Source organism: Capra hircus, chromosome 1, assembly GCF_001704415.2.
Source record: "Capra hircus breed San Clemente chromosome 1, ASM170441v1, whole genome shotgun sequence".
NCBI lineage: Eukaryota > Metazoa > Chordata > Mammalia > Artiodactyla > Bovidae > Capra > Capra hircus.
Genome location: NC_030808.1, coordinates 4,445,696 through 5,022,411, shown reverse-complemented (window position 1 = coordinate 5,022,411; position 576,716 = coordinate 4,445,696). Strand labels below are relative to the sequence as shown.

General features: G+C 40.1%; 1 protein-coding gene across 7 annotated transcripts; it reads right to left on the bottom strand.

Annotated features, from left to right (window-relative positions):
* Positions 95,218 to 560,001, bottom strand: GRIK1 (glutamate ionotropic receptor kainate type subunit 1). 7 transcript variants are annotated; one of them, XM_018049047.1, is made up of 17 exons: positions 559,326 to 560,001; positions 265,229 to 265,396; positions 260,809 to 261,066; positions 247,455 to 247,636; positions 225,818 to 225,871; positions 222,442 to 222,615; positions 207,864 to 208,007; positions 162,268 to 162,375; positions 159,488 to 159,532; positions 154,345 to 154,458; positions 150,611 to 150,814; positions 149,450 to 149,673; positions 143,279 to 143,397; positions 138,780 to 138,997; positions 122,446 to 122,671; positions 114,907 to 115,157; positions 95,218 to 95,677 (listed from the first exon to the last, which is right to left on the bottom strand). In XM_018049047.1, exons 1-17 carry the CDS (start codon positions 559,441 to 559,443, stop codon positions 95,522 to 95,524), a joined length of 2,763 nt encoding a protein of 920 aa, XP_017904536.1. In that variant the 5' UTR covers positions 559,444 to 560,001; the 3' UTR covers positions 95,218 to 95,521. The 7 variants fall into 7 exon arrangements, with proteins under 7 accessions (XP_017904536.1, XP_017904596.1, XP_017904583.1 ...); XM_018049107.1 differs by lacking the exon at positions 159,488 to 159,532 and adding an exon at positions 96,085 to 96,171 and having other exon boundaries at positions 559,326 to 559,467; XM_018049065.1 differs by lacking the exon at positions 95,218 to 95,677 and adding an exon at positions 112,940 to 113,597 and having other exon boundaries at positions 559,326 to 559,467.

Sequence of the window (576,716 nt, the reverse complement as noted above, 5' to 3'; positions counted from 1 at the left end):
CTCATCCTCTGTCATCCCCTTCTCCTCCTACCTTCAATCTTTCCCAGCATCAGGGTCTTTTCTAATGAGTCTACTCTTCACATCAAGAGGTCAAGGTATTGGAGCTTCAGCTTCAGCATCAGTCCTTCCAATGAATATTCAGGGTTGATTTCCTTTAGGATTGACTGTTTGAATCTCCTTGCAGTCCAAGACTCTCTCAAGAGTCTTCTCCAACACCACAGTTCAGAAGCATCAATTTTTTATCACTCAGCCTTCTTTATGGTCCAGCTCTCACATCCATACATGTCTACTGGAAAAACTATAGCTTTGACTATATGGACTTTTGTCAGCAAAGTAATGTCTCTGCTTTTTAATATGCTATCTAGGTTGGTCATAGCTTTTCTTCCAAGAAGCAAGAATCGTTTAATTTCATGGCTGCAGTCACTATCTGCAGTGATTTTGAAGCCCAAGAAAATAAAGTCTGTCACTGTTTCCATTGCCATGAAGTGATGAGACTGAATGCCATGACCTTTCGTTTTTAATTGTTGAGTTTTTTTTTTTTTAATTGTTGAGTTTTAAGGTAGCTTTTTCACTCTCCTCTTTCACTTTCATCAAGAGGCTCTTTAGTTCTTCTTCGCTTTCTGCCATAAGGGTGGTGTCATCTACATATCTGAAGTTATTGATATTTCTCCTGGCAATCTTGATCCCAGCTGGTGCTTCATCCAGCCTGGCATTTTGCATGATGTACTCTGCATATAAGCTAAATAAGCAGGGTGACTATACAGCCTTGATGTACTCCTTTTCCTACTTGGAACCAGTCCATTGTTCCATGTCTGGTTCTAACTATTGCTTCTTGACCTGTATACAGGTTTTGTAGGAGGCAGGTAAGGTAGACACGTATTCCCATCTCTTTAAGAATCTTCCGCAGTTTGTTGTGATCCACACTGTCAAAGGCTTTATTGTAGTCAATAAAACAGAAGTAGATGTTTTTCTGGAATTATCTTGTTTTTTCTAGGATGCAACGGATATTGGCAATTTGATCTCTTGTTCCTCTGCCTTTTCTAAATCCAGATCGATCATCTGGAAGTTCATGGTTCATGTACTGCTGGAGCCTGGCTTGGAGAATTTTGAGCATTACTTCGCTAGTATGGGAGATGAGCACAATTGTGCGGTAGTTTGAGCATTCTTTGGCACTGCCTTTCTTTGGGATTGGAATGAAAACTGACCTTTTGCAGTCCTGTGGCCACTGCTGAGTTTTCCAAATTTGGTGGCATACTGATTGCAGCACTTTCACAGCATCATCTTTCAGGATTTGAAGTAGATCAGCTGGAATTCTATCACCTCCATTAGCTTTGTTCATAGTGATGCTTCCTAAGGCCCACTTAACTTCACATTCCAGGATGTCTGGCTCTAAGTGAGTGACCACACCATTGTGATTATCCGGGTCATGAAGATCTTTTTTGTATAGTTCTTCTGTATATTCTTGCCACCTCTTCTTAATATTTTCTGTTTCTGTTAGGTCCATATTGTCCTTTTATTGTGCCCATTTTTGCATGAAATATTCACTTGGTATCTCTGTCATCACTTACGGGTTAGAAATGCCAAGCTAGAAAAGAGACAACACACCCTCTTCTTCCCCAGCATCAGCTTTCTGCTGGATTCTGGATATGCTGGAATGTACTAATGCTTAGTGCAAGATTGAAATTCTGACCAGTACACACATGCCATGTCTCTTCAATTGTTCCGACTCTTTGTGGCCCCATGGACTGTAACCCATCAGTCTCCTCTGTTCCAGGCATTCTCCAGACAAGAACACTGGAGTGGGTTACCATTTCCTTTTCCAGGAGATCTGCCCAACCTAGGGATCAAACCAGCATTTCTTAGCCTCCTGCATTGGCAGGCAAGTTCTATACCACCAGTACTACCTGGGAAGTTTCCATATATTCACAATGGAATATTGTATAAAGTGAAAGTTGCTCAATCCTGTCTGACTCTTTGTGACCTCATACAGTCCATTGAGTTCTCCAGGCCAGAATACTGGAGTGAGTAGCCTTTCCTCCTCCAGGGGATCTTCCCAACTCAGGGATCGAGCCTAGTTCTCCTGCACTGCAGGTGGATTCTTTACCAACTAAGCCACAGGGAAGCTCAAGAATACTGGAGTAGATAGCTATCCCTTCTCCAGCAGATTTTCCAACCCAGGAATCAAACTGGAGTCTCCCGTATTGCAGGCGGATTCTTTACCAACTGAGCTATCAGGGAATATAGTGTTCAGTTCAGTTCAGTCCCTCAATCGTGTCCGACTCTTTGTGACCCCATGAATCGCAGCATGCCAGGCCTCCCTGTCCATCACCAACTCCTGGAGTTCACTCAAACTCACATGCATTGAGTCAGTGATGCCCTCCAGCCATCTCATCCTCTGTCGTCCCCTTTCCCTCCTGCCCCCAATCCCTCTCAGCATTGGAGTCTTTTGCAATGGGTCAACTGTTCGCATGAGGTGGCCAAAGTACTGGAGTTTCAGCTTTAGCATCATTCCCTCCAAAGAAATCCCAGGGTTGATCTCCTTCAGAATGGACTGGTTGGATCTCCTTGCAGTCCAAGGGACTCTCAAGAGTCTTCTCCAACACAGCAGTTCAAAAGCATCAATTCTTCAGTGCTCAGCTTTCTTCACAGTCCAACTCTCATATCCATACATGACCACTGGAAAAATCATAGCCTTGACTAGACGGACCTTTGTTAGCAGAGTAATGTCTCTGCTTTTGAATATACTATCTAGGTTGGTCATAAATTTTCTTCCAAGCAGTAAGCGTCTTTTAATTTCACTGCTGCAGTCACCACCTGCAGTGATTTTGGAGCCCCCCAAAATAAAGTTTGACACTGTTTCCACTGTTTCCCCATCTATTTCCCATGAAGTGATGGGACCGGATGCCATGATCTTCGTTTTCTGAATGTTGAGCTTTAAGCCAACTTTTTCACTCTCCTCTTTCACTTTCATCAAGAGGCTTTTTAGTTCCTCTTCACATTCTGCCATAAGGGTGGTATCATCTGCATATCTGAGGTTATTGATATTTCTCCCAGAAATCTTGATTCCAGCTTGTGTTTCTTCCAGTCCAACGTTTCTCATGATGTACTCTGCATAGAAGTTAAATAAGCAGGGTGACAATATACAGCCTTGACGTACTGCTTTTCCTATTTGGAACCAGTCTGTTGTTCCATGTCCAGTTCTAACTGTTGCTTCCTGACCTGCATATACGTTTCTCAAGAGGCAGGTCAGGTGGTCTGGTATCTTCATCTCTTTCAGAATTTTCCACAGTTTATTGTGATCCATACAGTCAAAGGCTTTGGCATAGTCAATAAAGCAGAAATAGATGTTTTTCTGGTATTCTCTTGCCTTTTCCCTGATCCAGTGGATGTTGGCAATTTGATCTCTGGTTTCTCTGCCTATTTTAAAACCAGCTTGAACATCTGGAAGTTCATGGTTCATGTATTGCTGAAGTACTCAACCATAAAAAAGAACGAAGTAATACCATTTGTAGCAACATAGATGGACCTAGAAATTGTCATACTAAGTGAAGTGTGTCAGGCAGAGAAAGATAATTATCATATGATATCACACATGGAATCTAAAACACAATATGAATGAACTTATATGTAAGAGATGTGGGTTTGATCCCTGGGTCAGGAAATGGCAGCTTGCTCTAGTATTCTTGCCTGGGGAATCCTGTGGACAGAGAAGCTGGAGGGCTACAGTTCATAGGGTCACAGAGAGCTGGACATGACTGAAACCACTTAGCAGCAGCAGTATGCCGCATCTCCTTCCTCCGTCCATCTATTGCTTGGCTATTGTAAATAGTGCTGTTATGAACACTGGGGCATGTTTGTTTCTGAATTAAAGTTTTCATCTTTTCCAAATATATGTCCAGAAGTGGGATTGCTGAATCATATAGTAACTCTATTTTTAGTTTTCTAAGGAATCTTTGTTCTGTTTTCCATAATGACTGCACCACAATTTACATTCCCACCACCAGTGTAGGAGGCCGCCTGAATTTCCATCCTGAAACAGGGATATAAAAACCAGCCTCATTGAATAAATTCTAAGAGACAGCGGGGGGGACAAAAATAGAGTTACATTTTATGAGGCAAGCTTGTTCATCTTAGCTGTAATAGAGCTCTATTTTGCTCCCCAATCCATTTTTAAGGGGAAAAAATATAATTTGTCAGAATAATGGTTTGACAGAGCGGTCATACCAGGACATGATCTCTAGATTTGAGAATTTTAACAGATAGTTTTCTCTGGGGGAAATCTGGAATTAAAGCATTTCAAGTAGCTGTAATACCCACGGTGACCGCCTGGTGGCAGCCATCTACGAAAGCTGCACCAGCTTGCTGTCTGTCCCTGCAAACCCTGGGCTTCTGTGTGAATAGCATTTTTCGTCTTAATACCTCTAGTGCAGTGCCTATTGCTTTTGGTGGAAGTTCTATTTTCCCTGATAATGTTTGCTTTGTAGTGGCGTCTTCTTTGGCTCTGTGAGGCCAACTTCTGTGATGCTTTCTGAATATCATATACTCTGGTTCTGTTTATCTTCATGCAGTTTGGAGGAAATTTAGCAATTGGAAATCTCTAATGGCTTGGAGGACTTTCTTTTGTCTTCTCATTTAATTCAAATGCAGATTGACGCACTGAGAATGAAAAGCCGCTCTTCCTTTTCCCTGGAAAACTTTCCTCAAAGAAGGCAGACTTCCTAAAACTCCTTACTCACAGAGAGAGATTTTCTGCTTCCCTAGAGGTTTCATTATTCATGTTTGCACATGTCATTAGCAGGGTGAGTTTTCTTTATATTTGTACCAGATGGTGTTTTTTTTTTTTTTTTTGAAGAGGTGTAGAAATTTCCTTCATTATAATGTATCAAAAACGAATCTTTCCTAATTAACTCACTTCTTTAACAACAAAATTGCATTTACAGGGATCCAGTAGCCAAGTGAGTCTTTGGTACCCAGAAAAAATCTGATTTTGCAAAACAATTGCCTTTCTATGAGTCTGTAGAAATGAGGGTCAGCATTTGTCTGGATGGAGGTGGTGGCATGGGGGGGTATAGAAAATCATGCCCGTCAGGTTTGAGTAAGCTGGTTTCTAAAACTGGGGCCAGAGCTTGTGACTACACTAACTGTGTGTCCTCATGGCCCAACAATTAGGTTTGCTGTGATTCTGAGCTGAAACCATTCATTCAGGCCACGAACTCTGCATGTGTGGCAGGTACAGATGTTGAAGCTGAAACTCTAATATTTTGGCCACCTGATGTGAAGCACTGACTCATTGGAAAAGACCCTGATGCTGGGAAAGATTGAGGACAGGAGGAGAAGGGGACGACAGAGGATGAGATGATTGGATGGCATCACTGACTTGATGCACATGAGTTTGGGTAAGCTCCAGGAGTTGGTGATGGACAGGGAGGCCTGGCGTCCTGCGGTTCATGGTGTCGCAGAGTCGGACACGACTGAGCGACTGAACTGAACTGACAGAGTCGACTGACATAATGAGAATGGCGGACAATCAGTGGATGGAACGAGCAGGACTTCCAACAAAACACTCAAAGAAGTGAATGTATAATCATAGACTGAGGTTAGTGCTCAGAAGGAAAAGAAAGTCTTGTAGAAATGAAAGAAACAAGTATCAGAGCAGGCTCCAGCCTGGAAGTTCAAGGACTCCTTAAGAAGGTACCTGTGCTTGTGTGCTCGGCCACGTCAGTCCTGCCTGATTCTTGCGGCCCTATAGACTGCAGCCCGCCAGGCTCCTCTTTCCATGGGGGTTCTCCAGGCAAGAACACTGGAGTGGGTTGCCATGCCCTCCTCCAGGGGCTCTTCCTGACCCAGGGATCGAAACACCAGTCTCCTGCATCTCCTGCATTGCAGGTGGACTCTTTACCGCTGAGCCACTGGGGAGGCCTTCAGTGAGATCTCGAAGGTAGTTGGCAAAGGCCAGGGAAAGGGCAGTGGAGCCGAGAGAAGACCGTGAGGGGAAATAGCATGGACATCTGCAGATGCTTGAGGCAGGGGTGAGTATGATGAGTCTGAGCAGTTGGAAGGGAGGTTCTGGAGGTTGGAGCACAGAGTGAGAGGGAGAGGGTTGTGAAATAAGCCTGGAGGGGAAAGTATGGGCTAACCCTGAGACCCACAGCAGGAGTGGAGGAGCTGTTGGTGATGGTGATGGACTTGGTGTGTGTTCAGTCAGTTCAGTTGCTCAGTCGTGTCCAGCTCTTTGTGACCCCATGGACTGTAGCACACCAGGCCTCCCTGTCCATTACCAACTCCCAGAGTTTACCCAAACTCATAGCCATTGAGTTGGTGATGCCATCTAATCATCTCATCCTCTGCCATCCCCTTCTCCGCCCACCTTCAGTCTTTCAAATGAGGGGTCTCTTCAAATGAGTCAGCTCTTCGCATCAGGTGGCCAAAGTATTGGAGTTTCAGCTTCAGCATCAGTCCTTCCAATGAACACCCAGGACTGATCTCCTTTAGGATGGACTGGTTGGATCTCCTTGCAGTCCAAGGGACTCTCAAGGGTATCCTCCAACACCACAGTTCCAAAGCATCAATTCTTCGGCGCTCAGCTTTCTTTATAGTTCAACTCTCACATCCATACATGACTACTGAAAAAACCATAGACTTGACTAAGTGGATTTTTGTTGGCAAAGTAATATCTCTGCTTTTTAATATGCTGTCTAGGTTGGTCATAACTTTTTGGTGTGTGTAGACACAAAAATAGCCCTCTGGCTGCAGCAGCGGAGCGTGGAAGTGAAGGGTGCTCTGGACTCCAAAAGAGCAGTTTAGCTGTGTTAATCCTGACACAAGAAAAGGGAGTGTGGGCCAGAGCAGAGAGGGCCCACAGGTGAGAACTGGATTCAGATGGGTGGGATCTAAGAGGCTGAACGTTGAGGTGAACTCAGTGGGGAGGGGATATTCAGGAAGAGGAAAGTCATAGGTCCTTCTGAGCTGAGTCCTGAATGTTTGGTAGTGTCTTCAGTGAATGAAGGAACAGAGATTGAAGACAGACTGCAGGGTGAAACATGTCTCAGATGTCCATAGAACAGGAACAGAGAAAGACTGGAATCTCCCCAGAGGGTGCAGTGGAAACAGAGACAAAAGAATGTAGCACATGAATAAATCATACAGTTCAGCTCTTCAGAAAAGATATCTTGCACACAATGGTTATTTTTCTTCCCTGCCCTGCTTTCTCTCTTTTCTCATCCCTTCCTTCCTTCCTTTTTTTTCCCCCATTTTTCTCTTTGCAGAATTTTGTCTAAACTTGCTCGTTTAATTGCAGAAAGCCTCAAAATTTTCTACCTTATGGTTCATTATGATCTTTTGCAGAATTTTGGGAAAGGGTTTGTACATATTTTAGTATAATTCAGTAATTTTTCTTAAAGACAAGCTCCCTGGCCCTCCTGGGTATTTGCCACTGTTTTAAAGCATTTTTATTTTAATGCCTTTTTCATTTGGCATTTTTGCATTTTACTTCATCTTTTAACCCTAAATATAATTTGGGGCAAATTAACCTCTCTTTGCTTCAGTTTCTTAATTTGAAAAATAGGTTAATAATCTGATGATATAACAATTGTGCCTTTCTAAGTGTGATTTTGAGGACTAAATAAGTTAAAAATTTGTAAAATGCATTGTAAGCATGCCATAAATATTACCTATAATTATGAGCTATTATTATAGGATGGGGAAAGATAACAGACTGGGGGACCCAGAGAACCGAAGCAGGGAAATTTTAAGTATGTTTAAGGTACCCAGGAGGTGAAAGCCTCTGGAGATTCTCTTTGCATCAACACAAAGGAAGCTTTTCTGTAGTGAGTGGAGAGGAGGGTATGAGTGTTCATGCTTGTATGGCAAGGTGGAGGAATAAACATGTTTTGGGAGTTCCCTGGTAGCCCAGTGGTTAGGATTCTGGGCTTTCATTGCCATGGCACAGGTTCAATCCCTGGTCAAGGAACTGAGACCCCACAATGTTTGGGATCCATATGTACACACTGCTGTATTTAAAATGGGTGACCAACAAGGTCCTACTGGGTAGCAAAGGGAACTTTGCTCAGTGTTATGTGGCAGGCTGGATGGGAGGGGAATTTGAAAGAGAATGGATACATGTACATGTATGGCTGAGTCCATTGGCTGTTCACTGAAACTGTCTCAGCCTTGTTCATTAATTGGCTACATTGTCGTTGTTGTTCAGTTGCTAAGTTGTGTTTGACTCTTTGCAACCCTGTGATCTGCAGTATGCCAGGCTTCCCTGTCCTTCACTATCTCCAGAGTTTGCTCAAACTCATGTCCATTGAGTCAGTGATTCCATCCAACCATCTCATCCTCTGCTGTCCCCTTCTCCACCTGCCCTTAATCTTTCCAAGCATCAGGGTCTTTTCCAGTGGGTCTTGGCTTTACCTCAATACAAAATAAAAAGTTAAAAAAGTAGTGCTGCAATGAAAAAAATGAGTAAACGTGTTAACACCTCTTTGTGTTTCTTTTGATGGGCCTGTTCTTAGTGATATGAGGAACGTGGCTACAGCTTAATAATAACAGTACTGAGAACCAAGGCTGAGTGCTTCCACTGTGCCTACAAGGTGAAAGGGGCCCTCATTAGTACATGCTTTATCTTCATGAACCCCATAAGAGCTCTAAGAGGCCGAGTTTATTTTTATGTTTATCTTAGCAATGAGAAAATGGAGATTGTGTACCATACTCAAGGTTACATTGATCATTAAGTGTCAAAGCTGGGTTTGAGTCCAGACGTTCTAGCTTTAGAGCCAAACATATATGAACAACCTCCATTTTCCCAGTTACACTCTAACTCCTAAGATTTTCTCAAATGTCCAAAAGTTTGTGCCTTCTTTAAGAAGAAAGCAATCAGGCAAGTTTTTCTTTCTTTAGTTTAAAAGAGGAGAGTTTACAAAATGGATTAAAGATCTAAATGTAAGACCAGAAACTGTAAAACTCCTAGAGGAGGACATAGGCAAAACACTCTCTGACATAAATCACAGCAGGATCCTCTATGATCCACCTCCCAGAATATTGGACATAAAAGCAAAAATAAACAAATGGAATCTAATTAAAATTAAAAGCTTCTGCACAACAAAGGAAACTATAAGCAAGGTGAAAAGACAGCCTTCGGAATGGGAGAAAATAATAGCAAATGAAGCAACTGACAAACAACTAATCTCAAAAATATACAAGCAACTTATGCAGCTCAATTCCAGAATAATAAATGACCCAATCAGAAAATGGGCCAAAGAACTAAATAGACATTTCTCCAAAGAAGACATACGGATGGCTAACAAACACAAGAAAAGATGCTCAACATTACTCATTATCAGAGAAATGCAAATCAAGACCACAATGAGGTACCATTTCACACCAGTCAGAATGGCTGTGATCCAAAAGTTTGCAAGCAATAAATGCTGGAGAGGGTGTGAAGAAAAGGGAACCCTCTTACACTGTTGATGGGAATGCAAACTAGTACAGCCACTATGGAGAACAGTGTGGAGATTCCTTAAAAAAATTGCAAATAGAACTGCCATATGACCTAGCAATCCCACTGCTGGGCATACACACCGAGGAAACCAGAATTGAAAGAGACACATGTACCCCAATGTTCATCGCAGCACTGTTTATAATAGCCAGGACATGGAAACAACCTAGATGTCCATCAGCAGATGAATGGATAAGAAAGCTGTGGTACATATACACAATGGAGTATTACTCAGCCATTAAAAAGAACACATTTGAATCAGTTCTAATGAGATGGATGAAACTGGAGCCGATGATACAGAGTGAAGTAAGCCAGAAAGAAAAACACCAATATAGTATACTAACACATATATATGGAATTTAGAAAGATGGTAATGATGACCCTGTATGTGAGACAGCAAAAGAGACACAGATGTTTAGAATGGACTTTTGGACTCTGAGGGAGAGGAAGAGGGTGGGATGATTTGGGAGAATGGCATTGAAACATGTATACTATCATGTAAGAAATGAATTGCCAGTCTATGTTCGATACAGGATATAGGATGCTTGGGGCTGGTGCATGGGGATGATCCAGAGAGATGATATGGGGTGGGAGGTGGGAGGGGGGTTCAGGATTGGAAACTCATGTACACCCGTGGCTGATTCATGTCAATGTATGGCAAAAGCAATACAGTATTGTAAAGTAAAATAAAGTAAAAATTAAAAAAAAATAAAAGAGGAGAGTTTAATAAGAGAAGGTACATATTGCTTGGAAAAGATCTTTAAGAGCACATCTAATCCTGAGTTTCCATAATTCTATAAATAAAGAAATGAGTTCAAAGAAGTCGATAACAATGGTCATGAGAAATGTATGTTTGTACAATCAAATCACTGTCTGGTGGTTGATCACAAAGAGTGAGAAAGACACTTAAATGAAAGGACAGAACAGATTCCACCTCCCATATGCTGACATTTAGTTTTTCACTCAACAGAAGTGTATCGAATACCTCCTATGATTCAGGCACTGTACTGTATTATCATATCAGAATCCCTGTCTTCAAGATGTTTGTGGCTCCGTGGAAAAGGAATGGAGGGGAAAGACTTTTTAAGTACACAGGGAACAGAGGTTTTTAACAAGGATGTATAAATACATTATGGGAATGGAGAGAATCTATTTGTAGTGAGACTGGTTAGGATAAAAATATGAGTCAACAGTGGTGAGCAGTATGAGAAACTATAGATGGATTTGGGGAGGCAAACACATTATAAGTAGTGAAAATAGAGGAACCAGCCTCTGGTTGAGAAGAATGGAGAGAGAGAGAATTTTAAGAGAAAAGGAAGAGAGGAGATGAGTGAGAGGCCTTACTACGTTGGATCAGAGTTCCATGTTGGCACTCTTTCCTGGATGTCTTAAGACACAACAGATGTGGAACCGAACCTAACCTAACACATAAAACCTAACATAAAACCAAGCCTAATGCATAAAAACTATAACCAAAACTAACGCATAAAACCAAAGCAGAACTACAGACAAGAATAGTCAAGAGATAGAGACACAGGGACAGAAGTTGCACGTTGCTCACTACTATAGGTAGTGTGCACTCGACAGCTTCTACTTCCGTTTGGATTCTGCAGAGACAGTAACTTCTGTCCCTTTTATTTGTCCTTTTGTAACTGCAGCGCTCAATGGGGAAGTGTTAGCAGGAGGTCCATAAATGGGCAATTGTGGTGGAGGTAGTTAGGAATGGAGCAGCCTCAGAGTAGTTAACAAGAAAGAATGTACTGGGTTGGCCAAAATGTTACTGGGGCTTCCCAGGTGGCTCAGTGGTAAAGAATCAATCTACCAAGGCAGGAGATGGAAGAGACAGGCTTCAATCCCTGTCTCCAACCCATCCATGCTGTTCCACCCCTGTCTCCAGGGGGTCAGAAAGATCCCCTGGAACAGGAAATGGCAAGCCACTCCAGTATTCTTGCCTGGAGAATTCCAGTGACAGAGGAGCCTGGCGGGCTACAGTCCATGGGGTCACAAAGAGTCAGACACCACTGAACACCCAAGCATCACATCACAAAATGTTTACGTTTTCCATAAAACCTGAGCTTTTGGACCAACTCAATAAATATATCTTAGGCTCAGAAAGGAGAACAGAAGCGTTGCCAAACACTAACACTTTTTTTCTCTGAGTTTTTCTTTATTTACTCTCTTCCTTTGGGCTCTGTGAGTATGTTGTGTCTCCAGTAAAAGTCAAGACTTTTTCATTCATCAATACTTCTAAAAATGGGACCATTGATGAATAATAATTGGGTTTTCTGGCCCTGGCCTCATTTCTGAGATGAATCTTCTGAGTCAGTTCATTTGAGCTGTATGAAAGACACTTAGTTGATAATGAGACAACTTTCCTAATTAACTAAGCCTTAAAAGCAAATTATCTCAGCCCACAGAGTGGGCCACCTTTGCTCTCATTCAAAGGACTGGCAGATGGTGGGGTTCTGGGAGGTTTGAAACTGATTTTCTTTGGAGTTTCAAACAGAATGTTGATTGAGAGTAGAGGGTTAACTTCAATATGTCCATCTCTGCATGGTTAAGCAGCTAGCTATCTTCATGGGTCATTCAGAGAACTGTGAGCCCAGGGCAGCAGAAAGTGCTGTGTTGGAGGCTTGTCCCTCCGTTATCTGGTTTATGGAGACTCTTTTGACCATTTGACGCAATCAGTGTTCACAGTTCCTCCCCTTCGCCCTCAGAGGAAATGAATATTTTCCTGTCTCTTCCCAGGGCCCCCTGTCCATGTCCTCCTCTCCCCACGGGCCTTTGATGTCTTTCATTGTTGTCTGCTGTTGCTTTGTGAGACTCAGAAAGATCCTATGCAGAAAGTAAGGTCTGGGACTCTAGGTAGGATGATGTTTCCCCAATAATTTTTTTTATAAAAGGCAAACACATCTACTGACAATCCTTCTCTCGTGTCTAATCTCTCTTTGTTGCTGTTGTTTAGTTACTAAGACATGTCTGACTCTTTTGCAGCCCTATGGACTGTAGCCCACCAGGGTCCTCTGTTCATGGCATTTCCCAGGCAAGGATACTGGGGTGGGTTGCAATTTTCTTCTCCAGGGGATCTTCCCAACCCAGGGATCGAACCCAGGTCTCTCACATTGTGGGCGGATACTTTACCAGCTGAGCCACGTCTCTTTAACATCCTGTAAATAAGTTCCTAAACAGACCAAATAAGCCAACCAGCTTTTCAAGCAGGCATTTGTAGATTTCAAAATAAATAAAATCAAGTGGCTTTAATAGTCTTCTGGAGGATATTTATTTTCTTTCCCCTAGCACATGACTACGTGTACGGTAGACTTCATATGGAATAGCCGCTTAAATCATCGGCTGCAGGGGCCAGTGTTATTGTTCCTTTTTTGCATTGACATATAAGAAGGAAAGTGTAATAGAAGCTTCAAAGCTAGTCTAATGAGGGTGACCTAGTTGGGAGAAATGTTAAAACATCTCCAGTGTAAAACCTTTTTAATTCTCACCAACGATAAGACGAATTATTTGGAGTCCCGAGTACTTCCAATTAGCGAGTGAGAGGCTCTGATTAAAAAATCAGGCCCGGTGCATGGCAGAGGGTGTTTTGGTTCTTTATTTTGATAAGTGGTTTTAAGTATTTATTATAATAATCCACAGCCTGCGGACTAATGGGCTGTAGTATGTCTTTTAACTGCGATAAAGCCTTGAGAAAATGGGGCCTCCTTGTAAGCACTTGCAGTTAAATCTTGGCTTGGAAATAAAATGAGGCCACTTTTTTGGATCACAATGATCATGTTTTCTGATTAATGAAGTGAAAAAATAGATTATTTTACCATATAGAAATTACAATACCCTTACAGAAGACTACGAAGAAAAGGCATTAATTGCTATTAATGGCCTTGATGTCTATCCTGAAGCACTGCATTTAATTGCTTTCTTCAGTTGCCTTATTCAATTATTTGGATTTCTCTTTCATTATGGAGGAACAACTCCCCCAGTTTTATGGCCTGGTCTTCTAACATCAGAACTGGAGTGAGATTTCCAAGGCTGCTGCCTCTGCTGTCTTCTTTCGGCACATCAGAATCTTGTCCGCACGACTTCCCTGGTGGTCCAGTGGCTAAGACTTCAACTTCTGTTGCAGGGGGTGTGGATCCAATTTCCGGTCGAGGAGCTAAGCACCCACATGCCTCACGGCCAAAGAACCCAAGAACATAAAAACAATATTGTAACAAGTTCAATAAAGACTTTAAAAATGGTCCACATCAATAATAATTTTTTTTTTAAAGAGTCTTATCCAGGATATACTCCTCTTTCATTCCTTTCTTTGCAGCTCACAACTGGCCAGCTGTTGAGGCTGCTGGAGCAACATGCTGCTGTGCTCATGCATTTGCACTGGTCGTGCTGTTTGCTATTGCCTCAGCCAGCTTTATTTACCCTGTTGCTCTGTCTCTGACTCAAGACAGCTTGTGGATGCAAGCACTCCCATGACAGGTGGTGGAGAACTCTCAGCGGATGCTAGCAATCCACTAAGACCCTTCTCAATGTGTAAATCCAAGCAGGATGGACATGCATGCAAATCTCTTGGCCCTGATGTGTTTGCCCAGGCCATACGAGAGCCATTGTCATCAGTGCGATCAGTTCTTTGTTCAGGACAACAGGGAAGTTAAAATATCTCTGCCTCTCAGAAGTTTGCCAACTACTTGAGGCCATTCTGGATGCAAGTTCCTGAATGGTGCTCTGCCCTTCTTTTTAGTTATGAAGGTCCTTACCAGAATGTTTTGAGTTCCCATAAATGACCCTGGTTCTACAAGCACTGAAGGGATGGTTTTATCACTGGGCTTTTGTGTAGTGTTACTGGGAATAGTGATAGCCTCTTTCACCACAACTCTTTATTTTTCTTGTTGTTGTTTATGCTTTTAACAAGTTACCTATGCTTTGCCAACAAAATTCTTTTTCTAATGAATTTTTATTGAAGTATAGCTGTTTTATCATGTTGTGTGAGTTTCTGCTGTACTGCAAAGTGAATCAGCTGCACACATACATGTTGTTGTGGTTCCCTAAGTCCTTAAGTCACGTCCAACTCTTTGCAATCCCCATGGACTGCAGCACATGAGGCCTCCCTATCCCTCACAGGGACATATACATATATCCCCTCTCTTTTTGAATTTCTTTCCCATTTAGGTCATCACAGAGCACTGAGTTCCCTGTGCGATACAGTAGGTTCTTGTTAGTTATCTGTTTTATACATAGTAGCATATATGTATGGGCTTCCCAGGAGGTGATAGTGGTAACGAATCCACTTGCTAATGCAGGAGATGCAACAGATGCAGGTTTGATCCCTGGGTCAGCAAGATCTCCTGGAGAAGGGAATGGCAACCCACTCCAGTATTCTTGCCTGGGAAATCCCATGGATGGAAGAGCCTAGTGGGCTGCAGTCCATGGGGTTGCAAAGAGTTGGACATGACTTAGTGATTGAGCATGCACACATGTCAATCCCCGTCTTCCAATTCACCCTACCCTCCTTTGGTACCTACCTACCCTCCTTTCCTTGCTCTGGTATGCATATGTTTGTTCTCTGCATCGTACAACTGGATCTTTGAATACAGGCTGCCCCCTTGGCTTCCAGTCCCTGCTATCCCCCAAGCTCTTTTTGACTTGTGCACCTTTGGGAACCACTCCTCTGCTTTTAGCTCCTTTGACCGGCCAAGGTCAGCTCTAAGGTATTCCTAACGCTTCATCCCTGAAGACTCACCAAAGGGAATTTCAGTCACCTGTGATCTCCAGAGGCTTCCTGGTGAGCCGTATCTATCTACACCTTCACTAAGATATTATTAGTTGTGCATCTCAGATATGGATGGCTTTCCCTTGCTTCCTTGGCTGGATGTTCACCTGGTCCTGTAGCTACTCTAGGGTTCTAGAGAAATCTGATGTCAGGGACACTCTTAGTTCCTGGATAAGATTTCTTTCCCCAGGTTCCTCTGGCTCTCTCTCCTAGTAGCTAAAATCACACCATGCACTGGCACAAACCATCTCTTTATGGTCTCGACCCTTGAAGCCCAGACAAAGCCCAGCCTAACCAGTTGTCTTTTCCATCTGGGGCTCTTTGACCCTTCTGAGCTAAAGACTTTCTAATCTGAAAATCTATCTAACTTACCTTCTAAAAACCCAGAGGAGATGATATAAGAAAGCCTTCAGAATTTATCCTTCTTCAAGACCCACACCCAGGATGTATTTTCTTCTGGTTTTTCTTTAGTTACTGAATTGCTATTCAGTCAAGTCACATGGTGGGCCTCGGATAGACAGACTTGCGAATAAAAATGTTACATGTCCAAACAGATCTTTTAATGTCCCTTCAGCAAGGCTAGTATTGGGATCTTTTTCACTCAGTTGTGAGGATGGTTTGTACTGTTTTACTGGTAGTCCCTTACATTCTTCATCTTGGGACTCACTATCTACATTTAGAACTTGGCTAACTGGAGATAAGAGTGTAGAAAGGTGTTCTGAGAACAGTTTCAGTGTGTATGTGTGTGAATGTGGCTGGGGCACTGCCCACATCAACAAGAAGAAATTCTCAGAACATTGGCTCTTGTCCTACAATTCAAGTCAACTCTGATACTGTCTACCTGAACATTCCACGTTGGATGGCATCATCAACTCAATGGACATGAGTTTGAGCAAACTCCTGGAGACATGGAAGGCCAGGGAAGCTTGGCATGCTGCAGACCATGGGGTCACAAAGAGTTGGGTTCGACTGAGCAACTGAACAACAACCTGCCTTTAGACACCATTTGTCACCTGTGCTTCTGACCACTATCTATAGATTGGAGATTCCCATGAACCTCTCCTCGGGTTCAATTATTTGCTAGAGTGGCTCACACAATTCAGGGAAGCATTTCACATGGCAGATGATTGGTTTATTATGAAAGGCCATAACTCAGAAACAGCCAGATGAAACGGATGCATAGAGCAAGGAAAGGGCACAGGACATCCATGTCTTTTCAGAGCACCATCCTCCCAACACCTCCATGAGGTCTTTAATCCAGAAGCTCTGTCCTTTGGCATTTTTATAGGGGCTTTATTACATAGGCACAACTGAACCTTGGTGATTGAACTCCATCTCTAGCTCCTCTCCCATTTTCTGAGGTGGTGTTGGTGAGAGGTGATGCTGAAAGATCTCAGATCACAGGGATATGTCCCCTGTCCTTAGGTTACCTTGGGACTTTCCCAAAGTCACCTCATTAACATCACAAAAGACACCTTGATCACTGTCAATTCAGTTCAGTTCAGTCACTCAGTTGTGTTCGACTCTTTGGGACCCCATGGACTGCAGCATGCCAGGCCTCCCTGTCCACTCTCTGATCACTCTCAGCACTTGGGAAATTCCAGGGGTTTTAGGAGCTATGTGTCAGCAAAGGGATGAAGCCTAAGTACATATTTCTTATCAGAAATCCCAGTATCACAGGATACGATTTCTGCCACAGAGCAAAGTCAAAGTGTGGACCTTGGAAGCTTTAGAATAGGGCTCTAATTAGTTGATCCCACCAGACACAGGATTAATACACATGTCCAAAGTAATTACCTATATCTGTTACTATATCAGGCTTCCCAGGTTGCACTAGTGGTTAAGAACTGGACTGCCAACACAGAAGACATAAGAGACGTGGGTTCGATCCCTGGGTTGGGAAGATCTCCTGGAGGAGGGCATGGCAACCCATTTCAGTACTCTTGCCTGGAGAATCCCCTGGACAGAGAGGTCTAGTGGGCTGCAGTCCAGTTCAGTTCAGTTCAATCGCTCAGTCATGTCTGACTCTTTGCGACCTCGTGGACTGCAGTACATCAGTCTGAAGTGACTCAGTGCATGTTAATATATCATCTACTTATTTATCTATGTTTTTAATGTATGTACATACACTGGAGCTTGCAAAAAACTGGAAAACAAAAGCAAATGCATGTGATGATCAGTGAAACCAGAATTTTAAGTGGCTCTTCATTATATTTTTGCTGATGATATAACATTTTCCTTTCTGAAGTAGAGAATGTAAATCTCTGGGCAGGAAGGAACCTTGGATTGTTATTTTCCTTCCAATCTACATAAATAAGATTCTAAAACTGTGCCTTCCTAAGCTTACCATGCAAATGGTCATGGAAATGGAGCTGTTATAGATTCAGGATATGTATTTAATAGCAGCAGCTTCAGGACACATACTTTCTGAGTTCAATGGACCAGAATCACCTCCTCCACTCCAACCATCCCCCTCAAGTGTTATTTCTTGAGAATAGCTCACCATCTGCCTTAAAAGTACACAAAAGGATTTATTTCAATTATCAAAAATTTCAAATCTCTTTCTTGCTTATTTTAGGGGCTTTTTATAAAGGTTTAAAATATTCCATCTGGACTGGTGATAATAGATATAAATTTATGCATTATAATCTGAATGTCTTTTCATTTTTTTCTATAGTAATGGCTATGTAGATCTTTCTTTTCCTTTTTGTTCTTGCCTTTTTTTTTTTAATAAAAATGTATGCAGCAGGCTCTTGCTTTTCTTTTGATGGAAAGTTTTAAGTCATTTTAGAATTCTATTTCCCAAATAAGGCACAAAGAAAGAAAGCTTTAGTAATTTTCCTTATCACTAGACTCTATCTTCCCTCTCTCCTTTAACACCTAGCTGGAACTCTGTATCATGCAATGACCTTTCCTATGTTAGTCATCTGTTACAGGAAAATGTGTAAACAACTTAATAGAAAATTTACTTTTTGTTAACAAAAACAATTCAGTTGCCCAACACCGCACAGTCTTGTGTGGAGATGATTAGCAGGCAGGATGGATAACGCTTAGGACATCATTCAACGCCTAGATGAAGGTCACATTCCCAAGCTGGTTTTAGCATGCATGCTAATGATGGCAATTGCCTGGCTCTTTTACTCTAACAAAAAAAGGCTTTGTTAAGTATGATAATTAGTGAGTTGGAAAGGTAAAAGATTCCTGAAAATAATATTGAAACATTTTAAATAAGCATTATTATAAAAAAAGAGTCCATTATGATTTAGTCTAGTCCTATTTAACTGGAGACTGCATAACAATGATTGCAAAACCTGGTGCAAAGGGAAACCATTCAAAACTCTTGATATTAATAATAATAATGAAATACTCACTAATTGAGCTCCTTGATACACCCAAAGAAGAACTTCAAGGTTTCAACAGCAAACTAAAATGAGTTTAAAAAAGAAATAAGATTTATGGCCATGTATTCATTTCTGTGAAATAATTTTTTTAAGTGTATTTGTTGTTTATTTGTTTTGCTAATTACAGTTGCCTAAAAACTTGGGATGTCACATGGAAATCTGAGTTTTCTATAATGTAACAACCCGTCAGTACAATATTACCTTAGAAGAAAGATATTTGCACCAAAGTGTCAACTAGTGTTAGCTTTTCCTGCCTCTTTAAATAAACTCAGCCTCACATTAAGTGTGGTGGTGCTGGGTTAGTTGCTAAATCGTGTCCAACTCTTGCAATCTCATGGACTGCAGCCTGCCTGGCTCCTCTGTCCATGGGATTCTCTAGGCAAGAATACTGGAGTGGGTTGACATTTCCTTCTCCACACAATTTCTGTGAAAGAATGTTTTAATGGCAGTGAGCCGTGAGGTGAGGGAGAAATGGTTGGAATTTTAACGAGAGTGGTTGCTTTGTTTAATCACAATAATGAATCTTGCTTTTTGTCAACATATGGCTAGTCATTCTCAAGTTATCTTAATGATATCAGGCAGAGTGTGCAGTTGTTCCATGCTTGAAAATTAAAAACAGTAGAACAATCTAACTGATTTAATCCTGAATGCCAATAGTGAGAAAGGGAGCACTTTCATGACAGGAGACTGGGTGATTTTTATATCTTGTGAAAGACTGAAATAATGCTTTATGTTTGTACTATGACATATAGGAGTTACATCTAAAAAGTTTGACAAGGACTTGTATTGAGGTTAATTCTTTACAGAAAGTTCTTATTAACTCTATATTAAACAGTGTAGAAACTTTTGTTAGGTGTGTGCTCAGGCAGTCAGTCATGTCCAGTTCTTCTCAACCCTTTGGACTGTAGCATGTCAGGCTCCTCTGTGCATGGGATTTTTCAGGCAAGAATACTAGAGTGGGTTGCCACTTCCTATTCCAGGGGGTCTTCCTGACCCAAGGATTGAACTTGTGTCTCCTGCACTGCAGGCAGATTCTTTACTGCTGAGCCAACTGGGAAGCCCAGAAACTTCTGGAAGAGAACAATTTATGCTCTATTTATGCACTGGCAATAGTGACGTGAATTCTTGCATAATCTGTCACACCTTTCCAGGTAAATAAATACATGAACACCTAAAGACCACCAACCAAATGCCAGCAAACCAAAAGCAAGTTCCCAAAAAGCTCTCACAGGTAATAGAGCTTTTTCTAAGGATCCACGTTGTTGAATCCACAGGAGGTGTGTTTTAAATACTCTTCATGAGCTTAGTTAGCATCAGACTCTTAGCAGCTTGTGAACAGAGATGCTTCTTTTCTCTTCTCATAATTACAGAACCTAGTAGAGAAGCTGTCTTTAGATAGGTGTGTTGAAGGAATACATGAATGATGGCATGACTGCCTGAGTGAAGCCATTCTGGGAGAATTCTTGAGGACACATCTCAAAAGAAGCCTTAGCATTTTCCTGTGAGTGCAATATGATTCAAAGGAACATCAAATGCTCACTTTAAAATGAGGCTAATAATAGCATCTCCTTCACAGGGTTTTGTGAAAATGTATATAAAGCTCTTTAAACCATGCTTGGCACATGGTAGAAACTATGTAAATGCTGGTTATTATTATTTTATGATATTGAAGGGAAAAAATAATCTAAGTGTAGCTTTCATTCTGAAGGGGCTCAAAAGGGAGAACATAACATTCTATTTTTCCTTTCTTTCTTTTTTTTTTTTGGTGCATATGTCTTTCTTTCTTTTTTAAAAATTTATTTATTTTTAATTGGAGGATAATTGTTTTACAATATTGTGTTGGTTTCTGCCATATATCAACAAGAATCAGCCATAGGTATATATATATATCCCCTCTATCTTGAACCTCCCTCCCACCCCATACCATCCCTCTAGGTTGTCATAGAGCAGTTTGAGCTTCCTGCATCAAACAGCAAATTCCCACTGGCTATCTGATTTACAGGCCACAGCTGATCCACACCTCTGCCAGAGACTCCTGGATACTCACGGGCAAGTCTGGGTCAGTCACTTGTGAGTCCATGGAATTCTCCAGGCCAGAAAACTGAAGTGGATAGCCTTCCCTGTCTCCAGGGGATATTCCCAACCCAGGGATCAAACCCAGGTCTCCCGCACTGCAGGCAGATTCTTTACCAACTGAGCTATCAGGGAAGCCTGGCTGCGATGGACACTGCAGAAAAGTGGCCGAGAGGAGCTACTGCTCACCCAAGATCAGGGTAGTGGCCGAGAGGAGCAATCCCACATCCAAGGAGTGGTGGCTGCGCAGGTGCAGGAGGGCCGAGAGGAGCTACTCCACAGTCAAGGTCAGAAGGGGCAGCCTTGAGGACATACAAGGTAAGGAGCAGTGGCTGCACTTTGCAGGAGCAGCCGTGAAGAGATACCCCACGTCCAAGGCAAGAGAAACCCAAGTAGACAGTAGGTGTTGCAAGAGGGCATCAGAGGGCAGATACACTGAAACCATAATCACAGAAAACTAGTCAATCTGATCATGGACCATAGCCTTGTCTAACTCAATGAAACTAAGCCATGCCCTGTGAGGCCACCCAAGATGGGAGGGTAATGGTGGAGAGGTCTGACAGAATTTGGTCCACTGGAGAAGGGAATGGAAAACCACTTCAGTATTCTTGCCTTGAGAATCCCATGAACAGTATGAAAAGGCAAAATGATAGGATACTGAAAGAGGAACTCCCCAGATCAGAAGGTGCCCAATATGCTACTGGAGATCAGTGAAGAAATAACTCCAGAAATAGTGAAGGGATGGAGCCAAAGGAAAAACAATACCCAGTTGTGGATGTGACTGGTCATAGAAGCAAGGTCCGATGCTGTGAAGAGCAATATTGCATAGGAACCTGGAATGTTAGGTCCATGAATCAAGGCAAATTGGAAGTGGTCAAACAGAAGATGGCAAGACTGAATATCAACATTCTAGGAGTCAGCGAGCTGAAATGGACTGGAATGGGTGAATTTAACTCAGATGACCATTATATCTCCTACTGTGGGCAGGAATCCCTTAGAAGAAATGGAGTAGCCCTCATGGTCAATAAGAGTCTGAAATGCAGTACTTGGATGCAATCTCAAAAATGACAGAATGATCTCTGTTCATCTCCAAGGCAAACCATTCAATATCACAGTTATCCAAGCCTATGTCCCAACCAGTAATGCTGAAGAAGCTGAGGTTGAATGGTTCTATGAAGACCTACAAGATCTTTTAGAACTGACACCCAAAAAAGATGTCCTTTTTATTATAGGGGACTGGAATGCAAAAGTAGGAAGTCAAGAAACACCTGGAGTAACAGGCAAATTTGGCCTTGAAATACAGAATGAAGCAGAGCAAAGGTGAATAGAGTTTTGCCAAGAGAACGCACTGGTCATAGCAAACACCCTCTTCCAACAACACAAGAGAAGACTCTACACATGGACATCACCAGATGGTCAACACCGAAATCAGATTGATTATATTCTTTGCAGCCAAAGATGGAGAAGCTATATACAGTCAGCAAAAACAAGACCAGGAGCTGACTGTGGCTCAGATCATGAGCTCCTTATTGCCAAATTCAGACTTAAATTGAAGAAAGTAGGGAAAACCACTACACCATTCAGGTATGACCTAAATCAAATCCCTTATTCAGTGGAAGTGAGAAATAAATTTAAGGGACTAGATCAGATAGATAGAGAGTGCCTGAGGAACTATGGATGGAGGTTCATGACATTGTACAGGAGACAGGGATCAAGACCATCCCCATGGAAAAGAAATGCAAAAAAGCAAAATGGCTGTTTGGGGAGGCCTTACAAAGAGCTGTGAAAAGAAGAGAAGCAAAAAGCAAAGAAGAAAAGGAAAGATGTAAGCATCTGAATGCAGAGTCCCAAAGATTAGCAAGGAGAGATAAGAAAGCCTTCCTCAGTGGTCAATGCAAAGAAATAGAGGGAAACAACAGAATGGGAAAGACTAGAGATCTCTTTAAGAAAATTAGAGATACCAAGGGAACATTTCATGCAAAGATGGGCTTGATAAAGGACAGAAATGGTCTGGACCTAATAGAAGCAAAAGATATTAAGAAGAGGTGGCAAGAATACACAGAAAAACTGTACAAAAAATATCTTCATGGTGAAGATAATCACGATGGTGTGATCACTCACCTTAAGCCAGACATCCTGGAATGTGAAGTCAAGTAGGCCTTAGAAAGCATCACTATGAACAAATGGCACCCCACTCCAGTACTCTTGCCTGGAAAATCCCATGGACGGAGGAGGCTGCAGACCATGGGGTTGCGAAGAGTCGGAAACAACTGAGCGACTTCACTTTCACTTTTCATTTTCATGCATTGGAGAAGGAAATGGCAACCCACTCTAGTGTTTTTGCCTGGAGAATCCCAGGGATAGGGGAGCCTGGTGGGCTGCCATCCATGGGGTTGCACAGAGTCGCACACGACTGAAGTGACTTAGCAGCAGCAGCAACAGCAGCAGTGGAGGTAATGGAATTCCAGTTGAGGTATTTCAAATCCTGAAAGATGATGATGTGAAAAAGTGCTGCATTCAATATGTCAGCAAATTTGGAAAACTCAGCAGTGGCCAGAGGACTGGAAAAGATCAGTTTTCACTATAATTGCAAAGAAAGGCAATGCCAAAGAATCCTCAAACTACCACACAATTGCACTCATCTCACACGCTAGTAAAGTACTGCTCAAAATTCTCCAAGCCAGGCTTCAGCTATCTGTGAAAGAAGAACTTCCAGATGTTCAAGCTGGTTTTAGAAAAGGCAGAGGAATCAGAGATCAAATTGCCAACATCTGCTGGATCACGGAAAAAGCAAGAGAGTTCCAGAAAGACATCTATTTCTGCTTTATTGACTATGCCAAAGCCTTTGACTGTGTCGATCACAATAAACTGTGGAAAATTCTGAGAGAGATGGGAATACCAGACCACCTGACCTGCCTCTTGAGAAACCTATATGCAGGTCAGGAAGCAACAGTTGGAACTGGACATGGAACAACAGACTGGTTCCAAATAGGAAAAGGAGTATGTCAAGGCTGCATATTGTCACCCTGCTTATTTAACTTTTATGCAGAGTACCTCATGAGAAACGCTGGACTGGAAGAAGCACAAGCTGGAATCAAGATTGCCAGGAGAAATATCAATAATCTCAGATATGCAGATGACACCACCCTTATGGCAGAAAGTGAAGAGGAACTAAAAAATCTATTGATGAAAGTGAAAGAGGAGAGTGAAAAAGTTGGCTTAAAGCTCAACATTCAGAAAACGAAGATCATGGCATCTGGTCCCATTGCTTCATGGTAAATAGAGGGGGAAACAGTGGAAACAGTGTCAGACTTTATTTTGGGGGGCTCCAAAATCACTGTAGATGGTGATTGCAGCCATGAAATTAAAAGACGCTTACTCCTTGGAAGGAAAGTTATGACCCACCTAGCATATTGAAAAGCAGAGACATTACTTTGCCAACAAACATCTGTCTAGTCAAGGCTATGTTTTTTCCAGTGGTCATGTATGGATGTGAGAGTTGGACTATGAAGAAAGCTGAGTGCTTAAGAATTGATACTTTTGAACTGTGGTATTGGAGAAGACTCTTGAGAGTCCCTTGGACTGCTAGGAGATCCAAACAGTCCATTCTAAAGGAGATCAGTCCTGGGTGTTCATTGGAAAGACTGATGCTAAAGCTGAAACTCCAATACTTTGACCACCTCATGCGAAGAGTTGACTCATTAGAAAAGACTGATGCTGTGAGGGATTGGTGGCAGGAGGAGAAGGGGACGACAGAGGATGAGATGGCTGGATGGCATCACCAACTTGATGGACATGAGTCTGAGTGAGCTCCGGGAGTTGGTGATGGACAGGGAGGCCATCAACTGAATATATATATATATATATTCAGTTCAGTTCAGTTAAGTAGCTCGGTCATGTCTGACTCTTTGCAACCCCATGGACTGCAGCATGCCAGGCCTCCCTGTCCATCACCAACTCCCAGAGTTCACCCAAACTCATATCCATTGAGTCAGTGATGCCATCCAACCATCTCATCCTCTGTCATTCCCTTTTCCTCCTGCCCTCAATCTTTCCCAGCATCAGCGTCTTTTCAAATGCGTCAGCTCTTTACATCATGTGGCCAAAGTACTCGAGTTTCAACTTGAGTTCTTCCAATGAATATTCAGGACTGATCTCCCCTAGGATGGACTGGTTGGATCTCCTTGCAGTCCAAGGGACTCTCAAGAGTCTTCTCCAACACCACAGTTCAAAAGCATCAATATATAATGACAATGTTGGTATAAAGAAGAATGCAATCCAAACTGGATAATTATTATTATTGTTATTATTTATTATCATTACATTCATATTTTCTTCAGATTAAAAAAGTAAAATAAAACAATTTTGTGAGTCCCTAAAAATTTCATTGGCCATAGGCACTATATACCTAGCTGATGAAAGTGCCCTGAGGTTTAGGGTCAGTCTGGAAGTAAGACTGTCAGAGAGAGATGTAGACAGTTGTTCTATGTAGTGGCTCAGAACCTAGGTTCCTGATTAAATGGCTCTGCCGTTTATCAGCAGAGTGATTCTGCATAATTTATCAGATGTTTCTAAAGTTTAGTTTACTCATTTATAAAATGGGGTATCAGTTCAGTTCAGTTCAGTCGCTCAGTTGTGTCTGACTCTTTGTGACCCCATGAATTGCAGCACGCCAGGCCTCCCTGTCCAACACCATCTCCCGGAGTTCATTCAAACTCACGTCCATCGAGTTGGTGATGCCATCCAGCCATCATCCTCTGTCGTCCCCTTTTCCTCCTGCTCCCAAACCCTCCCAGCATCAGAGTCTTTTGCAATGAGTCAACTCTTCACATGAGGTGGCCAGAGTACTAGAGTTTCAGCTTCAGCATCATTCCTTCCAGAGAACACCCAGGGCTGATCTCCTTTAGAATGGACTGGTTGGATCTCCTTGCAGTCCAAGGGATTCTCAAAGTCTTCTCCAACACCACAGTTCAAAAGCATCAAATCTTTGGTGCTCAGCTTTCTTCACAGTCCAACTCTCACATCCATACATGACTATTGGAAAAAACATAGCCTTGACTAGACGGACCTTTGTTGGCAAAGTAATGTCTCTGCTTTTCAATATGCTATCTAGGTTGGTCATAAATTTTCTTCCAAGGAGTAAGCATCTTTTATGTCATGGCTGCAATCACCATCTGCAGTAATTTTGGAGCTCCCAAAAATAAAGTCTGCCACTGTTTCCACTATTTCCCCATCTATTTCCCATGTAGTGATGGGACTGGATGCTATGATCTTCCTTTTCTGAATGTTGAGCTTTAAGCCAACTTTTTCACTCTCCTCTTTCACTTTCATCAAGAGGCTTTTTAGTTCCTCTTCACTTTCTGCCATAAGGGTGGTGTCATCTGCATATCTGAGGTTATTGATATTTCTCCTGGCAGTGTTGATTCCAGCTTGTGTTTCTTCCAGCCCAGCATTTCTCATGATGTACTCTGCATAGAAGTTAAATAAGCAGGGTGACAATATACAACCTTGACGTACTCTTTTTCCTATTTGGAACCAGTCTGTTGTTCCATGTCCAGTTCTAACTGTTGCTTCCTGACCTGCATATAGGTTTCTCAAGAGGCAGGTCAGGTGGTCTGGTATTCCCATCTCTTGAAGACTTTTCCACAGTTTATTGTGATCCACACAGTCAAAGGCTTTGGCATAGTCAATAAAGCAGAAATAGACGTTTTTCTGGAACTGTCTTGCTTTTTCCATGATCCAGCGGATGTTGGCAATTTGATCTCTGGTTCCTCTGCCTTTTCTAAAACCAGTTTGAACATCTGGAGTTTCTTGGTTCACAGATTGCTGAAGCCTGGCTTGGAGAATTTTGAGCATTATAAATCCTATAAAATACTCATAAGATTGCTTGTAAGGAAAGTAAGATTATTTATATGAAGCACTCAGAGTGGTTACTGGTTCACACTGAATATGGACTAATGTGAGTTATTTTATGTTTAGCTTATGCCCAAGTGTATTTTAAGCATCAGTGTCTCCTCTCCACTTTACTGCCACCCCTTCCCCCCACCTTTTGGAGTAACTTCCTGGTTTTTGTGGCTTCAGAGTCATGGCCAAGGTTTTCCATAACTTAGCAATGATTTTTATTCTGAAGTTTTGAAAGATTCAAAGATATTGATGGTTTGGTTCCAGAGCTCATAGTGTTTATACATCTTTCTGCAGCCTTATCCTACCATTTAATCTTTTCTGTTTAGTTGCTCAGTCAGTCATGTTGAACTTTTTGCCACCCCGTGGACTATAGCCTGCCAGACTCCTCTGCCTATGGAATTCTCCAGTCAGGAATGCTGAAGTGTGTTGCCATTTTCTTCTCCATGGGATCTTCCTGACCCAGGGATCGAACTCGTGTCTCATGCATTCGCAGGTGAATTTTTTACCCCTGAGCCACCAGGGAAGCCCTTTAATCTTTATAGAAATTTACATCATCTACCACACTCAGCCCTGTGCTTTGTACCCATAGGGTCCTTGTTAAATGCTTGCTAAAATGAAGTGACCCAGAATGAGAGAACATTGGGAACAAGGTTCTCAGGAAACAGGACTTTCTCACAAGATCTATGGCTGTGTGGGTTAGGGCACTGGAGCGCAGTAGGGGACCTCTCTACAGAAATAGTAGCATTTTTAGATTTTGAATTCAAACTCATGATTGCATGATTGAGACAGAACGGAAAGAGGAGACTATTTTTATTGATATCTTATCATTGGGCAGAGTCTCCTCTGTTAACGGCTACAAATGTACAAGTTATGTGGCGGTTTAGTTCTTCATTCCTTCCTTTTGGAAAATCTGTCCTCTTTTCTGGAGAGGTTGTATATGTAAGCCTGCTATTTCTGTTAAAACACACGTGGAAAGGAAACAAAAAAGGGTCAGTGAAACTCACCAGGCAAGTCAACCTCGGTGGCAAATGGTTCTCTCCTTGAACTACAGATCATCTTACTGGACAAAAGATGCATCTCTACATGGGGTTCATATAAAAAAACAAAACCCAGAGATAACTTTAAAAGCCTTAATTTACGTAGTTCCACTTTTCTGCTTTGCTGAAATTTTATCCAGAACTACTTCCGCGGAGGAAAATAATCTCATTGGAATCATATAGTGACATACTTTATTTTCTTGAATGAAATTGCCAAAAATCGTTAAGTGAAGAAACAAAAGATATCAATGATCAAATTCAATAATCAACTTCAGAGGAGTGTACGGTTATTTACAATCCTCTATTTAAAAAAAAATGAGTTAAATTTTATTTCAATGTCTTACAAAGAACCTTGTATATTTTGCCGGTAATTTTAATGTAAGATGGGCTTCCCTGGAACTTCCCTCGTGGCTCAGAGGGGAAAGAATCTGCCTGCAATACAAGAGATCTGTGTTCAGTCTCTGGATCAGGAAGATCCCTGGAGAAGGGAATGTCAACCCACTCAAATATTCTTGCATAGAGCATTCCTTGGACAGAAGAGCCTGATGGGCTCCAGTCCCTGAAGTCACAAAGAGTCAGACACAACTAAGTGACTAAGCACACACACACACACACACACACACACACACACACACACACACACACATACACACGCATGCACTGTGAGATGGGATTCCATAACCAACACCAGTGAGTGAGTACTTCCTATCAGGCCATATTAGGTTCTGTCTTATCAGCAAGGGTATTGATATCTTAATGCTGATTTTAAAGGACTGTCATTAGTGTGACCATGTTGCTGTAGCATCCGTGACATCACATTGGCTTTGATTTTCCTCTCCTCTTCTCATCGCTTCTCTTCATCCTTTGCCACCACTCATCTCTACATAACCCTTAGCTTCTGGATTGCCTGAGCATTCTTTCCATGCACGCTTGTCCTCTCGCTCCATACGTTTTCCTCTGAGGTCTCCTTTACTCTTATGCATATGGCTCCTGAAACTTCAACTCTAGTCCTGACCACTCTCTGGAGTCCCAACTAGTACATACAATTGTCTTAACATTTCCTTAGGAGGTTTCCAGGCAAACAAAAGTTAACGCAGTTCAGACTAGGTTAGTTATCGTCCCTCCTCCTTTTCCTCTTCAAAACTACTCTTTTTCCAGTTATTTCTGCTGAGAGAATGGTGGACACCATCCTTCCATCTGTCAGACAACCGGAAGTCAACTTTGGCTATTCTTTGCCCCTCGTCTTAGGTCCAAACACCTCTGGGATGTTGGCTTTGCCTTCTAGACATCTCCACTGCTCATCCACTTGTCTTTCTCCACACTGCCACAATCCTAGTCCATGGTAGCACTGATTTTTCCCTTGATCACTGCATTGGTCTCATTATTTAACTCTTGGTGACCACTTTTTACTCTGCTTCTCTGTAACAGAGACCATGCTGAAGTACAATTTTTTTTCAAAATCTATTTCTGATCACAGCATTTTCTGACTAAAGACTTTCAATGGCTTCTTATAGCTTAGGAAAAAGAGCAAGTTCTTGCCAGAGCTTATGAGAACCTTGTAGCTTACGAGACTTACTCCCACGGAGTCTCGAGTGGACACCCTCTGTGACACTCAGCAGTGTGGGATGTCTAGAAGGCCTGCCTCGGCCAGATGGCCCTCCTTCACCAAACTCGTTGTCCTTCTTTGTTCACTTGTTGCAGCCATTTAAAGTCTTTTTCTGTTTCCTGAAGATGCTTTGTTGTTTTGCTCAAACATGGAAGTTCTCACCTAAACTACTGGTCACCTTTCGTATCTTAACTCTCAAGTTTCGTATCTTGACTTGCCTGGTGGAACTTCTCTGCATTCCCGTTGTTTACTCCCCACGGTAACCTGCTTTTCCCCACTTGGCATATTTGTAATCAGAATCGTAGTTACATGTTTAACGTCATCGGCATGCACTGGGGAGACAATTTCTATCCTCCAAACTTGGAATCTGGTCAGGCTTGCAGCAGCTGCTCTGTGCATTTGTGAAACAAAGGAAGGACTGAATGAATACATAACAGAAAGAAAAAAATGTATAAGGCGAGTTTTGGGAAAGGCAGCTGAACATTCTGATTAGATGTAAAGTCACCTATGTATCTATATGGGCTTTCTTGGTAACTCAGATGGTAAAGAATCCACCTGCAATGTGGGAGATCTGAGTTCGGTCCTTGGGTTGGGAAAATCCCCTGCTGGAGGGCATGGCAACCCACTCCAGTATTTTTGCCTGGAGAATCCCCATGGACTGAGGAGCCTAGAGGGCTATAGTCCATGGGGTTGCAAAGAGTTGGACACGACTGAGTGACTAAGCACAGCACATTGCAGACAGCACATATATCTATATATTTCTTCAGTTTAATGAATGCCAAAATAACAATGTCCGTCTGGGGCAAGGAAATTATTGCAAGTCAGTTATGTCTAATGGAATGAGTGTCTAGTTATTATGAGACTTCAGTTATGTTACCACTAGCTAGCTCTGGTCCTGGTTAGGTCAACAAACATTTTTGCCCCTTGGTATCCAACATTTGAAATGGAAATAAAATAGTTACCACCTTTCTCCCTGCAGTAAAACTATGCTTATGACAGTAGTTTACAAATGGAAAAGCACTGTACTACAGAATTATCTTGGGGCAAGCCTGTCTCATCTCACAATGTCTCTTTACATCCCTGTTGTAAAACAAGTGGGAGTTGTCAGTCTACCTGACAGTCTAGGGCTTTATAGAACGTGGCTTGTGGCCACTTCTTCATTTGGGTGCATGGGAGATATGTCAGAAACCCATATTTCTGGAACTCCTGTGAAGATTTTCTGAATAACAGTCCTTGGTGATGGAGCCCAGAGAAATTTGTCCCCTTCCGTCCTTCTTTCCTCTCTCTCTCTCCCCACCTCCATTTATCATCTATTTATGTACCTATGTATTTTCTCTCATTCTTTTTTATCTATCTGTTTATCATTTGTCTATCCATCCAACTGTCATCTATCTATATTTATTTCTTTTCTTTGTTGTTGTTGTTCAGTTGCTGTCCATCTTGAGTGGCTCTGCACAGCATAGCTCATGGCTTCATTGAGTTTTGCAAGCCCCTTTGACAGGAGAAGGCAATGGCACCCCACTCCAGCACTCTTGCCTGGAAAATCCCATGGATGGAGGAGCCTGATAGACTGCAGTCCATGGGGTCGCTGAGAGTTGGACACGATTCAGTGACTTCCCTTTCACTTTCACTTTCATGCATTGGAGAAGGAAACGGCAACCCACTCCAGTGTTCTTGCTTGCTTGGAGAATCCCAGGGATGTCAGAGCCTGGTGGGCTGCCGTCTATGGGGTCGCACAGAGTCGGACACGACTGAAGTGACTTAGCAGTTGCCATGACAAGGATGTGATCCCCGAAGGGGATCTGTCTTTCTACCTACATAATTACTTATCTATTACCTACCATCTCTATAAAAACTGCCAAAGTCACACGTGGGCATATACTGCATATGCTGAAATCTGAGGATCACTGTTTGCCGTTCTTCGTGTGGTTCCCCTCAGTTGGCAAGTCCTACATTTGTCTCCTACCTACAGGCTTCACATGTTTCAAGACTCATCTTAAGTCACTCACTTTAAAGTGAAGCTTTCCCAGATTATTCCAGGAGTTCTCACTGAACTACTTTTTGATGATATTTTAAGGCATTTAAAATTCAACAAATTTACACTGCAATGTTTTCCAAAATAATTGTTCCTGTGCTAGTCTTGTTCCTTCAAATAGCTTTTAAGTTCCCTCAAGTACGGAAATCTGGCTTATTCCATATGCCCTCCAGTATGTGGCAAATGTCAGGCTCGGAGTAGGTGCACACAGTTTGGAGGGAGGAGCCTGGGAGAGACAGACCTTCAGTAGATGGAGAATCTGTAAAATCCTCTCGCGCTTCCTTCTGCCTGCTGCTGACCTTGTTTATGCTGGCGTTTCGTTATACAGCCACACTGTACCTAAAACCCACTGCTTAGCTTTTTACAACTCTAACAACAAACAGGAGAGACAACACAATGTTTGCTCCTGATGGAGGGTCTACAGATGCTGATTTCCAGCATGTAGGAAGATTTCCAGGAGTTTTGGCAGAAGGTGCCATGTGCTGGGTATTAGTTTTAGAGGTTGATCACAAAAGTTATTTTCTGACTGTGATTCTGTAATCTCACTTTCAGGAGAACAGTGGTCATTTCTGACATGCTGGTCCGTGTTCTTAGACCACAGCCACATCAGGTGTTTTTCTTCATCAATCGTGATTACTTTCTTTCTTTGTGTTGAGTTCTTAAAAAAAAAATTGAAAGAAAAACTAAAATGGGATTTATACTGACTTGAGACACAGATAAAAGAATTCTTACAAAAATCTATTCAGAATGGATTATAGGAAAAAGACAAAAGTCTTATCTTTTCTTGTTTTAAAGATGCTAAAATTTACCAAGGTGTTCTCTTTAGGGCTGCTCTAGTAAAACAGATGAACATCCAGGGGCTCCTTTAGAGAGTATGTGTGTGTGTGTGTGTGTGTGTGTGTGTGTGTGTGTGTGTGTGTGTGTGTGTATCATCTCTCTGTGTGTGTTTTGAAACCAACAAGAACCTACTGTATTGGACAGGGAACTCTGCTCACCATTATATAATAATCTAAATGGGTAAAGAATTTGAAAAAGAATAGATACATATATCTGTAGAACTGAATCGCTATGCTGTACACCTGAAACTAACACAACATTGTTAGTCAACTATACCTCAATATAAAATAAAAAGCTTTAAAAAAAAAGTGCTTTGAGGGAGAAATCAGAAGAATCTAACAGTCATAGGCATTTGTTATTTTGCTATTGAAAAACCTCCTATAAGCAACAAGCTAGTTATTAAAATTTTAATCAAAAATCTGTGTACCTGAGGGCCAGGTCACAGAATTGGCAAACCACCCATGTAGTTCTTATGTAAGTGACCTTGAATTAAAAATAATAATGATTGCGTTACTTTCAATTTGTGAATCTTGGTTGCAGTTTCCCTTTTATGATCTCCTTTCCATTTAAATCCACATAACACTTCTCTGAAGCAAGTAAACAAGAATAACTGCAAGAAGAACCATCATCCTTGCTGTCATTCAAAATTTCTTCCGGGTGGTTCATTTTGTAACCATTTCCCCCTTTCTGTGCCTGCCTAGAAATATCAAGAACAGGTTGAAAAAACACAAGTCTTTTATCAATTTGGTATTATATTTATGTTTAATTAATACAAAAAAGTATATATTACATGCATTAAGTACAATTAGAAGTCTCTCCTGCCACCCTGGGGGGCAAAAGATATGCTCCAGTGTTGTCTGATATTCATCTATGAAACTTAAGATCTGGCCCAAGGTGACCTTCTATCCCAGTCCACGTAAAGAGATGCTGAAACCGCTAGAGATGCTGAAACCGCTTTTGCTAAAGAAGAGTACTCTTATACAGGGCAAACAATTACACAAATATAAATGTGGGCCATATTATGACTACTGAGAATTCCCAGGGAGGCTTTGTTTACAAACCTATTCATTCCCTCCCAGGAAACCTCAGCGTATACCTGTTTTATGGAGTGATCTTCCTGTTACTGTCAAGTACCTGCTGCCTTGGCTTCTAGTCCAAACACGCTCTGAGCCTGTATTCACGCATCTGTCTTTCTTGACCTTGAACACTGTATGCTCTGCTTTCTGGGTACAGGAAGAGACACATCTCTGGGGATCTGCTTGTCACTGGCACTGCCAACCAGGGTTCCGGCGCCTTGTGCTGTGACCTGCGACACGTAGGGCCAGCATCAGCAGCTACTCAGTCAACTCCTGTCACTCCTAATGCCCAGGAAATCCCTTGCTGGCCCCAATAGAGGGCCAGGAGTCCTTCAGGTGTTTTCTTGGGCACCAAATCCTCCACTCCCCTTTTCCAGGCTTTACGAAGCCTCCTTTCTAGGCCCCATATGTCTTTTAAAGTCTCTTCTGCCCACTCAGTTCTTCAAGCTGTCTTATCTCACTGCATTCTTGGGTTATAAACTGTGCGACTCTCATCTCACAGCTAAGGAAGATTCAAGATGAGGAGAGAGTAGCCTGGTAAATCATGGAGCTGGGACTCAGGTCTGTCTGATGCCAAAGTGTATGCTTTTAATCACAGCCCAGAAGATGATTTCTCTTCTGATGTTTAAGGGAGAGTATAGTGGAGAAAGAGACTTCTTACTTTTGGTGGTGTTATTTTTCAGGCTGGAAAGAATTCAGATATGTTTTTGCTCCTGAGGACGACCTGAAGAACTGAGGCTTGCTCTCAGGATGCTGAGAGAGTTTGGAATTCTAAAATGCTGAAAACACCTAATCATCCGGGCTTTGAGAAGTCAGACGTGAGTTAGAATGATGGGCCCAGCGCTTTTCAATTTAGGATGGTCTGTTTTGCGTGTTGATAAGAGAGAGTAAATTGAGTGCAAACTGAGTGGTGGAGTAAAAGAGCATCTATTAATTTTAAGCATAATCCTAGGTTGTCTAACAAGTGTCTATAATATTAACAAGCAGGATTGTGAGAACTACAGCATTTAATTTTAAGGAGTGTAAACAAAATGCTCTATCAAGGGAACCCAGGTGAATCCTGGGCTTGTGCTCAGCTGTTTGTGGTTACAGGTGACCCCTTTCGCCCAAGTTTTTATTCGCCTAAGTTTTTTTTTTTGGCTCAAGCAAGTGGAAGAATAAGTTGAGAATTCAGGGCTGAGAACTGTACTCGTTTTTTTAGAGTTACTACAAATGACCACAGACTCGGTAGCTTAAAACAACAGAAACGTATTCTCTCACAATTCCAGACAGAGTCCTAACTCAGGCTGCCTGGAGGACTGTACCCCTTCACAGGCTCTAGGGGAGGGCCCCTCCTCTCCTCTCCCAGCTTCTGATGGCTGCTGCTATGGAAGCATCACTCCAGTCTCTGCTGCTCCATCTGTGCATGGTCTCCTCTCCCGGGTCTGCAAAGATCCACAAATGTTCTGTGTTCAAATGAGATCATATTCACGGGCTTCCCTGGTGGCTCAGATGGTAAAGAATCTACCTGCAAGGCAGTAGACCTGGGTTTGATCCCTGGGTTGGGAATATCCCCTGGTGAAGGGAATGGGATACCTATTCTGGTATTCTTGCCTAGAGAAGTCCATGGACAGAGGAGCCTGGTGGGCTACACAGAGTCAGACATGACTGAGTGACTGACACTTTCACTTTTTTCACTTTTCATAGGTAGCAGAAGTTGAGACTTGGACATATCTTTGGCGAGGGGTGGGGGCAGGGTCACCATTTATCCTACTGTGGGCAAAAGCATTTGGGAAGGACAGAAGAAAGATCATAGGTGAATGTAAAGGAGGGGGTAGCATATGTGTGCCACTCCTTTTCTAGAGTTTGGTAGAGTTGATTCTGAAGTCTAATAAGGGAGGAGTTTCAGCTGGAAGCTTCAGAACTTTCTGTGAAGTGAAGCATGAGCAACTTCGGGAAACAGGTAGAAATGTGACCGAGAGCCTCTGCCTAGCATTCTAGGCAGACTGGGGCCTCAGGATGGCCGCTGGGCAAACAGTGTGGTGCCTAGACTTGAAGTGGGAATGCCCCCAACCCCTGTTCTCTGAGAGTCTGCAAGCCGCGGAGGGACACCTCCTCAGGGCGCCTCTTCTGGTCCAGGCAACGGGCAACACATGCACTGAAGTCGAAGTCCACATGAGGCAGTCCTGGAATTTCTGAAACTATTGAGGAAGCTTTGAGGAATTCCCTTTGGTCCTTTCATTAACTAGGAGTTATTGTGATTTTGAGATGAATTTTAAGAAAGCTATTTTCTCTTCCATGCTACAGAAGCCTGAGAAGGTCAGCTTCGAAAGGTACAACAAAGGTTAAAAATCACGTGCAAATCATGTGTGGGGAAGCATGCATTGGGTTGGGGCTCATTGTGAGCTTCATTTTGCCTCATTTGGAAAAATCAGGAGGCAACAGCTTGTGAAACCTGTGCAAGAAGTGGTCCACGCAGAACTGATAGGAGCCCTGGAAGAATCTGGATGGTAGGGGAAGTTGAGGGGTTGACTATGGGAAGAGAAAAAAATGGAATGAAAAAGTAAAAAGTAGAAATAGTTTTGGAAATAGGACTATTACATTATTTAGAGGAAACACACATTCCTATAAATGAATATGCTAATAAATTGACAAGGAATGGGGCGGGGGAGGATTTGGAAGGAAACACTATGGAGTCTGACTTCCTTGGACTGGTACCAGCACCAAGAAAAAGAAGAAGGAGCCACAGTCAATGGCTGACCAGCAAGCGTGGCTTTTGCACAGCTCATCTCAAGGCTGTGCGGAAGGCTGATGACTGAGGATAAGCTTTCCTGAACTGGGCACTAATGTCCCCCACCAGGGCCTCAGTGCCTGCCCACAGGCTGTCCTCCTTCAATGCTGCCCCAGTGTCTGCCCTCTCGGTTGTATTCCTTATTCTTTCAAGCAGGAAAGAGATGAAGACATAATTGACTTTTTCAGTACAAAAAATAAGAAACATTAGCACACAGTTTCTTCCTTTTAACTTCTGCTGTCACTTTTCAGAAGAGATGAACAAAAGACCTGGGGATTCTAACACAGGATGCTAGCCGGCACAGAAAAATGTTTTCCTGTGGAAACAAGTGAAACGGTCACTGCTAATCATTGCCTGCTCCTGCCTAAGCCGAGGTCACCGGGCACCTGGTGGGCTACAGTCCATGGTTCAGCTAGCCACTTAGGGCTCCTACAGATCCTGACTTGGTGGTACAGTCTCTGCTTCTTTCTTGTGTCAGTTGGCTGAAATCAGAAGTTGTGTTTTAAAAGATGTGGATTTGTTCCGGGTCAAGACCAAGAAGCTGTCCCTGGGAATAAAAGGGTCTATTCATGATGGCTTGCATTTTCACTTTCACCACGGGCCCTGTAGAGGGCAGTGGAGAGCAGGTGCCAGACGGGGCTGCCTAGGCCTCTGGACCATTGCATTCCCATCCCAGCTCCAGATAAAGGGAGCCTGGATGCCCTCCCCAAAGGACGAGAGAGCAGAGCAGTGGAGTTTTGCTAAACAGAGAAGTCGTAGCTGCTCCTGCTGCCTTCTGAAGGCTCTGAGAAGTTCCCATGTCCAAAAACCAATAATTAATATACAGAGTGTCTCCTCCACTTACGGGAACTGCTCAAAGGCAGGAAAAAACGTAGACCCCATCTTGATATTTCCAACCTCAAACATAATTCCTGATGCATAAGAAGTGCTCAGTAAACACTTATGAAATGAAAAAAAAAAAAAGGATGAATGAATTGGTAATCATTTTTAGATTCCACAGTATTTCTCCATCATTTGTGATCAGAAATTCTTGTAAATATGCAGAATATATCTTGATCAAGTTGGATCAGTTCAGTTCAGTTCAGTTACTTAAGTCGTGTCTGACTCTTTGTGACCACATGGACTGCAGCATGCCAGGTCTCCCTGTCCATCGCCAACTCCCCGAGCTTGCTCAAACTCATGTCCATTAAGTTGGTGATTCCATCCAACCATCTTATCCTCTGTTGTCCCTGCCTTCAGTCTTTCCCAGCATCAGTCTTTTCAATGGAGTCAGTTTTTCACATCAGGTGGCTGAAGTATTGGAGCTTCACCTTCAGCTCAAGTTGGATAGAAAGACTAAAACTGACCAATTATGGATATTACAAAAAGAGATGAATTAGACCCAAACATTTCAGCGCCTCCTTACATCTAGACATGGTATCATATTTTGATAAACTGATGAATAGGGAAGACTTCAGTGTGGTAAATGGGAAGAAGATATAATAAAAATAACTCAAACTGTGCTAGCCCATTGATGATAATTGGTCAAATTCTGTCCATTTTAAAGTATGTGGCACGTAGTATAACCTTGTCAGAAAGGATCATTTGTGAGGTTGCCAATCCCATTTTTCCTTCTAGATAGAAATGAAAGATGCTCTCAGGGTGAATGGAATGATTTTGACCCATCACAGATTTTCACTTATGAGGAGAGGTCACAGGCAAAGATAGAGAAAGATTCTTTTGTAAAGAAGGCTTGAAAACGGATAAAGTGAAGACTAGTTTGGGGAAGAACAATAAGAAACTGTCAAAGCATCACAGAGTGAACCTCACATTCCTTCCAGCATCTGTGAGGCTTCTATTGGGTTTTCTCTCTGCATCACCTTGTGGGGAACAAACACTGTGTATGTTGGGGAGAGAATGGGAACAGGTAACCTGAAATATTCTGTGTGTCCTGGATAACACTGACTTGGCATCTTGTCTTTTCTACTCTATTCATTTTTTATTTTTGTTTCACCCTCATTATTTCTCCTATGAAAATAAGTTCTTTGGTCCCATCTTGTGCATGAAAAGATGTGGCTGTTAGTTTTAAACTTTTCCCACTTCCTATCATTTTCTTTCCTTGAGAAAAATCTGTTGGCACAGAAATATTTTCTGTCACACTTGTCATTTGCAGTCACCCACCCTCTTGTACGTATCTGCCTCATTAACTCTGCATTTCTTTTGAGAGCTCAGCTTGAGATTATCTTTTCCTTTCTTGCCTAACATCAGTTCATTTTTTTTCTATCAGCATTATTATTTATTTAACCCAGAGTCATATTTTTAAGTGCATTTTGTAGGAAAGATGCTATGATAGATACACTACCATATTTAAAAATCACAGACAAATAACTCCGTAGGTGATGGGTGAAACTGGAGTTACTCTTGACTTAATGCACTCAGAGTAGAAAAATAATAGATGCTATACAATGCAGCCATTTTTATTATGCAAATGTAAAAGCAAAATTAGACATAATGTTTTTTACAGTCTTCCAACAATGCTGAAAAAGAAGAGACTTGGGCATTTCCCAAGCTGTTGACATATCTTGCCTTTTGGCTTTCTTCGTTAGTTATTTATAATGTCTGCTTGTATAGATCTTTTCTTGTTTTGCTTTGTAATTCAACAACAGGAACCACCAAAGATTCTGTCTGTTCTTCCGAACACCAGCTGAGTTTCTTTTCTACTAAATGGGCGTAGTATTCTGGGAAATAAGTCATCCGGCATGGAAATGTGCCCTCTTGCTTTGTAGAAGATGTCTAAATTTGAAAATAACATTTTTCAAGTAGTAATTTGTGATGGGATAAATGTTTATGATCACTTATTGAAGACTGGAAAACTAACATCATGGCATCTGGTCCCATCACTTCATGGGAAATAGATGGGGAAACGGTGGAAACAGTGTCAGACTTTATTTTTTGGGCTCCAAAATCACTGCAGATGGTGATTGCAGCCATGAAATTAAAAGACACTTACTCCTTGGAAGGAAAGTGATGACTAACCTAGATAGCATATTGAAAAGCAGAGACATTACTTTGCCAACAAAGGTCCGTCTAGTCAAGGCTATGGTTTTTCCAGTGGTCATGTATGGATGTGAGAGTTGGACTGTGAAGAAAGCTGAGCGCCAGAGAATTGATGCATTTGAACTGTAGTGTTGGAGAAGACTCTTGAGAGTCCCTTGGACTGCAAGGACATCCAACCAGTCCATTCTGAAGGAGATCAGCTCTGGGTGTTCTTTGGAAGGAATGATGCTGAAGCTGAAACTCCAGTACTTTGGCCACCTCATGCGAAGAGTTGACTCATTGGAAAAGACTCTGATGCTGGGAGGGATTGGGGGCAGGAAGAGAAGGGGACGGCAGAGGATGAGATGGCTGGATGGCATCACGGACTCGATGGGTGTGAGTTTGAATGAACTCTGGGAGATGGTGATGGACAGGGAAGCCTGGCGTGCTGCGATTTATGGGGTTGCAGAGTCGGACACGACTGAGCAACTGAACTGAACTGCACTGAGTGAGGACTGGGGAGAGGGACAGGTATGGGAGTGCTGTGCTCTCAAGAGATCAGAAGCTGGGAAGCCTTCCTAACGATTTACCTTGTTTGTTTTTTCATTTTCAAAGGAAGAAGGCTACTTTGTTTAGTGAATAAAATACCACAGCGGTCTGGGTCTGTCCCACACTGCCCCCAGGGGACTTTTTGGCAAGCACTTCTGACTTTCTGCTTCTCCGTGAAGAAATCTGATGGTTTCCCAGATGGCTTAATGGTATAGAATCTGCTTGCAGATTCTGCAGGAGACGTAAGAGATGTGGGTTCAATGCTTAGGTCAGGAAGATCCCCTGGAGTAAGAAATGGTAACCCACTCCAGTATTCTTACCTGGAAAAGTCTATGGGCAGAGGAGCCTGGCGGGCTACAGTCCACGAGGCTGCAGAGAGTCTGACACGATTGAGTGACTGAGCACATGAAGAAATTCAGAGGTGAGGAGACTAGACCTACTTTTATCTTTACAGGGTAGGATTTTAGTGCCTGTCTTTTTCAGTAGAAAATCTATGCTGACAATATTCTACATGTGGCCGGAATTATGAGACCAGAGCATAATGTAATGAATACACACAGCTCAAAGGCAGAGCAGCACAGCAACCATCTCAGACATAAGCAACGGCATTGAGAAGGAGCAAATGTCATAGTGAAATTCCCAAAGAAAAGGAATGCGTTAAAAAGGTTTCAGGCAGAAACCTTTTAGGGTTAAGTTTTGTTATGTGTTTGTTGCTCAGTCGTGATCATCTCTTTGCAGTCCCATGGACTATAGTTCCCCAGGCTTCTCTGCCATGGAATTCTCCAGGCAAGAATACTGGAGTGGGTTGGCATTTCCTACTTCAGGAGATCTTCCCACCCCAGGGGTCGAACCCGGGTCTCGTACTACAGGCATTCTTTACCTGCCTACAATGTGAGCCGGTAGGAAAGCCCCAGTAACATTAGTTTTGGGAGATAAAAACTGCAATTGCTTGAAGTTAAATGACTTTTGAGGGGAACATCCTTGGTTCTGTAAACAGAAGGCTAGTAGCCATCTGTGATTCTTGGAGAAAACTTTTGAGATTTCCACTTGTGTACATCCAGATACTGCTGTTTGCTCATGTAATTTGAGTATTTTTCTCTGGTTCATGTTAAAAAGACTGAGTAGTTTCTTCCTAATGAAATATGAACTTATTCAGTTATCATTTCCTATATGGGAATATGTATGAAAGAACAAACCAAGCAGTTATTTATTATTTGTTTATGAATTATTATTTTTATTGAAGTATAGTTGATTTACAATATTATAGTAGTTTCAGGTGTATAAAATAGTGATTCAAACTTTTTTGTAGATTGTATTTCATTTAAACTTATTGCAAAACAATGGCTATATTTCTCTGTGCTGTACAATATATCCTTGTTTCTTACATATATTATACATAGTAGTTTGCTTCCTGACCCCTGTTTTGCCCTCCCCCTTCCCTCTCTCCACTGGTGATATTAGTTAGGTCTCTTTAGCTGTTAATCTGCACATTTTTTTGAAAGGCTCCCGAAGCTAACTTGTGGTATAGGAGATAAACTATATCTCATGAATGGTTGAATGTAGGGACTGGGATTGAACCATTCCCTTTAAGAGAGGTAACACGCTTGGGATTCCCAATGCTGCCTGTCTAAGCCTTTTCCTGTTCTTCTGGACAGTTGAGAGCACTATGCCTAAATTTGGAGAAAATGAGCAGGGAAGATTTGATTCTGGGCTTAACGTGTGGTGATGCAAATAAGTCTGGTTTGACCTAATACCACTGACTCTGAAATGCAGAGTCTGGGTGATAGCTTGTGTGTGTGTGTGTGTGTGTGTGTGTGTGTGTGTGTTGAAGTCAGCAGAGGATGCTGGGCATTTGGGAAACTGATCATACTTCTCGGTAATATTAACCCAAATGGACATATTGGATTAGATCAGCCAATGTGAGTGCCCCTTGAAAATATCTGGAGAGCAGCAACTTCCCAAAATTCACTAAGTGTTGACTCAGGATCATAATTCATGATATTTGTAACAGTATAACATGATTGTACACACAGAAGAGTAGAAATTTTAAAAAATCATAGCTGATTTTGGCTATAGAAGTCAACTTCGATGAGACTGAGATGGGCAGTCTCTCAAAACCAGTGGCCCTAAATCCCTGGCAGATATTATATAAATATTGTACTTGGCAAAATATTTAGGAAATAATCGCAGGTTTTCTTTGTTGGCTTGTTTTTCTCGAGGTATTTCATCTGTTACCTCCTACCTCCTGTAATCTAATCAGATGATTGACTCCAGCTTTATTTCCTGAGGGGAGAGAGAGGAGGGAAATGTTTCAAGTCTAATACCTAAGGGAAATTCAGAGGATTTGTAGCAAAATGCTGTGAAAAACACTACCAGTTTGCCTTTGCTAACAGGCTGCTCCAAAATTCAGTGACTAGCACAGAAACCATTTATAGTCACCCTAGTTCTGTGAGGAGAAGGCAATGGCACCCCACTCCAGTACTCTTGCCTGAAAAACCCCGTGGACGGAGGAGCCTGGTAGGCTGCAGTCCATGGGGTTTCAAAGAGTCGGACACGACTGAGCAACTTCACTTACACTTCTCACTTTCATGCATTGGAGAAGGAAATGGTAACCCACTCCAGTGTTCTTGCCTGCAGAATCCCAGGGACAGAGGGGCCTGGTGGGCTGCCGTCTATGTGGTTGCACAGAGTCGGACACGACTGAAGCGACTCAGCAGCAGCAGCAGCAGCAGCAGTTCTGTGATCTGAGCCAGGATTGGCTGATGGGTTGGGCTGGCTTATGTGTTTGTAGTCAGCTGTCAGTGGATGATTGTCATCAGCCGGGGGGATGGGAAACTTGTCTCTGCCCCTCCCATCCTCCAGCCGACCAGCCTTAGCCTCTTCACTCAGTGTCAATAGAGTACCAGAAGGGAGAGCAGATGTACGAAATGCCTCATTAGACCTGTGTCAGAACCACCACAGCATCGCTTCTGCCACATTCTATTGGACAAAGCAAGTCAGAAGGTGACCCCAAATTCAAGGAGAGAGAAAGAGCCTCCAGTCTTTTTTTTTTTTTCAATCCAAAAGCAAATCATATTTATTTGCCTATTTCCCCCCTTTCCGGAAAAGAACTTGTGGCTGGGCAAGATTGAAGTCAGGAGGAGAAGAGTGACAGAAGATGAGATGGTTGGATGGCATCACTGACTCAATGGACATGAGCTTGAGCAAACTCTGGGAGGTAGTGAAGGACAGGAAAGCCTGGTGTGCTGCAGTCCATGGGGTCACAAAGAGTTGGACATGACTGACCAACTGAACATTTTCCCCCTTAAGGACAGTACCACAATCTTATTATTTATTTATTCACTCATTCATTTTAAAGTGTTGAAATTAGTCTAGGTTCGATGCAGGATATAGGATGCTTGGGGCTGGTGCACTGGGATGACCCAGAGAGATGGTATGGGGAGGGAGGTGGGAGGGGGGTTCAGGATTGGGAATTCATGTACACCTGTGGTGGATTCATGTTGATGTATGGCAAAACCAATATAGTATTGTAAAGTAAAATAAAGTAAAACTAAAAAAAAATACAATTCCAGGAAGGAAAAAGTACTCACAGCAGAGAGGTGGTAGGACCACTTTGAAAGCACTGATAATAAACTCCCTCCAAAAGCACCATTTTCAATCTTTAAGCAGAGCTCGATTTCATAGCTGTTTTGTTGAAAGGAATGCATCATTCAAAGGCTGCATTCTCGCTAAGGAACTCAGGACATAGAGTCTCTATTTTTGATGGGAGGAGCCATGAGGACACATTGCTAAGGGGCTTCCTACACAGAGAGGTGTCAGTTCCCAGCCAGCAAACAGTGGAGTGAATCATGTACCTGTGGGTATGGCAGGGAACCAGCACTGTATTACCAAGCCTGAACGAGGCATGTGGACAGGAGTGGAAGTCATCCACTACCCACTACCTAGAATGGAGAGAGAAACCACCTCTTCCCTCTGGTCCACCCCAATATTTTATCATTAAGCTATTCCCCTCAACATGAACATCCACAGATAAGAGATGTCCTGAGATTACATTTCTGCCATTTCCAACAGAATAGGGGCTCCAAAAATTTAAGAACTGTGTAAAAAAGTTTTTAGTAGTATATTTATTTTTTCAGTGGTTGAATTTGGAGGCTGAAATTCAGCACATATCTATATAGGAGACAGAACATAACATCTAATTATCTAAGATTATTTTTTTCTCATGAGTCTTATTCCTAATAAGATATCAAGAAAGGACAGTATGTGTAAAGGGCTTCATCTGCAGCTCTGGAGCAGTAAGAGTGGACATTCTGATATGCCCAGGTTCCTTGGCTGTAAGAAAAGCTTCATGGTCCCAAGTCTGATCATTCATCCATAGGTTAATATGTTGTGACCCGTTGTGCAAAAGGCTGTTCATCTTATAGAAGAAATGATGGGGTATCTGTGATGGTTAATTTTATGTGACTTGACTGGGCTAAGGGATGTCCAGAGAGCCGGTAAAGCATTGTTTCTGGGTGTGAGTATGAAGGTGTGTCTGGATTAGATTAGCATTTGAATTGGTAATTATGTAAAGAAGATCCACTCTCACCAATGTGGGTGGGCATTGTCCAATCCACTGGGGGCCTGAATAGAACAAAATGGTGGAGAAAGGGTAAACTCTTCTCTCTTCTTAAGCTGGGACATCCATCTTCTTCTGCTCTTGAACATCAGAGTGTTACCAAAGCTCAGGTCTGGTTGCTCGCTGCTCAAAAGCCAATACTCAAGAGGCAAGGTTGTTGGAAAGGAAAGTTTGCTTCATTCCAGAGGTTGACTCATCCAAAGGACAGCTCTCTATTGAAAATCAGGGAGCAAGAGCTTTAAAATGGAATTTCAGGAGTATGTAGGTAGAGGGCAGGGGCTACATGCAGAAACAGGAGTCAGCTCTGACACTCGTCTTGAAATTGATCATACAGTGGTCTGATTGGCATCATCTTGATTGTTTGGGTACAGGTAATGTGTAGTTTCTGGAGAAGGCAATGGCACCCCACTCCAGTGCTCTTGCCTGGAATATCCCATGGACGGAGGAGCCTGATGGGCTGCAGTCCATGAGATCGCTAACAGTCAGACACGACTGAGTGACTTCACTTTCACTTTTCACTTTGCTGCATTGGAGAAGGAAATGGCAACCCACTGCAGTGTTCTTGCCTGGAGGATCCCAGGGATGGGGGAGCCTGGTGGGCTGCCATCTCTGGGGTCGCACAGAGTCGGACACGACTGAAGCGACTTAGCAGCAGCAGCAGCAATGTGTAGTTCCAGGGTCGGTATGTTCCTGTTTCTCTGAGGTCAGTTCTTGGAATTACGCAGTTTATGTTATGGCCACATTCCAGTCATTAGATAGTTAACGTCTTCCATCTGGTGGGGGTTTCAGTATCTAAAAAGCGTCTCAAAAGATACAGTTCAGAATGTTATCTATAGCCCTTGAGGAGGAACTAAAGATCCTTGGCTTTGTTTAATGACTGAACTCTTGCTGTTTGGACTTGTTTGCTTTCCTTTGCTTCTGCATTTTGCCACTTTTCTGATTGAACTTAATCTTCGACTAAAGTTTTTCTACAGACAGATGGCAGGTGGAGGACATGGAGAAGAAGGACCATAGGGTCTGCTCTCCTGCAAGAGTTCTTAGTTCTTTAGATACCAGGACTTATACCAGTAGTCTCCCTGGTTTTCAGGCCTCTGGACTCAGACTGAATTATACCACTGGCATTTCTGGTTCTCCAGATTACAGACAGCATGCCATGCCCTATTTCAACCTCCATAATCACATGAGCCAATTCCTATAATTACTCCCTCTTGCATGTCTATGTAAACCTTGTGCTCAGCTGCTCAGTTGTGTCCAACTCATTGTAGCCCCATAGACTGTAGCCTACCAGATTCCTCTGTCCATGGAATTTCCTAGGCAAGAAACTAGAGTGGTTTACCACTTCCTACTCTAGGGGATCTTCCCAACTCAGGGATCGAACCCAGTTCTCCTTGACTGGTAGGTGGATTCTTTACCGCTAGTGCCCCCTGGAAAGCCCCATACCTTGTAAATCTATGTATGTGTTGGTTCTGTTTCTCTGGAGAACCCTGAGACTACATGCAACACTGAAGTCGTATACAGTTGAAGTTCTAAGAAGTGTTATTCCAGCCTTAGAAAGAGGTCTCTGACCCATGGCTGAGGCCGGTTGTCACAGTGGGACAGGAATGGCAAAGACCAGATGAAAGTGGAGAAGGTCGTGATGAAGAGTCTCAGGGGACCATGTTGGAAGTGACTTGCGTTCTCAAGGTGAACAATTGTTTTGCTCTTGAACACAAGGATTTAGTGGAATGTAGAACTACCACTGGGGATGTTGAGAATTTCTTGCTATTTTTCATGGAGTGGGAACAAAAGTGTCTGTGTTTATGTTAAGGATAGAGATACTACTGCTGACTATGGGAGAAGGCAGGGCAGTAAGTGGAGGAAACACTGATCACCCTTTCAACAGATGAAAGCTGGGGACATGCTAAGAGGAATGCTTCTGGTGGAGCCCAAGTTCCATAGATTCTTCTAGTTATTAAGTCTGATAAAGGGAAGTGGTGGCTTGAATTAATGACAAAGGATTACTGAGTTGAAAGCAAGGTCTTTGGGCCTTAATGTAAATTAAGAGTTTGATGAAAACCTGAACATCTTAACAGGGCAGCAGCTGACAAAAGAGCCAAACTAAAGAGCCACTTTCCTCCTGGGCAAAGGGAATGAATGAGAAAAAGCCAAAATAAGCATCAGAAAGAATGGGCACATAGAAAGAGAGTGTAGACACCGAGAAAAAAAAATGAATTTTAGTGTTTCATTCTCTGGCTGTGAATTATTTAACTTTTTTAGGTCTCACTTTTATTATCTATATAACGGGGATAGTAATGGTTGTTTTTGTTTAGTTGCTAAGTCATGTGTGACTCTTTGTGACCCCATGGGCTGTAGCCTGCCAGTCTCCTCGGTCCATGGGATTTCCCAGGCAAGAATACTGGAGTGTGTTGCCATTTCCTTCCCCAGAGGATCTTCTTGATCCAGGGATCGAACCTGCATCTCCTGTATTGGAAGGTGGATTCTTCCCTACTGAACCATCATGGAAGCCCAATAATGAAAGTATCAATCTTCTAGAATTTTGGATTAATATAAAGCAGTGGTCCCCAACTTTTTTGGCACCAGGGGCCAGTTTTGTGGAAACCAGCTTTTCCACAAAGTGGGGCAATGGGATGGTTTTAAGATGATTCTTACAAGAGTGCACAACCTAGATCTCTTGCATTTGCAGTTCACAGTAGGATGTATACACAATGAAGCTAACACAGCAGTGCAAAACAGTTATACTCCAATAATAAAAAGGTAAGTAAATTTCTACAAGTTGTTAACAGTAACATTTTGACCTGAATAATGTAAATGTAAGCCAATGTGTATTTTTTATAATTGTATTTGCACGTCCGACTTTTTGTGACCCCATGGACTGTAGCCCGTGGGGCTCCTCTGTCCATGGGACTTTCCAGGCAAGGATACTGGAGTGGGTTGCCATTTCCTTCTCAAAGGGTTCTTCCTGACCCAGAGACTGAGGCCCCATCTCTTGCACCTCCTGCTTTGACTGGCAGATTCTTTACCACTAGTGCCCCCTGGGAGGCCCTCAGTTCAGTTCGGTTCAGTCACTCAGTCGTGTCCAACTCTTTGTGACCCCTTGAATCGCAGCATGCCAGGCTGTTCATCACCAACTCCTGGAGTTCCCTCAGACTCACGTCCATCGAGTCAGTGATGCCATCCAGCCATCTCATCCTCTGTTGTCCCCTTCGCCTCCTGTCCCCAGTCCCTCCCAGCATCAGTTTTTTTCCGATGAGTCAACTCTTCGCATGAGGTGGACAAAGTACTGGAGTTTCAGCTTTAGCATCATTCCTTCCAAAGAAATCCCAGGGCTGATCTCCTTCAGAATGGACTGGTTGGATCTCCTTGCTGTCCAAGGGACTCTCAAGAGTCTTCTCCAACATCACAGTTCAAAAGCATCAATTCTTCGGCACTCAGCTTTCTTCACAGTCCAACTCTCACATCCATACATGACTACTGGAAAAAACATAGCCTTGACTAGATGGACCTTTGTTGGCAAAGTAATGTCTCTGCTTTTCAATATGCTATCTAGGTTGGTCATCACTTTCCTTCCAAGGAGTAAGTGTCTTTTAATTTCACGGCTGCAGTCACCATCTGCAGTGATTTTGGAGCCCCCCCCAAATAAAGTCTGACACTGTTTCCCCATCTATTTCCCATGAAGTGATGGGACCAGAAGCCATGATCTTCGTTTTCTGAATGTTGAGCTTTAAGCCAACTTTTTCACTCTCCTCTTTCACTTTCATCAATAGACTTTTTAGTTCCTCTTCACTTTCTGCCATAAGGGTGGTGTCATCTGCATATCTGAGGTTGTTGATATTTCTCCCGGCAATCTTGATTCCAGCTTGTGCTTCTTCCAGCCCAGCATTTTTCATGATGTACTCTGGATAGAAGTTAAATAAGCAGGGTGACAATAAACAGCCTTGACATACTCCTTTTCCTATTTGGAACCAGTCTTTTGTTCCATGTGCAGTTCTAACTGTTGCTTCCTGACCTGCATATAGGTTTCTCAAGAGGCAGGTCAGGTGGTCTGGTATTTCCATCTCTTTCAGAATTTTCCACAGTTTATTGTGATCCACACAGGAAGCACTCATAAATGTTACCTGTAGTTTTGCCACATTGAATAATATCACAAAATAATGAAGGAGATGGGAGTTCAAGTTGTCTTCTTCTTTCCTTTTGGCCTCCATTTAGAACCTTCTAATTGCTTTAAGGATCCAGTGCTTAGGACTGATGTCAAGGTGCAGAGAAAGGGCATAGAAGGGATTTGGTGCTCAGTGGTGCTAGACAGAGAATTAAACTCCCCATTATACAAATAGGGTAGATAGACTGGAGTTGGCTCATTTGGTTAGAGAAGTCTCTTCTGATTTCTGTTAGGTGACTGTAAGCTAGATTTCCTGAATAACCTGGTGGAGTGCTTGGAAGAAGTAAGCAGTAATAACAGCTAAAATCTGTTGAAGTACTTGGTAGAAGCCGGGCACTATTCTAAGTACTCTCTACTTAGCGTGGGCCAGGGTGAATGAACACTAAAATTAATACTGAAAAATCCACGATGAACAAAATACCAGTATTTTAAATAATGACAGCATCACTAGAAGTGCCATGCTGAGCCATAGTGGAGCCTGAGGCAAAAGGAAAAATTAGCAATACAGATGCTGTATTTATTTAAAATTTTGATATTTTGCTAGTTAAGGATTTTTTCATTAATGGTGATTTGTTAAAATATAATGCACTCAAATGCTATTTTTCTCGATTACTGAATTTTTGGCATTCCTGTTAATTTTGCGTCTCAGGAGAGCACCTTATTCCACCCCCTCTTCCTGCTGCTTCTATGTATAAGAATTAATTTTACCTCTCTTAAACCCATTGTGGCAGGTCCTTTGTTATCCACGTTTTTACAGGTAAAAAAACTGAAGCGTGGGGAAGATACACGCTAGTTTCCAATGGCCACTGAAACAAATTACCACAGACTTGTTGGCCCGAGGCAACACACATTTATTCTCTTTCAGTTCAGAGGTCAGAAGTCCAATACCAGTTTTTCTGGACTAAAATCAAGGTGCTGGCAGGGTTGAGATACCTCGGGAGTCTCTCACAGAAAAAACTTTTCTTTGCTTTTCTAGCTTCTACAGCTGCATTCTTTGCATTCTTTGGCTCTGTGTCCCTTCTTTTAGCTTCAAAGCCAAGGGCATAGCATCTTGCCTCAGTTGATACATGACCTTCTCTTTCTGTTGTGATCAAACCCTTCTCAGCCTCCCTCTTTTGAGGACAATTGCGGTTATATTTAGGACTCACCCAGATAATCCAGGATAACTTCCGGGATCTCAGGGTCTGTCCCTTTAATCACATCTGCAAAGTTCTTTTTTCTTTTTTTTGTGTGTGTTTTTTTTTGGACGTGGAACATTCTAAAAGTCTTTATTGAATCTGTTACAATCTTGTTTCTTGTATTTTTGGCCGCAAGGCGTGCAGAATCTCAATTCCCCAACCAAGGATCAAACCTCCACCCCCTGCATTGGAAGGTGAAGTCTTAACCACTGGACCATCAGGGAAGGTCCTGCAAAGCCCCCTTTGACATCCAATGTCACATTCCAGAGTTTCCTGATGATTAGCATGTGGATCTCTTTGAGGGACAGACATCAATCAGTCTTCCCTAAGCTGGATGGTAAGTGACAATGTTCACATCCAACTGAGGCTGGTTGTCTTCTGTGCCCTGTTGCTGGAGTCAGTTGGAGGTGTCCTTAGGCCCAAGGGTTTGGCAAGGAGGCTGCAGGAATAAGCATCAGTTTCAGTCTCTTTAAGAGATCTCTTTATATAATCTCTTTATAATGTAGTCAGCATTGGGACAAAATAGTGGGAGTTCTCTACATCCTTGTCCTACATACAGAATCCTACTTGGAAGACAGAGACAGTGTCTTTATTTTATTGTTTTTTAAATATTTTATTTGTCTGTTCTGGTCTTAGTTGCAGCATACAGGGTCTTTAGCTGTGGCATGTGGAATGTTTTCATTGTGTCATGTGGGGTCTCGTTCCCTGACCACAGGTTGAACCCAAACCCCCTGCAGCTGGAAGCATGGAGTCTCAGCCACTGGATCACCAGGGAAGTTCCAAGAGACGGTATTTAGAGCCATATTTGTCTGACTCTTCCAGGTGACATGATCTTATTTTATTCCCTGAGCTGGAAAGGCAGGAAGTTCTTATAGTAACAGAGAGAAAATGGATGCCCAACCTTCTTTCATACTCTTGTTTAACCTTCTTCCTGTTGTTAAGAAATGCTTCTTTTGACATATCTGAAATCTTTACTGCCTTAAGTCCATTTTCTTTAGCTCTTTTGTTGGAAAGATGGAAAATAATCACCTTCTGCTATCTAAATGATAGCATTTATGATTTCAGTGACTAGAGAAATTTTGGCCAATTTTGTCTTATTGTACACAAAGCAAAAATAGTGGATGTGTGGGAAAAACACTTTGATTTATTGGCTGTTGGATCTCAACATATATAGTAAGGATCATCTTTACTTTCTGTCAGCAACTCTTTGCATGGACATCTAAGGACTCTACCAATTAGGGCTGGGTTAGGCAAACTTCCTCCAAGGGTAAGGTTGTATCGATGAACCTCTTTGCAGGGCAGCAGTGGAGATACAGACATAAACAGACTTGTGGACACAGTGAAGGAAGGAGCCGGTGGGGCGAACTGAGAGAGTAACATTGAAACATATCCATTACCATGTGTACAATAGACAGCCAGTGAGAATTTGCTGTATGATGCAGGGAGCTCAGACTTGGTGCTCTGTGATAACCTAGAGTGGATGGGATGGCATGGGAGGTGGGAAGAAGGTTCAAGAGGGAGGGGACATATGTATACCTGTGGCTGATTCATGATGATGTATGGCAGAAACCAACACAATATTGTAAAGCAATAATTATCCATTTAAAAATAAATACATTAAAAAAAAGGGTAAGATGGTAAATATTTTAGGCTTTGCAGTCCTTGCTCTCTCTGCTACAACTACTCAGCTCTGCTATCATTTCACATAAGCAGCTGCAAACAATATGTAAAGACATTGATGCATAGCTGTGTTCTTTGCTCATGAACTTGGCTTTATAAGTTGTGTTATGAAATATTCTTTATTTTCTACCATTTATAAACAAGTTTTAACACACAAGCCATACAGAAGCAGATGGTGGGCTATCATTTGCTGATCCCAGACCTGGCAACCTCATATTCTGTGACTTATTCTTGGATTATATCTTGATGATAAAGGGAAATAGGCTGGAATGACATTATCCTAATTGAAGGGTCAGGTATGGGTAGTGTCTCACCCTTGATCTTGTCTAATCTCCTATCCTCACATCCATCAATGACTCTAACATAAACTATTTTTAAAGCAGCCCTTCTTCCATTTACTTTATGCTTCTGCCTCCAGATCATGGTTCAGTTCTGACATCCACCCAACTCCCAGGCTTCTCTCTACTTCTCCTAGTCTCATGGACCTATATTTTTTTGTGCTTTTTGTCTCTTTAGTCTTTCTCACTAGAATGTAAGCTCCTTGAAAGGTGAGAACAAGGATTTATTAATCTTGCCCTCTTGAATGCACTTATCACAGTGATATTGAGTTCCATGAATGTTACATATAAATTGTCCTCCAAAATGACACACGGAGGTTGACAGCCAATGAAACAAAACAGAGATGGTGTGTCCTCTGTTATGTTTTCATATGTCACACACTTTTGACCCAATTAATAATAAAAAGCAAGAATAGCTATGTCTGTGTTTGAAGATACTGCTTTTGGGTAACAAGGTTTTATTTCTCAGGCCTGAATCATCCATCATATTGGCTCTATACTCTGCTAATCTGAAAATAAAACAAAATATTTGGTCTAGAGACAAACCAGAGTAGGAAAGGGTGCACAGTCAGATGGCAAAGAAAAGGTGAGACACACTCAGGCAGATGCACACACTGGTCAGTTTTTGGTGCCATTGCGTTCTGATAACAAAGATCTACTTCCAAAGAAACCACTCTTGATGATAAAAGAGCTCCAGTCTGTGGAAAAGAAAAAGACTCTTCAAACACTTACAATGGCTTCCTTATTATTTGGAAAATATATTTCTGCAGTGACCGAGTCCTAGCATCAGCAAAGAAAGAATTTATTCAGAAGTACAAAAGGATTTAGAATTCCTTCAAGGCTCCTTTCATTCTGTTTAAGATGTGGGTCATGTCTTTGAAGCATTGTTGTCTGTGGGTTGTCGTGGGGTGGTTGACAGAAATATAAGAGCAATTGCTACCCTATCGAGGGACCCATACATATATCATAAAGATTTGGTTTGGATGGATGTAGCAATAGGATATGTATACAAAATATTTTGCTGATGCTAGACCAAAGATATCAATGAACAATTTAAAAATTCAGCTGCAGTACAAAGGGCAGTCACCTTGCCATGTGAGCAGCAGTGCGTGAGGGCCAGGAAATTAAAAGGCTTAACCATGCACTTGAAACTGTCCAAGCTACTTTATTGCTTAAGTGAAATGAAATACAAACACAAATAGCCAAGAGGGCAAAATTTAAATTAAACTTCAAAATCATTTTGTGTTTTAACCATCTACAATGTTCTCAGTACTACAACAAAGTCTACTTTCTTTGGAAGCCTAGAAAAATAATCCAAGACAGAAAGCTCCCCTGACTTCATCTTCTTCCTTTACATGCTCTGCGCATGTTCACTTTGAAACAAAAGTTTACCAAGATCCAAAGGAATGTGATGGAACTACCTAGGAAGGGTTTAGTTTCTAAACCATGATGGCCATTGCCAATGATGGCCTTCTCTAAAATGAGACCTTGTCTGTAGCAAGATTTCAGGCCAAGATTGCCTGAAATACTTTCCCTTGTTAGGTGACTGCATTGAGAATTGCCCTGTAAGACAGACATCTGCAAGAGAATCATTAGGAATCTTCCTCACTGTACTCTGGCTTTCATTTCAGTTCAGTTCAGTTCAGTCACTCAGTCATGTCCAATTCTTTGAGATCACATGGACTGCAGCACGCCAGGCCTCCCTGTCCATCACCAACTCCCAGAGTTCACCCAAACTCATGTCCATGGAGTCAGTGATGCCATCCAACCATCTCATCCTCTGTCATTCCTTTCTCCTCCTGCCCTTAGTCTTTCCCAGAATCAGGGCCTTTTCCAATGAGTCAGTTCTTTGCATCAGGTGACCAAAGTATTGGAGTTTCAGCTTCAACATAAGTCCTTCCAATGAACACCCAGGACTGATCTCCTTTAGAATGGACTGGTTAGATCTCCTTGCAGTCCAAGGGACTCTCAAGAGTCTTCTCCAACACCACAGTTCAAAAGCATCAATTCTTTGGCACTCAGCTTTCTTTATAGTCCAACTCTCACATCCATACATGACCACTGGAAAAACCATAGCCTTGATTATACGGACCTATCTCTACCTGTTGAATAAACATTTCTGTAGACTGTTTTCCCCTCTGCACAGTTGTGTGACTGGTGGCCAGTCAGGAGATGGATATGAATGGGCAGGATGGTTCTCTGAAGAGTTGGGCTCTTATCCTTTGAGTCAGAGACCACATAGATTCCCCACTATAGAGGGTGGTTGGGTCTACACTGGAGCCAGGCCAGAGGCTCACTGGTTTGGAAATTCCATGGCTTTTTTTCTGAGGTCAATAATCCTTCTGTCTTCTGAAAGGTTTGGAGTCATTCCCCAAAGGAAAATTCAGTTTCTAAGAGTCTGAAATTAAGGTAGTGAGCTAAATATTAAATGCAAAATGGACTAAGTAAAAAGTCTTTGTTTTCATGGGGGATATAGCCGGGTCATAAACATCATGGACTGAGAAGTAACGATCTCAAGTCTCTCTTCCCTCATAATCCACACAAAGACAAGTATTTTCCTGCAAAGACATCTATCAAGTTTGCTATGTAGATGTTGTTTCTTTAAGAAGACGGATAGCATTTAAGAAAGCTATTCACATTGAATTCTATACACAGAATTAGAAGTAGGAGGGAAAAGAAAAAAAAAAAAAACAGGAAAAGGAGAAAAAAGGAAGTCTAGTCGGCAGGTTTTATGAACAGATGTAATTCCTTCAGGCAAATCTGGTGAAAGGGACCAGGGCTTCTTCAGGGCCTCCCTAGGAGCCCCGGGGTCTCTGGGTGCCTCATCCACATCAGGCAGTGATGCCAAGTCATTCAGATAAAGCGTCTCCCCAGGCCAGCAGAAGTTTCTGTGTTTCAGCCTAGACTTTGCATTTTTGCCTTGAAAGAATTCTCCCTGTTTATTTCTTTTGACTTGGCAGGGCTTTCTCCTTAGGCTGAGGCAAAAAGAAAAAAAATTACTTTTTAGTAGTCAGGAGAGAGAGGAAGAGGTTTCCCTGTGCATTTTTGACTGAGTGGTTTTAAAAAAATCTGTCTCAAATTGCTTTGATATTCCTCCTGTTGTGAGATGGAGTCTCTGTCTGACCCCCTTGACATCAGGAGGTCTTCATGACTGACTTGGTAAATAGAACAGAATTATGCTGTGTGACTTCCAAGCCTAGGTTAGACAATGCCATGTGACTTCTCTGGTTTCTCTTTGGGACAGTTTCTTGGGGAGTCTTCAGTTATTTTGAGACAACATGGAGAGACATTGTGTGTTAAAGGATTAACTCTGTAGGTCCAGATTTCCAAACACTGGACACTGGAAAGAAAGGTTGTATATATGTATACTCAGCCATGTCTGCTCTTTGTGGCCCCATGGACTGTAGCCCAGCAGGCTTCTCTGTCTATAGGAGTTCCCAGGCAAGAATACTGAAGTGAGTTGCCATTTCCTTCTCCAGGGGAATCTTCCCTACCCAGGGGCTGAACCCATGGCTCTCGAATCTTCTGCTTTGGTAGGAGGAGTCTTTAGCACCAAGCCACCTGGAAAACTCAGAAAGAAAGGCTGACCTTTGTTAACCTCCTGGGAGGTAATCTTTAAGCCTTTGGGCTTTCCTGGCTGTTAAGAATATCTTTGCTCACTGGAGCCTTGGACTATGCCAGATAGTTAACACTGGTGATGTGATATATGCTGTGGACCTTGGGCTGGAGTATCAACTTGAACTCTGGAGAGGTAAGGTTAGCCATGCAGATGGTCACCCATGCTGACATGACTGACCCTTAAGAAAAATACCTGACATCAAGGCTTAGGTGAGCTCCCCAGATGGACAACATTGCATATGTATTGCCAAACATCATTGCTGGAATTAAGTGTTGTTCACATGACTCTGCTGGGAAAGGACAACTGGAAGCTTATCCCTAGTACCTTCTTGAGTCTTTCCTATACACCCTTTTCCATTGCTAATTTTAATCTGTATCCTTCTGCTGTAATAGACCATAATTATGGGTATAACAATTCTGCTAAGTTCTGTGAGTCTTTCTAATGGATCCTTGAATATTATAAAATATAGAAGTTGGCCAGAACCTCTGAAATTATTTGGTCCAAACATCTCCCAGACTTCTCTTGTGGCTCAGTGGTGAAGAATCTGCCTGCAGAGCACGAGACACAGGGCACATGGGTTTGATCCCTGGGTTGGGAAGATCCCCTGGAGTAGGAAGTGCCAACCCACTTCAGTATTCTTGCTTGGGAAATCCCATGGGCAAAAGAGCCTGGTGGGCTACAGTCCATGGGATCGGGAAGAGTCAGACATGACTTAGTGACTAAAACAACAACACATCTCCCGGGGAATTAAGCTCAGTAATACATTTGATAAATGAGGAAAACGAAACTTGAAGACATTAGGTGACATTTTCAAATTCATACCAATCATTGCCTCCTTGTAAGAGTGTATTCAAGCCTCTTTAGAAAGTCTTGCACAACACTGTTTCAATGGGGCTTTTATAGATTTGTCATTTCCTTTGACACTTTGTTCAAGTGATTTGGCCAATGGTGAAGCCAAATATACTTGCAGATTATCAGTGTAGCTTTGAGGCTAACACTTCCCCTCATTTTGTGACTCATGATGTCAGTAGATGCAACAGTGACGTGCTTTTCTTTTTTTTTTTAATTTAGTTTTCAAATCGGAGTATAATTGCTTTACCATGTTATGCTAGTTTCTGCTATACTACCGGAAGCAGTTACACGTATCCATATATCCCTTCTTTCTCGGGCCCCCCTCCCACTGGCCATCCACCCCTCTAGGTCATCACAGAGCACCAAACTGAGCTTCATGTGTTATACAGCAGCTTCCCAGCCACTATCTGTTTTAAGTGATGGGCTTTAACTTTTCATCCTGCCCCCACAGTCTGGTGTGCCATTCACTTATTCATGCATTTATTTATTAACTTGTATTTGTGACAAAGCGTGCTGCAAAATATTTTTTGAAAAAGTACAAAAGACTTTGTGTGTCCCAGTCTGGACACTGTGCCCACTCTTCTCCTTCGTGTTCCTCTCTTAGCCGCTGACCCATCACGGGGTCTGCCCCACAGGGGATCATTATGATGCTTCTGACAGTTCTTGAAGGGCAGCTGTGACTCCACAAGGCACATTTCATATTTTATTTAGGAGGTTTACAACTACTTCGGCGAGTAAGTGCCTCTGTTTGTCAGGGAAGGGGGAAGGTTTGCTGTCGGAAAGAAAAATGCACAGGGAGAAATTTTAGCGGCTGACAATTTCCTTCAACTCCCCTTTTCCCTTTATATATAAAGTATATAGCCTCCCATATAAATTAGGAATCTAATCAGAATGGTATGCTCCACTTAACTGCGACAGGTTTAATTGGGAAATCTGCTTAATCAGGACATCTCCCAGGGAACTGATTTCTGTTCGATGATACATAATGGCTATGATTGCAGTTTAAAGGAGGCTATAATTCTGTTTAATTGAGATACTTTCAGGTAATTTATGCTGTTTGAGACTAGGTGTGTGTGAGTGTATACCTGTATGTTCTGGCCTGCCTGATTACGTTTAGATTTTTTTTTTTCTATAGTAAATTGTGGATTGACAGATAACATAATACATCAGCTCAGCACCACCCCAGGTGAAAAAAGTGAAAGTGAAAGTTACTCAGTCACATCAGACTCTTTGCGATCCCATGGACTGTTCCTTGCCAGGATCCTCTGTCCATTAAATTCTCCAGGCAAGAATACTGGAGTGGGTTGCCATTCCCTTCTCCAGGGGATCTTTCAGACCCATGGATCTAACCCAGATCTCCCAAACTTCAGGCAATTCTTTACCATCTGAGAATGCCACAGGTACTTAGCCCTATTGAAATGACAAAGAGGGAAAGAACTGCCAGGCTCCTTTCAACTACTTGTAACTGGTACTTTGGCCCATTTCTGGGTGCTATTGTAGACTAATTAACATTTCCTTTGTAACTGCTTTTGGTGGGAGGTTTGCTCAAGCAACAGAAGAGATTTCATTTCCATTCTGAGTCTCTTTCCTCTTTTGCTTCTGAGTGTCCTTCCTGCTGGGATCTTATACAAAATCCTGTAGGTTGATCTAACTTTTGTGGGGTTGAGCAGAATTTGAAAATAATTTTTATAGGATGCTATGGACTGGATTGTGTGCCCGCTTGCTATGTTGTTTTAGCCATGTCTGACTCTTTGTGACCCCATGGACTGCAGCCTGCCAGGCTCCTCTGTCCATGGGATTCTCCAGGTAAGAATTGTAGAGTGGGTTGCCATGACCTCCTCCAGTGAACCTTCCCCAGCCAGGAATTGAAACTACATGTCTTCCATTTCCTGCACTAGCAGGCAGGTTCTTTACCACTAGCACCACCTTGAAAATCCATGTCTTGATCGTGTCCCCCCAGATTTGTATGTTGAAGCCTTAACCCTTCATGTGATAGTATTTGGTGATGGATCCTTTAGGAGGTTATTAGGTTTAGATAAGGTCATGAGAGTAGAGTCCTCATGATGGAAGTATTACACTTTATAAGAAGAGACACCAGGAGTGACCTCAGCATCATCACTTGTTTCTGACCTCACTCATTTTTGTCTCCCCCACAGCAACAATAATTCAACACCCATGGATAGACAAATGTGTCTCTGTGGGAGCTGTGGAATCAGAACCATGCACAAGATATCCAGGAGGAATCTCCCCCGTCTATGTACCTGGTAATAGGTATAGACTTTGATCCCTGATGAGGATCCCATAGTGGCCCTCAAACTTGCTTCCATCCCTCTTGGCTGTCATCCAGAAGACCCTGAAAAACACTTTTTAGACAATAGCATATGGTGAGAGAGTCTTTATGGAAATCCAGGTTTCCAGAGAAGAAATTTTGTTAGGGGAAACACTGACTGAAACCACCCACCCTGGCCAGGCAAGATAGTAGCCACTTGCATGAGCCATCTTACAGCAGGAGGTCCTGGTAACAAATGTGGAACTAACAGGATATCACCAGCCAGAAGAATTCAGGAAAGGTCAAAAGGAGAGAGGAGATGCCAGTCCATATGTCCTACCAACCTCTCAGAACACTCCTTGCTGGAAATCACCTTGACTGAGCAATGCATGCACTGCGAGGAAGGACCCTGAATCAGCATGAGTGGCCAGAGACAACCCAGAAACTAGTCCCATCGCTGTAAGACCTGAGAGTGAGTCATGTGGCAGAGTGATTCTCCTGGGTTCCCTTACCCTGCTGCTCTCTGCCCGGACACCTGTTCCCAATGAAGTCTCTTGCTTTATCAGCATGTGTGTCTCCTCGGACAATTCATTTCCAAGTGTTAGACAAGAGCCCACTCTCAGGCCCTGGAAAGGGCCTCCCTTCCTGCAAGTTTCAACACTCTGTTGGAGCAAAAATTTCACAAGTTTGGACACATCTGAGAGGACAGCTGTAAAGGCTGGAAGAGGTAACTGCTACTTCAAAAGTGAAGACAGCAATATAAAACTTCAAGAACGTGAAAAATCAAGGATACATGAAACCATCAAAGATCACAAAAGTCCCTTTGTAACTGATGGCAAAGGCATGGAGAGCTTTGATTTAACTGATAAAGAATTCAGAATAACTGTTTTAAGAAAACTTATTAGGTTACAATACAGAGTTCAAAAAAAGCAAGGAAACAACACACAAACAAAAGGTCAACAAAGATATAAATAATTAAAAAGAACCAAGTGGAAATTCTGAAGCTGAAGAATACAATAAATGAAATAAAAAAGTCATAATATCTGCAGAACAGATCAAGCAGATGAAAAAATGTATGAACTAGAAAGTAGGAAGGACTTTTGAAGTTATCCATCAAGAAAAACAGAGGAACAAAGAATAATAAAGAGTGAAGAATGAGGTACCACTTCACACCAGTCAGAATGGCTGCGATCCAAAAATCTGCAAGCAATAAATGCTGGAAAGGGTGTGGAGAAAAGGGAACCCTCCTACACTGTTGGTGGGAATGCAAACTAGTACAGCCACTATGGAGAACAGTGTGGAGATTCCTTAAAAAATTGCAAATAGAACTACCTTATGACCCAGCAATCCCACTGCTGGGCATACACACCGAGGAAACCAGAATTGAAAGAGACACATGTACCCCAATGTTCATTGCAGCACTGTTTATAATAGCTAGGACATGGAAACAACCTAGATGTCCATCAGCAGATGAATGGATAAGAAAGCTGTGGTATATATACACAATGGAGTATTACTCAGCCGTTAAAAAGAATTCATTTGAATCAGTTCTGATGAGATGGATGAAACTGGAGCCGATTATACAGAGTGAAGTAAGCCAGAAAGAAAAACACCAATACAGTATACTAACACATATATATGGAATTTAGGAAGATGGCAATGACGACCCTGTATGCAAGACAGGGAAAGAGACACAGATGTGTATAATGGGCTTTTGGACTCAGAGGGAGAGGGAGAGGGTGGGATGATTTGGGAGAATGACATTCTAACATGTATACTATCATGTAAGAATTGAATCGCCAGTCTATGTCTGACGCAGGATACAGCATGCTTGGAGCTGGTGCATGGGGATGACCCAGAGAGATGTTATGGGGAGGGAGGTGGGAGGGGGGTTCATGTTTGGGAACGCATGTAAGAATTAAAGATTTTAAAATTTAAAAAAATAAAAAATAAAAAATAAAACATTTTAAATCTTAAAAAATAAAAAATAAATAAATAAAAAAAATAAAGAGTGAAGAAAACCTTCATGATGATAGGTTACCATAAAAGAACCAATTTGCACATTATTTGAGTTCTAGAATACGAAAAGAGAAAGGAGGGGATGAAAAGCTTATTTAAAGAAATAATGACTGAGAAATTCCCAAATCTGGAGAGAAATTTGGATATCTAAGTTCACAAAGCTCATAAGTCACTAAACAAAATTAGAGAGATTTTCTCCAAGACACATTATAATAAAATTGTCAAAAATCAAAGACAAAGAGAAAATCTTAAAACCAGCAAGAGAAAAGAAGTTTATAGCTTACAAGGGAAAGTCCCACAAGGTTATCATTGGACGTCTCAGCAGAAAACTTACAGGCCAGGAAAAAATGAGATGATATATTTAAAGAGGTGAAAGAAAAAAGGAAAGAAATGCCAACCAAGAATCTTTTACCTGATAAAATTATCCTTCAGAAATGAAGGCAAGATAAAGACTTGGACTGTAAAACAAAATTTGAGGGCGTTCATCACTGCTGTAAATGCCTTACCAGGAATACTAAAGGAGTTTTTCAAGATGAAATAAAAGGAAGCTAATTTATAACATGAAAATATGTAAAAATATACAACACCACTGTTAAAGGTAAGTACTTAGTCAGATTCAGAATATTTTATACTGTGGTATGGTGATGTGTTAAACACTTAACTCTAGGTTAAAGGACAAGAGGCTTAAAAACATATAGCTAAAATATGTGTTATTGAATACACAACCTAAAAGGAGGTAAATTGTGATGCCAAAAGTGGGGGGAGCAAAGGGGCAGAATTTTTAATGTGATTGAAGTTAAGTTGTTGTCAGTATAAAATAGACTGTTATATCTATGTTTTATATAAGCTTCATGGTACCCACAAAAGAAAAGCATACAGCAGATTCACAAAAGATAAAGAGAAGAGAATCAAAGCATACCACTAATGAAAATCTTCAGTTCACAAAGGAAGATAATAAAAGAGGAAAGAAGGAACAAGGGAACTGTAAAATAGCCAGAAAATAATAGACATTAGTGAGTGCCTGTGCTGTGCTGTGGTTAGTCAGTCAGTTGTGTCAAACTGTTTGTGATACCATGGACTGTAGCCCACCAGGCTCCTCTGTCCATGAGGATTCTCCAGGCAAGAATACTGGAGTGGGTTGCCATGCCCTCCTCCAGGGCATCTTCCCAACCCAGGGATTGAACCCAGGTCTCCCACATTACAGGCAGATTCTTTATCAGCTGGACTATAAGGGAAGCCCTACTAAGTCCTTACCAATCAATAAGTACTCAAAATAGGAATAAAAAATAAAATCTAACTATATGCTACTAATAAGAGATTCACCTTATCTTTAAGGACACACATAGGCCCAAAATGAAGTAATAGAAAAAGATATTCCCTGAAAGTGGAAACCTAAAGAAAGTAGAAATAGCTATACTTATAACAGGCAAAATAAAGTTTAACACCAAAATGGTAACAAGACAAAGAGAGTTGTTATATAATGATAAAAAGCTATAAAAATCATAAATATACATATATATCCAATGTTGGAGCACTTAAATATCCCTGATGAATATGAATGTAAAATTTCTTAACAAAATGCTGGCAAACCAAATTTCCATGGCACATTAAAAGAATCATACAACATGACAGAGCTGGATATATTTTTGAGATGTAGAGACAGTTCACTACATGCAAATCAACGAATGTGATATGTAACAATTAAGTGAGAGACAAAATCAAACTAATATCTCATTAGATTAAAAAATATTTGATAAAAGATAAACATTTTCTTGACCTGTGTGTATGTCAAGAAGTAACAGAACAGGAGATGGAACAATGGGCTGGTTCAAACTCGAAAAAAGAGTATGTTAAGGCTATATATTGTCACCCTGCTTATTTAACTTATATGCAGAGTATGTGATGTGAAGTGCTGGGCTTGATGAATCACAAGTTGGAATCAAGATTGCTGGGAGAAATATCAACAACCTCAGATATGCAGATGATATCGTTCTAATACCAGAAAATGAAGAGAAACTAAAGAGCCACTTAAGGAGGGTGAAAGAGGAGAGCGGAAAAGCTGGCTTGAAGTTCAACACTCAGAAAGCTAAGATCATGGCATGCAGTCCCATCATTTCAAGGCAAATGGAAAAAGAGGACCCAGCGGCAGATTTTATTTTCTTGGCCTCCAAAATCACTGCAGGTCATAACTATAGCCACGGAGTTAAAAGATCCTTGCTCCTTGGAAGGAAAGCTATGACAAAACTAGACAGTATATTAAAAAGCAGAGATATGACTTAGCCGATAAAGGTCTGCATAGTCAAAGTTATGATTTTTCCAGCTGTCATGTGCAGATGTGAGAGCTGGCCTGTAAAGAAGGCTGAGCACTGAAAAATGATGCTTTTGAGTGTGGTACTGGAGAAGACTCTTGAGAGTCCATTGGGCAGCAAGGAGATCAAACTAGTCATTCCTAAAGGAAATCAACCCTGACTATTCATTGGAAGGACTGATGCTGAAATTGAAGCTCCAATAATTTGGCCATCTGAAACAAGGAGACGAATCATTGGAAAAGACCCTGTTACAGGAGAAGGGGGTGACAGAGGATGAGAGGGTTGGATGACATCACTGACTCAATGGACTTGAGCTTGAACAAATTCCTGGGGATAGTTAAGGGCAGGGAAGCCTTGCATGCTGCAGTCCATGGGGTCACAGTCAGACATGATTGAATGACTGCACAGCAACAATATTTTCCATGATAAAAACTCAACAAATTGGGTGTGGGTGGGACACATGCCAGTAAAATATAGACCATATGTGACAAGCACACAGCTAACATCATACTCAATGGTGAAAAGTTGTAGGTTCCTAGCCTATAAGGCAAGGAACAGGGTCCTAGTTTCATGATTCCTACTTAACATAGCACAGAAATCCTAGCCAGAAAAATCAGGCAAGAAAGATAAGTAAAACAAAGATGTACAGGCAGTCCCAAGAAGGTAGAGGAATAAGACAGGAGACTACTTTCTCCCCCTCAAATTCATCAAAAGATCATTTGAACGCTGAGCAACTTCCACAAGACAACTTCTGAACACTGGTGGAGGGCACCATGTAACTCTGTAAACCTATCTGGGTGACCCCTCACCGTGGAGAATTGTTTGACCATTAGTTCAGTTCAGTTCAGTTGCTCAGTCTTGTCTGACTCTTTGCGACCCCATGAATTGCAGCACACCAGGCCTCCCTGTCCATCACCAACTCCTGGAGTTTACACAAACTCATGTACATCGAGTTGGTGATGCCATCCAGCCATCTCATCCTCTGTTGTCCCCTTCTCCTCCTGCCCTCAGTCTTTCCCAGCATCAGGGTCTTTTCCAATGAGTCAGCTCTTCACATCAGGTGGCCAAAGTATTGGAGTTTCAGCTTCAACATTAGTCCTTCCAGTGAACACCCAGGACTGATCTCCTTTAGAATGGACTGGTGGGATCTTCTTGCAGTCCAAGGGACTTTCAAGAGTCTTCTCCAACACCGCAGTTCAAAAGCATCAGTTCTTCAGTGCTCAGTTTCTTTATAGTCCAACTGTTTCACCATTAACCTAGATGTTTATCATCTGTGCTGTATGGATGGAGAGTCTTGAGGATACTGTAAGAATAAAGACTGAAAGCCAGAGGCAAGAGAGTTAACTCCAAAACTTGAGAACATCAGAGAACTCCTGATTCCAGGGAACATTAATAGACAAGAGCTCAACAAAAAGCCTCCATACCTAACTAAAACTAAGTTCCACCCAAGAGCCAACAAGTTCCAGAGCAAGACATACCACACTAATTCTCCAGCAGAGCAAGAACACAACCCTGAGCATTAAAATGCAGGCTTCCCAAAGCCAGGCCAAACCCATCAGTTCAGTTCAGTCACTCAGTTGTGTCCGACTCTTTGCAACCCCATGAATCACAGCACGCCAGGCCTTCCTGTCCATCACCAACTCCCGGAGTTCACTCAGACTCACGTCCATCAGTAAGTGATGCCATCCAGCCATCTCATCCTGGGTCGTCCCCTTCTCCTCCTGCCCCCAATCCCTCCCAGCCTCAGAGTCTTTTCCAATGAGTCAACTCTTCGCATGAGGTGGCCAAAGTACTGGAGTTTCAGCTTTAGCATCAATCCTTCCAAAGAAATCCCAGGGCTGATCTCCTTCAGAATGGACTGGTTGGATTTCCTTGCAGTCCAAGGGACTCTCAAGAGTCTTCTCCAACATCACAGTTCAAAAGCATCAATTCTTCGGCGCTCAGCCTTCTTCCCAGTCCAACTCTCACATCCATACATGACCACTGGAAAAACCATAGCCTTGACTAGACGGACCTTAGTTAGCAAAGTAACGTCTCTGCTTTTGATTATACTATCTAGGTTCGTCATAACTTTTCTTCCAAGGAGTAAGCGTCTTTGAATTTCATGGCTGCAATCATCATCTGCAGTGATTTTGGAACTCCTAAAAAATAAAGTCTGACACTGTTTCCACTGTTTCCCCATTTATTTCCCATGAAGTGATGGGACCAGAAGCCATGATCTTCGTTTTCTGAATGTTGAGCTTTAGGCCAACTTTTTCACTCTCCTCTTTCACTTTCATCAAGAGGCGTTTTCGTTCCTCTTCACTTTCTGCCATAAGGGTGGTGTCATCTGCATATCTGAGGTTATTGATATTTCTCCCAGCAATCTTGATTCCAGCTTGTGTTTCTTCCAGCCCAGCATTTTTCATGATGTACTCTGCATAGAAGTTAAATAAGCAGGGTGACAATATACAGCCTTGATGTACTCCTTTTCCTATTTGGAACCAGTCTGTTGTTCCATGTCCAGTTCTAACTGTTGCTTCCTGACCTGCATACAGATGCTGTAAAGAGCAATAATGCATAGGAACCTGGAATGTCAGGTCCATGAATCAAGGCAAATTGGAAGTGGTCAAACAAGAGATGGCAAGAGTGAACATCAACGTTCTAGGAATTAGCAAACTAAAATGGACTGGAATGGGTAAATTTAACTCAGATGACCATTATATCTACTACTGCAGGCAGGAATCTCTCAGAAGAAATGGAGTAGCCATCATGGTCAACAAAAGAGTCCGAAATGCAGTACTTGGATGAAATCTCAAAAATGACAGAATGATCTCTATCCGTCTCCAAGGCAAACCATTCAATATCACAGTTATCCAAGTCTATGCCACAACCAGTAATGCTGAAGAAGCTGAAGTTGAATGGTTTTATGAAGACCTACAAAACCTTTTAGAACTAACACCCAAAAAAGATGTCCTTTTCATTATAGGGGACTGGAATGCAAAAGTAGGAAGTCAAGAAACACCTGGAGTAACAGGCAAATTTGGCCTTGGAATGTGGAATGAAGCAGGGCAAAGACTAATAGAGTTTTGCCAAGAAAATGCACTGGTCATAGCAAATACCCTCTTCCAAGAACACAAGAGAAGACTCTACACATGGACATCATCAGATGGTCAACACCGAAATCAGATTGATTATATTCTTTGCAGCCAAAGATGGAGAAGCTCTATACAGTCAACAAAAACAAGACCAGGAGCTGACTGTGGCTCAGATCATGAACTCCTTATTGCCAAATTCAGACTTAAATTGAAGAAAGTAGGGAAAACGGCTATACCATTCAGGTATGACCTAAATCAAATCCCTTATGATTATACAGTGGAAGTGAGAAATAGATTTAAGGGTCTAGATCTGATATATAGAGTGCCTGATGAACTATGGCCAAACCCATAGACACCTCAAAACTCACTACTGGACACTTCATTGAACTCCAGAGAGAAGAGATCCAACTTCACCCACCAGAACACAGATGCAATCTCCCCTTACCAGAAAACCTTGACAAGACACTTGTCCAACCCACCCACAGGGAGCAGGCTCCGCAATAAAAAGGAACTATGAGCTATGAGGAACTATGAGGAGGAGATAGGGAGTCTACCTGAAAAAGAATTCAGAATAATGACAGTACAGATGATCCAAAATTTTGTAAACAAAATGGAGTTACCACAAAGGTGCATCTAGTCAAGGCTATGGTTTTCCCAGTAGTCATGTAGGGATGTGAGAGTTGGACTGTGAAAAAAGCTGAGCACCAAAGAATTGATGCCTTTGAACTGTGGTGTTGGAGAAGACTCTTGAGAGTCCCTTGGACTGCAAGGAAATCCAACCAGTCCATTCTGAAGGAGATAAGCCCTGGGATTTCTTTGGAGGGAATGATGCTGAAGCCGAAACTCCAATACTTTGGCCACCTCATGCGAACAGTTGACTCATTGGAAAAGACTCTGAGGCTGGGAGGGATTGGGGGCAGGAGGAGAAGGGGACGACCCAGGATGAGATGGCTGGATGGCATCACTGACTCAATGGACGTGAGTCTGAGTGAACTCCGGGAGTTGGTGATGGACAGGAAGGCCTGGCGTGCTGTGATTCATGGGGTTGCAAAGAGTCAGACACGACTGAGTGACTGAACTGAACTGAACTGAACACCTATCCACTGAAACTCTTCCAGGAAATTGCACAGGAAGGTAAACTCCCAAACTCATTCTATAAGGCCACCATTCTAAAATGCCACCAAAGAAGAAACTACAGGCCAATATCACTGATGAATATAGATGCAAAAATCCTCAACAAAATTCTAGCAAACAGAATCCAGCAACATATTAAAAAGATCATACATCATGACCAAGTGGGCTTTATCCCAGGGATGCAAGGATTCTTCAATATCCACAAATCAATCAACGTAATACACCACATTAACAAAGTGAAAAATAAAAACCATATGATTATCTCAGTAGATGCACAGAAAGCCTTTGACAAAATTCAATGCTCATTTATGATAAAAACTCTCCAGAAAGCAGGCATAGAAGGAACATACGTCAACATAATAAAAGCCATATATGAAAAACCCAAAGCAAACACTATCCTCAAAGGAGAAGAATCGAAATCATTTCCCCTAAAGTCAAGAACAAGACAAGGGTGCCACTGTTACCACTACTATTCAGCATACTTTTGGAAGTTTTAGCCACAGCAATCAGAGAGGAAAAAAAATAAATAAAAGGAATCCAGATTGCAAAAGAAGAAGTAAAGTCTCACTGCTTGCAGATGACATGATCCTTTACATAGAAAACCCTAAAGACACCATCAGAAAATTACTCTAGCTAATGAATGAATATAGTAAAGTTGCAGGATATAAAATTAATATATGGAAATCCCTTGCATTCCTATATGCTAACAATGAGAAATCAGAAAGAGAAATTAAGGAAACAATCCCATTTTCCATTGTGATAAATAAAATACTTAGGAATAAATCTACCTAAAGAAACCAAAGACCTATATATAGAAAACTATACAACACTGATGAAATAGATTAAAGAGAACACAAATAGGTGGAGAAATATACCATGTTCATGGACCAGAAGAATCAATATAGTGAAAATGAGTATACTACCCAAAGCAATCTATAGATTCAATGCAATACCAACAGTATTTTTCACAAAACTAGAACAAATAATTTCACAATTTGTATGGAAATACAAAAAACCTCAAATAGAAAAGCAATCTTGAGAAAGAAGAATGGAACTGGTGGAATCAACCTGCCTGACTTCAGGCTATACTACAAACCTACAGTCATCAAGACAGTATGGTAGCAGCACAAAGGCAGAAATATAGATCAGTGGAACAAAATAGAAAGCCCAGAGTTAAATCCATGCACCTATGGACACCTTATCTTTAACAAAGAAGGCAAAAATATACAATAAAACAAAGACAATCTCTTTAACAAGTGATGCTGGGAAAACTGGTCAACCACCTATAAAAGAATGCAACTAGAACACTTTCTAACACCATACACAAAAATAAACTCAAAATGAATTAAATATCTAAATGTAAAACCAGAATCTATAAAACCCCTAAAGGAAAACATAGGCAAAACACTCTCTGACATAAATCACAGCAAATCCTCAATGACCCGCTTCCCAGAGTAATGGAAATAAAAGCAAAAATAAATAAATAGGGCCTAATTTAAACTTAAAAGCTTTGCATAACAAAGGAAACTATAAGCAAGGTGAAAAGACAGCCTTCAGAATGGGAGAAAATAATAGCAAAAGAAGCAACTGACAAAGAATTAATCTCAAAATATGCAAGCAGCTCATGCAGCTCAATACCAGAAAAATAAATGACCCAATCAAACAATGGGCCAAAGAACTAAATAGACATTAATGCAAAGAAGACATGCAGATGGCTAACATTAAAAGATACTCAACATTACTCATTTTCAGAGAAATGCAAATCAAAACCACAGTGAAGTACCATATCATGCCAGTCAGAATGGCTACTATCAAAAAGTCTACAAAAAATAAATGTTGGAGATGTGGAGAAAAGGGAATCCTCTTAAACTGTTGGTGGGAATGCAAACTAGCACAGCCACTATGGACAACAGTGTGGAGATTCCTTAAAAATCTGGAAATAGAACTGCTATATGAACCAGCAATCCCACTGCTGGGCATACACACTGAGGAAGCCAGAATTGAAAGGGACATGTGTACCACAGTGTTCATCACAGCACTGTTTACAATAGCCTGGACATGGAAGCATCCTAGATGTCCATCAGCAGATGAATGGATAAGAAAGCTGTGGTACATATACACAATAGAATATTACTCAGCTGTTAAAAAGAACACACTTGAATCGGTTCTAATGAGGTGGATGAAACTAGAGCCTGTTATATAGAGTGGAGTAAGTCAGGAAGAAAAACACCAATACAGTATAATATGCATATATATGGAATTTAGAAAGATGGTAATGGCAACCCTATAGGACAGACAGCAAAAGAGACACAGATGTATAGAACAGTCTTTTGGACTCTGTGGGAGAAGGCGAGGGTGGGATGATTTGAGAGAATAGCGTTGAAACATGTATATTACCATATGTGAAATAGATGACCAGCCCAATTTCGATGCATGAAACAGGGCGCTCAAAGCTGGTGCACTGGGACAACCCAGAGAGATGGGATGGGGAGGGAGGTAGAAGGGAGGATTCAGGATGGGGGAGACGTATGCACCCATGGCTGATTCATGTCAATGTATGGCAAAAACCACCACAATATTGTAATTAGCCTCCAATTAAAATAAATTAATTAATTAAAAAAGAAAGAAGTACATCAGAAAGAAAAAAATGAAATTGTCTTTGTTTGCAGGTGATATAATTTTATATATAGAGCATCTTAAAGACTCCCCCTAAAACTGTTAAAACTATTTAACAAGTTCAGTAACGTTGCAGGATACAAAATCAATAGAGAAATCTACAGGATTTCTATACATTAACTATGAACTATATGAAAAAGAAGTAAACAACCCCATTCACAATAGCATCAAAACAACAAAATACATAGGAACTAATTTAACCAAAGTTATGAAAGATCTGTGCCCTGAAAACTATGACTTTGATGAAAGATATTGCTGCATGCACAAATAGATGGATAATTATCCTATTTTCATGGCCCAGAAGAATTAATATTGTTAGAATGTACATACTACCCAGAACTATCTAAACTCAACACAATTCCTATTAAAATTCCAATTGGATTTTTCTCAGAAACAACAAAGAACAATCTTAAAATTTGTATGGGGCAAGACTCCAATATTCAAAGCAGTTCTGAGAACAAGAACAAAGCTGGAGCCATCACATTTCCTGATTTCAAACTAAACTACAAATAGTAAACAAAAGAATATTTTGTGTAAAATAAAGCTCACAGACTAATGAAAAGAGAAATGGAAAGAACAGAACCTAGAATCCAGGAATAAACCATGAGTATATGGCCAACTAATATTTTACAAAAGATTCAAGGATATGTAACAAGAAAAGGGTAATACCTCAGTAAATGGTGATGGAAAAACTGAATGACAACATTCAGAAGAATAAAGTTGGAATCTTATCTTATACCACTCACACAAATTAACTCAAAATGAATCACCTTAAACAGAAAACCTGAAATCATAAAAGTCCTAGAAGAAAACAGGAGGAAAAACTCCTTGATGATGGTCTTGACAATGATTTCTTGTATATGCCCTGAAAAGCAAAAATAAAAAGCAATAAGTGGGATCAATCAAAGTAAAAAGCTTCTGCACAGCAAAAGAAACAATGAACAAAATGAAAAGGAAACCAATGGAATTAGTAAATGGAGTTAATATTCAAAATATGTAAAGAACATATACAACACAATAGCAAAACCCCCATGTAATCTGACTAAGAAATGGGCAGAAGTACTGAACAAACATTTTCACAAAGAACACATAGAATGGCCAAGAAGTATACGAAAAGGTGCTTGACACTCCTAATCATCAGAGAAATGCAAACAAAAATGCCAATGGGATAATATCTCATCTCATACCTGTTGGAAAGACTGTTATCATCAAGACAAGTGAGATAAGTATTGGTGAGGACGTAGAGAAAAAGGAAATTTGTGTACTTTTGTGGAATCATAAATTGGTACAGCCACTGTGGTGAATAATATAGACAGTCTTCAAAAAATTGAAAATAAAACTATCATATGACCTAGCAATTTTACTTCCAGGTATTTTTCTAAAGGAAATGAAATCAAGATCTCAAGTAGATAGCTACACTTCCCTGTTAATCACAACATTGTTCTCAATAGCCAATATATGGAAAAAACCTTAAGTATATGTCTACAGATGAGTAGATAAAAAGATATGGTGTATATACAGTAGAATATCATTCAGCCATGAGAAAGAAGGAAATCGTGCCATTTGCAACAATGTGGATGAACCTTGAGAGCATTAAGTGAATTAAGTCAGACAGAAAAGACAAATAATGTATGATATCACTTACATGTGAAATCTAGAAAGAACAAACTCTAGAGACAGAGAATAGAATGGGGGTTTACTGGGGTCTGGTGGGGGGGATGAAGACATGTTGGTCAGACTTTCAGTTATGAGATGAATACTTTTGGGGAGACCTAAAGTACAGCAAGGTAATTAAAGTTAACAATATTGTATTACATATTTGAAAATTGCTAAGAGAATAGATCTTAAATGTTCTCAATACAAAAAAGAAATGGTAGTTATGTGAGTGATGGAGGTGTTAGCTAATGCTACCATGGTAACCATTTCCCAATGTTTAAGTGAGAAGAAAGCTTCTCTCCCTCTCTCTGGCAATCTGAGGTCACAGTGAGAAAGCAGATATCTACAAGTCAGGAACAGAGCCCTCATTGGAATCCAATGATGCTGAGCACTGATATTGACTTTCAGCCCCTAGAACTGTAAGAAATAAATATCTGTTCTTACATTTATCACTATTTGTCTATGCAGGAAACTATCTAAATTTATTAATTTACTTATTTGGGTGCACATTTATCTCTTTTCTTTTATTGCATACAGTTCGGTTCAGTTTAGTCGCTAAATTGTGTCTGACTCTGTGACCCCATGGATTGCAGCATGCCAGGCCTCCCTGTCCATCACCAACTCCCAGAGCTTACTCAAACTCATGTCCATTGAGTCGGTGATGCCATCCAACCATCTCATCCTCTGTCATCCCCTTCTCCTACTGCCTTCAATCTTTCTCAGCATCAGGATATTTTCTAATGAGTCAGTTCTTCACATCAGGTGGCCAAAGTATTGGAGTTTCAGCTTCAGCATTGGTCCTTTCAATGAATATTCAGGACTGATTTCCTTTAGTATGGACTGGTTGGATCTCCTTGTGGTTTAAGGGACTCTCAAGACATACCCAGTCTCATTATTCTGCTTGTTCTTCCTCTACAGCCCCACATTATAACAGGTTTAATGTATAAGGCTCTTGGTTCATAGAAAGCCTTTTTGCTGTGTCCTCATATGGCAGACGGGGTAAAGGAGCTCTCTGGGATCTCTTTTCTTAGGTCACAAATCCCATTCAAGAAAGAAAGTTTTTGTTACTCAGTCGTGTCTGGCTTTTTGAAGACCCATGGACTGTAGCCCAAGCTCTTCTGTCCATGGGACTCCCCAGGCAAGAAAAGTGGAATGGGTAGCCATTTCATTCTCCAGTGGATCTTCCCAGCCTAGAGGTCGAACCCAGTTCTCCTGCAGGCAGATTCCTTACTATTTAAGCCACCAAGGAAGCTCATAGCTCTCCTGAAATAATTGCTTTCTCAAAGCCCCATCTTTAAATACATCACATCGGGGGTTAGGTTTCAACACATGAATTTTGGGGAGACACATGTATTCAGTCTATTGCATACTCAATGGTGTGTATCTATCACAGGCTATCTATTATATTAAAGTAATCCTACTCATGTAACCAGTAAACTTCAAACTTCAGGGGCTTAAAATTTCAGATTAGTTAATGGAGTTGAAACTGAATTAACTGTCCAAAGTAGGTGCTCTTAGTTATGTGCTTTTTCTCCAAGGGGTGATTTAGGGACCCAGGCTCCTTTCATCCTGTAGCTCCACAGTCTTGAAAACATGGCCCCTGTCCTTCTCTGGGGATTTTCTTTGTTCAAGCCAGCTCGCTGGGGGAGGCAGCAGGAAGAGTTGCAATGGGGAGATGTTTATGGCTAGGTCTTCAAGTCGCTGCTGTTGTTCAGTCGCTAAGTTGTGTCTGACTGTTTACGACCCATGAACTGCAGCATTCCAGGCTTCTTTGTCCATCACTATCTCCCTGAGTTTGCTCAAACTCTTATCCATTGAGTCAGTGATGCCATCCAACAATCTCATCCTCTGTCACCCCTTTCTCCTCTTGCCCTCAATCTTTCCCAGCATCAGGGTCTTGTCCAATCAGTCAGCTCCTTGAATCAGGTGGCCAAAGTATTGGAGCTTCAGCTTCAGCATCAGTCCTTCCAATGAATATTCGGGGTAGATTTCTTTTAGGATTGACTGATTTGATCTCCTTGCAGTCCAAGGGTCTCTCAAGAGTCTTCTCCAGCTCTACAGTTTGAAACCATCAATTCTTTGGCACTCAGCCTTCTTTACGGTCCAACTCTCACATCCATACATGACTAAGGTCTGCAAATGGTCTATTAAATTCTAGACAAATATTCCTTTTTCTGAAATTCAGCCATGTGTTTACACCTAATCTCAAAGGGATACTAAGAAATGTGCTTTTATCCCGGAAGAGGAAGTAAAAGACTTGATAATAAGCCAGAAGTTTCTTACACATATCTAAATTCTGAAGGACTGACAGTCAATTCTTGACAACCTCTAGTTTCCCGCCACCAAAAATAATGCTGCAGTTAACATGTCTTTTTTTTTTAATCAATATTTCTTTTGTAAAAACTTAAAAACAAATTTTAGCTGTGCTGTGCAGCCCGTGGAATCAGTTCACTAACCAGGAATTGAATTCTCCTGCATTGGAAGTATGGAGTCTTAACCACTGGGCAACCAGAAGTCCCCTCATCTCCTTTCTTATATATTCTGTGGACCTGTGTGAAAATATTTTAAATCCATAAACCCAGAGATGGAATTTCTTGGTCATTGGACATGTACATATTCCTTTTGACCAAGAAGTGTCATTTTGCACTCTAGACCATCAACACCAGCCTGCTTTCACCAACAGTGCATAAGGATATCTTAGTCCCCATGTCTCCTTTTCTTTTTCAGTAGACTAATATGTATACAAAAATATATCATTGTAGTTTTAACTTTTATTTCTTCAACGGCTAATGATTTTGGGCTTCCCAGGTGGTATTAGTGGTAAAGAATTTGTCTGCCAATGCAGGAGATGGAAGAGAGGTGTGTTGGATCCCTGAGTTGGAAAGATCTCCTGGAGTAGGAAATGATAACCCAATCTAGCATTCTTGCCTACAAAATTCCATGAACAGAGGAGGCTGGCAGGCTACAGTCCACATGGTCACAAAGAGTCAGACACGACTGAGCACATACACATAACAATTTAATGAGTTTGGACATCTTTTCATATTCTTGTCAACCCTCAAGTTTCCGCTTCTGTAAATTGCCTAGTCATGTTCTTTGCTCATGGTTTTTTTTTTTTTTCCCCATTGAGATTCTTGTCTTGAAGAATATTTTTGAAATTAAACTTGTCTATTTGTTTTCCATTAAAAAAATGCTTGTTAAGAAGTCAGGTCACACCTTTCACATTTAGAGTGCACCCTTCAAGCATCCATCTAGTCACGGCTATGGTTTTTCCAGTAGTCATGTATGGATGTGAGAGTTGGAGTATAAAGAAAGCTGAGCACCGAAGAATGGGTGCTTTTGAACTGTGGTGTTGGAGAAGACTCTTGAGAGTCCCTTGGACTGCTAGGAGATCCAACCAGTCCATCCTAAAGGAAATCAGTCCTGGGTGTTCTTTGGAAGGACTGATGCTGAAGCTGAAACTCTGATACTTTGGCTATCTGATGAGAAGAGCTGACTCATTTGAAAATACCCTGATGCTGGGAGGGATTGAAGACAGGAGGAGAAGGGGATAACGGAAGATGAGATGGTTGAATGGAATCAACAACTCAATGGACGTGAGTTTGGGTGAACTCTGGGAGTTGGTGATGGACAGGGAGGCCTGTGTGCTGCAGTCCATGGGGACGCAAAGGGTCAGACACAACCGAGCGGCTGAACTGAATGAACAACAAGCATTGGTGCACACTTTAATTTTTTTCACATACTGAATCATTTTTTACTTCATCATCCATTGAACAAACTGTCCATTGTTACCCATTAATTTATGATTCTAGCCTTATTATATATTGATTTCTGACATAAATGTGTATGTTTCTCTGAATGCTATTTGCTCTATTAGTTATTTGCCAGCTTTATTTTTAAATTTTTTGTTGTTTTACTTTTTTGCCAAAACCATTCTGGTTTTTCAAAGTGTGATTTTCAGTTCAGTTCAGTTCAGTTGCTCAGTCATGTCTGACTCTTTGCATCATCTGCATATCTGAGGTTATTGATATTTCTCCTGGAAATCTTGATTCCAGCTTGTGCGTCATCCAGCCCGGCATTTCACATGATGTACACTGCATATAAGTTAAATAAGCAGGGTGACAATATACAGCCTTTACGTATTCCTTTCCGGATTGGGAACCCATCTGTTGTTCCATGTCCAGTTCTAACTGTTGCTTCTTACCTGCATAAAGATTTCTTAGGGAGCAGGTCAGGTGGTCTGGCATTCCCATCTCTTGAAGAATTTTCCACAGTTTTTGGTAATCCACACAGTCAAAGGCTTTGACATAGTCAATAAAGCAGAAGTAGATGTTTTTTGGAACTCTCTTGCTTTTTCGATGATCCAACAGATGTTGACAATTTGATCTCTGGTTCCTCTGCCTTTTCTAAATCCAGATTGAGCATCTGGAAGTTTATGGTCCATGTACTCTTGTAGCCTGGCTTGAAGAATTTTGAGCATTACTTTGCTAATGTGTGAGATGAGTGCAACTGTGTGGTGGTTTTAGCATTCTTTGGCATTGCCTTTCTTTGGGATTAGAATGAAAACTGACCTTTTCCAGTCTTGAGGCCGCTGCTGCGTTTTCAAATTTTATTGGTATATTGACTGCAGCACTTTCACAGCATCATCTTTTAGGATTTGGAATAGCTCAACTGGGATTCCATCACCTCCACTAGCTTTGTTCGTAGTGATACTTTCTAAGGCCTACTTGACTTGCATTCTAGAATGTCTGGCTCTAGATTAGTGATCACACCATCGTGATTATCTGAGTCATGAAGATCTTTTTGTGTGGTTCTTCTGTGTATTCTTGCCACCTCTTCTTAATATCTTCTGCTTCTGTTAGGTCCATACCATTTCTGTCCTTAATTTTGCCCATCTTTGCATGAAATGTTCCTTGGTATCTCTAATTTTCTTGAAGAGATCTCTAGTCTTTCCCATTCTGCTGTTTTCCTCTATTTCATTGGACTGATCACTGAGGAAGGCTTTCTTTTCTCTCCTTGCTATTCTTTGGAACTCTGCATTCAAATGGGTATATGTTTTTTTCTCCTTTGTTTTTCGCTTCTCTTCTTTTCACAGCTATTTATAAGGCCTCCTCAGACAATCATTTGGCCTTTTTGCATTTCTTTTCCTTTGGGATGGTCTTCATCCCTGTCTCCTGTACAATGTCATGAACCTCTGTCCATATTTCTTGAGGCACTCTGTCTATCAGATCTAATCCCTTGAATCTATTTGTCACTTCCACTGTATAATCGTAAGGGGTTTGATTTAGTTCATAACTGAAAAGTCTAGTGGTTTTCCCTACTTTTTTCAATTTAAGTCTGAATTTGGCAATAAGGAGTTCTTGATATGAGCCACAGTCAGCTCCCAGTCTTGTTTTTGCTGTCTATATAGAACTTCTCCATCTTCGGCTGCAAAGAATATAATCAATCTGATTTCAGTGTTGACCATCTGGTCATGTCCATGTGTAGAGTCTTCTTTTATGTTGTTGAAGAGGGTGTTTGTTATGACCAGTGCATTCTCTTGGCAAAACTCTTTTAGCCTTTGTCCTGCTTCATTCTGTATTCCAAGGCCAAATTTGCCTGTAAGCCCAGGTGTTTCTTAACTTTCTACTTTTGCATTCCAGCCCCCTATAATGAAAAGGACAGGTTTATTTGGGTGTTATTTCTAGAAGTTCTCATAGGTTTTCATCAAACCATTCAACTTCAGCTTCTTTAGCATTACTGTTCGGGGCATAGACCTGGATTACCATGATACTGAATGGTTTGCCTTGCAAACAGAGATCATTCTGTCATTTTTGAGACTGCATCCAAGTACTACATTTTGGACTCTTTGTTGACTATGATGGCTACTCCATTTCTTCTAAGGGATTCTTGCCCACAGTTAAATTCACAGTTAAATTCACCCACTCCAGTCCATTTTAGTTCACTGATTCCTAAAATGTTGATGTTCACTCTTCCCATCTCCTATCTGACCGCTTCCAATTTTTCTCGGTTCTTGGACCTAACATTCCAGGTTCCTATGCAATGTTGCTGTTTATAGCATCGAACTTTACTTCCATCTCCAGTCACATTGACACCTGGATGTTGTTTTTACTTTGGCTCCATCTCTTCATTCTTTCTGGAGTTATTTCTCCACTGATATCCAGGAGCATATTGGGTACCTACCAATCTGCGGAGTTCATCTTTCAGTGTCATATCTTTTTGCCTTTCCAAACTGTTCATATGCGGTTCTCAAGGAAAGAATACTGAAGTGGTTTGCCATTCCTTTCTCCAGTGGACCACGTTTTGGCAGAACTCTCCACCATGACCCATCCATCTTGGGTGGCCCTACACAGCATGGTTCATAGTTTCACTGAGTTAGACAAGGCTGTGGTTCATGTGACCAGATTGATTAGTTTCCTGTGATTGTGGTTTTCATTCTGTCTTCCCTCTGATGGAGAATGATAAGAGGTTTACAGAGGCTTCCTGATGGGAGAGACTGACTGAGGGGGAAACTGGATCTTGTTCTGATGGGCAGGGCCATGCCCAGTAAATCTTTAATCCAACATTATGTTGATGGGCGGAGCTGTGTTCCCTCCCTGTTATTTGACTTGAGGCCAAACTATGTAGGAAGTAATGAAGATAATGGGGATCTCCTTGTAAAGGTCCCATGCATGCATCACTGCACGCAGTGTGCCCAACCCTGCAGCAGGCCACCACTGAGTCACGCCTTCTCTGGAGACTTCTGGACACTAACAGGCAAGTCTGTGTCAGTCTCTTGTGGGGTCACTGCTCTTTTCTCCTGGATCCTGGTGCACACAAGATTTTGCTTGTGCCCTCCAAGAGTCTGTTTCCCCAGTCCTGTATAAATTCTGGTGGCTCTATTATGGGGTTAGCCTAGTCTAACCACCCTTATGGCAGAAAGTAAAGAAGAGCTAAAGAGCTCTGGATGAAAGTGAAAGAGGAGAGTGAAAAAGTTGGGTTAAAACTCAACATCCAGAAAACTAAAATCATGGCATCTGGTCCCATCACTTCATGACAAATAGTTGGGTAAACAGTGGAAACAGTGACAGACTATTTTTTTTGGGGGGGGGCTTCAAAATCACTGCAGATGGTGACTGCAGCCATGAAATTAAAAGATGCTTGCTTCTTGAAAGAAAAATTATAACCAACCTAGACAGATTACTAAAAGGCACAGTCATTACTTTGCCCACAAAGGTCCATCTAATCAAAGCTATGGTTTTCCCAGAAGTCATGTATGGATGTAAGAGTTGGACTATAAAGAAAGCTGAACACCAAAGAACTGATGCCTTTGAACTGTGGTGTTGGAGAAGACTTTAGAGAGTCCCTTGGACTGCAAGGAGATCAAATTAGCCCATCCTAAAGGAAACCAGTCCTGAATATTCATTGGAAGGACTGATGCTGAAGCTGAAACTCCATTACTTTGGTCACCTGATGTGAAGAACTGACTCATATTCATATATAAAGACCCTGATACTGGGAAAGATTAAAGGTGGGAGGAGAAGGGGACGACAGAGGATGAGATGGTTGGATGGCATCACCAACTCAATGGACATGAGTTTGATTAAGCTCTGGGAGTTGGTGATGGACAGGGAGGCCTGGCATGCTGCAATTAATGGGGTCACAGAGTCAGACACAATTTAGTGACTTAACTGAACTGAACTGAAATGATGATGTGGTTAATGGCAACCTCCTCTAAGAGGTCTTGTCCCATACCCAGGTCTACTGCACTCAGAGCGCCTGCCCCTGCAGCAATCCACTGCTGACCTGTATCTCTGTAGGAGATACTCAAACACAGTTCTGTCTCAGTCACTTTGGGGTCTCTGTGTACTGGTGTGCACAAGATTTGTTTGAGCCCTCTGAGCATCTCTGGTGGGTATGTGGTTTGATTCTATACATGATTTCGCCCCTCTCAGCATCTTGCTGGGATTTCCCCTTTGTCCTTTGCCCAAGTCGCTCCAGTGTTTCACAGCTGCCACTCTGTTATCCTTAGTGACTATAAAAAAATCTTAAAATTTGTATGGAGCCACAAAAAACCCCAAATAGTCAAAGCGATTTCGAGAAAGAAAAACAGAGCTGGGTCCCTGACCTCATATTATATTACAAAGCTATAGTTGTCAAAGCAGTATAGTGCTGGCATAAAAATAGAAACACAGATCAATGAACAGGATAGAAAGCCCAGAAATAAACCCATGTACCAATGATCAACTAATTTACAACAAAGGATGTATGATGGTACAATGCAGGAAAGACAGTATCTTCACTAAATGGTGCTGGGGAAGCTAGAGAGCTATGAATAAAAAATGAAATTAAAGCATTCTTTAACACCATAGACAAAAGTAAGCTCAACATGGATTAAAGACCTTATAGTGAGACTGGATACTATAAAATTCTTAGAAGAAAACATAGGCAGGATGCTGTCTGGATTTAGAAAAAAAACAAAAACAAAAACTGAACTATCAGAGATTTTTGGAAAATATAGAGAAGTAGGAAGAGAAGCAATCACTTGAACCATTGTCATCCTGGGATAACCTCTTCTGTTTTCTGAGCTCAGCTTGTTATAGCATGAAATGGTTTTCTAGAAGAGCTACATCTGGACAGAAGGACAATGAATAGAAAAAAACTGTCATGCCCCAGTACATACTGCATCTGTGAGCACTGTCAGGAAGGGGCTGTTTGCTGATATCCTGCAGAGGCTGTGAGTATCAACTCTGTCATGACTGTGTGATGTAAGCAGAGAACGGTCCTTCTAGTTATGGTGCCAAGTGGCCAGAAAGTGTTTGGGCTAAACTTCAAGTCATATATCTCTCAAGTATTTTTAGTTCACTTCAATTGCTCAGTCATGTCTGACTCTTGGTGACCCCATGGACTGAAGCACACCAGGCTTCCCTGTCCATCACCAATTCCCCGAGCCTGCTCAAGCTCATGTCCATTGAGTTGGTGATGCCATCCAACCATCTCATCCTCTGTCGTCCCCTTCTCGTCCTGCCTATAATCTTTCCCAGCATGAGGACCTTTTCCAATGAGTCAGTTCTTCTCAAGTATTTCAGTAGGGAATGAAAGAGACATGTCTGGTGAGGCCTGGAGATAGCGAGGGCTCTGGAATGGTCATTGAAGCTAGTCCCAGAATATTTTGAAATATCTGCTAAAGAGGCAAAATAAGTAAGACGTTTCTGTTTCTTGGCTGTGTGTGTCAAACAGCTCTATTAAAACATGCTGGGTAGCTTTCATTTCCTTGAGTTCTCTCAAGACTAGGCAATATTTCTCTGGTCTACATACGGACTCCATCTTTTGTTAATAATTTTACATCTGGTCTTAACTTTAGTTTGAATTCACAAAGCCTGTGCTGGGTGTTGTCCACCATCCCTGCACAGCCATTCTGTACACTCTTCTGTCCCACTTTGTGTACTGGAAGGAGGCTGACCTCTCAGAGTGTAGCACTCACTCAGGCTCCCTGGCCACGTGGTTTCTAGTTGTAGTTGTTCAGTCCTTAAGTCATGTCTGACTCTTTGTAACACTATGAACACCAGTCTTTCCTGTCCTTCATCATTTCCTGGAGTTTGTTCAAACTCATGTCCATTAAGTCAGTGATGCCATCTAACCATTTCATCCTCGGCCACCTCCTTCTCCTTTTACCTTCAGTCTTTCCCACAATCAGGGTCTTTGCCAGTGAGTTGGCTCTTCGTATCAGGTGGTCAAAGTATTGGAGCTTCAGCATTAGTCTTTCCAATATGCGGGGCTGATTTCCTTTAGGATTGACTGGCTTGATCTCCCTGCAGTCCAAGGGACTCTCAAGAGTCTTCTCTAGTGCTATTCAGTTCAGATCAGTTCTCTCAGTCGTGTCCGACTCTTTGTGACCCATTGAATTGCAGCACGCCAGGCCTCCCTGTCCATCATCAACTCCTAGAGTTCACTCAAACTCAAGTCCATCGAATTGGTGATGCCATCCAGCCATCTCATCCTCTGTCGTCCCCTTTTCCTCCTGCCCCCAATCCCTCCCAGCATCAGAGTCTTTTCCAATGAGTCAACTCTTCGCATGAGGTGGCCAAAGTACTGGAGTTTCAGCTTCAGTATCAGTCCTTCCAAAGAACACCCAGGACTGATCTCCTTTAGAACGGACTGGTTGGATCTCCTTGCAGTCCAAGGGACTCTCAAGAGTCTTTTCCAACACCACAGTTCAGAAGCATCAATTATTCGGCGGTCAGCTTTCTTCACAGTCCAACTCTCACATCCATACATGACTACTGGAAAAACCATAGCCTTGACTAGATGGACCTTTGTTGGCAAAGTAATGTCTCTGCTTTCGAATATGCTATCTAGATTGGTCATAACTTTCCTTCCAAGGAGTAAGCATCTTTTAATTTCATGGCTGCAGTCACCATCTGCAGTGATTTTGGAGCCCCCCAAAAATAAAGTCTGATACTTGCTGCTGCTGCTGCTAAGTCGCTTCAGTCATGTCTGACTCTGACACTGTTAGAAAGCAGCAATTCTTCAGCTCTCAACCTTCTTTGAGGTCTAGCTTTCATATCCATACCTGACTAGTGGAAAACAACATAGCTTTGACTATACAGACCTTTGTTGGCAAAGTGATGTCTCTGCTTTTTAATGTCTATCTAGGTTTGTCATAGCTTTCCTTCCAAGAAGGAAATGTCTTTTAATTCTGTGGCTGCAGTCACCATCTGCAGTGATTTTGGAGCCCAAGAAAACAAAATCTGTTTCTAGTTGGATTGTCCCTGCAGAAGGTATAGGAGGCCACGTTGCACAGTATTTCATAATACCCTACTCGCTAATCACAGTGGCTTATGCTGTCAACAGAGGCTGTGTTCTGTTACCTACAGCCATATTACATGATTTCTCTCCTGAGGTTAAAGCAGACTTCTGATTGCCTATTCATTCCCAGTGCCCCTTCTGGCTTAAGGTTGCTATTGCCGACCCTTATTGGTTTTTCTCCTTCTTGCCCCCACCTCTGTAAGCAGTCTCTTCAATAACAATTCTTTTAATTCCTTGAATGTGCCATTTGTTTCATACTCAGTTCCTGACTGAAACACTTGTTGAAAGGCTTAGCTATGCCTTGTAGACTGACTGATACTTGGGGGATGCTATAAGCTTAGGACAAAATCTTTCTATTCTTTGGAATCAGATTACAACTTATTTGCTTTGATGTGCCCCAGAAATGAATGTTGCAATTTAATAATGACAATGAACACGTGGAATACGTGCCTGAGCTTGCAGAAGCACCCCTTTATGATTCTGGAGGGGTGCAGATTCTTTGGCTACTGAATACTAGAGTTTAATTTTTGTTTTTGATGTGGACCAGTTTTTTTTTTTCTTTATGGGTTTTGTTACAATATTGTTTGTGCTTCAGGTTTTTGGCCAAGAGGCATATGGGATCTTAGTTCCCCAACCAGTTATTGAGCCTGTACTGCCTGTATTGGAAGGAGAAATCTTAACCACTGGATCACCAGGGAAGTCCCTGGAGTTTAATTTTGAGCTGCATATTGAACCTCATGATTGCTCATTGTGTTTTTCCATAATTTTGTTTTGGAGCCAGATAGTGATTCCTTAGTAGAGTTTCATTCTATCCCTGTTAATTCTAATATGTAATTATTATTATATAAATAATTATAATAAAATATATAATAATAATAATGTAATAGATATCTATGTTGATGGCTCAATGGGTAAAGAATTCTCCTGCAACGTAAGAGAAACAGGAGATGCAGAGTTGATCCCTTGGAGAAGGAAATAGCAACCCATTCCAGTATTCTTGCCTGGAAAATCCCATGGACAGAGGAGCCTGGCAGCTTGCAGTCCAAAGAGTTGTAAAGCGTTGGACACAACTGAGTGACTAGGCACACAATAACGCAATGATAATACTTTTTCTCAGGTATGATGTGCGTAGTCTTAACAGTCACACTGTTGATATGAGGAAACTGAGGTCCAGGGAGAAGTGAAATAATTTGCACAAGCTCACACGTATAGTAAGTGTCCCAGGAGAGGCTCAGCCCAGAGACTAACTCCAGTTCTGCACCTTGAATATGGTTGTCTCCTTCCCCTTCTAGAATTCCCTATATTGATTTTATTCCACTCCTTTTTTATCTCTAAGAAGCAACTTAAAATATTAGGTGTCTGTATGAGTTAAACAATATTTCAGGAGACATTGGATTTCACTTTGAAATCCCTAATAATCCTCCAGCTTTGAATGGTACTTATTACTTATTGATCCACATGAATCCCAATATAGAAGAAAAATATTGTGCTGGGAAGTCTCTCTTTGCATCTCCACATCCATTTTTCAGCTTGTTTTCTAGTTTGGGAATTGACCTTTAGAGTCAGAACTACTGGATTCTCTTGACTAGTGGATCAGATATGGGTACTGGCTGGATGGCGTCAATATGAAGCAATCAAAAAATCGGAGTCTTCAAAAAGTGACACCATGACTCCACTGGCTCCATCCCATGCGGACCTCAGGTTTACAATGAATGCATTTCTCCCCTGAAGGCCACAGCCCTTGCTGGATGACCTTTCAAGGCACTCTTAGGTTCTGGTAACTGGTCCTTTAGACTCGGGGATGGATAACAGCTCCCCATTGTTGCTGCCCTTAGTACTATCCACAACTCAGGAAATAAACCCTCAGGAAACTGCCTTAATCGCCCCAATGAACAGTGTCAGGGAGTTCCTACTTAAGATGAGAAAAGTTTATTATTTATCCAAGCTAAATAATGAGCCAGTGAAAGCATAAAACCAAGATTCAACAATCCTCTTGGGCCCTCGAAAAGAAACTGAAATGATCTAGCCAACTTTAAAGAAAGACATCTATTGGGAAGAATATAGGCAAAAATTCCACCTAAGGACCAAGAGTCCTTCTATGGTGCATCCACCAACTTCTGAAGCATCTCCTGTCCAGTTCCCCTAAAGGTGCTCAGCAGACCACCAACCAAAGCAGAGCTGATGACCTTGGACCTCTTTTAGATAGTCACCTATAAAGTTGACACTACATATTTGTACAAAAGCAGAGTTTTAATATTCTGAACATATATTGATTCTATCTTTCCTCCTATTATCACTAAAACTCTCTGATGTCCTAATTGTACTGGCAGTAAAAGGTAATTTTGACTTTACAAAATTGCCATCTTTTCATGATTCATAGCTAAATAAAAAATTTTAAAGTACAAAAGCAATGTAATTTGGAATGAAAACTTTACAGCACAACACAAGGAAGGCCAACCCATTGTCTTGGGGCCACATTGTAGACCCTGGAATAAGTGTGAGGTGGAAAATATCACTGAGCATTCTATTGATGCTGGAATTAAAATAATAAACTATCTAAAGATAATAAAGATAAAGTATCTAAAAATAATAAAGATAAAGAAAGATCTGAAGTGAAGAATAATATTGCCTTAAAAATGATAGTTTGAGACAAAATACTCATTGATGAGCACCAGCTTTTTCTCTGATTCAGCTGTTCCTTTTGTGTAAATCACAAAACTTCCCTAATGTGTCCCCATACTAAAGTTCAAAAGCCATCTCCTCTGTAATCTTCTACTTCATCTGTTCAGATGGTCACAGGGTCATCTGAGAAAGTCACCTGCAGAATTATTTGGTGGGGAGTGAAATGCATGTCTTTTCCCATTGAAGGCTCCCCATCTTCTCAGATGGGTTTGCTTGGAGCCCCCTTCATGTGACTGGTGATAGCAATAAGGGAGCATACTTCTCCTTCACAGGGAAAAGATAACACTTTCCCAGGTGGATAATCTGAAAAGTCTCTCTCATTTCATCTTTTGCAGACTCTGCTTTCATAGGCTGAAGAGTAGGAAAGGACAGTGGGAGTATGATTGGAGTGATTGTTAATAAGACCTGAAAGATGTACCTGGCTGTATGTTCTGTGGCATTGGTTAGAAGTTTTCAGCCCTCCTTGCTAATTCAAGGGTAAAAAGAACAATCACATTTGATAAAACTAAAATGGCTTTTAAAGCCCCACAGAGCATTCAATTGATGCTTTCAAATTGTGGTGCTGGAGAAGACTCTTAAGAGTCCCTTGGCCTGCAAGGAGATCAAGCCAGTCAATCTTCAAGGAAATCAACCCTGAATATTCATTGGAAGGACTGAGGCTAAAATTGAAACTCCAATACTTTGGCCACCTGATGCAAAGAACTGACTCATTGGAAAAGACCCTGATGCTGGGAAAGATCGAGGGCAAGAGGAGAAGGGGACGACAGAGGATGAGATGGTTGGATGGCATCACCGACTTAATAGACATGAACTTGAGCACACTCCAGAAAATGGAGGACAGGGAGGCCTGGCATGCTGCAGTCCGTGGGGTCACAAATATTTGGACACAACTTCTTTGTGGATACAACAACAAAGAGCATTAACAGTAGCTGGGTGTTTGGTTGATCTTATAGCCCAGCGTTCTACTTTAAGGAAGCACTACATCAACCATCTCAGACAAATTAGAGCCCCTGTAATTCTTTGATCATTGATGCTAGCATTTTATCACTACTGTCAAGAGTGTCCAACTCACAACCTGCCTGCTTTGTTGTTGCTGTTCAGTCGTTAAGTCATGTCAGACTCTTTTATGACCCATGGACTGCGACCTGCCAGTCTCCTCTGTCCATGAATTTTTTCAGAGGAATACTCTAGTGGGTTCCCATTTCATTCTCCAGGAGACAGTCCTGATCCAGGGATTGAACCCACATCTCCTGTGTCTCCTGCATTGGAAGGCAGATTCTTTACCACTGAGCCACCAGAGAAGCCCCTTTCAGTTACAGCTACAGTATAAGCCCCTCTTTTCTCCTTCCTCTGTGGAGAAATGGAACCACCCCTCTCCACAGCCCCAGTCTAGCATTCTGAAAAATGTGGGGGTGGTTTCTTTTTAGCTGAACCCAGGAAAACTTCCTCCTCCTCTCCTTCCTTGCTTCTCCCTTCCTTCCTTTCAGTCTATTAGTTCTAAACCTTTGTGTCAATACATTTTATTGGTGTATAGTCACGTTTGTTAACATGTTACGATTTTTTAGGGTCTGGGTTGTGCCTGCTACATGCTAAGTTGCTTCAGTCATGTCAGACTCTTTGTGACTCTAGTGACTGTTAGCCCACCAGGCTCCTCTGTCCATGGGATTCTCCTGGCAAGGACACTGAAATCACCCTTTCCCTTCTCCAGGGAATCTTCCTGACCCAGGGATCAAAGCCCCGTCTCTTACATCTCCCACATTAGGAGGCAGATTCTTTACCACTACTGCCACCAAGGTCTGGGTTACTCTGTGTCTTTTAAATTACAGACTACTTTTTTATATTTGCTTATTTTTAATTGGAAGATAATTGCTCTACAATATTGTGTTGGTTTCTGCCGTATATCAACATGAATCAGCCATAGGTATACATGTGTCCTCTCCCTCTTGAACTTCCCTCCTGCCTCCCACCCCATCCCACCCCTCCAGCTTGTCACAGAACATGGATTTGAGCTCCCTATAGCAGCTGACTTCTGAAATTACCAAGGCAAATGCAGACATTTCTACCCAGGAAGACTCCCTTCAACATGGACACTTGCTTGAAACATTTGATGTGCTTTGTGAGTTTCTGGGAACTTGCAGTATTTTGTTATATCTTTGGGGAGAAAAATAGGATCTGGGAATCATAAAGGAAGAAACAAGGAGGGAGAATATGTATCCAAGTTCTTTCTAAGAAAGTTTAAGAGTGGAGGAGATGAGTCAAGTTTTATATTCTGACGGTAATTTCATGACCTTGGGTGGATTCATTTACACATTTAACAGGGCTGATGTCGTGAATTGTGTGAGCTGGTCCTTGGAAGTGGAGGTAGATAAGCAGATAATAAGAGTGAAACAAAATGCTACACACATTTTACCACCATGGACTGAAAGATTGTTGTTGAATCACAACACCAGGATTCTTGGCACCGGGAGGAGAAGAATTCAATCCGGGGCCAGAGACAAGGCTTGATCGCTCAGAGCTTTTGTGTAATAAAGTTTTATTAAAGTATAAAGGAGATAGAGAAAGCTCTGACTTAGGCATCAGAAGGGGGTAGAAAGAGTACCCGCTTGCTAGTGTTAGCATTGGGGTTATATACTCTCCAGTAAATCAAAAGAATGTCTGGAGGTTGTAAAGACTTCATCAGACCTACTCCCATAATTTACATTTTAAGATAACAGAATTAGCCAGAAGGTTTAATCCAGAGACTGTCCTCAGGCAGAATACATAATACATTGTTGTTATATAATCCTTGTAAAGAGCAGGTCTACTCCCATAATTTACAGAATTAGACAGAAGGTTTAATCCAGAGACTGTCCTCAGGCAGAATACATTGTTGTTATATAATCCTAAGTAGAGAAGGAAAAAAAAGTTTGTCCTTTCTTCCTCCTTGAGAATTCCAGACCCCTCTCTCCTTGGGGACCCCTAGAGTTCTTATCAACCTGCCTAGGAAATGACTCTCTCAGGACCAAATGAGTTTAAGGTCAGAGTGCTCTAGTGCAGGTAAAGGTCACTGGAGAGAGGCAGGAGGAAACCAGGGAAAGTTTCAAGTACAGAGTCAGCCATCTGTACCTGTGGGTTTTACATGAAAATTTCACCCTGGGGTTGGCTGAATCTGCAGAGGCGGAACTGACGTACACGGAAGGTCAGCTGTGTCCATGGTACTTAATCATTTTACAGAAAGGACTTAGGCATCTGCAGATTTTCGTTATCTGCTGTAGCTCCTGGAAACAATCTCCTGAAGATACCAAAGAACTGTTGTCATCAGTGGCATTTGACCAGAGTCTTTGAGTCAAATTTGGATATGGAGAGACAGAAGTTGTGAGAGAGAGATGGAAAGAAAAAATTTCCACTGAAGCAGGAAGACAGGCTTCCCAGGTGGTGCTAGTGGTAAAGACTCTACCTGCCAATGCAAGACACAGAAGAGATGCGGGTTTGCCCCTGGATTGGGAAGATCAACTGGAGAAGGATATGGCCAGCCACACCAGTATTCTTGCCTGGAGGATCCCATGGACAGAGGAGCCTGGTGGGCTGCAGTCCATGGGGTCATAAAGAGTCAGACACGACTGAGAGACTGACCACACACACACGCACACAAGTAGGAAGACATGAGCTAGACACAAGTTGCAAATGTTGGTTGTTTCCAGTTCAATGAAATTCACCTGGCGTGTGGCTTCTAATAGCATTATTTTCTGAAGGAAATCCAAAGGAAATCATCCAGGAAATCTATGATGAGATCATTAAACATCTTAGTGAAAGATACCCTGGTAATTAATTTCATTTGCGACATGCATGCTTATGAATCACTATTTGTTGGAATGTTGTGAAAAGGTCAAAACTAATTATATATTTGTTATGATGAGCTTAAAATTCTAGCTGTCATTTGTTATCTTGCTTCCCTTGAGACAATGTAGACTCAGTCCCATTCCTGCATTGGAGTTCTGAGTGTCAATTTTTAAAGCTTTAATGAAAATGTTTCTTTCATCACTATAATTTGGCTTATTATGCTTAATGCCACTAAATTACTTTTAAATCTTGGCATAGCTTTATTAAAAATGGTCTCATTTAAATTTGCTGCTCTGGGTAAAGAATTCATCATGAAGACAAGAAAAAGGAGCCTGTCTCTTCAGAGATAGTTTGGCAGTAGCTTAACAACAGATATAAAAATACTGAAGACATTATCGATACATTTAAAATTCCCTCTGATGTTGGTTACTTGAAAACCTTTATCTTGTGTGTTTTCTGAGATTGTTACATTTTTTGGTCTCTTACTGAAGAATTTGCCAGCATGTATTCCTTGTGGGTACATTGGAATGCAAATCCTAGAAAACACAATGGCATTAACAATGACAGTCTTTCAAAATCAAGTATCCCAACAAAATTTCTCCTTTGAAACTTGATCTATTCAATTCTCAGAGACTAGAGACAAGATATAAAGGGTCACAGAGAGTCGGACATGACTGAACAACTTAGCATGGACTTTCTTAGACTTCAAAAGTTAGGAAGGGGGCCCTGTGTTGCGATGATGGGGCAGGATTATGCTGAACCACTTGCCGCTTCATGGTTAAATGACTTTGTGAGAGCCATTTAACCTCTCTGAATTTCTGTAAACAATACTTCCTCAGGGTTGCTATGGCTATTACATGAGCAGATGTTGTGAAGTACACCATGCACCTGGATTCGGCAAACGCCTGTTAACTGATAGCTGCTATTATAGTTATTAACATTTGATAATATGACCTTTGTATTTACTGAGAGCATGGCCCAAGGCAGACTACAGCAATAGGATCTAACTATCTCTACCGATATTTCCATATATCTACATGTGTACAGTTTTTCTCAAAATGTCCAAATTGAACTGTCAGTCCAACTCCTTCCAGTTCATCCTGGATTACTTTGATGGAGGGTAGGAGTCCCTTGCCTTTATTTGGCACCTTTGGATAAGGCTACTTTTTAACCTCAATAGAGGTTTCAGCTTTATTAGTGAAACTGTGTGGTTGCCAAGAAGAGAAAGTTTGAGACCAATAAGCAAAATATCCTATAACTTATTGTCCAAATTGAGATACTCATGTGAAGGGCAGGCGGAACCCAATTTATAGGAGTTCACAATTTCAGGCTTAATGAAAAAATTTTCAGAACAAACTATGATGTCTAGGGATTTTGCTAATGAAGAAAATGAGGTAAGAAATGGGTGAAAGGAAGGAAGAAAGATATGAATGCAAATAAACAAACAAACAAAAAATATATATGCCCATGAATCCATTTGGAGTCCCAGTTAACCTACTAGGTGTGTAAAAATGGAGTAGTGGTAGTAGTTCAGTTGCTCAGTCACACCTGACTCTTTGGGACCCCATGGATGGCAGCACACCAGGCCTCCCTGTCCATCACCAACTCCTGGAGCTTACTCAAACTCATGTCCATTGAGTTGGTGATGCCATCCAACCATCTCATCCTCTGTTGTCCCCTTCTCCTCCCACCTTCAATCTTTCCCAGCATCAGGGTCTTTTTCAATGAGTCAGTTCTTCGCATCAGGTGGCCAAAGTATTGGAGCTTCAGCTTCAGCATCTGTCCTTCTAATGAATATCCAGGACTGATTTCACTGAGGGTAGACTGGTTGGATCTCCTTGCAGTACAAGGGACTCTCAAAGGTATTCTCCAACACCACAGTTCAGAAGCATCAATTCTTCAGCACTCAGCTTTCTTTATAGTCCAACTCTCACATCCATACACGACTACTGGAAAAACATAGCTTTGACTAGACGGACCTTTGTGGACAAAGTAATGTCTCTGCTTTTTAATATGCTGTCTATGTTGGTCTTCCAAGGAGCAAGTGTCTTTTATTTTCGTGGCTGCCATCACCATCTGCAGTGATTTTGGAGTAATTTCTCTAATTGGCTATCTTGTGGGCAAAGCTTAAAAGCAAGTCCCTCTGGTGCCCCTGTGACATCCCGTGAGTACACTCACCTACAACGCCAGCCTGTTTCTGGATTTATAAACATCAGCAAGTCAAGATGGTTTAACGTTGGTCACTTTGGTCCCAAGGCTTATGGGACTTTGAGTTACTGCTTGCAAACGTAGTATATATGTCTCCACTCTGGAGATTTACTATTTCTATTTTGTCCTGCTCTTTCCTCTCTATGGTAATTTTTTAAAGAAATGTGACTGGAAAAAAGTTTCCCTTTATATGCAGGACTAGACATGGGCAAACCAGAGAACTGGTTATGCCTTTGATCAACTCTTCTGCACCCCAACAGGCAACTTCCCTAAGCACTCCACTACTTCACATTTAACGGCTCACTTGCCTAGCCCTGTGCACGTCTGACACTCCTGTGACCATCCTTGATCAGGGAACATCTGTCCTCTCCTTGCTTTCAGCTGGAGGACCCAACTCATAAATGGCTTGAGAGAGTGGACTGTAACTCGAGGCAGTTTGTTGTTGATGCTCTGGGTCTCTGATGACGGAGAGACTAGTGGGTTATACATTTTGGAACTGATAGACTTTGTGTTTCTTTAAAAATCGCGCTGCTGAGATATTTCTTAGGGATACCTTTCCCAGAATAGACACTCAACTTTATTTCCCTTTAAAACAAATCACAGAAGTTTCCTAATTAAGACATTATTTAGCCTTATGGACAGGGAGACCTGGCATGCTGCAGTCCATGGGGTCGCCAAGAGTCGGACACGACTGAGCGATTGAACTGAACTGAACTGAGGTCAGGTAAGGAGCTCAATTAGGGACTTCCCTGGTGGCACAGTGGATGGGAATCCACCTGCCATTGCAGGGTACAGGGGATTGATCCCTGGTCCAGGAAGAGTCCATGTTCTGTGCTGTACCTAGAGCCACCACAATGAAAGGCCCAAACACTGCAACAAAGAGTAGTTTCTGCTCATCACAACTAGAGAAGGCCACACTAAAAAGCAATAGAGACCCAGCATAGCCAAAAAAAAAAAAGAGTTGAATTAAAGTAGTAACTGTGGAGAGAGAGTAAAAGTGTTAGTCACGTGCATTTTATCTCCATCTACTTTTCTTGAACCCACTTTCTTATTTCTGTCTCTCTCTAGCATCTTTCAGGCTAAGAATGGAAAGCTCATGTATCAGCAACCCCATGGGGTCAGTCGAGCAGTGGATGGCCTCTCTTCCCTTTTCTCCATGCTAAAGGCAAGAAGGGCCTAGATTAGAAACTTGAAAGGAAAATAAATCTTGACTGTTAACATCATCTTTCAATCACCACTGACTTCCCTCTTTATTCCTGAATATTTCACCTGAGCCATCTTTTCCTATTAATGTCAAGAAATTGCTGAAGGAAAAATGTTGGATCTAGTCTTTAATTAACTTTGCCATTGATTTCTACATAACTGTGTATGAGTCACTGCTTTATACAGAAAGGGATGAAAATCTCGAAGATTAATGGTTGATCTCAGGGATTTTTTTTCTGGACCAGCTTCCAGATATTCTGCAATTTCTTTTTTCTCTCCTCTGAACTCATTAGCTTACTTTTTTCTTTGCCCCAACACACAGAGACACATATGGAAACATATGTCTATGTGTGCACAGCAAATACGCTTTCAGAATGAAAATGTTGGGGGAAAAGGAAGGTGATTATGTATTATATTTCCTAGTTGACCAAATAAAGCTCTCTTCTGCAATTCTGCCTGGTTCAATATATTGTGTGCCTTGAATAAACATTCAGTGATCAATAAGTGTTTTTGAGCCTTAAAATATTTGTAAACCATATTGACACACAATATATTTTTCATATTAGAAGTCAATATATTTCTTTTTGCATAAATTACTATAACTGTATGTAAAAAGATACAGCACTATAATATTTCCTGAAATGAGATAAAAATATTGTTCTGTTACATTAGAAAACTAAAGTAGAATTCCTTTAGTGTGAGATTTAGTCAATTGAATAACTATGTATTTCCCCTGTAATATTTTCACATCATGCTAATTCACTGCCAGTCAGTTGGATTCATCATTTGTAATTCTTAAATATAAGAATCTAAAATTCTGATTGATCCCAAATCTGAGTGTTGAGTACAAGCACAGAAAAATATATGTCCAGTATCTGTTATTGCTATTTTAAAAGGTCATTTTGTTTCCTCTTCATGTCTGGAACTATTTCTGTACTCAAATTCTACAGGGACTAGATTAAGTTTCTTTTAGTTGTAGAATAATCCTACAGAAACCAATGGGATTTAATTATGTGAAATATTGATCCAGTGCTTGCTCCTTTCCTGATGCTGTTTCCCAATATCTCAACTCTCCATTGGAGAAGGAAATGGCAACCCACTCCAGTGTTCTTGCCTGGAGAATCCCAGGGACAGGGGAGCCTGGTGGGCTGCCGTCTATGGGGTCGCACAGAGTCAGACACGACTGAAGTGACTTAGCAGCAACTCTCCTTCCTTCCTCCACCCCCACTCCTGTGCTCCTGAATTCTGATGTTTTCTTGAACTTCCTTTTCATTCCCTCAAGGCCACTTTCTGAACCTCTGGCCGTGTGAATTGTGCCTCCAAGTTACCCGTCATGCAGTGGTCTCTCTGGCCTTCTTATGTTGCTGTTCTGTCACTAAGTCATGTCCGACACTTCATGACTCCATGGACTGCAGCATGCCAGGCCTCCCTGTCCTTCACTATATCCCCGAATTTGCTCAGATCTCAAATTCACATCCATTGAGTCAGTGATGCCATCTAACCATCTCATCCTCTGTCATCCCATTCTCCCTCTGCCCTCAATCTTTCCCAGCATCAGGGTCTTTTCCAATGAATCATCTCAATTCTTTGCATCAGGTAGCCAAAGTATTGGAGCTTCAGCATCAGCATCAGTCCTTCCAGTGAGTAGTCAGGGTTGATTTCCTATTGGCATTCCTCTAGCCCAAGCTAAAGTATCCTTCCTCTGGGCTGCTGATCAATGGACCCTCTCTCTCTCTTTTCCTCTTCTTAGTCTTCTTTCCTTCAATTCTTTCTCTAACCTTAGCCAGAGTGGCTATTACCTCTGGGCTCCATTGCACTCTTTGCATTTTAGCCAATGGACTCCCTTTTTTTTTTTTTTTTTCCGTCATTCTGGCCCTATATTTTCTTACTGCAGTGCCTTAGAATACACTTTTTTCAACTGAAACTTCTCTATCTGATGTTTCTCATCTATCTGATGTGTCTCATCTATCTGATGTTTCTCCCTGGACCAGATTAATTTGCCCTCTTTCAGATCTTAGCTATACAATAAATGCCCCACATAAGGACCTTCCAGTTGTGAACTTTCAAAGATGCAAAATGTGTATTCCATCAACATCAGGTGTGATTGAAACTGCACACTGGAGAAGGCAATGACAACCCACTCCAGTACTCTTGCCTGGAAAATCCCATGGACGGAGGAGCCTGGTGGGCTGCAGTCCATGGGGTCGCTAAGAGTCAGACAGGACTGAGCGACTTCACTTTCACTTTTCACTTTCATGCATTGGAGAAGGAAATGGCAACCCACTCCGGTGTTCTTGCCTGGAGAATCCCAGGGACGGGGGAGCCTGGTGGGCTGCTGTCTATGGGGTCGCACAGAGTTGGACATGACTGAAGTGACTTAGCAGCAGAAGAATGACCTTTCACTCTACCATCTCCCAGCTCCTCTCCCTCCAGTCGGTAACTCTTCTTGTCTGTTCACTCGGTGCCAGCCCTTGTGTGCCAGCTATTGTACTGTGCTGTTGCTGCTGCTGCTGAGTCGCTTCAGTCGTGTCCAACTCTGTGCAACCCCATAGGTGGCAGCCCACCAGGCTCCCCCGTCCCTGGGATTCTCCAGGCAAGAACACTGTACTACTACTGTACTTTACTGCACTGTAAGATTGAAATGTTTTATTTTTTGTGTTTGTCTTTGTATGTATTATTTGTGTGAAAGGTGTTCTAAACCTACTACAGTACAGTACTTTGTACCTGATTGTGTTAGTTGGGTTCCTAGTCTTCCTTTGTTGACCTTATGAACAAAATTGGACTAAATAGACTGTCAGAAGGGAACATATTCATATGTAGACTTACTGTGCCTTCCTCAAGGAAGACCTCCTTGTCCCATCCCAGGTTAAATACTCCTGTGTGTTCCTGCAGCTTCTGACCTCCACTGAGGAAGCGCAATCCAGCTTTGGGTAACAGAATGCTGTTCTTTTTAATTTTACTATAAACTGTGTGAGGGCAGGGACCATATCTGTTTTCCTTACCTTGGCATCCCTAGAATCTAGAAGGGTGCCTTGAATGTGGTGGACTCTTTTATTTTTTAAATGAATTTTTCCTTTTTAGTGTCCTTTTATGTTATAGTCACTGATCCAAGTACCATTCAAACTACTTATAAACTTAGATTTTAAAACACAAAGATGAATGGTTTTATTCTACTAGAAAAACAAGGTACTTGGTACAAACTAAAAAGATTTTTTTTTGTTTTTAACACAGCCAGAAATGGCTTTGTCAGGCTGAACAGATAAGAAGAGTCATCAAAATAGCAAACTTGACAGCTGATAACACTTGGAAACCAAACATTGTGAATCAGAGCAAGTGATGGGAAACAAACCAATACTCAAACTCATTCTGGAAAAAACCCTGTTGTTTTATTATTACTTAGAAAGCACACACAGCAATTTATTGGGATGAAAGAGGAAAGGTAAAATAAGTGAGCATACAAATTCATTTCAAAAGAATCCATGTCACTTCCCAAGTAATCTCAGTCTATCTGAGCTTTCTAAACTGTATTTCTTGTATCTGTATCCATAATCTGAGTTATGCATATAGATGTATGTAAAACATTGCACCATTGTTAGAAATCCTTTATCCAAAAACCTGCAGTAAGCATGTTTTTCTTCCTGAAAGCTTACTCCAGGTGTGTTCTCAGCTCACGCCATCGTCTCTTTTCTCTGAGTTCGTCTTTGATGACAAGTAAGGATACTTGTGAAGGATGATTTCCCCTTAGTTCTTGACTTTTTCTTTAACTTTTTCTGATTTTTGAGTGAGATTCCCAGTTCTTCCATGATGGCATTGAAAGAGAGACACTAGAGGACATGAAATAATTGAGCATCAGTTTGATCCACTTGTCTCCAGCCTGCATTGATCTGTTTCCTGTCTAGGCTTTTAGGATTATGAGATATTGGTTGAAGGTAACTCTGCTACAGGGTGCATCCCCAGCCAGTTCCCACACCTCCTCCTCCACCCACTGGCCACCCACCTTTACTACTGGGGGAAACAGATTTGGCAAGTCAGCTGGGCAAACTTTGGGATTTCATTCACAAAAGAAGTAGCAGAAAACTACCCAGGTAGGCTCTCAAAATAGAAAACTTACCTTTGCGGAGACACCAAAATAGAGTAAATTAAGTCATTTCCCCCAGTGAGATGATCCAAACATTGATAGGATTATCAAGGCATACGGACACTTCAGTAATGCTATAGAAAATGAACAAACCTTCTCTACACCAAGGCTTTGTTTTTTTCTCCCATGAAACCTTACTTTGTTCCTAAAATAAAATCTAATTCTTGATGACTTTCCTTTCTGATAAAAAAAAAAAGAAAAAAAAAACAATTTAAAATTTTATATTTTCTCCAAAAAAAAAATTAAATAAATAAATAAAATAAACAGAGATCTGGCAGCAGCAATGATGCAGCTGTGGTTGAAATGAAAATAATATGGTACTGAACTGCACAGCAAAGACGATGGCATAATATGAAAAGAAAATGGAATTATGAGCATTAAAATTTATGCATATGCAGATGGCATATATGTGCATAAATGTATCTGTTACAATTATGCTATATCTGTTCACATGCACAATATATAAATAGCATAATAAGACATAATTTGCCATCATTTCTTCCAGCCAAGAGAAGATCTTTGAGTGACAAATTTCTACTTGTATAGGGATTTCTACAAAGTAGTGTTGTTTTTGAAGAGATTGCTCCTAAAATGCTCTCTAAAAACCCAAAGCCTTTGGTAAAGTTTATGGCAGTGCAAGCACTATTCCTTGACCATTAACTTACAAAACGGACAGAGTTGAAAGCCAAATGATCATATAGCACCAGCTGATTTCTAGAGGATGTGCGTGCCTGACAGGAATAAAGTGGTGTCTCATGTGTGCAGAGTACAGAATGTCTTCTGTGTTCCTTCTGTATCAAAGGGCAACACGCTTTTCTGAAAGTTGACACCCTACTTTGTTCCATTAAAAAGCTGATGCATTTGAAACAAGCAGCATTTTTAACTCTTCTACTTGATTTGAGAATCAGACTTAACAAATTTAGATCCTAGGTATAAATTATTGGCTTACCAGGCTCACACCTTTCTAAAACACTAGCTGTTTGCATATCCGTTCTTATTTCTTTTATACCTAAGTGTTTATAGGATTTGAATTTCATTTCCACTTTTCTATGACACTAAAAAAAAAAAAAAAAGAAAATAAAATTCAGGTCACGCAGGTTAATTTTCTTCCAAATGGTAAGTTGTGGCTTCAGTGAATTGAGAGGGTGTCACACCACACAAAGAAAAATTCAAAAATGTTTTCCACGAATTATACTTCAAAAACTGCAACGGCAAGTGTCTCACAAATGAGATGTAATTTTTGTACCATTATGTGATGTGGAATTTATGTGTTGCTACTAAGATGGAAAGAATATTTTATAGTATTGCTGTGTTAGACAGTGTTGTATTGGGGTTTTGCAAGCTTTGTTCAGAAATTTATTTGAATGGAAGAAAGTGTTTTTGCACAGGACTTTTCTGGTTTCAGAAAGTTCACTAAGATGGAAGGGGGGGGGGCGGGGCGGGGCGAGAGAGAGAAGGAAGGAGTGCCGAGGAGTTTGCATACCCTGTGACGCACAAACCGCACAGCAGCTTTAGAAAGGAGTTAGTCTGCCCATCGTACAGATGGGGAAACCTACTATTACAAGTATTGGATAACTTGCCCAAGAAATATGATTCATAAGTTAAAGAGCTTGTATTTGAACTCAGTGCTCATTTGACTCCTCAAATTTAACAGCTTTCACTTGAAATCTCCCACACCATGATGCTAAATTCTTTTAATTAAATCATTATAAAGAGCTCTCTGTGGATTCTTTCCTCATGAAAGATGTTAAGAACTATAATCTTTTGTTTCATGTGAATTCACTAATGCTTGATATTTTTCTCTACTGTTTTTTTTGGCCATGTCGTGTGGCACGTGGTATCTTCATTCCCAAACCAGGCATTGAACCTGTGCCCCTTGCAGTGGAAGCCTGGTGTCTTAACCACTGGGCCACCAGGGAAGTTCCTCAGATGTTTGATTTTAGACAATCACTTTGTTCTACACAGAAAACCACCAAATTGGGCTTCTGTTAACAGACATGGCTCATGCAGGAGATACAACCAGAAAGGCACTCTTAAGTCTCTCCTATTTTGGGTAAAGGGGCAATCACAAATCTTATCTTGATAATACATATCAATCAAATTTTTCTTTAAAAACAAAACCAAATCCCCCTCCAAATTTTTAATTGCCTGAAAATACAGCAAACATCTTTTTCATTTTTTCATTAACCTTGGGTATTTATTTCTTGCTGCCTGTGTGAGAAGGCATATAAATATCATTTTATCAGTGGTCTGGTTTCTCTGTCATAAACTATGATTTCTTTTTGATTCTTACTCTGTCTCCAACTGTCAAAAGGAAAATGGCAAGATATTGGGGCTGACCTTTCTGCTTCCAAATTTTTGCTATAGTCACAAAACAAGATGACCTTTAAGGCCCCTCCCAGCCATGAACTTGAGTAAACCACAGGCTCTCATAGCCACAGGAAATGAAAGTGTGAAGGTCATCTTTCAGCTCAGAGTAGCTTGAGAGAGGCTTGTCTTCATGAGTCAATTTGCCTATTGTAATCTAAGAACTGAAAATACATGTAACATATAAAGACTGCGCTTCTGAAGCAGGATCCAAATTATGGTAGCTTTCCAAAGCTTTTACTTCCAGACTTGGTTTTATGAGCCCCTTTATGTTCATACAATCACACACACACACACACACACACACACACACACACACACACACACAGGTAAGGCGTGAAGGTGTAAATTTCTAAGCTCTTCTGTTAGAAAATATCAAGCATAAAAATGCCCAGTAGCTGCCTTGCTCTAGAGGCAGGAAACTAGAAGTAGGGTGCTGTAGCAGCATCCTTCAGTGCTTTGCAGACTGGAACCCCCCCGCACCCCACCCCGGTTAGATTGGATCCTGGGCTGTCCCATTTTTCTCTGGTAGATGGAATTCATGTTTTTAATGGATCTACGTAGATGACCATGAATTATAATTGTGAGTTGGCTCCTGGCGTCAGAATGCTGGAATTGAAGTTTAAGCTTACTGGACAGGTGATTATTTTCTCTGACTCAGTTTTCTTATCTATAAACTGAAAATAATAGTAGAATCCTCTCTTTTTTTCTGCAAATGTGGTGAATTTATTTCTTAGCTTTTAGCAAATAAAAATATTCCCCTGAGGAATCCTTGTCATAGAGCTATTATGAGAATCATTAACCTGACATATGTTAAACACTCAGGGACAATACCTGGCACATAGTAATTACTCTGCCTTTAAAATAAAAAGTTATACATCACTGAAAATATTTTAAGTCTATGGCACTTACTGATCTATGTATCTGTCTATCTATGAATGTATGTTGAGTCTTTTGGACAATAAAGTGATCAAACCAGTCAAAAGGAAATCAACCCTGAATATTCATTGGAAGGACTGAGGCTGAAGCTGAAGCTCCAGTACTTTGGCCACCTGATGCCAAGAGCTGAATCACTGGAAAAGACTCTGACACTGAGTAAGACTGAAGGCAGGAGGAGAAAGGGATGACAGAGGATGAGATGGTTGGATGGCATCACCAGTTCAATGGACATGAACTTGGGCAAACTCTGAGAGATGGTGAGGAACAGGGAAGCCTGGTGTGCTGCAGTCCATGGTGTTGTAAAGGACACTACTGAGCGACTGAACAATAGCAACAATCTATCATCTATCTATCTATCATCTATTTGTGTGTGTGTGTGTGTGTGTGTGTGTGTGTATTTGAAGCAGAGAAACAGTGAAAAAAGGTGATATTTCTTCAGTTTTAGCTTTCACACGTCCTTCTTTGCACTAATTCCTTTGAATATTTTATAAACAGTGTTTTAGTTTAGTAGGTTCTGTACATGTTTAAAGCATAGAATTTTCAATGCCTATTATTACTTGTTTTACCCAGCCCATAACATGCTTTGGTATTTATGTAGTAGCAGGTTTTTATGACAGCTTGTATCTTGTTCATAGATAGGTGCTCATCTATAAGAAGGGAATGGAAACTAACTGCACTTCTCATCATTTAAACGTATAATCATCTTTGTGCTTATGGGCCTCCATTTACAATGAATCACTATGATGGTATGTTTGATGGGGAAATTCACTGATAAATGAATTTGTATAGTAATCAATGATAGTACTGCTATCATGCTGCTCCTCACTCAATCCAAAGATAAAGTGGTGTGTGTGTGTGTGTCTGTGTGTGTGTATGTGTGTGTGTGTGTGAGGTTTCTCTTTTAGAAGAAATGAAACTGAGAAATAGAAGTTAGTCTATTAGAGACTTCAGCTGAAACTTCAACTAGCACTATACCAAGGGAACATTTCATGCAAAGAAGGGCTCGATAAAGGACAGAAATGGTATGGACCTAACAGAAGCAGAAGATATTAAGAAAAGGTGGCAAGAATACACAGAAGACCTGTACAAAAAAGAGCTTCATGACCCAGATAATCACGATGGTGTGATCACTTACCTAGAGCCAGACATCCTGGAATGTGAAGTCAAGTGGGCCTTAGAAGCATCACTATGAACAAAGCTAGTGGAGCTGATGGAATTCCAGCTGAGCTATTTCAAATCCTGAAAGATGATGCTGTGAAAGTGCTGCACTCACTATGCCAGCAAATTTGGAAAACTCAGCAGTGGCCACAGGACTGGAAAAGGTCACTTTTCATTCCAATCCCAAAGAAAGGCAATGACAAAGAATGCTCAAACTACTGCACAATTGAACTCATCTCACACACTAGTAAAGTAAAGCTCAAAATTCTCCAAGCCAGGCTTCAGGAGGACGTGAACCGTGAACTTCCAGATGTTCAAGTTGGTTTTAGAAAAGGCAGAGAAACCAGAGATCAAATTGCCAACATCTTCTGGATCATGGAAAAAGCAAGAGAGTTCCGAAAAACGTCTATTTCTGCTTTATTGACTATGCCAAAGCCTTTGACTGTGTGCATCACAATAAACTGTGGAAAATTCTGAAAGAGATGGGAATACCAGACCACCTGACCTGCCTCTTGAGAAATCTGTATGCAGATCAGGAAGCAACAGTTAGAACTGGACATGGAACAACAGACTGGTTCCAAATAGGAAAAAGAGTATGTCAAGGCTGTATATTGTCACCCTGCTTATTTAACTTATACGCAGGGTATATCATGAGAAACACTGTGCTGGAAGAAGCACAAGCTGGAATTAAGATTGCAGGGAGAACTATCAATAACCTCAGATGTGCAGATGACACCACCCTTATGGAGAAAGTGAAGAGGAACTAAAAAGCCTCTTGATGAAAGTGAAAGAAGAGAGTGAAAAAGTTGGCTTCAAGCTCAACACTCAGAAAATGAAGATCATGGCATCTGGTCTCATCACTTCATGGGAAATAGATGGGGAAAGGGTCGAAACAGTGTCAGACTTTATTTTTTGGGGCTCGAAAATCACTGTAGATGGTGATTGCAGCCATGAAATTAAAAGATGCTTACTCCTTGGAAGGAAAGTGATGACCAACCTAGATAGCATATTGAAAAGCAGAGACATTACTTTGCCAACAAAGGTCCATCTAGTCAAGGCTATGGTTTTTCCAGTGGTCATGTATGGATGTGAGAGTTGGACTGTGAAGAAAGCTGAGCGCTGAAGAATTGATGCTTTTGAACTGTAGTGTTGGAGAAGACTCTTGAGAGTTCCTTGGACTGCAAGGTGATCCAACCAGACCATCCTAAAGGAGATCAGTCCTAGGTTTTCATTGGAAGAACTGATGCTAAACCTGAAACTCCAATCCTTTGGCCACCTCATGTGAAGAGTTGACTCATTGGAAAAGACCGTGATGCTGGGAGGGATTGAGGGCTGGAGGAGAAGGGGACAACAGAGGATGAGACGGCTGGGTGGCATCACTGACTCGATGAACGTGAGTCTGAGTGAACTCCGGGAGTTGGTGATAGACAGGGAGGCCTGGCATGCTGCAATTCATGGGGTCACAAATAGTTGGACACGACTGAATGACTGAACTGAACTGAACATTAGCTTTCATAGCTTTAAAAGAATAGGGACCCAAAGGTACAGATGAACATATTTGCAGAGCAGGAATAGAGATGCAGGAACAGACTTGTGATGGGGATGGTGGGGTGTATTGGAAGAGTAGAATTGGCATACATACACTGCTATGGGTAAAATAGATACTAGTGAGACTGCTGTATCGCATACTGCTACTACTACTACTACTGCTACTACTAAGTCGCTTCAGTCGTGTTCGACTCTGTGCGACCCCATAGACGGCAGCCCACCAGGCTCCCCCGTCACTGGGATTCTCCTGGCAAGAACACTGGAGTGGGTTGCCATTTCCTTCTCCAATGCATGAAAGTGAAAATTGAAAGTGAAGTCGCTCAGTCGTGTCCGACTCAGCGACCCCATGGAGTGCAGCCCCCCAGGCTCCTCCGTCCACGGGATTTCCTGGGAAGAGTGCTGGAGTGGGGGGCCATCGCCTTCTCCATGCTGTAGAGCATAGGGAGTTCAATTCAGTGCTCTGTGATGACCTAGAGGGGTGGAGTGGGGCAGGGTAGGATAGGAGGGAGGCTCAAGAGGGAGAGGATATATGTATACATATAGTCGATTTACATTGTTGTACAGCAGAAATCAATAAGACATTGTAAAGCAACTACATCCCAAGTTTTTTAAAAAGGAGCTACTGCTCTATTTTGCAGAAAGTCATTCCCCATACACTTCTTCAGTATGTATGGTATGTTCCCATCAACTCCCCTTTCCTTCCCTTCTCCTGCCTTGTTTTACCTTCTTTTCTGGCTTGTTTCTCTTTATAATTGCTGACTACCTGGCAACTTCTTTGGATTAACCCAGATAATTGATTTCTTGGTACAGCTTCCCTGATAGCTCAGTTGGTAAAGAATCCGCTTGCAGTGCAGGGGACCATGGTTTGATTCCTGAGTCTGGAAGATCTGCTGGAGGAGGGGAAGGCTACTCACTCCAGTATTCTGGCCTGGAGAATTCCATGGACTGTGTAGTCCATGGGGTTGCAAAGAGTTGTAGATGACTGAACGACTTTCACTTCACCTCAGTGTGAATCTGAACATAAATTATCCTCTCCTGACACCTTTATCCTATTATTGCAAATACCTCCTGCAAGGATTGGGAGGAGCTAATTAAGCTCTCCTTTTGTAACTAAAATAAAATGCCTCAGGAAAACATAAAAACAAAAACCTGAGGTGGGGAATGTTTTTTACATCATAGGAGAAGTTGTGGGCCTGGATTTGATTTTTGTTTACAATATTGAAAGAACCCAGCCTAAGCCATCTGGGACAGGCTTTCATATTGGTTGCAAACTTGGCATCAGGATGTGAATATCAGGTTGATTTCTCATTATATATTCCATTTTTATGCATTCAGTGCTTTCATTCTTTAGTACTGTTTAGGGGAACTACTTTGAGTACATAACTTCAAGGGTTTTTCTGACACATTATTTTTTAGAAGGTCGGGCCTACCCAAGAATATAATATAGGTTTCACATTTTGTATAGTTTTCTCCCTTTAATTTATTAGGCTCCTTATTCAATGACACTTGAAGTAATCTGTAACACTGGGTAGTAAATTTTCACCTTATGCTTAGAAGAAGAGAATGATATTGGTAATATTAAAGTCATTTTACTGCCACAGGAATCTTTACCTTTATACATAGGCTTTAACTTAAAGGCAAGCTGCGATTTGAAGTCTTGCTGTAAAACCATTCTTAGAAAAATATAGAATATCAGGAGATACAGTAGGGAATACTTTGCTGAGAAATAATGTGATTATTACTACTATTGTGATTATTTTCTCGGTCAGCAGAGGCAGTGTCTCAGTAATATTTTTCTTAACAAGAAGGACTAAGAATTCACATCCTTTAATATTATTAAACTCTCAAGGTCTTGTGTGGATGTAAACCTACTATGTTCAATATGTTCTGGACCTAGAGTCCAGAAGTTTTTCAAGGAACATAACAGAAGACTCCTGCTCATGAGCTTGCTCTCTTAAAAGTTTTGGAAAGTCTGGTTGCCTATCTGCACAAGTGTTTTACTTCTCAAGATAATTGATGATTTGAGAACAGAGATCAGGCTTCAATTATTCCACACTAAGTACAGGAAGGAGAGTCTTAGAGGAAAAATACATGCACTGTCTTTGTGTGCAGTTCCTGTGTCCTAGAACTCAAAATTTGAGCATCACCATTCTGGTTTTATCAGTTTTCCGAGTTTGTTCGGAAACCCTGGGTCCTCTTTTATGTGACCATCCTTGGAGTTAAAAGCAAAAACAAAAACAGATCTGTGAGGTTGAGAGTCACCACGGTAGCTTCCATAATAGTGGTTATGATGAATTGTGCCCTGAAGCTCATGAGGAAGTTGGTTCTCCTTTGAGTCTGCACCAAAACTCTCAAGTGGAGGACATTTCAACACTGAATGAAAATGTGAAAGTGTGGCCCCCACCCTTCTCCTCACCTGTGACTCAGCGGCTACTGCTTTCACAGACTGCTTCATTGCATTTTTTATGCTTTCAACTGGCTCTTCATAGGCGCCAGCCCCTAGAGGCCTGTCTTCTCTTGCTTTGTCTGTAGCACATAGATACCAATAGCTCATGTTTCCTAGCTCCTTTAATGCCATATTTTCACCATCTTTATGTCCTTTTACCATTTTTCTTCTGTATTTCATTTTTGTTCCCAGACCTGAGGCTTTCTGCTGACATTTTAGCTCTCTCAGATTCTAGATTTAAGCTTCGAATTTCTTGCATGAAGGCATGCTCTGGAATTCCTTGTTTCTTATCCGAGGCCTTTAAACTAATATTTATATATATATCCATGGGGGACACAGGGTTACTTGATGGCACCAAACACACACAAATCATCTTTCTTGGGTTCATTTTTATTTAAGGACTTTATTTAGAATTTTTTTTTCCTTCCATTACATTAAATGTAAGTATAGTGTGGGATGTCATTTCTTCTCTCTCCTTTTACTTGGTGTGACTGTCCACAATCCCCAAGCTCTTAGGGCAGCCATTCCCAGCCATTTTTGCACCAGAGACTGGTTTCATGGAAGACATTTTTTTCCAAGAAAAATTGGGTGAGGGTTGATTCTAGGGCACACAACCTAGAGTCCTCACAAGCAGAGTTCACAGCAGGGTTCATGCTAATCTAATACCGCTGCTGATCTGACAGGAGGTGAAACTCAGGCGGCAATGCAAAAGGTAGGGAGTGGCTGTAAATACAGATGGGCTCCCCTTGTGGCTCAGCTGGTAAAGAATTCGCCTGCAATACGAGAGACAGAGGCAGTTTCGCTTGCTTGCCCCCAACTTAATCCTGCTGTGTGGCCCAGGGACTGGGGACCCCTGTCTCAGGATATAGGGAAGTTTATTTCCCTCTAACATTAGTGATGATTTCATAGAAAGTTTTGAAATACGAAGTTAGCACCAAGGCAGAACATTTTGATACTAATCTATGTGCTTTTACCAGTTCTTCTATATCTCAGCCTCTTTTTTCCTACTTCTAAAGCAAGAGCTTTCATATACATTGCCCTCAGGGTAGGGTTGACACAGGGGGAAAAAATAGTCAAAGTTGCAGCTTTGAGTTCTTAAATGAACTTGTATGGATCTATAGAAGCCATTGCTGTCTTTGAAGCTATTAATTACAATAGTCAGGTGTTTCAAAGGAGAAAAAAGGAGGTACTTGGAGTTGTAAATGTTTAGAGCCTTCTGGATCCATCATATATGACTGGGCCTGCCAGAGCATGGTTTAAAACAGAGCATGGTTGCTGCTCTCTATCTCTGCCACGTTCTCTGAGATCCCCTGTGTTCCCACTGTGGTCTCCATATCAGGACTACGTATAGAATTGTTTCCACTCCAACCTCAAGTCTCCTGATCCACTGGTTCTCTCAGGCCTTCCACACGGCTCCTGGTTGGGAAGGGCCATGGATTTTTGGATGCTTGCCCTGGCATGCTCTGAGGTTAAGCAGGACTCTGAATGCACTTTTAGGCTCACTGCCTAGACATTGATATTTTGCCATGCTGTTGGATGTATGATTTCTCTACAAGTCTGCCCACCTCCTGCGTTACATACCATGAACCCAACAATGACACTTTCTGTTCGGGATTCCCCTGAGATTTTCCAATGTTTCTACTTATCTGTTGCTCCAAGCTGGGGCTTGACTCAGGGATGATCATGCGAGCCCTTCTCAGGGATTTGAATAGCATTTAAAGATAATGATTTCCCTCCAGTTTTGTCTTTCCTAGTGGTCAAGAACTGGTCAGGGATTGGGAAAAGAGGTAGAAAAGTATGTATTATGCATATTTCCTCAACCTTGACATTGTTCAGTTGCTCAGTTGTGTCCCACTTTTTGCGACCCCATGGATCTCAACCTTGACCCTCTGGGTTTTAGTTTTTGCTAATTAAGAGCTAGACTTTTTGAATTCAAACAACTAATTCAATCAACAAAACACCTAGATCTTGAGATCAAAAGCCATAGTTTTTAAGATTTTTGTCTGTTCTCCAAGTTTGTAAAATCCATGTAAAATTGAAAACATAAGATCTTGAGTCATCTCTAGTTTGGGAGAAACGCATATAAAAACCTTGATGTTGATGGTGAAGGAAGGTAGGGATAAAATCAGTGTAAAAAGAAGCACATCAGCCTTTCTTTTGCTTCCCTTTGTGTCTCTTTAGCAGAATTACTTAAGTTTCACTTAAAGATCAGAGACTTTCCTGGGCATTGCAGCCCCCTGAACTTCTTCTTTCTAGAATTGGGATTGAGGCTGTAATCAGTTCCATAACTTTGAGTAACTCCCTAGGTACAATTCCTTTATTTTCCTTTTTTCCCCCTTTTTTATGCCTAGTCTATAGTCTCACCAAAGTAAAAAAATGATTCTACTTCTATAATCCTTACTGCATTTTTAATGACTAATTTATGATTTATTTGATGAGAACCCTCTCACTCGATAATGCCATGATAGCTATTTTTTCTATATCCAGAACCAAGCACTCTACCCCAAGTATTGAAAAGGCAAAGTAATTCTGTTTATGACAAGAATTTAACATGTTCAACATAACTACACAATTTAATAAATATATATACATATATATGTAATATTTATTATATCAAGTCAGTCAATCCTAAAAAATCAATCCTGAATATTCATTGGAAGGATTGATGCCAAGGCTGAAGCTCCAATACTTTGGCCACCTGATGCGAAGAACTGACTCTTTAGAAAAGACCCCAATGCTGGGAAATGTTGAAGGCAGGAAGAGAAGGAGATGATAGAGGATGAGATGGTTGAATGGTATCACTGACTCAATGGACATGAGTTTGAGCTCTGGGAATTGGTGATGGACAGGGAGGCCTGGTGTGCTGCAGTCCACGGGGATGCAAAGAGTCAGACACAACTGAGTGACGGAACTGATATAACATATATTTATATATAAATATGTTAATGTGTATACATATGTGCGCATGCATATACAGGCTTCCCAGGTGGTGCAAATCATAAAGAATCCAGTGTAGGAACTGGAGGAGAGGTGGGTTCAATCCCTGAGTTGGGAAGACCCCCTAGAGTAGGAAATGGCAACTCACTCCAGTATTCTTGACTGGGAAGTCCCATGGGCAGTGGAACTTGGCCGTTTACAGTCCATGGGGTCGCAAAGAGTTGAACACAACTGAACACACATGCACGCATGCACATATGTATACACACATATGTGTATATGTGTATATATGTACACACATATGTATATATGCGTATATATGTACACACACATATATGTATATATGCGTATATATGTATACACACATATATGTGTATATGCGTATATATGTACACACACATATATTATATTCTCCAAGCTTTTTTCTCCTCTGCTTCTACACTTTAATTTTCTTCCCACTTTCTAAGAGAATTTAAAAAATGCCATGGTTGGAAGAGAGTTTTAACTGCAACCCCCTCATTCGACAGATGACCAAGTTGAGGAGGAGGGAAGTATTATACAATGCCTAGAGACATAGTGATTCAGCAGAGGTCCAGGGACCTGAATTCTTGGCTCATGGTTCCCAAGTCACATGGTTCCCTTTGGGCCACAGATGTCTTTCAGGGGTTGATTTACATGGTAGTGTCAACCTGTACACTGGAAAAGTTATTTCTAAATGGATGCTAATTGCTTCTTGGCCTCTCTGTTAATTAATGAATGTTTGGGTTTCCAGGCAAAGAAAAGCTTCTTTGCACAATTAACAGAAATAACCTGATTAGAGAGACTTCTCCAAATCGCTTGCTAAGTAAATTAATCAGACTATAGAAGAAATAAAGTCAAGGATGGCTTGGAAGCATCTGATAATGTGCCAAATTTCAGTGAGAAAACAAAATTACCAAATTGTGTTAGGTTATCTATAGACAGTAGTGTTTTTCAGCTCTTATGTTTGGTAAAGACTAAGTGATCAGGAAAACCTTATTTGAAGTTGAAAAACCTGAGTATTTGAAGTCTGACCACTCCAGTTGAAAAAAAGAAAGAAAATTCTGGCTAAGCTAAATTTAAAATTATAATAACTAAGGAGAACTACAGTGGCTTCATTACATCACTCAGGTTTTACTCATTGTTTTTGTGTGTATATCTGGACATATACATTGTGATGCGGAAATGCATTGCAGAGCAGTGTGGCCAATTAGCCATATTTGGGCTGACAACGATGAAGCTTAGATTCTGCAGGGTATGGAAACCACATAACACGTTTGTATCGTTGGTTTTCTATCACAAGAATGCCCTTCTCTTTACAAATAGAATTTCTTTGAAAACTTAAGGGAGAATCCCACTTTCCGTGATACCAGTCTCTGTGGAGAAGATTTAGAAAGCAAAAATGATTTTAATATGCCTGTGCATCTGGACATAAAATTCTATAACTGTGAGAAGCATAATGAGATGGCTCCTAAAGGCAAACTAAAACTGCAGCGTCAAGCAGAAATTTTTCATTATCTATAAGAGTTAATTAATAATGCCATTTGGCACAGTTAGATGTGTAGAAAATAGTACAAGAAGTAAGAATGCTTTGTTTCCCTTTTGCTTTTCAAGGCTGTTCAGGCTGCTTTTAAATTGCTTACTAGGAAATAGACCTTAGAGCGTAAGGGTCATGGGTTTGGAAACTAATTGGGATTCATTATTTTGCTGCTTTGCCCAGATGGCTCATATAGAACATAAGATAATGTGTGGCAAATGCACTGAGGTATTTGGAAATAATTTTCCTTGGATAGGTTTACAGTCATATAATCTAGCTGATTTTCCTAAAGTCACAGTCTCTATCCACCATGTATTCCTTGGCTAGTTCCAATTTTGCTGGAAAAGCTTTAAAATAATTCAATTTATAATTTTAGTCTGAAACAAAACGAGCTTTATTTTTTTGCCTTATTGCAAAAGGTAAAATCTTGTATTGAGGCTACACAAGCTTGTTAAGAAATAAATTAGACAATATTACATGCTCCATAGTTCCTGCTCGCTTCCTAACTTTAAACAATGTTTCTCAGGGTATCTTGTTTGTGTTCAGTTGTTCAGTTGTGTCTGACTCTTTTGTGATCCATGGACTGTAGTCCACCAAGCTCCTCTGTCCATGGGATGTTCCAGACAAGAATACTGGAGAGGGTTGCCATTTCCTGCTCCAGGGGATCTTCCTGTCTGTGTCTCCTGCATTGACAGGTGGATTCTTTACCACTAGTGCCACCTGAGAAGCCCTTCTCAGAGTATAATCCACAGATAATCTGCCAGTGTTGGTAAAAACTCACATTTCCTGTCTAATTTGAAGTCACACTGCTATATTCAAATAAATTTTAATAAAAACTCATGTTTACCAACTACTTTTAAGTAAAACAACTGTTTTTTGGATTGTTGAGAAAAAATTCACATAAGAAAAAATACTTTAAAAAACGATCCTTGTTTTGAAGATGATTTGAAAGAAAAGTTGTGTACATGGTCTAATTTTAGAAAAAACTGCTGTATTTGAGCTATTTTTATGTAAACTAACGTGCACAACTACTTTTAAGCATTCATGATCAGATATAGTTAAAAATTCCAATTCCTGGGCTATTTTCACTGTGGAGGAATCTCTGGAGGTGCAAACTATATACTCTGTATTTTAAATAATTTCCCCAGGTGATTCTGATGTACACTGAAGTCTGAAAACCAGTGACATGAAAAATAGAGATTGAAAATTTTCTTGTATGTTCAAGTTCTCTCTCTCTCTCTCTCTCTCTTTTTTTTTTTCTTTCTAAATTCACTTAAAATGCAATGACTTCTCCTGGAGTCATTGTGGGCTTATTGGTTATTTACTCAATGGCAGAATTGGTTGTCTGAGAGCATGTATGAAAGGAGACAGAGGAGAAGGTAAGAAACCAGGGTCTGAAATGAAGGGCAGTTTCTCAAGGGAGGTACAAGTCACAAGACAGAGCAGGAAACTTACCTACCTGAGTGTCTTGAGTAGCCTACCACTTACAGCTAAACAGGAAGATCACCATTTGAATATAATGGCATTTCTACCCCCAAGATGTGCACAGTTTCTTCTTCTCTAGAGAGGGTTTATTAAATATTTAATGCTAAATATATCTTGCTTGGAATTAACGATCCTACCTCTAGAATCGAGAAATGGCAACAACCTGAGTGCCTATTATAGACATAAGAGTATGCTTTAGGTCACTACAGGTTTGGGAAGTGCTGGATACTTTTCCAATTTGTTGCAAATTCTCAATGCATCCTAACATATTAAACATACTGAAATGTTATGTAGTAAAGGGACAGTTTTCCTGGTGTTCAACTGGTTATTCAACCATGAAAATCTAATTTGAGATTTGGCTAATGAAAGTCATTTCCACAAACATGCCTTTAATACAACCATATGACCTAGAAACTATAGAACCCTATTACATATAAGAAACCAAGGCTGTGAGAAATTCAGTTACTTGTCTATAGACATTCAGTATGTGGCTCCACTAGAACCTGAACCTAAGTTTGGCTGCTTTAGAAAATTCTCTTCTAAGAGACTGTTTTAAGAGTCTCTTCTAGGACTCTGGGTCACTGTCTCATATCTATTTCAGAGTCAACTGTTAGTAAAGCTGAAATAAAATTGTGGAAAGGATTAAACTAACACTGCTGCTGCTGCTACTGCTAAGTCACTTCAGTCGTGTCCGACTCTGTGTGACCCCATAGACGGCAGCCCACCAGGCTCCCCCGTCCCTGGGATTCTCCAGGCAAGAACACTGGAGTGGGTTGCCATGTCTTCTTCCAGGGGATCTTTCCGACCCAGAGATCGAACCTGTGTCTCTCAGGTCTCCTACATTGGCAGATGGGTTCTTTGCCACTAGGGCCACCTGGGAAGCTATTTACGGTGTGAAGTAGTACATAAATATTAATTTTATCCAAACCTCTGAATCATACTTTTAAATGATACTCTGTATAGAAAGGTAAGTTTTGTTACATTAATCCTGATCATCTATACCTCATATATAACCCTTAAACTTTTTGAGTAGCATTTTTGGTTTATTATATATAGTCCTTGGGAAAATAAATTTATGTAATTTGTGGTTTCTATATATAGAATCAATGAATTATGAATTACATAATGTTTATCCCAACATTTGATTTTTTTATTTTTATTATGAGGATGTGAACTCTGACTTAGGGCAAACAGTATGTTGCTTTTACCTAAATAAATACTAATAAATCTTAGTGTAATTTATGGATATTTTCTTAAAAGTATATTTATTTAAAGAAGAAACCAAGACTGAGAAACAATCAGGGCAAGAGTCAACTTTCCTGAACATACTTTACTAGAGAAATACAGAGTTGATTGAAGAGACTTGCGATTCAAAAATTGGAACCCATTTAAAGCTAAGCAAAGAGAAGGCAAAAAGGTACATGATTGCACAGATGGCCTATGTCTACTTCTGAGAAATATATTTTGGGGGATCACTTCACATGTCAAAAGGTAACCCCATTAAGGAGAAGAAAGACAGATGGATCCTGTATTAAGGGAAGATGAAAAGCATCTTCAAATCCCCTAGTCATTGTGAAGAGGAAACAAGCTCAGAGGGACAGCAAGCAGCTTTTGTCACAACAAATTAAGTATGTTGTTGGCTTTCTATGTCACCATGCTCAGTTAGAGTGAAAATTACTTACAGCATTTGAATGCAGATGGAAAATAAATTTATAGAGATCTGTAACTAATGTATAGTGGAATTTTTTTTCCTCTATTTTCTTCTCCTTGTCCTTCTCCCTAGTATACTTGGAAGGAATTGAAAATGGCAAAGGATCCAGAGAAATGAGTGTGAAAGCAGCAAGGCTCAGAAAGATTGCTACAAAAACAACCATTCTATCCTGGATGAGTAGGGTGGGAATAAAATAACATCTTGTGAAAAGATGTTCATCAGTGCAAAGAAAGAGGCCGAGTGAGTGGAAAATACAAGAGGCTAGGCATTAGTTTCTAGCTTAGGAATTTGCTCGGAGGTTGCAAAAAATAATCTATAGCTTGAAAAATCACAGTTCCTTAAAGACTGAACATACTATCTATCTGAACCTACAGAAGACTGTCAATTTCTACAAATAAATGTTACTTGAAAGATCCCTACTCAGGGATCATCTTTGACTATGTTATGTCTTCCTGAAAGTGAAAGTGAAGCTGCCCAGTCGTGTCTGACTCTTTGCAAGTCCATGGGCTGTAGCCCACCATGCCTCTCCACCCATCGGGTTTTCCAGGCAAGAATACTGGAGCTGGTTGCCATTTCCTTCCCCAGGGGAATCTTCCCCACCCAAGGATTGAACCCAGGTCTCCCACATTGCAGGCAGATGCTTTACCCTCTGAGCCACCAGGGAAGCCAATGCTCTTCCTCTGTGGTACCTGAGGTTTCAAGTTTAGTTTTCATTTTCTAAGTCTCTTTTTTGTATCTTTAAAATCTAACACATCTTTGAATCTCTGTGTTAATGATACATTTCAAATAGTAGACTCAATTTGAATTAAAAATTAACATTGTTAAGAAGTTATGAAAAGATGGGGCTTTAGATAGTTGGAAAGTGTGGCTTTACAGAGCATATGGTACAGGGAGAAAGAAAGAGGAGAAAAGTTTCACAAAGATGAAAAGACTGCCACAAAATAACAATTTGTTTTCATGCTTTGCACTGCTGAATGGCTGAACCTACTTTTGTATGAGGAAAAAGTTGCTTAACCTTAATATGTGAAAATACAACTAAGATAACCATTCTCTCAATGGTATAGCAAACTGCTGCAAATGCACATATTTTGGAGTCTGTATACATCTAACATACCTCTGTTTCAACATCAAATGCACATGTGTTTCTAGTGCATTGAATTCAATGTTCAGAGTACGTGAGTTTTGCTATCTTAAAACAAGGGTAGGGGTTATGGCTATTTATGTTTAGTAGACACAGATATCATCAACAACACTAATTAGCAGAAACAGTTTCTACTGAGGTACACCTTCTTTTTTTAAAAAATAAATGATTACACAGTGTGAATTGAGGACTGTGTCCGAATCCCTTTCTCCTCTCGAATTAATTTGCCACATTCTAAATCCGTAGATAAAGTGGTTCCAGAAGTGGAGTTGGTTGGATGGGTTTGCTTACACTGCAGTCCATAAAAGAAACAAAAAGCCTTGCATGCAAAAGAAATGAGAAAAATATAGAAAAAATGAATAAATCAGAAGCAAAAAAATGAGTGTTTAAATGAAAATTTAAATCAAATGACAATTATGAGAAGCACATTAAAGCATAACATATACAAGCTTTTAATTTTCAAATTAGTTGCATAAAACAAGACACCTCAAGAGCAAATTGAAAGTTAAAACAAAGCAGATCAGTCCATTCTCCCTTTTAGTTAAGGACAGTTTTCTCTAACAGGGTCTAGGAAAGTGGTGCTTAATGTTCTCACAATTGCCTTGTAATTTCGGGAAAATTTTCATGATGAAACTAGGTTATAATCAATCATCCTCATCTTTGGAGATGTTTCCACTTAAAGAAAGTGGGACTCAGATTATTAATCAGAACTGGGTACATTATTTGGAAGGCCCAGAGCAAAATGGAAATGTAGAGCCCTGTGTTCTAAAGTTGTTAAGGATTTTAAGACATTGATAGTTGAGCCTTAAATTAGCACTGTCATTAATAGTGCATAGTTTCAAAATTCTAACTATTTTTAAATTCACTGGGTACCAGATGCTGTACAATGGGCATGAGCTATGTGTTTAGTTTATTCTCATAGGTTTATGAAGGAATTATCTTTAATCACCATTCTCTAACTCAGAATAGGGTAAATTCTTGGTGTGATTTTTCATCAAAGCTAAAATTAACAGGCAAAAAGGGTTGACTGTTGAAAAACCAACCACAATCCTAATTTGGAAAATTAAAAATTTTCATATTTTATTGTCATCCTGTATTTATCATTTTTTGTGAACTATTCTTTTGCAAAACATGCTTTGATAGAGGTAATGTTCAGTTTCAAAATATTGCATTTATATCTTTATATAGACTGCTTTGCATTAGTGCATGTGCTCAGTCCTGAAACTAAGGAGATGCTAACATTTCTCTCAAAGGTTTTTTTTTTTTTTTTATAACTTTTCTAATTTGGGATTTATTTTTTCCTTGCTCTATCTAGGGTTTCTATCTTAAGAGCAAACAACTGTTGAGGAAATTAACCGAGGTTGAAATTTCTGCACTGTCATTTCAAAAAGTGCTAATTGGATTTAGTGTATAAGGTGTTTCCTTCTTCTCATTAATAAATGATGGGCATGCAGTGCCAGCAGCAGCTGGCAGGGATTCAAGAGCTCTTTGCTCTAATTCAAAAATGGCTCTTCTTGGCATCTGATTCAATAGACTATTACAAAAAGGGGAAGCATCCTTAATACCCCTAAGCTTAAGACAGATAGCACAAACCCCAAACTAACCCATCTTAGAAAGAGATGACTCACCTGTTCAATATCGTTGTTCTTTCGGGATTTGTAAATAAATTCTCCAATGGCTACAAATACAGAAAGGACCAATCCAGCAGCCAGAACAATGAAGATGCCCCCAATATTTTCTACTCCCAGAGCACTGGCTTCTTTGTTGTCTTCTTCTGGACAGCCATTTCCCCGCCACCATTTTTCTTTCATCATATGGAGTTTCCCCTCTTCTTGTAATTGAAGAATAGCAATAGTAATTTTATCCCGGTAAGGAGAGCCTGTAAGTGAGGATATTTGGATATTGGTTACCAAAAGGTTGAAGAAGATGCAAAGAAGGGTTATCAACTTAGAAGTTACTTACAGGTAACTTACAGCTGTCTTAGAGGTAACTACTCACAGCTATTGGAAAAACCTCAGTCTACAAATTGGCCAACAAAGGGCAAGGACAATACTATATTTTGAAGGATCTAAATAATTGGAAAGGACAAAGCTGACATGCTGAGATGAGCTATTACCCAGATAGTTCCTTTTAAATTAGGAAGAGCTGAGCTGGGAATTCCATGACATCCTGTTGTTTCTGGTGAGTTTCCTATGAATCTTTACCAACATTAGAGAATTTCATCATTTCAATTCCATTTTTTCTAGGCTTTTGGATGTCTAATATTATGACAGCTCGGCTAGATGATCACCTGTGCCATTTCTTCTTCCTATGGGAGTAGCTAGACATTTCCTAGTCTCCTTTACAATGCCTTGTGGTGACTGACCAATTTCTAGCCACTGGGAGCTAAAGTGCTGTATGACTATTCCCAGTCCTGTCTCATGAATCCTCCCAACATGATCCTCTACTGTCTCCCTCTCTTTCCTCAAATACTCAGCAAGGAGGAAACAATTTTAAGACACTAGGGATAGTGGAACCACTGGTTAGAAAGGGCTTGGGTCTCAGGATGACTGAATGAATCAGAATCCCTCTCTCAGTCTGCTATTGGATGATAACAAAGTTAAGAAATAAGTATTTACTGCCTTGGCCATTACAGACTTGCAGAGTAATTAGTTCATACTGACTAATACACTTATTAAGATACTATTAAAAGTAGGTTTTGAATAATTCAAAGGTCTCACAAAACACAGCTAGACTTAGAAAGTTTGCAAGTACTTTATTGATATTATTTATACTCTATCTTCTAGCAATGCCATTGGATTTTTAATTCTATTATGGGTAGAGGGCATCAATATCATCTTGCTGCAGCCACAGCTTGTCCAATACTGGATCCCTATGTTAATCAGAGCAAAGGAAGAGATTTTTAAAAAGAGTGTAAAATTTCTTTATTAAATTTCTCCTTGGGTGCTAAGAGTTTTTGTAAGCTTTTTATTCTACTCAGTAAGAAAGTAGTACACTCTAGGTCTTTCTGTAAACTTTAACATTCTTCTTGGTGGAAAAAGAAAAATGGAAAAAAAAAAAAAAAAAAAGAAGAAGAAAATATGGCCTCTTAGAACCAGAAGAGAGCTTCAGTCAATTCAGCTCAGTCGCTCAGTCATGTCTGACTCTTTGCGGCTCCATGGACTGCAGCACACCAGGCCTCCTTATCACTGACACCCGGAAGAACTTGCTCAAACTCATGTCCATCGATTTAGTGATGCCATTCAACCATCTCATCCTCTGTCATCCCCTTCTCCTACACTTCTCCTCCTGCCTTCAGTCTTTCCCAGCATCAGCGTCTTTTCCAATGGGTCAGTTCTTCTCATCAGGTGACCAAAGTATTGGAGCTTCAGCTTCAGCATCAGTCCTTCCAGTGAATATTCAGGACTGATTTCCTTTAAAATTGACTGGTTAGATTTCCTTGCAGTCCAAGGGTCTCTCAAGAGTCATCTGCAACACCATAGTTCAAAAGCATCAATTTTTCTGCATTCAGCTTTCTTCATGGTCCAATTCTCACATTCATACATAACTACTAGAAAAACCATAGCTTTGACTAGATGAACTTTTGTTAGCAAAATAATGTCTCTGCTTTTTAATATGCTGTCTAGGTTGGTCATAGGTTTTCTTCCAAGGAGCAAGCAACCAAATTTCATGGCTGCAGTCACTATCTGCACTGATTTTGGAGCTCAAGAAAATAGTCTCTCACTGTTTCCATTGTTTCCCCATCTATTCACCATGAAATGATGAGACTGGTTGCCATGATTGTAGTTTTCTGAATGTTTTTAAGTCAGCTTTTTCACTCTCCTGCTTCACCTTCATCAAGAGGCTCTTCAGTTCCTCTTTGCTTTCTGCCATAAGGGTGGTGTCATCTGCATATCTGAGGTTATTGATATTTCTCCTGGCAATCTTGAGTCCAGCTTGTGCTTCATCCAGCCTGGCATTTCGCATGATATACTCTGCATGTAAGTTCAATGAGCAGGGTGACAATATACAGCCTTGACATATTCCTTTCCTAATTTTGAACCAGTCTGTTGTTCCATGCCCGGTTCTAACTATTGCTTCTTGACCTGCATACAGGTTTCTCAGGAGGCAGGTAAGTTGGTCTGGTATTCCCATCTCAGAATTTTCCACAGTTTATTGTGATCCACACAGTCAAAGGCTTTGGCATAGTCAATAATACAGAAGTAGATGTTTTTCTGGAACTCTCTTGTTTTATCTATGATTCAGCAGATGTTGGCAATTTGATCTCTGGTTCTTCTACCTTTTCTAAATCCAGCTTGAACAACTGGAAGTTCTTAGTTCACATACTGTTGAAGCCTGGCTTGGAGAATTTTGAGCATTACTTGGCTAGTGTGTGAGATGAGTGCAATTGTGGAGTAGTTTGAATATTCTTTGGCATTGCCTTTCTTTGGGATTGAAAGAAGAGATCTTAGAATCCATATTATCCAATCCACTTATTTTTAGAACTGAAGAAAATTAGGATGTGAAAATATGGGTGAAAATAATAGCTACTGGCAGAGTCAAGAACTTAATTCTCCTGACTCTTTCTTGGTGTTGTATTCATTCACGCTTCTCCCTCCACCACCCCCACCCCATATTACCTACCCCTCTCTCACATGTATCTTATGTTCTAAGGCATGGTTAAAAAAGCAGAAGATTAATATTGTGGCATTTATCATTTTTTCCATCCCTTCCAAGACTTCATAAAGTCATTGTCAGCACCTCAAAATCAAGTTTAAAAGAACGTCAAAATGTAGAGAAGGAGAAATACTATATGACATCCTTTATATGTGTAATCTAAAAAGAAATGATATAATTGAACTGACTTACAAACAGAAAGAGACTCACAGGCTTAGAGAATGAACTTACAATTGCCAAGGGGGGAAGGATGGTGGGAAGCAGTAGTTAGGGAATTTAGGATGGTCGTGTACACACTGCTATATTTAAAATGGACAACCAAAAGGACCTACTGTATAGCACAGGGAACTCTGCGCAATGTTATGTAGCGGTCTGGATGGGAGAGAAGTTTGGGGGAGAATGGACGCATATATATGTATGGCTGAGTCCCTTCACTGTTCACCTGAAAATGTCACAAATTGTTAATCAGCTATACCCCAACACGAAAGTAAACGTTTTAAGCAAATGTTTAAAAAAAGATCAAAGTGTTTTGGAGTTAGATTGTGGCTTGTCAGTTGCTGTTGCTGCTGCTGCTGCTGCTGCTAAGTTGCTTCAGTCATGTCTGACTATGTGCGACCCCATACATGGCAGCCCACCAGGCTCCCCTGTCCATGGGATTCTCCAGGCAAGAACACTGGAGTGGGTTGCCATTGCCTTCTCCAATGCATGAAAGTGAAAAGTGAAAGTGAGGTCACTCAGTTGCGTCTGACTCTTGGCGACCCCACGGACTGCAGCCTACCAGGCTCCTCTGTCCATGGGATTTTCCAGGCAAGAGTACTGGAGTGGGTTGCGATTGCCTTCTCTGGGCTTGTCAGTTAAAAGTGGATTTCTGGTGAGAAAATGACTCACAAAATCCAAATTAAGATATTGGCTGCTTGTTTAAACATCTCCAGAATAATGGTTAGTGTCAAAATTAGCACGTTTAACATACTCATAGTATGTGAGCTTTACTTGAATCATGAGAGCTTTACTTGAATGTACAGAAAGGTGGTTTGAAGAATGTGAGAATGATCATAGGGTTACAATTGCAGCAGTAATCATGGCAGCATACACAGCGGGCACTCAGTAAATATTGACTGATGCTCTCCTTCTGCCTTCAGGCTGCATGGCACCTAAAACAATTCAGACAGATGAGATCGGCTCTCTGTTTAAAGTTGGTCTCCAAGGAAGGTCATTTCCAGCTTCCTAGTAACCTGTTTAAGCCTTAACTGCTCTCATTCTCTTCAAGTTTTATTTTAAATCCCTCAGGAGGAACATTTCCAGAGCCCTGTCCTGAGAGCCCGTAAGAAACGAAGTTTTCAATTTTGTATCGTGACTGAGCTGATTTTGCCCATTGTTGACTGTGAGAAGGAACTTGGAGCCTTGAGTGAGCCAGCCAGGGCAAGACCAGAAGTATGTGGGAATTTTTTTTTATATTTGAATGTATTTTAGCTTCAGTTGTTGTTGCTTACATGGACTGAGTGACATTGGAAGTGATTTATGACAAGTCACTTGAAAAAAATATATATGTACACGCATGAATCTTCCTGAATAGCAAACTGATCTTTCTTAAAGAGTCAATTCATCATAGAAGAAACATCTCACAAATTTATCCAACAGCTGTATTCCCAATGGATGCATTCTCTCTGAGGTCTGCCATCTGTTCCAATTATTCCCTCACTGTTTTTGTTTTAAAAGCATGACAGGTTTATAACCACTATGAAAAATTCCTGGTGTGTATTTTTTTTTTTTTTCCATGAGGGAAAGGGAAAAACTCAATTTGGGAATTTGTATGTCAGACGCTGCATGATGTTGGCAAAAGTTAGACTAAGTCGAAACATTTAAATCTCTTTATATCATATTATATAAAATACAGTGATAATTATCACAGGGTCAGCCTCCTTCACATGGTGGCATAGTCATTTTCAAAATGCTACATTGGATTCCCTGGTGGTCAGTGGGTAAGAATCCACCTGCCAGTGCAAGGGACTGGGTTTGATCCCTGTGTGTTCAGCCCTGTCTGAGTCTTTGTGACCCCATGGAATGTAGCCTGCCAGGCTCCTCTGTCCATGGAATTCTCCAGGCAAGAATACTGAAGTGGGTAAGCCGTTCCCTCCTTTGGGATCTTCCTGACCCAGGGATCGAACACAGGTCTCCTGCAGTGATGGAATATAATATATATATTATATATATAATAACATCTAGCTTCTTCCACCCCGTTATCTAAAATGAGGTGACAAGGCTTAGTTAGAGAGATGAGGCATTGCTTTTCAAATAAAAAAGAAGCATAGTATCCTTTTAGTTAATGTCTGAATATCCCACTGAGTCCCCTGAAGAGCACAGTTTAAGGAGAGGTAACCAGTTGGGAAAAAGTGTTCACTTCACTTGAAAATTGGCATTTTCATCAGGAAAAGTTATTATAAATAAAGGGGCAATAAGGTAGTCACATGTTCCCTATCCCAATCATTCTGCTGATTTATTTAAAGGACATGCATAACAACAATAATAATATAGTTAATGTCTTTACTGCATATATTTCTAGCACCAAATATATTGCATGGAATCAAATTGGTTATGTATTGACAGTAAAAGGTGAGGAGAGTTGACCTTTATCTGGTTAATCAAGTTAGTATAGATCAGAAATTGAATACAGGCTACTTAATCTTTTAGAAAAAATAAATTTGCTGCCAATTTAAAGCATCAGGAAAGTTCACCTAAAGTCTGTTTGCTTGTTTTCTCTTCATGAGAAATAGAAGATTTAACAACTTTGTGTATGAATTCCCACAACCAACTGACCTGAAAGGCAGCTGACCCCTTTATGAGTCATGCAGTCGCTAATTCTTCATGGTTGCTACTGTTCCCTATGGCTTCTTCACACAAAGCTTTATTCAATTATGCCTGCTTGATCTCTGTAAGCATCTGAGTTTGTGATCCCTGTATAGTGTTGAGGGAACCAGATAATCCTTTTCAAAAGAGATAAATAATAATCAACCTTGGGTCCTTAATTATCTGAAGTAACTTATGATTTCTTATTGGACTAACCAAGTGGTCTAAGATGGCCTCCAATTCTTCCTCGTTGGAATGCTTATCAGAAAATTGCTGCTGACTCACTTGAGAAGAACAGATTGCCACCATACCAGAACCTTACACAATACAGTTTCTGTAGTGAGGGAAATAGGTGAGTTCTCTATAGGGAAGCCATTGGCCCTTGAATACAGAATATAGTTCCAAATCTCAGACATGCAGGAAGACTCAGCTGTGTGGGTCTGTATGCCTACAAGGTAACAATAACCTTAGACTGTGAAGTGGTACAAAATCAAGGGCAGGACTATTTGGCAAATAGATTGGGAAAAAGTGGAAACAGTGACAGATTTTATTTTCCTGGGCTCCAAAATCACTGTGGATGGTGACTGCAGCCAGAAAATTTAAAAGACATTTGCTTCTTGGAATGAAAGCTATGACAAACCTAGAGAGCATCTTAAAAACAGAGATATCACTTTGCCAACAAAAGTCCACACAGAGCTATGGTTTTTCTAGTAGTAATCTACGAATGTGAGAGTTGGACCATGAAGAAGGCTGAGCACTGAAGAAATGATACTTTTGAGCTGTGGTGCTGGAGAAAACTCTTGAGAGTGCCTTGGACAGCAAGGAGATCCAACCAGTCAGTCCTAAAGGAAATCAACCCTGAATATTCATTGGAAGGACTGATGCTGAAGCTTCAGTACTTTGGCTATCTGATATGAAGAACTGATTCACTGGAAAAGATCTGAATGCTGGGAAAGATTGAGGCAGAAGGAGAAGGGGGCAACAGAGGGTGAAATGGTTGGATGGTCTCGCCAACTCAATGGACATGAGTTTGAGCAAACTCTGGGAGACAGTGAAAGACAGGGAAGCCTGGTATGCTGCAGTCCATGGGGTGGCAAAGAGTTGGACACAACTTAGTGACTGAGCAACAAAGACTATTTGGAAATTTTAGATAATTATTAATGATTGAATCTGCATATTGTCTGAGCAAATTATAATTTAATCTTTGACCTCTTCCTTTTGATAGATACAGTTTTGTTTTCTACTTATGTGGAACGCTAGCCCTTTAACTTTGTCATCTATATGCTTAGTTAATTTTGCTGTATTCTAGTAAAATTTAATATGGAAAAAACTATATAGGCATGTATTGGAGAACATAATGTAATGAGTGCTAATTTGGAAGATATTGTTAAACAATATTTGGGGTAAAATAATAAAATCTATGACCTCAAACATATATGCAGTGGCAGAACTTGAAAGAAATAATGAGTTGAAAGTTTATTAGATTGAAGATCTTGGACTCTTTAATTCGAACGTGTCTATGATCTGTACGGGCATTTCCGTTTTAATTAGTCCATGGAGGGAACTGTAAACTTTCTCAGAATGTGGAGTAGATATATTTGAGTCCATTCCCTTCTATACTTTGTAATTAACATTCGCCACTTTGGATACTGCCTTGTCTTTCTTACCAATTGGTGTTCCCACTCCATAACCTTTGGAGTCAATGAGGCCCCCGATCTGGGTGAGGTTGCAGTTTCTTTGCGTCACATACTCGATGCTAGTGGACTCCATCAGCAGGGCATAGTCAGTGGTGAGCACTCGATGGATCCCCTCATCACTGTTTTTGACCAGGGCAGTCTGCTGCCTGCTACTCATGAAAGCCCACATCTTCTCATAGGTGGATATCTTCGATTTCTGCAGGGAAACAAACACACCTGCCAGCAGAGAGTGCTGAGAAAATAGGCCCTGAAGCTATTCGAAACCCCATGTATTCAAACTGTGTAGGAAGGATTCTTTCTCTTTAGGTAGGAAACTAATATTGATGATCCTGGGACTTCAGTTTGGTAGTTGTCAAGGAAAAACCCTTGGGGGCACTGAGGCAGCTATGGAGAAAAAAAGAGATCCTGCCCCATTGATGTAAGACATTACCTCAAGATCCTTTTGCTGATTTCAGAATGGAAGAGACAATGTTGGTATCAATGACAGCATTTGCCCAGTGAACTCTGGCCACTTAAGAAGAAGACATCAAGGCCCCAATGGGCTAAGGGGTGACTAGATCACCCCAGGACTCTATTCATTAATTCCATCGCCTTCAACTACTTAACTTCAGTAGGCATTGTTTTACTGTTCTGGTATGTAAATTTTAACATTCCTTTGCAGGGAGAGCCTTGGGATACAACCCAGAGTTTCTCTGCTTTATTTATGAAAGAACTGCTGATTACTCTTATCTTCTCTAGAAAACTTGAAGCAAACGCTCTTTCAGACTGAAATTCAGGTCAGAAAACTCTTCTTACTGTCTTCTTATATGCCTTTTTTGTATATAATTAGCTTTAAATTCCAATTATGTTTTAGATAATGAGGACTAAATTTTTATTTGAAAGTGTTGCATGATTTTGTTTGCATTTTGTTTTGTAATTTCCATATTGTTTCCATTTTTTTTTCCTGTATTTGTCTTCATTTGCATCAGCACTTCCCTGTATTAATTTGAAAGATGAAAGACACTAGGGAAATTACTGATAATTTTGAGCAATCTCTAGCTCACACGTTGTATATGGTACACACACACACACACACACTCACACACTCACACACACACACACGCACACACACACACGAGAACTTCCTTGGCAGGCACAGGGCTTATCATCTTACCATCTCAGGAGTGTAAAGATGCTTAAAACATGATTTGTGGTCATAAGCAATGAATGAAATATCTGTGAATTCAACGCTAGCGTGGTTACTCATGTTCAAGTGTTCCTGGGGGCTCACTCAATTCCTAAATCTATTTAAGACCTGGGCTAATGCTGTTGGCTTTATGAGTTGAGGGAGGCCAGATGGCTTTATTCTGGGTTGTTAAGCATTTGAAGAGCCCCTTGAGAAAAGTCTCATGAGACAAATAGCAATTCAATAAAGAGTACCTTCTAGATACTGGTGTGTTATGGAAACCATTTTGTCATGATCAGGCTTGTGTGAATTACTCCTCACTCTCAGAGATATCTGAAAGTTGGGGTTCATGTCGCCATGAAAAAGTGTGTTTTTGAGGTTGGGGTCAATGCCTAATTTGTTGGGTAATTTTAGCCTAGAAGAGTCTGATAATGCTAAATTTATAATAAAGAGCTACTTGTGCAAGTGCAAAGAGGTTAGTCTGTCTTTTGGCAGTGAATATACTGCTGGGAAAATTATTCCTCCGTCAAGAAACTTCCTTAAGGGAAAATTTTTTTTTAGAATTATGAAATTTTAAAGTTGTCAAGAGACTTCAGATACTGGCTCATTCAAACTCCTGTTTTCATAGAGGAGGAAATTTTGGTACAGAAGATTTGGAGACTTCGTGAAAGTCACAAAACTGGTTAATATGTACCATAGGTAATACTGGACCTCAGTGTGAGGTTAGTCACTCAGTTATGTCCAATTCCTTGGTCTTGTGGACTATAGACCACCAGGCTCCTCTGTCCATGGGATTCTCCAGGCAAGAATACTGGAATGTGTTGCCATTCCTTTCACCAGGGGATCTTTCGAACCCAGGGACCAAACCTGAGTCTCCTGCATTGCAAGCAGATTCTTTACCGTCTGAGCCACCAGAGAAGCCCCAGACTTCAATCCCCTGCAATCTAATTCAATGGTCTTTCCATGCTTATTTTGGGTAGGTGAATATCAATCTTGCTAAATTCTTCTGAGAATGATTTTCACCTTATGATCTACCTGTGACACTACAGCATATATTCAAGAACTCAAATTATGCCCTGAGGTTATTTGTGATTTGGTGTCATGTTAATGCAAACTAGGAGCTAGCCCCATGTAAAAAATCCATGAAACATCTATTTTTCCATTATATTTAGATTTTATTAAAGATAAATATTGTAAATAGGTAGAAAATTGGATTTTTGTGTGTGCGTGGTCTATGGAAGCTAGAGGGCTTTCCAGGTGAAGCTAAGTGGTAAAGAACCTTCCTGACAATGCAGGAGACATAAGAGACTTAGATTTGATCCCTAGGTCAAGAATATTCCCTGAGAGGGGCATGGCAACCCACTCCAATATTCTTGCCTGCAGAATCCCATGGAAAGAGGAGCCTGGAAGGCTACAGTCCGTAGAGTTGCAGAGTCAGACATGACTGAAGTGACTTAGCTTGCATGCATGGAAGCTGAGGACAAAACAAAGTAAAAGATCAGTTCATTCATAAGAAATAGACCACCTGGGGAGGAGTCCTTCTTGGAATTTATGTATTGAAGGACATGGAAAAACATGAGAAGATTCAACTGAAAACCTATATACTTGTTATTGATCCCAATCAATTGTGGTTCTCGAATTGTCTGCAGTGAAGGACTGTCTATGTTTTCACTCCAGGGCAGACCTATCTGGAGTCCTACTGTGTTACGGTAGGTAGGGATTCATATACTCATACCAGGTATGGCTCACCAGATTAAATTTTGACAGACTTCAAAGTGGTCTATATTCAAGAAGTATCCATTAATCATATTCTTGATGCCACCACAATATCTGAGAGCTACAGCACTTCTAAACTCTTATTCTTGTTTTATTTTTTAATCTTATTGCAGGTTGGTAACACAATGTTTCCTGAATCAACACATATCATATCACACTTTGATTAGCACCACTCACGCCTGAGCGACTGAACTGAACTGTAGAGCTGATGGGACTTCGCTGGTGGCTCAGTGGTAAAGTATCCACCTGCCAGTTCAGGAGATGAGTTGGATCCCTAGGTTGGTAAGATGCCCTGGAGAAGGAAATGGCAATCCACTCCAGTATTCTTGCCTAGGAAATCCCATGGGCAGAGGAGTCTAAAGGGCTACAGTCCATGGGGTCACAAAGAGTTGAACACAACCTACTGATGGAACAATAACAACAAATATAGCTGAAGGTCATTAATTAATTCAGGGTCATGACCATGACCTTAAGGTTGGAGTAGGTTTGGAGTAGAAGGTTGATCTTGGCTTGAGTTCCCTGAGGTGCTAGAAGGGAAATCTAGCTGGCATGGAGTGTGACTCATTGAGGGCAGAAATTTTCCTCAGTAAGAAAATGGTCACTTGGTGGAAGACTTGGTCAAGTAGAGGGCATAGGGAATATTCTAAATTTCTCTGGGCCCCTCCTGCTATGTTTGCTCCAGCCTAATAGTGGGAAACATAATAGCACCCTTCTGGTTTCATTTCAAGTTTTCTTTCCTCGTTTAGAAAGTTGTGGGACTGCCTTCTAGTCTACATTTGAAAAACTGGGGAGCTTAGATAGAAAGACCCAGAATGTGGCTAAGAAATAACCTTTTTAGCAGTTAAAACTATCTGTAGATGGCTTGAGCACTAGGATATAGTGCATTTTCTACCACTGGGAACTTACAAGGGGAATCTCACTGTTGGACAAGATTCACTTAAGGGTCCTTCACCTCCTAGGTTCTACTCTTCGGACCAGCCCTTTCACATCACTTATGCAGGTCCTGACTTCAGCAATAGTGAAGTGACTTCACTGCAGCGCTGTTCACAACAGCCAAGACACGGACGCAACCTAAATGTCCATCAGCAGAGGAACGGATAAAGAAGACGTGGTGCATATACCCAGTGAGAGAGTACTCAGCCATAATAAAGAAGGAAACAAGGCCATTTGCAGCAACACTGGATGGACCTAGAGGTTATCACACTAAGCGGAGTAAGCCAGAAAGAGAAATACAGTTACCACATGCTCTCACTTATATGTGGAGTCTAAAACACGACACGAGGGAGAGGGGATATATGTATACATACGACTGCAGGACTAACACTGTAAAGCAATTACACTTTAATTAAAAAACCCATGACATAATTGAGCCTATGAAATGGAAACAGAACCAGGGACATAGAGAACACCGGTGGTCGCCAAGCAGGGGGTAGTTAGGGGATGCGTGGAGAAGGAGGTTGTGGTTAACAGACGTATTTGAATTCCATCCTCTGTTATACTATGTTTTGCAATATTTATTTTCTGTTTGGTCAGAAAGTACTATTTTAAGAGTAATTAAATTGTTTATTTTTTAATACATAAATTTTAAGACACAAATCTTAGTAATTCTTAAAAATTAAAGCATGCTTTATGGAACATTGTCATAAATATTAAAAGACCAAGCAAATCATTTGAATGACAGTTTGGATGTTTCTGCACTTCTAAATCTTCCATAGCCTCGGCCTGCTAAATTGCTCTAAATGATACATGTTTAAAAAGAAGAAACAGTGATTGCATTTTATTTCACTGAATATGTCAAAGGTTAATTAGAAGATTTGTAAAGTACTCTGAGCTTCTTATCAAAAATCACTAAAACTGAAAAGTCCTCCTTTATTAAATCTGAAATTCTTTAGTTTTTTTTTAATCTTACAGGGGCATCAAGGTTTAAATACATTTACTTTGTCTAATTAAACCTGATTATATGGCTATTCTGATGCTGATGAAAGGTTGTTGGCAAAGAATAAGCATTTTTTTAATCTAAACTTTGTTATAAGGGAGTATAACTATATCACCATTTGATGACTTGTTTATTTCTCTTTTTTCTCTCATAATTCTTGCAGGTTAAACACTCAATGGGAAATGATTTACAATTGGTCTCTGTGCACTTAAAAACTGCTTATTGAAAATAGCAATAATAACCAGCACATGCAGTGTTTACTGTGTGCCCAAAATGACTCTAAGCACTATGCATTATTAATCCATTTAATCTTCACAGTGTTCATATGAGAAAGATACCATTATTATTTCTCCTTTACAGATGAGGAAACAGAATGCCACATAAAGAAATGATGAAACTGGGACCCGATCCTAGCAATCTGGCTCTAGGGTATGTGTTCTTAACTAACAGGGAATCAACTATTTGTTTTAACACAGAGAACATCAAAATTTTGACTTGGCTGACATTTTAACATCATTAACACATTTTCTAAAAAAATAATTTCAGCAAAAAGCTGTAGCACCTTTCTATTATAACTAGTGCTGCTGCAATTCTTGTAGTCATCACACAATGCATGGAAACAATTTACATGAATTTAGACAGCTTATATTTGTTTAGTCAAAAAATAATGAGTGTTTTGGGAACTGCAACAGTTGTAACCTGAAAAGAAATGTAGGTATTGTTTATATTTTTTCTTTTAACAGCATTTTCTATTTCATATAGTTTCATTGGTTTCAACTGCAGGGTTTTTAACTATTTTTTTCTATTATGTTTATTTTACTATTTTTACTATTTTACAGGTAAAATATGTGTGAATTGTGGAGTGTAATACAATCCTAAGACTGAGAGTATGTGCATTTTATAGACCTAGCCCTCTAATATTTTATTTTTACTGAAATACATCACATTATTTCTTCAACCAGGTTATAGGGCTTCTACAGTAAAGATGTGTAATCCCATTATTCAGTAGAATGAATAACTGCAATTCTACTTCAGGCCAACATATATAAAGATTTTATATATATATATATATAGATATAGATATATATACACCTATTTATACACTTATTTTTACATATATCCATAACCTCACACAAATACCCTAAGGATAGATTATTGATATTTGATTTTTGTTATCTTATAAACAAATGGTCTTATAAATATGGTAAATACATACTTACAGAACAAATAAAATACCAAAGACAATTACATTTCAAAATGTCATCTCTGACTTACTTTTATTTTAGATAGACATTGATTTAAAAAAAAAAAAGGGACTTCCCTGACATTGATTTTTAAAAAACATGGGACTTCCCTGGTGGTAAAATGGATAAGAATCCACTCGCCAATGCGGGGGACACAGGTTTGGTCTCTGGTCCAGGAGAATTCCTTACGCTGCAGAGCAACTGAGCCTAGGCTTGTGAGCCTGTGCTCTAAAGCCAGTGCTCTGCCACAAGAGGAGCTGTTGCAGTGAGAAGGCCATGCACCACAGGTGGGGAGTAGTCTCCACTCACTGCAAACTAGAGAAAACCCACGCAGCAACAAAGACCCAGTGCAACCGCAAATAAATAATAAAATTTAAAAAATTAAAAAACCTTAAAAATCAATCAAAGACGCAGAAATCAGCCATGCAGTCATCCAAACTTGTAAAGCAGATATATCAGAGGTGAACCGTTGCCTTAAAAGCAATCATTTCCCTTAACACACGATTGAAGCGAAGTGAAAGTTTCTCAGTCATCTCCACCTCTTTGCGACCCCACGGACTGTAGTCCACTAGGCTCCTTTTTCCATAGAATTCTCCAGGCAAGAATACTGGAGTGGGCAACCTTTCCCTTCTGCAGGGGACCTTCCAGACCCAGGGACTGAACTTTGGTCTCTCGCATTGCAGGCAGATTCTTTACCATCTGAGCCACTAGGGAAGTTTAACACATGATTACATATATTATTTCATTAAATAATAAGTTATCCTGAATTTTTAAAAATATGATTTAATTTACAAAAGTCACTTTGAAGAAAGCATTCTCAGATGAAAGCATTTGTACTATAGTGAGGGGCCTCTATCTTTCAAATGTATTGATATAGAATATGATCATTCCAGTTGATTACGCTCTTACCTTGAATTGACAGAAAGTTACGACATTTGCAGAATCTCCTAGGTTTTTAAAATTTCATGTGTTCCCTTTAACAATTTCCCTCAGTGGGATTTAAACACCTTTGCTAAAACATTTTTCATGTTTTTCTCCTGTCCAGAATTAAAGATTGGTCCCTTACAGGCAATGTATCAGGCACTGAAACAGGTTAACTTTAATTGACCTCATGGATTTCTCCCTAAGCAATATTATACTATAGGTACTTGGCAGTTTGAACACTCATGGCAGGATTGGCTGGATCTTTCAAACAAGAGCTAATAGCTCCTATGTGAAGAATTCCTTCCTCTGCAGAGAAGTTTGTGAAATGTCTTTCATTTTGTGCTTCGTTACATGACTATTTCTGTCTGAAACCTGTCTGCCTATAACGGCTCATTGCTTCGGATGCACTGGTGCAGCACGGGGCAGTAACTTTCTTGAAATATCTTTTGAATTAATGAAAGTACCTAGCCACTCTCTGGAAGGAGATTATAAAGGTTAGAGACTCCCTTATTCCCACAGCAGGTCCAAAGTCCCCAGACCATGAAAGCCAGCAATGACAACCCTGTTACGATTTTTTAAAAAATCTATTTCATTCAAGTCATTTTAGACCGAACCATGATCTAATCTGTGTAATCCTCTGACTTGGGTCTGAGACGATTTTTACAAGGCTAGCTTTTACTGAGAGGAAAAGTCTATGGGGTCGCACAGAGTCGGACACGACTGAAGTGACTTAGCTTAGCAGCAGTTTTTACTGAGAGTCATTTTTTACATGAGTATTTTCTATTCTGGGTTCACAAGGACTTTTCCTATGTTCACACCACTTCCTGTCTGCATAAGGCATGCTACTTAATCACATGCTGAATTGTATTTAACAGGTCTGTGCACATCTTGTCTCTCTATTGCTATTCAGGTTTTTCAGCCTTGAGCAAAACTTTATATCCACCCTTTCCTATCTCTTACAGTGCCAACTTCAAGTACTGGTCAAAGTGGAGATCTCGGAAAAATGTCTAAATTGAACTGAATTGAGTTGAACTGCCTCATTCTTCTTCTCAGCTGAATTCTAAGGGCAGCCTCACCATCTGCTGCTTATCTACCATCTGGAAGTGGTTCTCCTGCAAATGCCTGTATGTGCTCAGCAAGCTTCCAAGGACTAAGTTTTTCGTCTGACTTGGCCTCTGAAAGTCTTTGAGATTTGGGCACTGGCACTCTCTGGAATTTTTCTGTCCAGTACCAGAAGCCACACCACCTAGGGATCACTGATGGTGAGGAATCTGAACAAAGACCAAACTAGAGAGGTTTTTTTTTTCCTTTCTTTAATTCAGAAAGTTGAAAAAGTAGGACTAATAGGTAGGAATAAGAATTGGATGCTAATGGTGATGATGTTGTAGGTGATAATTATAATAATCTTTAGCATTTTTTCTCTTTTTTTTTTATTTAACAGTTTTCTTGCTTATAATTTGCCAAGTAAAGCAAATAGTATTACAAGCACACTATCTCTATTAAGTTATGTATTTCTTAAAACAATATTTCAAGGATTAAATACAGAGGATTTAATAACTTACCAAGGTCTACATAGCTAATGGGGCTTCTCCAGTGATTCAGCAGTAAAGAATCTGCCTGCAATGCAGGAGATGCAGGTTCTATCCCTGGGTCAGGAAGATTCTCTAGAGGAGGGCATGGCAACCCATTCTAGCACTCTTGTCTGGAGAATCCCATGGACAAAGGAGCCTGGCGGGCTACAATCCATAGGGTCGCAAAGAGTTGGACATGACTGAAGCAACTGGGCACATATGCACATATACAGCTAATAAGCAGTAATATCAGAATTTGAACCCAGGCTATCTGGCTTCAGAACAAAGCCCTCCTCTAAGTTTTAATTTTATACTAGTTATATCTCCTGAGAAGACTGGCTGGGATCCCTAATCTCTGAACAATGAACCCAAATCAGTATTCTTGGATGATAGTTTGCAAGAGGCATTGAGAAAAACCCTTGTTTTAGGCCTTAAATGATTCTTCAAATTTTAACATGAGAATCATTTCTTCACCTAGGAAAAAGATATGAGTTGCTAAACTGTCACTGTGAGACCAAAGTTTGGGCTATTCCATTTGTCCAAAGGTAATTAATGGAATTAATAATTACAAGGAGAAAAACCAATTTTTCACATGTCCTACTTTTTACGAGATGTGGAGGATTAGTACCTTAGTGTATTTGGGTGCCACTGCTCTCAACATTGTTGTGTGTAAGAAAGAAAATGGCCTTAGGAAATCTGCTCTCAAGTTATGTCCATAGATCTTGAACTGACCACTCTTTGTACCTCCTAAGATGCTGGGTTGGTCTCAGAGAGTGGAGAGGGCAGGAAAGTCTATCATTCAGGATTTTGAAACAATTGAAAGGACCAAGCAATTCAACAGCAGAGAGCTGAGAAACCAATATAATTAATATCATATTATCGATTAGTATTCTCCTGAGTAGAAAATAACAAGAGAATTTGTTTAAAAAGTGTTCTTATATGAAGTCTCTTGAAGTTCTGAATTATTAACATACTGATTTATAAAAAGATTCCATTTAAAAATTGATAGATAGATTTGTCCAACAAGGGCAAATAAAAGGTCTCCTTATACTTGGAGAATCTCCTAAAACATCTTCGACAGCACCTGGACAGTTGATAAAACACTCTGCCTTTCTTTAACTTTGACCTGGTAATTGGTCTCCTGGTGACTGACACGCTGTTATCAAATAGGCATTATATCATCCACAGTGCTAAGGTCTTTAAGACTCAGGTGCAGATGACCCTGTGGAAGTATAATGTTTAATAAGCATCATTAACTAAATGCCCTTGGTCACAAAACTTAAAATTGTTCTTTATTTTAATGGGCATTAGCATATAGGTATCTTTAGGTGCCCATCTACAAAACTTTGTGAATATACATGTATTTGAATTTATAATTTAACCCCAGTTCTTTGTGTAAATACAGTCCCTGGTGATCACTGTGATTGTTCTATGAAGGAAAACTATTTTGGCCTCCCTGGTCTTAGACAAGTCATACTGTGACCCAGCACTTGATTAATAAATGTCAGTTTATTCTCTCAGCTTTGTCTGAATTCAGATGATGAATAGTGAAACCTCATCTGAGCTATTTTTAAAAAATAGCTTTTTTTTCCACATTGAAAATCAAGTATCCCAAATCTGAAATATAAGGGCAGATTGTCTGCAAGAATAGCAGTCTAGATTAAAAAAAAAAAAAGTCAGCGACTTTGGATGGAAATTTTAGTGAGCAACTTCTGGTCACTTTTCAAGCAGTGTGTGTGTGTGTGTGGGGGGGGTGTGGGTGTGGGTGTGTGGGTGTGTGGTATGTGTGTGTGTGTGTGTTTTGTGGTATGTGTGTGTGCTCAGTCGTGTCCTACTCATTGCAACCCCATGAACTGTAGTCTCTCAGGCTCCTCTGTCCATGGAATTTCCCAGGCTAGAATACTGAAGTGGTTGCCATTTCCTTCTCCAGGGGATCTTCCTGACCCAGGGATCACACCTGCATCTCCTGAACTGGCAGGCAGATTCTTCACTACTGGTGCCGCCTGGGAAGCCCTTTTCCAGCAGAACCTCTACTAAAAGCATCTCCTGTTTGTGTCCCAGAGACAAAATGTGAAGAGTTAGTGCACTTTGCTTATGGATTTTAGTAATTTCCATCATCCTTTTCAGCTTTCAACTGCCTATTCTTCAGCTGTGAAACAACTTAGAATCATCTCGAAAGCAAAGAGTCGGCTTCGCCATTTGGATGTGCCAAAGGGATATTTTGGGGATATTGAGTGTGATGAAAAAGTGCTTCTTAGAAATTTCCTTGTGACTGAGTACGAAATGAATCCATATGGGCAAGAGTCATTACATCCCCAACAGTAGATCAGAATGTGCTAAGCTAGACCAGGTAAAGGAAGCTTTCCTTATTGATTCTACAACCTAAGAGAGGATACTGTCTTTGATTAAGAGAGAAAGGGAAGGAGGGACACTGTAATGGCACAGCAGAGGTGATGCATTAATGTAGAGCCAGGTCAGAACTGAGTCCTCGTGACTTTAACTGCTGTCACTCAGTGACAGGGTGGAACTACCCTGAGAGCTAAAAAGCTGGCTTGTTTCTTTCCCTTGCAGAATAATCCAGCTTAAAATCCCCGAGTGTGGATCCCTCTGAAGCTTTCTGACAGCTTGCCTCCCTCAAGGGGAAAACTAAATCGGATTTAGTCCTTGTTCTCTTTTTGCAAATAAATTCCTTCTTGATAAATAGGGTTGCTGGGCTACGAGATAACTTGTAAATCGAGGAACATAGAACGGCTTCTCTTCCTCTGTGGATCTCTCTGTATCCTTCCTGCTATGGTCTGAATGGTTCCCCCCAAAATCCATACGTTGAAATTCTGACCCCCCAAGGTGATGGCATAAGGAGGTGAGGTGTTGGGGAGGTGTTTAAGTCATGAGGATGGAGCCATGAATGTGATTAGTGCCCTTATAAAAGAGGATCCTAAAAGACCTTTGCCCCTTTTACCACAGGAGGACACAGCATGAAATCTGCAACCTGGAAGAGAGCCCTCATTCAACCATTCTGGACCCCAATCTTGAATTTCAGCCTCCAGAATTGTGAGAAATAAATGTCTGTTGTTTATAAACTTCCCAGTCTGATGTTCTGTTAGAGCAGCCTGCACAAATACACTGCTTCACGTCCCTCCCTTCTTTTTCTTTTTTCTTTCTCTGATAGAATTCATCTCTCTTAGATTTCATCAGTGCATTTGCTCATTTATTAAAAACATATTTTCTGAGTGTCTACTATCCTTCACTAGGTATCTATTATGTTCCAGGTACTGTTTCAGTTTCTGAGGATATAAATGACAAACAAAATAGACCAATTGTCTATCCTCAAGATGCTTATCTTCTAGAACTCTCTGAAGTTTGACTGAACTCTGGCTCTCCCATCAATAGCTTTATAAATTTGTGGCAAGTTATTTAATGGCGCTATGCCTCATTTCATCCCAATCCCAAAGAAAGGCAATGCCAAAGAATGTTCGAACTACCATACAATTGCATTCATCTCACACACTAGCAAAGTAATGCTCAAAATTCTCCAAGCTAGGCTTCAACAGTATGTGAACAGTGAACTTCCAGATGTTCAAGCTGTATTTAGAAAAGGCAGAGGAACCAGCGATCAAATTGCCAACATCCGTTGTATCAAAAAAGCAGGAGAGTTCCAGAGAAACATCTACTTCTACATTATTGATTACGCCAAAGCCTTTGAGTTTGTGGATCACAACAAACTTTGGAAAATTCTTAAAGAGATGGGAATACCAAACCACTTGACCTGCCTCTTAAGAAATCTTTATGCAGGTCAAGAAGCAATAGTTAGAAATGGATATGGAACAACAGACTGGTTCTAAATCAGGAAAGGTGTACATCAAGGCTGTACATTGTCACCCTTCTTATTTAACTTATATGTAGAAAATATCATGCAAAATGCTGGGCTGGATGAAGCACAAGGTGGAATCAAGATTGCCAGGAGAAATATCAATAACCTCAGGTGAGAAGATGACATCACTCTTATGGCAGAAAGTGAAGAGAAACTAAAGAACCTCTTGATGAAAGTGAAAAAGGAGAGTGAAAAAATTGGCTTAAAACTCAACATGCAGAAAACTAAGATCATGGCATCTGGTTCCATCATTACTTCATGGCAAATGAATGGGGAAACAATGGAAACAGTGAGATACTTTATTTTGGGGGACTACAAAATCACTGCAGATGGTGACTGCAGCCATGAAATTAAGACTCTTGCTCCTTGGAAGAAAAGCTGTATTAAAAAGACAGCATATTAAAAAGAAGAGACATTACTTTGCCAACAAAGGCCCATATAGTCAAACTATGGTTTTTCCAGTAGTCATGTATGGATGTGAGAGTTGGAATGTAAAGAAAGCTGAGTGCTCAAGAAGACTCTTGAGAGTCCCTAGGACTGCAAGGAGATCCAACCAGTCCATTCTAAAGGAGATCAGTCCTGGGTGTTCACTGGAAGCACTGATGCTGAAGCTGAAACTCCAATACTTTGGCCACCTGATGTGAAGAACTGACTCACTGGAAAAGACCCTGGTGCTAGGAAAGATTGAAGGTGGGAGAAGGGGATGACAGAGGATGAGATGGTTGGCTGACATCACCTACTTGATGGACTTGAGTTTGAGCAAGCTCCTGGAGTTGGTGATAGACAGGGAGGCCTGGTGCACTGCAGTCCATGAAAAGAGTTGGACATAACTGAATGACTGAACTGAACTGAGCGACCGAAGTGAACTGAACTGATGCCTCACTTACTTTCCTACTAGTGGCTCAGAAGGTAAGGAATCTGCCTGCAAAGCAGGAGACCTAGCTTCGATTCCTGGGTTGGGAAGATCCCTTGGAGAAGAGCATAGCAACCCACCGCCATATTCTTGCCTGGAGAATCCCATGGTAGAGGAGACTGTCAGGCTATCGTCCATAGCACTGCATAGAGTGGATATGACTTAAGTGTCTTAGCACGCATGTATATGTGCCTTTATTTTCCTCATCATACAATGGGGATAATGTTAGCTTTTTCCTCGGTTGCCCTTTATAAGGACAAAATGAGATAATATATTTAAAGTGTTTAGGAGCAGAGCGTGTGGCTATGAGCTACTGTGTAATGCATGCTTCTTGTCTCCCTGTCCTTGTTTGTACTCTCATCACGGTGTTTCTCCCTGAGATGCTTATTGTCTCATTTGCCCAGTCACCCCAGAAACTTACCCTGGCCTCATTTTCAGGACCAGGGAGCAAGCAGGAGCCTGCTCTGAAAATGTCCAGGGAGCAGCAGTTGTGAGACTAGTGCCACATTATTTCAGTGAAAAGCACTATCCAAGAATACCTTACTGTGTTGACCCTAGGGTCCTGCCAGGTGACGTGGGACCAACACTTTTTTATGAGCAGAAACAAATCAAAATACGGTTAAAGGATACTGTGTGAATTCAGTGATTAATTGGACGGTGGCAGAGTCAGGTCTATGGCTTTTTCAAAGCATAGCCTCTCCCTCTTTTTATATTTATGATGTGCATCTTAATAAGCAGTATTCTTGCCAGGAAAATCCCATGGACAGAGGAGGCTGGCGGGCTACAGTCCATGGGGTTGCAAAGAGTCGGACACAACCGAGCACACGCTCTATGCATACTATACTATACTATAGTAGTCGTAGAATCTTCTCTGCTTCTACTTGCCCCTTTCCCAATACTCTAAAACTTTTTGATATTGGTGAAAGAGATAAGTCATTTCAGACAGTTTTTCAGACATACTCAATTCTGCTTTAGCAGTGTCCCTTGGTCCTATATGCCTTGCAGGTCACTTTCCTGCTTTCTGACAAGTATTGTGATGAATTACTAGCTGGGGGTAGCTTATGTTTCTTCACACTATTGATTTTAGGAAAATTTAAGCTTTCAGAAAGTTGGAAAGCCAATATTTAAAGTCATTTGTCCTGAAAACAACACTTGTCCAAAAAAGAAACAATCACACTTTATACCTTCATTAAATCAATGACATATTTCTTAAAAAAAAAAGTGTTTAAAAATCATCATTTTTTTTAAATAGAGGAAAAGAAAATCCTAACATTTAAAGATTACTCTGTTTTTTATAAACCTTTGAGTATAGTGTACTCTTTTTATTAAGATTATTTTTATGTGGACCATGTTTTAAAAACTTTATTGGATTTATTAAAATATCACTTGTGTGTTATATATATATATCTTGGTTCTGAGGCATATGGTATCTTAGCTCCTTGACCAGAAATCAAACCCACATTCCCTGCATTGGAAGGGATTGCACTGGATTGCCAGGAATGCCCCCTAGTTTACTCTTAAAACAAGTTTTTATTTGTTTATCTATTACTGTTGGTAATTGCTAAACCACATTTACTGCATAAGTAATAGATGGGAGCCTGGTGAGCTACAGTCCTTGGGGTCGTGGAGAGTCGGACACAACTGAGTGATTAACACAAACATGTACACAATACCAATTTTTGTGAACTGTTATACCAAGACGTGTTCACTTTTTTTTACCCTTAATATTTTGTCTCTACTTTAATATTCTCCACAAGTCAGAGTAGTCCACTTGCTCCTAGGGTGGCAACTTCATTTTGGTAATCCAGGTGTGAAATGTCAACAAAAGCATTTTTAAAGTTTATTTTGGTTACAGTTGTTTTCCTTCCCTGCTCCCACGCCCCACCCCACCTCACTCCCACAGGCACAATTATCTCTTACAAGAAGGTCCTTGTCTATCTCTGTTTCAAACCAAGTATATGGTTTTGAGCAGATAATTTAGCTTCTGAGGGTTTTGTTCTTTTCATGAGTAAGGTGAAGGTCTGAATCTTTTTGATCTCTAAGGTTTTTTTGTCATCTCTAAAGGTTTCTGGATCTATTAAAATCCATATTTTTCCCCATGGGAGACACAGTATCTGAGATTTGATAATACAACTACTACAGCTTATTCTATATGCAAGGCTGACATCAGCTTCATTACTCTGGGTAAGTCATTAAAAGACATGAACAACAAAATGTACTTGACACTAAAACTATATTGATTCTAGCTTAAATCTCCTTTGGTGCCTCAGGAAGCTCTCTAGGTATGGGGAAAGCTTCAGGCTGTACTGGGAGCACTATCCCTGTTGGTGCAGATGCAATATTAGACTGGAGTCTCCTGGGATATTTTTGGATTTAATTTTCCAAATAAATTCCACTAACAACAGATTTACTTGTCATCTGTTCCTATCTCATCCAGTATAGAACATGAATGAAACAATGATATTTACATATTTTGATTGGAATTTCAGATTAAGTGAACTTTATTTTGTGAGTTCCATACATGAGGCATTAATTAATGGATGTAAAGGTAAGAAAAGATGTTGAAGGTACTGATATTTGGAACTGAGTGTATTAAATTGAGGATAGAAGAATTGATATCTAAATGGTGTAAAGGCAAGAGAAAAATGTTGAAGGTACAGAGAGATATGTGGATTTGAGTGTACTATATTGGGTATAGAAGGACTGATATCTAGATAAACTGAAGAAATTGCTTTACACTGACTGCTGTGGGCACCTGGGTTCTTTGTAATCAGATTACATCATTAGACATTTTATTTTATAAAAAAACTGCCTAACAATTTTTTTTTTTTGACAGACTCTTATTCCACACCCTTTTTCCATCAGTATGAGATGACCATTGAGAATATTTTGTTAGTTCCTTACCTTGAAGAAGGTCATTGTTGATCCATCTCTGACAGCCCCATATTCTATCTTGGTTTGTTTTGCCAAATCATCCGCTGAATCAATGGGGGATTCCATTCGCTCTACTGTCAAGAAGGCGGCCAGATTGGCAGTGTAGGATGAAATGATGATTAGGGTGAAAAACCACCATATCCCTCCAACTATTCTGGTCGAGAGAGCTTTGGGCATCAACTCTGATCCTGTGATGGTATCACCAGAGTAAGAGTGTTAAACAGGTATGAGAAGGGAGAAGACTCATGATTCAACAGTAGTCTAGAGAGATAATGCATTTTTGTGACTCAAAATCATAAATCTATCAAGCATTTATTTTCTTGTGTGTAGGTGAACAGATGTATCTTTTTAGAAAATGAAGTAAAATTTAAATGATCTTTTATCATTTATCACTGCTGCTGCTTAAATGTGATTTATTTCCATTTGATGGTTTTAATGGTTTTAACCCTGAGATATTCTATGACTAAAATTTATAAACAGCTTAGTTGCTTGTTTTTGCTGAAAAATCCTCAGACTTCTGGGCTTTTTGCACTGTCTAATATACATCTTATTGTGTGAAATAAAATGTTCTAGGTTGTACAACAGTGAAAGCTTTAAAATGTTAACATTAACATTTTATCTAATATTAAAGAATGGGAGAAACTTTCAAAAGATTTACATATCATGTTATTTATCACATGCATTTAATAAAACATTGTTTTATTAAATCAAAATGATATTGGGCACAACTGTACTTGACAGCGGATGAATCATTCTTTTATTTTATGTTATTTTTGAAGTCAAAATTATTTTTTTAATGTTGATTCTTGTTTAACTGAAAATAATATATTCACTGAAAAGGCACAATTTTGTCCTCAAATAAAGTACAATTTAATTATACTTCAAAGACTGGCTGTTTTGGAGGTGGAAAGGGGCCCTTCTTGTTAAAAACACTCATTTTAGGTGTTATCAGATGGTTCCTGATTATTTGTAAAAAGGTAATATAGAGGCATTTAATGTATTTACCAAGAAAAAGAAAAAACATCTTTCTCTCTTGAAGAAAGGGTATACAGGCAAAGTTTACCTACGCAAAGGACAAGCATTTGTGAAAGCTCTCTAGCTCAAAACCTTTGATCAAGCTGAGCCATGGAAGTTTATAAAACCAGCAGCAGAACCGAAAGGAGCAGAAAGGCATATGCAGCCCTTACCCTAATGGTATTGATCCATGGATGGGTTTTGGTTAATCTGCTTGCCTGAAATTCACCATTGCTTCTCTCTTGGCATTTTCTCCATAAATTCGGAGAAATGATAGAGTTTATGGGACCACTTAAGAAGTGAAAGGAAAACACCCTGAGTTAAATCTAAAGTGTGAAGTTCAGCAGGTGAATTATCTGGTTTAAAGGAGTCTTTCACTGTTCTGATTGTCTTGAAGTTTTGTCATTAATGGCTTAAGATAGAAAGGGAAATTGGAGTTTACCAATCTACAAATACATGAAGATATGCTCAAGGTTAATCTGTAAACAAATGCAAATATTGCTCATGAAATCAGATTCAGCTCCAGGCTCATGATATGCAGATAAATGTTGGCAGAATTTCTTAGCTTTGAATTAGCTATGTTCTTCTAAAGCTATTCTTTGTACTTGATTCTCTTTTAATGAGGTTAATGGCTTCACTGTGTCTTTTCTTTCTTTTTTTGGCTTGGTTGTTTGAATTTGAGTGTGTAACGTTACACAGATTTATAACAGTTTTCATCAAACTGCTTCTAAGGATTTAGTAAGATAGTGCATTGCTGTTGCTGTAATCTTGCAGTTTAATGGGATTTATATGCTATAGGTGTGTATGTTTAATGCCCAAGTTTGTTTCATATCTTCATCCTGAATTGATCTAGCAGCCTCGTGGTAATGTGATATTATTTTAGATCTTTAGTTGGCTATCATTAAAATACCATTTATTTCATAAAATACCCATAGGAAATAGGTAATACAGTTAGTAGATATATTTTCTTAGCTTATAAGTATAGATTTTCTGCTGTGAATTTATCCTTATTTTATTTGCGTTTGTGAAAAGATCAGGTTTTAATTTATTATTCATATAATTGTGTATTATATGGCAGGAAAACTAGGCAGACAGATGGATAACCAACTGTCTACATGCAATAATAAATTTACATCTATCACACTTTAAAATAAATCATATTTATACATTTGAATGAAGTTGTCATGGAAATTAAAAATAATTAATAGGAACCTACTCATACTACATTTTAAACCCTTGGTAGATGGTATGAATTTCTCAACACTTCATCTTTTGAAAAAAAATCACACAGTTTTCTGACTTTCATGACTCTCATTGTTAACTGATATACCTAGAAATGACTTCACTCAAGTCGAGATGATTTGTTAAAGGTCAGAACTCTAGAGGTTGAAATCATGACAGTAATAAAAGCAGAATGAAACGTCATCAGAAAATATCTGGGATGAGAGACAATACTTGCTGAAGTCTCTTTAGTGCCTTTTACGGCAGACATGACAGCCAATCCTGATCCAGACTTTGCTCACCCTCTGTAGAAAAGAGAAAGCCTGATCATCACATTAAAAAAGAAATTAAACAAAATGGTTTCCAATTGAGTACAGCGACAAACTTCTGCTAGCAAGAGCGCAACAGTCAATATAGAAGTTAGCTACCCAGTCCAATGCTAAGGACAAATGCATGAACAGTCACCAGTACCGCAAATTTGTACATCATAATATTTTTTTTTTTCACCTGACAGATACTTTAAACTTCTTGAAAAACAAGCAGAGTCTGGTTGGGGCTGACTGTCATGTACCCAAGGTCGTGGTAACTAGCAGACACTGCATCCCACGGTTTGCTGTGGATGATGGGAAACTCCAAACAGGTAGAGTATAAAAGAGAAATTTAGGGGGAGGGTATATGCATATGATGGGCTTCCCTTGTGGCTCAGCAGTAAAGAATCTGTTTTCCAGTGCAGGAGACATAGGTTCGATCACTGGATCAGGAAGATACCCTGGAGAGGGAAATGACATTTCCCCCCAGTTTTGTTGCCTGGGAAATCCCATGACAGAGGAGCTGGCAGGCTACAGTCCTAGGGGTCACAGAGTTGGATACGACATAGCTACTAAAGAACAACAATAACACTATATGACAAAAGGCAGTCACGGTCACACGTACCTGCACAGGCGTGCTGCATACTCTAGGAAACCCGAGTCATACTTTTCTATTCCAATGGCATAGGAAGGCAAGCTACTGGTAAGGAAGGAAGTCCCTCTCATTCTTTGAAAGTGATTGCTCACAAGATAAATGCCTTAAAAACTAAATGCACTGGTAAAGCAGTGTATGTCATCCAATGAGTTTTCCTGTGGGATTTATAGTTCTGTCTTACGCTCTAAATTTACACAAGTGATTTCCAGTGAATCAGGTGCTGGGTCTACACCTACTTTGCACTGCCTGAATAAGCTATACTTAACTGTGTGTTGAGATGATTTACTCACTTTCTTCAATTATTTGATGTTTCCACTGTAGAAACCCTGTTCTCTCTCCTTGGAATTTTTAAACACAACATAAACACTTCGAGTAGCATGATAACAAGTCCCTCCTGAGAAGCCTTAGGGCTTACCCCTAAGTAACAAACATCTTTAATATATATCCTAGTTGAAATTTCCTTTGCCAATTTATTTTGCAGCTTGTTGTCAAATAAGGAGATATTCCAAACACAACAGCATCTGTGACTGATGATTTTCTTAAATTAATGCATTTAATCTTGAGAAGTATTTTCTAGACCATACGCCTGGAATCAAAGCTGAGGAAAATCCACAGAAGTGTTGGATTTCTTCCAAAGGTTAAAACAACTCACTCCTCCCTTCCCCACAAAGTCAAAATCCTTCAAATCATAGAAAATGTACAAAATAGATTACATTTCTGTGGTTTGAATTTTATTTCCTCCAACATCTCCAGTTTACTGTTGCTATGGTTACAAACTGAGGGAGATTGTAAAAAGTTACTGGGAAGCTAAGATGAATCCCAGTAGGGTTTGTCAGAGTGGTAATTAGGTGATAGTTTTAGGGACTGTCATCTATTGGAAGGATGTAAGTCAACCTAATTTTCAAAGGATTCAAATTTTAGCCCTTTTCAAATTGTAACTTGTGAGGTTATGACTGAAAAGGAAAAGATAGATATCTCCATCTATGTCAGTTTGTAAACAATTTCTAAGGTAATTTATCCTTTCCTTCCCTCTATGAAAAGTCATATTTGTTGCTTGATAGAAGTTTATTTTATATCTGTAGCAAAGGAGTTCTGTTGCTGTCATATTTTTGTCTTTTTTATTTTTAGAACTGTCTAGGAAGCCAGGTTCTATCTTTTTAACTACTGAGTTGGTTTTTAGCCTACCCCCTATCTTCTTGGTGGAGTTTACCAGCATAAAAGCCTGTCAGCAGACCGTGGGATGCGTGTGACAAAGATGGGCAACCTTGTACCTTGTTGCATGAGAGCTCCAACTCCAAACCAGAAACTATTTAGTAAAGTAAAATTGTTTTCCACCACGTCTGAGTCAGGGTTGCATGGGTGGGGGTTATACCATTCGTAGGGTGTAAACCTGCGGTAGTTAACAGAAACAGTCTGTAAATATGAGGTAGATTCATGCGGCACCAGCAAAAATCCACTGAACCAGGCACAGCACCCAACAGGGAATGAAGGACACGTCAAACCAAACAGTAGGCCGTGCTCAGAAACTTACAGCTTTGGTAGGCAAAGGGTAAAGGAGACTCTAGGTATTATATTTACCAGTCTTCTGATTTCTAGGCAAAGCCCGCTGGTTGGCTGGAACCATATTCCTCAGATCATGTCCACTGATTTTTTCTGAGTCTTCACTCATTTCCATTTTATTGAACAACTAGACGGACTGCAAAGGGAGGTTCACTCATCCCAAGCATTTACCCCGCAGAGTAGCGATGACAATGATACACACAGTTGCATGCCAACTGCAGTATCAAGACTCTGTGTCGCTAGGTGCTGAGGAAGGCACGAGACAGAGGGGCGACGGACTTCAAGGGTTACTGACTGATAGACCAAAGGAGTCTATGTAGTCTAGTGATTTCATAACGCATCAAAGGAGTCGCAAGTTTCAAACGATTAGTGAACAAAAAGAAGGTCTGGATTGAGGTGTATTTGATACTTTTATGATAGTGTGTGGAAATAAAAATCCCAATCTTTAAATGAAGAGATACAGTTCGAATTTAGAAGTACCCTGGCCCAGGCATCAGAGTTCATTAATGTTAAGGCCACAGCATGTCTGGATGGACAGTTTTAGGTTCAGACCTTCCTCTAAGATTCATTCTGAATTGTTTCTACAACTGTGAACTGTGGCCACTTGATCGCCAGCCCTAGCCAGTTAGGAAGTCAACTTTGAATAAGTAATTTAAACTCTCTGGCTTCAGTTTCCTTATTTTTAAAGAAGAAAGAATCCAGATATCTCTAAGTTGTGTTCAAATAAAAATTTGAGGGGCTGAAAGGATTTTTGATTCTTCTTCTATTTTCTAAAAATCTGCCTGACCTCTACAAGCGCAAGGAGCTCCGTGGTCTATGGTTCTTTTTAAAGACTATCTTTCCTAGGGGCACTTATTTTTCCCAAAAAGACATTAGCAGATGCGCTGCGAAGCGATCTGGAAATGATTTAAAATGCAGTAGTCCTTAGCACCGAAAGCTAGGCCATTTGCCACTGGGTCCTTTTAATGCAAGCAGGAGTGTTGTAAAGTCCGTGCGAACATATGGAATGCTCTCCAGCCATAGGCTTCAGCAGTAAACAATAGCAGGTTGCTGACACATGGTGGAGAGTTGGTGTTAAGGTGAATACATTATCTACAGCGAGAAGCGGGGCGCACTTTGAATCAGGCACAAGGAAGTGGGCAGACAGTTCTTAATGAAACACCATTCCCTAAACCTGCAGACACCTTCTGAAAAGTACACAGTGTCTCCTCATCAAGTCTCAAGGAGGCTAGGATAACAGCCTCATAGTTTATCCCATAATAATGGCATCCCACTCATTACTACGCCTTCTCCACAGCTGCAGGGCACACAGTGCAGGTTCCTGTGAAGCTTATGAATAAAGCTTTAATTGACAATGCCATGCCAATACATTTTAATTACTGTTTCAACAGTATAATTAAGTTTTGAATTTATACTCTCTTATAACCACAGAAGTTTGCTGAGCCGAAGAACCCAATACCAATATTAACGAGCCTACTAATTGAAGCAATACACAGGGTAAAAATGCCACTACTTAAACAGCATCATTGGTGCTTGTACAATAATTTAAGAAAATTAATTGCAATACATTAGGAGGGCTATGCCTTCAAAAGCAGAAGTTTCTCTAAACAGCTCATAAAACCTGGCCACCACCAGCTCTGTAATATTCTGGCCTGTCTCCCCTGTATGTGCTCTGATGAATGAACCCACCACTTCTTTCTTTGGAATGCTGCATCTCACTCGGTCCTGTTTCCGTATTTCAGACTTTGCAGCTCTAAGTGAACAATTAATCTAGTTTTCTACGGCAAAAAAGAAAGCTGTCCAAACAGCAATGCAATTCTGCCTGCTCGGCAGAGATATTTTAGATTCTTTCTCTCTGGGATTCTGAGTGACTTGGAGAGTGTGTGGACTGAGGAATATTAAATAGTGATTTGATGCTGTACTGTGGCACACTGACTTTTCATAATGCAATAGATCTACCTGTTGCCTGGATGCAGATATTTCAGCTTGAAATTCCTAATGTCTGCTTAAAGATAGCCAGTGTGACAGCAATGTCATCACCAGGAAGCCTGGTAGAAAGATTAATTCATGGCCTGTACCAATGGTATTCTGAAGCTGCTCTCCTCACCTGATTCCAATTTTAGTAAAATGACAGAGAAAGGGACAAATGTGCTTAGAATTTACATCAAAACTTGCATCTCGAAGAGTTATACAGAAATGCAGAGGCTCATTTTGGTTTCATGTTCGTATATGCCAGGGTTTTACTTGAATGGAAGATATAAAACACTGAAGACTTCTAATTAAGGAATTCTTTTTATGACTGAAAATGGATATCAGGCTACATCAACAAGAGGGAGATCTTTTAATGGATAAAGCTCTCAATCTTGTAATGTAACTGGTTGGGTTTATAGTAGAGCTACAGTCAAAGGTTTTCTTGATTTTTCTTTGCCAGAAGCCAAATTAAAAAAAATGTCCATTTTAAGAAGATAAACATAAATTGTAAGATGTAAGCAGACATTATTTCTGGATATTCAGTCTATCTAAATTGTATGCTCATGATGGACATAATTCCTTGGGATTAAATACTTTACAAAAGTAATTTAGCAAATGTCAACCACAAAGCAAAAACACTGACATGCACATTTGTGACATACACATAAAAATTTTTGTATGGTTTTCCTTAGTTTGTCTAACTTTATAAATCAATTCAGTTCAGCAAATGGTTTGTAAGCTTCTGTCTAGTGAGAACATAAGCCCAAAAGCAGTGATGAGCTTTGTTTTTCCCTCTAAACGGACAAGAAAGTGTATACTTCAAAACACAAATTCAAAAGCCTCTCTAGAGCGAGTGATTAGGAGATTAACTATTTTTCATTTCTATTTCACTAACTATGAATGCAAACCACTAAGGTGGTATCAGAAAGTCATTTCCCATCTTAGCTTACTGATGCAGACTGACCAAGTTCATGGTCTCAGACCAAGTTCATGGTCTCTGGAAGTCAAAGCGAATCGGCACACTTATTTAACCAGGATTTGTCTTGGGGAATCACATCCAAGATATATTTAGTGGCCTTATGAACTGGAAGCAGAAATGGATTCAAAGGCATGGGGAACATGAATATAGTTGAGAATGCAGTCCCTGTGACAGTGCACCTGTGCACTGCAGGGAGTTATTTTTTAATTTCTTTTTTTTTTATGTTTTACCACCGTGCTGTGTGAAAGATTGCATTTGATGTCTGATAATTCCACTTCCCCAAGACCCAGAGTGAGAAGAAAGACAGTGAGAAGGGAGTGATAAGGATAATAAGCTAAATAAAGAAAAAAAACTGGTCTATAAAGTGTACTGTTGGTGAGTAGGAATCCTGAGTAAATAGTATTGATTGGGGGAGAAACAAGGCTGCTTCTTTTAATTTTTTGGCCACGCTTCACAGCATATGGGACCTTAGTTTCCTGGCCAGGGACTGAACCTGTGACCCTGCATTGGAAGCATGGAATCGTAACTACTGTATCATCAGGGAAGTCCTGGAGGCTGTTTTCTTCATTGAAAGAGAGTCAAGTTAGAAAATGTAGGGCTCTGGATTACCAGGAGCTTACAGAGGAACAGATAACATAAGGAAGGGAAAGCTACTTAATGCTACATTCGTTTGGTGGTAAAAATAAGGGAACTTAAAGACACAGTTGGGGTCAAATGTAAACAAATACTTTGAAATTGTCTGTTTGTGAGAACTGCTGGATGCTGTTGACATGGTTTTCTCTTTTGCCGATTCGGGTCAAGTCAGTGTGATAAATGAGGTAATTGCTTGCTCATCAACATTGTCTTGACTATTCTATTCATCAGCATCTCTGCCTAGATAGAGCAATGAACTGGGGAATATGGAAACTCACTTCTCTCTTACCCTCTGCTGCTTGGATTGCCCCACTAGTCCTAAAATCACCCAGCAGGTGTGGGCCCCGAATAGAGGAATGGAACATCAAGCCAGCAAAGATTTCCTAACTATCGTCAGACGGCACATCACCTTACGGCAATCATTTATCAAATGACCATTCTAAGGCTGTATGTATTTCACTTAGGAGGAAGTAATGAGACATGCACCTCCAAAGGTGAGTGATTGGTCTTTGAAAATTAGACATTCAAAGCAATATCATCTTTAATTATTTAGAGCACAGTTTTTCCAACTTGATGCTATTGACACTTTGGGGATATGTTTTTGTCATAGGAGGCAGGACGGCTCTGCACACTGCAGGATGTTTGGCTACATCCCTGGACTCTTATCTACCAGATAGCAGTAGCATCCCCTACCCTCAGCTGTAACAATCAAAAGCTATTTCCAGACCTTGTCAAATGTTCCCTGGGGGATAAAATTTCTCCTAGTTGAGAACCACTGATTAAGTATTATCAAAGGATAATATCACTCTACATACTGCCACTATATTATTTTCTGAGGTAAGGCACATGGAAAGAAAGCTTTGGTAATTATTTAAAATTAATATCTGGACAAAATTTGGAAAACAATCTAGGGTTTGGTAATGGTATAGTTTATGAGGTATAGAGAACTTCCAAACATTCATTTCATACTGAATGTGTCTCACTCATATGCGAAAGCACACATTAATTTGCTTTGACTGTGTCTGCAAAGGATCTGTAAGACCTTTCTAAGCTAGGTTATTTTTCTAAGTTTTCTTTATAATTATGCCAGAGAGTTACCCGGCATTAATCAAAATCATACAGTGAACAATGACAAAGGATTAGGATGAAGAAATATTTCTCTTAGAAATTCCTGGAGGGAAAACAAAAATTGATTAGGAAAAATTCACTGAGTTTTGTTGAAAGATGAAAAAGATTGAAAATGAGTAGAGGACATAAAAAAGCAATTATTTTTTTTAATATGGTTTGTCCAGGCTTATCAACTGTTTAAGGCAACAGAAAGATAAAACAGCTGTGTTTCAAATTCAGTATCAAAGGTATTTAGACAAATACAATCGATTGAATGGTATAAAATCCTTTAAAAAATTGTGTGGAGCAGAATGGTTAAATGTAGAGTTATTTCAGAAAATAAAATCTAAACAGAATCACCAGGGTAGCACAAATATTTCATACCTCCAGATTGCATGTGTAGCTAATCTTTCCTTTTCATAGTTATTTCTAGAATTCTCTTGTTAACTAATTTTTTAAAAATAAATTTTATACAATTTTCAAAGTATTTGTCTTATTCTGGAAGACTCCATGATCTTATTTAATCCAGTGTTTTTTTATTTGCTAAAACAGTTTCTAGCTGACTCTTTTTCTATTTTGCTTATTATTTGCAAATATTTCAGGGGTCAAGTATCCATATACCATTTTCCTCTTCCTGTTAAATTGTTTTAGCTATGGCTTTTGTGGCAATATAATTCATGGAAAATGGGTAAATAACCATTGTATGTTGCTTTAAATACTGATAAAATTAAATTAGTATAAAACTTAGTGCTCTTACTATTTTTTAAAAGTACCTTTATAAATATCTTCCCTGGTGGCTCAGAGGTTAAAGCGTCTGCCTCCAATGCGAGAGACCCAGGTTCGATCCCTGAGTCGGGAAGATCCCCTGGAGAAGGAAATGGTAACCCATTCCAGTATTCTTGCCTGGAGAATCCCATGGACGGAGAAGCCTGGTAGGCTACAGTCCACGGGGTCGCAAAGAGTCAGACATGACTGAGCGACTTCACTTACTTACTTACTTACTTACTTTTATAAATAATTAGAAGATATTCATTTACAGAGTGGCTTTTATGAGGGAGAACATGACAGAACAGAACATCAGGCAAAACTAAATGATACTTTGACATTCACGATCTCTGTCTACCTCTACAGCACACAGGTCAGCCTGAGACTGAGCTGCATCTGTTGGAAGCTCAGTGATTCTCTAACTTACCTTGCGATCACAAAAAGTACACAACTGACTCCTAAGCAGGCTAAGAGGACATACATCCAAATGTCAGGAGACAGGGGGTTGAGGAAGGAGAAGACCCCTGGATTAGTGCCATTGGGCTTCCGGTAGAGAATGCTGATGCCCAGGGTCATGAAGGGTTTGGAGAAGTCGATGACTTTTTCCCGCACGTAGGTGATGGTAAGAGGAGCCACCGCCAGGTCAGCCTTCTGTAAAAGCAAGTTTGAAATTGTCCCTTTAGCTGTCTAGCTTCCGAGAGAATGTCTGGACTTTTCCTGGTTCTCCTGATTCCTATTCTCAACTCCAAAAACTTCTCACACAAGAAGCTTCTATGATGATTAACTCTGATGTAAAAACAGTTGATTTACACACTTATGTTTATGAAATAGTATTTGTTACCAAAGAGAAACCAGAAGGTGTGAAACATACACACACACACACACACACGTATATATGTATGGCAGGTGATATTTAGTTACTAAGTCATGTCCGATTCTTTCAACCCCATGGACTGTAGCCCACCAAGCTCCTCTGTCTGTGGGATTCCCCAGGCAAGAGTACTGGAGTGGGTTGTCATTTCCTTCTCCAATATATATGTGTTGTTGTTCAGTTGCTAAGTCATGTCCAACTCTTTGTGGCTTGCCAGGCTTCCTTGTCCTTCACCATCTCTCAGCCTTTGCTCAAACTCAAAATTATATGTGTTAAACTCAAATATATATGTGTTCCACACACACACATTCTGGAACTAAATGGAGGGGAAAAATTGCAGAAAAATCTCTTTAAAAAAGGACACGTGAGAAAAATAAGAAATGAGCAACTTGGTCATAAAATTAGTTGATGAGATTTTGCTTCAAGCTGTAAACTTCAGAACTCCTTATCTAATCTAAGAATCACTCACATTTATTCTTCAGTGTGAAGGATGAGCCCATAAATTTTTATCCTCAATTTTTATCCCTGTTGCCCTCCTAAGTAAGGAAACTACATTTATAGGTTGTTTTCTCCCACTTTTTAGGTCATTTTTATGATTCAAAAAAATAAAATATGCCTTCTGACTCTGACTCAAACATCTTTCTCTTTTCATTTCCTTCTCATTATGCATTTTTTAGACATTTAAGACCACAGTGTAGGAGATATATTTTTGCTTACATGATCTATAAGTTCCTTGACCATTCCATTCCACTCTCCTTTGTCATTCTGAGCACCATATTTCCCATCAGCGACGAGTTTAACATCATAAATGAAACCCAGGATGTTTGACAATTCCTTCAATAGATCCAGGCAATATCCTTCAAATCTGTCATTTCCATACAAGGGCTTATCAGATTTCCTGTACATCACATAGGGTTCTTCCTATATGAAAGAAATCACACGCAGAACCCTGCTATAATGAAAGGCAGAATTTACTTACATGAGCTCCAACAACAGCCAGAAGATATAAAATATTTGAAAACGGTTTTTAAGATTTGAGAATTCTAAAGAAAGTCACTTCCCTTTCTGCCTTTACTCAGCTCATCTTTTGTGCATCTTCTATAAATATAGAACACTTCATATGTTACTTTCTCTCCCTCTTCTCTCTTTGAGAGTTTTTTCCCCTCCACTGCTGAGGGCAGAACTGTGAGTAAACGGTATGATTGAGACAGGATCACGTTTAAACTTTAGGTCTAGCCAAGAAGACAGTGGAGGATCTGATGTCTGGCTGTCTGGTTTCCAGCTGTGCCTACACCTAAGCTTCCAGGGCTAGACCCACCCACTCTCCTGGCTTTGATCTATGAGTTTCACTTACTTACAAAAAGAAATCTAAATCAGCAAATATATTTTCTTGTTTTTCAAATGTCTTGTCTACTAAGTACTCTAAATATTTCAATTTTCTCATTTTTCAACTAAATTGCATCTCAACTTCACTCTCCCCTTATTATTTACGTATTTTTCCTGGCTTCCTTCAGGATATCTTATTCGAAGACCGCTTTGATGTCCCCTTTCATCATCAGTTACGTTTTCTTATTTGAACTCACCTCAGAGATCTCATTTGGTAAATTCTTTGCTTATATGATAAATCCCCTATCCTATGAGGACATTTCCTTACAACTACATATCTCTAGCCTTATTAATTCTCATTTGACTAAGTAAAATTTTACTTTATTTTATAAAATTAAAATAGTTACTACATTACTGATCCGTCCTGTATGTTTAGGCTTATCCTCAAACAAACTGATAGAAGTAGAAAACTCTATATTTCCATGAGAAAGTTGCAGAGAAACTAGTCACCAGAAGAAACGTTTTCGTTTTGGATGAATGATGCTCAGAAACTGTTTCAGAAATAAATTTCACATGATGGAGTGAATCAAAACAGGAATGTCTAAAAGGGATGATTTTAGAGGCGGCCACTCTTATTTATTTCTTGGATTGCGTGTGTGCTAAGTTGCTCAGTTGCTTTAGTTTTTTCTGACCGTTTGAGACCCCATAGACTGTCCTCCACCAGGCTCCTCTGTCCATGTGATGCTCCAGACAAGAATATTGGAGTGGGTTGCTGTGTCCTCCTCCAGGGGATCTTCCTGACCCCGGGGACTGAACCTACAACTCTTATGTTCTTGCATTGGCAGTGGGTTCCTTACCAGTAGTGCCACCTGGGAAGCACAATTGATGGCTTAGGGAGGAGCAAAGAGGGAGGAAGAACAGTCTGTGAGTGAACAGTGGCTGGATGGGGCATGATAGGATTGCAACAGAGAGCAGGCTTTTAAAGAGCAGTTAAGAAAGGACTTCCCTGGTGGCTCAGATGGAAAAGCGTCTCCCTACAATGCAGGAGACTGGGGTTCGATCCCTGGGTTTGGAAGATCCTCTGAAGAAGGAAATGGCAACCCATTCCAGTACTCTTGCCTGGAAAATCCCATGGATGGACAAACGTGGTAGGCTACAGTCTATGGGATCGCAAAAGTCAGACATGACTGAACGACTTCACTTTCACTTTTCTTTCAAGAAAGGAGTACAGTTAATAAAGGAGCAGTACAGAAGAATGAACAGGCCAAGGTGATTTTGGACCCACACAGCAGCGAGCATCAGCTGGGAGAGAGCTCAGTTCCCTGACCAGGAGTCCTAATTGCTAGACCACAGAGTCCAGCAACTAAGGACAAAAACCCCAGTCCTCGCTCATGTTGACAAGAAAGAATTCTGATGAGGAGGTGGCAGGCAAAGAGAAAAATAAAATGTTTATTGGAAAAGCAGTGTGCAAGCGGAAAGACACACGGGTGAGCTCTGCAAGAGAGGTGTGTCTTTGGGAACCTCTTTGCAAGAGAGGTGTGCCTTTTATCCTTTATAAAGGGATAGTTTTTCTGAGTCTTTGTCTTCCCACAGGCCAGTTGTGTTCTCCACCACCACCCCTCACCAGCTAATCTGTCTCAGGACCTTCCCCTAGGTGTGCCTGGAAAAGATGGATTTCCATGCAAAGGCATCTGGGAGGAGAGAAGCAAGACTTATTATGGCCTGGCATGCCCTGAATTTTGATCCCCAAGGAGTCTGTATGCACAGGTATACTGTCTCCCTTGCCCCAAGGAGAGGGCCTATGTGATCTCTTGATCCTTTACTCAGGCAAGGTTTAGTCCCTCTCTATTCCTACATGATTACTCTCTTAATGTGTCCACAAGAGACAAAGCCTGGGTATTTATCCCTGCTTCTGTTGTTACTTCCATTTCAGAGAGCAAACAGGAGGCTGAATGTAAATTCCTAACCTGGAGCCCACTGATCTCCTGTCTCAGACAATGCAAACAGGAGGCCAGTTTTAAGGGTCAGGCCTGAAGCCCATTTTTCCTGCCACATGAAATGTAAGCAGGGGTGCACGCATGGATGCTAATTTGCTTCAGTTGTGTCCGACTCTGTGGGACGCTGTGGACTGTAGCCCTCCCGGTTCCTCTGTCCATGGGATTCTCCAGGCAAGAATACTAGAGTGGGTTGACATGCTCTCCTCCAGGGGCTCTTCCTGAAACTAAGTCTCTTACATCTCCTGCACTGGAAGGCAGGTTCTTTACCACGAATGCCACCTGGGAAGTCCCATAAACAGAAGGCTGGTTATAAATGTCTAACCTGGAGCCCGTCTGTTTCCTGCCTCAAAAGCAACCAACAGGGATGGTGGTAAGAGTAATAGTGGGATGTTGACCCTCTGTGCTAAATTGCTTCAGTTGAATCTGACTCTTTTCGATCCTATGGACTGTAGCCTGCCAGGCTCCTCTGTCCGTGGGCTTCTCTAGGCAAGAATACTGCAGTGGGTTGCCATTTCCTCCTCTAGGGGATCTTCCTGACTCAGGGCTCGAACTCAAATCTCTTATGTCTCCTGCATTGGCAGGCGGATTCTTTACCACTAGTGCCAACCGGGAAGACCCGTGACCAACATAATTAGAGGCTAGGGCTAAGGCAGGAAGGAGGAAAGAGTGGTCCATGTGTGCAACTCAGGAAGAGTACGGAAGCAGGATCAGTGGCAGGAGGCAGGCTGCGGCTGTGAGGCACAGAGGTTCTGACAATACCACTGGGAAGCAGGGGAAGACATTTCCCTGCATCTCTTACTCCATCCACCTCCCTGGCCTTTTACCAGAGTCTCCCCCCGGTTGAAACCAACCAGCAGCCAGAGAGCAAGGGTAACCAGCTGGGTAGGTCTAGAGAGTGGAGCATTTCATCACTGAGCATGGACTGGAGATTGGAGAGCTTCAGAACAACACTGAAAGTGGATAATTCCGTCCACTACAGATAGATGTAAATATATGCTTTTAGTGCCCCAATTAAAAATAGACATTTACAGACAGAGGTGTTGGCATGAACAATATAGCTGAGGAATCCTTCAAGGTCTAGAGTAGGCGTTCCGATCAGATGCCCTGGATTCCACAGACTCAACTTACCAGAATGGTGGTGACGATGAGTGTTCGGTTGGCAAGAGAATCGGTGATATTATTGGACCTGTCTTTGTTGCCGTCCGTCATGTTAAGCCCACTGTTGGAGTTCCAAATCCCAATCTACACAGAACACATCACATCAGAGGCTGCCGACTGTCAGCGATGGCGTTTATGCTAAAGAGAGGCCCCTTCTACGCCAGGAATGGGCACAAAAGCTCATAGTCTGGGAAGAGGACACCAGGGCACCATTACAGGGGAAGCTACTACATGTGGGAAAACAAGACAATGGAACAACTGCGTACGTGGAACAGAAAATCTGTGCTATATGGGGTGGAGGTAGGAGAGGTCTTTTTAATTTATTAAGTCCAATGTTCTTTTCTAAGTTAAGAATTAGTAAATGAGTATCAGATTTCCTTCCAATATGTGTTTGTTGAACACCGACTTATAAACCAGGGATTCTTCTGGGCATTGGAGGACGTAGCAAGGAACAAAAGAGACAAAGACATCTGCTCTGGTGGAGCTTACGTTAGGCTGATACAGATCTTGTGTTGCCAAAGTATTACCACCAGTGCCTTTAAAACTTATGACAAATGGGATGGAGGAGGTAGGATGGACACTGAAGGAGCTGGGCATCTAAAAGGGAAAGATAAATGGAACAATACGTGTGAATGGGCAGGAGACCAAGTTCTATAGGTCTGTCATTGCGGAACTAGTGCTGGGTGAGGGTGTCTTGTAGGCTCTGGTAGAACTCTGTCTGTACCTCCAATTGTGCCTCTGTTATGGACCTTCTTCTGTTATCATCTGTTTATCTGTCTTGTTTTTCCACTTGACCATGAATGCCTTTAGTGAAGGTATTACTTCTATTGCTTATTGATCTTTCTGTCACAGAACCAACCATTGTGATTGGCAGTCAGTGAAGCCTCCTGTTCTTTTAAGAAATGGTAACCCCAATTTCCTCCCATGGCCAGCTCATTCTTGGGTTATTAGAGTCTGTAGAAGTAGATTGGCTTGTTCTGCCTCTAGGGGCAATCTAGGAGCAGGGCCTTAGGGAACTGGCTCTTTGTCTGAAGTCTTCTGGAAGCATTTACTGACAGCCTAGTGAGGTGGAACGCAAACCTGGCTGCTGGGTGGCCTTGGACAAGATGCTAACCTTTCTGAGCTCTGGATCGCTACCTATAAAACAATTTATAGGGCTGTGGAGACCATCAAATGAGTAAATGCATGTGAAAGTATTAGTATATGTTAAGAGCTGCATGAATGTTAACAATAAAGGAATGTTCACAATAAAGGACATAAAAATGGTTGCTCCAGTAATTTCTTTAAGCTTGTCCTGTTATGAAAGAACTCGGAATCATTAGTGAAATCCCTTTTCTTTGACATTTATAAGCTGATAAAGGAGCTATGAAAAACAGGGGCAGTTTAGGAACACCAATACCTGGATGCGGTCTGCGATAGACAGGGTAGACCCAAGCTTGACCTCTAAATATACCCTTCCACTGGGAGGACATCTGGCTGGTTGGACAGTGTATGAGCTCTTCAGATGGACTCTTGTCCAGATTCTAACTTTGCAATTTACCAGCAGTGTGATCCTGGGGAAGTTAATTTCCCTACCAGTAAAATGGAGACAATAGAACTCTTCTGATGATTAAATTAAATTTCACCTGTAGGAATGTTAGGCTTCTTTCCTTTTCTGTTTGTTCAGTTATATTTACTGACCAAATGCAGCAGCTGAAAATTCATTTAGCTCAACAAATTTTCCTTTTAGAAATATAAATTCTTTGAGGTAGTTTCAAGGATTATTACAGATTTGTTCATTGATGTGAACTATTTCAATTTCACTGTCTTCTTTTTATACTTAATAAGGGCTAGTTGGATAGTGAAAAGGAGACAGGTCTAGGTAAATGGGGTTTGGGGGTAGTTTTTGCATTTGAAAGTATTTTGATCCTGTGTGCAGAGAGAGTACTAGAGGTAGGATCAAGCTGTAGGATAACACCTTTAATGACCATTCAGTCTTTCCAGGATCAAGTGTAATATCCATCACTTAGAATGCATGAAACATGTGCCTGCTGGTCAAAGAACCTTTACTTTTCTTTGTCTGGTTTTGAACTCAAGATAAAGGGAAAAATTTTTTTCTTCCCTCTCTTCTAAACTCCACCCCTCTTCTCACTTTTTGGGGGCAGGGACCCTTGCTTCCAGGAAATATATCTCAGACTAACTACAAAAGGGAGTCTATGAATTTTTAGCCAAAACTATGTTTTAGGTTGTAAACAGTTGAATTCTAACTCTACGAAGACTGTGTTTCATTTTGGCCCTTGCTGTGTTTTTCATTAAACCTTGACTTAGGCACTGGGGAGAGGGGAACCTAATTTTTAAATAAATATTGAAAGCTGGAGAAAATAACTGCATTTTAGCCAATTTGTTAAGTAGTGAAGTGTGTTCTCAGTAACTCTTATTTCTATTAAAGCCAAGTGTTTCAAAGATTTACACTAATATTTGAAATGGCAGGGCTGATTGGCCTTGCAACATTGTAGACAAATACATCCCACAGCTTAATATCTGGCTTTGTTTCTTTTACCAGCCTCATGAAAAAGTGTGGAAGATATGATATCATTGCTGCTGCATTTGTAACCTAATGAGTCCCAAAGTACCAATCAGTGTAGACTTTCCTCCATGAAATAAGAAAAAGAAGAATTTTTCCTACTGTTGGTGTATCAGAAGTGTCCTCAAATCTAGACTAAAAGAATATCAAGAAACAGTAAAGATCAAGCGATTCATGGGAAGTGGAGAGTTTACATATGAGGTTTGAATGACCTCAGCCTTATATTTTCAAACATTTTAATCAGCAAAGCAAGTAGAGTGTCTATGTTTGCATACAGGGGTATGTGTGTCTTTTAAACCAAAGTTGTCAACTGGCTTTACCTTTTATTTAACTGAAGTAAAATAACACATTAACAAATGTCTCTTTCTGAAAAAGCAAGCTCCCATGATTCATCCATGCTGGGAGGTTGTTGTTCAGTCACTAAGTACTGGTGGGAGGGCTACAGTTAACCAGGTGCCAAGATATTTAGCATTTCAGTCCTGTCCTCTGACCCTGGAAGATTGCCTCTAGGAAGCAGAACCTTAGTTTTCAAACTGTACAGCAAAAGTGGTCAGCAGTAATTTCCCAGTGAGAAGCAGTGGAAGGTGGATCAATTCCTTGTGGGGAGGAATACTCAAAAACTAAATAGTCTGGTCCTGTCTTCTCTCACTTTGTAAACTGGCATGAGGGAGCAGTCATTTATCATCTAGGACAACAAAGGAAAGTATTTGAAAATGAGGACTTAAATGCAATTAGGCAAGTCCTTTTTAAAAAAGGTAGTGTGACAAAGGGATGCTCAGAAAGTGACTAAGACCCATCTCTCAAACCTGGTGTGTGATTCACGTAAACTCAAAATTCAAAACTGCTGAGTGGCATAATCAAGTATCTAGGGGAAAGAGGTGACTCTGTTTCCTATATGATGAGTTTTATAAACATATATTTTAGTGATGAGCTTTGTAAAGACCGCCAGATCCTTTCCTTGGAAAGAACTTCAGGCAGACTGTTCTCGACTGAAAAGCATCAGTATGTAGAGAAGAGCTTTTGGAATTAGAATGCAATGAGGGTGAATCCTTCTGCTGTAAGGTGGAATCTTGTAGGGAGAAGACAGTGTGTTGGTTGGGTCTCAGCAGGTCTCTGTGCTAGCGCTCAGATTACTACAAATTGTTGATGAGCAGTCATAACACAAAACAGCACACCACAGTATATACAGCTTGCAACGTGGCAACAATGGGTCAGCAGAAGGAAGAGGCACAGAGGCATGGAGGAAAGCCAAGAAGTGCATCCTTGGGAAGTGGGGGAGATTATTGCAGTTTAGTGACAAATAAAGGACATTCCCCTCCCCTGAGAATAATTTCAGGACTTGAATTTCATTCCCGAGGATATTTGGTTTGAATTAATTCAACATTGCAGGAAATGCCTGGAGTCTCAAGCTGGATTAGTGCAATAAGCTTTTTTTCTGGGTACTGGTTAGGTTCATGTATGTATTAGCATAGAGGAGATGGGATTGTCTTTCTTGTGCCTTTGGTAGCCTGCTTCATCAAAATTTAAAACAAGGTTATTAAATCTGTGCTTATTTAAACTTAAAAGCAGGACATTTTGGAGCTCATCTGAGTATGCTCCAAAAGGGAGACAAGGCTTCTGACTACAGGGAGAAACTGTTTACACTTTCTGTGACTTAACTCATAATTCAAAAGATGAAAGTGAACCTGACAAAACCATTCAAGTTGAACAACCTGGAGTAATTTAAGGTCCATATGTCAATCAGCAGGTAGTTTAGCAAGTGGTTTGAGGGAGATAGATTGAAAGACAATGTTTGCATATTGCTGGGACGTTTTCCTGATCAGAATGTTTGTAATGTCTCACTTTTGCATCTATAATAAATCTGTGCACATTCATTGACAACATAATACTGTACAATAAGCTGTGAAATAGTAGGTGTTATGATTTATAAGACAATCTCATTTCCTTTTCAAAATCTCTAATGTTTTTGTCCTCTGATAACTGTGGTTCTAAAGCAAATTATGAAACAATATGTTCTAACAAGGTTTTGTTTTTCTGCATAAAATGAAGATGGTATGTAATACAAGGGAATTTCTGAAAACGGTTCATATATTTTGTGGTGGTGACATTGAAGGAGATATCCCGGCCCCTTTGGAGCCTTAGCCTGTCTGACTAGTCTGATGGATCAAATCTATTGTATTTTTTCCCCCTTAGGGAAAAAAATATTTAGAGTCAAGAAAGAATATAAATGGACCAATGTCTGCTTCTGTTGCAGCTTACCTGCTTTTAGTCCTAACAGGCACTGGTCCTACCCAGGAGAAACAAAAATAATCTAGAGGGAAATATTTAATCCATCATTATTCAATCCATCTCAAGTCTGTTTCAATTCCCAGGCAATGTTGTTGAGAGGCAACATATTCAATAAGCCATGTTCTCCCTTCACGTGGAATTTCGCCTCTAAACTGCAATTAGAGAGCTACTGGTCTGACAAAACTGGAAGGATGCAGGCTTTTCCTTTGGTATTTCCCACCCCACTCCCAGATTTCCTGCAGGTTTTCTCCATGTACAAACCTTCTTCCACACTTTATATAAGTGTTTAGACACTTCGCCAGCAGCCTTGGTTTTCAGAGGGGAAAAATAAAAATAGCGCTTAATTAAAATGGAGCATGGAAGCCAAAAGGCATCATGGTACGTGAGTGCTAACAGATACAACCCCCTCCCATTGTTTGGAATCTTGAATGTTCATTCAACAGAAAGCCTGAGAATAGGTACAGTAAAGACATGGACCAAGTACTTGAATCCTACAGACGTTACTTCTCCTTGGTGGTGGAACCTGATTTTCCCTTTTGCTTTTGCATGACAAAAAAAAAAGCAAAATTCTTTCGAATATGCACATCTATGCTGCAGAGCTTAAGGTCTTCATCATTCCTGTTAAAGTCATTTATAACCAGATTAGTCAATCAAGCAACACACACACACACACACACATAAACACACACACACACACACACCACACACACACACAATTATTCCTTAGTGAGAACAAAGTGTGCTTATTATTCTTTGCCTAGGTGCTTCTTGGCATTAGAAACTTGAGTGAAAGTGAGAAAATAGGCTTTTTTTAAAAAACAGTTTTCCTTATGGATCCCACAAGAGGCTGACATGAAATGATTGGGCATTTCCTTCCTTGCCAACTGAGAGCGATAGGATGGCTTCCCTCACTGCCTTAAGGCTCAGTCAGCCTTCTCAGGGACTGAGCCCAAGTCACCTGAAGAAAGAAAAGTTATTGCAAACAATGAAGAGTTGAGAAACAAATTGAGAAAACACTTTCATCTAATTCGATTTTGCCTTTGTTAGAAAAATGCCACTATAATGTGCACAATATTGCCGCATATACATAGCTGGGAGAGCATAACAATAGCTCCATCTATTTCATCACAAGCCTGAGCCAAAAAGATGTTTCCTTAACAGACTTTCTTCCTCCCGCAGTTCAGTCTGTCAGTGCAGTGGAGAGGGAGGCAGAAAAGCATGTACAGAGAAGCAGACATTTTCTTTTAAAAAGAACCCTTATCGCCTTTAAGTCTGCAACAAGTATGATTTTCTTTCCTTTTGTTCCCTGCAGCCCAACGTCCACATTCCATTACAGAAGTTAGGTGGGTGCCTTGTGCTCTGTCAGAGTGCGTTAAACTAACAGAGGAGGGAATCAGAGTGAAGAAATGAGAGAGAGAGAGGCAGAGAGGAACAGTGAGAGGGGCAAAGAGAGGCAGAGAGAGGAAGAGGCAGAGACACATACGGAGAGAAAGAGACAGAGGAAGAGAAGAGATGAAAAACAGGGCATTTTTGCAAGGGGAAATTTGCATGACTAATATGGATTCTCAAAGTTGTGGACTCATTATCTTCACGCTCTTCAACACTAGAGACTACCTTTCACATTCAGCCTAATTCATCTTTCTTTGTTTTAAGTAAGCTATTTGGCAGTGGGGCAAATGTGTCTCAGCGGCTTCCCTGGTGACTCAGACGGTAAAGAGTCTCCCTACAATGCAGGAGACCTGGGTTCAATCCCTGGATTGGGAAGATCCCCTGGAGGAGGAAACGGCAACTCACTCCAGTATTCTTGCCTGGAGAATTCCATGCAAGGAGGAGCCTGATGGGCTACAGTCCATGGGATCACAAAGAGTCAGACATGACTGAGGGACTTCCTTTTTTATTTTTTTTCAAATGTGTCTTGGTTAACAAAAGCAACAAAATAGAAATGGAAACCTTATCTCATTTTAAAAAATCACCCCCAAAGTAAAATATTGTTCCCAGAGATGTTTTTTTACATTAAGCATAAATTTTTGTCCACTAAAAGTGAAAAAAAAAAAAAAAGAAAAGAAAAACAACACTGGATTATAGAGTTTAGGTGTTCAGACAATTGTTTGGGGGGTGGAGGGTGGGGAGGTTCAAGATCTTTTATCCTTAAGGTTCTAAAAGTTAACATCTTCACTATAAGTGTTAATTATCCCAATATATAGTGAGTTCACAATATATATTGTGAATACTAAATTGGTGTAATAAAGAGAAGGCAAATTATTTTATTATTATTATTTTTTAAATATTTGTATTATTATTATTTCATCTTTTAGCTATGCTGTGTGGCATGTGGGATCTTAGTTCCTTGACCAGGGATTGAACCCTTGTCCCTGCTTGTGAGTGCAGAGTCAACCACTGGACCACCAGTGAAGTCCTTATTATTATTATTATTAATCAATTAAATAGCTTCCATTTGCATTGCCCTAAATAGTAACTTGAAACATTGAGAGGTTGAGAGTTACAACTATAATAATCCTAAAATCAAAATCAACATTAAAATACATTGTTAAAGCAAATTTCCCCATAAAATTAAGGATGTAAAGTTAGTTTGCTTCAGTAAGCCTTTTACATTCTGCTTCATTCTGTCCTCTGTCACCCATCTCAAAATGGAGTACAAATAAAATTCAGTTTTGACCCTTGGGTGTCATTCCAAAGATAAATCATTGACAGCTTCTGATTCTCCAAGTCTGAACTCAATTTCTTAGAACCTGTGAAATAAGGGGCTAATGATCCCCACCCCTAGCGTTGTATGTAATAACAGCATCATGTTTGTAAATATGCCAAGCACTATGTAGCCATTAGCATTGCATTGATAACACATACAATTTAAGAATCTAGTACATCAACATCAATTTGCAAATCAGAGAGAGTGAGCTAGAAAACTGGACATAAATGAATAGCCTGGGAAAATAGCTTCATCATTCCCATACTTGTTGGTCAAGTAAAATGCATGAGAGGTGTTCCTTTGTAATTTCCAAATTTATCATCAAGGAGGTTACCTTTTCAGTTCCTTCCTCTTTGAGACTAATAATGTCCAGGTCAAAATCCTTCCTCAAGCCATCGGTTTTATTGAAGGTGATACGCCCAGTCAAGCCATCCCACTGAGCCTATGGACAAAAGGAACATGGCGTTACTGTTTAACACTTATAATCCTTAACACTGTCAAAGTTGTAATACCTCAAATTAATCACAGTATCCAATTGCTCAGTTTCATCATGGTGTTATAAACCATTGTGTTAGTTCAGTAACTTGATAGCGGAACACTTCACTATTATATTAGCACACACTTCTTTCTTCAGTTCTAACATCTTCACATCAGTCAAATCTGTAACAGTGGCCCTTCAGATGGGAGAGTATAGGAAGACTGACTGTATGGTCTTCCCATGGACTAAACAAAGTCTGGGAAGCCACAACATTTGGTTTTCCAAGGTCAATCCAAATCCATTTCAAGGGACTGCCCAGGTGAAGTAAAGCCCCTTTCTGTTTTTCAAGAAAAGGATATAATTCATTGACCAAGGGTTTTTTTTGTTTTTTGTTTTTTTTTTTGAGCAAATAAAAGCTGAGGAATTTGGTCACCACTAGTCCTGCCTTACAAGATATACTAAAGGGAGTAATTTAAGTGGAGAAAAAAGAATACTAAATAACACAAAAACACAAAAAAGATGGATGCTAGCTGAATCTATGTGGTAATCAGTTCATTATATATGTGAATCAAACCATTATGCTCTTCATCTTAGACTTTTACAGTGATTGTTTAGTCGCTAAGTCGTGTCTGAGTCTTTTGTGATCTCTTGGACTGCAGCCCACCAGGCTTCTCTGTCCATGAGATTTCCAAGGCAAGAATACTGGAGTAGGTTGCCATTTTCTTCTCCAGGGGATCTTTCTGACCTGGGATAGAACCTGAGTCTCCTGTGTTGGCAGGTGGAATTTTTACCACTAATCCACCTGGAAAGCCCAGATCTGTACAGTGAAGTATGTTACTTATTTCTCAGAAAACTGGGGCGGGGGTGGGGAAAGGTACATGAGAGAGGTACACAAGAAGAAGGCAGCCATCTGCAAGCCAGAAAGAGAGCTTTCATCTAGAACCCAACCCTTCTGCCTCCCTGATCTTAGACTTCCAGCCTCCGGAACTGTGAGAAATAAATGCCATTTAAAGAAAAATACTTCATTTAATTACATATGCAATTTTTTGTTTGTTTGTTTGTTTATATAAGGTAACAATGGCAGATTCCAGAGACTGGGGCATGGGCATCTTTTGGGAGAGCCACTTTTCAGCCTACTACATATATCAACATCATTTGAGGAATTAAAAATCACAGTAGTTTAGGACTTGCCTGGTAGTCCGGTGGTTAGGAATCTGCCTTCCAATGCAGGAGATACAGGTTTGGTCCCTGGTCAGGGACCTAAGATCCCACATGCCATGGTGCAGCTAAGCCTGCATGCTACAGTTACTGGATACCCTTGCCCTAGGGCCTGAGTTCCGCAACTAGAGAAGCCCACGCACTGCAATGAAGACCCAGTGCAGCCAAACAGAATAAAATAAAACAGATAAAACACAGTAGTCTGCTCTTCAGAGAACTCACAATGGAGATCTTAGGTCGTTTCATGTAATAAGGCCGCAGAGGTTGTGAGGTTCAATCATTAGGTTATTCGTGATAACCTTGCCTAATTTGAGTTTACTTACAAATGAGGATAAAGAACTCAGTCCTTTGTATGCATTTAGCTATTTTCCCTCTCCCGACTTTACCAAATTCATTAGATATATGTAAGATGTGAAAAAGATCCTGAGAGCTATACTATATCCATAGAGTTCATGCCATGTGTGTCTCTTGAATATATTTACCCATTTGACCAAGAGGCAGAAGCAATGCAGTGGAAAGAGTATGGGTTTATCGCAGAGCTGGTTTTAAATCTCTGAAGTATGACTTCAAGCAAGTTACTTAATCTAAACCTGGGTTATCTCAGGGTTAAGTGTTAATCCATACAGGATTTTTGAGAGATTTACATGGACCTGCCTCTTGAGAAACCTATATGCAGTTCAGGAAGCAACAGTTAGAACTGGACATGGAACAAAAAACTGGTTCCAAATAGGAAAAGAAGTACGTCAAGGCTGTATATTGTCACTCTGCTTATTTAACTTGTATGCAGAGAACATCATGAGAAACGCTGGACTAGAAGAAGCACAAGCTGGAATCAAGATTGCTGGGAGAAATATCAATAATCTCAGATATGCAGATGACACCACCCTTATGGCAGAGAGTGAAGAGGAACTAAAAAGCCTCTTGATGAAAATGAAAGAGGAGAGTGAAAAAGTTGGCTTAAAGCTCAACATTCAGAAAATGAAGATCATGGCAACCGGTCCCATCACTTCATGGCAAATGGATGGGGAAACAGTGGAAACAGTGTCAGACTTTATTTTTGGGGGCTCCAAAATCACTGCAGATGGTGATTGCAGCCATGAAATTAAAAGGCGCTTACTCCTTGGAAGGAAAGTTATGACCAACCTAGATAGGATATTCAAAAGCAGACATTACTTTGCCAACAAAGGTCTGCCTAGTCAAGGCTATGGTTTTTCCAGTGGTCATGTATGGATGTGAGAGTTGGACTGTGAAGAAAGCTGAGCACCAAAGAATTGATGCTTTTGAGCTGTGTTGTTGGAGAAGACTCTTGAGAGTCCCTTGGACTGCAAGGAGATCAGTCCTGGGTGTTCACTGGAAGGACTGATGTTGAAGCTGAAATTCCAATACTTTGGCCACCTGGTGAGAAGAGCTGACTCACTGGAAAAGACCCTGATGCTGGGAGGGATTGAGGGCAGGAGAAGAAGGGGACGACAGAGGATGAGATGGCTGGATGGCATCACCGACTCGATGAACATGAGCTTGAGTGAACTCCGAGAGTTGGTGATGGTCAGGGAGGCCTGGCGTCCTGCAGTCCATGGGGTCGCAAAGAGTCGGACATGACTGAGCAACTGAACTGAACTGAACTGAATATAATTCTTACCACATTGAAAGCATTCAGCGTTTTAATGGAGATTATTTTTACAGCCATCTCTTATTTTTCTTCCCCACATTCAAAGCTCTAGACTTTGGCGTTCGTCACTGTTAATGTCAGTACTCACAGGTGTAGTCTTTTCTGGTTTCGTCTGTATTTTGTTTTACAAATTAACATCAAATTCATTGTTCTGAAATATTTTTTCCTATTTATGCAATTTCTCTCAACACATAAAGTGTATAATAAATTAATGTCACCTATAAATGACTCTAACCTTGACTTTAAACTTGTAGTTACGATGCTTAATTTTATGGGTCAACTTGATTGGGTCATAGTATGCTGTATCTGGTTAAACATCATCTCCAGGTGTGTCTGTGAGGCTCTTTCCATTTGAATCAATAGAGCATTAGGTCATTATCTAACCCATTGAGGGCCTGAATAGAACAAGGAACAAACAATCTTTCTGACTATTGGGACTGGGGCTTCCATCATTGGTGTTTCTGGTTTTCATCTTCTTGGTGACAAGAAGCATCAGGAAAGAGACCACCTAGTAGTTTATAGTTTAGTAGGAATAAGCACATTAATGTATTTCAATGAAACACCGTGTGAGGATAAAAAATTTGCACATAGTAACTGAAGAAAGAAGTATGGATCCTACTTAATCCAACTGGAAGGAAAAAAAAAAGGGGGCAGGGAAACGTACTTTGAGGAAAGAAGGCCTGAACTCTGAAAAGATGAGAAGTGTGCTATGCTGTGCTGTGTTAAGTCGTTCAGTTGTGTCTGACTCTTTGCGACCCCATGGACTGTAGCCCGCCAGGCTCCTCTGTCCATGGAATTCTCCAGGTAAGAATACTGGAGTGGGTTGCCATTTCTTACTCCAGGAGATCTTTCCAATCCAGGGATCAAACCCAGTTCTCCTGCATTGCAGGCAGATTCTTTACCAACTGATCCACCTGGGAAGAGCTTGATGAGAAGTTACTTGACCAAAGATTCACAGCCTGAGTAAAATCTGAAACACAAAACAAGTTGTATCTGCGATGGATCCATCGTGGGAGATAAGGAATGATGAGAAATGAGCCTGGGAAGGAAAGTAGGGTCCTGTTTGTAAAGGTGTTGCGAGTCACACTCATTGGCACCACAGACATTTGGGAATCACTGGAGTGTTTCAAGCCTACGAGTGTCATGCGCAGGTGTCCATTACAGCAAGACATTTTGGCAGAACTGAAGGAGAATGGCTCAAGACTGTGAGCAGAAGGCTGGTTAGTGGGTCATTCTCACAGAACAAAATTTACGGAAATGTATTCTCATTTCTATGTATGAACACAGGGACAGCACAGTTCCTTCATTTCCCTGTCTCAACAACTTGAACACCATGAATACCATCAAGTATTAATAGAAGGAGTTCTATAGCAGATAGATAGAGTTTCTTAAGATAATGTTGCTACTCAAGTTTTACCTAAAGAATATGCTATGGAATCAATTTGTCCAGAACCAACACAGCACAAAACGTATTTTCTGGCTATCATTCAGATGGAATGGATATCATGAAGAAGTATACTTTATCACCTGATAATGCTGGAAGATAAATTAATGTCAGGAAATGATGTGTGGACAGGAAAAGCCTACACCTCTCATCTAAGCTGCTTATATGGACAAACTAGATGTGAGTTAAAGTGCTATGACACATACAGAAAAATCCTTTTTCTTTTTTTTTTCCGATAATAGAACTTGGCCTTCAGAGTTCATCGCCAAGAGAGACCATAATGCCAAACATTAGCTCCTACTTTAAAAAAGTGATGGTGTATTTTTATGGTCAATACTAGCACCTGTTGTCAAACTCTCTGAGATATAGGTAATCTCATTCTCTGCATTAGGACAAACACATCAATATGGAAGACAAGTAGGGAGCCTCCTCTTGTATGTACTTAGACACACCTCCTGATTTTGTAATTTCTCTTTTCTCTTCATCATATCCCAATCCTACTTTTTGTACTCAGGTCACTCCCCTATATTTTGCAAGTCAAAGGCTGGCTTCATAGATTAATAGGTTAACTGAGAGTTGCTAAATAAGCTATTGCATTAGGGTTATAGCAGCTGTGTGAGAGTAGAGAGCAATTTGTCTATGACTTTGGTTCAGTGCAAATCTCTACTGTGTTAAGGGTTTGGACTAAGTCAGTTTTCAAACCCCTTCTTCATGCTTCTAAAAACATGTATTTCCAACCTTCCTCCTGATATGTTTGGAAGGATGTAGTTATCACCATTAAGTTCTGTAGGATTTTCAGAAAGCTTTTTCCTAGAGGCAGCTTTTCCTTCATGGGGGTCATGCTGTGAGTCAATTTGATACATTGTCCAGAGTTTATGGAGCTTTCTGAAAATGTACAGAAATTGGTAGCACTTATATCTTGACGTAGCATATAGTTCATAGCAAGGTCTTAAAACCCAGTTCAGAAATCCAATTTTATTTCCACTAAGTGTGTCTATTGTGTCCTTTTGTTTGGATTCTGTGGTGCTGGTTATATTCTTGAATTTTGTGTTCCAATCAGTGGTGCAGAGTAATTCCCACTTCTCATTTCTCTTCCCTGCTCATCCAAGTGGTAAAAAGTCCTCTTTTCATGCTCTAACAATGCTTCCTTTCCAGCCTCAATATCTATAAAGACACCCTGCCTAGTCCTTTATTGAAGTGAAATATCTTTTGACCTTCAAAGTCCAGTTTCCCTAACTGCCACAATTACCTGTGTGCTTCTGCTTCCCGTCCCTAGATGAATATTTCTTATATATTCTTTTTTTGTTGTTTTTCAAACTAATTGTGGATAAGCATTTACTGAAACACCAATGCATTATTGATCAGGGTGAATAGACGATGACTTTGATGAATAAGATCCATGAGGAATCCATTTTCTGAGACAAGCCTGAAGCATATGCAATTTAGATAATGATATATAATTATATTAGTCATAATTACAATTTGCTTGCCTTATGTAGAAGCATTTGTACAGAAGACAATTATAGTATACTTAGCTGAAAACAATACTTAAACTATTGTCCCTATTTTAGGAAATCACTTTAATTTCTACTCTGCTTTAGACCTCTTGATAACAACTGCTGATAGCAAGTGAGTCAAATGTTGTGACTTTCTTTCCTCTTATAAGGTATGTTATTTGATGGTCAAGAGACAAAAATCAAGACATGAAAGAAGAAAAATGAAAGTTTTTCATTATTTTCAAACATTTCCATTAATGCTTTTTCATTTGTATGCTCTTTCTCAAGATGATATACATTGTCCAAGTAAAGTAAAATTTTAGTATTGAGGAAGAAAGTGGCCAGCATTTAACTCTTATAAGAGTCAATTTTTAACTTCACTTAGTTAAAATGATTTCTTTCATTTTTTTTTTTCCTAAAGGGGACTTAAACATGCAAAAGAACATAAAGCCCCCATTCCTAGAACTAGAATATTCCCTGACACATCCTGACACAATTTTCTCATTTTGTATATGGAGTAAATAGTTTCCTATTGAAAGACATGTAATTTTTTTTTTTGAGAACTGGATAGAATGTGCTTTTCTCTGTTATGATTTTTTTTTCCCTTTCTGTTTCTTTTCTTCTGATTCTGTTTTGATTCTGATTTTTGCTCAAGTATATCAGACTGAAAATATCATGCCTAACACATAGCTTGAGCTATGTATCTTCCAAAGCTGGCTGTAAAGACCAGCAGATCCACGTCTGGTTGCAGACCATGAGCTGTCTCTGCAACGCTATTTCTGGTGCATAGTTAGGGGAGCTCTTTGTGGCCCAGAAGCACCTGGTTTGGGCCATGACCAGGTCTAGGGATCAGTGGGTATTTTAAGAATATAGGCAAGCACTTTGCGTGTTTTTCCAGTAGTCACATACAGATGTGAGAGTTGGACCATGAAGAAGGCTAAGCACCAAATAATTGATGCTTTTGAATTATGGTACTGGAGAAGACTTTTGAGACTCCCTTGGACAGCAATGAAATCAAACCAGTCAATCCTAAAGGAAATCAACCCTGAATATTCATTGGAAGGACTGATGCTGAAGCTCTAATACTTTGGCCACCTGATGCAAAGAGTGATGCTGGGACAGACTGAGGGCAGGAGGGGAAGGGGTGATAGAGGATGAGCTGCTTCAATAATATCAGCAACTCAATGGACATGAGTTTGAGCAAACTCTGGGAGATAGTGAAGGGAGGTAAGCCTGGCATGCTTTGTGATATAATACTTTAAGCAAAATTTCCAAGTTCCTCTCTTAAATTTAAGACCTTGAACTAATGTTAAATCAAATTAATTAATGGATAATTTCTAGAAATCTAGATAATTTCTAATAAGATAATATAGACACATAGTCACCATTTTGTGTGTATGCACATATATGCATATATACCATTATTGTTATTTTTCTATGTTATAAAAATGTTGTACCTTTGGGTCATGCTAATGAATATGTTTATATTTACTATGTTGAAAAAGTGTTTAAAAGATGTATGTGGTCCTAGGGCATTGCTTATATATATAAAGTAATGGAGTATCCTTTTGTTTATAAGGTAAAGAGAAAATATGTATCAAATTATGAGAAAGTATAATGAACAGAAAAATATCAGTGTAGCTAGTAGAGAAGGTTTGAAGGAACTCTTATTTGCACTGAAGCGTAATACTTGCACATAATGAGTCTGGGGAAGAAAGCCAAGAAATGTGTCAAAAATTTGGCAGTTTGCTCAGTTTTTACTAAGTTTCTTAATAAGATACTTATTTTATTATTTTTTTGGCTATGTGCACAGCATGAGGGATCTTAGTTCCCCTCTGCAGGGATTGAACCTGGGCCCTGGCAGTCAACGTGCCAAACCTTAGCCATTGGACCACCCGGGAATTCCCAGGGGACATATTTTAATTTTCTGAGTACTTTTATGCCAAATGCTATATGAATGTTAAGAGTTTTATTTTAAAATGACAGTTGGTCTCAGAGTACTTAATCTGCTCTTAAAAGAAGAGATAAAAGTTCATAATTTACCCCCTGTGTAATCTGCTCATCTGTTCTCATCATCAACAAGTGGTTTCTGCCTTATTCTCATGTTTGTCTGAAGACTTTGCTGGATGCTATAGGCTGATACCTGGATCTTTTTCAAAGAATAGCATTGTCAGAACGTCATGGAAAAATGGCACCTGATACTCTTACCTGTTGGTATTTTAGGAAGCAGGGCCATTGGTACAGGCTTTAGAGTTTAAAGTGATATCATTTAGCCAACTGTGAATGTAGCAGGGACTTCCAGGACTCCTTTTAGTAAGTCTGGAATAGAAGACCTTATGAATGCAGAATGCTGACCCAACATCTGGATATATAAGACATAAAGAGGATTAAATGAATAGTGGGTGTAAATCTAACTGAGATTATTTGATTTTGAGTGTTGCCAATATGTTTTTAAATGCTCTATTAAGGGAGGAAGGTATATCCTTTATCTTTAACCTTCAATGTAATCACCTATAAATGACACATTCTTTATATGGTAATTTATTTCCCCTTACTCCTCAGAATTCAGTGTCAACTCACTAGTTTTTATGGTAATGCGATTATTTGCATAAGATCAATAAACATCTGTCCTCTGTTTTTACCAGGACAGAGGTTGACAAACTGGTTCTATAAGTAAGTTCCTGCCAAGGTTGCCACACCTGAGAACAAATCTCAATTAATTAGGTATAGCAAACCCACTAATAAGAAACAAGTGTTGGTCTTCATATTTAAAATCAAGATCTAGCCCTCTTAAGAAACCCACCTATTATTTGTTCCATGGTTTGTAGAATCCCTTGAAGAAGGTCATTTACTGGCAGGACAGGAAATGTACCAGAGTTAGGGCCACTCGAACAAATTCACCAAAATATGTAGGTACTGTGGAGATGACTTTCTTGTGTTTAGTTTTTTATCTGTGCTTGGTAGGGTGAATAATGTTTCCCAAATACCAAGAGTCCATGTTTTAATCCCTAGAGCTAGAATGTAGCAAAAGGGATGTTATTAAGTAAGGGATCTTAAAATGAGGAGGTCATATTGCTTTGTCTGGTGGGCCCTGTGTATTCACAAAGCTCTTATAAAAGAGATCCAGGAGACGTCAGATAGAGAGACGAAGAAGGGAAGAGAGAAAGAGATTGAAAGATGCTACATTGCCAGCTTTAAAGATGGGGGAAATGGTCCACAAAACAAAGATTACAGGAGCCCCATCACCCTTGAAGCTGGAAAAGTCAAGGATACTGAGTGTCCACAAGAAACCCATCCTGACAACACTTTGACAGTAGCCCAGTGAGATTTGTGTCAGACTTCTGACCTCAGAGCTGTAAGAGAATAAACGTGTGTTGTTTTAAACCACCAAGTTTATGGTGATTTGTTTAAGAAGCAAGAGGAAATTAATATTCCAATAAGAGCCACTGAAACACCTCTGAAAAAAGAGAGGCTTATGAAAATACAATCAGAGACACCTTTTGAAATTTCCATGTAGAAGTTAATTTTATGACCTTAGCAGCTGCTAAACAGAAGCACTGAATTTGCTGGTCATACACAAAGAAGCTTAAGTAGTTAATCAAAGCTCTTACTGCATCCACGTACATTAATTAGGTCCAAACACAATGACTCCAGACTTTTCGTAACATGAATAATCTTCAGAGATTATTGATGATACAAGAGGGATTGTTGAGAAAATTGTCTAAAACTTGGAAATGAAACAGAAGGATGACTGCATGTGGCTTTGAAGGTCATTCAGGGTCATTGTCTAACAGGCTCACCCAGTGATGATTTAATTCCCCAGGGGTTCGTTCTTTTGTTTGTTTTACTATTTCCTATTATTCAGGGTCAAGACTGAAATTATGTTAACATGTCGACTTTTTGTCCAATAGAGATACAAATAATTTATGTCTGGTACAACAGATAACCTCAAAGGTTATGGTTTTATTGTCCTGTAGGACAATAATCAGTTTTGACTCTAACCCAGAGTTCTTTTTTCAGTTTAGCCTCTCTTGATGGACTATATAATCGCTCTTTCTTTAACTTCTCTTCGAACCAGCTTCACTGTCCTTTTGGTTCCATCATTAAGGAATCTATTCCCATCATTATTATTCAATCAGTGTTTTCACAGCACATGTTTACATTTGTATGAAAGTCATGTTGATAACTTTACAAAATTATATATTGACTATTGCTAAGTGATATATTACCTCCTTTGATTCTCACAGGAGGCAGTCAAGGTAAATAGGATTGTTCCAATTTTAACGAAGAGGAAAGAGATCCTACAGTTGGTAAGATGCATCTGAGGGATTCAAAACCATGTCTGAATCATATTCTTTCTCCAGCATCATTCTTCATTCCTATAGATAAGGTCATGGGAAAGAAAATGAAGATGGGTGGGCTAACCTCTCTCATTGTAAATCCTCACATATGGGTCAAAAGGAGAGGATATTTTCAAGCCAAGAAAATTAAAAAGATTTAAAAAAAGAAATTATAAATGCAAGGATTAAATCAGCATGAAAATTCTGACTTCTCTGAAACTCAGTGGCATGTTAGAAGCCTGGGTCACCCAAACTGACCCAACTGTAATCTGCTAGGTTTAATCAGAAAGACAAAAGCCTAGCTTTTGCCCTAGCTTCTAGGGTCCTACTTCTCAGAGAGCTCTTCCTCTCTGCAGAGCAGCCTCTCCTGAAAGTTGGTATCATATAGCTGGAGACTGATGACAGCCTGACTCAAAATAAACCAGCCATCGGCCTCTTCGGGGTAATTCCTTCTTTGTGCTCTGCTGTGCTTAGTCGCTCAGTTGTGTCTCACTCTCTGACGCCATGGACTGTAGCCTTCCAGGTTCCTCTGTCCATGGGGATTCTCAGGCAAGAATACTGGAGTGGGTTGCCATGCCCTCCTCCAGGGGATCTTCCCAGCCCAGGAATTTGCACGTAGAATTCTTTTGCTTTTCATTTTGCTTTTTTTCAAAGTTTTGAAATTTTTACAATGTTATGCTGGTTTCTGCCATATGGTGGTTAATATCAGGGCAAGTGTAATGTCTAGAAAGTGTCTGAACTCTTGGTTTTCTGCTAGTTTGGCTAAAATGCCCCTAACTTTCTCTCTATGACTGCCCTTTATTGCTCTTCAGAACCTCATTCTACTTGCTTGCAGTGGATTAAATGGGTCCCAGGATGGTCCTACTCCCTATGATTTCCATTTTGAATTTACCTGTGTGTGGCTGTTCATTGACTCTTTACTGAAAATGCTGGTGACTTTTGCTGACTTAAAACTGAAAAGACGGTGGAACATGTTTTAAAGCCCTTTATCTCCAGCCACAATGAGTCTCCTTCCTTGGAACTTTCTTCCTGGACCACCCTCTCTGATTCCTCCCTCTTCAGTATCTTTGTCTTCCTTATTTTTCATCAAGCGTATCTCTTTTTCTTATTCTGAGGTAGCAATAATGTCTTGACTTTTAGAAAGCACATGGCAACATGTGACAGAATCAATTTATGGTCCAGAAAGCTAATTGAAAAAGGAGAAGTTTTCAAGTAAAATGGGAAGATTTAATACAATCATAAATTAATATGCTTTTAGCAGCCTAACAAACAAAAAAATCCCTTATTGCATTTAAAAAATTTAAAAATACTGCTAAAAGTCACTTCACTGGTCTTCATATATTGTTCGTATACAAATTTTAGTCATAGACCCAGCATTATAAATAAGATGCGCTTCAACAGAGTGATAGTTCATTTCAATTGTTTGCATGTTTTGATGTCTGAGAGTGGTACATCAGGAATAGTTTGACTTTGGGATCAAATGATTTGGGATTAGCTGGGTGACTCTGTACGTCGCAAAGAGTAGGGCAAGACTGAGGAAGTAACAATTTCACTTTCACTATGAGCAGATTACTTAACTTCTTCAACATCCATTTGCAAAAATTAACGCTGTCTTTGACTAGTTGTTGTAAAAATTAAAGGAGATAATTCTTCAAAGCTTCTAACAGGACCATCAGATGGAAGCTCAATAAAATTCTAGTTCCTTTCTTATCTTGACCTAGTTAAAAACTCCTCAACTCTCCCAACAGATATAAGATCACTCACAGACTGTTTTGCAGTGATCCTTGCTCTGTGTCAGAGCCTTCCTTTATGCCGCTTGTCGGTGAAAAACTAACTGCCTTACTACATCATCAATTACATTAATGCAGTGCCTGTCAAATTCTAATGAGCACAAAATCACTGGGATACTTGTTTGATGTGAGAGCCAGGGATTTGCATTTTTTAAATAAGCATTCCACTGGCTTTTGCAACCATGAAGAAGGTCCTCATACTATACTGTGAGAATTAGTGAAACAGGGCTCAAAGTTTGTCAGTTCTGTGGACCCTATCCTACCTGTATTTGTTGAATAATCTCACCAAAAATTACCAGTCACCAAACAGTTATTGAGCTCGATTTCAGTGACAGACTTCACAGTCTGATGATTAAGGTACCCATCTGTTTATCTGTCTATCTGTCTGTCTGTCTAGCAGTCAATCCATTAATCAAGTTGGTCAAAAAGTTTGTTTGTAAAATGTTACAGAAAAACCCAAACGAACTTTTTGGTGATCACAGTATCTATCTATCGTGTATTTATCTATCATTTACATATGTATAGGGAGTATATATTATATAAAATTGAAAAGTAAATGAGTGGAACTGATAAAATTTTATGGAATTGGGAAAAATTATTAATAGGTGTGGATGGTATAGCCAGTGAAGTTTTTAGAAGATGGAGATGGAACTAGTCATTGAAGATAAACAACATTTGAAAAAAAGCATACACTTAAGTCTCTCAGCAAAATATTGATCTAGCAAAATCTGCTATCATGCACTTTGGCATATATTGATTCGATCCTGTACTCTTATATCCAAAGAAATTTTGAGAAATAATACAGATGCCTCTGGGAGAAGACACTTGGTGTATTATAGGCAAAAGAGATCCACAGAGTCTTTTCAAAGTCTGTGCTCTCCTCGAGAAAATGGATTTATTCCCAAAGATCCTGATTGCTATGATTGTTCTTGGGGTCACACTGACCTCACAGGTCCTCTTCTGAAATCTCGAATCAATCCCTAGCATGACCCCAAACCAATTTGATTATTGCCAGTGTTCCCTCAGTGGAGCACTATCCTGATGAGAGATTAGATTCCTGGTATGGCCACACATTCCAAAGGTCATACATTAATGCGGAGCTGAATGAAGCCTGGAGGCTTCAGCACTTTGCCCATGGTTCAGGAACTCCTGTTTGCTGCCAGACCTAGAAGCATTTACACTGAATTCCAGACATTTCCCAGTGCTATTGCAAAACAGTCATGATAGTGTTGGAAGGAAAGCTATGACAAACCTAGACAGTGTATTAAAAAGGAGAGACATCACTTTGTCAACAGAGATCCTTATAGACAAAGCTATGGGTTTTCCAGCAGTCATGTATGGATTGGAGAGTTGGACTATAGAGAAGGCTGAGTGCCAAAGTATTGATGCTTTTGAATAGTGGTGCTGGAGAAGACTCTTCAGAGTCCCTTGGACTGCAAGGAGATCAAGCCAGTCAATCCTAAAGGAAATCAACCCTGAATATTCATTAGAAGAAAGAAAGAAAAGAAAGAAAGTGAAGTCGCTCAGTCGTGTCCGACTCTTTGTGACCCCATGGACTGTAGCCCACTAGGCTTCTCCCTCCATGGGATTCTCCAAGCAAGAATACTGGAGTGGGGTGCCATTTCCTTCTCTAATTCATTAGAAGAACTGATGCTAAATCTGAAGCTCCAATACTCTGGCCACCTGATGAGAACAGCTGACTCATTGCAAAAGACACTGATGCTAGGAAAAATTGAAGACAAAAGGAGAAAGGGTCAGCAGAGAATGAGATGGTTAGCATCACCGACTCAATAGACATGAATCTGAGCAAACTCCAAGAGATACTGAAGGACAGGGGAGCCGGATGTGCTACAGTCCAGGGGGTTACAAAGAGTCAGACAGGACTCAGAGACTGAAAAACAACAAGAACGTATGTACACAGATGTTTCAGAATCTTCTTTAGAGCCCTTCCTTGAAACAATATTTTCAATTGTCTAGATAATAAACCCCCACCTCTCTAACACAGTATTTACTTCTCTTCCCTGCTGTTTCCTTATTTTCCCCATCTCTAGCTGTGTTTTACCCCAAAGGCTACATGTGAAACTTACGTTTCAACCCTGGGGATACCTTCACAGAGTCTGTACATATTCATAATTTACAAATTTGTTTAGAGTGTAAGCCTCCCAAGGCCAGGGATGGACATTTATTTTGCTCCATCCCCATCACCGAAGATCGGAGAAGGTAATGGCACCCCACTCCAGTACTCTTGCCTGGAAAATCCCATGGACGGAGGAGCCTGGTGGGCTGCCGTCTCTGGGGTCGCACAGAGTCGGACACAACTGAAGCGACTTAGTAGCTTAGCATCACCAAAGATAGGGCTTGACACCTAGTAAGCAGTACTCATTATATATTTATTGAAAGACCAAAAGAATCTGTCAAGGTCAGTTCAAATGTCTTCTCTTCTCTGACGCCATCCCCAATCCCTTCAGTCAGAATACATACCTTTTTCTCTTGGATTAAATAGTATTATATTTATATACAATTTTAGCCTGTATTGCAACAGTCTTGTATTACAATTAGGTGTGCATATTTCCCTGCAGCTTATGACTTCCTTAGAGGCAGGGGCAGTGTAGTATTCATCATGTGCTTTCACTGTTCACCTCACTTCTTGTAGCTTGCAGTGCTGCACACATACTCTATCCATAGTACATACTTGGTACTGGGAAAGACTGAAGGCAGGAGGAGAAGGGGACAGCAGGGGATGAGATGGCTGGATGGCATCACCGACTCAGTGGACATGAGTTTGAGCATGCTTTGGGAGATGGTGAAGGACAGGGAGGCCTGGCCTGCTGCATTCCATAGGGTCACCGTGTCAGACACCACTGAGTGACTAAACAACAGCAACTTATGAGTTAAACTGAATTTCTGAGTAAAATCTTCCATAAAAAAGTATCTCTAATACTATAACTTTGGAAGATGTAAAAATTACATACTTTAATTAGAAATTCTTTGGAACAGCTCGAGCTCTTCTCTGTTGAATCTTCCAGGGTCAGAGACTTCTGCGGTTCTGGCGTGCATGTGTGCACTGCCCTGTCTGACTCTGCAACCCCACAGATTGCAGCCAGTCAGGTTCCTCCGCCCATGGGATGTCCCAGGCAAGAATACTGGGGTGGGTTGCCATTTCCTTCTCCAGGGGATCTTCCTGACCCAGGGATGGAACCCCCACCTCCTGCATTGCATTGGCAGGCTGATTCTTTGCCATTGAGCCACGAGGGAAGCCCTCTGTCATACTATGAAAGCCCTATTTTGCTCAAGTTCGGTGCCCTGTAGCTTTGGTTTCCTGGCACATAGCAGGATTTCTGTTCTCTAGGATAATCATTTTACCTCACAGGTCTTCTGTGTCTTATATAAATGAAGATATTGAATGGGATAATATCTGAGATTCAACCATTCTAGTCCTTCCTCTGTCTGGTTTGGAAATTTTCCCAAATTCTCAGGCCATGCTTACTTACACAAGCCTGCAGTCTTAGGAATCCATCCTGGACCTATTTGAAAATGAACACTGTGCTTCTGAAAGTCAAAGCAGAAAGATGGCCAGTCTAGGGAGGAATATCCAGGTCTCTAATGAATCAATTTGCTTAGAAATCCTTTAAATATGGAACTAAGTCCCCTCTTTTGTCTCTCTACTCAACCTACTGCTTTCAGCTCCAGGAGACTTGCTGAATTTACTCTTTTCTTGATAAACATACCACTTTCTTACCCACCGAGCAAGTAAACGTAGCTTTTTAAAAGATTATTTTTAATTTGAGCTCTAGGGGTCTTTTTCTTATTCTTTGACAGCATCTTATACTTTCAATCCCAAGTGCTCATCTACCTACAACTTCTTAACTAACCCTTTTGCAACTGTGCCCACTGGAGCACAAAGAAGTAAATGGGATTTGCCTAAAGCAATATCATGATATTTTGGCAGAACTGCTGAGTAAGTCCTTCAGTTTTGTTTTTCTAACATCACATTAAGCAATACTATTTCAACCCAAATGCTTTGCAGCATTTATTCCCTCAGGATGAGGATTCTGGGGTTTAGATTCATTCAGCATCTCAAGAATTTCCAGTCAAGTGAAGAAATGAGTCAAATAAATCCCATGGCATTTCATGAAACTGCCTCAAAAATACAAGAGACTTAATTAGACTGTGGTTATTTGACTTAATGATGTTTTAAAACAATATTCACAAATTGTGGGTGAGAAAAAAAAAGTTGCTTCATGCCATCCTTCAAAGCTGTCGTTTGCAGAATTGCTTTAAGCAGGAAGCAACATGCATTACCCTGCCTATTGTAGAATAATTAAGTTCGAATGGTAAAAAGTCAATTGTTTTAATACTATTACAGTTCAGTTGAATCATGTTGATTAGAATAGGTTGGGCATGTTCTCATTTAGATCCTTCTCCCTCTTGGTCTGGAGCAAAATTTCTTATCGGCCATCACCTAATAAAGTCTTCTAAAAGAAGAAAAAACCAATTATGAAAGATGGGCTTTTCAGATCTCTAATTAGCCAACTACTTGGAAAGTATATTAGTGAAAGTACACCTGCGGTTTAATTTTTAATAATGTTATTACTGCCCCATTAAAAATACATAAAACACCTTTCAGGGAAGGGGCGCACAGCAACACAGGAGCAATGGATGGGGTCCATGCTGCTTCGCACGGACGATGCAGCGTGAACTTGGTCCTTTTCCAGTGTGAAGCCTCATCTTCAATGATACAGTTGCCAAAAGTTAGTTTCTTTGTTTTGTCAGGAATTTGTGACATTGTTATTAGTCCCCTTAAAGCTTTTGGCAGATTTATCCCCAGACAAGTTTGAGCAATTGATACTGAATTTGATTGATTCCAGAAGAGATGTGAAAAAAAATTTATAAAAAGATGTTCTTAAAAGATGTGCACCAGATACTGATGGTTTCATGTCTCCGTGGCTTCCACCCAACCATCACCCAGGGTGCAGTTACCCTGGGGCAATGCCTTAGAAACCCTCCTGGACAGGCCTGTTGAGAAAAGCTGCTTGCAAAGAGGTCACGCTCCAATTACTAAGACAGGCTGCTAATTTCCATTTAATGTAAATTCGGTGAGCGTTGGGAATACACGATCATGTCACATCTGCCATCAGTATTTTGCTTAGCATTAAAAGAAAATGCATATTGGCAAAGACTTGAAGTGTGGCATCAGATCCACATATCCACGGGTTCTACATCTGCAGATTCAACCAACTGTGGATCAAATGTATCGGGAAAAATTCCAAAAGTTCCAAAAAGCAAAACTTGAATTTGCCGCTTAATGACAACTTTTTACATAGCGTCTACGTTGTATTTACAATAAATTACATAGCATTTACTTAGTATTAGGTACTTTAAATAACCGAGAGACGATTTAAATTATACACCAGGATGTGCACAGGTTATATGCAAATGCTGCACCATTCACTACACAGTGACAGACTTTATTTTCTTGGGCTCCAAAGTCACTGCAGATGGTGACTGCAGCCATGAAATTAAAAGACGTTTGTTCCTTGGAAGAAAAACTATGACAAACCTAGACAGCATATTAAAAAACAGAGACATTATTTTGCCAACAACAGTCTGTCTAGTCAAAGCTATGCTTTTTCCAGTAGTCACATATAGATGTGCGAGTTGTACCCTAAAGAAGGCTGAGCACCAGAGGACTGATGCCTTTGAACTATGGGTTAGAGAAGATTCTTGAGAGTCCCTTGGAAAGCAAGGAGATCAAACCAGTTAATCCTACGGGAAATTCAGGAAATCGGTCCTGAATATTCATTGGAAGGACTGATGCTAAAGCTGAAGCTCCAATACCTTGGCCACCTGATATGAGAGATGACTCATTGGAAAAGACCCTGATGCAGGGAAAGATTGAGGGCAGGAGGAGAAGGGGATGACAGAGGATGAGATGGTTGGATGGCATCACTGACTCAATGAATGTGAGTTTGAGCAAGCTCCAGGAGATGGTGAAAGACAGGGAAGCCTGGAAGCTGCAGTCCATGGGGTTGCAAAGAGTGGGACATGACTGAGCAACTGAACAGCAACACCATTGAAAGGAGATCAAACCTGTCCATCCTAAAGGAAATCAACCCTGAATATTATTGGAAGAACTGATGCTGAAGCTGAAGCTCCAATACTTTGACCACCAGATGCAAAGAGCTGATTCATTGGAAAAGACCCTGATGCTGGGAAAGGTTGAAAGCAAAAAGGAGAAGAGGTCAGCAGAGGATGAGATAATTAGATCTCATCCTCTCAGAGATGATAGCATCACTGACCCATTGGACTCGAATTTGAGCAAGCTTTGGGAGATAGTGAAGAACAGAGGAGTCTGGTATGCTGTAGTCCATGGGATAGCAAAGAGTTGAACATGGTTTAGGGACTGAACAACAACACAACACCATTTACTATAAAGGACTGGATGATACACATATTTTGGTGTCCACAAAGGTCCTGGAACTCATGCCTCGTGGATACAGAAGACGGCTGTATTTTTTCCTGTATCCTTGTAATTCAAGCCAACGTGCCTTTAAAGGACCCTTTGAGGTTGGTTTTGCATAGCCTAATGTTTGAGAATTTACAGTGGCTTATTTGTTTTTGTATGTTTATTCAAAATCTGTTCCTTCTTTATTGTTTCATGATCATTTGCATTTTCATTCCTTTTCATTGTACTATGAATTCTGCCTATATTTATTAACCTCTCCATTTCAGTGGATTGTTTATCCTGTTTGGGATGCTTGGGGTAACCTAGTACCCCAGTGTCATCTTGATAATCTCTAATTGCCCTTTAGATTTTAGGTTTTAAGTTCCTTCCTTCAAGAAGCCCTAAACCTCAAAGACTGGGTCAGGAATTCTTCCAAAGCTTCCCCATTTGTTGTTGTCATTTAGTCACCAAGTCAGGTCCAACTCTTTATGAACCGATGGACTGTAACCCTCCAGTCTCCTCCATCCATGGGATTTCCCAGGCAAGGATACTGGACTGGGTTGCCATTTCCTTCTCCAGGGGATCTTCCTGAGCAGGGATCAAATCTGCCTCTCCTGCTTGGCAAGTGGATTCTTTACCACTGAGCCACCAGGAAGCCCACAGTTTCCATATAGTGCTTTGTGATTTTCACTCTGAAAGTGTGCATTGGATTGGGTTGATCGCTTACTTGTCTTCCTCTCTTCTTTTACTATTGATTTGTTGAAGGCAGTGTATCAGTGCTCCATAAGACTTACATGTTCTTATTGTTTGCAAGTCTGTCAGTTAAACATACTGAATGGAAATTTCTTTAATGGAGGCAGTTTTGATGTAAAACAAGCAGCCTAGATTTTGGCCTCACAGAACCCCAGAGTCAACTCTTTCCTACATTTTGTCAGTTGATCAAGTGGAAAAGGAAAATGGCAACCCACTCCAGTATCCTTGCCTGGAAAATCCCATGGATGGACGAGCCTGGAGGGCTACAGTCCGTGGGGTCACAAAGAGTCAGATATGACTGAGCAAGTAACACTTTCACTTTTCAAGTTGATCAAACCAGCTGAATTTCACTTTTATCATTTGTCAAATGGGAATACAAAAATCTGCCTTGCAGAAATGATGTCAGGAAAAGCATTTTCATATCTAAGCATCAAAGGGTGACCAGAGGTGATCTGACTCCTTTCATCCCTCAGAGATTTCCATTAAGTGCAAGGATTGAATTCAATCCCTGTCTCTAGAGATGCTATGCTGTCTGTAAAGTAAATCTTAGAGAGACAAATGTTGAATTATGAATGAATTATGTAGAATGCATGTATGTTATGAAGTTATTTGCCAATTCATTTAGGATGTGTTCACCTGCAAACATGCTAGCTTGGATGTGGATAGGAGCCCCAGTAATACTGGATAGTTCAGCAGGTAAAAGCAAGCATCAGCTCTGTAGTTTTCAAGTGCTGGACGTTTGAAATGTAGCAGGTACTTCAGTTCTGAGTTGGAATTTCTCTTGTAGCAAATCATTAGGTGATCTCGTGCAAGGGTTACAGCAGTTTTAATGGGACGAGGGCATTGAAGTAAAAGTGTTATAAGGGAAGAATAAAATTGGAATTGGAACCCAATCAAGCAGTTTGTTGAAAGAGATGACTTGCTTCTATCATGGCCCTTCTTTAAACTCTCTTGAAATAGAGGACACGCTCTAGCCTTTGAGGGCAAGCACTCTATCAGACTTGGCTCCAGAGACAGCATCACCTGTTTTCATTCTTTTGGGGATTGTCTAGCCTTTTCTGAACGTAAATCTTACTTTTGCTTTACACTGAGGCTAGAAGGTTGCCAGCAGTTTTCCTTGGATCAGAAAATGCTGTAACACAGGAACCTTACAGCATGATCCAGATCCTCAGCTGTGATCAGAAATGGGCAATGTTCTTGGGAAAGACATAGAAGTTAGGACAAAGCCAAGTGTTTACCTCCTTGTTTGATCACCTTTCCTCACTCCATTGCTGACATGTCCCCATCTTAGATTGTGCTTCTAGGGCAGTGAAAGTTTCCTGTAACTTGTGTTAATCTGTAATTTGCTAACATTATATTTAAAATCAGAAAGATCACTGCCATTTAGTTGGCCATTCATGTTAAAGATGATAGTACCTTCAAGATAATATGGAAACTTTCCATTAGGTCAGAGAGTGCGTAGGAGGGTTGGAATTAGCATAATGATTGCCTATGAGTTTATATCATCTCCTTTAATCAAGTTTTATCTCCTTTGTTATCCACAGGAAACTGAGTCTCAGCTAGGTCAAGGTTAGCTGTTAGTGGGGAATCCAAGCTTAATCAAGTTGTCTCATTTCAAAGACTGTTCTTACTTTTTTTTTTTTTCTGTCTTCCTTTGCTTCTCCTTCCTTTTTCTTCCTCAATTTATAAGGTCAGCTTAAAAAATGATTAAGATACATTTATTTCACTGATAATCAGTAATCTCATCAACAGTCAAAAGTCAAAATTGCTGGACTTGAGTTTTTCATAAGCTAGTTTAAAAATTAGTTTAAAAATTCATCTCAGAGATAGCAAAAATAGAATGAACAAAAAAAGTTGCACAAATTAGTTGGTAAGTTCGACCCTATGTAATCATCAACATATTATTCACAAAAGGCTGAGGTATGAATTGTAACAAGCTAGACATATGTTGGAATAATTGTCTAATGCTCAGGTAACCTTTCACAGGGAGACTTTCATTTATTGTCTTTATTTTCAAAATGTTTTGTTGTCAAATCTTACTGATAAAATGTGAGAGCTGCAAGGGTAATTACAGTTCTTGGCTGGATGTGCGGCTTTGTGCAAAGACATTCTATTTCTATTTCTAATAGTAGCAAGATGAAAAGAAAATGTGTAATTTTTCAACAGGCAAACTTCCTTGAAGTTCAAATTTAGGTCAACAATTTGCCACATTTACAAATCTTGTTATTTCTTTAAAAGTAATACCTTGCAATTGTTGGAATTGTCTTTTAAAATATTTGACAGTGACCACACTCATCACATATATTGACTCAGGAAAAAAAAAAAAGTTTATTTTTCAGTTCCTTGCCTCAGAATTTTAATCACAAATACTGTCACTCCATGAGTTGATTCTTTTATTTTTTGGTCATAAATCATGACCAGATTATTTGAGTAAGTCTAGATTCTTTGGGTAATGAGATGATGTGTTACCAGCCTGTCAGACTTTGGTTGAGAATATTTACTTTAAAAGGGTATAAGATATTTAGAATTAATGTTTTTTTTAAGAGTTTCTCTGAAAAGGCATTGCCTTTACTGTTATTTATCATGCCACATAAACTTTTAAGCTGTATTTACCATGGAATCAGTGAAAGGAAGGAATGAGTTAAAAACAAAAGCAAAAACAAAAAAAAAAAACCTCTAACATTTATACCCAAAAGGTCAGCTTCAGTTATTAGTGTCAAAACCTGACTTTCCAAGGCAGACCTTAGGCTCATCAGTGTACATAAAAGCCAACAATGAACTCTGGCACCCTTTTCGCCGAGTGTTCTTTCGTAGGCTGCACACCAAGGGAGTCAGTATTCACACATTATTTTCCAGTGACAATTAGCTTGACATTGAAATCACTGGTTTGTAATTTCAGTAATGCTGAAATTAAACAACTAAAGCCTGGCCGTGGGCTGAACTTGCTGTTTGGCCCAGATGGGACCCGGGAGGAAAGGTGAAAAGATGTTGAACAGGACTTGCCCTCCTCCTCTGCAGCACCCATGGCTTTGCTTTCCTCATATCCCCATCTCTCCTGCTGTTCCGAAAATTAGGGGGAAAAGAAAGGTTGGATCTAGGCCTTGCTTCTTTCCTTTCTCCTACTTCCTCTTCCTCCGCAGGAGTTCATGGCTGTTTTGTGTTGCTTTGTTAGATCTTCACTTAGATCTGACAACTGGAGGGTAAGAGGCCACGCTTATTTTGACTTTGGTCTACTAATGTGTCTTTTAGTCTCTTCCCTACTGTGAACACTGATGAAAATTTACTTCTGAATAAAGGTCCCATATAAAAAGCGTGAATATACCTCGTGTCATTGGTTAGGGGTGACTTATGCAAGATCCGAGGGACAGAGGGAGGGCCGTGCAGTTCAATGCCATCTTAATAGCTCAAATGGCAACTTTCTCAAGCTGGCATAAGAATTACCCAAGTCTCTGGAGTTTGAATGTGGGAAGTAATTGTGCTTTTGGCAACTTCACTGGGTGATTTTGGTGCGTACTGTGAGTGCTGTGTGTGCTAAGTTGCTTAAGTTGTGTCCGACTCTTTGGGACCCCATGGACTCTAGTCTGCCAGCTCCTCAGTCCATGGGATTCTCCAGGCAAGAATACTGGAGTGGGTTGCCGTGCCATCCTCCAGGGAATCTTCCCAACCCAGGGATCGAACCCGTGTCTCTTGTGTCTTCTGCACTGCAGGCCGATTTTTACTCATTGAGTCACCTGGGAAGCTAGAGAACCTCTAGTTTACAGAATTGCTCAGAATCATTAGCACAGCATAGAAGGTACTTTCATGAACTGGCCTCTGCTCATCATTTACTATTCGACCTCCTACCGTAATTCACTCTCAGCCACCAGCAAATCTACAATTATACGGAATCAGAATGCCCTTCCCCACCATGCCGACTGCCACAGTCCAACTCATTCTCTAAAGCTGAGGCCAACATTCATTTTCTCTGAGAAAGCTTTTAAAGCAACTCACAGTGCTACCCTGTGACCCTCTCTGTACATTGAAGACGCCTTCAACCTGTAACTCAGCCCAGACTAAGGCATGTCTTTGTTTTCATGTCTATAATTATATTGGAATCTGCTTTTCTGCTTTTATTGAAGTCAGGGACCAGCTCTCACTTGTTTATGGAGACAGTTCTGGTCAGAGCTCCTAGCCCTTAGCACGTCTTTCTCAATACTGATTATAAAGTATATGTTTCAGAGCAATCATTTTTTTTTCAGAGCAATCTTGATAAATGGTACATATTAGTGTTTAGTCTTTTATTAAATGGCTCTACTCTGGAAGAATTTTCAAACACAGGTGATGAGGCGGACATCCACTTCTTTCATTGTTGTAACTGTTCACCTTAACTCTGAGCTGATGGTCTTGCTTTTTTTCCTTACAGAACAAGCGTAAGTGCTACGTTACCAGCACCATGTTCCCTGACCTGTGAGCATCTACTCCTGTATTCTCTGCTCTCCCTCCCGCAGCTACAAATGAGCTCTCTGTGCTCATATGTACATGTGCGCCAGACTTTCTCGCCTCTCGCCTACACAATAAAATTGTTCCAGCAGTTTCTCTCTCTCTCTCTTTCATTATCAGCTTGTTCCTGTCTGACTAGGTCCTTCCAATCAGCATACAGACATTGCTAGAAAATATCTCATCTTTGGGAAACACTCTCTCCATCTCATGTCAGATACACGAGACATTTTTACAATTGCTATTTCCTTTCATTCTTACAACTGTGTGAAGTAAAAACCATTAGCCTTGCCTTATGAGATGAGGGTGTGAGGTTCACAGAGCTGCTAAGGATTCAGACCCTTAATTTCTGACTCCAAATACAGCACTTGGCTGAGAAGATGACCCAGTGTATTAGCATGGTATCCAAGGGACAATATAGAGCCAGTGCATGAGCATCCAAAACGTTCTTGCTGATGTGTTTTTGATGCTCGGAGACTGCTGTGCCTACTCCTGTATCTCAGTTTCCCCAGCTGCAGTGTGAGGGAATTGGGCAATTTGCCACATTTCCGTTAACCTTGAACATCCTACCGTTCAATGATGCCGTTTAGGAAGTATCATATAAAACAAGTCTGCCAGAGGGGTCAAGGCGCTGCATCACTCAACTTTCAGAGAAGCTATGAGTTACTGCGTTTTCAGCCTAAGGCTTTCCTTTTTTTTTTTTTTTTTTACTATTCTTTAAATGCAAACGAGAGTAATGAGAACCATAGTGGACACAGTCGTATTTTGCATCAAAGAAGTCTGAATCATCACTGGTCAAAGGGAGCCAGATGCAGTAAAAACGCTGATCATATTCTTCAGGGCAGAGCAATACTCTTGGCCATTGGCATCAGTGCCTTCTCGGGCTCTCCTGGGGCGGAAGCACAACTACACTGCAGAGGATTCTGAAGAGCTTTGCTGATGCTTTGAATTCCACAGGATTATTTGAGATATTTCAAAAGTAAATAAAAGCATAGACATGAATAAAGTGTAGTCACATGTTTGGGGGAGGGTAGGATGAGATGGCTGGATGGCATCGCTGACTTGATGGACGTGAGTCTGAGTGAACTCTGGGAGTTGGTGATGGACAGGGAGGCCTGGCGTGCTGCGATTCGTGGGGTCACAAACAGCTGGACACGACTGAGCGACTGAACTGAACTGAACTGATGCTAGTTAGATACCACGAGATAGAGACTAAGGCTCTATTTAAGCATCCTCAAATTCTGAAATCTTAGAGAGGCAGTGCATATAGAGGCCGAGACCATTGACTTGATATTGTTCTAGCTGAATGGATGAAGTTCCATTTAGTAGGCTTCCCCAGTGGCTCAGAGATAAAGAATCTGCCTGCAATGTAGGAGACACAGGTTTGATCTCTGGGTTGGGAAGATTGCCCTGGAGGAGGAAATGGCAACCCACTCCAGCATTCTTGCCTGGAAAATCCCATGGACTCAGGAGTCTGCGGGCTGCAGTCCATAGGGTGACAGAGAACTGGACATGACTGAGCATAGTATATCCACCTTGTAAACTCTGGACAATTATTCAACCTTGCTAAGGCTCCGTTTCTTCATGTAAAATGAAAATAACATTCATTGGGTTGTTGTGAGGATCAAGGAAGCAAATAGATATAAAACTCTCAAAGCATGCATTTCCTAATCATTCTTGTCCAATAGTTACTATTTCCCTGCGAGGCCTCTGAACGCTAACACTTTAGGGTAACAGAGAAAGATCTGCACCTTAAACCAACACTAAGCTTTGACGTTAGTTCCTTTTTCTGATCAGCGTATGAACTCTCTGAGGACAGTCAGCCTTTGGCACCTGGAAGGATGAACCCTACATCCCTCCTGCCCTTTAGGTAGGCAGTTAAATGAGAGGATTCTCTACCATTGAGCACTAAACAGACCCCTGGCTCATCAGAATCCATTTACCAGTCACCAATTATGTCTTTTTTTTTTTTCTTTTGATAACTTCAATTTAATGCAATCCGAGTGGACAAAGAGCTACCAATGTTATTGATGTTCAATTCTAAAAGATATCATCACTTGCCTTTGTCCACCTGTAAAATATTTAAGGCTGTCCTCCTCTACTTTGATGGTCAAGACCACAGTTATCTCTGTGTTCCTCACAAGAAAAGTACATCAAACTATTCAGTTGATAGCTCAGTTAGTAAAGAATCTGCCTGCGATTCAGGAGACCTCTGTTTGATTCCTGGGTCAGGAAGATCCATTGGAGAAGAAATAGGCTACGCACTTCAATATTCTTGGGCTTCCTTTGTGGTTCAGCTGGTAAAGAATCTGCCTGCAGTGTGGGAGACCTGGGTTTGATCCCTGAGTTGGGAAGATCCTCTGGAGAAGGGAAAGGCTACCCACTCCAGTATGCTGGCCTGGAGAATTCCGTGGACTGTATAATCCATGGGGTCTTAAGGAGTCGGACACTACTGAGCGACTTTCACTTCCACTGTCACCAGAGAAGAGAAACTTTATATCCTAGTACTCCAAACTGTAAGCTGAGCCAATAGCTCTTGTAACTGGATGGGTAAACGGGGTGAATCTGACCACCAAGTTTATGTAGACTTTACTTCAGTGGGCTGTCACTAAGTTGTGAGTCTATCACTGTACAGTGTTCCTAGGTTGTCTGACATCAGGCAAAGAAGAAGAGACTTCGGGAGTTGATGAGACTATTAGGGTCAAGAAGTGATTGATCAACCTCCCGTATATTTTTAGGACACTTTAAAGACATAGAATTTTGAACTCACAGAGAAAAAAATGTTAGTGTAATTTGCTCAAAAGTCACATAGCTCATCATAGGACTAAGTTGACACTGAACTGTTTCTTGATTTTTAAGACTCAAGTGTACTGTTGTGTGTGTTTGTGTGTGAATACATACATGTGTTACAAACACATCACCTTAACACATTATGACAGTCAATGGAGAGTTGATACGCATATAAAATAATGAACATTATTAAGCTTTCCTTTTCAAAAAGAGTCATTCGGCTTCAAAGTTATGAAAAGCAATTGACTTGCTAAGTCAAACACACAAATCTAACAAAGGAAAATAGTGCTCCTGACTTCTGGTTATCCGCATTAAAAAAAAAAATCTGAATTTAAATATTATTGTCAGAAACTTTGTTTTAAACTATGGCTGCTATAGACTGATGAGCTGTAGGTGTCAGTATTCAACAGACCTGAACACAACTGGAAAACATCACCTCTCTTTTTATTTGTAACTCCAATAGGGTTTTTATTAGTGGGATAGTGTTTGACAATTCTCTAAGTTTTGTTAATTGATTCATATACCTTGTTCATAATTTTATTGATTAATATCAATGTTTCGCACTATCAATTTTTTATGCATTGTTGAGCACATGATTTCTAGTCTGGGATTTCTGAAAAAACAATCAATCAATTATACTAAATGAATCACCCAGCACATTTTCAATATTAACCTTTGGCAAGGAGTCTCCCTTTTTCCCTTGAGTGCCTGAATAATGGGTTCCATTAGCAATGCAGTATTTGCAAACAAAGGCTGCATATTGAAGTGGCTGCCTGGTCACATTTCAGAAGTGTTGCAGTCATTAGGGGATTTATTCTCAAATGCTGTTCACATCGAACGGGTGAAAACCATAGAGTTATGAGATGTGAGTCTTAAAAAATATATATGGTTACGGTCTGTGCTACCTCTCTGGTATACATTATTAGGTCTTGTATTATGTTAACTATTATCTCAGCTATTGTATATTGTCAACTATTTATTTATTATGCCTTGAAACATCATAATTGTATACTATGCTGATTGTGTCCACCACCTTTTCTCCAATTAATTGTCAGTTCCTTGATGGCAAGAAATGGTTTACTCATCTTTGAGGTCCAATGCCTGCATTGGATAGACATCCACAATATAGGTAGGAAGCATAGTTGGATAAAGTAGCACTTCCAAAAGTTACACAGTTTTAAGTAGGAGAAAGGCAGAGGGAAGGTAGCAGGACCTGGCTGTGAGGCCAGTACCACCATATAGAAAGCGGCGCAGAGGAGAAGCATATCTTTGTGCTCCACTCCATCCTCCAATTCCCTTTCTTCTCATCCTAGAAAGAGCTGGACAAGGAGACTGTCCAGCCTGCAGGTCAAAGAAGTAAAATCTTGTGATTTACTCAAGGTCATGATGCCCTGGGTTGGGGGAATGGAGGTGCAGTCAGATTTAGTTTATTTGCACTCCCCCCAAAATCAACTCTTATATAGCAGTTCAACTCTAAGGAGGTTTTTCTTTGAATTTTGAGGGCTTACCTAGTTTAGAAATTGGCCTGTGAAGAGAAATGATCCTTTTAAGCATTTACTGACTCCTTAATTAATACATTCATTCATTTATTTAGAGAACCTTCATTTTGCTAACACTTTATCATGAAATGCTAAGAGTAAGATCAAGAAATAAAGATACCTTGGGGGAGATGGTGCAGAGAAAAGAGAACAGAAAAATAATTATATTTATTTCAAAAACTTGTCTGCACCTGATTCTGTCTCCTGAATTAAAGAATTAACAAATGCTATTCACTGTGGTATTATTTCATTTGTTTTTAATTAAAGGAGGCCCACTCTATATCCATTGTACAAATATAGCCTTGATGGACTAATTGTACACTTATTGTCTTACTCAGGTCCCTGGAGTATAATACAGTGACAAACATCTGAAATTCACCCTTCATTTAAGCAATGTGATCTCTGTCCAGTCATGCACAATTTTAAGCCAGTTCTCAGAAAAGCTATTTAAAACAAAATCTGAAGTATACATAATAATGGTGAGGAAGATAAACATTAAGCAAAGGAAGAAGTGATAAACATAACCTTTAGACCACATAACTTCTTTGTATGTCTGCTATTTCAGGAACTGAACTGATGCATTTATCATATTCTCATCTGTTCAATATATAATTATTTTAACTATTATGTGTGTTGTTTATAACCCATTATCTTGCAATAACAGCTTGCATGGATCACTGCATGATTTAAAAATATAATGGCTTTCCTTGCCAATATTTGATTTCCGACTTTAAATCTGTTGACTTTAACTATATCTTTGCCATGAACTCCAGGTAAACTGTTTCTTATTTCCTAAGTCTTCATCTTAGAATATGCACCTAGCTTTTCTTTACTCATAAACTAATTTCCTTTGGCACTGGTTTGTGTGATGGCATGTTTTCCAAAATGGGATGAATTGGCTTCTGTGCTTGCAAATCAACTAAATGGCAGAAATACAAATCTGAGACTCAGTGGGTGGGAAGTGGGTGGGAATAAGGTGCTTGTCTAATTATCTAGATAATGTGATCAATTAAATCTGGAAATCAAATCAGTCTGTCTTAAATTACTTTGGTCATATTAATTAAATTTTGTCTGTATTGGGTATATACTTATTGTAGTTAATCAACATGCTCTTTGTCAATGAAGATAAAAATTTGGATTCCACATAGGTTAGATTCATACCTTTCCCCAGTTAGCCTGATTGGGTGGGATATTGTGTTAAGAAAACATACTTATTTAGTTACCAAGCTTATTGAGAACTTGAAATGTGGCTGGTAAAAACTGAGGACTATAAGCTTAAAATTCAAACTGAATTTAAAAGACTTATTATGAAAACAGTCAATTTATTACATGTTGAAGTAATACTATTTTGGATATATTGGGTTAAATAAAATGCATTATTAAAATTAACTGCATCTGTTTGGTTTTGGTTTTTAATGTGACTACTAGAAAAATCTGTGTGATTCACATTGTATTTCTACTGAACAGTGCTGTTCTAGAACAAATCTTGCATTTGTGCATAAGATTCCTTAGGATCCCTAGTAGCTCAGTCATAAAGAATCCACTTGCCAATGTAGGAGATACAGGTTTGATTGCTGGTCCAGGAAGATCCCCTGGAGAAGGAAATGGCAACACACTCCAATAATTCAAGGCTTGAAAAACCGCATGGACAGAGGAGCTTGGTGGGCTACAGTCAATGGAAATCACATAAAAGCCAGACACGACTGAGTGACTGAACAACAATGGCATATTACTTAGATGTCCACCACAGCATTTTTTGAATGTGTAAAAGAAAAGTAGGCAGCCAAAATATCCATTCATAGGGAAACGGAGAAATACTCTGAAGTATATTTGCTTGCTTAGTCATGTCTGACTCTTTGCAACCCTTTGGGCTGTAGCCCGCCAGATTCCTCTGTCCATGGGATTCTTCAGGCAAGAATACTGGAGAAGGTTGTCATTTCCTCCTCCAGAGGATCTTCTTGATCAGTACTTTTTTTTTTCCCTTAATGCATGAGTTGTTCCTCTGCTTGGATTCTTTGCTCTCTTAATATTTACATGTCCCGCTTCCTCTTTTCTTTCAGGACTATGAAAGAAACTCAGAAACTTTCAGAAACTCAGGTTTCTCATGATCTGTGAAGTGTTTTCTAACTACCCCATGTAACAGAGCAATGCCCATTTCTCTATTCGAGGACCTCAGGACACCCTACCCTCTTCAGAATTTTGTTTCTCTGATAGTCCTTATCATCATCTGAAGTAAAAATCCCCTTTTAAGTATGCCTCATTCCCCCACTACAGCATGAGAGCAAGGGATCTGTTTTTGCTGACTATGGCAATCATGGTGTCTAAGTGGCTGCCACATACTTAGTATTTAGTAGATATTAGTTGAATAAATGCTACTGCTGCTGCTGCTAAGTCGCTTCAGTCGTGTCCGACTCTATGTGACCCCGTAGACCCCATAGGGAGCCCACTAGGCTCCGCCATCCCTGGGATTCTCCAGGCAAGAGCACTGGAGTGGGTTGCCATTGCCTTCTCCAATGCATGAAAGTGAAAAGTGAAAGTGAAGTCACGCAGTCGTGTCCGACTCTTAGCGACCCCATGGACTGCAGCCCACCAGGCTCCTCCATCCATGGAATTTTCCAGGAAAGAGTACTGGAGTGGGGTGCCATTGCCTTCTCAGGTTGAATGAATGAATTATGGAATATTAGATTTTAATGAAAGTGAATGAACTGGATAAACAATAAATATGCATAATTTAGATATATTCCAAAACTTAAACTACTTTGATAGTAAAGCAAATTTCTAAATGAAACCTATATGTGCATGAATATATGTAGGCATATCCACAAAATATTCATACTATATATACATTATATATATATATATATATATACACACACACAAAATATATATGTATATGGGGCTTCCCTCATAGCTCAGTTGGTAAATCATCTGCCTGCAATGCAGGACACCCGGGTTTGATTCCTGGGTCAGGAAGATCCCCTGGAGAAGGAAATGGCAACCCACTCCAGTATTCTTGCCTGGAAAATCCCATGGACAGAGGAGCCTGACAGGCTACAGTCCACGGGATCGCAAGAGTAGGACACAACTTAGTGACTAAACCACCACCACCACCATATATGTATATACATATGCTCATATAATAGACATATATGTATACATATGTGCACATATCTCTATAAAATGACATTTATTTAAATAAATTAAACAGACATGTGCATGTACACGTATACACATGTATACACATACATGATAGACTGAGGTATAGAAAGCAAATTCTTCAGTCAACATGGCAGGACCAGGACATTAGTAGCTGAATGGAAGGAAAGCGATAATTGACATGAGTCTTTGAATGTTATTTCATAAATAAAAATGTTATTTAGAATCATATAAGCAAAGGAGAACTTGGCAGAACCTCCCATTTTATGCTGACATCCCCTTTCAGCATTTCTGACAGGTGCTGGTTCACCTAGTTACTGACTGAATGTTTCAGGAGCAGGTCTCTTAGCACCTTAATGATACATGAGATAACGCATGTAATTGGTTAAAATTGCAAACATTGAACATTTAGGAACTGATGTAATTTTTCTGTCCATTTGTACAGAAAACTGAAGCAGGGACCTGAAGACTTCAGTCTTTCTTTAGGTCCAAATGTCCTAAATGTGAAAGGATGCTGGAGTAAATGGTTTCCATGTATACAGTGCTAGCTAGGAGTCAGAATGTAGGTAATTTTCAGTAGGTGCAGAATGAAAAATACAAATGGGTATTTGTCTGAAAAGTATTTAGAAATTTGACTGAGTTGGCTGCCAGGTCCAACATCATCTAGTTAATCCAAGGGACAGCTTGTCCTGGCAATCAAACTCAAATGGCATGCAGTAATGGGAAGCGTTACTCATTGGAACCACAGTAGGAGAAAATCATGTCAGAGCTTATGTTTCTCTAGGGTCTTCTTTTCCAACTCTGTAATTTTTCATCAGGATCCCATTAAAAAAAAAAAAACCACTCAATATCGACACTTTAAGTAGAAGTCCAAATAAATATCTAAACAAATATAGGTGCCTCAGTGGAGAATTTTATCTTTTACTCTTTGATTTTTAACAGCTTATCTTGAATATCTTGTATATGTATTCAAATTTGTAATCTTCATTCTTTCAAAATAAATCAATATATTGTATTTTCATCGCAAAACAGTGGCAGAAAGCAGCCCTTATTTTATTTTTATAAACAGCCCTTATTTTAGCACTCAGTGATATCCCATATACTTCGGCACATGAAATAGTGTTTCACTCTTACGTAGGAAATTTATTTTGGACTAGATCAATTAGGAACTATTTATATAGTTTAAAATTAAGTATCAACTCAGCGAAATTTAATAAAAGTTTACTAGATTTTAACTTCCTGGGTTCAGTTCAACAAGCATCTTTTCAATGCCTGTCACGTACTACACAGCCATGTGAGGATATAAAGATAAATTGACTTTCTCCTTGTCCAAGCGAAAGATCTTACAGTGTCTGAATGAAGCATGTGAAGTGCTAACACAGAGACATACATGAGCTATGAAATCCATTGGAGGACCCATCCCCAAACAAAGGTTCAGGAGAGGCTTGTTGGACTAGGAAAATTAATTCTGAGAGAGTGTTAGCCCATGTGAAGAATGGGAGGCAGTGCTTTTCAGATTGAAAGGAGGATGACAAAAAACTGGTTTGTAAGATGGGTTTTGTCAAGAAAAGAGAAACTCATTTGTCTTCACTGTAGGAGAAAAGCATGGCAGACACAGGAAACTGTAAGCAAGCTGGTGTTTCTAGAGGTTAGAACACCTACTATGCATTCATGTACATCACTTTGCTTCCATGGGGAAAACAGCTGTAAAAGGGCTGACAGTCAAGATATGGGACCCAGTTAGAGGCTCTTTTGAGCTTCCCTGGTGGCTCACTTGGTAAAGAATCTGCCTGCAATGCAGGAGACCCAGGTTTCATCCCTAGGTCTGAAAGATCCCTTGGAGAAGGAAATGGTAACCCACTCCAGCAAACTCGCCTGGAAAATTCCATGGACAGAGCAGCCTGCTGGGCTACAGTCTGTGGGATCACAAAGAGTTGGACATGGCTGAGCATGCACACAATGTGGCACACGCAAGGAGGTCCAACAGCTAAGAGTGTGGCGAGGAAGTCATCAGGGGAAGGAGAAGAAAGAGAGCCAACCATCCCTCCATTTCCCCAGAGCTCAGGGAGAGGAGAAATTTGATGGAAAATCAAGTTGTGCATTTGCTTAATGTTTTAAACTAGATATTCTAATTACTATATTGAAATTGAACTTAAACTCTAGGACTTCCATTATCTTCAGTTAAATGGCAACCTACTCCAGTGTTCTTGCCTGGAGAATCCCAGGGAGAGGAGCCTGGTGGGCTGCCATCTATGGGGTCGCACAGAGTCGGACACGACTAACGTGGCTTAGCAGCAGCAGCAGCAGCCTTTGTCAGAGAAGGTGATGGCACCCCCACTGCAGTACTCTTGCCTGGAAAATCCCATGGATGGAGAAGCCTGGTAGGCTGCAGCCCATGAGGTCGCTAAGAGTCGGACACGACTGAGCGACTTCCCTTTCACTTTTCACTTTCATGCATTGGAGAAGGAAATGGAAACCCACTCCAGTGTTCTTGCCTGGAGAATCCTGGGGACAGGGGAGGGCTTCCGTCTATGGGGTCGCACAGAGTTGGACATGACTGAAGCAACTTAGCAGCAGCAAGTTGTGCATTTGCTTAACGTTTTAAACTAGATATTCTAATTACTATGTTGAAATTAAACTTAAACTCTAGGACTTCCATTATCTTCAGTTCAGTTCAGTTCAGTTGCTCAGTCGTGTCCGACTCTTTGCGACCCCATGAACTGCAGCGTGCCAGGCCAACCTGTCCATCACCAGCTTCCGGAGTTCACTCAAACCCATGTCCATCGAGTCGGTGATGCCATCCAGCCATCTCATCCTCTGTCATCCCCTTCTCTCCTGCCCCCAATCCCTCCCAGCATCAGAGTCTTTTCCAATGAGTCAATTCTTCGCATGAGGCGGCCAAAGTACTGGAGTTTCAGCTTTAGCATCATTCCTTCCAAAGAAGACCCAGGACTGATCTCCTTTAGGATGGACTTTGGATCTCCTTGTAGTCCAAGGGACTCTCAAGAGTCTTTTCCAACACCACAGTTCAAAAGCATCAATTCTTTGGCCTCAGCTTTCTTCACAGTCCAACTCTCACATCCATACATGATCACTGGAAAAACCATAGCCTTGACTAGATGGACCTTTGTTGGCAAAGTAATGTCTCTGCTTTTGAATATGCTATCTAGGTTGGTCATAACTTTCCTTCCAAGGAGTAAGCATCTTTTAATTTCATGGCTGCAATCACCATCTGCAGTATCTTAGTAAAGGAAAAAACCCCATAGTCTCTGTCCAATTTTCACTAAACAATTTTAAGTGGGCAGTAGGGAAATGGCAACCCACTCCAGTGTTCTTGCCTGGAGAATCCTGGGGACGGGGGAGCCTGGTGGGCTGCTGTCTATTGGGGTCGCACAGAGTCGGACACGACTGAAGCGACTCAGCAGCAGCAGGAACAAAATAAATTGATTTTGTTGTCCCAGTGGTTGTATTTGTTTAGTATACTGGTTATATCATAATTCACCAACATTAGACTTTTTATAGCAATAATAAATTTAACAGATAAAATGATGGATTTTATTTGGGAGTTTGTTGATATGTGGGTGGTAGCAGAACATCCAAGTGGATTCAGTGAAGCAACTGAATGAATTTATACCTAAATTTATTTTGGTCTAAATTTTGGAGATAAATTAGGGCTATACTCAAGAAACATTTGTTTCTCTTGAACATTTTTTTTCCCTTTAGCTCTTTATGAGTGATGATTACTTCCAAACCAAGATATCTTTATAAACCCACAATTACCGTGGGTTTATCTGTTTCAATGAAAGCTATAGGTGGCTACAAATAAAAACTATCTAAAATACTATTTTATCTCAAGAACAGTAACTTCTTATCAATGCTTGATCAATTTGAATTTCTCAGCAGGCAATTTCCACCAGTTGTCCCTCCATATTTATGTAAACTCATATTTCACCATTTGTACATGGGTTCACTCCATCTGAGCCTAACAGAACTCATGTTTCATTTATATTTTTGCTGTTCAACATGTTGAAACATGCTTTCAACCAAATCTTACCTAAAATATCCAGTTAAGACACTCTTTTTTTCTTTTTTGCTGAAGTATAGTTGACTTACAATGTTGTGTTCATTTCTGCTGTACAGTAAAGTGACTCAGTTATACATATACACTTCTTTTCATATTAGTTTCTATCAGGTTTACCGTAGGATACTGAACATAGTTCCCTGTGCTATAAAGTAGGACTTCGCTGCTTATCCACCCCATATATAATAATTTGCATCTGCTAATCCCAACCTCCCTGTCCTTCCATTTTCCCCTTGGTAACCACACCTCTGTTCTCTATAACTGTCAGTCTGTTTCACAGATATATTTATTTGTATCTTATTTTAGATTTCACACATAAGTGCTATCATACAGTGTTTGTCTTTCTCTTTCTGAGTTCACTTAGAATGATAATCTCTAGATCCAACCAAGTTGCAAATGGCATTATTTCATTCCTTATGGTTTAATAATATTTCATTGTATGTGCTTCCCAGTTGGCTTGGTGGTAAAAGACCTGTCTGCCAAGCAGGAGATGCAGGTTTGATTCCTGGGTCAAGAAGATCCCCTGGAGAAGGAAATGGCATCCCATTCCAGTATTCTTGTCTGGGAAATCCCATGGACTATATATAGCACACCAGGCTCCTCTAAACAGTCAGACACAAAATAGTGTCATAAAAGAGGCAGACACAATTTAGTGAGTAAACAGCAACAACAATATTCCACAGGGTTTCTCAGCTGATGTTAATGGTAAAGAACCCACCTGATAATGCAGGAGACATAGGAAATGTTTGATCCCTGGGTTGGGAAGATTCCCTGAAGCAGGGCATGGCAACCCACTCTTGTCTAGGGAATTCCATGGACATAGGTGCCTGGCAGGGCTATAGTCCATAGGGTCACAAAGAGTCAGCCATTACTGAAGCAACTTGGCACACGTGCATGCGTGCACACACACACACACACACACACACACACACACACATACACGTATGTATGTATATAGATGCCACATTTTCTTTATCCATTCAGCTGTTGATGGACATTCAGGCTGCTCTCACGTCTCGGTTCAGTTCAGTAAAGTTCAGTCGCTCAGTCGTGTCCGACTCTTTGCGACCCCATGAATCGCAGCACGCCAGGCCTCCCTGTCCATCACCAACTCCCGGAGTTCACTCAGACTCACATCCATCGAGTCAGTGATGCCATCCAGCCATCTCATCCTCTGTTGTCCCCTTCTCCTCCTGCCCCCAATCCCTCCCAGCATCAGAGTCTTTTCCAATGAGTCAACTCTTCAGATGAGGTGGCCAAAGTACTGGAGTTTCAGCTTTAGCATCATTCCTTCCAAAGAACACCCAGGGCTGATCTCCTTCAGAATGGACTGGTTGGATGTCCTTGAAGTCCAAGGGACTCTCAAGAGTCTTCTCCAACACCACAGTTCAAAAGCACCAATTCTTTGGCCTCAGCTTTCTTCACAGTCCAACTCTCACATCCATACATGACCACTGGAAAAACCATAGCCTTGGCTAGATGGACCTTAGTCGGCAAAGTAATGTCTCTGCTTTTGAATATGCTATCTAGGTTGGTCATAACTTTCCTTCCAAGGAGTAAGCGTCTTTTAATTTCATGGCTGCAATCACCATCTGCAGTGATTTGGGAGCCCCCAAAAATAAAGTCTAACACTGTTTCCATTGTTTCCCCATCTATTTCCCATGAAGTGATGGGATCAGATGCCATGATCTTAGTTTTCTGAATGTTGAGCTTTAAGCCAACTTTTTCACTCTCTACTTTCACTTTCATCAAGAGGCTTTTTAGTTCCTCGTCACTTTCTGCCATAAGGGTGGTGTCATCTGCATATCTGAGGTTATTGATATTTCTCCCAGCAATCTTGATTCCAGCTTGTGTTTCTTCCAGTCCAGCGTTTCTCATGATGTACTCTGCATGTAAGTTAAATAAGCAGGGTGACAATATACAGCCTTGACGTACTCCTTTTCCTGTTTGGAACCAGTCTTTTGTTCCATGTCCAGTTCTAACTGTTGCTTCCTGACCTGCATACAAGTCTAAGCTATCATAAACAATGCTGCTATGAACATAAAGGTCCATCTATCAAAGCTATGGTTTCTCCAGTAGTCATGTATGGATGTGAGGGTTGGACTGTGAAGAAAGCTGAGTGCCAAAGAATTGATGCTTTTTAACTGTGGTGTTGGAGAAGACTCTTGAGAGTCCCTTGGACTGCAAGGAGATCCAACCAGTCCATCCTAAAGGAAATCATCCTGAATATTCATAGGAAAGACTGATGCTGAAGCTGAAACTCCAATCCTTTGGCTACCTGATGGGAAGAACTGATTAATTTGAAAAGACCCTGATGCTGGGAAAGATTGAAGGCAGGAGAAGAAGGGGATGACAGAGGATAAGATGGTTGGAAGGCATCACCAACTCAATGAACGTGAGTTTGAGTAAACTCCAGGAGTTGATGATTGACAGGGAGCCCTGGTGTGCTGCAGTCCTTGCGGTCCCAAAGAGTTGGACATGACAGAGCCACTGAATTGAACTAAACTGAACTGCACCAATTTACATTTGTACCAACAGTGTAGGAGGTTTCTTTTTCTCCATACCCCCTCCAGCATTTGATATTTGTAGACTTTTTAATAATGGCCATTCTGATTGGTATGAGGTGGTAATTCATTGTATAATATGAATTTCAAAGAGCTCAGCATGCATATAAGGTCCTTGAGATTGTAAGCATATTTGTATATCTTCTGTGCAAATAATGATCTGTGATTTAAATCAGTTTTGATACAGGGTCCATAACACATAAAATAGCTAAGAACCACTGATTTAATCTGATTCACTTTGCTCTGTGCACAGTTTATTCCCCTTTCCTGCACCTGTGACTATAGACTCTCATCTTCCAGATGTTTTGACATGGTTACAGCTCTACAGCTGTTCCCACTGATTTCCCCATGGCCAGCTAGCACTTATTCTGGGTCCATAGTAGCTCTTGCCACAGGCAGGAGAGTTTCAGTTTCCTCACCTGCCACATTCAGCTATAATTTCCTAGATTGACCTGAGATGTGATTTGCCAGGCTTTTCTGTTAGCTCAGCACTCCTGATTGTTACCTAATAATGTCTTTGGGTCCCACTGGAACAATCACGTGTGTTTTATGATGGAAAGCTCCCTCGTTCCCTGGCATCACTGCATTTGGCCTCTGTGTCTGCATGCCAGTCTTCACTGAACTCCTGATATTCCTGTGCCAGGTCCTGTCTTCCTTTTTACAAGCACTGCTGCTTCATCTTGACTCAGTAATAGCAGTGATGATGCCAAGTATCATCTTGACTCAGTAATAGCAGTGATGATGCCAAATATCAAAAGCAAGACTGAGGTCCTTACATATGCTAGGCAATATACTTAAGGTTTTATATGTGTTGCCTCATTTCTGTCTGACAACCACTTTATATGATATACATTTTTGACAAGGATCTTCATTTTAATCTGCCTGCAATGTGGGAGACCTGGGTTTGATCCCTGGGTTGGGAAGATCCCCAGGAGAAGGGAAAGGCTACCCACTCCAGTATTCTGGCCTGGAGAATTCCATGGACTGTATAGTCCATGGGGTCACAAAGAGTCAGACATGAGTGAGTGACTTTCACTCACACCCTTTTTGAGCAACCACTGTAGGGCAGATATTTTTCTCTGCTGTCCATATATTAAATGCAATATTTACAGACATACAAAGTGGATATTTTTATCCTCAATTTGTAGAAGAAGGAATTGAGAAAAAAGAGGCTAAGTGGGTAAGTTTACACAGAAAACAAACTGATTAAATCACAGGGTCTACCTTCCCAGTTCACGATATTTTGTTTTTTAGTAGCTCAGTTGTGTCCAACACTTTGTGACCCCTTAAACAGCAGCACACCAGGCTTCCCTGTCCTTCACTATCTCTTGGTGTTTCCTCATACTCTTGTCCATTGAGTCGGTGATGCCATCCAACCATCTCATCCTCTGTCATCCCCTTCTCCTGCCCTCCATCTTTCCCCACATTAGGGTCTTTTCCAATGAGTCAGTTCTTTGCATCAGATGGCCAAAGTATTGGAGCTTCAGCTTCAGATCAGTCCTTCTAATGAATATTCAGGACTGACTTCCTTTAGGATTGACTGGTTTGATCTCCTTGCAAACCAAGGGACTCTCAAGAGTCTTCTGCAGCACCACAGTTCGAAAGCATCATTTCTTTGGCACTCTGTCTTCTTTGCAATAAGGAATTCATGATCTGAACCACAGTCAGCACTCAGTCTTGTTTTTGCTGACTGTATAGATTTTCTCCATCTTCAGCTGCAAAGAATATAATCAATCTTATTTTGATATTGACCTTCAGGTGATGTCCATGTTTGCTATGACCAGTGCATTCTTTTGGCAAAATTCTGTTAGCCTTTGCCCTGCTTCACGTTGTACTCCAAGCCCAAATTTGCCTGTTACTTATCTCTTGACTTCCTACTTTTGAATTCCTGCCCTCTATGAAGAAAAGGACATCTTTTTTTTTTTTTTGGTGTTTGTTCTAGAAGGTCATGTATGTCTGCATAGAACTGTACAACTTCAGCTTCTTCAGCATTAGTGGTTGGGGCATAGACTTGGATTACTATGATATTGAATGGCTTGCCTTGGAAATGAACAGAGATCATTCTGTCATTTTTGAGACTGCACCTAAGTACTGCATTTTGGAATTTTCTGCTGACTATGAGGGCTACTCCATTTCTTTTAAGGGATTCTTACCCACAGTAGTAGATATAATGGTCATCAGAATTAAATTTGTCCCTTCCTGTCCATTTTAGTTCACTGATCCCTAAAATGCCAATGATCACTCTTGCCATCTCCCGTTTGACCACTTTCAATTTGCCTTGATTCATGGACTTAACATTTCAGGTTCCTATGCAATATTGTACTCATTTCATATGCTAGCAAAGTAATGCTCAAAATTCTCCAAGCTAGACTTCAACAATATATGAACTAAGAACTTCCAGATGTTCAAGCTGGATTTAGAAAAGGCAGAGGAACCAGAGATCAAATTGCCAACATGTGTTGGATTATAGAAGAAGCAAGAGAATTCCAGAAAAACATCTACTTCTGCTTCATTGACTACTCTAAAGTCTTTGACTGTGTGGATCACAGCAAACTGTGGAAAATTATTTAAGAGATAGGAATACCAGACCACCTACCTGCCTTCTGAGAAATCTGTATGCAGGTTAAGAATCAACAGTTACAATCGGACATGGAACAACGAACTGGTTCCAAACTGAGAAAAGAGTATGTCAATGCTATATATTGTCATCTTGCTTATTGAACTTATATGCAGAGTACATCATTCAAAATGGCAGGCTGCATGAAACACAAGCTGGAATCAAGATTTCTGGGAGAAATATCAATAATCTCAAATATTCAGATAACACCACTCTTATGATAGAAAGTGAAGAGGAACTAAAAAGAGCCTCTTGATGAAGGTGAAAGAGGAGAGTAGTTTTGATGTTAAAACTTAAAAGTCAGCATTCAAAAGATGAAGATCATGGCATCTGGTCCCATCACTTCATGGCAAATAGATGGGGAAACAATGGAAACAGTGAGAGACTATTTTCTTTGGCTCCAAAATCACTGCAGATGGTGACTGCAGCTATGAAATTAAAAGACGCTTGCTCCATGGAAGAAAAGCTATGACCAATCTAGACAGCATATTAAAAAGTAAAGACATTACTTTGCCAGCAGACATCCATCTAGTCAAAGCTATGGTTTTTCCAGTAGTCATGTCTGGATGTGAGATTCGGACTATAAAGAAAACTGAGCACTGTAGAATTGATGCTTTTGAACTGTGGCATTGGGGAAGACTCTTAAGAGTCTCTTGGAAAGCAAGGAGATCAAATCAGTCAATCCTAAAGGAAATCAGTCCTGAATATTCATTGGAAGGACTGATGCTAAAGCTAAAGCTCCAATACTTTGGCCACCTGATGTGAAGAGCTGACTCATTAGGAAAGACTCTATTGCTGGGAAAGATTGAAGGTGGGAGGAGAAGGGGACGACAGAGGATGAGATGGTTCGATGGCATCACCGACTCAACGGACACGAGTTTGAGCAAGTTCCAGGAGATGGTGAAGGACAGGGAAGACGGGTGTGCTGCAGTCCATGGGGTCACAAAGAACCGGACACGATTGAGGGAATGAACAACACCCTCCTTTATGGTCTAACTCTCACATATGTAGATGCTTAATGTCAAAACCATAGGTTTGACTATATGGACCTTTGTCAGCAAAGTGATGTCCTGGTCTCTTCATAAGACCCCTGACTCACTCTTCCACTAGGACCTATGACCTCAGTAGATGAGACTAGTCCCGGCTCTCATTTCTGTCTTATTGAATTGTGTCTGGATATGATATTCATGCAGGGGTGAATGACTATAATACTTGATCATAGATTGTGTGTGTTCTTCGGGTACTTTGATGTTCATTCGTTCATTTATCCACTCATCTACTATTTATTGGGTGCTCATTTTATGTTCAGTATTGTGCAAGTACTAGGGAATTGAGACCAGAAAATCACAGCTTGGAGACAGACATACAACCCACTATGATGGTCTAACAACAGCTGTAATGAAGGAGAGAGGCCTGAATTTTTGAGTTGGGGCGATAGTCAGGAGCTAGTGCTTGAACTGGGTCATAAAGAATGGCCCAGAGGAGGCACTTCAATCAGAGGCAAGAAAATCTGGGAGGAGCAGATGGCGAGCTCAGGGAGTCACAATGAGTTCAGGGAGTGCTGGGATGGAAGCAGGAGATGAGAGAGGTGGCACAGGAGGTTCCAAAGGGATCACTACGGACCCTGCATATCCTGCTCAACAGTGAGGATTCAAATGAACGTGGATGAAGCCTGCCATTCCTCCGCTGTATACTGATAGCATTTATATTGGTAGGCAGTAGAAACCACATTTTATAATTTCAGAGAGATATCTCCTGTACTAAGTTGCGTGCTACGTCATTTCAGTCGTGTCTGACTCTGCAACCCTATGGACTGTAGCCGGCCAGGCTCCTCCATCCATGGGGATTCTCCAGGCAAAAACACTGGAGTGGGTTGCCATGCCCTCCTCCAGGGCATCTTCCTGACCCAGGGATTGAACCCGCATCTCTTATGTCTCCTGCACTGGCAGGTGGGTTCTTTACCACTAGTGTTACCTAAGTTAATATTACTTGTATAATGGAGTTGGTTGCTGGTTGCTGAGTTGGAGATTTATAATCTCCTCATATGTACTCATTTAGCAAAAACTCAAAGAGATAACAGTATAACATACCCTATCATGTTTAAAATATTCTTTAATTTTTTCTCTCTTTCTGGTCAGCCTGAAACACTGAAAGGTATTTAGCTTGAGAGACCTGTCTGAAAGGCTTCCTGATTCTAAACGATGTGTGGATTGTCAGGGGTTAGTGCACATTGCAAGTACCTCCTGCTCGAGAAATTTACCTCCTGTGACGAATTTGATCTTCTCTCATACATGCAATCTGCTGACTTGCTTCTTTACATTATTTCTGATTACAGTTTTGGAAATAGCTTAGAAAGTAAGTTACTCAAAGAAAGGACCAAGGGACTTATGTTTCCTAATCAAACCTGATGGGCTTCCCTGGTGGCTCAATGGTAAAGAATCCATCTGCAAATTCAGGAGATACATGTTCAATCCCTAGATTGGGAAGATCTCCTGTAGAATGGCAACCCGCTCTAGTATTCTTGCCTAGGAAATCCCGTGGGCAGAGGAGTCTGGCAGGCTACAGGCCATGGGGTCGCAAAGAGTCTTAACAACAACAACAAAAACAGAGAGACTAAACAACAAGAACAGATCAAATCTGATGGCTGCAAAGTCTTGTTGTATTAGGTATTCATTGAAAGAAACATCCGCATGTTCTCACTTTTGCATGTTTTAGTTTGTTTTAAAGTGCCCTCAGTGCAAGTCTTTCAACAGGCCAGGGCATCACTCTCTATCTGATTTCCCATCTTCTCTGCAGGTGCCTAAACCCTGGCAAAGGCAGCAGAAGACATCGTGACTCAGGAGACAAAAGAAAACATGAGCTCTAGCTTTCAACTGCATCTCCCCTTGCACCCCAGCTGTGCAGCCTGAGAATGGGGAATTTATTCTTTGGAGTAAACAAATGTAAAATGCTGTTTTGCTTTCAATGTGGTCCCTCCTCTTCGAGCTCATTATTTCTTTACACATATCTAAATATGACTTAGTAATTTCACTTTGGTATGCAACTCAAATACAAGAAAAAAAGGTGCTTGGGGGTGCTCCAGAGTGTTTGATCCCAAACTGTAATGTGGTCTCATGACTCTCCTTGCGCTGGAATGAGATAAAAGGAAACAAGCTGTTTTGTTGTTACAGATCAAGGTGGTCTGAATGGCGATTCAGGACATAACCATGATCACTATGGGGAAACGAGAGGCTGTGTGATGTTTTCCTATTAGGCACAGTATGTCAGATTTGTGTAACTGTCAGAAAGGGTATTTCATTTCATGCCCAATTGTGATTTCTTTGTTGCTGTTGTTGCTGTTGCCAGTTTTAAATTCCTGGCATCATCCTCAGTAAAACCGATGAGGACCGTTGTGAGCAGTCCTTTCCAATGGTAAGAGAATAGCTCATATTTCAGATTCTTATTATGTCCCTGTCCTGTTCTTCCTAAGAATTAACTTCACTCGTTATCCTCACAATTACTGATGTGAGAGAGAAGGTGTTATTTCCATTTTACAGATGAGAAAACTGAGACACAGGGAGTCGAAGTAACTTACCCAGGTTATATTGCTCATACACGATAGTGGAGCTGGAATTTAAACCCAAATAACCTTGCCAGGAATAGAGTGATGCAAGAAAGGTGCCCAGGGCACAAAATTTAAGGAAGCATTCCTTCTCAGTCTCCTGCATGTGCAGGATTCAAATTTGAGAGTGAGTGCCTCCTTAGATCGTGTGTCCAAGGCACTTTGTTGCTTGCCACACTTCAGTTTCAGCCTTATAAATAATCTTGGTTTGGAGCCTGGGTACACTGTTAACCTTCATACCTCCTGTCTCTCTGGTCCTGACCCTTATGGATTAGGGTCAGACTTCGGAGAAGAAGTAGATAGAAGAGCCTGTAGGTGCTCAAGAGACCAGCAGAGATAAAGCCCAATGTAGGTATCTTTCTTTAGATATCTCCTTTCCTCTTGACTGGGCATTCTTTTCTTGCACTGTGCTCCCTGCCACTCTTCTCTGTTAAGGCTTTGTCTCACCCCAACCTTCTCCAGTGCAGAAAGGAATAAAGATACTCCACTTGAGAGGTAAATCTCTGATCCCATAAAGCATTAGAACAGCATCACAGCATATGTATCCTCAGTCAGACTCGCCTGCCCCGAAATACCTTATTTCCTCTTGTCAAATCCAGACACACTCCGAGGTGTGTGTTGGGGTCAGAGATAATCCAAGAATACATATCTAGAAGGCATCTCAAGATCTTAGAACTGGATCTAGTGAAGGGAAATTAAATTGTCTCTGAGAAAGGGGAAGGGTGCCCAGGGTAAGGTAATAGTGAGAACTCACCTCCCTAAACCCTGTACTCTTGAAAATCCTTCAGTACATGGTGTAGGTTTCGAAAGGTACCAGATTTTTCAGTTCGCTGACAATTGGTGAAAGAATCAGTGTATCATTAGAACAAAGAGCTCTTTCTGTTCAGTCCTATAGAACCCACGACTTAGGGAAACCACTGGGACTAGAGGCTGAGAACAGGGAAACTATCTCTAATTCTCTTCAGTGATGGACCGACCTACCTCATGACGCAACAGGCCATAGAATAAGCATCTGTGAGTTATTATGAACACATGTGGAGGGCCAGAAGCAGCTGGGGCCTGAGTTGCAATAAAGGAAGGTGCATGTTATAATCTGGTAGCTTTTGAAAACTTCTCACCACCATACTGGAAAGCTCCTGGTAGTTCTTCTACACAAATTTTTACCAGTGAATTCCCAGCAGATGGGTTGATGATGACGTCTCCTCTCTTACAAACATCATGCCAGCAGAGCCAAATGGGAAGGACCTCACCAAATGACATCATGCCAACAGAGCCAAATGGGAGAAGGAAATGGCAACCCACTCCAGTATTCCTGCCTGGAGAATCCCAGGGACGGAGGAGCCTGGTAGGCTACGGTCCATGGGGTCGCAAAGAGTCTGACAAGACTGAGCGACTTCACTTCACTTCACCATGTGGACAAGCCCAGAAGCACTAAGCCAAAGGAAGAGCTGAACTGTAAACAAGTGTCACTTGCCTCTTTGATCAGATTCATAAATCTGGGCCCAAGGCGCCATGGCTTGTGCCGGTGGCACTGTAGGGAGCTGACGGTCAGCTGGGAAGCCCGGTGGGAGGCAATGGCCACCATGTATACAGCATCATACATCAGAGCAGCTTCAGTCTGCGGAGGAAAACACAAGCCACATCTTCAGTTCCACCTCTGCTTATATCCCTCTTTACCTGCATAATCACTCTGCCCACTTCCTTATCTCCTATTTGTCTGATCTCAACAGCCATTTATTCTCCAGCTGAACACCTTTCCTTCTCCCATAGCTATTTTTCTCTAAAATAATACCTTTGTACCCCAGAGTAAATTGTAGTCATGGCTCTGCTTCAAGTTATTTTTAAAAAAAAGAAAAGAAAAAAATCAACTTGAATCAGCCACAAAAGACCTGATTCAGGGAACTGGTATGTTTGGAGTGTCTTTTGTTAAACCCGGTGTTAAGATCAACTATCAATACATTGAGTTAGAAGCTCAATATGTCAATATCAGATTTGGTCTCTCAGTGTTTACCTATCTCTTGTCTATTTACCTGATTATATTTGCTCACAGAGAGTGCTGTGAGCAAAATTAACATGTGATTTCTAGATAAAGATACTGATATCGGGCACTTCCATTGATTAGAGTCAAGAAGGCTGTAGTCATAGAATGAAATTCAATAGCAGATTTGAAGAGACCCTTAGAAGAACAGACCTCTGCAGCTTGCTCAGAAAACATGTGTTCTTGTTAGCACTTGCTTTCCTGATAGACATTGGAACTAGTCATTCCTTTGGGGCCAGGGGGTTGGCTATGTCATTCTTCTACTCATGAGATTTCTCTCATTTGCAGAATTTCACATAATACTCTCAGTATTTTCTGAAGTACTACCCTGTGCTTTTTTTTTTTTAAAGGATAACATCATATAATACCTTTGCATTTTACTTGAGGATTTTCACAGCAACTTCAAATAGACTAGTTCATTTGAAATTCTCAACAACCCCACAAAATAAACAGAATAGATGAATCAAGCTATTATTATTCAGGAAACTGACCTCCAGGCAGTATATTGACTTGTGTAGGGTCATAGAGATAATCAGTAATTTGTATAGTTAAACAAAAAATCTAGGTCACAGAATGAAGACTATGTGTAGTTTCCCAAAATAAGATGATTTATTCAGCATATATTTATTCAACATTTATTGAACATGTCTTGATGGAGGTAGAAAGAGAAAATAAGGGGAATTACATCTTGTATTCTATCAGCCTTTGAGTCCAGAGAATATGTCTACTTTGAATACTTATTATTCTGGGCAATCTCTATCACTGCATTTTTCATATAATATATTAATCTTTTTATATCTCTTTCTCAATAAAAGTGCTCAACTTCATTTTTTAGTGGCTAGCACAGTTCTTGACACATGAAAGTTGTTTAAAAAATGTTAGATGATAGAATTAATGTTATTTCATGCTTAAAATAAAATAATTTTTTGTGAAAACTGTATAATTCCAAGGTTTTATGATGTATTTCTAAGATTAATTGCTTCATGCACACTTAGTATGAGTGATATGTAGAAACCATGATGGTGATAATTGTTAAAGCTTAAAAATATTCTGATCATTTCAGTTCAAGGCTGATATAATCAATTATACAGATCAGAAAACTGAAGTTCAGGGAAATTAAGTGACTAGTCTAAGGCCTATCTATTGACACAATGGGACTTTTAAAAAGGCAGTCTATCTTAATAGATGACATTTATAGAGCACAACAAAGATCCATCTAGTCAAGGCTATGGTTTTTCCAGTGGTCATGCATGGATGTGAGAGTTGGACTGTGAAGAAAGCTGAGCGCCGAAGAATTGATGCTTTTGAACTGTGGTGTTGGAGAAGACTCTTGAGAGTCCCTTGGACTGCAAGGAGATCCAACCAGTCCATTCTGAAGGAGACCAGTCCTGGGTGTTCTTTGGAAGGAATGATGCTAAAGCTGAAACTCCAGTACTTTGGCCACCTCATCTGAAGAGTTGACTCATTGGAAAAGACTCTGATGCAGGGAGGGATTGGAGGCAGGAGGAGAAGGGTACGACCGAGGATGAGATGGCTGGATGGCATCACCGACTCGATGGACATGAGTTTAAGTGAACTCCAGGAGTTGGTGATGGACAGGGAGGACTGGCGTGCTGCAGTTCATGGGGTCGCAAAGAGTCGGACACGACTGAGCAACTGAACTGAACTGAACTATATGTCAGGGCTTCCCAAGTGGCTCAGCAGTAAAGAATATCCCTGTAATGCAGGAGACACAGGAGATATGGGTTTGATCCCTGGGTTGGGAAGATCCCCTAAAGGAAGAAATGACAGCCCATTTCAGTATTCTTGCTGGGAAAATCCCATGGACAGAGGAGCCTGGCAGGTTAGCTACAATCTGTAGGGTCACAAAGAGCTGGACACAACTGAGCATTCACATACATTGGTTTATATATCAGGAACTCTTCCAAATATTTTGCAGTCATTGTGTCTTCACCATAATTTCTACTCCTTTATGGATGAAGAATTGACACAGTTAAACGTTGTCCCCAAACTAGTGATGAGAAAGCTAAGATTCAAACACAGGAAGTTGGTGCTAGAGTTTATGGCCTCAACCACAAAGCTGAGTTGCATCTAAACCAAGTATTTGTATGGTGATTTAATGATTATAAATAATATGTCAACATGATCAATATCTATTGGCGATTAACTACATTCTAGACACTAGGGACATAACAGAAGCAGAATATACTATGAAGAAGTGACAAGAATACACAGAAGAACTCTGCAAAAAAGAACTTCATGACCAAGATAAATTACGATGATGTGATCACTCACCTAGAGCCAGACATTCTAGAATATGAAGTCAAGTGGGCCTTAGGAAGCATCACTATGAATAAAGCTAGTGGAGGTGATAGAATTCCAGTTTAGCTATTTCAAATCCTGAAAGATGATGCTGTGAAAGTGCTGCACTCAATATGCCAGCCAGTTTGGAAAACTCAGCAGTGGCCACAGGACTGGAAAAGGTCAGTGTTCATTCCAATCCCAAAGAAAGGCAATGCCAAAGAATGCTCAAACTACTGCACAATTGCACTCATCTCACATGCTAGTAAAGTAATGCTCAAAATTCTCCAAGCCAGGCTTCAGCAATATGTGAACTGTGAACTTCCAGATGTTCAAGCTGGTTTTAGAAAAGGCAGAGGAACCAGAGATCAAATTGCCAACATCTGCTGGATCATTGAAAAAGCAAGAGAATTCCAGAAAAACATCTATCTGCTTTATTGACTATGACAAAGCCTTTGACTGTGTGGATCACAATAAACTGTGGAAAATTCTGAAAGAGATGGGAATACCAGACCACCTGACCTACCTCTTGAGAAACCTGTATCCAGGTCAGGAAGCAACAGTTAGAACTGGACATGGAACAACAGACTGGTTCCAAATAGGAAAAGGAGTACGTCAAGGCTGTATATTGTCACCCTGCTTATTTAATGTATATGCAGAGTATATCATGAGAAACCCTGGACTGGAAGAAACACAAGCTGGAATCAAGATTGCCGGGAGAAATATCAATAACCTCAGATATGCAGATGACACCACCCTTATGGCAGAAAGTGAAGAGGAACTAAAGAGCCTCTTGATGAATGTGAAAGAGGAGAGTGAAAAAGTTGGCTTAAAGCTCAACATTCAGAAAATGAAGATCATGGCATCCAGTCCCATCACTTCATGGCAAATAGATGGGGAAACAGTGAAAACAGTGGCTGACTTTATTTTTTGGGGCTCCAAAATCACTGCAGATGGTGATTGCAGCCACGAAATTAAAAGAAGCTTGCTCCTTGGAAGGAAAGTTATGACCAACCTAGACAGCATATTGAAAAGCAGAGACATTACTTTGCCAACAAAGGTCCATCTAGTCAAGGCTATGGTTTTTCCAGTGGTCATGTATGGATGTGAAAGTTGGACTATAAAGAAATCTGAGCGCAGAAGAATTGATGCTTTTGAACTGTGGTGTTGGAGAAGACTCTTGAGAGTCCCTTGGACTGCTAGGAGATCCAACCAATCCATCCTAAAGGAGATCCGTCTTGGGTGTTCATTGGAAGGACTGATGTTGAAGCTGAAACTCCAATACTTTGGCCACCTGATGCGAAGAGCTGACTCATTTGAAAAGACCCTGATGCTGGGAAAGATTGAGGGCAGGAGGAGAAGGGGACGACAGAGGATGAGATGGTTGGATGGCATCACTGACTCGATGGACATGGGTTTGGGTGAACTCCGGGAGTTGGTAATGGACAGGGAGGCCTGGCGTGCTGTGATTCATGGGGTCGCAAAGAGTCGGACACAACTGAATGACTGACTGAACTGAACTGAAACATTATAAGCATTTTACATGTTATCTTCTTTAATTACTGAAATTAAACCTTTAAAGTAGTTATTTTCCCATTTTGAATATGAAGAGTGAAAGTGTTAGTTGCTTAATCATGTCTGACTCTTTGTCACCCCATTTACTGTAGTCCACCAAGCTCCTCTGTCCATGGACTTCTCCATGTTAGAAGACTGGAGTGGGCAAAAAAAAAAAAAAAAAAAAAAAATGACTGGAATGGGTAGCCATTTCCTTCTCCAGGAGATCTTTCAGACCCAAGGATCAAGCCCATGTCTTCTGCATTGGCAGGCAGATTCTTACTGTTTGAGCCACCAGGAAAACCCAAGTACAGACAGAGAAATTGAAGTTTGAATGTACCAGAAATAATTTTAATAATAAGTTGCTTAAAGTTATAAAGCCAATAAGGGAAGGAGCAAGGATTTCATCCTGGGATGAATGCTGAGTTTAGAGCATATGTTCTCAACTACCATGGTATGGGGACTTGGGACTTTTGAGCCTTGGGATGTACCTTTTTAAAATATACATTTGTATGTATATTCACTAATTAGCTGATTGATGATTGATTTGATAGAGAAGGTGAGGAGAGGAATTCCAAAGGTCTAACTTTTCTATACACTTAACAGTGACTAGTATTTCAACTTTCTTTGTCAAGGTTGTCTCTATACTGAGCTAAGTAATAAGAAGATTCAAAACTATAGGCCAGATTGGTGCTTTCCAAATTCAAAGAAGAAAATCATTTATTCTAAAGCTATGCTTCCCTTTTTATACAATGTTTTCTTAGACTGAGGAGACATTTAAGTACTTTATAGCACTAATAAACTACCAGTGAATTTCCTCCCCTTTACAGTTTTATGCTAGAGGCCTGCTTACCAAACAGCAACTCTCAAGCCATTTTAAGTAAATATATACAAAGAAATGGCCAGTGTTTCAAATTTTATTCTTCCAAATGTGTTTGTTTTCACATTCTATTTACACATAAAGCTTAGAAGACACCACATGCTCAGTGTCTCTAAGAGAATATTTTTATAGCACATGGATCACAAAAGAGGCACATTGAAAGTGGGCTTCTTTCCAGTGCACAATATTTTGGTGATTATAATGATGTGCAATAAAGGATTAACTCAGAGGACTTAGGGTGCTCAAACCCTTCCAATTCCAAAGAAAGGACTAACTAGTCTTTGACTGACTGCTGGGAGATTACGTCTTTAGAATATTCTGCCTAATCAGAGAGTCTTTGCATCAGTGGGGTCATGGGTAATGCAAGTAGTTTATGCTAACAGTGTGACTCATGGTGATTGCCTATTTTTGTTCACTTGGTGCTCTGGACCTTGTCGTATCAGTTTGACCTCTGGAGTGACTGGAGACTAACTGAGGCCAGATGGGTAGGTGCTCTGTGCCTATGTGACAGACGCCCCATAAAATTCCTGGACGCTGAGGCTCAGATGAGCTTCCCTGGTTGGCAACAGTTCATATATTTTGTCACACATCTTAGCTGAGAGAATAAAACATTGTCAATGCAGACTTGGTCTCTGTGACTTTTGTTGATTTTAATCTGTACCCTTTTGCTGTAATAAATTGTAACTATGAATACAACACCTTTTCTGATTTCTGAGTCCTCCTAAATGAAAGTGAAAGTCACCCAACTGTGTCCAACTCTTTGTGACCCCATGGAATATATACAGTCCATGGAATTCTCCAGGCCAGAATACTAGAGTGGGTAGCCTTTCCCTTCTCCAGGGGATCTTCCCAACCCAGGGACTGAACCCAGGTCTCCCACTTTGCTGGTAGATTCTTTACCATCTGAGTCACCAGGGAAGCTCTTGGGGACCCCAATAAAGTGGCCTTGGGGACCCCAATACAAACCAATGAGATGTTATGTCACTTTAGGGATGAGAGCCTGAGAGAGCCTTATGGAGTCTCCATATTTTGCTCCCTGCCTGGTATGTTGCTGTTGTTGGAAAAACCTAGAGGAGATCAGGGTGCTGAAGGGAGACCCAGTCTTTGGAGAGCAAATATGTGAAATGCATGGATTTTCCATCTTCTCTCCAAATTTGGAAACATTCACATTACCCTGATATGGATAAACAAGTCATTTCTCTCGGAGGGAAATGCTTTCAAATAGTACCTCATCCCCCTCATTTCCTAGTTTCCTCTATTAAAATGTTAATATCTCACCCACACATAGAGCTAACAGCAATTTGCCTCTTACTATGAATTAGCTGGTTTCCTTCTTTTCTGAGACACGCCCCTAGAAACAAGGAGGATTCTGATAAGGGTGAGAAGGCTCGTGTTTTGGCTACAAGATCCCTGCAAGGGAACACAGGGTAGTGGGGTGGATGCTTCTGAGGGAGCCAAAGTGCTAGGAGAGTCGGTGAGCACTCAGAAAGTAGGGAAGAGCAACTTGCAAGTGAGCTTGCGTTTGGAAGAAGGTTGTGGAAGGTAGCAAAGATACCACCTTGTATTCATTATCTAGAAATTCAGTAATTGAGAGAGCAGCTCTAGTGAAATCTGGCACAGAAGTTGGCATACTGAGAATCTCAATGAGTATATGCCAGCTTTTGAGAAAGACAGGAATAGGGAAAAGATGACTTATGCAGAGTTGGAAAACAGAACTGGGTGATGCCATTGGTCATACAGCTCACACAGATCCCAGGGAACAGGCCATCTTAGACTAGACTTGCAAACAGAAGAAGGTGTGTCTTTGTAGACAATTGGACCCTGACTTGAATAAGATAGAATCTCTCTTTCAGAAAGCCTTTTGTTCTTCTTTCATTGAATACAAATTGGCAAAACAGCAGGTACCATTACGTAAATTCAAGACTATGTCCTAAAGGCTTTGTGTACGTTACCTAATTGAATTTGTAAAGTATTATTATACAGAATGCAGATGAGCTAGGAGGTTCAGAGAGGCTACCCAATGTAGGATATTTAGTTATTCAGGGACATAGGAAGGACTAAACTAGGTTTTCTTAATCTGGAAAGATCTTGCTTTTTCTACGGAATCCCACTGCCTGTTGTATCACAAGGGTGGATTTGAGGGCAGTAGACAGTCAGGGTGACACTCAAGTTGGAGACTCAAAGTTGTCTTCTCTATGGCTCATCATTACAGGAAATAGTTACATGGGAGATAAGGGTACTGACTTAACTTCACATTGTGAATGCATTTGAAGAACTGGGAAGGCAGATGACAGATCAATACTTTCTTGTTTCCATGGCTCTATGCCATATTGAATCGCACAGAATTTTGGTTCACAATCAGAGAAGAATCCATCTGAGAATGGGCCGCTCCATTACCAAAGCCTATCCTCAAAACCCAATAGATTGAATTAGTCCAAGAGAGAAATTTAAACGTAGAGAAAAGAAACGAAGTACATTTTACAAAATCACTCTATTTAGTTAACTAACACTTCAGTTGATAAAACACTTTTTTAAAATCTCAAGGTGTTTTTAAATAATGAGTTTCACTATTTTTGTACTCTTGACTCAGTTTTAGAAAAGGCAGAGGAACCAGAGATCAAATTGCCAACATCCGCTGGATCATCAAAAAAGCAAGAGAATTCCAGAAAAACATCTATTTGTGCTTTATTGACTATGCCAAAGCCTTTGACTGTGTGGATCACAATAAACTGTGGAAAATTCTGAAAGAGATGGGAATACCAGACCACCTGACCTACCTCTTGAGAAACCTGTATCCAGGTCAGGAAGCAACAGTTAGAACTGGACATGGAACAACAGACTGTTTCCAAATAGGAAAAGGAGTACGTCAAGGCTGTATATTGTCACCCTGCTTATTTAACTTATATGCAGAGTACATCATGAGAAACGCTGGACTGGAAGAAACACAAGCTGGAATCAAGATTGCCGGGAGAAATATCAATGACCTCAGATATGCAGATGACACCACCCTTATGGCAGAAAATGAAGAGGAACTAAAAAGCCTCTTGATGAAAGTGAAAGAGGAGAGTGAAAAAGTTGGCTTAAAGCTCAACATTCAGAAAATGAAGATCATGGCATCCAGTCCCATCACTTCATGGGAAATAGATGGGGAAACAGTAGAAACAGTGTCAGACTTTATTTTTTGGGGCTCCAAAATCACTGCATATGGTGACCGCAGCCAGGAAATTAGAAGACGCTTGCTCCTTGGAAGAAAAGTTATGACCAACCTAGATAGTATATTGAAAAGCAGAGACATTACTTTGCCGACTAAGTCCATCTAATCAAGGCTATGGTTTTTCCTGTGGTCATGTATGGATGTGAGAGTTGGACTGTGAAGAAGGCTGAGCGCCGAAGAATTGATGCATTTGAAATGTGGTGTTGGAGAAGACTCTTGAGGGTCCCTTGGACTGCAAGGAGATCCAACCAGTCCATTCTGAAGGAGATCAGTCCTGGGTGTTCTTTGGAAGGAATGATGCTAAAGCTGAAGCTCCAGTACTTTGGCCACCTCATGCGAAGAGTTGACTCATTGGAAAAGACTCTGATGCTGGGAGAGATTGGGGGCAGGAAGAGAAGGGGATGACCCAGGATGAGATGGCTGGATGGCATCACCGACTTGTTGGACGTGAGTCTGAGTGAACTCTGGAAGATTGTGATGGACAGGGAGGCCTGGTGTGCTGCGATTCATGGGGTTGCAAAGAGTCGGACATGACTGAGCAAGTGAACTGAACTGACTCAGTTAACAGTTTTCTTAATTAACTCAATTTTGACCCTGTTTTTAATGTCAATATTTTATTATTATTAATATATATATTTCTTGGACTTACATATTTTCAGGTTTGAATGTGTTCTGACATGATAATATGCTTTGAAGATATTTTTAGTGTATAATGTTCTAAGAAATTCTTAATTGTTAAAACATTGAAAAGTAGATAAGTAGATGGAATGTCAAAATACATAGGTTTTTAAAAAATCCTGTATTTTACGTTCATAAGGGCATCTGTGCACGTACGTGGCACACACAAAGATAAAGGGCTACAGAGAGATTCACTTTGGAGAACAGTGAGGAAATGGCATGCAATTTTGGAGAAAGCAAGTCCATTAAAAGAGTATTACTTAATTATTGATAGTGGTTAGTGCATGTCTAATTTTTGAAATAATATTATTACTTTAGAATAATCTCTGTTTTTATTAATCATGCCCATTTATCATTTATAGATGCTCTCTTTGGACTTTTGTAGTATTATCTCAGGGCTATGTGAATATTTTCCCCTTAATATCTTGAGTCTTAGTAGACCTCAGGTCATACATAGTAGACCTCAATTATTAGCACACTAATTCTTTTATTAAATACATGTTTATTGAAGGCCTGTTTTGTGCCAGCCTTTCCCTAGTGTTGAGAATATAGCAAAATATGAAAAGACGAAATTTCCAGCTTCATGGAGTTTATATTCTTGTAGGTGATGGCACCAAACAAACAAATCTGAATATGACATATTGGCATAAGGGCTACAAAGAAAAGTAAAACAGGTTAGGGGAGGGAGAATAAGAGGAAGAGAGGGTTCTAGACTAGGTAGCAGGTTTATAGAAGATGTCTTCAGTGATGTAACCTTTGAGCAAACATGAATAGGGGAAAATTCCAAGCACTGGAAGCAGCAAATGCTAGAGATGCAAGAATGGAGTAAGTCCGAAAGAGAAAACAATATTTCATATTAGCCCAAAATGTGGAATCTAGAAAAATGGTAAAGATGAACCTATTTGCAAAGCAGAAACAGAGATACAGACATAGAGAACAAACATATGGATAGTAAGTGGGGAAGGGTGCTGTGGGATAACTTGGGAGATTGAGACTGACGTATGTACACTATTGATACTGTGGATAAACCATTACTAATGAGAACCTACTGTATAACACAGGGAACTCTACTCATTGCTCTGTGGTAATCTAAATCCAGAAAAAGGGGGATATATGTAGACGTATGCTGGACTCACTCACCTCACACGCTAGTAAAGCAATGAGCAAAATTCTCCAAGCCAGGCTTCAGCAGTACATGAACTGTGAACCTCCAGATGTTTAAGCTGGTTTTAGAAAAGGCAGAGGAACCAGAGATCATATTGTCAACATCCGCTGGATCATTGAAAAAGCAAGAAAGTTCCAGAAAAACATCTATTTCTGCTTTATTGACTATGCCAAAGCCTTTGACTCTGTAGATCACAATAAACTGTGGAAAATTCTGAAAGAGATGAGAATACCAAACCACCTGACCTGCCTCTTGAGAAACCTGTATCCAGGTCAGGAAGCAACAGTTAGAACTGGATGTGGAAAAACAGACTGATTCCAAATAGGAAAAGGAGTATGTCAAGGCTGTAGATTGTCACCCTGCTTATTTAACTTCTATGCAGAGAACATCATGAAAATGCTGGGATAGATGAAGCACAAGCTGGAATCAAGATTGCCAGGAGGAATATCAATAACCTCAGATATGCTGATGAAACCACCCTTATGGCAGAAAGCAAAGAACTAAAGAGCTTCTTGATGAAAGTGAAAGAGGAGAGTGAAAAAGTTGGCTTAAAACTCAACATTCAGAAAGCTAAGATCATGGCATCCAGCCCCATCACTTCGTGGCAAATAGACGGGGAAACAGTGGAAACAGTGACAGACCTTATTTTCTGGGGCTCCAAAATCACTGCAGATGATAATTGCAGCCATGAAATTAAAAGACGCTTGCTCCTTGGAAGAAAAGTTATGACCAACTTAGATAGCATATTAAAAAGCAGAGACATTAGTTTGCCAACAAAGGTCCACCTAGCCGAGGTTATGGTTTTTCTAGTGGTCATGTATGGGTATGAGAGTTGCACTATAAAGAAAGCTGAGCGCCGAAGAATTGATGCTTTTGAACTGTGGTGTTGGAGAAGACTCTTGAGAGTTCCTTGGACTGCAAGGAGATCCAACCAGTCCATCCTAAAGGAGATCAGTCCTGGGTGTTCATTGGAATGACTGATGTTGAGTCTAAAACTCCAATCCTTTGGCCACCTGATGTGAAGAGCTGACTCATTTGAAAAGACCCTGGTGCTGGGAAAGATTGAAGGCGGGAGGAGAAGGGCACGACAGAGGATGAGATAGTTGGATGGCATCACTGACTCAATGGACATGGGTTTGGGTGGACTCTGGGAGTTGGTGATGGACAGGGAGGCCTGGCTTGCTGCAGTCCATGGGGTCACAGAGAGTTGGACATGACTGAGTGACTGAACTGACTGATGCCTGACTCACACCAAAAAAATAACACAACACTGTAAAGCAACTATACTCCAATAAAAATTTAGGAAAAAAAATAATGAATGAAGTATGGACCTGAAATATATAGACACAGTGGAATTGAAACTAAAGGAGTTTTTATCTTTAAGGTAGAGAAGAAGGAGTTTGAGATCAGAGGCTATTTGAGAACAAAGACTTGATAACACTGGGCCTGATCTTGGGGACTTGGGGTATGCTTTCTTGACTCAACCATCAGTCCATCAGATGCCCTTATTGTTGGTGGTGTTGTTCAGTTGCTAAGCCATGTCCGACTCTTTGCAACCCCATGGACTGCAGCATGCCAGGTTTCCCTGTCCTTCAATATCTCATAGAGTTTGCTGAAGCTGATGTCCATCAAGTCGGTGATAGGCTATCCAATCATCTCATCCTCTTTCACCCCTTTCTCCTCTTGTCCTCCATCTTTCCCAGCATCAGTCTTTTCCAATGAGTCAGCTCTTTGCATCAGGTGGCCACAGTATTTGAGTTTCAGCTTCAGCATCAGTCTTTCCAGTGAATATTTAGAGTTGATTTCCCTTATTATTCTGGAGAAGGAAATGGCAACCCATTCCAGTACTCTTTCCTGGAAAATTCCGTGGATGAAGGAGCCTGGTAGGCTATAGTCCATGGGGTCGCAAAGAGTCGGACACGACTGAGCAACTTCACTTCCCTTATTATACTTGCCCTGTAAGGTTCCTGTGACTGTTTCTCTACTCCCAAATTAGCTAAAAGGAAACAGTGAACTGCAAAATGGACTCTTTGGAAAAATACAGGTCAACATTATGCTTCACAGGATCAGTGGCAAGGTTCTATCTGCATAACCGTGGGATCTGCCTTCTAGTGGCCAACTGAGAGTTACCACTGTTTTTCACCAATAATGTCATAATCTAACATAGTTGCTCTACCCACTTTTATAGCAACCTGCTGAGCCACCTTCTGTTCCAATAAATCCCTATTTCCCTTTATAGTTTATAATAATAACAACAACAACAATGTTAATAACAGTGACTCCTCTGGTTGGATGAGAAGACTACAGTGAACTCTAGACAGTCTCTCATCCTTGGGGACTTGGGGCTGCCATGCTTCCTGTCCACAGGACTGGTGAGCCTGACTGGGTGAGAATGGTATTGTTCTATCTGCCTTATTCAACGCTTTGTCTCATCTCAGTCAATATGCACAAACTCTTCTGTCAGCTCAGTATAATTGAAGACAATGGACAATTTTTTTAAATAAATTGACATACTTGTGATGAATAATTAATGTCTGGCATGAATTCACATCTGTATTAAGGTAGGTCCAAGCTCTAACTCTTTCAGTGGTGCTCAAGGAACACAGGTAAAAATGACTCACAATCTCATGCTGTGATAGAGATCTTGTTTGAGAAGTGGGGGTAGAGGGTGGACAGAAGATTTTGAACCATATGTGAACACATTGGAATACAACTCCAGGAGGAAAGATATACCAGCAGCTTTTTTTTTTTTTTTTACTCTCTCTCTCTCCTTCCCTCCCTCCCTTTCTCTCTCTTTATCTTTCATTTCAGAAGTCTAGCATTTCCTTGGATATTTTCTACTTCCTATTCAAAGCAATGTTTCAAGTCATCCCAAGGCTCATTTGTACCAAAATGCTTTCCATCATTATCTCTCAGATCACTTTGTATATTTTAAGAGTTATTTCAGGTTTGAACAAAAGACAGGGACCTTAAACACGGAATCATCCAGAACCACTTAATTCATTCATTTCTTCTTCTTTTTTTTTTTCATTTGTACCTTGTTCAAAAAAGATAGAAAAAGAAGAGAAATCCCAAGTTTATTTATCTGTGAGATGATGCCTTTCAGTTATCGGTAAATTGCATCTTAAAAGCAAGAGAGTTTCTCCCGATGATGGGAACAGAGAATGAAATACTATGCCAATTTAAAATGCTATTACCTGCCCGCATTCCCAATATCTTTTCCCTTGGATGACACTGTTCTGACATAGAGATCTTTTTTTTTTTTATTTCCTGCAATTTTCTTCCATCACACAGGGAGCTTCATTAGAGAAATAAAGCTAGGGTAGGTGCATTTGACAACAAGAGACAAATGATGTTAGTGAGCAGCTCTCTGATGAGGCAGTTTGCAATTTATGTGTTCAGCAGAGTACCTCTCTCTCCGTTGGAGGCAGGCTTGGCATCTGCTTTGAGAGCGACATATGGCTGGTGTAAAGCACCGTCAGTGCCTGCAAAGGTGCGCCTTCCTGCACCCAGGACAAGAAGAGTGTGAACACTCCAACCATATGGAAATTTGGATTTTTCCACGTGCGCTTCTGCTTGCTGAGATGCGGCAGAAGCAAGGAGAGCAAACTGGTTCTGAAGAACCTTTACAGGCAGCTTGTTCCTCCTCTTTCCCTCCCTCCTTCCCAAGGCCACATTCCCAGGAGGTAACCTGTTTCCCACTTCCCCTTGCTTTGGTTTATGCCTTGCCACCATTTGGCTGACAGTGGTGACTGTCTTGCATTTACCTTTTTATGTGAGGCCATTACGGTCAGGAAGTTGAAAAGAACAGTTTTTGACAGTTGCCATGCACAGGCTTTCAAAATCCATAAAAATCCTTCCTCCTCCTCTCATACAAGTCTAGGCACAGGTTATAACACGTTTCTCTTGCAGGGCAGAAAGCATGCTATGTGTGTTCTAAGTCATTTCAGTAGTGTCCGACTCATTGTAACCCACAGGACTGTAGCCCGCCAGGCTCCTCTGTCCACAGAATTCTCCAGGCAAGAATACTGGAGTGGATAGCCATTGTCTTCTCCAGGGGATTTTCCTGACCCAGGGATTGAACCCGGGTCTCCTGTGTTGAAGGCAGATTCTTTACCATCTGTACTACCAGGGGAGCCCATAGAAAGCATTTGAGAGTCTTAACCTAACCCCTGAGGAAGTCAAACATTATCTCAAATGATTTTATTTTAAAGCTACTTACAGTCATCATGCCATCCAAAAGGCCAGTCTCAGGCCTGGGTGGAGCCTGCAATCTTTCCATGGACCACTTCTCAATGATGGCGGAAACGTGGGGGTTGTCAATATTCAGTAGCCGAAACCCAGTCATGTTTACACCACTGTACCTATAGAGTTCCAGATCTAAAGCAAATAAGTCCTGTGCAGTGTTAAAAATGATAAAAGAAGAAAGAGTTAACATTTTCAGCGTTCTTGATGCAAAAGAGAGCTAACGCTTGCAGAAGCAACAAACAGATTAGAACAAGCATGGCAGCGATCATCACACTGGTTCTATAAAAGACCGGTTCCTGTTGTTCTTCATTTGCACGCTGCCTGACAAATTCTAAGGCAGTAATAATTTTCATTTTCATCCATTTGTTTTTGCAATACTGTTAGAGCTTGTATATGGAGAAGGAAATGGCAGCCCACTCCAGTGTTCTTGCCTGGAGAATCCCAGGGACAGGGGGTCTGGTGGGCTGCCATCTATGGGGTCACACAGAGTCGGACATGACAGAAGCGACTTAGCAGCAGCAGAATTTTTAGAAACCAAGAACAGGAATTAAGCTGCCAATAATTAGCATGCCCCTGGACACAGGATATGCCATTCTGGGAAGCTAGAGCATTTTGTTCCTAAGGATATAGTCCTTTGGGGAGTTGAAAGGGGCCTCTGTGTCCATTCGGTACACTGCTTTTGTTTTCTAGATGAGGAAACCAAGGTTCTCGGTGGTGATGTGGCTGACCTGAGAATGATCCACTTGTAGTGGCAGTACCTCCTGTCTCCCTCATAACTTTCTGCCCCACGCTGCAAAGGAGGTAAAGTTTGGATCTTGCATATACATTTGACAGGAAGATCACTCTCAGCAAAATAAAAAAAAATTCCTGGCTCACTGAAACTAACCCATGTCTCATATAACGAGAGCATGAAAATTGCTCACTAGACACAAGCTTAGAATAAGAAACAAATGGTTCTTTTCAGAGAATAAACTAGAGCCTGTGGTTGTATGGATATGAATATCTTAACAGTAGGACTTGTTCTTTTAGATAATGTTTCAGGGGATAAAAACTTGAACCCATCCTAGTATTTTCCATTATATATAAGGGCTGAATTTAAACCAAAAGTTTTGTTGGTTTGCATTTAAAATAGACTTAAGTGATCATTTCAACTTTTTTCCTATAAACAAAGGTTAGACTCTAAAGCATGTCATTAAAATATCTCACATTTTGGAATGAACCAAAATTTCAAAATAGTATTTAATGGTTAATAAAAGAGAAAAAAAAAACTTCCGTAAAAATTTTCTACCAGTGTGACTGCTTTATTGAAAGTACAAGACAGCACATTATCTGCGATGATAGTTGTTAACTAAAGAGGAAAACCTCAGGAACATTTCATGACTTATATGTGTGGAAAATGCATACACATTTATTCTTTTGAATAATTCTTTTCTGTATCACTACTTCCAAGATAACTTTACATTAGACTGTGGAATCTTAAGAATGCAGTTCTGAACTCCTGGCTCATGTGAGAAAAAAATGCACTGCCTTTTAAATTGTTCTGTCTACTTCCCTTGCACTAAGTAACTAATTTTCTTGTGTCTTTAAGTTTCATTAATACTCATGAACAAAACTGGTAAGACAACAAAAGCAAAGCATGGCAGAATGCAGATAAAACCAAAGGAAATTGCTTAAAGAAGCAAATTTAGAGAATAAGATCCAAGGCAGAATGATTCCTTAAGCACACTCAATGAATACAAGGAAAGTTAACTCAAGTTACAGGGGGTCAGAGAGAAAACTTCCAGGATGCATATTGATTCCCTTATTAATTAAACAGTACAGAAATACAATACACTAATGTGAATACGCTAAATGCGTGCACAGTTCATTTGGTCTCCAAATTGTTTCTGTGCAAGATAGAATATGGAGAGTTCGAGGGCCAATTTTCAACATCCCTTTGTTAGTGGAGGATGAGGCAATAAGTAAGAGTATAAAGGCAACTGATCTGTCCTTCCATTGAAGACTAGCCTTCTTAGGTTTCATTGTTTATATTTTTCTCAAATTTCAGTGAAACTAACTCTTAAAGGCATATACACCTGGGAAAGATGGAAAGTTCAGAGGCAGATGGCCATCTCGCCTTGAGTAAGACACACGTGTTCATGGTGATGGGGATGGGCAATATTTGTGAGCAGAGTAAGACACTTCCTAGTTCTCAGGGTCTCCCTTGAGTCTTCTGACAGAGGATCCCATCAGGATGTCAACGAGGGAGTGAAGACCACGGAAACTTGAGTTCAGGAACTTCTGCCCTGCGTCCTACTCTCTGACTCCGAGCTCAGGAGCAGTGATAATTTTAACAGCTGCCCCACAGCATTTGTCTTGTGATGTCCTCTGCAGTCCTTCCTGCTCTCAGAGATACTCAACTGAAGAATGGAGTTTCCTGCTTCCAGAAGAGGTGCCTGAGACCTGTCTGGTCTTGCTTCAAAGGCTGTGCTTTCTCTGATGCACCAGCCTACTTGACCAGATTCCTTTGGGAAAACCATACTCTTATTGAATCCCACAAATCTGGGTAGATTTTAGCTGACACACTTTTACAGGTTAGAAATGGAGGTTGATCATGTGTCTTCTCATGTAAGAGAATGGAGTGTGTGTTGGGAGTGGTGTATTGTGTGTGCGGCTGAGAGCCAGCACATCATTCTGATGTGTTAAATGCTTAAATCATTCTTCCTCGACCTGATAATCTCTCAAAAGTTAAGGTTGTATAGCTTCTTTTGAATGTCTTAGGCTTAGAGCCATGGTTTTTCTTATGATTAAAAATGTTCAACGTGGAAAGCCTCTACCAAATTCCTTATCTTGATAGTTTTCCAAATACCTGACAGGTGACCCCTGGCTAAATCAGCTGTCCACTGGACACAGGTGGAGAAATCACATCAGATAGCATGCCAAGATACACTTTAGTGTGTCCTCTAATATATGTAGCAAATATGATTCTTCTTTATTAATAGTTTGTACTTTGGCAGTTTCTATTTAATGGAAGCTTTATTTTAATTCCTTTCTGGATGCACATGCATTGATGCTAGTTAAGAAAAGAAAGAAGGGAGGGAGGAAAGAGGGGAAGAAAGAAGGGAAGAAATCTAGCATTTCTAGATTTAGAGGGTTCTTAGGGATCAGAATTCCTAAGGAGAGGAGCCTGGTAGGAGGTCGTCTATGGGGTCTCACAGAGTTGGATACGACTGAAGTGACTTAGCAGTAGCAGCAGTAGGAAAATAAAACAAACCTCCATGACAATATCCTGCCTTTGACACCAGGGCTGACTTTAAAATAACCAAAGATTTTTTGATAATGTGAAATACATTTCCACCCGATATGCTTACCAGGGTTGTGAAAAAGTAATGATAGTATTCAGTCATCATGCCCATGAACAGGATCTGCCAAAGAGAAATAAGGGAAAAGGATCAGAAACAGAATTATAAGAAGAAATAGATGATTAGTAGGCTGACTGCAGTAGCCTGGAGACGTAGACTAGGAAGGAGCTTTGGAAATTCAGAGACTCAATAGATAGAAACAAATGATTAATGTGGAGACAAACCAAAGATTAAATGTGGAGCTAGGACCCAGGCCACTGACCTCCATCCTGCGTGCTTTCGTCACATTATGCTTGACCTTCATGGGAGAAATTGGTCGGCTGATCAAATTTAAAAATAGTTCATGCTTTACATATTTTATATCTGGAGTCGTCCATAATGGCACAGAGTCTTGCCTTTTCTACTGCTTGGGTTTCTGAGTAATTGCATGCTGAGATATATATTTTATTGATCTCTTTAGCTTTAGTACTTATCATAATGCCTCAGAGTAAAACTCATTAAATGTTGAATTGGCGATACTGATATGTAGATATATTTAAATGAAGATCTATACATATGCATGTCTCTGAAACCCTCCTGTCTATTCTTTCCCATCTTATCCCACAGAACGAGTAGGGGAAAAGAGAGTTGTTTATAAACAGAAAGATGGAACTATTTTTGTACTTCTTTTCACTGCCTCTTAAGTCTGATTCTGTTACCTAACTGGGAACCTGGCAGTTCCAACATTCTGTGTGTATGGTTTTTATTTGGTGGGGAGGAGCAAAAAAGAGGTAAACAGAAAGGACCAAGGTTCTAAATAGAGGTAATTTCTTAGACTGTGGTCTTTCGCTTGGATTCCTGGAAATGGTGTCCATTGAGAAGAAACAATTCCACGTGCTTTGGAGGTAAGATTGTCATTAATCTTTTAAATCAAGAGGATCACTTTCTTAGGTTTCCCTGGTGGCTCAGTGGTAGAGAATCTGCCTGCCAACCCAGGAGATGAAGGTTTGATCCCTGAGTTGGGAAGATCCCCTGGAGAAGGAAATGGCAACCCACTTCAGTATTCTCGCCTGGGAAATCCTATGGACAGAGGAGCCCGGCAGGCTACCATCCATGGGATCACAAAAGAGTCCAATAGGGCTTAGGACTAAATGACAACAGCATCATCTTCCTGGGGGCCAGTCACTGCAGGACTGGGTGCTGTCTTTTTGGTATCTGCATAGAAATGAATGGAGAAGACTCAGAAATCAAACTTTCAAGACAGTTATCCCCATAACTCAAAGCTGGATTTAAATGAGAATCCCCTCCGGAAGTTTTAAAATCAGATATTCTTAGACTCCATCTCGAAGACCTCTTGAATTAGAATTTCTGAGAGTGGAGTTTCTGTATTTCACAGCAATGGTTGGGAATCACTGCTCTGTGGAAAACTTGTCCATTTGCATTATGGAACAATGGCTTTCATAACTTCAGTTTATGAAGAGGTGGATTGAAAAGGTCTTCAGAAAAGCAATACAAGTTATCAGAGGTTTTGGAAGGTGTCTAACATATGCAGCCTAGAATGATTTTACACCAAAGGGGAGGGAGCATTTGGAGACAGGGCATACATAACATATAGGAGCACAGATCTGACACTTCCTGTGCTTTCATTGCTAACACAGAAACAAGAGGAATATTTAGTGAAATTGTAATGTCATGAAGGTGAGACAGATGACAGGAAACTCTCCCTATGAATCATAAGCCCACAGTATGCAAGTCACTCCTATGGTGATAACAAGACCAGGTGCACAAAAGGATTTTTAAAAGGGTAGAATTGCTTTAGGGCCATCAATAACATTTAAAAGCATGCATGGAGCGGTCTTGTTAGCTGACCTCTTATATCATTGGAGAATAAAGAGCTAACCTGCTGGGGTCACTCAGAATTCAATTTTTCATTTTGGTCGTTAGTGTAATTGCAGCTGAGATTATCTCTTGAAAGGGAACTGGCAAGTTTTATGTCAAGATACAGACCTGGACACTGAGGTTTAAAATATTATTTCTGGAACTGAAAAAAACACCAAGGTACCTGAATTTTCAGTCTTTTATATGGGTGGATTTTTCTTTTTAAACTTTATTACGGAGGCATTTGATCACCAGTTGAGAGTGCAGATTTTTTCTCTTAAAGCAAATATAATTCCTGGAGGCAAATACTCATCTAAAATGTCTCTTATTTAATGTTAGAAAAGAGTTATGCAGAGGTAGTGAATAAACAGCTAATGAACCTGCTTTTGTTGGTCCTGACCTTGGGTCTTCCACATACACTTTTTATCTGATATTCCACAAAAATCCCCATTCTTGACCTTCCTACCTAGAACCTAGGTCAGTGCTTCTTAGAATGACAATTAAGAAGCAAGTATAGTTAGTCATGGATCACTGAGGTGTCAACCTCGTGAACTCTCCAAGACACGGGTGAACGAGAAACTTTTAGATTGAAATAAAACTAATATCAACTCATTGGAAAAGACCCTGATGCTGGGAATGATTGAAAGCAAAAGTAGAAGAGGGTGGCAGAGGATTAGATGGTTATACAGCATCACTGACTCAGTAGATACAAATTTAAGTAAACTCCAGGAGATAGAGATGGATAGGGAAACCTGGTGTGCTGTAGTCCATGAGGCTGCAGAGTTAGACATGACTTAGTGACTTAACAACAACAACAAAAAGTCAGTTTCACCAAAGGTGATTTTTTTTAAACAATTGTGCTTATAATGATTTGTAGACTGATTAGGACTGGCTGGATAGTTGTGTACATTGCATCTTATAGCATTCATATAACGATTTTCTTTCTGTGTCAACATTGGTATTTCAACTAAAAGTCATTAAGGGATTATGAAAATGTCACAGCAAGATAAATGTCAGTTTTTTAAATAAAGAGTGTAATCATGATATGGCAATTTTTAAATGGCTCTTTGCAAAATTGACTTTTTCCTAACAAACAATACTTTAAATTTTGTTACTGTGCTTTGCTGAATCGACCAGGAGGTGCTGACCTAGGCAGTGTATACTTTATCAAGACAGTATTGCCAGGGACTGTTTTTGGCTCTACTGAAATTATTTTTAATGGTGCAAAGCACATCGCATCACACACACTAAGTGATAAACATGGCTGTCAATACTATTTATATTGATGCCACATTCCCCTTAATTACTTCCACCAATATTCTAATAATGGTTATTTCCTAACAAAATTATTTTTATTAAATAACTCCTTGAGATCATATTATTGATGTAGATTTGTAGATGGTAAGAATCTAGCTCTTTCAATACCATTGTATATCTATAGCAGGGATTTATCGAGTACTTATTAGTTCTTCTCGATTTTGCAAGACCCATAGTGTAGACTTCATTAGAGCCACTGCCAATTTTCCAAATTGAAAGGCACATGATAGGATTATATTTTGGGGGTCCTTGAGCTTGGGTGTGGTCATGTGCTGGGTTTGGTCAAGGAAGAGAGAAAGCAACTGATATATGTCACCCTCCTCATCCTGACAGAGATTTCACTCACCCTGGCTAACATGTTAGGTGACTAACATGGTTATCAGTGCCAGGCAAACTGAAGTTTTTTGTTTTTTTTTTTTCCTGAATAAATACAATTTTCTGTTTCACGAATACTGCAGAATATGTCATGAGTGTGTTTTGATTATTAGGGACTTCAGGGTCAAAATTGTGGGTCCTCCATTAGCAACTCATCAGGAAAATGGATATATATTCTATGTGCTAATGTCATTCAGATTTATGGTTTTCTTATCTAATTTTCCCCTTGATGCCAACCCCTCTCCTTTCTTAAAAAATATTTATGACTTTGTTTCAAATTATTTTTCTAGGCTTGCTTTGATTCTTTGTATAATAAAGATATAACATAAATAATAGTGGTTGAGAGAAGGTTAATAATTTTCTTTTTCCGTAAAGAAAGATGAACTATTTCGATCTGATGTAACTGGGCTGAATAACAAAAAAGGCCTCCAACAAAATACATCATTAATCATACTCTATGTCCTTACAGAATCAGTTATAAGAACTCAAAGGTTTTCGTAGATGGTGACAGTTCATGTTATGTGTCAACTTGATTGGGCCAAGGGGTGCCCAGATTAAACATTATTTCTGGATGTATCTTTGAGGGTGTTTCCAGATAAACAAGCTTTTGAGAAAGCAGATGATCCTCCCCAGTATGGTAGGCATCATCGAATCCCCTGAGAGCTTGATTAGACCAAAAAGGCAGAGGAAGAAGGAATTTACCTCTTTTCCTTCCTGCCTGACTGCTTGAGCTGGGACACTGGCTTTCTTCAGGCCTAGGGCTGAGATTTTCACCACTGAACTCTTCTGGTTTTCAGGTCTACAGTTTCAGACTGTAATTACCCCACAGCTTTCCTGGGTCTCTAGCTTGTAGACGGTAGATTGTGAGCCTTCTCTGTCTCTATGGCTCAACTGGTGAAGAATCCACCTGCAATGCAGGAGACCTAGGCCCAATCAAGGAGACCTAGGTTCGATCTCTGGGTTGGGAAGATCCCCCAGAGAAAGGAAAGGCTACCCACTCCAGTATCCTGGCCTGGACTCTATAGTCTGTGGGGTTGTTTAGGGGAGGCACACTGACTGAAACCACCCACCCTGGCCAGACACCACAGTGGCCATTTCATGAGTTGTTTTACGACAGGAGGTCCCTGTAAGGAACACAGAACTAATAAGCCACCACCAACCAGAAGAGTTCAGGAAAGGTCAAAAGGAAACAGCACATGTCCGACCGCCTCCCAGAATCCTTCTCTCTGGCATCCATCTTGGCTGAGCAAGGCCTGCACCACCAGGAAGGGCTCTGAGTCAGAATAATTGACTAAAGACAACCTGGAAACTAATTCCATCACCATAAAACCGGAGACTGCGAGCCATGTGGCAGAGCTGTTCTCCTGGGCTCCCTTACCCTTCTGCTCTCCACCAGGGTGCCCTCTCCCAATAAAATCTCTTGCTTTGTCAGCACGTGTCTCCTCAGACAATTCATTTCTGAGTGTTAGACAAGAGCCCAGTTTTGGGTTCCGGAATGGGTCCCCTTTCCTGCAACAGGGTCACAAGAGTCAAACAGGACTGAGTGACTTTCACTTCATTTCACTTCCATCTCCATAGTTACATGAACCAATTCCTCATAATTAATCTTTTCATGTACATTTCCTATTGGTTCTGTTTCCCTGGAGAAACCTGGCTAATACAGAGAACAATAGAAAAATACTAAAAATCCTACATAGTCTGCATACTTATGACGTTCCATTCTATCTAGATAACAGTCCATATACCAGTGAGGCGAAGGGTGACTGACACCTAAATGAAGGCTTTCTCTGTATCAGGCTACTATAGATATGCCACAAGACTATTCTATTGCTTCAGTGGTTAAAAAATAATTATAGTTTCCTTTTTTTTTGTAGTTAAAATGAATTATTAAGAGGCAGAACAAAACTCATTGCCAGTTGACTCTTGAAAGAACAGTCTAATGACCCCTCTGTTATTAAGATGCTTTGAAATATCAGCTCAGTTCAGTTCAGTTGCTCACTCGTGTCTGACTCTTTGCAACCCCATGGACTGCAACACGCCAGGCCTCCCTGTCCATCACCAACTCCTGGAGTCCACCCAAACCCATGTCCATTGAGTTGGTGATGACATCCAGCCATCTCATCCTCTGTCATCTCCTTCTCCTCCTGCCTTCAATCTTTCCCAGCATCAGGGTCTTTTCCAATGAGTCAGTTCTTCGCATCAGGTGGCCAAAGGATTGAAACCAAAGGAGTTTCAGCTTCAACATCAGTCCTTCCAATGAATATTCAGGACCGATCTCCTTTAGGCTGGACTGGTTGGATCTCCTTGCAGTCCAAGGGATTCTCAAGAGTCTTCTCCAACACCACAGTTCAAAAGCATCAATTCTTCGGCATTCAGCTTTCTTTATAGTCCAACTCTCACATCCATACATGACTACTGGAAAAACCATAGCTTTGACTAGATGGACCTTTATTGGCAAAGTAATGTCTCTGCTTTTGAATATGCTATCTAGGTTGGTCATAACTTTTCTTAATAGTTCTTGTCCAATAACTGATGGCACCACCTTGGCCCAGCTGCTCTCTAGAGTTTTTACAATAGAACCTCATGGTTTTGTTCACAATAACACTGACTCTTCCTGATCTAGCTCTATTGTTCTTGGAAAAGACTACCTCTTGGATTTAGATCAGTAAATGTTATCACATACAGCCTGAGCATCACAAAGGCCATATTTTAGTTTGTCTTGACAGCCCTCATTCAAGTCTAGGTGAAGATAGTTTGGGGGTCTAATTCCTGTGATTGGTGAGAGAGTTGGTCTATAAGACACTTAGAAAGTCTCTGGGTAAAAGTCTTTTCATAATGTGTTCTGTTATCTTAAGATGCCTATGTTATATTTCAATTGAATTATTTTCCAGAAGGCAATGCAGAAATATGAAGACAGAAACTCACAAACTCTCAGCATCCATTGCTAAAAGCAATTCATATGTCACAAATAATTGGCATAATGCTGCTACCATAGTAGCAGAACCTTAAAATGGAACCTGAAGTATTCCTAAGCAGTTTTGAGGGTTTCTTGTAATATTTATAAGGGTTTCTATCACTGTACCTTTTCGTTGAAAAATAGATGTCTTTGAAGTTTATATTGACTAATCTGAACTGTATTGCTCCTTTTATAACCTTCTCAATATCAGGATACATTCTAAACCATCAGACATGGTTTCTAGTCAATAATTTCAAATGAACAGCTTCCAAACATGTGACATGTGATGTGGCTAAAATAATTGTTTTACCAAGATAGAAATAAGTTATTTCAGCATAGGAATAATCTTCAGGAAACAGTTGAATAATATCAAGCCTCAGAGAAGCAATTTTGAGAAGACTTGATCTCTAGGGTGTAACTCTTTCTCACCTGCCAACAGTAGTACTTCTGGCTGTAATTACACTATCCTCTGAGCAGAATGCATCTTGGACAACACAATTTTTAACACTGGTCATCAGTAGAACAAGCTAGGTATAAGTAGGGCTTTAGATCAGTTTTTATTGGTACAAAAAGGAAAAGACACTCATATTAATGCTTCCCTGGTGGCTCAGATGGTAAAGAATCTGCCTGCAGTGCAAGAGGCCCAAGTTTGATCCCTGAATTGGGAATATTGCCTGGATAAGGAAATGGCAACCCACTCTAGTATTCTTGCCTGGTAAATCCCATGGACAGAGGAACCTGGTGGTCTATGGGGTTGCAAAGAGTCAGACACGACTGAGAGACTAACATTCATACAACAGTAAGTGACTATGACACGTCCACAAAGGGAACAGCGGAATGTAAGAAAATAGCACTGGATCCCTGAAAACCCTGATATACAGAAAACCACCCATCTCCTTAAAGAGTGGGCTGGATAACGGCCCTTTAAACATGACCACATCCTAATTTCCAGAATCGGTCAATATGTTACTTTACGTGAAAAGGAACTTTGAGGATGTGATTAAAGATCTTAATTTATGGGAGATACTCCTGGTTAGGGCTTGCCTTGTGGCTCTGATGGAAAGAATCTGCCTGAAATGCGGGAAATCAGGGTTCAATTCCGTCATCTGAAGCTCCAATACTTTGGCCACTTGATGCGAAGAGCTAACTCATTAGAAAAGACCCTGATGCTGGGAAAGATTGAAGGCAGGAGGAGAAGGGGACGACAGAGGATGAGATGTTTGGATGGCATCACTGACTGGACATGAGTCTGAGCAAACACTGGGAGATACAGAAGGACAGGAAAGCCTGGCACTTTGCAGTCCATGGGGTTGCAAAGAGAAGGGCAACACTTAGCAACTGAACAACAATGACAACTCTGGTTTATTCAGATGGGCCCAGGGTAGTCACAGGGGTTCTTATAAGACGGACGCTGATATTCAGAAGGCAGAGAAGTGACGGGAAGATGGAAACAGTGGGAATACAAGACAATGTGATGTGGGACCACAAGCCAAGGAATGAAGACATCTACTGGGGTCACACAGAGTCGGACGCGACTGAAGTGATTTAGCAGCAGCAGCAGCAGCAGAACTGGAAAAGGCAAGGAACGATTTTTTCCAAATCCTTCAGAAGGGATATAGCCCTGTCAACACCTAGATTTTAGACATCTGACATCCAGAACTGTCGGAGAATAAATTTACATTGTTTTAAGCCACTCCATTTGTGATCATTGGTTGTTAGGACAGCAACAGGAAGCCAACACACCTCATTTGTTCATCTTTATGGCCTGTGAGATTGCACAATTTTGGTGTATTGATATCAAGAGCATGTATTAAAAGGAAAAATGACTTGTTTGAAGTTGAAAACTTTCTAAATTTCTCTGTGTGTCTCTGCTCACATTCATATACTAACCGCACACATGTACACAGATACAAGGTACCCACAGAGAGACTCTAGGGTTCCCTTCCATTGGGAGATCATGCCGTGCAATCTATAAATCCAGGCCACTTTCCCCCTGCCTCCACGTGAAAACCAAAAAAGTCAAAGATGTTCCACCAAGTGTTGGTGAATGGAATACCTGTACTATTTGGGAGTGTCTTTCAGTCTTAAGTACTATATAAGCTTCTCTTTCCGCAGGTATGGTCAGAAGAAGAAAGGAAGCTGATACTAATAGATATTAACAAGTGAATTGGAGACCATGGGGTTTAGTTTAGCTTCAGAAGGCAATCCTACTAGAAGAGCCACATGGCATCATCCATGTGCAGAAAGAAAAGATTATGCACTTTAAGGGGTACATGCTGCTGACAACAGGAGCAGGGAAAAAAAAAAAAGATTCCCCTTGCCAAATGAAATAGGCAACCTGGCAAATAGGAGAGAGTAAAGCTTTTAGAGGATTACATGAACGCAAAGGATAAACTCTTTGCAACATTCAGGGGAAGTTGGTGGAAACCTGATGTGTAAGAGGACCAGAGTGGAAGAAAAGTGTTAATAGCAGAGAACATGTAGCTGATTCACTTCATTGTGTAGCAGAAATTAACAACTCTGTAAAGCAACTCTATTCCATTTTTTTAAAAAAAGAGCGGAATAAATCTAGAAGCTGGAAAGTTAACAGAGAATATGCTGCATACACTGCAATCTTTTCACAATAAGTTTTTTTCTTACTGGTGGTAATAAAAATTATACCTCAAATTTGCCTGAGGGTCACATTTTGAGGGAGAAATAGTCATGAAATCATTAAATGATGATCTTCCTGGTCTCTTTGTAGCATACAAAAGTTACAATCTGGGTCCTGTTTCTCTGCCTTTTTGGATGACTTTATTTTGTAAATTTATCGAGTAGCTATCAGACTTAGAAAATAATTATTTCTATCAGTGTTTTTCAGTGCACTAGACTCTCCAAAGAACTTTGTAGAAAACACCAATGCCTGTACCCCATCACTAAATATTTTGATTTATTTGGTCTAAGGTATATTCTAGGCATTGATATCTGTGATATTGATACTCTCCAGGTGATGCTTACATATAGCCAGAGCTGAGAATCACTCATTTATATCAACCAAGCATATTTTAAAGCTGTAACAATAATGATCAAACCTACTATTTGATAGGGCTTCCCTGGTGATTCAGATGGTAAAAAATCTGCCTGCACTGCAGGAGACCCAGGTTTGATCCCTGGATCAGGAAGATTTCCTGGAGATGGGAATGGCTTACCCACTTCAGTATTCTTGCCTGGAGGATTCCACAGATAGAGGAGCCTGGAGGGCTACAGTCCAAGGGGTTGCAAAGAGTCGGACATGACTGAACAACCAACACTTTCACACTATTTCACTTCACAACATGTCCACTGCCATAACACATTCTTTATCTGCTATTGGAAAGGAAGTGTTATCATCAGTTTACAGATTTGAAGGATAGAGCGTGGTTATAATATTTGAACCCAAGTGTGATTTCAATCCTGAACTCTTTATGCTTTATTTATAACAGGAGGTCAATGTGGGAAGAAAGTCAGTGATTTGTACAAAGTCTTTCTGGACTTCTAGAACCCAAATAAAAGCATATGGTCCTTGGTGAGAGCAAAGATAGAAGGACAGGATAGGATCTTTATCTTAAGGAATAAATCCATCAAGCCAAGGAAGCTTGGTCAGCTGCCCACTGATCTTTGTTCAAAGAGCTGCATTCCACTCTAAAAGGTAGTACTCTAGGTGATGTTGCAGGTACTATGAGGAGTCTTACTAACTTTTCCTCCTACTATCAGGAATTCAGACCTACATGGCTCTTCTACTACAGCATCTCTTTACATTTTAGAATTAATTTGATCCTAATTTTAAATCCCTTTAGTGATCTTTCAGGAACTTTAATCTCTTTAATGTAATCAGCCTTCATCAGGAAAGGGGAATTTGTAAAAAGAATAGTAGTGAAATTGTTAAAATCGTGTAATACATACAATAACAGTTATTTTGGTGGTGGTGGTGTTGTTCGGTTGCTAAGTCATACCTGACTCTTTGTGACCCATGAACCACAGCACACCAGCCTCCCCTATCCTTCACCATCTCCAGGAGTTTGCTCAAACTCATGTCCATGGAGTCAGTGATGCCATCCATCCACCTCATCCTCTGTCACCCCCTTCTCCTCCTGCCTTCAATCTTTCCCAGCATCAGGGTCTTTTCCAAAGAGTCAGCTCCTCTCAGCAGGTGGCCAAAGTATAGAAGCTTCAGCTTCAGTATCAGTCCTTCCAATGAATAATCAGGGTTGATCTCCTTTAGTATTGACTGGTTTGATCTTTTGTGTACTTGTTATAATGGTAATGTACCAAGGTATGGGGGACTTGCATGACACTCTAACCAATGTGGCCTTTATGCTTAAGTCAATAAGGGGGTGGGAGATAGTACTCTGGAATTTCAAACATGAGAGGGATAAGATCAGATATTTTATCTAAAATGAACATTTTCTGAGGCTACAAGGAGGCTGGATGGAGTAAAAGATAGGGAGGGGACTCGTGACCAAGGGATCAATTGTTCTAGTACAGGAGGAAGATGATGAAAGTGACGGAGAGAAGGAGGTAGAATATGGAACATATTTAGAAGGCAGAATCTTCAGCATTCAGTAACTAATAAATTGAAAAGGTGAGGGAAAGTCAAGGAGATTCCTAGGTTTCTGGCTTGAGTAATTGAATGGTATTTCTAATTACCAAGACAGGGACCAGAGGAGAAACATGTTGGTTGGAGGAAGGGTGAGGAGGAAGATGTAATGTGTTAAGTTTGGCATGGAGATTGAATGACATCAGATGGGATCTTCATGAGATCACGAAACAGTCATTCAGGCTGAAGGAAGGTTTGGGAACCACCACTGTGATGTGGTGGGGGAGGTGACAGGGCTAGAATTAGGATTGGGAAGCACTGTATACTCTTGTAGTTTTGTCTAGATACCCTACCTCTAATAATACTGATGACGATTATCTGTAATATGTGGAATATTTCATGTGTCAGTGGTGAGCTGCTTAATGCCTTTAAGGCATTGTTGCATTTAACTATTCTCAAAACAGCGTGAGTTATGTGCTGCGACGTTCCCATTTTACAGATACAGCAAATAGCAAGTTACTAAGTCCTCCACTAAACAACCTCATCCAGTACACTGGAATTTTCCATAGTTTTTTTTTTATAATTCATTTTTTTTAATTAAAAAAATTTTTTTAACTTTACAATACTGTATTTGTTTTGCCATACATCAACATGAATCTGTCACAGGTGTACATAAGTTCTTACTCCTGAACCCCCCTCCCTCTTCCCTCCCCATATTAAGTGAAGTATAGTTGATTCACAAAGTTGTGTTGATTTCAGGTGTACACCTGATATATATATGTATATATATATATATAATATGCAATATATAATATATATTATTTTTCAGAGATATAATCCTCTCCTTTTTTAAATTAATTTTTATTGGAGTATAGTCACTTTACAATGTTGTATTAGTTTCTGTTGTTCAGTCACTAAGTCGTGTCTGACTTTGCGACCCCATGGGCTGCAGCAAGCCAGGCTTCCCACTGTCCATCCCCCAGAGTTTGCTCAGGTTCATGTCCATTGAGTCAGAGATGCTATCCAACCATCTCATCCTCTGCCACCCTCTTCTCCTTTTGCCTGTGAGTCTGTATTATACAGCAAAGTGAATCAGCCATACGTATACATGCATCCCCTCTTTTTTGGATTTCTTTCGCATTCAAGTCACTGCAGAGTGAGCTATACAGTATGTTCTCTTTAGTTATCTATTTTATACATAGTATCAGTAGTGTATATATGTCAGTCTCAAGTATTTTATTCTCCCCCTTTACCTCAGCACAGTCTTTAGCACATTGAAAACATCCAATATGTGTTAGCTGAATAAATGTGACATGTAACATTTACATGTTACAAGATCACTCTTAAGACAAAAAAACGTGACTAACAGTCATGGGGAAAGTAGGGTGAAGCGATCTTTTTGGTGGAATCTTGCATTTATGATTTTGCATCTTGCATTTATGATTCTTGCAGTTTCCTTGGTGGCTCAGACGGTAAACTGTCTGCCTGCTCCACGGGAGACCTGGGTTTGATCCCTGGGTCAGGAAGATCCTCTGGAGAAGGAAATGGCAACCCACTCCAGTACTCTTGCTTGGAAAATTCCTTGGATGGAGGAGCCTGGTAGGCTACAGGTCCATGGGGTTGCAAAGAGTCAGACACGACTGAGTGACTTCACTTTCACTTTGCATTTATGAATGGTTGAAGAAACAGGTATAATTAACATAACAAATTGATTTCTAACCTACTTCAGTCTTCAGGCCTCTTTATGGTATCTGATAGAAGCTATGGATCCTTTCTCCTGAGAAAGGCATGCTGAGGGACACAGACCCCCTTAAAATTTTAAATAGAGCTGAGGTTCATTGATTCTACTTGGGCTTAAGACATGCTTTGATACAGTCTTCAAACTCTTTATATGATTCCTTTTAAATTGCCCCCAATTCCATCGCAAAGATAATTTCTCTTATTGCCTATTACAGCCAAATTTTGATGTAGCTGGAATTAAGCATTAGAGCATTTTCTGAGGCATATATGTGATTTTTATTACCTCTCAATTCAGATTGAAACAAATCTAAGTCCTTTTCCAAATCTACTCATTGAAGATTTTAGAGAATTCTCAAAAGGGCATCTTGTACACTAAGAATATAAACAAATTGCAAACCCCTTCAGGAAATCATTGATTATTCATAAAGCTCAATTAATTCTTGTGTATATTTAATAACACACTCTTATCTATGACTATTCCTTACAACCCAAACTAACTATGTGCTCAGGAATTGTAAATAGATTTTAATATCAGCCTGAGAGAAACATAATTAGGATAGGAATGTGCTGCCAAATAATTATATAACATACTACAAATTATAATCTAGTTAGTATAAATTGAGATTCATCACTATTACATTGTCAGAATTTATCCAAGTAATGAACTTATCATCAATTAAGTGTCTCAAAGACTACTAAAGGACTCTCAAAAACCTTAAAAAAGAATGAACTGCTTAATTATTTCCTCATTTCTTTGAAAGTCAACTAAGTACAAGGCCATGTGCAAGTTCTTTATGTCTAGACAGTAGTAAGAGGATTCTTGCTTACTTATATGCATGGAAGCTCAGAGCTAAAGGGAAGATTAGCAACAATTAGAATAGAATCCAACAATCCTTTTTTTACAGATGAGCTGACTGGGTTGACAGGCATAAACAGACTTGTTCAAAGTAGAACATTAAGAGGGTCTAAGAAATTCAGATCAATGGCACTTTAGACCCTGGTTTGAAATTCTAGCCCTAGCCCTGTAACCTCATTTTTCTCATCTGTCACATGGGATATTTTGAGACAGTAAAAAGATGTCATTTTAGTCAATACATAGCCTATTCTGACACACACATTTATATACCTAATAAGTGGTGTTTATTTTCTCCTATTAGGAGAAGACAAGAATTTGCAACTCACGACTTTCAGTCCAAGACTCTAGTCACAGTCCCTTACCACGTTAGAAATTAGCTTCATGATCTCCAACCAGTATATTGGCATTGGATAGCTAAACTCTTGTGACATTCAGTTTCAAGTTCTCTTATTGCCTTAAAGTGGCAAACATTTGGGGTTTTGTTATTGTCTTTGCTGTTGTGTCTTTATCACCTTCAATCAGTGCTCGACAAATAGGTGTTGGATGAAAGAATAAATTGCTCTACCGAGTCCCTACAATGTTCACTACTGGGCTTCAGTAGAAACAGCATTTCTTGCGGACTTGTGTAAACTAGAAATGATTGGATAGCTGAGAATCAAGGGAAATAACTGCATTCAAGAAGTAGAAAGCTTAATTAAGTGTGTTCCAGGTGCCATTACTTGAAGAATCATTTGACATCTTGATGTACATAATAGCAGTAGAATAAGATACTTTCTTTTCCTTTTAAATCCTGAGACAAGTATCAAATCACAGCCTAGCCACTAGCTAGTTCTGTGACTTTGGGTAAGTTATGAAACCTCTCTGAGCTCTGTCAGTTTCTTGTATGCAGAATTTTCTCATACAAATTAAATGAATGATTCATTTAACCTGCTTTGCACAGTACCTGGCACATGATAAGTGTTGAGTAAAAGGTAGCTTCTATGATCTTTGACTTATTCTGTGCATTCTATGACTAGAAATAATGGACTTGGGGATGACTTAGTGGATGTAAGTTCCAAACACAGGTGTGCAACCTCTTAGCATGTCAGTGTATACTGTTTAATTTGATGTCTTCTGTCCTAAGGCATGAAGACTGATGGTGTTTCTGTCCTGCGAAAACGTGAAATGAAACCCATCTAAAACGTGAAATTATACCCATCGAACTACTTCCTCTTGCCTTAGTCACAGCTGTTAGGCACAGCTTATATGAGGGAAAAAAAAATCAATGCACAAAATTATTTGATTAATCAGCATTGCCACTGCACTTCCTAGCAGAGGGAAGCTGGGCATTAAAAAAAAAAAAAAAGGCATTTTCTGTCTGGCCTCATTTTTATGTTAATTGAAACAAAAGGAAAGGAAAAAAAAAAGCAACAAAAGCACACAAATGTTGATGGGAGAAAATGCAATATAATTCCACAAAATATTTTGGTACTAAAATGTTTTATGGAGACTAATGGTTCAATTATAGCTTAATGCTTATTGCCACGAGTGTTGTAAGGGAGGAAAACATCTCCCCTCTGATGTACTTGCTCATGTAAACAAGAGGGCAGGTTTCCTGAGTCAGAAACAGTATGTTCTCACTCACCCAGTGGCCACTCTCTGGCTCAGAAAATCGGTCCAGCCCTAGAGCAGTATCCCAGCTGGATGGAGCACCATTGCGTCCCCTCCCTCCCCATCAGAGGACCATTAAGTTTCCGCTCCTTATGCTTGAAATACTGACTTGCTTTCTCAATCCTATTACAGGGTTTGAAAACAACTCTGCTCTTCTCCAAAGAAGCACGTTTATTTTCAGGTCGTGAAATGCATTTTATTAGCTCAAACGTATCACAGTTAATAATACAGGACTTTGGGGTTGAATGAAACCTTTCTTTTGAGGAAACTGAGGCACAGAGGACTTGTCCACTGTGCCTGACAGAGCTGAGAGTTCAGCATACTGAGTGGGGTAGAAGAAAGATTATTTATGAACAGCCTCAAGCACAGTTCTTGGAACATGTGTTTTGTTTATTCATTCAGTAGAAATGTATTGAGCCCTTATTGTGTGTTAACGTAATTGATATTGGGGATTTGGGAGAATGAGACAAAGAAGGCGTATATCCTCTTTTATAGAAGAGTATAGGAGGGGATACGGATAACAAATGGATCAATGTCTTTAATTATAAATTTTTATTAGTGTTACAAAGCAACTAAGTAGAGTGCAAGGTCACAAGGGACGAGAAACGGTTTCCTTCTTTGGGACTTCCCTGGTGATCTGCCTTGCAAGGCAGGGAATGTGAGTTCGATCGCTGGTGTGCTAAGTTGTTTCAGTCGTGTCCGAGTCTTTGAGACTCCATGGACTGTAGCCCACCAGCTTCCTTTGTTCATCAGATTCTCCAGACAAGAAAACTGGACTGGGTTGCCATTTCTTCCTCTGGGAGATCTTCCCGACCCAGGGATCAAACCCATGTCTCCCACGTCTCCTGCATTGCAGGCAGATCCTTTACCCACTGAGCCACCTGGAAAGCCCCTCGATCCCTGGTGGGGGAACTAAAATCCCATAAGCTGTGTAGCAACTCAGCCTGCACGTTGCAACTACTGAGCCCACATACTGCGACTAGAGAATCCACGCACTGCAACAAAAGATCCTGACTGTCACAATTAAGACCTGTTGCAGCCAAATAAATGAATATTTTTTTAAAAGTGAGTTCTTTCTTCTTTATCTTCCAGTGATTAATCACAATGGGTTAGGTGAGGCTGACTTTGGAAAAAGGTATTGGCAATTGCAAGTGCAAAAGTCATACCGAAGGGAAAGAAGCCATCTTACATATCCAGGCAGAGTGTCCCTGAAATAGGGTATTGGAGACAAAGAGGCTAGAGGGGGGAGGGTGGGTTATATTACATAGGTCACAGGAGTTTGCATTAAGAGCATGTTTGGTTGATAAAATTAATACTGTCCCTGAGCTTCAATTTTCATTTGCAAAAAAAAAAAAGTACCAATTTTATCAAAGGCTCTAATGTTTATGAAAGGACAATGTGGCTTATCACCCAGCATGGCACTAGATATATGTTTGGAATTCCCTGCCCAGAGTCCTCCTACCCTGTGCCTCATCTTTAAATTCATCTGCCATCAGCTACTCTCTTGGTAGAATCACACTCCATGGGAATGAGCGGAGGTGAAAATATGGTGGACAGTGAGGAGTCATGGGGAGGAGAAAGAGACCTGGGGGAGGTAGAAGTCAGGAGGAGCTGGTGACCTGGGATTTCGACATTAACGGTGGACTAAGCGGTGCACAGCATCCTCTGAAAGCAGCAGGATGCCTGCTGGGAGGTGGTGGGGGGACAGGGGGTGAAGAAGACCCCTAGTGACCTGACGGTCCCATGTGTATGTTGACGCTTGTTGGGGCCACTCTCAGACTGCAGAAATTCACAAAGACAGTTTGTTCACACGAGAGCTCTGCTCCTCCGTAGCCTAATCAAGTCTTGACATTTGAATTTCTAACAAATTTTTGGGAAATAACTTTTCAGATTCTCATCATATAGTACTTGTTCAATATGAATAGAAATAATTATTTTGCTGAAGTGATTAGCATGCCCCAGAATGACTATAGACTTTCTCCCAGTTTTTACTTTTAGATAAATGTCAAATATCTTCCTTAAAGTGCATTGGATTTCTCTTTTCTAAAGAATCATTAAAAAGTGGTAAAATATGATCAAGGTGTGGGGAAGTATAGAAAAATAATGAGAAATGTGCATGAGAAGAAAGCCAAGTTGACCTGGCAGAGAAAATTTTCTCAGCAGTAATTGTAGTCACCAAAGAAGTAAAAGCTAATAATACTAATTTCATCTAAAGGAGAAGAGCAGTAACTGGTTGTATTTTCCCCAGACATTGCTGGAAGCCTAGTTCAGAATGGAAGACTTCTCCATTCTGAAATGCAGGCCCTTTATGGTAAAGTAGACTCACAGTTTCTGAGATCAGGTGGTCTGCAGACTCAGTCAGGCAGTTCAGAGAGTGACCTTGTATGAAGCACTTAACCCATCTGAGCTTCAGTGTTGTCAACTTTGAAGTGAGAATGCCAAATTTACCTCAGGATAAACTGTGATAAACCAGGAAAAGCAGTCAATCCTAAAGGAAATCAACCCTGAATATTCACTGCAGGGACTGATGCTGAAGCTGAATCTCCAATACTCTGACCAACTGATGCAGTGAGCCTACTCATTGGAAAAGGCCCTGATGCTGGGAAAGATTGAAGGCAGGAAGAGAAGGGTGCAGCAGAGGATGAGATGGTTGGACGGCATCACTGACTCAATGGACATGAAATTGAGCAAACTTTGGGAGCAAACTTTGGGAGATAGTGAAGGACAGGGAAACCTAGCGTGCTGCAGTCCATGGAGTCTCAAAGAGTTGGATGTTAAACAACAATAACAACAACCTGAGATGACATGAGATGACATACAGGGTGTCAGATACCATCTTTGGTGTCTCTGTGAAAGAGATGAGTCTCTTTCTTTCCTTTCTTTCCCTCAGGAGAAAGAGATAGGTTAAGTGGTGGCTGGAATAGGACCCTAGACTCCTGAATCCTCAAACTCCCTAGAGATACTCCACAGACATGCAGGAAAGGTCTCAGAAAAAGCTTCTATATGCAATTGCCCACGGATAATGGAGCAAGTTCAACTGAATCACAGAGTATCCATTCACACAGGGTGCCCCACTTTGCCCAGAATAGAAAGTCCTAAGGCCTTTTTTATAACTTTTCAAACCATAACAGATTCTTGGAGGTCCAAATGAAGCCCATCCAACCAACCTGGGTCCTTTGCTTTGATTTCAAAAATGGGTAATACTTCTACCCCATGCAGTAAGATAAGGGTTTCATGTTGGAACCTTTTAAAAAGGTTCCCCTCCCCTCCCAATTTTTTCAGATCTTTGGTCTAGAACAAAGAGGGGATGAACAGTCTCTTCAATTGCTTTCCCTCAGCTCCATAGCCAGTTGTACCATTCAGATGAGTAGGGAAAGCAAATGCAAGATAAAACGTGATAAGACAGGATGGAGAAAGAAGTGTTTGGATCAATGGCTTGGGCAAAACTGAACTGATCCTATTTTTCTTTGCCCCTATCAGACAATCCTTGAGAGGAAGATTTTCTATTTTTATTTTCATTTAAAAATTTTCCTTTGAATGATGTAATCTCTATTCTACAAGGAAAGAATCACTTGTAATCAAAGGAACTGTATATCCACATTTAGCAAAATAGAGAAGAAGCTAGCAGCCCCTTGCATGACCACCAGGCATTTCTCTTGCCTGTTCCAAACCTGCCCTTTGGGAGAGATATGACCAGTTATGTGAGCCAAATAGATTTCTAACCAAGAGAAGCCTCATCAGCAAATCATCCCCTTAAATGTAACAGAAGTCCCTGGCTTCACTTATAAAAGACTCTTGGGATAGGATGCTTCTTTGCATTTTGAGGGCTCCGCATAAAATCTGGGTGTTTTTCTCAGTTCTGGTCCACACTCCATTACACACTTTAATGACTGCACTAAAATTCTCAAATGAAGCTTTGGGATAAAGGGCAGCTGATTATATTTATTCACCTTTCAGTGCTGACATCACTGCAATATGCTTGCTTTCTTTACTGAAAGGTACTTATAATATCCAAAGACGTGTTAATGGAACTGTAGTTTAGAAGTAAGTAACGGCTAGTCTGCCTAACTGGAGAAGCGTGTCACAGTGGAAAAACCACCAGGTGGGATAAAGGAGGCTGAGTTCTAGTTCTTAGCTGGGTCACTATGGAAAGTCATGTTACCTCCTATAAAGTGAGAGGATTTGCTTTGATGAAGTCTATGATTGTTTTCAGTGGCAATTTTAAATGCATCCTGTGACTCAATGGCTTCCAAGAAATGCCCTTCAGGTATTAGATATTAGAATCAAGCAGGACGACTGTGCCAAGAGATCTCTTCCAAGTTACTCAGAAATCCACAGCTCTGCACCTGCATGGAGGGGTTGGTCTACATGTGAAATTAGTGTGCATTACCAGTCAACCACACAGCTCACCCAATATCTTTTAAACTAGTAAGTAAGTAAATATGTGTTAGTTACTCAGTCATGTCTGATTCTCTGTGACTCCATGGACTCATGTGTCCATGGAATTCTCCAGGCAAGAATCTAGAGTGGGTAGCTATTTCCTTCTTCAGGGGATCTTCCCTACCCAGGGATGGAAACTGAGTCTCCCGAACTGCAGGCAGATTCTTTACCCTCTGAGCCACCTGGGAAGCCTGCAGAGTGCAATAACACCTTGTGCCATTTTAGATAAAAACATTGCCTTAGGCGACAGTGACCACTTGAAAATCAGAAAGTCACCAGTCTGGTCATGTAAATATAACCTGGTTACTTTTGCCTACTTTCCTTCAATTCAATTCCTTGACTCGTATTAATGCTTCTATTTTATTGTTATTTTATTAGCATTTGTTGAGGTAGAGTTGCTTTACAATGTGGTGTTAGTTTCCGCTGTTCAACATGACTCAGCTACATGTATATATATATATCCCCTCCCTCATGCACCCCAATGTTCACTGTAGCACTATTTACAATAGCCAGGGCTATATTCAATCTTAAATTGAATGGATAAACATGGGGTACATATATTCAATGGACTATTACTCAGCCATAGAAAGGAACAAAGTCGGGTCATCTGTAAACCTAGAGACTATCTTACAGAGTGCAGTAAGTCAGAAAGAGAAAAGCAAATATCTATATTAACCAATGTATGTGGAATGCTTCTATTTTAAACCCCCAGCTTGCTTTTCCCATTGTCTTTGTCTATGCTAGACAAGTCATTTCTCAAGGCATTTTAGGCTAAATAGTCCTCTGTTGCAGATGGGGGACGGGTGTGGACTTTGTGCCTTACAGGATGTTTAGCAGCATCCTTGGTGTCTAATTACTAGCTGTCGGTGGAGTGCCACTGTCCCTGTACGATGACCAGAAATGTCTTCAGACATCTAGAAGTCCCTGTGGGGTGAAATCACTCTGTTTGAGAGTCACTAGTCTAGGTTTCAGAGAAGACAATAGCAACCCACTCCATTACTCTTGCCTGGAAAGTCCCATGGGCAGAGGAGCCTGGTAGGCTGCAGTCCATGGGGTTGCAAAGAGTCAGACACAACTGAGCAACTTCACTTTCACTTTTCACTTTCACGCATTGGAAAAGGAGATGGCAACTCACTCCAGTGTTCTTGCCTGGAGAATCCCAGGGACGGGGGAGCCTGGTGGGGTGCCATCTACGGGGTCGCACAGAGTCGGACATGAATGAAGCGACTTAGCAGCAGCAGCAGTCTAGGTTTAATCTTTTTTTTTCTTTTAATTCTGAACTTCTTGGGCATAAGACCAATGCTATACATCCCGAAATGCCCAGAAAGTATTACTCTGTTGTTATCACTCTTAACATTACTATCATCTTCCATTTATATAAGGTTTCACAATTTATCAAGTGTTTTCACCCACATTATTCATGGAGATCAATGCATGGCAGCTCCTGGTATGGAACAAATGAGGAGAGAGAAGCATCTTTTCTGTGACTTGTCCCTGTTTCCCTTTTTTACCACACTTGAAATCTTTCATGTTTCACAGAAGAGGACTTGCCATGAGGAAGAGGTATTTAGGACAAGTCAGGCACTGTATAAATAAAATCTGGTGGATTTCTGAGACATAAAATTAAAGAGATGCTTTATCACCTTGAAATGATACTCATCTCAATGTCTGCTTGCAAGATCTACTAATCTTTCAAGAAGGACACAGGACCATATCAACAGCTGGTTTCAAAGAAACCTGAGCCCAGTGGCTCTTTAAAAGGGTTCTGAAAACTGCAATCTTCAGCCTAAATGAACTGCTGGAGTTTTACCATGCCGCACTCAGTGATACCGGATGGCATTTTTGAGAAAGAGAAATGAACACATTCCCCTCCTTTTCTCTTCCTCCCTCCCCCTCTTACCTGCTTAAGGATCTCAGCGGCTGTTTCATGTGAACAATCAAATATCACGTAGAACTCCTTGCCTTTCTTCATTTCCTTGAGTAACGGCTTAGCATCTTTATTCCCAGAGGGCAGCTGGCGGATTTTGATTTTAATATTATATCTGGAGGGAGCTTTGATGAGCTCTTGCAGGCGAATGAGACCTAGAAAATGACATTCAATCAGGCAACAGACTGTTCTGTCCAGAGTATTTGTTTATTGCCATTTACAGTCAAACTCATATCATTCCCCCAATATAGCAAGAGGCCACCTACCTAAAGGTTGCGTTATTGACTGCTCATTTATCATTCTTGCTTCTATGGTGGATCATACTATATTTTCCTTTTGTGGGTATATGTGGCTAGAAGCACAATTTTCCCAAGAGGATTTTGAATTTTTTTTAGAATGCAATTGTCCTCTCCAGCTTTCACCACAAATCGTTAGCAAATCAAGTCAATAACTGTAAAACTTTTGTAAACAAAATTTGCTTGATGTTTTCTAAGGTCCTTGAGGTAATGGATATACCGTCTTACTTAAAAACAACAAACAAACAGCAAAATACTAGAATTTCTTGGGACTATAAACCTCTGCAACCCTTTCATCAAATATTTATATATAACATACTGTTTTGCAGTTAATTGGTTGGGCTGTTCTATATCATCTTTCAGTTCCTGCCATATAAGCTATTTATAAATGGCTTGTTTTTTCTTTCTAATATAATTGAATATTGAATGGGAAAATACTTTCTTGATTAAAAGAAAAGACCACTGAATATTTAAAAAGTCATGATAATAAGGGCAGAAGCATATTCTTTAAAAAATCTACCATTGGTGCTTATAGGAGTGTATACAGCTAACTCAACTAACTTGAGGAATAATGTTTAATTCATCACAAAAATAAATCCAGTGAACTGCACCATTGTTTCAAACAGAAGTGTTTTACTAAGGCAAGAAAAACAGCTATATAAAGCCTGAGCCTTATTTCTCTAATGTTAACTGGTGTTTGTTACACTGCACGATGTTGGCTCTTACTCAAGGACTCCCACTGGAAAATTGAATATTTTTTTTTTTATTACACAGTCTGTGCCTTCAGGATGTGTCAGCTTCAAGTAATCAATAGGAAATGTTAAGCTTTGTCACTCTTCAGATAGAAATCGTGGTATGCACCATGCAAGACAGCATATATACGCTGGCTACCTCTGGACTTGAGGCACTTCTTTTATTTTTTTGTTTTGTTTATTTAGTTATTTGTAAGAATCTGCCTGCAGTGAAGGAGACCCAGTTTCTTTCCCCAGGTTGGGAAGATCCCCTGGAGAAGGAAATGGCAACCCACTCCAGCGTTCTTGCCTGGGAAATCCCATGGATAGAGGAGCCTGGTGGGCTATACTCCATGGGGTCACAAAGAGTTGGACACGACTGAGTGACTAACACTCTCAGTTTTACCCTTCCCCCTAGAAGCTACATTTTTGTGTCTAAAATGTTATGAGTTCTCTCATACCTTGGGTAAGTGTGGTTCTGAAGTACAGTAAATTTGAGAGAAAGTTACTCTTCAGGGTTAAATGAATCAGCACAAGGAAAGAAGGAGTTGTAGAATCCTATCAAAATTTAGTGCTCATTATCCTTCTTCATTTTTTAACTTCCTGGGAACTTACTTCTTTTCAAGTCAGTGTGATTGAAGTCTCCCAGGTACTGATGTGGTTGAAGGCTCCCAATTACCTCACCTACTTCCTCAGTGGCTCAGTGGTTCAGAAGGTAAAGAATCTGCTTGCAATGCAGGAGACACAGGAGATGCCAGTTTGATCCCTGGGTTGGGAAGATACCTTGGAGGGGGAAGTGGCAAACCACTCCAGTATTCTTGCCTGGAGAATCCTATGGACAGAGGAGCCACGGGCTACACCCATGGGCTGTTACTTGTCCTCTTACTTCCAGAATCACTTGTCCTGAGCACCTGGTGGGTAACTAGAAGAAAACTGAGCACACTGATGTGCATTTGTTCCTCTTCACAATAACCCTATGAAGAAAGTGTTTTCATCTTCATTATTTCACATACGAAAATCAAGGCTCAGAGCAATGAAGTAACTTACTCATGGTTACAAAGTTAGGAGGAGCCAAGGATTCAAATTGCCTGTGGGTCCAGCTCTCAGTCTTTCCATGTCACCATCACGCATTGCAATTACAAATTTGTTGATGCTTGAGGGAACAGGTATAACTTTGGATTATTTGATGGGATGGGGAAAAAGTTGAAAGAGGTACCCACTCTCCTTTCTTCTTTACTCTAGGCTACTTGCGAGTCTCTTCCATAATTTTTTTCCCCCTATTGCCCTCTTGCTTTATAATCAGATTTTTTTTTTTTTAATTTGAGCATGGCCACAAGGGAGATCAACATGGCCTTTAAATAAAATAAGCAAAAATTTTAAGAATTTCATTTCATATGCTGCCACAAGCTGCTCTTTTGTTCTTTGCTAAATGGAATGTCAGTCTTGAAGTGCATCTTCCCAGACACATTAAGAGCCTTTAAAGTTGAATGCTTTCTCTCCCTTCATTCATTCATGTTTATGGGAAAACATTTCCTGGCTGTTCACTGTATGCCAAGTACCACACTAAGAGTTGGAAACACATGAATACATCTTGCTTTAAGGTCTTCACAGCTCATAGAAGGATTTCATTCCATCAAATCTTGTGATGTACATGGACAGCTCTTATTACTTAATTTCATAAATTATGACCCAAGGCTAATTGGGGCTGGACCAACTTGCTCAACGTTGTGTTAAGGCTTACTGTTATTCAGTCACTAAGTCATGGCCAACTCTTTGGGACCCCATGGACTGCAGTATACCAGGATTCCCTGTCCTCCACTATCTCCCTGAATTTGCTAAAGCTCATGTTCACTGAGTCAGTGATGCTATCTAATCATCTCACCCTCTGCTGCCCTCTTCTCCATTTGCCTTTAATCTTTCCCAGCATCAGGGTCTTTTCTAATGAGTTGGCTGTTCTCATTGGTGGCCAAAGTACTGGAGCTTCAGCTTCAGCATCAGTCCTTACAATGAGTATTCAGAGTTGATTTCCCTTAGGATTGACTGGTTTCATTTCCTTGCTGTCCAAGGGACTCTCAAGAGTCCTCTCCAGCACCATAGTTTGAAAGCATCAATTCTTAGGTGCTCAGTCTTCTCTACGGTCTAACTCTCACATCTGCACATGACTACTGAAAAAAAAAAAACATAGCTTTGACCATAAGGACTTTGTTGGCAAAGTAATGTCTTAACTTTTTAATGCACCGTCTAGGTTTGTCATAGCCTTCCTTCCAAGAAGCAATTGTCTTCTAATTTCATGGCTGCAGTCACCATCTGCAGTGATTCTGGAGCTTAAGAAGAAAAAACCTGTCCCTGCTTCCACTTTCTCCCCTTCTATTTGCCATGAAGTGATGGGACCCGATGGCATGATCTCAGTGTTTTTAATGTTGAGTATGGTTACTGAGTGAGTTGACTCATGGGGTCCCAAAGAGTCGGACACAACTGAGTGACTGAACTGAACTGAACTGAACTGATGGCTACTGGGAGGCAGATATAGGGCATAAAGCCAGGTTCACCTCTGACTGCTCAATCCAGGGCTCTTTTCACCAAATCAATCACCCCTCCTGACTACAGAACAACAGACTGGTTCCAAATAGGAAAAGGAGTAGTCAAGGCTGTATATTGTCACCCTGCTTATTTAACTTATATGCAGAATACATTATGAGAAATGCTGGGCTGGAAGAACCACAGGCTGGAATCAAGATTGCCGGGAGAAATATCAATAACCTCAGATATGCAGATGACACCACCCTTATGGCAGAAAGTGAAGAGGAACTAAAAAGCCTCTTGATGAAAGTGAAAGAGGAGAGTGAAAAAGTTGGCTTAAAGCTCAACATTCAGAAAACGAAGATCATGGCCTCTGGTCCCATCACTTCATGGCAAATAAATGGGGAAACAGTGGAAACAGTGTCAGACTTTATATTTTTGGGCTCCAAAATCACTGCATATGGTGACTGCAGCCATGAAATTAAAAGTCGCTTACTCCTTGGAAGGAAAGTGATGACCAACCTAGATAGCATATTGAAAAGCAGAGACATTACTTTGCCAACAAAGGTCCATCTAGTCAAGGCTATGGTTTTTCCAGTGGTCATGTATGGATGTGAGAGTTGGACTGTGAAGAAAGCTGAGCGCTGAAGAATTGATGCTTTTGAACTGTGGTGTTGGAGAAGACTCTTGAGAGTCCCTTGAACTGCAAGGAGATCCAACTAGTCCATTCTAAGGAGATCAGTCCTGGGTGTTCTTTGGAAGGAATGATGCTAAAGCTGAATCTCCAGTACTTTGGTCACCTCATTGGCCAAAGTACTAGAAGAAGAGTTGACTCATTGGAAAAGACTGATGCTGAGAGGGATTGAGGGCAGGAGGAGAAAGGGACAACAGAGGATGAGATGGCTGGATGGCATCGATGGACGTGAGTCTGAGTGAACTCCGGGAGTTGGTGATGGACAGGGAGGCCTGGAGTGCTGCAGTTCATGGGGTCGCAAAGAATCGGACACGACTGAGCAACCAAACTGAACTGAACTGAACTGAACTGAACTATGAAATTTAAGATCAAATATTTAACTGACTGAATGACTGACTAACTATATAAATAAATATCTGTGTAAATAAATAGAGAGAAAGAACGAAATTTAGACCAGCATAAAACATTCAGCCTTTATTTGGCAAATGAATCCATTAATAAACAGGCTCCCTCCTCCTCCAAAAAAGTAACTGTGAGCTTCCACAATTGTTTCATAAAAGAAAGTTTTTAATATCAAGAGGAAGGAGAACTCAGTACAAAAGACTAGCTTTTAATTGGACTAAATTCATCTTTTGGAGAAACTCACTGCTAAACCCTAATTTACTCATTTTGTCCTTATACAGGTGAATTTGCCTCAGGAAAGAGAGCATCAGCAGATTTAAAGATTACAGACCCAAGATGCAGAAAGAATAAAGAGCAAGGAAGAGGAGGTTTACATTTCTCTTCCAAAGCAATTGTTTGCTTTCAAAAACAGGAAAAAACAACCTTTCTGCCCTCATTAACAAACAGCAGAATTTACAATTTGAAAGGCTTTTTTAGTTCACAGGAGACAAACATTCAGAGAAGCCCTCCCTTTTGTTTGCATTTTGCAGCAATCCATTAATCGTTTACATTTCTTTGTAAAGAAGTTAAAACTTGTTTTTAAACTAGTCATTACTTCAGGGAAAGATAATTGATTTGGACTGCTGCTGCTGCTGCTAAGTCGCCTCAGCCGTGTCCAACTCTGTGCGACCCCATAGACCCCATAGGGAGCCCACCAGGCTCCCCGGTCCCTGGGATTCTCCAGGCAAGAACACTGGAGGGGGTGGCCAATGCAACCCAATGCAGGAAAGTGCAAAGTGAAAGCGAAGTCGCTCAGTCATGTCCGACTCTTCGCGACCCCATGGACTTCCGTCTACAGGCTCCTCCGTCCATGTGATTTTCCAGGCAAGAGTATTAGAGTGAGGAGCCATTGCCTTCTCCATTGATTTGGACACTACTCCTAATTTTGCTGCGCTACCCTAATAGCGTAGTTGGTAAAGAAGCCACTTGTAATGCAGGAGACCTCAGTTTGATTCCTTGGTCATTAAGATCCCCTGGAGAAGGGAACAGCTACCAACTCCAGTATTCTGGCTGGGAGAATTCCATGGATTGTATAGTCCATGGGGTTGGAAGAGTTGGACGTGACTTAACTTTTCACTTCACTTCCTTCTTGCTAATGGTCCTCCTTTGTGAGGATGACAGCCCTGCCCGTCAGCCAGTGCTTCCAGGGTTGGAGTCCAGTTGGAGAGAATGGTAAGGGTGCAGGCAAACCTGGCCATGGTGATGGGTTTTCTAGCCCACTGCGTAGTTTGTCATTGTTTAGTCACCCTGTCATGTCTGACTCTTTGTGACCCCATGGACTGTAGCCTGCCAGGCTCCTCTGTCCATGGGATTTCCCAGGCAAGAATACTGGAGTGGCTTGCCATTTCCTTCTCCAGGGGATCTGCCTAACCCAGGAATAAAATTGGTGTCTCCTGCACTGCAGGAGGATTCTTTACCACTGAGCCACCCAGGAAGCCCGGCGACGCTCCAAAAACCTTAAAAATGCAGAAATGGAGGCAACCAAACAAACCCAACCGAGGGACATTCTAAGGTAAAATTGCTGTGGACCCTTCAAAAATGTTAAAGTCATGAAAGACAAGGAAAAGTCAAATTGCTTTAGACCAAAGGAGACTAAAAGGACATGACCAATAAATGCAATGAGAGATCCTGAATTTTAAAAAAAATGCAATTGGGATAATTAGAGAAACTGGTATATCATATAGCTGTATTGATATTAATTGATATTGATGTATAAAAATTGTATCAATGTTAAGTTTCCTATATTTGATCATTTTAGTGTGGTTATAAAAATGGAAGATCCTTGGTCTTAGGAAATATACACTAATTTATTTAGAAGTAGAATCGTCATGCTATCTGCCACTTACTTTCAAATAGTTCAACAACACTGCTACTTGTTGTTGCTGCTTTTGCACTGAGAGACTCTGTAGAATATTAAATCAAATGTGGGCAAATGATGAGGTGAAGTGAAGTTGCTCAGTCGTGTCCGACTCTTTGTGATCCCATGGACTGTAGCCTACCAGGCTGCTCCATCCATGTCCGTGGAATTTTCCAGGCAAGTATACTGGAGAGGGTTGCCATTTCCTTCTCCAGGGAATCTTCCCGACCCAGGGATCGAACCCAGGTCTCCCACATTGCAGGCGGACGTCTTACCATCTGAGCTACCAGGGAAGCCCAGGGCAAATGATGACAGCTGCTAAACTTAGATGTAGGAGGTATAGGAGTTCACTGTGTATTTCTTGCCATTTTTCTCTAAGTTCAAATCTTTCTCAATAAAAAGACAAAACATGAGCCTCCTTCCTCCACTCCCATCTCCAGCAATGCAATGATGGTAAACTGCACCTGTGGTTTTGAAAAGCGTTTGCTTGAGAGCAAGGAGCCTGTTTATTCCCTATGAGTTTGAGCTGGGCTCTGCACATAGAGATAAGTTTCAAAAGTGTCCAAGTGGCCAATTCTAAACACTTTCTTGGGCCATCTATCTGCTCCGTGTACTCAGACATGGCACAGAAAAATGCTGATTTGCATGCACATCAACTCTGGGAACAGGTGGAGCATATGGAGGAGAAAAAAAGAACCCGCTATTTCCAGTAGAAGTTTAAAAATTCCCCTGCCTTCTCCTTAAATAATATTAAACTTTGCTATTTGCATTGCCCCTTCTTATGAAGTATCCTACATGTCTTATAAATAGCTCAGTAAACCTCAGAAGATACCTCTGTGGTGGTTAGGTGTCAGTCCTATTTTACAGTAAGGAAAGTGAGGTAGAGTGAGGTTAATTGTTTGAATTGGCCCTGAAAATGAGTCACAGATGCCAGGCATTGGAAGAGACCTTAAAGGTCAGACCCCTCCTTGATGCATGAATCCCCTCTACACAGCTGCTGCTGAACACCTATTAGTTTGGGAAATTCTCTACCTCACTTTTTGCAGCTCAATCCATTTTTGGACAGCTCCAGTTATATTTAATGAGCAGCAGTTCAAAGGAAAGGTACCTAGGTTTTCTGAAGTCTTAATCCAATTCCCTGTTCATTTATATGTACCACATCAGTGGATTTGATGTCATAAAAATGAATGTGATGGGACCCAAAGATAAGATCACACATTTAAAATATTAATTTCATCTTCATGTGAACTTGGAAACGTGCAAAATGGCATTTCACAAACATGTTAGTATATTAATACATCCAAATCTAATAGGATTCTTAAGGGGATCTATATACTCTCCAGAGGGGAGGAAAAAACCAGACTGAGAAATGGAGATGAGTGAGTGAGTGAATTACCTGGGGAAATATAGCACTTTTAAGTGCAGATATTCGTATGTATGGTTTTTCAAAAGGGCATCAAAAAAGGCTAAAGACTGCCGAAAGAAAATTTGTGTCTCTTAATGGAAAAGAGCCCCATAGAAGAATCTAGTCAAAATATTCGAGATTAACTATGTGCTACTTAGCTTTACCAGTATGTTTTGGTCCTGAATTCTGGCTAATATCAATGGCAGATAAAAATAATGTCACCATGAAATATCTACAGATTGGTTTCCTGAGCAGAAATCTGAAATTTTGAAGGGTTCTGGTCCGAGGATTAGAGTGGGTAAACAGAAAGGGTAGAAAGAGTAAGGGCAGAAGGAAAAGAACTGAAATATATTATCGTGTTGGTACTGAGCGCCCAGGATTTTCCATTCTCCAACTACTTCAGGTAGGATTGTAGGAGGGTGTGTAGCACAGTGGTTTGGCTAGCACAGGTGATCATAAAAACATAGATAAGTAAATTATGATTGCTAAGGTGAAAAATTCACTTATTCCTTTACCTGGTACTGATTGTTTATTTTTTGGCTTGACCACCTATGTCAAAACGTTTAATTTTCTTCAAGTCCAAATTTTAGACCTTTGTAGGTTCTTGCTTCTATACAGTATATTTCTATTTTCTTTGGGGAAATGAAGGAAAATATCATAGGCATAACAAACCCAAGTCACTGTTTAAATATAGCCAAAGAGTAGCTATTGCACTTACTTACAGGGTGGTTGAGCATTTTAAATGAGTTAATTACATTCGATAATTGGAATAGTGCATGGCAATCAGTCAGCACTTCTAGACTTTAGTTATTGTAATTTTTGTGGTTGTCATTTTTCTTGGGTTTTCTTTCTGGATTCACTGTTTTTTCAATCACTGACATTTTTGTATATGTTAGATTATTTCAAATGAATCCTCATTGTAAAACTTTGAGACTATGTTTGAAGTAAGTGACAGATAATACTTCTTTATCGTAGGCTGCATTTTATAAATTTCATGCTCTGATGTGTTGAAAAAGGTAACCATGGATAAAGAAAATCTTAAGTACTATGTTTTATGAACATATCTAGATGGAACTAACTTAACTGATGACCTCATCTAGTTCCATCAATATCCTGCGGACCCTTGAGTTTGTATCCCAGTGTCCACTACATTCCTGAACTCCAGATTCATATATTAACTGCCTCCTCCTCAGCTATATGTGGAGGTCTACTAGACATTGCAAAATCAAAGAACAGATCTATGACTGAACCCCTGATATCCTTATTTCTCCAAACTATGTCCATGTATACCTTTTCTCATCTCAGGTAAAGGTAACTCCATCCTTTGGTTCAGGCCGAAAAGCTTAGTTATCTTTGACTCCTCTATTTCTTTCATCCAGCCTACACTCCCTCAGAGCATCATGCTAGCTCAACATCAAAATACTTCCAGTATCTGACCATTCCTCACTCCTCTATTGGTATCACTTTCATCTCTTGCCTTGATTTCAGTAGGAGCCACCGATTTTATGCTTGCCTCTCTATGTCATTTTGTTATACAAAGGCCAGCATGATCTTTTTATGATATAAATTTGATCATGTCACTCCTCTTCTGAAAACTCTGCAATGGTTGCCCATTTCATGAGGAACCGAAGCTTATTCCAATAATCTACAAAGCCCTCCATGATCTTTCAGGCCCACAAGTGTGACACTGTAATCCAACCACACTGGCTTCCTTATTTGTTGTAAATAAAGGTTTATCAGTGCAGTGCAAGTTGCTCAGTTGTGTCCAACTCTTTGCAACCCCATGGACTTTACAGTCTATGAAATTCTCCAGGACAGAATACTGGAGTGGGTAGCCTTTCCCTTCTCCAGGGGATTTTCTCAACCCAGGGATTGAACCCAGGTCTCCTGCATTGCAGACGGATTCTTTACCGGCTGAGCCACAAGGGAAGCCCAAGAATACTGGAATGGGTAGCCTAATCCTTCTCCAGTGGATCTTCTTGACCCAGGAATCGAACCGGGGACTCCTGCATTGCAGGCGGATTCTTTACCAACTGAGCTATTAGGGAATCCCAAAGGTTTATTAGAACACATTATACTTGTCCATTTCCATACTGTCTGTGACTGTTTTCTTACTACGTCAGCAGAATAGTTGCGACCAAGGCACTATGGCTCATAAAACCTGAACTATAGAGGATTAATATCCAGCCCCTTTGAGAAAAAAGTTTGCAGGCCCTTGTTCTACAGAACTGACGGTGCTTACATTTCACAAACATTGGCCGTGAGAAAGCAGAAACTGCTGAATATTCTCCACAATGCATTTGGTGCTTAGCTTCTCGGCTCTTTTTGATGCATGTGGAGGGATGGAAGCCAGGCTTCCACCGGGGGTCTAATGAAACAGAGGGGGTGACCAATGAGCAGCAGTTTCCCATTGCCTAGGGTAAGTGCGGGAGTCAGAGAGAAGTAGGTGACTGATGGGAAGAACATCCCAGCAACAGAGAGAGAGGAAGCGAGGCAAAACTTCACTCCCCGTAACTGTTCTCTGGGGTCTCTCTACGCTTGCTCTTCTAGAGGACAGAATTCTGCCTACTAGAATATAGTGATTTGGACTTTGTCCTCAGAGACATGCACAGTGTTCCACAGTGTTCAATGGAAATCATGGACCATTTAGCCCCATAGACATCTGCGCTGGCTTCAGGCTATTTAACAAACTCCTAAACAAATCCCAATAAACTGCTCTCTTTAATGGGTACTTAAGGGTGGGTGCTGAGCACACCTAAGTCCTTTCTTTTCCTTCAGGTTTAGTAAGTTTTCTCCGTTTTATGGCTTGATAATTACGGCAACCAAATCCCTGAGTCAAGCAGTATTAAACCCACTCGGAGTCAAAAGATGTCTGCTCTGCTCTTATTGATCTCAGTTGACCTGTTTACTCTTTGGGTTCCAATTTAACGGCTCAATTGATTATTCATTTACATTTTTAATGTCTTTGTGAGCAAAATCATTTTACCATGAATCATCTCTAACTTAATGGGCAAACACACACTCATTTTGGATTTTTCAATTTTAATAAGTATTTAATGAGCAACTGTGCTCAGGTGAACTCAATAGGAATGAAGAGATTTCAGTTTCTTTTTGAAGGTAATAGAAATGATAGTTCAAATTCCCTCTATGCAAAATGGCTGTCAGTTGTGGGAACTCACTTGCAATCGAAACGGTGGTTAGGATATCAACTTTTATATTATTCTTTTACAAATTATAGTTTTTCTCAATACAATTTGCAGTCTACAAGTTATGCCCACACCTTTAGTTAAATTAAATCCAGCTGTCTCAATATTATTCATTGATTTGTTTTCCTTTCAGATGGTCCTGTTTTGCTGGAAATGGTAGAAATAATGAGAGAAAATTATGCTAAAGAGTGTACTGCTGCTGCTGCTGCTGCTAAGTCACTTCAGTCGTGTCTGATTCTGTGCGACCCCATAGATGGCAGCCCACCAGTCTCCCCCGTCCCTGGGATTCTCCAGGCAAGAACACTGGAGTGGGTTGCCATTTCCTTCTCCAATGCATGAGAGTGAAAAGTGAAAGTGAAGTCGCTCAGTTGTGTCTGACTCTTCGCGACCCCATGGACTGCAGCTCACCAGGCTCCTCCGTCCATGGCATTATTTTATTAACTCACGGGATTCTCTATGTACAAAGGTAGACAACATGAAAGGTATACTATACCAGTATACAATATAATGTATACCATGAGGCTTTTAAAGTACACGTATGGAGTTCATTTGTTAATATATTTTCTTCCTTCACAGCAAGCAGGTAACGCTCCAAAAAGCCACTGCCACTGCCTGTAGCTTATCCTTCCTAGTAGGACTGTTTTGAATTTGGTATTTATAAATTATATATACAGTCAACTAATTTACTTCTTTCTAAAATGAGATGAGGTATAAGAAAATACATAAATGCATATTTCCAACCACGAAAGTCACTTTTATCTGACAGCTGAAAATGGAAACAGAGTTTAGTGCCAAATAGAGGAGGCTCCTTGTTCATTTTCTGAGGAACAGTATCCATAAATGCTAGTATCTCGTGAGAAAGAGTGAAAAAGTGAGATACTATTAAAAAGTTTAGAAATGTTTGGTTTCGTTAATTGTTGCTGATAATTTTATTAGCCTTACTACCAAATGTATAGATTAAGGAAAGGAGATAATATCCATTCTTGAAAAAAAATGCCAGAAAGAAAATAGTATTATTCTTTCCACACGTAATTACTAAGCACTTCCCTATATGCCAGGACTAGGCATATAGTGCTAGGTAGCAGATTTTAAAAATAAATAAGGTAAAATTCCAACTTTTTGGAATGTCTAGCCTCATAAACATTTAAACAGATCATGAGAGCGTGTAATATAATGCTTATAGTTATAATGTGCTGTTAACTCCCAGTGTGGTCTCAGAGAGCTTTAGAAAGAAAGGGGAGTTGAGTGTGATCACGGAGAGTGGGGGAACTTATCACCTTGGAGCTTATGTGGCAGACCTTCCAAAGTGAGGGGCCAGCCTCAGAAAGAAAGATTTGGGATGGACTTGGGGGTATTTAAGAAATGATGCGAGAGAACTGGGGATATAGCTCAGTTAGTACTTGGGTTAATGAAGATGAGAATGGTTAGATGGTGAAGAGCTTTAAATTAGAAGGACTTGGACTTTTCTATGTGGGAAGTGTTACTGGCAGAATTTAAACTGCATGAAAGGGGTCTTTAACTCCAACAAACCTCAAAATGTAAACAGAAAGCAAGGGGGGAAGGTACCAATGAAAGAAACTTCCAATTGGGTAAGGTCAGAGAAATGTCTAGTGAGGTGCTCAGCACATGTCTGTCCTTCACCTTAAAGTTAGCAGGTGAAACAAAGCGAGTTTCATTAAGGACTTATTACAAGGATTCCTAGTCCTTTCCCCATGAAATGATCAGATCTATCAATACAACCTCTAACTGGATTCTTCTGTTGATGTACTTAATTTTTTATTAATTTTTATTGGAGTACAGTTGCTTTACCTACCTTAGAAACTTTTCAAGACATTTACATAGCTACTTTTTGAATTGGAATCATACTTTGAAGTGGTCGTTTCCAAACTTTCTCTGTTTTATTTAACAATGGAGCCGTGGTCATATTCTTAATGGAGCTGGATACATTAAATCGCACTTAAGTTTGATGATGAAAGGATCATCAGAAAGGATCAACCCTTTGGGGAGTTGAGAGGAACCAGCTACACGTGGGGCATCCAAACTAGAATACTCAATTAGCTTCATATAAAAAACCGTCTCCATGCACTCTGCCTGATGAGTCAATGCCTAGAGAATACTCTGGCTCCCTTTATGCCAACCACACATGGCCAGGTGAGGGCTTGTGAGAGTCCCGTACCTGTGCTATCTTCATACACCACGGTCACTGTCTTCCAGTTGTAGTAGAGGACCAGATCCAAGACTGCCCTGCTGATAGCCGCATAATCGGGGTAGAGGTTGATGTAAAACAGGTCTCTGTTGTCCACGGAGGGGTGTTTCCAGCGAGTCTGTATATGTGGAACCTCGAGAGCGTTGCAAATAGACTGCACAGCACTGACGGAGGAGCTATGGGAAGGACCAAAGAGAGCAGCCACACCAAGCGCCAGCTGATCACATGCTGACGTCCACAGACAAGGAGAGAGTGGAGAGGGGGAGGGGGGAAGGGAGAGAGAGAGAGAGAGAGAGAGAGCTCTGTGAATTTAATCTCCCCTTTCATGCTTCCTCCTTATTCTCACTATTGGAAACTTTCCTCCACTCTTCATCTGTATGTTGAGGAAACATGCTTAATCCAACTTCCAACATCCCTGAGATACTAAATACTAGAGATGTAAATGTCGAAATGATTAGCAACACATCACAGGGCCAATGCCCTGCAAACAAAAATGAGTTGTTGGTCTCACTTCATTACTTTTAATCAGATGGAGTTTAAATCTCTTGCTTGGTGTGATGCCACCCAGAAGCACTCAGAGTGACTATAAGCCATTTGCCAAGTGAATGTCATGAACTCAGTTCTGTCATGTGACAATGTGGCAGTAAAGATAACTAACGTGGTCACTGAATCAGAAGCCTCTCTGGGTGGCTGCAGAGTACTTTGGTTCCAGTCCTTCCCAAAATTCAGAAAAGAGGTCCAGGCTATTGAGAAATTGTCACTCCAGTATTCTGGCCTGGAGAATTCCGTGGACAGTATAGTCCAGGGGGTTGCAAAGAGTTGGACACAACTGAGCAACTTTCACTTTTCACCTTTTCACTAACGTCATAGGCAGTGCAGTGAGTCAGGATCTCTGGATAATGGTAGAATTGACCAGAGTCCAGGGACCCAGCTCAAGGATGGGCCTATTTCTACATCAACATTAGCCAACATGTAGTTGAACAAAATAAAGTAGATATGTACATAAAAATTAATTTTAACTTTTTTTTTTGCATTATAAGATTATATACACTCGAGATAATTTAGAATATTGAAAATTATAAGATAGTCAAAACGGCCCTGAAATTCCATCAACTTAGAATACTATCAATTCACATTGAGTTGGATAAAAAATTTGTTTGGGTTTTTCTGTAGGAGCTTGTAGGGAAATCCAAATGAACTTTTTGGCCAACCTAATATTTTGGTATTCCAATTTATCTAAAAATTGAACATGATACAGATACAGTTTGATACATTGCTTTCTATATTCAACATTAAGTTTAACACTAAAAGCACACTCTTACCCTCAAGTCATTATAAATTCTGCAAAAGTAATATTTTTAGTGGCATAGAGTAGCCTAGTCCCTGATGCCGAGTGTCATTACTTATGCGTCTCAAAGAGTCGGACATGACTGAGTGACTGAACTGACTGATGATGCAGAACGGAGCTTCCCTGGTGGCTCAGATGGTAAAGAATCCGCTTGCAATGCGGGAGACGTGGGTTAGATCCCTGGGTTGAGAAGATCCCCTGGAAAAGAGAATGGCAACCCATTCCTGTATTCTTGGCTGGAAAGTTCCATGGACAGAGAAGCCTTGTGAGCCATGGTCCATGGGGTTGCAAAGAGTCAGACATGACCAACTGAGTGCCTGAACATGTGGTACTGAATTAAGTTGCTCCTGAGTTTTGGTTATTATAAGTAATATATAAGCACTTATTATACTTCTTATATTTTCTCTAACTTTTACATTACTTTCTTAGAGTAGATTTCCAGCTATAATTAAATGCTATTGATATTTTTAAGTTTCTTGATATATATAAATCAAATTCTCTTCCAGAGAGGTTGGGACAGGTTATCTTCTATAACCTCATAAAATAAAAGTGTTAGTCACTTGGTTGTACTTGACTCTTTGCTACCCCATGGACTATAGCCCTTCAGGGTCCTCCATCCAAGGAATTCTCCAGGCAAGAATACTGGAGTGGGTTGCCATTCCCTTCTCCAGGGATCTTCCTGACCCATGGATTGAACCCAGGACTCCTGCATTGCAGGCAGATTCTTTACTGTGTGAGCCATCAGGGAAGCCCTATCATAGATATATGCTGGCACTGAATATAAGTGTAAAAACATTTCAGATTTATATATTAATGCTAGTTTAAAAGAATTTGGAACTGCTGAGAAACAATAGTTGGCTATATGAATTAAATAATAGCAACATGTGAAATTGTGTTGATTTTTCTAATAATGCCATTTCACAAGTAAAAAAATATATGGCCTTGTTAAGCTTATCTGACTTGATTTAAAGAGAAAAATTAATACGTAAAATTTTGAGAATCATATTTCACATATCTGTGGGACAGCTAGTGTACACAATCATTCACAAGGAACTTTGTGACACTGTGCTCTTCATTACTGAATTATCACATGAGATATAAAAGCATAATTTTCTAATACTATAGGTGAAAACTGTCCTCAGATGCTAATTTTCTGGATGTACTTTCACTGGTTAGCAAGAAAAAGTGAAGGCATGAGAGTATATGAACTCTTGTTTTGTCTAGCATAGGCAGTGGATTGAGATTTCTGCTAATATTTAGCCTGGGGATTCTAATATTACTTGACAGAAAATCAATCCTTTTGAATTCTGTTTGCCAGAAAATTACCAGTTTTAAGAAGCTTTGGGGGTGTTTAATTTATAAATATGGCAGGTACTTCAGGCCACAAAAATGTTTTGGATTTTATGTGGGTTGAAGTATTATTGTTAAGTGTGGCTGGCTTTCTGGGGATATTTATTCAACAGTGTTTTGCATGAGTGTGTATGTGAGCATGTGTGTCTGACAGAGACAGGGAGAGGAGATACAGAGAGGAAGGGACAGAGAGAGATCTAACTCGTAGAGATAATTTATGTGAAGATGCTTATACACTTTAAAGTTCTGTATAAACACAAAGTTTTATTATTTGTTCTCAGACGGCTCTGACCTAGATAGTATCTGCAACTTTATTGATCTTTAAAAAGGGAAATATTCTTATACTCAGATGATACTATAGATTTTTAAAGAAAACCACTATACTATTCAATCATCATCTATACTCCCAGGAAAGCAAATTTCAGGTTTTTTTTTTTTTTCTAAAGGACACAAGAATTTGGCAGAAGAGCATATTAAGTGAACACATCCTGCAGTCCTAATGAGGTTAACTCTAAGTGAAAACAACCCATGTTTAGTTACTTGGAAATTAGTGTGAACATGGCATTCATTGTATTCCACTTAATTGTATGCGTTTTTGTAAGATTTTTTTTTTTAATGTGGACCCTTTTTAGTCTTTATTGAATTTGTTACAGTATTGCTTCTGTTTTGTGTTTTGGCTTTTTGACGGTGAGGCTTGTGAAATCTTAGTTTCCCAACTAAGAATGAATCCTGAACCCTCTGCGCTGGAAGGCAAAGTCTTCACCACTGTACCATCAGGGAAGTCCCCACTTCTGTGTCTTTGATGGGCAAAGCTTTCCTCTAAAAGAGAAAGAGCCCCTCATATTCTGGGGTGATATTCCCAGACGAACACCTGTAGGGAAACCCAACAACTCTCTAGATACAGTCTATCTTCAAGTATGTCAAATGTGGCTTGAAAGGGTCATCTTGGAAATGTTTGGAGGATTTGTAAATAAGTCCCACATCAAAGACTCTTTCCATGAGACAAATAGCCTACATACAAATTAGATTACTTTCTAGGAAATTGTCTTCTGTTCAGACACAAAAGATTTTCTTTGATCCCATAAATTTCCCTGCTTTATTTATTTATTTCACGGTTCCATAATTTTTTTTCTTATTTTTCCCTCTTTTAAAAAATTGACATAAAATATTATATTAGTTTCAAGTATAAAACATAATGATTCAATATTCATAATCTTCACATTTCTCTGATCTTGTGGAAAGGGAATAAGGTAATATTTGAGAGGATGCTAGGTAATCCCACTGGCTCATGGCTTCTTAGAATTCAGGTTGTGAAGTCTGTGTGTTGTGGGCATTTCCACATGCTCGGTAGGTATGACCTTCCACAAAGTTTTATTTGACTGCACTGTACAATTTCATGGTGATATCTCAGCCTCAGGAAGGAAAAACAGATCAAGCTTGACATTTTCCATTCACAGCTGAACCAGTTAATCATAGAGTGCAGGGCACTGAAGGGCAAGCTGATCAGAAAGGCCCAGAAAACAGAACTAGGCAATGTCCATTAGGAGGGTTCAGATGGTGCTGGGCCAAGATCGCCGGCAAACCCTTGGCACAGAGATGACCACTGTGCGAAAGGGCAGGTAGCAAAGAGAAGGTGACTTGTGGAGCAGAAACATCACCCAAAGAAGCTTTTAAAAGTGTAAAAATAGTTACCTCTCCGTGAGGCTTCGAAACTATCAAAAAGGTTAATTTTCTGGATATCGTAGGTTAATGTGGTGTTAGGCATCAGGGTTCGATTTCTGTTAATACTGGTGACTGCAAACTTGAACGCTAATTCTTCAACGTTAACAGGTTCATTTTCCACAGTTTCAAAAATCCCTCCTGCAGAAGCAAAAGAGATGCATGAAAAGCATTAGTTCTATTATCCATGTGTATTCTTTAAAGAGAAGAGTATAAGTGATACAAGCAAAAGGCCCCAAAGAATCAAAGTAAGAATAGTCAAAATAGATCTCAACCCCAGTTAAAAGTTACATCTATCAGCATATCAGATGCAGATAAAGCTTCATATGTGTGCTTAAGATTTCAAATCCAATACTGGACTGTGCAATACCTATCAGATGGTGAATGGATTCCAAATATTTAGTATCATATCAAGTGTGATTGATAATTCGATGGAGGATGATTTTCCACAGTGTGGACATAAATCACTCTGTGGTTGACCTAAGCACAATTTTAGCTGTATCCTGGTAGGACCATCTTTCCTTAGAATGAAACTCATTCTATTTAAAAAAAATAGACATTCTTGACTCCAGAAGGATTACGCAGAGTTGAGTAGGGCAAAATGAGTCATATGGACACTTAGATTTTTTTCAGAATGAACATACCTCTTCCTTGTGGCTCAGAATTCTGCAGTCATATCCTAGTACTTTCCAAAGTGTGTGGGCAGAATTAAAAAAAAAAACAAAACTGTTTTTGTGTTGCTTCTTGCCTGGAGAATCCCATGGATGGAGGAGCCTGGTGGGTTACAGTCCACCGGGTCGCAAAGAGTCAGACACAGCTGAGCGACTTCACTTTCACTTTCACTTTGAGAAACTGATCCTGTTGCAGAGCAAATGTACATTCTATTTCTGGAGAGTGTTGAGTGTTCCTCCACTCAACAAACACATGCACTGTCTTTGCCATCTTAAACATCACAAGCAACAATACAAAATATCAGTGCTTAAACAGTCATCAGAGAATTCAGCTCTGATTTTGATGTTCATAAAGGCAATATAAGTATTATTAAATATACATTCTAAATGTTCTTTAAGGGCTGTCCTGGGATTCTCAACAGACACAGAACATACAGTAGGGGCTCTTAACTGTTGGCCACTTAACTCGCTCCTTGATTAATCAATAGTACTCAATTTCTTTGGAAAAACATATTCATTGGTGCCCATAGAAGGCTGAACTCTTGTAACTAGTAGACTACTATTTGTTTACTCTCACCATTGAGACTGGTTTGCAAATGCTTCAAGTTTTCTCTCCACTCGAAACACACAGACAAAAACAAAACAAAAATCTGAGTGTGAAAATTATGAACATCACTGGCACAGGTACAACCTATGATTATTCTTTCTAAGAAAAAGAGCTTCCATTGGCAGACTCTCATTTCAGAAAATGAATTTGACTGTAGTTTGAAAGAACAGTAAACAAATACTCATCTATAATTTTTAAGTTAAAATTATTTGATGGAGAGGCAGACTCTTTCTAAATTGACTTTCTGTGTTAAAAAATCAACCAGTGCCCATTTTTGAAAGCTAAGATATTTGATTCAACTATTTTGGCTCCTTAGGAAATATCTCTGGGTTTTTTAGACTGATTATGTGAGATGCATGTGGAGATTATTTCTCTGTTTTCTGAGAAACCAGAGATGAATAGGACTTGGCTTTCTTAATGTTTTCCTATGGAATCATATTATTTATTCTGAAATTAACCTTAGGAAAAACCCTGCTCTTTGACTTTGCTTTTTTTTTTTTTTTTTGGTCAGACCCTGGTAAACAGGTCCTAGGCCAGAGGGGCTTTCAGATTCTCTCAGAACTGTCAGTAGATGCTCAAAAGTGATGCAGTGAGCTCACACAGTAGACAGTTGGTCACCAGAAAAAGATGGACATACAGGTGTTTCCTGCCACAGTCTAGATGACCCACGGTGGGAATAGCCCCTTCTTAAGATCAGAAACTCTTTGATGCTGGAATTTCCACAGTAGTTATAGCAATTATTTGTTTACTTGTCTATCTCCCCAAGACCATGACGAGACTCTCAGGAGGATGGACTGAATCAATGTCCTCACAGAGACCAAAGCATCTTAAGGTGTTTAACCTGCAATAATCGTTCAGCAGTCCCCAGACTTCTTGGCACCAGGGGCATGTTTCATGAAAGATAACATTTCCATGGACCAAGGGTGAAAGTGGGGATGATTTGGGGATGATTCAAGTGTATCACATTTAGTGTGCACTTTATTTCTACTATTGTTACACCAGCTCCACTTCAAATCATCAGGCATCAAATCCTGAAGTTTGGGGACCACCTGGTTGAGAAAAGTTAATCATTGGCTAAGTTGTGAGCACCTTTAATCTGCACAAGACAGGCTGGAAGGAAAGAACAAATACCTGTATCAGAATCAAAAGTTCTGAAGTCTAAACCTTGGTCTACCTATTTTTTCTCTGAGAAAGATTTTTAAGTACCAGGAAGAAAGTTTCTATAAAATAGCTCTTTCACTATGAATATTTCATTTAAAACTTATAACAATACAGGTAGGAGGTGGTATATTTGCATTCATAAATGAAAACATGAACAGAGATATGACATATTTTGCCCAAATTATTCATAATCAGAAAGCCTTGTCTTTAACAAACTCAATTCATTATAAATATAAATATATTTACATCATGATGTATGTCATCTCTAAATGAAGTTAATGATGCTGCCTTGCTTACACTGGGCTTTCCTTGGACGATTGCTCTGTAAAGGGAATGGTATAATGCAGCGAAAGTAACCTGAACACTCAATCATGTCTGATAAATGAGTATTATTATACATGGATAGGGCTTCCCTGGTGGCTCAGCTGGTAAAGAATCCGTCTGCAATGCAGGAGACATGGGTTTGATCCCTGGTTGGGAAGATCCCTTGGAGAATAAAAAGGCTACCCATTCCAGTATTCTGTCCTGGAGAATCCCATGGATCATATAGTCCATGGGGTCACAAACAGTTGGACACAACTGAGCGACTTTCATTTCACACATGGATAATGAGGATAAAGAAAGGACTCAGTACTTGTAGAAGAATTCCTTCTCTTCAAAATTGCTTATTGGTATAGAGTTGTATTTTACATAAAGCTGGCTATACCTGAGTTTAAAAGAATATTAAGTGATTTTGTTATGTGCTTAGGTGGTATGAAGGGTACACTCTGTTTTGTCATTTTGGGGGCAATTTTCCTTCATTCCTTCACCAAGCAAGCATTATAAATGGTATCATTAGCTCAGTACCCCACCACTATCTCCTTTTTCCTTTAGTGCTAAATTGCTTCAGTTGTTTCCTACTCTTTTTGACCCTATGGACTGTTGCCATTCAGAGTCCTCTGTCCATGGGATTCTCCAGGCAAGAATACTGGAGTGGGTAGCCATTCCATTCTCCTGGGGATCTTCCCTACCCAGGGATCAAACCCGAGACTCTTATGTCTCCTGAACTGGCAGGTGGGTTCTTTACTACTACTGCCACTGGGGAAGCCCCAACCTTTTCTTCAGAGAAGATTGCAAATACCAAAAACCTACAGTGAAGTGAGATATATACAAGCCTGCAGAAGTACCAAGACAGCGGAATACGATAGAAACAGGAGGAAGTTATCAAAAGGTGCCAGACCTCAAACAGAAGCAGACTCTTTCAGCATCAGCCAACTTCTTCTCTCCTCCCCAAAGCTGCAGATTTTACAAATTTGAATTTCAGTGTCTGATAGAAGGATTAGAGGGACACATACCTAAAGACATATGTGTTATTATTATTTTAAACTACTACTGTTATTTACTACTACTTCTATTATTATTATTATTATTAGATTTGTAGCTGTGAGTTTGTCAATGAGACCTTTCAAGGGTGTGGAGCTCTCCATCAACTTCTGGATTCCTGGGTTCCGTGGTTTCCAGGGGAGGAGCCCCTAGCTTGTTCCTTCCTCTGTTTATCTTTTGTGTTCTTTCCTCTCCTTTTGCTGTTCCCCGCCCCCTTTCCCTTTGTCCTGAGGTCAATGCTTCTCTCTATTTTTATTATTTAAGCTGAGCTGAGCACGACTTCCCTTAAAAGTTCAATGAGCCACAGAAGGGTTAGAGAAAGCAAAACTAAGAAAGTAGCTTAGGTTCAAGGGAGAGTTCAGTGGCCCTTCTCACAAATGACCATTTTATTTTCTCTAAATTGTCTCCATCAAGTCAGTGCATAAGAGAAGAAATCAGAAATTTGAGAGTGCCTCAATGAAGGTAACGAACCAAATGAAGATGAAGAACCAGCTTTATTTTATTTTTTTTTTAACTGTAACTGCTGTGAAGCAGAGCATGGTGGATGGAGTGCAGGAGGGTGATAAACCTCAAAATCCATGTACCTGGCTTTTCCATGTTTACTTTCATGACTTACAGTCATACCTCCTATGTACCCAAAGTTAAGAAGTATTATTTGTATTTTTCACATACACTATTTTCTTTTTCTGTTTTTATTATGTGAATGACATAGAAGTATTTTCTGTTTTCTATTATGTGTATCAGACTGAGTGCCGATCATCAATCATTCCTCATGGCCTGGGTATATGTGATATTGTGATTTGTGAGAAAAAGTACATATTTGGTCTTTGACCTCCTTTCTGGCACCAGACTCTGAAAACTTGAGATTTCTTAAGTGAGGAGAGCAATAAAGATGTCTTTTGTTATGTTAAAGAAGAGCTCTTTGGGAAATACCCAAGGATGGGAACTGCTTCTTAGGAAAATCAGCCATATGACTAGAGGATCGAAACTTTCAGACCCACTCCCAAGCCCACTCCTGACCTCTGGGAAGGGGAGTGGGGCTGGAGATTGAGTGGCTAATGATTTAAATGATCAGTACCTGTGTAATGGAGCCTCTATAAAAACTCAAAAAGACAGCACTTGGAGAGCTTCCGGGTTGGTGAACATGGGGATTCGGAGAGAGCGGGGTACTGGGAGAGGGCATGGAGGCTCCATAATTTTTCCCTGTACTTTGTCTTATGCCTCTCTGCCATCTGGCTGTTACCCAGGTACATTCTTTTCAATAAGCCAGTAATCTAGTTCATGGGCTTCCCTGGTAGATCAGATGGTAAAAAGTCTGCCAGCAGTGTGGGAGACCTTGCAGTGTGGGAGAATCTGATTCTGATTCTCTCTCCAGATAGATGATGTCAGGATTGAGTTGAATTTCAGGACACCCAGTTGGTATCAGCGTCCCTGGTGGCTGATAGTAAAAAAAAACGTCTGCGATGCAGGAGACCCAGGTTCGATCCCTGGGTCAGGAAGATCCCCTGGAGAAGGGAATGGCAACCCACTCCAGTGTTCTTGCCTGGAAAATCTCATGGACAGAGGAGTCTAGTTCATGCGGTTGCAAAGAGTCCCACACGACTTAGTGAGTAAGCATAGTTGGTAATGGAGATTTGCTTGGTAGTATGAAGAAATCCTTCCTCTCCCAACATACATGGTGGAATTAAAATCAGAACCCTCTTAATATAGTTAGGAGTCAGTCTCTGTCTTATCACCAACAGGATGTTTGGACAAGGGTTAAAGGTCATCATCAGTATATACCTCCCAGCTTCTTCCCAGCTCACCCATCATTTTCAGCCTGAGGTCATGACAAATGATAAATTAGAACACATTGTCCAAACAATGTGAAAGGTGAGAAAGTAGAAAAGGTCTTGTTTTATTTCGAGTCAGGTTCTGACTTCATTTGTGAATATTCAGTTCAGTTCTGTTCAGTTCAGTCGCTCAGCCGTGTCCGAATCTTTGCGACCCCATGAATTGTAGCACGCCAGGCCTCCCTGTCCATCACCAACTCCCAGAGTTCACTCAGACTCACGTCCATCGAGTCAGTGATGCCATCCAGCCATTTCATCCTCTGTCATCCCCTTCTCCTCCTGCCTCCAATACCTCCCAGCATCAGAGTCTTTTCCAATGAGTCAACTCTTCTTCCAGTACTTTGGCCAATGAGGTGGCCAAAGTACTGGAGTTTCAGCTTTAGCATCATTCCTTCCAAAGAACACCCAGGACTGATCTCCTTAGAATGGACTGGTTGGATCTCCTTGCAGTTCAAGGGACTCTCAAGAGTCTTCTCCAACACCACAGTTCAAAAGCATCAATTCTTCAGTGCTCAGCTTTCTTCGCAGTCCAACTCTCATCCATATATGGCCACTGGAAAAAGCCTTGACTAGACGGACCTTTATTGGCAAAGTAATGTCTCTGCTTTTCAATATGCTATCTGGGTTGGTCATAACTTTCCTTCCAAGGAGTAAGCATCTTTTAATTTCATGGCTGCAGTCACCATCTGCAGTGATTTTGGAGCCCCCAAAAGTAAAGTCTGACGCTGTTTCCACTGTTTGCCCATCTATTTCCCATGAAGTGATGTGACCCGATGCCATAACCTTAGTTTTCTGAATGTTCACTTTCACTTGTGAGTATTGGTGTCATTTAAAATGGTAAAGGCAGGCTTCCCTCGTAGCTCAGGTGCAAAGGTGGTAAAGAATCTGCTGGTAATGCAAGATACCCAGGTTTTATCCCTGGGTTGGGATGATAAAGGTAGCACATCAAATACTCTATACACAACAAAATTCTTTGTGTTCTAGAAAACATTTTTTCCTTAATAAATGTGGGTATTTAGGCTTTGTTCATGAGGGTCTAAGGGCTTTGTCTTGGTTTTTACAATTATACTCTGCAGGGAAGAATGAATGTTGGTACCAACAAAACTAACGTGAAAGACTCTGTCCCTTCTGCTCTGCATCTCTCACTTGAGGAGAGTCACCACACATGCTCACTCGACAAAGAGTGTGGAAAAATAAGATGTGTGCACATATTCTGAAGTAGTTTTAAAACTCAAAAAAGAGTTTTTTTGGTATGGGGCAACTTGGGAGATGTGGGAGCAGGGCTGCTCAGAGAACTTTGAGAGTGTAGTCTCCTTGGGCAAAGCTGTGAACTGGCCTGATCATCACAGTGGGCCACTGAGTGCTCCATCAAGCTGTGGGCTGCTCTTTGCTACTGCAGTGGGTTCAAATGGCAGAACACTGAGCCAAAGAGGGTTATTCCCAAAACTTGATCTCTCTTGGACACCTTGATAGAGTTCAGTCTTCTTTGGGATCCATCACCTGTTTCTTCTTTCTGATTTCTCCCTTCTGGAGTTGGAATAACTATTTCATGCCTGTCCCAACATTGTATTTTGTAAATAACTTGTTTGTTTTCACAAGTTCATAGCTGGGGGAGAATTTTGTCTTGGGGTGAATTCTGTCTGGAGCCTCACCCGTTTCTGATTTAGATGAAGTTTAGATTAGACTTGGGCTTTAGAGTTAATGCTGGAACAAGTTAAGATCTCTGGGGCTGTTGGTATGAAACAGAGAGGGACCTGAATTTTGAAAGAATCAGGGCTTCAGAATGCTACAGACTGAATGTGTGTGATCCTCCAAATTCATACTTTGAAGGCCTAATGTGACAATATTTGGAGGAGAGGACTTTGGGAAGTAATGAGATCAGAAGAGGCGAGCCCTAATGACGGAATGAGCATCTTTGTAAGAAGAAGAAAGTGCAGTCTCCACCATGTAAGGCTGGGAGGAAAGATAACCATCTACAAGCCAGGAAGCACGTTCTCACCAGACACCAGACCTGCTGTCATCATCACCTGGACTTCCCAACCGCCAAACTGTGAGAGACAAATGTTTGCTGTTGAAGCCACCCAGCCTATGGTATTTACCATAGCAGCCCTTGCTGACTCAGATACACAGCATCTTCATTTTTTAGCCCAAGAGCATTGAAATTGAAGATGGGCAACTTAACAGAAGTTACATCTATGCATGTACCATTCGCTTCCAACAGGATTCTGAATTCATACCGTACTGATTTACAGTAAGCAGAGCAAAATTCACTTGAAATTGCAGTCAAACTTAGGTAGCAAGGTTTTTCTCTCTATTGGGTAGACTCCTGCACCAAGTTCATGTTAAGATCTAGACAGTAGTGTTTTGTGATGATAGGGATGCAGCTGGAAACCACAGATGGCTGCCTCCTACACAGGGGTAGGTTGCCTTCAGTGGGATGTGGTGATGGGGAGATGGAAACCTAGTCAGAACTCATGGCTTGCATCACATAGTTCCATCTAGACTTCCAAGAGAATTGTTCATAATCACAAAGCCTACTGCTGTAGGGTCAACAGCATAATACTGTAGGCAAAAGGCAGTGGTTTGAGAAGGCCAAGACCAAACTCTGCACTGTTACAAGAATATCTAAGGTAAATCCAAAACAACGGTTTCCAAACATTCTCTAGACCCTATTTCTTATATAATCCCATAGAACTGTAATGTCAAGGAATGGGGTCCAGAAATTTGTATATTAAAATGACCCAGCCTTGATGTAGTTCCCATTGATTGAATATACTTTTAAAGTTTATTTTTACTTTGTTTCCAAGGATACTTAATAAACTGCTTCCTAATCTGCTTTCACATCATTGCTTTCCCCTAAAGATCTTTTTCTCTGACTTTATGGCTTACAGAAGTGTAGCTCAGTTCAACACACATCTGTTAAGTATATGTGTGCTTTCCCTGAAGAAAGCTGTTTTTAGTTATGACAAAAGAGAACTGGTCATTCCCTAGTTTTCTGTGGAGCAGGGAGGTATTCCAGCCAAGCCAGTGTAAGTATAAAATGGTAGAAATTAAGGTCCTTGTCACAGGCGCATATTTTATAGAGAAGCTGTTCTATTATTGCCCATTGTTTCCGCCCCAGCTCACTCTAGATGGAGCCTGTTCTGGATGATGTGTGGGCAGTATGAAATGTGCACCATTCTTCCCAAAAGGAATTTAAGAAAAACAATACTCCATTGTTCCAGGAATCCATCTCATTGAAGATGAAAAAAAAAAAAACAACACAAAAATAATAGCACTCAATCTTGTTCCTATAAAACCAATACATTGTTTTAATTCTACTTAACCTGATAATGGTGAATATATTCCCATAACAACCATTTCAGAGATGCCATAAAATAACACCCCACATATATTTATTTGTTTGTTTTGTTCTTTTACTTCAAATGGTCATTGCTTTGTCATATTTAAAACTATTGAATAAGTTGTTCATTCATTTGATGATTCATTCACTCATTTGTTCATTTATTTATAAAGTGTCTCCCCTACTGTGAGCCAGACACTGTTCTAGGCACATGAGATACAACTGTGAACAAAACAGACACAAATTTGACTTTTGAGGTTTACATTCATCAACAAGAAAGCCATTGGCATGTCAAGGTGAGAGACTAGGACAGATCTCACTGAGGGGACAACTTAGGAGTAAAAACCTGAAGGAGGTAAGGAAACTGCTCTGAAGATAGTGGGAGAGCATTCTTGTTGGAAGGAATAGAATGTCCCGCAGTGGGAATCCCAGAGAGCCATATAGGCCAAAATAGGACTCTGGGTCTTAAACACTGAGTGAGATGGGAATCACTAGAAGATTTTGAGAAGAATAGTGATATGATATGACATATTTCAAGAGAATCACCTTGTGTGATTTTGTAACTTAATAAAAGAAAGATATTCTTTGATCTTCTACATACATTCTCTGGCACAGAAAAGGCTCCTAAAGCCTTTAGAATTTCCTAAGTGGTGAGAGCAATCAATGTGTCTTTGTTATGTTAATGAGGTGACTTTGGAAACCACCTCTAAGGATGGGGGATGGTTGCCAGCAGAACCAACCAAGTGATTAGAGGGTTGGAACTTTCAGTACTGCCCTCTGACTTCCCTGGAGGAGAGAGAGGTTAGAGGTAAACCAATCACCACTGGCCAGTGAGCTCATCAATCATAACTATATAATGAAGCCTGAAGGATGGGTTTCATAGAGGTTCCAGGTTGGTGAACACATCCATATAACAGGAAGGTTGTTTGGTTTGTGTTGTTTGTTTAATTGCTAAGTCATGTCCAACTCTTTGCTAACCCATGGACTGCAGCATGCCAGGCCTCCCTTTCCACCAGGGCAAAGCTTTAAAATACACTTTAACACACTGGTAAATATAAGTATTTCTCTGAGCTCTGTGAGTTGCTCTAACAAACAAATCCATGAGGGAAGAGGTCACGGGAACCTCTGCTTTGTAGCCAAGTTGAATGGAAGTTGTAGGTAGCCTGGTAACCTACCATTTGAGATTGGCATCTGAAGCTGCAGGGGCGTCTCATGGGACTGAGGCCTTCGCCCATGAGATCTAACACGATCGCCAGGTTTCATTGAGTTAAACTGTGGGACACCCAGTTGACATCACAGAGAATTGCTTGGTGTGGGAAAACCTCTGCACATTGGATGACCAGAAATGCCAGAAGTGTTGTGAATGTGTCAGTAATGTGAGATTAAAGGGGGTTGGATTTGTCTAACCCTCCCTGGTTTCTGTATTAAGAATGGACTGAAGGACGGGAGACAGGAGCAGAAGGGGATGACACAGGATGAGATGGTTGAATGGTATCACTGACTTGATGGACATGAGTTTGAGCAAGCTCTGGGAGTTGGTGATGGACAGGGAAGCCTGGTGTGCTACAGTCTATGGGGTTTCAAAAAGCTGGACATGACTAAGCGACTGAACTGAATTGAAGGGAAGAGAAAGGCAAGAACAGAAGCAGAGAGATCTACTCCTGGAGCAGATGCAGTGATAGGTCATTTTAATAAGAGGCACTGAGATAATCCAGGTGAGAGATGATAATGGTTGGTACAGGTATTAGGGCATGACAAAAAGTGGTTGAGTTCCAAATAAAAATTGTAGAGCTCGCAGGATTTGCTGATGACCCCTAAGTAGAGGTGTTTGACTTGGAATATAGTGATTTTGTGGTCAAAATCACTATTGCAAGCAGAGGTGTCAACCAGGAAGTCGTAATATGGATCTGAACTTTATGGGAGAAGTCTGGACTGAAGCTAGAAATTTGGGAGTTATCAACAAAGGTGGTAATTAAAGTCACAAGACTGGTTAGCATTACCCGGGAGCAGGTGAGGACAGAGAGCAGCAGAGAGAGGAGGGGTGTAGTCACAAGCCAAGGAATGCCTGCAGCCATCAGAAGCTGGAAGAGGCAAGAAATGGGATCATCCCTAGAGTAAGTGCGACCCTACTGACAGCTTGGTTTTGGACTTCTGGGCTCCAGAGCTGTGGGAGAACACATGTCTGCTGTTTTAAGCCAATCAGTTTGTGGTAATTTGTTATAGCAGCCACAGGAAACTAATACAGTATCTCCATTGTCTCAAGAGAGTTTTAATAGTGGCTGCTTTTAATTACTATATTCTTTTCCTCTTTGTAAAATGTTACTTTATTCAGTACTTCAAATAATAGTCTCTAGGTTTCAAAAAAAATCAAAAAACTTGATTTTGCAAAGAAAGCTAAATAGATGTACTACACAAAAATCAGGTTTCTTTGTTTATTATATTTTCCTTGAACAAGCAATAAACAGGGAAAGGAGGTTTTCCTTGAACTCCACCTATTTCCTCAAATAGCTGCTATGTACCTGTCGTGATAAATTTCGAGGTCATCCAGGAAGGAAGGATAAAACTATTAGCTGAAAATCAAGAAATGCAAAGCTTCAGTATTGTTGACTCCTGTTTTACATTCCTGCCGAATAATAGCCATTTCAGAAGCTATCAACAGAAAACAAGATGGAAATTTGATCTATTCCTTTGTTGATAGCTGCTCCTTAAATATACAATATTATATTACCTGCATTTATTGCCACATCTATAATTCTAGTTTATTACATCATAAGCAATTTACTATAGGCCTATATTTACTGCACCTTTAATTTCAAGGCTACACATTTAAATTCTAAGACTCCCTTTGATAAATACTCTCTTCCTATTCAGCTTAACCTCTTGTTTAATTTTGGAGATCAAAATATTCTTGATGAAGATTTTGTGGTAGGTGAATTTGGAGAGGTAGCAAGTGTTTCTTGACCTAATGGACAGTGAAAGGACAAGGGGTATCTGAATTTTTACTTTTCAAGAAGTCCTGCGTGAGGACAGAGCTGTGCGTAAGGATGAGGACAGACTCAGTGGTCTGGCTTTTGACCAAATCTGCTACAAGCGTCTTCAGATCTCAGTGTCCTTTGAAAAGGGACAATGGGGTATGGTGTCCCCCCTTGAGATAGTGACCACACCCAAGCTCTCTCCTTGATGTCTCAGAGATAGCATGAATTCAGTAGGAATGGCCTTTGAGGAAGAAGAAAATATGTCTATGGGGTGAGGAATTTGTTCAAAGGATAGCCAGTTCTGGGAAAGACTAGTTAAGAAAACAGTTATGCTTTATGAACAGTTTAGCAGATGCCTCCAGTATTTTTCCTTAATAAATTCCAATTGCACATAAATGAAAAAAAAGTACTCAAAGCCTAAAGTACTCTTATGCCAGTGATATTCAATTTAATTCAATTCATCAAATTTTATTGGCAACCTATTCATATCTAAGACCATGCTAGCTAGCCACAAGGTGAAAGTCTTTCCTGATTCTTCTTTGAGAGTTGAACTCTTCCCTCTATTTTGATAATATATAATCTAGCTCATGGGGTTTCCCAGGCAGTGCTAATGGTGAAGAACCTGCCTGCCAGTGCAAGGGGTGTAAGAGATGCAGGTTCGATCCCTGGGTCAGGAAGATGCCCTGGAGGAGAGCCCTGGCAACCCACTCCAGTATTCTTGCCTGGAGAATCCCATGGACTGAGAACCTGGCAGGCTACAGCCCATAGGGTTGCAAAGAGTCAGATGTGACTGAAGCAACTTACACACACACACACACACACACACACACACACACACACACACAACCTAGCTCATATTTGAGGACTTCATTTTGGTGTAAAATTATAAGCTGGAGTCTGTTTCTTAGGGGTAGGGACAGTCTTTGTTGATACTTGCCCTCTCTGCCAGGACTCAGTGCAATGATTTGAGCATAGTACATTGTCCCCAACAAAAGATCAATCAATTGAATTGAGCCCCTTTTTGCTTTAACATCTTGCCTGATAAAGTGGTAAGTCGTGCCAAGACCAAGAGGCTTACGAGAGAGGAGGTGGTTGTTGAGGCAGTTAGATAAGCGTGACTTTCCCCATCACTGCCTTTTTAGCAGTGATGGCTCACACTCTCTCAACTGTTATGGTCCATCGTCCCCAAGCATGTTCAGAGCTCTGATTCTCTCTAAACGCTCACTTTCTTCAGGCTGCCAGCACCACCGCATCCTGGAGGAATGGCTCATCTCCTATTCAGCTACTGATTTCAGGCCAGAACCAGGAATATTGCCAAAGGATTCATGCCAAAGTTTTATTCTTATGAACGTCTGTGATCATTCTAATGTCTCTGGAGAGCAGTTACATTTTTAGCTTTTAACATCTCATTTAAATGCTGAAAAGGCTCAAATTTCATTTATCTACTTATTAATTAAATCAATGAAATATGCCAAGTTCACAACCTGTAGTTCCAGGGAAGCTGTGTTAGACATTTCATCATAGTTTTCTAGTTTTCTTCCCCTTCTATTTCTGCTATTCCTCAAGCTGAAATTTCGTCTTGCTGAGAAGGAAATATTGCTGTTAAAGATGAGAACTGACGTCTGAAGCCAGAACAAGTGGAAGCTCACAGTTCTGACAGAGCAGTATTTACCAACGTGTGTGCACAGAAGTCACCCATGAGATGCTGCATACAAAAAGAGTGCAGTGGTCAAGTATGTTTGGGAAGACGGCTGAAAACCATCCCTTTTTGGAAATTCACACTGCATGATAACATATAAAATTCTTTGAGAAGCTCTATAGTAAAGAAACCAATTTGATTCTGTTTAATCCAGTGTCCGTCAGATTCATTTGATTACAGAACAGTTTTTTTTTGTTGTTGTTGTTTTTTGCAACTGGGACATGCAAACACACGTCCTGAGAAACACATTTTGAAAAATGTGATACAATGACCTTCTTTCTTTGGGAATAAAATAATTTGCAGTCTTAAATATTTTGCTTTTGTGCTCATTTTAATGAAAAGTTAAAAAAATATTGATCAGAAATACAAACCTCCTTTATGACACAGCTTTTGGAGAAATTAATATTGGATTTATATCAACAACTTTTATCTCTTTTTCCATTTACAAAAATAAGAAGAGGGTCTGTGTTTCTATGAAAAAAAAGGCACCTTTTAATCAGTCATTTCAGATATGTCATAGTCAGGATGCAAGTTCTTGACATTTAATGCAGATATTTAAAAATGCAAAGCCCTCTGCTACATTTTCTTTTTATTCTTTTCCATTAGGTTTTAATATCTCTGCATTTTTATTTGAAACATTAATAAAGCCTTTTAATGAAACTTTTCATTCACTGATTTAGACGTTGTGAAAAATGGTATAACAGGCAATAATTATCATGTAGAACACCTGAAAAGGTTACAGAATCTCAAAATTAAACAACATGTTTTACTACAGCCCTCTTCCATTAAAGAATTTCATGTTGAAATTCTGTATTTTTATTGTTCAAGTTTCCCAGAGTCTAGAAAGTATTTCTGTTGAACATACACTCCTAGATTGGCTCAGTTACATTCTCTGGTCTGACACTAAACACACGAACAGTTTGCCAAAGGAGAAAAATAATAATTTCAAGCTCTACCACTCAGAGAGTTAACAATATCAAGATTTAGGTGCATTTTCTTCCAATTTTTTCCCCCAATGTTTATACCTATACTAGAATTATGTTGCATATCAGATGTTGGGTTTTTCTCTTGATGACACTGTGTTTTTCTCTTAATGACATTTTCTATGTTATTTAATATTTAGTACAATGAAGTTTTAACATGCATAATATTTCACCTCAAAAGACAAAGGTTTGTTTCGGTGACTCTGTTGCCAGATGTGTATTTGTTTCCAACTCTTGCTATCCAAAATGTTTCAATAGACGTATTTTCATGAAAAACATTGTCTCTTTATGTCTTCAATTATGTTCATTTTCAAAGATCTTGATGCATATTAATTACCCTCAAGAAAGCTTGCATCAATTTACATGCCTACATGAGTGTATAAAATGGTGTATTTTTCTGGATTTCTAAGCATTGTAAATTAAAAAAAAAAAAATCAATTCCCTAGGCAAAATCTTTGCAATTGATGGTTATTTAAATTCACACTTCATTGACTATTAATGAAGCTGAACGTTTCCCCACAATGTCCTATTGTATTTCACTGTAATTGTTCTTTCTTCCATTCTTAATTTCTGGGTTTTGTCCATTTTGAGTGGGGTAGCCACAACTGAGTATATGAAGAAATGCTAATCTCTTTTGCTGAACTTCCCAGGTGGCTCTAGTGGTAAAGAACCTGCCTGCCCATGCAGGAGATTAAGAGATGTGGGTTCGATCCCTGGGTCAGGAAGATCCCCTGGAGAGAGCAATGGCAACTCTCTAGTCTGGTATACTAGTCTAGTCTAGTATTCTTGGCCAGAGAATTCCATGGACAGAGGAGCCTGGCCAGCTACAGTCTGTGTCCCAAAGAGTTGGACACGACTGAATGACTAATGCATAATGCATTTGCTGGACTTTCATATGAGGCTCAAGAGAAAGCAAGTCCTTCTCTCTTCCCTTACCCAACCTACAAAACTGGAAGCTCAACGGTTGTCAACACACTGCCTTTCACCATATTGATAGAGAAAAGGAGAAAACACATGCAGTGATTAGAATTGAAGGAGTTCTACAAAGGACAGCAGAGATTAAAAATATTTTAACGGGGTTCGGGTTTCCGCTTCTAGTTATTTCTGGGGTCCAGCCACACCCTTGCCTTTGCATCTCCATATATTAATACATGAGCTTTCCAGGTGGTGCTAGTGGCAAAGAACCTGTCTGCCAACGCAGGAGATAAGAGATGCAGGTTCAATCCCTGGATGGGGAAGATCCCCTGGTATTCTAGTATTCTTGCCTAGAGAATTCCATGGACAGAGGAGCCTGTCCAGCTACAGTCCATGGGGTTGCAGACTGAGCGACTAACAGATATTAATACATGTAATAAATTCTCCTTTTCAACTTAAACTAATTTCTTGTGGGTTTTTATTAAATGCAACCAGAGTTGTAGCTGATATTTTATCTTTATGACATTTGTTTTATTGCTGTAACATTTAAAAAATTCTCTCTATGGAATATCAGAGAAATATTGCCTACTATTCTTTCCTGTTGACTTTTAAATATTTAGTGTTCTAATGTCTTTAGAATGTATTTTGTGTATGGTGTGAGGTAAACTTTTTTTGGTAATATATGAAGACATTAATAAATATGCTATACTAAAAGAAATTCTAATTATTGTGGAATTTTAGACAGATTGTGTTTCCTGAAACTTTTGGTTTGCTTATGAAGGAAGCATAGAATTTTGAGATGTATAGAAACATAGTCAGAGCATTAGAAAAGACTTAAAATTTGGAAAATATTGGTCAATTAAGGACAATGTTCCTGGAAATAAGTTAAATTTTTCCCCTGCCTTTTTGTCTCCAGCTATAGACGTTTCAGGTATGGCACCTCTTATTTTGTACTGCACTAATTTTAATCCCGCATTTGGAGCTGCAAGCCTGAACTCTCTTGTTTAATCTAGAGTCTCTACAACTGTACAGTGCATTGCACAAATGTGGTCAGTGAGTGCTTGTGAAATGGATGCATAATGGAATGTGAGTTTTAACTGGAAAGAGAGGCAGTGGGGAGATAGCCCAGGGATTTACCTGCAATGTTATCATGATCTAACTAGTGTTTTAAGCAGGTCATTATACAGTTATAGTTTTATAATATATATTTACAGCACCTTTACCTTTTTCTCCATTGTTTTTTTATGGCACAATTTGCTATGTACATACTTCTTCCCAAAGTTGTCTTTGGTTTTTCAAAGTCAATCTCTTATCAGGAAAAAAGTGAAAGTGAAAGTGTTAGTTGCTAAGTTGTGTCCAATTCTTTGTGACTCCATGGACTATATGTAGCCTGTCAGGCTCCTCTGTCTATGGGATTTTCTATGCAAGAATACTGGTGTGGGTTTCTATTCTCTTCTACAGATCTCTCATCATAAATCCAAACTATTAGCTAAAAGTAACATTGATTCATTTCTGAAAATCAAATTCTGAAATCAAACAAGTACATCTTATGTGAATCATTACAAATATGAACTAACCAGGAAGAATAATGAGAGACAAAAGTCAATGTGCATTTGTAACTTGGAGGATGTGTCTGGTTAGCAGTTAGAATGACTAATCATCATGGTTTTCGTGGGTTGCAGAATTTTCAGTGTTAAGACTAGGATAGTATGTCACCCTAGATCAAGAACTTCTTATTGCAAAATTCAGGTCACTCTGTAACCTGACCAATATAAGCATCTTTGACTTTACCAAAATTAGGTGAATATCTGTGGGGAGTACTGGGGAGTGTAATTCATGCCATCTGAAAGCAACGTGATATTTTATTCTTCCAACTTTAGAAATTGGAGAGAACCTCAGCAATGTAATTGCAAGGGCTAGGAAAAGGACTAAAAAACCTCAGATGTAAAAGTTAACTCTAGCCAGAAATGCTTCTTATAGTTTTGATTTTAATTTCCACTGGGATTTTTTATAAATAAATCCTCTCTGTCCTTCAACTTTCTAACTTATCAAATGCGACTGATAACATGAAATGACAACGAGTTATGATAACGCAGAATGATCGAAAGCATTCTGTAAGCATCGTGCCAAGTTTCTTCTAAAGCCTAATCTTCTCCGAGGATGGAATTTGATTAGATATTTTACTATTTTCCTTAGAATTCAGAGTCCAGCTTTTCACAGGACAAGGGACAGTGAATTTGAACCTGCATTTGGATGAACTCAAATATTCTTGGGGCTTGAAGATCACTGATGACTGTCTCTCACAAGCATCCTCTGAAGTTGGTAGGAGTCCCTTCTCATCTCATTGCCATGTAACTGGACAGAATTCAGGAATACAACATGCCTGGGTGGAAACACCAGTTCATACTTGGGCACCATGAGTGCATGATAAGTCACTTCAGTCGTGTCCGACTCTGTGATACTTTGGACTGAAGCCCACCAGGCTTCTCTGTCCATGGGATTCTCCAGGCAAGAATACTGGAATGGGTTTCCATGCCCTCCTCCAGGGGATGTTTCTGACCCACGGATTGAACCTGTGTCTCTTATGTCTCCTGCACTGCAGGTGGGTTACCTGGGAAGCCACTGGGTACCACACACTGAGCTGAAATTGCACTCAATTTCATAGCAAAGGAGGACTCTCTAATAACTGCTGATGGGGGCCTGAGGAATCAACAATGACCTGGTGAGGGGGAGCCTGGGGCCATCACAATCAACAGATGAAAGCTAGCTCCAGGGAAAAAGGAACTAAAGAGCTAGAGTTGGAACTAGGGCAATGGGAACACAAAAGAAGTCAGGAAAGGTAAACTATTTTAATTCGATATTTCAAACATCTAAAATTAATGGAAAAATTCTGTGATGAGTAAAATATCTGAATTACCAATAAAGTCAGGCTCCTCCGCTGTCCTTGAAGTCTCAGTCACTGGCCTCCCCCTGACCCTGACTCTGCTCAGCTCTATACTGGGAAAACCATGGGCTGCAGTCACATAGAGAGTAACCTTCTCACCAGTGTGTTCATGATGGTTGTGAATTCAGCCATTTGAACTTCAGTGTGTCTACTTCAGTGAAGTAAGAAAGTTAGAATTACTTTTCAATGTATCTCCTTTCAATTAGAGAGTGGCTTGTGGGTACTTAGTCGCTTGGTGGTGTCCGACTCTTGGCAACCCTATGGACTGACTGTAGCCTGCCAGGCTCCTCTGTCCATGGGATTTTCCAGGCAAGAACACTGGAATAGCTTGCCACTTCCTTCTCCAGGGGATCTTCCTGACCTAGGGTTGGAACCTGGGTCTCCTGTGTCTCCTGCATTGTAGGCAGATTCTTTACCTGCTGAGCCATCAGGGAAGCCCTAGAGAGTGGCTTAGGTACTCAAAATATTGTTTTCCTATAAATTGAACACTCTCAGTGCCAACTACTGTGGTAAGTACTTCATACATATTGCAATATATATTATTTTCCCTATATATATTATTATAATCCCTCTAGTTAATTATCTTATGAGATAGATGCTACTGTGCTGTGCTGTGCTTAGTTGATCAGTATGTCTGACTGTTTGCAACCCCATGGACTGTAGCTCACCAGGCTCCTCTGTCCACGGGGATTCTCTAGGCAAGAATACTAGAGAGGGTTGCCATGCCCTTCTCCAGGGGATCTTCCCAACCCAGGGATTGAACCCAGGTCTTCCGCATTCCAGGTGGATTCTTTACCAGCTGACCCACCAGGAAAGCCCAAGAATACTGAAGTGGGTAGCCTATCCCTTCTCCAGGGGATCTTCTCCATCCAGAAATCGAACCAGGGTCTCCTGCATTGCAGGTGGATTCTTTACCAGCTGAGCTACCAGGGAAGCCCACAGATGCTACTATCATCTCTATTTTCTAGAAGAGCAAACTAAGGCTTAGATGTGATAAACAGCTTTCCCACTGCCACATAGCTGGTAAATACTAAAATAATGCTTGAAATTGGGCTGATATGGTTACAGAACCTTTTTTTTTTAATTTATTACTCATCTGTTGACCCTAAAAAGCATAGAATTAAGTGAAGTAGCTAATATCTTACAAGCAAGTGCTCATGTATGACTGAAACACAAATGACTGAATAAGGAAAGAAACACGTACAATAATTGAGATCTCTGGCAAATGTATCCTGAGAATTTTTGAAAGTCAAGAACCAATATTTTTGTTAGTATAAATCATTATTCAGAAACTGATAGCAAGAGTGTGTTAGTTGCTCAGTGGTATCTGACTCTTTGCAACCCCACGGACTGTAGCCTGCCAGGCTCCTCTGTCCATGGGGTTCTCCAGGCAAGAATACTGGAGTGGGTTGCCATTCCCTTCTCCAGGGGATCTTCCTGACCCAGGGATCAAACCCTGGTCTCCTGCACTGCAGGCAGATTCTTTCCTGTCTGAGCTACTGGGTACTCTTAATAGCAAGAGGCAGGATAGTTAATAAGATGATGGTGAGAGACTGGGTAACTCAGAGTCTCAGCTTTAGAGCCAGTTTTCTGACTCAACAGTGCCGCACAGGGATGCCATAGACCTTGTATCTTGCAAAAAAAAAAAAGTACCTTTATTATGCACTGGACAGAGCTTTGAAAGCAGTAGCCTGGCAAAGTATGGTCATATATGCTGATTACTGACCATGAAGACCTAAAGTGGGTGAGCTGTTTTGAGAGTGAGTATATAGTCTAAGTGCATGGTCAGAAACATTTCTATTGCTGGGCATTCTGGTATTCAGAGTCTATAACATTCCTTATCCCATTTCTTGTCATTCAGTGACCCCTTTTAAATTTTTGCAGGGAGCAGTTAAGAAAGAGAAATGGTGAAACTTATTTCTGTAAAATATTATAATGTACAAAACTCACAGCAATATTTCTTTTGCCTTCACACTTTGCTCCATTCTGTTCAAGTCAAAATAGATTTTACTCTGGAAATATAAAAATTCATCCCTTTGGGCCAATATTTATAGTAGGAAGGTATACAAAAGTGCTTACTTTATCCAGATGGAATTTTTTCCCCCAGTGATAGTGTATTTTAGTCTTTCAGCTTCATTCACTTAAGACTTGAGAAATTGTCTCTTGAGTCTATTTTAAGAATCACCTGACAAGGAAGGATCCTGAAACTTCTGGGATTTCTCAGAAGTTGTCAGCTTTAGGCATAGCTTTCAGCTTTAGCGGGGCTTCACAGGTGATGCGGTGGTAAAAACTGCCTGCCAATGCAGGAGACAAAAGAGATGCGGATTAGATCCCTGGGTAGGCAAGATCCCCTAGAGGAGGAAATGGCAACCCATTCCAGTATTCTCAGCTGGGAAATTCCAGGGATGGGGGAGCCTTTGGGGCCAAAGTCCATAGGACTGAGCTCACTCACACACACACAATGCATGCTGCCACTTCCTCACTTGCTTGCTTTGCTAGTCAGCTTTGGAGAACAGAGTTTGTGCCTTCACTTCCAACAGTTGTTTTATGTTTCTTTGTCAGAGTGTAATTTTTGTAAAATTAGGACTTCATTCTTTCAGAAAAACTTAAAATATATGTTTTAAGTATTTAACTACATCTCGTAGTAGAAAGATAAGAACCTGAGTTCAAAAGATTTTTTTTTCCTCTAGTCAGAATGATCTTCATTCCCTGTCAGAAATCTTAGCTTTAAAAGCTCTGCAGCATGTCCGTAGAGCCTTTGACAACAGCTTCTGTACCATATAAAAATCTCATTATGCTTATTAAGCAATGAACTTTAATGTTTCCCAAGGGAAACAGTTTGAACTAAGAGAGATATTTCCCAAAGGACCAATTGGCATAACTCACATTTTGAGACTTCTAAGCAATCTGTTCCTCTTCCCTTTTTTAAAGAAAAAGGTTATTTATCTTGATTTACTTACATAATGTATTGCATAGACCACAGCCAATTTCAGAAATACAGGTTAAAAGCTAATTATATCAGAAATTTATCCTTGAATTTTCTTCTCTTTCATTTAAAAATACTTTTATGTAGAAAAGAAACCTGAGCCACTCAAGAATTCATTGAAATTTGAACACTCTGATTTCTAATTATATTTCTTCTGATCATATTTCTACATTTTAAAAAAAGTAGAAAAAAATTAGTTATCCAGGTAATAGTTCTTTTACTATGGTTACCCAATCCCAAGCTACATTGGTCATTATTGTTATGTCATTAAATGTGAATGTGGTTGGGATCTTTTAAAACAGTGTATATGTGCGTATATATATATATATATATATATATATATATTTCTCAGATCATTATTTTACTTGTATGTATAAAATATGACTTCTTTCACTTTGAGCCATTTGAATTCTATGGCCATATTTTCTTGTTTACAAACTGGTGTCAGTTATGTCATATAGCCTATTTCAGAGTCACAAAAATCCTCCTATCCCTTAGTGCCTCTGCTATCTTGAATGTTTCTGGGGTACAATTCTTTCCTATCAGAATCTGATTTTGGCTTGTTCATTTTAGGTTGATAGAGCAACTGTGGACATGTAAGCAGCAATGGTGTATGGAACTCATTCTACTAGAATGAACTGAAGTCCCAAGTAGCCCTTGAAATAGTTGATGGGCTCATGGAACATCAGGGATGCTTCTAAAAGATGAGAATTTGTTACCCACATGCAAGATGAATTTTCAGACAGTCACCCTATTCACCTTTCTTTTGGAACATTCTTATTTGGCTTGGATTCACCTACATGAGAAATCAAACATGCGTCCCAAATTAAACATGAGCACCCCAAGACTTGTTAGAATTCACATTCCAATGACACTACAAGGATCTCATTTTTATTAAGTTGAATATTTACTTTATGGAGGATTATAGTCAGAGGAGCCTGGCGATCTGCAGTCTGTAGGGTTGCAAAGAGTCGGACATGACTCGAGAGACTTGGCATGCACACATGGATGCATGTGTAAATTTATAGACATTTACCAGATAGCACGCTTGGTAAGATTTAAGGCTTTGGGGGACATTTTTTTTATGAGCAGGGCAGAGGGACTTGCATCTTCTCTTAAAATGTTCACAGCAGGTTACACAAACAGTGTTCAAAGCTGTGAAAGGGACCTCTAACTATTTATTTCACTCAAAGGGCTTTAGAAAGCTGAGTTGATAATGGGCAAGAGATGTAAGTGACTAAAAATAAATTCATTCATGGTAGATAAAGAATCAAAGAGAGAAGCAGAAGATATAAATAAAGAAAGGTGAAGAAGAGCTAGGGGAAAAAAAAAGTCACATTTTATGTTTCCTGAATGAAAAAATACAAACAAGCAAATAAACATACAAAAACTGCTTTAGAAGCAGGGAGTTCCAGGCTCAAAAACTTGTAAGACTTCTGACTGGACTAAGAAAGAAACACTCCTTGACCTGGGACTAGTGAAACTGTCAAGTGTTTAAGCAGCCATTTGGAATGTTTCCATTTACCCTTGAACGGTTCTTCCAAATGCCTATGCATTCTGCCAGACTCCCATGTTCATTTGCAAGGAATGCAGCAGATAATTCAGGGCTGCATGATATGAGTGGGAAGCATGGAAGAAGCTACCAAATGACCTAGTAATCCCACTTCTGGGTATATGTCAGAAGGAAATAAAATCAGCATCACAAAGAGATATTTACACACCTGTGTTCATTGCAGCATAATTCACTATAGGCAAGATACAGAAACAACTCACAAGTCCTTTGACAGGTTAATAGGTATATATTTATACACTTTATCTGATAAAATATTGTTGTTGTTGAATTGCTAAGTCATGCCTGACTCTTTTCCATCTTATGGACTGTAGCACACCAGGCTCCTCTGTCCTCCACTAGCTCCCAGAGTTTGTTCAAATTCATGTCCACTGAGTCGGTGATGCTACCTAACCATCTCATCCTCTGCTGCCCCTTTCATTTTTGCCTTCAATCTTTCTCAGCATCAGGGAAAAATCCTGCCATTTGTGACAACATGGATGAATCTGGAGGTCATTATGTTAAGTGAAATAAATCAGACAAAGACAAGTTTTGTATAGTATTGCTTATATGTGGGATCTAACATTTAAAAAAAACCTGATTTTATAGAAATATAAATAGTGATTGTTAAGGGCTGGGGGAATAAAAAAGTGGGTTGACATGGTTCAAAGGGTACACATTTTCCACTATAGAAGGATAAATTCTGAAGATTTAATGTATAGCATGTATCCTAATGTAACAAGAGTATTGCATACTTGAAAGTTGCTGAGAGTACATGTTAAGCATTCTCACTGCACACATACACACAAAGTTAACTATCTAAGAGGATGAATGTTAACTATCTAAGATGGTGGATAATTATCCTGGTCTTGGTAATCATTCTCAACATATATGTACATCAAATCATCACATTTCACACTTTGAATATACAGAACTCTGTGCGCTTTGGTCACTCAGTTGTGTCCGACTCTTTGTGACCCCACGGACTGTAGCCTGCCAGGCTTCTCTGTCCGTGGAGTTCTCCAGGCAAGCATGCTGGAATGGGTTGCCATTCTCTTCTCCAGAGGAACTTCCCAACCCAGGGATTGAGCCCTGGTTCTTTACCATTTTCATTGACTATTGTTCAACAAAGGTACTAAAAAAGAGACTTTCCATAGTAAAATGTGTATAGTTCCCTTTCTTCATAGAAAAGGTGAAAAATACTAATTTTCTAAGCAATTTGGGTTTTTTAGAAGGCTCATCGATAGGTCTGATTAAAATAAATCTCTGACCTTAGAAGGACTTGGGTGTGCTTATCCCTTACATGGCGACATATCCTGGGGTATGCTCCTCTCTCTGTGGTCCTCACTGATAATGAAAGCTCTCATTAGAACTAAGGCATTGAGCAAGGCAGAGGTGACCACTGACGACTTTGTGACTGCTTCATTTCAAACAATAGCCTAGCTGGAGGGTATTGTCAGAAAGCCAAATTAAACAATCAAGACTCCACATCTCTACAAACCTAGAGTCTGTCATACAGAATGAAGTCAGACACAGAAGTAAAAACATATTATTGCATATGTGTGGAATATAGAAAAGTGGTACAGATGAACCGATTTGCAGGGGAGGAAAGGAGATGCAGACATAAGGAACAGACAGGTGAACACAGTGGAGGGGAAGAGGTGTGGGGTGCATCCGGAGATTGGGACTGACGTCTGTGTGCTGCCATGTGTGAAACAGATAGCTAGTGGGAACCTCCTGAATAGCACATGGAACTTAGCTCACCCTGTGATGACCTAGAGGGACAGGATGAGGGGACAGAGAGGCAGGTCCAAGAGGGAAAGCATATAGGCATATATGTCGCTGATTCGCTTGTTGAACAGCAGAAAATAACACATTGTAAAGCGATTATGAAGTGAAGTGAGGTGAAGTGAAAGTCGCTCAGTCGTGTCCGACTCTTTGTGACCCTATGAACTGTAATCCATGGAATTCTCCAGGCCAGAATACTGGAGTGGGTAGCCTTTCCCTTCTCCAGGGGATCTTCCCAACCCAGGGATGGAACCCAGGTCTCCCATATTGCAGGCGAATTATTTACCAGCTGAAACACAAGGGAAGCCCCAAAGCAATTATACTTCAATAAGAATAAATGATATTTTTTTTTTTAGAAATGAGACTCCTCCTCTTATGTTCCTTTTTAGCCGCTGTAAAGATAAACTAAGATTGGCTGGTACTTGAAATAAAGTTTTAAAGAATGGAAAGTACATGCTCTTACATACATTGTATGAAAATGATATGAAGGAGGGTTAGACCAAAAAAAGTAGCATATTAGTCCTCTCTTTCCCACCAACTTATTCTGCTAGTTGCCAGCATGCCCTTTTCTACCCTCCAACCACATGAGAGAAGAAAAGAAAGGTTGAATTGAGATTTGTTGAGCAACTACCTAATTATATTAACATTCCATGACTAAAAAAATGTATAGACATATACTCAATGAAATGTAGCAGTTAATTTTAGGAAACTGAATTATAGCTGATTTTTAATTCATCCTTTAAATGCCAACCTTAAATTTTCTTCAAGTAGAATTAATTACTTGGTAATAAAATATTTTTAAAATCTTTACTCACTCAATGCACAATTTGGATATATTTTTTAAATGAAAAATTATATCTGATTCATTCAACTACTTTTGAAACTTGTGAATGCTAAGGTAATCTTCAACACATAGGCTGAAATATTAGCTAACGAAAAACTTTATCTTCATTATAGTGATGCCCTATATAGAATATTAACCTTTAAAATTAAAAAAAATAATGAAAATGCTATCATTTGATTTTTAATTTTATTTTACAGGTTTGGTAAATTATTTAACTTCATTTTTGTTATCAGTTGTTTTAGAATATTTTTTCTCAAATTTCTCAGATGAAAAGAATCATGGGGCATGGGGAACAAAGAACTTATTAAGACACAAAATGGATAGAGTGACAGAATCTTTAAGTGAGCGACCCAGAAATGTGCTTTTTGTTTATTTGTTTTAATAATCTCCCCAGGTGATTCTTATCAAAGAAGCTGGGAAACACTATTTTATTTTATTTTACCCCTGAACCACCTAGGCAAATTCCTAGTTTCCCTTAATAAATTGGAAAGCTGACAGCTAGATTTTCTTGTAACATTAAACAAAAGTCTATTATTTATTTATTTATTTAAATTTAAATTTATTTATTTTAATTGGAGGCTAATTACTTTACAATATTGTATTGGTTTTGCCATACGTCAACATGAATCCGCCATGGGTGTACACGTGTTTCCTGGGAAACACTATTTTAGATTGCACATTTCCTAATATTAGATAATTCTGTAAGCATGTTTATGATGAATGTATTACATGGAACAATGGACTAGCTTTTATATATAGTTCTGTGACTGGATAGTGCAATTATTGTATTTCTAATATTTTTATTCTTTCCTTTTGTTTTAACAACAATATTGTCTATACTTTCTAGACAGCATATTAAAAAGCAAATATATCACTTTGCCTACAGAGCTCCATATAGTCAAAGCTATGATTTTTCCAGTAGTAATGTACAGATGAGAATGTTGGTCCATGAGGAAGTTGAGCAGAAGAGTGTTGATGTTTTTGAACTGTGGTGCTGGAGGAGACGCTTGAGAGTCCCTTGGACTGCAAGGAGATCAAGCCAGTCAATCCTAAAGGAAATCAACCCTGAAATATTCATTGGAAGGACTGATGCTGATGCTGAAGCTAAAACTCCAATACTTCGGCCACCTGATGTGAATGGCCAACTCACTGTAAAAGACCCTGATGCTGGGAAAGATTGAGGGAAAAGATGAAGGAGGTGACAGAGAATGAGATGGTTAGATAGCACCACCGATTCAACCAACATGAATATAAGCAAACTCTAGGAGATTGTGACGGACATGCAGGGAGTCAGACACAACTTGGGGACTGAACAACAACAAGATATTTTCTAAGGTCTTCCTTGGCAGCTTAGCGGTAAAGAATTTCCCTGCCAGTGCAGGCTGCTGCTGCTAAGTCACTTCAGTCATGTCCGACTCTGTGCGACCCCGTAGACGGCAGCCCACCAGGCTCCCCAGTCCCTGGGATTCTCCAGGCAAGAACACTGGAGTGGGTTGCCATTTCCTTCTTCAATGCATGAAAGTGAAAAGTGAAAGTGAAGTCGCTCAGTCGTGTGCGACCCTCAGTGACCCCATGGACTGCAGCCTACCAGGCTCCTCCGTCCATGGGATTTTCCAGGCAAGAGTACTGGAGTGGGGTGCCATTGCCTTCTCTGGCCAGTGCAGGATACACAGGTTCAATTTCTGGGTCAGAAAGATCCCCTGAAAAAGAAATGGCAACTCACTTAGGTATTCTTGCCTGGGAAATCCCATGGACAGAGGAGTTTGGTAGGCTGTAGTCCATGGGGTCGCAAAGAGTCAGACACAACTTAGCTACTAAACAGCAACAACAACATATTTTCTGAGCTTACATAAGCAACTCTAAGCAAAGAAACTGCCTTTTCTTTCTCTGCATTTGCCTTGTAATTTCACTAGCATGTACATTAGACATTAGAATAACAGACTTATCCTTCACTTTCCACACACAAACCAACAAAATCAACAAGAATAACTGCCCAGAAATATTATGCCTAATTGGCTTGAGGCACTGTGTCTTTTTCAGAGATGTACATAGGTAATTCTCTTGAGAGTCACTTGGCTTATGCATACAGAAGATAGCTTTAATGTGAATATAACCTCAACCACCAAATCAATACTTATGGCCAAGGAATTAATCAGATAATTCCTCTAGTACAAAATCAGACAAAATCATTGTTTTAATGCTCCCAATTTTGCAACGGTCTCATTTTTATGATGTGGATAATTATAGTGCAATAATACCCTGGTTTTTTTTTTTTTTAAAAACTTCCTGGTATTTCCTATGTTGCAGGAAAGAGTTAGGTCAGGTGTCTGAGATTTGAGTCTTGCTGGGCAATTATCAATCTGGCAGGATTCATTTCTTCATCCACTGTGGGCTGTTTATATATTTGAAATTCCTCATTCTTGTCTTCATTAGTGAATTCTACAGCACTGAGTGAAAACAGACTGCACCCCCCCCACCTCATTTACAGCTTTTATGGAAGTGCTAAAATATGCAAGAACTGGGAGTACTTTAGACTGAAGCCAAATGGATTCTACAACCAAACATGGGTGAGATGTTTTTATGATGCGTTGACTTCTTTTCAGAGAATACATTATATATTTTTTTAGAAGGCTGCATTTTCTCAGTAATGATTTAAAAATACTTAGCTCACATTGATGAAATAAATACTTTCCCAGCAGTGTGGAACCATTTGATAGAAGACCATATGGGCTCTAATTCCTATGCATAATAAGGCCCAAATTAAGGGGCTACAGAAGCCCTAAGTTAAGTGCTTCTTCTTACAATCTTGCTTTGTGGGAACACATAATGTCTTCTTTGTGCATTTTTTCTCAACTGGATTTTCTTCATTATTTTCTTGGTCATTTAAAGTGGAAATTTGGCATTTATATTTAATTCCATTTTCATATTGTTATTTAATTCTTCATTGACTTCAGTGAAATTCAGTGGATTTGCAAAGCTACTGAAATCTTGGCCACTTTGTCACTTATAATAAAACTCTACTGCCACATGGGATAGTTAACATATATACAACATTCTGTGTATGCTAGATACTCAACAGAGACCTACAGTATGACACAGGGAACTGTACTCAATATCTTGTAGTAACGTATAACAGGAAAGAATCTGAAAAAAGAATATATACGAGTAACTAAATCGCTTTGCTGTACATTCAAAAATACATTATAAATCTATATTTCAAAAAAAAATATTACATGCATGCATACGCACTCTTGTCCCACTGTGACCCCACGGATTGTAGTCGGCCAGACTCCTCTGTCCTTGGGATTTCCCTGGGCAAGCATATTGGAGTGGGTTGCCATATCCTATTCCAGGGGATCTTCCCGACCCAGGAATGGAACCTGGGTTAATTATACATTATTCAAGGGTATACTCAGCCAACACCCCAGCTGGAAAATGTGCTCTCACCAAATGCTTCAGCTGCAGGAAATTGAGACTAAGATGACTTTTCAACAGCCTTCAAATAAGAAATAAGAAATCAAAAGCATAATAAATATCATAAATACTGTGGAAAATGGCCCTGGCACATGCTGATAGATAATTTCTAAAGTGTAGCATTGAGGAGTAAGCAATAACAGGTCAACTCTGCTTTTCCATGTCAAGGGAAAAGGATGAGTGACTTGCTGTGGTTTATGTTTTCAAACTTTCAGGTGTCTTCCTAGGCAAAAAGAATTTGAAATCACCAGGGTGAATTTTCCCCTTGATGGTTTTGTGGCTCGGTGAGGCAAAAGGCATATAAGTCATTTAAATACAAATGGATTGATAAACTTACATGTCCTGCTGGAGCACAGTGTGAGGCAAGCAGCTGACGTTTTAAATCCCACCCTCCTCCCCCTTGCCCCCACAACGGGTTTATAATAGAGAAACAGAGATTGCATACGACCAGGTGTAGACATAATGTAGTACTATTAGAGCGTTAGCTTCATTGTCAGAAACTTCATTTAAATGTCCATAAAAACATCCTGATACAAAGAACGAACTGTAATAGCTTATAATTATGATAGTGCATAAAGTATGCCTCACAGCCCATTACAAAGCCATAATTTTAGCATAAAAACCATAAACCAGGAGAACAAAACTTGAGAACTTCAAAATAAAATTACAGCTTTTGTTACAGCCCAATAGAGCATACCTTTTTTCTCCACAATAAATGATTCTCCTCTGATTCCCATATGCAAAACAGGAGTCGATTTCTGATTTTTCAGACTTTACACTATAACACTTCCTCTAAAGTCTCTTCGAACTGGAACATTAACACATTTTCAAAAGAGATTTTAATACCCTTTCAAATGAGATCTAGTTTCAGGTGGAAGGATGGTTATTATTCACTCATGTCAAGATGGAAAATTAGGAGGAAAAATCTTTTGTGCTTAGTCTGCTTAAAAAGCCCCCTCCTGTCATGAGGGAAGGGAAATGACATTTTGGATCATGAAACCAATACAGTGGGCATGAATGAGATTTATTAGTGAACAGAGGAAAATGAACATCTAAGAATTGTATTTTATGAAAATAAGCTTGGTCCCAATGCTAAAATATTTAACTTTTTGTCAGCTTTCTTGACCACTTTTAGGGTTTCTTTAAAGCACTCTGACTTTTCTAATATAAATTATACACAGTTTACATGATATTAACAAGCGAAAACCCTCCTTATAATAATCACATATATATCTGTATATATATATTTTTATAAAAGTCAAAATATGCATGCCAAAAAGTGCTTCTAAAATATACCATTTATTATTACTTTTGAAATAAGTGACTTTATCAGGTGAGTGATGGTTACTAGATTATCATGGTGATAAACTGGTAATGTATATAAGTATCAAATTAATATGTAACACACCTGAAACTAATATAATCTTCTGTGTCAACTATACCTCCAATACTGATACTACTGCTAAGTCACTTCAGTCAAGAAGTTAAAAAATGAAAAAAAAAATTAAAAAATTAAATCCCTTATAATTCCATCACTGAGAGAGAAACTTTTTTTAACAATTTGGAATATATATTTTGGATATATATTTTCAAAATACTGTTAAGTTCTCTACATAACTTTATATAGTTTATTTTCCAAAAAGCATTATATAAATTTATTGCAGTATATCTAATCCTTATGGACAAGTATTTATATTGTTTATGGTTTTCTGATATTATTTACATATATGTACATGAAAAAAGGAAGGGAGTTTCAGAAAAACATCTATTTATGCTTTATTAACTATGCCAAAGCCTTTGATTGTGTGGATCACAATAAACTGGAAAATTCTAAAAGAGATGGGAATCCCAGACCACCTAACCTGCCTCTTGAGAAACCTATATGCAGGTCAGGAAACAACAGTTAGAACTGGACATGGAACAACAGACTGGTTCCAAATAGGAAAAAGAGTACGTCAAAGCTGCATATTGTCACCGTGCTCATTTAACTTCTATGCAGAGTACATCACAAGAAACACTGGGCTGGAAGAAGCACAAGCTGGAATCAAGATTGCCAGGATAACCTCAGATATGCAGATGACACCACCCCTTATGGCAGAAAGTGAAGAGGAACTAAAAAGCCTCTTGATGAAAGTGAAAGAGGAGAGTGAAAAAGTTGGCTTAAAGCTCAATATTCAGAAAATGAAGATCATGGCATCTGATCCCATCACTTCATGGGAAATAGATGGGGAAACAGTGGAAACAGTGTTAGACTTCATTTTTCTGGGCTCCAAAATCACTGTAGATGGTGACTGCAGCCATGAAATTAAAAGACGCTTACTCCTTGGAAGGAAAGTTATGACCAACCTAGACAGCATATTGAAAAGCAGAGACATTACTTTGCCAACAAAGGTCTGTCTAGTCAGGGCTATGGTTTTTCCAGTGGTCATGTATGGATGTGAGAGTTGGACTGTGAAGAAAGCTGAGTGCTGAAGAATTGATGCTTTTGAACTGTGGTGTTGGAGAAGACTCTTGAGAGTCCCTTGGACTGCAAGGAGATCCAACCAGTCCATTCTGAAGGAGGATCAGTCCTCGGTGTTCTTTGGAAGGAATGATGCTAAAGCTGAAACTCCAGTACTTTGGCCACCTCATGCGAAGGGGTTGACTCATTGGAAAAGACTCTGATGCTGGGAGGGACTAGGGGCAGGAGGAGAAGGGGACAACAGAGGATGAGATGGCTGGATGGCATCACTGACTCGATGGACGTGAGTTTGAGTGAACTCTGGCAGTTGGTTGTGGACAGGGAGGCCTGGCGTGCTACGATTCATGGGGTCGCAAAGAGTCGGACACGACTGAGCGACTGAACTGACTGAACTGACATATTAACAGAGTCCATCTAGTGCTCTAATTATTACTCTGAAATCAATTTTTAGAAGTGCAGCAAAAGATGTGTGTGCCTGCTCAGTCGTGACTCTGCGAACCCATAGACTGTAGCCTGTCAAGCTCCGCTGTTGATGGCATTTCCCAGGCAAGTCTCCTGGACTGGGTTGTCATTTCTTCCTCCAGAGGATCTTCCTAACCTAGGGATCGACCCTGTGTCTGCTGCCTCTCCTGCACTAGCAGGCAGATTCTCTTCCACTGCACCACCTGGGAAGTCCCAGAGCAAAAGATAAGAACATACTTTTAGGTCTCAGCGTAATTTGTTAAATAATATTGACAGTTTTTGAGGCTATTGTCTATCACATTGGTTTTTGTAAAACATTTATTTTGTATTGGGGTATGGATTCCGGGAGTTCATGATGGACAGGGAGGCCTGGAGTCCTGCAGTCCACAGGGTCACAAGGAGTTGGACACGACTGAGTGACTGACTGAACCAAGCTGATAGCTGATTAACAGTGTTGTGATAGTTTCAGGTGAACGGCAAAAGGACTCAGCCATATATATATACGTGTATCCATTCTCCCCCAAAACTTCCCTTCCCACCCAACTTGCCGGATAACATCGAGCAGAGTTTCCTGTGCTATACATACGTCCTTGCTGGTTGCTCATTTAAAATGGAGCAGAGTGGACCTCTCCATCCCAGACTTCCTGACTATCCCTCCCTCTTACCCTTCCCCCTGGCAACCATGTTTGCTAAGTCTTATCACATTGGTTTTTTGAAAATGAAGTTTCAGGCATAGAAAATACTAGAACTTTCCCTAATTGTAAAACATGACGCAGTGGTACCATGTGTGGACAAGGACTTTAGAATCCTCTCCCTGCGGTCTGGAGGAGAAACTACAATCTTTGCTCTAGCCTTGCGGAATCCAACCCTAATAAGGGCCATTTGGTCAGAATCTGAGGAACAGACCACCCAATGTGGGAATGCAAAGGAGGCCTTGGTGCAGGGCATTCTAGGAGGGAGAAGTCGGTGAGTGAAGGTAGATAAAAGTTAACAAAACTCATACCTGATATTTTCCACTTTCTCTTCAAATTAAGAGATTTCTTTCCTTAATGAAAACTGAGGGGGCTTCCCTCATAGCTTAATCGGTAAAGAATCTGCCTGCAATGCAGGAGACCTGGCTTCGATTCCTGGGTTGGAAAGATCGCCTGGAGAAAGAAATGGCAACCCACTCCAGTATTCTTGCCTGGAGAATCCCATGGGCAGAGGAGCCTCGCGGGCTACAATCCATGGGGCCACAAGACTTAGCGACTAAACCACCACCAATGAAAAGTGAAGGCGGCAGGGAAAGCTGGGAGGCTTGAAGTGTAAATGTCTGTAATTGTCCAAGTAGAAGAGTATAGGACAGGATGTAGAACACATCAGTAACAAACTCATCTAAGCATGTTGAGGTCCCAGCTGAAGTTCAAAATTGTAGCATTATAATACCATGCACACGGTTATATGTGGTACTGTGTGCATTGGTGACAGACTACTCAGGGATATAAGATAGATTCAAGGATGTAGGTTTGGGAAACTGCAGGATATTCATGATAGAAGGCCAAAGTAGCAGGGCTTAGTGAACTGGAAAGTAGAATTTTGACATGGAAAGTGGGGTCTAGACTGAATAAGGAAGAGAGTAAGAATATAATGGCTTATAAACTTGGAGATGAGGGAGGGCCAAAAGATGTGGACTGTTAGACAATATCCACGAGCAAGTGCTGTGAGAGTGAAAAATGGAGAGTTAGCCCTGTAAATCATATTTCAATGCTATAAATTATTACCTCACATTGTGAATGAAGATATATATTATAATAGCTCATAAACAGAGAATGTGATGTGTCAGTTACATGATTCATTCCTTCTGTCTGTCTGTTCAGTCATATCCAACTCTTTGCAAGCCCAGCATGGCAACCCACTCCAGTATTCTTGCCTAGAGAATTCCCATGGACAGGAGAGTCTGGTGGGCTACAGTCCATACAGTCACAGAGTCAGACACGACCAAAGCTATTTAGCATGCACGCATGAAATGTAGTCAGCCATTCTCCTCTGTCCATAGAATTTTCCAGGCAAGAGTACTGGAAAGATCACCATTTCCTACTACAGGGGATCTTCCCAAACCAGGGATTGAACCTGTGTCTCTTGCCTCTCCTGCATTGGCAGGTGAATTCTTTACCACTACACCACCTGGGAAGCCCCTCACTCCTTCAGTCAACAAGTAATTACTGAACATTCACCATGTGTCAGGCACAATTCTAGGTCCTGTGGTAACGAAACAAAGTCCTTAGCATCATGGAGCTAATATTCTAATGGGACAGGAAAGATAAACAATAAACAGAATAAGTGCATAAAATATGCATTAGACATAAAATATCTCAAATGGTGTTAAGGAAAGCAGGAGCGGAAAATAGGGGGTATTGAGATAAGACGCAGTGAAGTGAAGTGAAGTTGCTCAGTCGTGTCCAGCTCTTTGTAACCCCATGGACTCTAGCCTACCAGGCTCCTCTGTCCATGGGATTTTCCAGGCAAGGGTACTGGATTGGGGTGCCATTGCCTTCTCCACGGGACCTTCCCAACCCAGGGATCGAACCCAGGTCTCCTGCATTGTAGGTAGAGGCTTTACCGTTGAGCCACTATGGAAGTCCTATGCAATATCTATGCAAGACATGGTATGCAATTTCAAGTAACATGGACCCAGAAAAAGTAATTAGAATGATATGGAAGAAGAAGCGACAAGGACGTATAAGTGGAACCCAACTCATAAATGGGTTGAGTATGTTGCTTTACAAATTGTCATCTGTATTTTAATTAGTTGAAATTAAGAGCTCCTTTTTCCAAAGAAATGAGCTGATTGATTGTGACTGGGACTCAGGTGATCCTGACCCTCCCATCCCCCAAACACTCTCTGATTGGTCGTGAGTTAGAAATACCATTCTTTGTGGCCCTAAGCTTTTTTAAAAAATATAACTTGTTTATTTTTAATTGAAGGGTGATTGCTTTACAGAGGAGGGCATGGAAACCCACTCCAGTATTCTTGCCTGGAGCATCCCCATGGACAGAGGAGCCTAGTGGGCTACAGTCCATGGGGTCGCAGAGTCAGACATGACGGACAGACTAAGACAATTGCTTTATAATATTGTGTTGGTTTCGGCCATGCGTCAACATGACTCAGCCATAGGGACACACATGTCCCCTCCCTCTTGAACCTCCCTGGATCTCTGTTTATCTAGCTCCTTCTAGTTTATTTTATTATCTTCACCTTCTCAGCCTGCCCCATTACATTGGTTGTCTTGTGTGGTGTGTACCTTGCTTGTTTTACCATTCTCTTTTTCCTGTTCACAATTCTTGGGTGATATCATTTACTGGTATGATTTTGCAGCCATTAATTACATCCTAACCTCCCTCTATCTCCTATGTGATCTGTACTTTAACTTCATTTTGGATCTCTACTGAGAGTAAGATAGCAACCAGCCAGTTTACCAGAGACTGTCCTAGTCCAAATACTAAAAATCTGGCATCCTAGGAAAGTTCCTCCCCTAAAAGTGAAGAGTCAGGTTATAGGAGTTGGAAAAGATTGGGAGAAAGGTACAAAATCCATACGTGTGTGTGTGTGTGTGTGTGTGTGTGTGTGTGTGTGTACCTGAGCATGCCTGTTTAGTTGCTCAGTTGTGCCTGACTCTTTGTGATGCCAAGGACTGTAGCCCGCCAGGCTCCTCTGTCCATGTAATTCTCCAGGCAAGAATACTGGAGTGGGTTGCCATTCCCTTCTTCAGGGGCTCTTCCCAGCCCAGGGATTGATCCCAGGTCTCCTGCATTGTAGGCAGATTCTTTACCATCTGAGCCTCCAGGGAAGCACACAAAACCCATATAGTACTACAAAATTAGGGGCTGAACTCGATACTGTTTTCAGTGTCAAATGGATACAGCACAGATTATCTTGTCTGGAAAACCCCATGGTCAGAGGAGCCTGGAGGGCTACAGTCTATGGGGTTACAGAGGGTTGGACATGACTGACAGCCTTCCACTTCCACCTTTATTTTTAACATGATATATTTAACTATAAATTATATAATTTGATTTTTTCTTAGTAGCTGTGTTTAGCAATAGGCTTTTAACATTCCTGAGAATTGAACAATTGGCTCTTGCGAGCTGGCGCAAACCAAGTCCAGCATATCATTGGCCTCATCTTAAGAGGCTTCATTGATGGCAGAAAGCACCATACTCTACTTTCAAGCAGCGTCGCCACAACCACTCCCTCCAAGTTACTGACGTGCCTCCCAGCATCACTGTGTGGTCTCCAGCTTGTCCTTCCTGCTTCGCTCCTCCCCACCAATCCATTTCTCAACTAGAATTATTCTTTCAGCAGCCATGGGGAAGTGTAGAGTTCTCATTTTCAAAGATCTCCAAAATCTTTCCCTCTGATTCAGAATTTAACCCAACATTCCAACCACTACTACTGCCTCTTTGAGCTCCATTGGTGATATTTTTGTTTTCTCGTAACTCTGATGTTGGCTGTCACCTCACCAGCCTTCACGCAGTTCCTCCCACACACCCAGGGCTTCTAACTTAGTACCCTCAGATCTTGCTTCCTTGACTTGGCACCCTGCACACTCCCTAAACTGCCCTGTCTCTAACCCAGTGTTAGAACTATCTGACAGTAGAAAGTGTTTCCCTGGTCCCTCTATGGTCTGTTTTCTCCTCTATTACCCTACATTTCACTGTTTTTCAGAGCATGTATTGGAAAGTATTAATGCTATGTTACATGTTCATTCATTTATTTTCCATCTCCCCAAGAAGACATGCATTTCATAAAAAAAGGGACTTGCTTTATTCACTTTTGCATCCTGGAGGCTAGAAAACTGTCACGTAAAAAACACTGGCAGGTATTTGTAGAAAGTATATCTGACTCCTAATTGCTGTTGACACTGAAATTTGTTCATTACGGGTGAAGTCCACTACTCTTCCTCTCAGAATAATTCATTTAGTGGGTCAAGGGAACAGAAAGGGGCCAAGGTCCTCAAGTTACGTACTGTGATGTCCCCTCAGAGAAGGGTCTGTTTCCAGTTCTCAGAAAGGTGCCATATGGGCTAACTGGGGATCTGACTTCATTTCATTGACAAATCATAACTCTCCTATCTTCAATACATTAAAAATTATTTCATAACTTAAATGTTTCTTTCCTCATTGTACCCACAATCTTCTAATGACTTAGGACAACTTTCATTTCTTAGCCACATCTCTGGAAGAAAAGAGGATATAAGAATATGACAAAGTAACGAGAATACCACATTTTTATTGAAAGGCACTTTTATTGTCTGTGGATAATTAAAAATTGGAAATATCTGTGATGTTAGTTCTTTGGAACTGTTAAGATGATGGAGAGGAGTTAAAGAAAGGCCATAATTGTTTATAATATTGCAGGAAGGTTAAGTTAAATACGTAAAGGATCAAGCCAAAAATTTTTCATTACTATGGCCCAGAAATGAAGTCTAAGGTTCTAGAAAGCAATTAAAATTCACTATGATGAGCACACTCATATTTATAAACAGCATATCCAGAATTTTGCTGTTGTCTCATTTTTTTAACTTGGTCTCACTTTATCCATGGACAGAAAATCAAATAGAAGGATAAAAAGAGAGCAAGAGAAAGCTACCATGTTCCTGGTTTATTTTATAATAGCAACATGGCTACAATATCAAGGGACAGTTTTCTCCAAAGTCTAAACTCTAAATTGCTGATTGTACATATTTCCTTTAAGATTTTGGTTTCTTTATCTTTGAAGTGGATGAAGTAAACTTATCTCCTGTGAAAGAGTTATAAAAATCAGATAATATGTGAAAAAGAACATTATTAGGCTTAAAGATACATACCATAAATTACTTCCAATGTTTATTAAATGGGCATTTTTATGAAAAGGTATGTTTTTGTAAGACTTTAATGATGCTTGCATTGCTCACGAAACATTTATTATCATTCACTTAGAGAAATGTTCATTGTTTCAAAGACTGCAAGTGTTCATACCTTCAGATGTATTCTTCATTTATGTTTTATTCAATACTGCATAAAAGTAATGGATGCTTACCACTTTCAACAAGCAGTTCATCTTTGGATTGACATGTACACACTACTATATTTAAAATAAATAACCAACAAGGACTTACAGCATAGCACAACTCTGCTCCATATTCTACAATAACCTAAGTGGGAAAACAACTTGAAAAAAAAGATTAGATACAAGGATGTGTATAGGTGGGGCTTCCTTGGTCACTCAGAAATTAAACAATGCACCTGCCAATGCAGGAGAGGCAGGTTAGACTTCTGGGTTGGGAAGACCCCCTGGAGAAGGGAATGGCAAACCACTCCAGGATTCTTGCCTGGAGAATTCCATGGACTGAGGAGCCTGGTCGGCTACAGTCCACGGGGTCGCAAAGAGTCAGACATGACTGAGTGACTAACACTTTCACTTTTCATAGATATAGCTGAATCACTTTGCTGTACACCTGAAACTAACACAACATTGTTAATCAGCTATACTCCAAAATGAAATAAAAAATTTTTTAAAAGCCGTTCATCTTTCCAGAAGCCCCCTTTTAAGTGTGGGCTGCCAGACCTCACCCAGGTGGCTTGTCTGAGAGTCTTGACAGAAGACTGTGGCCTGGGTGATAATTCCAGCTCTGACTTTGCTGCCTAAAGCACAAAGAAACTGAAATCTTGTTTCCCATAGGATGGGGGGAGTTGTAGCTCTAACAGTTTAAAATTGGATTTTATTGGGTAATGCTTCAAAGCGCTCACTTTGCATTTCTGCTAACAAAGCTGAACACTCAGCCAAAATATTGGAAAGGAAATACTTATGCAGAATGAAATGACAGAGGCGGCTTGGGAAGTGGGGAGCCAAGCCAAGAATGACAAAATAAAGGGGGGACATTCCAGCAGGAGAAGTGAAAAAGAAAACTGTTTTTAGTTCTTTGGCTAGCATCTCCTCGTCCCACAGCCATATCTGAATCTTGGAAATAACGAATTCTATAGCTGTTTTTTTAGCTTTTCCTCTCAAATACTCACTTAAAATCCTAGGGTATTACATTAAAGAAGACTTTAGGAGCCCTTCTGGGTAATCCAAGCTTTTAATACAAATTGGTGTTTACGAGTTAATGGTAGGTGCCACAGATGGAGGTCACAGGAAAGCTTTCTACCCCAACACTGGAAATAAAAAGACTTTAGCTTTCATGCAATGAATAAAAGAAGTGCTCTGCAAAAAAATTTTTCTGTCAGAAGCAATCATCAGAAACACTGATCTGGGAAGTATTTTAAGCCCCATACATGACTCTGAAGGTGCGCATATCTACCTGTTTATCTCCTACTAGGATAATTTTATTCATACTATATTGATTTTGCTGTAAACTCTTCTGCTCCTTGAAAACCACTGTTTATTGATCATGGGAAGCCAAGCCCACCCAAACTGCCTGAGTGGCTTATTTAGATCTGGCTGAGAGCAGTCACAGAGATGGCCCAGGAAGCCAGTTACAAAGGACAAATCAGAAAAGAGGACTGAACTAAGCGGATGTTGTTTGTGCTGGGTAGAAACAGAGGATTGGATGGGTTGATTTCCGGAAGGTCTTGCATTAGTAATTTTGCCAGTGATGTCTCTCTCGTGCTCAGAATCTCCCACCCCGTGTGTGTGTGTGTGTGTGTGTATGCACTTTTGTTTTTAAAAAGTCATCTTTATTAATTATAACAGGTGCCACCTTTCCTGGCTTCCCTAGTGGTTCAAATGGTAAAGAATCTGCCAGCAATGCAGGAGACCCGGGTTCAATCCCTGAATGGGGAAGATCCCCTGGAGAAGAGAATGGCTTCCCACTCCAGTATTATTATCTGGAGAATTCCATGGACGGAGGAGTCTGGCGGGTTACAGTCCATGGATTGCAGAGTTGGACACGAGTGACAAACACGCACCCACCTACATACACACACACACACACGTGCCACCTTTCCACCTTAGACGAGATCCCAAATTTACATTCAGAACTAATGAACGTGGATACTCCATTCTATCATACCTAAGAGGACGGCAGTCAAATCTTCCTACAGTGACTTGGATACTATTATACTGTTGATTTTTTTCAAGTCTCTTGCATTATTAAACAACCCACAGAAATGAAACTGGAATTGCTAAAAAGCAAAAACTGATACTTTGTGCTTAAGACATATGAAGTGATGTGAAGTGAAGTCGTTCAGTCATGTCCGACTCTTTGCGACCCCATGGGCTGTAGCCTACCAGGCTCCTGTCCATGGGATTTTCCAGGCAATAGTCCTGGAGTGGATTGCCATTTCCTTCTCCAGGGGATCTTCCCAACCCAGGGATCGAACCCGGGTCTCCCGCATTGTAGACAGACGCTTTACCGTCTGAACCACCTGGGAAGTGCTTAAGACATATGAGTTGTGTGGAAATGATTAATGCCAAATTTGAAAAAAATTGCATTAGCTTTTTTCTTTTTCTTTTAGATTTTATGTCTTTTAGTGATTTTTGCAGACAAGCTATATTTGAGAGAATAAGAATGTATGGATTATTATTTTTGTATAGGTGATTATTTTTAATGTATACATTTGTCTTAAATTATCATAAAGTCCAAGGTGTTAAAGGGGACTTGGTCATCTAGTAAACTTCTTACTTGAAACGTTGGTTCTTTTAGAAACAAAGCCATTTAGATATTGCTAAAATATCTTCAGTTAAAGAGACTGGACATCGGCTCTTGTAACAATAACAGACTTTTTGCACTGTTTTCAAGTCAATACATATGTATTGCAAATCTAAGCGGTACTGGGGATACAGAATTGAATATGACACTTCCTGGTTCACATATGCATCCATTTAAAATGTTTATTGGGTGTCTGCAATGTACCAGTACTGATTTGAGGCAACATTACACAAGCGTAAAAATAAGCAGGACTAAATAGCTGTTTTGAAACTATAAAGTAGTAGAAGAAAAAAAAAGACACTAAAAAAATTTACTATAGGAGAGGCAGTGTAAAGCGCTATGCTAGCAAGACAAAGTAGGGCAAGGGATCAAGGGTGATAGGGACAAGGGTGCTATTTTAGATAGGATGGTCCAGGTAGACCCCTCTGACAAGGTGATGTTTTAAACATTTAAAACCTGAATGGGATGAGAATGAGAAGGAAGGCATTATAAGGAGAGAAACCTTGATGCCAAAGGTACCATAGTAAGGGTAGAGAGTGGGTTGAGAATAATGCCCTTGGCCAGTGCTCCCTGCTGAAATTGGGGGAAATGGGAAATTGCAGAAGAGGAAGCAGAAAAGTGATGTGGGGACAGTATTCGAAGCTCCGATCCTTTGGCCACCTGATTCAAAGAGCTGACTCATTGTAAAAGACCCTGATGTTGGGAAAGATCGAAGGCAGGAGGAGAAGGGGATGACAGAAGATGAGATAGTCAGATGGCATTACTGACTCAGTGGACATGAATTTGAGCAAGTTCTGGGAGATGGTGAAGGACAGAGAAGCCTGGCATGCTGCAGTTCATGGGGTCACAATGAGTCGGACACGACTGAGCGACTGAAGGAAACAACAAAACTTTCTGCATTTTCTGCAGTGAACACGTACATGTATATGGCAACCCACTCCAGTGTTCTTGCCTGGATAATCCCAGGGACGGGGGAGCCCGGTGGGCTGCTGTCTATGGGGTCACACAGAGTCGGACACGACTAAAGCGACTTAGCAGCAGCAGCATAGTTACAAATAGTGCAATCAAAAATAAGTTATGATTATACTAATTGTAAAATTTATTAGTTATAAAACCTATGCTTACTAAAATTAATACATAAGCATGTTGACAGGGGCTTCCCAAGTGGCTCAGATGGTAAAGAATCCGCCTGCAATGCGGGAGACCCGGGTTCTATTCTTGGGTCAGGAAGATCCCCTGGAGAAGGGAACCACAACCCACTCCAGTATTCTTGCCTGGAGAATCCCATGGACAAAGGAGCCTGGCAGGCTACAATTCATGGGGTTGCAAAGAGTCGGACATGACTGAGCAACACACATGCACATTTACACACATAAATATGTTGTACTATATATATATATATTTATATACACACATGAATATAGCATAAGATAGTTCTGTGTGCATGCATGCAAAGTTGCTTCAGTCTTTTCCCACTCTTTGCAACCTTATAGACTGTAGCCCACTAGGTTCCTCTGTCCATAGGATTCTCCAGGTAAAAATACAGGAGTAAGTTGCCATGCCCTCCTCCAGGGGATTTCCCAGAATCCTCCCAGGGATCAAATCCATCTCTTAGGTCTACCTGCATTGGCAGGAGGATTTTCACCACTAGCGCCACCTGGGAAGCCCATAACATATTTATAAGCATGTATTGATTTTAGTAAATGTAGTTCAATATAACCAACACATTTTATAATTTATATAATCATAACTTATTTATGATTAGACTACTATAATTATACATAAGCAATATATTTAGTTAGTATAACAGTAATAACAGCAGTGCCTCAGGTGGTGCTTGTTATGTATCCACTGCTGTTCCTGGAGAATTTCATATTTCATCTTAATTAGTTTGATCTTCACAGCCACCCTATAAGATAGCTCAGGCATCCTGTTCAGATAAACAGAGGGTGGAAAGGAGGGACTTTTTTGATAGCAATATCATTCAATCCTTTGAACACCTTCAGTGTCACAGGCCAAGATCAAGTAGTGAGCCACTATTAAAAGGTGCTATCAGTCAATTCAATTAGGTAGTCTAATTTTTGGTAGCAGAATATTTGAAAGCACTCAGCCTGGAAAACAATCAGTTGATGACTCTCAGAGCCACAGTTATCAGTGATGGCAATTATCATACACTAAATCACTGCAGGGAGAAGGCAATGGCACCCCACTCCAGTAGTCTTGCCTGGAAAATCCCATGGACGGAGGAGCCTGGTGGGCTGCAGTCCGTGGGGTCTCTGAGAGTCAGACATGACTGAGCGACTTCACTTTCATTTTTCACTTTCATGCATTGAAGTAAATGACAACCCACTCCAGTGTTCTTGCCTAGAGAATCCCAGGGACGAGGGAGCCTGGTGGGCTGCCGTCTATGGGGTCGCACAGAGTCGGACACAACTAAAATGACTTAGCAAATCACTGCAGAAAGGCTAGACAGTGGGTAGGCCAGAGGTTGAGCTTTCAATTTTAGGACAGAGAAGTTTAATTCACCAAGGGAACACTTTGACTGTGCTAAGGGATGAGGCAGATTGGTTTTAGGAAAGGTTCTTATGGAAGCTGAACCTCTAGAACTCTACTCTCGGTCAGTTCTGATCCTTTACTTGTCAATTCAGCGAGACCTTATTGAAAGGATGCTCATATGCTGTTACTCAGTCGTGCCTAACTCTGTGACCCCATAGATTGTAGCCCACCAGGCTCCTCTGTCCATAGGATTCTCCAGGTGAGAATACTGGAGTGGGTTGTTATTTTCTCTTCCAGGGGATCTTCCCAACTCAAGGATTGAACCCACATCTCCTGCATTGGCAGGTGGGTTCTTTACCACTGACCCACCTGGGAAGCCCAGAGGGATGTTTGATGCCCCTCCAAACTATTCTTTTTGTAGCCTTTCTTGTCCTTAAGAAACTTCTTGTCCTTTTCAAAATGTGCTTTTCACAATTTAGGAAAATGCATGGCTAGGGTACTAAATGACTATCTCCTGCCGTGATTTGAGACTAGGGACCAGATTTTTATTGCGTTGATCAGATCTCTTAATGATGTTCAGTCCTTGACAGGTTAATTTATGTCTTATTGGAGTATTGATCCATTTTTTCCTTCCTGTTAAACAGCAAAGTAATATTTTAAAATTGTGCAGACTGTGAGCAAAAGTGGCTGATGGTGGCAGGGGGAGGGTGCAGAGCTGAAAGATTATGGATGCAGCTGCTGTTGAGTATCATTTCACTCAAATAAAAATTTTAAAAATTGCTATAAGGGGAAAATGCCTTGCCTATTTCTATCCTTGGAATCATTTTGAAGTCATATTGATAAAAAAAAAAAAGATTTTTAAAATTTAAGCAGACTACAGTCCTCCTAAAAGACACATATTTCTTGAAGGATACAGAAGCCATTTTGATATATTAATCTTATAGCAGAAGTTTTCAAACCTTGCTGGTTGAATGATCTGTTGGAACATGACCATTTTTTATTAAACTGTCATATTTTAACTTATCCAACAGTTACTTTCTTAGTGCAAAATCTCATTAGGGATTCTACATGTCTCTACAGGTAGACTGGTGGAAAATTGATTGCTGTTGTTTCATTTGACAAATTTTTGGATCCTCATATATTTCCTTGTTTTTGCCCATAATCAGGAAATGGACTGTTATCACTTTCCAGGCCTTTGTTACTAGAAAGAAACAGAGTCCTTTTGAAAGCTCTAAGTGATGGTTGTGAATATTTAATCATGGGGGTGGCACAATGGCCTCATTGACAGTGGTATGTCAAAATTAATTTCATGGTATTCTGTCAAGGAAAGAATCTTACCATATGCCCTCAAATAAAAATAAATGAGTTAGGAAAAGTCTGACAAGGAGTTTGTTAATTCTGCAAAATCTTTGGACGCAAGATTCCCTTAAATGAAAATAGAATCATTCATGCAAACATGATTGAGTTTAATTTATTTCTGTTGTTAAAAAGGAATTAAAAATAAAAGGGGTTTCTATCTTCTTATGCTTCCAAATTCATACTGAATATCTTCAGAACAGAGTCTTACATTTTTATTAGAAATGCATGAAATGCAAAATTACGTGTGAAGACAGAGGAAGAGCAAGAACCTGACAGACATACTTAGAAGGATGTCAAACACTTGGATTGGAGATACAATGAGCAGATTTTCAAAGTATAACATCCATTCCCTGGAACCAGGACAACTTTTCATGTCAGTGAGTCACCCAAAAGATGTATCATGGCAATCTCAGAGAAAAGAGCTTACCTCTGCTCGAACCCGTGAAAATGTAGTCACCACTGAATAATAAACCTCAGGGCCTGGTTCAAGAAACACATGCAATGCAAGTGGGTTTATGGATGAGCTTCTTAAACAAAATTTCAGTTTTTGTTATGTGATGCTTTAATGTTTTGTATCCAGGCACATTTATCAATTTTTGAAACTGTGCCTGGATTTTTTTTTACCCTTAGGTTATAAAGAAATTCACTTAGTATTATTATTTTTTGGTATTATACTTTTCCATTTTTTGCATGTTGAAATCTAGTGCATTTGGAGTCTCTTTTTACGTATGGAGCGAACCCAAGTTTATATTTTCCAAATAGCTATTTGGTTTGCCCCACACCATAAACAAAACAGTACACTTTTTCCTTACTGTTTTGAAATGTCACCTTTCTAGCTTATAACAGTTGCTTTACAATGTTGTGTTAGTTTCTGCTGCACAACAAAGTGAATCAGCTATACATATACATTTATCCTTTTTTAAAATTTCCTTTCCATTTAGTCACAGCAGGGCATTGAGTGGAGTTCCACACGGTATACAGTGTACGTGCATGCTCAGTGGTGTCCAGCTCTTTGTGACTCCTGTGGACTGTAGCCCTCCAGGCTCCTCTGTCCATACCAGGCAAGAATACTGGAGTGGGCTTCCATTTTTTCCGTCAGCAGATCTTCCCAATGCAGGGACTGAACTCACATCTCCTGTGTCTCCTGCATTGTCAGGCAGATTCTTTACCCCTGAGCCATGTGTGCTATACAATAGGCTCTCATTAGGTATCTATTTTATATATAGTAGTGTGTGTCAGAGAAGGCAATGGCACCCCACTCCAGTACTCTTGCCTGGAAAATCCAATGGATGGAGGAGCCTGGTGGGCTGCAGTCCATGGGGTCGCTGAGAGTTGGACATGACTCAGTGACTTCACTTTCACTTTTCACTTTCATGCATTGGAGAAGGAAATGGCAACCCACTCCAGTGTTCTTGCCTGGAGAATCCCAGGGATGGCGGAGCCTGGTGGGCTGCCATCTATGAGATCGCACTGAGTCGGACACGACTGAAGCGACTTAGCCGCAGCAGCAGCAGCAGCAGTGTGTATATGTCAGTCCCAAGCTCCCAATCCATCCCACCCCCACACTTTCTCCCTTGGTATCCAGACATCTTGCTTCTAAATTTTCTTTTATACTTGAGTCTTTTTCTAGATATTCTGTTCTCTATCACTGGCACGTCTGTCTAGTCATATTCTAGTACTATGTGGCATTACTTATAGAAGGTTTATTGTATGGGTCAGTCCTGGATAAGGCTAAACTTTTCTCACTCTCCTCCCTGCTCTTCTTTTCCAAGATTTTTCTAGCTGATTCTGAATGTTTATGTAGAAGGACTTAAGGCTGAAGTATTTTAATTTGTGTGAACAACTTTGAAATGAATGTGTGTATATGTACACTTACAGAGATAAAGAGTACGGCAAATGCACCAAAATGTTACTGCCTGGTGAATATTGATGAAGGGCATTTGCGTATTTTTCATATGACCCAGAGAGATTTGAGTGAGGGGGTCATGTTGGAACGCATGTAAAAATTAAATTTAAAAAAAAAAAAAAAAAAAAAAATAAAAAAAAAAAAAAAAGAATATATTGCACCTTTCCTGATCTGAAAATTTTCAAAATAAAACATTGGGAGAAAAATCAAATAAATAATTTTAGTGGAAATCAAAGTGGTTTCCCATTAGCCTTTAGGGGGAAGATGGACAGACATGAGGAATCAGAAGAACGCTCAGTGTGTACTTGGAAATACTACTTTGTTTTATTTTGAAAAATCTAAGTGTGTTAGCAAAACAAAACATCAATAAAATCCAACTTAAAGCAATTCTGTATGAATATGAGAGCTGTGAGGTGGATTTCAAACTTTACAAGTATTTAGCATTGGGAGATTTAGCAAGTATCAACGTTCTTGATAGTGGACCAGCCCAGGAAACTCTGTGTCAGTGGTCGGCTTTCCCTGTTGTCCAGTAAACCACAGCTTTAGTGGGGCCAGAAGCAGGATGGCCTCACCCACCCAGAAAAGATGTTGCCAGAAACTCAGGTCCTGTTGACTTAGGGATGATAATTCTGACTTCTCTTTCTACCCTCCTCCTTTCTCTAGACATTTCTGCATTAATTAAAAGTCATGTGTGGCAGTCTCTAGGTTCATCCATGTCTGTACAAATGACCCAATTTCATTCCTTTTAATGACTGAGTGGGTTTCCCAGATGGCACTCGTGGTAAAGAGTCTGCCTACAATGCAGAAAATGCAGATTTGACCCCTGGATTGGGAAGATCCCCTGGGGAAGGAAATGGCAACCCATTCCAGTTTTCTTCCCTGGGAAATCCCATGGACCGAGGAGCTTAGTGGACTACAGCCCATGGGGTCTCAAAGAGTCAGACACCACGAAGCAACTGAGCACAATGGCTGTGTAATATTCCACTGTGTATGGGGGGTAGGGGGTGGGAGGGAAGCCCGAGACGGAGAGGATATATGTACACATGGAGCTGATTTATATGCAGAAACTAACACAATACTGTGAAGCAACTATACCTCAATTAAAAAAAAAAAGTTGTATGAGTGAAGTGTCACTTTGTTGGAGCTTGCTCGTGTATGTGCACATATATTGGTATGCCTCTAACAATTTTACATTCTTTCTGGGTCTCACCTTTCAGGCAGGAATGCCTAACAGGAGAGGGGCAATCCATCCTGCACAGTTCTCAGTTTAGTTGGTACTATCACTCTCTCTGGGCTTCCCTGCCAATGCAAGAGACATAAGAGAAGTGGGTTCAATATAGGTTGGGAAGGTCCCCTGGAGGAGGCCAGGGCAATCCACTCCAGTATTCTTGCTTAGAGAATCCCCATGGACAGAGGAGCCTTGGCAGGCTACGGTCTATAGGTCACATAGAGTTGGACACAACTGAGGTGACTTAGCACAGCGCACATCACTCTCTCTGGTCTCTAGGGCTTTCTATCTTCCTGAAATTCCATTCTCCTGCTTCTTATCCTTTATCTAGTTACTGCTGTCTTGTATCCAAACTTCAATAGACTTTAGCTGTTATGAAAAGTTTGTCTATACTTTTCAAGATGGTTTTACATTTTCCTCTCATGTGCTTCCATAGTTCTTTGAATAACCTGGACCTAGGACATTTTATGGCTGTTGTAATTATCTAAACTAAAACTAATATTTATTTGGTACTCACTGTATGCTCAGGGCTTAAATATTCTATTTGATTTTGATGTCAATCCCATGAGATAGGAGACATTTTGACTTCTATCTTAGAGAAAAGGGAAATAGACTTCGAGATATTTATTTGCTGTAACAGACAGACTTTAAGATGGCCCCCAGTAGGTACAGACACATTTGTCTACAGTGCATATTTGTCTACATATCTAGACATATTCATCTACCTTTGTTGCTGTTGTTCAGTTGCTACCTACTCTTTGTGACCCCATGGACTGTAGCCTGCCAGGCTCCTCTGTCCACAGGGAAGGTGCAAACAAAGACTGTTTGATTCACTAATTGAGCTTCTTAACAGTCAAACTCATAGAGTCAGAAAGTGCATTAGTAGGTGCCAGGGGCCAGAGGTGGGGAGGGGAACTGGGGACTTATTATTTAATGGGGACAGAGTTTCAGTTTAGGAAAATGAAAAACGTGAGAGCTGAATGATACTTATAGTTACAAAACAATGTAAATGTTCTTTTTGTCTCTGAAATGTACAGTTGAATATGGTTATTAAAATGGTTTGCTTTATATTATCTGACTTTTACAACAATAAAGAAACATTTTAAAAGAAGATGACCTCAATATTCACCACCTCTTGTTATCCACAGTCGTGTGTAATACCTGCCCCTTGAACGTGGGCTGGACACAGTGCATTGTTTCTGAAAAACAGAATCTAGAAAAAGTGATGATGGTTTACCTCTGTGACTTGATTTTAAATGACCGTGATCTTGACAGGTGTTCATTGTCATTCAGTCTCTCAGTCCTGTCTGACTCTTTGCGACCCCATGGACTGCAGCACACCAGGGTTCCCTGTCCTTCACCATCTCCCAGCGCTTACTCAAACTCATGTCCATCGAGTTGGTGATGCCATTCAACCATCTGGTCCTCTGTCGTCCCCTTCTCTTCCTGCCTTCAATCTTTCCCAACATCAGGGTCTTTTCCAGTGAGTCAGCTCTTCTCAGCAGGTGAGCAAAGTATTGGAACTTCAGCTTTAGCATCAGTCCTTCCAAAGAAATCCCAGGGCTGATCTCTTTCAGAATGGACTGGTTGGACTCCTTGCAATCCAAGCCACTCTCAAGATTCTTCTCCAACACCACAGTTCAAAAGCATCAATTCTTCTGCACTCAGCTTTCTTTATAGTCCAACTCTTACATCCATACATGACTACTGGAAAAACCACAGCCTTGACTAGATGGACCTTTTTTGTCAAGGTAATGTCTCTACTTTTTAATAGGCTGTCTAGATTTGTCATAGTTTTTCTTCCAAGGAGCAAGTGTCTTTTAATTTCATGACTGTAGTCACTATCTGCAGTTATTTTGGAGCCTAAGAAAAGTAAGTCTCTCACTGTTTCCATTGTTTCCCCATCTGTTTGCCATGAAGTGATGAGATCAAATGCCATCATCTTCACTTTTTGAATGTTGAGTTTTAAGCCTACTTTTTTGCTCTCCTCTTTCACCTTCATCAAGAGACTCTTTAGTTCCTCTTAGCTTTCTGACATAAGGGTGGTATCATTTGCATATCTGAGATTATTGATATTTCTACCGGCAATCTTGATTCCAACTTGTGCCTCATCCATCTGGGCATTTTGCAAGATGTACTCTGCATATAAGTTAAATAACCAGTGTAACAATATACAGCCTTGACGTACTCCTTTCCCAATTTGGAACCGGTCCATTGTTGCATGTCTGGTTTTAACTGTTGCTTCTTGACCTGCATACAGATTTCTCAGGGGGCAGGGAAGATGTTCTGGTATTCCCACCTCTTTAAGAATTTTCCATGGTTTGTGTGAGCGACGCGGTCAAAGACTCTACCGTAGTCAATGAAGAAGAAGTAGATGTTTTTCTGGAATTCTCTTGCTTTATCTATGATCCAACAGATGTTGGCAATTTGATGTTTGATTCCTCTGCATTTTCTAAATCTTGATCATAGAATCTCTTTATTGATTTCGTGGTTTACACACTTTGATGAAGTAAGTTACTATGTTCGAAAGGTCAACATGGCAAGGAGTTGAGGGTGGCCTCCAGCTAATTGCAACTGAGGTTCTCAGTCCAACAATCCTCAATGAATTGAATCCTGTCAACAACTGCATGAGTACAGTTGGGAGCTGCCTCTTCCATAGTTGAAACTGCAGATGAGACCGCAGTCATGGGTGTGATCACAACCTTGAGAAGGACCTTGACATGGAGGATTCTCCAGGCAAGAACACTGGAGTGGGTTGCCATTTCCTTCTCCAATGCATGAAAGTGAAAAGTGAAAGGGAAGTCGCTCAGTCGTATCCGACTCTTAGCGACCCCATGGACTGCAGCCTACCAGGCTCCTTCATTCATAGGATTTTCCAGGCAAGAGTCCTGGAGTGGGGTGCCATTGCCTTCTCTGCACAGACACTGTAGGGTAATAAATTTGTGTTCTATCAAACTGCTGGGGCTTCCATGGTGGCTCAGTGGTAAAGAATCTGCCTGCCATGCAGGAGATGCAAGTTAATTCCCTGGGTAGGGAAGATCCCCTGGAGAAGAGAATGATAGCCCACTTGAGTATTCTTGCATGGAGAATCTCATGGACAGAGGACACTGGTGGGCTACAGTGCATGGGGTTGCCAAGAGCTGGACATGACTTAATGGCTAAGCCACCACCAAGACCAAGTTGCTAAGTTTTGGGGCAAAGATAGACAACTACAGATTGCTATCAATAGATAACTAATACACTTGACTTAGGTCCCACAAGTAGTGGGAGTACAGGGTTAAAATCTGGTGATTCTGACTCTATAAAGAATCCTCATGTCATGCTGCTCATGACTTCCCAACTGTTTCTTCTTCCTTTAAACTTATTCTGATTTTCACTCCTGGCATTTAGCCTGGTATCTTGTGTGTCTTTGATAATTTTGGAATGAAATGTGGGTCTATTGGAAAACAAAATCTTGCATGGTGAATCAGCCAGTCAAAGAAAAATTTTTTTCAACTTTGTGTTTCTTAAAACTTGGTAAGGAGAATAGATCTACGTAACATAACATGCTGGTTTGAAATTTCTTCATGCAATTCTGCATGCTCGCTGTAACATTTGCAAATTCAGTTTTAATATCTTTTTGCCATAGAATAAGAGTCAGGGAGCATGCATAGGCCCTAATTTGAAGTTAATTCCTTTATCAAACATTTTAAAAATGCTTTCTGAATTTCTGCCTCTGTTCCAAGTCCTTGGAATACAAAATTGAACAGAACAATGTAAGGGGCGAGACCACATGCAAATAACGATGTTATGGTGTGACATGCTAAGTGACTGAATTGAGGTTTGAGTAAAGAACTGTGGGAATAAAGGATCAAGCACGAAGTGACTAGGGTGACCTTCCTTTGGTATATCTCTCTCTAATACTCTTACTTTGCCTACACACACACACACACACACACACACACACACACACACACACACACAAGTGCTGAGTCCAGAAAGCCATAAATATTCATTCAGAAGAGTTAGAATTTTACTCAACGATTTTAATGTTAAAGTGATTACGAGAAAAAGTTCAGGTGAAGCTACTTGGCTGATCTGAAGTAGGACATTATTGATTTTAGTGAATCACTGAGCAACAGAGGTTAGAGACTTGACATTAAAGGAGGTGACACACAAATAAAACCTAAGGAATTGCCAACTAGGGAAGAACAACCAGAGAAGCAATTTAAAGTGTGTTGTTCTTTTGATGTTCAAAGTAACTTCTGATGTTTCTACACACTCACAAATCTTTTTTCCCCTCCATGTTGAGATACGTGCATGTGTGCTAAGTTACTTCAGTTGTATCCGACTCTCTGCAACCCCATGGAATGTAGCCCATCAGGTTCATCTGTCTATGGGATTCTCCTGGCAAGAAAACTGGTGTGGGTGCCCTCCTCCAGGGGGTCTTCCCAGCCCAGGGATTGCACCCGTGTCTCCTGCATTTCCTGTAATGGCAAGTGGGTTCTTCACCACTAGCACCACCCAGGAAGCCCCTATATCAAGATACTACCACACAAAATTATCAAAAGGAAAAATTATCATTTGCAGTTAGCCATCTTTTACCCCATTTGGGGTTCCCAGGTGGCTCAGTGGGTAAAGAATCTGCCTTCAATGCAGGACACGTAAGAGACGTGGGTTCCATCCCTGGGTCAGGATGATCCCCTGGAGAAGGGCATGGCAACCCGCTCCAGTATTCTTGCCTGGAAAATCCCATGGACAAAGGAGCCTGGCAGGTTACAGTTCATAAAGTATCACAGAGTCAGACACAACTGAAATGCCTTAGCACTCATGGATACCCCGTTCATGTCACAAATTAATTTATTATTATGTTTACCTATAAGTGAATTTGGATGTTCCATCTCAATAAACTATTTTATAATGTTCCTTTTTGTCAGCCTACGTGGGATATCATCAACTGTCTTCCAAGAACTCTGAAACGATGGAAGTAAATTGCTCCCCTGAGAGTTAAGCTGTGAATCAAACAAATACTGAATAAAAGTGGAGAATCGCAGTTATCTTAGGATGGTGCTGCAAGACTTGATTGTGACTTGCCTGAAGTAATGATGAATCAGTGAATGTACTGAAGAAGGACATATTCTCAACAGGTCTCGCTGTTCAGCCATACCAGGATGAAGGAGCAGAGTCCCAGAAGCAATGTGGGCCGTGCATTTTAAGCACTGTCCTAGCCAGTAAGCAAGAGCATCTTATCGAGCTGGATGTGTTCAGCACCTAGGCTTCGGATTAATCACCCAGACTCTTATTATGTTCCTCTCTCACGTTCAGAAAGGAAACTTCCAGTTGCTATCTTGCTTCCTATATAGGTCAAGGTTAGTGAGACAGACCCTGGGAAGAGGTGAAGGAAGAAACAGCTTGTCAGTGAACTGGGGAAAATGACTAAAGTAGGAACAGTGATTGTAGACAATTTCAGTAGCTTTCAGCTTTTTTAAACTGTGAACTTTGTTTTTAAACTTTTCATTTTGTATTGGGGTATAGCCAATTAACAATGTCATGATAGTTTTAGGTAAACAGTGAAGGGACTCAGTCATCCATATACATGTATCTATCCTCTCCCAAACTCCCCTCCTATCCAGGCTGCCACATAACATTGAGCAGAGTCCCCTGTGCTCTGGTTATCCATTTTAAACACAGCAATGTGTACATGTTCATCCCAAACTTACTAACTAGCCCTTCTCCCCAGGCTTCCCCCACCCCCGCCCCCCAGCAACCGTAAGCTCCATCTCTAAGTCTGGAAGTCTCTCTCTGCTTTGAAATAAGTTCATTTATATTATTTCCTTTTAGGTTCCAAATACAGGCAAAGTCATATGATATTTCTCCTTCTGTGTCTGACTTACTTCATTCATTATGACAATCTCTAGGTATATCCACGTCACTGAAAGTGGCATCATTTCATTCTTTCTAATAGCTGTAACTCTGCACTTTGGATCAACCAATGAGAATTTAAATATATTTAATCCTCTCTCATTTTAAGCAATAAAATGCAATAAACACATACCATCCATTTTTCCAATAATACTCGCCTTCAGTCCCAGACTGATAATACTGTGAAATCAAGCTCCGAGTTTATGAATTTTATTCATTTAACTTGGATTTATTTACCTATTGTTTCTCCCTAGCACTGAGAACAGTGTTATTTGAATTTCCCAACTGCATTTCAGTGGTCCTACACAGAGGACTAGCTTCCAAAGAGTTGATTAAGGAAGAGACTAACATCATCAATAAAACCTCTGAGAATCACAGGGTGGGGTCAGCCCCACAGTGTTCTGCTGCCTCTTGTCATTAGGAAAGGCTCCTTTTATGGCCAACTTTGTCTGTTTGCATGAATCCTCTTAGATTTTCAAGTTTGGAACCTTCTTGAGCAGCTTAAGAAAACATAAGATGCAAAGTTTTAAAAAATGTAGAAATAACCCAAATGGCTGACTCCTTTTATCTTCATAGGTTTGGTCAGAAACATGACAACTTGGGCAAGTGTGTGCAGTTTTACATATAATGACTTTTATGACCAAAACTCTGCTAGGCAGAATGGTGCAAACACTTGCAATCAATAGAAAAAGAATCCACCTGATATAAATTCCAAAATTCAAAAGTCAGGTAAGATTGCATGTCTGAAGCTCATCAACATACTCGAATGCATAAAAGGGTGAAATGCTGGAGCGACCTGTGGAAACAGTGGCTCTTTTCCTTGCTATGAACAGGAGAGTGAGAAGCAGCAAAGAACCATCAATAAATGAGCAGCCTTTTCATATTTCTTATAGCTACCTGGAATGGGCAGGGAAGAAAAATGCAGATGAGAAAATTAAAACCACAGGCTCCTGAGGACCAGTGACAACAGCCTTCTGATCCTAATTTGATGTGGAGTTCGGAGTGCAGGGAAGTTCCGTGTTGGTTTCCTTCGCACGGCTGAGAGCTCCGACTCTTCTGGCAACAGCATTTCCCTGGAAGCTACACAAAGTCCCCTTTGATTGCCTGTGATCAAAGCCATGAAGGAACTCCTGCAACATCTTAGCTTCAGAAAGCCAGGGAAATCAGAATGCTGACAAAGTATTAATAATTTCTAAGCACATTTTTAAGGTGAGTGGTACTTCTGAGAGAACTTCATCATTACTAAAAATGATTTATTTCTGCCCTTTTTGTTATACTCCTGGGAAAAAGCTAGCTTTAACTCTCCGATTAGTAAGTTGCATGTCATGGAGGATATTGACAATACAGTAAGTCCCCTACACACGAACAAGTTCCATTCTGAGAGTGCATTTGTAAGGCCAACAAAGTTAGCCTGGATAGCCGACCAACACAATTGGCTATCTAGCATGTAGAGTAATAGGTTTACAATACTTTTCGTGCAAATAATACACACATAAAACGAACAAACCATTTTTAATTTTATAATACGGTACTGGGAACAGTGCAGTAGTGGGGCACCACAGCTGGCATACGGGGGCTGGCAGGCACGCTACCATCTTTGCAGGTTTGCAACTTGAGGGTGTGTATGTAGGGGACTTACTGTACATTCAGTTGTTCTTAGAATTTATGCAACTGACCATGTGGAGACAGGTAGGATTCAGTGATGGAAGGCTCTCTAGACTGCAAGTCAGGGCACTCAGCTTTGTCTCAGATGAGCAGACTTGTCAAACAGCCTTGGCCTCAGTATCCCCATCTGTAAAGTGGGATTAGAAGCTGGAGCTCCACGTTCTTGACAGCTCCTCTGAAGCAACCTCAGCAGTGAGCCTCCTGTCTGATTCTGTAGATTCTCACTTATGCCATGGATGACCCTTGGCAAGACTGCCAAGTCCTGAGCTTTCTCTTTGGTGTTCTTTTTCCTCTTTTTGAGTCCTTTCTGACATATTTAGTATCTCTGTCTGCAGGAAAGATATCTCAGTGTGAATTAGTATGTAGCACTTGGCCAAGAAAGGTTTGCAATTTTTAAGAATACAGCAAAAGAATGAGAGAAGAAAGAAAGAAAAAAATGAAGGAAAGAGAGAAGAAGGGAAAGAAAGAAAGAAAGAAAGAAAGAAAGAAAGAAAGAAAGGGAATATATATGGGAAAGGGAACATGTTTTAAAGTCAGAAAATCTGCTTGTGTATTTCAACTGTGCAATTTATTATTTGTGTGAATTTCATTAAGTCATTTGACTTTTCTGAGCCTCAGTTTCTTATCTATATACTAAAACCTAGTCCATAAGCTTGAGATAAACTTAGAAAGGTAAAGGTTTTAAGTATAGTGTAAGTTTATTACACAAAGTACACAACTTAAATCATGAGGTTTTTATTGGTAATAGTGATAGTAGAGGAGTGTTAATAGGAATGGTTGCAGCTACAAGAGCTACCAAAGTGTTTTTTTATTTTTTAAAATTGTTGGTGAAGTCTAGTTGATTTACAATGTGGTGTCAGTTTCTGCCGTACAGCGGAGTGATTCAGTTTCAAATTATTTTTTAATGATGGAACGTCATACACAGTGAAGAACCAAGGTAAAAGAATTAACTGGAGAGAAGATAGGACCTGTCCGATGCAATTAAAATATGTATGTCTGTTTCTAGCATAATGTAGAAACCAGACACCTGGAATTTTTTTAAATTTTCTTCCCTCTATTCCTCCTTCTCTGCTTTCCCTCTCCCCTTCTCTTTCCTTCTTCCTTCTTTCCTTCCTTTCTTTCTGTTGCACCCACTTTGCACTGACAAACTCCCATCCAACCCCTGCTATACTCTAAAGGAAAGGTGAGCTGATGGCAGGGTGAGAGCATCACCTTGGACCAGAACTCTGTGTCATGGAGGATTGCAGGAGGCATCTGGTGGGGATGAGAGAAGTAGCTATTCTATCTGGAATTTGGAAGACCTGAGGCTCAGAACCAGAGCTGAAATTTGGGGACCTCACAGGAGTGTACGGACAAAATGTGCTGCCAAACTTGTCCTAAGCAAGTGCTTGCAGAGACAATTCATTTTCAAAACATAGGATCCCTGGCAATATGGTTGAAACTCTTTCCTGTTCTTCTGATCAGAGTTAGTAGTGAGAGAGCAGGGAGAGAATAGAAAAAGAGAATCAAAAATTGGAGAATAGTGTAAAGTTAGGCTGACTTGTAGGTTTTCAGACGGAAAAGGAAAACGCTGTGATAGTAACATAGATTTCAAATAAAATCAGGCAAGAAAGCTTACTCCCCCAACCCAACCATAACCTCAACCCCTTGCACATCACCAGTATTTAGGCCACCTGCCTCTTTTCTGGGGATTGGATATTTCTTCCAGCTCTTCTCCTTCAGGCTGGCTCTTGGTGCCACCTTTCCTCTCAAGGTGCCGTCTGTCCCCTTGAGGCTAAAGGGTTATCATGACTTCATTTCTGTCCACTGGAGTAGGCAGTGAACATGTATGCTCTTGTAGCTATTTTTCAGTGATGGCTTCCCTTGTGGCTCAGCTAGTAAAGAATGCCCCTCTCCCTCCCTCCGGGAGACCTGGGTTCGATCCCTGGGTTGGGAAGATCTCCTGGCGAAGGGAAAGGCTACCCACTCCAGTATTCTGGCCTAGAGAATTCCATGGACTCTAATAGTCCATGGGGTCGCAGAGTCGGATTTGACTGAGCGACTTTCACTAGTGATGGTCAAGGGCCCAGGGAACTCAGCTGTATGCTCCAGAAGCTCTGTTTATTCCTTCCAGCCACACAGCGGCTCTGCGAGTGCCTGTCTGCCTAACAAGGTCAGTGTGTTAACTGCAAGAGGGTTTTCACTGTAGTGGGAAGGAATCTTCCCATGTTACCTGGTGGTACTAGTGCCTCCTGATTTTTACATAGGTTGCATGCAATCAAGTGTTTATTTAATGACCTGCTAAGGAACTTTTGCCTTATGACTCTTATTCCTTTCCATACCAATTCCCCCTTAGGATGGTTTTCCCTAGAGGAGCTAGCTACCCGCCTGACCTGAGGGCTCACAAAATTGATGAGCTCATATGCGTGTGGCAGTGGGTGTCATCATTTTGTTCACTTCCAAACTGACTAGCATAGATTGTCTGACTTACAGAAAGCCTGAATTAAGATGGTGAACTTTTACAGTACCAGCAAGAGACGACAGTCACCACAGCTGTTATGGCTTCTGAGAAACCCATAACGCCTCCAAGGTCTCTTTAGAGTTCAAGAATATTTCAATGTTTCTCAATCACGGCATCTTGTTTCTGTGACTCTCATTTGCTGCCACCCGAATTAAGTCCTATTAGTATGATATTTCTTTCTGTTCAAGCACTGATTATTGTTGCTTTTTAAAACTCCTTTTCTGCCTTTATTTACAGAAAGAATTTTAAAACTTTTCCTTCTATGAATTTGTGCTGCAGTTGGATTTCAATTACCAAGGATTCTGGCCTTCAAATGCTCAGTTCTTCCCTCATATACTGGGTAACCTCATGGTGCCAGAACTTTCTTTCAGGGAAATTTAGCTTTATTGTCCTTTTGATCTCTGGGAGCTTTTCATTTTTCAGTAAATAATGATCTAGTGACTGCCATGAGATGAGGTCAAGGCTACAGTGGACGGTTACTTTGCTTTCATTAGCATGTGTCTAAACACTTAACCTTGGAACCTTATCCTTTTCAGTAGCTTTTCCCATTTATCCATTTTCTTCCTAATTTAACTCTTTTTAAGAGTGAAAAACTTTATTGTCTTGAGGTGGATAATCAGAAAAGTGAAAGTGATAGTTGCTCAGCTGTGTCCAACTCTTTGTGACCCACAGACTGTAGCCCGTTGGCTCCTCTGTCCATGGGATTTCCTAGGCAAGAATACTGGAGTGGACTGCCATTCCCTTCTCCAGGGGATCTTCCTGACCTAGGAATCGAACCAGATCTCCTGAATTACAGGCAGATTCTTTCCCGTCTGAGCAACCAGACAAGCCCATAATCAGGAAATTGTACTTATTCTTGGCCTGTAGGCTGTGAGCACAAAGGACGCGTGAACATCTATAAAAGAGAAAATCTGTTCCTTGTCTTTGAGAAGCTTATCGTTGCTTGGAGTAGATCAAATACCCAGGAAAGAAAGGGGACTTAAACAAATTCTACAAAGCAAAATCAAAGAGAAAGTGCGTGTGCCAAATGCATTTCCTACTGAGCACTAACAGGGAAGATGGTCACACGGATGACTGGCGGAGGTGGGGCCAGAGCTCTCTGCACAGGACACCCAGAGAAGCTCTTACTCGGTACAACAGGCTGCTCTAGTTCTTATCTGAAATTGGATATAAAGAATATAACACACTATGTTCTCATTAGAGGATAACACGCCAGAGGCAGGAGCTCTTTCTCTGGCGAATGCTTGTAGTGTGTGTGTGTTTTATAAATTTACATACGATCTTCTTTCATCCATTCGTAAGGGGAAAAAAATATTGCCTCAGTATATGAACTAATAATTTCATGATATAAATTATCTAGTGAAGCATAAGAAATAGATAACTTTTTCTTCATTAATGATAAAATATACTTTGATTAAAATCAACCCACCAACAAAAAAACAAGCAATTTTTCACCTACATTACACAAATAGGTAAGAGGTAATTAATGGGAAGATTTTTTCATCCCTTCAAGAAAAATCAATTGTATACCTGGTTTCCTCAGCTTCCTGTCAAGAAAACATCTTCACTCTCCCTGCACTGAAATGTCTTAGAGGCAAACCGTATGTGCATGATATGAAGACCACACTGGAATCAACCCCCGACCCTCCATGGACAGTGGGCCAGCATCATGATGTCCTCTGGTCTAGATGGGCTACTTAATACTGACAAGTACCATAAAATCGTTCCTACAAAACCAGAGAGTTTCACCAAGCCACATATAGCTTCAGGGTAAAAAAAGAAGTGGGAATAAAACATAGAAAACAAATCACTCACTCTGTTCTAGAGTATAAAAACATGCTGTCAAGCTGTTTTTAAAACAAGTACCTTTAAAAACAACTCCTTTGCTTTACTAAACAGAAGAGAAATTTTTATTTCATGCTCAGATGTACAGAATTTTTTAGGTCAATGGTATGAAGGTCGGGGGGAATAACCTATGTACCTCTGAAGGGATAATGATGCATACGATTGGATAATAGGATATCTGTGCACTTGTGCAGAGGTGCATATAGTATCATACATGGTATCACAATCAGGAATATATATATATATATATGTTCATATATGATACATATATGGACGACAGAGGATAAGATGGTTGGATGGCATCACTGACTTGGTGAACATGAGCTTGACCAAGCTCCAAGAGCTGGTGATGGACAGGGAGGCCTGATGTGCTGCAATCCATGAGGCTGCAGAGTCAGACACAACTGAGCGACTGAACTGAACTGAACTGATGGACTGTAGCCCCCCAGGCTCCTCTGTCCATGAGGATTCTCCAGGCAAGAATACCGAAGTGTGTTGCCGTGCTCTCTTCCAGAGGATCTTCCTAACCCAGGGATCGAACCGCAGGTCTCCTGCATGGCAGGTGGATTCTTTTACCGTCTGAGACATCAGTATCATATATATACCGGGTAAAATCCACCTGAATATGGATATACATACACAAATCTAGGTGAACCAGAAATAAGTGTTGGAATCCTTTCTTTTTTCTTTCTTTTTCTTTCTTTTTTCTTTTTTTAGGGGGAAAATCCTTCAAAGTCAAATACACTTTGCTGGGTAAGCTGATTCATTATTACAACTGTGCCATATAGATAAGTCTTGGGTGTTCAGAACCTAACTCTGACGTGGAGACATTCCCATGTATAAATTTGTCTGCCTAGCAAAATAGTCACAATTAATCATCTTTCCTGCATAGTAAAATATCAGCCGGAAACTCAGATTAAAATTTAAATGACTGGACATTGTTCCCATGGATTACTCCACTCTAATGAATTTAAACAGAGACTTGGGTGTTGTTGTTGTTGTTGTTTAGTTGCTAAGTCATGTCTGACTTTTTTGCGACCCCATGGACTGTAGCCTGCGAGGCTACTCTGTCCATAGGATTCTCCAGGCAATAATACTGGAGTGGGTTGCCATTCCCCTCTCCAGGGGATCATCATCTTCCCATCTCAGGGGCTGAACTCACATCTCCCACCTTGTTAGGTAAGTTCTTTACCATTGAGCCACCAGGGAAGCCCAAAGACGTGTATAGTACAAAACGACAGAGAAGTTCAAAAAAACTGATGTGAGTCTTTGGAATCTACCTGGGCTTTCCTGGTGGCTCAGCTGGTAAAGAATCTGCCTGCAGTGCGGGATAGGGGAGAGAGAGATGGTCGGACATGTGCATCATGTCTACTGAAAGAGCCCAAGGTCCAGGTAAGAGCTCAAGGAAGTGGAAGGAAAAGCTGCATTTCCTACAGAAAGTATATGGAAAAAAGGTTTTAGAGCCATGTAGGCAAGTGTTCAAATCCTGCTTCTTCCTACTTTGTCCAGTTACACATTATCTCAGACTACAGAATGTAGCTGTTTTGCCTGTGAAGTGGGGATAATCCCTACCCTGTGAGATTTCTATGGGGAATAAATACAAAAGCACTTGTATAACCCAGGTTAGTGTGGTGGTCAGTTTTGCATGGCAACTTGCCTATGCTATCCTACTCAGTTATTCGATCATGTATTAACCAATGCTAAACAGTGTTGCTGTGAAGATATTTTACAAAGCAGGGCAGCAGAATTTGCCAAACCAAAATATGTCTCTTTGGCATTATTAATTATTTTAAACTAGTTACTTATTATTTTTTTAGAGAAACATGGGCAACACTCCGAAAATTAGCCAAGAGTTAACATTCTGTAAGGCATTGATATTTACATGGAAAATCTCCATTCATAAGGGTGTCTTCCTGACTATACCACAAAGAGGAGGATGACCGTATCTTTAGAAACTCTTGTTGATGGAGAATGCAATGACTTAAATCTGCCTAAACAACCTTACCCTTGTTTACTGTGCTTTTCCTGGTCAGCTTCTTAACTGACAGTCAACCTCTTTTGTCTTTAGCTAAGGAGAGCATTTAAAGTGACGCCTTCAGCCATTTTGGTGAGTTACTCAGTTTTCCTGGGTTTCTCCCATGTACACATGGTGTTAAATATCTGTTTGTTTTCTCTTGTACGTCTGTCTCATGTCAGTTTAACTTTTAGACGAGCCACAAGATCCTAGAGGGGTAGAGAAAAATTTCTTCCTCTTTGATGGTAGACATAATTGGCGTCCACAGTCAGCTGACTTTAAGTACAAAGGTTATCTTCTGTAATCTGAGTGAATCTGATCCAACTAGTAGAGAAGATTTAAGAGAAGAACAAGTTTTCCTGAGAGAGGAGAAATTCTGCTTATGGAACACAGTGGCAGCCCATGCCTGAGAATTCCTATTCTATACATATCATCTATCTATCTATCTAATCTGTCTACAGAACTAATATTATGATGGTTAAACTTAATACTTAAGTGTATGAATTAACCAAATTGCCCTATTTCTGTGAATAAAAGATGTTTAGTTTATCTTTCTAAATTTGCCAAATGATTAAGTAACACAATTAATATATTAATTTTTGTTATTGTTCTGTTCCTTAGTAATGTCTAACTCTTTGCAACCCCATGAGCTGCAGGACACCAGGCTCCTCTGTCCTCCACTGTCTCCTCGAGTTTGCTCAAATTCATGTCCATTGAGTTGGTGATGCTATTATGATACTACTAATTAATTATTAGTATAAAATGAATATATTTCTATATTGCTAAGTACAGAAAATTTGAAACATAAATGGTGACTGCTTCTATGACACTGATTTTTTTTGTTAGCAGATTCTACTTTAAAAGACTGTTGGCCTTAGGATAGCATCATTTTTTCTTACATTCTTGTTCAAAGAGCCAATCAATGAAAACATATTGAATATTTACTAGATTATCACTCTCTTAGAGGACTTAATTTTAATTTTAACCAGTGCCTTCCAACTTTGGCCCTAGTGACAGACTAGATAATTCTTTGTTGCGGGGGTGGTCCTGGAATTTTGGATGTTTAGCAACCTTCCTAGCCTCTGCCCACTAACATCACCCTTCTTTCCAGCTATGACCACTAAAAATGTCTCTGGATGTTGCCGTAGAACCTCAGGGGAGAAAACTCACTCCCAAGTGAGAAACATTACTTTAAATCCATGAAGTAGATTGTGTTTGACATGAAATGGATTACAGGCTGTCTGTGACAAACTCTCCCCAGATCTTAGTGGCTTGAGACAATAAAATTTTGCTCAAATTAGAGCGAAGTAAGGGTCATTATACTGAGAAGAGGGAGTATGTTCCATATTAGGGAGCCTTCCACCTTGCAGTTGTTTGGGTCACTGGCCAGAATTTAATCACATGGACCCCCTAAAAGTAACAAAGGCTGGGAAATATAGTCTAGTTCCTTGCCAAAGCAGACAAAGTTAAAGGTTAGTAAATAAGAAGAAGCCTACTGAGAAGCAAGAAATTTTTGTCCATATATTATACTAAAATGAGGCCAAGAGATTAAAACAAGACAGACAAATTAATGTGATGGCTTTGGAAGGGCTTCTCACAAAACATTATTAGAATTGTTTACTTCCAATCAAGGAAATCAGTATTTGCTCATATAGCTTTCAACCACTGAGTAAAAATATGAATGGATGATTTCAAAGCCAGGGCCTCTGCTCGGGTCGTTAGCAAGCATTTAGTGGGATACTGGTGTCTTTTCTAGTCCGATATTCTCTTTGAGTCTTTTAAGACATCTCAGATCTAAAAGGGTTATACCAAAAGTGGTGCTTCTGATCTGCTTTCTCTGGATTCACAATAAGCTCATAAAAGCAACCAGAAAACAGAAAAAAAAAAAGAAAAGAAAAACAATAAACATATGGCTCTAATTTAGGGGAGTCTGCTAGGAAGGCTGCTCCGCACCAGCACTAGGAAGGTGATAGATGAGCCCGGATTCAGATTCTGACTTCAGAAACAACTCTCTAAGAGACCTTCAAGAATATTCTTGAAGAACTGAAAAGAGCTCAGTTTTCTGATTTGTAAAAGGAAAATGCTACGCTTTCAAGATTGTTATTAAGATCAGTTGAATTAACGTACATAAAACACCTAGTGAATAGAGTGCCTGGCAGAGCAGTGCTCAATTTTTTTAAAATTTGCTTCTTGCTTCTCAGCAGTCATAGATGATGTATTACCTCCAGGCTGACTGACAGACATGATCAGAAGGAGAATAGAGAGAGGAGGACCAGAGGGAGATCAGAAGTCAGAAACCAGAACAAAGCAAGGAAGCATAGAAACACACATGGAAAAGTCAACTCAATTTTAGTAGAGGGTTTAGTAGAAAAGGAATATTGGGCTTAACCGTAAGTAGGATGCATTCTTAAGGGTTGAGAAAGAATAATGCCATTAGCTTTATCTGGATTGTTCACTAGTGATCACTATGGGTTGCCACTTGCTGTTCCCTCTTTCATCAACTCTTATTGCCCCTTGGAAGACAGACAGTGACAGATGCTAAGATTGATTTGTCCTGGATGATCTTAATAAATACTTTTTTCCCTAGAGTATTTAAAAATTCTGAGTAAACCAAAACTAAAACTTTAGCAGTTGCTCAAGCTTTTTCAAATAGTAATAGGTAATAGAGTGGCTGTAGAATCTATGTTGTTCAGTCGCTCAGTTGCATCCAACTCTTTCGCAACCCATGTAACTGCAGCCTGCTCCTCTGTCTATGGGAATTTCCAGCAAGAATAACTGGAGTGGGTTGCCATTTCTTCTTTCAGAGTATCTTCCTGACTGAGGGATCAAACCCACGTCTCCTGCAAGTCTCCTGAATTGCAGACAGGTTCTTTACTGCTGAGCCACCAGGGAAGCCCATTTATAGGAAGTCTCTAATAATCATTATTTTGTGTCTAAAATATTTTTTCCTATTTATCTATTCCAGTTTTTACAGCTCATTGCATGAGAGAGATTTATTGTCTTCCTGTTTTGGAGTGTGGAATAGGAGACCTAAAGAGATTAAGTGGTTGGTCTTTGATTCTAAATTTTCTGCTATGAAGCCTTCCTTGCTCTCTCTAACACGCTTTCTGCCCCTCCCAGGTGTATGCAGTGTTGCTTAGGTCTAAGATTGTTCCAGTACATCTTCTTTTCACCTCCCACATGCTCATATTCATGGCCTGGTTATCAGGTTACATGCCTTGGAAAACCCTCACTGAGAGACAAGATGAGTAAAGGTGCCACTTCCCTGGGTGACTGAATTGTGACTCAGGCACAGATATGTCCCTTAAAGCATCAGTCCCCAACCTTTGGCACCATGGAGCTATTTCTTGGAAGACATTTTTTCCAAGGGCTGGGGTGGGGGGTTGATCTGGGGATGATTCAAGTGAATTACTTTTACTGCACACTTTCTTTAGATTATTATGATATCTTTTCCACCTCAGATCATCAGGCAGTAGACATCAGAGGGTGGGGACACCTGCTTTAAAGCGTAAGCCAAGAGAGTGCCAGGCCTTTAAATAAGAGACACTTAGCTGTTCTCTGTAGCTTAAACACAAGTGAGCTGAGGGTTTAGAGAGGGAAGTTATTTTGAGCCTGACAGTGTCTTGAAACTTTCCCGTTTCACCATTAATGGTGGCACATGATCAAATTAGTATTGAAAAGCAATCAGCCCTCCATGGGGTGGCTCCGTGGTGCACAGAGTTGCCTCATAGAGTTTAATTCTAACTGCTTCCCACAATAAAACTGCTACTAACTTTGAAAGTCACTGGGAGTAATTCCAGTAGGTCATGTTTATACACCATCTTGTGGTGGCATCTCAAAACCCAGTGGCTATAGATTGACTCATTCTCTGCAGTTGAAGTTGTAAACAGAAGCACAAATCGAAAACTACATCTGTCAGTGGCTTACACTCCACACAACCTCAAGATGCACATTTCTCTTGGAAGAGATTCTAGTAATTCAGATGCAGAAACGTTCCAGATTCCAAGTAATTGCACTTGGATGTTGCAAAGGAGGACACTCACCATTTTCATGGACTGACTTAGGTCAACAGCACACAGGCTTCCTGAATGTTGCTTGATGAGTACAAAGCAATGTCATGTCTTGGAGAATCTACTGTACGAGGGGCTAGGCAAGGACTGGTTGCGTAGGGAGACCTAGGATTTGTCCAAGTTGTCAGAAATTCTCCATTTCCCCACAAGCACTTTGTCAGGCTGGTGTCTACCTCTTGGAGCCACACACCTCTTTCTCTTTTCTATTAGTATCTTACCCACTGTGTTTGCATTTAATTCATGCTCTGTTGTGGATCTCCAAACCAAAAGCCACATTATTAGACTTGTAAGAATCTTCAACATTCCTTGCCAACATACCCAGCTTGCTGGAAAGACCATAGCCCCAGTGTGGCGGAGTTCCAGAAAGATGGAGGTGAATGCAATGAAATATTCTTTATTTCTCTGGGGCACTAAGACCAAGCCCCCCATTTAGCCTTATTAAAGATGTGATACATATGCTGAGAAAACATATCAGATAGTATTGTGTCATATAACTTGAAACAGGAAAACCAACCCTGAAATGAAAAAGAAAACAAAACATATATATCAGTATTTATGTATCTACTCTATGCGTGCATGCATGCTAAGTCGCTTCAATCATGTCCAACTCTTTGCAACCCTGAGGACTGTAGCCTGCCAGGCTCCTCTGTCCATGGAATTCTCCAGGCAAGAATAGTGGAGTGGGTGGCTATGCCCTCTTCCAGGAGGATTTATCTTCCTGACCCAGCAGGGAATCAACCTACTTCTCTTATGTATCCTGCATTGGCAGGCAGGTTCTTTACCACTAGCGCCACCTGGAAAGCCCATATCTACCATATATGTTAGGGTAAATATTCAGTTCCCCAAATTCCTTATTTTTGAAGAGGATTCACTACATGACACCTTCAGTTAAGTCTTTCAATCTGAATTCTGCTTATGCCTTTACAACTACAGCTAGACTTTTAGAAAAGCTTTTATTACATGAAATAAAGCTACAAAGCTATGCAGTTCAACTTTTTCCACAAGGAAATATTTGAAATATGGAGATCTTTTTTGTTGTTGTTTTCATCTTTTCACAGCTTTCTCCATGTAGTACTCCAGTCCAGTGAAGGGTACATATGTGATTTCTCCAGTTAACAGGTAATAGAAATTACAACTCTCAGAGCCAGTCTTCATATCTTCATTGAAAAGTGACATTATGTGTAGCATTCTGAGATTTCCTGAAAGGCTAATTTAAAAGAAAAATCAGACATGTACTAGAGTTAATTTTTAAAATCACAGCCTTTCTTTCATTTTTCAATTATTAATTTATCAAAAAAGACAATGGGTCCACTGTTTCATTCAGCAAATTGCTGGAAATTACTTTTGAAGGTAAGCAGGTCACCTACAAGTTATCCATTCTAATCTTCAATTATTACATCTATTTAAGTAATAATCACTATTTTAATTCCACTGCAACTCCAACTGTGATTGGAAAAGAGATGAATAAATTTTCAGGAGTGCATATTCCTATTGTTTGATTATCTAAGAGTCGGGAAGACAGCTCGTGAGTCTGTCTGTGCAGTAAGAATTTGATTCTAGTGGCACCAGGAGGAGACGACCACCATGCATTCAGTTTGGGAGGCTCTACAAAGTCACCTTTAGACTGCACAGTGATGCTTTTGTCACAGAACCAGCCAGTCCCAAATTTCTTTCTGCGTCCTTTGATTTCGTTTCAAGGACAAGTCCTTGTCAGTGCTCAGTGTAGTACTTGGTGTGTAGGTTCATGTTGTATCACAAGGAGAGCGGAGATTTTCTTCGAAGTTGGAAGATTCTGATTTATAAGGAAAAGATGTAAGACCAGATTTTGCTCCCACTTGCCCCAGACTCATAGCTTGACTTCCACTTCTGAAAAGAAACCAATGTTCCTCCTCTAACTTGATGTCAGGTTCCTCTCTACTAAGGAATCTGAAAAGCTTTTAACATAAACCCTCAGAATATTGGAGCTCTCTGTCCAGTGATGGTCAAGTTATTTGTGGTTAAGTAACTGGAGGGTTTGAGGTTAGTATTAAAGCTCATTAGTGGTCCTATCTTTGTGCTCTTGTGCTGTCTTTTGCCTTGTCCTCAAAGTGTCAGAGCCAGAAGGGTAAATCGCATCTGATGATGGAATAAGAACCAAATATGCTTTTGCTGCTTCAGGAAAGGGTGACCCTTAATGTGATTGTGATTTCAATCCTGTAAAACAAGGCCTGATAAGGAGACCAGAACAAGGCTGAACCTTGGGCTTGAGCCTCCCATGACATTACATTATTGCCTTCAAACAACTGTTGCTACTAAAACAGTAAATAGAATGTATAATTGTGTGCCCAAAGTATGCACGTGTGTGCTTACTAAGTCGCTTCAATCATGTCCAACTCTTTGTGACCCGATGGACTGTAGCCCTCCAGGCTCCTCCATGGGATTCTCCAGGCAAGAATACTGGAGTGGGTTGCCACACCCTCCTCCAGGGGATCTTCCTCACCCAGGGATCTAACCCATGTGTCTTATGGGTTCTTTACCACTAGTGTCATTTGGGAAGCCCAAAGTATGCACCATTGGATCTAAATTTAATTTCTGGCTCCACCTAGATTTCTGTTTGGGATAGTCCCTCATTGTGGAAGCTGCTGATGTGAAATGAGATGTTTTAGGATTTATGTATTTCCTGAACATCAGGTGGATGCCAAATAAAATGTTGGTTAAATGAATAAATGAGTTAGTTCTCCAAGAAAGACATCAATTACTTTGAGATTCTTCTGCTATCTTTAAGAGATGTGTACAATTTCAGGAGCATAATTGAGAAGGAGAAGGGGTGGAGAGAAACCTGGAATGCGAGGGGCTCAGCCAGGCACTGAAGATGATACAAGGAGAGTTGGTTGAGAAGGCCATGTCGAGTGTCTGGGAACTGGGAGAATAAGGCATCCAGGCTTCCTACCAGCAACAAGAAGAATTAAGAAAGAAAAATGGATGGTGCAGACATTGTCTAAGATCAAGAACCACTTGCTAGTATAATAGCCCAGAGAAAGCACTGTTTTTTTTTTTTTTTTTTTACTTTATTTTACTTTACAATACTGTATTGGTTTAGCACTGTTTTTCCACTGAAGTTGAAAAACATTTATTTATTCCCTCCTTTCCCTGAGCAAGAAAGCAGGGGCTTTGTAGTACTGTTGTTCAGTCACTAAGTCGTGTCCAACCCTTTATGACCCCATAGACTCAGCACGCCAGGCTTCTCTGTCCTTCACTATCTCCCTGAGTTTGCTCACTCATGTCCATTGAGTCAGGGATGCCATCCAACCATCTCATCTTCTGTTGCTGACTTCTATTCTTGCCCTCAATCATTCCCAACATTAAAGTCTTTTCTAATGAGGTGGTTCTTCTCATCAGGTGGCCAAAGTAGTGGAGCTTCAGCTTCAGCATCAATCCTTCCAATGAATATTCAAGGTTGATTTCCTTTAGGATGGGCCGGTTTGATCTCCTTGCTCTCCAAGGGACTCTCAAGAGCCTTCTCCAGCACCGCAGTTTGAAAGCATCAATTCTTTGGCGCTCAGCCTCCTTTATGGTCCAGCTCTCACATTCATACATGACTACTGGAAAAACTATATCTTTGACTATACAGACCTTTGTCCGAAAAGCGATATATGGCAATGTGCTAATTTCATACACCTGCTGGGGCTTTTGCTAAGCAGAGTTAATTAGTATTAGGTAACAGCATTAGCTTCCCCATATCCATAAAAAAGTAATTTCTCTATTGCAAAGTCATCTAAAATTTTCTGTCAGCTCAGGCTCTCCTATTTCCCTTGAGTGTCATTCAAAGGAAACACCACCCCAAAGGGCTAATTAACTTCCAGACAAATGATCCAAAATTTGATGCCTAAATTCCCCAAGCAAGGTCAATACTGAAGCCCCTCAAACAAAACTGATAACCTATATGCTCATGCACTAGTGATCTTATTGGTAAAGGTCCCGAGGTTATTGATTTCTAGATATCTATAGTATCTAGTTAATTTCAGGAAAATACTTGCCCTTGAGGAAAGCATCAGAATTAAAAACATTGTGAGATGGCTGGATGGCATCAGCGACTTAATGGACATGAGTTTGAGTGAACTCTGGGAGTTGGTGATGGACAGGGAGGCCTGGCGTGCTGTGATTCATGGGGTCACAAAGAGTCGGACACGACTGAGCGACTGAACTGAACTGAACTGATACTCACTTTTTGGTGGTTTTGGCATAAAAATTATATTTATTTTAAGCTCGAATAAACTTCATTTTTCCTAGTTTCACTAGATTAAATAATTGAATCTAGAGATATTAAACATGTGGATTCAAAATAATCTAAGGATGTCAATATTCAGTTCCTAGACTCTTTGTAAAATGTGTTCGAAATCTTCTTAAAATATTATACTTTATTACTGGTTTTAAAATGAAAAGCTAATAGGTTGAAATGAAACATTATTTTCAAATTGGAAAAGAAGTACTAAAATACATTTCTTTTAGAAGACCATGACCTCTTTGCACGTCTGTCTCCCTTCTAATGACCCCCCGCCTCTGGCAAAGTCTGAGCTCTTAGAAGAACAGAGGACTGTGCTGATGTAATGCCCAGAAGTCAAAGACCTCTATTTATTTTTAAGTTATTTGAGCACCTTGCATGTATTGCATTAGAGTCTAGCACTTTTTCCCTTTCCCGTTATTTTATAATAAAATCTAATACGTGCATTTTCTGGCTTGCTTGAAGGTAGAGATTATACTTTCAAGTAATGGGGAAATCTTACTTCTCCTCTGTGCGATTTCCTTCCAATCTTTTATTTTCCCACCTTGAGTGGTCTCCTCACTATCGCCTATTCTAGGAGATTACTCAGTGCTCCATAGAGATGGCCACAGATTTACTTAAGCTGTCACATTCTGCCTTCCGTCTATCATTCCACTTCACAGTCTATAAAATTCCTCTCATTCTGGGTCCAAATTTAAGATTGTTTCCCCAATAGTCACAGAGAGGCCTATCAGGGAAAACGATGCTCTCTGGACCACCATCTGTCTGAAGACAGTAACTTGTGCCTTGAAGGGGAATTAAGAGGGAGAAGGAACAACAGGTAGGAATCCTGTTGGCAGAGAGCGTAAACTGAGATTATACTTGTAGTTTTGTTGTAGTATAATAAGAATTCTATATTTTCTCCCCTGTTCCTAGCACAGAGCTTCTAAAACCCTTGTAGGGAATTCTCTGGTGGCCCAGTGGTAAAGTCTTGGTGCCTCTACTGCAGGGGGGGCACAGGTTGGATCCCTGGTTGGGGAAATGAAATCCCACATGCCATGCAGCACAGCCAAAAATTAAAATAAAATGAAACCCTTGTAACTTCCTGAGTGATGGGATGATAGGGTTATTTTTTGTCAGAGTATTTGTTCAGAGTCCCAGTTCTTAACACAATTGATTTGAAGTGAATCTCTGGAGTGATAAGTAGGTCTTTTGTGTGCTAATGAGATGGTTGATCTGGGGGGTCCTAGATGGCTTAGGACTGGTGGTCAGAGAGACACATGGTGTGCTTATTGGGTTGGAACTTTCAGCCCCATCTGGGACCGGGGAAGGGAGATATGCTGAAGACTGAGTTAATCACCAACTGTCAATGGTTTAGTCAATGTAACAGAATGCATTGCAGTGCCAGGTAAGGTTCCATGCCCCTTTCCAGATGCCTTGCCCTGTGTGTCTCTTCTGTCTTGTTCTTCTTGACTTCTAGTCTTCATAATAAAGCAGTGATAGTAAATGAAGTGCTTTCCTTAGTTTTATGAGTCATTCTAGCAAATTATTAAATTTGAGAGGAAATTGATGGGACCCCCAATTTATAGTCAGTTGGTTAGAAGAATGGGAGACCCAGACTTATGATGGGCACCTAAGAGGGGACTGAGTCCAGGAATTCTCTGGTAGTCCAGTGGTTAGGACTCAGCTTTCACTGCCCAGGCTGTGGGTTTGATCCTTGGCTACAGAACTAAGACCCTGCAGATGGTATAACCAAAAATAAGTAAATAAATAAAGTAAAACAGTGCTGAGCTCATAAAGTATAGAACCTGCATTTACTCTAGTTAGTTAGTGTTAGAATGGGATTGTTGGGTACTCAGGTAGTGTCCAGGGGCTGAGAGACTAGATTGTTGTTGTTTTTGAATGGTTCAGTCATGCCCTACTCTTTATGACCCCATGGGCTATAGCCCGCCAGGCTCCTCTGTCCATGGGATTCTCCAGGCAAGAATACTGGAGTGAGTTACCATTTTCTTCTCCAGAGATCTTCCCAACCCAGGGATCAAAACCATGTCTCTTGCAAATCTCCTGCATTTCAGGTGGAGGTTTTACTGCTGAGTCACTGAAGAAGCCCCAGAGAGATTAGGTTTGTGTGGGGGGAAAAAAGCAAAAACAAGAAAACCTTACACATTTGGTGTCAGAAGTGTCATGAGTAAAAAACATGCGATTTGCATATGTGTGTTTGAACCAGAAGCAGTACTTCTCTACTTCCTGTCAATATTTCTTTATTACTGGTCTGGTCTGTGATAAGAAAATTATTCTTAGAGAACTCAGTATTCTCCTAGCATATCTTATGTCCAGACTCATGACTTAAAATCCTTTCAAGAAATATGTTGCTAACATTAAAAGGTGTGTGTTAGTTGCTCAGTCATGTCTGACTCTTGGGGACCTCATAGACCTTAGCCCGCCAGGCTCCTCTGTCCATGGGATTGACTGGCAAGAATACTGGAGTGGGCCGCCATTTCCTTCTCCAGAGGATCTTGCTGACCCAGGGATCAAACCCAAGTTTCCTGCACTGCAGACTGATTCTTTACTGTCTGAGCCACCAGGGAAGCCCTGCTCACATAAATATGGGCTTTTAATCAAGGGTGATTCTCCCCCACTCATTCCCCTCCCCCTTCACCCCAGGAGATACCTGGCAGTGTCTGGAAATGGTTTTGATGATTACAAATGGGTCGGTGCTACTGGTGTGTAGTGGGAAGGGACGGGGATGTTCTTCAACACCCTGCAATGCACAAGACAGTCCTCATTAGGGATAAACCAACCCTAAACATCAATAGTGCTGAGGTTGAAAAACCATAGCACAGAGGTCTGACTGTCATCTCTTGAAGCCAAAATTAGATCAGACCTTGTCGAGAGGCCTGCAGAGCTTTCAAAATCATCATATTTTATACTTTATTTTACTGACAAAACAGAATGAACAGTTGAGAGAGTAAATTCCTAGGCAGGTTCATAGGAAGTCCAGGGTTTCTCAGGAGGAGATAGGGGTCTGGAATTCTCAAGGAGGAGGAAAGGACAAACATCTTTTTTTTCCTCTACATTCCTTAGTCTTAATCACATGAAACCCTTTTTTTTTTTTTTTTTTTTTTAGGCCTGGAACTGATGATTACACAATGAACAACTCAGTTTGAACCCTGTACTAAGGATTGTATCTTGCTTGAGGACAGTTTTTCCCTCCTGAAAACCTTTCTGGCTAATCCTGTTATCTTAAAATGTAAATTATGGGAGTGGATCTAGTAAGATCTTTACAACCTTGAGACATTCTTTTGATTTATTGTAATAACTAATTAAAAAAGTATATAACTCCCTTGCTTTGACTAGCAAGGGGGGCATTCTCCATCCCCCTTCTGATGTCTATGTCAGAAGCTTTCTCTGTACCTTTTCAATTTAGTAAAACTTTGCTATACAAAAGCACTTGAGTGATCAAGTCTGGTCCCTTGTCCCGAAGTTAAGTCTTCTTCTTTGGAGATCATGAATCTGACACTGTTCTCCATAAGCTATCACAGTTCATCAAGGACTTGAGACCACACACTAGCATTGGTACAGTAAGTAGCTACCTGCTTCTAAATACTCTATCTCACACAACAAGACAACTGTCCACGAGCATGGTAGGAGGTGCCTATCATAGGGACTCCTCTGAAAACTTATCTGTATAAGAGGGGAAAATAAAGTTTATTTTATCCACAAGGGAAGTATGTGCTTTGAAAAGAGCTTCCCCCCTTCTAAATCTTCTTAAGGCTACAGCACAGAGATTTTTCTTCGAAGTTTCTTCCATCTGTCTCTCTTAATGAAATAAGCTCCCCAAATGCGGGAAAGACTGTATTATTGCATTGTTTCCCAAAGACTAAGGATTCTGAGGGCTTAACTAGCTTAACAGTAAATTAGGAGTATACTTTGCAGGGTCAGCCTTTCCATAGCACATTCCATGGTAATTATAGAACATGCTAAGGTACCTGGGCAGCATCTTTATGGGGCTAAGTGATATTTGCATATACCCTATCCATAGGAGGGATAGAATTCAGCCCATGGAAACAACAGGAAGCCCATGGAATTACACAGTGTATTTAAGTCACCAAATCTTTGAGTATTAATGAATCATAAAATCATGGGAAATAGACAAAAATATAGGACACTACTTTTTTCTAAATATTCTGTAATCTTAGGTGTTTTTCTATTTATTTCCAAGATGTCTGTGGATGTCAATTGTGGTCAAAAGGTATCATTATCTATGTAATAGAACATCTTAATGGAATACACAATGATAATGTAATTTTTTTGAACATCTTCTATAATTAATCTAGATGGCAATTCATTCACATGTATAGCTTTTAGTGCCATTAAGAGAATGAAGCCTCCCTGCATTATGGAACTTGGGGTGACCTTTGCAGAAAAAGAAATTCAGAAGGCAGGTGCAAAAATAAAAGAATTTAAAAGCAAAAATCTTCTATAAATCATAATCTTTTAAAATACAGAGCTCTGGACTTTGTGGGGGAAGCACCTCATTAATATATTTATTTTTCTAAAGTAGAAATGTCTTTAGCATAATCAGACACAATTTTCAAGGTCTCCAAAGGCTCCCATGCTTAAACTTTTAATTGGATGGTGGTGGAGGCAATCAAGCAGGCCTATCTTTGAGTCGGATGTCTCTACTCTTCTTCCCTTTCCTTTTGGTTCTAGTTAATTTCTCCTCAGTTGAAATTCTTGTTTTTTGTACAGTGGGAAAACCCTAAGAGACAGAACATTTGCATTTTACTTTCGTAACTTGCTGTTGCAGTTTTACTTCAGATAAAATTATTCTTAAGCTCCTCTTAGAGAAAATTGTTCTGTGGTGCTGGCAGCTGGACTCAGCCACCCCTCCTCTGAGGCAGAAGTTAGGGTATAGAAAGGATCAGAACTGCTTTCCTGCATGCAAAGTACTGTTAAGGGCTTATACTGGAAATGTGGTAAATGAGAGTTCTTTAGGTTGGAAGAGCTCTTTTGTAGGGAAGATCTTCAGGAAGCCAAGAGACTTAGATGCTAATTCTAGGTTTGCCTGAAAGGGTGTGACTTTGGAAATGTAATTTATAAATCAGTTGTTTACATCTCTGGAATTGGAAAAATAATATCTGATACCAAATGTCTTATACTGGGTACTTGTGAAAGTGAGGAATAAGGTCAAGGCTTGAATACACAGTTTGCTTAGGATTGTGATTTTTGGGAAACAGCAGCCTAGGACGAGAGAGTGAAGTAGGAAGAAGTGAAAGACAGTAGGATTTATTATTGAGTTGGCCATCACTATGGTTAACTGGTGTTTGACTCCTTTGGAACTTCTGAAAGCTCTGTGAATGGTGTTTTAGAACTGTCCTTCCAGGAGATGAAAGAGGAAAGCATAATGTATTGGTTGCTATCCCCATTAGTTAAAAATGTCAATGGATCCTGACATCCCTCAAGGGCTTTCCAGGTGGCACAGTGATAAAGAATCCAGCTGCCAATGACTGAAACACAAGAGACACAGGTTTAATCCCTTGGTTGGGAAGATCTCCTGGAAGAGAAAATGGCACTTTTTTTGCCTCTGAAATCCCATGGACAGAGGAGCCTGGCAGGCTACAGTCCATGGGGTCACAAAGAATCAGATGCAACCGAGTGACTGAGTGCATGCATGCACGCGTGCATGCACACACACACACACACACACACACACACACACACACACTGATATCCCTCTATTCCTAAAATACATAGGCATGAGTCCTCGGCAATGCCTCTTGAATTCCATGCTGCAGATCAGGGAAATCCAGGGAGGAAATGAGAAATGTACGGCACATGGACGAATTGTCTGGTTGACTATTTTCATCCCGTAAAATCATATTCGATTACTCTCTGTTCCTTATACATACCCTTTCAGGCCTCATTTCTGTGACTTTGCTCACACAGTTTTCCTGATATACCTTCTCCTTTGACTAAAGAATTCCTAATCAATTATTCAAGCTCAAGTGAAATATAATATTTCTTTGAAGTTGTTCCTAAATGTTGTAGTAAACCATGCTCACCTCATCAAGTTGTTGTAGGATTATGGGAAACTGCTTTAAAGCATTTAGAAGAGTCTCAGGCAGAGAGGTCTTGCCTGGAAAATCCCATGGACGGAGGAACCTGGTAGGCTGCGGTCCATGGGGTCGCAAGGAGTCGGACAGGACTGAGCGGCTTCACTTTCACTTTTCACTTTCATGCATTGGAGAAGGAAATGGCAACCCACTCCAGTATTCTTGCCTGGAGAATCCCAGGGATGGGGGAGCCTGGTGGGCTGCCGTCTATGGGGTCTCACAGAGTCAGACACGACTGAAGCGACTTAGCAGCAGCAGCAGCAGGCAGAGAGGTATCAATCAACTACTGTTGTTCTAGTAAACATTTTTTATCTCAGTGATTATTATATCTGCTAGATGAAACACAATGAGGGCAACAACTGTGTCTTAACCATTTGTGAATGCCTCACATAGCACCTGGTAGCTAGTAGGTGTTTATTATGAGTGTAATTATGTCTCCAACAAATGACGTGTTGAAATCCTAACCCCTAGTACCTCAAAAAGTGACCTTACTGGGAAAGAGGGTTTTTACAGAGGTAATCAAGCTAAAATAAATTCATTACAGCAGGACCTAGTGGGATATAACTAGTGTCTTTATAGAAAGAGGAACTTTGGACATAAAGACACATAAAAGGAAAGATTATGTGAAGACACAGAAGAGTACCATCGGCAAGATGAGGAGCAACTGAGAAGCTAGGAGAGAGGAATGGAATGATCCCCTCTCAAAATGCTTAGAAAGAACCAACCTTACCTACATTTTAATTTTTAGGCTTCTAGCCTCCAGGACTTTGAGATAGCACAGTTCTGTTATTCCAAGTCTCTCAGTTGTGGTACTTTGTCATAGCAGGCCTAGGAAACTAATAAAGCACTCAGTGACTATTTAAGTTGATTTGAATGGATAGGTGAATGGCTAAGACCTGAATAGATTTTCTTTCTGTAACAGTTTACCCTACATGTCTTTTGCAATCCAGATGAAAGTGAAATTGTCAATTGCTCAATTGTGTCTGACTCTTTTGTGACCCCATGGGCTGTTGCTCTCCAGGATTCCTGGCTCATGGAATTCTCCAGTCAAGAAAACTGGAGTAGGTTGCCATTTCCTTCTCCAGGTGATCTTCCCAACCCAAGGACTGAAACCGAGTCTCCTGCATTGTAGGTAGATTCTTTACCTTCTGCGCTTTACAATCCAGATAAAATCCCATAAGTTCCATAGTCATTCCCCGACTGTTTGGATGCAGGGAGAACCCTTCTATGAGTTAATACATAGTCCTTCTTATTCTGCTTGATGAAAATACTGCTTAGTGACTTATCTAGAATGATTAGATAACTCATCTTTTAAAGTTTATGCTCCAAAGATAAAGCCGAGTCTTTGTCCTGAATTGAAAACATGCTGGTCAACCAAAGCTTCAGCTAGGGTACTTACTAAATGCCCTGAATGTTAATAAATGCCCAGATCTCCTTCTCAGCTAGTGTCCATGTCTGGATATGAGACTCTGCTCTCTTCCTCATGTAACATTTCCGACAGCACTGTGATGAAGTGAAAGGTCACCAGGGATGCTTATGGCTCTAACCATGACCGTCGTCTGCACTTCTGCTACTGGGACAAATGACTAGTAATATTTATGTCCACTTTATATGAAACAGAGGCTCCTCTGGTGGCTCAGTGATAAAGAATCCGCCTGCCAGTGCAGCTTCACTCCCAGGGTCGGGAAGATCCCCTGGAGAAGGCAATGGCGACCCACTCCAGTATTCTTGCCTTGGAAATCCCATGGACAGAGGAGCCTGGGGGGCTACAGTCTATGGGGTCACAAAAGAGTTGGACGTGACTTGGCGACTAAACAGCAATACAAAGCATGCACCTGTAGTCATCACTGAGGCTAGGCAGGCAGCTGACCACAGAGACACCTCACCAGCAGAGAAACACGTCCATTTCTTGGACAAACACACACATGCCTGTAACTTACAACAGGCTTTTCTAGAACATGTGACTCAAATGTATCTAGTTCCTTAGTTGTGCACACAGGTTACCAACCTCATTACTGCCTTTTGTCCTAACCTGTCTCGTTAAAAACAACAAACTGAAATATTTTATTTCAATATTTGTTCAAGGTTTCCTTAAACATCATCCTTGAAACAATCATCTCAAAATGCTTTCATGAGAAATTCATAAAGGCAAAATACTTGCATGCCTAAGTCCTAGGTAGTGGTTAATGCAAAACTGTACCACTTTATTCCAGCATGAAACAGAAAACAGAGTTATTTTCTTTTTAATAAGCATTCTAAATTAGGAAGTAGGGTGAGTCAGGTGGGAATTACTGATACCAAATCATTAAAGATGATTTAATGAATATGGATGTATTAGAAAAATTTAATTAAATACAGTTTCATATTATAATTTGTTCTGATATTTTATTAACATGTTTCCATGTGTAACTGTCAAAATATGCACACAATCATGCCAATGGATTTTAATCATTTGAGGTTTATTCTAGTAAGTTATTTAAATACTAAAATGCCAATTTTTAAAAGTTTGAATTAGTATAGCTTCTGTGAAGTATGTACAAAAACAAAGCTCATACTGTCTTATTCCCCCCAAAGAGTTACTCATTCAGTTTTCTCCCAGAGGATTTCATACAAATATTTGGTAGAAGAGGGACTCTTTCTTGTCATAAATATAAGGATCTCAATAACTAGCAGAGTGTAGGAACTGAAAATATAAGCTTTATAGGGGAAAATAAGTCTATTGAGGGACTAATTATCTTTACTCCCATTTTCATCTAATGGTGATTGACTTTTGCTGAGGATCAGCAGGGTGATACTCTTGTATTTTGGACCAACTATGGTCTTGGTTGGAGCAGAAGTCATGCTGGTTAGAGAAGTGTTATTATTCAGCCTTGATTTTTTTTTTTTAAACAAATGAAGCAGAAGATATTAAGAAGAGGTGACAAGAATACACAGAAGAACTATAAAAGATCTTCATGACCTAGATAATCATAATGGTGTGATCACCCACCTAGAACCAGACATCCTGGAATGCGAAGTCAAGTGGGCCTTAGGAAGTATCACTACGAACAAAGCTGGTGGAGGTGATGGAATTCCAATTGAGCCTTTTCAAATCTTAAAAGATGATGCTGTGAAAGTGCTTCACTCAATACGCCAGCAAATGTGGAAAACTCAGCAGTGGCCACAGGACTGGAAAAGCGCAGTTTTCATTCCAATCCCAAAGAAAGGCAATAAAAAAGAATGTTCAAACTACCGCACAATTGCATTCATCTCACACACTAGCAATGTAACGCTCAAAATTCTCCAAGCAAGGCTTCAACAGTTCATGAACCATGAACTTCCAGATGTTTAAGCAGGATTTAGAAAAGGTAGAGGAATCAGAGATCAAATTGCCAACATCCGTTGGATCATAGAGAAAACAAGAGAGTTTCAGAAAAACATCGATTTCTGCTTTATTGACTAGGCTAAAGCCTTTGATTGTGTGGATCAAAACAAACTGTGGAGAATTCTTAAAGAGATGGGAATATGAGACCATCTTATCTGCCTCCTGAGACATCTGTATGCAGGTCAAGAAGCCACAGTTAAAACCAGACATGTAACAACAGACTGGTTCCAAATCGGGAAATGAGTATGTCAAGACTGTATAGTCACCCTGCTTATTTAACTTATATGCAGAATACATCTTGTGAAATGCCAGGCTGAATGAAGCACAATCTGAAATCAAGATTGCCAGGAGATATATCGATAACCTCAGATATGCAGATGGCGCCACCCTTATGGCAGAAAGCAAAGTAGAATTAAAGAGCCTATTGATGAAAGTGAAAGAGGAGAGTGAAAAAGTTGGCTTAAAGCTCAACATTCAGAAAATTAAGATCATGGCACCTGGTCTCATCACTTCATGGCAAATAGATGGGGAAATAATGGAAACAGTGAGAGGCTTTATTTTCTTGGGCTCCAAAGTCACTGCAGATGGTGACTGCAGTCATAAAATTAAAAGACACTTGCCCCTTGGAAGAAATGCTATGATCAACCTAGACACCATACTAAAAAGGAGAGACATTACTTTGCCAATAATAGTCCATCTAGTTAAAGCTATGGTTTTTCCAGTAGTCATGTATAGATGTGAGAGTTGGACCATAAAGAAAGCTGAGTGCCAAAGAATTGATGCTTTTGAACTGTGGTGTTGAAAAAAACTCTTGAGAGTCCCTTGGACTGCAAGGAGATCAAACCAGTCCATCCGAAAGGAAGTCAGTCCTGAATATTCATTGGAAGGATCGATGCTGAAGCTGAAACTCCAATACTTTGGCCACCTAATGTGAAGATCTGACTCAGAAAAGATCTTGATGCTGGGAAAGATTGAAGGCAGGAGAAGAACGGGATGACAAAGGATGAGATGGTTAGACAGCATCACTCACTCAATGGACATGGGTTTGACCAAGCTCTGTGAGTTGGTGGTAGACAGGGAAGCCTAGTGTGCTGCCATCCATGGGGTCTCAAACAATTGGACACGACTGAGAGACTGAGCTGAAACAAATGAACTCCAATAATTGGATTCATGGGAAAAGTATTCATACACCTGAAGCTACACGGATGTGAAAAAGCTGATCTGGTCCCCTATACTACCCAAGTCAGTGTGTGTGTGTGGGTGATGGCTAGAATCACACCAAGGGGAATCAACCAGGGAGCACTTTCTGGCTGTACCAATAGTTAAAATATAAAAATACTTCTGTACTAGTTGGTAAATAGCTTCTGTCTTAAGTCTGTGGGCACTCCCTCGCTAATCCAGCCCCCTAAATCCTTCCTGTGAAGCTACTTACACTCCTTGAGTTTCAGCAAGTTAAAGATAAACACTTGAACAGATAGCCTCCTGCTTCGGCTCTGGGATGTGCTTAATTAGTTGATTCCAAGCCCCCCAGGTGTCAAATATTTTGAATATCACTACTGGGGTTATAATATCAGCCTGCTAGTTTGTTAGTTGAGACTCACCTATTCTAAAAGTGCCATGGCATATTGTGGTTTCAGTTCAGTTCAGTTCAGTCGCTTAGTCGTGTCTGACTCTTTGCAACCCTATGAATCTCAGCATGCCAGGCCTCCCTGTCCATCACCAACTCCCACTCATTTTGGCAGACTTGTTTCTTTTCACTGGAATATTTCTTTTACTCCACTGACTCTTTCTAAATGCTAATATCCCAGAAAGAAGACAGAGCACCAAAGAATTGATGCTTTTGCATTGTGGTGCTGGAGAAGATTCTTGAGAGTGCCTTGGACTTCAAGGAGCTCAAACCAGTCAATCCTAAAGGATATTGATCCAGAATAGTCATTGGAAGGACTGAAGCTCTAATACTTTGGCCACCTGATGCGCCTAACCAACTCATTGGAAAAGACCCTGATGCTGGGAAAGATTGAAGGCAAAAGGAGAAGAGGGCGACAGAAGATGAAGTGGTTGGAAGACATCACCAATTCAATGAACGTGACCCTGGACAAACTCTGGGAGATGGTGAGGGACAGGGAGGCCTGGCATGCTACACAGAGTCAGACATGACTTGGTGACTGAACAACAACAAAAACACCCTAGGTTTTTTTTTTTAATCAAAATGGATGTCTTGGTCCATAAGGTAAGAAAATCAATCTCATTCAATTTTGTTTATTACTGAAAAATACCTCAAGTCATAGTTTAAAAGTGTTTGTGGCCCTTCTGTCATTAAATTACAAAAAAATTTTTTTATTAAAACTAGTTTTTGAAAATATATGATCAGTTCTAATAGCATTATCACTCTTACGAATGAATCTCTTTTGGAGATATCATGGAGCTTATTTATAATTTCATAATAAGCTGTTGTATCAACATATAATTTTTTACATTTTATTTCAACAAAGTCAAAAGTCAATGGTGAAATGTTTCAGGCTACAAGGACACAGTCTTCCACGTAATCAAGGGCAAAGCTTAATCTTTCTTATCTTTTAGGAGAGGAATACAATTAACTACTTGTCATTTTTCTTCCTTTTTTTCGAGTAAAAGCTAATTGCAGGCATAAAATTTTCCTTATTATAAAAAGGGCACTGCTTAAAACCAGGTTGTAAATTCTCATATTTGAAACCCAAGGAAGAAATCCTTAAAAGGTTCAAGCACTCAATGTGTACAGAGAGCCACAAACAAATTAAGCAGAAGCAGGTTGCACAGTAGGTGGGCCCATTCACTTCCCAGTGTATAGTTAATTACATGTATTATAAATATTATATTGCAGATTTTTTTTAGTTTATGCGAATCATGCCTCGATTTATTTCATATATTCTTTCTGTGTCAAAGTTTATGCCTTAGATCTAAATTTCCTAGAGACCAGTGATTGTATTTCTTGCTCTTTTGTTTAAACTTGTATTTCTTCATTCAAGAGTGAGTGCAGGAGAAACGAATAAACACTGTTAATGATGACAATGGTGATGATGTTGAGAAAGAGGAGGCTGATAAAGATGTAGTACAAATAGAGTATCCTTTATTGATAGTTAAATTCTTCATTAGGAAGCCTAGAAAACCAATGCTTTATAATTTGTTACAAAAATCTCTTTTTGCATTAGCTATATTAAGACAAAGCAGTAGAAATAGGACACTTGTTTCCTCTGCATCAGTCTAAGTTCTGCTTTTGAACATTCTGTAAGCATGAAAACTGGCAAAAGAAAAATGCAGAAGACACAATGGGTTCTGATCCTTCCGGTCTTCAACTCATTTCAGGTTGGGGCAGTGTATCCTGGAAATGTTTCAAAATGATCCCTGGCAAATGTTCATATGAAAAAGCTGGTCTTTCTTCACCTGTATTGGGTAATTATTAATAGCATCACCTTTGGTATTCTCAAGTCTTTCTTGTCTATTAGAACTATGCAGGCAATTCTTTTTGATAGATGGCCACCCTTGCTCTGACAAGATAGAGTCATGAAAAGTTTCCTTCCACCTCTTCGTCACACCTTACACACAGCACACACTACTTCATCAAACGTAGGCTGCAATCAGATTGTCCCACGTGGATTCCTTTATATCTCTACAAGTCACAGCCAGTGCTTTCCAACCTCTTTGCACACTATATAGCTCATTTAGAAAATGATAAAAATGTGTACAGAACACACCAGGACAAAAAAAAAAAAAAATGGAGGACAGAGTGGGGTCAGTATTGCAGTAAATTTGTCACATATTCCAGGGGCATCCATGCACCTGGTAGAGAATTCCATCATAAAGGAAAGCACTTTGAATTGCTTTCCTTCAGCTTGCAATATCAAAGCAACATACTTTTTTAAGCCTTGTCTATCTTTTTTTTTCCTATCTGAAAAATCACTCATTTATTCAGTCTAACTTGTTAAGCTATATATAGCCAGACTCTATACTAGATGATGCATGCAAAAATAAGGGTGCCACATTTTCTGCTACTTCTTGGATTTACATATTTCTGAATATAAACTCTACCAGCATGACATTCATCCCCACCTTGCTTTCCCCTGCAACTCTATCTTCTACAGTGAATTATAGTTTCCTCATACCCAGTGGTTCCTTGGTTTGTCAACTGAAACTAATTTTGTTTTCTTTGGTTACTGAATCAGTTCAGTTCAGTTCAGTCGCTCAGTCATGTCCGACTCTTTGCAACCCCATGAATCACAGCACACCAGGCCTCCCTGTCCATCACCAACTCCCGGAGTTTACTCAAACTTACCACCTAGATAGTATATTGAAAAGCAGTGTTGGTTACTGAATAGGCAGCCACTTTCCCTTTTACAAAATATATTGATACAACTTTAAGATATGATCTGGGCTTTTCAGGTGGTGCTAGTGGTAAAGAATCCATCTGCCAATGCAGGAGACATAAGAGACATGGGTTTGATCTCTGGGTTGGGAAGATCTCCTGGAGAAGGAACTGGCTACCCACTCCAATATTCCTGCCTGGAGAATCCCGTAGACAGAGGAGCCTGGTGGGCTACAATCCATGGGGTCACAAAGAACCAGACACAACTGAAGCGACTTAGCACTCAAGCACACGAGTTATTATCTGATATTGCAAGCAACTCAAGCTCTGTTAGGAAAAGAAAACTTTATAAATTCTGGACACACTTTTAATCTAATAAGATATCACTGTTGAAACAGAAGTTAACGTAGCCAGACGTCTATTGAATGTCAGTGTATAGAGCAATGCGCTGTTCCTTGACCTCCATGCTTTTGAAAGCTTGACCTCAACCAGCGCTGCCTTCAAAGGCCTTAGATCGTGCGTTGCACAGGTCCCATGGTTAGAAAACCCCCGCACTTGGATTCATGCTCTATTACTGCCTTCTTTAATAACTCAATCAATTTTGGACAATGAGCCTGCATTTTCACTTTGCACTGGGCCTGTGGATTATTAACATATACCAAATCCCACCCCTGATATATTTGCCCTGGGGTTGGTACATTCTCTGCCCTTGCTACTGGACAGCCTGTTGAAACCTATAGCTGCACTGTTGATGGACAGCCATAAACTATGGAGGAACTGAGAAGTCTGGAATCCTGATACTGAAGTTCTGAGGATGTGCAACCCATTGAGAGGCTCCTCTTTCAGCCTCCTCGTTTTAGCCATTCAATTAGCTGAAGTGTTTAAAAGGAAAAAAAAAAAATTAAAATAAAGGTGTCAAGTGCCAAGAGAGGGAATAACAAAACTGTATTTAAATTAGGCTAAGGGAGAAGAGCTCTTCCCTGACTGTACATTAGAATCATGTTGAAGAACTTAAAGCCAAGAAAATGATCCAATTCTCAGCCCCCAACCTAGATCAAGTAAGATAAGGTCATTTGAGGTATCAGTACTTTCAGAAGCTCCCCAGTTGATCATCAGGAGTCAGGGTTCCCTAAACTTGAACCAGCATCAGAATTGCCAGGAGCACTTATTAAACCATACATTGTTCAATCCCATTTCCAGAGATTCTGATTCAATAGGTCTTGGGTATGGCCCTCGAAATCACATCATTATCAAATTCCCAAGTGTTTCTGAGGCTAATAGTCATGCATGTGGGCTTCCTAAGTGGCGCTAGTGATAAAGAACCCACTGGCCAATACAGGAGACTTAAGAGGCAGGGGCTTGTTCCCTGCATCGGGATGATTCCAGTATCAGCAGCCCACTCCAATATTCTTGCCTGGAGAATTGCATGGACAGAGGAACCTGGAGGGCTATAGTCCTTATGATCTGAAAGAGTCAGACACTGGAGCAGCTTAGCATGCATGCAGGATGTGGAAGCAACCTAAATGCCCATCAAGAGAAGAATGGATAAAGAAGATGTGATACATGTAACTCAACCGTGAAATAGAATAAAATAATATAATTTACAGCAGCATGGATGGACATAGAGATTGTCACACCAAGTGAAGTAAGTCAGACAGAAAAAGACAAATATATGATGTCCCTTTTTTAGGAATCTAAAAAAGAGTACAAATGAATGTGTTTTCACAACAGAAATAGAGACACAGATATAAAAACCAAATGTATGGTTGCTGGGGGAGGGAGGGGCAGGGTGAATTGGGAGATTGGAATTGACATATATATACTACTAAATATAAAATATATACTATATATAGAAGAATCTGCCTGCAATGCAGGAGACACAGACCCCTGGGTCAGAAAGATCCCCCGGAGAAGGAAATGGCAACCCACTCCAGCATTCTTGCCTGGGAAACCCCATGGACAGAAGAGCCTGGCGGGCTACAGTCCATGGCATCTCAAAGAGTTGGACACGACTGAGTGACTAACACTTCATATACAAAACAGATAACTAATAAGGACCTATTGTATAGGACAGGTAACTCTGCTCAGTACTCTGTAATGACCTATGTGGGGAAAGAATCCACAAAAGGATGCATAAATGTATATGTATAACTGATTCACTTTGATGTGCAGCACAAACTGACACAACAAATTGCATAAACACAGTACAAATCATAGAATAAATACCAAGAAGATTTCCTAAGGCTGGAAATATGTGTTAACAAAGAGAGAGCTGGTAACTGGGAGGATCTGGAAGCAAGCAGAATGGCTTGTGAAAAGATCCAGGTCAAGAAAGAACACTTAAGAAACTGAAAAAGGTCCATTACGCTTGGAGTACAGGGGAAAGATATGCAGAGTATTTAGGGCTAAAGTTGAAGTGGCAAGCAAGGAGCAGATCTTGACTGCTGTTGCAAACCACATTAAAGAGCCTATACCTCATTCTACAGCCAATGGTAATCCATGAAAGGACTGTAAGTAGGAAGACGGCACAACCTGATCCCTGATCCTTAGTTAGAAAGGTTGATACAGGTAACGGAGTCAGACTAGAGGTTATTACACTAATGCCCATGGCAGAGCAGAAAGAAGTAAACAGAGTCAAAGATGAAACCATAAAACATTAAGACTCATTGAGTGGCGTTGGGTGAAAGGAAGAGTGGGGTCAAGGGTGACTCTCCCAGGTGGCAGATCTCGGTAGAGTATAGAGCCACTCACCATGGTGAGAAAAAAAAGAAAATGGATCAGCGACATATACCATGAACTTTGGGCATGTATGGGTTCTCAGTCACTTCCGTCATATCTCACTCTTTGCTACCCTATGGACTCTAGCCCACTAGGCTCCTCTGTCCATGGGATTCTCCAGGCAAGGAAACTGGAGTGATTTGTCATGCCCTCCTCGAGGGAAGCTTCCTGACCCAGGAATAGAACCCTCGTCTTCTGCATTGCAGGTGTATTCTTTATTGCTGGGCCACTGGGGAGGGCCCACTGTAAACTTCAGCAGCTCTAATTGTCTTGCTTCATGGTCTTTTTGTGTAAAAGAGAAATAAACATCTAAATCATAGGTCTAAGATTTCCCTGGTGGTCCAGTGGTTAAGACTCCATGCTTCCAAAGCAGAGATGTGTTTGATCCCTGGTTGAGGAATTAAAATCTCACATGTTGTGTGGTGAGTCCAAAAAGTTAAAATAATAACAATAAATCATTGTGGAGATTAAAAGAGTTCATGTGCAAATTACCCAATATATAACATGGTATGTAGCTTCTACTTCCTGCCTTTCCATCTTAAATACCCATTATCAGCGTCTGGTGAAGAAAGCTCAGATCTTCAAGCACATAACATTGTGTTTTTAATAATGGTCTACAGAAATGTTATTTTCCCTTTGTCCACTCCAAATATATATTCTTTTAATCCTAATAACATGAAACAACAGACTGGTTCCAAACAGGAAAATGAATATGTCAAGGTTGTATATTGTCACCCTGCTTATTTAACTTATATGCAGAGTACATCATGAGAAATGCTGGACTGGAAGAAGCACAAGCTGGAATCAAGATTGCCGGGAGAAATATCAATATCCTAAGATATGCAGATGATACCACCGTTATGGCAGAAAGTGAAGAGGAACTAAAAGGCCTCTTGATGAAAGTGAAAGAGGAGAGTGAAAAAGTTGGCTTAAAGCTCAACATTCAGAAAACAAAGATCATGGCATCCGGTCCCATCACTTCATAGGAAATAGATGGGGAAAGAGTGGAAACAGTGTCAGACTTTATTTTGGGGGGCTCCAAAATCACTGCAGATGGTGACTGCAGCCATGAAATTAAAAGACGCTTACTCCTTGGAAGAAAAGTTATGACCAACCTAGATAGCATATTCAAAAGCAGAGATATTACTTTGTCGACTAAGGTCCGTCTAGTCAAGGCTATGGTTTTTCTAGTGGTCATGTATGGATGTGAGAGTTGGACTGTGAAGAAAGCTGAGCGCCGAAGAATTGATGCTTTTGAACTGTGGTGTTGGAGAAGACTCTTGAGAGTCCCTTGGACTGCAAGGAGATCCAACTAGTCCATTCTGAAGGAGATCAGCCCTGGGATTTCTTTGAAAGGAATGATGCTAAAGCTGAAACTCCAGTACTTTGGCCACCTCATGCGAAGAGTTGACTCATTGCAAAAGACTCTGATGCTGGGAGGGATTGGGGGCAGGAGGAGAAGGGGACGACCGAGGATGAGATGGCTGGATGGCATCACCGACTCGATAGACATGAGTTTGAGTGAACTCCGGGAGTTGGTGATGGACAGGGAGGCCTTGTGTGCTGTGGTTCATGGGGTCGCAAAGATTCAGACACGACTGAGCAACTGAATTGAGCTGAACTGAATCCTAGTAAGGTGACAGAAATCCAAAGTGATGCTACTATCACACTGTAATCAAAATACAGGGTGAAGGCAATTATTTATTGTCTCATTTTGCCAACTGTTGTGAAATAAAATAAAAAGTTTAAAAGTTTCAGGCAATATTTGAAAGAACATGCATGTTCAGCTCCCTGAAGTGACTCGTTTCATGATAGCAGTTTATTGTTTTCTGTGTACTCCTGGGATCTCTTTATGAGAGATATCTGATGGACAAGACTAATTCTACTTTACATATTGACCCTTATCAGGACAGGTCTGTGTGTACTTAAGCTTCAGCGGAAATTATTTGACCAAGGACAGAACAAATCTAACCAATAATCAACAATGTTTTAGTAAGGTTTTGCTCTTATTGTTGTTCAGTTGCTAGGTCATGTCTGACTCTGCAACCCCATGGACTACAGCATGCCAGGCTCCTCTGTCCTCTGCTGTCTCCCAGAATTTGCTCAGATTCATGTCCATTGAGTTGGTAATGCCTCCAACCATCTCACCCTCTGCCATCCCCTTCTGCTCCTGTCTTCAGTCTTTCTCAGCATCAGGGTGTTTACCATGAGTCAGCTCTTCTCATCAGGTTGCCAAAGTATTGGAGCTTTAGCTTCAGCATCAGTCCTCCCACTGAATATTCCAGGTTGATTTACTTTAGGATTGACTGCTTTGATCTCCTTGAAGTCCAAGAGAGTCTTAAGAGTCTTCTCCAGCCCCACAGTTAAAGAAGCATCAATTATTCTGTGTTCAGTCTTCTTTATGGTTCAACTCTCACATCTATACATGAACTACTGGAAAAACCAAAGCTTTGACTATATGGACCTTTATTGGCAAAATGATATCTCTGTTTTTTAATATACTGTCTAGGTTTATCATAGCTTTTACTCTGTACATGCCTTATTGACTGTGACTCTAGTTTTTTGTTCTTTAGAAGTGTGACAAAAATTAAACTTCAGGTTTTCAAGTTAGTTGCTGGTGGGTGAGCAAGTTGTTTTGAAACAGGTATGGCCTGCTAGGTAGAAATCCTTAGAGTCTCAACTTCAGTGGAATGCTTGCTGGCTTGACCACTTCTGAGGAAACTGGCCCTGTGTTATCTCACTTGCTCCTCTCCCACTTTCATATCTTAATTAAGCCAATATTTCAAAATGATTTGGAAAATGTGTTAAGGCCTTCTTCCCTGAGATATTTCATTGCGAATTATGATAAAAACACCCCCCCCCCATCTCCAAAATAAGTCTTCCTGTTTGGTCTGAGGACACAGTGATCTTGCAGGTTCACCATCTGACTGAGCCCAGGGAAAGTTGAGTCCTCAAGAAGAAGCAGAAATATTCCATTTTCCTAATTCATTGAGAATTACTTTTAGAAAGTGACATATTTACTTTCAGTCTTCAAAGCAACAACCATTTTTATACTTATCCTCAGAAAAACATGTCAGATTTCCTTAACTCAGCATGAAATGCATGTGATAAGTCAGAGAGAAAAACTATATTCTCCTTTGTCATGAATAAAATATTTTTGGAGAGGGAGACAGGCAGAGAGACAGAAACAGAAAGAGTCAGAGAGCATGTGCATGTTTGAGGACTTATGTGTGTTAGGGGGCTTATTATTTTCAATTATATCAAGTTTATTTCTATTACAGTTAGACGACAGTTCTATATTTTGCCCATCCATGATTGTGTGTGACCCCAAATAAAGTAAGTATGCTTTTGAACTGTGGTGTTGGAGAAGACTCTTTAGAGTCCCTTGGAGCACAAGAAGATCAAAACAGTCAATTGTAAAATAAATCAGTCCTGAATATTCATTGGAAAGACTGATGCTGAAGCTGAAGCGCCAATACTTTGGCCACCTGATGTGAAGAACTGACTCATTGGAAAAGACCTTGATGTTGGGAAAGATTGAAGGCAGGAAGAGAAGGGGATGACAGAGGATGAGATGGTTGGATGACATCACTAACTCGATGGACATGAGTTTGAGCAAGCTCCGGGAGTTGGTGATGGACAGGGAAGCTTGGCGTGCTGCAGGCCATGGGCTAGCAAAGACTCAGACGCGACTCAGAGACGGAACTGACTGATTGAGGGGGTACACCTGCCTGAAACAATGAAGACTTTGCTAGAATGTCCTTCCTGCAAGAGTGTATGTAGAACTGAATTACTTTGCTGTATACCTGAAACTAACACAACATTGTTAAACAACTGTGCTCCAATATAAAATTAAAGTGTTTAAAAAAATTTTTTTAAGAGCAGAAAAAGAAGCAGTTCAATTGAAGCAGACAGAGGAACAAGCAGCTTCAGGGGAATTCCAGTAAGCATCTTTTATGGACTTCGTATCATTCTGTTGTTTGGTTTCAAGCCAGAAAAATTGTTTCTGATATTGTTTTTAATTACTGAAGAAGCATCCTATGGATTTCCTATCCATCTTAATAGTGCATTTTAATATTTTGTAGCTAAATCACTATTGCTTCTGTCACATCTGCTGTATATTTGACACTTCAGATGGTGAGGGAAAAATGATTAAAGACAATGTTTATAGGAAAGTAACGTCAGGGGATCTGCTATGCCTGGTTGCATTATTTCTTCCTACTCTTGAAATTATGCCACCTCCTCACCTCAAACTATTGATATAACACATCCTCATCTGGAATAACCAAACAACACAAAAGAAGTATTAGAGAAAAAAAAAAAATCTGCTGAGGGTGACATTGATGAGCATTTCTACTGACCATTGTCTCAGATATCTCTTTGCACACCTTTGCACACATAGATGTACAAGTGTTATGTCTGCAAAGTTACGTATAAACGGGATCATATTATACTTCTTTGCAACATACTCCTTTCTCTTTTCCTTTTTCCTGCCTTCCTTCCTTTCACTCTCTGTGAATCCCTTCCTCTCTTCTATCCTAGCTTCCCTCTCTTTCTATATTTTATTTCTCTGTTCAGGAACGGAAAGTTAACTATATATGCCCCATCCATTATTATCATTAATAATTATCCTTATAATCCCTGCTATACTCCTCTTCATAAGTCGTATGCGTGTGTGTTTGTCCTTTGTATTCCTATTTCCCACTCTCATTGCTTTCTTCTTCATGCAAAACTGACCATTCTATAGGTTAAATGCAGATCTTTTTGTTCGTATCTGGAATACGTCTACAGTTGTTATGCTTGCATGCATTTTCCCTTACATGAATGCTATTATTTTGTTTAACAGATATTCTTGTTTCGTTTTTTTCCTCAGAACTATCCTTGCTATTATGCGTGCACCTAATCCATTGTGTCTAACAGCTGCCTGTCAGGCCATGGATTGCATCTCTATTCATTCCTCTGCATGGGCATTTGGCTGCTGCCAATTCACTACCCCTTATACAATGCTGCAACAAATGCTTTCTTATTTTTTTCTTTTCCATTATGGTTTATTACAGGATATTGAATATAATTTCCTGTGCTATACAATAGGACCTCACTGTTTATCTGTTCCATATATAATAGTTTGCATCTGCTAGTCCCAAACCTCCAGTCTATCTCTCCCCCACCTCCTTTTCCTTTGGACCATCATGCATCAGTTCTCCGTTTCTGTGAGTCTGTTTCCGTTTTGTAGATAAGTTTGTGTCATATACTAGATTCCACATGTAAATGATATCATATGGTATTTGTTTTTCTTTCTGACTTAGTTTAGTATGATAATCTCTAGGTCCCTGCATTTAGCTGCAAGCGGTATTATTTAATTTTTATGGCTGAGTAATATTCCATTGTTGGACCACAAAGAAGGCTCAGGGCTGAAGAATTGATGCTTCCAAATTGTGGTGCTGGAGAAGACTCTTGACAGTCCCTGGAACTGCAAGGAGATCAAACCTGTCAATCCTAAAGAAAATCAACCCTGAATATTCACTGGAAGGATTGATGCTGAAGCTGAAGCTCCACTCTTTGGCCACCTGATTACAAGAGCTGACTCATGGGAGAGACTCTGTTGCTTTAAAAGACTAGAGGCAGGAGGAGAAGGGACGATAGAGGATGAGAGAATTGGATGCCGTCACTAACTGAACGGACATGAGTTTGAGCAAACTCTGGGAGACAGTGAAGGACAGGAAAGCCTGGCATACTACAGTCCATGGGGTCACAAAAAGTCAAGCATGACTTCAGTTCAGTTCAGTCGCTCAGTCGTGTCTGACTCTTTGTGACCCCATGAATCACAGCACACCAGGCTTCCCTGTTCATCACCATCTCCCAGAGTTCACTCAAACTCATGTCTACCAAGTCGGTGATGCCATCCAGCCATCTCATCCTCAGTCATCCCCTTCTCCTCCTGCCCCCAATCCCTCCCAGCATCAGGGTCTTTTCGAATGAGTCAACTCTTTGCATGAGGTGGCCAAAGTACTGGAGTTTCAGCTTTAGCATCATTCCCTCCAATGAACACCCAGGGCTGATCTTCAGAATGGACTGGTTGGATCTCCTTGCAGTCCAAGGGACTCTCAAGAGTCTTCTCCAACACCACAGTTCAAAAGCATCAATTCTTCAGCACTCAGCTTTCTTCACAGTCCAACTCTCACATCCATACATGACCACTAGAAAAACCATAGCCTTGACTAGACGGACCTTAGTCGGCAAAGTAATGTCTCTGCTTTTGAATATGCTATCTAGGTTGGTCATAACTTTCCTTCCAAGGAGTAAGCATCTTTTAATTTCATGGCTGCAATCACCATCTGCAGGGAGTTTGGAGCCCCCCAAAATAAAGTCTGACATGACATGACTTAGTGACTAAAAAATAATATTCTATTGTATATATACAATAGAATATATATATATTATATATATATCACATCTCTTTTATTATCTCATATAAATATAAATTCATCTCATATAAATTCTTATTCACTTTATCACACTTCTCCTTAGTGAAGTATCCTAGAAATGAAATTTCTCTAGTAGAAGTCATACACATTTTACTTTTTGATTTGCATTATCAAATTTCTCTATAAAAATGTTGTACATTTTCCTACAGCCTCTCACACAACCTGTGAGAGTATCTGTTTCTTCCATTCTTTTTTTTTTTTCATTCTTAACAGTGCTGAATTTATCAATCCTTGATAATCTGATAATAGTTTTTATAGTCATCCTTTGAGCGAAGATGAATAGTTTAAATAAATTTTTTATCTTTATATACATGTAATTAGAATATTCTTATTATTTTATTTTATGTGCAATACATATATTGTGCAAAAAGAAAGTACTTAATTCTGAAAATCAAAGAAAAGCAGACAAAACAATTTTTTTTAATGGGCCAAATACTTGAATGCACCTCACAAAAAGAGTATAATTAAAGTGATGTGCATATGAAAAGATGTCCAATATCAATATTCTCAAGGAGATTGCATTAAAACCATGAAGAAATACCAGTAAACATCTATCTAAATAGATAAAATGAGCCATAATGGGATAGCTAGTTTTTAAGTAACCAGAACTCTGATAGGCTGCTGGTGGGAGAGAAGAGTGTACAGAGTGTTGGTTGTTGTTCAGTCACTAAGTCATGTCCGACTCTTCATGACCCAGGGGACTGCAGCACACTATGCTTCCCTGTCCTTCATCATCTCCTGGAGTTGCTCAAACTCATGTCCATCGAGTCGGTGATGCCATCCAACCATCTCATCCTCTGTCGTCCCCTTCTCCTCCTTCCCTCAATCTTTCCCAGCATCAGGGTCTTTTCCAATGAGTCAACTCTTCACATCATGCGGCCAAAGTATTAGAGCTTCAGTTTCAAAATCAGTCCTTCCAGTGAAAGATTGCCTGGTCACATCTATTAAAGCTAAGCATATGTAAACCCTACCTATGTATGTACTCCACTTGAAATAATTATATATATTTTTTAAAATAGTTTATGAGTGTTCTTAATAGCATTATTGCAATCTCCAAAATGGAGAAGGAAGTGGCAACTCACTCCAGTATTCTTGCCTGGAGAATCCCATTGACAGAGGAGCCTGGTGGGCTACAGTCCATGGGGTCACAAAGAGTTGGACACGATTGGGTGACTAACTTTCACTTTTACTTTTCAATCACCAAACACTGGAAACAATGCAAATATCCACCAGTAACAGAAGGGATAAATGAAGTATGAATCATGATATAGTCATATGATGGTGTACTATACAGGAACAAAAGCCAGAAAAACTTTTGTTACTTGTGACAGCATGGAAATTCAGGAATATGAATAATTAGGGAGTTTGGGATTGAGATGTACACACTGCTATGTTTAAAATGGATAAGCAGCAAGTACCTACTGTATAGCACAGGGAACTCTGCTCAATATTATGTAACAACCTAAATGGGAACAGGATTTGAAAAAGAACAGATATATGTGTATGTAGAACTGAATCACCTTGCTGTACAGCCGAAACTATCACAACATTGTTAATCAACTATACTCCAATACAAAACAAAAATAGGAAAGAAATACAAATGAATGAAAAGCAGACACAAAAGTACAGAACATATGGTGCTACTACTGTTTTTCTTTTTTAATAACAAAACTAATTTTTGGTGTCAGAAGTCATAATATAGGTTACTGTTAATGAAGGGGCAATGGACGGCAGAGGGGTATGAGAAAGATTTCTGGGGTTCTTAATTCATATCTTGATTTGGGTGACATTTAAATGCATATATTCACTTTGTAAAGTTCAAATTTCACACTTATTTGTGTACTTTCCGTACATGCAGTATAATCTCACTTAAAAATTTGGGGAAAAAAGATACTTGACAAAATCCAACCAAATAACACAAAATTCAAAATAAAGAAGTCAATAATGGGGTATCTAAGGAAAGGAATTCTTAGTTCCCACTGAATTCACTTAGATACAGAACTAAGACTAAACTACCATTAAAAACCAGAAAGAAAGGTATCAACTGCAACAATCTGAATTCATGTAGCTAAAATACAGTTTTTATTATTCTATCATGCAAAAACAGTTAGATAGATCTCCAACAAATTTAGATGGTATATTTGGGGCAATCTGACTTAATCTATAGGCTCCATGGCATGAATTTTAGTTTAAATAAAATCTTCATTTTATATTTTACAGTAGATTCTTATTATCTATTTTAAATACAGCAGTATGTTCATGTCAATATTTGTATCATCATTTCAAAGATCTCAGTGAATGCAAAGGCTTTACTAATATCATTGACTTTAGTTTCTCATTTTTTCATACTTAGTAGCTGCTCGATAAGCAAGTTATTGAATAAATAATACTTTGCCAGTCATATATTTTTGCAGATTTTATTTGCTTTTAAATTTTATTTTGTTGATTTTTTTATACACATCTCCATATCTATCATCTATCTATCTACATACATTTTTACCTAGTCAATCCATCTTTTTCTTATGATATTCAACTATCATGTATATATTTTAATCCTCTTATTCCCCAAAGTATAAGAATATTTGATGCCTATTTTACTATAGATATTTTGCGGTTTTATTTATTATTATTTTATTCCAGTACTTTTGTGATTCCATTCATTACTATTATTTTATTCTACTATTCTGGGTTATTTTTTATTAACATTAATTTTTTTCCAAACAAGGAGGAGTGAACTTGGTGAGATTAATGAAATAAGGTCTTGATCTACATTTTTCCAACTACATTTATTGACTAGTCTGTCTTTCACAATGTAAATCATATTTATCTTATATTAAATTTCTGTGCATACATGATTCATTTAAGAATTCTATAATTGCTTCCACTATCTGTTACTTAAGCTATATTTGTTATTTTAATTTTTATTATTTTGAATATGTTTTATTATTTTGGATAATTATTATATTTTAATATATTTAAATATTTTATTACTTTATTATTTGAATGCACAGTCATATGGCTCAAAATCCAGAACATATCAAAGGGAATACAGGAAAGCATTTTCCCTACCCTGTTACCTATTAACCCAGTAATCAAGTGCTATTAGTAAACAACTGGGCCCTGACCATTCTTTTTGAAAAAAATAATATATTATAGGGATTGTTGTGCATCATACCTTTCCTAAAGTTTAAAAATAAGTCCTACTCTGTCAATATGAAAGAAGTTTCTTCAATTGCTTTATTGAATAAATGAAACATAATATATTCAATTTCCTACTGATGGAAGATAATTTTTTTTCCAAATTTTGCTGCTATTAAAAATACTGGAATAACCTTGCAGAAACTTTTTTTTTGTATGTGTGAGTATATGTGAAGCATGTTTCTAGAAGTGTGATTACTAGGTCAAAGGCTAAATGTATTTGTATTTCTAATCTACACTGACAAATTGCCCTCCAGAGACATTTCTCTAACTTTTGCATAGTAGTTGTTATATTTTGTAGTGTTTTTTTAGCAGCAGTTTTGTTTTGAAGTTGTAAATATCATTAAATAATTAAATAGGACTTCCCAGGTGGTACAGTGGTAAAGAATCTGACTGCCAATGCAATAGATACGAGAAACTGGCTTTGATCCCTGGGCTGGGAAGATCCCCTGAAGTGGGAAGTAGCAACCCACTGCAGTATTCCTACCTGGAAAATTCTATGGACAGAGTAGCCTAGTGGGTTACAGTCCATTGGATCTCAAACAGTCAGACATGTCTGAACAGCAGCAGTCCTTATTTCTTTGGTAAATAATTAAATACCTGATTCAAAATAAAAAGCAATTCAGAGATTTATGGGCTGAGAGATACTTTTGTTTAATAAAATATTCCAGACATAGGAAATATCTTGGATTTTTCTTCTTATTTTGAGTAACTCTCATTTTAGTATCTGTAGTTGGTTGTCTATTTCTAATATAAAATTTATAGATATAAAGATTAAACTAAATGTAGACTGTCTATGGCTTAATTAATACTGTCTAATACATTACTCCTCAAGTATCTAATACACTATTTCTGATAATGCCTTAAATTTTTTAAATTTTGTGAATTTCAATTCTAAAATGTGGGTGTGTTTCAGTGAAGTGTAATGACAAAAAGATGACAAAGAAAGGTTTGAAGTCAAGGATCTTCCAGAGTTGTCTGATTTTATCTCAAAGCATGCTTTTGTCTCACAAACAGAATATGGAAAGTGTCATGTAGGAAAAAAGAAGCAAACAAACAAGTTTCCAAATATACCCTACTCAGGAAAAATAGTAATTTAGCTAATGGCTTTAGTAATTATTATTAAATTGCACCAAGACACACATGGAATGTATAGTCAAGCCCCAAACAATTCAGAAAAGATTCCCTCTGACATGAAGTTTTTCTAGTGCATTTTAAGATATGTAATTGTAATTAAAAAAAATTCTTCCTAACAAAACATCAGTAGCATAAAGAGTGTTGTTAGTTGCTCAATTGTGTCCAACTCTTTGCAACCTGACAGGCTCCTCTGTCCGTGGACTTCTCTAGGCAAGAATATTGGAGTAGGATGCCATGCCTTCCTCCAGGAGATCTTCTTGACCCAGGGACTGAACCCGGGTCTCCCTAATTGCAGGCAGAATCTTGACCGTCTGAGCCACCAAGGAAGCCCTAGAATATATGAACCTCTGGAAGCTGGATGCACAGGGGAAACTGCACTCATTCCCAGGCTTTTTACCTTCAGTTTCATTGTGTGTGTGTGTGCGCTCAGTTGTGCCCAACTCTGTGTGGCCCCATGGACTATGGCCCACCGGACTTCTCTGCCCATGGGACTTCCCAGGCAAGAACATTGGAGTGGGTTGTCATTTCCCTCTCCGGGGGATCTTCCCAACCCAGGGATCGAATCCTTGTCTCTTACAACTCCTGCACTGGCAGTCAGATTCTTTACCTTGAGACTTGCTCTAAATAGTTATAGCAGAAAACGCTTGGTCTACTCAATAGCTCAGAACTAGCTTTGGGGATTTATTTTCATTTTTAAAAGACAACTTTGTTTATACTATTTTACCTGGGTTTCAAGAGATACCATATTTCTGTAAAAACTAAATTCCAAAATTAAGGCACTGGCTGTCCTGGACTCTCTGAAGGCTCTAGGGGAGGAAACTTCCTTGCCTCTCCTGGTCAATGGTGGATCCAAGCATTCCTCAGCTGGTAGCTGCGTCACTGCAGTCTCTGCCTCCATCTTCACATGGACTTCTCCATTCTTTTGTGTCTCTCCCCTCTGTACCTCTTATATGGACATGTCCTTGCATTTAGAGGCCATTTAGAAAAGACAAGTGAAATCTCATTTCAAGATCCTTAATTATATCTGTAAAGATCTCTTTTTCCAAAAAAAAAAAAAAAATCACATTCAGAGATTCTGAGGCTTAGAATGTGAAGAAGTTGTAGGGGGAAAGATCTTCAACCCTCCCACACATTTTTTTATTATTATTTTTTATTGGAGCATAGTTGTAAAATGTTCTATTAGTTTCTACTGTACAGCAAAGTGATTCAGCTGTATGTATACATGCAACTCATCCCCTCTTTATCGGATTTCCCTGTCATTTAGGTCCCCAGAGAGCATTGAGTAGAGTTCCTTGTGTTATACAGTAGGTTCTCGTTAGCTATCTATTTTACTTTATTAATGCATGTAGTCAATCCCGACCCTCCAGTTCATCACATTATCCCTTCCCCCTGGTATCCATATGTCCGTCCTCTCTGTCTTTGTCTCTATTTCTGCTTTACAAATAAGTTCATCTGCATAATTTTTCTAGATTCCACATATAAGCAATATTATATGATATTTGTTTTTTCTTTCTGACTTATTGATGCTTCACCTTGTGACAATCTCTATATCCACCCACATCACTGCAAATTGCATAATTTCATTCCTTTTAATGGCTGGTTTGGGCTCCAAAATCACTACAGATGGTGACTGCAGCCATGAAATTAAAAGACGTTTACTCCTTGAAGAAAAGCTATGACCAGCCTAGATAGCATATTCAAAAGCAGCAACATTACTTTGCCAACAAAGGTCTGTCTAGTCAAGGCTATGGTTTTTCCAGTGGTCATGTATGGATGTGAGAGTTGGACTGTGAAGAAAGCTGAGCGCTGAAGAATTGATGCTTTTGAACTGTGGTGTTGGAGAAGACTCTTGAGGGTCCCTTGGACTGCAAGGAGATCCAACCAGTCCATTCTGAAGAAGATCAGCCCTGGGATTTCTTTGGAGGGAATGATGCTGAAGTTGAAACTCCAGTACTTTGGCCACCTCATGCGAAGAGTTGACTCATTGCAAAAGACTCTGCTGCTGGGAGGGATTGGGGGCAGGAGGAGAAGGGGACACCAGAGGATGAGATGGCTGGATGGCATCACTGACTCGATGAACGTGAGTCTGAGTGAACTCCTGGAGTTGGTGATGGACAGGGAGGCCTGGCGAGCTGAGATTCATGGGGTTGCAAAGAGTCGGACACGACTGAGCGACTGAACTGAACTGAACGTTCCATTGTATAGAGCCAATACATCTTTATACATTCTTTTGCTGATGGACATTCAGGTTGCTTCCATGGTCTGGCTACTGTAAATAGTAAGCAATGAACATTGAGGTGCAGGAATCTTTTCGAATTATGGTTTTCTGAGTATATACCTGGGAATGGGATTGCTGGGTCGTGTGGTAGCTCTCTTTTCAGTTTTTGAAGGAACCTCCATACTGTTCTCTATAGTGGCTGTATCAATTTGCATTCCCATCTGTAGACTACATCCTTATTTTGAATTCTATCCCTATGGTTAACTTTTGCCTGTTCTTGAACTTTATAAAACTGGAATCACACTTGTGCCCATCTTGGTATCTGAATTCTTTCACTGTTTTCCTTCTAAAAAGGAAATCTGTGCAGAAAAGGCTTCTGGGACATCTCTACAGTTAATCTGGGTTCCCTGTGAGACCAGAAGGACCTGAAAAGAGCAGGGGTGACTCTGTTTGTCTGCGGATGACAAAATCTGGCAGCTTCCGCAAACCACTTGCCAGTCCAGACTTCCCATCTAGCATATTTTACAATAAAATCCTACATTTGATCTATGAATTGTAACCTGAGACTTGTCAGTTTCAGGAGAATTGGTATACAGCAATTGAACCAACCCCCACTAAACACTCTTATATAAGAGTGCCTCTAAAGAAGGAATCAACTGAGGTATAGCCTTACTTTGAATAATAATGTCCTCAAAGTCACAAATATAAAGAGACTCTTTACTAGCTCTAGATGCCGCTCTTTTCATTTACCTGAGATTCATTGTAATGCATTTGTTTCCTCCTCTTTAATGAATGGATATTGCTTCCCTAAAATTTAAATTTCATTTCAAATACATATTTATGATATCATTGTCTGTGCTCAAGCAGGCGATTTTAAGATGATCTATAAGTATAACCATGCAAATTTACTGCTCAAATGAATTCTGCCAAGATATTTCTCATTAATCTTGGGAACATTGCAGGTGCGTTTATTAATACAGAGGACTTTGTGTTAGAATGCCATGATCCTTTCTGACATATAAGCCATTTTTAATTTGCTCTTATCACTGAAAGCCTCTCTTTTTCAAAGCTATTAGATAACTCTAGGGTGTTAAGCAACATAAAGTTATTTAGGGGCGCAAAGAAGAGTAGTAAGAGTTATTAATCATAGGCAAATGCCTATCTAATTTTCAAAGGATCCAGGCACCATGACAAATGAGAAGATCCATGGACTATCTGGGGGGAAGATAATTTCCTGTTTATTTAATTGATCCTCTGTTACTTTTTTTCTTGGCAGGTATAGCTCACTAATGGAATTTGCCCAGTGCCATCATTATTAGAAATGTCAGTGTGACATTTGATTAATCCAGTCTATTTAGACTTGGAACACAAATCATGTATTTCTCCTAACAACATGATTAATTAGTATTCCCCCTTTTGCTTTCAATATATTTACAGAATCTCTTAGCACTTCTATCTTAAGCCTATAGGTACATTATATATTATACCTCTTTGTAGGTTGGGTCCATTCCATGGATCCTGTCTATGTGATACCATAGACTCATTGGTAGAACATCAGGAACTTGAATCACTGTTGCCACTGGTTTCATTTAAAATTTAATTGGATTTCTTTGATAATCTCTAGTGCTAGGAATTGAGCAGAGTTTTATGGCTCTCTTCCCTTTACGGCTCCTTATTTTCATTCTCATTTTCCCTAGGTTCCAAAGAGAAAACAATTCTTAAATACTATTTTTTTTTCAGCAAAGTTTCCCAGCCTGTGATAATACTGTATAATTTCATTAATTTATTCTTTCAATATTTTGTTAGGTCATTTAGTCATCTAACATATAATTATAGCTAATAAGAGTACAGTAGGAAATAAAAGATACAAAATTCCTGTCCATTTGAGCTTACATTTTAGTGAAGGGTGTGTGTGCGTGCTCAGTCGTGTCTGACTCTGTGACTGTATGGACTGTAGTCCACCAGGGACCCTCGGTCCCTGGGATTCTCCAGGCAAGAATACTGGAGTCGGGTATCATGCCCTCCTCCTTAGGTTCTTCCTGACCAAGGGATTGACCCCGAGTCTCCTGCGGTTCCTGCATTGGCAAGAAGATTCTTTACCACTGAGCCACCTGGGAAGCCATTAGTGAAGGAAGCAGAAGCCAAAATAAGCCAAAGCCTACCGTTGTCATAAATGTCATGCACTGAAATATCACAGGATGAGGAGCTTGGAAGGAGGAGTTATTATGAGGAAAAGCAATTGTCTCATTATGTAAAAGCAGTCAAGATAGGCTTTGTGAAAAGGTGATATTTGAGTAGACTCCTGGAAACAATAAGGGAGAAAGTTGTGTAAGTGTCTTGAAAGAGTTTAGACAGAAATCTTCGAGGGGGAACATACCTAACATGGAACCTGAGAGGACCAGTTAATATAGGTGAGATGGATGGAGAAACTCAGATCGTGCAGGGCCTTGCAGACCACTGGAAAATACTACATTTTATTTTGGGTGAATTAGAAAGCCTCTGAAAGTGATGATGTTAAACTTAACCTGAGCCCTGTGCTCCTGGAAACCAGCAATGGCTCAGGAAATCCCTCTGCTTTTCGTATCCTGAGGAATCTTTGCAGTAAGCAAAGAACTACCCTTCCCCCCATGACTAAGCCAAGACTCTGAGATAATGTCCTTGTTCACTTAGGGAAAGGCTGGACACTGACCCTCCCCACTCTCATCCCTTATCTCATTAATGATTAGCTGAACTATTGGCCCCCTCTGGCCAATCAGATTACAAAATGCCTGTTGACTTGACCAAACTTTAAAGTTTCTCTCTTCATCACATGATCCTGAACTGGACTCACCCTTACGGTTAAACAAACTTTGAAATTCAGAACAATTCTCCTTAATGACATTTCATGAAAATTACCCACAAGGAAAGACATCTCCTATTCAACTGTCTCATTAAACCAGCTGCTCATCCCACTTCCGCACACCTGCTTCTGTTTAGACTGATTTCCTTCTCATCATAAAAGAAAAGCTCTTTGCTATTTGATTTTGATTTGTTTGCAGGCCTCATGGTCTATGCTTTTTCCCTATTGCAATAGCGTTCTTGCTCTTGCTAGCAGTAACCCCTTCCTTTGTTGCGATAGTCTTTCTGAAAATGATTTCTTCTAAAGTCAAGGTTTGTTTTTCATTTGATAGAGGTTTTGAGCAGAGGATGGACATAGACAGTGGAGATTTATAAATGAAGGCCTCAATCTGGATGCTGAGTGCAGGAAAGTATATGGGAATGTGTAGAGGAGCGAAGGAGCTAGTGGGGAGACTATTTGCTTGTCAAGGAATTTTGAGAGGTTAATCATATAGCTTCCACGTAGGCTGGTAAGAATTGATCCTGCCTATGGGCTATGTTTGGTCCTCAAAAATTAAATCTTTGTGAAGCTCATAGATGAATAAAGATTACTGGGTAGAGCAGGCAAGCTGAGTGACATGCTCACATACCTGCCACATTTGAGATTGCCATTTTCAGGAGGAGGGCTCAGGGAACAATGTAAGTTAAGATGTACAACATGGTGAATGTCCAAGTTAGAGGATTCGCCTTATTCACCTATTTACTTCCTCAACAAATGTTTAGTAGATGCATTTTTTATGGATTCCAGGTTCTAGGATGCTGCAGTGAAAAAGGACCCATGCTTCTGCCTTCCAATTGCAGGATATGGATTGTAAATAACTAATCAGTTGAAAAGAAGTGCAGATTGGGGTAGGAAGGAAGTAAACAGATGGGGGGCAAATTTATATCAGTTGGTTTGAGAAGGCCTCTCTAAGTAGATGCCCTTGGAACTGAGTTCAGTTCAGTTCAGTCGTTCAGTCGTGTTTGACTCTTTGCGACCCCATGAACCACAGCACACCAAGCCTCCCTGTCCATCACCAACTCCTGGAGTCCACCCAAACCCATGTCCATTGAGTTGATAATGCCATCCAACCATCTCATCCTCTGTCGTCCCCTTCTCTTCCTGCCTTCAATCTTTCCCAGCATCAGGGTCTTTTCCAATGAGTCAGTTCTTCGCATCAGGTGGCCAAAGTATTGGAGTTTCAGGTTCATCATCAGTCCTTCCAGTGAATACTCATTGGAGCTGAGAGGCAGCTGAAATAGTCAGGTGAGAGTCCTCAGAGGCCCAGAAGTGAATACAGTCCAGGATTAAAATGTAGATCATTGTGGAGATCTGGGGGAAAGTGTGGTGTGAATTTCGGTCAAAATGAGGAGCTGAGTCCAGAGCCTGTGGATCCTGGAGGACATGATGAGGAGGTGAAATTTTAAGTGTGATGGAAATCCAGAAAAATCCATGAGACACTGATACTAGGATTTTACATGCCTCTGTCTGCTCCCAGGGGCAGAGAGAGAGAGAGAGAAAAAAAAGAATGGTGGAGTTTTTCTTGGTGCTAGTGACTGGGAAAAGAACATCATTTTACACGAATGGAGTAGTTACTCTGGTATGGGTCCAGCCTGTTGAATTCCAAGCATAGACAGATCAGATTCAGCTCTATACACATACGAGAGAGGGATGGAAAAGGAAAGGAAAAGATGAGGGGAGAGAAAACTAGATGGGAAGGGGGGGGAAACGTTTCGGTAGATAGTTCAGGTAATTCAATATGCTTGGAAGAGTGAATTCATGATGCTGGCCCTTTGAAAAGGGGGCATCAAAAATTTTAATGAATTCTCAGCCTTGGCAAAGAAAAGTAATCGATGTAATTCATCCTTCAGGCGGGTAGGTAAGTGACAGTGATAATTTTGTGTTAGTCTAGTCAAAACAGTTGAAAGCCTTGGAGAAATGTTAACTAATAAAGAGATGGAGACCTGATAAAACACCATACAGGAGAGGATGAAGATAACCATAAATAGGAAAATCTGATAAGCTGAAATTTTGAGATATTTGTTGAAATGTTTGAATCAGAAAACTCCTAAAAATTAATTTTGAATATGTTTTCTCCATAGAATTATATGTTTACAACATTATAAATGTAATATTCACACATATGTTAATTGGATTATATATTGCAAAACCATATATTTGGGACTTTGAGGTCATTCATGGGGTGTTTTTCAACTACCTGTATTTTTTGCCTTATATTCAAATTTAAGAATATAATCTTACTAAATTAGAACTGTTAATTTATAGCATTGTTGACAGAAAAAAGTTTCAAGTTTTAATAAAATAATTTATATATGCATTTTAGAATTTGATTAATTTGTAAATTGGAAACCACCTTAATGTAAGTTATATATATAAGTAACAATATATATTATTATAATTCTAATATTTACATATAGGTACATATATAAGTTTTTTGGCTTGAGTAGACATAATCGTTGAGTTTATTGTAATAAGAATTTTCCCTTTGTTCCATCTGTAAGAGAAGGAAGGGATCCTTATGGTTGCCATGATTACATGAAATGTGGTAAAATTATGGACGGTGTTCATAACCACCATTATTGCAAATTTGTTGTGGATCAAGGCGAAAAAATTATTTCCTGAAGATGCATTTTCTCTGGAGGGACACTGGTTTGTCATTCCCGAACATTATGAAGTAATTTCCTATAAGACACAGCTTTTTCAACATGTGAAATCCTAGAGCATCACTAAAAGCAAGGTTTGCCCTAAGTATGCAGCAGGTACTCTATAAATGTATGCTGAATGGATACAATTTGAGGAGATGGTCATGATGACTATGATTTAACTGTAACCAAAATGTCCGTGATAGTTAATTAAATATGCCCACTCTGAAACGTTCTCTTCACTTGGCTCAGTGCAACACAGTGCACAGACTTCCAATGGCATCATGGAGACTTACTGCTAAGATTGTAGTGCATGTTATCGCTGTTCAGTCACTCAGTTGTGTCCAACTCTTTTGCAACCCCATGCAATGCAGCCCACCAGACTCCTCTGTCCATGCGATTTTTCAGGCAAGAATAGTGCAGTTGGTTGCCATTCCCCTTTCCAGGGGATCTTCCCGACCTAGGATCAGATCCGAGTCTCCTGCATTGGCACGCTGACTCTTTACAGCTGAGCTACCAGGGAACATATTGCAAAGCAAATCAATTCCTATTCGTGATGTGTCTTGGTATGAAAGTGACAGTAAAGATATAAACCACCTCATTAGCAGCAGTTACCAAGCTTAAATTTATAGCATAAAGAGTAATTGTTTTACTGGGGAGAAAATAATATGTGGCTTTTAATTTTTAATGTTTCCTTGAACTGAACTGAACTAGGATATGGGTGGAATAAATAATTTCTACTTTTATCTTAGTAGTACTTAGTGTAATCAAACCTATTTAATGTCACAATTTCTTATTATTTTACATCAATGAATATACCTCCATTGCTTGCTGTGTGTGTGTTAGTTGCTCAGTTGTGTCTGACTCTTTGTGACCCCAGGGATTGTAGCCCACCAGGCTCCTCTGTCCTAGAGTTCTCCAGATAAGAATGTTGGAGTGGGTAGCCATTTCCTTCTCCAGAGGATCTTCCAGAGCAGGGACAGAATCCAGGTCTCCTGCATTGCAAAGAGGCTCTTTACCATTTAGGCCACTAGGGAAGCCCTAGCATGTCCAATTCTGCCCCTGATAGTCAGGTTGTAAAGGAGAGCTGGTCTGTGTACATGGTCCAGAAAAGCAGCACACAGAAGCACGCTGGAGGACAATCACCCTTTATATTAATACACACACACACGCCATATCACAGTACTTGGACCGAACATGCAGTGCGACATAGGGGATGGGTGAGATTGAGCCAGACGACACGAGCAAAGACTGCTGCCTGTGGATATCCCAGAGGAGCGCAGGTTTGTGGGTGTGTGTAATGTGAGTCACAATTGCATTTCTGTTTAGAACTGCAGCCTTGGACAACTCCAGAGGGGCGAGCACTCATATTAGAGTCCATGGAAATGGTTTGCCCTGGAGTTCTACAATGCATCTCCTGGAGCAATATATGATAGCCCTGATATATAGAGTCAGCCAAAGGTTAGTTCAGGGTTTTTTTTTGCAAGATGTTCTGGAAAAACCAGAACGAACTTTTTGGTCAACCCAATAGCTTATGTTCTTCTTGACTGGAAACCACTTTTCTCTGCCTCTCCCCTTTCTAAATCTTCTAATGTTCCCCCTTGGTTCTCTTCTTCCTCCTTTTTCTTTGCTTTCCCCTTTCTACACAGAGAAAGAGAAAATTGAGAAACAAAAGAAGCCTTCTTCTACTGGAAGGGAGATATCTTACCAATTTAATCATTTGGTGAATAGATAAGTAATTCAGATTAATTAGAAAAGGTTAAGCAAACATCAGTGAATTAGCAGGATTTTTAAAAGATGCTTTATGTGCTCCTGCTGTGGTCCAGTGGTTGAGAATCTGCCTACCAATGCAGGGTACATGGGTTTGATCCCTGGTCTGGGAGGATCCCACATGCCATGAAACAACTAAGCCTGGGCGCCACAGCTACCGAAGCCCAGGCGCTTAGAGCACGTGTTCCACAGCAACAGAAGCCGCTACAGTGAGAAGCACATGCGCTGCACCAGAGGAGCCTTTGCTCACTGAAACGAGAGAAAACGTGCGCACAGCAAGGAGAACCCAGCGCAGCCAAAAATAAAGAAATAAATCTAAAAAAAAATTTTTTTTAAACCATTGCTTTTAAATAAGTACAACAAATAGGAGCTTAGGAAATTTTGCCTGTAGCTCTCTTCAGCTGACTTGCTTTCATAACACCTGTATATCACACATAATTGTTTGTCTGTTAAAATGAGTACATTCTTTGGGAATTGAAACGGTTTACACACTTTGCTAATCTTCACAGATTTTATCCTCATGAAAGACGTAGAAGTCCATTTTAGCATGCCTCTGTCCAAATCATGATAATTATGGGAATTGTTATAAACTCAATGAGAATAGAAAGGAAATGTTTTTAGTAAGAAAACAACAATAAAACTTGTTTTTCTTCCACAGTGAACTGGATTAATCATTTAACCTTTATAATCATTGAGGTTTGTTTGGTAGAATAGGTATGTTTATACATCCTTCTTTTTTAACATTTCAGAGATTTCATAAGATGCAAATGAGATTTATACATATTGAAATTATTCTTTAAAAACAGCTTGTAGATCCTGGTAAGAATGTAGTACAAAGAAATCGCAATTATTAAATTAACGGAACATCATGTATTTTTAAAGATCAGCTTTAAAATCCTGACTCAGTAGTACATCACATTAAACTTCAGATCTGTATATGTTATTACATTAAAGAATCTTTATCCAATTTTTCAGAGCCAACAAATGTTTTCACAGACTTGAAATACTAGAGTTTTCACAGACTTGAAATACTTGCATTCGCTGTGGAAATGAGGAAGTCATTTTGGGTTCAGTCACAACTATTATTGTTAAGCTCTCAAACATCCTCATCATCTTGTTAAACATGGAACCAGAATGTCCTTAGTTCTTTGTGGATCCATGAATCAACCTATGTGAGGGTTTTCTCAGCAGTTCAGGAACTCATTTAAAACAAAAAACAAACACTTTTTATTTTGTAGTGGGGTATAACTGCTGCTGCTGCTGCTACTGCTACATCGCTTCAGTTGTGTCCGACTCTGTGTGACCCCATAGACGGCAGCCCACCAGGCTCCCCCGTCCCTGGGATTCTCCAGGCAAGAACACTGGAGTGGGTTGCCATTTCCTTCTCCAATGCATGAAAGTGAAAAGTGAAAGTGAAGTCGCTCAGTCGTGTCCGACTCTTAGCGACCCCATGGACTGTGGCCTACCAGGCTCCTCTGTCTATGGGATTTTCCAGGCAAGAGGACTGGAGTGGGGTGCCTAATGAACAATATTGTGATAGTTTCATGTGACCAGTGAAGGGGCTCAGCCATTCATATACATGTATCCATTCTCCTCCAAACTCCTCTCCCATCCAGGCAAGAACTCTTTTTTTTTTAATGTCAATATTTTTTCAGAGACAGGAAAATGTGGTGGGTTTACTGGGCTGTTTGGTTCTTTTTTAGTGTTTCTTATGGAAAGTAAAGAGCTTGAACAAAATGAAATCTGTGTCTGATATAACTAACTTGTTTCCTGCTAATAATGACATTCAAGCATCTATCCTGTCCAGAGAAAACAACTGAAAGCTTCCTCTGCATTTAGTTCCCTAGAAGGGTGACCATATAGTTAACTTATCATCCAAAAAGCAGAGCATTTCTGAGTGCTCAACAGACATAAATTGCGGCATCAATATGTGCATTTTATAACTATGGTCTTAGTTATTAAGGGATTTTATGCAAACACATACCTGCACATCTAGAAATTTCAGAAATTTGGAAACAAATTCTAAAGACTCTAGAAGAATTTAACTTTGAGGGTGGACACCATCTCCTTGTCTTCACTATATTTGCAAAGTATAATATGGATCATGGCAGGTCCCATTAATGTCTACCTAATTGATGGAGGAGCAAATAAAATTTGGAGGAATACTCAGTCTCCCCGGTCAACTTAGTGGTAATGAGTGCAGATCAACTTTATTCTTATATTTTAAATCACTACTTTTCATCCTTGAAAGAATTGAAATGGTATATAAAGTCTGCCTGCAATTCAGCAGATGTGAGTTCCATTGTTGGATGGAACTGGAGGAGGGCATGGCAATCCACTCCAGTATTCTTGTCTGGAAAATCGCAGGGACAGAGAATCCTGGTGAGCTACGCTCCATGGGGTTACAAGAGTTAGACAGGATTTAGTGAGCAAACAACAAAAATAATACTGTAAAGAAATGTTCTAATGTATATCATAAACTATTTTATAACTTTAGACACTCAGTGATTGATTGATTTTGATTGTAATTAATGTAGCTTACATATTTTTTGTTTGTTTTATTACATAGTTTAAAGAACTGTATCTGAACTAGTATTAAAACATAATTTAGTTAGATCCTAATGTACTAGTGCAAAGTAAACATGCCAAATAGCAGGGTAGAAGGGGAAATTTTCCTATTATCAGGAAGTCAGGTAGCCTACTATTAAGCTGCCAGCAAGATAGTGAGTGTTGTTACCTATGTAGAGAGAAAATGGAATAAGTCCAGAAATACACTAACCCTTCATGCTATGTGGGGAAATGCGAAATCATTTCCTTGTCTGTGTGAAAAATGCTTCCAATAGACTTTATGTCTTTGTCCAAGGGAGGAGGGCATGAGGAAGCCACACAGAAGGCCCCAGTGGTCCTAGAGTAATTGCTGTCAATCAGGTTTTTCCCACCAGGAGTTCTGAGATGGAGGACTTGTCATACTTATAAATGAATTTCTGATTTGACAGTCTGCCACCAGCCGTGATACTGGGTTTCTGCCTTCCACTGATTTTATTTCAAATCTACTTCTGGAGTGTAGAGATGCGATAACATTGGAACCCTGTCTAGAAAAAGCTGTGCATTATACATGCACACCTTCATTTTTCACTCATTGATAAATTTCTGCCTGGGCAAATAATTCCCTCATGTAGACTCAGAAGTCTTTTTAGTTAACCTATGACATCTGTGCAATTAGTTACATTTGTCAATACTTTAATAAAGTAGATGGTTGAATTTTCAAGGCTAGTAGGCTAAATTAATCACTAATTTTTGATCAGTTTGAAAAGAACAGTTCCATTTATTAATAAAAGCTGTTGAATTCTCAATGAAATACAACACTCTGCTTGAATTTGTTTTCTTTTTCTTAAACAATGTCTTCTTTAGACATCTTTTAGCAAAAGAGTACAAGATTTTCTCTCATTGGATGAAGTTACATCTTTCAGTGTTCACTCAGCCCCTTTAATATTATCTTCCCTGAGTAGATATAGCCTCCCGTAATCTTTAGGAAATCCAAGTCTTTGTGTGTGCATGCTTAATTGCTCAGTCATGTCTGACTCTTTGCGACCCCATGGATTGTAGATCGCCAGACTCCTCTGTCTGTGGGATTCTCCAGTTAAGAATACTGGAGTGGGTAGACATTCCCTTCTCCAGGGAAATCTTCCTGACCCAGGGATTGAACCCAGGTCTCCTACACTGCAGGCAGATTCTTTACTGTCTGAGCCACCAGGGAAGCCCCAGGTCTTTCTTCAGTATAATTCAAATAGAATTTGTTTTAAAGTTGGTTGCTTTTCAGTCCCACCAACTAAAATGTTGTTTTCTTTTGCTTTTGTACTCGAGTTCCAAAGGATTTTTTAAACAAATTATTGAGGATAGATGGCATCTATACACCACAGTGAGCCCTGAACACAAACTGTAAGAAATTGACTACAACTATTGAGTATCCTCTCTGTCTACTGTCTTTTATAATAAACTTGGCTGTTTATCTTGTATTGATCCAACCTTATAATAAACTTTATTAGGTCTCCCCTTAGAGGATACTATTGCTAAAGGATACTATTGCTAAAAGTTTTTAGAAAGATAGAAAGAAGTGACAACTAGATTCTCAATTTAGGTTTTCCTGGCAACAACAGAGAAAAAGCTAACAATAGCATTGATAAAATTTAGCCCTGTTAAATTATCAAGGATATCTTTCATTTCTTCAATGTAAATGATACTAAACAGTTTAGTGCAATTTTAATTATTTTTTTTTCTTACAGCTGTATAGGTTAGATCTATGAGATGATTTGGATATTTGGGTTTTTTCTTCCCTAAATATCTAGAACTTATATAAACATGAAAACCACAAGAGTCCCAGTCTTACTGTGGCATTGCAATAAATTGGAGGGAAAGCAGAATAATAACTCTAATGAATTTTAAAAATTCTTTACTCATTACTTGAAATTCTGGAAGAATTTTAGAGTGGTTTCAATGAAGAATCCACAGAAATAATTTCTAAAGTTCACATTCCTCTCACTTGGTCTTTGGAATGATACTAATGTCTCCACAAGTTCTAGAGATGATGTATTTATTTGGTTTAAACATTCATTGGTTAAAAATATCATCATCCATTCTGAAGTCATCATAAGACTGATTTGCTTTGTTTGATGATTCGTTTACTTACATGCTGTCTTTGGTGGAGATGAGAATGAGAGTTGGAGAGAAATTGAGAAGGAGTAGTCAGTTCCATTTGCCCATTTCTGACAATCAGCAAATAGAGGTAATCTCTAGAAAATACTGACTCAGAGAATACCTAAGTGTTATGAACATTGCCTGAAATTGCCGTGTTCTAAAAACACCAAAGACCCTAAGGGTATATCCCATCATCTGTAATGAAAGTTATCAGCCTTTCCCCTCATATCAGTTATATTACACAAAAATAGTCACATTTTTTTTCCCATTTTTGTCATGGACAGGGACATGCTATCTAACTATTAGATCTTAGAATCTGTCTTGTTTTTATTATCAGAAAAAAATAAGGGGAAAAAAGTCTGAAATTGTCTTAAGATATCGAATTTGAAATGGGCACTGACTACATGTAAGCCGCATTTTGTTCTGTTCATGCTGTATTTCATTGAAGGTGGAGACTAGACTGTCTTTCATTTAATGGATGAAGTGAACAAATGTTTAAAGACGTTAGGTGACATGGGATTTGAACTCAGATGTATGTGTTTCCGGAGCTCAAGATGTATGTGTTTCCAGAGCTCAAGATTTAGGATCCCTTTTGGGGGGAAACATAGTTAATAGGACTTCCCTGGTGGCTCAGTGGTACAGAATCCACCTGCCAGTGTAGGAGATGGGGGTTTAATCTCTGGGTCAGGAAGATGTTCTGGAGAAGGAAATAACGACCTGCTCCAGTGTTCCTGCCTGGAGAATCCCATGGACAGAGGGGCCTGGCAGGCTACAGTCCATGAGGTTGCAAAGAGTTGGACACAGCTTAAAGACTAAACAGCAACATGTAACAGTTAATATTTGGATAAAAATACTTTTCATGGGACTAATAAACCAGTTATTTTAAAGTTAAACCATTAGTCACTCTACAGTGAAGTATGAAGGAGTTTTGTTAAGCAGGAAATGATACGTTTAATCACAAGAAGACTTGAAGAAGTTCTGCAGATGAGATTTGTTGTCCTCATAGGCAGTCGCATAGATCTCTTTCATCTAAAACAGTGCATCACTCTCTTAATACTATGGTATGAGAATTGAGACAATTCCTTTCTGCGTGGGGATGGGAAAGCAAATCCCTTATAAGTTATCTGGGTCACAAAAATGAAATACAGGACTTGGTTTTCTTAAAGCCTACATAGCTGAAGGCGCGGAATCTTTTGCTGTTCTCTCTAGACAAGCAGTAATTCAATACTAGCCGTTGTTTCCTTTCTTATGTGTCAGAGTAGATCTCTGAGAACAGCAGAGTGTGATTTCACGAACAGAACAGAAGACAACCTTTCTCCAACATGAGTGCACGCACACAGACCTGTCCACCCACTCACTTTTCTCACTCCCGCTTAAAAGATTTTGAAAAGAAAGCACTTTACCAGACAAACATTACAAGTCAGTGCCATTGAATTCTCATGCATATGACAGAACGAGCTGTCTGGACACTATGTGCTCACGTGTGGGAATTTAAATAGGGACGATGCTTCCTTTTTCAATGGCTCATATATTGTATTTGATGAATTCTTGTTGAAATTTTTGTTAGCTCATCAGAACAAAAGTTTTTTGAGTGAAAAATAAAGTATAAAACATAACTCATATTCAAGAAGTGCACCTGAAGGCTTGGAAATCTATATAATCTTTGTTAGGTAACATATATAGTTATAATGAATAGATAGTAATATTAACACAGTTCTTTCAGAATTGGAAAGATTTTTTGAGTAGTATAACAACACGGATGAATTGAATATAAAAATACACTAAATTTTAGAAATCTAAAAAAATTAAGCAAACCTATTTGCTCACCTGGTTTTTGATGAATACCTGCTGCTGCTGCTGCTGCTGCTGAGTCGCTTCAGTCGTGTCCGACTCTGGGCGACCCCACAGATGGCAGCCCCCTAGGCTCCCCCATCCCTGGGATTCTCCAGGCAAGAACACTGGAGTGGGCTGCCATTTCCTTCTCCAATGCATGAAAGTGAAAAGTGAAAGTGAAGTCGCTCACTCGTGTATGACCCTCAGCTACCCCATGGACTGCAGCCTTCCAGGCTCCTCCATCCATGGGATTTTCCAGGCAGGAGTACTGGAGTGGGGTGCCATTGCCTTCTCCGGTTGAATACCTGCTATATGTTAAATACTATATCAGTTAGAGAATACAGAACATATAAGCCAGGCTCTATAACATGGAGTGGGCTTTCATGTGGCTCATATGGTAAAAAATCTGCCTTCAATGGAGGAGACCTGAGTTGAATCCCTGGGTAGGGAAGATTCCTTGGAAAATGGAATGGCTACCCACTACAGTATTCTTGCCTGGAGAATTCCATGGACAAAGGAGCTTAGTGGGCTACAATCCATGGGGTTAAAAAGAGTCAGACATGATTAAGAGACTAACACTTTCACTTTTCACTTTCATACCATGGAGATCTTATAATATTAATATATTGAAATATAAAAGCCTATCAAAAATAGGGAACAAAAATTATAAAAGCAGACAGAAGAGGGTAGAGTGGCTGGTGGAGTTTGGAGAGGAATCCTAAATTATGGCTGGAGCTTTTGAAAAGTGGATTCCATGCAGGGAGGAGGGGAGAAGAATAGTGGGCTTGGTGGAAAGGGTTCTGGGGGGTCAAGCTACAGATGTCAAGGGGCAGAGGGCAGTGATGACAGGTTTTCTCTTACCACAGCTCTCAGGACAACAGTTGGGGCAAAAGGAGGTCCACGATCTTACCAAAAATGAATATTATGGGGCCTGGACTGTGGCAATCATCACTTTAAATTCTCTCATTTTATAAGGAAGAGAACTAAAGCAGGCTGGCATAAAGTGCCCCATTCAAGATCATATAGCTGATTAGTGATAGAAATGGACCTTGAAACCCAGGAAAAGTGAGCTTTTTTCCTTTTTCTTTTTTGGTTTTAAATGTACAATTCCCTTCACACTTCACCTCAATTCAAGCACTTATTTTTTTACTTACTCTTCTAAGTATTACTTATCTTTTAATAAATTTACTGACCCAGTCTAAGGAGTGGAAAAGTCACAGTCACTTCTTTTTAGTCAGTCTATTGATCAAGAGCTTAAATCAAGTAGCCAAATTGAATTCAGACTTCACTAATTTGCTGAAGCTTGAAATGGAACAAACTCGTATTTTGTGGTACCTGGATCTGATCGTCATTTTACTTGACTACTGATGTGAACTAATTGTCTACATTTTCAATGCAATTAAGATTAGCCACTTTTTATAAGACTGCATGGAAATATGGGGATATAAATTTCTGCAACTGTTTGGATATACTTTCAATTGATTTTCTGATACATATACATATATATATGTATATATATATATATATATATATATATACACAGCTATTTATAACTATGTATAGACAGAGGCACATTTTTTGAGAAACAATTCTAAACTTAGAAATTATGGGTTAAATAAAATAAATGTTGTTTTCCCACTAATTATAACCTAACCGCACAATTGCATGCATCTAACATGCTAGTAAAGTAATGCTCAAAATTCTCCAAGCCAGGCTTCAGCAATACGTGAACCGTGAACTTCCTGATGTTCAAGCTGGTTTTAGGAAAGGCAAAGGAACCAGAGATCAAATTGCCAATATCCATTGGATCATGGAAAAAGCAAGAGAGTTCCAGAAAAACATCTATTTCTGCTTTATTGACTATGCCAAAGCCTTCAACTGTGTGGATCACAATAAACTGTGGAAAATTCTGAGAGAGATGGGAATAACAGACCACCTGGCCTGCCTCTTGAGAAATCCGTATGCAGGTCAGGTAGCAACAGTTAGAACTGGACATGGAACAACAGACTGGTTCCAAGTAGGAAAAGGAGTATGTCAAAGCTGTATATTGTTGCCCTGCTTATTTAACTTCTATGCAGAGTACATCATGAGAAACGCTGGACTGGAAGAAACACAAGCTGGAATCAAGATTGCTGGGAGAAATATCAATAACCTCAGATATGCAGATGACACCACCCTTATGGCAGAAAGTGAAGAGGAACTAAAGAGCCTCTTGATGAAAGTGAAATTGGAGAGTGAAAAAGTTGGCCTAAAGCTCAACATTCAGAAAACGAAGATCATGGCATTGAGTCCCATCACTTCATGGGAAATAGATGGGGAAACAGTGGAAACACTGTCAGACTTTATTTTTTTGGGCTCCAAAATCACTGCAGATGGTGACTGCAGCCATGAAATTAAAAGACGCTTACTCCTTGGAAGGGAAGCTATGACCAACCTAGACAGCATATTCAAAAGCAGAGACATTACTTTGCTGACTAAGGTCCATCTAGTAAAGGCTATGGTTTTTCATGCGGTCTTGTATGGATGTGAAAGTTGGACTGTGAAGAAGGCTGAGTGCCGAAAAATTGATGCTTTTGAACTGTGGTGTTGGAGAAGACTCTTGAGGGTCCCTTGGACTGCAAGGAGATCCAGCCAGTCCATTCTGAAGGAGATCAGCCCTGGGTGTTCTTTGGAAGGAACAATGCTGAAGCTGAAACTCCAGTACTTTGGCCACCTCATGGGAAGAGTTGACTCATTGGAAAAGACTCTGATGCTGGGAGGGACTGAGGGCAGGAGGAGAAGGGGACGACAGAGGATGAGATGGCTGGATGGCATCACTGACTCAATGGACATGAGTCTGAGTGAACTCCGGGAGTTGGTGATGGACAGGGAGGCCTGGTGTGCTGTGATTCATGGGGTCACAAAGAGTCAGACATGACTCAGCGACTGAACCGAACTGAACTGAACTGAACAATTGTAACTTAGAATTCAATCAGACATTATTTCACAAAGAATTTTTATCACTTGTCCTTCTTTTCTCTGGAGGTAACATTTTCTCAGGGTCTTCCCTGCTTGCTCAGTGGTAAAGAACCTGCCCAGAAATGCAGAAGGCACAGGTTCGATCCCTGGATCAGGAAGAAGCCCTGCAGGAAAAAATGGCAACCCACTGCTATATTGTTGCCTGGGAAAACCCACGGACAGAGGAGCCTGGTGTGCTGCAATCCGTGGGATCGCAAAGAGTCAGACACAACTTAGTGACGAACAACAACATTCTCTCAAATCCCACTTTATCAGTCTTTGTGAGAAAATAAAAAACATCTTAAAAGCTGGACATGGCAATTCAAAGGTGCGTGGGTTTCTTCACATATGTCGTGGCATTTGTTTCTCTATGATGGAACAGTGGATGCAACTCTTTCAAAAGCTTAGATTATTTTTTTTTCCTAATCACACTGATAATGAGCAGAGACAGCTCTCTTTAACCACTGGACACTTGGGAAGAACAAAGAGATACCCTAAGATGAACAGCAAAACCTGAATTTTCAATTGTCTCCAATCCAAAACCTGTGTAATCAGAGCTTTTCGCTCTTTTTATTTCTGTGTCATTAAGCCTTGCTGTTGCCTCTTTAGTAAATATTTTTATGAACTTCCTTCCGGATTATGTCTCTATCATCCCTTTAACTTGAGGCTTTATTATGACATACCTTCCATAAGCGCCAGACTGTTTCCTTTTGTCTCCTTTGACAATTGACTTGGTTCCTGCACCCCATGTTTCTCTCTATTATACACACAGAGCAGAATGACTTATTCTTCAAAAAAAAATATATCTATATATTGTTTTCCTGCTTAGCAAACTATTGTAGCAAGTGAAAATCTTTTTCTCAGGATTTCATCATTTTCTACTCACTCTCTAACATGGTTCACTGTACAACTCGCTCCCTCTATTCTACGTAGGCCTCTAAGATCAGCTTTGTGGTTTGGTTCCAACTAGTCACATTGCCTGAAATACAATTTCAACCTTCCATGCTTATACCAACCATAGACATACAGATTCTAGAGCATCCTTCTTTGTCCATCTTTTGAGAACCATTTCAAGCTCTGGGTCTTTCAAGAAATGGATCTTGGCCAATTTAGCCAACATAAAGTACATATTAACTTATTTTCTTAGTTACAACTTAGAATTTCATCCCTTGTCTGTCTTCAACATTTTTATATGACTCCTAATAAGCTGTATGTTCCTTAAGATGGGTACTCAATCAATCAGAGTGTTTAGCATTGTTGTTGCTTAGTCACTAGTCATGTCTGACTTTCTTGAGACCCCATGGAATGTAGCCTGCTAGACTCCTCTGTCCATGGGATTTCCCAGGCAAGAATACTGGAGCGGGTTGCCATTTCCTTCTCCAGGAGATCTTCCTGACCCAGGGGTCAAGCCTGCATTTCCTGCATTGGCAGGCAGATTCTTTATCACTGAGCCAGGCACGTGGGAAGCTCACATTTAGCATTTGTTGTTCAGTTGCGAAGTCCTGGCTGACTCTTTGTGACTCCATGAACTGTAGCACATCTGGCTCCTCTCTCCTCTACTGTCTCCCACAGTTTGCTCAAATTCATGTCCATTGAGTTGATGATACTATTTAACCATCTTATCCTAGAAGATTGCTTACTAATTGATTATCAAAGACCTCAAGCAAACAGTACAATCTTATTACATAACTATAGAGTTTTATTCAGGCCCTATGACTAGATGAGATGTAAATGTTTGAGAACAAGTGCAATAGGTGAATGAAAGCATTAATAGGCAATGTGCTCAGATCCAGGATAAGACTAATCCAGGAATCGAGGGCTTTTTCTTGTAAAGTAACCATAACTCCATCCTCCAGCTGTTCCATGGTCTTCTAGGTGACGTTAGTCTACAACTCCGTTATTTATTTATTTAAAAAATGAGTTTATGAAATGCATGCAAGGTATTTCGACAAGTCAGAAAATGCCATAGTTATGGTTCCTGCAGGGCTAATGTATTCATCTTTCACAAGCTAAATGTTAAGGCATACATTTATGTGCCAAACTAATTAGCAATTATGTGCACCTCATAAACAAACGATCATCTCACAGCTATAGTATTTCCGTTCCTTGGCTCTGCAGGGCACAATTCAGAAACCATCAACAAGCTGCAGGGCGATGCTCTGGGTTGAGCTGAGAGATTTTTTTCTGAGACTGGGCTGTTCTGTAAGCCCTGAAGGTAATGCTGGATATAGATTGGTAAGAGGGCTCTTGGTCTCTTTCAGGCCTTGGTGCAGTATGTATCTGGCCCAACTGGGGTAAATGAGTACTCTGCAGAGCTGTAGAAGGTGGGCAAGCTACCGTCCTACTTCGACAATGATGTTGTTCAGCTCTGTCCACAATGGACTCACTATCTCAGATAATTGGTGAATTAAGGAGAAAATATCTTTTATGTTTCTACTAACAAGTTCCCAGCTATGGTTTTTTGTCATTCTTCTCCACCCCCTTATACGAGCAATAGATCCCACTCTCAGCCACAAGAATGTGCACATGATCAAGGCGGACCTAGAGACTCATTCTCATGGAACTTTTCCTATCCAGAGTTGGCAAGAAAGACTTTCTGCATCCATTATGGGACGTAAGGAGAGGGAAAAGGTTGACTGTTGCCATGTGTGCAGTCTTATGTGGATAAATATCTTGTCTGGGAGAACAAAGCTGATACATGAAGGCAAAGGATTGGAAAACGGACTGAAGGTTTTGATGACATTAGAACCCCTGATGCTCAAGAAATTCAGTCTTTCCAAAGTTTGGTCAATCAATTCTTCTTTTGAATGTGGGAATGAATGATCATCACTTAGTGGTCTCTGACTCTTTGAATGTGGGATCTACCCCTTTATCATGAAAATAACTCCATATGATGGCTCAGTGGGTAAAGAATCTGCCTGCAGTTCGGGAGATACAGAAGACATGTGTTGGATCCCCAGGTTGGGAAGATCCCCTAGGGGAGGAAATGGCAACCCACATCAGTATTCTTGCCTGAAAAATCCCATGGACAGAGGAGTCTGGCGGGTTACAGTCACGGGGTCACAAAGAGTCGGACACGACTTAGTGATTAAATAACAACTCCATCAAGCATTCATTTCCCCCCAAGTTGCCTCCCACTCATAATAATAATAAACTGTCTAAAACATCAGCCAAGGCCAGTGAGAAATTTTTTAAGCTAAGCTTTCATCTGAAAAAAGGAAATCCCCAATACATATTCTTTTCCATCAGCATGTTGAGTTTCCATTGTTGTTGTTGTTTAGTCACTAAGCTGTGTCTGACTCTTTTGTGAGCCCATGAACTACACCTTGCCAGGCTCTTCTGTCCATAGGATTTTCCAGGCAAGAATACTGGAGCGGGTAGTGATTTCCTCCTTCAGGGGATCTTCTTGACCCAGGGATCAAATCCACGTCTCCTGCATACCTATCTTGAAAATGCACGCACAAAAGTGCTTCATAAAGAAAAATTGCAGACTTCAAGGAGAGAGCTTTAATTAGACAACAGAGTATGACCCATTTTTCAACTCTGATTAAAAGGAAAACAATAAAAGCAGAACACAAAGCTTTCCTCAGTAACTGTTCAGTTCAGTTCAGTCGCTCAGTTGTGTTCGACTCTTTGAGACCCCATGAACCATAACACACCAGGCCTCCATGTCCATCACCACCTCCCGAAGTCCACCCAAACCCATGCCCATTGAATTGGTGATGCCATCCAACTATCTCATCCTCTGTCATCCCCTTCTCCTCCCGCCTTCAATATTCCCCAGTGTCAGGGTCTCTTCCAATAAATCAGCTCTTCCCATGAGGTGGCCAAAGTATTGGAGTTTCAGCTTCAACATCAGTCCTTCCAATGAACACCAGGACTGATCTCCTTTAGGATGGATTGGTGGCATCTCCTTGCAGTCCAAGGGACTCTCAAGAGTCTTCTCCAACACCACAGTTCAAAAGCATCGATTCTTCTGGGCTCAGCTTTCTTTATAATCCAACTCTCACATCCATACATGACCACTGGAAAAACCATAGCCTTGACTAGACAGACCTTTGCTGGCAAAGTAATGTCTCTGCTTTTGAATATGTGTCTAAGTTGGTCATAACTTTCCTTCCAAGGAGTAAGCATCTTTTAATTTCATGGCTGCAATCACCATCTGCAGTGATTTTGGAGCCCAGAAAAATAAAGTCAGCCACTGTTTCCACTGTTTCCCCATATATTTGCCATGAAGTGATGGGACCGGATGCCATGATCTTTGTTTTCTGAATGTTGAGCTTTAAGCCAACTTTTTCATTCTCCTCTTTCACTTTCATCAAGAGGCTCTTTAGTTCTTCTTCACTTTTTGCCATAAGGGTAGTGTCATCTGCATATCTGAGGTTATTGATATTTCTCCCAGCAATCTTGATTCCAGCTTGTGCTTCCTCCAGCCCAGCGTTTCTCATGATGTACTCTGCATAGAAGTTAAATAAGCAGGGTGAAGATATACAGCATTGACGTGCTCCTTTTCCTATTTGGAACCAGTCTGTTGTTCCGTGTCCAGTTCTAAGTGTTGCTTCCTAACCTGCATACAGGTTTCTCAAAAGACAGGTCAGGTGGTCTGGTATTCCCATCGCTTGAAGAATTTTCCACAGTTTATTGTGATCCACGCAGTCAAAGGCATAAAGCAGAAATAGATGTTTTTCAGTAACTGTAGTATCATTTGAATGGAACGAATATAGAATCTGAATCTAATTAAAAATCACCCAATGATCGTATCAGGATATTGAGGTTAATGTGTTTAGTATGGCAGGATATTAAGACAAGTTACTTTTAGTTTATTTGTTAGTCTTTCTCTACACAAGAAATGACATATTCAACATTATTGATTGGTCCTAATAAATTCTCAGGATATGAATGGCTACTAGTTTGAGAACTTCATGCTATCATTCTAGCATGTACATCCCGTTTTGTATGTGTTAAAATAAAGGCATCTGAGGGAATTTCATTATACACTAAGGGCATCAAAAATAATAGTAGTTAAGAATACAATAGTATTTACTATATAGTAGGTAGTACTCTAAGTTTTCCATGTGTATAGTTTCACTTTATTCTTACAACAGTCTTAAAAAATGCTTATTATCCCCATTTTACAGATTAGTAAACTGAGGAACTGAAGTAAAAGGAGCTGAACTTGGCCAAGTGTCTGCTTGGAGGAAGAGTAAGTCACAGGAAAAAGGAAGTGTTCAGATACAAGGAGTCTGACTCCAGAGTCTGTGTTTCTAACTGATTTATCTCTCAAAGGCAGGATCAAAGGTCATGGAATAGACTGTTTTAGCTGCTTTTCCAGAGTTCTGTTTTCCCTGCTTTGTCTTTCTCCAAGTTCCTAGATTTTATGAGGGTATGCAGTCTCTGAACTTTCTGGGGAACTCAGCCAATTCATGCTATGGGAGTGAAGCCTGGGTGGTGAAATCCAGTTAGCACACACTATCCTCCCAGCCACAGCCATTCATTCCAGAATGGTCCTGGGACCTAAGAGTCACAGCTTTCCTAGGGGCAAATCGCAGCTCTGCTGTCAGAATACTAGAGCAGACAGACCCTCACTCTTGCAATCACAAGTGATGTAATAAACAGCTATGAAGCTGGAACTGCTGCAGCCATCATGCAATCATGAGGAAACTGGTGAAGCTGATGGTGTGGAAGGCAGAGAAAAGGGACAGAAGTTACCACATCCTCCATGACCTCATTGAGCTGCTGATCAAACTGACCATGAAGACTGACCTTCCGTGAGCTTCTAGGATTGTGCGAGCCATTAAATCCCCTTTAGGAGTTAAAGCTATCTTGAGCAGAACAAAATATAGTCTATTTCACCTGCCTTTTACCTTAGAAGGACTAAGAAGAAATGTAATGTTCTTCTAGAGGATAAAGCAACTCCACTAGAGTGAGTGCCAGGAGCCAGCGTGAGGAACTCCACCCATGGCAAAGGCCATGAGGAAGGAGGCTCGGCATTATGCAAAGGTGGGATCGAGCCTCAGGAGACCCCCTGTTCCCGAGCATTTACCCCCAAAACCAGAGTCTGCCTACTTTACTGTTTTATGCGCTCACCTATACCTCTGACTTTATGGGGGACTGTCCCCCACCACCTCTCTAAAAATTCCTGAGCGTGACAAGAGTGTTTCCACTTACAAACTGCTCTAAAGGTTCTCTAGCCTGCCTGAGCAAGTTCGTCCAGCCACATGTGATTGTTTACAGCCTTCCAGCTGTGAGAGGCACGAGATGCTTTAAACTCTCTAAACACAGATTCTTTTGAGAAGTTAGAAAATTATTAGTATAGTATAGTGGGTTGATTAGGAATTATATTGGTGAAGGGTTTTTCATTTGTTGAGCCAATATTTGCTGCTAAATCTCCATATTCTCTGCCCTTATAATGAATATAACTAGCATATGGGAGAAATAAGTATTAACCTTTGATATTAATCATGTGCCTTAGGCTAAGTAAATTCCCTTACTAATTGTAACCCACTACACCCTCACCCTACAGGAATGCAACTTTATCTGGTACCTTCAGAGGCTGGCGCCTGGTTTAAGAAAAAAATCACCCCTGGAAAATAAGTTTTCTGGTTGACTGACCATTATCAGAAAGGTCCATAAAATGTCAGCAGGCATAAGATGATGTAAAACCCCTAAGACCTTTGTATATGTTTATATGAAGCACCTGATTTTGACAAGGGTCAGGTCTGCTGACCCTGCGTGACTCTGTATTCATCCCTACGTATAACAAAAAGTATATAAGCAAAACTGAAAATAAAGAAAACGGATCAGTTTCTGGAAACACTGATTCCCCCATGTTGTTCTTTCTTTCTCCTTCTGGCTAAATTCCCATCTGGACCGTGGATGCTTGCCATGTCTACTTACTTGCCCTGGCTTTTAAGAGCCACGTGAGAGGGAGCCCAAGGTGCGGCACCCTCTGCTATTCAAGTGGGTGCCAGTGGCCTACGTAGATGGTGCAAATTCCTTGTCTTGGAGTTTTATTGGTATTCCACGTAAACCAAGTTATTCAGCCTCTTTTTCTCCACTAATTTTCCTACTACACTATTCTTTTCTAATCTCTCTTTATATCTGCAATTAAATAAGTTCTTTCCTAGGATGCCTACTCTGTCTCCTCTTCGAATTATCCTGGATCCACTGGGGCTGGACTCTGGCAAGTGAGTAAGAATTTGATACTATATAAAGCCACATAGGGACTTCCCTGACAGTCCAGTGGTTAAGGCTTCACCTTCCAATGCAGAGGGTGCTGGTTTGATTCCTGCTTGGGCAACTAAGATCACACGTGCCTCATAGCCAGTAAACCAAACAAATACAAGACTTAGAAATGGTCCACATTTTTAAAAAAAGAAAAAAAAAACAACTTAGAAAAAGCAACATTCATTCAGGTCAGTAGCATGGTCAGTAATACATGCTTTTGATTTTTAAATGTTTGTTAATGTAGGTTTGAGATGGCAAATACATAAAGTGCCAACCTTGCCCATCCTGACATTCATAGCAGACATTGCTGATAACCCACCATAGGCTTCTGCTGAGCCAGCATTCCTTCTTGACATTGTGCTTGAGGTAAACACAATCAGGAGATCAGAGTTCGTAAAGGAAATTCGTGATCACTGATCTAGGTAATCATTGAGCTTTAGTACAACATAAACTTGGCAATTTTGTGAAAGCACTTCCCTGTAAATCAGCATTGGTTCATAGGAACACTGTTATAACTTGGAGTTACATTCTTATCCAGGAAGCAAATTTGCTTTAAATCACAGAATAATGGGAAATGTGACATAAAAACACAACCTTTATAATAATTTAAAATAAATAATAAAATTGTACTCTGAAGCCTATTAAAAGAACCTATGTTTATTGTATACAATTATTTTATGAGGCATCCAACTATACTATGAATAATACTTTCAGCTTATAAAATTATATTTCTGCTGTCTCATACGTTTTACACAAAATGAACCAATAAGATTATATAAATATTACTTGAATTTTTAATTGACACTGATATTTTCATTTAGATAGGCCTTTTTCATGGGATTAGGTGGCCATCAAACAGCTAACTAATCAGTCAGCCAATAACAAACCAAGTACCAAATTAAATTTCAGAGCTTTCAATAGAAGGACCCTATAGAGGGTAGACAGATTCAGAATCATTCCCCTAGTATTACAGATTAGTACATTTATTCTAATGGTCATGAGATGTTTTCCCATTGAAAATAATTTTTTAAATATAATTTCCTTTGACTCTTTGTTGTCTCATAAATTATGGAAGTAGCTATTCTACATCATTCAAATATCAATCTTAAGGGGTTTCATATTTGTAGACAAATCACTATTTAGAAGTCTTTTACCAATTTATCTTCAGAACCATACCAAGAGCCTCCATTAAGTAACTATAGCTGTTCAGCATTAATTCATACTTGGGTACCTACCAAGGGCTGGGTACTATTTCAAGCACTAGGGACATGTAACAGTAAACAAAATACACATACTCCCTTCCCATATGGGACTTAATTTAATATTTGTTCAATTGAACAAAAGTTAATAACAATAAAGTTTTATAATTAATGTCTGTGCATACTTAGTTGCTTATTCATGTCCTACTTCTTATGACTGTACTGTAGCCCACCACGCTCCTCTGTCCGTGGAATTTTTCAGGCAAGGACACTGGAGTGAGTTGCCATTTTCCTCCTCTGGGGGATCTTCTTGACCCAGGGATCGAACCCAGGTCTCCCACATTGCAGGCAGACGCTTTAACCTCTGAGCCACCAGGGAAGGCCATCATAATTAATATCTGGCCATGCTCCATTTGGAGTTTTTGAAGTTTTCAGAAAAAACTATTTACTGTTACTGTTGGACATGACCGCTGATGTATTAAGATGTATTTTGATACTGACAATCATCTAGGTAGTTCTCACCTTTTCTCATTGACTGGCTTCCTCATCTCTTTTTCCATGTCACTAGATTAAGATATACAGCCCAGTTCTCATAGCCTTCCTGCTCCTGAGGTCATTTCAGCAGGCTTTGAAGACAGCAGAAATACATGTCCACAGTCTCAACTGTTCTTCAAGACATGTACTGAGGCTTCTTCTAACTGCTCTTGTTAGTTATCTGGTGACTAACCATGTTTATAGACATCCCGTGGCAGATGAAGTCTTCTGAGAGCCTGCCAGCAGAGTGTCACTTCCCAGAAGCAGCTGTAGGGTGTGAGAGATACGTGTCTGTGTGCACACTTTTCCACGGGCAGCATGACTTTGATCTGATGATCGTATCCTGCTAAGGTTGTGGTGGGTCCAGAGGGCTAAGAGAGGAAGTTATCCCAGAGGGAGACCTGAAGCTTGAATGCTGCATTCTTCCTCTTGCAACTGTTTCAGTTCAGTTCAGTTCAGTTGTGTCCAGGTCTTTGGGACCCCATGGACTGCAGCACTCCAGGCTTCCCTGTCCATCACCAACTCCTGTAGCTTGCTCAAACTCATGTCTATGCCATCCAACCATCTCATCCTCTGTTGTCCCCTTCTCCTCCTCCCCTCAATCTTTCCCAGCATCAGGGTCTTTTCCAATGAGTCAGTTCTTCACATCAGGTGGCCAAAGTATTGGAGTTTCAGCTTCAGCATCAGTCCTTCCAATGAGTATTCAGGACTGATTTCCTTTAGGATGGACTGGTGGAATCTCCTTGAAGTCCAAGGGACTCTCAATAATCCTCTCCAACACCACAATTCAAAAGCATCAATTCTTTGGCACTCAGCTTTCTTTATAGTTCTAATCTCACATACATACATGACTACTGGAAAAGCCACGGCCTTGACCAGACAGACCTTTGATGGCAAAGTAATGTCTCTGCTTTTTAATATGCTGTCTAGATTGGTTATAGCTTTTCTTCCAAGGAACAATCATCTTTTAATTTCATGGCTGCAGTCACCATCTGCAGTGATTTTGGAACCCAAGAAAATAGTCTCTCACTGTTTCCATTGTTTGCCCATCTATTTGCCAAGAAGTGATGGGACCAGATGCCATGATCTTAGTTTTCTGAATGTTGAGTTTTAAGCCAACTTTTTCACTCTCCTCTTTAATTTTCATCAAGAAGATCTTTTTAGTTCTTCTTCACTTTCTGCCATAAGGGTGGTGTCATCTGCATATCTGAAGTTATTGATAATTTCTCCCATCAATCTTGATTCCGGCTAGTGCTTCATCCAGCCTGGCATTTTGCATTGCGGACTCTGCATATAAGTTAAATAAGCAGGGTGAAATATACAGCCCTGACGTACTCCTTTCCTGATTTGGAACCAGTCTGTAGTTCCACGTACAGTTGTAACTGTTGCTTGAATGCTACATTCTTCCTCTTGCAAAGGTTTCTGTGGGGTTAAATTGCTATTACCTCTGTCTTGTTCAGGTAATAATAGTTCTTTCACATAGCTGACCAAGTGACCTGCATAGTTAATCTTGATGATATTCTTTTTCTAAGGCAGAGGACCTGTTCTGTGGTGATATTTCCTTAGCCTCGTTTTTTAAAAAAGACTTTTTAAATTTGAGTACTCCATGAGAGAAGCAGCCAGGAGTTATTAATGCATCCTTGCCTCTCTCTCTCTCTCTTTCAACTGAATTCATGAGTCAGCTATTCTCACCTTTCTGCCCCTGAAATTTAGTTTCACACAGACTTCTTTTGTACTCAGCAGATTGATAGAAACTGTACTTTTGTTTAAGGAACTGAGAAAAATGCATAGTATAAGTAAAAGCAGAATAATTATGATTAGCATGTGTCACACTCTGGGCAGTTGTTCACTGATACCATTTCCTTTTTCATTTCACCAGTCTCAGCACCCTGAGACTACATGAGTCCTTTCTCTGCTTCCTTTCTAATTAGGTGTGATCATTCGACTGAGCTCTGGAAAAATGTAGTGTGTTGGAAGTGACGTACAGAACATCTATCCTTGACTTTAATTAAAGTTTTTCCAACCCATGATCCACCAGCTTCATGAAACATGGCAATAGTGGGAGACACATGATAGAAGGGACCAGGATCTGGAAGTCACATTTGGAGGAGAGGTAGATGGCACTTAGGATCACCTGCTTTGGACCTCTGGGAGCTAGGAAAGAAGGGACTTTATTGCAACAGTAATCTTAACTAAGAGTTAGTACCTATGTCTGTGCTAAATCGCTTCAGTCATGTCCAACTCTTTGTGACCCTGCGGACTATAGCCAGCAATGATCGTTTGACCATGGGCTTCTCCAGAGAAGAATACTAGAGTGGGTTGCCATGCTCTTTTCCAGGGGACCTTTCTGACCCAAGGATCAAGCCTGTGTCTCTCACGTCTCCTGCACTAGCAGGCAGGTTCTTTACCACTAGTGCCAGTGATTATGATCACAATCTAAAGAACCAAAGTAGAGGCAATGGGTTGACTTTCAAGTGGAGATGTTTACTTTTAAAATTATCTTCTAAAAATAAGGTTGCAAAAATTGATAATGACAACGAAACACAGCAATAAAGCATACAATTAGAGAGCTAGAGTGTTGTTACATAACTATATGCAACAAAACAACGCATTTGTTATTACATGAGATCTTCAGATCCTTCCAAGGACCAGATCCATCCACTATTTTTTATCTCCAGGATTTGGAATAAGTGAGAACTCCGTCGTTTTTATTAGTTTCTCAGGCCGAGTCTGGAGTATTGGCACAACAATGTGTCCAGGTTGAGCTGTGGACTCCTAGTGGCTTTGTCTGTGGCTGGGGCCTCCTTATTGGAAGGCTTAGCCCATTTGCATGGTGATAAGCTCTGGGTACACCTGAGGTCTCCTCACGGGGGCTCAGTGAGGGACATGGTGATTTTACAAAGGGAATGTGTGAAAGTCCTAGGATGAGGAGAAGAAAGGGTCACTGAGCATTCAGAACTGGTTTCTTCCCCTTTAGATTTGATGCTACCATACTGGGAATGACGGATGAGAAAAAGAAGACAGTAGAACATGGATTCCCATTATCACAGAAATTTCCAGAATGAAAGAAAGAAATTTGTTTTCGAGTTGCAGTGACTGACAAGAATTTGTGAGGCTCTGCAGGAAGCCAGAGAGGGGTTGGTTCCACCCTCCGGCCCTCATGATGCTGACTCTCAGATGCAAGACCAGAACCTATTAGTGAGATCCCATGATCCCCTCCCACGCTGAATGGCTGGAAATGAATTGAAATCTGATAAGAGATGAAAGGCGAGTGGGCATGCCTCTGGCTCACAGGCATAACATACAGTTTCTGAATACACACAGAGAGTGGCAGCCTCAAGCATGGAACTTGCCACTGTGACCAGCCTTTACGGGAGATTATTCTCCCACCAATTTGAGTTGCTATATATATTAAAGTAATTACCAGGACATGCAAAGAAGGAACTTGTTAACAGCAGATGGGTTGTTTTCCGATTAGCAGATGAATAGGAGCCACATAAAGCAAGGCAAATTTCCTTTTGAAGTTCTAGCAGCATTCAGCGCCAGTGTTCCTCATTCATGCTTTGGCCCCTTCCAGGAGCACTACAGGGAACTGTATGCTTGTAGTAATAGCACTTATCCATAATTCCTTTTGAAAATATGTCTTCCTGATTCTCAGCTTTCAAAGCTAGCAAGCACATCCAGTGGTTTCTGCCGTCCAAGGTGCAGTTTGTAATTTTCCTCAGCCCACAGTTCTCTCACCCCTGTGAAATGTTGGATGAGTAAGAACAAAAATGTGGGATAGTGATGTGCAAGCTTGAAATACAGAGAGAAAATCAAGGCTCCTGCAAGTTCAAGGAGCCTAAGGTGCCCTTTGGAACTCTTAGTATTCACTAAAGATAATTTTCTCCATTGTGTTCCTATTTTTTTTCTTCCTCTCATACCATCATTTCCTCAACCCCAATTTTCTTATTCTAATTTATCAAATGTAATTTTTTCCTCATTAAATACTTTCCTTTCAATGCACTCTCCAGAAACATAGTGTAAAGTGTAAAGAAGCACTAAGAAAAGCATTGTCATTATATCTAATATTTAAAAGCCACAATTTTGTAACAGGTAAGACAGTGTCATCAGACATAATTAGTTAATTGAATTCCTGTTTTCCTTATTTAAAGTCAGTTGATCTTGTTTTGTGAGGCATGTCAGTTTTGGGGAACACAAGTATCTTACTCCTCCTTAATTCATATTTTCTTCTTACATTTATTGAATCCAAGAGTGAGAAACACATGAAGTCAGACATCTCAGGAATTTAACACAAGATCAGTGTCATAGCAGGAAAGCTTCGAGAGCAAGTGAACGAAGAAAGAGAAGTGGCAACAGCTGACTCAAAATTATGTTGCAATGCTTGGCTTCAACCCACAGGCTTGAAGTCTTCATTAAATATCTATTATCTTTCCTGCACAAGGACACCCCATTGCCAGAGTTATAGTCTTCGACAATAGCAAAGGTGATATGGCAGCTGGCTTATTCTGGGAATGGGAACACAACAGGCCCCCAAAGTAATAACACTTCTTATTAAAAGGGAAGATGTCTTTAACCCACCCTTCATTTCCCCCCTGACACTGACAGGCAGTTTTGACTGTTTATTTTCACTTAGCTCCGATGAATGCCTCTATTTCATTCAGCTTCACAATAACTCGGTGGTGCGCACTGCTTGCCAGCACCGAGTGGAAGTGTAAGTGAAGGGCATCATTAGAGGCATTCCCGAGCAATCTTGGTGAAATTAGCTTCTTTGGAAACTGAATCAAGCCTTAGTTTCAAGGAGGGGAAAGCTGAACAAGTGGAGAGCAATGCGAAATTGACTGAATTATCCTTAGCTTTCAAGGCATTAGGCAAGGTCAGAAAACCGAGTTTAAATTCTGTTTTCACTCATGTGTGCACTCTGTCCATAATAACTAGCTAATGAGCATATTTGTGGTAAAGAATCTGCCTGCCAGTCCAGGAGATGCAAGCAGTGTGGGTTTGATCTCCAGATTGGGAAGATCTCCTGGAGTAGGGAATGGCTACCTGCTCCAGGATTCTCGCCTGGAGAATCCCATGGACAAAAGAGCCTGGTGGGCTACAGTTCATGGGGTCACCAAAAGTCAGGCAGGACTGAGCGTTCATGCACACATGCAATGAACATACTGATATGTGTACCATGTTTGTTTACTTTTAGAAAGCATATTTTCATTAAATTGTACAATCATGGGTGCACGAATACATTGCTAGCTGGTGACTTGCTTTATTCTCTTTACCTGAACTATAAATAGATTTTATTTTATTTTTTTTTAAAGTTTTTGTTGGAGTATAGTTGATTTACATGGTGTTAGTTTCAGGAGTACAGCTAAGTGAATCAGCTATACGTATACATATATCCACTCTTCTTTAGATTTCCTTCCCATTTAGGTCACTACAGAGCACTGAGTAGAGTTCCTCATGCAATATATAGGTCTTCATTAGCTATCTATTTTATGCATTAGTTAGCATTAATGCTGGTCGTTCAGTCATGTCCGACTCTTTGTGACCCCATGGACTGAGGCCCACCAGGCTCCTCTGTCCAAGGGATTCACCAGGCAAGAATACTGGAGTGGGCTGCCATTTCCTTCTCCAATTTTACTACACATAGTAGTGTGTATATGTCAGTCCCAGCTTACCCCTCTCTTTCCTCTTACCCCCGGTAGCCATTTGCTTTCTACATCTGTAGCTCTATAAATACTGCTGCTTTGTAGATAAATTCATTTGTACCCTCTTTTTTAGATTCCACATGGAAGCAATATCATATAATATTTGTCTTTATTTTCATGTGACTTATCACTCAGTATGATAATCTCTAGGTTCATGCATGTTGCTGCAAATGGCATTATTTCATTTCTTCTTATGGTTGAGTAATATTCCATATATATATATATATATATACACACACACACACACCCCACATCTTCTTTATCTATTTCTCTGTTGATGGACATTTAGGTTGCTTTCATGTCTTTGCTACTCCAAAATATACAAACAACTTGCATAGCTCAATATAAAGAAAGCAAAAGAGCAAACAACCTAATCAAAAAATGAACAGAAGACTTAAATATATATATTTCTTCAAAGAAGATATTCAGGTGGCTGATAGGCATATGAAAAGATGCTCAGCATTGCTAACTATTAGAGAAATGCAAGTCAGCACTGCAATGAGGTACCACTTTACACTGGTCAGAATGGCCATCCTCAAAATGTCTATAAATAATAAGTACCAGAGAGGGTGTGGAGAAAAGGGAACTCTCCTACATTGTTGGTGGGTATGTAAACTGGTACAGCCAATATGGAGAACACTATGGAGTTTCCATTAAAAAAAAAAAAGCAAAAATAGAATTACCATATGATCCAGCAATCCCACTTCTAGGCATATATCCAGAAAAATAAGAAGAAAATTAATTTGAAAAAATACATGCATCCCCATGTTCGATTACTCTTTAATTTTCTACTTCTCCCAATAGAAGATAAGTTATAATGAGACTTTTCCTGTCTTGTTAACTGTTATGATCCCAGTTTCTGGAATAATATCTGATAACATAGTAGAGTTCTTCATTTATTCAGGAGCTCAAGGAATGAATAAGGGAAAGAGAGGCATAGTGCAGTAGTTGGAAATTTAAAATAATGCTTAACAAATTCCCAGCCCAATAACTCTAACTCTGTCTTTCATCCTCTCATTCAAGAAAACAAAGCAGAACATAGGTGAATTAAATAGAATTTTATTCTATTTTAAGATAGCAATGAAAGAATATCCTTGAATCCTTTTATTTCAAGCTTTAATTTTTTAAGTTTCATTGGTAATGGTTTTCCTCTAATACTGGTAACAGTGTGTTCTAACATCTGCCTTAAAAGGCCCACAGTGTGAATGCAATTGTGACCAGATCAGAGTGACAAACTTGCATTCTCTTTCTCTCTAAACAACTTAATTTCCTTTGGATTCTTGCAAAGAAAACAGTCAACATCTAGCATGCACCACCAGCTCATTTGTGAAACCACTAAGAAATACACAGATGGGTGAATACATGGATTCTCAGACACGCTTGGCCAGGCTAGGTCAGAGTGGAAAGGATGCTGTCAGTTGGTGCCCTTGTGTCTCACTGAAAAGTCTGCCCAGATCAGTGTGCGGACATTTCCAAAGGCAAGAAATAGGCAGCGTGGTTGGGTTCAGGCATTTGACATCTTCTTTAAGCATTTCATTCTCAGTGACTGAGGACTTGGACATAATGGGTACGGTTTTTAAATTCTCAGAGGGGGGAAAAAAAATTACACTTAGAAAAGGAAGGTATTCTAGGTGGAGGAGATGTCCCAGTCTTTTTTGTGAATTTGTGTCAGTGAAGTGAATGCGGTGCTCTGATCATCTAGGGCAGCCTGATTTGGGGTTTCTTGAGTCAGCTCTTTCAGAAGCATACTATCATTTCTTTTCTCACATGCCTGACAATCCATGTAGAAGCCAGCATGATTGAAACATGTGCTTTTAAGATTTGGTGATGATAAGCATGGTGGAATCACTGAGATCACCTACCTGAAGCAGGATCTGTATTAACCTAAGTGGCTCAGACGGTAAAGCGTCTGCCCACAACGCTGGAGACTTGGGTTCGATCCCTGGGTCCGGAAGAGCCCCTGGAGAAGGAAGAGGCAACCCACTCCAGTACTCTTGCCTGGAAAATCCCATGGACAGAGAAGCCTGGTAGGCTACCGTCCATAGGGTAGCAAAGAGTTGGACACGACTGAGCGACTTCACTTTCAGGAGCGTGATGGTTGGATGGCATTACTGACTCGATGGACATGGGTTTGGGTGAACTCTGGGAGTTGGTGATGGACAGGGAGGCCTGGTGTGCTGTGGTTCATGGGGTCGCAAAGAGTCAGACATGACTGAGCGACTGAACTGAACTGAACTGAAGAGTAATTTGGATTGTGGTACTACTAAAAAGTTTGAAGTACAAAAGTGAAAGTGAAAGTTAGTCGCACAGTCATGTCTGACTCTTTGCAATCCAGTGGACTTCAGCCTGCCCAGCTCCTCTGTCCATGAAATTCTCCAGGGAAGAGTACTGGAATGGGTTGCTATTTCCTTCTCCAGGGGACTTTCTGGACCCGGGGTTGGGATCCGAGGATCAAACCTAAGTCTCCTGCATTGTAGGCAGATTCTTTACCAACTGAGCCACCAGGGAACCCCAAGTATTAATTCTAGCCATAAGAAGGCAATTTACTCAAGCAGTGTATTGATTCATATCTCTTTACCATTTGGTTGTAAATTAAATTACTGCCCAAATTGGTGGGTACCCTTAGCTGAGAAGCATTAGGGACCACAGAGGTTTAGAATCATTGAGAAAATTTACTTATTATGACAAAGGGTGACAAAACACTTGTGCATCTTGTTGAGGAGTCAGGTTTCATACATATTTTTGTATCAATATACAAAATTAAACTTCTAAATCCAGTAGAGCTGAGTGTAATGGACATTGGTATAAACAAGGGTGTGCAACATTAAGTAAATACAGAAAATGTCTTAAAGAGTTATGTCTAAAGAATAGGACAAGCAATGTAATCTGTAAATTAATATATCTTATTTATTGCAAAGCAATAATTCCTTCCCAGAGCACAAGGCTCATGATTCAATATAGGTTTTTGTTTGATTTTATCTCTTCACAAGATACTATACTATAGTGCAAACCAGATTCATGATCAATCCCTATTCCAGATGAATCACTGGAGACCCAGAGAAGTGAAGTGAGTGCCTACCCAACCTGTAGTGAACACTGAGGCCACAGGTTGACCTAAGATCTGATATGTAAATGGGTGACATCTCAGGAAATGATGCTTACATGTTTCCACCTGGTGCATATGACGTGCTTTTTTAATAAACAGACCTAACATTTAGTTAACATTTAACTAACATGAAAAAAAAGTGGTTAGCACATATCCCTTTGTCATGGAGAAAATTCATAAATTAACATTAAGAATGATGCTCACTACCAATGGGGGAAATCTTTTGGTTCCTGATTAAAGAGTAACAATTCCAAGGACCAGATTGTTTTTACTAAGTGTTATTTTTCTCTGTTTCCCATTCTGGGTAGCACACTGATTTCAGGTTTCTTTACTTGCACATTTCCTTAATAAGGAGAAGGGTCGTTTCTCCCATTGCTGCAGCAGTTTGCAGTCCCTTTGGGATAAAGGCGATATAGGCTGATGTCATCCTTGTTTTTTCATTATTTACTGCATATAATATTTTTAGATAAGTTAGATGCCCTCCCCCTAGTTCTGATTTTGGGATGTGGGGTGGGGTAGAACACACATAGGGATGTGAAATGTCTTACTGGGCTCCCACAAGCCGGGAGTACACAGAGGCAGCTTGACCATTTACAACCTAATTGGCAGTGTCGTAGATCATAGGATGCCCAAAGTTCACCAGGAGGAGATAAAGATGTCAGAGAGGACCCCTGAAGAGATACATCAAAAGCTTCTCCCTTCTGCCTCTCTCGATAACGATTCCAACTGCGTATTGCGGGTTGTGGGTTGTTATGGTGACAGGCATGGGGTATAACCTGGGAGGCAAAGAAAATAATTTGGCCAGGAAATCATCTCTAAAATCTTTGCCTGTGAGATAGGTTTAAAATACTGGCTTGCTTGCAGATTGTACAGCTGAGCAGCAGAATGTAGAATGTGTGTGGACATTTTTAAGTTAAAAAAGCTTTCCATCTTTTTGTTATATATATATATATATATATATATATATATATATATATATATATAAGCAATAGTGCACAGAGCCCACGAATGTAAACTCTGACACTAGAATGCCTTGTTTCAAAACTAGTCTTCACTGTGTAACCACTTGTGCAATCTTGGTCTTAGTTACTTTAACTCTTTGAATCTTTACTGTAGGGATGATGATAACATCCATTTTATTAATATAAGCATGTTTTGAGGATTAAGCATGTTAAACACTGAAAATAATGAAAGTGAAAGGGTTAGTTCCTCAGTAGTGTCAGACTCTTTGCAACCCCATGGACTGTTGACATTCTCTTCTCCAGGGGATCTTCCCAACCCAGGAATCGAACCTGGGTCTCCTGCATTGCAGGCAGACTCTTTGCCATCTGAGCCACTGTGGAAGCCCTATGATAACAAAGCCCTACCCATAATAAATGATCAACCTGTGTGGCTAGCCTGTGTGTGTGTTCAGTCGTATCCAAGTCTTTGAAACACCTTGGACTGTAGCCAACCAGGCTCCTCTGTCCATGGAATTTCCCAGGCAAGAATATTGGAGTGGAATACCATTTCCCTCTCCAGGGGATCTTCCTGACCCTGGGATTGAACTTGCATCTCCTGCACTGTAGGCAGATTCTTTACTGCTGAGCCAGTGTGGCTTTCTGTGGCTGTCGTAATTGTTCCGTATTTTCACATTTTTACATTGATGAAAGTAAAGTCTGATGCTGTAAAAACAGTATAGTGGAACAATACCAGTCTGAACTGTGCAGGTTCACTTATACCTGGATTATTTTTCAATAAATATACAGGCAGCCCCTTGGAGCTGGGGGTTTCAATATTTCTAGATTCAACCAACCACAGAAGGCAAACTTAATACATGATTAAGTTTGTTCAAGCTGCCAGTATGGAATCTGCCCATTAGGAGGGTCATTTATGGTACTTGAGCATCCAGGGATTATGATATCGATGCTGGATCCTGAAACCAGTCCATTGTGGGGATGACGTACAGCATATGGGTGACATGAAGGCTACACACTCAACTGCCTGGATTTCAGTTCTTGTTGAATCCCTTCCTAGCTGTGTGACTTTGAGCAAATCTCTTAACCTTTCTAAACCTAACTTCCTCATCTATAGAGTGGAGGGGTTTGTAGTGGATACTTCATATGATAGTTTTAGAATAAATGAGGAAACTCCTGTAAAATAATAGTGCCCCCTGGATTATAAGTGAGCTGTTATTATTTAAAGAAGTTAAGACTAGTGAGGTGATACCAGGAATGGGGTGGTATAGTTGTATCAGCCATAACACTATGGTATAATATGATTCAGGGTTCTGCTTGTAGTAACAGAATAAGAGTTTCCACTGACTAAAGAAAGCTTCCTGGGTAAAATCTGAAACTGGCCCACCTACACAGAGGACACAGGAAAACTGAAGAGGCACACAGATTGGTAGGTAGCAACTTTAATAAGCAAGGGAACTGATATAGCAGGCTTGTCCTGAGCAGCTGCTACACAAGTGAATCTTTGCATTCACCTATCAGGATCTTAAAAGCTTATTTTGTTGTTCAGTCACTCAGTTGTGTTTGACTCTTTGTGATGGATTGCAGCATGCCAGGCTTCCCTGTCCTTCATCTCCTGGAGCTTGCTCAAACTCATGTCCAACCATCAGAAGTGCCATCTGACCATCTCATCCTCTGTCGTCCCCTTCTCATCCCACCTTCAATCTTTCCCAGCATCAGGGTCTTTTCCAATGAGTCAGTACTTCGCATCAGGTGGCCAAAGTACTGGAGCTTCAGCTTCAGCATCAGTCCTTCTAATGAATATTCAGGATTGATTTCTTTGATCTCCTTGCAGTCCAAGGGACTTTCAGGAGTCTACTCCAACACCACAGTCAGAAAACATCAATTCTTCAGAACACTCAGCTTGCTTTGTGGTCCAACTCTCACATCCATACATGACTACTGGAAAAGCCATAGTTTTGCCTACACAGATATAAGTTTGGCTATCAGATACAAGTTTATTCAGAGGACTTAACTGGATAAACTTAACTGGATTCAGGCACATATACAGTCCAGATGGTCTCAATGATGCTTTGCTTTCTCAAGGCTATGTCTTTGGAATGGCTCCCACTGTGGTGACAGTGGGTAGAACATACATCCCAAGGACCAGGAGAGGGTGAGGAGCCTCTCATTTGCCCATGTACTGCTCAAGGGTCAAGCATGCATCATGTCCTCCTGATTGTCTCCAACAACTCTTCAAAACTATTATGAAAACAGAACATATGAAAGGAGTGTGTTTATAGAAAGAATGTCCTTATCTTCGATCATAAGCAACATTGAATGATTACAATGATTACTGCTCTGAACACCCAACTATGACTGTCCAATATTTATAGAATGAGAAGTACAGATGTTAACATTTTTTTCAAGTGAAATACCTCTTAACTCACATGCACGCATGTGCCCTCAATTATCTCTGACTCTTTTCAACCCCATGGACTGTAGGTCACCAGGTTCCTCTGTCCATGAGATTTTCCAGGCAAGTATACTGGAGCGAGTTGCTATTGCCCTCCCCACTGGATCTTCCCAGCTCAGGGATCAAAGCCATGTCTCCCAAGTCTCCTGCTTTGGCAGGCAAATTCTTTACCAGCTGAGCCACCAGGGAATTCCCACCAAATTGAAAATAGCTTGAAATCTTAAGACTCCATGGTTATCAACCTAATAATACTGAATTACCATATGTATATTATAGTATTAATTGTATTATTATTCTTAACTATTCGCTGCCTCCTAAAAGGTAGAGCACACTCTGTTATCTTAGTTATTTGGGCTTTGGCCCTAGGTCTTTTTTTGACCAATGGAAGGTAGCTGAAAGTGATGATATACTGGTTGTGAAAAGATGAATTAAGCAGCATCTCAGAATCTTTACACTCTCTTGAGTTTTTGCATTCCACTAAGCCGGCAGCAAAGAGTCGGACACGACTGAGCGACTGAACTGAAGCCAGCAGCAGAGAATAGAGAGTGTCTGCTCATTCAAGAAGTCATATGCAGTCCAATGAAGCACAGAAGAATCTGGCAAAAATCACAGCAGGTGGCAAGCATTGTGAAATATGAACAATAAATTAAAATTCTGTTTTTATAAGTCACTGGGATTTGAGAAGGCTTTCCTGGTGGCTCAAATAGTAAAGAATCTGCCATCACTGTAGGAGACCTGGGTTCGATCCCTGGGTGGGGAAGATCCCCTGAAGAAGGAAATGAAAGTTGTTTGTTGTGGCAGCAAAAACTGAAGAATAAATAGAGAACCATTTATAGAGGACTTACTGTGTGCCCACTGCTTGGGTAAGCATTAAACATATTTTGTTATTTTATTATCTCCCTATTTCTATGAACTGAGTTTTATTATTCCTATTCAGCAGGTAAAAAACAGAGTCAAGAATGTTGAATCATTTGCTATAGAAATAATTAGGGGCCACGTTGAGATTCAACTCAACACTGTCTAACCCCAACAACCAGAATTATAGGAAACATAATGTGCTGTATCCTAAGGACAAAAATTATCTGGGTTGGATATATAGATGAAATATGTCCAAATCCAAGACTTTCCATATGGCTAAACCTTGAAGTCCTCCTGGAGAAGGAAAGGGTAACCCACTCCAGTATTCTCACCTGGAGAATCTCATGGACAGAGGAGCTTGGTGGGCTGTAGTCCATGGGAGTCGCGCAGAGTCTGACATGACTGAAGCGACTTAGCACACAGCACAAGAATTCTTAGTATATTTTTAAAAAATGAGAAACAATACACATAGTACTTTCTGACCAGACCGAAAAGTAAATAATAAGTATTAAATAACAATGATAAATTTCTAGGACCAAAACTTTCATGACACTGGATTTACTTAGGTGACTCATACACAACCCAAACCACACTGGATCATATTCAAATGATTTAAATTTTCATGGAGAAAAGAGGTCAGATTTTTATTCTAACTCTTCTAGACTCTTAGCACAGTCTCCACGGCCCTTTCTACATAAACTCTGGCCTTAAAGAAAAGGCCCCCAGGCCTCTTTGACTTTTTCTCCTTAGTTGAGCTTTGCGGGCTCTCTCCATTTGAAGAATGAATAATTCAGAATTAGAAACTCTACAACATGGGCCTTACTATTCCTTAGCCTCCCAACTTGGTCGTATCCTCATTATGGGAAAAGCCATTCCAAAAGGCAAACAGCTTCTCATAATTGTTACTTAATGAATACTGCTCACTCCTGGGATTTCTTTTTCAGTGTGTATTTGTAATTCAAAGGTCATCATAATACCACGGGCATACACAAGGATTCTGAGAGATTTGTTCCTCCTGCTTGAAATTCAGATACAGTGGCACAGTAGATTAGTCCAGGAGCCTTTTCTGTGGTGTGGGTCACCGTTAGGATGAATCTGACTTCCTCTTCATTTTAGGCCTTCACCAATCACTCAGAAAACTGACCTAGGAATATGGACTCTGACCAGGAGCTTTTGCTCACCAGCCTGGCATAAGGGGGGCATCAAAACATGGACAGGTTCCATGCTCTGCCATGGTCATTATCCCTCCCCTTAACTGGCCCTAATGTCTCTAAATGGGTTTCTCTTTAAGATAATTTAAGCCAGAAAAGTTGGCCTCAGAGAATAATTTAGGCCTCATGTGTGTACATATTTGCAGGATTTATACGGCAAGCCACCCTTAAATTAGTAGTGGCAGTCTCATTGCAAGACATTATAGATTGAAATAATATTCCACAAGAATGCTGTTCTTCAAATAGGCATGGGTGATGATTATTTATTAGTTTAAAATGCATCCCTTCTTCCCATCTCACCAAACACTACTTCCATTTTCAATGAGCTTGAAGCTCTAACACACTGCTGTTTATGCATGAGGACTGGCTGCTTAGAAACACTTATGGCTTGAACTAGAGGGGAGACAAATATTCCCTAAAATTCACAGTATTTATGGTAAATACTTGTTGAATTCAAAAATAGAGCAGAATTTAAAAATCGGAAAGGGCAAGTTCCAGGGTGGCCAGTGTGGTGTGTGTATTTGTATAGATGTGTGTGAGAGAAATTTTTCTTTTTTCTTCTCTCTGCTTTTATTTTATAGTGTGATATTTGGAGTTAGCTGTTGGGGTTATTTCCAATCAAATTGCATTCAGCCTCGGAACAATGGATAGATTGGCAGCATGGATGATAGTGGGTTACAGGCCACAGTTCTCCAGGTTTAAATGGAAGATACAAAACTAACGTCTGTAAGGTCAATATTTCTTACTCCTCCCCCAGAAAAATATCTGATGGTAATTTTGAGAATAGAGTCTTGAAGGAAGCAGCCAATAGTACTTGAAATAAAAGCTCAGAGAAGAATGAAAACTTTCGAATGCAGAAAGCAAGTTCAAGGGCTCAATTTTTTTATGAGATTCCCCCAACACCAATGACAAGGAGCACGTGCCAATGACTCCCTCCTGCCCCCACTGTTCTTTGCCCGCATCGAGTAGTCAACTGCTGATCTTTGTTCAATAATAGCTTACATGCTGAGGCTCAGGTGAGCCTGAAACAGAGTCCAATCCCTTAAACAAACAAACAAACAAACAAAAGTTAGATATACAAGACTTTGAAACATGATATGGCCAAAGAACGTTGTCTTTTTCTGGAACTTTCTTTAAATTTCAAAACAAATACAAGCTGCCATACAGAGTGCTCACCACATGATAGATGCTGACGTGCAGCTTTTAAAACATTATCCCAGATACAGAGAAGAACACCAGCGACGTAGTAACCAATGGCACACGTGGGCAGGGCACTGTGGGGCTAGCTTTCAGTATGTGGTATATTCTCGAAAAAGTTGCCTAAGCTTCCTGTTGCCATTTTGCCCTCCTGTTCTCATGTCCAATCCACTAAGATTTTTACCCCTATCATTTCACTCTAATTCCTTTTATCAAGGCCATCAGTGACATCTGTCATAGTAATTCCAATGGTCGTGTTTCAGTACATACCTTTATTAACCTGTCAGTAGACCTTGATGTACTATTTTTCGTAATGATGATGAAAAGTGGAATGTAAGCCAGAGAAAAGACATTTTCTGAGAAATTCAATTTAAAATTGCCTATCTGAAGAATGTAGAAAAGATATACTGGCACAAATAGACGGTGGAACGGAGGTAAAAGAAGACGTGATAGGTACCTATTCGATTCACTTTGCTGTACAGCAGAAATTAACATAACAGTGTAAAACAACTGTACTCCAATAAAAAATTAATTTAAAAAAGAAGATATAACACAGCATGGGAGTGAGATGTTGAGAAATTCTTTTAGAGTTAGTTGTCTATTTGAAGATAACAAAAAAGATAAGCTGGCAAAAATAGATGGTGGAATAGAAGTAAATAAGATATGACATGGGCATGAGGTGCTATGTGGATAAGAGCCTCAGGCATATCACTGCAACATAGCAATCAGTATCGCTCTTAAGTTCATGTATCCCATTCATGATCACAGAAAACTAATCAAACTGATCACATGGATCATAGCATTATCTAACTCAATAAAACTATGAGCCATGCTGTGTAGGGCCACCCAAGATGGACAGGTCATGGTGGAAAGTTCTGACAAAATGTGGTCCACTGGAGAAGGGAATGGCAAACCACCCCAGTATTCTTGCCTTGGGAACCCCATGAACAGTATGAAAATGTAGAAAGATATGACACTGAAAGATGAATTCCCCAGCTCAGTAGGTGCCCAATATGTTACTGGCTAAGAGTGGAGAAATAACTCCAGAAGGAACGAGGAGACTGAGCAAAAGCAGAAATAGCACCCAGTCGTGGATGTGTCTAGTGAGGACAGTAAAGTCTGATGCTGTAAAAACAGTATTACATAGGAATCTAGAATGTTGGGTCCATAAATCAAGGTAAGTTGGAAGTGGTGACACAGGAGATGGTAAGTCTGAACACCGACATTTCAGGAATCAGTGAACCAAAATGGACCAGAATGAGCGAATTTAACTCAGATGACCATCATATCTATTTCTATGAGCAAGAATCTATTAGAAGAAATGGAGTAGCCCTCATAGTCAACAAAAGAGTTTGAAATGCAGTACTTGCATGCATTCTCAAAAATGACAGAATGACCTCTGTTCATTTCTTAGGGAAACCATTCAATACCACAGTAATCTATGTCCCAACAACTAACGATGAAGAAGTTGAACCATTCTATGAGAACTATAAGACCTTCTAGAACGAACAGCAAAAAGAGATGTCCTTTTCATCATAGCAGACTGGAATGCAAAAGTAGGAAATCAAGAGACACCTGGAGTTACATGCAAGTTTAGCCTTGGTGTACAAAATGAAGCAGGACAGAGGTTAACAGAGTTTTGTCAAGAGACGGCACTGGTCGTAGCAAACACCTTCTTCCAACGACGCAAGAGAAGATTCTACACACGGACATCACCAGATGGTCAATACCAAAATCAGATTGATTATATTCTTTGCAGCCAAAGATGTAGGAGAATCTATACAGTCAGCAAAAACAAGACTGGGAACTGACTGTGGCTCAGATCATGAACTCCTTATTGCCAAATTTAGACTTAAGTTGAATAAAGTAGGGAAAACATCTAGGCCATTCAGGTATGACCTAAATCAAATCCCTTTCAATTATACAGTGGAAGTGGCAAATAGATCCAAGGGATTAGATCTGATAGACAGAATCCTGAAGAACTACAGATGGAGGTTCAGGCCATTACACAGGACATGTGATCAAAACCATTCCCAAGAAAAAGAAATGCAAAAAGGCAAAATGGGTGTCTGAGGAGACCTTACAAATAGCTGTGAAAAGAAGAGAAGTGAAAAGCAAAGGTGAAAAGGAAAGATATGCCCATCTGAATGCAGAATTCCAAAGAATAGCAAGGAGAGATAAGAAAGCCTTCCTCAGTGATCAGTGCAAAGAAATAGAGAAAAACAATAGAATGGGAAAGACGAGAGATCTCTTCAAGAAAATTTGAGATACCAAGGGAACATTTCACGCAAAGATGGGCTCAATAATGGACTGAAATGGTATAGACCTAACAGAAGCAGAAGATATTAAGAAGAGGTGGCAAGAATACACAGAACTGTACAAAAAAGATCTTTACAACCCAGATAATATGGTGGTGTGATCACTCATCTAGAGCCAGACATCCTGGAATGTGACGTCAAATGGGCCTTAGGAAGCATCATTATGAACAAAGCTAGTGGGAGTGACGGAATTCCAGTTGAGCTGTTTCAAATCCTGGAAGATGATACTGTGAAAGTGCTGCACTCAATAGGCCAGCAAATTTGGAAAATTCAGCAGTGGCCACAGGATTGGAAAAGGTCAGTTTCCATTCCAATCCCAAAGAAAGGCAATGCCAAAGAATGCTCAAACTACCACACAATTGCACTCATCTCACACGCTAGTAAAGTAATGCTCAAAATTCTCCAAGCCAGGCTTCAGCAATAGGTGAACCGTGAATTTTTCAGAAGTTCAAGCTGGTTTTAGAAAAGGCAGAGGAACAAGAGATCACATTGCTAACATCCACTGGATCATGGAAAAAGCAAGAGAGTTCCAGAAAAAGATCTATTTCTGCTTGATTGACTATGCCAAAGCCTTTGACTGTGTGGATCACAATAACCTGTGGAAAACTTTTAAAGAGATGGGAATACAAGACCATCTTACCTGCCTCCTGAGAAATCTGTGTGCAGGTCAAGAAGCAACAGTTAGAACTGGACATGGAACAATGGACTGGTTCCAAATTGGGAAAGGAGTACATCAAAGCTGTATATTGTTGCTCAGCTTATTTAACTTCTATGCAGAGTACATCATGTGAAATGCTGGGCTAGATGAAGCACAAGCTGGAATCCAGATTGCCAAGAGAAATACCAATTACCTCAGATATGCAGATGACACCACCCTTATGGCAGAAAGTGAAGAGGAAGTAAAGAGTCTCCTGATGAATGTGAAAGAGGAGAGTGAAAAAGCTGGCTTAAAACTCAACTTTCAAAAAACGAAGATCATAGCATCCATTCCTATCACTTCATGGCAAACAGATGTGGAAACAATGGAAACAGTGACAGACTATTTTGGGGGGGGTTCCAAAATCACTGCAGATGTTGACTGTAGCCAAGAAATTAAAAGACGCTTGTTCCTTGGAAGAAAAGTTATGACCACCATGGACAGTATGTTAAAAAGTGGAGACATTACTTTGCCAACAAAGGTCCATCTTGTCAAAGCTATGGCTTTTCCAGTAGTCATGTATGGATGTGAGAGTTGGACCATAAAGAAAGCTGAGTGCCGAAAAACTGATGCTTTTGAACTGTGGTATTGGAGAAGACTCTTGAGAGTCACTTGGACAGCGAGGAGATCCAACCAGTCCATCCTAAAGGAAATCAGTCCTGAATATTCATTGGAAGGACTGATGCCGAAGCTGAAACTCCAGTCCTTTGGCCACTCACGTGAAGAACTGACTCATTGGAAAAGACTGTGATGCTGGGAAAGATTGAGGGCAGGAGGAGAAGGGGATGACAAAGGATGAGATGGTTGGATGGCATCACTGACTCAGTGGACATAAATTTGAGCAAGCTGCAGGAGTTGGCGATGGACAGGGAGGCCTGGTGTGCTGCGGTCCATGGGGTCACAAAGAGTCAAACACAACTGAGCAACTGAACTAAACCACATAGCACTTGTAACCATCAGCTAGGCTATTTACATGGGACACTCTGATAAACATCTTGTAAGGTTGAGACAGGTGAAAATGTTAAAGGATGATGGTTCCTCTGCTGTACCAGACAGTGTGCTATAATTTCTAAGTGTTTCATATGTGCTCGTCAATCCTTACAATGGACCTCCCTGGAGGCTCTGTCTGTAAAGAATCCAGGAGACCCAGATTCGGTCCTGTGTCGGGAAGATCCCCTAGAGAAGGAAATGGCTACACATAGCAGTATTATCCCCTAGAAAACCCCATGAACAGAGGAACCTGGAGAGCTACAGCCCATGGGGTCACAAGAGTTGAACATGACTTAGCAACTAAACCGCAACTAATCCTGATGAAAACACTGCAAGTTTTATATACTATTATGCTTCCTATTTTACAAACGAGGGAATTGTGCATAAGTAATTTTTTCTAGGTCTTACAGCTAGTTAGTGTATAGCTGGGTGAAAGGCACATCCTTTCATATTAATATTCTTGTGCATGTACATATTTATTAATACAAGTAAAATACATGTATTGGTGCTTTCTTATTATGGTAATAGAGTTGAAAATTTTTTTAAAATGAATCTATCTTAAAAACTTGAGCCTATAATCTAGAGCAGAGATCAGGAAATTGTTTCTAAAATGGCCGCATGGTAAATGTAGTGTTTGTAAGCTATACAGGCTCTATTCTGAATACAGGTCTGCTAAGGCAGGTATAGACAATATGTGCACAGTTAGGCATGGCTGTATTTCAATAAAACTTTATTCACAAAAACTGATGATGAACACAATCTGACCCATGTAGTTTCCTGACCTCTGAATATTCTGTTTAATGAAAGTAATTCAAAGTTCTTTCATGACCATGGCAGAAATTGCTACTTGATTCCAGGACACTTGCTCTTATGGTCTTCTTTGAAAATAAAATCAGTACTTTCTTTAGCTGGACATATGACCCTCCAGAATAAAAGTTACCCCCATTCCCCACCACCTGCAACAAGCTGTGACCATGTGACAAAGTCTAGCCAATGAGAAGTAAGCAAATGTGGTATCTACATCTTTCAGGAAAGATTGGCAAAAGGAGAGACTCTCCATTTTCTTGTGGGCTGGTTTTTGGATGAAGTATCTGGAGTTCTAGCAGTTATTTTAGACCAAGAGATCACTTTTGGATTGAAACAGTTATGATGGAGCAGAACAGAAAGATAGAATAAACTTCAGTTCTTTAAGCCATAGGGTACCAAGGCTTTCTAGATCCAGACTTCTTTTATATGAAAGAGAAATAAGCCTCTATCTTCATTAACTTCTTATTTGGGCTTTCAGTCACAAGAGAGAGGCTTTTCTCTCAGCCTAATCTAGCCCTTCCTGGTGCAATGGTCATGAACCTTTCTTATCTATATTAAGAAGATGAACTTGTTCCACGTTACCAGGGAAATGACAGGATGGGAATGTTAGGTGACATAAGAAACGTGAACTGAGCCAGAAGTCATACAACCTAGCTTTGCCAGTTACTGTGTGATTCTGGGCAAGATACTTTAACACGGCTGCCAGTTTCCTCATTTGTAAAATAGAATTGGCTATACCTAATTCAATTGGGTGTTGTGAGGCTAAAATGAAATAAAAAGTGTGAAGGATACAGGGTAATATTTATCCAATATTTATAGAATAAGTAAATGAGTATGTGTATAATTTGTGTTAAAATGGAAATAACATACTAAGAAGAGCAAGGATAAACACTAATATAATTAGTATGTTACTTTAGCAGTGAGATTAAAGCTAGTGTTAGGGGAAATTTGATCTTTATACATATATGTATTTATTACAATAAGCATATTTATAAATTAAAATAATAAATGGAAGCAAAAAGAATATAAATGTAATATATTTTATAAATACAATATAAATATAATAAATACCAGTATATACATATAGCCCAATATGACGTCAGACAAATATGGTATTTATCTTTGTTGAAACTGAATCTGACAAACTGCAAAATCCATCAGTTCTGCAAATTTATTATTATTATTTACAGAGTAGAAGAAAGGGAGTAGAAGGAGGAAAGTGTGAAAGTGTTAGGAATTGACTAAGAAGTATTTTTTCAAACAAGGCTGACCTGAACATATGCCAACCATGCTGCATGACTCACTATTTCTGGAATGCGCTAGACACCTTTTACCTCTCTGTACATTGATCTGTGTTGTTCTTTCTAACATGTATGCCATTCATGCTTAATAAACTTTTGTTCATCTTTAAACTCAAATACTTTTCTCTTTCTAAAATCTCTTACAGCTCTCCCAAGCAGAACATATTTTTTTCCTATAGTTCTTCCACATGCTATAACCATGCTTGTATAAACATTTCATAACTATTTATTGATATGTTTTTGTTCCAAAGTATAAGAAAATCTCTAAGACATCTTCCATTTATCATCCATTCACTGGAAACATTTTGGTGGTGTGTTTCCCATACATCATGTACTATTTACTTTCAGAAATTGCAGTAGTGCACAAGTATGCAAACACACTTTGATCATGAAACATATATCACTAGTGGAGACAAAAAAAAACCCAAAAGTTAAATGCATAGGATGTCAGGTGGTGATAGGATAAAAAGCACGGTTGCTACTGCTGCTAAGTCACTTCAGTCGTGTCCAACTCTGTGTGACTGCAGAGACGGCAGCCCACCAGGCTTCCCTGTCCCTGGGATTCTCCAGGCAGGAACACTGGAGTGGGTTGCCATTTTCTTCTCCAATGTATGAAAGTGAAAAGTGAAAAGTGAAAGTGAAAGTGAAGTCGTTAAGTTGTATCTGACCCTCAGCGACCCCATGGACTGCAGCCTACCAGGCTCCTCCGTCCATGAGATTTTCCAGGCAGGAGTGCTGGAGTGGGGTGCCATTGTTTCCTCCCAATATAGGACTAGGGGAATTTAAAAAACCTTCTATGGGATTATATGAAATTATGTACGTGAAACTTTTGAAAATTGTAAAGAACTAAAGAATTTAAAGAATCATTCAACTTAAACTAAAAAATTACCTTCAAAAACAGGGAAGAATTGATTGCTTAACTTCAAGAAAGGCTGTACCCCTTAAGTTTTTTAAAAATTCATAAATAGATAAAAGCCAGAGAAGATACAAAATTATTTCCCTGCAGTACCTCTAAATAAAATTGTTTTATGAACTTAATTAACAGTGATGCAAATAGAACCAAAAAATATTCACTGGAAAAAAAACCTTAACGAATATATTTTATCACTAATCTCTGTCTAGTTAATTTCATTCCCTTGACTATGACCAACATTTTTCTACTTCTAAAGTCATCTTTATCTCCATGGGCTTCTGAAGATGTCTGTTTCCTGAGACTAAAATACACACACATATTTATTTTTTAAATTAGTTCAGTTTACTTCTCATTTGATGTATTCCAAACATAAATCGATTTATGTTATGTGCACAAAAAGAAAGAAAAAAATGTGTATAAGAAAATGAAGATGCACAGAGTAGGGAAGAAAAATGAATGAAAAGCTACATCATGCAGAAGCAAGTTACTCACTCCTAAAAGAACATTCTTGGCAGAATCCTAGGCTACATTATTGTACCAAACACTTGAAATTCCTGAGTATTCTGTCATCTGAGAGCAAGTATCCTTTTAACATCGAGTTTAATGGTGTGCGGCTTATTTCATAATCCAATTATACATAACAGCAACAATATCATTACTATCACTGCTTATACTTCTCAAGTCACAGAAACTAGACATTAGTGGCAGCATGATTTAACAGATCCTTCTGTTTCTTCATATAGCTTTTACTTTTTACCTTTTCTGCTTCTGACTGGATATATACTCATATTCTTCAAATCAGCTGATTTTCCCTGGATAAAAAATATCTCAGTTCATTTCGGTCCCTCAGTCCTGTCCTATTCTTTGTGACCCCATGGACTGTAGCATGCCAGGCTTCCCTGTCCATCACCAACTCCCAAAGCCTACTCAAACTCACGTCCATTGAGCCGGTGATGCCATCCAAGCATCTAATCTTTTGTCCCCTTCTCCTCCCGCCTTCAATATTTCCCAGCATCAGGGTCCGTTCCAATCAATATTGGAAGAGTCAGTTCTTTGCATCAGGTGGCCAAAACACTGGAATTTCAGCCTCAGCATCAGTCCTTCCAGTGAATAATCAAGACTGATCTCCTTTAGGATGGACTGGTTGGATCTCCTTGCAGTCCTAGGGACTCTCAAGAGTCTTCTCCAGCACCACAGTTCAAAAGCATCAATTCTTTGGCACTCAGGTGAATGAGCAAGGAGATGCTTTTCAGGTAGAATGTTCAGAGAAGGATTCTCTGACAGACGTCACTTGTCACATACACAAAGAATTCAATAAGGAAAGGGGTGAACTTTACATGTGAGCAGAGACCCTGAGGCAGAAGCCTACTATTCATGCTAAAAGACTGCAAGTAAGCCTGTGGGCATGGAGCAAAGCAAATGTGCAGAGAAGTAATTGCCCATCGATTTTAAGAAGAAGAGGGGCAAGATTATGTGATTAAGGGCATTAGTGAGAAGACGGTTTAGGGTTGTGAGAAGGTAAACGACAACCAATTTACTTAACAAGATCCCACTGCCTTCTCTGTGGAGAACATACTAAATGTGTAAGGAGGTCAGAAGCACAGCTCAGTTCAGTTCAGTTGCTCAGTCATGTCCAACTCTTTGCGACCCCATGGACTGCAACATGCCAGGCCTCCCTGTCTGTCACCAGCTCCCGGAGTTTACTCAAACTCATGTCCACTGAGACTGTGATCCCATTCAACTGTCTCATCCTCTGTCATCCCCTTCGCCTGCCTTCAATCTTTCCCAGCATCAGGGTCTTTTCAAATGAGTCAGTTCTTCGCATCAGGTGGCCAAATTGTTGGAGTTTCAGTTTCAGCATCAGTCCTTCCAATGAATATTCAGGACTGATTTCCTTTAGGATGGACTGGTTGGATCTCCTTGCAATCCAAGGAACTCTCAAGAGTCTTCTCCAACACCACAGTTCAAAAGCATCCATTCTTCAGTGCTCAGGGAATAGCTCCCGTGAGGGGTCAGGGAATAGCTCAAATGATGGTAGCTTGCATGAGGATGGTAGAGATGGTAAGAAGTGGTTTGATTATGGATATATTTTGAAGTCAACTGGAAACTAACATCTCCAATTACAGAACAAACATTTACTATGTATTTGTGGAAAGAGAATTATTGAAATTATTGATTCAATATTAGAACTAGAGAATGTTATCATTTAAATGATTATAAAGAGATAATTCAGTTTCAGTCCTCAAATAGAAAGTCATCAGAGACGCAAAAATAATATTGTGTTTCTTGGGTCTTTGTGAAAAAGAAATCTTCTGTAAAATTCCAAAGTTTATAGTTACAAAAGCAATCTCTAAATGTTTAAACAGTAAATTATGATATTGAGAGCACTACTAGGGTGATTAAAAAGTCAGTGGTGTTAAGAAAGCAAAGGCATTTTTACTTCATACAACCCAAAATGTAGCTTAAATTAATAAGAAATGATTGAAAAATGCTTACAAAATCTCTGATATCTGTGGTTTTGAAGAGAAAAAATATTCTTGTATTTGCATAATGTTCTAGATGACATACAATATCTTTGGATATTATATAGATATATTAACATTATGCAGAATGATGTTTACTGACTTTCTGGCTAAAAAGGATAATGCAGCTAAGTTTAATTGTGATGATACATTTTGCTAGTGAGACTTTAAATTTTCATGAATCATTTTGAAAGATCACATAAAAGAAAAATATAAAAGCTGTAAGAATGATCAAAATCTCACTTTATTCTTGGAGAAAAAAGTGTTGGGCTAAAGAAAAAAAAAACTTTAAGAAATGGGTTTGAGTTTTCTGAATTACTTCTGATATTATCTTTTACATAATTTTAAAGTTTGGAATGCACATACAGTCATATCCTGAATCATGATTGTTTAAATTTGAAACCAGAATTGCTCTGATACATTTCATTTGAACACTATTTTGGGGAATGATCATCTCTTTCTGCACTCAAACCTGCGTGATCTTATGTAATAGGAACTCCACTCCCTCCAAATAATTTTAATAAGAGAATTGCAGCCTCCTCACTGCCTTCACAATCATTCCTCTCCAAGGGAAGCCAGTGGCATCAGATAGACTGAGAGAAGTGTAATACACATGGATGGAATATTCTTACACTTGGCCTGATGTCTTCTCTCTTCCTTATGAGTCTGTATTGGTCACTAATGTGGAAAGGTTTGAGTAGTAGGAAGCCCGTTTGGCCATTTGTCTAAGCCATGACCTCTATTCAAACACCGCTGTTACTCACCTCAATCTATCTGATACTTGTACTATCTTTCAGGGCTTCCCAGATGGGAAGGGGATAAAGAACCTGAATGCCAATGCAGGAGATGTGAGCAACATAGGTTCAATCCCTGGGTCAGGAAGATCTGCTGGAAGAGAGCACGGCAACCCAGTCCAGTACTCTTGCCTGGAGAATCCCATGGTCAGAGGAACCTGGCAGGCTATAGTCCATAGGGTTGCAGAGTCAGGCACAACTGAATTGACTTAGCACACACACAGTATCTTTTAACTGGCCCAGAACTCAAGGAGTGTAGTGGTTCATATTATGCGTCAAGATGGTTGGGCCATGGTATCCAGATATGCGGTCAGATATTATACTGATGTTTCTGTGGGAGTGTTTTTGGATGAGATTAACATTTAAATAGGTGGTCATTGAGTAAAACCGATTGCACTCTTTAATATGGGTGGACTTCATCCAATCAGCTGAAGTACTGGATAGAACAAAAGACTGATCTCTTCTAAGAAGAAATTCTGTAGTAGAAGTCTTTCATACTTAAACTGAAATACTGGCTCTTCCTGGGGTCTCTGACTTTGAACTTGGATTATAGCATCAACCTGTTGGTCCAAGTTGCAGATTTTGGATCTGTTAGCCTCTATAATTGCTGAACCAATTCTTTAAAATTAAACACACACACACACACACACACATATGTAGATACACAGATACAGACATAAATGTAAGGTATCTCCTTTTGGTTTTGTTTCTCTGGAGAACCTTCAATTAATAGAAGTACAATAGAAAAGTGAAGTGTTAGTCACTCAGTTGTGTCCGACTCTGCCTGTCATGTGCAGTCTCTGCCCGTAGACTGTACCCTACCAGGCTTCTCTGTCTATGGGATTCTCTGGGCAAGAAAACTGGAGTGGGTTGCCATTTCTTCCTCTAGGCGATCTTCCCAACCCAGGGATCAAACCCGGTCTCCTGCGTTGCAGGCGGATTGTTTATCATCTGAGCCACCAGGGAAGCCATGAGAGAAGGGAAGTGTAATAGGAGGACTTGAATAATTTTAGCTCATAACCCAACAGATATTGTTTTAAAATTATCAATGAAATAGTTGCTTATAACAAAGTAATTACTTCTGAAGTCTTCTACATGGTACTAACAGACTTGACAGTAGAGATATTCTTATCGACCCTCACGCCTTCATTTAAAGGGAAAATTAAGTAAATTTCCCCCCAATCATTTTGTTCTTTGTTCTAAAGTGATTCAGCTAAATCATGGGGCTAAAGAACTACCCCTTTGATAAACCTTTGTGTTGTCCAAACTCATCCCATACAGTTGAAACTAGCACAACACTGTTAATCAACTCTCGTTGTTCAGTTGCTAAATCATGTCCCACTCTGTGACCCCATGAAGTACAGCACACCTGGCTTCCCTGTCATTCACTGTCTCCCAAAGTTTGCTCAAACTCATGTCCATTGAATCAGTGATGCCATCCAACTAATTCATCCTCTGCTGCCCCCTTCTCTTTCTGCCCTCAATCTTTCCAGCATCAGGATCTTTTCTAATGAGTTGGCTCTTCACATCCGGTGGTCAAAATATTGAAGCTTCAGCATCAGTCCCTCCAGTGAATATTAAGGACTGATTTCCTTTAGGATTGGCTGGTTTGATCTCCTTGCTGTCCAAGGGGACTCTCAAGAGTCTTCTCCAGCCCCACAATTTAAAAGCATCAATTCTTTGGTGCTCAGCCTTTTTTATGGTCCAGCTCTCACATCCATACCTAACTATCGGAAAAACTGTATGGAAAAACTATATGTCTTCCCTCGTGGCTCAGATGGTAAAGCATCTGCCTACAATGAGGGAGACTTGGGTTCGAACACTGGGTCGGGAAGATCCCCTGGAGAAGAAAATGGCAATCCACTCCAGTACTCTTGCCTAGAAAATCCCATGGACAGAGAAGCCTGGTAGGCTACAGTCCATGGGGTTGCAAAGAGTTGGACATGACTGAGCAACTTCACTTTCTTTCTTTCACTCAGACCTTTGTAGGCATGTGATGTCTCTCTTTTTAAGCTGCTCTGTAGGTTTGTCATAGCTTTTCTTCCAAGGAGCAAGCATCTTTTAATTTCATGGCTGCGGTCACCATCTGCTGTGATGTTGGAGCCCCCCAAAATAAAATCTGTCACTGTTTCCACTTTCCTCCTATATTTGCCATGAAGTGATGGGACCAGATGTCATGATCTTAGGTTTTTGTTTTTGTTTTTGTTTTTTAACTGTGAAGTGAAGTTGCTCAGTTGTGTCTGACTCTTTGTGACCCCATAGACTGTAGCCTGCCACAGGCTCTTCTATCCATGGGATTTTCTAGGCAAGAATACTGGAGTGGGTTGCCATTTCCTTCCCCAGGGGATCTTTCCAACCCAGGGATCGAACCCAGATCTACTGCATGGCAGGAAGACTCCTTACCCTCTGAGCCACCAGGGAAGTCAGTTCATAGAGCTGGGCTACAGTCCATAGAGTTGCAAAGAGTTAGACATGACTGAAGCAACATAGTACACATAAACACACACACATATAGCTAAATTAAAATTATTATAAATAAGTCAATATGTTACTAAAAACTCTGACATTATTTGACACTTTATAAAAGGCACGGGTAGTACAAAGTACTTTATATAATTTATTTATTCTTATACCACTTCATAAGATAGAGTTCTATCATCTCCATTCCATAGATGAGGTATAGGCTTATGAGCACTAAAAACTTGTATGAGGTCACACAATAGAGCTAGTATTCAAACCTAATCAATCTTACTCCAGGGCAAGCACTGAAACTAGTTCCTTTTGGTGGAATCTAGTGTAAGAAGTCTAGTTTCCAAAATTCCAGGATTTGTCACTATGAAGTTGACTGGTTGATCATAGTTGATCATGGCTGATCATGAAGTTGATTGGATGAAGTTGATAGGCCTAGATTGAACCCATTTCCAATGTGGCTTAATGTCATAAGGAAGAGCCAACTAAAGCAAACTCCATAGCAATATAAGTTGCATAGAAACTTCTATCCTAGGTGAAAAATGGCACAAGTTGGTAAAAATCTCACCACATATTGCAATGAACTTACTGAGACTAATAAAGGTACACCTGGCTGTTCTAATCACTAATTTTAGAAAATAACCTGTTTCTGGACCATCATTTGGTGCTATTTTCTCCATATACTATTTTACTCAAATCGTTCTTGAAGTGTAGGCAAAGAATTTCAGCCAACTTATGGCCTGTGTATAACACAGATCTTAATGAGATTCAATTATCTTTTTTTATATATCTCTACTGATGATGGTAAACTTAATAATGTCAGACATTGTTATAGTATTTTTTTCTTGTTGTTTGTTTTTTTGGAACTTCAGCTTTATATGCTGCAGGAACCAAGCAGGAACTCAATCAACACTGGTTGAATGAATGTTTGGTGGTGACAAATACCTACATATTTTTCTATCTGTGTTAGCAGGCAGTGTCACTGAATGTCATTTCACTCATCCTGAATGATTGATTTTGCCATCCAAGTAGAAACACAATGAGCTAATGAGATGAATTTAAGAAGCCTTTGAGGGCTTCTCTGCCATGGAACGTTGCCTGATAGAACTCAATACCGCACACTGTCTGATATGAATTTGTCACTGACTCTTCACTCCTATATCACTATACTTTTCATTCTGCTGTGTCTGCACAGAGAGGATTGATTCACAGTCCTCATACCCTGTAACATTTATAATCACAAAGACTGGAAACATTTCACTGAGAAGAAAAACATGTAAGAATACACTTAAAGTAACTATACTGATAATTGTTTCACCAGTTCCCATCTGAGCAAGAGGAGTGCAGGAAGAAAGAAAAAGTGTGGTTTTGTTTTATTTTTTTTTGTCAAAATATTCATTTTTTTATGAAGGGATTCCTGCTCAAGTAGTAGATATAATGGTCATCTGAGTTAAATTCACCCATTCCAGTCCATTTTAGTTCGCTGATTCCTAGAATGTCAACATTCACTCTTGCCATCTCCTGTTTGACTACTTCCAATTTGCCTTGATTCATGGACCTAGTGTTCCAGGTTCCTATGCAATATTGCTCTTTACAGCATCAGACCTTGCTTCTATCACCAGTCACATCCACAGCTGGGTATTGTTTTTGCTTTGGCTCCAACCCTTTATTCTTTCTGGAGTTATTTCTCCACTGATCTCCAGTAGCATATTGGGCACATACCAACCTGGGGAGTTCCTCTTTCAGTATCCTATCATTTTGCCTTTTCGTACTGTTCATGGGGTTCTCAAGGCAAGAATACTGAAGCGGTTTTCCATTCCCTTCTCCAGTGGACCACATGTCTGGAGAGGCCTTAAAAATAGCTGTGAAAAGAAGAGAAGCAAAAAGCAAAGGAGAAGAGGAAAGATATAAGCATCTGAGTGCAGAGTTCCAAAGAATAACAAGGAAAGATAAGAAAGCCTTCTTCAGGGATCAATGCAAAGAAATAGAGAAAAACAGAATGGGAAAGACTAGAGATCTCTTCAAGAAAATGTGAGATACCAAGGGAACATTTCATGCAAAGTTGGGCTCAATAAAGGATGGAAATGGTATGGACCTAACAGAAGCAGAAGATATTAAGAAGAGGTGGCAAAATACACAGAATAACTGTACAAAAAAGATCTTCAGGAACCAGATAATCACGATGGTGTGCTCACTCACCTAGAGCCAGACATCCTGGAATGTGAAGTCAAGTGGGCCTTACAAAGTATCACTATGAACAAAGCTAGTGGAGGTGATGGAATTCCAGTTGAGCTATTTCAAATCCTGAAAGAAGACACTGTGAAAGTGCTGCACTCAATATGCCAGCAAATTTGGAAAACTCAGCAGTGGCCACAGGACTGGAAAAGGTCAGTTTTCATTCCAATCCCAAAGAAAGGCAATGCCAAAGAATGCTCAAACTATTGCACAATTGCACCCATCTCACACGCTAGTAAAGTAATGCTCAAAATTCTCCAAGCCAGGCTTCAGCAATATGTGAACCATGAACTTCCAGATGTTCAAGCTGGTTTTAGGAAAAGCAGAGGAACCAGAGATCAAATCGCCAATATCCACTGGATCACTGAAAAAGCAAGAAAGTTCCAGAAAAAGATCTATTTCTGCTTAATTGACTATGCCAAAGCCTTTGACTGTGTGGATCACAATGAACTGTGGAAAATTCTGAAAGAGATGGGAATACCAGACTACCTGACCTGCCTCTTGAGAAATCTGTATGCAGGTCAGGAAGCAACAGTTAGAACTGGACATGAAACAACAGACTGGTTCCAAATAAGAAAAGGAGTATGTCAAGGCTGTATATTGTCACCCTGCTTATTTAACTTCTATGCAGAGTACATCATGAGAAACGCTGGGCTGGAAGAAGCACAGCTGGAATCAAGATTGCCAGGAGAAATAGCAATAACTTCATATGCAGATGACACCACCCTTATGGCAAAAATTGAAGAGGAACTGAAAAGCCTCTTGATGAAAGTGAAAGAAGAGAGTGAAAAATTTGGCTTAAAGCTCAACATTCAAAAAACGAAGATCATGGCATCGGGTCCCATCACTTTATGGGAAATAGATGGGGAAACAATGGAAACAGTGTCAGACTTTATTTTTGGGGGCTCCAAAATCACTGCAGATGGTGATTGCAGCCATGAAATTAAAAGACACTTACTCCTTGGAAGGAAAGTTATGACCAACCTAGATAGCATATTCAAAAGCAGAGACATTACTTGGCCAACAAAGGTCCGTCTAGTTGAGGCTATGATTTTTCCATTGGTCATGTATGGATGTGAAAGTTGGACTTGAAGAAAGCTGAGCACTGAAGAATTGATGCTTTTGAACTGTGGTGTTGGAGAAGACTCTTGAGAGTCCCTTGGACAACAAGGAGATCCATCCAGTCCATTCTGAAGAAGATCAGCTCTGGGTGTTCTTTGGAAGGACTGATGCTACTCCAGTACTTTGGCCACCTCATGTGAAGAGTTGACTCATTGGAAAAGACTCTGATGCTGAGAGAGATTGGGGGCAGGAGGAGAAGGGAACGACAGAGGATGAGATGGCAGGATGCCATCACCAACTCGATGGAAATGAGTTTGAGTGAAGTCCGAGAGTTGGCGATGGACAGGGAGGACTAGCGTGCTGCAATTCATGGGGTCGCAAAGAGTCGGACATGACTGAGTAAACTGAGCTGAACTGAACTGATTCATTGTTTTAAAAGTCATTCGAAAATAGAAACACTTATTTTCAAAAAGCTTAAAAACTATGAATCAATTGTGAAATCTTACACCACATGTTCCAAAATAGGGTATTTTGCTGGCAATGATTGGAAAGCACTGGCTTGGAAAATTTACACATAGAATCATTCCAACCATGAAATGCATGAATTAAAAACGCTGTTCTGAATTAATTACAGCATGTGTGCACATGCGTGTGTGTTTTGCTTAGTCTTTCCCATGGGAAATAAACCATGACTGTTGAATGGGAAACACGCACAACACACACCTGCTCACCAAAGTGAGGGAAAGCAGCTCAAATCAGAAATAAGAAAATGCAGACCCACTCTAACTCCTCTTTTAATGTCCTTTATGTTTATGCAAATAAATAATGATTTATTAAAGAACTAGTGTGTGCTGTACATATTTTGGGGTACTGGGAACAGAGCGCTGAGCGAGATAGACACAGAGCTTGCTCCATAGAGCTGAGCGTCTCCCTTATAACAGCTTGTACATAACCTAGTATAGCTCTTCATAATTTATTCTCATAGAGTCCTAGAAAATGCTACAATCTTTCACATAATAATTACAGACAAATACACATTGAACCAATCCAAAGAACTAAAAAAAAACCTTAATACTGTAGGAATAATTTCACTCTTTAAAATTTAGATGTTAATTTATATTTAGAAGTGCTGAAAGGAAGATGATTATTTATGCTATTGTGTGATGTGTGCAGTGATCATAGAAATTTCAATAAGGATACACATGTAAGAATTCAAGGTCCATAAATACTGCCACAGGTGCAATGATATTAACTTGAAGCGAAATCACAGAAAATCATATACATTTTGTTGGGAGGGAATGTGTTATAACACAAGCGGAAAAGGGAGCTCCCGGAACAGGTCCGTCTATCTGGGCTTTAAAAAAAAAAAAAAAAGGCAAGCAAAAACAAAAATCTCAAGGCTTCCCTGGTTGTCCAGTGGTTAAGATTGCACTGCCAAGGCAGAGGGTGCAGGTCTGATCCCTGGTTGGGGAATTAAGATCCCACATGCTGAACTCATGGCCAACAGAGGAAATAAGCAACCAAAAAACCCCATGAGTTTATGGTGAAAACCTTCTCCTTTGAGGTGTGGACTGTAATATTCTATTACCACAATTTATCACAGAATATGAGCATATTGGATCCTGAAGTGGTTATCGATTTCACTGAAACACACACTCTTTGCCAGAAGTAAATATTTTGTGCTTAACCTGTGTAAATGAGGAGTGAGAGATAAAGGCAGAAAAGCTGACCGACTACTGTCCTGCCTGCTCTGGCTCCTTCGCTTCTCAAGTTTTTCCTCCTACCATCTCACCCTGCAGCTCCCTTGCCTTCTTTCAGTCCCCAAAGGCATTTTACTCTCATCTACCAAAAGGTCCTTGCAATCATCATGCCCTCCTCCCCTTGCAGAAATGTTCTTTCTATTTTCCCACTATTTTTTTTTTCAACAAGGTAACTCCCAACCATCCTTCAGATCTCATATCATGCACTATGTCTACTGGTACCCATTCCTTAACTGCAGTGATTATGCAGAATCTTCATTAAACACAGGCAAAGCACCATGAACTTCTCCATGGAGTTTATGGCAACCTTAATTTTAAACACATAAATGTGATGCTATGTATAAAATTAATTTTATGTACAATTTTATATATAATTTTATCTACATATTAATATAGGCTTCTCCTACTATATAGGGTGTACTACAGTTCAGTCAAATAGTGGGTTCTAATTTAATGTCTATTGAATAAATAAGTGAATAGGAAAGAGAGTGTTGGAATAAGTGAATTGCCTTATTATAAATTTTGAGGACAAAATAATTTTGTAGCTTTAATGTTTTTAGAACAATGATGTGATAATTTTTGCAACATTGAGTTACACAACTATATTAATTTGTTTATTGAAGTATAATTGCTTTACAATGCTATCATAGTTTCTGCTGTAAAGCAAAGTGAATCAGCTCTATGTGTACACTTATTCCCTTTGTGTTAAGCCTCCCCGCACCACCAATCTCACCCCTCTAGGTCATCACAGAGCACTGAGTTGAGCTCCCTGAGCTATATATACAGCGTCCCAGTAGCTATCTATTACAAATAGGCAACTCAGCTGGTAAAGAACCCGCCTGCAATGCAGGAGACCCCAGTTCAATTCCTGGGTTGGGAAGATTCCCTGGAGGAAGGCATACCAACCCACTCCAGTATTCTTGCCTAGAGCATCCCCACAGACAGAGGAGCCTGGTGGGCTATAGTCCATGCAGTTGTAAAGAGTTGGACATGACTGAGCAACTAAGCACAGCATAGCACAGTGTATATAAGTCAATGCTGCTATCTCAGTTCACCCCATCCTCCCCTTCCCCAGTCCCCACCATGTCCCAAGTCCATTCATGACCTCTGCACCTCTATTCTTGCCTTGCAAATGGATTCATCAATACCATTTTTCTAGACTGCATATACATGCATTAATATACGATATTTTTTTCCTCTTTCTGACTTACTTCACTCTAATGATGGACTCCAGGTTCACACACATCACTACAAATGACCCAATTAATTTCTTCTCATGCCTCAATAATATTTCACTGTGTATATGGATCACATTTTTATCCATTCATCTCTCAATGGACATTTAGGCTGCTTTCATGTCCTGGCTATTATAAATAGTGCTACAATGAACACTGGGGTACACCGTGTGTTAGTCGCTCAGTTGTGTTTGGCTCTTTGCGACCCCATGGACTGTAGCCCACCAGGCTCCTTTGTCCATGGGATTCTCCAGCCAAGAATACTGAGGTGGGTTGTCATTTCCTTCTCCATTCTTTTTGAGTTATGGTTGGCTCAGAGTATACGCCCATTAGTGAGACTCCTGGATCATATGGTAGCTCTATTTTTAGTTTTTTAAGAAATCTCCATACTGTTCTCCATGGTGCCTATATCAATTTATATTCCCACCAACAGTGCAAGAGGGTTCCCCTTTCTCCATATTCTCTCTAGCATTTTCTATTTATAGATTTTTTGAAGTTGGCCATTCTAACCGACGTGTGGTGATAACACATTGTGGCTTGACTTGCATTTCTCTATTAGTGATGTTGATCATATTTTCATGTGTTTGTTGACCATCTGCACATCTTCTTTGGAAAAATGTCTATTTGGTTCTTCTGCCCATTTTTTATTGTATTTTTGTTTTTTTGATATTGAGCTGCATTAACTGCTTGTATAAATTTTGGAGCTTTGTCAGCTGTTTCATTTGCAAATATTTTCTAACATTCTGAGGGTTGTCTTTTTGTCTTGTTAATGATTTCCTTCACTGTGCAAAAGCTTTTAAGTTTAATTAGGTCCCCTTTATTTATTTTTGTTTTTATTTTCATTACTCTAGGAGGTGGGTCTAAAAGGATCTTCCTGGGATTAATGTAGTTGATATAAATTGACAACTATATTAATTTCTACCAACATCTCATCAGGTATTCAGGAGGAAATTTATAATTTTTGGAAATTACTTGACAGAAGTGATAATATTCTAAAAAACTTTTTTTAACATGATCTGTTACCACTGCTGAGGATCAATAAAAACAGCTATTGGAGGAATTATGGTAGATTTGCTTTTTATACCCCTATTTTGCCTTTACTTCTCGGTTAATTCCCGTGTTTTCTTGGCCCTTCACCTTCTACTTGACCTTATAATAGTTGTTAAGACAGTGAGCTTGGGACTGTGACATATCTCGGTTTGAATGATGATTCTACCAGTATAGCCTACCCCGCAACTTCTACTACTCCCTCTCTGCATCCTAATAAATGATAGGAATAAATATCCTGCTTCACGAATCTGGTGAATGTCTAATGGGGTAATATATGTAGATTGCCTGGCAAGATTTCGGCAGTAGTTAGAATTCACTGGAAAAGGTCAGTTTTCATTCCAATCCCAAAGAAAGGCAATGCCAAAGAATGCTCAAACTACTGCAAAATTGCACTCATCTCACACGCTAGTAAAGTAATGCTCAAAATTCTCCAAGTCAGGCTTCAGCAATATGTGAACCGTGAATTTCCTGATGTTCAAGCTGGTTTTAGAAAAGGCAGAGGAACCAGAGATCAAACTGCCAACATCCACTGGATCATCGAAAAAGCAAGAGAGTTAAAGAAAAACTTCAATTTCTTTTTCATTGACTATGCCAAAGCCTTTGACTTTGTGGATCACAATAAACTACGGAAAATTCAGAAAGAGATGGGAATACCAGACCACCTAACCTGCCTCTTGAGAAACCTATATGCAGGTCAGGAAGCAACAGTTAGAACTGGACATGGAACAACAGACTGGTTCTAAATAGGAAAAGGAGTACGTCAAGGCTGTATATTGTCACCCTGCTTATTTAATTTCTATGCAGAGTACATCATGAGAAACGCTGGGCTGGAAGAAGCACAGCTGGGATCAAGATTGCCAGGAGAAATATCAATAACCTCGGATACGCAGATGACACCACCCTTATGGCAAAAAGTGAAGAGGAACTAAAAAGCCTCTTGATGAAAATGAAAGAGGAGAGTGAAAAAGTTGGCTTAAAGCTCAACATTCAAAAAACTAAGATCATGGCATCCGGTCCCATCACTTCATGGGAAATAGATGGGGAAACAGTGGAAACAGTGTTAGACTTTATTTTTCTGGGCTCCAAAATCACTGCAGATGGTGACTGCAGCCACGAAATTAAAAGACACTTACTCCTTGGAAGGAAAGTTATGACCAACCTAGAGAGCATATTGAAAAGCAGAGACATTACTTTGCCAACAAAGATCCATCTAGTCAAGGCTATGGTTTTTCCAGTGGTCACATATGGATGTGAGAGTTGGGACTGTGAAGAAAGCTAAGTGCCAAAGAATTGATACTTTTGAACTGTGGTGTTGAAGAAGACTCTTGAGAGTCCCTTGGACTGCAAGGAGATCCAACCAGTCCATCCTAAAGGAAATCAGTCCTGGGTGTTCATTGGAAGGACTGATGCTAAAGCTGAAACTCGAATAGTTTGGCCACCTCATGCGAAGTGTTGACTCATTGGAAACGTCTCTGATGCTGGGAGGGACTGAGGGCAGGAGGAGAAGGGGACAACAGAGGATGAGATGGCTGCATGGAATCACCGACTCGATAGACATGAGTTTGAGTGGACTCCGGGATTTGACAGGGAGGCCTGGTGTGCTGCGACTCATGGGGTCGCAAAGAGTCGGACACAACTGAGCGACTGAACTGAACTGAACTAAGAATTCAGTAAGTAGCAGTGAGGTTTTTTTGTATTGTTATTGTTATATTTGTCTTAATATCTGCTCCTCTCATCTTGATTACAGGTTTGGTTTCTGATTTTCAGTTCCTCTGGGCATACTGTTTCTATGCTCTTTCTGATCACATATGCTCCAGGTAACGCATATTGGCATAATGCATGCTCAATATAATAGTCTTTGTTTCTTTGCCTCACTACTGTAGCTCTGGGCTTCCTAGGTGACTCAGTGGTAAAGAATCCACCTGCCAAGCAGGAGACATGGGTTCGGATCTCCAGGTTGGGAAGATTCCCTGGAAAAGGAAATGGCAACCTTCTGCAGTTTTCTTGTCTGGGAAATCCCATGGACAGAGGAGCTTGGTGGGCTACAGTCCATGGGCTCTCAAAAGAGCCAGACATGACTCAGCAACTAAACAGCAACAAGCAACAAAAACACTGTAGCTGTACTTTGTGCATCTGTTTGAGCTACCCTGCAACCTTTCTGAAACAGTATGGGTAGGGGTCCGAACTACTGACCTACAGCACCTGAAGGCTCATTTTAGCACGCCTGCTGATTGTTGGAGTCCCCTATCCAGGACAAGTGAGAGGACAAAAGTACCAGACTTCTTTCAGGAGACCCTAGCTGTGAGTAAAATCATGCTGTATCAGACCTTCTTCCTTTGTTTCCAGTCTTCTGTCTGTTTCCTACATGCTTTCATACTGTTCTGATACTGTCTGTAAATCCAAACCTCTAATTCATCAAAACCTTGTTGAGAAAGCAATTATGTTTTGAGAGATCTCTAGGGCCACCAAATCCCATAATCAGAAAACTAGATGAGGATAATGTTCATCTCCAAACAACTGATCATTTGATGAGAGTATTTTGGCATATAGAACAACCAGGGCAGAGAGGAATTTGGGAAGTCAGAGCCTCTTAGGATTTTTGAACCTAGATTTTATATTTCATAAATACATTTAGTCCTGGACCCTTAAACCCAGGCAATATTTCTTAGCCCTGGGGACAAGACATGAACCCTTAATAAGTCATATTTCAGAATAGCTTGAAGTAGAAAAATGATTATTTCCTTTCTTTTAACTTCTTTTTGCTTTGTTAACATTTCCAAAAAGCTCAGTTGAAAGCTAGTGATTACTAATAATGTGGGTCTTGTCTGGTTTTATAATTCTGTTTCAATAACCTATTCCTCAACAGAAGATATATATTTCTTTTTCTCAAACCACACGAATGCTTGTTCCCACCCCACTTCATGGCAGCAGGCACACTTGTTTGAAGAATGCTATACCAGAGGCTGATCCCCTTGAAAACAATAGCATGTTGACCCTTTCATAACCCTGGCAGGCTGCTGCCTACTGTTCTATTATCATGAGCATTCATTTCAGACAATCAACACATTGCCTTTTTCAGAGTAGAGAGTATCATTTCTTAGAAATAAAAGTAGGAAGTCGATATCAACTAGCGGGAAATTGAAGCATGGGAAAAATTAAGAGAAAATTACATTATGTCTTCATTTTTAATACAATGAAGAACCAATCATGGGAAATAACCTTTTGGGGTCAACTAGGAAAAGATCACTGCAGATGGTGACCGCAGCCGTGAAATTAAAAGATGCTTACTCCTTGGAAGAAAAGTTATGACCAACCTAGATAGCACATTGAAAAGCAGAGACATTACTTTGCCAACAAAGGTCTATCTAGTCAGGGCTACGGTTTTTCTCGTGGTCATGTATGGATGTGAGAGTTGGACTGTGGAGAAAGCTGAGTGCTGAAGATTTGATGCTTTTGAACTGTGGTGTTGAACACTCTTGAGAGTCCCTTGGACTTCAAGGAGTTCCAACCAGTCCATTCTAAAGGAGATCAGTCCTGGGATTTCTTTGGAAGGAATGATGCTAAAGCTGAAACTCCAGTACTTTGGCCACCTCATGTGAAGAGTTGACTCATTGAAGAAGACTCTGATGTTGGGCGGGATTAGGGGCAGGAGGAAAAGGGGAAGACAGAGGATGAGATGGTTGGATGGCATCACCGACTCGATGGACATGAGTTTGAGTGAACTCCAGGAGTTGGTGATGGACAGGGAGGCCTGGCGTGCTGTGATTCATGGGGTCGCAAAGAGTCGGACACAACTGAGTGACTGAACTGAACTGAGGAAAAAGATAGCTATGTAAAAATACTAAATCAGATTATTAATCTCTAGAAATGATGACATATGGACACAGATGCATATCACCTGGTTTATCTGCAGATGTTCATTTTAGGTGTTTTATATGTATCCAGCTTCTTTTCTTAACCAGTTTAATCTGCTTTATGAAAAATCCCTAAGTACAGTGGAACAGTTATTATGATAACTACAGAAGGACAAATATCACACAAAAAAGTCTCTCCTAGATTTAGATTAAAAATAAGATCTGCCCTAATTTGTCATGGTTTCATGTGAATCATACACTTATAAACATGAAAACTGATAATTATATGTAAATAGGTAAATAATACATACATACTTAAACCTGTGTGTGTGTGCGTGTGTGTGTGTGTGTGTGTGTGTGTTCAGTCACTAAGTCATATCTGACTCTTTGTGATCCCACAGACCGTAGCCCACCAGCCTCCTTTGTCCATGGGATTCTCCAGGCAAGAATACTAGAGTGATTTGCCATTTCCTCCTCCAGGGAATCTTTCCAACTCAGGGATAGAACCTGAGTCTCCATCATTGGCAGGCATATTCCTTACCACTGCACCACCTGGGAAGTCCCACGTGTACCTATATTTATATCTATATCAATATCTATTTATATAGAGATCTCTACACAGATGCTAGCAGACACTCACAAACGGTATAATATGATCAACCAGACAGATGTTGGGCTAAACTCCTAGTCATGTGTTCATACACTTTTCTTATGCTAAAAAGGCAATAATTTTATTGATAATGTAGAAGACATGAAGTTAATTGTCTTCATCTGCCATTCACCTGGAAAAGAGTGATCGCTGAGGGTATATGAAAGATGGAGATAGAATAGAAAATGACCTTTATGTACTTTTGTTTCAAGGGTCCCAGAAAATTTTACTTTCAAAACTGCCTGTGGTTTTAGAGAGAAATTCCAAACTCCTAACTTAGATACAAGGTCCTTCATGATCTAGCACCTGGTCTCTCTCTAGCCATTTTGGCAACTGTGGACCATTTGTTCTAAGCATAACCCACAATCTTCAAGACTTGAAATGCTATTTCATTCTCCTCCCATATGTTTTTATGCACGGGATGCTCATTCTCCAATTTTTTACATAACTGACTTGGAACCGTAATTCAAAATTAATCTCCCGATTTTAATATCCCTCATGTGCCCATCTCTTGTGTTTTCTGGTATCTTTCTCCCTTACTTAGAAGGACAGTTCCTAGAGTTCCTGGGGCTTGGTCTGCAATGACCTTGTAATTCTGTTCTCAGACTTGGCCCAGCCCATTGAAATGGCCCAATAGGAGTTGGTGGAGTGAAAGAATAAATGAGTTATTGACACTGAACTTCTGTCCTACTAGTTAGCAGTGCTCTCTAACATGGGTGTATCCAAGGGATACATGCTGTCCAAGGGACTCTCAAGAGCCTTCTCTAACACCACAGTTCAAAAGCATCAATTCTTCAGTGCTGTTTTCCTTATAGTCCAACTCTCACATCCATACATGACCACTGGAAAAACCATAGCCTTGACTAGATGGACCTTTGTTGGCAAAGTAATGTCTCTGCTTTTTAATATGCTATCTAGGTTGGTCATAACTTTTCTTATCAGGAGCAAGCTTCTTTTAATTTCATGGCTACAATCACCATCTGCAGTGATTTTGGAGCCTCCCAAAATAAAATCTGTCCCTGTTTCCACTGTTTCCCCATCTATTTCCCATGAAATGATGGGACCAGATGCCATGATCTTAGTTTTCTGAATGTTGAGCTTTAAGCCAACTTTTTCACTCTCTTCTTTCACTTTCATCAAGAGGCTTTTTAGTTCCTCTTCACTTTCTGCCATCAGGGTGGTGTCATCTGCATATCTGAGGTTGTTGATATTTCTTCCGGCAATCTTGATTCCAGCTTGTGCTTCATCCAGTCCAGCATTTCACATGATGTATTCTGCATAGAAGTTAAATAAGCGGGGTGACAATATACAGCCTTGACGTACTCCTTTTCCTATTTAGAACCAGTCTGTTGTTCCATGTCCAGTTCTAACTGTTGCTTCTTGACCTGCATATAGATTTCTCAGAAGGCAGATCAGATGGTGTGGTATTCCCATCTCTTGAAGAATTTTCCAGTTTGTTGGGATCCACACAATCAAAAGTTTTGGCATAGTCAATAAGCAGAAGTAGACGTTTTTCTGGAACTCTCTCTCTTTTTTCTATGATCCAGTGCATGTTGGCAATAGTCTGACCTCAGGTCAAATAACAGGGAGGGAACACAGCCCTGCCCATCAATAGAAAATTGGATTAAAGATTTACTGAGCATGGCCCTGCCCGTCGGAACAAGACCTGGTTTCCCCCTCAGTCAGTCTATCCCATCAGGAAGCTTCCATAAGCCTCTTATCTTTCTCCATGAGAAGGCATACAGATGGAAAACCACAGTCACAGAAAACTAACCAATCTGATCACATGGACCACAGCTTTGTCTAATTCAATGAAACTATAAGCCATGCCGTGTAGGGCTACCCAAAATGAACGGGTCATGGTGGAGAGTTCTGACAAAAAGGGGTCTCCTGGAGGAGGGAATGGCAAACCACTTCAATATTCTGGCCTTGACAACCCCATGAACAGTATGAAAAGGCAAAAAGATAAGATGCTGAAAGTCAGTAGTAGATGGAATAAAATGTACAATAGGTCAAACGGAAGTAACAATAACCCTATACAATAGCCTCTAATGAATTGTGTATGGTAAAACTCCAATATTGTATAATTTACTCCAACAAATCTCATATTTCTGACCAAACTAAAATCTAACTTCCAAATTTCTAACTAGAAATGAAAATTTAAAAATTGATTATATACTCTTGATTTGATTATATACTCTTAGGCTCTGGAAAGAAAGACAGTTCAAAAGTGGAAAAGTGAAATGTTGTCTCTATGCTCCTAAATCTCAATCAAGAAGAAAAGGGGAAACTGCTTTAAAGTAACACACGTGTTTGTTAAAGACCCATTCAAAGAGCTCAGATGTCAAGAGTTCATATTAGCCATAACAGGAAAACAGGAACCACATGATTCAAGGGTGAGTACAGATTGCTAGGGCCTTCCCTGGTGGCTCAGATGGTAAAGCGTCTGTCTACAATGCAGGAGACCTGGGTTCGATCCCTGGGTTGGGAAGATCCCCTGGAGAAGGAAATGGCAATCCACTCTAGGACAATTGCCTGGAAAATCCCATGGACAGAGGAGCCTGGAAGGCTACAGCCCATGGGATCGCAAACAGTCGGACACGACTGAGCAACTTCACTTCACTTCACGGATTGCTAGAGGCCCACGGGTGCCAGAGAGTCCAAGAGAACGTCCAGCCACTAGAGGCTGTGGAAACTGAGTCGGACAGCCAAGAGCATCGTTCTGTGCTTCAGACTGTGGGGCACCGTTGCCTCAGAAGAATGCAGCGATGGTGCGATGAACATGGGTCCCTCAATGGTCAGTGAGCGTTTCTCTCGTTTTTGTTAGGGACCTGAAATCCAATATGGGTTCAGATATTATACGTGGACCCTCTCTCTCGACACACTCAGACACATCTCCACTGCCCACAGGGAGTTTTGACTCCCAGCTTAACTGGGTTAAATTAGAAATTGCAGAACTGCCAGAATCTTAGAGAAATCACACCAAATAATAAGATATACCAGAATGCTCTGTGTGTGCCCAGTCATGTCTGACTCTTTGAGACCCCATGGACTGTAACCCACTGGGCTCCTCTGTCCATGGGACTCTCCAGGTAAGAATACTGGAGTGGGCTGTCATTTCCTCCTCCAGGGACCTTCCTAATCCAGGGATCGAACTCACGTCTCCTGCATCTCCTGCATTGGCAGGTGGATTCTTTACCACTGTGCCACCTGGAAAGCCCATCAGAAGTCTGGTGGAGGGCAAACTGCTATCTAGTTTTCAACAAAATGTGGATTTTACAAACCCAAGCACTAAGTTTGATGATGCTTATAATCGTCTAAAATTGATTATTAAAGGAATGCCCTGTGATATCCTAAGATAAAATAATTATTACAAATATTTAGCATGGTTTGCCTGAGAAAAAAATGTGAAAATAAGGCTCATATTCGTTTTGTCAGAAAAAAATGAGGCCCTGAGATAATAGAAATTTAGTTGACACAGTTTAGATTTTAAAAAGGAATCTGACACAATTATGTGGACAAGGTGGAGAAAAATGTGTTTAGGCAAATCATTAGACAAGTTAAACCACTGCACTTGAAGAGTACAAATTCATGGATCAATATCATTCTCTAGGGAATTTTCTGGTAATGATGGTAACTTTTCTGGTAACTTCACAAAACTCTGTGAAGTAACTGAAAATAGTTGTACGGCTTGCAGATAACATGACATGAAAAGATCCAGAGCACCCAGATTTTGGTAAATTATAGAGATTGTCTATATCTGAAGGTAACTTCAGTGATAATTGTGAGATCCTATTCTTGCATTAAAAAAGCAAGTAGACAACTACAGAAGGGGAAAGATGAGATGTGTTGTCAGCATCATAAGCCTTAGGAATTTGTGACCATGTATGCTAAGTCGCTTCAGTCATGTCTAACTCTTTGCAACGCTATGGGCTGCATCCTGCCAGGCTCCTTTGTCCATGGGATGCTCCAGGCAAGAATACTGGAGTGAGTCGCCATGCCTTCCTCCAGGGGATCTTCCCAACCCAGGGATCAAGCCTGCATCTCTTAGGTCTCTTGCCTTTGCAGGCAGGATCTTTACCACTAGTGCTAAATGGGAAGCCCCTTAGGGATTTGAGTCAACAGTAAATGAATCACCAGTGAGATGTTATGGAGACAAATGTGAAGGTCCCAGTCCAGTAAGTGGGAAGGGACAGTCCTACTCAACTTTATTTACTCAGACCATATCTAGAATAAAGTACTATGGGTTCTGCATTTCAGGAAGTATTTAAATTTGTAGGACAGGGTCCTGGCCTGGTGGTCCAGTGGTTAAGAATCTGCCTGCCACTGTGGGGGACATGGGTTCAATCCCTGGTCTGGGACGATTCTACATGTTGGGGGACAACTCAGCCGATGTACCACAAATACTGTAGCCCGCATACTCTGGGGCCTGCACACTGCAACATGAGAAGCCACGGCAATGAGAAACTCCCACACTGCAACTAGAGAGTAGCCCCGACTCACTCACTGCATCCAGAGAAAGCCCACGCAACACTGAAGATCCTGCACAACCAAACATGAATAAATAAGTGATTTTTAAAAACTGTAGGACAGGCAACCAGGATTGAACCAAGATAGAACTCAACAGCGTATCTTATAAGGAATGCTTGATGAAACAGAACATATGGCATGGAGAAAACTCATCTCTGATGGCAGGGCAGGTTACCTTTGGCCTCACTTACATGAAAACTTTTCATATCAATGAGATATTAGACCATTCTTTACAGCCCTCCAAGCTTCAAATTAAGACACATTGGTGGAAACTTAAAGAAATCCCTTGATTTTATCCAGAAGATCTTAAATGATAGGCTTAATTTCCTTGGAAGTACATGGCAGACTTCCAAATATTGTGGAGTAAGAACTGAAAACAGAAATGTTGAATCTCAGGAATCAATGTCCTTTTTCCGCTTTGAGCTTAGATGATTCAAGGATTTGAGGAAACGGATCTGCATTCCCATCCTATATCTTACTCTAAGTCACAGCTTAAAAGTAGAAAAGAAAGAAAAAAAAAGAGAGAGAGAGAGATTAGAGGACAGACCAGCAATGCAAACATAACCTTTAGGTAAGGGGGTTAGAAGTCTCAAAGTGTTCAGAAATATTAATATTGCCAGTCAGATCCTTCTGAAAGAAACGACGCCTTGCAATTTCACCTTCCAGAAAGACATCAGAAGGGACCATTTGAGTTTCATGTCTATAAATAGCCATTTCTTTCACATAGGACTTTTTTCATATTACATCATCTCAGAGTATCTTTGAAATAGAGATGATAAGCCACAGCCACAGCTATTTAACCAACTGGAATTCCTGAAATTCACGTTCTGTGAGGATCACCACCACTGACTTGAGGAATTGTTACCTAACCAGTAGAAACTATCCTTTTGAAATAATCACTCAGAGGATGGAGCAGTCTTGACAAGGGGCTAAGAGCGATGAGATGATGATTTCATGCAGAATAACTTCTGTGATTGTTTTGGCTCAGAATAATTTGTTTTACATTGTGTCTTAATGACACTTTCTAGTATTCTCAAGCTGAAATATCAAGGTGATTCTTAAAGCAGAACAAGAAAGCTCAAGGCTGAACCAAAAGCAAACGCATTATGGAAAAAGCAGCTCTCAAATGCAACCACCCTGATAGCCACAATTTTATAAAATACACACCCAGCTGGAAAACACAAAGATGGGAGATTTGGCTTGGTGAACAAATAGGAAAAGGATATGGCTTAGCAAGTGGCTGATTATATTGGTTGGCTGAATTTAACTTTACATCTGGATGGTTTGGCATAGTTCAGCTAGCTAGCAAAAACATATACATTATTTGGCTTCTCATTTTTTCAGTTACTTGCCTAAGCAAATAAGAAAGTTGATGGCAACTATGTTTAAATTTTTATTAAATTGTGTGATACACATAGCTACCATGAATTGGACAGTGACTTATATTTAACTTAATGATGATAGCAGTAGTAACTTTCCACTGTCTGTTGAAAATCAATGCCTTTATTGAATTCAGCACAAACCCAAACTAACTTGTTAGCTGATGGAATGTTTCCAAATGTGTTAAAGTGTGCATCAAAATTATATAAGCTTGCCTGTTGCTCTTTCTGCTTGTGACAAACACGGCAAATTTAGATTCTGTGGCAGACAGGAATTTTTTTTTAACACGTCATAATTAATTTCTGCCTGAGGCTGGCATGCTGCTTCTGATTTGAGGACAATATTTCTGATACCTTCTAATGACTGAAGTAGTTACTCTTTCAATAATGATAATACACATGAGCTGCCATATTCTCTCTTTTCCCCCATCTCCTTTGAAATTGAATGGCTATAATAGAGTTAACAGGTCCACATATGGCCAGGACTCACAAAAGGGTAGAAATGATTCACAAATAAAGCCAAGATAATCTATGATTTGATATCTCTCCTCTCTGACAACGCAGGTCTGTGTCCATGCTTCCATCCACACTCAAATCATGCCTCCATTATTGCAAGAAGCTAAATAAGACCTACACTGATTTATACAGTTTCAACAAACTTCCTTTATCTTGCCCAATTACTTTATTTGATGGCCCTTTTATCTTAGAAGCTTTTCCTGGAAACAGTGGCAGATGGTTTCCTGGATTGGTTGCCTCATCCCAAATATCCAACTTTATGCTTCTGCTACAGACGAGCAACACTCAACTCTGCATAAATACATTTGACTCATTCTCAGGCTCAACATTTTATTATTTCTGGGTGAACTGTTACAGGATGCTCTAAACATCTAGTCAATTCCTGTATTTTCTACGTGCTTTTCCTTAGCAAACACAACAGTCTGATCTGCCAAAATCATGTAATGCATTACAAAGCCAATTACAAATAACCTTGATAAATCCTTCGTTTTGAATTACCCAGGCCACTGTTTGCTTCCCAAAGTGACTATTCAAGAAATTACATATCTTTTGGTTTTGGTTGATGGTTCAGAGAGGACATAACCAGAAATGCAATTTAGTTTACCTCCCTATTTCTGTTTATTGTAGGAGGTGATTTTTGTAAGGGCATTGAGAATGAAAAATAGAATATTTACTGCAAAAGGAGCTTATGTTCCTTTTGCTTAGGAACATAGAGTGAAGTTAGAACTGGTGAAATACAGCAAAGCCAAAAAGGGATTACAGTGCTAGATGTGGGTCAGTATACTTCAAATTCTGATAGCTTACTGAAATTTTAAAAGTTTTTGTCTCCATTTTTGGGAGGTCAACTTAGATGGTTAATTTCAGAAGACAGATCTTGTATTCAGTGTATAGCAGAGAAGGACTTAGATTTTAAAATATATGTATTTTGAGACTTCCTTAGTGGTCCAGTGGTTAAGAATCTGCCTTGCAACACAGGGGATGCAAGTTCAATCCCTGGTGGGAAAATTAAGGTTCCACATGCCTCGGAGAAGCTAAGCCCACATGCTCCAACAAAAGAGTCTGTGAACTGCAAGGAAGATACTATGTTTTGCAGCTAAGGCCTGCCACAGCCAAATAAATAAACATGTAAATAAACATTTAAAAAATGAAAATTAAAAAATATATATATTTAATCATGATGTTGATGAAGGTCCATCTAGTTAAAGCTGTGGTCTTCCTAGGAGTCATGTATGGATGTGAGAGTTGGACTCTTACATAAAGAAAGCTGAGTGCTGAAGAATTAATGCTATTCCTCCCTCCTGGATTTTTCCATCTGCCCTTTCTGGTGAATTATCTCATGTTTCCATTTTTGAAGCTCCAAACATTTACATACTGTTCTGCCAAGTTACTTTCACAGGTTGATGGATCTCTGCTACTCTTGAAAGATTCAATGCTCATAACTAGCTTTGTGCTGGAGATGACTCTTGAGAGTCCCTTGGACTGCAAGGAGATCAAACCAGTCCATCCTAAAGGAAATCAGTCCTAAATATTCATTGAAAGGACTGATGCATAAGCTGAAACTCCAATACTTTGGCTACCTGATGTGAAGAACTGACTCATTGGAAAAGACTATGATGCCGGGAGAGATTGAAGGCAGGAGGAGAAGGAGATTGCAGAGGATGAGATGGTTGGATGGCATCTCCAACTCAATGGACATGAGTTTGAGCAAGTTCTGGGAGCTGGTGAAGGACAGGGAAGCCTGGCATGCTGTAGTCCATGGGGTCGCAAAGAGTCGGATGCGACTGAGTGACTGAACTGAGCTGATTCAAGCATGACAAGAGTCTATTCCAAAGTAAAGTTTCATTCCTTCTTATCATTATAATCCGCCTTCCCAGGGAGCACTAGTGGTAAAGAATCCGCCTGCCAATGCAGGAGACATAAAGAGTTGTGGGTTTGATCCCTGGGTGGGGAAGATCCCCTGGAGGAGGGCACAGCAATCCACTCCAGTATTCTTGCCTGGAGAATCCCATAGACAGAAGAGCCTGGTGGGCTACAGTCCGTGGGGTCACAAAGTGCCAGACATGACTGAAGGGACACATATCAGTATAATTAAGAAAAAAAGGACAAAGATTAGGCAGTGATATTTCAAATGTGATAGACAAGTCAACATCAACTTTTTATATCATTGTCATATTAAAGACTTATCTTTCCCATGTACATTACTACCTAGTGGGCATCTTAACGTTTTGGCATTAAACACAGAAAGGATGCTAATAATTTTTCACCTTCTATGATGGACTCTCTCCGTTTCATGCTCAATTTAAGATCTACATAGATTTCTTGGATGACCCTTAGGCTAAAGAGCACATATTTTAGATAATGGTTAATGTTACAACAATAGCGCAGGGCGGAGGTACAGCAAGAGAATTTAAGAGAATGTTTCATATATTTTTTTTTTAATTTAAATTTTATTTTTTTACTTTACAATACTGTATTGGTTTTGCCATACATTGACATGAATCCGCCACAGGTATACATGAATTCCTAACCCTGACCCCCCCTCCCACCACCCTCCCCATATCATCTCTCTGGGTCATCCCAGTGCACCAGCCCCAAGCATCCTGTATCCTGTACCAAACCTAGACTAGCGATTTGTTTCTTGTTTCATATATTTCTGACCTACATTTCAATTTTGTGTTTACTTCTCTCTCTTCTCATTTGTATCACTGGTTTTTAAACTTCCTTGCTTCATGAATGGCATATACATAGTGGTGGTAGTTTAGTAGCTAAGTTGTGTCCAACTCTTTGCAACCTCATGGACTGTAGCCCCCTAGGTTCCTCCACCCATGGGATTCTCCAGGCAAGAATACTGGAGTGCATAGCCATTCACTTCTCCAGGGGATCTTCTCAGCCCAGGGATTGAACCAGCATCTCCAGCTCAACAGGGGGATTCTTTATCACTGAGCCAGCATGGTAAGGCTCAATAAATGCCCACAGAACATAAGAATAAATCCCTGAAAAGTTTCTTCTGAGTATACTCACCTTGTCAAAGCATCCCATTTAAAGAATTTGTTGGATTGGCTCATGGGAAGGGAAACTGCAGCTCTCTAGGGGTCCTCAGTTCAGTTCAGTTCAGTCACTCAGTCGTGTCCGACTCTTTGTGACCCCATGAATCGCAGCACGCCAGGCTTCCCTGTCTATCACCAACTCCCAGAGTTCACTCAGATTCACGTCCATCAAGTCGGTGATGCCATCTAGCCATCTCATCCTCTGTTGTCCCCTTCTCCTCCTGCCCCCAAGCCCTCCCAGCATCAGAGTCTTTTCCAATGAGTCAACTCTTCGCATGAGGTGGCCAAAGTACTGGAATTTCAGCTTTAGCATCAGTCCTTCCAAAGAATATTCAGGACTGATCTTTAGGATGGGCTGGTTGGATCTCCTTGCAGTCCAAGGGACTCTCAAGAGTCTTCTCCAACACCACAGTTCAAAAGCATCAGTTCTTCAGCACTCAGCCTTCTTCACAGTCCAACTCTCACATCCATACATGACTACTGGAAAAGCCATGGCCTTGACTAGATGGACCTTATATTGTGGCTCAAAAAGTGATAGACACTCAGAACCTGACTCAGGACTCCTGAGACCAATTTAATCCTGCTCATTGGAACTTGACCTTTTCAGGACATAATTATTTGGCTTTGATTTGGTTTTTAATTCCATTTTCTCAAAAACGTAGATCAGTAGTATCTGATCCACAGTGAAAATCAATCGGACATTTTTAAAACTATGAAACATTTAACAGATGTTTGTTTTACTGGTGTCTGATGCTTACATAACATCAAACATTACAAACATAAAACATTGTCTATTTGTGTCAGTACTTTGAAATTTGTTGAAAGCAAAGGTTTTTTTTTTTTTCCCATGAAAAGCACTGGGCAGTTTTCTTATATATAAGACATGTAGCCCTGCTGCTTTAAGAATTTCTTTTTTTTTACATATTTATTTTCTGATTCTTTATTATCTTGAAACATTTAATAGAATGGATAATGTTAGCGATTGATAAACACATGCCATTTAAGATCCCTCAAATGCACTGAGGAATTGACGCTTTCAAATTGTGGTGCTGTAGAAGGAAACGGCAACCCACTCCAGTGTTCTTGCCTGGAGAATCCCAGGGACGGCAGAGTCTGGTGGGCTTCCATCTATGGGGTCGCACAGAGTCGGACACGACTGAAGCGACTTAGCAGCAGCAGCAGAAGACTCTTGAGAGTCCCTTGAACTGCAAGGAGATCAAACCAGTCAATCATAAAGGAAATAAACCCTGAATATTCATTAGAAGGACTGATGTCGAAGCTGAAGCTCCAATACTTTGGCCACCTGATGCTAAGAGCCAACTCATTGGAAAAGACCCTGATGCTGGGAAACACCGAAGGCAGGAGGAGAAGGGGATGCCAGAGGATGAGATGGTTGGATGGCATCACTACTCAATGGACATGAGCTTTGCCAAACTCTGGGAGATAGCAAGGGACAGGGAGGCCTGGTATGCTGCACTCCTTGGGGTCACACTTAGCGACTGAACAACGACAAGATGCCAATATGCATTTTACATTTCTATTTTTAAAAGAATTTCTTATTTTAGAATTCTGGTTCCTTCTGAAAGCTTTAGAGGACAGCTGGGCAAGAGAAAGCTTCATTTCTGTAGGAGGAGAAAGTCCCAAGAGAAGAAAGATGGATTTTAATTTAGCAGGAATAGATCTACAAATTAATTCCTTTGTCAGAGTTAGGAAGGGTGACTAACTAAGGGAGAGAATTTGGAATCAGCTCCTCTTCCTTTAGAGGAAGCTCCACTCTGCTGCTGGTTTAAATTTACAGGCTCACTTCTTCTAGAGAGAGGATTCTTCCTTTTGACTGATCCAGTCCCCATAGACTCCTGGTTGTAGGGCCGGACACTGGTCCTGTCACGTCCAAGTTTTCACTCTGTGATAGTCAGTGCATTGGGGATGGAGCCCACACAGACAAATGTCATTTTTTGACAGGAGAGTGACAGTAGGCGTTGAGCTCACTCTCATTATGCTGTTTTGAAAGGCACAACGACTCAGGAGTAAATACTAGTGATTCATTGGTCTTAATTTGATGTTTGCTTTAATAGCTATCTCTGTCACTCCATTTTTTCCTTTGGCTTAATTGTGTTTTATTTCCTATAACTATGATTTATTTTTTTAAATGTGGAGGATTTTGAGCTTTAATTTACCTCTGAATATAATATATCCTTGCAGTTCTCAGACAGTTTAGCCAAAGCTACCAAATATCTGATATCACCTATTACCTTAGAAGTACTAAAATTGGAAGGTCAAAATTAAACATTCACCAGGTGTCTGCAGAGGGTGGTAAGGATCTATCTCAGGTCTCAACTTTCGATTCGTGATTTGGGACAGTTATGCATTTTTTTTTAAGAAATCATTTAAATTTAGATGCAGTAAAGGAAAAAGGTGGGCTTCCCTGGTGGCTCAGATGGTAAAGAATCCGCTTTGGGGTTGCAAAGAGTCAGACACGACTGAGTGACTAAGCACAGCACAGCACAAGGAAAAGGTGCTAAAATGAAACGAAAACAATGGTTGGACTTTAGGTACACGCTTTTTCAAAACAAATTAATAACTAAAAATCCCTCTAGATTTAAGAAAAATGTAATGAAAAGCATACAAGTTGGGATTATAATGGATTTTTAACTATAAATTTCAACTTCAGATGGCATCTCCTGATGCTTTACAGAAGTCTCATTAACAACAGCAACTCATGTCACTATCCAGAGAAAGCAGCAAGGTTATTCTACATATTCCTTCCTCCTGGATTTTGCCACCTGCCCTTTCTCATGAATTACATCATGTATACACTGTTGAAGTTCCAAACATTTACATACTGTTCTGCCAAGTTACTTTCACAGGTTGGTAGATCTCTGCTACTCTTAAAAGATTCAGTGCTCATAACTAGCTTTGTTACTACAAATTTTCTCTTCCCTGTGTCTTTATTTTGATATACCTATTCCTTGATTAGATAATACTCCAGCTTCCTTGGTGGCTCAGATGGTAAAGAATCTGCCCACAATTCAGGAGACTCAGATTAGATCCCTGGGTCAGAAAGATCCCCTGGAGAAGGGAATGGCAACCCACTCCAGTACTTTTGCCTGGAGAATGCCACAGACAGAGGAGCCTGGTAGGCCACAGTCATATGATATTATGTGATATTTGTCTGAATTACTTCACTTAGTATGATAATGTCTAGGTTCATTCGTGTTGCTGCAAATGGTATTATTCCATTCTTTTTTATGACTGAGTGATATTTCATTGTATAGATTTATTTCATATTCTGTATTCATTCCTCCGTCTCTGAACATTTGGGTTGTTTCCATGTCTTGGCTATTGTAAATATTGCTGCAATGAACATTGGGGTGCATGAATCTTTTTCAGTTAGAGTTTTCTCCAAACATATGCCCACGAGTGGAATCCCTGGATCATATAGTAGCTCTAAATTTTCTGGAAAGTGCTGAGTTCTTGCATGCTCCGGAATACTTGTTGGCACTTGATGGACAGAGCCGTGAATAACGGTCTTTCTCTTACTGTCAAAACTTTCAAGACTGCCCACTGTCTTCAGACCCAGGGTGTTAGTAAGGAAGAATCAAAGGACCTGCATTTTATTCCGTCTTTATGTTCATGTAAGTATTTTTTTATCTTTAAAGTTAAGTACCTTCACTAGAATATTTTTAAATTGTTCTAATTTTTTTTTTTTTCAAGGAATTGGGTGCCTGCCTAGAATGATTGTTGCTTTATTTCAGGAATTCTTTCCCTTATATTCCTGGATGTTTGTCCTCCTTTGTTTGTTAAGATCTCTTTTTCAGGAATAGAAACAGAGCAAGGGATAATCAGTATATCTTTTTCTGTCTTCTGTCTGTCACCATTTTTGTGTTCATTTAAACAAATCCCTTTCTTTTCCATTTTGTTTTGAGAGATTTCTGGATCCGATTCACCACGTTTGTCTGGTTCTCATTCCTGTTAACCCTGCTCTGTTTACTCTACTGTGGCTGTTTTTTTTTCCTTCTCTGAACATTCACGTTACTAAACATTCCTTTGTTCATGGCATTTCATTAACCTGCTGCCTTTCCTTATATTTTCTTATTTCTGATGTGTATGCTGTCACCTCATCTTTACATCTTCCCATCACCCTGTCTGCAATTTATTCGAGAAAATGGAGCTATCTAATATCTGTTTTGGTTTCCGCTTGAAGTATTGGATTGGCCAAAAAAGTCACTCGGGTTTTCGATAAGATAGTACAGAAAAGCCCCAATGAACTTTTTGGCCAACCCAAATATTCTTGTTTTTCACTTGCCTTTTTTGCCTGATTTTTCACTTTTTCCCTTTTTGTGTTTCTCCACACATTATGCCGACCACCTGTGCTCCAGCACGGCTGAATGCCTTTCTACAGCATGTTCTGTCTCTTTGTCTTTTTTGCCATAAGGTGAATCTCAGCTAGTTCTAGCTGCAAGGCCTCTCGTGTCCATCAGCAACTGCCCAGAGTCCACCCGAACCATGTCCAGTGAGTAGGTGATGCCATGCCAACCATTCTCATCCTCTGTCGTCCCCTTCTCCTCCTGCCCTCAATCTTTCCCAGCATCAGGGTCTTTCCAAACGAGTCAGCTCTTTGCATTAGGTAGACAAAGTATCGGAGTTGCAGCTTCAAAATCAGTCCTACAAATGAACGCCCAGGACCGATCTCTTTTAGGATGGACTGGTTGGATCTCCTTGCAGTCCAAGGGACCCTCAAGAGTCTTCTCCAACACCACAGTTCAAAAGCATCAATTCTTCAGTGCTCAGCTTTCTTTATAGTCCATCTCTCACATCCATACATGACCACTGGGAAAACCATAGCCTTGACTAAACGGACCTTTGTGGACAAAGTAATGTCTCTGCTTTTTAATATGGTATCCAGGTTGTTCATAACTTTTCTTCCAAGGAGTAAGCGTCTTCTAATTTCACAGCTGCAATCACCATCTGCAGTGATTCTGGAGCCCAGAAAAATAAAGTCTGACACTGTTGCCACTGCTTCTCCATCTATTTGCTATGAAGTGATGGGACTGGATGCCATGATCTTAGTTTGCTGAATGTTGAGCTTTAAGCCAACTTTTTCATTCTCCTCTTTCACTTTCATCAAGAGGCTCTTTAGTTCTTCACTTTCTGCCATCAGGGTGGTGTCATCTGCATATCTGAGGTTATTGATATTTTTCTCCCGGCAATCTTGATTCCAGCTTGTGCTTCCTCCAACCCAGTGTTTCTCATGATATACTCTGCATAGAAGTTAAATAAGCAGGGTGACAATATACAGCCTTGACATACTCCTTTTCCTATTTGGAACCAGTCTGTTGTTCCATGTCCAGTTCTAACTGTTGCTTCCTGACCTGCATATAGGTTTCTCAAGAGGCAGGTCAGATGGTCTGGTATTCCCATCTCTTTCAGAATCTTCCACAGTTTATTGTGATCCACACAGTCGAAGGCTTTGGCATAGTCAATAAAGCAGAAATAGATGTTTTTCTGGAACTCTCTTGCTTTTTCGATGATCCAGCAAATGTTGGCAATTTGATCTCTGATTCCTCTGCCTTTTCTAAAACCAGCTTGAACATCTGGAAATTCACGGTTCATGTATTGCTGAAGCCTGGCTTGGAGAATTTTGAGCATTACTTTACTAGCATGTGAGATGAGTGCAATTGTACAGTAGTTTGAGCATTCTTTGGCATTGCCTTTCTTTGGGATTGGAATGAAAACTGACCTTTTCCAGTCCTGTGGCCACTGCTGAGTTTTCCAAATTTGCTGGCATATTGAGTGCAGCACTTTCACAGCATCATCTTCCATAATTTGAGATAGCTCAGCTGAAATTCCATCACCCTCACTAGCTTTGTTCATAGTGATGCTTCCTAAGGCCCACTTGACTTCACATTCCAGGATGTCTGGCTCTAGGTGAGTGATCACACCACCATCCTTTATTGAACCCATCTTTGCATGAAATGTTCCCTTGGTATCTCTAATTTTCTTAAGGAGATCTCTAATCTCTCCCATTCTATTTTTCCTCTATTTCTTTGCATTGATCACTGAGAAAGGTTTTCTTATCTCTCCTTGCTGTTCTCTGGAACTCTGCATTCAAATGGGTATATCTATTGTTTTCTCCTTCACTTTATGCTTTCCTTATTTTCATAGCTATTTGTAAGGTCTCCCCAGACAGCCATCTTGCTTTTTTGAATTTCTTTTCCATGGGGATGGTCTTGATTCCTGTCTCCTGCACAATGTCACGAACCTCCATCCATAGTTCATCAGGCACTCTGTCAGATCTAGTCCCTTAAATCTATTTCTCATTTCCACTGTATAGTTATAAGGGATTTGATTTAGGTCATACGTGAATGGTCTAGTGGTTTTCTCCACTTTCTTCCATTTCTGTCTGAATTTGGCAATAAGGAGATCATGATCTGAGCCACAGTTAGCTCCTGGTGTTGTTTTTGTTGACTGTATAGAGCTTCTCCATCTTTGGCTTTCAAGAATATAATCAATCTGATTTCGGTGTTGACCATCTGGTGATGTCCATGTGTAGAATCTTCTCTTGTGTTGTTGGAATAGGGTGTTTGCTAAGACCAGTGCATTCTCTTGGCAGAACTCTATTAGCCTTTGCCCTGCTTCATTCTGTACTCCAAGGCCAAATTTGCCTGTTACTCCAGGTGTTTCTTGACTTCCTACTTTTGCATTCCAGTCCCCTATAATGAAAAGGACATCTTTTTTGGGTGTTAGTTCTAGAAGTTCTTGTAGGGTCATGGAACTGTTCAACTTCAGCTTCTTCAGTGTTACTGGTTGGGGCATAGATTTGGATTACTGTGATACTGAATGGTTTGCCTTGGAAACGAACAGAGATCATTCTTTCGTTTTTGAGATTACATCTAAGTACTGCATTTTTTACTCTTTTGTTGACCATGATGGCTACTCCATTTCTTTGAAAGGATTCCTGCCCACAGCAGTAAATATAAGGATCATCTGAGTTAAATTCACCCATTACAGTCCATTTTAGTTCGCTGATTCCTAGAATGTTGACGTTCACTCTTGCCATCTCCTGTTTGACCACTTCCAATTTGCCTTGATTCATGGACCTAATGTTCCAGGTTCCTATGCAATATTGCTCTTTACAGCATCAGACCTTGCTTCTATCACCAGTCACATCCACAACTGGGTGTTGTTTTTGCTTTGGCTCCATCCCTTCATTCTTTCTGGAGTTATTTCTCCACTGATTTCCAGTAGCATATGGGCACCTACCGACCTGGGGAGTTCCTCTTTCAGGAATTCCAATTTTTTTTTGCCTTTCAGGAGTTCCTATTTTTTTTGCCTTTTCATACAGTTCATGGGGTTCTCAAGGCAAGAATACTGAAGTGGCTTGCCATTCCCTTCTCCAGTGGACCACATTCTGTCAGACCTCTCCACCATGACCCACCTGTCTTGGGTGGCCCTACACAGCATGGCTTAGTTTCATTGGGTTAGACAAGGCTGTCATCCATGTGATCAGTTGGCTAGTTGTCTGTGATTATGATTTCAGTGTGTCTGCCCTCTGATGCCCTTTCTCAGTGCCTTCCGTCTTACTGAGGTTTCTCTTACCTTGGACGTGGGGTATCTCTTCAGGGCTGCTCCAGCAAAGCACAGTTGCTGCTCCTGACCTTGGACATTGGGTAGCTCCTCTCGGCCACCACCCCTGACCATCACCCTACTTAGTCTTAATTAGTTATCAGTGCATTAACATTTGCACAGGTATCCAGGGTTAGACTTAGATTTTCTCAGAGCTTTCCTTCTATCTTGATTCTCATAACCAATTAGATTCCAATATTTGTGGACTTTGCCTTGGCACTGACCATCCTCTCTGTCTCCTCTTTCCATCCCGCTGTCCTCGCCCTCAGACTTTAATGCCCTGTTTACTGGCTGTCATTGTAGATTTGTTCTTGGACTCAGTCTAAATTCTTTTTTCTTCACTTCCAACGTGCAACACATGCTGCTGCCAAATTAAACATGCTGAGCTGGAACTACAATATCACTCCTCAGCGGTGATACTGCCTGGGACTTGCCCTCATTCTGGAACAAACCATTAATTTCTTGCTTTCTCTGTGATATGCTTCAACCTGTGCTTCCAGCCTCCATGTATACCACTTGACTGCCACGGCACAGTCCTCCACTTGTTAGGGTCCAAACCAGACACAAACTGTCATTTCTGTGTTTAAGTTTATATAGTTGTTTTGTTTAGGAGTCCTGCTTTCCATTACCATGCTTACCAAACTCTCATGCATTTTTATCAAATGAAACCATCTCCAAAAAGCCCTTAGTTCCCTGTGGCCTCTGTGCTCTTCCTTTCAACCCTTACCATCTTCTGCAAGGCTCTCTCTGACCTGGCTCTCTGCACACCGTTGATTATACTCCTGCCTGGTGGTCTTGCTTGGTTTCCTTTAACATGCTAAGCTCTTCCTCTTTCACTCCTTAGGATAGCTAAAATGTTCTTTTCCTTCTCTTTAGAATGTGTATTTCCTTCTTAAGTGTCAGCTCCCGTAAAAGTCTTTCTTTTCCCAACTTATTTAAATAGATTCTTCAGAACTTCTTCACAAGCCAAAGGATTCTTTACCATAACCCTTTGTCATTTTCCCCCAATTTACTGACAACTCCATGAAGAACCCCAATTTATTCTGTTAACCAATGCTTACGTAACATATATAAGTGATACATCTTTTATTAAGTAAATGAATGATTAAGTGATTAAGCATTTTGTTCACAAATTCTCTTATCATGTTCTACTTTGTATCATACTTTCTAATACATCTGCCTTACTACCCTTATAAGATTTTAGGTACTCTGAAGTAAAAACAAAAACTTGATAACATTCATCTTGGCATCCTGTAACCCCTTTCATGGTGCCAAGCATTCATGAGATTAATAAATGTTTGCTGAATTAAATGGGTTTGAATGAAACCTTCAGAATAGTATTATTGCCAGGATATCACAGATGGTAAATGGCAGTCTCCTTTGCTAACAGCTTCCAAGGTTGGTGATGAGATAAAATCAGTCAAGCATCCATCATCCATCAATATGGGAAACGCTCCTAAATATGAAATCCCTTTTTTAAAAGTCATTGTATTATTGTTGCCTCATTGTCACATTAAAATTGTGTCTTATGTACCCATCCTTAGAGTATCAAGGATATCACTGTGGAAAAGATAGGTATGGGTTAATGGAAAGAAGGAGAAAATGTTATTAACAATAGGCTATTTGCTTTTGGCAATACTCTTGACTCAAAACCACTCGTCTAATGAGGTTTTGCTCCTCTTTTCTTACTAACTCCTTGACTTCAGTTTCTCAACCTACCTCTAATGTGAGAACTAAATTCAAAGTGAGTACCAGTGAGGGTTTTAAAAGTGCATGTTGAGGAAGCGTTCCCAGTTTTCTGCAGGTGTTAATCATGGCAGGAGGCATCCTACAGGTGGAGAGAGTGGAGGTGCCCGCACTTCTGGTCTCCATGACGTCTACTGCCCTCTAGTGCCCGGAAGGGAGAACTGCTGACCCAAACAGGTTGTCCTCTTACCATATATTTGGATGAAATGACAGAACAAAGGCCCCAACAGAGACTTTTTTTTAGTGTGCAAAAATCTGTAAATCCTCAAAGAGTGCAATCTCGTGAAGTTCAAGTCTTATCTTTTTGGTTCTCTTTCAATCACCGATCTTCAGAAATACCACTATTTTTCTCACTTTATTAACTTTAACCAAAAGGAAATGCTCAAGAACTATTTCAAATACTTAAATAAACTTTCTTTCATAACCAAAATAATCTTCTATTTGTCATAAAGGTGAATATTCACGTGGATCTTAAGTAAGATTTCTTAATTCCTAAAGTATAAACATAATTCAATAGATGTAGCATTTTTCTTTAAGGATACAAATTAAGCAGGTTGTAGGGTTTGGGTGGACTCCAGGAACTGGTGATGGACAGGGAGGCCTGGCATGCTGCGGTTCATGGGGTCACAAAGAGTCGGACACGACTGAGCAACTGAACTGAACTGAACTGAGGCTTTTAAATCTCCATTTTTAGATATGTGGCCATGCATGTTACTCATTTTAGTATTCAAGGTTAAAGATAATGCTGATACTGGTTTTATGTCCTAATTGTGCATGCACACACACACACAAACACACACGGTAGACCCAGTCTCTGGTATCCTCTTTCATAACCACTCCTGTTCAAAGCAACAATAATAAACACAGCAACGAGAATCATGACACAGAAACAAATTAAGCCCAGGAATGGATAATGTGGTCACAGGCAGCAGGAGGCTATTGATGAGCCTAATTTTTGAGTACCTACTTTGTACTTGGGCTTCCGTGGTGCCTCAGCTGGTAAAGAATCGATCTGCAATGTAGGAGACCTGGGTTTGATCCCTGAGTTGGGAAGATGCCCTGGAGAAGGGAACGGCCACTCCAGTATTCTGGCCTGGAGAATTCCATGGATTTTCCATGGGGCTGCAAAGAGTCAGACACGACTGAGCAACTTTCATTTTGTACTTATAACATGTGTTTTCATTCTCCATCCAGACTCTGACAGTCCTTCGATCTTACCACAAACCAACCACATCAATTCTCTTCATTAAGAACTGAAACTATTGTTCTCATTTTGTGCAAACTCATCAGTCACATCCTCAGCTCATTCTAAGTTGGAAATCACCAGTGCAAGAGGAGAAGTGATACATATTACACGGTGAGTAACAACAAAGTTTGTGTAAAAGCCAGAGTATTTCCAAACAAAATGTGTTATTTTAATAGAGCATGCTGTGCTGTGCTATGCTCAGTTGCTTCCAGTTGTGCCAGACTCTGTGCGACCCCATGCTGCCAGCCTCCTCTGTCCATGGGATTCTTCAGGCAAGAATACTGGAGTGGGTTGCCAGGCCCTTCTCCAGGGGATCTTCCTGACCCAGAGATTGAACCTGGGTCTCCTGCACTGAAGAAGGATTCTTTACAGCCTGAGCCATCAGGGAAACCTTTAGTAGAGCATACCTGAATACAGACTTCAACTTATGATATCAGTGCAAGCTAATTTCGAAGATGCCAATATAATATACAGCTGTCAGTTTGTACAAACCTTCAGCTTATTTTAGAATCAATGAAAAGATGAGTCTATCGTAATGATTCAACTACAGTGATTGTCTGAGACAAGAGGATGGCATTCCTTGTGCCAAGCAGCTTGCTTACAAACACAATACAAGACAAAAGGTAAACAGATCAATAAACGTGAACAGCATCCTCTTGGCATAGCCATCATCCCCTAGGATTCCACTTTCAACTTGTTCTTTGCTTTTGCAAAGATCATAGATAATGTAGAGTTGGACTAACCTTAGTTTGAGTTCTAGTTCTGCCTCTTGCCAGCTGTGATTGTGCATTTGTTACCAAGCACATAAATTAACATCCAAAGACACATTTCCTGTTCTGCAAAACAGGGACCTAGTAACTCACTTACTGAGCTATGAACTTAACTAAAGAAATCATATGTACTAAAACCAGTTAGGCTTACTCGTCCACCCTGCACTCTCAGCAAATTTAGCAGCCAGAGCATCTCCCAAAGCAGCATCTTCAGTGCTGACTGGCCTCTCTCCTTTGTTCCCTCATTGCACGATCTTTTTTTTTTTTTTTTTTTTGCCCTGTGACATGTGGGATCTTAGCTCTCTGGCCAGAGATTGAACCTACGCCTTCTGTATTGGAAGCATGCAGTCTTAACCCTGCACGATTAGAGAAGTCCTGAAGCATCAATTTTCATATCTTCATTTGGAGAAAATGTCCCATCTTCAAATTCACATGTTAAAAAGCAAACTTATTTTTGGTTTTCCTAAGTTTGCACTGATTCCTAATATCCTGATTTCTCTAAAAGGCAGCATCATCACCTTTTCTTACTTAGCCATCACAGTTATCTTTGACCCCTCTCCTGAACTTCCTACCTGCATGGAAAAGCTGCCAATTCTTATTGCTGTTTCTCCTTCCTCAAACTTTATTAGATCTATTTCCTTCCATCCATCCCCATTGTCAGCATCCCGGTTCAGATTGGCTACCTCTTTTCTGAGCTCTTTTGATGCACCGCCAATCGCTCTCACTGACTTCAGTCTCTGCTCCCATCATCTCATTTATACACTTTCTTTTGAAGGATTTTCTTTAATACCTCTTACCAAGTCAGTGCTTTACTCTCTCTTCTATCTTGCTCTGCATGCCTTGACCTTCAAAGTCTTCAGGAATCTGACTCTACTTAAATAGCCAATTCTCTCCCTAACACCACTTTTAATATGCTTGTTCCATTAAAAAAAAAACAAACAAAAAACTGCAAATAGTCAGTTTCTGAACCATCCCCATACCTCGGGCACCTCCATCCGTTAAGACGTTAATCACTGTGTTACTTCTACCAGGAAGGCCCTCTGCCTATTACAATTCTACTCCTTCCCCAAAGCTTGAATTAAAAACCACCTGCTCTCTGCAGACTTCCCTTATCCTGCCTCCCTAGGCTGAACCTCTTTTGCTCTTTATCACTTCCATGTTAGTTCTCTGTGGAAGTGAAAGTGTAAGTCGTTCAGTTGTGTCCAACTCTTTGTGACCCCATAGTCCAAGGAATTCTCCAGGCCAGAATACTGGAATGGGTAGCGTTTTCCTTCTCCAGGGGATCTTCCCAACCCAGGGATCAAACCCAGGTCTCCCTCATTGTGCAAGGATTCTTTACCAGCTGAGCCACAAGGGAAGCCCAAGAATACTGGAGTGGGGAGCCTATCCCTTCTCCAGCGGATCTTCCCGACCCAGGAATGAACCGGGGTCTCCTGCATTGCAGGCGGATTCTTTACCAGCTGAGCCACCAGGGAAGCCCAATTAAGTGAATGTAGTTCTCTGTGCATACACTTAATCTCTCTTACTGGATTATCAGCTTCTGGGGAGCACAGTTCATTTCTTCTTTGTCACAGGCGCAGAAAAGTCTCTACAGAGACATCGTCTGAAAGTTGATGTGAATATGCAAGTCATTTAGGGAATCTTGCATATATCAAAATGTTTCTCAGCTGATGAATGCCTTGTACAAAGCAAAGTGTTATGTCACTTTACTATGCTATAGGATAATATTTTCTTCTGTCATCATGAGAACTGTTTCTTTAAAAAAATCTTAGCACTTATATCAAATTATTGTATTTCAACTGTAGATTTGACATTGCAGTAGGAATATATTTTTATCTTAGTGCTTCTTAATTTATATAACCTCTCTGATAAATATACCATATTTATCAATAAACTATTCCGAATGTTTTGATAATAACCTTCTTCGGTAACACAATTCATGCCGATCATATATCTTAAAACCTCAAGATCTGCATAAAATCAAACGTATCCTCTCACTCTTAAAGTACTATTCTTTGTCATTCTAAAGGCAGTAAAAAGATTTTTAAAAATATATAAAAAGCCTTCTAGCCTCATTGAACAGTTTAAGTAAACTACTTTTTCTCATCCCTCCACTGGCAAAATATTTTACATTATCTTTAAAAACTCTAACAATTCAAAGGAAGTGACTATGAAATTGGTGTCATAATGAATCTTTCCTTCAAATAAGTAAAAGCTCACTACATAAAACAGGAAAAGCCTTAACATTTATACAGCAATTCAGAGTTTCTCAACCTCAACACAACTGACATTTTAGTCTGAATAATGTTTCATTGTGCGGGCTGTCCTGTGAATTGTAAGATGCTCAGTAGCGTCTACTCACTAGACTCTAGTAAGACCCCCTACTATGAAAACCACAAATGTCTCTTGACATCACCTAATATTTCGTGGAGGAAAATCGCCTCTACCAGAGTACCACTGCCAGAGTAGAAGTATTTAGTACTTCTTCTTATGGTGTTTTCATTAATTTATCTGTCCATTCCACTGTTTTAGAGAAAAAATAACCTCAGCATGTTTTTTCCCTTAGTCAGTTTTACAGATTTCATGGAAATGCCTGTTAGTCTTCAACTGTTAAGAGTACCAGGGGTACCTACCTATATTCTGTGAGTATCCATTGAGTGACTCTACACTGCGTGCTCTGCATTCTAGGCACTGGAGAAACGGATGTAATAAAATTAAGCACAAATCTCTGAAACTCTCATTCTAATGGAAGAAGCAAGACAATAAACAAATGCATAAAATAAATGGCATATCACAGAGAGATGGTAGTAAGGCAAAAATTAAGGAAGCAGAGAAAGGAATCAAGAAATAGGCAGGTTGGGACTTCCGCATTGGTCCAGTGGTTAAGACTCCAGCTTCCAGAGCAGCGGGTGTGGGTTCTGCCCCTGCTCAGGGAACTAACCTGACTCAACTAACCTAATCTCTCATGCTGCAGGGTGCAGCCATAAATTAAAATAAATACATAAAACTTGTTACTGAAAAAAAAAAAAAGGAATAGGCAGTGCTGTGAGAGGAGTGGGTATCTGGAGGTGAGGTTGGGGTATAATTTTAAATAAAGTGGTCAGGGACAGCCTCACTGGGAAGGTAGCTTCTGAGCAAAGACCCAGAGGATGTAAGGAAGTGAGCCCTAGGGCACTTGGCAGAATGGCTTGCCAAGGGGAGGGAACAAGTGCAGAGGTCCAGAAGAGAGAACGTGCTAGAAATGATGAGGTAACAGAAATCTTGGGATTGTTGGAGCAGTCTGAGGGAGGGGAAGAGAAGTGGGAGAATAGGAACTTGCATGGAAACCACATAAGACCTGTAGGTCACGGTCAAGGGTGAAAAAAAGACTGCCATGGTAAGTCATATATAAAATAGTGGGAAAATTTTTTCTAATTATTTTCAATTGAAATAAGAATCTTGTTCATGCTGGTTCAAGTACCCAAGGAGAGATGTCAGTCTGGTCAGCCTTCTCCAGCAATGTCCACACTCCTGATCACACTGTTCCCTCTTCTTAGGTCAAAATTTTAGGTGACTCAGTGGTAAAGAATCTGCCTGCTAATGCAGGAGGCACAGGAGATGCGGGTTTGATCCTGGGTCGGGAACAGAGGAGGAAACGGCAACCTGCTCCCGTATTCATGCCTGGAAAATTCCATGGACAGAGGAGCCTGGTGGGCTACAGTCCATGGGGTCACAAATAGTCAGACACAACTGAGCACGCATGCACACAGCAAACAGTATAGGGGGTCAGTCCTTTAAGATTTTGCTCACTAACTTGTTTCTTTAACTGATGCAGAATGCATAGGAAGGTGTTAATGGTTTAATAATACTTCACCCACGGGTATTTGCATCTTAGAGGAAAGCCTCTTGGAGAATTGACTTTTTAAATTGATTTTTGAAATAAAAAAGTAAATTACTATCTTGAGAACTGAAGTCATTTAAATAGGGCAGGGAATGAACTATTTAAGGTACCTGGGCCTTTTTAAGACTTGAACTTGAGTTCTGGATCTAAGGTCACAGACAGTCATCTTGAATTATCAACTAAATGAATATTAATTGAAACCTCATTCTGTGCTACTCATACTCCTTAGGGCTGGAGAGGCGGTGGTGAGACAGATTAATCCAGGTTTTCACCACGCTCTTTTCTTAGAGAGTGAAACAGACACACAATAAGGAGGTAAGTTAGAAGAGTAACTGAAAGTGTTAGTTACTGGTAAGCACTATTGAGAGAATTAAAATGCAAGGATATACTAGATAAGCTGCCTACAACTTTAGATGAACCATTTAAAAAGCTTCTACCAAGAAGCGATATTTAAGCTAAGATCTGAATGAAGAGAAGGAATAGGAGAAAGAACTTTCTAGCAGAGGGAATAACTAGACCAAAGGTAACAATAAGCTTGACATGAGAAGAAGAAAAAAAAAAAGCCAGTGCTTCAGGAAACATCAATTATGTAGTCAGTAGAGAGGTGCAGTTTGAGAAGCAGGCAGAGGTGAGAGGTCCTGGTAGGCTATGATAAAGTATTTTATTTTTCCCTCTGTAATGGGTACTTGAAGGAAGATTTTAAGAAGGGAAATTGGATGATCTAATTTGTTTCCTTAAAACCTTAACAAATTGTGGTTCACTGTTCACCTGGGGGAACAGGCGCAGGAAAGAGACTGAGATCAGTATGAGACAGTGGTGGGAGCGTAACAAGAAGTGGGTTGACTGGGGATACTTTTGGAGACAGAGTCAACAGGGTTTTCTGGTGGACTATATGTGAGAGATAAAGAAATAAAGATGCAGGCTTAGTGAACAGACAGGTGGACACAGGGTGGAGCGGGGAAGGGGAGGGTGAGAGGAACTGACAGAGAAGCAGTGGCTTCTGTACACTACCATGTGCAAAACAGAGAGCCAGTGGGAAGCTGCTGATAACACAGAGAGCTCAGCCCGGCACTTAGCCATGACTCAGAGGGGTGGGGTGGGGCGGGGGAGGAGGTCCAAGAGGGAGGCGATGTACGTAAACATGCAACTGATTCACGTTGTTGTACAACAGAAACTAACACTACATTGTAGTTATATTCCAACCAAAAATTGAAAAAAGAGAGAATAGAGAAGAATCAAGAACAGTTCCTAAAGTTTTGGCTTGAGCAACTAGATAATTTAGTACACACTTAGTGAAGTGGAGAAAACCACTAGTATTCTTGCCTGGAGAATCCCATGGACAAGAGCCTAGCCGGTTTGAATCCATTGGGTTGAAGAGTTGGACACAGCTGAAGAGACTTAGCACCCAGCATGCACAAGACTGACCATAATGATGCATTTTTGATAGACTGAGAATTAGTCTTTCTGAAAATCATTTTATTCTGAAATATTTGCATATTTCATCCTAAGTGCCAAACAGTGTTCAAGCACTGGTGTAGAAGTCTAGACATGATGCTTGCTTCTCTGGAGCTCATATTCTATTGAAGAAAGTTAGAAAGTCAAGTGGCTTATAATTTATTTTCATGTAGTGATAAATGCTATGATGAAAATAGAGTAAAGCTTTGTAGAGTTCCTGAAGAGAGGGGAGTGGCTTATAGAAATCTCAGAACAGAGGACTTAAGAATGAAGGAGACTCATCTATGGGAACTCCAAAGGGAGTGTTTGAGGCAGAGTGAAGAAAAAGTTTAAGCACTGAGTTTGGAGTGAATTTGTGTTTGAGGAAATGCTCAGTGTGGATGGATGGAGAGATAAAGGGGAGAGAATTGCTTAGTATTCTCAATGCAACTGAAGCTAGAGAACTCAGTGCAGGATAAATGGTATAGAACTTAACGGTTTGGATTTTATCATTCAAAGTATAGTTGAAGTCATCAAAGGGGTTTAAGCCAGGGGATTATATGTATTTAATTTTGTTTCAGTTTCAGAAAACACCAGTGCTGGTATAGGCAAAGGATTATAAAAGGGCGAGCTGCAATGTAGAAGCAGAAAGATTCATGAGCATGCTATTGCAGTGGACGAGGCAAAAAAAAGATGGTGGCTTGAAGTAGGGTGATAGAAACGAGCAAAGTGGTCAATGGCAGAGTGGGGACTCCCACAGTGGGCCTGAATTCAGAACTGCGTTCTTTCCCATTGTTTCATACTGCCTTTCAAGCTCAGCAATTCATCACAATTTGGCAATAATTCAGGAGTCAGTACTATAGAGGCATGCCGAGTCATCAGGAAATTTCTCTTAACAACAATACATAAATGTGACACCCTTGGCATTTGCATAGGGAATTTACATCAGATCTATCTGGGAAATAAAAACAGAAATGGTGAGTTAAAGCACAAATAGGAAAAAAAGACTCAGGTGGGCGTTTAGAAACTTTTTGTTAGATTTCTAGAAGAAACATAAAGTCTTCCATTGCTAAAAGACATCTATCCAAAAATAAATGACTTTTCTTGCTATTAAAAGGGTATATTTTATACTGGAAATGGAAAGAGTGTCCATGTAAAATGATAAAGTATTTCAATTATAAATTGACCAATAAATAATAATCCTACAATTACATATTGTTATGCATTTCTTTCCTTTGGATCTATCTTGGCCACTTGTGAATCTGAGTTACTATGTCAGGACTTTAACCACAGCACCAAATTGTTTAGTGAACCTCATCATTTGTGACCTGTAACGGTAATAATTTTTCAATTCTTAGAGAAAATATTCTGTTCCCCCTAAAGAGGCAGACAATGGAGTATGACCCCATTCCAACCTGGAAAGGCAGCATTCTTCAATGGTGCCTTTTGGCCATGATACTGACCACATGTTCTTCCTCTGCCACATCTGGTTTGCAGTAGCATCTCGCATGTCAGAGGCACCCAGTGTGTCCTAGAGCCTTTAATAGCAGCCCTCTGCAAATGTCCTTGTCAGCTCTGGTTCCTGCAGAAAGTGACTTTCCAGAGGTTCTTCCCATAGGGCCTCAGGTATTTCCAATTTCTTCTCCCTGCTAGAAAATTACCCAGGTTTCCCAGTGGTAGTCAGGCTATTCAGTGCTAAATTATCAGAGCAGTTCATGGCACTGCCCTTCAGAACAGCTTTACAAAGTTCTGTTGAGGATATTGTTTAAGGGGCCACAGAGCTGCAGGTGAGAAGCAGCTAGCTTCATGAGACTGCACCATGCCAAGTTATACTTGCAGCTCCTCTCAGAGGCAGAGTCTAGCCCTTGGTTGGTACAAAACCTCTTTATGCTTAAGGGAGATTCACTGCTATGGAAAAGCCTGCATATGGAAATTCCATCCTGCAGTATCAAACTCAAGCAATCAAGGGACCAAATCCACAACTTTTTCTTTGCATATCTCCCTGCTTGGAATCAGGAGATGCTAGTTACAGCTTTGACTATACAAAACTTGCTCAAGAGTTATACAAACAAAACCTTAAAAGTGTCGAAGAATCATACTAGTTGGAGGAATATATTTCAAATTACTGGCAGTCCCACTTCTCTCTTCTAGCCTCAAGGGATAATAGTAAAATAGATAGACAGATAGATAGAATGGAATACTACTGACCATATAAAACAACAAAATATTGCCATTTGCCAAAACATAGATGAACTTGGAGAATATTAAACTTCAGTTCAGTTCAGTCGCTCAGTCGTGTCCGACTCTTTGCGACCCCATGGATCGCAGCGGGTCAGGCCTCCCTGTCCATCACCAACTCCCAGAGTTCACTCAGACTCACGTCCATCAAGTCAGTGATGCCATCCAGCCATCTCATCCTCAGACGTCCCCTTCTCCTCCTGCCCCCAATCCCTCCCAGCATCAGAGTCTTTTCCAATGAGTCGACTCTTTGCATGAGGTGGCCAAAGTACTGGAGTTTCAGCTTTAGCATCGTTTTTACAAACACCCAGGGCTGATCTCCTTCAGAATGGACTGGTTGCAGTCCTTGCAGTCCAAGGGACTCTCAAGAGTCTTCTCCAAAACCACAGTTCAAAAGCATCAATTCTTAGGTGCTCAGCTTTCTTCACAGTCCAACTCTCACATCCATACATGACCACAGGAAAAACCATAGCCTTGACTACACGGACCTTTGTTGGCAAAGTAATGTCTCTGCTTTTCAATATGCTGTCTAGGTTGGTCATAACTTTCCTTCCAAGGAGTAAGTGTCTTTTAATTTCATGCCTGCAGTCACCATCTGCAGTGATTTTGGAGCCCCAAAAATAAAGTCTGACACTGTTTCCAAGTTTCCCCATCTATTTCCCATGAAGTGATGGGACCGGATGCCATGATCTTCGTTTTCTGAATGTTGAGCTTTAAGCAAACTTTTTCGCTCTCCTCTTTCACTTTCATCAAGAGGCTTTTTAGGTCGTCTTCACATTCTGCCATAAGGGTGGTATCATCTGCATATCTGAGGTTATTGATATTTCTCCCAGCAATCTCGATTCCGGCATGTGTTTCTTCCAGTCCAGTGTTTCTCATGATGTACTCTGCATAGAAGTTAAATAAGCAGGGTGACAATATATAGCCTTGACGTACTCCTTTTCCTATTTGGAACCAGTCTGTTGTTCCATGTCCAGTTCTAACTGTTGCTTCCTGACCTGCACACAGATTTCTCAAGGGGCCGGTCAGGCTGTCTGGTATTCCTATCTCTTTCAGAATTTTCCACAGTTTGTTGTGATCCACACAGTCAAAGGCTTTGGCATAGTCAATCAAGCAGAAATAGATGTTTTCTGGAACTTTCTTGCCTTTTCCATGATCCAGCAGATGTTGGCAATTTGATCTCTGGTTCCTCTGCCTTTTCTAAAACCAACTTGAACATCTGGAAGTTCATGGTTCACGTATTGCTGAAGCCTGGATTGGCGAATTTTGAGCATTACTTTACTAGCGTGTGAGATGAGTGCAATTGTGTGGTAGTTTGAGCATTCTTTGGCATTGCCTTTCTTTGGGATTGGAATGAAAACTGATCTTTTCCAGTCCTGTGGCCACTGCTGAGTTTTCCAATTTTCCAAGGCAAACCATTCAATATCACGGTAATCCAAGTCTATGCCCCAACCAGTAATGCTGAAGAAGCTGAAGTTGAACGGTTCTATGAAGACCTACAAGACCTTTTAGAACTAACACCCAAAAAAGATCCTTTTCATTATAGGGGACTGAAATGCAAAAGTAGGAAGACAAGAAACACCTGGAGTAGGAAGACAAGAAACACCTGGAGTAACAGGCAAATTTGGCCTTGGAATATGAAATGAAACAGGGCATAGACTAATACAGTTTTGCCAAGAAAATGCACTGGTCATAGCAAACACCGTCTTCCAACAACACAAGAGAAGGCTCTACACATGGACATCACCAGATGGTCAACACTGAAATTAGACTGATTATATTCTCTGCAGCCAAAGATGGAGAAGCTCTATACAGTCAACAAAAACAAGACCAGGAGCTGACTGTGGTTCAGATCATGAACTCCTTATTGCCAAATTCAGACTTAAATTGAAGAAAGTAGGGAAAACCACTAGACCATTCAGGTATGACCTAAATCAAATCCCTTATGATTATACAGTAGAAGTGAGAAATAGATTTAAGGGACTAGATCTGATAGACAAAGTGCCTGATGAACTATGGACCGAGGTTCGTGACATTGTACAGGAGACAGGGATCAAGACCATCCCCGTGGAAAAGAAATATTACACTTAGCATTTGTCAAAGAAAGACAAATACTATATAATAGCTGTTATATGTGCCATCTAAAAATAAAACAAATCTATAAATAAAATTAAAAGGCAGATATAACACAGAAAAGAAACTTGTGGTTTGAAATAGAGCACGAAGTAGGAGGGACAAATTAAGAGTATGAGATTGGCAGATACAAACTACTATACAAGTAATAGACTTCCCTGGTGGCTCAGATAGTAAAGTGTGTGCCTACAAGGTGGGAGACCTGGGTTGCATCCCTGGGTAGGGAAGATCTCCTGGAGAAGGGAACGACAACCCACTCCAGTATTCTTGCCTGGAAAATCCCATGGACGGAGGAGCCTGGTAGGCTCACTTTCATACAAGAAGTAGATAAGCAACAACGATTTCCTGCATAACACAAGAATTATACCCAATATCGTACAATAGCTTATAATGAAACATAATTGGAAAAAAGAAGAATCACTATGCCATATACTTGAAACTAATACAATCTTATAAATCAACTATTCTTCAATAAAAACTAATGTAGAAGATTGCTTTGGAAGTATTTGAATGTAGAATTCAAGTTCAGAGGTGATGCTCTTGGCTAGCTGACATCAAAGGCAGGACCTGAAATGAAAAGGACTGTTTTGATTTCTCTGCCCTGTTGTAGTATCGTCTGTGACCCCAGTTCTCTGATGACAGTGAACTATTTCCTCATCATGCCTTAAAGTTATGGAATTTCCATGATATTTGAAACTGTTCCTTTTACAGATCAGAGTTTGAATTCTGTCTCTGCTCTTTTCTAACTGGAAGAGCCCAGCCAGGTATTGTAACTTCTGAGTATCTCAACTTGGTTTTATGTACTGTGAAAATAATGGCACCTAACCCATAGTGTTGTTGTGAGAAGTAAAAGCAATACCACTGAGAAAGTACCCACTGTTCATTGCACCGTGAGTATTCAATAGATAGCAGTGATTGTTATATGTTTCTCTTTGACACAAAGGAAGGGAATGTGGTAAGAAAGGGAAAGTCACTTGATGTCTCATGAAGGCATGTTGTGAATCAAAGACTGAGTAAGGGTTTCTAGTATTTGCTTCAGGTGAAGGTTTGTGAAGAAACCAAGAGCGTAAAAGTGAGATGTGCTGGGATCTAAAAGATCCTTCCAGTCAGCATAAGGACTCCAGAGGAAAATAAGAAGCTGTTTACTCAAGTTCTTTGACTTCTGGAAACCTCCCAGCTGCATTTTGAGAGCATCAGGTGCATTTACAGTCTGCTGCTGTGGCTGCCAACTGGGGGAAGCAACAGCACAATTGGATCTGGCTCTTGCTGTCTTTTGGCTCGTGACAAGAGAGCTGGAGAATGCCCACCTGCAGGGAGGACAGAGAGTCAAGGAGACAAAGAGTCTGACTCATAGGAAACTCATACGCCCCTCTCAGCAGCCTGGCTCCTGCCCTTTCACCTGAGCGCCCCTCCTGAATGACTGAAACCACGAGGGACAAATTAGGTCCACAAACATGTCAAGGATACTGTCTGTTCACAGGTACCAGGCAGTACCTGCGGCTTTCGGTATTAAGATTACTCTTTGAAAACCCTCTGATGTTCTGTGCTGTGCTGTGCGCTTAGTCCCTCAGTCACGCCTGACTCTTCGTGACCTCATGGATTATAGCCCGCCAGGCTCCTCTGTCCATGGGATTCTCCAAGCAAGAATACTGGAATGGGTTGCCATGCCCTCCTCCAGGGGATCTTCCCAACCCAGGGATAGAACCCAGATCTCCCACATTGCAGGTGGATTCTTTACCTTCTGAGACACCAAGGATTGTTTTTATTGTAGAGTTTGTAACTGAAATATGAGTGCGATCTGGAGCAGCAAGAGATATTGTACTTTAGACCCCTAAGTATTTACACATCTCAAAATTTTAAAATTTTAGAATGAGAGAGGGAGTCTCAAAAATCATATAGACCTGCACTGTCCAATATGGTAGCCACTAGCCTCATACATTTCTTGAGCATTTTAAATGCAGCCAGTCCAGACTGAGTGCAGTATAAATGGAAGAATGGATTTTGAGCACAGTAGAAAAAGGAAAATATTGATTTTTAGCATAATTATATGTTGAAAATGACAATATTTTGGATATAATGGGTTAATAAAACTTATAAAATTTATTTCACCTGTTCCTTTTTACTTCTTTCAAAAAACCTAAAATTACATATGTGACTTGCTTTGTGGTTCTTTCCGTGCTGAACAATGCTATCCTAGACTTGGGCTTCCCAGATGGTGCTAGTGGTAAAGAACCCACCTGCCTATGCCAGAGACTTAAGAGACAATGGCTTGGATCCCTGGGTCAGGAAGATCCCCTGGAGGAGGGCACAGCAACTTACTCTAATATTTTTTCCTGGAGAATCCCCATGGAGAGAGGAGCCTTGTGGACTATGGTCCACAGCGCTGCAAAGAATCAGACACAACTGAAGCAACTTAGCACATGCACACACACACACACACACACACACACACACACACACACACACACACACACACACACACACACGTCCTAGACTCAGGCCCATGTTTTATGGATGAGGAAACTGAAACCAGAGAAGTAACATCTGGAATCATATGATATTTTGCAAATGTTCTGCCTGCTAGATGACCACTCCATGCATGTGTAAACTTGCTAAGTTATTGCATTCAATATTTTCATAATTATTTTAGGTTGTACATATTTATGCATTCGGTTGTACTCAAAATTGTTAAGAATGTAAAATGTCATTCACTCCCATCTGATAGCAAGTTACACGTTCAGACACTAGTATTAAAATTTGCATTTTTGCTTTAACTTTTACTCATAATTTTGAACCCACTATTGATTTTTAATTGAAACTGTTATTGAGATCATTGCTGTTTTACATTCAGTTGTATAGAAACAATGCAGAGTTGTATGCTTCGCGTGGCTCTCTACAATGGCGAAATTTTATGGAACTACTGTGCAACATCACAAGCAAGGTATACCAATCTTAACCAGGTTTCCTTAGTTATGCTTGTATTCAATTTCATGGTTTTTTTTTGTTTTTACAATTTTATCACCTGTGCTGGTTGTGTATCCACTGTGACAGTCAAGACACTGAAAAGTTCTAACACCACAAAGATCCCTCCTGCTGCTGCTGTTGCTGCTAAGTCCTTCAGTCATGTCCGACTCTGTGCGACCCCATAGACGGCAGCCCACCAGGCTCCCCCGTCCCTGGGATTCTTCAGGCAAGAACACTGGAGTGGGTTGCCATTTCCTTCTCCAATGCATGAAAGCGAAAAGTGAAAGTGAAGTCACTCAGTTGTGTCCGACTCTTAGCGACCCCATGGGCTGCAGCCTACCAGGCTCCTCCATCCATGGGATTTGCCAGGAAAGAGTACTGGAGTGGGGTGCCATTGCCTTCTCCAAAGATCCCTCCCTCCTACTATCCTTTTATAACCAACCTCCTGCCACTTGCTTCCTTCCCAAACAGTGAAGTGAAGTGAAAGTCGCTCACTCACATCCAACTCTGTGACCCCATGGACTATGTAATCCACGGAATTCTCCAGGCCAGAATAATGGAATGGGTAGACATTCCCTTCTCCAGGGGATCTTCCCAACCCAGAGATCGAACATGGGTCTCCCGAATTGCAGGTGGATTCTTTACCAGCTGAGCCACAAGGGAATCCCAAGAATACTGGAGTGGATAGCCTATCCCTTCTGCAGCTGACCTTCCCGACCCAGGAATGGAATCCGAGTCTCCTGCATTGCAGGTGGATTCTTCATTAACTGAGCTATGAGGGAAGTCCTTCCAAACAGTAATCAGAGTAATTCCCCCTACCCTATTTTTCTCTGTCAAATTGTTTGAGCGACCCTAGGGCTTGTTCCTTCCGGCACATGGTTTAGAATACACTTGTCTGTGTCTAAAAATAAAAGCCGTGCTGAAATTTTCACAGGAATTGCATTAAACCTATAGGTCAATCTAGGAAGAATTGACCAATTTATTATGATTTTGAGTCTTCCAATCCATGAGCCTATTATCTTCCCCCATCTGTTAGGTCCTCTTTGGTTTCTTTTGTCAGCATTTTGTAATGGTCAGCATGCAAACCTTGTAAATGTTTTGCTGAAGTATAAACCTGAGTATTTCACTTCTTTGGAGCAACTGTAAATGGTGTTATTTTTAATTTTAGTTCTGTATGTCCATTGTTTGTATACTGATATGTGATTGATATTTCCCTTTTGATATTTTCTCTTTTAACCCTACTGAACTCAATAATTCTAGGAAGGCTCTCTTTTTTTTCGGTGGGGGGAAGGTAGGGGGTAATATTTCCTTTGGGAAATGTCTTCAGTGACCAGAGTTCTATTTCTTCCTTTCCAATCTGAGTGCCTCTTATTTCTTTTCTTTGCTGTATTCCAGCGGCAAGTATTTCCAGCCATATGTCAAACAACAGTCATGAAAGTAGACCATTTTTCTCTTGTTTTCAATAATAGAGGAAAGACATTTAGTCCTTCGTTAAGTAAGATGCCAGCTAAGAGACATCACTTTGCCAACAAAAGTCCATATAGTCAAAGCTATGGTTTTTCCAGTGGTCATGTATGGATGTGAGAGTTGGACCAGAAAGAAGGCGGGCCAACAACAACAACAACAACAACAACAACAGGTTTTCTGTGCTTATTCTTTATCAAGTTAAAGTCATTTTTACTTTTTCCTGACTTACTGAGAGTTATTACTACGAATGACTGTTGGTTTTGTCAAATGAATTTTCTGCATCAGTTGATCTGATTATATGCCTTTTCTTATTTTAGCCTGTTGTTATGGTGGTTTACATTGTTATTTTATTTTTTTGTGAATATTGAACCAGCCTAGCACACTTGGAATAAATCCCACTTGATCATACTACATACTTCTTTTTACATATGGTTGGGTTTAGTTTGTTAATATCATGCTGAGAATTTTTGTATCAAAGTCTTTGAGAGATATTACTCTATAGCTTTTGTGATTGTTTATTTTATTTTGTATTTTATGCTATCTTTAGTTTGCTGGCCTAGGTAATACTGGCCTCATAATTATTTATTTTTATGTGAAAAAAAAATTCTTCACCAATCTTCTCTCCAAAATCTTGGTTTTAGGCTATTTTGAAACCCATACTTTATACTAAAATCTTTTCTTTTTCAATTCTAGGCTTTTATGGAGGTCATTTTAAAAGCTTTCTAGCAGTGTTTAATTTATTCTCTAATTTATTGTTCATCACTGAGCAGTAAATACAATTTATTAGGTCCCCATGACCTAAAAAATTTGAAGATCAAAATCCAAGGTATCTAAGGATTGCCCAGCTTCCCTGTCTTCAGTCGTAAAAGGTAGGTAGCATCACTCATCCTCAACAACCTTTCTCATTTACTCTAACACCAGCTGGACTCCAAACACCTGCTTTCTACATGTGCAAATGTTTGTTGTTGTTGTTGCTGTTACTGTATGAAACAGAGAACTGATTGATGGAGAGGTGACAATAAGCAAACATTCAGGGAATGCCTTATACTTTTAATAAACCCCTTGCTTGTAAAGACAGATCAGTCAAATGCCTGCTAGGCAGAGTGTTTATGTTTATGACACAACTATCCAGGGTCTGGAACTGAAGATTTATGAGCACAGAGTACAGCTGAGTACCCAGCAGGTAGATTTTTTATGACAGCATAGACCTTAACATTTGGTCTTCTGGCAGTATTCCAATGATGATGGACAACTACATAAAGATATATATTCCAGTGATGATGGACATTCTCTTTCTTTCTCTCCCCATCCCTAATCTCTGCATTGAAATATTCTACACATATTGGTCCATAAAACTATTTTGATACTATTTTTGTAATTATACCTTGAAAATTTAATACCTGAACATCATATATAATAATTTCCATACATTAATTTACATATGCATCAACTGGGGAGCTTTTATTAAAATGTTGATTCTTGGGCTCAAGCACTAGAAATTTTGATTCAGTGAGTCTGAGAGGAAGGTCCAAAATCACACATCATGTTTCACTGCCCCTCAAAGACGTTTTCTATGTGCTTGCCCAGAATTGCCCAGACTTTTGGAAAAGCAATTTGTGCTTTATGAGTTAAATAAACACATTCTATAAACTTATTGTAAATAAGAGAAGTCTCCTTTCCACTCTCTAGACTCCTAGATTCTGATCCCCAGGTCAACTGCTCTTAACTTTTAGCTATTTAATTTGGCAATTACACATATTTCTGAATACATTTACACTAATATGTCTTGGTTTTTTTCTTGACATTGCTTTTATGAAAAAAGGAGGATATAGCTTACTTAGAAACCACTGACATATTTTTATCTTATACCTCTGTGATTCTTCTGTTTTATCACAATTTCTTAAAAATGAAGAGTCAGTGTTTCCACTATTATACTTGTTTAAGTACTGCTCAGAGCTGAGGTATGTAACAAAGAATTTCATTTCTTGCACAGCTCTTTGCTTTTATTGCTGATCATAAATTTTTTTTCATTTGTTTAGTTTTGTACAGACAGCAATGGCACAATCTTCCCCATCTCTCTCAAAGAATTACACAATCTTTTTCAGTAAGGTCAAGTACGTGAAATAATCTATTGGTTCTTTTTTTCCTTTGGAGATAACATGATTATATTCTTTCATCCTCCTGTTCCAATATGAATGAGCTGTTCTCTAGATCTCCTGTGTCATAAAGACTCCCTTCAACATTATTTTAAAGACCTTCTTTGCCATTCTCTTTTATTTGGATCTACTCTCATTTTTGTAAAGTTTATTCAACAGATGTTTCTAAGATGGTGCATCTAAGATGCATTTTTGACATCATATATTTGTGACAATGTCCTTATTTTGCCATAACACTTGACTGATAGCTAAGCTTATTGCAAATATTTGGATTAATACCATTTTCTGTTAAATTTTTAAAGCTAGTATTCCATTATTTTATATTTTTCTTTGCCATAAGAAGTCTGATGTTATTTTGATTCCCAAACATTGCACACAGGAAACATCTCTTGTATTATTATTATATTTGATAATTTCCTCCACTCTATTTTCTCCAAGTTTTTATCTTCTAAATTGATCCCCAAATCTTACCATTTTACTCTATTTTCTATTTATTAATCTTTTGGTTGACTTTCTGAAAGAATTCTTACCATTATCTTTTAGTCCTATTATTTTATTTCAAACATCACAATTTTGATAACCAAAGGTTATTTCTTATTCTTGTATTTTTAAGTAAAAGCCTGTATTTACTTGATATATATAACCTAATCTTTCTGAAGATGTTAATAATGATATAGTTTGAACTTTTATCCTCTTCTTGCAATGTATTGCATTTGTTCCCCCCCTCTCTTTTTTCTTTTCTGGTCATTTGCTCTTTGTCTTTAATGCAGAGTTTTCCATAAGTGTCTACTGATCTTAACTGCCTCCTGAGAAGTCTTTATGCAGGTCAAGAAGCAACAGTTAGAACCAGACATGGAATAACAGGCTGGCTCCAAATTGGGAAAGGAGTATGTCAAGGTTGCATATTGTCACCCTACTTATTGAACATATATGCAGAATACATCATGTGAAATACCAGGCTGAATCACAAACTGGAATCAAGATTGCCAGGAGAAATATCAATAACCTCAGATATGCAGACGACATCACCCATATGGCAGAAAGTGAAGTGGAACTGAAGAGCCTCTTGATGAAAGTGAAGGGGAGAGTGAAAAAGCTGGCTTAAAATTCAACCTTCAAAAAATGAATATCATGCATCTGGTCCCATAACTTCATTGCAAATAAATGGAGAAACAATGGAAACAGTGACAGACTTTATTTTCAGGGCTCCAAAATCACTGCAGATGGTGACTGCAGCCCTGAAATTAAAAGGTGCTTGCTCCTTGGGAGAAAAGCCATGACCAATCCAGAAAGCATATTAAAAAGCAGAGATGTTACTTTGCCAACAAAGGTCCATCTAGTCAAGGCTATAGTTTTTCCAGTGGTCATGTATGGATGTGAGAGTTGGACTGCGAAGAGGGCTGAGTGCCAAAGAATTGATGCTTTTGAACTGTGGTGTTGGCAAAAACTCTTGAGAGTCCATTGGACTGCAAGAATATTTAACCAGTCCATCCTAAAGGAAATCAGTCCTGAATGTTCACTGAAAGGACTGATGCTGAAGGTGAAACTCCAATACTTTGGCCACCTGATGCGAAAAGCTGACTCATTGGAAAGCATCATTTCCTAATGCAGGGAAAGATTGACGGCAGGAGGAGAAGGGGATGACAGGATGAGATGGCAGGATGGCATCACCGACTCAATGGACATGAGTTTGAGCAAGCTCTTGGAGTTGGTGTTGTACAGGGAAGCCTGGCGGGGTGCAGTCCGTGGGGTCACAAAGAGTCAGACACGACTCAGTGACTGAACTGAACTATTGATGTTTGACTATTAGTCTTCAGCTCTGTTAGCCTGGGGCTTGGTTGACTTTATTGTAGGGCAGAACTTCTCAGCCCAAGGGGATTTTTTTCCCAAAGAGTACATCTAGCAATATCTGAAGACAACTTCATTTGTCATGGTTGGGTAGGAGTTGCTGCTGGCACCTGGTGTGTAGAGGCCAGCGATGCTGCTAGGCATCCTCCAGCACACAGGACAGCACCCACAATAGGGCATTACCTAGCTCCAGATGGCAAGAGTGCCACTGTTGAGTGCGGCAAAGTCTCTCAGTTGCGTCCAAACTCTTTGCAACCCCATGGACTATACAGTCCATGTAATTCTCCAGGTCAGAATACTAGAGTGGGTAGGCTTTTCCTTCTCCAGGAGATCTTCTCAACCCAGAGATTGAACCCAGGTCTCCCGCATTGCATGGAGATTCTTTATCAGCTGAGCCACAGGAACCCTAATGTAGAGTGATGAGGAGGCAAGGTCCCAGGCATTCTGCCGAGTTCTCCAACATATTAGTGCGCATAGGACTTCATTTTCTTTGTGTCAGTTTTTTGAAGAAGAAATACCCAGACTCTTGCCTTCCTTAGCTGAGTATAATGCTGCTATAGTACAACATTCATAAAGCATATTCAGTTCAGTTCAGTCACTCAGGCATGACTGTGCAGAACAGTATGAAAAGCATATTACTACTCTATTTAAAATTTTATGTGTGTGTGTGTGTGTGTGTTAGTCGCTCAGTCATGTCTGACCCCATGGACTGTAGTCCACCAGTCTCCTCTGGCCATGGAATTCTCCAGGCAAGAATTCTGAAATGTTTTGCCGTTTCCTTCTCCAGGGAATCTTCCCGACCCAGAGATGGAATCTGGGTTTCCTGCATTGCAGACAGATTCTTTAAGGTCTGAGACCCAGGGAAGCCCCAAATTGTATATACTAGAATTCATTTCAAACATAACTGCTTATTGCTTCTCCACCCATCTCCCTTTCCACCTCTAAATAAAGACAACTACACTCTGGACCTCTATTCACCTACCATTCTTTATTTCCTAAAAATATTAATAAATTCATTAAATTTGACCTTTTTTTCTGAAAATACTTTCATGCTATTTTCCATAATAAATATGTAAACTAGTTTCAACTTGAGAGTTAATAATCAGGCACGTTAATGCTGTCACAATGAACGCAAAGACATGCGTCAGCACAATAAAGAAGAGCAAATTCCAGCAGAGACACTTATTTTGCAAACATTGAGAATCTCAAAAATCACATAAATGAGAATACTGTTGGATAAATTATGGGGCATATGTGTAAAAATGTTATTCAGCTATTAACAATAAGTTTTTAATGGCTGATGTAGGAAATATATGTCATAATATTAAGTGAGAAATGCAACCTTATTTTGAAAGACATTTTGAAATGTAAGCTATCTGGATGAATATCCTTTGATATTGATCCTATTCCACTGTTACAAATTGAGGAGTGTGCAAATATACGTATATACATACTCACCATTGAATGTGATGGATGGCCAAAGAGGGGAAACAGTCAAAATACGCATTATTTGACAACTGGTTACATAAAGCTCACAAGCTGTGGTATTTGCATGCAATGCTATAGTCTCATTTAGAGGAACAAAGAAAATTAACATGTACTGGGAGGGGAGCACATTCCATTTTATAAGTACTGGAGAGGTGCTTTTGTGTATTTTTAATTGCTTTTACTTTAATAGTTTTTTTTTTTTTTTTTAAAAGAAGCTCATGAAATTGTACCTGCTTTTATTTGCTGAGGTGGTGAGAATGAGAGTTAGGAGGAGACAAAATCTCTGCTTTTTTTCTTTTGTCACTTAGTCATTTTTTATTTATTCCTCACTATACACTTGCAATTTTAAAAATAATTTGTTTTATTTTATTTTTTTAAACACTTTATTTTGTATTGGGGGTATAGCCCATTAACAATACTGTGGTAGCTTCAGGTAAACAATGGAGGCACTCAGCCATACATATACATGTATCCATTCTCCCCCAAACTTCCCTCCCATCCAGGCTGCCAAGTAACACTGAGCAAAAAACTTCTAGTTTCCATTTCATCTCTATTGTCGTTTTCAGTTTTCACAGCAAACATTCTTTTTTATCATTAGCAAGGAGAATCACAGCCAGAAAGCTTGGGGGACTTATGGATCGAAAATCTAAAATCTGTGAGCGGAAACAAAATCAGTGGGAAACACACTTTATAAAGACAGAATATATACAAATGACATGAAAGATTATGGCATATCATTAGGAAAAATATTCAAGTATTTTTATGGCACATATAATTGAAATGACATTCAAAGTATGATTCTTGAGAAAGAAAAGTTTGAGCTTAGTATTTGAAATCAGTTCTGACACTTCTTATCACAAGAAGTCAAAGGGTATGTAGAGTGGAAAAAAATAAATTTCTTCAAACAAAGTACACTTGAATATCTACGTGCCCTTTCAAATCTTGTGTTCACTTGGCCCCTTCAGTTGTCCAATTCATTCCATAGATGAGCTTCACATAGCTGTGTGAGCCCAATGAACAGTAAATAGATTTGTATTTTGTTTTTATAATATTAATAAATGACCAGCAAAGCATTTGCAAATAAAAAGTATAATGACATTGTTAGCATATGTTCAATTACCTTTTATAAAATAGTCCTAGCTTCTTGCATTTGGTGCAAGGAGTGACTTTTAAATCTCTTAGAATTTAGAAGCATTGAGATCCCTTGCTTGCTTCTTTGTGTGCAGCTGCCTTGGTGAGTTAGAATAAAAGATCCTTGGGGACAAAAGCTATAAAGCTGTTTCTCACAATGAAAGAAAAAGAAGCAATGTGCTAAAGATGAAGTAGTGAGACATAAACTAAGCTTAAGAAAATAGGACACAGTGAGGAAAAGTAAGGGAAAAGGAATGAAACAGTGTAATTTGCAGAGATGTGGAGGGACTAGAGACTGACAAAAGAGTGAAGTAAGTCAGAAAGAGAAAAGCAAATATTGTATATTAACACTAATACGTGGAATCTAGAAAAATGGTGCACATGACCTTATTTGCAAAGTAGAAACAAAGACATAAACATAGATAGAGAACAAACTTATGGATCCCAAGGATGGGAAGGGGCGTGAGATGAACTGGGAGGTTGGAATTGACTTATACACAGTATTATGTATAAAATAGATAACCTACTGTATTGCATAGGGAACTCTACTCAGTGGGCTCTGCTGACCTAAATGGGAAGGAAATCCAAAGAAGAGTGAACATATGTATACATGTAACTGATTCACTTTGCTGCACAGCAGAAACTAGCATAACATAAAGCAACTATACTCCAATAAAAATCAACAAAAATACAATAAAATGGCAAATATATTTTTAAAAAGAAGAAAGAAGAGAAAAGATGAAAACGTGTGGGCAGTGAACTGTGAGAAGAGAAAAAAGCTCTTGGTTTGGATATCACTCATCCCTTTAAAGGTGCTTCTGTAACATCAGTATGAACTATCAGGACTTCAAAAAATCCTAGAGTAAATAAAGAAGGGGAGAGAAAGATGCTTAGAGAAAACCAGGTGTTGGTAAAACAAATGCCTGAGAGACCCCTTTGCTTTTTAACACGTTTCCCAGAGTTCTATTCAAAGTCAGACCTGAAAAGACAGTGGTTGGTTTGTGTAACGTTTGTTCTATGATAAGTGCCTAAAAAACTTAAAAACACAGTGGCACGAAGCGTAAATCTGTTTTAAACAAGACAGTCTAGGATATAGCTGTCATCGAAATCACCTTTACAGAAAAAACACTGAGGTGCCTCTGGGGAAGAACTCTAGAAGCTGTAAGATATTTTGGAATCTTTTCTTCCAGTTGTGTTGTTTTCAGAGATCTTTCCAGACTCCTGAGTCCACTAAAGTTTCTCTACAAGCATATCTTTTTACTGATCTTTATTTTCCTTTATTTCCATTTTTATGGAGCATGTATTTCTACTCTAGTATTTGTCAAAGCAAACCTGGGGCACCATCAAGTTATTCCGCTGGGACCTACATATATATCAGGGTATGCCTAAGGAGAAATGCCAGCCAATGTTCCCACTCTTATTTCTCTCTTTTATTCGTTTACTCTGTTTTTTCAACATGTACATACTGAAGCTCTAAGTGGTTTGATGGAAAACAAGCAGTTTGCTCTGGAATAATGGGGAGGTGATGGGGGGGCAGGTGGAAAAGATTTGAGAGGGGTAGATGGAGAAGAATTTACTAGTAGTACAACACTTAACCTGAAAACTGCATCACAGTCCTGAATTTATTCTATGAGATTTGGGGGTTTCTTAAGAAAATCTGGTGTCTGATAGTAATGTGGGAATCAGTGGGTATCCTGACTTATACCAGTCATAAATGTAGACCACTGCCAATGTTAAAAGTGATAGAGAATTATACCTGAACATATAAAAGCACATATACACATTTTTCTGCTTATAAAAATAACTCATAGAAAAATAGAAATACAAAAAAAAACACGAAAAGCTGAAAAAAATTATAATTAAAACCCACTGCAGGTAATGACTACTGATTTAATTTTTGTGTGTTTCCGTACACGCTTTTTAAATCATACCTCCCCACCCTGACCCCTGTAACTCAGTATATTTTTTTAATCTCACATTTCCAAATAGTGTAAAATACATTTTTACAGGTCCTTTAAAACTAGGGTTGCCAGATCTAGCAAATAGAAACACAAAATACCCAGGTCCATTTAATTTCAGATAAAGACTGAAAAACTTTTTTTAAGTTGATAATGCTGCTGCTTCCTTTTTTCCATTGGGGTGTATTTGCTTCAGGCTTCCCAAGTGGCACTAGTGGTAAAGAATCTGCCTGCCAGTGCAAGAGACTTAAGAGATGTGGGTTTGATCCCTGGGTCGGGAAGATCCTCTGGAGTAGGACAGGGCACCCCACTCCAGCATTCTTCGCTGAGAGTCCCCATGGACAGAGGAACCTGGCAGGCTATACTCCCTAGCATCGCACAGAGTCGAACACTGAAGCGGCTTGCACGCAGCATATTTGCTTTACAGTGTGGTGTCAGTTTCTGCTGCATTAGGTTCAATGACGTGAACCAGCTATATGTACAGCTTAAGTGTGTGGGACATATTTATACCAAACAAATTATTCATTGTTCATCTGAAATTCAGATGCAACTGATCATCCTCTTTTATCTGGAATAGCTTCATTTAAAACACATCATGACTGTCATTTTAAAAGTTTTCAAAAGATTAGATTTCATTGATACATCATAACTGAGGACTTCACCATTCCCTCTTTGTTGGAAATACATATTTCCAATCTTTTATTCTGCTAAGTGTTGCTGAATTTTATAATATTTCCCAAGAGAGACGCCTAGAAATGAAATTATTAAGCCCAAGGGCAAAAATAAGCTTTTCAATTCATGATAGCTATTATCAAATTATACTTGCTTTCATCTTTCCTTTGCCAACATTACAATTATTTTTAACAATCCTAGCCAATTTAGAAAGTAAACAATAGTACAATTATTTTTACAGTAAAAAAGCTATAGTTAATATAATAATTTTAGGTTAAAAGAAACTGTTTCACTATTCACATTTTTAAGAATAATTTCTTTGTAGCTACTCATATCTGTGCTTCTTTTCTAATATATAACATTGTATTGAACAGACTGCTATATTCCTATTCAAAGCCTCTTTAGATTTCCTAAGGGAAATCTCTTCTCTCTTCCCTTAAATCTTATCCCTTCCCTATCTCTTATCATTTGCCCATTTCTGAAGAAAAGCTATGACAAACTTATACAGTGTATTAAAAAAACAGAGTCATTACTTTGCTGACAAGGTCTGTAAAGTCAAAGCTATTGTTTTTCCAGTGGTCATGTATGGATGTGAGAGGCAAACTATAAAGAAGGCTGAGTGCCCCAAAGAATTAATGCTTTCAAACTGATGCTGGAGAAGACTCTTGAAAGTCCCTTGGACTACAAGGAGATCCAACCAGTCCATCCTAAAGGAGATCAGTCCTGAGTGTTCATTGGAAGGACTGATGCTGAAGCTGAAACTCCAATACTTTGGTCACCTGATGTGAAGAGTTGACTCATTGGAAAAGACCATGATGCTGGGAAAGATTGAAGGCTGGAGGACAAGGGGACGACAGAAGATAAGGTGGTTGGATGGCATCACTGACTCGATGGACCTGAGTTTGAGCAAGCTCCGGGAGATAGTGAGGGACAGAGGAGCCTGCTGTGCTGCAGTCCATGTGATCGCAAAGAGTTGGACATGACTGAGCAACTGAACAACAATATAATGTAAATAGAATTACATTTATACTATAAATCCAATCATATTTCTCTATGCTTTAAATGGGTCATTGACCTATTTCCTCTCATCCCATTAACAATGGGATTATGTTTAAGTGCCCGAAGACATGTAAGATATTCAGCATCTGCTCATCTAGTTTTCCAGCTCACTTCCTACTCATCATATGTGAGGTTTTACACGCTTGGACTAGACACATGCAGTTTCCCAAGCACCCCAAGCCATGTGACCTATCTGGGGCCTCTGCAAAAGCCTCTCCTTCTTCCAGGACTACCCTGCATCTCCCGTCTGTCCTTCAGGGCTTGGCTCAGTACCGGCCTTCTCTGTGACCTTTCTCTTACTCTCCTTGGGTGGAGCTGCTAGTTTACAACAGCAAAAATAATAAGCCCACCATTTTTAGAGCAATTACAAATTGTGAGGCACTCTGCAAAGCCTACTCTATCTGTCTTAATTCATTTCATCTCCTATTAATCGAGTGGATTAGGTAATATCATCTCTACCCACTTTACAAATGAGGAAACTGAGTCCTAGGGAGACTAAAAAACTTATGAATACAGCTTATAACTGGACCAGCCAGTTAGCAACAGAGTTTGTTTGTTTTTAAATTGGAGTATAGTTGATTTAGCTCAGTTGGTTAAGAATCTGCCTGCAATGCAGGAGACTCGGGTTTGATTCCTGGATCAGGAAGATCTCCTGGAGAAAGAAATGGCAACCCACTCCGGCATTCTTGCCTGGAGAAGTCCATGGACAGAGGAGCCTGGCAGGCTACAGCCCATGGGTCACAAGAGTTGGACACGACTGAGCGACTTTCACATAGTTGATTTACAATGTTGGGTTAGTTTCAGGTGTACAGCAAAGTGAATATATCATTATCCAGTTATATCATCAGTTACATATCATTATAGGTCTTGGTTGGTCTTTTCATCTACTAATCGTGTAGAGTTCTGAAGATTAAATAATACAAAGCATAGATGCTCTTAGTGTTTGGCATAAAGGAAATGGGATATAAGCTATTTCATGACTATTTATTAAGCATATTCTTAGTTGATCAGGAAGGCTTTTTTAAAACTGTGAAACATTTAGCAGGAAAATATGCTAGAATATCTTTGGGAAATATTGCTGTAATTAATCATTGCCTGTGAGAAATTATTGGACCAATTTTGAAGGGTCTTGAATGTCAAGACAAGAGTTTAGACTTTGTTTTATATAGAAAGGAAAGTTTCCAACTGATCAGGGGTATGTATATTGAAGTAGTTTTAGGGTCTAGTGGACTACACTCCACGGGGTTGCAAAAAGTCAGACACAACTGAGCAACTAAGCACATAGAATAAACTGAGTGGGAGAAAATTAAATAAGGGCAACAAATTAGCATGTAAGTACACTTATTTCTTATATGATGATAAGAGCCATAACAAGGGTGACAAGATGGAATGTGATGGAGACCATTGAGCTACAGACAGAACTAGGAAATTGATTATACATGAGTTGTCTTCTTTCCATAATTGTAAAGCACAACAGATAACGCTGATTCATGATCATATTGTGTAATAAAAGCCTGCTCTTTCAAAGTCTCAGATAAGATTTTCAAAATACTATTTAAAGCAGTCATAGTGTTGACTTGGTGGTTTTCCTATCACAAGTAATGTGGAATAGTATCAGTTTTTGAAAGTAAAGTGTGTGTGTGTCTGCATGCATATATATACGTCTATGCTCAGTCATGTCCGACTCTTTGCAACCCCATGGACTGTAGCCCACCACGTTTCTCTGTCCATGGAATTTTCCAGCCAAGAATACTGAAGGAAGTTGCCATTTCCTCCTCCAGAGGATGTTCCCAGTCCAGGGATTGAACCCACATCTGCATCTCCTGCACTGACAGGTGGATTATTTACCACTGTGCCTTGTGTGTGTGTGTGTGTGTGTGTGTGTGTGTGTGTGTATACACACATATGTATGGACACATAGTTGTCAATTCATTCTGCTTGTTTACATCAAATTAATTAGCCTTGCAAAGGGTAGATTTATTTTTACCTCTGCACTGCTTTATCAATACCTCTTTCTAATTATAGCCTGTGTTCCCCAGACATCTGAGGACCAAGGTACTGTTTAGTGCCTCTGTAATTGACTCAAGAAAAGACTTTGAGTTCTGAGCTACCATTTCCACCAGATTTCCTCATAGAAATTATTACTGTCTATCCTCATTCAGTGATGCATTGACATTATCACCACCCACTGTCTCCCAGGTGGCGCTAGTGGTAAAAACCCACCTGCCAATACAGGAAACGCGGGTTGGATCTCAGGGGAGCCTGGCAGGCTACAGTCCATGGAGTTTTAAAGAGCTGGACATGACTGAGCAACTAAACTGCAATTACAACAGCAACACGTTGTCTCATTCTAGGATAGAAGTGAGAGCTGGATTTGTTTTTTTTTTTTTTTTTATTTTTTTTTTAATTTTAAAATCTTAAATTCTTACATGCGTTCCCAAACTGGATTTGATTCCAACGTAGCCTTGACTTGACTCACTTTCTGCGGCTCTCAGTGGCGTCATTTTCTATTAGTTGTCACTCATATTCACTTTCACTTTTCACTTTCATGCATTGGAGAAGGAAATGGCAACCCACTCCAGTGTTCTTGCCTGGAGAACCCCAGGGACTGCGGAGCCTGGCAGGCTGCCGTCTATGGGGTCGCACGGAGTCGGACACGGCTGAAGTGACTTAGCGGCAGCAGTAACATGTTAGTGGATCCCAGATACCTTTGTGCTCAGCTGCAGGACATCTCCTATGGGCTATAGCAACCACCATGATTTGCATTTTGTCTTATCAAGTGCTTCCTCTCAGAGTAGCTTCTGGAAACAGGGACTCCCAGAAGTTCCTCTTAATTCTCCTTTCCTCCTCCACCGCTGCTCCTTCTTTTTCCTTTTCCTTCTCCTTCATGTCTCCTTGTGGTCTCTGACCTCCTTTTCCTTGTTGGTTCTTTGTTCCTTTCCTTCATTATTTTGAGTTACCATATACTTGGAGTCCATCATAAGAAACCATACAGAACGCTTATATGCATTTATCTCAGTTTAATTCAATCACAACATTCTGAGACAGGAGTTAATATGTCCATTTTGGATATGAGAAAACAAAACCTCAGAAATAACCATTTTGATTTTGGAGCCTGCTTGGCTCTAAAGCTCACGTATGATTCCTGAAGACAGTGGGAGCAACTCCCCAAGTGGTGGGTTCCTTGCTGTGGCACACGATGGTCTCCCTGCGAGATGCCCTGACAGTTCCTGCTGGAAAAGCTGGGACAACTGTCAGGACTCTGAGTCATCTGAAGAGCATGCAGCTGTCTTGGACGGCCACTCTGTGCAGACTCCCACCTGTGCTGCCTCTGCTGCATGAAACGGTGAGCGGGTCCTTCAAGGGGACATTTGTCAGCCTTGAAGGGTTTTGTCTTTTCCTTTTTCCCCCATTAGTGAAAGTCACTCAGTCAAGTCTGACTCTGCAAGCCCCTGAATTCTTCAGCCCAGAATACTGGAGTGGGTAGCTGTTCTCTTCTCCAGAGGATCTTCCCAACACAGGGATTGAACCCAGAGCTCTCACATTGCACAGTCCAGAAAAGATGGAGGAAAAGTTGGAATTATATGTTGTTGCTCAGTCACTAAGTCATGTCTGACTCTTTGTGAGCCCATGGACTACATGCTACCTAACCATCTCATCCTTTGCTGCGTTCTTCTCCTTTTGAGATATATATATATATATATATATATATATATATATATATACACACACACACACACACACACAAATATATGTAGTTGTTGTTGTTTAGTTACTAAATCATGTCCAACTCCTTGTGACCCCACGGACTGTAACCTACCAGGATCCTCTGTGCATGGGATTTCCCAGGCAAGAATACTGGTGTGGGTTATCCTTTCCTTTCCTTCACCAAACGATCTTCATTGAAACTGTGCCTCTTGCATTGCAAGTGGGTTCTTCATGCACACACACACATAATATATATATTACTATGGTTCTCCAGCAAAACAAAATCAATAGGATGTAAGTAGTGGTGGTGATGCTAAGTCATGTCTGACTCTAGCAACCCCATGGACAACCAGGATGTAAAAGATATATGTAAGAAGAAATTTATTATAGGGATTGACTCACATGGTTATGGAGGCTGAGAAGTCCTGCAATCTGATCTCTGCAAGCTGGAGATTCATGAAAGCTGATGATAGAATTTAGTCTGAGTCATGAGGCTGAGAACCAGGGAGTCATTGGTATAAATTTCTGGGTCCAAAGTCCGAGAAACAGGAGCTCCAATGTCCAAAGGCAGGAAAGGACCAACAGCTCAGCTCAAGAGGAAAGTGAGAGGAATGCACCCTTTCTTCACCTTTTTGACCTGATCAGGCCCCCAGTGGACTGGATGATGACACATTGGGAAGGGCGTGTCTTCTTTCCTCAATCCACTACATCAAATGCTAATCTCTACCAGGAACATCCTCACAGAACACCAAGAAACAAAGTTTATCAACTATCTCGGCATCCTTTATCCCAGTCAAAATAATCATCAGATATAAAAGCTATATATGATGAAAATAAACTATATATGATAAAATATGTATAAGATTATATATATAGGATATGAATAGGGTTTTATATATACATGTGTGTGTGTGTGCACGTGCAATCAGTCTTGTCTAACTCTTTGCAGCTCCAAAGACTGTAGCCTGCCAGGCTCCTCTGTCCATGGAATTTTCCAGGCGAGAATACTGGAGTGGGTTGCCATTTCCTACTCCAGGGGAACTTCCTGGCTCATGACTTGAACCTGAATCTCATACTTCTCCTGCATTGGCAGTGGGTTCTTTACCACTAGTGCCACCTGGGAAGCCCTACCAATTTTATCAATACATGATTTCATATTTGTGCTCTATCCATCTATCTCCTGGAAGCTGTTGCTACCAGGTACATGGACACTTTGGACAGTCATTTGAACCTAAAAACTTGCCTAGTAATACCTACTTTATAGGACCATTGAGCTGTCTCATAAAATACCTTACTGAAAGTGCTCAGTGATACCTGGCATTCACTGAGTAATCAGTAGCTGGTAAAAATCTCTCCTTCCTTTCCACTTTTCCTTGCATCAAATATATTATTGCCACACAAACTATAGCAGTTTATTCGAATCTCATTGTCTCAAATTTTGAATGCTGTAATTATCTTGATTCCATGGATGCTTTGACTGTATCAGAATCTACCTCCTACCAGGGTGAATTTTTCATCAATTTATTCTTTCTTTGCAAATTGCATTCAGTATGCATGCTTCTCATTCTGCCTTTTCTATATTTGCTGGAATTCACATCTTATGATGCCTGCATTACCCTGGGAAGGGTGATCAGTTGGAATTACACCAGTCTTATCCCATTGCTACTAAATCATAGAGTTGTGTTTCTTAAAGGTGAACATCTTCTTTGAAGTTCATTTTGGGATCAGAATTAGAATTTAATTCTTTAATTCTTTCTCTTTTTTAAAAGAATCCATAACATTTTGGAAAATTCTTCATTTTTACCACATGCATAAATTGAATAACTAAAGTTTAATCATTTCTTTAGCTTTTGGAAAATAATTATGGTTCATCAAGCATGCATCCTAAAGGAACCACTGAACCAAGAATACACTCTACATGATAAATTACAATCTACTTAATAACCTGCAAATTAAGAGGAGCTAGCTCAAAGGAATGTAAATAAACAGGCTCTGAACATAAAGCTTTCTTTAACACAAAATGAGACCTTCTCAAAAGATACACAGTAAAAGGTATACTTTCAAGTATATTTAGAATAAAAACTTGCTAAAATATTCCTAAACTGTGTCTTTTAGAAATCTATATCTTCATATGCCATGACAAGCATCAATATTTATTTATGCATTTACAATAAAAGCAGTGTCTTTCTTCTCTGAAGCCTTCAGAAATAAATTGCTTTATAGCTCCTTCATATTTTATAAATTTAAAATTTCATTGAAGTGAGCTGAAGAATAGTACAGGGATGTCGTCTTTTTGTGATGGAATTTTCATTCTTAATTAATCATTTTTACAAATTTATTGCAGGGGGTCTTTTGAGGATTAATGAAAAAAATATTTCAAAGCATTTTTCTCATTAATTCTCAAAATCTTGGATAACAAGCTCTAGATAAAATGAGAAGGATTATATTACTATTATTCACAGTAAGAAACCTAGAGTATCAAGTAATTCCTTAACTACATCTTATAGGATGAAATATATAAATCACTAAAAGTTGAGTTATTAAGTCTAATATCTTGTGCTACACTGCAGACTGTGAATTAAATCTTTTCCCAGCTTCATAATGAATCATATTGGAAATATTTGGTGGCAGATGTATCTACTATTATTATTCTATGTGGTCAGTGTTGCTTTGTACATCGAGATTTTATTCTTAATGTGATTATTGGAATATGCAGTATCCAATCCAACCTAAAGCCTACTGTTTTGTGGTTGCGTCTAAATTAGTAGAGAATCATTAAATCAAGGTTGTTAGTTGCTCAGTCATGTCTGACTCTTTGCAACCCCATAGCCTGTAGCCTGCTGGTAGCCTCTGTCCACGGAATTCTCCAGGCAAGAATACTAGAGTGGGTTGCCATTTCCTTCTCCACGGGATCTTCCCAACCCAGGGATTGAACCCAGGTCTCCTGCATTGCAGGCAGATTCTTTACTGTCTGAGCCACTGGGGAAGACCCAACAAATCAAGCTTAACAGCAGTTTAGCTGAACCCAAAACACTTTGCACCTAGTAAGTATGGGAGATAGAGAGAAGAGAAAGTCACCTTTTGTACCATCCATGATCAAGTAAGAAAATCAAGCCTAGCAAGATATCTTGAACAAAAACACAATGAAAATGCAATTAAACAGTAGGAGAATGCTTTTTAAAAATTAATTAATTTTTATTAGAGCACAGTTGCTTTACAATGTTGCATTAGTTCCTCTGTACAGCAAAGTGAGTCAGCCACACATATACCTATATCCCCTCTTCCTTAAATTTCCTTTCCATTTAGGTCACCACAGAGCCACTGGGTAGAGTTCCCTGTGCTACAGTCGGTTCTCACTAGTTATCTATTTTATGCCCAGCAGTGTCTTCTATGTATATCCTAATCTCACAATCCATCCCACCACCCCTTCCCCTCTTGGTACCCATATATTTGTTCTCTACATCTGTGTCTCTATTTCTACTCTGTAAATAAGTTCATTTATACCATTTTTATAAGTTCATAAGTTCATTTATACCATGCAAGGTGGGATGTAATGAGATTAATTCTGCCTGAGATATGTCCTGGGAAGTCTTTTTTGGAGAAATCATTTGCAAGATATTAAGCACAGAGGGCACTTCTATGAGAAGATGTGGAAGCAAGTTTTTTAATCCTTGGAATAGTTGAAATCAGAGAGGTAGGGAAGTAAAACTTAGAAGGCAGAATTAGTAGGAGAATGGAAAAGAGGTTTGTCTAATAATTAATAAATGTCCTTGTTTGCTGGGATTGTTGGTAAGGGACAGCAGGCAAGCGAGGAACTCTAGTCTCAACAAGGCAATGAACTTGAGAAGTGACTGGGAAGGTTTGCTCAGCAAGTATTCACTGGGGATATCATGAATGCTGGGAGATGAGGACAGGAAGATAAAGGAGATTACACTCCAGTGTGAATGGAGCCCTGATGAATGTAAGCTTAGGGTACCATAGAAACATTCAGGAGGAGCTCCTCACCTGGACAGGGGCTGGAAAAAGCAGTCAAGGTGAAATGGAGAATGATCGAGAAAGGAACCAAGGTAAGAGGCTTCAAAGATGAAGCAACAGAATTCAACCATTGAATGGTTGAAAGAGGATCAGACAAAAAGTTGGTTAAAGATGACTCTGAAGTTCCTGATTTGAAACAGGAGGGTCTAAGAATTCTAAGAAACATGGAAGAAGGCAGAGCTTTGAGTAGAGGACAGAGGGTTCAGCTATGGACTTGTTGGGTTTGAAACATTTCAGGAAAACCTTTCTGAAGGTTTTCAAAACACAGTAGGAATTTGGACGTCTGGAGTTCACAGGGGAAGCCAGGTATGGAAGCATCTATGTGGAACCATCAGCCCAGACAAAGGGCTGAAAATATGGTACCCAGGAGAGGCTGAAAGATAAAGCAAGCTACCAAAGAGGAAGAAGAGCTAGTGAAAGCAATTAAGAAGGAGCTACATTACACCAGCCATGTAATTATACAAGTCATACTGAGGAAAGTCATCAATTGGCCTGGTGTTTGTTTGGATAGGCCAAAGCGTATCTGACAACTTTAAGAGAAAGGATTTTCTTTTAATTAGGTATGTTTAGGGTTGGCTTCAGAGGTTGATTCATCTTCTTAAAAACTGATGACTGTAAAGTCAATTTATGGTTTCTGAGCTAGTGCTGATTTTCTTTCTTTCTTTTTTTTTTTTGGAAACTTTAAACTAGTAGAAGAACTAGTGGTCCCAATATTCCATCAAGAGACATTTTAGGGACAACAGTAGCTCATTAAAGAGTTATTTTACTCAAAAGAAACAGGATATTAAGACCAGCCATTTTGCAACTGTCTTCATTTCTTTTAGATGCAAATTATTATATAAATACAGTAACAACCTATTCACAGAGCTTTACTTCTTTTATTTATTTTTGGAAAATAAATGCTTGCAATCAAACAGGAGATGAAGGAAACCTCAAGTAAGCAATCTCAAAGGCCTATTAGCATTTAACCTCTTAGTATTGAGCGGTGAAAAGAGTTTACACGTACAATTTTTACAATAATGATTCTCTGAGGCTCTTGGTTGTTGTTGTTCAGCCACTCAGTCATGTCCGACTCTTTGAGACCTCATGGACTGCAGCACATCAGGCCTCCCTGTCCTTTACTATCTCCTGGAGCTTGCTCAAACTCATGTCCATTGAGTCAGTGATGCCAGCCAACCATCTCGTCTTCTGTTGTCCGCTTCTCCTCCTGCCTTCAATCTTTCCCAGTGTCAGGGCCTTTTCCAACAAGTCGTCTTTTCGCGTCAGCTGGCCAAAGTATTGGAACTTCAGCTTCAGCATCAGTCCTTCCAGTGAATATTCAGGGTTGATTTCCTTTAAGATTGACTGGTTTGACCTCCCTGCTGTATAAGGGATTCTCAAACGTCTTCCCCAGCACCACATTTCAAAAGCATCAATTCTGAAGTTCTTGGGGGCCGCCTCCGTGTAACAGTGGTGCCAATACAATTTTGATAATAACCAAAATCAGGAAATAAAATTATTCAAACTTCACTGTATTTTAAACATAACACTACTTCACCTCTAATGCAATCAAATATTGTGTTAAATATAAATTTTACGCCTTTATCACTTATATCCTTTAAGCACTGACAAGAAAATATTTACTACTTATTTGTTAGCAAAAAATGTTTTTAAAGAAGCCATTATTAGAAAAATTTTTACCAAGTCGTTTCATGTTACTTTAAATCAGAATGATTTTATTTCTCTGCCAAGGAAATGTAGCCAACTTCAGCTATGCATTAAGAATAATGGTCTAGCAAGATAGCAAGTTCCAATTTCCTATGATCAGAGAATCTTATTACTTTTATCCTCTCTCTGCCTTCCTGTTCACATAGGAAGTTAAAAGATGGGGGCTTTTGTTTGTTTGTTTGTTTGTTTTTTGGTTTGAATTTGCTTAGCTCTACATTCTCCTAAGTGGAAGGTGATGTTCTGAGGACTGGCCAAGCACTAACTTTATCTAAGAAATGTAATTTCAAAAACCAAGCTTATTTCCGGTTGCTGTTAAATTTTCCCGTTTGTTGTTAAACGTGCAGATTGCAAAGTAGCATATTGTGCATGACAACTTTGCACAATGGTGGAGATCTGCAGATGGTGTGTCTTTTCAAATATGATAAGTGCCCAATTTAATGCTGATTTGTGGCAATCAGAACAGTGCTGCAGGCTCCTTGGGTGCAGGGATGTCTTGATAGTAGATCCAAGGGCAGCAGATGGGCTGCATGAACTTGTAACACAACACAGCTAATGCCACTCCCTCTAAATCTTAAAAATTTCAAGCTCGTAAAGACCACCATTTTTTTTTTTTTTTTGCAAATGAGCAAATGGCAGTTCAGAAAGGTTAGGTAACAGGTCAAAGTTTGGGGGCTTGGTAGCATCCTGGATCAGGGCCACTGAGCAGCACCAATGTGATTTGTTTTGAAAATCACCCAGGTTGACAACTGTCTCAAGACTGAATTGCTATAGACAAATCTAAGCCTGGATTTGCTTTATAACCCAGCAGAGATTCTGACACACTGTAAATATCAATGTGTTTAAAAAATGGATGTGGATTAAAATGATTTAAAGTACTCTGAGCCATCTGTACCTTTCGCCAGTGTTCTCCCCTTTATAATGGCTTTGCTGTGCTTCTCCTCTTGTTGGGTGTGCTTGGTTGCTCAGTTCTGCCCGACTCTCTGAGACCCCATGGACTGTAGCCCGCCAGGCTCCTCTGTCCATGAGGATACTGGAGTGGGTTGCCATTTTCCTCCTCCTTTTTTTATAGTTACTAGGTTCCTGACCCAGGGATTGAACCCGCATCTCCTGAGTCTCCTGCATTGACATGCGGATTCTTTGCCTGATGAGCCATCATTAATGCCCAATCTATTCGCCCTATCTGAGTACTAGATACCTTCCTTCTGATCCTGAAATGCTATGGGGTGTATATTTATTTTCTCTTGATGAAAGTGAAAAAGGTGAAAATGATTGCTTAGAACTCAACATTCAGAAAACTAAGATTATGGCATCTGGTCCCATCACTTCATGGCAAATAGATGGGGAAACAATGAAAACAGTGACAGACTTTATTTTTTGGGCTCCAAAATCACTGCAGATGGCGACTGCAGCCATGAAATTAAAAGGTGCTTCCTCCTTGGAAGAAAAGTTATGACCAACCTAGACACCATATTAAAAAGCAGAGACATTACTTTGCCAACAAAGGTCTGTCTTGTCAAAGCTATGGTTTTTCCAGTAGTCATGTATGGATGTGAGAGTTGGACTATAAAAAAAGCTGAATGGATGCTTTTGAGCTGTGGTGTTGGAGAAGACTCTTGAGAGTCCCTTGGACTGCAAGGGGATCCAACCAGTCCATCCTAAAGGAAATCAGTCCTGAATGTTCATTGGAAGGACTGATGCGGAAGCTCAAACTCCAATCCTTTGGCCACCTGATGTGAAGAACTGACTCCTTTGAAAGCATCGTTTCCTGATGCTGGGAAAGACTGAAGGAGGGAGGAGAAGGGGACGACAGAGGATGAGATGGCTGGATGAAATCACCAACTCGATGGACATGAGTTTGAGTAAGCTCTGGGAGTTGGTGAGGGACAGGGAGGCCTGGCGTGCTGCAATCCACAGAGTTGCAAAGAGTTGGACATGACTGAGTGACTGAACTGAACGGAAGGGGGCAAAGTTAACTGTATTAAAAATGGTATTTGAATTCAACCACAAGGCAGAGTTGGTAAAAGAAAGTAAAAACCGGAATCTGAAGATTCTGTTTTCAAAGGAAGAATTAAGGAACACAGACTCTGGGGGGCTTGCTCCAGACCACACAATGGTTGAGAGTCTTGTTCCACATGTGAGTTAACTTCATCTAAGGTATGCATATTCAAAAGCAGAGACATTACTTTGCCGACTAAGGTCCGTCTAGTCAAGGCTATGGTTTTTCCTGTGGTCATGTAAGGATGTGAGAGTTGGACTGTGAAGAAGGCAGAGGGCCGAAGAATTGATGCTTTTGAACTGTGGTGTTGGAGAAGACTCTTGAGGGTCCCTTGGACTGAAAGGAGATCCAACCAGTCCATTCTGAAGGAGATCAGTCCTGGGATTTCTTTGGAAGGAATGATGCTGAAGCTGAAGCTCCAGTACTTTGGCCACCTCATGCGAAGAGTTGACTCATTGGAAAAGTCTGATGCTGGGAGAGATTGGGGGCAGGAGGAGAAAGGGATGACAGAGGATGAGATGGCTGGATGGCATCACTGACTTGATGGACGTGAGTCTGAGTGAACTCTGGGAGTTGGTGATGGACAGGGAGGCCTGGCGTGCTGCGTGCGATTCATGGGGTGGCAGAGTCGGACACGACTGAGCGACTGAACTGAACTGAACTGAAGGTATGCATCTGGGACTTTGTTGGAAATATTTACACACAAAATTGTGTTTACAATTACCAGGATTCCTCATTTTGTAGCCTAGAAAACCAATGTTTAGAGAGGTTAAGGCACATGTAGAAGATTCCCTCATTAACAAGAGGTGAAACTGAAACGAAAATCAGGATTACCCGATTCCTGCCCCTTTCTCTTTCTTGTCTATCAAGACTCCTTTGGCTAGAGTGGGAACTTGATCCCCTTAAATGAGTTGAACTCACCCTTGATATAAAGGACCATACATGTTTACTGGCTTTGGTAATAAAGTGTTTCCCTTGTAATTTTTCATTCAGGAAAAAACCCTATATTCTTCAATTGGTGGTACATTATGCATGTTCTTTGCACCACCATTCACATATTTAGTCCTTCTGCTCATTATTGAGCCCCCATGATAAGTCACACACAACAGAGGGGATGGTGGGAATTCAAAAACTAATACAACTTAGTTCCTGGTGTCATATGATTCATAGAATAGAAAAGATAACAGATGGTTGGGGTAAGGGTGTTCAGGGAAAGCCTTTAGAGATTAAAATAAACAATAGTAACAATATATAATGAAATAAGAGAGAGTCTAATAGCCACTTCTAGGTTATTTAGCAAGAGATGGGACATTTAGGTAGTTTTATCGTTTGGAAAAGAGTGAAATTATCTTATGTCTGATAAAGCTTTGGAAGATATATTGTAAAATATATTTAAGAGACTAGGTTGGCTGCCATACAAACTTGGTATGAATTTCACTTTCTTGGTTTCATTTCTGTTCTTCACACTCAACTAATTCCATAGTTTCCTGGTGACTACTGCATTATTCCCAGGTACTTTCTGGGCTCTCAGATGGTAAAGAATCTGCCAGGAAGATCCCCTGGAGAAGGGAATGGAAACCTACTCCAGTATTCTTATCTGGAGAATCCCATGGACAGAGGAGCCGGGCGGGCTAGAGTCCATGCGGTCACAAAGAGTCAGACACGACTGAGCAAATAACACTTAAACTTTCAGCCCACCCTTAATGTTTATCCCAGCATCCACTAACATCACAGCCTTCTTTGGCTATTTTCTTGTTTGTTCATTACTCTTCCCCTCTGTCACTGAGGAAATGTTTTAGTGTTAGAACTATTTCTTAATTGAGAAGGACGTAGAGTAGAGAAAGGTCACTGGGTAAGAACTGCTTGTGATGTCTCCTTTCCAATTCAATGCTCTCACAGTGACATTCTAATTTGTAGTCTGAATCCTGAGAGGAGAAGCCCATGATGAGGAAGACTCCAAAAGAATGATGTGTCTCTATCATCACATCATCCCATCTATAAACTCTCTCCATAAACTAATGCCTAGACATGCGCTTGTCCCCCATAGGAATAAGTTTACTACAGGCTTTCCCATCCCTTACTCAAATTGTGAGGACATCTGACATGTCCTTATGACCATCAAAGCATCACTCAAGCCATGAAGGGCCCAAGTCAAATGCTTATTCTCATTGTCTGATCTGAATCGATTGCCCTTTCACTTCTATCCACAGAACAGGATGAAAATCTATAATTACTATTCATAATGATATTTTCTAAATTGAAAGAGGCCATATTAGCGTTGGCCTTATTCTTATCTGTATCTCACAACATATGCTTATACATTTTGTAAGTACACACTACTGTGTGCTGAGTGTTATTTTTAGATTTAAATATAGAGTGATCAAGACAAGATTCCCATTATGCATAACTTCAGAAAACACAGACATTATCATAACACAGCACAATGTGTTATGAACAATGAAAAAAATTAGCAGGGTGGTAGAATAGAGTATATATTTAATGAGGAGGAGGAGAGGATATATAGAGTGGAAAGGTAAGTGTTTTCAGGAGATAGCATTTATATGATGAAGAGGCCAGCTATGCGAAGAGCCACCTACAAATCACTTTAGGCGATGAGATGGACTACAGATGGCCACAAATTGCCTCTCTTTTCTCTAGCTTTTGGGCTTCTTCATAGCTCAGCTGGTAAAGAATCTGCCTGCAATGCAATGTGGGAGACCCTGGGGTTCCAATTCCCTGGGTTGGGAAGATCCCCTGGAGAAGGAAAAGGCTACCCGCTCCAGTATTCTGGCCTGGAGAACTCCAAGGACTGTATAGTCCATGGGCTCACAAAGAGTCAGACACGACTGAGCAACTTTCACTTCACTTCACTTCTCTAGCTTTTAGTTTAGCCTGTGATTTGCTTTGATTGGTAGAATCCAGTGGATGACCCTGTGGGGCTTCTGAGGTTGGTCCATAGGGATCGGCAGCTTCCTTTTTCACAAGCTGGAACAGTCCCTCTCAGACCCAACTCATATTCTTTGAGGAGTCCAAGCCACACAGAGTGACTAACGTGAGGAGAACTGAGGTATTGTAGTCGACAGCTTCAGGTAAGCTCCCAGATGACAGCCAACACCAACCACCAGCCATGTGAGGTTCCAGCCCCTTTAAGCTGTCGGACGACTACAGTCAACAGTACTATAGGAAGCGAAAGCACCCAGGTGAACTCACAAACACGTAGAGTCAGAGAGAGAATGAATACTTTTGTTTGTTTGTTTAAGCTTATTTGCTTGAGTACTGGGGTGATTTTCTAAGCAGTGACAATTGAAACATGTAGGTAAGGAAGCATGTGTAAAAATCTTATAAAGGGAGAGAGCTTATCATATTCACAGAACAAAAATGAGGCTCCTTGAGGACAGATAACTATCTTACATGCATATTCCCTGGAAAGTTATAGGTACTAGATTAACACGCAAGAGTAACTGAATGACTCAATGTACATGAATTTGAGCAAACTCCAGGAGATGTTGACGGTCAGGGAAGCCTGGCATGCTGCAGTCCATGGATGGACTTGCAAAGAGTTGGACACAACTTAGGGAATGAACGACAACAACAACAATTGAATGAACCTTAAAAGATTTCTTTCCATTTCTCTGCCAATAAAATTCTTATTTATTCTTTATAACTTAACTAAAAGTTGTCCTCTCCATGAAGTTATTTTCTATCTAATGCAATTTATATAGTTATTTCTTTTTCTTATCCATTTTTATACTGATAACCAATGACATAATTTGCTACACTTTTTTGATGTCTATATATTTCGTGTGTGCTATTTTTTTTCTACTCAACTGGCTCCCAAGGTCCTTCAAGGCCAAGATCTGTTCTTACGCTCAGTCATTATGTTGTTTTGACTCAGACGTGGTGCTGGGCTTATTAAATGACTACTTGTCTGTTGTTAGCAATTTAGGGCTTTCCTAGTGGCTCAGTGGTAATGAATCTGCCAGCCAGTGCAGGAGATGCAAGACACATGGGTTGGCTCCCTGGGTTAGGAAGATACCCTGAAGTAGTAAATGGCAACCCGCTCCAGTATTCTTGCCTAGAAAATTTCATGGACAGAAGAAACTGGTGGGCTATAGTTCATGGGGTTGCAAAGAGTTGGACATGACTGAGCGGCTGAGTACATGAGGGACTCAGTCCAATACTAATTTAAAAATGTAATGCCCACACAGAAGCAATATTTAATATATGTGAGCAGTAGCTTGATTCATTTAATGGTTTTCAAATATGGAGGAGGAGGGAAAAATTTGCTTGTGTATTCTGAATGTGATTCTGCTTACCTTTCAGCAACCTTTTAAATTCACCTCATATAACTCCCAAGGTTCCATGAAGCAGTCTAAACTTAATAAATGAAATAGAAGTCTAGTGAGTCAAGTAAAAATAATAGCTTCACATTCGACCTTTAGCAAGTAAAGAATTCTCAAGCAGATAAACTTGCAGTGGCTTTACTTCATTAGGTTACTCAGCAATGCATCGACTAATGGTTGTTTCAGGAAAGAAATTCATAACTAACAAAGCAGGGTTCTTAACACTAGCCTCCAAGGTCTCAGATTTACCACAAAGTCAAGCAGTGCACTTATTCTGCCAAGTGGAAAATATAAAAACAAAACATGAAAACTCTTTTGACTGTCTAAATCCTGATCTTGTTTAGATACTCCCAAGATACCCAGGAAGGTATTAGCTTAAGTAGGTTTAATGTTATTAAGAAATCAGAGTGTAATCCTATGACATACCGAATGGAACTAGAAAGATTGGTTCACAATAATTTAAACATTTTTTTTAAATTTTTTTAATTTTAAAATCTTTAATTCTTACATGCGTTCCCAAACATGAAACCCCCTCCCACCTCCCTCCCCATAACATCTCTCATTTTTTAATATTTGTGTATTTATTCCTAAAGCACACTTTTCCTCCTTCGTCATTACAAGTAGATCGGTACAGACACGTTTCAAAGTCTCTCAACTTAGCCTAGCTATGTTCTGCAGTGAATGCTAAGGAAACCATAGAATAATTACAAAGGAAATATTTAAACCCAAATCAATCAGAACAACCCCTACAGGCTTTCACAGCTTCCTTCAGGCCTGACTTTTCCTAAAACAGGGAATGCATTATGAAATCTATTGATAAGAAGTCAGATTCCTATTGACTCCCAGATGCTCCTCCATTTCAGACAGGGAAGCGCATTGTCTACTATTAAAAAGGAATTTTTATTTGCAATATGCTTCTATTATCTGTCCATGTCACTGCTCTATAAGCTTCTATGAATAAAACACATTATTTATAATAAAAATTGAACAGACAGATGGGATGAATTTTCAAAAACGTATGGTTTCAATCAAAGCCATATTCCAACTGTGATGTCATCTTCTAAACCTAAGAGTTTGTTCATTACAAGCCTGTTCTTTCCAGGACATCTCTTAAAACAAATCTTATGTTACTATCCTATTGTAGGTTTTTGGATTAAGAAATTTCTACTTAAACCATTTAGCATTTCTCTTAATTTGGTAGAGAAGCAGAATATCTTGGGTATATATATTTTTTCCATTTTAGAGGCTAGTTTTCATCACCCCCCATCTCATCCTCTGCCCCTAATTCTTATTTTTGCAGTGAGAGAAGCAAGAGGGAAATTGATGATATTCAAAGAGGGAATTGCTTGGTGACTATTCTGATGATGACATACTAGATGAGAAAATGGGAGAGTAGGGCTCATTTTTTTTTTTTTTCCAAATCTACCAAATAAACTTTGCAAACTCCTGAGCTAAAGCTGAAACACCAACACTTTGGCCACCTGATGTGACGAGCTGACTCATTAGAAAAGACCTGATGCTAGGAAAGGATGAAAGCAGGAGGAGAAGCAGATGACAGAAGATGAGATGGTTGGATGGCATCGCAGACTCAATGGACACGAGTTTGCGCAAGCTGTGGGAGTTGGTGATGGACGGGAAAGCCTGGCATGCTGCAGTCCATGAGGCTGCAAAGAGTTAGACACGACTGAGTGACTGAACTGAACTGAGCCAATCATTAGGGAGTTCTGAGCCATGCGCATTAGTAACAATAACTATGAACAAACATATTGAATGTTAGGTAGTATGCAAGTACGGGGCTTCCCTGATGGCTCTGCCTACAATGCAGGAGACACAGGAAACATGGATTTGATCCCTGGGTCAGGAATATCCCCTGGAGAAGGAAATAGCAACCTACTCCAGTATTCTTGCCTGGTAAATCCCACGAAGAGGAGCCTGGTGGGCTCTAGTCCATGGGGTTGCAAGAGTCAGAGACGACTTAGCGATTAAACCACCATGTATGCAAGTTATGAGATAAAAGATAAAAAACCTACTTCAAAAATATGTGTATGTACCAAGTGCAGTTGTAGCTGGAGCAATTAGTTAAGGGAAGGAAAGTAAGTAACTATCCCCATCTTAAATACGAGACCACTGAGATTTAGAATTTAACTCACTATCACTTGCTTTTCACCATTAAACTACTTGCTTTTCACCATTACCCACTGCTACATCCATGAAGTTAAGCTTACTGATTGCTGGAAGGGAAACTTTACTCAACACCTAGATCTCGTCCACAGAGCTATCCAGAAAAAGCCTCTAATCACAGGAAGACCCTGGTTCATTTGGCATCACTATCCCTCAAAACTATTCCATAAAAAAGAGTAATATCAACTGAATAGTTCCATTATCATTTTCCATTCATGGAAAAATCTCTCTCTTCCGGGTTTTGAGCATAGATTTACTTTCAGGGAATCCAACATCTACGCCAGAAATGCCTGTCAGGGCAACAGGCCTCGTGTGTTTTAAACAGAGGCTTCCGCTTTTTGTTCTGAGCTTTTGCTACCTGGATTCCAACTAAACACAGGCCTATTACATGTTTTTTCCCTACACCACACCACCAGTCAAGCTATAGTTATTCCAGGTGGAAATCAGATGGGGTTACTTTTTTTTTTTTCTCTTATGTTAAAAAAAAAAAAAAATGCCTTTCTAGAGATCTGAAAAATCTTGTGATATAGAATTGGAGTTGGGGGTGCAGAGGGATAGAATTTAGTCCTAGATGAGATGCAATACCTGTTTTTCCATTTAGAGTTTTAGTGAAAAAGTACCTTGATAAAACTGGCTGCAAAGGAGATGTCTCTGAAAAGGTAGGGTGAAAGCCACATTTTCGACTTGACATCAGGGAATACATGAACATATGTAGGTACTGAGCTGGTCTGCTGTCAATGAACTCATATCAGTAACCTCTCTTTGACAGGGAGCACTACTGTGCTATCTCATGCTAAGCATTCAACTATAAGAAGTAAATGAATGGTCATAATCTATCAAGAGCATTCAAAGCCTTTATCATTTTGAACACCACCAATTATCTAAATTTATAACTGATATAAACAGGAAAACCTGAATTAAACCTTTAAATTGCTACCTCTCCACCATTTGGTCTTCTTTATCTTTCCCATTAGAACCATTGTTAGTCTAGCCATCTTAACTAAATCAGAGGAAGCATCAGGAGATCAATGTGTGAATCCCCCATGGCCTATTTGATGTTAAAATGTTCCTTTTATGAAACACTCTTCCTATAGACTTACAGTGTGCTATTGCCACATTTTCAGACTGACCTGGTAACACTCAGTAAACAATGCAGTTTTTCCCTAATGAGAGGAGGCATATGCATGCCAGACACAATTTTTTTTAATGTTAATTGCAACATGAGATTAGCTGAACAAAACTTTAATTCAAATAGGAAATGCTTGCAAGTTCTAAGTGGTCATAATTAAATGTATTTTGCTTTTATTTAGAGATAAAAATAAAAGGTCCATTCTTTTTTTACCTCACCACCTTCACCTCTTTCTTGGGTTGATTTTGTTCTGTGCGTTTGCACATATTTGCCATGGAAACCAATACTGGAACTTTGGGGGATATAGATTCAGCTGAATACTTCAGTGTATTCAATGCAGAGCTTGGCAGTGGGAGTCCAGTAAGGAAAAGAAGCATTCCAACATATTATAAAGATGGAGGAGTTGGGCAGACAATTTTTTTCTATTGAATGCAAAACCCCTTAGAGGCTACAACTTAGTCCTAAAAATACATCCTTTTTGTACATCACAATTTCAAGGGGAAATTCAAATACCTAAAATATCTCCTTTTTCCGCTTCCCTTTCCCATTTACAATGGGTCCTTTCTACCTTTTTTTCTGCCTTATCACATCCTCCCTTATCACCAGGTTAATAGACCTCTAAGCAAGGTTGACAGCCAAATATAGGAGTGTATGCATAAACATAAATCTTTATATATGCGTGTATACTCAGAAACAAAGAGAAAGAACTGCGAGTTACGAGATAAATGATAACAAAGCCTATTTCAAAGAGTGGTGTGTGTATCTGAACATAGGTGTAGCTGGAACGGTTAGTTAGGGGAAGGAAAACTTCAAATGAATGTTAAAGAGAAATACTTTATTACATTTCTTTCCGGCTATGATTAAGGCAGAGTTCATTAAAATTCCTAGAGTATTTCTTCTCATTTACTGGTTTTCACCATAGGCATTGAACTTATGCTAATTGTATGGTGGTTTTCCAGATAATTGAGAAAGATTTTTCTGGCCCAATAATCAAAAATACTTTGATTTTAAATTGGACAACTTGGAAGGTTACATTAATTCTTTCATGACACTGAAAGAGTCGGAGAATAATGAGTTTTTAAATCACAGAGCCATCGCTTTCACTACATTTACTGCTTCTTCCAGAAAATTTCAGGTATTTTTCAATCTATTTCCCAAGAAATTGAATTTCACTAATTTACTTCTGGGGAAGATTCTGGGCATTTGGAAGTTCTAATTTGGTAGTCTAAGCTGTGCACATATCTATGACTCCCATATTCCATTTATTTTTAGGTATCTAGAACAGGTATTTAACTTCTTGAAGGATCTCATTCAAGTCTTCACTTTCATTAAGTATTCACCCAGGGAATTTAGATATTGATAAGTCAAGATATTAAATAATCAAATAGGCATAGCTTTTCCGACCATACCCAAAGGATTCATTTAGAGCTGCGCTGTTGCTGTGCTTAGTCATTCAGTCATGTCTGACTCTTCACGACCCCATGGACTGTAGCCCACCAGGCTTCTCTGTTCATGGGGATTCTTCAGGCAAGAATCCTGGAGTGGGTTGCCATGCCCTCCTCCAGGGATGCTAGGCTATCAATAACAAAATATATAACCAACTATGGTTTAAAAACTAATTGGGGGCAATTTTTTTCATATAACAAGGAAATCAGAGGTAAAGGGTTGCTTGCCTGACCTTAACTGCTCACTAATGCCAGCCTGGGACCACGTTCTTATTATCATTCCCTCTTTCTTCCTCAACACATCACATTTTCTCTTATACGCCAGATATCACCTTCATGTTTGTGGCAGGAAGTCGGCGGGGAGTGGGTATGGTGGAAGAAATTCCCAGAGAATATTTGCTTACTCTTCATTGTGCAGAATTATACCATATGCAAGACTGGGACATGATTATCTCTCTAGCGCTAGGTACAGTGCTTTGCTGGACAAAATCGGGCTTCTGTCTGCAGAAGATGAGGAGAGTGGGGCTGGGGTGGAAACTAGGACCGTCAGGTGAACTAAGGTGGAAACCACCCCTTCAAGTGCTGGAAGTGAGGTGCCTCAAAGAACAGGGGCATATCGATAAGGAACCTCCTCTCTTTGTCTTCATTTAATATCCCTTCCCTTTTTACAGGTGTATTACAGACTAGTCCTTTTTTTTCCAAGAAAGCGTGGCCCAGCAGCTGAGAAATACCAAAAGTATTCTTCAATCCACTACCAGGCTAGACAGCTGATGTGTGACACTGAAGAGCCTGGAGTCCTTTTTATACACTTGCAAGCCCAATGAAGCAGGTCTCAGGCTGCAGATTTGTACTCACCAAAGACAACTACCATCTGGTCACCACGGCGGTGGTGTGTTAGATAAAAAGAGTGTATTTTCCAATATCCTTTAAAGAACAGGTGGTTATCTCATCTTCCATCATAGAGGCTTCCGTTTTTACACGTGGTGACTTAAATGAACCCATCATAATTTTTGTAACTCTATCTTGAGGTCTCACAAAAGTGTCCAGAGTCAGCTAAAGTTTCTGCTTCTCAAAATAGCTCTGAGCAAATTGACTTCTCAGGGACAAAAATCTGTGCATGGATCTCTTAGCACGTGGCAACTCGACTTCTAAAATCTTACTTGAATCAAAAGTAGACTGATTCTTTAAAAATATATTAAAACTTTTGGACCATACAACACAAAATAAACTTTAGATGATCACTAAACCTAATAAATATGCATGAATAAGGTCATAAAAAGTGGAAATGTTATGATACAAGAAGAGTGATTTTTTTCTTTGAAATATTTTTTCTTTCCTCATTTTATTTTTATTTTTTTAATATAAAGTTATTTATTTTAATTGTAGGCTAATTACTTTACAACGTTGTACTGGTTTTGCCATACATCAACATGAATCCACCACAGGTATACACGTGTTCCTCATCCTGAACCCCCCTCCCACCTCCCTCCCCGTACCATCCCTCTGGGTCATCCCAGTGCACCAGCCCCAAGCATCCTATATCCTGCATCAAACCTGGACTGGCAATTCGTTTCATATATGATATTATACACGTTGCAATGCCATTCTCCCAAATCACCCCAACCTCTCCCTCTCCCACAGAGTCCAAAAGACTTTTCTATACATCTGTGTCTCTTTTGCTGTCTTGCATACAGGGTTATCATTACCATCTTTCTAAATTCCATATATATACTTTAGTATACTGTATTGGTGTTTTTCTTTCTGGCTTACTTCACTCTGTATAATAGGCTCCAGTTTCATCCACCTCATTAGAACTGATTCAAACATATTCTTTTTAAAGGCTGAGTAATACTCCATTGTGTATATGTACCACAGCTTTCTTATCCATTCATCTGCTGATGGACATCTAGGTTGCTTCCATGTCCTGGCTATTACAAACAGTGCTGCAATGAACATTGAGGTACACGTGTCTCTTTCAATTCTGGTTTCCTCAGTGTGTATGCCCAGCAGGGGATTGCTGGGTCATATGGCAGTTCTATTTCCAGTTTTTTCAGGAATCTCCACACTATTCTCTATAGTGGCTGTACTAGTTTGCATTCCCACCAACAGTGTAAGAGGGTTCCCTTTTCTCCACACCGTCTCCAGCATTTATTGCTTGTAGACTTTTGGATCGCAGCCATTCTGACTGGCGTGAAATGGTACCTCATTGTGGTCTTGATTTGCATTTCTCTGATAATGAGTGATGTTGAGCATCTTTTCATGTGTTTGTTAGCCATCTGTATGTCTCCTTTGGAGAAATGTCTGTTTAGTTCTTTGGCCCATTTTTTGATTGGGTCGTTTATTTTTCTGGAATTGAGCTGCAGGAGTTGCTTGTATATTTTTGAGATAAGTTGTTTGTCAGTTGCTTCATTTGCTATTATTTTCTCCCATTCTGAAGGCTGTCTTTTCACCTTGCTTATAGTTTCCTTTGTTGTGCAGAAGCTTTTAAGTTTAATTAGGTCCCATTTGTTTATTTTTGCTTTTATTTCCAATATTCTGGGAGGTGGGTCATAAAGGATCCTGCTGTGATTTATGTCTGAGAGTGTTTTGCCTATGTTCTCCTCTAGGAGTTTTATAGTTTCTGGTCTTACATTTAGATCTTTAATCTATTTTGAGTTTATTTTTGTGTATGGTGTTAGAAAGTGTTCTAGTTTCATTCTTTTACAAGTGGTTGACCAGTTTTCCTAGCACCACTTCACTTCTATTTGTCCTTTGATGAAACAAGCTAATTTAAATTGGGGAAAAGGTAACAGCACAAGCCATGGGAAATCAGAGAAAGCCTCTAAACTAGGGTATGATTCCCCTCATTTAGTAATAACTTAGATTATGTATGTTACATAATTTTGTTGAATGAATACGAGATTTATAGAGCATAATGTCATCTGATAGCCTGCTGGAAATGATCTGTTATATAGCTTATGTGCATTTTTGACTTAAAAAGGGTAGAAGAGATAGTTACACTTATTCTCTTAAATTATAGAGAGAATATTAATATCTAAATTAAGTGTAAGTGTTTAGTTCTACTCTGATTAGGATAAATACAAAATCATAAGCAAAATCTTCCTTCTTCCATAGGAATTTCCTAATTCCTGAAACTTTTGCTTTTCCTTTTGTTCTTGTTTCCCCATCCCTTCCTCCTCTGCTTCCTTTCCCCCTATTCCAGCAAATGTCCTGCTGTATATTAGATAGCCCAGTAGGCTATCAGATGACATTATGCTCTCTCTATGTTATATTCATTCAATAAAATTATGTAACATACATGATCTAAATTATTACTAAATAAGGAGAATCATGCCCGGTTTTAGGGGCCTTGTCTAATTTTCCATGGCTTGTGCTGTTACCGTTTCCCCAATTTAAATTAGTTTTTTTCATCAAAGAACAAATAGAGGAGACTTTAAAGACTAATTGCTTCCCTGGTGGCTCAGAGGTTAAAGCGTCTGCCGCGCAATGCAGGAGACCTGGGTTCGATCCCTGGGTCAGGAAGATCCCCTGGAGAAGGCAATGGCAACCCACTCCAGTACTCTTGCCTGGAGAATCCCATGGACAGAGGAGCTTGGTGGGCTACAGTCCACGGGGTCGCAAAGAGTCGGACACGACTGAGCGACTTCGCTTTCACTTTTCACTTTCAAAGACTAATTTACTGTATATTTTTGAGGACCTGGTTTTAGGCAATTTCTCAACGCACTTACACAGAATTATCACCAAATAAAAGAAAAAAAATCAATGTTAAGTTTATAATACATGTAAGTCACAGATATAGAAAATAACAGCATATATTCTAAATAACTATGTTCTTTTTAGAGGGTTTTTTTGTTTTTTTTTTTTTTTAACACCACCACAAGTCCTGTTTCACCTGGACCTCTTGGGCCAGAGTAATTCTGTCCTTGTTTAAATTTAATATTTTCCTTTTGATAATTAGTCACATGACACCTCTTGTCTAAATTATATTTTAGTTTCTAATATCACAAATATTTTAATGTACTCCTTATCTCTCTGATTAGACTGAAGAAATCACAAAATATTTTTATTTTCCTCAGTGCCCGCCACATGAGATGCTCTCAATTAACTATAAATTGGCTTTCCCCAAAATTAGAAAGTAGACTTCTCTTATAAAAGTGACAATCTTGTATAGTGCCTTTGGAAATTACCTAATACAGGAAATCACCATGTAAAGTAAGCCATTCTTTGACTCACTGCCTAAAGGATTTTTCCCATAAGCTTCCTTAAAGCTTGAGTTTTACTTTCTAATGAGATTTCAAGTTTTGGGGTTTTCTGCCTGGAGCTTACTGTGCATTCTCTTCATCAGTACTCAGTCTCAAGGAATCAAGGGGCCAGCCAATAATTACTACCCCAACCCGTGGAAATCAGGCCCACACATCCTGCTGTCTGTGTAAGTGTAAGAACAGCTGTCGATCTGCATTTCATCCAGAAAATATGATGATGCATATTGTGTGATACCAGTATATTTGAAGTGAGATGTTTCTGAAATGCTTCTGAATTAATATATCAGTATTCTAAGAGGAAGTAACCCTAGTTTTTCCAAACTGGTTTTAGTTTTCAGGTTCTCCAGCAATCTACAACTAAGATTCTAAGTGGCAGGCACACAATACAAAGATCACCCCCCACCACACACATTCATGCACATATATACTCATAATCACTTATAAACACAGAAAACTATAAGATGCCTTTGCCATATAAACTGTCATGGAAAGGTTGGAGAAAAAGACAGCTCATTTATATAATCAAGGTTCAGAAAAAATAATACAAATGAAACTAGTTGGTCTACTATTTTATCCCAAGCTATAGCTCACACACCAGCATCATCTGTAAAGTGCATTATCTGTATTGAGAAGCTATTCATTAGTATCCGATGACCTGAATATCTTAAACTGATCCACATAAATTTCTGATATAACATTTCACTTGACATTTAATTCTAAAATTAACTGAAAGTTCATGCCTCAGTGGACTGTGTAATAATTAATAAGTTCTGTCAGGATGAAACTAATCATTTTTAGATCATTTTGATAAAAATGATACTTCCATCATTCTCTTCAATCTTCACATTTGTGAAGAAAAAGAAAATGCCAAACACTTAAATCACTCATAAAAGTGGAATGTCTTCAGTATGAATCTAAACATTCAGTATCATTAAGAGTCTTAAACAGATGTACATAAACTAATTTCATTTTGTGAGTCAAACATGGAAAAGGGAATGGGTCTACACTCTGTGTAGGAAGCCAGCCAAGCACTTTATCAATATCCTTTAAAATTTTGATTTCATTCTTTATAATCACGGTGATAGCCTATGTGGTCTTCACAATGCCCTATACATCTAGAGAATGGTTATGCTTAAAAATTCCCTCTCTCCTTTCTGGGATAAAGATTTGCTTTCAATGTTATCAATAGCTGAAGCGATGCTCATCTGTGACCATCTGTTCTTATTATAAAACAGTAGATTTGGGCATAATTTTCAAGCATTGAGCTTGTCCAAACACTGGAACACCTGTTTGATCTTCACGCTTCAGATGGGTGAGTGTGTGTGGGAGGTTAGACATGGGGAAATAAAGGTTTCACAATTTCTTTTGAAAAGGAAAATATCAAATAAATGATTTTTTTAATTTGATGATTATTCATCTACTGTTAGGAAAAGTCATTGAACTAAGTGTTGAAAACTAGGATTCATATTTAAACATCTATAGTAAAATGTAGAAATGGGGAAAATATACAAATATATTTATGATTCTGTAGTGATAAAGAATCTGCCTGCCAGTGCAAGAGATGCTAGAGATGTGGGTTCTGCACCTGGTCAGGAAGATCCCCTGAAATAGGAATTTCCCAGTATTCTTGCCTGGAAAATCCAACGGACAGAGGAGCCTGGCTGGCTACACTCTACAGGGTCACAAAGAGTGGCATAAAACTGAGGAAGTGAGCACGTGCACACACACATATATAGAGATTGTATTATCAATTCCTGAATAAGTACCTTATTCCCAGAGTAGTGTCAGCACATGGAGGTACTCACTATGCTTACTAAGTCCTACAGTCGTGTTCAACTCTGTGACCCTATGGACTGTAGCCCGCCAGGCTCTTCAGTCCATTCCTCTCGAAGCAAGAATACTAAAATGGGCTACCATACCCTCCTCCAGGAAATCTTCCCAACCCAGGGATCAAACCCTCTTCTGCGGCTACTGAACTCCAGGCAGATATTTTTTTACTACTGAGCCACCAGGGAAGCCCAGGTACTCACTATGTGCTTAATAAATAAAAGAGAATAAACTGCTCATAGAAAACACCCTCTTCCAACAACAAGACGACTCTGCACATGGACATTATGAGATGGTCAATACCGATATCAGACTGATTGTATTCTTTGCAGCCAAAGATGGAGAATCTCTGTACAGTCAACAAAAACAAGACTGGGAGCCGACTGTGGCTCAAGTCATGAACTCCTTATTGCCAAATTCAGACTTAAATTGAAGAATGTAGGGAAAACCACTAGGAAATTCAGGTACGACCTAAATCAAATCCCTTACAATTATACAGTGGAAGTCACAAATAGATTCAAGAGTGCCTGAAGAACTCTGGATGGAGGTTCATGACATTGTACAAGATGAACTGATCAAAACCATCTCTAAGAAAAAGAAGGCAAAAAGGCAAAATGGTTGTCTGAGGAGGCCTTACAAATAGGTGAGAAAAGAAGAGAGGCAAAAAGCAAAGGAGAAAATGAAAGATATACCCATCTAAATGCAAAGTTCCAGAGAATAGCAAGGGGAGATAAGAAAGCCTTCCTGAGTGAACAATCCAAAGAAATAGAGGAAAACAACAGAATGGGAAAGACAAGATATCTCTTCAAGAAAATTAGAGATACCAAGGGAACATTTCATGCAAAGATGGGCTCGATAAAGGACAGAAATAGTATGGAAGCAGAAGATATTAAGAAGAAGTGGCAAGAATACACAGAACAACTATATTAAAAAGATCTTCATGACCCAGATAACCACAATGGTGTGATCACTCACCTAGAGCCAGATCTTCTGGAATGCAAAGTCAAGTGGGCCTTAGGAAGTATCACAACGAACAAAACTAGTGGGGGTGATGAAATTCCACTTGAGCTATTTCAAATCCTGAAGATGATGGTGTTAAAGTACTGCACTCAGTCAGTTAGTTCAGTCGCTCAGCTGTGTCCAACTCTTTGCGATCCCATGAACCACAGCACACCAGGCTTCCCTGTCCATCACCAACTCCTGGAGTCCACCCAAACCCATGTCCATTGAGTCCATGATGCCATCCAACCATCTCATCCTCTGCTGTCCCCTCCTCCTCCTGCCCCAATCCCTCCCAGCATCAGGGTCTTTTCCAATGAGTCAGCTCTTCGCATCAGGTGGCCAAAATTTTGGAGTTTCAGCTTCAGCATCAGTTCTTCCATTGAATATTCAGGACTGATTTCCTTTAGGATGGACTGGTTGGATCTCCTTGCACTCAATATGCCAGCAAATTTGGAAAATTCAGCTGTGGTCACAGGACTGGAAAAGGTCAGATTTCATTCCAGTTCCAAAGAAAGGCAATGCCAAAGAAAGACAATGCCAATGAATGTTCAAACTACCACACAAACTGCACTCATTTCACATGTTAGTAAAGTATATGCTCAAAATTCTCCAAGGAAGGAAGGCTTCAACAGTATGTGAACTGAGAACTTCCCAATGTCCAAGCTGGATTTCAAAAAGGCAGAGGAACCAGAGATCAAATTACCAACATCCACTGGATCACAGAAAAAGCAAGAGAATTCCAGAAAAAACATCTACTTCTGCTTCACTGATTATGCTAACACCTTTGTGTGGATCACAACAAACTGGAAAATTCTTAAAGAGATGAGACTATCAGACCATCTTACCTACCTCCTGAGAAACCTGTATACAGATCAAGAAACAAGAGTTAAAACTGGAATGGAACAACAGACTGGTGACATCTTGGGAGAGGAGTATGTCAAGGCTGTATAGTGTCACCCTGCCTATTTAACTTCTTTGCAGAGTACGTTTTGTGAAATGTCGAGCTGGTTGAACGAGAAGTTGGGATCAAGACTGCTTGGAGAAATATCAATAACCTCAGATATGCAGATGACACCACACTTATGGCAGAAAGTGAGAAAGAAATAAAGAGCCTCTTGATGAAAGTGAAAGAGAAGAGTGAAAAAGTTGGCTTAAAGCTCAACATTCAGAAAACGAAGATCATGGCATCTGATCACTTCATGGCAAATAGATGGGGAAACAGTGGAAACAGTGACAGACTTTATTTTGGGGGGCTCCAAAATCACTGCAGATGGTGACTGCAGTCATGCTATTAGAAGATATTTGCTCCTTGGAAGAAAAGTTATAACCAGCCTAGACAGTGTATTAAAAAGCAGAGATATTACTTGGCCATCAAAGGTCTGTCTAGTTAAAACTATGGCTTTTCCAGTAGTCATGTATGGATGTGAGAGTTGGACTGTGAAGAAAGCTGAATGCCAAATAATTGATGCTTTTGAACTGTGGTGTTGGAGAAGACTCTTGAGAGTCCCTTGGACAGCAAAGAGATCCAATCAATCTATCCTAGAGGAAATCGGTCCTGAATATTCATTGGAAGGACTGATGCTGAAGCTGAAACTCCATTATTTTAGCCACCTGTTGAGAAGAACTCATTTGAAAAGACCCTGATGCTGGGAAAGATTGAAAGCGGGAGTAGAAGAGGATGACAGAGGATGAGATGGTTGGATGGCATCACTGACTCAATGGACATGAGTTTGAGTAAAGTCTGGGAGTTGGTGATGGACAGGGAGGCCTGGCGTGCTGTAGTCCATGGGGTCCTCAAGAGTTGGATACGACTGAACTACAACAGCAACAATAATAAATAAAAATTTTTTAAAATCACATACGGGAGTGGCACTTTTATTAATATTTTCCTTTTACAGATGAGTAAGACTGAAGCTAAAGTATAATAATAGGTAGAGTTGAGACTCAGAGGGATTCCCTCAGACTCCTATTTACATAGTTTCCATTAGACAGTGTGGGAATCTTTGTTTCAGATGATTTCCTCTATTAGCAACATCTCAACAGATATAGAAAGATTTGAAATACCAAAGCCAGAGGGTATCAGTTTGGAAAAGCCAGCCAGAGGAAGTGACTTTTAATGAGCTTTGAAAGCAGAAGCAAGATTTTGGAGAAGCCAGGAGGTAAGGAAAGGAGGGAATATATAGTCTTGGAACAAGTATGTTTACTAGAGCAGTGTCACACAGGCAGGCAGGGCGAAGGGATGTTTCTATTTATACGGAGGGAAGAATAATTGGTAGAGAGATTTGAAACCTACAATTAGGAGCTTGGAGTTGGTACAAAGCAGAATTGAGAGAGTGATTGATGTGCTTAAAACAACAGTGGTGGGTGAGTACTGCTGTGGGGTGAAGAATGGATTGGCAAGCCTGGGAGGTCTGGCTGCCCGGAAGGCTGGCACAGCAGGACCCAGTCTGGATCAGTTGCTGATGGCACTCGATTGAGCCAAGACAGAGATGCTATCGAGACAGAATCCATGTGTTTCAGCCATGTCTCCAGGCTCCTCTGCGCCCTTCAAAAAGCTCTTATGAGTGATGAAGCACCTATTTTGTCTTTTCCCTTAAAACATAGTGTTTTTAGTGTTCTCTTAGAATATCAAATTTGCACATGAACTGAAACAAAATATTTTGTGTTGTCACTGAGGTACCTCCAAATCAAACAAAAAAGAGTCCGGGGTGATTTGAAAACTAAAACTAAAACAATATGTTTGTTAGCTGTGTATGGAAATGGGAAGCTTCTCTCGTCTGACTGTTCCTTTTTTATTTCAAAACAGGGAAATTGAGACTTGGAGAGATGAAGTGATTTTATTTGTTTATTCATTTAGCACAAGCTCTGGAGTCCTATTCATCTTATATTTGAATCTGAGCTTTCCATTTATTTTCTGAGTCACTTTGGAAAACTCATTTGACTTTCTCTGTTTCTTCCTCTATAAGTAAAGATAAATATAGTGCAATGATCATTATAATTGGTATAAAACATTACTTCTCAAGGAACTGTAGAGTGATGGCTAATGGCACATGCTCTGGAACTAGATTCCTTGGATTTAACCACTCACACACAGTGAGAACTCGGATCAGCTGCCTAGTCTCCCCAGGTCCCTCCTCTGTTAAATGGAATATGCCTGTCAATATTTGTGTACATGTGCTTAGTCTCTCAGTCAGATCTGCCTCTTTGCAACCCCATGGATTGTATCCCATGAGGCTCTTCTGTCCATGGGGATTCTCCAAGCAAGAATACCAGAGTGGGTTGCCATGCCCTCCTCCAGGGAATCTTCCAAACCGAGGGACTGAACCTAGGTCTTGTGCATTGCAGGTGGATTCTTTACTATCTGAGCCACCAGAGAAGCCTGCAATTTTATGCAATATTAAATGAGAAAAGATGGGCTTCCCAGGTGACACCAGTGGTAAAGAATGCACTTGTCAATGCAGGAGACATAAGAGACACAGGTTCGATCCCTGGGTTGGGAAGATCCCCTGGAGGAGGGTATGTTAACCCACTCTAGTATTCTTACCTGGAGAATCCCATGGACAGAAGAGCCTGGTGGTCTACAGTCTATAGGGTTGCAAAGGGTAGGACATGACTGAAGCAACTGAGCACACACACAGATGAGAAAAGATGTATGTGTGTATATGTATCAGTTCAGTTCAGTTTCTCAGGCATGTCTGACTCTTTGTAACCCCATGAATCGCAGCACGCCAGGACTCCCTGTCCATCACCAACTCCCAGAGTTCACTCAGACTCACATCCATCGAGTCAGTGATGCCATCCAGCCATCTCATCCTCTGTTGTCCCCTTCTCCTCCTGCCCCCAGTTCCTCCCAGCATCAGAGTCTTTTCCAATGAGTCAACTCTTCACATGAGGTGGCCAAAGTACTGGAGTTTCAGCTTCAGCATCATTCCTTCCAAAGAACACCCAGGGTTGATCTCCTTCAGAATGTACTGGTTGGATCTCCTTGCAGTCCAAGGGATTCTCAAGAGTCTTCTCCAATACTACAATTCAAAAGAATCAGTTCTTCAGTGTATATGTACAGATGTATATAAAAGATAAGTATATATATATATTATATATATATATATTATATATATATTACACAGAAACCTGTAAATCTTAAAGGCAATCAACCATGAATATTCACTGGAAGGAATGATGCCTAGCCTTAAGGAAGGCTAAGCTCCAAATAACTGATGTTTTCAAACTGTGGTGCTGGAGAAGACTCTCAAGAGTCACTTGGACTGCAAAGAGATCAAATCAGTTAATCCTAAAGGAAACAACCCTGAATATTCCTTGGAAGGACTTATGCTGAAGCTGAAGCTCCAATACTTTGGCCACCTGATGCGAAGGGCTGACTCACTAGAAAAGACTCTGATGCTTGGAAAGATTGAGGGCAGGAGGAGAAGGGGATGACAGAGGGTGTGATGGTTGGCTGGCATCACCGACTCAACGGACATGAGTTTGAGCGAGCTCCAGGAGATGGTGAAGAGAAGCCTGGCGTGCTGTAGTCCATGGGGTTGCAAACAGTCAGACATGACTTGAGACTGAACAACAACAACTGTACACACACACACACATACGCATATACATTACCAGACTTCACCTCCAGCCAATAACACTGGGTAAATATTAGCTATAGCTATGACTGTTACTGTCCTCATTCTCATCACCTTTGGTTAATACCCACGGTGTTTTGGGCAGTGCATCAGATGAAGTATAGAGAGGAATGAAAGACCCAGTTTCTTCTGTCTAGGAGCTCTAGAGGCTAGGGAGGTGACATAAAGTAACAACAACTACAAGCCAGCATGATAAGTGCCACCATGGGGGTTCCCCTCTATCTTTCTTAGAGCTCAGAATAACCTGCATGAATCAGGAGCAAGTGGCTGTAGGTGAGTTATTTGAATTGAAACTTAACAGATAAGTAGTTCTCAGCAGATCTTGGAGTGACATGAAGGAAGAGTTTGTATAAAGAGCCTCGGGAGCAGAGACCAGGTCAGCTAGATAGAAAGCATGTGTTTAAGCTTAGAGAAAATTCAAGAGGTAGTTTTGTATGGTTGGTGGTAGATTGAACATGAGGAATAGGGAGAGATGAGGCTAAAACATTACACAATAGCATGATGAAAAAAGGCCTTTTAAGAGCACTAAATTGTGTGCACTTTTTCTTGAAGGCATTGAAGTACAATGAGATGATTTTAAGCAAAAACGTTCTTCTTGTCATATATTGATGGATGCCCCCTGGTCCCACTTCTATCTATATGGATACTGTAATACCATTACCTGTTGACTGCTTTCATTTCTCCTACCAGGTGGTAACTTCCTTGAGGGCAGTCACCTGTCTTTAAATTCCCAGTATGTCTCATGATGCCTGGAAGAAGTAGGTATTTCATAAATATAGATGAATGAATAAACAAGAGGAGGAGACAACGCAGAAATTCATCTGAGGCTCTTTCCCCCTTAACTCATGTGACTTGATAAGAATCTAATATTGTCAGTGGTGGGAGACACAGAAAGGGGACAGATTCAAGAAACATTTAAGTAAGAACAATGACAAGTCTTGGAGTTAGAGATTTAATTGGAAGCAAGAAGAACTTGTCTAGAATGACCTTTAGATTTAGAATTTGGTTAACTCAGTGGATGATGGTAATATTCACTGAGTGAACATCCAGGAGCAGGTTAGCAGCAGAAGATAAATAATTTACGTTCAGATGGATCAAATTTAAGGATCCTGTGGATCGAATGAAGGGATCTCTAGGAGGCAGGTAGATGGAGCGATCTTGGAGTCTTTTAAGTTAGAACCTACTGCACCTTCCCCTATGGAATGCTTTAAAAAAAGTCAAACCAACCAACTACTAACTAGAATGTCAGCTACCAGCTATAAGAATGTTAACACAATTTTTATATATTGACTTTTTAGTGGTTATAAATCAAAGAGGCTATTATTCTTGACCATTTGTCTGGAATGTTCATAAATCCATCTTTGTTCAAGGAAATGATACTCATCCATGAGGGTCCAGGTTGAACAGCAGCCCCTTCAAAAGAATTCTTGCCACACCCTTCCAGATGCAGTGAACATACACACAGCATTTCATTTAACTCTGACTTTAGCACTTGTACCAACGGATACTCAAGCCATTTGTGTTCATCTTCCTTTATTACATGCAAGAGAGTGTCACGATTAATACTGTGGATTGTGGAGTAAGATAAGGCTTGAAATCTGAACTTTGTCACTTAGCTGAGTGATCTGGCAGAAGCAGCTTGCCTTAGCTTAGCCTCAGTTTTTATAATGTGTAAAATTCAATGGTAACAGATGAGCCTATTTGCAAGGCAGAGACAAGACACAGAGATAGAGAAGAAATAAATGGACACCAAGAGGGGAAAACAGGGGTGGCATGAACTGAGAAATTGGGATTAACATATACACACAACCATGTATAAAACAGATAACTAATGAGAATCTGGAGGCTCAGCTGCTAAAGGATCCGCCTGCCATGCAGGAGACCCCGGTTCCATTCCTGGGTCAGGAAGATCTGCTGGAGAAGGGATAAGCTACCCACTCGATTATTCTCAGGCTTCCCTGGTGGCTCAGCTGGTAAAGAATCTGTCTGCCATGCAGGAGACCCTGTTCATTCCTGGTTGGAAGATCTGCTGGAGAAGGGATAGGCTACCCACTCCAGTATTCTTGGGCTTTCCTGGTGGCTCATTTGGCAAAGAATCTGCCTTCAATGCAGGAGACCTGGGTTTGATCCCTGGCTTGGGAAGATCCCTGGAGAAAGGAAAGGCTACCCACTCCAGTATTCTGGCCTGGAGAATTCCATGGACTCTATGGTCCAGGGGGATACAAAGAGTCAGACACGACTTTCACGAATGAGAACCAGCTGTACAGCAACAGGGAACTCTACCTGATGCTCTGTGGTGACCTGGATGTGAAGGAAATTCCAAGAAGAGGGGATATATGTATACACGTACCTGATTCACTTTGCTGTACAGCAAAAACTAACACATTTTAAAGCACCTATCCTCCAATAAGTATTTTTTTAAAAAATTCAAAGGGCAACACTTACCATGAAGATTTGTAACTCTCCACTGGCTTTTTCATCAGACTCAGTGTAGTATTCCCATCTCATCTCATTCCCTTTGCTCCAGCCACACTGACCTCCTGCCTGGGATGCCCTTTCCCAGTGACCTGCACAGTTATTTCCCTCACCTTATCCAACACTTTCAGAAAAGCCATCCTCTGTCACACAGAGAGACTAGAGGAAACTGCTGCTTAGCGTACTATGGAATACAGGCATGCATTCTGGCAAAGGCTGCAAGGAAATTCACTCCAAGGAAACTGTACCAGGGAGGAGAATTTTGTGTAAAATGTTCTTTTTTTACATTATCGCTTTTGATGTAGTTTTGACATTTGAAATGCAATTAAAAGTTCAATTCCTTCAGTGAGATCTTCCCTGGATCCCTTATGTAAAATTTCATTTTCACACTACAAGATTTCATATCTTCCTTCTCGGCTTTATTTTTTCCTCCTTAGCACTCATTACAATCTAATATGCTAACTTACGTTTTCTACCAAACAGGAAAGAAAGGTTTTTGAGAATGGAAATTTTGGTCTGTCTTGTTCACTGTTTTATCTCCAGCACCTAGAAACGTGTTTGGCACATAGTAGGCACTCAAAAAACATATTTGGAATGAATGAGTTACCTATGTAGTAGTTTTGTATAGTATCTGGCCTGTACCAAGCGCTCATGAAGTGGTGACTGTTATTGTTGTAAATTTTGGTAATATTTTACAAGATCTTCAGAAGTCATAAAATACACTGAGTTCATTATCTTATTCTACTCCAGTAGGTACTTGGTGAGCTTCGAAGGTGTCAGTAGTGGTAAAGAACCCATCTGCCAATGCAGTAGACATAAGAGATATGGGTTCAATCTCTGGGTTGAAAGATCCCCTGGAGGAGGGCAAGGCAACCCACTTGCCTGGAGAACCCCAAGGGCAAAGTAGCTTGGTTGACTACAGTCTACAGGGTCGAAAAGAGTTCAGTTCAGTTCAGTCGCTCAGTCGTGCCTGACTCTTTGTGACCCCATGAATCGCAGCAAGCCAGGCATCCCTGTCCATCACCAATTCCCAGAGCTCACTCAGACTCGCTTCCATCGAGTCAGTGATGCTATCCAGCCATCTCATCCTCTGTCGTCCCCTTCTCCTCCTGCCCCCAATCCCTCCCAGCATCAGAGTCTTTTCCAATGAGTCAACTCTTCTCATGAAGTGGCCAAAGTACTGGAGTTTCAGCTTTAGCATCATTCCTTCCAAAAAAATCCCAGGGTTGATCTCCTTCAGAATGGACTGGTTGGATCTCCTTGCAGTCCAAGGGACCCTCAAGAGTCTTCTCCAATACCACAGTTCAAAAGCATCAATTCTTCGGCGCTCAGTCTTCTTCACAGTCCAACTCTCACATCCATACATGACTACTGGAAAAACCATAGCCTTGACTAGAAGGATCTTAGTTGGCAAAGTAATGTCTCTGCTTTTGAATATATTATCTAGGTTGCTCATAACTTTTCTTCCAAGGAGTAAGTGTCTTTTAATTTCATGGCTGCAGTCACCATCTGCAGTGATTTTGGAGCCTCCCAAAATAAAGTCTGACACTGTTTCCACTCTTTCCCCATCTACTTCCCATGAAGTGATGGGACCGGATGCCATGATCTTCATTTTCTGAATGTTGAGCTTTAAGCCAACTTTTTCACTCTCCTCCTTCACTTTCATCAAGAGGCTTTTTAGTTCCTCTTCACTCTCTGCCATAAGGGTGGTGTCATCTGCATATGTGAGGTTATTGATATTTCTCCCAGCAATCTTGATTCCAGCTTGTGTTTCTTCCAGTCCAGCGTTTCTCATGATGTACTCTGCATAGAAGTCAAATAAGCAGGGTGACAATATACAGCCTTGACTTACTCCTTTTCCATTTGGAACCAGTCTGTTGTTCCATGACAAGTTCTAACTGTTGCTTGCTGGCCTGCATACAGATTTCTCAAGAGGCAGGTCAGGTGCTCTGGTATTCCCATCTCTTTCAGAATCTTCCACAGTTTATTGTGATCCACACAGTCAAAGGCTTTGGCATAGTCAAGAAAGCAGAAATAGACGTTTTTCTGGAACTCTCTTGCTTTTTCCATGATCCAGCAGATGTTGGCAATTTGATCTCTGGTCTCTCTGCCTTTTCTAAAACCAGCTTGAACGTCAGGAAGTTCACGGTTCATGTATTGCTGAAGCCTGGCTTAGAGAATTTTGAGCATTACTTGACTAGCGTGTGAGATGAGTACAATTGTGCAGTAGTTTGAGCATTCTTTGGCATTGCCTTTCTTTGGGATTGGAATGAAAGCTGACCTTTTCCAGAAAAGAGTCAGATACTTCTAAAGTCATTAAGTGCAGGCACAGGTAGTTTGTGGATGAATGAATGAGAGAATCAACCAAAGCTTAATTACCTGCGTTACTATTGGTGACTTGGCGCTGCTTCCAAGGCGACACTCCAGATCTGGAGACAAACTGGAAAGCAGAGTGGGCTCAGCAAGTCTGAGAAACTCCCACTCAGAAGTCCCATGATTTCTGTGGTTGTTGTCCACCCACTGAGTCATGTCCGACTCTTTGTGACCCTATGGACTTTAGCATGACAGGCTTGCCTGTCCTTCACTGTCTCCTGGAATTGCTCAAACTCATGTCCATCGAGTCGGTGATGCCACCTAACCACCTCATCCTCTGTTGTCCCCTTCTTCTCCTGCCTTCAATCTTTTCCAGCATCAGGGTCTTTTCCAATGAGTCAGCTCTTCACATAAAGTGGCCAAAGTATCGGAGCTTCAGCTTCAGCATCAGTCCTCCCAATGAATATTCAGGGTTGATTTCCAATTTCCTTGGGATTGAGTGGTTTAACCTCCTTGCAACCCAAGAGTCTTCTTCAGACCACAATTCAAAAGCATCAGTTCTGAGGTTATCATCAAGGAACATTTGCCCCTCTCATAGCCTCTGAGTCTGTGAGTTTTGAAAACTGAAGCAAGAGGTAAAATATTTCACTTATTTAACTTTCTTTTAAAATGAAATTGCCTTCACAGTAACTCAGAAATGATTTAAAACAATCAGATTGTACAACCCTTCTTTCTTTTACATAGACACATGCATGTGTGCACACACACACACAGGATTTAACCTGATAATTTAAAATTCTTTCTCATGCCTTTGTCTCAGTGATTTGTGGGAAGTGTGCAGATATTTCCAAAGTGCTATTAATGACTTTAGAAAGTGGGAAGTGCGTCCATCGAAACCAAGTTTAGTTAGTCTGGTGGCAGGTGGTACCAACAGGCATAATGAACTCCAAGTTTAAATTACAAAGAACTATTGATCTTGACAGTAAGGCATGCCTGAAAGTGAAATTGACATGGAACGGATCTGACACTGAAATACTATCTTAAAATCTGGAAAAGCATAATAGTGAATTTAATTATATAACAAAAGAGAATTGGAGAAAATGAATAAATTGGTGGTGATCTTTCCCTCAACATGTATTTTTCTCTATAAGTCAAGTTCATACCGCACACAATCAGTTCTGATTTCTTACTTCTTCACTCCATTTCAGTAATAATTTAGCTTAATAATTAGAAAGTTTTGAATTCATGTTGAAGTCAACACATTAAAAAAAAAAAACAAAACAGAAGTGGTTTGAGTCCAATTTGCAAAAAAGAACTTTAATCCAGGACTTGAGGTGAATTAATGGGAGACCTTAAAAGCTCTGAGTGTGAATCCAAGTTCTGCAAGAAAGAACCATGAACCACTGGCAAATTATTTAACCTCTGATTTTAAGTTCTTTGGCTGTAAAGTATGAACACGATGATTCCTACTTCATTGTACCTGTTTTGAAGCATAAAAGAAAGGTATGTAATTGGGTCAGACATATAAAAAGATAGATAAAATTCATTTTGACATATGTTTGAATAAAACTGTCATAGATCTTTTTTATGGGATCAAACATTGTGTAATGTCAAGAAGAGAAATGTTTGCAGTTAGATTTTATAGAAGAGGAAACATGCTCAGATGTATTAAGCAACTTAGACACCAAACAGGGATTATAATTCACATCTTCTGATTCTTGGCCTACCGTTTTCTTCATTCAATCTCTCACTATATTCCAATAAGCTATGAGGTAAAGATCAAAACTATCCTAATATAATTTTTTTACCCTTTTCTCTTCCAAAGGCCTAACAACACACTTAATAACCTATACTTCATATATTTTAGGAGTAGTTCCTACATGCTCGGCAGGTTTCTGCCAGCAGCAAATAGTAGAGCAAAAGTATTTGCTCCATGAAGCTTAGACGGTGGTAGAATTGATTCATTCAGTCAATGTACATGGATGCTGTTACATCCCAGATGGAGTCTAGGAACTAAAAATATAGAAGTCCGTATAGTAATGTTGTGGGTAAGGACATAAATCAGGAAAGGGTGAGTGAAGACAGCATGTAAAGAATTCTGCATGCTCAGGCATGGTAAAGGGCTTGGGGGTTAGATAAACTCTAATTAATCTAGGAAGTCTTTCCAAGGATGCAGACAATGAACTCGGTCCTGGAGTATAATATCATAATCCAGTTACCTGAAGCCAGTGTGGAAGATACCACCTGGAGGAGGTCTTCAGCTCTGCTTTGAAAAGCAGTATGTTTGATTTAGTATCTAGGAAATGGCATACCCCCTGAATTATTAAACTATATCAGTTTCCAGAAATCGTTGGGTTTCTAAATGGAAAGGAAATTCACTGTAATTTTATATAATATGCTTTTTAGTGCATTCAGAAAACATATTGGGAGATTTATGCATAACTGTTAGGGGCTAAATCTTTGTGTCTCCCCAAAATTCATCTAAGGAAAGCTTAACTCCCATAATATAACCATGATATAACACACTTGGGCCATCTCTAAGGCTATTTTTAGTTGATCCACTTTAAAATGATTTACCAAATGGGAATAAGAATTAAATTTTGAAATCAATGGATAGATGCAATATTGTTCAAAATGTCTTAAAATTACTCTGAAGGACTAAGCATTCAGTTCAGTTCAGTTCAGTTCATTCGCTCAGTCGTGTCCGACTCTTTGCGACCCCATGAATCACAGCACACCAGGCTTCCCTGTCCATCACCAACTCCCAGAGTTCACTCAGACTCACGTCCATCAAGTCGGTGATGCCATCCAGCCATCTCATCCTGGGTCGTCCCCTTCTCCTCCTGCCCCCAATCCCTCCCAGCATCAGAGTCTTTTCCAATGAGTCAACTCTTCGCATGAGGTGGCCAAAGTACTGGAGATTCAGCTTTAGCATCATTCCTTCCAAAGAAATCCCAGGGCTGATCTCCTTCAGAATGGACTGGTTGGATCTCCTTGCAGTCCAGGGACCCTCAAGAGTCTTCTCCAACACCACAGTTCAAAAGCATCAATTCTTCGGCGCTCAGCCTTCTTCACAGTCCAACTCTCACATCTGTACATGACCACAGGAAAAACCATAGCCTTGACTAGACGGACCTTTGTTGGCAAAGTAATGTCTAATGACTAAGCATTAATAATACTTAAATTTATGATTAAGTCTGGAGTAAATCATGGCTTTGTGTTAGCTCAACACAAAGATATTGATTATTTTTTTAAGACCTACTAGAGTTCAGCTCTAAATATACAGTACTGAAGCCCTAGGATTTTCTGATATTTTGTACAGTAATCCTTTCTTAGCCCAGCTATTACAATAGCTTTCTGTGCTCATGCAGGTTTTTCAAACTGGCTCAACTTATGTTTTTAATCTAGTCCTCAAACTTTTCAATGCATCTTGTCATTCTTGCCCGCCATCCTGACAAAAGTAGCATGCAGCTGTCATTTGCAGAAATATATCTATCAGAGTGAAAGGGCATATTGCTTTGCCTTTTTTGTCTGTTTGAGGGTGGGATGTAAGTTTTGTTTTCACTTGCAGCTAACATATTTATATATTATCAAGTGAGAAGGTAAGCCTAGGACATTTTTTTAATCTCTTAGGATAAAATCTGGCTAACAACCTCAGTGGGTGATTACAGACATGTCATAATCAAGGGGACTATTTGGAGACACGGGCAACATATCGTACATGTTCCTTGTGCAGATCAACCCCAGTGTTAGGCAGAACAAAGCAAACTATCCAGATTTGCTCAGGTGGACTGAGGCTAGAGAGGTGAGGCAGTGTAAGGGAGTTTAAGGAAGAACAGCCTTCCCTCATATGCAAATCACATGTCTAATTAAATGCTTACCATGTTCTCAGCACAAAATATAGGATTCATTTACTTAGCAAATATTCCTTAACTACCTACTATATATTAGTCATTCTGCTGGGTTCTTAACAGGACACATCCCATATCTAAGAGAGTTCACAGCACTGTAGACATTTTATTTTATTTTTTGGCAAAAAAAGAGAGGGGGATGCTGAGGACTCAAGTACCAATCTCAGTTTGGTTGTTTTTAAATTGAAATTGGAATTACTTTGAGCACATGAGTAAGTGAGAGAATACTGCTTGCAGAACCAGCAAGAGCAGGTACTGAGACCCTGCTGCTGACTTTTCTGTTCCTAGTTTAACATAGTCCAACACAGAGTAATGAGCAACTCAGTGGTCATGGGATGAACTGATAGACTGATTGATCCACATGCTCCCTACCCAGTCAGTGCTCATTGATCCGTACTTCGCAAAACTACCACCGTCCACTTACATGGGCTTGGCATTATTTTACATGTTCTATTCTCCTTTCAATGAGGGGACTCAGCAACTGGATCATACGCATTTTGTGTGGGCACCTGGAAGGGCTCTTCTGCACTCCTGGAAACACCCTTCTGCACTCCTGGAAACACCATCCACACAGCACAGCCTTGAGAGACACTGTTGACTGCCCACATCCGGAGACGTTGGTTTGAGCCAGGACGCTGATATCCTGAACTCTGTTCTAACAGACTAACTCTTCTCATTTCAGGACTCTGTTAGGGCTCCTGCTTCTCAAGACACTTGTCTTCAAAGAGTGTCTGAAGATTCCTCAGCTGCCTATAGCATTCATTTAGGCCTGACTCTGGCTTAAAGGATGCGCAATAATTCCGGAGTTGCAGAGGGTCTCACTGGAGCGTCTGCAGTTAGTTAGCATTATCATTATCCGGCTGTTCCAGGTGCTCTCCCAGCATCCCAACAGCCTCATCATCCCACGTCGGGTGAGACATGTTCAGAATCAGAGGGTCAGAGTGCCATGGTTTCAACCAACTCATTTTAAACGTGGATCAATGACAATGGCCCAGGCAATTTGGAATATTATTTACTTACTGAACGGGACTAAATGTTGGCTCTTTCCTTACTTGATTAGGACAAAGTATTTGGAAATTCAAGCCTGAAATCATCTGTTACCACAGTTTCCATTCATGGATTAAAGAGCAAGTTAAATTATACTGTCCTCTCCCAGATTTACTAAGGATGAGAAGGGTTTGGTCCTCACAGGGCTAGAAAATGAACAGATGTGAAAATGGCTCACGCAAAAGGGTTTTCAAAACTAATTTTAAAGAAGTGTACCTGTTCTTATGTGGTAATGTGTGTGGGTATGTATTTTGTAGGAGGGTGGGGATTAAGGAAATCAGATTCTCTAAAAACAAAGTAATTTAGAGGAGTATCAACTGAAAAAAACCTAGATAACAACAACAGAAAAATTTTCATCAATGTTATGGAATATCATTCGAAAGATGTAAGAAAAGAGAAAATACTTTTAGCTGATCATATATATTTCCATTCTTTGCATGGTGCAATGTATTGCTAAGTGCTACACCATTGCACTTTGTTCTAATGAAATGTAATTCTCAGATGACTATTAGAAAAATTGCCAAGAAAGCTATATATTTCCCATAGAATACATGTTCCAATCAAGTTAAATGTTAAAAAACAACTTCAAAAATTACTCACTATTAATAAAGTACCATATTTGTAGCTTAATGTTTCAGAAAATTAATGCATCTTAATCAATATATTTTATTTCAAAAATTTGTTTTTCCCCATAAAGGGAAATATTTAATTTTTTAAAGGAGATTGACTTCCTCAGTGTGTAAGCCCAGCAGTGGGATTGCTGGGTCATAAGGCAGTTCTATTTCCAGTTTTTTAAGGAATCCCCACACTGTTCTCCATAGTGGCTGTACTAGTTTGCATTCCCACCAACAGTGTAAGAGGGTTCCCTTTTCTCCACACCCTCTCCAGCATTTATTGCTTGTAGACTTTTGGATTGCAGCCATTCTGACTGGCGTAAAATGGTACCTCATTGTAGTTTTGATTTGCATTTTCTGATAATGGGTGATGTTGAGCATCTTGTCATGTGTTTGCTAGTCATCTGTATGTCTTCTTTGGAGAAATGTCTATTTAGTTCCTTGGCCCAATTTTTGATTGGGTCGTTTATTTTTCTGGAATTGAGCTGCAGGAGTTGCTTGTATATTTTTGAGATAAGTTGTTTGTCAGTTGCTTCATTTGCTATTATTTTCTCCCATTCTGAAGGCTGTCTTTTCACCTTGCTTATAGGTTCCTTTGCTGTGCAGAAGCTTTTAAGTTTAATTAGGTCCCATTTGTTTATTTTTGCTTTTATTTCCAGTATTCTGGGAGGTGGGTCATAAAGGATCCTACTGTGATTTATGTCAGAGAGTGTTTTGCCTATGTTCTCCTCTAGGAGTTCTATAGTTTCTGGTCTTACATTTAGATCTTTAATCCATTTTGAGTTTATTTTTGTGTATGGTGTTAGAAAGTGATCTAGTTTCATTCTTTTACAAGTGGTTAACCAGTTTTCCCAGCACCACTTGTTAAAGAGATTGTCTTTAATCCATTGTATATTCTTGCCTCCTTTGTCGAAGATAAGGTGTCCATAGGTGTGTGGATTTATCTCTAGGCTTTCTATTTTGTTCCATTGATCTATATTTCTGTCTTTGTGCCAGTACCAATCCCACTGCTGGGCATACACACCGAGGAAACCAGAATTGAAAGAGACACGTGTACCCCAATGTTCATCACAGCACTGTTTATAATAGCCAGGACATGGAAGCAACCTAGATGTCCATCAGCAGAAGAATGGATAAGAAAGCTGTGGTACATATACACAATGGAGTATTACTCAGCCATTAAAAAGAATACATTTGAATCAGTTCTAATGAGGTGGATGAGACTGGAGCTGATCATACAGAGTGAAGTAAGCCAGAAAGAAAAACACCAATACAGTATACTAACGCATATATATGGAATTTAGAAAGATGGTAACAATAACCCTGTATGTGAGACAGCAAAAGAGACACAGATGTATAGAAAAGTCTTATGGACTCTGCGGGAGAGGGAGACGGTGGGATGATCTGGGAGAATGGCATTGAAACATGTATAATATCATATAGGAAAAGAATCGCCAGTCTAGGTTCGATGCAGGATGCAGGATGATTGGGGCTGGTGCACTGGGATGACCCAGAAGGATAGTATGCAGAGCGAGGTGGGAGGGGGGTTCAGGATTGGGAACACGTGTACACCGTGGCGGATTCATGTTGATGTATAGCAAAACCAATACAATATTGTAAAGTAAAAATAATGATAATAATAAATAATAAAATAAAAGATTAAAAAAGGAGATTGACACTCGCTATTATGCCCATTGATTAAGTTATATTCAATTTCTTATTTACTTTTCTTTCATTTTGTTTTTAAACTTTACACCTGTTAACATAGATCCCAGGCTATGCACTTGCAAGGTTTAAAAATGGATGTAGGTAACAGACAAAGAAGACGAAGATAATTTAAGAGGGGAAATAAAAAGTGGTTAAAATGGCTCAGACAAAAGGTTTAAAATAATATTTCATATTTAGAGGAGGAAGCACAAGCTAGAATCAACATTTCTGGGAGAAATATCAATAACCTCAGATATGCAGATGACACCACCCTTATGGCAGAAAGTGAAGAGGAACTAAAGAGCCTCTTGGTGAAAGTGAAAGAGGAAAGTGAAAAAGTTGGCTTAAAGCTCAACATTCAGAAAATGAAGATCATGGCATCCTGTCCCATCTCTTCATGGCAAATAGATGGGGAAACAGTGGTAGACTTTATTTTTGGGGGCTCCAAAATCACTGTAGATGGTGATTGCAGCCATGAAATTAAAAGACACTTACTCCTTGGGAGGAAAGTTATGACCAACCTAGACAGACTAGTAAAAAGCAGAGATATTGCTTTGCCAACAAAGGCCCATCTACTCAAGGCTATGGTTTTTCCAGTAGTCATGTATGGATGTGAGAGTTGGACTATAAAAAAAGCTGAGTACAGAAGAATTGATGCTTTTGAACTGTGTTGTTGGAGAAGACTCTTGAGAGTCACTTGGACTGCAAGAAGATCCAAACAGTCCATCCTAAAGGAGATTAGTCCTGGGTGTTCACTGGAAGGACTGATGTTGAAGCTGAAACTCCAATACTTTGGCCAGCTGATGCAAAGGGCTGACTCATTGGAAAAGACCCTGATGCTGGGAAAGATTGAGGGCAGGAGGAGAAGGGGACGACAGAGGATGAGATGACTGGATGGCATCACCGACTCAATGGACATGGGTTTGTGTGGACTCCAGGAATTGGTGATGGACAGGGAGGCCTGGGGTGCTGTGGTTCATGGGGTTGCAAAGAGTTGGACATGATTGAGCAACTGAACTGAATTGAGAGGAAATTATCCTTTACAAATGAATTTATCTCTGGGTGTCATGTGTGATAGGCTTATGTTCTGGAATTATCCAGAGGACATTCTGTCAGTTTTCTCCCAGGTACTCCATTTGAGAAGCTGTTGTCTAACCCCATGAAGTTACTGCAACATATTCAATGTTATATGATGTTTGTTGCAGTGAAATTTGGGCAGAGATAAGATTTGGTGCATTCCTGAAAAGTAACTTTTATAGACTGGAGAATCTTTTGCTTCTTCTTTAAAAAAGATCTGAGGATAAAAAAAAATAAATAAAAGCAAAGCAAATAGTATCTTGAAGTTCTGCAAACCACACAACCTGCATGTCCCAATAATCTACTTGCAATAAGTTTGTATCATTGAAATGTGATCATTTCTAGGATTTTTGTCTACTTTTACATATGAAAGATTCAATATAATTCATCTCAATGGAGGAATAAAAATCATAAAAATGTCATTGCTCTTAACTGTTATTTTTACCTTTTTTGGTTAGTTACATAAGCCTTCAAAACTCAACTGTGTCCTAACTCAAGAAAGTATAAAGCAAAATTTCTAGATTTTATGAGTCTGTATTCTAGATTTATACAACAGTATTCAACTTGTGACATAATAACTGGATGCTTACTATGCTAAATGAGGTAACAGATACATGACATCAATCATAATTCAAGCCAGACTTTTCCAGTGTTTTTTTACAATCATTACTTTTAGTAGCTCTCTCTATATATGTATATATATAAATTTTATACTGCAAAGAAACAATTGAGAATTGAAATTCAGCTAATGCATTTTAAATCAGTTAAAAGATTATCATATATATTTTTTAATGTTTAAAAGCCATTATGTAAAAAGAAATAATAAAAATGCATCATAAATGGATGGAAATGAGAGCTAAGTCTGAAAAAGACAGGAAGATAAAAGAGAAGCCCTATCCTGATGGATACTACAGATGGCAAAGACTTCCACTCTGCCCATAACTTGCTACTAAATAAAAGAACACAGATTCAAAAGAGAATAGCAATCTGATGTCTAATAGTGGTAATTTTTTAATTGTTATATTAATGCTAGAAGCTATGCCAGTCCATTCTGTGCTATATGTACAATTATATTTAAGTTTTATTATTGTTTGGTGAAAACTGACTTCTATTCATTAAAAATTAACTTTCAGTTACACAGAATATTCATCTTATAAATTAAACAAGTTCAAGTAAATGAGCCCTTTGGCCTCACTAAATATAATAATAGTTAACATTTACTGGGTACTTACAATACACCAGACACTCTTCTAAGGATTCAACTTATATTAAAAGAGTATTAACATTTGTTAATCATGTTTATATAGGCAAAAAAAAAAAAAGACACATACCCAGAATAGTTTATATGTCATGGGTTTATACAGATTTTGCTGACATAATTTTATTTAAATCAAACATAAACAAAATAATCATTTTTATTATTTCCCTATTTCTTAAATAACTATGTTTCCTAGACACAAATCTGCCTTTCCACTATCTTTTGCTTTCTGTTGTTTTATATTTCTTCTCCCAACCCTTTTCTTTCATCACCAGTTTCTTTCTGTCTCATCTTATATCATGTTGGCTAAATCTATCTTGGGCTAAATTTTTGCTGTTGTTCACGAGGCTAGCCAAATCTACAATATACACGAAGGAAGCTGAATAGCAGAGAGTAGCTTTAGGAACTTTTTTTCTACTCTTTCCACATAAGACACCCTAGAAATCAAAGTATATTCCTCAAATAGTTCTCCAAACCATGTTTTTATTTTTTTTTTTTTTTTTTAATTTTTTATTTTTTTTAAATTTTAAAATCTTTAATTCTTACATGCGTTCCCAAACATGAACCCCCCTCCCACCCCCCTCCCCACAACATCTCTCTGGGTCATCCCCATGCACCAGCCCCAAGCAAGCTGCACCCTATGTCAGACATGGACTGGCGATTCAATTCTTACATGACAGTATACATGTTATAATTCCCATTCTCCCAAATCATCCCACCCTCTCCCTCTCCCTCTGAGTCCAAAAGTCTGGTATACACATCTGTGTCTTTTTTCCTGTCTTGCATACAGGGTCATCATTGCCATCTTCCTAAATTCCATATATATGTGTTAGTATACTGTATTGGTGTTTTTCTTTCTGGCTTACTTCACTCTGTATAATTGGCTCCAGTTTCACCCATCTCATCAGAACTGATTCAAATGAATTCTTTTTAACGGCTGAGTAATACTCCATTGTGTATATGTACCACAGCTTTCTTATCCATTCATCTGCTGATGGACATCTAGGTTGTTTCCATGTCCTGGCTATTGTAAACAGTGCTGCGATGAACATTGGGGTACATGTGTCTCTTTCAATTCTGGTTTCCTCGGTGTGTATGCCCAGAAGTGGGATTGCTGGGTCATAAGGTAGTTCTATTTGCAATTTTTTAAGGAATCTCCACACTGTTCTCCATAGTGGCTGTACTAGTTTGCATTCCCACCAACAGTGTAGGAGGGTTCCCTTTTCTCCACACCCTCTCCAGCATTTATTGCTTGCAGATTTTTGGATCGCAGCCATTCTGACTGGTGTGAAGTGGTACCTCATTGTGGTTTTGATTTGCATTTCTCTAATAATGAGTGATGTTGAGCATCTTTTCATGTGTTTGTTAGCCATCCGTATGTCTTCTTTGGAGAAACCATGTTTTTAAACCAAAGTTACTTCACTAGCTTCATAAAGTTGCCTATTAACATCTGTATTTAATGATATCTATTCAATGTGATTCAGTTCAGTTCAGTTGTCGCTTAGTCGTGTCCAACCCTTTGCAACCCCATGAATCACAGCACGCCAGGCCTCCCTGTCCATCACCAACTCCCGGAGTTCACTCAGACTCACGTCCATCGAGTCAGTGATGCCATCCAGCCATCTCATCTTCGGTCATCCCCTTCTCCTCCTGCCCCCAATCCCTCCCAGCATCAAAGTCTTTTCCAATGAGTCAGCTCTTCACATGAGGTGGCCAAAGTACTGGAGTTTCAGCTTCAGCATCATTCCTTCCAAAGAAATCCCAGGGTCAATCTCCTTCAGAATGGACTGGTTGGATCTCCTTGCAGTCCAAGGGACTCTCAAGAGTCTTCTCCAACAACACAGTTCAAAAGCATCAATTCTTTGGCACTCAGCCTTCTTCACAGTCCAACTCTCACATCTGTACATGACCACAGGAAAAACCATAGCCTTGACTAGACGGACCTTAGTCGGCAAAGTAATGTTTCTGCTTTTCAATATCCTATCTAGGTTGCTCATAACTTTTCTTCCAAGGAGTAAGCGTCTTTTAATTTCATGGCTGCAATCACCATCTGCAGTGATTTTGGAGCCCCAAAAAATAATGTCTGACACTGTTTCCACTGTTTCTCCATCTATTTCCCATGGAGTGATGGGACTGGATGCCATGATCTTCGTTTTCTGAATGTTGAGCTTCAAGCCAAAATTTTCACTCTCCTCTTTCACTTCCATCAAGAGGCTTTTTAGTTCCTCTTCACTCTCTGCCATAAGGGTGGTGTCATCTGCATATCTGAGGTTATTGATATTTCTCCCGGCAATCTTGATTCCAGCTTGTGTTTCTTCCAGTCCAGTGTTAATATAAACTTTATTCTTATCTTTCTAGGATGTTACAACTAAAGGATAGCAAGAAAGAAAGTGAAGTTTCTCAGTCGTGTCTGACTCTTTTCAACCCCATGGACTGTAGCCTGCCAGGCTCCTCCGTCCACGGGATTTTCCAAGCAAGAACACTGGAATGGGTAGGCATTTCCTTCTCCAGAGCCTCCTCCCCACCCAGGGAACAAACCCAGGTCTCCCATATTGCAGGCAGGCTCTTTGCCTTCTGAGCCACAAAACAACTAGTATTATTTGCCCAATTATTTAATGGAGAGAAACACTTACAATTCAATGTTTCCATTGTTCCAGTTAATATAGAACTTTCAGTAATGAATCTGATTTCTCTGTTAACAGTGACACTTTATTTCATTTGACTAACGGACATGTGGCCTATACTCACAAATTACTCAATGAAATGCCAAAACCTTAAGATTTTCCTCTACATAATACATTAAGTAAATTAATATTTTTTCTAGATGCACAAATTATAAAAAAAAACTTTCAATCTGGGGTAAAGAAAATCTTTATAAAAATACTTTTAAAACATTTAATTTTTAGTAATAAAATTTCATTAAGAAAACCTTATCTGAGTTTCTTTTGCATATCCATTTTCAGAGAAATGCTTCTTTAACAAATAATCCAATTTAAAAAGTAATTGTTTCTATTTGATATTTCAGTTCAGTTGCTCAGTTGTGTCCGCCTCTGTGACCCCATGGACTGAAGCATGCCAGGCTTCCTTGTCTATCACCACCTCCCAGAGCTTGCTCAAACTAATGTCCATCGAGTTGCTGATGCTATCCAACCATCTCATCCTCTGTCATCTCTTCTCCTGTCTTCAATCTTTCCCAGCATCAGGGTCTTTTCCAATGAGTCAACTCTTTGCATCAAGTGGCCAGATTATTGGCCACTTCCAATGAATATTCAGAACTGATTTCCTTTAGGATTGACTGGTTTGATCTTGTTGTCCAAGGGACTCTCAGGAGTCTTCTCCAACACCACAGTTCAAAAGCATCAATTCTTCAGCACTCAGCTTTCTTTATGGTACAGCTCTCACATCCATACTCTGTTTGATAGACTGTCACAGATTTTTTGAACCAGACTTCTTAAAATGGCAAGTATAATATTTAGCAGTGATCTTTAAGGGTTGCAAAATATTTAAAGATTTCAAGATGAAATGAAATAATTTTATTAGCTGTTCATCTCATTTTTGTTTATTACTCCATAAAATATTTAATCAAACTATTGACTTTTCTGTGGGGTTTTATAATAGTTATTTTAACAGAAACATGAGTGAATTTTATGAGATCTCTATAGTTATTAATATATGATTACATTACTAAAATGTGTGTGCATTAGTGGCTTAGTTGTGTCCAACTCTTTGTGACCCCAAGGACTGTATGTAGCCTGCCAGGCTCTTCTGTCCATGGGATTCTCTAGGGAAGAATACTGGAGTGGGTTCCCATGCCCTCCTTCAGAGGATCTTCCTGATGGAGGGATCTAACCTGCTTCTCTTACATCTCCTGCATTGCCAAGTGGGTTCTTTACCAGTAGTGCCACCTGGGAAGCCCTGCTTGTTGAAATCTAAACTAAGCAATAATGATTAGAAGAAAATAAATGAACTGTTACTTTGTTAGATTAAGAGTGGTCTAGTTCTTTAAGCCTAAAAATCCTGAGCAATTGATAAGGTGCTCCAGAAATTTGTTTCCTGAGAAATCATATGGGTTCACAATTCTATTAAGAAATCCCTAGAGGACCAGGGAGATGCCAGCCGAATGGAGACTAACAATAGGCAGCCATGTTTAAATATCTTTATTGAAATAATTGGGGCTTATCGACCTTGTAGCATAACTTTCATCCTTCAAAAGATTCAGGCATAAATCGTTTAAAAAACAAACAAAAAAAGACATTTAATTTACAGGCACTTGGAGGAAATAATACTGTAAAGTAGCAGACTAAACGGCAATTCAAAAGAGCCTCCAAAGAATCATGGTGGCCTTCAACAGAACTTCTCAATAGAAGATAATTTTTCACCAGCACTGTTTACAAATACTTAGGGATTCTTGAGAATGAAGATGAGTTTTTGTGATATGTAACGATCTTAGTTTTCCTCTTAAGATTTGCCTAAATGTGGGCATCCTTACCATCTAGTCTCCTTCGCACTTAAACCTAATGAAGTCCATCTCTCCATGGAGAGAAAAATTAATCTTCAATTGACCTCTGTCATTTGGGTGTCTGGAGTACAGAAACTACCAACTTACAAATGTCCCTAAACCAAGAGAGAGAGAGAGATGGCTGAAATTCACCCCTCATCAGACAAAGTCATGGTGGACTTCTTGACCTTGTAATAGTGTATAAAACAGAAAACTGAACTGAGAATATAAGAAGTTGATGTCTAAATAGCTACTGGACTTAATACTGTGAAATATTCAGCTAAATGGGAATTATCTCCTTTGTGGATGTGTAAATGTCTGGCATATAGTGTGTCCTTTGCAACTAATTATTGCAATTATTGTATTATATCTGATACCCATTTTCACATGAAGCTTTTCATCTGAGTTAGTAATTTTATGTAGCTCTATTTATCCTGACAGTGTGTGGCTATCATCTGATAGAGAATATGGTTCTTCCCTTGCTTACTGAGAAAGCATGAATATAGAAGCCAGTCAATTTTCTTTTTACAAGAGTAATTTTGTTGGTTGGAGGTAGACTCTGTCAGAAATCTGTATCGGCAGAACACTAGAAGCCTCACACCACAAATATGGAAGGCTTTTACATTATTTCAATTATCATTCAGAAAACTTACATGAAAAATGAGTACTGGATAGTAATAATAATGGTAATGGTAATGATAATAATAACAATAATAAATATACATCAAGCTTTCCATATGTCAAATATTGCTCTAAGTGTTTGGAATACCCTAAGTCTGTTGAATCCTTCCAGTAATGCTTATGGAAGCTACTATGATTATTTCTGCTATATTTTATGTATGAGGAAACCTAGAGCACCAAGAAACTGAATAACCACTGAAGTTCACAGAGGTAGGAAGTACCAAAGCCAGGATTTAAAACAATTAGACTTCAGGATCCATGTCATCAACCACTACTTATTTGTAAATATAGAGTCAAAGTGTTTATTAAATCAAAACAGAAGACTATACTATTTAGTTGATACCTAATATTCAAAACTATTACTGTGATGCTGGATAAAGTAAACTGAGGAACAATTTCATATATAAGTTTAAGACACTTGGTGACCCTCTGCAGTAAGGAGTCCTCAAGAAGATCCCGGACCAGGGAAAACTCCTATAAAGGTTATTATTAAGATAGCTAGGAAAATTTGAAGAATGCCTATAGTGTTGACAATGTCATTATGTCAATGTTAAAATATATTTTTATTATTGTATTATGATTACTTGGATGAATATTCTTGATTTTTAATAAATAACATCAAAGTGTTTAGGATTTAAGGGACCTAGTTTCTTCAGCTGCAGAGAGAGGGTATAAATAGTAAAACGAATGTAGCAAAAATGTTAACTTGGTGAATCTGCTGCTGCTGCTGCTAAGTCACTTCACTCGTGTTCAACTCTGTGCGACCCCATAGATGGCAGCCCACCAGGCTCATCCGTCCCTGGGATTCTCCTGGCAAGAATACTTGAGTGGGTTGCTGTTTCCTTCTCCAATGCATGCATGCTAAGTCGCTTCAGTCGTGTCCGACTCTCTGCGACCCTATGGACAGCGGCCCACCAGGCTCCTCCATCCACAGGATTCTCCAGGCAAGAATACTGGAGTGGGCTGCCATTTCCCTCTCCATTGGTGAATCTGAGTAAAATGTATATGGCAGTTCACAGCAACATTTTTCCATGAATTAAGCTACATGGTGTTTATTGAAAAGCCCTGGGTTTGGAGAAGGTGATTTATCCAGGATTTTAATACATTGCAGCACGTTATTTTACAATACAGACTAACAGAAAAAGTGTCCTGTGGGTTGGACTCTCATTGAAAAACTATTAGCAAGAAGGAGAGCTCTTGATGACATAGTGTCCTTGAAAAAGTGTGTAAAAAAGATATTTCCCCAAAGTTTTGTTTCAGGCAATAACAAGTATTAGCCACCAGTTTTTCCACCTAAAATAAAAAATTTAAAACATATTTGCTTGTTTAGAATGCTTGATATAATTTCACTTAGCTCACAGCTCAAGTTCAAGAAATAACATTTTTTTATTTGTATATACTTACAGATATATATGTCAAAGAAAATATCTTTCTTTCAGAAAACAGTCATACATGCAGGTTCTTTTATGAAAGTGATTTTCTTGTCCTTTCAACTCTGAATTCTGGCCCAAAGGACCTGTATTGCACTGGCAGTTTGGCATGAGCATCAACTTGAGACAAGGACTTGGTTCAAGCCCTGCTGCCATCACCAACTCCCTATATGACTATGGAAACTGACTTCACTATTTGACTTTCTGTGACTTCGTCTATGAATTCGAATAATGGAACTCTACCTTGCTGTGCTAGCGTGAAAATCAAAATGAGTAACTCTGTAAGGCATTTGACACATATTAAAGGCATACTTTTCTGTTTTCAAAATTTTATAAACACACACACACATATATATACACATATATATACACACACACCCACTCGCTAACAAGGGAGACATAAGAAAAGGGTTTGATCCCTGAGAACCCTGGAGGAGGAAATGGAAACCCACTCTAGTATTCTTGTCTGGAGAATCCCATGGACAGAGGAGCCTGGTGGGTTACATTCATAGAGTTGCAAAGAGTCAGAAATGACTGAAGTGACTTAGTGCACATGCACGCATGTGCACACACACACACACACACATTGGTGGCCATTAGAAGAAGGAAGTGCTTTGACAGAGAGAGTATAGGAGTATAGGGTGGACAGATTATACACATTTTCATAGTTTTGCAAGAACTAGCCTCTGTGTTAATAATCCTTAATGATATTCAAATTGAAGTACATTCTTCATGATTAAACATGATGTTTGTTTTTTGAGATAATGGACTAAGATATCAGTGTCCTTGTGGCAACTTAGGAAAGATGAACTGTGTAGGATGCAAACTGTCATAGAAAAGAATAGATTTCAATTAATGAAACACTAGAATGCTTCCCTTTGGGCATTTGCAGGCGAAATTGTCCTGACTTCCAACTAAGGAACCACAGGACACAGTTAATTCTTTTGGTAGGTTAAATATCTTTCTCATCATTTTATTCTTTACTTCTCGGTTGTCTTTTCCAAAATACTTACATACGTAAAACTTACAGATGATAGCTGTCATTCAAAAAAGAAGATATGCCTTTAGGACTCATAAATATTGACAGACACTATGGATTATACCCCCTTTACTTTTCTACTTTTGTTTTTGCTAAAAGAACTAAAATTTTGCTCTGGTACAGCATGTCCAGGCTCAGGAGATGAGTAATGCTCAATTTAAGACAGAATTTTTCAACCTTAGACACTGGCATTTTAGATGTCTTTACTGTTGAGGGCTGTCCTGTGCAGTATAGGATATTTAGAATCACTAGATGCTAATAGCACCCAGCCCCCAACTGTGACAAGAAAAATGCCTTCACACATTGCCAAGTGTTCTCTGGGAGGTATGGGTGTGGGACCCAAAATCACTCCCAGTGGAGAGTGGGGGTTTAAGCCAATCATGGATGCTCCATTCCCACAGGAGATGATTTACCCTAGGGGGTGCTATGTGAAGAGAAATTCTTTCTTGCTCCTTCTCTTTTTCCTTCCTGTTTAGTACAGAGTCATGTGAAATCTTAAGGTTGGGATACTGTCATTCATCTTAATGATTTGAAAATAGGTCAAGCTAATCTCAGGGCTTCCCTGGTGGCTCAGTGCTAAAGAATCTGCCTTCAAGGCAGGAGACCTGGGTTCAATTCCTGAGTCAGGAAGATCTGCTGGAGGAGGGCATGGCAACCCACTCCAGTACTGCCTGGAGAATTCCATGGACAGAGGAGCCTGGTGGGTCAAATTCCATAGAGTCACAAAGAGTTGGACGCAGCTGAAGCTACTTAGCATGCACCTACAAGCTAACCTCAGAAATACAAATCAAAGCCCAGACTTTTCTGACAGAGGATGAAATGGTTGGATAGCATCACCAACTCAATGGATACGCGTTTGAGCAAACTCCTGGAGATGGTGAAGGACAAGGAAGCCTGGCATGCTGCAGTCCATGGGGTCACAAAGAGTCAGACATGACTAATGTCTCTGCCTTTTAACACACTGTCTAGCGTTGTCAGAGTTACTCTTCCAAGGAGTAAGTGTCTTTTCATTTCATGGGTGCAGTCAGTGTCCACATTGATTTTGGAAACCAAGAAAATGAAATCTGATGCTGTTCCCACATTTTCCCCATCTATTTCTCATGAAAGGATAGGACTGGATACCATGATGTTCATTTTCTGAATGTTGAGTTTTAAGCCAGCTTTTTCACTCTCCCCTTTCACCTTCATCAAGAGACTCTTTAGTTCCTCTTCACTTTCTACCATTAAAGTGGTATCATCTGTATATCTGAGGTTGTTATTTCTACCAGCAATCTTGATTCCATCTTGTGATTCATCCAGCCTAGCATTTCACATGATGTACTCTGCATATAAGTTGATTCTTATATATTATATATGTGTGTGTCTTTACTCTCTGAACCACTGTGGAAGTCACATTACATAGTGGTGATGTATTGATTACTTGATACAACTAAATTATTTCTTCATTCATCAATCATTGAACAATTATTTACTGAATGCTCACTATGTAATGCGGCCTTCTTGGTGGTTCAGACAGTAAAGAATCTGCCTGCAATGTAGGAGACCAGGGTTTAATCCCTGGGTCACAAAGATCCCCTGGAGGAGGAAATGGCTACCTACTCCAGTACTCTTTGCCTGGAGAATTTGTCCATGAGGTCTCAAAGAGTTGGACATTATTGAGCAGCTAACACCCACACTGTGTAATAGGCAAGTATGTTTTTATGTACAGTGGCCAGCTAGTCTAGGTTTAAAGATTAACTTCTCCTCTCACAAAAAGTGAACATATTCTCTGGAGAGCAAGACAGCTATTTCAGACGCTAGTCCTACCCTAGTGTATGCTGCCAAACATCTGAAGCATGTGTTACAATTTTATACCTTGTTTCGTGTACATTAACAGCAGTGATATAAACAAATGCAACACCACAGGCTTTGGAGCTAGACCTGCATAAGTTTAGATCCTGATTTTGTTCCCTATAGTTCAGTCGGTAAAGAATCTGCCTGCAATGCAGGAGATCTAAGTACAATTCCTGTGCTGGGAAGATCCGCTGGAGAAAGGATAAGCTACCTTCTCCAGTATTCTTGGGCTTCCTGTTAAGCTCAGCTGGTAAAGAATCTGCCTTCAATATGGAAGACCTGGGAGAAGGGAAAGGCTACCCACTCCAGTATTCCGGCCTGGAGAATTCCATGAACTGTATAGTCCATGGGGTAGCAAAGAGTCAGACACGACTGAACAACTTACACTTTTGTTCCCTATAAACGAGTTACTTAACCTTTCTGAACTGCAACAGCATCACCTCTAGCAGATCTGTGACAATCCGCTTGGTGATGCGATGTATCTAAACAGCACAAAATGAAGTCTTACTCAAGGTTCTTTCCTCTTTTTCTGCGAATCCTGAAAATCATCTTTTATCTTTCTAGCACTTCTTACTGTTTTCTCATAGAGAGAAAACATTCATTAAAAGTTCATGATATACTCCTTAGATTTTGTAAAACTGAAAAATAACTTTGAGAGTTGTACACTACTGTCGGAGAAGGCAATGGCACCCCACTCCAGTACTCTTGCCTGGAAAATCCCATGGATGGAGGAGCCTGGTGGGCTGCAGTCCATGGGGTCGCGAAGAGTCAGACATGACTGAGCGACTTCACTTTCACTTTTCACTTTCATGCACTGGATAAGGAAATGGCAACCCACTCCAGTGTTCTTGCCTGGAGAATCCCAGGGACGGGGGAGCCTGGCAGGCTGCCTTCTATGGGGTCGCACAGAGTCGGACACGACTGAAGTGACTTAGCAGCAGCAGCAGCAGCAGTCACATCTGTAAGAGGTCCTGGTGAACTACAAATTTAGTTAATGTTGGCTTTTGTATATTTCATATATTTGTCGTTGCAATTTTCTTATTATCAGTTATGCAGTCTCCTCTCTTTGAAACATTAAGATGAGTGCAGAAAGGAAAGTATATAGATGTGGAGAAGCTTGACACTGACATTTCCACAAAAATGTAGCAATCGAGAAAGAAAAAACTATGTTTCAGGGTATTAATATTCATAGTAATAGTGTTGTTGTAAGAATAAATGAGATTATAATGCAATGTATTACAATCCTAGGCACAGAATCAGCTCCAAGTAAATGGTAGCTTATTGGACTTACCATTAAAAGCTTAAAGTGAGAGTCAAATAAAAGCATGTTTCTGTAAAAAATGTATAGATAGAAATATATAAAGATAGATAAAGTTTAATCATCTTAATTAGTGCATCAGGTAACAGGTGTAAGAATATGTTAATATCCTTACATTTGTTTTAAAAATAGAGGCAATAATCCCCTAAACTTCTATCCATAAACATTGAGAGAGGAGCAGGGGAAAGGATCTATAAGAAAAGCGACTATTTAATGAATGTAATGGAATATAAGCACCAACTGTGTATAGACAAAGGAACAAACAGCAATCTTTATAGTAATTCATCTTATTGTGACTGAATCATTTGTAAGAGCCCTGTTTGCTCTTCACAATAAGAAAGCTAAAGTCGATTAAGGCTTCAAGCCTTAAATATCACTCGTTTAATAAAGTAAGCCAAGTATTCCTGGTTTGCAGCCTTGGAAAATACACAGATAATTGCAGGCAGTGGAATAATAAAAGAAGGGGAACACATATTCACAGATATTGGTTTACTGATAACACAGGATTGAGCGCATGTTTGTGTGTGTGTATAAATTCTACAAAAGAAGCTGGCATTGTACATCACAGTGTCAAGTCTTCCCACAAAAAGTAAAGCTGTTTGTGCTTTTGCCTCCAAACCAACATGCATTTGATGTTTTATCGTTATCTTCAGCCTAATTAAGACTTTAGACTTTTTAAAATTTTCTTATATCATTTGGCATGCTGTTGTCTGCACACCTAAATACTTCAAAGATGAAGATTGATGTTTATCTTAGGATAGGAAAGAATGTTCCACTTAATGCTTTTGCTGTTTATTTTCCACAGGAACCAGAATATCCCGAAGCAGACCAAAATTAAAACATGTTTTCATCCCAATTTGATAATACATTAGATTCTGGGACTGGACATGAGAAAACTGAATGGCCAAACACATCTAACTTATTGCTCAAGTTTGCACCTCAGTATTTACCCGCTGTACTGCCATTTTCTATGCTGTTCAGGAGAACAGGATGCCAATCTCTGCTCCAGTGACATTTTAAAAATAATGGTGATTTATGCTGTGCTTTTATTTTTACTCAGGTGTTAAAAGAGCGAGTGTGAGAAATAGCACAGTCCACCACCACGACAATTTTCTGTGCAAAGCATTTTCACTTGAACATTATCTTCTTCCATCTAAAACTCTTCAGCTGCTTCTGATTAAACTGAGAATAAAACCTATGCTCACGCCCTTACTAAAGATAATGATCTTCAAGCATTTTTTTTTCTGACTTACCTCTAAAATAATTTAGAAACCCTAGGACCTACCCCTGCACATTTAAATTGATATTTAAGATGTTTAATGAGTGTTAAATGGTCTCAAAACATGTAATTTCTGATGCATTATATCTTATATATGTGCTTTATGTATTTCATCAAAGCAATGAAACTAAAGACTTTTATTCGCTTTGGGGAACATATCTGATATGCCACTATTTTTTAGCACTAGTTATGCCTGTCAAACTAACCACCCAAAACAGAATTGGGCTGTGCTTAGTCACTCAGGTGTGTCCGACTCTTTGCGACCCTGTGGACTGCAGCCCACCAGGCTCCTCTGTCCATGGGGATCCTCTAGGAAAGAACGCTGGAGTGGGTTGTCATGCCCTCCTCCAGGGGATCTTCCCAACCCAGGAATCGAACCCAGGTCTCCTGCATTGCAGGGGGATTCCTTGCCATCTGAGCGATCAGGGAAGCCCGAAACAGAATTAGTTTATGTTTGTTTAAAAGATATGATTTATTTAAAACATACACACCTGTGCACACACACGCATACACACACTCACATCTTAATATGTCTCCTCAACTGAGACAGCTTCTGAATTCTAATTCTAAAATAGAGAAAGATAGACTAATGAGGAGACAGATGGATAGATACAAGACGGATGATAGATGACGATATATAGATGATAGATTAGAGAGAAAGAGAGTACTCAAGCTGTTAGGACTATTTCAGTGGGTAAAAGGCAGCCAAACCACCTTCGGTCTTTCTTGCTTTGCTCTCCAGGCTTCTCCCTCAGAAGCACTGTATTGACTTATGCCCTGGGGCACTGCACCAAGGTATGATTCAAGCTTCCTGGAAGGTGTGCTTTCCTTCTCTAAACGGGAAGAGGGCAACTATGGCAAAGGAGGGAAAAGAGAGCTGGCAGGACACAGATGCAATCTCAGCGGCATCAATCTTGGGAAAGAGTCAGTGTGGGAATCTACAGACAGATTCCCTTCCATCTCTCGGTGGAGCCTGGACGGTCCTTGTGGACCCGCAGAGGCACACAGACGGTCAGAGGACTGCAGGCTAAGGAGGAAGGTACAGCATGAGGTGGTCCTTGTTGACCTCAGCCTGTCCCGGCCACACCAGCCGTTCTTCAGGTGTCCAAACATGCCAAGAGCTCTTCTCTGCACATGCTGCCCTCTCACATAGCATTTTCTTTCCTTTACCCTCCCATCTGGCTCATCGTCTCCCACAGCATGTCAGTTGCACCTGCAACTCCTTGGCTGTGTAACACCGTTATCAATATCTCTCCCACATAACTCACTTGACCAGTCTCTGTGATTTCCTTTGTTTATTTGGTAACATTTAACGCTTCACATTTATGCTCTGTTTATTTCTCCGTGGTCTCACCCACCAGCATCCTTGCAGGTGGGAATTGCTTCTATTGCTTTACCTAGGTAGCCCCAGGGTCTGGTTCAGTGTCTGGACATTGAAAGCTATATAGATCAATGAAAAGTCTTCAATACATGAAGAAACGTAAAAACCAGCTGAATTAACTCTTTGTTGGTTAAGAACATAAAACTATTCTTGTCCTGCCATATTTTTAACTGCATTAGTCAAATTTTTACTGAGTTTGAAATATAGTCTGGAATTTTCTCAGGTAAATTTAAGTATATAACAAAACTGCATAAAGTTAGACATAAAATCTGGAGAAGGAAATGGAAACTCACTACAGTACTCTTGCCTGGAAAATCCCATGGACGGAGGAGCCTGGTGGGCTGCAGTCCATGGGGTCACTGAGGGTCAGACATGACTGAGCGACTTCACTTTCACTTTTCACTTTCATGCATTGGAGAAGGAAATGGCAACCCAATCCAGTGTTCTTGCCTGGAGAATCCCAGGGACAGGGGAGCCTGGTGGACTGCCATCTATGGGGTCGCACAGAGTCAGACACGACTGAAGTGACTCAGCAGTAGCAGCAGGAGCAGCCTGAACTAACTAACACACCAAGAAGATGATACAAATTTCTTCATTAACCACAAATACTTATGTATAAATAAAGTGGTGATAACAGTAATGACAGTTAACATTTTTAAGCATTAACCTTGTCCCTGACACTGTGCTAATCACTTTTTACATATGAACTCAGTTAACTACAAAAGCCCAGTGAAGTATACCTAATCAATCCCATTTTGTAAAGAAAACTGAAGCAAAGAAGAGCCATACAATTTGCCCAACGTCCCACCCACAGTGAGATGTGAAGCTGAGATTTAGATGTAAAAAAATGTTAATAATCAGACGCTTCTGTCACTTCATATTCACCAATGCATGTTACATCTCTTCTATTTAAGTTGAAAGTATTTGAAGGTAAAAACAAAGTCACATTTTTCTGACATCTTTCATAGCACATAATCATGCCAGGGAGGGGTGTCAATGTTTATTTACCAAACATATTTATTAAAGTGAACTTGTCCTGGAAACTGATTGAAATTGAGCAAATAAGTGTCAGGAAGCAATGCATATATCATATTATTAAAATGACATTTCAAGGAAAACCTAGCTGGAATGGTTGTATATAAATAGAAAATGCCTGATATACATATTAGATGGCAACTTTATTGTATCCTTATGGTTTCATTGTCCTATCCTAGCCTATTTGCATATGGCACTCTTATAGGATGTAGTGGAAGAGTATTTAATGAAGGTGCTCTTATAAACATGTGGCAAGCTAAAAGAAAGGTATGGGATAGGAAGTTAACTCCTAGGGTTTATCAAGAGCTGTAGGTCATGACCAATCTACCAACCCTAGGACTGACGGGGAAAGGGGAGGGAACACCGAGATGCTCAGGCCTTTAGGAGAGAGACTCCCAAAATTAGTTGAGATGGGTGGAGGAGAGACTTAGGCACTGACGATTCACAGAGAATCAGCGGGGAGGGAGTCTAGGAGACAAAATTTAAGTCACATGCTGTTCCTGTCTTTCCATCTGATGGTGCTTTCCATTAGCCAAAAGCAACAGTAAGTCTTAGAAGGCAAGAGAATCTTTGATACAACTCCTAAAGTTCAAAGGCGATCAGTGAATGATGAAGAGTGGATCTGGAGAAGCAAACAGAAATCCGTCATAGCCTCTGGAGAAGACCGTCTCCGACTGCAGGGAATGTGACCATTGATCTTGGAAGGTTAGCGTATAGGCACACAGAGGATGTAGTCAGGCTTTCTTCAAGAAGCAGTACAGCAGTCTACAAGTAGGGGCAAATCTTACAGTATTCCATAAGGACACACTTAGCACACTCAGGAAGTGCTATGCCTTCTTGAGCCTGGGAATACAAAATGTATATTCTGGGCCCTCTTTACCTTAATTCCTCACTGAGCAAAGGCAGCCAGCCCTGTCTGAGCAGCTTATAGGAGAATCAAGAGTTTTCCAGAACACAGTGCTGGCTGTCTATCTGATTTCACTGTGTAGACTGAATTGAACAAACTTCTACTTGACTAGTTCTTGAACTATATTCTTAAATGGCTTCTGTTCTGTTATTAAACATGAGATGCGTAACCCTCGGAGAAGGCAATGGCACCCCACTCCAGTACTCTTGCCTGGAAAATCCCATGGACGGAAGAGCCTGGTGGGCTGCAGTCCATGGGGTCGCAGAGAGTCGGACACGACTGAGTGACTTCACTTTCACTTTTCACTTTCATGCATTGGAGAAGGAAATGGCAACCCACTCCAGTGTTCTTGCCTGGAGAATCCCAAGGACGGGGGAGCCTGGTGGGCTGCCATCTATGGGGTCGCACAGAGTTGGACATGACTGAAGTGACTTAGCAGCAGCAGCGTAACCCTACATAGTGCTCTGCAAAGGTTCAGTGTGCTAAGACAGTCGTACTTCAGCAGGACCAAAGTGCTTCAGGGCAGTGCACTCACCAGGTGGCGCTAGTGGAAAAGAACACGCCTGCCAATGCAGGAGAAGCAAGAGACACAGGTTTGATCCGTAGGTGGGGAAGATGCCCTGGAGGAGGGCACGGCAACCCACTCCAGTATTCTTGCCTGGAGACTCCCCATGAACAAGAGGAGCCTGGCAGGCTACAGCCTATGGGGCCGCAAACAGCTGGACACAACTGAAGTGACTTGGCATGCAGGCACACGCATTAAATACTGAAGATCTCTCTGTGCCTCAGTTGGCTTAATTCGTAAAAACATAAAAGTGAGAGTCCTTCTTGGATATAAAATTCTTTGATTCCTTGTGTTCTTTGACCAAAGATGGAGGTGGAGAATGGGATAAAAATATTACAGAGATAAGAGAATTCTCCCAGAGGCAGAATAAGATGAGAGTTAACAAAGATTTAGGCAAAGAGAAAGGTGCGTGTGTGTGTGTTTTCTTTTCTTATGAGTTTTGATGAGGCAGAAATTCCCTCTCTATTCTTTTGTTCAGCATCCTTCTGGGGATGATCAGAACATTCTACTTCATTTCTCTATGTCATCAAAGAGCAGATTTAAATTTTATCTTTGGGGGAGATAGCTATCGGTTATATAACTGGCTATGCTTTGTAACTTTAACGTCAGAATATTCTTATTTTTCCCACTACTGAAAAGGGTTACTGGAAAAGTATTATTGCACACACCCAGCCAAACAAAAAGTAGTGGTAAAAGGGCTAAGTCGTCACACTGCTTTCCAACCTTGCACTTCCGCATTTGCTGTCCCCCTGCTTAGAATATTTTTTTCCTCATCAACACTTCTCATACAGATTTAAACTCTCTCTCTCTGTATACATTGTATATATATAAACATATACATATGCATATATATACATATGCATATATACATATGCATATATACATATGCATATATATATATATATATATTTTTTTTTTTTTACTCTGGGGAAATTCTGGACCTTCTTAAACCTTGTCAGCTTTTCCCATTAAGTGATCTCATAAACCATGACCCTCTGCTTCATAATTTTTCCACTTTACAATTAAATATTTACTTCTGTGATCACTGTATTTACATCCATATGCCTTTTCTACACTGCAAGCCCCATGAAGACTGATCGTCTATTGTAGTCATTAATGTCTATACCCTGTGGTCTGCCTTGGAGCGTCACTGAGTGGGGGGGACAATGGATATTTAGATCATCGGCTGGTGTCACTGAATCTCCGGACGTGAATTTGAGCAAACTCCGGGAGACAGTAAAAGACAGGGAAGCTTGGTGTGTTGCAGTCCATGGGGTTGCAGAGTCGGACACAACCTTAGCGACTGAACAACAGCCTTCTTATACACAATTTGAAAACTGACTGCAGCGTCTGCTTGTGTTTCAGATGGACATGTTCTCAGAAGTGGCCCCACAGATGCTGGCCAAGGGAAGTGTTATCAAAAGCTAAGTCCCTGACTCGCTGCAAAATATGACCATGGTATGTAGCCTCTGTTTATCACATCTGAGAATGTGTGCTTGAATGTTGTATTTATTTTTTTCTGAAATAAGATTTCCAAAGCATCTGTAGGAAGCCTCTAGTAGAAATGTGTTCCTCTCTCCATTTTAGGACTGTTCAGCCTCAGTACTGTTGGTATTTCTGGGCTGGTTAGTTTTTGTTGTGGGGAGCTATTCTCTGTATTGTAGGATATGAAGCAACATTCCTGATTTCTACCCACTAAATGCCAGTAACAGCTCCCCTCCCGCCAAGTTGAAGCAAGCAAAAATGTCTCCAGACATTGCCAAATACCTCCTGGGGAACACAAATCCTACCCAGGATTTTGAATATTACGGTTGTGGAGGAAAAACCTAGAAGAGTCAAACAAACATATCCATGTGACGGAAAAGTGCTACTGAAATGCTAGTATGTAGTTTTTCCAATACACTTCACAATCAAAAAGAATGGTTGGCATGTTAGTCCTCATTCCACGGCCCCCTAAGAGCATTATTCATTCAAATTACTGCCATTCTTAATGGTTTTATTTTGCAGATTCAAAAATATCTTAGTCTGTAATCACTCCCTAGGGGTTTTCAAGTAAAAATTGAGTCTTTATAAATCAAATAAATCAAGAAATAATAGGCCAGCATAGGTCAGACTTCTCATATCTAAAATTTCACTCAGGTTACCTACGCTTTTAATTAAGATTGTTAAATTTCGTTTGGTTTCTCTGGACAGAAACTCACTTTAATACAGTTATGCAAATTAATATACAGGAAAAGCCTGCAAAATAGAATGAGGCAAAGTTCTAAGAGAAATCAGATTGTAGCAAATTGAGAATTTTAAATTAACTGTTACTCACAACATGGTTTTGTATTTCTTCTGATACCCGATGCTTATTACCCTACAGTAGGCTAGGATTAATTTTGAAAATAAGTGGATTTGTTACCGTTTCTTTTGATGACACACTAAAATAGTCCTGCTGGGTGATACTATTGTTCTGTACATAAAAGCAGGTGAAGGAAATGTGAGCAATTATACAAATATAGATGATGCTGGCAATAAATTCAACAATGTACTCACAAAAGTTATTTTCCCTTGTTAAAAGTAAAGAAAGTGAAGCCGCTCAGTCGTGCCCAAATCTTTGCGACCCCATGGATAGTAGCCTGCACCAAGCTCCTCCGTCCATGGGATTTTCAAGGCAGGAGTACTGGAGTGGGTTGCCACTTCCTTCTCCAGGGAGTCTTCCCAATCCAGAGATTGAACCCAGGTCTCTCACATTGTAGAAAGACGCTTTACCGTCTGAGCCACCAAACTGTTTCTCTATTGACTTGACTTAAAGCATGAAATCTGGTCTCAATTTCCACATCAACAAAATGGCTATATTAGGAATAACTACCTTCTACTTTGGAGTAACAATAATGATATGGTATATAAACACATACTTCATATAATTTGTGTCCAAAAAATAATATTTAAATTTTAGGATGAGTTGATAAAACCACTAACATGTTTTAATTTTGAAATAAGTTTCTTACATATTTGTTTATTTCTTCAACACATGCCAAACATTGTGGTAAAAATAATTTCTGTGATTGAATAGCACCAATTTCACAATTATTATTTTACAAATGTTTATCTTTGGCTGAGTGCCAAAGAATGGATGCTTTCAAATTGAGGTGGGAGGAGACTCTTGCAAGTCCCTTGGACAGCAAGGAGATTAAACCAGTTAATCCTGAGAGAAAGCAACCATTCTTTATTGAAAGGACCATTGCTAAAGCTGAAAGCTCCAATACTTTGGCCACCTGATGTGAAGAGCCAACTCATTGGAAAAGTGTCAGCTGATGCTGGTAAAGATTAAAGGCAGAGGATGAGATGGTTGGATGGCATCATCAACTCAATGGACATGAGTCTGAGCAAACTCCAGGAGAGAGTGGAGGACAGAAGAGTCTGGTGTGCAGGAGACCATGAGGCTGCAGAGTTGGACATGACTTCCTGACCGAACAACAACAAGCATACCCTTCTAGTGTTCTTCATATCAAAGCCTAATATACACTTAGGCTTTCATTATACAGGAATGGTTCTGTCGTTAACAATGTTGCATGGATCCTATGAATACCAGGGAAAGCAGTCTTAAACGAAATATTAAAAATATTATTAAGACCAACTCAAATACATTTATGTTCATTTTCAAACCAACTTTCTTCATGCTTCCATGTTAAAAGTTATATTTCCTTAAATTTTTCTTTAAAATAGGTAGAAACAGCTCTTTGTTTAAAAAAGCAAACAAATAAATAACCTAAGGTGCAATCCCATTACCTTTGCTGCTATATTCCTCACTCCTTTTTTACTTAATTGTAATTTTGGGGTCCTATGTATGCATGCCCCTAAATGAATCTCCTTGCTGAGCAGCTTTTGGGGTAATATGAGAAAAGACTGAAAAAAAATTTAATAAGAAAAAAATCTTAAATGTTAGGGTTTGGTACGTAAGACCAGACTGCAGGATATAAAATGGTTTTCTCGAATTCACACTAGCCAGAAAGTGATCACTTTTTGGCTATTTCACTGGACTTTATGTGTTTCTGATTTGCAGGATTCTGTGCCATTTGGGTGTGTTTATTTGTGTATGTGAATGGGTCTTTTCACCTGTAATTTTACAACAATTCCTTTCGACCATGACCCCTGTTGTCTGCAGATTTATAAAATGTAATGCTATTTAAATGGTCATAAATGAATACACAATATGACATTTTTTCTCTTTCAAAGGCCCTGAAGAAGTCACCCCATTCATTCATTCCTGAATATTACTTTTCAGTAGAAATGCCAGTTTCTAGCTTTTCTCAGACAGCTGTAATGGGGAAATTCTACTTCTGTATAATTTTGTATGTATTGCATTCATATTAATATTTGATGGAGAAGAAACTAGATAATGATTGCAAAAAATAAAACTTTGGCAATGATAAACAAGTGAGATAGAAGGAAGCTACCATTAACTCAATTTGTAGCTCACCTTGTCATTTTATAGAAGTGACAGGAACCTTTAGTTTTATCAAATTATTTTTCAGCTCAAAGTGTAGTAGTGTGGGTTTAGAAATAAAGTATGTCATGAGGTTTTAATGAGTGTTTCCTTTCTCCCAGAAAAAAAGGTGAGAAATTTTTAAAATTTAAAGTTTTCTTCAAGAGCAACAGAGAAAGATCAAAACCTGAAACCAAAATCACACAATGTTTCAGGTTTTGCTTGCTTGTTTTTAAATTTGAAAATCATGGCAGTGCTTCAGCATATAGAATCTAAAGAAATTTGGACAAATTTGACTTTTGGGACATAGACTGACAAACAAGACTAGAAGTTGTTTCTTTTCACCCTTGTAGAAGCAATGGTCCTATATCATGAAACAGGCTTTTCTAGGAAAAGATGATTAGAATTATAAAGGACTATTTGAAAGGTTCAGAGAAGAAATGAAACATGTAAACTTTATTCGTGACCAGTATATGCCAAGCAGATCGTAATTAAAACCAAATATAGCAAAGAGCACAACAGATAAACAATTATGAAACAAAATCTAAGAAAACAAGATACTCCAAAAATTGGCAAATTATTTTCTGAACAGTATATATATATATATATATATATATATACGTATGTACGTATGTATGTATGTATGTATGTATGTATGTATATTGTCATGAAACAGTGACCTCATGAGACAAGTTTTATTCTACGTTTGCTGTGAGAAAAATAAAAGAGGGCTAAGATCAACTGCTCTGAAACCCAAATCATCTTGGTGGACAGATTATACTGAATACATTATTGGCTTATAGATGACCGTATAGGAGGTCAGTGTGTGTACAATTCCCATTAACCTGAAAAACACATTATTTACATTTGATGTCTCAAAGAGAGTTATGTTTCCTTCTTTACTCCTATTTTTCTTTTCATAACTCTGATCAATGCTTGATGATGTTTGCAGCCTTGTCCTCCAGTGCAGACAAACACATTGTAATTCAATGTGATAAACTCAGAAGGGTTTTCTGAATAAAACTTTGGTCCGGGTGTTTTGGTCTTAAGGAGGTATCTTGTTTAGGTTTCCTAATTTCATAGAAGGGTCTCATTCATACCTTCTGATTTGTCTGATCTGCTTTTCACCAGAAACACACACTTTGCCACAATCTGCTATCCCTGGTGCTCACCTTCCAATAAAGCTCAGATTCAAGGATCAATAGTAATGGATAATTGTGAAGTGATATGCAGTCCATCCATTCCCCTGATATTACAAATTTCCATCTTGGATCAAGCCACACTCCTTGAAGTTTCCATTCCAGGATGTTTGACAGAATTATTTTTGTTATTATTTGGTGTCTGGTCATACAGCTATACTGAGCACTTTGTAACAAACAAATGAATGGAATGCACTGTTTCATCATGAGAATGGTATCAACAACGTGACATCATTTCCCTTTATTAAGATCATAGGATATATTTCTTTCATGTTTTGTAATGTAAAAACCTCTAATTTGTCTAGGCTACTGTACTCTGGGACTTTGTGATTTGTCCTGTTTCCCTTCTTCCTTCTGCTACAAGAAAGCTCAGATAAAGCATTCTGGTCCAGTTTTGGCATCTTCTCAAGGACACTGCTCCTGCTTTATTTTATTTCACCTTTATCTCCTCTTCATTATTGTATTTTTATCAGGTTATAGTATATGCATTTCTGTAAGCCTTTGAAATAATTTTGTAAGACAAGCTATAAGTATGAGAATGAACAAATGAATAAGCAAACAGTGGGAAGTGTGAAAAACATAAATTAAAACTTTATCCTCTGAAAGGAAAAGAAAAGGTCAAATGCTACTCTCAGAATCCAGAAGTCTATTTGAAAGATTACTTTATATGAAACAAAATGCAGTCTAGACCTCAGGAATAGTACAGCAAATTTATTTTAATATCCTCTCCAAGAATTGTTTACTGAATTTGTTTTTTAAAAGCATCACGTTAATTACTCATTCCACCTCCCTTTCCGATATCTGATATAGAGGTGGGAAGATGAATCTCAAAGTTCCACAATGCCTGCCTTTCCGAATTTTCGTGATATTCTCAAAAAGTCACCAATAGATATTACCCTAGACAGTCATCCCTTGTATGCTCATGCATTAAATCTAACCAAAGGCTAAGAGTCACTTAAATTAAAGAAGCAAATCATACTGTTAGTGCTTCGCTGGTGGCTCAGATGATAAAGAATCTGTCTGCAATGCAGGAGACCTGAGTTCAATCCTTGGGTCGGGAAGATCCCCTGGAGAAGGAAATGGCAACGCACTTTACTATTCACACCTGGAAAATTCCACGGACAGAGGAGACTTGTGGGCTACAGTCCATGTGGTCACAAAGAGGTGGACATGACTGAGCGACTAACACTTTCAACTTTCAATAATGTCACTGATAATGCTAATTATTCTAAATTTTTATGCTAGAGCTCACTCATTTGCAATTGTTCTTTCTAGTTTTTTTTTTGTAAGAGTCTTATCAAATATGAAGACTCTTCTGTAACTCAAATAAATGTAAAACAAGTTGACCAGAAATGCTTAGATCACACAAAGTTGGAAAAAAACAATCTAAAGATATGTACATTTAACAGCTTTTTGTTAAGATTTCTCTATTGATATTTTTCCCACATGTCAGAATTTCTCTGGATTTTACTCTTTCAGTAGTTATCACCACCTGGACTGTATACTTCACCTCCGTTTCTCTGGTCTACCTTCTCCTTTGATATACATCTCAAAACATAACTTCTCAGAGCATCCAGATTTAAAGACACCACTCTGATAGTTCTGCGACCCTCATATTCTGGAACTTCTATATATTTTACCAGTTGATTACAATACCTCATTCATTTAAGTATAGATTTTTAACAAATCTGAAATGAGTTGAATGAGAAAAACAAAGTTGCAACAAAATGTCATTGAGACTCAGGCTGGGCTGATTTTATTTCTGGGATCTCAATGCTCTCTTTTATCAAATAAGAAAGTTGGGTGTTATGGTCTTTGAAGTCTCTGCCTTGTCTTAAGCACTATTATTTTAAATGTATGTATACATGTATGCATATGAATTTTATTTGTATGTATGTCACATGAAAAATATTTTTATATTTATATGCTTTTTATAGCCTGTTGAAAGGAACTTCTGAGTCTGATTTCTGTTTACCTTTTGGCTATGTAGCACTCCTGGAAGGGGATGCTGCATATATTAAACTGCTGCTGCTGCTAAGTCGCTTCAGTCGTGTCCAACTCTGTGCAACCCCATGGACTGCAGCCCACCAGGCTCCTCCATCCATGGGATCTTCCAGGCAAGAGTACTGGAGTGGGGTGCCACTGCCTTCTCTGATATATTAAACTAGTAATAACCAATTCTTTACAACTTTTTGGGCTGTTTCCTACTAAATCATTTTCTTCCTTAAGATATTTATTTTGTACCTTAATATGGATTCTTTTCTGACAAATGATCCTAGATGTAGCAAGATTATTGTCTGCACTATTGTGTTAATTGGGCCCTGTGCTCAGCTGTGTCCAACTCTTTGCAACACCGTGGCTGTAGCCCGCCAGGCTCCTCTGTCCATGGGAATTTTCAGGCAAGAATACTGGAATGGGTTGTCATTACCTACTGCAGGAAAGCTTCCCGACTCAGGGACCAAATCTGAGTCTCTTGTATCTCCTGAATTGGCAGGCAGATTCTTTACCACTAGCACCACCTTGATGTCATTAAATCTTGATGTTCAATCTGACCAATAGGGATATTCCCATAGGTCACTGAACAGATGTTTCAAAAGCCCTTGTAGCCTGAGAACATTTGTCATGGTCGTGATCCCTATGCTCCCCTCTCTACTTTTCTGTCTCCCACCACCACCAGTCATAAACAGGGTGTTTATCACGCTTGGGGCTTTCCTGGTAGCTCAGTTGGTAAAGAATCCCCTGAAATGCAAGAAACCCCAGGTCAATTTCTGGGTTGGGATGTTCCCCTGGAGAAGGGATACGTTATCCACTCCAGTATCTTGGGCTTCCCTGGTGACTCAGATGGTAAAGAATTCACCTGCAATGCAGGAGACCTGGGTTCATCCTTGTCTGGGAAGATCTCTTGGAGGAGAGGGTATGCAACCCACTCTGATATTCTTGCCTGGAGAATCCCCCTGAACAGAGGAGCCTAGCAGGCTACAGTCCATGGGGTCACAAAGAGTCAGACACGACTGAGCAACTAAGCACAGCACAGCACATCACCATTACCGTTCCCAAGTTATTTTGAAATGCAGTAATTAGCTTCATACATGATATTTCTCCAGGTCAAATAAACAAAGCATAGAGAAAAACATAAACTGGAATTTTAATATATATTTAGGCATTTATACATGACTATATGTATATTATATATAGTAATATATATAATATATGTGATAATGTGTGGATATGTATATGCAATACATATAGTATATACTAATTATATAGTTATGATATAACACATATCATATAATAATTAGAGAGGCCTTAAAAACCTAGACTTTCTTTTGCAAAATGCAGAAAACTGAAATGTACAAAGTTTGCTTTTATTGTTGCTTCTTTTGTTATCTTGATTTTTGAAACAGCTATAAAATATAGTTTAAACATAGTTTTAAAAATAGTTTCAAACCATAGTTTAAACATATTTTTAAAAATCACCCTAGCGCTTAAATTCAACATAAGAGTGCAGACAAATGTGTGGCACCCTAAGAATCCAGATCTGTTTCCCCTCTTTGAAGGATGGAAACTTCGAATTGAGACAGGCAGTCAGTAGAACCCCTGGGATCTGGGGAGGGCCTAGATCCGCATACAGTTGTGTCCTCTGTGAGTACAATCTGCACGTTTTGCTGTTCAAGGTGCATAAATGAAAATGGAGATGGAGGCATTGTGTGCTTGAACAGAAAGGGCCTGATATAATAACTGGGGCCTGGAGATAACTTGAGGCTGATTGCTGTATGTGAACCACGGATTTCTCCTTAATGAGGTGCTGGGTAAACAGCCCACTTCAGAAACCAGACAGAGAACTGCTGGGTCTCAAAGGGTGAAAGTGAACCATGGTGGGCTCTCCGATTGCGGTTCAGACAGAACCGTCACATCACGGTGGATGTCATGGACAAACAACAGCAAACTCATCTCCCTGAAGGACAGGGAGTGGTCTTTGGTCTATGTAGAGAAAAGGAAGAAAGGAAAGCTCTTGAAACTGACATTTTAAATTGAAAGTGAAACCTTGATGTGGTCCTGGTGGATACAGGGGCTTGTATGCCTAGTCAAATTAAATTTCAGGGAAATGAACAAAGTTCCATTTCCACACATGTGATGCCGTGGCTGTAAATGCTAAGTACAAAGGTGTTGCATATCTTCATGTGGTTTCTCAGTTCAAACCAATGACAATAAAGCAGAACCAACGTTGTAGAGGGAATTGAGGATGAGGGTGGGGTTAACCACTGCACCCATGTACTTTGTTTACCACCAGCTTCCTCAATCAAGGAAATGGGCTTATTTAAGGGTTAGGAGTCCAAAAGTCCGTTATACACATCTGTGTCTTTTTTCCTGTCTTGCATACAGGGTCATCATTGCCATCTTTCTAAATTCCATATATATGTGTTAGTATACTGTATTGGTGTTTTTCTTTCTGGCTTACTTCACTCTATATAATCGGCTCCAGTTTCATCCATCTCATCAGAACTGATTCAAATGAATTCTTTTTAATGGCTGAGTAATACTCCATTGTGTATATGTACCACAGTTTTCTTATCCATTCATCTGCTGATGGACATCTAGGTTGTTTTCCATGTCCTGGCTATTATAAACAGTGCTGCGATGAACATTGGGGTACATGTGTCTCTTTCAATTCTGGTTTCCTCGGTGTGTATGCCCAGCAGTGGGATTGCTGGGTCATACGGTAGTTCTATTTGCAATTTTTTAAGGAATCTCCACACTGTTCTCCATAAAAAGAACACAGATGTGTATAACGGACTTTTGGACTCAGAGGGAGAGGGAGAGGGTGGGATGATTTGGGAGAATGGCATTCTAACATGTATACTATCATGTAAGAATTGAATCGCCAGTCTACGTCTGACGCAGGATACAGCATGCTTGGGGCTGGTGCATGGGGATGACCCACAGAGATGTTACGGGGAGGGAGGTGGGAGGGGGGTTCATGTTTGGGAACGCATGTAAGAATTAAAGATTTTAAAATTAAAAAAATAAAGAACTAAAAAAAATAAAAATAAAAAATAAAGTTTAGGAGACATGGCCAAGCTAACAATCACTAGAACTGGAAATATTCTCATTTCTGTGTGCTTTGCACTCTGTCAAACCGCATGTAAAGAGACTGCTAGAATAATCTAGAAAGTACAGAATGGTGACTTTAACCATTCATTTTTAAATTAGGCAAGGACAAGTAATAGTAATCTAAATGAAAAAAAAAATTCACCTGTAACTCACCGTATTCACAAAACAAATAGACTTTCTTTTTCCACCTTAATTCTTTTAGTTATCTATAAGCAAGGATGAAATGTAAACCTTCCCAATCCAAGCTATGTAAAATCATACACTACTTCCTAAGCAGTTTTCATTTTAAGACCTACATTTTACCATAAGGTTTACATTTAATAGATCCTTCTTTCTTGAGCTTCAACTATTCCTTTCTTAACCATTCCTTCCTGTTGATTTAGTCGATTTACAATTATTTATAAAGGTTCTTGCCAATTCGGTAAGCTTGTATAAAAACAGCCTTAGAGTTCAAATATATCCTGAATTAAAAGAAACACACACTGCCCAGAATTCAAAAGGTAAATGAATATTGCCCTTTAGACTCAAAAGATAGAGCTCTCTGACTAGTCCGTTTTTAGGAGATGAAATACAGTAACATCTTATACAATATAAAGATAGGCAGGTCATCAGAATGCAGCTTCTGTTTATGGTTCCCCAAAGTATGCAATCCAACAGTTAAGAGGTTTAAATCTTTAAAAAAGAAAAGCTTTAAACGTTGTAATCGAGTCTTCACAATGAAAAAGAAAAACATTTGATTTTTGCCATCCTTTTCCCAATTTGAATTATAAAGTACTGGCCCTGGGAATTAAGTATTGATTTTTAAGGACATATTTAGACAATTTTGCTAAGAAAAGGAACCATGCAAATGGTTTGCTATGAGAATTCATTCTAAGACATCCACACTTAAAGCCTCTAGCAGAGTATGTCACAATGCTTGAATCAATATTCAAAGTTAAATTTTGTTTAATTAAGTACAAAAAGTACATAATTGCTGAAAACCTAGATGCTAATAGAAACAGCTGTCTGATTTTCTGTAACCCAAAGTAGAATTCTAAAGAAGACATACAACCATCACATTTTATCAATAGCAATTTTTATATAAAGTTTATTTCCTTAATGATTTTTCTGATATTATATTCTGTTGTATTTATTTCAATGGTACTCTAGAAAACTATGTGGCGTATTCTATGGAATTTACAATAGGTTTTCTGTTTTCCTTGATGCAATTAGTTACAGACTTTTCTGTACTACTGAGTAGGTAGGAACAGTTATAGCAGAAGAGATCTTGATATGGGTTGAGGATTTGGTGTGTTTTTTTTTTTAATAGACTTTACATATTTTTTAGAACAGTTTTAGACTTACATTCTGAGAAATTCTCATACTCCACATCTAGTTTTTCTTATTATTCACAACGTTATATGAGCATGGTGCGTTTAAAATTAATGAAACACGATTGATACACTATTATTAAGTAGAATAGTATGCATTTTTATTCAAATGTCCTTCGTTTTCACCTAATATCCTTTTTTCCTTCCAGGATCTCATTCAGAACATCCAATCACATTTATTTATCATGTCTCCTTAGACTTCTCTTGGCTGTGACAATTTCTCAGATTTTATCATGACCTTGAAAGTATTGGCAAGTATTGGCCACATATTTTGTAAAATGCCTTCTTTTGCTATTGATCTGACATTTTTCTCATGTTTAGAGTGGGGATCTGAATTTTGGAGATGAAACCCAGATAAGAAAAGTGCCATTTGCTTTATCACATCAAAGGTAGATAGCATCAGTATGATTTATCCCTAGTAACACTGACCTTGCCCACTTGGCTCATTTGTTTCAGAGAATGTCTCTTCTCCCCCATTTTTTAATCATTTATTTATATCAGCATGAACTCACGGTCATTTATTTTATACTTTGGTTATAACCCAATACTACTTTAAACAATTTTTGCTCAAATTATTCCATTTTTGACCTTGGGACCCCAGTACTTGATACCTGTGTACTAACACACTCCCATCAATGGGGTTTTTGGACCACTTATTTCTCTGGTATTACAAGATACTCCATGACCATCTTGCGCATTTTTCCTTCAGCCCCAAAAGTGTCCATGTCCACAAGGATGCCTGGGTGCCCGCTGTGGTCGTTGCTATTGGAGTGTCATTGTCTATAGGCCTTCTCAGCTGACAGAGCTAAAAAAACACTGGATGTGAATACCAACCCACTTATGAGTTGAGTTGTAATCGATCAAATACAGTACATGTTTCACCCTAATATAGTCTATAATCTTTGACTTGTTCAGTGAAACAAATAATGCATTTTAATATAGTTTTCACTTTGCATATTTAAGAAAAAAATAGGTGATAGTGAACTGCCAGTTTCCAAATTGACAACTGATGACAAGAGTAATAATTAATCACTAGATTTCTATTAAATAAAAATAAATTCTAGTATAAGACATACATTGGTGAATTCCTTTTGAAACATTTTTCAGTCAGAACTTTAGTGTTAATAGGTGTTTATTTGTTATTTGATTTTGTGTTTTGCTTTTCCCCAAACAGGACAGCAGTTAACTAGTAATTATCAAAAGACGTAAGATAGGCTAGTCTTTCAAAAGTATTCAGCCAACTAAGGCACCTAATAATATAACAAAATAATTTAGAGGTTAAAAGAAAGTGCTTTTACTGCTGTATGGTATTTTTGTGAGATTGTTTTGTGGTTAATAAAAATTTACTCTTAATGTAGTCAATGTCATTGTTTCTTAAGTACACCTTGTATTTAATAAATCTTATCTTGTGTTTAATAAATATGTCAACATTGTATAAAATTACATTTTAAAAACCCTTAAATTTTGAAAAAGAACAAAAAGAGAGTAAAATATCACCCAAGTCACATAGGGATTTTTATTTTTTAGTAGCTTACAAGTTACATAAATACAAAATAGCATATTTTTACCTCTTTACTTTTTCCCCCTCAGGGTAAACCTGAGTTTTCCATTTGACTTGCAATTACTAATATTAGAATGTTAATGTAATTAGAGTTTAGGTTTTTCCAGTTTGATATGACAACTTGATCTCAATAGAAAATCAAGATGAGAAATTTAGTTTATGTAGCTGGTGTACATTACTTTTTATTTAAATGTTTGCATTTCTCTATGAAAATTTATCACTGAAAAACTCAGATACACATTTAAAAAGTATATAGTTTGAGTTTAAATATAAAAAGAACTTTAACTTACTACAAATTATATTCTTAGAAAGTATATTATAAAACTGATATATTTTTTCCATTTAAAACAATGCTAAAGAAGTAAGCCTAGTAAAAACAAAAACAGCAGAATGGCCCCATATCACATTTTAAGCTAATAAAAATGATATACTTTCAGAATAGGCAATGTGGTTTTTAAAAATGTTTTCTTCATAATACAGAACAATCTAAACATTTTAAATCTATTCTTAAAGCTTTTTAAAAAGATATTCTGAAGTAAGGAGTGGGCAGAATTTGGGTAAGACTGAAGAAGCAGTAGGATGTGTGGTCACATGAGTTTTGATGTATATACTGACAGTTCAATGGTCTTAATGTCCAGTGTTTCCTTAAATATGTTCTTGGCAGCATGACTTCAGTAGGACCTTAATGGTTGTGATTCAAGTAAGGGTCTTCTGATGATTAAACTGTGGGAGATACCATATTAAACAACAACAAAACAGAATTCTTTGTGCAGAATTACAAACAACCTTTAATATATAAACCTGCCCCATGAATCTTTAAAGGAGAGCATTTCCCCATGCTTACTTAATGCGACAAGTCAATTATTCTTCAGTATAAAACTCCTACCCTGTTCATTAACCAAAAGAAAGATCAAGCTGAGGAGGGACCTGCATTAACCCTAACACAAGTCATACATTTCAAATATGACATCACTTTTCTTCTTTGCAATAAATCCATGAGTTTGTTATTATTATTTATCCTTCTATAACTAACACAATACATTAGTAATTTTCTTGAGGCCAATTAGAAAAAGCCAGTTAGAAATATGACTTCCCTCCCACTTGTAGTTCTCCACCATTCTTTCTTTGAGCTGAAATAATTTCTGGAAAATTTTAGCATATAGATAAAATACGTTACATTTTCTATGGATAATTATCTGTGAAACAACAAAAGAGGATTAAGAGGCCATAGGATAATTCACCACCACTACTATCTATCAATCAATCTCCCCTGAAAGCCGTTTCAATTGCTTGTACAGTCTCATTAAAAATAGTGTGTTGGCTAGATATTAGGCCACAAGGTTCCCCTCCAACCAGATTATCTTCCTGAACCTCTTCTTATTGAGAAATTATGGGGAGTCCAATGATAATATCAGCATTCCTTTTTGATAAATGTCTAAAGTATACTCAAATATAAATCACATTAACTTTGCTTTACGTAGTTATTACTAAATGACTAACAGCAACAGTTTGTTTCTCTGATATTTTGACTTCAGCTTGAACTGTTGTGTAACTGACATGCACAAGTCCATCTATAATACAGTATAATTTAATGCGAGGGGCTTGAAACTTGAGATTGGAATGTCTGGCTCCAAAGCCCAGTATTTCTACTAACCAGCACTGGAACTTAGGCAAATCCACAAAGTTAGGCAAAGCCTTCTCAAAACTGGAGATTAAAAGCCATATAGGAAAAGTCCTACAAGTCAGGTTTACACAGTATATATATTAGACCTGTAAAATCTATTAGACCTTGAAAATCAATATTAAAGAAAAAGGTGATTTATGCAGATAAAATAATAAGGCAAAAGATCTGCTCATTTGCAGAAATACAGTCACATTATCCAGAGACTCCCTTTTTATCCTCTATCAGATAGCTTCTCCTCCAGATTTTTCTCCCAGGGTCAGTGGAGTTTTAAAGTCAATGATGACATCAGCATGCTTTCTCAGGGTGAAGTCTACCTCAGGGCCAAATAGATTTTCCTAAACAGAGGCAGGGATTTCTGCTCCAGGTTTGGCAGCATGAATCCACTCTGTCTGTCCTCTGTGCATTTGAAGGCTTGGACTTATTCCATGTGGACTATGCCATGGATATAATAAACTGACAGCAGATGAATGGAGAACTCTCCAAGAATAATATCTGACATTAAAACATTAAAAGCGTCTTCATTGAAGGCCTTGTGAAAATTTTCCGTGGTGACATAGACTGTAAACCATTAGAATATAAGAATCAAAGAGCCAGATGCATTTTGTTCACTGCGGCATGCCCTGCGTGTATCTGGCTCACAGGGGTGTGTGCTTAGTTGCTCAGTCGTATCTGACTCTTTGCGACCCCATGGACTGTAGCCTGCCAGGTACCTCTGTCCGTGGGGATCCTCCCAGCAAGAATACTGGAGTGGGTTGCCATGCCCTCCTCCAGGGGATCTTCCCAACCCAGGGATCCAACCCAGGTCTCCCACATTGCAGGGGGATTCTTTACCATCTGAGCTACCAGGGAAGCCCAGCTCATAGGTGAGGAAGCACGTAATAAATATTTGTCTGTTGAGTGAAGAATGAATATTAAAATGACAAATAATTCATTTTGTGACGGCAGAATAAAGTTGTGAGCTTTTGTACACTTCAGCAAAAATATGAATATGCAGTGTTACTTTGAACTTTGGGGATATTTATGATTAAATATTTAAAAAATAATGCTATTGTCAACTTGATGGTGAAATAAAATACATCTAGATCTCTCTTAAGGAGATAAAAACATTTGAACAATAATATTGCCATGTAAATGTCCATTCTATTCACATATTCCACAGTATTTCTCTTTGTATACTATATTTAATTACATAATAGTAATATACTGTATTTCTATAGTGGTTTGCTTGCAAATAACAAAAAACATAGTTTATTTGATCCTTCCCTGTGAAATAGGAAAAGTAGATATCATTACTACAAATTCACAGGTAAAGAGATACGGGCTCAGAAATATTAAGTGTCATAAACATATACCACACTATTTGTTAAGTCCCTGTTTAGAAAGCAAATTTCAATGATAATAATTTTTAAAAAGTTCAAAAGGACTTCCCTGGTAGCTTAGTGGTAAAGAATCTGCCTGCTGACGCAGGAGACATGGGTTTGATCCCTGATCTGGGAAGATCCCACATGGTGCAGAGCAATTAATCCTGTGCACCACAAACTACTGAGCCTGTGCTCTGGAGGCTAAGAGCCACAATCAGAGAAGCCACCACAATTGAGAAGCCCGCGCACTGCAACTAGGGAAAAGCCCACGCGACAATGAAGACCCAGCACAACCAAAAATGAATGAGCAAAAAAATAAAAATTCATTTAACAAATTTAAAAATTAAAAACAATTACAAAGCAACTAATAAATCCATAGACTGCTTAAATCCCTTTCCTTATCTATTTTCTGTACTTTTACCAATGACACTGTGAGGTTGCAATTGCTTTAATTTGATTTTTCAGATGCAAACAAAAGCCTGTGAGAGAGAAGGTCTTGCTGAGACACATTTCTAGTAAGTCTTAGAGGTAGGACCCAAGCCTGTGCTGTCTGATAACAACCATGTGTCAGAAAGCCTGGTGGCCCAACTCTTAACTCTTAAATGCTAAGTTTTAACCACCACCTCTGTGATTGAGTAGGTTGAGATGATACATCAAAATATACTATGCAAATATTTAATCCTGTTACTATTGTTATTAGAAATACGATACATCTGTCCCAGAAATTACATATGCATATAGAATTGTTTTTCTTTCTTTTTTTTTTGTCCACTACTGGTGGTACCCACCATCTACTCAGGTCACCTAGACCCATGTCTAACTATTAGTTATCTGGCTATGCAACAGAGATGTCTGTGACTGAAGCATGTGTGTGTGATTAACTGGCTGTTGACAAACACTGGAGTGTGAGACAGAAAGACAGGAATAACCCCAGCGTGTTCTAGAGAACTCCCTGCCTCGAGCCATTATTTCTCCTCCATGCTGGCTGTTGTGGAACCTCTGAAGTATAGTTAGGAGTAAAGCTTAGGACCTCTTTGCCCTATAGAACGCCCTTTATATAAATTGTGTTGCAAGATGGTAAACTTTTCAACAGATATCCACAATATGCATGAAAACCATGCATAATACACACTCAAAACCTCTCTAATTCTTAGGATGCATGAATTTTCTGTTAAATTTTATCCCTTTCATTCACTTTTTTTTTCTCAATGGCTGAAGTTTAAGCAAACACTCTTGCAAGAAAAGCAGATGTGTAATTAATTCATCCAAGATTAAGTGCTTTCTCACAGTGCAAAGTGCCAGACATCTATGTTTTACTTGGGGATATTTCAAGTTATTGGAACACTTGTAATACTAATGCAAGTTAATGATCAAGTGTCCCTTTTGGTTGATTGGTTGGTTGGTAAGTTGGTTGGTTAGATGGTTAGTGGTTTGTTGAAAAGAGGAAGGAAAGATAAGTGAAAAATAGTGTGTTTTCATTTTTCTCTTTCCTTTTCTCAACATACACACAGTGGCTCAGTCCCCAACTCCTTTGATATTTCATATTCACTGTTGGACTTGACTGACATAAGAAACTCACCATAGAGAGGCAGGTTTCCACTGAGCTAAAGCTAGTTTCCATGGTGCCGAAATGTGCATTTAAAAGTAAGCATGGTCCTTAGGTGCCTACAGGGTGGTGTTCATGCCAAGCACAGGTCACAAAGGAGCCAGAAGAAGTAAGATGTGTGTCCTGCACATAAACAGCACCGGGCTAGCTATTTCACTTTATGCATTTTGGTTCCCATTTAGAAAAAGAAAATCTCATTATCGTGCAGCACATATTTTAAGGTTGGTGAATCACGTTGGGTTGTTTTAACTCTGAAAACTAATTTAAATGGATGAGTGTGATTCCTTGGAGCTTAGGTAAATAATCAGATCTGTGAATAGATATGTCCTAACATACTTTCACATCCCCTCCTGAAATTCCTTTAGATTTGTGTGATATAGGAGAGGAAAGTTATTTCTTAAGATTATTGTACAGGAAGGGGAACTGTTGGCTGGCACACCTTATTCTAGAGTGTCTAAATTTGTCTTTTTTAAGATATATAAAATATATGCAAAATACCAATTAAGTTAATGAACACTGGAAATTGTAACACACTCATTGTTTACGCTGTGTTGTTCACAGGAGTGAACAACCCTACAGTGTATAGGGTTGATTGCATCCCCCTCCCCCCAAAAAAATAAATAAAAGAGAAAAAAAAAGATTTAAAAAATTTAAGGTTTAAACAAAACTAAGGTGAAGAATATTTTAGCTATGAGTGGTACTTTTGGTAGAGGAATCCTTTGGGACTTCTTAAATGAACAGTCTAAATCATCCATTAAAATGTGCATTATCATGTTTTAGAGAAAGACATCTGCGGTAAAAGTTAGTATTTGAAATCTTTTCTGCGCTTGAAAAACAGAGCCCATGTGCCTAGAGAAAATGCATTTCAAAATAGTAAACTTCCTTTTTTCTTTTTTAAATTTTCAATGGGGATATTCAGTGACAGGAACTAGGTTCTGAATCTTTGAAAAGAGATGCGTTCATTGCAGGTCAGAATTAATAAAAGTTATTGAACAATTTCAGCCACTTCAGTGGCATTCTGAAAGAGTGCCCTGGATGGTTCCATGCACACGTTAGGTCAGTTCCTGGAAAAGGTATAAGTTAGAAGCCCTCCGAGGTGAAGGCCTCAGTCTTGGTGCCTACAGTGAGAAACTGGAAAAGCTGGGAGCCCCGCGTGGTGTCAAGACTTCACCTGTGGCTCTCCGCCTTCACTGGGTCTTTAAGAAGCCCAGTGGGTTGCGGGGAGAGGACCAACTGAGAACTAAAGGAATAGAAATTGGCTTTAGTGTGCCAGGGAGAGCATTAAAGTAGTCAACGAGCTTTTTCAACCCAAAAAAGCCCCTCGGAAATCGCTCTGTGCCTTCACAGACCAGACCTTGGTGGCGGGTGTTGTGTGTTTAGGTCCCTGAGTCCACACACTAGCAAAGATCCCTCTCTCCCCAGTTATTATCTCACCCTCCTTAGGGGGCCCCCGGGGTCCCTATCCTCAGTCTTCCAGTCTCCTTTTAGCCCCCCTTGAGATGAAAGTCCAGAGTCTTCCAGCGACTTACCCTAACGGGTCTGGATCGTGCTCAGTGGCACGCAGGTGGGGCAGACTGGGGAGAGGGTGGAAAACTTAGGGGCCGGCTCGCGGCGCTAACTCGACGGTCCTCCTGATTCCTCGAACCCTCAGCCAGAAGTCAGATCCCAACTCTGCCCCACTCGAACGGAACCCTCCAGGTTTTGGCGACTCCTCGAGCAAGAACCCAACTTAAGGAAACTTGGAGGATCGGGGTGAGCAGACGCAGGGAAGTCCCCCATTCCTGGTGGTCCCCATTTCGACTCCTGAGATCTGGGCATCCCGCGGGTACCCAGAGACTCGGTTGCCAGGACTCCCCGGGCGTGCATCTGGGCAGCGCGATGCCCACCGAGGCGCAGGGAAGAAGTACATCTCCGGGCCCAAACCGACCGTCTGCAGCCCCCCACACTCAGAGTAGCGAGCTGGTCCAGGCGAACCTGGATCGCTGGCGCTCTTGCCCGCGTTCCTGGAGCCCGGATTTAAAAAAAAGAAACCTGCCAACTGTACCTCGCGGGGAAGCCCGGCACTGGCCAGGAGGGAAGCGGTGACGCGGCTTCTTCTTTCCCGGAGCCTCGGGTGGGCGCTGACCTCCACCAGCCCCCAGCTCCTGTCCCCCGGACCGACGCGCCCTCCCTCGCCCCGGGACCCCGCGGCGCCCGCGCCGGCCGCGGGGAGCCACCGCGTCCCCGGAGCGGGCCGCCTGGAGCGCTCCCCCGCCCCGCGGGGTTCACTCACCGATCCGGAGTACTTGCGGGGCGGTCTGGGGGAGGACGGAGCCGAGGAAATAGAGAAGCGTCCAGCCGGCGTCCCTGGTCCTCAGCCTGGGCTGGGCGAGGAGTGTGCGGCGCTCCATCTTCCTGGCTTCTTAATTCATGCCGAGACCCAGCCGCCGCCGCTCGCCCTGGAGATGCTGCCCGCTGGGCTCGGGTCGCTGCCTCATCCTCCCTGGGATGCTAAAGCGGTGGTACCCAGCGCGCTCCCCTGGCGGAAAGAGCTCGAGGGAACCGGCGTGGGATGGCGGAGCCGGCGGGCGACGCTGGGCTCGCTCTGGGCTCCTGGCTTCTGCCGCTAGCCCATCACCGTTCCTCGTCCTCCTCCTCCATGGGCCGCGGGTCTCGGAGAAGCCGCGCGCAACTGCTCCCGGAGCCGAGAGACCAGCCGGGGAAAGTTGCTGCCCCAATTCGCCGGAACGTCTCCCTCATTCGTCCTCGGGTCAGATGAGAAAGTGGGGTGGCTGCGTGGATGGGGGGCAGGTGGAAAGTGCCACGAGACCAAACGGGGGTTGGAGGGGGCGGGGAGAAAGAAGACGGAGGAAGAAGGGGAGAGGGTACGGGCTGAGTTGGTGCAGGGGCTCTCAGCGAGCAGGAGGAGCTCCAGCAGGTTAACTGGGATCCGAGCCACGCTTTGGCTTCTCAGTTCTCCCCGCCCGCCTCTCCTCGCTCGCTCCACCCTTTATTTACTGCCCGCCCCAATACACCCATCCAGACACCCCGACGCGCGCTCACGCACGCACATTCTCGCTCGCCCTCAACTTTGCGCCGTAAGGCTGGAAAGTGTATTGAGGATTGCCTCCTGAAGGCAGAACATTTAACTTGATGAGCAGAGCCAACCTCTGCGCTGGGCCGCGAGTGGCCGAGGAACCTTCCTTGGAAATGTCCCTGGGAGCCTGTGTGAGGGTCTCCGAGAGGAGATTCTTCCCCATCACTTGATGGAAAAGCGCCATCTCGGACGCCAGCATTTCGGGGAATAGAAGAGCTCTTATTTTAACTCTGGCAAAGAGGAAAGAAAGCAGGAGGAGGAAGAAGAGAAATGAAACCTCGGTACTCAAAGATTAGAGTGGCTTCTCTGCTATTCAGACCCCAGATAATCTCTTGTAAATTGCTTCTATTTACATGTGCAGAACTGGGAAAGAGGCAGCTTCCAGCACGGCTCCTTGTCTTGGTTTTCTTTGAACTGGTACGTTTGAACGCTGGAAGAGAGGCTATTTTAGCTCTGTAGGTTTGGAGACTATTTCTCTGTGGAAGGACAAGGACGCTTCCCTGGGGAAATCATCAGCATTTGATAATTTTTGGCTTAATTTCCTTTGAGCTTTGTGGGGGAATGTTCTATATAAATGTTGGCTAGCTTTGCATTAACATTCATAGACAATTTTTTTCCCCCTCAAAGTATGGATTTTGGAGAACTAACCTAAACTGAGTTAATTCATCTGAAAAACATGTCCGCAGTTTATAGACCTACAATAGGAAAGGATTACAAAAGAAACCTAACATAACTTCAAGCACATTCATTCACTCTTATATGTAGTGCCAGGCACTACACACACACACACACACATAAAGAGAGAGAGAGAGTATATGTGTGTGTATGTGTATGTGTGTGTAAAGTTGCTCAGTCTGTCCAGCTCTTTGTGACCCCATGGACTGTAGCCTGTCAGGCGCCTATGTCCATGGGATTTCCCAGGCAAGAATAATGGAGTGGGTAGCCATTTCCTTCTCCAGGGGATCTTCAGACCCAGAGATCTGACCCATGTCTCTTATGTCTCCTGTTTTGGCAGGTGGGTTCTTTACCACTGAACCACCTGGGAAGCCCAGGTGGTTTCCCTGGTGGCTCAGTGGATAGAGTCTGCCTGCAATGCAAGAGACCTGGGTTCTATCCCAGAGTTGCGAAGAGCCCCTGGAGGAGGGCATGGCAATCCACTTCAGTACTCTTGCCTGGAGAATCCCCACGGACAGAGGAGCCTGGCAGACTACAGTCCATTGGGTCACAAAGAGTTGAACACAATTGAGCAACTAAGAACACACACACAAATCTTGGTAATGGATTTTTTAAAAACCTAAAGATTTGTGTAAAGCATGTTCAGTTGTCTGTTTTTCTTGGTGCATATAGGGCTAGTAGATAATAAATACGAGCATGGCTAGATCTTGAGAATCCAAACTCTAGAATTAAGTCAGCTTTTGAACAAACTGTTTCAATCCTGGTTTTACCTAATTCTTGATTTGTAGCCTTGGTTAGATTACTTTATGTCCCTATAGTAGAGATTTCTGATGCTTACCTAGATCCATTTCTCTTTTTCCTGGGCATATTAAAGCCTATTCTTTTTCAGTGAGGTGTAATAATCTATATTTAGCCAACAAAATGGGAGTAGAAGTAGTATGTGCCATTTGTGGGTAGGAAGGAAAGCAATGAAAGGCTCTCACCCCTCCCTTGGGGATTGTCTTTTGCCACAGCAATTCTGAAAACCACAAGTTCTAGAGGCCAAGATGGAAGCAGCCAGGATCCCCGAGTCACCTTCTGGAAAGGATTTGCTTGAATAGTTGTCAGATTAGCAGCAAATCAGTACCAAATCAGCAAAAACAAAATTTATGCTATAGTCCATGAAAATTTTGAGATCTGTTTGTTATTACAGCAAAACCTCTCCTATACTGACTGATACACTCTCTCTAGGATTTGATATCTTCATCTGTAAATTGAGACTGATAACACAGTATAGAGATTGGAGGATTATAGGAACTACTGTACGCAAAGTATTTTCCAAGGATTTCATTACTCAATATATATTAGTTCAATTGTGGTAATTTGCTTTTTTGGTTAAATTAATCTGCACATACATTTCTAGTTTAAAATCGCCTCAGATGGCAGAGACTAAGATATTTTTTCTGTTAGGAAATGACTCCATTAGTAGTATATATGTTAGAGCTTCCCTAGTGGTGCAGTGGTAAAGAATCTACCTGCTAATGCAGGACATTCAAGAGACACAGCTTCGATCCCTGGGTCAGGAAAACCTCCTGGAGGAGGAAATGGCAACCCACTCTAGTATTTCTGCCTGGAAAATTCCATGAACAGAAGATCCTGGTGAGTTACAGTCCGTGGGGTTGCAAAGAGTTGAACACAGCTGAGAGACTGAGCTTGCAATAGTCTATTAATAGTAATTTGGCCCAATGCTATTTAAGGACACTTTTACCTGTATTACCTTTTGTCTCTAAGTTCTTTTTTGTTGGTAGAGATATTAGAAATATTGCATTTCCCAAAGTAGGCTTCTTAAAGAATACATGCACACTTAAGTTGCTTTTCTGTATTATCTGTAAAACCTGTAAAGCTTAAAATTGAAATTTATTTCCTTGTTAAAATGCTTTCCTCCACTGCTCATGTACACAGGCTCATGGTGTTAAGTTACTCATGAGTGATCAGCAGCTGCTGTTAATTTGTTTTGTGCTTTTTAGAAGCACTGTGTTTTGTATATATATGCATCTAGTTATTTTTGCCCAAAATGACTATGTTACTCACTCTTGATTCACATTTTCATAGTGCCCCCGTAAGAATAAAAATGTCCAATTGAATGCATTCAGTCTTTCCCAAGTTTCCCAAATCTTAAGCTTAAATTGATACACTGAGGTTAATAAGGAAGTAATAGGCAGCCTTGTGCAGAGAGCTGGTGACATTACTTAGATAGTAATTCATTTAAGATTACTCAATTTTAATAACATAATGAGACATAAGAAAACTAGCTTAGAATAAACTAAGGAATTCAAATGTTATAAATGTGTTTTCAAAGTTTTTAGTAGGCTTGAGTTTACTTATAATGTTACCCAGGGCATGAAAAGCGAAAAAAAAAAAAAAAAAGAAAGAAAAAGAAAAAGAAAACAAATCAAGTGTCTTTTAGAGCTTCCTAAGAATGTGTAGCTGATTTGGAATCAAAATTCTTACTCCTTGACTACTTCTTTATGTCTAAGTTTTTCCCTAGGTGATGTCATATGTTTCTAAGGCATTAAATATCTTTAAGCAAGGATCTCAAATTTCATCTTTTGCTAAGATCTTGCCTCTGAACTCCAGATTCTCCTAGCCAATTCTAATTACTATTTTCCACTGAGTACACATGTCAGTCTCTTGATTCTGAGCCATATTATTGCTCCCTCCCTAGCCCCCTTTCATAGTTTCTCATTTCAATATGCGTACCACCTTCCGTCCAGGTATGAGATGTTATGCGGAGGGAGGTGGGAGGGGGGTTCATGTTTGGGAACGCATGTAAGAATTAAAGATTTTAAAATTTAAAAAATAAAAAAAAATAAAATTAAAAAAAAAACAAAAAAAAACCTAAAATCTCAGGACGCCATCCTTACTTTCCCCTTACATGCAGTATATTTTCATATGCTATTGGTTTTGTGCCTCAAACTTTCTTCAATTTGTTTATCTTCAGTCCCAATGCTATCATATAGCCTGGAGTTTCTTAGCTTCAAAACTGTTGACATTCGGGGCCTGAAAATTATTTATTGAGGAGGCTGTCCCATGTCTTATAGCAACTTCCCTGGACTCTTTCCACTAGATGTCAGTAGTACCCTCCTCCCAGGCTGTAACAGCCAAAAAATGTCTGCAGACATCACCAAATGTCCTCTAAAGTAGTATCCCCCCTAGTAGAGAACCACTACACTCACCGTGGTCTTCTATCTGGTCTATTATAGTAAGTTCTTAATTGTTCCTCTCCCCCATTGCCTCTTTCTATCCATTCTGTTGACTGATCTAAATTTGCTTCTGATTGATTTCCTTCACAATGCCCTGCTCAGTTTCCTCATGGTCCTTATCAATTCTTTGCATATCTGTTTACTTTATTAGAGACTCAGAGATGGCAGACTGAAACCTCAGCATTTAGCGCAATGCTTCGCAATTAGTGGAATCTTAATGAATGCTCATTGAATGAATGAATTAACTAATGAAGTCATAACCCACACAACCAACAATTGGTAAGTGTATATTTGTAGGACTAATCTGAATAATACACCAGATTTCTGTTTTGATTTCATTCAAAGCTCCTACATAGATCTGTTTCTATTTAAACATCATACTCAGAACATTATTAATACTATAGTCCACTGTGTCTAGAAAATCTGGGGTATAATCTCAGATGTCAAATGTCAGGAAAATGCTGTACAGAGTAGGGATTTCTCCTCACATTTCATTTTTCAGCACCATGGCTACCATCCCACATGCCTTAACATTTTTACTGTAATTTTCATGCTAACACTGGTCCATTTGCTAAAGCACTGAAGAAAGCAATTGTAAAATCTTCAAAAGAAAAAAAATGTCTTTATTTATTCATATCTTTATATCCTATTATTACAACCTGAGTGTGTAAAATAGAATTCCATCATGTGCAAAGTCTGAAACAAGTTGCTATGTAGCTCCCTCCACACATAAGTAAGGAGAGTAAAGAAGAAAAGAGCCAGATCAGGCAGTCGGGATGTCAGGAGATCTGGGTCCTCACCCTAGTCTGATCACTTACCATGGCTCCTGGTTCCCAGTCAACTCCCACCCTCTCCTGAGACCCAACCATGACAGCAAGTAGATGGACTGATGTCTCAAAGCCAATACGGACTAAGGTTCTCCACTTCTCCTTCCAACTCTAAAAGCCATTTTTATAGAGGAGGGACCCACGACTAATCTCTGTGTTCTTATGGTTAAGCTTGTCCTTAAAATAATGAGTTTATTTTGTGATTTATTATGTATTCCAGGTACCTTTCTTAGTGCTGTTACACGTATGAGTGGATTCAATACTGAGAGCCACCTTGAGAAGTAAGTACTCTCAGTTCAGTTCAATTTAGTCACTCGGTCGTGTCTGACTCTTTGGGACCCCATGGACTGCAGGATGCCAGGCCTCCCTGTCTATCACCAACTCCCACAGTTAACTCAAAATCATGTCCATTGAGTCGGTGAGGCCGTCCAACCATCTCATCCTCTGCCATCACCTTCTCCTCTTGTCCTCAATCTTTCCCAGCATCAGGGTCTTTTCAAATGAGTCAGTTCTTCGCATCAGGTGGCCAAAGTTTTGGAGTTTCAGCTTCACCCTCAGTCCTTCCAATGAACATCCAGGACTGATCTCTTTTAGGATGGACTGATTGGATCTCCTTGCAGTCCAAGGGACTGGCAAGAGTCTTCTCCAACACCACAGTTCAAAAGCATCAATTCTTTGGCACTCAGCTTTCTTTATAGTCCAACACTCACATCTATACATGACTACTGGAAAAACCATAGCTTTGACTAGATGGATCTTTGTTGGCAGAGTATTGTCTTTGCTTTTTAATATGCTGTCTAGGTTAGTCATAACTTTTCTTCCAAGGAACAAGTGTCTTTTAATTTCATGGCAGCAGTCACCATATGCAGTGATTTTGGAGCCCCCCAAAATAAAGTCGGCCACTTTTTCCATTGTTTCCCCATCTATTTGCCATAAAGTAATGGGACCAGATGCCATGATCTTAGTTTTCTGCATGTTGAGCTTTAAGCCAACTTTTTCACTCTCCTCTTTCACTTTCATTAAGAGGCTCTTTAGTTCTTCTTCAGTTTTTGCCATAGAATGGTGTCATCTGCATATCTGAGGTTATTGTTATTCCTCCCGACAATCTTGATTCCAGCTTGTGCTTCCTCCAGGCCAACTTTTCTCATGATGTACTCTGCATATAAGTTAAATAAGCAGGGTGACAATACACAGCCTTGATGTACTCCGTTCCCAATTTGGAACCAGTCTGTTGTTCCATGTCCAGTTCTAACTATTGCTTCATGATTTGCATTCAGATTTCTCAGGAGGCAGATCAGGTGGTCTGGTATTCCCATCTCTTTAAGATTTTTCCACAGTTTGTTGTGATCCACACAGCCAAAAGCTTTGGCATAGTCAATAAAGCAGAAATAGATGTTTTTCTCAGAGAAGACAATGGCACCCCACTCCAGTACTCTTGCCTGGAAAATCCCATGGATGGAGGAGCCTGGAAGGCTGCAGTCCATGGGGTTGCTGAGGGTCGGACACGACTGAGCAACTTCACTTTCACTTTTCACTTTATTGCATTGGAGAAGGAAATGGCAACCCACTCCAGTGTTCTTGCCTGGAGAATCCCAGGGATGGGGGAGCCTGGTGGGCTACTGTCTATGCGGTCGCACAGAGTCGGACACGACTGAAGTGACTTAGCAGCAGCAGATGTTTTTCTGGAACTCTTGTTTTTTTGATGACCCAGTGGATGTTGCCAATTTGATCTCTGGTTCCTCTGCCTTTTCTAAAGCCAGCTTGAACATCTGGAAATTCACAGTTCATGTACTGCTGAAGCCTGGCTTAGAGAATTTTGAGCATTACTTTGCTAGTGTGTGAGATAAGCACAATTGTGCAGTAGTTTGAGCATTCTTTGGCATTGCCTTTCTTTGGGATTGGAATGAAAACTGACCTTTTCCAGTCCTGTAGCCACTGCTGAGTTTTCCAAATTTGTGGCATATTAAGTGCAGCACTTTCACAGCATCATCTTTCAGAATGTGAAATAGCTCAACTAGAATTCCATCACCTCCACTAGCTTTGTTTGTAGTGATGCTTCATAATACCCACTTGAGTTGGCCTTCCAGGATGTCTGGCTCTAGGTGAGTGATCACACCATCATGATTATCTGGGTCATGAAGATCTTTTTTGTACAGTTCTTCTGTGTATTCTTGCCACCTCTTCTTAATATCTTTTGCTTTTGTTAGGTCCATACCATTTCTGTCCTTTATTGTGCCCATCTTTGCATGAAATGTTCCCTTGGCATCTCTAATTTTCTTGAAGAGATCTCTAGTCTTTCCCATTCTGTTGTTTTCCTCTATTTCTTTGCATTGATCTCTGAGGAAGGCTTTCTTATCTCTCCTGGCTATTCTTTGGAACCCTGCATTCAATGAGTATATCTTTCCTTTCCTCCTTTGCCTTTTGTTTCTCTTCTTCTCACAGCTATTTGTAAAGCTTCTTCAGACAACCATTGTTCCTTTCTGCATTTCTTTTTCTTGGGGATGGTCTTGATCACTGCCTCCTGTACAATGTCACAAACCTCCATCCATAGTTCTTCAGGCACTCTGTTTCTCAGATCTAGTCCCTTGAATCTATTTTGCACTTCTACTCTATAACTGTAAGGGATTTGATTTAGATCATACCTGAGTGGTCTAGTGGTTTTCCCTACTTTTGCACAGAGAGGTGAAGCAACATGTCAGGAATCATATAATTAAGTGACAGAGTCAGAATTTGAACTTAGTCTGGTTCTAGAGTACTCATGTTTTTTTAAAATTGAGGTGAAATTACAAAATATAAAATTTGCCACCTTACAAGGAATCTTTCCATTGCATTTAGTACATGAATGATATTGTGCAAACACTGGCTCATTCCAATGTGCCTGGATCATCCTGAGCGATACAGAAGTACCAAGAGTGACTCAGAGAGACAGCTAAGGACTTGTGGTCTGCTGGAAAGACTCTGACTTTTAATCTGGATTACATAGGGAGTCACTGAATATTTTGAATAGAAGAATGACATAATCAGACTTATGTTTTCTTTTGTTTTGGAGATTATACAAGTATTAGAGACAAAGTGAATACATTTTCTTCTTGCTTTCATGGAACCTAGAGTCAAGCAAATAGTTCTACAATTAAATACAGAATTTCAAATTACATTAATGATATTAAACTGACCTTTTAAAATGCAAAATGAATCCTAAGTTGGAACTCAAAGATGAAATATCACAAAGTGACCACTGTCATGCAACCAACCACTCAGACAAGAAACAGAATTTTGTCAGAACCTCTTTGGTTTTTCTCAGCTACACCCTCCAAACGTTACCAGTATTTTCACTTTCAACAGCAGATATTAGTTTTGCCTGCTTTGAGACTTAATGTAATTATAGTACATATCCTTCTGTTCCTGGCTTCCGTCAAATGATAGCTAACATTACAGAGCTTTTATCACAGGTCAGGCACTATCTTTTGCGGTTTATATTGGGTTGCCATGATCCTCTGAGGTGGTCACTAATATTACTACACCCATTTTGCAGAAGAGAATATTGAGGCACAGAGACAGAATGCAGGTTCCATGAAGGAAAGCAGAAGGATATGTTAGATTTGAAAAGTGGAACTCGCTTTGAAGTAGGAGCTTAGAAAAGAGTACTTTGAGGAAGAATCCTTTATGCCTTGACTGAAAGTGTAGTTGGGCTTCCTGGGTAGCTCAGGTGGTAAATAATCTGCCTGCAATGCAGGAGACCCTAGTTTGATTCCCGGGTCGGGAAGATCCCCCAAAGAAGGGGTAGGCTTCCCACTCCAGTATTCTTGGGCTTCCCTGATGGCTCAGGCAGTAAAGGAACTGCCTGCAGTTGGGAGACCTGGGTTCGATTGCTGGGTCGGGAAGATCCCCTGGAGACACAGCAACCCACTCCAGTATTCTTGCCTGGAATATCTCCATGTGCAGAGAAGCCTGGAAGGCTGTAGTCCATGGGGTCACAAAGAGTCGGACACAACTGAGTGACTAAGCACAGCTCGAAGGGTAGCTGGGAGTTCCTGAAGGGGGACGAAGAAGAAGATTCCAGGCAGAGGAAGGTTCTGTTGTGGGAAGCTCCCTACTGTGTAAATGTGATAGAGCTTGAGTGGCTGATGTCAGGTGGAGAGAAGGAGCTACCGGAGGAGCCTCATCCTTGTCTCAGACGCCCAGATCCTCCAAGGTCCTCACCAGAATTCCTGAAGATCTGAGAACCCATCTAAGGTGATGTGATACTGGTGAGCCTGGCTCCATCTTTCCAGCCTGTAGTCACTCGCTCACCCATCTGTGTGCTTTATAAGGCAGAGTCCTCACCTCCCAGACCACGAGAGGATCAACATCTTCTCCTCATATTTGCTTCTCAAGTTCCTCCTCAGTCAGCCACACGGCAGGGAACTCCCCTTCTCAGTTGGAGCCTGTCAAACTAGTCCCCTTCTGGTCCTCAATCGTGCCCAACTCTGTGTGTTAGGACATTTTTCCAAGCTGTTTTTAGCATCTTCAATGTTCCCTTCCTCACACTTTTCTTAATGAAGCATTATTCTTGCCTCCTAGCTCATTACTCAGAAAGGCTTTCTTTGGATCTGCAATGAAAAATATGTCCACCCAGTTTTACCCTTCAACGGTGTCCAGCGCTTTTCTTTCTCAGCAGTTACTACCGATTTTAACTATTTGTTCATTTGTTGTGTATTTCTCTCTCCTTTTAGATTACAAGCATCAGGAAAGCGGGGTCTTTCCATTTGGGGTTGAGTCTCTGGATACGTTCAGAGCCTTTCCCAACTCCTGATACATAGTTGCAGCTCAGTTTATTGAGTTCATTATTAATAATTGATATTTATTTACTAAATAATATATTTGTAGGCTTATCGGGTTTGAAGGGAGGAGTAAAATGGCATATCTTGCACACATACCTATGGGCTTCCCAGGTGGTGCTAGTGGCAAAAATCCCACCTGCCAATGCAGAAGATGTAGGTTTGATCCCTGGGTCCGGAAGATCCCCTGGAGGAGGATACAACAACCCACTCCAGTATTCTTACCTGGAGAATCCCATGGACAGAGGAGTCTGGCGGGCTATAGTCCACAGGATCACAAAGAGTTGGACACCACTGAAGTGATTTAGCATACACATATACATACCTAATGTATTCAAAGTTTGCTTTGGTACATATTTTAATAATCATTATTTTCAGTAATGGTATAAGCTCAAGTTACTTCAGTTTTGAAATGATTAAATAAGTGAGCAGAAACCTTAAAGAACCTGTGTTAAAAAGCTAGTAATTGCCTTTAAAAAGCCAAAAACTGAAGCTCACAGCCATTACAACCTTCTAATTTTTATTCAGCCCACCTTGCCTTATAGATTTCGAAAGTCAACCCCCTGATAACGATACATACTCAGCTTCTTCATATTCAAATTATGCAAACTAATCCAGGTTTCTAATTATTACATCTTGGTTTAATTTCTTTCCTCACAATCCCTTCTTGGAGCATCCTGTGTTTTTTAAACTATTGTGTTTATTTATCAAAGAAATACATGCATATAACACAGAAGTTAGTACTAAATAAAAATGTAACATAATACCGTCATTTCTCCTTGTTCCCACAGTGCTTCTTCTCCAACTCTTTCAGATATGGTGCCCAGCATTTACACATCCCGTGTTTCTACATTGTTGTTGTTCAATTGCTTCTACATAATATACATAAATAGTTCTTGCTGGCTTCATGAGTTGGTGGTATTATCCATCATGCTGTCATGGTATATGAGATTTTCACTCTCCAACACCTTCATGCTACTGGCTTCCCTTTCTCCTCTTAATAAACTGAACTTTCAAGTGCAGTCACTTTTCAGGGTTTATATTTGACTCTGACGCACAGTGAAGTACGGTGCTGCATGACCGCGTGTGTGCGCTAAGTCCTGTCTGACTTGGTGATCCCGTGGACTCTAGCCAGCTAGGCTCCTCTGTCCATGGGCTTCTCCCGGGAAAGAATACTAGAGTGGGTTGCCATTTCCTCCTCCAGGGGAGCTTCTTGACCCAGGGATCAAATCCGGGTCTCCAGTGTCCCCTGCATTGGCAGGCAGATCCTTTATCACGGAGCCACCAGGGTAGCCCCACTTATTATTACTAAAATCTATTAAACTCATGATTATGGTTTTCTATAAAGGAAGGATGAATATGAAAATCAGCCAAAGAAGAGAGTCTGAAAGGGTTTGAAATGCAGAGCTTCTGCTAGTCTCTCCTTATGGAGTTAGGACATGATACCCCCCTGGCATCGACTTGGGAAAACATGACGGAATACTGCCAACCAAGAAAGATCACCTCAGCTCAAATATCCACAGTTGCTGTTGGGGCTCCATTCCATAGTCTTGATTGATCACTTGATTTCCACATGATTTAACCCCCTCTCCAGAGCAAGTGGTACCTGTGACTCAAATCTCACCCCTGCCCCAATCATATGGTTTCTGCTGTGGTTAGCTTCTAACTTGAGACTATCAAGTATGGCTAGTCTGTACCCTAAAAGCAAAAACATTTCTATCAGGTATGACATAGACTATCTCCCCAAAACTCAGTGTAAAGGTCAGATATTTTCTTTCATGTGTGTGTGTCTATGTATATATATGCATGCTCACTTGTGTCCAGCTTTTTGCAACTCCATGGACTATAGCCCACCAGGCTCCTCTGTCCATGGGATACTCTAGGCAAGAATACTGGAGTGGATTGTCATTTCCTCCTCCAAGGGATCTTCCTGGCCCAAGGACTGAACCCTCCTCTCCTGTGTCTCCTGCCTTGGCAGGCAGATTCTTTACCACTGAGCAACCTGGGAAGCCTCATCTCTCCTTAGACAAGGCCCAAATTGTTACTCCTAACATGTGGTCCTTAGTTTTCCCTCTTGTTTTGCTAGAACAAGCACTTAAGAAGCTCTTCTACCTTTTTTTTTTTTTTTTAAAGAGAATCATAAGTGATGCTATTGATGTTTATACTAGTCTTTCTCTTGAATTCAGTTCAGTTCAGTTCAATCGCTCAGTCGTGTCCGACTCTTTGCGACCCCATGAATCACAGCACACCAGGCCTCCCTGTCCATCACCAACTCCCAGGTTCACTCAGACTCACATCCATTGAGTCAGTGATGCCATCCAGCCATCTCATCCTCTGTTGTCCCCTTCTCCTCCTGCCCCCGATCCCTCCCAGCATCAGAGTCTTTTCCAATGAGTCAACTCTTCTCATGAGGTGGCCAAAGTACTGGAGTTTCAGCTTTAGCATCATTCCTTCCAAGGAAATCCCAGGGCTGATCTCCTTCAGAATGGACTGGTTGGATCTCCTTGCAGTCCAAGGGACTCTCAAGAGTCTTCTCCAACACCACAGTTCAAAAGCATCAATTCTTTGGCGCTCAGCTTTCTTCACAGTCCAACTCTCACATCCATACACGACTATTGAAAAAACCATAGCCTTGACTAGACGGACCTTTGTTGGCAAAGTAATGTCTCTGCTTTTCAATATGCTATCTAGGTTGGCCATAACTTTTCTTCCAAGGTGTAAGCATCTTTTAATTTCATGGCTGCAGTCACCATCTGCAGTGATTTTGGAGCCCCCAAAAATAAAGTCTGACACTGTTCCCACTGTTTCCCCATCTATTTCCCATGAAGTGATGGGACCAGATGCCATGATCTTCATTTTCTGAATGTTGAACTTTAAGCCAACTTTTTCACTCTCCACTTTCATTTTCATCAAGAGGCTTTTTAGTTCCTCTTCACTTTCTACCATAAGGGTGGTGTCATCTGCATATCTGAGGTTATTGATATTTCTCCTGGCAATCTTGATTCCAGCTTGTGCTTCTTCCAGTCCAGCGTTTCTCATGATGTACTCTGCATATAAGTTAAATAAGCAGGGTGACAATATACAGCCTTGACGTACTCCTTTTCCTATTTGGAACCAGCCTGTTGTTCCATATCCAGTTCTAACTGTTGCTTCCTGACCTGCATACAGATTTCTCAAGAGGCAGGTCAGGTGGTCTGGCATGCCCATCTCTTTCAGACTTTTCCACAGTTTATTGTGATCCACACAGTCAAAGGCTTTGGCATAGTCAATTAAGCAGAAATAGGTGTTTTTTTGGAACTCTCTTACTTTTTCCATGATACAGTGGATGTTGGCAATTTGATCTCTGGTTCCTCTGCGTTTGCTAAAACCATCTTGAACATCTGAAAGTTCACGGTTCACGTATTGCTGAAGCCTGGCTTGGAGAATTTTGAGCATTACTTTACTATTGTGTGAGATGAGTGCTATTGTGCAGTAGTTTGAGCATTCTTTGGCATTGCCTTTCTTTGGGATTGGAATGAAAACTGACCTTTTCCAGTCCTGTGGCCACTGCTGAGTTTTCCAAATTTGCTGGCATATTGAGTGCAGCACTTTCACAGCATCATCTTTCAGAATGTGAAATAGCTCAACTAGAATTCCATCACCTCCACTAGCTTTGTTCATAGTGATGCTTTCTAAGGCCCACTTGACTTAACATTCCAGGATGTCTGGCTCTAGGTGAGTGATCACAGCATTGTGATTATCTGGATCATGAAGACTTTTTGTATAGTTCTTCTGTGTATTCTTGCCACCTCTTCTTAATATCTTGTGCTTCTGTTAGGCTCATACCATTTCTGTCCTTTATGGAGCCCATCTTTGCATGAAATGTTCCCTTGCTATCTCTAATTTTCTTGAAGAGATCCCTAGCCTTTCCCATTCTGTTGTTTTCCTCTATTTCTTTGCATTGATCGCCGAGGAAGGCTTTGAATTAATGCTGCTTTATTCAGGACAGGTAGCTCTCTACAAGAAGGTCAGTTTCTCTCCTGGAGTACAACCTTTACTGTCACCTGGGGATTCCCTTCCTTTTCTGTATATTTAATGGCTGATGCTTTTGGTTTTGCTTTAGCTTTGAATCCTATCTCTTTTGCTCCTCTTCCTCCTCCTCATTTCTTTCTCTATATCTCCCTGTCTTTGTATCTCCATCTAACTCATTCTTCCCTCTTCATTTCTCTCAACACATATTAGAGTGATTTCTTAAGCAAAAGTGTCTCAAAAAATTCTCCTTCTCTAGTTTGGTTTATTCAGATAGTGTACCTGTTGCTTGAGTATCTCTCTTTGTCAACTTAAGTAACCCTTTGGGACATTTTCTCAACTTTATGTTTTAATCCTTTGATGATTTTTTTTTCATTTATGCGATCAGATTTTTATTTTATGAGTTATTTTTTTCCCTCTCTATGTTAAATATTTTGTGCCGGGGTCCAGCCCCGGTGGATCCAGGGAACTCGAAGGGTGGACGGCGTTGGCGTGGAAAGACTTGTTTGTTTATTAATGTGAGATTAGATTAAGAAACTATAGTGTAATAAGAAGATTAAGTGGAGGAAGAGGGCTGAATAGCTTGGTTTACGCGGAAGGCCAATAAAATTCCAGACAAGGAATTTGCACCATCTGCGTTGGGCCACCGGCGCCCGCTTGAATATCTAAGGGTGCCTCGCCTTAAGCTCCCTTTCGTGCGGGTCTTAACAGCCGGGGCAAGTAAGTAGACCTGGCGAGCCTCCGCGCCCCAGATGGAGATTCAGCCTGAAGTTAAAGTAAAGAGCAGAGAGAGGGAAGGGGAGAGAAGAGGAGAAAGAGAGAGACATGGGGGGAGCCAGAGTCCCAAGAAACCAGGCCGAGAGACTAGTTCGAGAAACTGGTCCGAGAAACTAGCCCCCGGCCCCTGGCCCCCATCCTTTATTGTTCAGAAGGCCTTTTATACTTTTGATAAAACACGGAGATCAATGGGTAATACAAAATTATGTAGCATTCGCAACCCAGATTCTTTCCGTATATCATTTTGTATACAAAAGGTCTCAGGTGATTTACATTATCTTCTGGCCAAGAGGCTTGTTAACACTTTTTGGCTCTCTTCCTTAATGAATGTTAATTTTGTTTCTCCTGAAGTGTTTTTCTTTAATCTGCATCTCCTTAAAGCATTAAAGTTACATCTCTATAGAACAAAGGTGCAGTGGGATATAACAAAGGTACTTAACTCGAAGATCTAATGTTGCTAATACCAGGTCTACTACTTGTTTTTCTATATACCAACTATATCTAAAAATAAAGGATATGAAAATTTGGCAGCAAGCATTGACTCAACAAATGAAACTCTTAATCAGTCCTATTCTAAAGATTTTGACTCCTCGGAAGCCCCTACATTCCTAGGATGTTTTAAGCTTCCTGTGCCTCCTGCGGTCAGGAGGCCTCAAACAATCACACTCGCAGAGTCCTGCAGGCAGGCTAGAAAGCCATCGGAGGGGTTTTTTGGATTGAAACACTCTTTCAAATGCAGAAGACTAAAGCCCTGAATTGACTTTTTCCAGAAAATGTCAGAAGAGTGGAAAAGCAGAGCACAAAAGCCGGCAGATTTTTGTTGGGGTACATGCTTAGGAATTTCCAGAGGGGTCCCTGAAGTCTGAGCACGCCTTGCGTATGTCAGCTTCCTTCCTCATGACCTTGTCACGGGCGGGCTTCCTCACACTGGCTCCTGGCAATTTTGTTTTTGTTTCATAGCTGTAATGTCTGTTTTTAAGCCTTTGAGGGTATTTTGGAGGGATTTTTCTCCCCTAAGTACTACTCTCTGTTAGCTTCAAGATGCCTTTTCTTGCGTGTTCTTTGATCTCCAGCTTTCATAGTGGGAACTTTCTCAAATATCCCACAACGTTTTGCTGTCTGTTCATGTTTAAGGAGAAAGGTCTGGAAGGCTGATTGAAGTATGGAGTGAAATTAGGCAGAATGTGTGGGCTCTTAGCTTTGCCAATGGCTCAGCAGGTAAAGAATCTCCCTGCAGTGCAGGAGACACAGGAGATGCAAGTTCTATCCCTGGTTTGGGAAAGTCCCCTGGAGGAGGAAATGGCAACCTGCTCCAGTATTCTTGCCTGGGGAACCACATGGACAGAGGATGCCGGAAGGCTACAGTCCAAAGGGTTACCAAGAGTAGGACACGACTGAGTGGCTAAACACAAACATGCATCACATACAGACACACACCACACACACACACACATGTGGCAGTGACATTGGGGGCACCTCTGATGTCAGTATTTTCAAAAGTACATTTAAGAGTTTGCCACAACAAACTAGTCAATATAACAAAAATGAAGCAAAGTCATAAATATGGAGAACAAACTAGTGGTTACCAGGGAGGCAGAATGGAGGAGGGACTATATAAAGATAGTGGAGTAAGAGGGACAAACTATTAGGTATAAAATAAGCTACTAGGATATATTCTACAACATGCAGAATATAAACAATATTTTATAATAACTATTGGTGGAGGATAACCTTTAAAAATCGTGAATCACTGCACTGTACACCTATAACTTGTGTAATATTGTGCAGCAACTATACTTCCATAAACAAACAGAATGAAAATCCAACATTCAAAAAAAGGATAGTAGGTAGGTAACGTAAAATCATGGCAAAGAAATATCACAATGTTGGTTGCCTTTGGGGCAGGCAGAATGGGAATTCAATTATGTACATAATGTTTATTTCTCTTTAATAAATAAATTTGAAGGACATTTTTTTTTAAAAAAAGAAGTTTTCTTCTGGGCTGAGTACATTCCCAAGAGAATAGTCTTCTGCTGCTCTTCCTTGAGAGTCAAGGTCTTCACTGTCTGTGAACTGCATGTCTTGTGAATGAAAATAGCCACCAGCCTCAACTTCCATTTATATCTGTGTTGACTTAATCCCTCCATTCAGAGTGTTATTTCTGCCTTTCCTTAAGTCTGAATCCTCCTGTCCAGAAAGCCTCAGTTGTACCCTCTTCAGAGAAATGCCCCCACTTTTATG

Bases quoted from the DNA above. Each gene is read 5' to 3' on its own strand.
- GRIK1 (XM_018049107.1), bottom strand. From the start codon at position 559,443: ATGGAGCGCCGCACACTCCTCGCCCAGCCCAGGCTGAGGACCAGGGAC. The intron at 162,376-207,863 runs GCAAGTGACACT...TTTTGTCCATAG, and splicing joins TTATGAATCTGATCAAAGAG to GCTCAGTGGGATGGCTTGAC. The intron at 143,398-149,449 runs GTAAGTTAGAGA...TAACTACCGCAG, and splicing joins GTACTTTTTGTGATCGCAAG to GTTTACACCCTACGAATGGT.